Genomic DNA, 532,304 nt, shown 5'->3' on the forward strand with positions numbered 1-532,304 from the left:
AAAGTAGGCAGCATTGAAGCTGTGCTCTTGAAGATAAATGCATTCTACCATAATGGTGTTAACTCCTGTTTTTTAGTAGTGCAGGAGGGCCCCAGCACCCTGAGGACTGGGCTGCCTCAGCTGTGTGCAACTGCTTAGCTGTGTCAGGAAGGGTGTGAGAAGTTCCACCTGCATCTCCTGGGCTCTCAATGCAAAAGGTGCCCTGCTTTCCAGGCTAACCACACCTGCCACTGGGCTGCCTTGCTTCTGGGAGCCATATGTTGGTACTAAGTAGTTCTCCAGTGAGGGGCACAGTACCTCAGAAGTTAACAAACAAACCAGAATTTGGGTGCTACTTCTGAAGATACTGGGTTATTTTGGAGGGCCACTTCAGCTGGGACAGGAGTGGAGTTGAAGGCTAGAGCATAACATGCTGCCATGGGGAAGGAAGGAAAGTTTAACCAGCATAAAGCAGGAGAACATGTTTGTGTTGCTCTTGTGGACTCACTACATTTCTGAAAGATGGGCACTGGTGGTCACAGCCTGGAAGGGGTTAAGGTGCAGTCCGAGGCAGGTGAGGGAGCTGAGGCTGATGAGCTACAGCTGGATCCTCTTTGTGTCCCCACAGAAAGGCTGGAGATAAGTAGGTGCTATGGGGGTGAAGCAAAAGGAGCATGGTGAGTGGTCTATAAGGTTGTGGTGAGTTTTGTTTTCCTAAGTTGATCTTTATTTTTAGGATTGAGGATGGGGGGGACTCCTGGGTTTTAAAACTGAGGAGAGGAATGTGGCCTGTGGGGCTTTCCTCAGGCCTGCCCCTGTGGATAGGTATTGAAAACATGACCTTTTTTGTTAGGAAAGCTGAATTCAGTGGTGAAAGCAATAGGGAAATAAGTACAAATGCTGTTGGTGTAGCAATCTATTTGCTTTTAAAGCTGTACTGAATTTTAGTAGCTTGCTGGTGTAGCCTACCAGGTTCTTAAATCTGCTGGATGGTGGTGGGAGAGAGGTTTACCTAGTTTCTGCAAATCTGCACCTATGGTAATTGCAATAGGAAGGTAAAGTTGCCAGCTGCTAATGCCTTCTGGTTTTCTTGTAGTTGTCTTTAAGGCAGCCTGCAGAAGCGGACTTCAGGAGTCAGATTAATCAGATTGCATAAATAAATGGCTTATCAGGCTTCTGGCAGGTGTGACAGGGTGCACTGTGAAGTTGTTTCTCCTGAACAAACAAAACCAAATCTAGATTTTGAAACATCCTCCTTAGAAGCTGGCAACAAACTTTTTTTTTCTTTTTTTTTTTTTCTTTTTTCTTTTCTGCACCCTTGAAGAAGGTGAGGGAGGCATAAAAATGTGCAGAAGTGTTTTTCTTTCCTTCTTGATCTCTAATGTTCCAATCAAGAACTTATAGTTTAACATGAAATTAGATTCTGTGTGAACAAACCCCAGTCTTCTGAAAACTGAGGCTTGATATATGTTCTTCACAAGCCTTAGACTTTTACTCCACCACTGAGGGTTATATTCTTCTCGAAAGCTTTTCTACACATGGATTTCTCTACCAAAGTTATTCCTAGTGCAGATATGAAAATACTTCGGGCTTATATCATGTTAAAATTAGGACTTCATATCTTTCCAATGCTAGGCTGTTTTATGTATTTAAATAACATTCATTAAGTAATTTGTGTATGAGAATATTACTTCTTTGTTATAGTATTAATGTCTCATTGGTACCTCCTTTAAAAAACACTTCACTTGTATTACTTCAAGTAAGCTCACCCAACTGTGATTCATGGGACAATAGAATTGATTTGGCACCTGGAACTTCAAGTGTGATGAATATTGGCCATTAAGGAAGGCTTTTAAAAAGCACAATTCATATAACTATATTTCCATCTAAACTCTTACTGTCTAGCTTGTTGGTAAATTATTTGGTCTCAGAGTAACAGCCTCTTGAGTAATGATTCATGTAATTAATGATACTACTGCTTGGTAAATTTGATTAATTGGCAATACTGGCATCTGTTAGTCTATAGTTTAAAGTAAACTATTAATCACAAATTAAATACCTTGCATCTCCTTACAATAGTATGCAGTCCATGAAGTCAGACAACATTCAACATTCTCTCTACCCACACCATCTTCTTTATTTCCCAGTACAAGTGTCTAGACATGAATAATTAAGAATGAGGTAACAGCTGCTATGCAAAGGGTGATTTGGGGGGGAAAAAATCCCCTCTCACTGTGATGATAACATCTAACCTGTTTAGAAATAGTACCTGACAGACTGCCATCCTCTCGGGTCTGATTTCTGTGCAGATTTTGACCAAGGTTTTGATCATATCAGCTGACTTAGATCTGTGAATCAACTCTGGAAAAATGGCACCCGCTGACATTCATCAGCACTTGCTGAACATTTCTGGAGACAGTAGATGTGAGCAGAAGGAGGCAGTGGGTGGTGTATATCAGCAGTGAAGACAGTGGCTCACCTTTGCTGGTGCAGATGTCTACAAGGATGGTGTGCAGGCTGTTGTTTGTGTCTGATGAAAATACATAGCTAATAAGGGTCACTGTGTTGAAAATCAGAGTTTTGTACCTGAGCATTTGCTCTATCAAACAGTGTTGTTTTGCTCTTTGTGTCTGTTGTACATGGAAATAAATCAGAGGTGTATAGCAACAGGATGAGGGGAAGTGGTTTTAAACTGGAAGAGTGTAGATTTAGACTAGATATTAAGAAGAAATTCTTTACTGTAAGAGTATTGAGACATTGGAATAAGTTGCCCAGTGAGGTTGAGGATGCACTTTCCCTGGAGATGTTCAGGGCTACACTGGATGGGACTTTGAGCAACCTGCTCTAGTGGGAGGTGTCCCTGTCTATAACGGGGTTGGAACTGGGTGATCTTAAAGGTCCCTTCCAACCTAAACCATTCTATTATTCTTTCAGAGCAAGCCAGTGTACTTTGCCTTATGTAGTCTTTCCTGTACGTCTTAAGGTAAACTCATTTATTATGACAGCTGTACTGAAATTGTCTCTGTATCTCCAGAGCTAAAGAAAGTTGCCATCATGTGCCAAATCTTGAAGCAGGGAAGGCACAGCTAACTGCATTCATTACCTGTCCAGCTGAATTTGGGAAGATGTACTGCATTTATCACCATTACTAGCTGAAAAAAGATCTGGTCAGTGAAATTTAAAGTACTTCTGTTTTATAGACTTTTATAGTGTAAGCACTGGCTTGAAATCTTAGAATCCTGGAGCCCTTGTCCTGGGCAGGATTGTCATCCACCAGCTCAGACTGTCCAGAGCCCCATGCAGCCTTGCTTTGAACACCTCCAGGGGTTGAGTACTTACAGCTTCTCGGGGCAGCCTGTGCCAGGGCCTCACTGCCCTCTGAGTAAAGAATTTACACCTAATATCTTGCCTAACTCTCCCCTCCTTCAGTTTTAAACCATTCCTTGTTGTCCTATCACTGTCAGACCATGTAAAAAATTAGTATCCCTCCTGTTTATAAGATCCCTTCAAATTCAGATCCTAAAAGGCCACAGTGAGGTCTTCCTGGAGCCTTGTCATCTCAAGGCTGAACAACCCCCGTTACCTCAGCCTTTCTTGTACAAGAGGTGCCCTGAGGAACTCCATCCATTAGCAGCGTTCACTAGTTGTGTCGTCTGGCCCCACAGATCTTACATGTTCTGTTTTTGCTGCTTTTCTTTCAAAATACAGCTTTAGAACTTTACTATTTTCAGTAGTTGTAGATAGTCTTTTTACTCTGTCGCAACCCTGTATTGTGGACCTAAATAAGGAGCTTGTATCCTTCAGGTAGACTTAGTAGTAGGAGTCCTACAATTACCTACAATGTAAATGCATCCCTAAAGCTAATGCCCCATAAATACTGTACTTAATGTAATCTCTGGAATTAAATTCATAGCACTGTTTCACATTTGTTTCTCTGCTCTATGAGCAGTGTGGGAGAAGAGGGGGGAAGAGGGAAAGTAGTGTTCTTAGGCTTTGTTTGGCTGTGTTGCAGCACTTCTAAATCTTCTGTCAACACTGGCATGATGTTGCGTTCATTAAAAATGCACGACCTTTTTAAAGATCCATCTGTTATATAAATATAAATAATGCAGCCCTATATTTTTATGGTATGCTAATCCTGTGTAGCCATGGTCTAATTATCAAATGATTTCATGCTACCCTGGTGGCGGGCAACGTCCAGACCACTGAACACTTGCTATGGATCTCTTACTAAATCCCTCTTGCACAGTTTCATTCATAAATTTACCACGGCTTTTAAAACAAAATAGTTTGATGCTTATACAGCAATATCAAATAAGAGCAGTATGTTTCCAGAACGCAACAACATTTTTCAGATACTCTGCTTCATGCATGACTGAATAATTGATGGTAAACTCAGTTATTGCTTTCTTCTACCTTAAGTGGAAGCCATACTCTGTGGCAGATAATGCATGCTGTTGTGTTCAAAGGTGAGATAGAGGCCTTGTGCACAACTTGGCCATACCAAGCTGTGAAGCTTGAACGTTTGACTGACTATGTTGAGCTTCATTTTGGTGATGGTTGTCCTAAGTCAGATGCAACACTCCTGATCAGCATTGTTTTTTTCTTGCTCTGTTTTAACTGTCTTGGAACTAGTGTAGATGTGCCAGGTCCTAGGATGCCTGTGGTTCTTGCCTCCTCTGGTATTCCTTTAACACTGCCCTCTATCAGGCAAGGGAGACAGTCAAAACTCAAAGAAAATGCCATTTTTGTTAGTTAAGTCATTGCTTTATCTTTGAAAAAACTTAGAACATCACTTGATGGAAATGTTTGGTGAAACTGCATGTTGTTTTTTTCTATAAGGCAATTATTTTTTTCTTTTTTTACTATTGACTTCAGTGCAAAGAGCTGCTCCCAAGTAACCATGAAATCAAGCTCAGTAACAACAGAGCAATTAAGAAACCCTGAGTGTTTCTGCCCTTGTATTGAGTGCTGGTATTGGGAAGCTAGCGTGCAGTACACACAGGCTTTGATGTTGTGACATGGAAAAGCCCCTGGCTCCTGGAGGACATGGGTGCACCGCTGGCAGCAGGGAGCATCACATGCAGGTAGCAGGGCTGCTGGCCAGGCACAGAGGGTATGGCCTGGAGATAAAGCCCATGAGCAGACTGGAAGTCTGAATTGATTTCCCCGTCTTTCTGCAGTTTGTCTTTTGCTCAATGAAATGTTTGTTATTTCAAGTACTTGCATACTCTAGTTCAAGATGCCTGGAACAGGCAAAACATATTTTTATTAACCTTTTCTGTTTGCCCAAATAAATCTGCTTCATGTAAATCAGAGCTAGTAGCACCACAAGAATGTTTTTCGCCCACATGTTACCAGTATCCTTGATCTCTTCTGAGCATTTAACTGAGTAATTTCCATCTTCTCTGACACCGCTAATTCTGATGTAAGTATTTGTAATAAACTGGAAATTTCATTGAGTTGAATGCTTACTCACAGAAATGTGACTTGCTGGTTGCTCACCAGATCTGTTACCACGCCATTTGGAGCTCAAAGTAGTTAATGTCTGCCACATACTGTTCTGTGTAAGAAAAATCCAGAACCCTTTCAGAAGTTTTTATATGACATGTAATTCAAGCAAAATCTCTTCTAATTAATTTGGATGAGAGGTGGCTGGAGACCACCTTGGAAATTTTGCTGGTAGTGCCAGTGCTTAGGCCTGCTTAAATAGCAGGTGATGTCCTCAGGTGGCTCGAGTGCCACTGTCAACAAAGGCTGTAAAAACATAGAGAAGGCAGAACAGATCTTCTTTTTGCTTATATAAATATATATATAAATATTTGTCCATGGTGCCCCTGTGTGCCAGTCTCCTTTGCGAATTGTCTGAAAGGTGCAGCAATACAGATAATAGTAGACTTCCAGAACTAGAATTTCAGCACTCACAGGTATTTCCTCCTTGTACCCATTGAATAGTTCACTGAAACACCTTTCATTTTATGTATATGCCTGTTTATACAAGTAAGTAAAACTAGATATTACTATATAATGTGTGAAATAATACAATTTTTTAAAATTCAAAGCACAAGCACTAATCAGATTTTCAGGTCACTGACATTGTTCCATCTCTGGTGGGTTTCAAAATGATAAGAATATTTTCCAAATGGTCAAATCTCACATTTAAAATTCTGATGTATTTTACACAACATAAGAGATTTTTTAGTACCAGAAAAATTCTATTTTCCTCAGCCCAGTTTCAGGTTCCTAACCTGATTTTCTGGGCTTAATCTTCTTCCTGTTGAAATCAATAAGTACATTGTAATATAATGATTCACGTTCAAGGTTCAACCATAGAAAATTAGGACTACATGCTGATTTTACTGCCATTGTTGAAAGATGATCCCTAAAAATGTGTAAATGCACAATAAACTCTTTAACTCTTTCAGCCCTATTCTTTTTTTTTTTCTTTCCCTTTTCATTGGGCCTAAACACATAAAAATGGATCATTGCATAAGACCTAACAATGGCAGGAAGATTTATGCTGAGATGTTGTTTAGACACAAATATCTTTTGAGATTTCAAGTACTTTGTAGTGGATACTCAAGTGCAGAAGTCCTGTCACTGGGCAGCATGGATCTTGGTGAGGTGCCAGGAAAACTGTAGCCTACTTTGTGCAACCTGTCTGTCCAATCTCCAGCATTGCTTTTCATTAGAACTTTCTGTTCTGGATGCTGACATCCTGCTACTATGTGGCTCCTTCCTGGGGTTAAATGCCTACAAACATCCTGTAGCTTCTGTTCCCTAAATCATGAGCCAGTTAAATGAGGTAAATCTACCCACAGCGTGAACTTCAGGCTCTTCAGCATCCCAGCTGAACTTCTCTTGTTTTCTTTTTACCTCACAATTTTCTAGGAAAGAAGGAAAATCATCTCTTTCTCTTCCCTCCCTGACCTGCAAGTCATTCCAAAGAAACCAAACCCTTCCTTCTAGGTTTGCCAGTCTCATTTGGGCTCAGGGATTTCCCTTCAGCTGCTGAGCTCTCCTCCCTTTCTGGCTCAGGTGGAGAATATGCTGCTGAAATATGGCACTCCTGCCCTGTCCATGGCTTTAGAGCCCCAGAAGGAAATATGGAGATCTGTACAGGAAAGTCTGTGTCTGCAGTGTGGGGGAACCACTTTGTGCAGAAAGGACAGGGAAAACAAATGATGTTTTCATCTGTTCCAGCTGGCAGAATTACATGCTCTTGTTTCCTGAGATGAGAGGATGAGCTGGTTTGATTTTTTTTTTTTTTTTTCTTTGTTTGTTTTAAACCCACAGGCTCGTGGAAAACTGTGGACTGAATATTTCCAGCGCTTGTAGAGCCATGTCTTCTCCCAAGGATGGTAGTCAAAAGCTTAGTCTGAAACTATATGCTACCAACAAAGTATACTTGCTTTGGAAACCCCTCTTGATTCTAGTTTTCTAGTTCAAATATATCCATTATAGTATAAAACACTGTTTTCTTCTACTTTTTTGCCTTTTTTTTTTTTTTTTTTTCTTCCCTCTGGTGGCTTTCCTATGTTAGACCAGTGAAGCTCCATTGAGGAGAAAAGGCTTTAAAAGGTGAAAACCAGAATAGGATAGAGTTTGCTGTCTTATGGGGTGTTTTACTTTATTAGCAAAAGAAATGAGTTTGCAGGTTTGGAAAGGGTGGTAGGTATGTGTGCACAAGGCCAGAAGAACCAGTCTTAGAAACTCCTCAGTAAAAAGAAAACTATTAATAAGAACTGATTTCAAGGCCAAGAGCTACTGATGTCTTGGACTTCTCTGAGTACCATAGTGGAAATGAGCAATGAGAAAACTTGGAGCCTTTTTTCCCACTCATATTAGTGAAGAATACTTTGATACAAATATTCTTGTCTTGATGTCTTTTTCTGTGGGAGTGGGGGACTTTCTCCTTGCTTACCACAGCATATCTCCTAAGTCTGAGTCTTAAAGGTAGCTCAGGGACACTGTAAGGTGGGTCTTGCTTCATGACAGAATTTCTTTAACCATAGTCATTCTGGCTTCTCTGGTAAGAGAAGTAAGATGGTTGCAAGGTGCCAGTGTTGCTACTCTGCTTTCTGGACCAGAGCAATTTAACTTATTTTTAGAATGGTCTTGGTGTGGCTGTGGGCTGCTAATACACTTCAGGAATTCATGTTGCATAGTTTTCCCAGCAGAATCTAACCCTTGACTTCTAGAAGTGTAATACAATATATGTCCTTGATAAAAGCCTCATGGTGATAATGCTACTTGGATTCAGAGTGAAAATTTTGGCGCAGATGGGAATAATTCTTAGAAAGATGCTACAGGAAGTACTTGGAAAAGCTCCAGTCAATTTGCAATATGTACTGATATTTTTTTTATATGCTTTTTAGAATCACACAGAATCACTCAGGTTGGAAAAGACCTTAAAGATCATCGAGTCCAACCACGACCGAACCAAACTATCCTAACTAACAATCCTCTGCTAAATCATGTCCCTGAGCACCATATTCAAGTGGTTTTTAAACACATCCAGGGATGGTGACTCAACCCCCTCCCTGGGGAGCCTATTCCAGGGCTTAACAACCCTTTCTGTAAAGAAGTTTTTCTGGTATCCAACCTAAATTTACCCTGGTGCAACTTGTGGCCGTTTCCCCTTGTTCTGTTACCAGTGAGAAGAGACTAACCCTCCTCTCTCTGTAAGCACCTTTCAGATATTGGAAGAGAGCAATAAGGTGTCCCCTCAGCCTCCTTTTCCCCAGACTAAACAGCCCCAGCTCCCCCTTCGTAAGCCTTGTTGCCCTTCTTTGGACCTGCTCCAGCACCTCCATGTCCTTTCTGTACTGAAGTGTCCAACACAGTACTCGAGATGAGGCCTCACCACTGCCAAGTACAGGGGCAGGATGACTTCCCTAGTCCTGCTCACCACACCATTCCTGATACAGGCCAGGATGCCATTGGCCTTCTTTTTAGAGAAGATCTTGGAAACAATATGATTTATAAATAGCTTGAAGTTTTTGCTACTGCCTATTGTGAAAGGAAAGGTTGCATAAAACAACAAGAAAATACATGGTTATCTGGATCTTAGAAGCATTTGGCTCTGGATCTAACAGCAAGAATACTGTCAGATCATATTGAGGGTGGAGACTTGCAGTTTTGTCAGGACTGGTTTTGATGAAGAGGCTATTCAAAAACAGTATTAAAGTGCTTATTCCATTGGTGAAAAGCCTTTATAAAACAAATAAGAAACATAATTGTTTAAGAAAAAAAAAAAAACTGAACCAACCCAATGACAAAAAAAAAACACCCTATGATTAAATTTTACAGACTGGTGGAATCTAATTTCTAAGTTAGTTGAGGACATTGCTGTATTTTTCACCTGTGGTTGATGGTTGAAGTATATTCTGTATCTGTCTGTCTGTTATACCAACACATGAGCCAGCCTCTGGGACTTCAGTCCTGTGCTGGGTGGCAGCTGGGCTTTACAAAGCAGTGACTCTTTAAGATGTTTGTGAGAAAACACTCATAGATCGCAGTGTGCTTTTTATGTTTTTGTTTTGTTTTTAAATGCTTTAATTTTCATGCTATGTCTGTTAACTCAGGTTTTTGATTGACATGACAAACCTCATAGCTGGCATCCAGTTACAAATGAAGAGCTGGGGAATTGGCAGAATTTTCATTTGGTGGGTCCTGTTTGAAGTTAGATTGAAGACTCATTTGAGCTGCACAAGTGTTTGCATTGTTGATGTTAAGACAGAACTCTATATAAGGGGTCTCATTAAGCTCCATTTCTAATTTATTTTTCATTCTTGTTCTAGCTTCATTACTCGCAAATTGTCATTTTGCGAAACAGATGTCTGTGTGTTGAATATGATAAACTCTTGTCTATTGTGAACCTTTAAATAGAGAGCGGAGCAGCTTTGAGTTGGCGGGGGAGTGAGCCAAGGCCTCTCTTGGTAGAAATGGATAGGGCTTCACTGAGGCTATTTGCAGTAGTGGAGAATTTGCTGCAGTGTCAAAGTGCAGGTATTAGCATTAGAGCAGGAGTTGAGAGACAGCGCGCTAACCCCAACCAGAGAGGATAAACGTTTTTATGTGAAGTGAATGTAAAAAGTTACCTTATATAAATTATTTTTATATTAATGGAAAACATAAAATGAGAAAAGTAAAGCCACGGACTAAAAAAATGGATTTTAAGTAGTCAAGATGTTGTTACTTCTTGCAGGTCCGTATAGCTACATTTTCATTATTCAGACTTGTCAGAAGTTGACAGTCTTTTGGGGCTCATATTGGTGGCTTTTTCTGTGCTTTGTCTGGTTTATCACCTGAGATGCTGTAGTACCAGCTGAGACAGGGCAGGTTGCCTTATGTTAAGACTGTCTATTAAATAGATTTAGATTATCTGTGTCTAGACTATCATTTCAGTGTTGCTGAAATGATGCTTGCATATTTAGAGATGGAAATATTGCTTTGGATTTAATCATACTATTTCTGCTCCTGAGGTCCTTGTATAGTTCCATATGTAAATGCCAAAATCAAGTGTTCTGAGAGTCAAGATAGGCAGAACTGCTGTAGGTGTATTGTTCAGAAAGGGTGGTGGAAAAACTCAGGCACATTGCAGTAATGTGGCTACTCCTGAGAAGTGGCAAAGAAGGGGCCAAAGTCTGCAGACCAAAGAGGTGCATGTTGTCTCCCCCCCTAGAGGAGACTAGCAGAGGTCTTCATTTATGAGGAAAAACTGAAAAAGCTGACAAGGAATTCAGCCCTTGAGCACAGATTGATGGCCAGTCCTAAAAATTACCACTAGGCAGAAGTGATTAGTGATATAAAAACTGTCTCCATTACTCAGTTTATAAGCACTTCTGGTAAGAAAGAGGTTAATAACTCTGTTTATAGTAAGAAAAGACCCTTGCCCTGCAGTACACACACTTCACTGTACCCAGATAATCCCTGGAGCAAGGAGGTTTAAGGTAATTTGTGGTGCAGCTGTCCTTTTCTGGAACATGAGCAAATTCTCCTGCACATGGTCAGCTGCAAGAACAAATGTCTATAACAAATGAAAAAACAAGATGTTCAACCCCAGCTTTCTGCTCTTGCAAGAGGGGCACGTGAGCTGGGCTGTTCGTCTTGCCCGAATCAACTCCACGGCACGAAGGGGTTTAGTACACAGCTTATGGCCAAGTGGAAGCAACGTGTCAGCGGTGAGGGAGGAATGCTGGTGATGGAAACCCGACTGACTGACAGACGGTGGCCATACAGTCATAGGCAATCTATTGTTTCGCCAGAAGGAAGCAGGATTAGAAAATGTATAATCGTTACAATCCCCAGTATAAAGCTTCAAGTGACGGTTGCTTTGCCGTTGCTGGTGTGACTTATACTTGGTCTAATCCCACCAAGCCTGTACTTAAGCAAAATCTTCACGTGTTCCATGTGGCTCGTGCCTTGCTCACTGGATGTCTCACTAAGAAACACCTCTGTGGCACTGCAGAAATGAGCTCTGATTTTTCAGGAGCTACTTCTTCGTGTGGTGTTGCCACAGAGTGCCACTACAGTGCACACAGCGAGTTCACAAACTATGTTCTGGGAAGAAATTCTCACTATTAACAAAATCTTATTAATCAATATGAGCATAATTCATTGCTCTGAAACAGATGTCATTTATCTACAAAAAAAAAAAGGTAACTTACAAAAAATTGGCAAAGAAAAGTAATTGGCCAAGGAAGCCAATGGCATCCTGGCTTATATCAGAAGCAGTGTTGCCAACAGGAGCAAGAGGTGATCGTCCCTCTGTACTCAGCTTTGGTGAGATTGTGCCTCGAGTGCTGTGTTCAGTTCTGGACCCCTCACTACAAGAAAGACATCAAAGCTCTGGAGCATGTCCAGAGAAAGGCAGTGAAGCTGTGAAGGGTTTGGAGCACAAGCGTTATGGCAGGGAGCTGAGAGAGCTGGAATTGTTTAGTCTGGAGAAGAGGAGGCTCAGGAGACGCATGATGGTTAACTACAATAAGCTGAAAGAAGGTTGTAGTGAGGTGGGGATAGGGGCTTCTTCTCAGTAGCAGTGGTAGGATGAAAGGTGATGGTGTCAAGATGCGCCAGGGGAGGTTAAGTTCGGGATAAAATTATAGTTGATAGTGTGTTTTGTTTCTTTGTTGTTGTTTTTTTGTTTGTTTGTTTGTTTTTCTCAATAGTTCTCTCTGCTATCATTTCTTGTTTGACTTGTATTGTGCCTGAGCTATGGCCTGCTTCCTGCCTGAATGCTGGCACCCTGGTTTCAGCCAGAACAGTGTTGGCTGGTTGGTACAGAAGTTCTGCTCGTTTGAAAATGCTGAATAGTGTTCAGTAGTACTGGTAAAATTTTCTGGAAGTCTCTCAAATGTGGTCATAACATCAGATCAGTCCTTCACCGTGTTTCTGCTTGACAACTGAACAGTGTTTCTAGCAGGAACTCATAAAAACGGCAATAGTATGTTCTGTGTATAGGACAAAAATAGTTATTGATAGCAAATAAAAATATACTGCTACTAAGTAAAAATAAATCTGCTGAAGTACAGTGTCAGTGCTCAGGAACTACCCTGCAAGTGAAATAATGATGCTTGAATCTCATTTGCTAGAGAAGATAGAGAAGTTTGATAATTATAGTCAAAAACAGTGACATAGCACATGATGAAGTGATTCCATATCTACTTCTTTTTTATTTTAATAGAGATATCTTTCTTAACTAGAATATCAAAAGCACAAACCATATGTTTAGTTACCGTGAGCTGTATGTAGGAGGGTGTTCTGCTGGATGTGGTCAGTGATGCCCTTTTGTGCGAGCAAGACTGGACTGTCAGAAGTCTTGTATAGAGTACGTGTGGTCAGGCCTTTTTGCATAGGATCTGAAGAGCTGACAAAATAACTCTGCTTAGAGTGAAGTGAAATAATTACACTCCCTGTGAAGGGGAATTTTCAGTAGTATACTGAAGCCATTTTGTTCTAGCAAATCAAACCAAAAATCCCAATGCTCCAAGCTGAATGGAGTTTCAGCATCTTGCCTTCACTCTGTTTGGGTAAGATTCTCCACAAATTACAACTTCAAAATGTCTGAATTCAAATGGGAAATAGACAAGCTGAAGTTTTTTGAATAAACTTTAGCAGTATTTGTGGGGTTTTTGTTTGTAGCTTTTGGAGTGAGAAGCTGACAACATGAGCAGCGCGTGATGAGTACCTCCTAAAGTTATATGTGCGTGTTTGTTGGGTGGGAATGCCTGTCCAGAAACTAAAGGGGCAATACTTCAATCTTTTTACTTAGGACAGAGCTTGCTTTTGCAGTAAAATGCTGTGCCTTGTGTATCCTGGCTCAGTATTGAGGTTTATTCTCCTTGTTTGCTTGCTGTTGCTGATGTCAGCCTGCCCTTCACAACATGGAATAAGGAAGCTTTATTTTAACATTTCATTACCTGGAGGGCTGAATTTGATGACTAATTGAAACCTAGAGCAACTCCTTGTTTGGAGTGGGTTTTGCTAGGTGTATGTCAGTGTAAATCTCACCCTGGGCTTCTGGAGAACACTGAGTTTCTCTCACTTATTTGAAGTGGAGGAAGGGCTACCTGCACTCCCATTTAATTTGGTCACAACAGGGTCTGTTGAGATCCTTGACTCAAAGGTGGGAAGGAGGAATTGGACTTCAAATTCATTATCCCGATATGTGTGAAAGTCCTAAAATGAATGGGGAGAAAAATAAATGGAGGTGGGGTGGGATGTGCAAATAACTGTAATTCATCCTTGGGTTTTGCAAGCAGCTGAGCTCCACTGAGGTGATCTCGTGAAGGGTTAATGCAGCAGCAGCTGGCCACAAGGCTTGGTCCTTATCTCACTATTATCCTCTGCTATTAACTGGTCACAATTACGGGCTGTATCAGTTACTGCCATCTGTTTTTTTCGTGAGGCACTCATCGGATTGCGGCCAGCAAAGGGGATTAGGTGGAGAAAGGCTGAAATGCCAAAACGGTTCCGCAGCGCCGGGCTCCCGCGTGTGCCCGCGGCCGCTGCGCACCGCCCGCCTGACAGCTGCGAGAAGTGAGCGTAAAGATAAACTGTGAAGGCTGGTTCAAAGCCCTGCAAAGGAAACGCATTTCTGCCTGCAGTTGTTGTAATGCAGGGATGTGCAGAGAGAATGCAAGTGTGGAATGCGGGTGTTCGGCACCGGGGGGTGATTTTAGTTTCCAGTGTGGGCTGCTGCTGGTAGGGTTAAACTCCAGCATCAGCCGCGTGCAAATGACAGCAAAAGGTGGGCATTGGGTTTGTTGAATATGGGACAAACAGCCACAGGCAGTGGGTCGAAATGAGCCTTCAACTCTCCGTGTTGCACTAGGGGTTGCTGTCTGGGTGCTGGTCAAAGACTGGGGCAAACTGGGCTGAGATGCATGACCAGGCAGGGTGGTGTGTTCCAGTCCTGATCATCAGCATTTTAAAGAGCACTGAGACTTTTGATAAGTACTGACTGTAGTGGTTGTTTTATTGTTTAAACTTTGAAATGTCAAACCAACTCGTAGTAATGAAAGGAAAAGGTTCCAGTGTGATACCAGGGATTCAGGAATCATTATGGCTCAACAGCTGTACTTTGATTCTAGGTTTTACTAAGACCAGATTAATTAAATTATTCCAAAGTATGGCATACTGCCAAAATAAGGCTCTTTGGATTTTATTATTTTGAGTAAATTAAATTAAGGATAATACAGATTTTATTGTTAGAAAATTAATACTTAACTAATATTTAATATCCTTTCATAATTTTTGATTAATACATGTTAGTCAGTATCCTAAGGATTAACATCAATGGAGGAACAAATCTATTTCTTTATAACACACAAGTTAAAGGAATAACTGGGGATGCCCTGCGCTATTCCTTCCCCTCTACCCTTTCCTGATAGATATGATTAGCAAATTGGAGAAATGATTGTAGACTCATAAAATGGCCAGGATTGAAAAGGACCACAATGATCATCTGGTTTCAACCCCTCTGCTATGTGCAGGGTTGCCAAACACCAGACCATGCTGCCTAGAGCCACATCCAGCCTGGCCTTGAATGTCTCCAGGGATGGGGCATCCATAGCCTCCTTAGGCATGTTATATGATGCTCTAATGCCTTTGGTGTGTTCATCTTTTCAAATCAGTTGAGGCTTTTTGGGTCATGCAGTGGTGCACTGATGCTCCTACCATGGTGCTGGCAAAACTTAGGTGATCGCTTTCCTCTGGAAATGTTGCTTCAGCCTTTGTGCCAGAGAATCATCTTCTAGGTCTTACAGAGAGAGGCCTTTTTCATCTTTGTATGTGAAAGCTAGTATTGCTGAGCTCTGTCTCCTCAAGAGCCAAAGTTAATCTTCCAATGGAAGTCACAACTGAATGCTAACATGTTCCATCTGGTAAAACCAGTTTACTTTTTCGTACCTTCTTTCCTTGTCTTGTAGAAATAGCGTGCTCTTCATTTGCCAAAAAGCACAATGGGGCATACTGGTACCCTATGAGTGCTAGAATACATGTAGCCTTGACAGGATTTCTTCCTACGTAGTTAGATTTCTATGAATGAAAACCTTTGCATAGAAGGTTGTGCTATGTACACATAGTCACATATCAGGCTGCACTGTATTTGAGGACTTGGGTAAAGTATTTGCTAGCCTGGCGATAGCTCTTATTTTCCTTTTTTTCCTCAGAGAAAATTCATACCTCACTTACAACTGCTTCAGATGCACCCAGGCCTCCCTTTCGAGCATCAGGTAACGTGTGGCTTCCAAGTTGTTGGTATAAACCTCTTGTCAAACAGCAATATTCGGATCTTAGGGACAGAAAAAGTCTCCAATTTTTGCTTGAAGCTTTTTATTCTGTCTATTTAATTTGTAAACATTTGCAAAATGATGTGAATTTTGTTCCTCTTTATTAAAAAAAAAAAAAAAAAAAAAAAGATGGGACATCATGAGTACTAGTTCAAAGCATGGATATTTCTTCGCCATCATTGTGCTCCAGCAATGATGCCTTGGAAAGAAAAGAATAAGTATATTGCCATGTTGACCCTCCGGGTTGGAGTTTTGGAAGGCATTTGCTGCCAAAGGGATCTGGTTGTGTTTGTCACACATTCCTGGGGGTTGTGGCTGCCTGCCTTGGCTGTGGCACTGCTGGTTGGTGGACACAGGAGCGACCAGCCTGGGCAGGTGGGACCCCAGCACACTTGGCTCAGGAGGGCTGCCTGCAGAGCGGGGCAGAGGGGAGGTCAGGTCATAGCAGCCGCTGGCTGTCATGGCTGTGAGCTGTGCACCTCCCCTCCAGGCAGGGCAGGATGTCGAGGAGGTGCAGCCCAGTGTGCAGAACAGAAAGCAGCTGGTGGTCCCGGCGTAGGAGGCTGGGCCGTGCTATCGGTGCTCCCCTGCTATGGGGTAGAACTAATGAATGCCCATGCTGCTTCGTGGGTGGCAGCGTCTCACAGCCAGGGCTTGCTGGTAGCTCTGCGGGAGGGAAATGATTTGTGAGTGACCCGGGTTCACGGCTATTGTGGCCTCCCTAACTAGATGTCTCCTCACCTCGCCGTGTAAATGGGGCTGCGGCCCAGCCAGCAGCTCTGCCCAAAGTGAACACAGTATGTGAAGGAACTTAGAGGTGGTGAATGTGTTGTAAGGATGGGTTTTTTTTTGCTTTTTATTTGTCAGTAGCATTATCTCCCTTGGCCTGCAGCAGTGGAGAGGAGAATGTTTTCTGCAGTGAGCTCGATTAACAGAGGCTGTTACAGACTGGAATGCGGTCTGAGATAGCATAGCTTGTATGAGCTGTCACGGGGAGTGTATTGGAGGAAAAAAGGAGCTGCAGTGATGTTCTGTAAGTTATTCTTCTTGGAAGGCACGCAGGGCATTGCTGGCCCCTGCACAGCGCTGCTCATAGAGCAAGGCCTGCCCTTGCCCCAGCACAGCCTTACAGGGGATCTGCCTCCCCATGGGGCTGGGTGATGGCTGCAGCTCTGCGTGGGTCAGCAGGGAGATGCCTCCAGTCACTGCAGCACTCAGTGCCAGCTAGACTTTTCTTGCTGGGAAGGATATCAGCTCTTTCACACATCCTGAGGCATGAAACAAGATCTCTCCTTGCCCCAGCAAGGGTAGGAGGTCACTTCTCCAGCAGATGACATGGCCTTGTGGTGCACTTGGCTAAATAGATGAGGCTGAGCTTGGTTTCTGTTAATTTATTTAATTTCCACAAAAAAAAAAAAAAAAAATTCAACTTCTCTTGAATAGAGGGAGGCACTTCTGAAAAGTAGGATATGTATGGTTATAGGCTGAAACCACTAGATTTATTTTCCATGTATCCTGTAGGCATGGAGAAACTGTAGAAATCTCATACCCATTAGTAAGCCAAATAAACCTCATTTGTTTTCTTATCCTACATTTCAAAACATATCTTCTTGATCCTTTGGATGTTTATATCAATATATAAATACATATTATATGTGCAGTGAGGTTGTGGATGCCTCCTCCCTGGAAGCATTCAAGGCCATGCAGGATGGGGCTTTGAGCAACCTGGCCTAGTGGGAGGTATCCCTGCCTATAGCAGGGAGTTGGAACTAGGTGATCTTAACGGTCCCTTCTAACCCAAAACATCCTATGATTCTGTGATTTCAAACAATCTTTTGAATGATTAAAATAAATCAATTGCATTTGTTTATATATATTGATGCATTGTTTAGGGCATGATATAGTGATCTAAAATCTCTTCTGTAGTGGAAAAATAAAAGTAATATGGGGAGAGAGTGGTAATTTCATGAAAATCTGAGCAAAGGTAAATGATGTTTAAACAATGAAAAGAGCAGTTTGAGTTCAATAGGAAAACCGAAACTAGTTTCACTGAGGTCACGTTTTAATCTGTTCCAATAATTCACTTTCTTTAGCTTGAAGGAGAAAAATAGCCGTGTTCCAGTTTCTGCCTTCCAAAGAACTGATACCAACTACAGCAATGAACTTACCTCATGACACTGATCCCTGGGAATTAAGCAGCTTCAGAAAAATCACTGGTAAAGTTAGTTTCTTTGAACAGAAGGTGCCTTTTGTCTTTCTTTTGTTTGCTTATTCTGTGTGATACTGTTGTTTTTGCTGTGGCAGTGAGGAATGATGAAGGTGAAATGTTATACTGCAGTACTTAGAGGTTTTTATTAGCCCAGGAATTGGGGTCCAAATGCAGAGACTAAGAGGAAGGGAGTGTGGAGTCTTTCCTGTCCCCTGCTTGGATTCAACTGGAGGGATAAGTGTAAACATGGAGGTGAAGCATGCGTCACTCGAACATATTATGCCATTTTATAGCATTGTAAGAACGAAGCCACTATACTGAAAGAAAATAAAATTCTTTTGAAATAGAAATTATTTAAATTTTAAAGTCTGATAAGGAATCTTTTATTTAATGAATGCTGACAACTTTAAGGCTACAGAGTATAACAGTATTCTTACAGAGGGCAGAAGAATATATGTTAGGCCAGTCAAGTCAGGCATCATTTGCTCTCTCAACAGACTTTTAATCCTATACAGAGTATGTAATTTAAAGCTTCACTAAAATATATAGAGACATTTTACAATATTTATGTATAAATATGCTTATAATTGTACTATACCAACAATCAAACCATATCTCAGTCCAACGTCCATTTCAGTCTGATCGTGCATTTACAGAGAGCTAACTCCCTTGGGCTCAGGTGCCTGCAGATGACAACAGAGTCCAGCCATAACTTCAGTGCTGGCTTGTTGTGACTTCTTTTGTACAGCTGTTTGGCACAGATGAAGGTAGGATAAAATACAGACTCAAGAAGCAGCAAAGGCCCTGTTTTTATGGCATCTGTGCTATGTGCTTGGTTAGAGAAAACTCCTGCAGGACAGGAGAAGAAACTCAGTTGAAGGTGTTTGGCAGCTACGTTCTGACTGATGACAATCCAGCTTCACCCAAGGATTGTGCCACATGCCATTAAAGAATGGGTCGCATACAACTGTGCCTGCCATTAATGCTGCCAAGCACTCTGGATGTCTTCTGTGCTTCAAAGTGCAACGATGCCCTGTGGGGACTAAAAGACCTCACTTACTGTATCTTGCCGGATAGAGAAAAGGGAACCTTCAGAAAAGGAGATGTCTCTTAAGGAAAGCATTCTTCCCTCTGCTTTACTGAAAAGCAGGAATTGTTTGAAGCATAGCAAAAACAAAGAACCAAAAGGAAATGTTTGCAATATTTAGCATTCAACGTTTACACTTTGAAAAGATGTTTCCTTGCAGAGCCAAGCAGTTAACTCCCTGCCACTAATACCATTATTTATAGTGTGGCACAGGCAAAGGGACTTAATCCAGCAGACCCCAAATAGGTGGGTAATATTTTTACACTCTGATGTTTCAGTGGAAAGTAACCAAAGAGGGACTCGCATTTGTCACAGTGCAAGCGGTTTAAAAAAATAATCCTCCGACTCTTTTCTCTATTTCATCACTTATATGTGCAACACATTTCTGTGGATAGAGTTATAGTTTTTTCCTTCCAGAGATGTCACATAACTTTCAAAGAGCCTAGTGTTCAGCCTAACAGCTGCTCTTGCTTTTTTTAAACAAGGCTTCTTCATTCATAAGAAATATAAGGAAAGTGTGTCTGTATAGCGTCTGGCAAAGTAGTCCCCTGATCCCTTGCTGGACAGGGAGGAGCTGCCAGAATTAAGGTATGTTTTGATGGAGCTGGGTAGCAGCTTGATTTATGCTTTCAAGAGGAAGAGTTTTCAAGAAGTGACCTTCTTGAAACACCCGTATTCATTGTTCCTCCATTAAACACAGAAGTTTAAAAATCTCTGGCACAGAGGGGCAAAAATCCAAAAACATTACACACAGCACATGGACAGCAAAAGGACTGTTTGCTGTTATGCTAAACATCTGTCTGGAGCTGTGCACTTTGCTTTTCTGCTGGCAGCGTTTTTGTACTTGCCTTTGACCAATACTTGAATGTGGTGGAGAGTGAATACTGGGCTGAAAGGAGAAAGCTGCTTATGTGTCAAGACTTCTAGCACCTAAAAGCAGTACATGGGAAAACTAGCCTAAAAGTGACTAAAAGCTTAGCTTGGTGTGTTACTGTCTTAACTTGCCTTTAACTGTGCCTTCATTGCAGTCAATGACGGAGAGGCACGCTGTTAATTACAGAATTAGGTTTAGAATTAGAATTAGGTTTCCACATAGTTCAGAAATATTTGGAGACTTGTGTGATTATAGACTTCAAATAGGATGTCAGTCTTGGTTCTTTTGGCCCTTCTGGGCCACGTAGCCATGTACATGGAAGAGCTTTGGATAATGACTTTTTTTTTTTTTTTAAAGATAAAAGTGGGACAGTAAAAGTCATTGTGTCTTTTAAGTTTGTTTTAAAAACTTTAGGAGATAGTCTGGTTAATTTACAAGTCAAGAAAACAAAATACTGCTTGAACATTCATCTCTATTTATGTTGCAGCCTTTTTATACTATGATAAAGAAAAAGGCAAATTTGCCTGTTGTATCTTCATTAGCAGTGTTCATGTTCTTCTGTATTAGATATTAGTATGATATGTGCCCATATTAGAATGCTTGTAGACTCACGAGGGCTTCTGCAGTGTTAACATCGGACAAGATTTTTGGAGGAGGCCATAAAAAGTGCTACATGGGTAATTATAGGCAAAATAATTTTTAATATTTGCAAATATGTAATTTATATTTAATATTGCAAATTTGTAATATTTGCAAATACCCTCTCCTGTTGGTTATTGCCAGTATTTCTGCCTGCCTTCTTATCTCCAAGACAAAGTTTAAATGGAGCTGTTTTAGATTTGAATAAGAACAGCATTACATGTATGTAACAGCATTTTCACATCATCCAGTACACATTTTTTCAACAACAAGGAGGTACTGCAGTGCTTCTGTTCTTTGCCACTATTTCTGTGAGCGAGTCTCCTGCCTCTGTCTTGTGTGTTAGGCATCATGTCAGCATTTCAAAAGAGGGGGGGGAAAAAAATGATATTCCTCATTTTTGGTGTGGCTGTGTAATCTTTAGGTCTGTTCTTCCATGAATTGACAGTGAGCTAAGGTTGTCAAGGGGAATACAAGTTTATCCCTGTCAAATGGAAGGAAATAGCTTTATCCACAATTCTGAAATGCACTGTATTAGCCAAATACCTATTAAATCACAGCAGTTACTGCTTCTCCATGATATTCCAGCATTTGCCTGATCTCCTTACATTTTTTTCTGATTATAATTTTCTTTAAGACTGGAAGCAGTATCATGCAAAGATAGAATTCAGAGAAAAGATTTTGCATCCTATTCTAACAGATAGGGCTGTTTTTATGGGCAAGTGCTCAGCTGGTGTGTCTTGCTTACAGTTCCATGTTTTCAGTGGATTTCTGACAGCTTATCCCAGCAAAGGGCCTGCCCTTTCCTCCACAACTATCAGATTACATTGACCAAGCGTTCTGTTTGCAGCAGAAAAGTACAGCAAATCGTGATTAGTAACATCAACTGAATGCAGTTCAGAAAAAAGCTTCAGTTATACTTTTACATGACTTATTTTCAGCGAATGAGAAATGTTTTTAATCAGATATCTTAGGATATCTGTTAAGGAAAATAATAGGGTAGGACAGAGGACCGTGATGATCACTTACAGTATTGAACAAGGGCTGAATGTGCCACTAACCCATGACACGGGAAGGTAAAATTGCATGTTAAGTCAGGAAGAAAGATGCATGAAGTTGGAAAAAGAGACCGGGCACAAAAAGACATGGTTTTGTGCCAGCCATGTGCTTGAAGTGGTCTCGCACTCAGAGAATGCCATAGCCCGGGGCTCATGACATGAGTGGAACAGTCAAAGTGCTGCACAGTCAGGAGCTGCACATCTGGGCTCGCACTGGGGAACTGGGATCCTGATGTTCCTTGAGGTGCAGGGGCTCTAGGCTGCTTCTCTGTTGCTGTCTGTCCTCTATTAAGCAGTCAGATGAGATGCTCTATTTTTCTGGCTCTGTGGCAATGCCAGTGATGGGGGGGAAAAAAGGTCTGCTGCTGTGGGGCACTTGGATGCTGGGTGTGTCACGATGAAGCAAAGTGTAGTTGTTGTGTGGGTTTTTTTTTTCCCTCTTAGTCATGTCCCCAGCCTGATACTAACACTTCAGTTTGGTTTTCCAGTTCCATGCTGGTTTAACTAAAGTTAGAGTAATGCATCAGAACTGGGATGATCTGCATTGCCTGTGATCAAGTTGTCAGTAGCTTTTTAGGTGGGGGAAGATTACTGGTGGGGGAACTCTACAGGCGTTAAGCATTTCTTGGTAGAATTTTCTCACTGCTTATGTGGAATGCTGAAGGAAATATCAACAATAATTAAAGGTACTATTTTTCATTTATTTCTGGCTTAGTTGAATTTAATGTACCAGAAGAAATCCTGTTATCCTACCTAGAGCTTTGACTCAAGCTGAATCAGTTGCACTCTTTGGCCCTAAATTTTGTACTGGGGAGTTTATGGGCTGTATTTTTACAGATATTTACTATGACAGAATATTTTCTTCCCTGGCTTCTCTGCTAGACAATGTAAACCAGCCAGGAGTACTGCCCATATGTTGTGACTGTGTAGTGCTTTTGTACACATAATAGTGGATCTTGAAACAGAGGCAAGAGAACTAGTCCTGCTTTTGAATCCTCAAGCAATAAAGATGTTCAGGTAGCTGTTGCTGTGGTTAGATATATTTTTATTTATTTATTTATTGAAATAGTAAGCTATGAGATACAAAATCAAACTTTACTGGCTTACAACTTGAGAGCAATTCCAGAGTTGAGTTTATAAGCCTCTGGGAAGGATTTTGCAACAGCTTTTTTTTTTTTTTTTTTTTTTTGAGGGGGGTTTAGGTATCCCAGCTATGACAGGACTGAATTTCATGCTCCTCCAGTATCAGACACCATTACTTAAAATAGTTCCACCCTGCTGTGGGCTGAGCTGGTTTCCCTTACTCTGTGGCGGATGGCAGCTCCCTGGGAGAAGGGCAATGCAGGGGCATGCCTGAACTGCTCAGGAAAAATTCACTCAAACAGTGATCTGTAGATGAAAGTGAGGGATTACTAATCGGAAAGATCAGTTGTTAAACTGTTAATAGTACTGATGGAGTATCTTCATAAGAGACAGCCATGTGCCTTTGGGTATTTCTAGCCAGAGCAGCCCTTGATGAGAATTCGGCTGGTTTCTGTGGGCTTTTTCCTCTGGCAGCCCATATGGGCTGGTACTAGTGGGATGTCCTTTGGAGCAGGTCGTCAGAGATAACGATCACCAATGCACCTTAGTGAAGCTCAAGTAATTTCAGTGGTTGAAGACTTTGCTTTAATGCTGCTTTGTGTTGCTGTAAGAGTGTAGTAAATAGTACCTGGTGAGCACGGGTGGTTGTACCTCCTGTTCTTGCAACCATTTGTTTTCCCTGGAAAGGTTTTCCTCTGAAAAGTCTGGATTGTATGGAGCATTAGATGTGAAATGGCTGCAGTTAAAGAGCAAGCTGGAGGAGCAGGGCATTGTCTTCCATGTGCAGGGATGCAAGGATAGCATCCTTCAGTATTTGCTAATCTGGCTGAAAGGACTGAGTTAGAAACAAGACGAGAATGTGGATCTGTGCACAGCCTGCTGGTTTTGTCAGGCATATGCTATTTGCCAGGCATATACTTTGCTGATGGAGGAGTCTTGAAAATCAGAGAAGTGCTACTCTGACATTCAGGGCCTCTTCAGGTTTGAGCTGTGGAGAGTAGAATTGAGAAAAGAATTCATGAGAAGAAACGTTCCTAGCTGGCTGATGCCCACAACACTGCTTTTAAACATTGTGTACGTAACTGATGAGGAAGATGGTAGTTTTCTGACCTACAGGGAGCTAAAATATCTCAAATGTTTCCCATACAGTTTCTTTTCAAAGAACATATTTGCTGAGACTAGAACAGCCACAAAATGCACTGCTTTGAAGCCACTGACAACAGCAGAGCAATTCCAATCTGTAAACTGCTGCCTACATCCTTAGCAGACGATAGTTCTGGAGCTTTTAAGAGAGTTTGCATTGTCTGCAGTACTGACAGTAGCCAGTTATGTGCAAGAGGTCGCAGCAATGATGAAGTCAGACCCATGGAAGAGCAGCACCTTGGTTTATAGATAAGGTAACGGCATTAGCAATGTTCAGAGTTTCATTGCTTAAATTATCAGGAGGATTTTTTTTTTTTTTTTGATCTGCAAAGAAGTATAAACTTAAGGAAAATACTGCAAGAAAGTGCAGCTGCTTGTTGGAAAGGCAAGCAGTTGCTTGGTTGAGCAGCAGTACAGAATATCTGTCTGTGTGCAACACTGTAGTGCTTGTTGAGCAGAAATTGTTTAAAGTTCAGGGGCTTCTAAGGAGCATATCCATGTATATAAATTGATGGACACCACTACTCAACCTTTTGCAATAAACGAAGTGCACAAACACATGTTAAATGTACATGAGGCAGTTATGCATTGAGGGAAAATCCAAGTCAAGAATTTTTGTCTTGAAAAGATCAGTCCAAGATCACTTCTTGGACACTGGAGCCTTTCAGAAAGTTTTGAAATCTTAAAGCATAACCCAAAAATGCCTCTCTTAAGAAGGGTCAGTCCTGCGTGAGCTCACTTTTTGTGAAAGTCAGGTGAAAGCAGAAGTTTTGCATTTGGCAAATGTTATCCAGGCCCTGAGCAGTGCATAGCAAGGAGTTTGGAAGGATCCATCTGCCTCTGGTGACTGTGAGAAGTCCGTTAGCCCAGCCCAGCATGTGAACCATCACTGCTGACCCAGAGTAAGGGATTCAGGCCTTGTTTAGAACAGCCTGGGGAGCAGAACCTTCTGAGGAAGGGAGGGCAAAGCTTCATTGTGAAGGTGACTGCACAGCCAGAGAGAGCAGTGATTTCAGCATGCTGCTGCCTGGCTTAGCCAAGTGGGTGCATCTAGAAAATCTTCAAGTTATGTTTGCTGCTGTGGTTGGTGACATTATCAGATTTCCTAGCGCGAATGCTTTTGAGAGGAGCAAGCATTCAGTTTTTCTTCTTAGGATCACTTAATGAGTCATTATTTACTTTTGTCTCACAGCAACAAGAGACTGGATTTCTGGGAAAAAAATCTAATTGTGCCAGGCTTGGTGCTGAGCAGAAGCAGCATGCTTCTTGTAATAAAGTGTCAGCTCATCACTTGCAAAGTTTCCAGATATAACTTCTGTTGTGATTTCTTATTCTCCACTATGATGCCTAGGGACAACAGCCTCCTTTCAGATAAGGTTTGCTCTGTTAGGGGCTTAGAAAGCTTTTTCTGCTTGAAAAAGGGAAATCCATTAACAACACGGGGAAAGTAGCACAAAATATTAGGATGCAGAGTTGAGTACAATCAATTTTTGGTTATGACAGCAGGAATTTTCAGCTGATCAGATGCACAGGAGGATGAGGTGCATTCCCCAGTTGTGATTTTGGGTTGGTGTTTTGCTCTGACTCTTGAAGCCAAGAAGTTACGGGAGTCTGAGCTTTCAGTGTCTTGCTGATGTCTGGGGAACAGGGGGAGAAAAAAATTCACTTGTTTGCCTTAAACTCCATTAGTCTGTTTTTCCTCATACAAACTGTGGTTGGATTTTTGTTTTTGTTTTCATTCTCTTTGATTTTTGTTTTGTTTTGTTTTGTTTGTTTGTTTTATTGTTTGGCTTAAAACAAACATGCCAAGCAAGTTTACAGGGTGCTGTCAGATTTGAAAAAAGGTGAGTGGATTATCCTGTGTCCAGCTAAGCTCTGGAGCAATGAGGATAAGTGCTCATGTTCATGGTCAAACATGCATCAGATAAGAGTCTATCTTCCTACTGCTGGACAAGAGTAATTGTTAATCTTTGTTTACCTAGAGAACTTGTTTATAAAATATCCCAGCCAGCGTGCAGGCTGTGCAAGAATGGAAAAGGCAGTTATAATATTGATTTAGGAAGTTGTTTAGGAAGAAGTAGGGAACAGTTTTTGACACCGTGACAGCATGTGACGTCTGCCTCCTGTCTCCTTCTTGGCTGCAAACTGAGTAGGAGCTGCCTATGTACAAACCAGCTCTTCTGCATGACTACAGGGCCAGAGCCTGACCTGCCATAAATAGATGCTGACTTGTACAAAGCTACTCTGATTTGTGCCAGCTGGGGATTTGGCCCAAGATGGCAGGCTGAAATGTTGGTAGGAAGTCTCTCTGGTTTTATTTTCAAAGACTCTTCAGTCCAGCAGCTCTGAATCCCTGTTAGGCTACCTCTTTGTTTTCCCCCCCATCATTCTTGCTGCTCTTGTACATTTTGTTTCTCAGCTTTGAAATTGCATCAAATTAAATCACATATTTAAAAAAGTTTGTTTGTTTGTTTTGTGTGTGTGTGTTTTTGGTTCCTAACTTTTTCTCCTTTTGAATGTCAACTCCAGTGGCAATACAAGAAGTTTTGGCTCAGCACTTGAGGAATGAACTGACAGTAACCTGTTTCTAAGATGTCTTTCTCTTAGCCAAAATATGTAATAGATACCTTGTAGCATAAGGCTGCAAGAAACTCCTTGCAGCTTTCTTTAGAATAGATCTAGGCAAGTAGTCAGCAATGTTACATGTGGGTCTCCCCAGTTCTTGAGCTGCTTGGACACAAACCATGGGTTGCTTGCAGTGCTCCATTAGCAATTACTAGTGGAGCTCAAATCATGACATGAAAAATATGAAACGAGTCTGTCTTCACAGAGCAAGACTGCTAAATTTTGCAAACTGATAAGGGAGTTCTTGACATGTTTACAGGGATGCTTCTCAGCTAAAGACTTGACTTGAGCTTACAAGTGCCACCGTGAAATCTTGACTGTTTGCCCAAATCCCATTATCATTCAGGAAGTTCGTGATGAGTAGATTTAAGCTCTAATCATGCAGAGCATAGGAAAGTATGTGAGAATACCCACCTTTTATGGCATAGCATTTGTTGGCAGTATCAGCTTGGTTGTAGCAGATGAGATTAAAGGATTAGGAACTAAGCCAGACACCAAACTGCTCCTGCTAAAGTTGTAATTTGCCAGTATATTGATTACACTGGATTTTTCTTAAGCCTTCAGCACAGCATCCTGTATCCTTATTTCTCTGTTAGCTTGTAACTGTATATCTTTAATAAAATGGAGCCCATATTTCATAAGAAATGTGAGGTCTCCTATTGCTGATGTGTAACCCATGCATTTGATCTATTTTTGTAGCTGTGTGCGTGAATTTCTTTTTTTTTTCTTTCTCCCTTGTAATATTTGCTGTGAGAGCAAAAACTAGACTTTGTAATTGTTAATATGAGCAGGGAGACTTGAGCTAAGTCTCTTCTTTCTGATATTGGAGGGAGAACAAACCTCTTAGCCTCCTTTGCTGAGGCCTCCTTTGCTGAGGATCCTGAAGATACTTCCTATCTGTGATCCAAATTCATTCCTAGAAGACTTTCCAGAAGAGAGCCCTGAGGTTTGTAGTCTCACTCCCTGACTGATTTGCTTGTTTGTTATTACTGGTTGTTTTTTTTTTAATTAACAATGTAAATGTAAGCAATTGAATGTTAAGCTCCAGACTTTCTATTCTGTGTAAAGTTATGTTTAATCGGAAGCATTTCTGCAGGGCTCTCTGTCTGGGAGTGTTTGTTTGTTTTTTTTTTAATAGCACCTAGGGAGCAAGCTGATAGGAAATGCATCTGACCTATTGAAGTGGCACGAAGGCTGAAGTATGATCCTGGTGAAGGGGAAATTCAGAGAAATTGCTCCATCAAGTGTTGAAAGGTAAAACTGGCACTGCAGGATATGAGTCTTCCTTGAGCCAGTTGCAAAGCGCTCTACTCATGTCTCATACAGGTGAAACCCACAAAATCCCTACTGAGTTTCCTTGGGACAGATTTCACTCTGAGCTGCATAGCATTTTATGGGTGGCCTTCTTTTTAATCTCTTGTTCATTCTACTTTAAATATCCACTGGAGCATTCCACTCAAAGCTGACTTTTTTTTTTTTTTTCCCCAACAGTTGTAATAAAAGCAAATCTCTTATATGCATGCAAACGTGTTCAAATGCATAAATTAGAGATAAAAATTTATATGCTTTGCAATTATGCAATAACACTTGCAAGATTTGTAGGAAAAGAAAAGTAAGCAGTCATTTCACCTTAGATTTTAAGAGTATTTTGTTAAGTGTTGAAAGATATATAAAAGATGATGTACCTATACAAAATTCCCTGAAATAATGCATAACCTTAGATTATTGCATTATTCCTTCCGTCATGGAAATTAGTACCGATGTTCCACTTACTCATTTAGGATGTTTGTACTGCTCACCTCCAAGGAAAAGTTCAGCATCCTTGCGTAGCCCTTGGTTTCTATCAGAGTGAATCAGCTCTCAAGGAGCTAATTCAATCAAGTGGAACAGTTTATTTTAATGAAATTTTGACTTCTGGGGTTTTGTGCCAAGCAGCTAGACTAAAAAGGTGCGTATTTATATATTTGCTTTCTTTTTTTTTAGAAAACAAAGCAAGTAGGAACTGGTCAGGAATAACCTCTAATGGTGACCTGTTTTTTTTCTTAAAAAGCAGTGTGATGAATTAAAAATGTGAAAAGAGCTCTTAAATATTGTTTCTTTAAAACATCATTATTATTTAGCTTTAAAAGCTCTTGCTATTAGAGACTTTAGCTGTGTGATAGATAATATATAAATGGTTTCTTCTAGTATTTTCAGCTAAAGTCACAGAGTGCCTGCTTCTGCCTGCTTCCATTAGCTGCCTAGGACTTGTAGGCAATACACTGCACTGCTGTATCACCTGTGTTCCCAGATGGTGAATGAAGTTTGTGGAATGTACAAATTTTGCATTTTCTGGTCAACCTCAGTAGCAAGTGCAGAATACTTGTGTTGTTGGCCTGCCAGCGCTGTGCATTCCTTCTCACTTTACCAGCACATAAGGTGTTGCCTGAATTTCAAGTTGGTGTGAGAATGATCAGTACAGAGATCATTGGAAACCAAAAACCCTACTTCTTCCAGCAGTGTGGAGGGTGAGTTCCCTGCTCAGGACCTCTTGCCTTCAATGGGATGCAGAAGCATGCAGCTGAAAGGCTTCAGGTGCCTCCCTCATTTCAGTGAGAATATTTTGTCATTTTTTTTTTTTAATTTTTTTTTTGTAAATAGTGCGTTTTTCAACACAGTTGAAAACCAAGCTGGAAAGGAGAGTGGTAATTGCTGGGAGACCTATCAACCAGGAGTAAAGGAAAGGAGGCCAGAGTGATTTTTGTGTTTTTTTTTTTTTTTTTTTTTTTTTTTTTTTTTTTTTTTTTTTTGTCTAAAATCCTCCAAACCCCCTCCACTACTGTGCAGAGTAACAGGTGTAACTGCAGGCTTTCCCTGCTGCTACCCTCAGCCCAAATTAATTTAGATTTCTAAGCCTATGGAATGAATACGACGTGATGGAGCCAAAACTTACAAAAAAATATCCGTGCTAATACAGACTGTAAAATAAATGTAAGCTAAAGCAAAACAGCCTTTATTCACATGAAAAAATAAACCTGTTAGCTCTGATAATCGATTAAAATATTATACAATCAGGCAATCACAGATGTAGAAGCTTATCCTCCTTAAAGTAATTATAAATCACATCCTTTCCTAAATCTCTCTATTCCCCCTTATTGCTTATATTATAATCCCTGCCTGGGTATCATTTTCATTGCTAAACATAGTGTTTGCCAGTCCGTTTATTAAGGTTTGTCTTGATAGTGCCAAAACAAATGCTCTTGTTCAAAGATAAAAGGAAGCCTAATATTAAAATAATAATTTCACTTCTTTGCTTACGCAGCCTAATTATTGCAGAAATTGGCACATGAAATCTCTGAGGTGATATGGCATTAATACATCAACAGGAGCGTGCTTTGAAGTTGACCTGTCTCAGTTGTGTTGGATGTACGGGGTCTTCTGGGATGTCATGTTGGGGAAGAAAACCTTTTTCTTTTTTCTTCTCTTTTTTGGGGGAGAGGTTTTATAGTGGGGTGGGTGGGAAAACAGCGGAACTCTTGAGGCTGCCTTACCTTTGCCTTATACTGAATGCTGTTTTCTCCAATAATTATACAGGCTTTGCTTAAATCTGCAACTGTATTTTCCTGGGTGTTTTTGAGCCATGTGAACTTCTTCCTGAGAAGTAAAGTGAGTAAAACAAAAAGTATCAATTGAGCGTTCGAGTGTCCTCCAATAGAACTGCATTTCACTCAGCGTTAAATGGAAAATCTTACGTACCTTTAAACATCAAAACAGCAAGAAACCATTGGTGGTTCATTATTTTCATCGAGTTGTAAGTTACTTCTGGTTTTATGTGAACTTACCCCAGTTGGCAGTCTGGATCCTGCTTCCATAAAGACTGACAGTATGGCAGCTTAGAGACAGGTAAATGTTTTGAGTAAAGTGAGGAGCTGTGGTTGAGCTTTATGTTTGTGCTAATGTAACTCTCCTGATTTCAGTCACTCCTTTGAATTGGTCGAGAATAGTCATGTCTCTTGGGGTTTATCAGTGAGGAACTACCTATTTAGCTGAGGAAAGCAAGTCTTTAATTTAGAAATACTATTTATCTATGGCTAAAGATGAAGCATAAGAGCTGTCATCAGATTTGAATGCTTGGTTTTGTGTAATGGAATAGGATGGAGTCACTAAGACTACTGAAAGAATTTCACCTAAGAATATGTCTGAAGTTAGTCTGTATTTTAATTTTATGCAAGCTGTAGGACATTCTGTAATATTTTCAAGCTTTGATGCAAGTAAACTCAATCCCAATGTGATCAATCTTGCCTTGGGTGCATTTGGTTAACTCTAGAGAGAGAAACATGAGCTACCAGTTCCTTTCTTTAATGTAGTAATGATGAGCTTATTGACTTAATTTTCTGTAGGAGTTAGAAATAAACTAAATTTTTTACCTTCCCCTGCTCAGAGAAGACAATGTGACAGAAAACTTTCTTATGTTTTAAAATGTATTGTGATTTGAATAATTCTCCATCTATATTAAGTTTTTAGTAAAGAGGGAAGAAGACTGTTGATGATTTGGATTCTGAAATGATTTTCAAAGAGGCTGGTGATGGGCCCTGCATGGCCAACTTCAAAAACAAGCTCTGATCCTTTCCTGGCACGTGTGCTCTGGACAGAATGAGATTCTGACATTTTTAATGTCATGTGGAAACCTGGATATGCTCCCATGAAATACAATGAACTTAAATCTTTTATTTCACTCTGCTTTGGGACAGCTGGGACTGAAGATGAACTGTAATTCTGAACACCATTAGCCCTTTTTCTTTCCATTGCTATGAAGCACAACCTACCTGCCCTGCAATGAGTGGGCATGCAGAGGTGCCAGGCCAGCAGAGGCACCTTGGCTTTCATCTGTGTAAAAGGTTGCATTAACCTCAAGAGGCTAGAAAGGTGGGCCCGGGTGAACCTGATGAGGTTCAACACGGCAAAGTGCAGAGTTTTGCACTTGGACCAGAGGAATCCCAGGCATCCATACAGACTGGAAGGAGGGTCCTTGAGAGCAGCCCTGCGGAGAAGGACCTGGGGGTCTTGATAGATGAAAAGCTTAACATGAGCCAGCTGTGTGCCCTTGTGGCTCGGAAGGCAAATGGTATCCTGGGCTCCATCAAAAGAGGGGTGGCCAGCAGGGACAGGGAGGTGATTGTCCCCCTCTGCTCTGCTCTTGTGAGGCCCCATCTGGAGTACTGTGTCCAGGTCTGGAGCCCCCAGTACAAGAAAGACAGGGAGCTGTTGGAGAGGGTCCAGAGGAGGGCCACAGAGATATCAGGGGACTGGAGCACCTCCCTATGAAGACAGGCTGAGGGAGCTGGGCTTGTTCAGGCTGGAGAAAAGAAGGCTGTGGGGTGACCTCATTGCAGCCTTTCAATACCTAAAGGGAGCGTACAAACAGGAGGGGAGTCAACTCTTTGAAAGGGTTGATAACTGCAGGACAAGGGGAAATGGTTTTAAGTTGAGAGAGGGGAGATTTAGGTTGGATATCAGAGGTAAGTTCTTTACAGAGAGAGTGGTGAGGTACTGGAACAGGCTGCCCAGAGAGGTTGTGGATGCCTCGTCCCTGGAGGTGTTCAAGTCTGGATTGGACGGGGCCCTGGGCAGCCTGGTTTAGTATTAAATGGGGAGGTTGGTGGCCCTGGAGGAGGCGGGGGGGTTGGAGGTTCATGATCCTTGAGATCCCTTCCAACCCTGTGATTCTGTGATTAATATCTTCTGGCTCTGCAAATGTTCAATGAACACTTACACCTTAAGATTATTGGGAAAAGTTTGTGAGAGAGCTTTCAAGTTTCTATATGTTTAAAAAAAAAAAAAAAAAAAAGAGAGAGAGAGGGGAAACAAAACCAGGTTGCTGTATATAAAGTGAGGCTTTGGATCAAACAGGGATCGTTTCGTGAGTCCCTCAAAAATCTGTGGGTTTATTAAGGTATGTTGTTGCTGTCAAGACCTAACAGGATTTTAACTTTTTATAATTGTTCTCTGTTGACCAAAGCTGAATTTCAGTGTCGAGCAGCAGTGTTGTGGTTTAGTTTATTTTGCCTTTTAAAAGTGGTGTAATGTGAGCTGAGGCACAGCAGTAGCAGAAGTGTCTCCGGGGCAGTGAGGAGATGTACCTGTGGGAGGCTGCTGGCGGAGACTGGGATGCTCCCGATTGTCAAGACACAGCCAGGGGATGAGGGCCAGAGCATGGCCAAGGGAACAGGGACAGTCAGTAGGGTGGAGACTTCTTATGGACACATGCTCTGATGGAGCAGTTTCCTGAGCTTTCATCATGTAATGTCAGTAGTGATGGCTGTTGCCTTGCTTTGGGTACCATGCACACTGCAAGAGCTGGGTAACAAGCACACCAACCTTGCTGGGTCTTGAGGCCTGCAGGCAGAACTGATGGCTAGAGGAGGGCAGTAGGCATGCGTGTACTGGTGAGCCCTCAGCCCCTGGGGAAAGCACTTCCCTAAAGCCCTTGGAAGGGAAGAGCTCCTCCATGCTGGACTCAGCTTGCCCAAGGGCAGAGCTCCACAAAGCCTTTTGCAGCCATTAGTGCTGTCCCATGCTGCAAGCTGACTGCAAGGAGCATATCAACATCTCTGCAACGTGCTCAGATTTCAAAGGCGGTCCACCAAACCAGCTGCATGTAAAAAAAATTGAGTATTTTTTTTTATGGTGTGGTGTTTTTTTTTTGTTTTTTTTTTTTTTTTTTTGGAAGATACCATGCCAAGCCTTTTGAAATGAAAGCTGGGGCAGGCCTAGTGGAGATTACTGTAGGAAAAATGCTGCTGGCTTGATAAGCCGCAGATGTCTGTGAGATTTGCTGAGGCTGCTGACAGCTCATGACGATTCACAGCTTGCAAAGTCCTCCATCCATGGCTTGTGTGCTCGGTACATGGCTGCTGGTGGGGCAGGGGTTGGAGGAAATGTACAAGAAAAATGATGAGATTTTTAGACTTGATCTGGACTTGTTTTTCTAATAGGCGTTTCTTGCAGTTATTTAGGCAAAAAGAGAGATGTTTTTGACAAAACAGTGTTGCTACAGGCAACTGTGGTTATAGCACTGTAACGAAAAGATGTAAGCTGATGAAATTCTCTGAAAGTATGAGATGGTGGAAATACAGCTTATTACAGTGATGTATTTATTATTATTTTAGAGAAGACCTTCATTGGGTCTTACCAATTAGTAAGTCTTAACAAATCAGCAGCAACTAGTATGACTTCTTTTCCTTTTTTAATAGCATCCTCTCATCACAATGTCACAGTCACTGTGCTGAGTGTGACAGCAGGTCTCCCTGCAGCCCATTAGGAGACAGGATTCATGAAAAGATCTCAAATTTCTATGAAGAAAAGCTAAACTATACATCAGTCTCAAAATAAGGCAGTTAAATAGTTTCGCTCTTGTACTGGTTCACTTGTATGTGACCTTATTTTTCAGACGATGCTACTTGTCAGACTATTTCTGAGTCAAACTGTTGTTTTTGCAATAGCAGTGTCTTCACTGACTCCTAAGATGTAGATGTGAAATTATCCCTTGCACACCATCAGTGACCTTTCCTGCAGAAATCCCGTGGGTATCTCATCCTCTGCTGGGATTAATGTTCTTCCAAGCCTGCACTCTTGAATGCCCTGATATCATATGTTCAGGTTTATTTTAGACAAACAATGAATTTAATTAAATTTGATGTTAGTTTTAATTAAAGTGATGCTTGTTTTCCATCACTTTAAAATACCTTTGCAGATGCTGGTGTTCACGTTGCACCTTCTTTGTCCCAGTACTTAGAGCATCTGGGTAATGGGTTGGAATTTCGTACAACCGCAGCGCTCAACAAGTCTCAAAAAACTGCTTTTCCAAAATATTTTAAAGCATTCTTTGCATCATTCACCAGAATGGCAGATTCCCTATTAAATTGTTAAACATCAGGCCAGAAGGGATATTTGCATGATCTTGAAAGGAACTTAGCAATTTAAAAGCAGATTTGACTCTAACATGAATCTCTACAGGTATAGGGTAAGACAAAGATCAGGTTAAGGCTCTAGAAAAGAATATCTTAATGAGTTTTGAGTAATTCATGTGTTCATGTAATTTTTTACAAACAACTGTGCTGTAGCTGAGCTTTGAATTCCAAATGGTTCCGAGTGCCTTCAGTCTCATGCTTCTATTGGTTTTGGTATTGGTTTTATTTAATTCCATTATCTGTTGGGAGGAATGGGTCTATAATGTGAAAATGTTTCAACAAAATGGGTATCTGAGTAAAATGACAGTGCTACATAAAACTCCAGCAGGACGTTTTGTTAAAAGTAATTTATGCCTAGATAATTAGTCATGTTTTACCACCGAAATGTACACCACTTGGAGGAAGAGGCACTGGAGCCTTTCGCACCTGCACGGGATATGAAATCCCAAGCAATTAAAGCAATTAATATTTCCTTCTGAAAAGAAGGCATCCATTGTGCATTAGCTAAAAGCATATTGCAGGAGAGAAAACAAATGTGATAAAGCAGAACATGCGATCAGTGGAAAATGTACTGCTGGAGATTTTCTGATACATCTTCTCATTCCAGAAATACAGAGTGATTTTGTGAGTGAGTGACATTTACAAGGCTGAATTTATCATAATGTTCCTAGTGCAAGGCTTTGCTGTTAAAGAATGGTTACAAGGAGTAGTGGGTTTTCCTAATAAGAATTAAATGATGTTTAGTCTTTTGGTTGAAAACTGAATACAAGTAGTATATGGGGTTAAAAGTCATCTTAAAAAAAAAAAAATAGAATCATAGAATGGCCTGGATTAAAAAGGACCACAATGATCATCTAGTTTCAACCCCCCTGCTGTGTGCAGGGTCACCAACTACTAGACCAGGCTGCCCTCTATTTCCACTTTTAGTCTAGGTTCCAGTCAAGGCATTTGGAAGACAAAAATTAATGACGTTTTTTGACTGAAAATGCTACGTTTGTCTTCCACCGGTTTGTGTTCTTGTGGTCATCTTAGCAAAGAAGAGGAAAACTGAAATCCCCTTTGTGTTTCCTGTGCAAAGCGGGCGCAGTCTGTGGGCGCTCGGAGCCGTCCCTCTCCTGATTCCCTATTTTTGGAAGCCTGTAGAAGGTCAGTGGGGAAACATAACCCCCAGTTCCTAAGGCAAAAGCAGCCTGGATTATCATTCACAAGAAACTAAAGACGGAGTGCTATTAGAGAGCAAATAGCTATTCCTAATAGTATTTCCTAGATGAACGCAAGCAGCTTAAATTTCGGTGGTTCAAAATTAGTTGCTGAATTAGAAAAATGTTCTGGTCAATTTTTTTTTCCTTAATTACTGCTGCTGTCTAACTTCTGAAATCTAACTGTTGTTGCTGAGAAAAGACTTCAGGAACCTATCCACAAGAAGCCTTTTAATATCAAGAGCACAGTAATTTATCAATAGCTAAGAAAAATAAATACTATAGCATATATTTTTAACTGTTATGTACTATAACGTGCAGTTGCTGCACTTGCATTAAAAAGCCTAGGATTGGCTGTAACCAGTACTTTGTGCATTTTATTAGAAAAATAGGCATTGAAAACTGCATAAAATGCTTTGTTTCCCTGATGGCTGTCTTGTGTTGGAGCTCCATGGATGTAATCTCTGCTCTGAGCAGGATGTGCAGGACGGAAAGGTGCTTACTGTCTGCAAGCCTTTGTCTTTAATTAAAAAAATAAAAACAAACCAAAAGTAAAAAATGAGAAGGAATAATGGTAGAAGAAAAAAGGGTGAGGGACTGGGATGAGTGTGACATGTGGTGGGTGAGAAGCTTTCTACAACTGTATTTTTAATGCCTCCTGTTCCAGGAGAGCATTGCAGAGCTGTGTGCTGGAGGTGGAAGGCAAAACATTCTTCTCTATCTTGTTCAGTGAGACACTTGAACTCACTCAGGGAGGGCTTGACTTGGATTTGTGGCTCTGGAACACTCAGTCCCTGCGCTACTCGAGCTCAGCTGCCCAGCCAGTGTGGCTCTGCCAGTGTGGCAGTGCTGGGAAGCAGTTGTACTGGGGCCATGGCTCTGCTCGGGGGTTCTGGCTTCCATCTTGTGCCTATTGGTGACTGTGAGCCTCTTCAGGGAAGGACAAGTCTTCTCCAAAAAAGCTGGAAAAAAAGAAAAATAAATTAAATCTTTTAGATGTTAATGAAGTAATGTATTCTTTAAATTCACCTTTTAAAGTTGTCATCCTTCAGAAGGGGAGAAGGCACCAAATTCATTGTTTGGTGAACAGCAGGATTTTGGCTCCTCTTGACTCAGTCATGCAGCAGAGGAGCAGCTGGTAACGCGACCAGTTAAAATAATATAAAGAGGAGGAAATGCTATATAACCGAAGCAAAGGGATATTATTAGCTCCTGTACTCTGCTAGTGAAGATCCAGGGAATGAGAGAAACTTGTTAGGAGGCCAAGGAAGCTTCCCTACAGCTCCCATTCCCCTCTCCTGCAGGCTGGCTCCCAGGAATGTGCAGCTGTCTGCAGCAGGCAGCGTGTACCTGGCTGTGCTGTGCTGGGGGCTGAGAGGTGCTGGGCAGTCCTGTGGTGGAGTTTGGCACTTGTGTGTTTTTGTTGAGAGGGATTTTTGCATTGTGCTTTGCTGTGCTGTGCCAGAGACAAAAATGCATTGGAGCAGCTTTGAGGATGGAAAGCAGACATTTTCTATGTGTTGTGTTGATCAAATTGGGCAGGAGACAAGTGCTTGAAGGTGTGGGGCAAGGTACTGACCTGCTGGATGGGCAGTGAAGCAGTTGCTGTGCTCAGAGGATGCCACATTAGTAACGTGGCAAATGGGGATTCCTGTCCTGTCACAGATACATAGGGCAGACATTCCCCTAAACTACCTGAGCTTCATCTTAGAGTGCTGAGGCTTTTGCTCATACTTCTCTCAGAGAAACAGTTCTGGACTTTGCTTGCTCTGACAAAACAACCTTCTTCTGTTTGTCTACTTGCTCCCTAATGCAAGCCATGAGTTCAGCAGGCCAGCTGTGAGATACTGCAGTGTGCTCAAAGTCCTACAAGGAGTGAAAAGGAAAACTAACATCAGTGATTTTTAACTTAAAAATGCAAACCCACAAGACTCTGCACCAACTTCATTAAAACAACAAGCTCTTCTTTTTGTTTGTTCTACATTTTCCTATATGAATTTAAACCCTGGAGAATGTGTATGTGAGACCATCTGAGGCCAGATTGGCTCAGGATCATTCTTGTGACTGCTCTGTGTGCATTTCAGATTAAATTCCTCTTTCATAAATACTGGGAGAGCTGAAGCTTGCACCATATGCTGCATGAGATATCACTGATGCTTGCAAAGTAGCATGAACGCCTCCTTGTTTCTGCTTGAGGATGTTTTTAGTGATATTCTGCTGGATTGCATTCACTGTTGTCCTAAGAGTATCACACTGATGCTGATAGCTATTGCAGGATCATCTCAGGCACACCATAACAACTCCGTTTTTGCAGCTTTAAAATGAGGTATCAAATTGTAAAGTCAATCGTTGCAACTAATCTCATGCTTATAATACTTCATTTTATGTTATGAAAAGGTCATTCTTTTGCATTTTTTTTCTTTAATTCAACCAGTTCCTTCCATATAGTAGTTCCCAGATTCTTTGTGTTGACAGTATTCTTCAGCTTATTTTGTTGGACTAGTTTGGCCTTGTCTCACGATCCTGAACAAAAATATTTAGACCATTTGTCCCGTACCTATTTTTGGCAATTTCTGCTAGCGAGTCTTCTCCATCTTGATACCAAACTTCTAAAAAATACTCATTTCCATTTTGTCTTGCCTCAATTCTCATTCAATTTACAGTTTCTCTGCTAAACTTTAGTGTTCTTCAGAGAAATGTTTTTCCTAAGTCACCATTTCAGGTAGTGCACTAATATCTAACCATAAGAGATCTATTACATCAGCTTTCTTTGGTAAGTTTTTTTAGAAAAAGTCACTTAATTGGACACACACAATAGGTGTCCATATACACAACAGTATGTGAAGGTCCGTCTAGGATATAAATTCACGTCCCTTTTCTTCAGGTTCTTTACTCCTCCAAGATTACTTCAAAAGAATGAATGACTAGAATATAACTGTTTGAAGTTATTTCTCTCAGCCCTGTTCATAAATATCAGCGCTATGTTCTTGCTCTCTGTTCAGCTGGAATCACCGGTGACCTGATGGGTCTTTTCATAAGCACTTAATGTAGCTTTTGCTGTTCTTTTGTTTCTGCTTCTGCCAGCCCAGATATATTAAATCTGAGTTTTGCTTCCATCTTAGTTGCGACCATCTCATATCCTCGTTGCTACCTATATAAGCCTGTTTCATCTTGAAAACTGACATCAGATTCTCATTTAAACCTGTACCTAGATCCTCATTCTCTATCCTACCTGTACCATATGTTGTCTTTTTATTGCTTCCTTCTTGCTTCTCCTTTTATTTGGATGCAATGGACTGGTCGCTGACTGTTCTGAGATACTTCTCAAATTTTGCAGAATCACATTTGCTCAAGATGTATGCAAAATGAAATAATTTTTCTTAATATTTTTCCTGCGCCTTACGAACATTTTTCTTAATCTGTTTTGTGCTTCCTAAAATCATGTGTGCATAGGCACTGCTTCAGTGAGACATGTTTTATTTAAATGTAGTAATAAAACAATGTAATAAGAGAGCAACAGCTTCCAATCTCCAGATTGAAAATTAGTTTGTCCTTAGCCAGTGAGATGGTTTTGGCAGCAATCACTCTAAACAGGGATTTTCCAATCTTGGCTGCTAACATGAGATTCCTTGTTTAGGATCACATTGCTTGTAGATTACAGAATTGGCCACAGAATAGACACACTGCTCAAATGACAGATTTGTCCAACCTGTGCCGTGTTACAGGAAACAGGGCCATGTTTTGTAAACCAGAGCTAATATTTTCCATCTGTAACCAAGTACAAGACTGATGAAGGACATAAAGAATATTATGCAATGGAGAATGACTGAAAGGAGAAATCTCAGGCCTTAAGATATTGCGTTTCACTTGTTTATTTCTCTCATTAATTTTCAGGATACTTCAAATAATAATACAGTTCTTACCTAGCAAGTATATCTTAAACAATCCAAAGCAGCTAAAATCAGATTCTTCTGAGAAGCTTTCACAGCTATTCTGGGCTTTAAGACAAAACATTTCCAATTAGTAGCTGACTTTGTAACATCCCCCTGAAAAGACATTGTGTGTGTTATTAGGTAAAACATTTAGGTTGTGCTTTTTGCCTCCCTCCTCCTTAAAGGACTGAATGCTTTGCTGAATTTCTAGCGTACTCAAACAGATATGCTATGAGAAATCCAGGACTCCCATTTCTATCCTAGCTGTCCCTCCTGAAGATGACAAATTTAAAAATGAGCTGCCTGGTATTAGCCACAAAGAGCTTTCTATTTCTAATTAGAAGAACAATCGAGTCTGTAATGCACATCTACTTCTACGAATGCCTTAGTATTCAAGGATAGTCAACTTTTGTCAGCTGTTAATTGGATATTTGCTTACAATGGTACTAAGAAAGCTCTGCCTATTCAGGTGTATGAATGGTGGGGAGGGAGGGAACTCTTCTAAACAATTCAGGAGATAGTAGCAGAAATAAAAAATAATCTATTCCTGAAGTAAGTATTTCTAGTAGGTCAGATCATGCATCACAGGCTCCAGAAATGGATTAAGGATAGATGGGTGTTGGGTTGTGTGCCACCTCTTGGTTGTTGAATTGTTTTTTCAATGGTGACCGTTTCCTCATAGGTTTTCCTGTTGACTTTTTTTTCCCCTCCATAGAGGACAACTCCTTCTCAGGGAGCATTGCATTCCCAAAATTCACTTTGAGGGAAGGGAGGCTCTGGTTTGCAGGTTCTCCAGGAGGAATTCTTACTGACTTCATCACATGAGCACCAAGTGTATACAGACAGGATTGCAAACCTGCAAGACTAGAACCGTATTTTGGAAGACAGTGCCTGGAAGTGCCAATGTGAAAGTATGGGTTGAGCAAAGGAGACTGTAAACTTTATTTAAAAAAAAAAAAAAAGAAAAAAAAATGTAGAAGATGACTGCAAGGTGTGAAGGGGAAATGCTTGCCAGGCTGGGTCTTTCAGGGAGCTGGGACAAAGAACCTAGCAAGCACTGCTGGCTTTGTGCTGAACAGATGGCCACAAAAATGTCATGCTCATAGAAGGGGATTTCCAAAAGGGCAGAATTTGGCTCCATTTCTCCTAGCTTGTGGTGTCTACAACAGTCGTGGGGCTGTGTTTTAACTGCAGAGTGAAAAAGCTCTGTCTGTAAAGGAAATAGTCCTCTGCTAGGTTGTATTTGATAGTGAATGAATTGTAATGACTGAGTGGTATGTAACTTTTTTTCCTTTCCTACTGTAAACCATTTCATGTACTTCTGCCCTAATTTCCATCTACCTCCAGAGTAGCACTTGACCAGTATAGGACTGTGATGATGCTATAAATATACTTAAGTGCTTCTAGAAAGCAAGTTTTCTGTACAAAACTATGGGAAATAATTCAAGAGAAATGAAGTAGCATAGGTGACTTTCTTTTACCGGACAATAAACCCAGATATAAAATCTAGGGTTTCTAATAATATATTTCTGATATATATATATATACAGAGAATGATAATTTCTTGATGCTTACAGAACGCGTTTTCAAGCAAAATTTAGTATCAAACAGAATGGTTTTCTTATACTGAGCAACAAACCTTTTTAGGTGCAAAAAGCTTGCAGTGATGCTATAGTCTACAGTAAGCTGTAACTGCATAAGGGAAAAAAATGTTGGTACCCCTTTGTGTTGTAACACTGCCACGGATTGCTGCTTCAAAGAAGTTGTCATCCTATCTCAAGCAGTCAGATGTGGAAAAAATGAAAGGTCAGTCTTTAAAAGAACACCCCTAAACTCCTTGCTGGTTGACGTGACAGGGGTATGTGTTTTAGGGGTAGGTATGCTCCAAAAAGTAATTGTTGACAAATGTGCAATATAGGGCTTCTGCCTGAAATCAGCTCCTGCCTGAAATCAGCTCCTGCCCATGGCATTTTCCTCTCTAATCCAATGTGCTCCTCTCGCACCTCATGCTTTCAGCAGTAAGACTTGTAAAGTTTGTTTTGATATTTTAGCACTTTCTGAAGGATGGAAGATCAGTAAGAGTGCAAATATGCAAATTTAGTGTGGTAAACTACTTGTGTCTGCTGTTAGATAAGGGCACGGTTGATTTCATAGCACCATCCCAATCTCTGCACATAAGATGAAGTAGTGATGGGAGTGGGCAGGACTCAGGGTTCATTTCTTCTAGTATTCTCCAAAAAATCTAGGATGGATAACAACTGTGGTGGCAGTGTCCTCCAGTTACAGGAAGTATGTATGCTCAGGACAGAAGTTTGGAATTGTTTTTTTCTTGGTTGTAAGTTTCTGGGATTTTTTTGTTTGCTTGTTTCAAAAGAAATTCCCTTCATTTAATAACTGTTTCTAAATATCATTCATTATTCTCATATGTATGTTTGTCTCTGGCTTCTTCCACCTTCCTGTTTTATATATTTAACCTGGTCATTGTTGTTCTCTATCACCTTTATCACTACAGCTTTTCCCAGTAATAGAAAAAATATACTGTATTGGGTAGTCCTTTCTGCTTGAGACCGTATTATTTTGGCAAAATGCAGTCTTTGACGCTAAAACTTATCCCTCTTGCCAAAATCTGATTCAAATGCTGGTGGTCTGATCATAGTTCACACTGAAAAATTAAAGGTGAGCAGGACTGCCTTCAGACCTCACGCTTCCCTTTGGGAAAAAAAAAAAAAAAAAAAAAAAAAGCTCATAAATAATGCAGGTTCTCCCTCCCCACTCTTTAGCAACCCTTGCACATAGCCCTAGACCTATTCGCATTTGTCACAGCATGTCCCAAGAGCTCAGCCAAGGCAGGAATTCAGCTTTACTAATCCCAAGCAGCTTCCTGCAAGATCAAGTATCAGGGAAAGAAATATGTTCTTTTATAGCAAAACTAAATTTCTAACCCCTTGCCTCATGCCAGAACCAATGCTGCCACTCGCTCCTGTCTCAGTGGTGAGTCAAAGGTGGCAGATGTCCCTGCTGCCTTCAGCCTTCCTCCCCCATTTGATCTGGAGTCTGCGAGTTGTGAGTGGTAATTCATGCCTATTGGTTTCCCAGCCCTAACCTGTGCTGTATTCACCAGAGTCCCTCAGAAGAATCCAGATGCAGAGAGGGAATTGTCTTTATGCTTTCTGGAAGTGTTGACTTTACCAAATGCTGTTCCATCTCTCCTAGAAACAATCTGAGGCTGGAACGTTTGAGTTTGCTTTAAATCAGAGATTAAAGTAAGAGTTCACCTTTCACCTTTTGGCCAAGAAGTAGATGTATTCTGTATTTGGTGACACTAATTCTACATGCTGATATTGTTGTAAAGTAATGCCTTCTTCAGCTTATAAAGCTCTAACAGTTGATATTTGGTTTTTGGTTTTTTGTTTTCTTGTGTTCGTTTTTTTGTTTTTTTTTAAGGGTAAGCCTATGCTTCAGGCCCTGCTTAGGTCTGATTTGAGAAATAGAGAAGACTTTTGATATCTGTTCATCTTAGTCTCTGGGAGCTGGGACAGCAGGGCTGAGTACTGTTTCCCACTTTGTTGGTCACTGTTTGGAAGCAAAGTTAGGTTTGGAATTGGAGATCTTAATCTGACCTAAATAACAGGGACACATAATAAAGCCAATCCTTCCAAAATGAGAGGTGCTGCTGGAATTGCTAAGTGCCTCCTTGATGCTCCTGACCAGGCTGGGGAAAACTGGCTTTCTGTTTTCTGGTGTGGGCTCAGTTAGGGTGGTGGTCTGTCTGGTTCAGCCAGGTGTGGGTTTGCTGCCTTGAAGCAGTTCTGAGGCAGTTTAAGGACAGATGTTAGTTGCTGTGTGCATGGACTTTACCTCTCATCTTATTTGAAGGTGAGTAGCAAAGATAGACAATAAAGTTGCTTCAGAAAATCCGTGGCAGTGAGCCTCTATAACTAGCTGATCTCCTGACATTTGCAGCAACAAGCTAAAGGCCAGCTGCAGCAAAGAGATGTATTCCTGTCCAGTGTTTGCTAGAAATATCTGTGATGATTGTGACGAGGTCTAGCACTGAGACAGGTGCTAAGACTGAGGAAAGGAGATCATTTTAAGCTTGTTTATGGGGGTCCTGTTGATTGTAGTTTTGTTTGCAAATGACTGTTGATACAGGGGATTGCAGGAACCCACTCCTCCTTGGAGCACAGTTAAGTTTAAGTCTTCCTAAACTGATTAATGGTTACTGATTATGTTTTCATAGTGGTAAGACAATGGTTAGCACTTGACATGGAGGCTCCAGCTCAGGAAAACCATGGCTGTTGATTCAAATCTTGGATCCTTCATCTAATTTGGATGAAGGAGAATACTTCGCTGTTTTCATTGCTGATCAGAGGTACAGCTATGTTACTGAATGGAGTCAGGAAACAGGTTCAAAGAGTTCATAATGCATGGTGCCTGAGTTGGAAAGTTGGAGCTGAGATGTCACAACAGAATTAAAAGCTGTCATGGCTGTGACTTTGAGTCAGATCTGTGGGCTGGATTTACTGCCAGCCCTTTGCAGCTCCTCGCACCAAGACTCCAACTTATCCTGATAATTGGTTTTCCTGTCTTGATTCAAGACTGAATTAGTGAAGGACAAGTGCAATGATAACTAACGCCAGAGGTCGGTAGCAGGACACAATCCTGCTCTTTGTGCTGCCTTTAGGCTTGGGCTGAAGGTTGGGTGTGGGTGTGTGGCTGTCCAGTGACTCATTCAGGGGCAGTGGTTACAGGAGGGAAAATACGGGGCCAGAATGAATTAAACACCTTATTCAGTAGTTCCCATTGTTTCCCATTTTGGGAAATTCGCTCTTCCGTCTGCCTCCAACTAGCTCGGAAGCCTCATGTGTGTATGATACGTGGATCTCTAAGAACAGCTCTGACCCTTTACATTTCTTTTCAATGGTAAAATGTTATTTATAGTAAGGAGTTTGACTGAGGCTATGGAGTTATTGGCTGTATGTCTTATAAAGCAAGCCAAATGGGGAACCAAAATAATTCTGATTCAAGTTTCTCTAAGCCCAAGCTCTGCTGCTATTAGTGGGATCCATTAAAAAAACAAAACAACAACAACAACAACAAACCCAGCTCATTAAAGACTTTCAGATCTGTTCAGTTCTTTCTTTGTCTCGCAGAATTTTGATCTTTCATCCAATTAAAGCACTGAAAAACAAGAATTTAGCGTAGCTGGAAATTTGAGGGGAACCAGTTATAAAGTTATGCTCTCCTTCTGTGAGGAAGGTTTATTGTATCTTTCGCTGGTTTTCTCCCTAGATGTGAGGTAAGGTCACATGGATACCTGAATCTACACAGTGGAAAAGTGGAGGCACTGGGGAAACGTGTCTTTTAACCCAGGAAACTGCAGATGTAAGATGCTTCAAAGGACAGAAGGGCAAAGAATACTGCAACAGGAGACTAAAATTTGGTGTTTCACTATTTCAGGTGCTCAAGTGGGCTGGGTTGTTTGTCTTTGAAGTCTCATCTTTGTCCCTACTTTGATCACCCGCTTTCTGCTGAGTATTTCCCTTTACTTTTACAGATGTAATGGAGCAAATGTATGACAAAAAGTCCCAGATTTCTTCTTGTCAGTTACAATAATGCAGGTTGGCATTTGAATTAAATGCCACGGCAGCAGTTCATAGAAGAGCAAAGGTGATGCTGGGTTTGATTCCTCTTTGTCTGGGCAGCAAGCTGGCACTGGGCCTGGGCCAGCCGGGGTTTACCAACTAAGAGCTGCCCATTTCCCTACTCCCCAGGCACTGTGCTCCATTCGCACTTTCCTCCCCACGGGGCACATCCCTGAAGGCTGATATTTCATATCACCACGTTGCCACAACCCTCCATGACGGGAGAAAATTTCAGTCGTTCGCCTCATTTACTTGCAAACCTTTATAAATACCGCAACTAATAGCCCGGGTGAGTGGAAGATTAATTTCCATACCACCTGGCGGCAAGCTGTGGATTAGGCTGTTGTCCCTCTTGTGGGTTTAATGTTCGAGGAGCGGAGCACTCAAGTGCCCAGACAATTGGCCTCTTGTTTAAACAATGAGCTTATAGGTCTTGTTAGCCAGCGCTCTTAAATTTTCATTTTATTCCGGTATGCAGGCTTGTGTGATGTGGAGAATTGCTTCAGTGCAGAAAGATTGTAAACCTGTTCAATTAAAGGAAGTGCTCAGATCCAGCTGTTGGCGTCCCATGAATGCCAGTGGTCCTAGCAAAGTAAATAAGGCAGACACACTCCGCCTTTGGAACAGATACGAAGATTTGAGTCTTAATTCTCCTGAAAGAAGAGTCTTTGTTTGGAAAAGACCATTAGCAAAAGTAAGAGGAATGTAAAACTTGATGCATAAAATACCCAGTTAGACAAAGTCTTCTGCAGATAACAGAGAGGGCTCTATAGTACGGGCCTAGTTTAAGGAAAAAAAAAAAAAAAAAAAAAAAGGCCACTGTAAATATCACGTACAGTACAAGATCCTGTTACAGTTACAGAACTTTCTTCTAAATTCTGAATGCCTTCCTCTCTTATGGGGAGACATATGTTGCAGATTAATTTATCCTATACTTTCACTTCCAAGAAAGAGACTAACAAGCATAGCTGTGGCGTGCACACACTTGCAGTGTGTGCAAGAACATTCTCTGCACTGTTTATGTGTACTTCTGGAGAGATCTTTGTGCCTTTTTCTCTTGGGGTTTTCAGTTTCCTTGCTTTTGGTAACAGTGGAGCACTTATTCATGGGTGACAGAAGGGTTTTTGGAGGCACTGAATGGTTAGCTGGTTATGGCAAATGTCTTTCTAGGGGTTGGAGTGTATGTGTTGTTTTTTTCATAAATGAAAACAAAGTAAATGAAAATAAAATGTAAACAGGCTTAACATAAATGTAAACAAAGTTAATGTAAACAAAAACAAAGCTAACCTAAGCAAAGTCAACATAAATCTAATGTAAACAGTTAATGTTAACAAAGTTAACGTAAACCAAAACAAAGCTAATGAACAGAATGCAAACAAAAATGTTAACATAAACAAAAATGAACTTAATGTAAACAAAAGCAAAGTTAATATAAACAAAAATTCAAGTCACTGTAAACATAAACAAGTTAATGTAAACTAAAAGAAAGCTAATGTAAACAAAGTTAACATAAACAAATACAAACAATATAAACAAAAACAAAGTTAACATAAACAAAGGTAACATAAACATAAGCAAAGCTATTGTAAAGAAAAACAAGATTAATGTATACAAAATAGGAGCTAACGTAAACAAAGATAATGTAGACCAAAAAAAAGTTAATGTAAAAAACCTTAATGTAAACAATACCAAAGCAATTGTAAACAAAAACAAAGCTAACGTAAACAAAAACAGAGCTTATGTAAACAAAGTTAAAGCAAACATAAACAATTTAATGTAAACAAAAATGAACTTAACGTAAATAAAGTTAATGTAAACAAAGTTAATGTAAATGTAAACAGAGTTGACATAAACAAGAACAAAACTAAAGTAAATAAAGCTAAAGGAAACCTAAATGTAAACAATGTAAATGAAAACAAAGTTAATTAAACAAAAATGTGACTGTAAAAAAAAAAGCTAACATAATCAAAAACAAAGTTTACATGAACAAAGGTAATGTAAACAAATAAATCTAATGTAAACAAATAAATCTAACGTAAACAAAAATGAAGTTAAGGTAATCACAAAGTAAAAATAAACATAGCAAATGTAAGCAAAAAACAAAGTTAATGTAAATAAAGTTTAAAAACAACGTAAATGTAAACAAAGCTAATGTAAACAAAAACAAAGTAATGTAAACCAAATAGAAACTAACGTAAACAATGTTTACAAAAACAAAGTTAATGTAAACAAAAGCAAACCTAATATAAAGGTAATTTAAATAAAGAAGAAATAAATTTAAACAAAAAAAGAAGCAATAAATTTAAACAAAAACAAAAAATAAATTTAAACAAAAATGGAAGCTAAGGTAATGACAAAGTTAACCTAAACAAAGTAAATGTAAATAAAGTTAATATAAATGTAAACAAAGCTAACATAAACAAAGCTAATGTAAATGTAAACAAAGCTCATGTAAATGAAGTTAATGTAGACAAAAAAACCTTAATGTAAATGATAACAAAGCTAACAAACAAAGGTAACGTAAACATGAGCAAGGTTAATTTAAACAAAAGCAAAGTTAATGTCAACAAAATAGAAGCTTATGTAAACAACAACAAAGCTAAAGGAAACAAAGACAACGTTTATGTAAACAAAGTTAATGTAAACAGAAACAATGAAATGTAAATAAAGTTAACATAAACAAATACTTAGTGTAAACAAAGTTAATGTAAACTAAAATAGAGCTTATGTAAACAAAGTTAACAAATGTAAACAAATTTAACATAAAGGAAAATGAAGTTAAGGTAATCACAAAGTTAATGTAAACATAACTGTAAACAAAACCAGTTTTAATGTAAACAAAAAGAAAGTAAATTTAAACACAGAGTAGACAAAACCAAAGGTAATGTAAGAAAGTTAATAAAAACAAACTAATGGTAAACAAAGATAACGTAAAGAAAAGGAAAGTAAACATAAACACACTTAATGTAAACAAACAATGTTAATGTATACAAACACAAAGCAGATTTCAACTTATTGTAGACATAAACAAAGGAAATGTAATCACTTTTAATGTAAAGAAATGCAATGTAAATGTAAACATAAAGTAAATGATAACAAAGTTTAATCAAAATCAAGTGAAACGTAAACAAAGTAAACGTAAAAAAAATCTAATTTAATGTAAACAAAAATTAAGATACTGTAGACAAAAACAAAGTAAACGTAAACAAAGTAAACGTAAACAAATGTAAACAATAAAGAAAATAAACTGTGCTATGACAGAAATATTTTGTTTATTGTTTATGTTTATTTTATATTGCCTCTGTGTGTGTTTTATTGTTTCTTGTTTATTCATTTATTTTTATGTTTATTATTTTATTATTTTATTTATTATTATTATCTTTATTTTGTTCATTATTTTTGTTGATTGTTTTTGTTTTGTCTTTATTTTTCATTGTTTGTTTACTTTATTATTTACCATACAAACAACATAAACATAATAAACACACTGGAAACATAATGTAAACAATGTAAACATCAAATTAATAAGCAAATTAAATATAAACAAGTAAACAATAAATAGACAATAAATAACATAAAATAATAAAAAATATACAATCAACAATAAACAAAATAAGAATAAACAATAAGCAAAATAAACAATAATGAAAGTAAATAATAAAGAAACATGGCCAAGCACAGGGTGCTGCACTTGTGTCAGGGCAATCCCAGGTATTTATACAAACTGGAGGAAGGTCTCCTTGAGCGGAGAAGAGCCCTGCGGAGAAGAACTTGGGGGTCCTGGTGGATGAGAAGCTGGACATGAGCCAGCAGTGTGCGCTTGCAGCCCGGAAGGCCAACTGTGCTCTGGGCTGCATTAAAGAAAGGGTGGCCGGCAGGGAAAGGGAGGTGATTGTCCCCCTCGGCTCTTGTGAGGCCCCATCTGCAGTGTTGCATCCAGGCCTGGGACCCCCAGTACAGGAAGGATGTGGAGCTCTTGGAGCGAGTCCAGAGGAGGGCACTGAGATGATCAGAGGACTGGAGCACCTCTTCTGTGAGGAAAGGTTGAGGGAACTGGGATTCTTTAGCTTGGAGAAGAGAAGGCTCTGGGGAGACCTCATGGTGGCCTTCCAGTACTTGAAGAGAGCATATGAATAGGAGGGAGAATGGCTGTTTACAAGGGTGAATAGTGATAGGGCAAGGGGGAATGGTCTTTAACTGAGACAGGGCAGGTTTAGCTTAGATATTAGGAGAAAGTTTTTTACACATAGGGTGGTGACACACTGGAGCAGGTTGCCCAAGGAGGCTGTGGATGCCCCATCCCTGGAGGCATTCAAGGCCAGGCTGGATGTGGCTCTGGGCAGCCTGGGCTGCTGGTTGGCGACCCTGCACATAGCAGGGGGTTGGAACTGGACAGTCATTGTGGTCCTTTTCAACCCAGGCCATTCTATGATTCTGTGATTCTAAACAACAAAAATAATAAAAACAACTAGGATAAATGATTAAAAAAAAAAAAAAAGAATAAGATATTATAAAAATAAAATTAAAAAAAATATATAAAAATAAAAAACAATGTACAATAAGAAATAAAAAGGAAACAATAATAAATAACAATAAAAACAGATAAAAATAACAAAAAATAGTAATATTAAAATTAATAAAATACAAAATGAAAAATAACCAATAAAAACAATTTAAAAAAATACTTATATTTACTATAATGTATAATTGTATTTTTTAGTACTTCAGAAGATATAATGTATTTTTACACATACATACACACACACACGTGTATATATATAATCTCCATATTTTTAAAGCATTTCCATATACACAGTGCCATGCATGGATTGAGTGATCCAATGCTTGCCTGCCTTGCCTGGTTTGGAAATGCCCACAGTGTGTGCAATAAGCACAGAAGATGCTTTGACCCAACAGTCCGTGCTTTGCAGCTTACCTGATTTTTGCTGAAGAAATCCCTTCTGCGAGTGCTCAGTAGCACTCATCATCTTTATCTAGCGTATGGTGAAGCACTGAAAGACCTCTGAAAGGCTGTACTGGAGGCAAGAAGGTTGTTGCCTCCAGGTTCATCTTGCTGTGTAAGTGAGGTGTGAGTAATGGTAACAGCCGTGGCTTAGGCTTAGGCTTTGGCTTTGTTGTGTATTTTAAGTAAGTGTGCATTATTATTGGTCACACATTGAAAGAGGTGCTCTGTAAATTAAACTGTAGTTACTTCTAGACTCAGCATGATGTAATGCATTTGTTCACTTTCAGGTAAGTAACTTTCCCCTTGGGGGGGGGGAAATCACCTCCCTCTCCCTGCTGCCGCTTCTCTTCTAATGTCACCATGGCATAAGGCCACACTGTGGTGTGAGGTGACGGGACTGAAAGCACTGAGTGTGGGACAAAGAAAGCCATTATTAATAAAAGAACTTGCAAATGAGTAAACAAGCTTGGTAGCTACTTGCAGCAGATGTAAACACGCAGGAGGCCCCGGCTGTGAGCACCTGCAATAAAGTTCTTCCTTCTGCACCAGCAGCGGAATCTGTGACTCTCCTGCTACAAATGACACCCAAACAGGGACCCCGGATCGGCCAGCCTCAGGAAATCATCAGCTATCAAGCTGACCAGTGGCAAGGAATTAGGGCCGCTGAAAGAAAGCTGGACCCAAGAACTGCTGGATGAGGCAGCACAGCCAGAATCACTTCTGCAGGATGGAGGTGAGCAACGGGAACAATAGGAAGAAGTATAACAAAGGTGCAGGAGGCGGTTTGCAAAATAATGGAAATTATTTTGCAGAAGCACCACTCTGAAGTGGTGCTCATCGTCAGCATGTGGGAGCTGGAGCTGTGGGAAGTTGCTGCTGAGACGTGTGCTTGTGTTTGGACCCTCACTCATTCCAGCTGTTAGCATTGATGCAGTGTATTTTTCTGAACCTTTTAGCTGTTGTAGCAGTTGCTCAATGCTCCAGGAAATTCTAAGATAAAAGATTATGGTATGTAGATTGAGAAGGCCCAACAACATTGGAAGTATGTTTGAAAACTGTGCTATGTCTGAATTCCTCTGATACTCAAATGCTTTAGACCAGGAGCACACCTGAAAGTGGTGAAAATACATTGCCTTGCAGGTGTGAAATACACTTCAGTAAGCAGGTTCCTGATGTTAAAGCTGTTATTTTCTACAGTAGGTAGTATGGTCTCCCTTACAAGAGAGGGAATCTTTCACTTATAAACAGATTTCTTTTTTCTTTCTGTTAAAAGAAAACATTATGGGATACTTGTGGGAATCCAAACAAAGATTCTCTTCTTTACAAAAAGGATCAGAGATTGACTAGAAGCAGATATTCAAGGTGAACATTGGCAATATAGGAAGCTTTCTCGTATTTGGTTGTATAATCCAACTTGACAGGCTGAATATCTTCTGGTGTTTAAGAAATTAATGTGTATATTTACAACTGTATATCTTACCTGCACTTGCCTGGCTTTCATAATTCTGGTTCTGAAGATGTAATTTCAGTGATTTAATAATAGATTTCCCCATCTTTGGGGAAAAAAAGGGGGGGGGGGAGGGAAGAGGGGGAGGAAGAGGTTATGCCTGTGTTTCCACAGGTGCTGGATCATGATGAGTTGCAGCCAGACTCATAAAGCCCTGCTTGACTGAACCATCAGCATCTGCTGCTGCTGCTTCAGATCCATAACAACCTTCTGGGTATCCTCCCAGCTGAAGCCTATGGAGGCAACTGGACTGAGATATGCAGCCAGTTTCTCGGCATCAAGCAATGCAACAACTACCTCAGAAAATTTTTGATTTGTGGGGCAGAAACTACATTTGAAAACTCATGGGTTTAGTTTGATGGGTGGGATTATTGTGTTTTTTGGTTTTTGCATGTTTGTTGGTATATATTCTTTATATTAAAAGGTGATCATCCACATGCTTGTTGTTCAAACAAATAAAGAAGGGGGAGATGTGGGACAAAGAAAGGCATTATGAACTAAAGATCTTGCAAATGAGTAAACAAGCTTGGTAGCTACTTGCACCAGATGTAAACACGCACAAGGCTCCTGGTTCATATATGTGAACAAGGGGTTTTTGTGTGGGTATAAAAGGTTGTGAGCATCTGCAATAACGGTCTTCATTCTGCACCAGCAACAGTTTGTGACTCTCCTGACAAAACTGAGTGCTTCCCAAAGATGTGGCTTTGTGTTTTCATCAACTGTTGCTGTATTGTAGGAACCAGAGAATCAGTAGCCAAATAGCCAAGCAACTGAGGAGCCAAAGGCCCAATGAGGTTCTTGGCTCTTAACTGAAATGTTTTCAGACTTCTCCTCCTGCTAGCTATCAGATTAACATTGCTATTATAAAAACATTTACAGAGCATGAGTAAATTCTGCTTGTTATTCTTAAAAAGTATTATTTCTCTGACGTAAGTAAGTGACCAGCAAGCAGCAGTGGCCTCCACACACTGGGAGAACAGTGACTGCTGTGCAGCTGGCTTCTGGGTCACTTGCTGCATCTAACATCCTGGTTGTTCCGGTGATGGAAGGCTCCAGCCACTACCCTTCTTCTGGCTTTGGCAGACGTGCTGCCATCATGCTGTTCTCTGGACAAGGCAACCCCAACCCAGCATTCTCTACAGCTGAGCTCCTGCTCACCGAACTCTTCACAGGTCTATGCGTGCTCCTGCAGTTTGTGCCAGTTTCAGCACAACACTGGCATGTACAAAAGTAACATAGATTTCAGGATTATGGCTGACAGTGTGGGTCACACTGTGCAAAAAAAGTGCTCACGTGCTTGGCTAAGGCATTTGCAGGGTAGGGCCTTACCCAACCCACTGAGGACTCTCAGCTCCATGTTGCTGTGTGGCACAATGGTAGGGGGTGGGGACACACGACAAAAGCCCAGTCTTCCGAAAAGCCACCAGGGATCCTGGCAGTGTCCTGTTGCAAAGCAGTCAGACTGGCTGGCACCCCAACAGGGGCTTCTTCATCCCCAAACAGCTGCAGCAAGGATATGGCGACGCACTGCACCAGTCAGGAGTGAGCTGGATGAAATCTGTCAGAGCACGCCCAGAGTGCATGGATGCCAGCGCCAAAGAGCCAGCTGCTCAGGGACAGTAAACACCATTCCGGCTGCTGGAGGACAAGCAGCACAGCCAGGGAGCCACAGGAGCCAGCAGCTCTGTGCCTCAGCCTCTTCCACACATGCTCAGGGGAGAGGGCTGCCGAGGGCTCAGTGGCAGTAGGACAGAGATCACAAGATCCGAGGAAGATAGAACAAGGAGGAATGAAGGAAAGAAGTGAATGCATCACACAGCCCTGCAGTGACCACACAGAAACCCCACAAACAGGACATACACAGCACATCTGTACCACCTCAGGGCTGTGCCACATGTGAGATACACAACATCCATAGCACAAATAACACCTGCTTTACAAACTCAATACAAATACACTGCATAGCACGTTCACGCTCCCTTGCCTCTCCCCCCTTCATTGGTGAGTACCAAACCCACTGCAGACTGCTACCTCTCACTCCCAACTCCCAGCAACCATTGTGCCTTACAGCTATAGAAGGGTGCACTGAACACCACCATCAAACCCCAAACCACTTACAATATGACATCACAAGGTGAGTGCTGCCATGGATGAAGTACAACCATGATGAGGTTGCAATATGCTGATTCTGTTAGGCTACATATCTTCCAAGGAGATGTTGCCTACAGCTTATACCAGACAGTGCAACCAAGAATTTTACTTCTACATACATTGCACACCGCTTGAACAAGTGGCACAGCTTTTTATATTCAACCACTTAGAACCATATTACATTTTTAGAGTGACTAAAGCAAAACTGAACTTCACCCACAGAAGCAGTCAGCCCCCTTTTAACAACGAAGAGATCGCATCAAAACCTGCAACTTTGCTCTGACATTGTACCCAGCGTGTATTTGACACCTTAATAATTATCACAGCATCTTCCAGCACATCACACCACAGTGCCATGAAATCCCAACACCTGCTAAGCTGCCACCACCATCACTTGAGATTGTAAGCTCTTTCTACTAGCACTCCGTGGTGTGTGCATCTCAGGAGTGCGTGCTTGAGCCCTGCTCTCCAGGTCCCCAGCTCATGCACAAAGCCCCCACGGAAGGCTGAAGGTAAAACCATGATCATAGAATCATAGAATTGCTCAGGTTGGAAAAGATCTTAAAGACCTTAAAGATCATATCTCGGTTCAATGCTATTTGTTTTATTGTCTAAAGAGTTTTTCCTTTGCACAGCTACATTTCATCCGACAGGGTCTTTTTGAGAACAGTAAGTAGTCCCCTCACCCCCTCTCCCCAGTCTCACATTTTCAAGGCTCAGTTATTCAAAATATAACTACCAAAAGCCAGAGAAAGACCAGAGAAAGGCCAGAGAAAGCAACAATTTCCTCTATCTTTGCATGACTGAAGTCACGCAGCAAATCCACTTAGTCAGTAGTGGCATTTTTGCGACATTTTGTCAGTGTCGACATTTTTGCGACATTCCTGCCACAATTTAGACAATATTTCTGGAGCAAGATAGAAAATACCATTTGCTGGAGGCCACACTCTTGGAAAGGTTTCCTGTTCATCACCATCTACCAAAGGAAAAAAAAAAATTGTACATGTGTCTTGGGCATGGCCATGGTGGGCTGAAACAGAAGCCAGCCTGCAAGCATCCTTTCAGGAGAAGGACAGACGTCAGTGAAGCCTACGGCATACACAGCAGGTTTATTATTTAGAATAGAGATTAGACTAGAATAGTTCCATTTGAAGAGACATTCAGAAGGTCTTCCAGTCCAACTGCCTGACCACTTCAAGGCTAACCAAAAAATTAAAGCACAGTCAGGGCATTTGACCACTGTCATGGTAAAAAAATTATTCTTCATGTCTGGTCTGAGCCTCCTTAGTGCAGCTTTGTGCTGTTCCTGTGCATCCAGCCCTCAGTTCCCAGGAGCACAGCCTGGCATCTCCTCTGCTTCCTCTCATCACGAAGTTGAAGGGAGCAGTGAGGTCACCTCTCAGTCTCCTCCGAAACAGCCAGCCCACATTTGCTCAGCCTCTCCCCCCAGGACACACACTGGGATGCTTTCAAGGACCTTAATATACTTTCTCTATTGTTAAGACCAGAACTGCACACAATAGTCAAGGTAAGGCCACACAAACGCTAAAAACAGCAGGAGACTCAATCACCTTTTGACCAGACAGTACTGTGTTCAGTGCACCCCAAAAAGCAGCTTTCTCTCTTGGCTGCCAGGGCACATTTCCAGCTCATGTTGAGACTGCTGCCATCAGCACACACCTCTAGTCCCTTCCTGCTGAGCTGCTCTTCAGCCACTTGTCTCCCATCTGTCCCGTCTCTGGCATTGCTCCACCCCAGGCGCAGCACCCAGTACCTACCTTTGTTGAACTCTATGCCACTGCTGATTGTCCACTGCTCTAATCAAGATCCCTCTGCAAGGCCTCTCATGCCTCCAGAGAGGCAACAGCGCGTTTGTTATAGCATAGGTATATTCTCATTTCCATCTGGCAAAGCAACCATTGGTCCTCAGCCTCCAACTCAGAGAACAAAATGAAAGTGATCTGTTTCCCCCAGTATCATGTCAGACAGTGACACACCACCCCGTTACACCACACACACATAGCCAGCTTTCAGAGCTTTACATGCACCTTTCTTTCTCGGCATCTACAGAAGCTCTGCTGGTCAGTCTAACAAAGCAGTGACCACTGAGCAAGCTAAGTGCAAGGCCACATTTAGTCCAGGACTTTGCACCGAAGCACTGCAGCTAGTAAAGGTACTCGAACCTGGGAACAGCACTGCAAGGCTTCGGCCTTCACTAAAAGAAAGGCCAGAAGGTTTGCTTTGCCCTCCTCCCCGGCGCATGGATACATAATATGTTCTGGAGACAGTGAGCATCTGAAACAAGAGACAGTCATTTGACTTTACGGGCTGCATCAAATGGCAGATTTAAAACAGTTGGAAGTGTGCAGAGCAAGGATAGGAATGAGGAAACATCGCTTGCTCCCTTGGTAACAAAATCTACAACACGGCAGGAGAATGGAGCATGATAATTAGGGAATTACAGCTGTTAGTCACAGAGAATATGCTGCAGTTGCAGGTCAGAGCCCTGAGGTCGTGGCACAGGAAGCAAAACTGTAATTTAGAGTTTGTGAGGAACTCCCTGCAAGCATTAGGCTCCTTGCTACTTATATCAGCTCTACACCTGTTTTCCAGGATGGCAGTCAAGCTGACAGGAACGTTAATTACACACAAGCATCAGGGAAACTGAACTTCTCTAGAAAGAGGGCTCCAAACAAGAACCACTTCCCTAAGAGTCATTAAAATAACTAAATAAATAAAAATTTAGAAAGCCCATACCCAGAAGTTGAGGTTTCACCACTTCTGCTTATCGCCCTCATTTTCTGCTGGCTCTTTCTAAGGCAGGACAACTTTAAGCATGAACTTTTAAAGAGGGAGATGACAAAACTCCATCCCCAGAATCTCATCCTGGGAAACAGCAGCTCCCATATCCAGGCTCCCATATCCAGCAGCACCCATCCAGGCTCGCTAGAGATGAGCCCAGGGGCAGCAAGCTGCCAAGTGTTCACGTCTGCTGCCCAGCTCTTGCTCTTCCACTCACTGCACTTACACTTAAGGACATGAACTCACTTGACATAACTCCCATGTTACACCCAGCTGCAGTCTCCAGGTGCCTCAGCTTCTTGCACTTGCTTCAAAGACACAGTCATTCTGCAGACACCACAGTCTTGGAGAGGAAAGTAGTGCAAAGATTTTTTTTTGACCCTGCTTAGCAGGCAGCTCTGTGCTTTGATCTTGACTGCCTTTATAAAACAATCAGGGAACAGACTGGCACTCTCCTGTTAGGTCTCTTGCAAATTAGAATGACCCCAAAGCAGAGGCACGTCTCCTTACAGATTGGGACAAGCTGACAGACACCCCCCACACAGAACAGGAACTGGAGTACATAATTGAGGCCCCTCAAAGCACAAAGTCAGTATTCACCAATCCCTAATTTCTCATCCCTAAGGATGAGAGAACAGAACCTTACTGGCAGTGCCTTCCATGCTGCGGGCACACCAGGGCAAGAGCTGCAACTGGAATAGCAAAGTACTGCTACTGCCCAGAAACACTGCGGCTCCGGACATGATGGGAAGAGCAGAAGTGTGAGCTGACCACCATGGTCTCTGTATCAGAGGACTGCATTCAAACCAGGCAGGACTTCCTTTATCCCCCTGGCCTCCCCAAGAAGAGGAGCAGAGGTTCTGAAGCCCGTATCATGGGTAACAGCCCTAATGAGAGCTCCGAGCATGTCCTGAGCAGCAGCCCGGTGTTACATGTGAGGGATTATAAACCCCACAAACATTACTTTATGGGAGTTTTAGAGAACAGCCAATGTCTTTAGAGCTTAAAAGGAAAAGGTCACTTGAAGAGGAGGTGCTGTTACCCAGCTGCTGTTAAGAGAGTTATCTAACAGCGGAGATGGGTGACCTGAAGAGAACATTGCAGTTCATAGCAAAATTCCACCGCAATTTTTTTTAGGTGTGTCCAATTATTTCCAGTATGAGTCAGCCAAGGAGTTGAAAGCAGGTTTGTAGGAACTGAATTTAATAGTATTAGGACAGGTAAAGATTTGTTTCCCATGAAATAGCTATAGAAGACTGCAGCCACTATGGAGCTCTCACACCTGCACAGCCCTTCAGATTTCTCACTTGGTTTCCTACTAAGATCCAGGACACCCGTGATGGCACTTGATGGTTCAGTTTGGGAATACAGAGGAAGTCCTGTTGCACAAAACCGCTACAACTCACTTCAAAGCATGCCTCTGGTCGCTGAGTGATGAGATTCAACCCAGCTAACATGTTGCTGACAGAGTCACGGAACTGGTGTTGCAACCCACCTTCCTCCAAAGCCCTACTGTAGGTTCAGTGGCCACTCATGCCACCAACAAGACAGCCCCAGCTCCTTTGCGAGGCCAGAAGGCAAATCTGCACTTGGCTGCTTGCACCCGGGTGGAACCAGCAAGCACTGCAGGCAGCTGTGTGTGATGGAGATGGGAAGAGACGTGGCTCCAACCCCCTGGGCTGTCCCAGAGCATCCTGTCACCCAGCATAAGGATCACAGAGCAAAGAGCTGTCTTACCTGAGCTGGGCATGAAAATGGGCTGTCAAGAGCCAACGTTAATTTAATGAGCTCTTGCTTGAGCAGAAGTCAGTAGTACAGAGGTAGGCCAGGTGGTTCCTGTATTAGCACCCAGTTTCGACAGGAAAGAGCAAGCAAGACCAGAGAAATGAACCAGCTGTGTTGCACCATTATCAAACTGGAGTTCTGTTAGGGAATGTTTGTACTGCTTTGTTCAAGGCAGAGTTTCAACCACTATAAGGGGCACTAAGACCACTTTATTTCACGGCAGAAGGGCTATTCTTCAAAGGAACATCTCTTGCTAGTTACAAAACTATCAAAATACTGATACTCCACTGCAAAATACTTCCAATAAGGGAGTGAAAGTTTACGATATTTCATACGGTAGTCCATGATACTTTATCAGAAAGAGGTGAAAGCTAGAGCCAAAGTTGGTAACGCTATCTTGACTAGACAAAAACACTCAAAAAGTCTAAGAAATCCTACTATTGCTCCCCACTGCAGGCAGAGGGAGGCCTCCCTGCCCACAGCACCAGGCGCTGTAGCAGCTGCCTGAGAGTCTCAGCCATCCTCAGGGGGGCAGCTCCCACAACTGCTCTTGGAAGCAGCCACAACAAACCCCACTGCAGAAAGCAGTCACACCCTCTGAATGAGGGTGGAATGGAAGCCCTCCCCCATCGCAGCACAGTGTGTTCTCCCCACCATGCAGCTTTATGGCAGAGCTGGAGCTCAGCCTTGTAGTCCTGAGCTAGGAACACTGGTATTAGAGGAACAACTGTTTGATTACTAGAACATCTGTTTTTACCTATAGTCTGATTTACACACATTTTAAACCTTCCCTCTCTTGCATCCAGACCAGGCACTGCTTAATCAGCAAAATCCAATTACAGAAAGTCTTAAACTAGCTAGGAAAAGCAGGTAATGATCTTAAATCCCACATACAACGAGTTGATGTGGGTTGTGAGAGACCCACAAAGCAGCGGGGGACTTCCGAGATGTCACAACAGCCTAATTCAGGGGAAAATTTTATTGCTTTTAGTCACGTGCGGTATGAAATCTGCATAGCAGATGGGGTCACACATGGACAGAAGTCAAAGGAGTAGCAGATTACAACCTCCAATGGGTCTGTGACTAGTGCTATGTGGAGTAAGTGGGTTACACTGATCACACAACAGGCTTGAATAGGGAATCCCAGACAGGATTGATGAGGAGGTGATGAGTGCTGAAGAGGCTTCTCTATAAAATAAACTGCCAGAGAATGAGAAGAAATACGTCCTGTTCACTGATGAGTCCTGTTGCATTGTGGGAAAGCACTGGTGGTGGAAGGCTGCCTTATGGAGTCTTACACAGTGAATTGCAGAAGCTACTAAAGGAAAGGGTGAATCGAGCCAAATGCAGAAGTGAAGGCCATCCAGGTGGCGTCAGACACTGCAGAACAAAAGAGGCAGCCAGCGCTCTACCTCTGACTCGTGGCTGGTGGCAAATGTCCTACAGGGGTGGTTACAGCAATGCAAGCACAACAACTGGCAGTGCAGAGGCAAACCCAGGCATCTGGGTTGCTGCACTATGGAGATATATTGCTGCCCAAGAAGAGAACATGGTTGTAAAGGTACGTCGTGTAGATGCTCATATACCCAAGTTGTACCACTAAAGAAAATCAAAACAACCAGCAGGTGGATCAGGCCACTATGATTGAAGCTGCTCAGGTATATCTGGACAGGAAACACAAGGGTGAACTATTTCTACACCGGTGGGCCCATGACACTTCAGGCCATCGAAGAAGAGATGCAACATATAAATGAGTTTGAGACTGAGGGGTGGATTTGACTACGGACACTACTGCACGGGTTGTTCATGACTGTGAAAGGCAGCTAGCAGGGAACCAAACAGGATAGCTGACCTAAACTGGCCAAAGGGATATTCCATGCCATAAGGCATCATGTGAAAAAAAGGCTATGTACAGGAGTCTAATGGATAGGGCCAGGCCTTTTTCAGCAGTGATCTGCAACAGGATAAGGGGCAATGGGCACAAACTGGAACACAGGAAGTTCCATCTGAATATGAGAAAGAACTTTACTTTGAAGTTGACAGAGCATTGGAACAAGCTGGTGTATGGGAACTGTTGAGTCATGGCCTGAACCACTGACTGATCACCTGTGGCAAGGACTGGGTCAGCCTTGGGAACACAGGCAATTCACCTGTGTGACCAGAAGGGGTGAAGCCTGGCTGCACCTCTCCTAAACCCGATTTAAGGGCTGACCACCACTGGGAAAGGATCTCTTTCTGGAGATCCCTCCTTTGTAGAGTCTTCCACTGCAAGCCTGAATCTTCAAATATGGATGAGTATTTCTTCTCTGTTTGTTTCTTTCCATTTCTCCATGATATTCTTTCCAACTGTAACTGCTGGCCAGAGAGGTTGTGTACTCTCTTCCTCCAGTGATGCTCAAAACCTGCTTTGTTTCCTGTGCAACCTATTTAGAGAACCTGGAGGGAAACTACTTCAGTAGTGGGCTGGACTAAGGTCCCTTCCAACCCCTACAGTTCTGTGACTCTGAAAACTGAGGGGGGTTAGTCTGGAGGCAGCTGCTGCTTGGGGACTGATTGGGCATCAGTCAGCAAGAAACTGCTTTGCGCTTCACTTGTTTTATGTATATAAAATTGTTATTGTTACTGTTATTTCTATCTTCCTTTTCTGTTCTAGTAAAGGTTTTATCTTAACCTATGAGTTCTACCACCTTCCCTTCCCCACTCCCTCCCAATTCTCTCCCTCATCTGGTGAAAGATGAGAGTGGGGAGGAGTGAGCAAAGGGCAGTGTGGTGTTCAGCTGCTGCCAGGTTAAACCACAACACTACTACTTAATTATCGTCACATCTTTGCCCATGAGGGAGAAACAAGGGGACAGAGGGGCAACTCACTTAGTGGCTTTGCTCACTGCCTGCTTCCATGCTGTGGTGACATCCTAAACAGTACCAAAGCTTTAGCAGACTTTTGGAAGTTGCAAGAGACCTCACAACACCCCCGTGCAGCTAAGAAAAGGATACTGGCTCATGCCACCCACCACTGAAACAGACACCTCTATGCTGGAACGAAGCAGCTGTATGACACCATGCAGCAATACTTCACAGCATTTTAGGGTAGACAGCAATTAACCTTTGGCTGAATCTCCTTCACCCCAAGCCACAAAAAAGTGTTTGTTCTGTTTTCTTCTCTGCCCCACCTCCACAGTCTCACAGCTCTGGTGTTCTCATTAGCTGGCTGCCCAGGTTGTGTTCCGGATCCTAGGACTGGGAATAACAGTCCTTAAATGAATGGGCTGTTTATTCAGATACTAGTTTTGGTTCTCTGTGACTGACCCAGAGTAGAGGCAGCTGATTCTGATGAAATTAAAGGGAGGCTGTACAGCACTGTACATGTTTTCTAAGAGTTGAAACACTGAGGCAGAGATCCAAGTATTCAAGTTGAAGGAGTTAGGGCAACACCTTCTCCTCACAGGCCTGAAATGAGCCACTATTTCTGCTCAAGGAATGCATCTGTTCATGACAATGGAAACTGAACAATTGAAACTCCCAAGAAAGTTTCATCCTCAGGCCCTCACCCAGAGCATAGCTTACCAGGATTCAGGTCTGTAAGGCACATTTTGAAAGCCCAGAAATTCCAGAGCCAGATGTCCCTTAGGTTTTGAAGCCTGAAAAAGCATCTTGTGCAGCACAGGCAAAGGTCGAGTGCCTTAAAGAAAGTGAGGAGGCAGGGAAGTAATGAGTCCATGTGGATCTAGCCCACCAGGTGGGCTTCCTTCCAGTTCAGCTTAAGCATGTATTTCCACCTTCACCTGGCCTGTAGCCGGGGGATTAGTTCATCTCATGCTAAGACTGCCACCTAAGACAGGCCTAGCAGGTCCTGCCATGAAAGACCAGCACCTCCATCACTGTGGTTCACTCTGGTCAACTGAGCTCACAGACAATTCCTATACTGCACCACAGCAGCCATCTACATGCCCAGTCCTTCCCAGAGCTCTACGTTCTTGCACAGACAGGCACTGTGTTGTCTAAAAGCAGTGCATAAAGCTCCATGGTTTTCACCAATTAATGACTTGCATGCCATGAAATCCAACTGGTTCCCTGTCAGCATCAAGGAGTGGCAGTAAGTGGCCTTAAAGGGTCATCCCATATAAAGAAAAGATGACGTAAGGACTGCTTCAAGTGATGTATTAATGAGAACACACTTGGACACCTCACTTTGGTGCAGGCTGCTCTTTGTGTTGGGTCTCACAGGAGCAATGTGGGCAGGAAGAGCTCAGGCAGGGCAGTGTGCTGCTGGGGGGCTTGTGGGAGGAGGCACCAGAATGCATTCCAGGAGGCTGAGCACCCAGGATCGTGTTCACAGTTTAGGAAACAGTTTCACAACAGCCCCCACAAACTGACCTTGGCAGAACACAGTTTGCACATAACAGCCATGTTTCTGCTGTGAGTAATACCGTACCCTCAGTTAACACTGTGTTGTTGGTGGAACAAACATCTCATTATCAAGTGCATAAGGCATGGGAGGGCAGAGAGGATGAATCCAACCATGTTAGTATTATGATATTGATGAAAATGTATGAAGTTCAGAGTGACACGATCGTTCTGCCCATGGAATTCCACTGTTTCATGCATCTTCTCTTTCTGACATAACTTCCAATTGTACACCTCCTCACCTTTCCCAGTAAGCCAGAAGCAAAACTCATATTTCTCAGGCTGAAATAATGCACACAGGGCAGTTTGGTGGGAAGCATCTTCATCGGAGCAATCTGCACAAACCCCATGATTGCCTACAGTTCAGATAATGCGGAAAAAGGAGGTAGCTGTACACTCAGTATAAAGCAACGCATACTGTCTCTATCTCATTTCCTACTTTCCCAAACCTATTGCATACACTCAGAGATAATCCCACTCCACAGCAGAGGCTGGAGATCTACTGTGAGCAGAGCAGGCATCTACTGCCTGCTAGTGCCCGCAGGGAAAGGAAGAGCACACCCGAGCAGCCAACATGGGAAACACTGCTCACACCCATCCTAACAGGCAGCTCAGGCAGAAATTAGAGAGCCATGTTTAATGATCTGTAGCTAAATAAATTGCATTTATTTCACCTCCTAACTCAACCAGTTACAGACTACAGTACATGGGGAAGAAATGTTAAGAGTCATCTCCGTGTCCTGGAAATGCACCAGGATTGCAAACCTCCACCTGCAAGGCTTGCTTCCACCCCTTGGGAAGGCAGCAGCTTTAGCAAGGAACCTGGGCTGACCACATTAAAATCAGGCTGGGTGCCTCACCTCCAGCACAGTCACGCTGTAGCCAGCTCAGATGCTTCAGACACAGGGTTTCAGGAAGAAAGATCTAAGATTTGGCCATGTAAGCCAAATAGGGGCAGAGAAGTACCTCCAGGCTGATAAGGAGCTGAAGTTCAGTTGAAGAGGTGCCTGCTTTGCTAATAAATGCCCATTTCGAGGATAGGTATTATGTTTGTTTGTTTTATAACTGCTTTTTAAAAGCCTATATCTAGAGCCAGTGACAAGACTGCTTTGCCACAGCAAGATATTAACATTCGAGTCACTGCACATCTTGGGCCATAGAACATGTTGAGCTGTTCTCTGCACACAGAAGGAAAAATAATGCACTAAGCAGGATGGTATCACGGCTTCACACATTCTCACAGAATCAGCACATCACATGCATTAAAGAGGGATGAATACATTCTCCATACCTTTGGCTGCATTAATGCCACGCTTATATTAGTACTAATGGTATTCATAGGCAACCCTTGTCTCCCATCTTTTCCATAATACTCTGAGCTGTATTACAATTATTCTGTAGGCAGATGCTTCCATATGAGTATCACAAACTTGTCCCTTTGAAAACCCGCTGAGAGGGGCAGTTCCAGAGGCAGGTATGCAGCATTTCTGCTATTTGAAAAGGGAGGAAACAAAGCAAGAAGAAATGCATTCAGTCCAGTGTTATTTGACAAGGTTTGAAACAAGAGAACAGGTATAAAGACTCAGAACTTTCATACAAGGCACTCTGACGGTCGCCTGGAAGACCTCCCAAACGCCCCTTCCTTCTTGCCTCCCCAAGAGGGGCAGCTGCAGGCGCAAGGCAGGAGTGCGGAAAGAAACTCTTAGCCCTCCAGACAGGACCGTCTCTGGAGCTGATGTTATGGCCAAATAGAGCAGCCCATATAGCAGCCTCTTCCCGTCTGTCATCGTTGCTGCTTGATTGTGCCGGGCTTAGCTCGGCGCGCAGCACGCTCCGCTCGCAGCACATGGCAGCAGGCAGGCTGGCACGCCGCCCACACCCAGCGCCGCGCAGGCAGGATGGCGCCGCCCGTACTTAAACCAATAGTTACTGTTTTACATCATCGAGGGCCCGCAGATTATGTTCTAAATCCATGAAGTAACAGCGGATCAGCGTGCAGTTCGCTAATGCCGCACTAGGAAATAATGCACGAGGGGGAAGGGATCAGCGCACAGCATATGGGGCTGTAGTTGGCATTAGCTGTAGAACAATGTATAGCGTGCAACAGGCTGCACGTCCTGGGCTCCACGGGGCAGGCAACAAGTCCACATGGAGGAAGGCTGCACAAGTATGATGCTGTTGTGCTCTTCCTGTTCTGCCCTCTCCAAAGTCCTTGAAGAAAATTTTCTTTAGAAACAACCACTTGGATGCTGCCTACTGGTAGGGACATTCCAGCAGAGAGGATGCAAGTTCAAAACCCGGGAAACAAGCCTGCTTCTTGTGCATGATGAAACTCAATGGCAGATGGTGAAGGCTCCAGGGACATCTATTATGGCCTTGAAGGGAGCATATAAAAAGGAGGGGGAATGGCTGTTTATGAGGGTGGATAGTGATAGGACTAGGGGGAATGGTCTTCAACTGAGACAGGGGAGGCATAGGTTAGATATTAGAGGAATTTATTCACAGAGTGTGGTGACACACTGGAGCAGGTTGCCCAAGGAGGCTGTGGATGCCCCATCCCTGGAGGCATTCAAGGCCAGGCTGGATGTGGCTCTGGGCAGCCTGGGCTGCTGGTTGCTGACCCTGCACATAGAAGGGGGTTGAAACTAGATGGTCATTGTGGTCTTTTTCAACCCAGGCCATTCTATGATTCTGTGATGAATGATATCCTCAGATTGATGTCTACCACTGTGTACCATTGTGTAGCATTGACCCTGCTGGTAGCCTCATATTCATACCTACTGAGTGCCTATAGGTTTGTTTTCTGACACTGCTTATGGCTCAAGCCAATACCATGGCACTGAAGTGATAAAGACAGTAAAAAATTCTAGTAATTCTAATAAATGTGGTGTTTGTTAATAGGAGACAGTTGCCACAAGATATCTTGCATCATCTTCCCAGCTACATTTGCTCGTTCAGTGATCAGCCCACTCCGAAATTAACTTCACAGGAATGGAGAGAAGTCCCACTTGGTGGTCCCAGTGTGAGGAGGTGGGCAGTGAGGAGCATTTCCCAAACAGGAGATTGATAACAGAAGTCTGTCTGGGATAGCAACCTGCTGAGACCTGAATCAAGGTCAAATTTAATCCTAAGTACTCCAATTAAATAACTCATTGCGGATATGTGCAACAGTTCCTCAGCAGTTACTTCAATGTGTGACCAGCAGCAGAGAGATGTTGCCACGAACACCAAGATCAAGTGGGAGAGCAAACTGCTCCCCTGGCAGGAGACACCGACAACAAAACATCTTTTCACTGCAGTACTAAAACTCACTGAACTCACCTCAACCCAAGTGCAGTCCTCCCTGGCTCTGCAAGAGCTTCCCCGCAACTTTGGGACTTCTCCCCTTTAGCAATGACTGACTGCTTGAGTCATCCATTCATGTCTTTGTTGCTTGTTTACAGCGCAGTAACAAAATGTACTTTTGAAGACACCTTTATCACAGTTAGCACCAACACCCCAAGCACTGCCTCTTGTTGGCCTCTTTGCACTTTGCTAATGGCATTCTTGTATTACTTCTCTCTAAATGTTTCCAACCATAGATGGACACAAAGTGCATCTAAACCAGTTGTGCACAGGAGATACACTCCTGCCCTCCTATCACATTTTCCTCTAAAATTTGGTAGGGAGATGCGTGCTGCTTTACAGTATGATCCATTTCAACTGTGTTCCAGTGAGGCAGGTAACCCTACACTACTCAGTTTTGTAAGAATCCAGACAATCTGAATTAATAGCATGAGCACAGCACTTGCCATAAATATGGAACAGTTGCTTTATTGCACTTGTCAAATGCATTCCTCTCTTTGGTCACAGCTATGGTCAAACCAAGAATTAAAAAAAAAAAAAATTAACAAGTAATTCACAATAAAAAGGAATTCAGAAAGTCACAAAAACAGGGAGCTATGGAAAGCATCAAATCCCTATGCTTTCCAACCAGTTTTCACTCTTACTTCAGCATATTTCTGACCAGCTCCATCTCCTGCCCAACACCACTCCACACTTTGGTTTGGAGGACACTACTTAAAGGGAGCTTATAAAGAGGAGGGAGACAAGACAAGGGGGAGTGTATTTAAACAAAAGAGGGGAGGATTAGATGAGAAGTCAGAAACTCTTCACTCAGAGAATGGTAAGGACCCAGCAGAGAAGCTGTGGATGCCACATGGAGATGCTCAAGGCCAGGCTGGATAGGGCCCTGGGCAGCCTGAGCTGGTAGGGAGCAGCCTTGCCCACTGCAAGGTGGGGGCTGGGTTGGCTGTAAGGTCCCTTCCAGCCCAAGCCATTCTGTGATGATCATTTTCATAATACTTAAACTGAGCTAAAAGCAATCTCATGTTTGCTGTAGTAGAGGCAAACAGCTTGACTGTAAAACAAACACCTGACCATTTTGATGTGGCATAGCAGTGGCAGAAAACACAACTCTATCTGCTTTTCCTGCAGTGACCTCTGGACCCCAGCAGCACCAACTGTGCTCAATTCAGGACACCCCACAGTGTGCCTCAGCCCCAGGCAGGCACTGGGGGAAGCGGCTCAGTCGGGGGACCCTGTGTCCCCAACCCAGCAGGTGCTCAGTGCTGTCATGTTTTCAGTACATATCAGAGCTGACTGTTATCAGTTATCTGTAAATGTAATGCTGACCCACAAGAGCCCCCATTGGGTTGGTTTTAGCATCACAATTGCTCCCTGCACAGGCTCACTTCCTCCCAGCAGTGTAACAGGAAGGCTTTGAAAACAAGGTGCTAGGATCAGAGCTAACGATACCACAGCACGTCTACTTGAACAGAAGAGAAAGTATCCTATAAAAGCTAGTTTGAAGTCAACATAAAAACAGATGTTTCTGTCAAGTCTTCATACAAGAATAATCTTCAGCTAGTCCCTGGTAGAGCACAAAGCTCACAGCACAGCCAAACCTCATGGGCTCATTACAGTGAGACTAACACTTAGCACCCAGCACTCATCAGTCACAGCTCTGTCAGTAGCCCCCAGCCTGGGGGTCCACCAGGGGTCCTGAGCACCACCAGTTACTTGAGAGCATCAGGGCACCCCTGCTACAAGCACTGGGCCCTGATCCAAGAAAGCACTTAAGCACATGCTTAACTTTAAGCACATGATTGCTCCCAGCCACATAAAAGGCCCACTTAGTGAAAATTAAGCATCTGCAGAAATACTTTATCAGCTTCTCCATCGAGCATCTTACAGGATTACACCCTATCAAGTGACTCTCGGAAGGGTTACTCCTCCTGAACCAGAGCAGCACGCAGGTGGGATCACTGGGGGCTGGGTCAGCTCCTAACACCTGGGAGTACAGGCAGAAGGGCTGGGGACAAGTAAGAGCAGCCCAGAACTCATCTCAAGGTATCTACCATGTCCACATTTGACTATTCCACACAAAAAGGAATGTGACCTAGCACAAGCTGTTTCCCTCCCACAGGTGCCTGGCAGGGACAGACATCAAGGGCTCTTCCTTTTCCCTACTTAACAGCTCTTGTATTTGTGTGGCCCCTCGTGGCAGCAAGCTGCTTGTTCCCCACGTGGCCCTGCTTTAAAGCAGGACATGTTTGTGTAAGGCGCTGATGGCAAGTGCAGGCCCGGCACAGTAGGACACCGGGAGCTGTCAGGGAGGAATGCCCAGCCCTGATTGACGAGCACAATGTAGTTACTCAGGTGGAGCCCAGGACCCGGCAGCCAGCACTGCTGCAGGGGTCAGATGTGCTCTGAGTTCACAGATCAGCCTGATGTGCAGCTCAGCCCCACTGGGCTGAGGCAGGGGAACTTGCCCTCTATTTTTAAAGTGAAAAGCAGTCTGAAGGAGAAAGCCACCCTCCTCCTTAAACATGAGGGACCAAGATCCTATACCATCCTTACAGACTTTGTTCTACAGCTTGATGACAGCACATGTGCAGATGCAGAGTCGGGATGGTGCTCAGCCACAAGCTTGACTTGTTACACCATTCTTTAAGCCCCGTTCACACACTGCTTCTGGATACTCTGTCCAACTACTTACAAAGATTCCTCCACTTCCTCCCTGTACGGGAACTGTTGAGTCATGGCCTGAACCACTGATTGATCACCTGAGGCAAGGACTGGCTCAGCCCTTGGAGCACAGGTGAAGGCAATTCACCTGTGTGACTGGAAGGGGTGGAGCCTGGCTGCACCTCTCCTAGACCCCATTTAAGGGCTGACCACCACTAGGGAAGGATCTCTTTCTGGAGATTCCCCCCCTTTGGAGTTTTCTACTGCAAGCCTAGGACACAGGATATTCCTTTGGAAAACCATCCCCAGACAGATCCCAGGATTTCTGGGATCACCTTACTATGAACTGGCAATTATAATTGAAAGATGGGGTCCCCTGCAGGTTACAGGAAATATTCCTTCCCCATCCCACATGGCAGATTATTTTTATGGATTAAGCAAAGATATATTAGTCACAAAAGAACATCAACTAGCTGTTTGTAATGTGCCACTATTAACTGCTTTAAATCAGGATGAAATGAGAACCAATACTTTAGAAAATGAAAATCAGTTATTACGAGACTGCATAGAGAAATTAGAACAACTCAGTATACTGACAGGAAAAAAAATCAATCCTAAATTTCCCGATAAAGCAGATCTGTAACATTTCAATAGATGATACCCAGGTTCCTGAATCAATGGACTTGGTCGATCCAGAAGATAAGACTTCTAAATAGAATCTCGAAGCTCTACTTGCAATGGATCCCTTTGAGATCTGGCCTGTAATAACTCAAAAAACAACAAAAAAAATACAAGATAGACCAGTAAGGGTGCCCCCTGATCAGTGGCACCCTGCCCAAATCCATTTACATGTGACAGCCTGTCCTCATACAGCAATGGAATTAATGGATCTGGTGCAGCAATTCTGACAAAAGCCCAGAGAAGATGTGCCAGCTTGGCTTCTGAGATTATGGGATTCAGGGGCAGAAAGTGTTATGGCCAATGGGCCAGGGGTCTCTAAATTGGCATCCGTTACTATACGCCCTGCCCTTACACAGAGGCTGTATGCTGCCATCCAATATACCAACAAGACTCACTTGATAATAGATTGGTTAATGGTAGCATGCCATATGGCTTGGCCTAATAAATCAGATATATCATTACACACAAGTTTATGGTCCTCCGTGGAGGACCTTCAAGGCTATGTTTGTGAACTGGGTATAAGAGGTGATATATAGAGACACATCTGAAAGCCCAGACATGGTAAGATTCTCAGCAGGCATGAAAGACCTGATCCAGCAACAGGCCCTTTCCCACCTGCATGGAACTCTAGTTTCCATACTAAACCGCCTAGGAACCTCAGAGGCCATGGTCCAACAGGCTGCCCAGCTGGTAGCCAATCTACAGGAGACAGAGCACCTTTGGACTAGGTGCAATATTTGAATTTTGGAAGAGGCAGAAGTTCTTCCAGCAACTAAAACCAGGAGACTCACCCCATGAACTCCTCAATTGGGACCCATACGGGTATCTTGAAAACTTAGTCTGGGCTGGGGTTCAATTTGCAAAAACTGATTGCCAGCTCAATCGTATCCTCCTTCAGCTATGGAAGCATTTGAACGGCAATGAAAAATTTCAAAATCACCCCCAAAAAACTAGGCTAAGAATTATTGACAAACTACCAATAAAGATTTTCTAGCTGAAGAAAGAAGCCTCCTCAGGTGACTTGGGCCACAGTGCCTGGGCCATGGGAGGTGAGAGACTTAGCCATAGGACAATTTGTGGTGTGACAGGTGATATTAGTTCTCCTAGGTCCTCCAGATGGGACCAGAGGTCCTATGCAGAGTTGATAACTTTTTAGTCCCAGAAGAATATTCAGAGGGTTATGGTGTTGATTGATACAGGTGCAGAAACATTGATAATTTATGGGCTCAGACTAAATTTAATGGAGATGGAGTGATGATTGGTGGTTCTGGGGGACAGACCATTCCTATCACCCAAACATGGTTGAAATTAGGGATTCGGGCCATCTCCCCCTCTGGGAGTTTAAAGTGTCTATTGCCCCAGTCTCAGAGTACATCTTGGGCATAGACATTTTATAGGGTCTAGCTGTCCAGACAACTGTGGGAGAGTTCAGACTTTGACAAAGGTGCATTAGTGTCTGGTCAGCACAGGCAGTATTGAGAGACCACGTGAAGCATGAGCCTATTTGCCTGCTGAAATAGTGCCCAATTACTAATTTCCACCATGATAATCTTTCTTATTATAAACCTGTTAAATACCATTTTATCCACACCACTCTTTTAACGTTTGTTAACTGTATGCACCCACATTATTTATAACAAGTCCATGAAAAAGCAATGCTCCTTAGAGCCGTATTCAAGGTGAAATCTGCAGTCAAAGCCCACTTGCTCTCCTGCAGCCCTCAAAAAAAAAAAACAACTGGGGCAGCAGCCAGCCCCATTCCCAGCCTTGGACCTGACCCTCCTATGCAGGCACTCTCCATTGAGAGCTGAAGGTGTGGAGAAGGATTTTCCACATTTCCTTCATAGTGTGAACAGTTTTGCAGCTTGTTCACAGCTGAAGCTTGCACCTTCAATTAGGAGGAACTCGACACCACAGTTCATCTAGGAGCCCAGGCCAAATTAACATGCCTGCTACAAAACCACAGGAGAGTGCACTTTATGAGGACGGGCAGAAAACTTGTTTTCCTTTCTCATACTAAAGATCATGAAATAAATTTAAATGAAGCCATTTAAGAAAGATTTTTCTTTGGGAAAAGTGTACAGGATTCCAAAACCAGCTCATTTAGGCAAGGCTTATGCTACTGTTGTCCCACACTGAGTCAGTTATCTGTCTCTACACAGCAGGCACACAAGTGAATGCTTACTAAGTCTTTACTATTTCTGTTGTAATAACAGACCCACAAATACCATCCTCTCTGAGGGGGAAAAAAAAAAAACAAACCAACACAAAACAGGAGCCCCTACACCAGGGGCAATACACCGATAGTTCAGCTCAACATGCAATCCCCCACCCAGCAACAACTTGAAGCAGCAGTCCCCAAGACCAGACTTTGTACCCACCAGAATAACCCCACAACCACCATTTATTATTTTAGGAGAACATACCTTTTAGATGCTGATTTTAAGCCAGCTCCCTTCCACCAGGACCAGCCTTGCTCTGTCCTGCTGGGGAAGCTGCCGTGCCCCTACCCCTGCAGCCATCAAGCCCAAGTGACTGCAGCTGTGTAGCTGGGTGGGGCAGCGCTGGGCCCAGTGCTCAGACCTGCACACACCACAGAACCCAGAGGTCTGTGCTGGGCTCTAAGCAAGCAACCAGCCACATGCTTGCCTTCCACCTTTTCCTTCTGTGACAGCCTCAGACGCACAAAGCTGACTGAGATACCAAAGGCCATGTCTGGGGATGGCATCAGGTGGCTGCTCAGGAGCTGGATGGGAAGGGAGGGCTCAGGTGAATCTCATTAGTGACACAGCTAGGAAAGAAGCAAAGGAGCCACCTGCAGCTGGTTTTGCTACTCGAGTTCTTTAACTTCTGCTACTTTTTTTTTTTTCTTTTTTTCTGGTGCTAGTATTACTTATCATACAATAAACCTAAGAGGTAAGGATACAAAATACAAGCTTGATGATTGTCCTAGAATATTCTCCTGGGAACAAGAGAATAACTTCTAAAAAACTTGAGGACCAGTGAAACATACCAGGTGGTAGGGGCTGCTTGGCACTGAAGTGTGCTACCCCAGCTGTGCTGAGAGAGCTGGGGCTTCTGTGGGTTCATTCTGCTTTTGTTTGGTCCCCAGAGATACTAATCGCAAATGGAAAGCCTGGTCTGCAACTGAGATCTTGCAAATGTTATTTACCAGCAGAGTACAAGAGTAATCAAATGCTAAGAGGTCAATGAATGAAAGCTTGTTTCTTGAAGAAATACAGAATTCCAATGTTTTTTTCTCTCAGCTGCTCTTCAAAAAAGTCATGTTCGGAGTTAGGCGATTTTTTACTATACATTTTTATAATTATCCAAAAAGTTTGGGCTATTGGAAAGTACAATGAGTTGTTTTAATTAACAACCATTAAAATTATCCACTTCCTCTCTGGGCTCCTGCTCCAAAGCCTAGCATGCCCTGAGGAGTACTTTTGTCAAGCATCCAGCTGGAAATTCCCTTGCTCCAACTGGGGTGGGTTTGTTCCCTCTCCCTCTGTTCAAGCTCAGCCCCCACCTCCGTGTACTCCCCCACCCCCCAGCAAGTGGCTGTAGGCAGTGGTAGACAAGATGTCTGCTCTGCCTTCTCTTTTCCAGGCTGAACAGGCCCAGCTCTGGGTGTTGCATGTGCCCCAGCTTCTCTCCTCTGTGGTGGTCTGTTCCAGCACAATATCTGTCTTGCACCAGGAAGACCACGACGCTTTAGATGCCATCTCTCAGGTGCTGTGTGGAGGGGAATAATTGCTCTTCTTCAGCTGCTGCTTCTGCTGGTTTGGTGCGGGATGATGCAGTGAGGATTAGGCAACTGACTATAGACTACTTGTGTAGTGAACTCTGTAAAACTGCCCAAAGAAGTTGTCCATACAAATCACTGTTTGGGTATCAAGCTAGATAATTGGTAAGCACATGCAGATTACATGGATTTTTCCATTTAATTCTAATAATTTATTGGTATGCAAAACTAAAAATTGGATTGTGTTCCCAAACTTGAGGTTCTTGCACTCAAATGTTCATCTCTCTTTTAGAAAATATCTGTAGGCACTGATGTGTTTTGTTTTTTATCTTAGTACCAAAGAGAATACAATAGACTGTGTGGCACATCAGACTACAGTTGTCATCACAATGTGCTTGGACCATCAGGACTTTCACAGCTGGACAATCTCAGTGCATTATTCGTGTTTTTCCTTTACATATTCCTCTATGAGAACTAAAGTTGCGATCTTCTCCATAATGCTGATCCTCAGATGGTAGATAAAGACATAAAAATCCAAGTGGAAACTGTAACATAAAACCTAGGTTGGATGGATTTCACAGGAGCTTAATAAAATTATCTGAACCAGAATTAGGAGACTGTTTCTTTTCTGAGTACAAAATAATTGAAGCTGAGGTGTCATTTAGTCCAAACTCCTGCTCAGATCAGGGCCAGCATCAAAGTCAAAACCAAGAGGGGCTGCCTCTCAATGTCCACACTTCAGAGAGTCACAGTCTTTTTGAAATACCTTTTTCAATTCCAGTGCTGTCAACTCCTTCACGACCCTCCATTGCCATATGAAATACCTGCTTCTTTTGAGGTATAAACTGGAAATAATGCAGATGACATGTGTTAGTTTACCATTTAAGTGGCGTAATTATCTTAAGAAAAATCACTGGTGCGCAAATGATTCCTTCAAAATGTCATTACCTGAGATAGCACTGCAAGGGCTTTAGTAGGAACATACATACGCAGCATTTTAAATCTACAACGACAAATCTGTTCTACAGAAACCAAAGAGGAGCAAAAAAAACCCACCCTGCTGGTGCCTATTAGATAGATACACAGATGTTTCCCTAGTCCTAGCATACTTTGGCATTTACAGATGTGGAGCAGCCCAATGAACTGGTCCCTCTGTAGGATTCACAGCTTCTTTGAGCATTCCCCTTACGTTGACTGGAGTGTGCTTGCATGGTACGAAGCAGGGCTGTGTAAGCCTAGCTGACCATCCTGCTTTGGTTCCAGGCTGTGCGAAGGAAATAAAAGCTTCCTTTTTTTTCATCTACTGAAATGCTTTTAGCTCCTTTCAGATTTGTCATAATAACAATACACTTAAGGAATAATCTAACATTGGCTTAAACCTGTGTTTGGTACAGACTGCTAAAAATGCCTTTCTCAATTTGATATGTTACACTGATGTATTGCACCTTTACATATCTCTTTCATTCCCTTATGGTGGATGTAATTGAAAGGTATTACACAAAGTAATAGCTAGCCCCAAGTGAGTGAGCTAAACCTACAAATCTGGATGTATAATGAATATGGTGTAGTCAAAGATCATTAATTGTTCCACATTCAACAGCATTCTGCCGTTACAAAGTTCCTTCTCCTTCCTCCCAAGGGCTTTTCTCCTTCACTCCATACCATTTCTGACTTCTTTCCGCTGGTGTCCAAAACTCTAAGGTGCTCTTAAATAACATAGGCTTCTCCCCTAAGTCTGATGGCAAAATTCTCATGTTTGTCTGAACTTCCAGTTTTATTTCCTTCCAAAGGTCTTTAGTCTTGAACATCTGAGTAACACAAGTCATCTGTGCCTTCTGAACATGGCTCTGTAGCACCATCTCCTCTCCTCCTGTGCCAGAGGAGTGATGACTAGGCAGGGAGCAGATCCTCAGATGTTCACAGTCTTTCAGAGCAGAGGCTGAGGCACACCCGCAGAAAAGCATCACACCAAATGGCAGCTGGCACTGTCTGTCTCCCAGCAGCAGGGCATTAATAACCACTGACAAAATGCTATACAGTTCCAGCATGATGTCAGTGGTGTTAACCTCTGTGAATCCTGTATCAGCACTACTGAATGACTATTTTTCATTGTTTTTCTTTAAAAAGTACCTTTGAAATATTCCATTTGAACAAAACAGTGGCTACTTAGAATAATTCTCTGTTTTTCTCTATTTCTGTTTTTGAAAGCGAACCATCAGCAATCCATACTGACTGTGTTGAACGACAGCTGAATTCATCCCATGCATGATTTTTTATTGAGCTTTAAAAAAAAAAAAAAAGGAAAATCAACTTCAATGAACCCAAGCCAACTTCTACATATCCCACACAGTTGTTAGCACCTTTTGGGAGGTACTGGTAATTTTCCACCTATTAGATAGCTGAAAGAATTTGAGGGGTTTTCTGGAACTTGCAGTATATGAACAAATTACTCTGAGCTGGTGCATTACAGTAAATCTGCTACTGCTTTTAAGAATATGAAATACAAAGTTTTTTTTCTTAGTTCCAACTAGAGAACACAAGGAATTATTTTTAAATGACATATCCAGAAAGCCCCTTTTACAATCTTACAGTATTTTTGTTTTACTTTATTCCCAGCTTGAAAAAGTAAAATGCCAACACTATAAACAGATGAGATAAAGTCTAGAGGGAGAGATAGTATGGTTTATTACAGTAGCAAAGAATACCAGAAGAAAATAGTTTTCCACATATGCAATCAGATATGTATTCTTAGTCCACTAGTAAGAACATCCCTGTTGAATTTCACTGTGATGATACAGGGTCAATATGCATTCAGATTATTTGAAAGGTAAGGATTTTTAAAGAGAGGATTTTTTAGATTTTTTTTTTTTGTACTTGCAGATTAATTAATCATATTTTCATTTGTCATATACTTCATTATTCACCGGCAAACTTCAAGGTAGCTACAGGATTACAGATTGAGTTCGGGTCAAGTGCAGTCACATCCTTCTACCTCCTACAATGCCTTAAGATGTCAGCTTTACCATAGGGAAATCTTTGGTCCTAAAAAACTGGATGAGTCCGTAAGGAAAATGTCTGGCACTGCAAACTACTCCTGCCCATCTCTGTGCTTACACTTGTGCCAATAGCTGTTGCATTCAGTATGTGTAGGGAGTGGAAGCACAAGATCAGATGGAATGCAAATGCTCTGCACTCCCAACCACAACATGTGATGCAGTTGTTTCTCCTGTTTGTGTTTAACCTGCTTTTCTTAAAACAATAAAAGCTCAGCCTATCCAAAAAAAAACAAAACGGTTTATGTGGCATAAACTTTCCAATGAAAATTGGAAGAGGATGTAAGAGGATTTGCCACCTTTAGCACCTGTGTGTAGAGCAACTGGTCCCAGTGGAATCAAAGCAAGAATAAACCCAAAGAATATTGTTATCACATGTGAAATTGTCTGTGCCAGCTCAGTACTTACTTCCATTGCAAGAAGCATTTGCAGGGTGAGCTAAGAGCACAGCACAGGCTCTGCAGTCACATGGGACCAGATGACAAGAGGGAAAGGATGCAACACTTGCAACTCCTCAGACCTGTTATTGACCTCCTGAGTAACGATATACTTTGGGTTAAATCAGCTCTTAGGGACACTCGTTACCAGGCAGTAAACAAGCCAGCAACACCTCAGTACGAGAGGCAAATCACAAACTTCTGCAACCGTGTGGAAATGGCAGAAGACTGATTTGTTTAATCCCATGCCCTTTCTAACAGAAGAAAGAAAGAGACAGTGACGGGCATGAATGCACCAGCACCTTCTTCCTTTTTTGGGAGAGAAAAGGAGGAGCAGAGCCTACATGTCCACCCCTCCCCAAATCACAGCAGGCAGTCGAAGCAGGGGGAGAAGGGGTTTTCTGCAAAGCCTGTGCCTTTGAGGCAGCAGAAGGGCAGAGTTCAGTTTTACGACTGCTGGCCCCAACACAATTTACCATTTACAAACTAATCCTCCTCCCTCCGAGAGCACAAGGCCTGCTAAAGCTCTCATGTCCACTTCTCTGATTCTTCATTGTCCACACTGACAGAGAGAAGCCCAAGACCTAATCGGTGTGTAATTCAATCGCTGTCCAGGCTGTGTCACAGCACAATGCTCTGCTTGTAGAGCCACGGGTTAACTCAGCCAGCTTACTGTTACGCACCACAGCAGGTGTGAAGAATGTCCCTCGGCCTGTGTGTTGCCACTCTGTCAGGGTCCATTTCTGGTACTACTTTCACTCACCACTTAATGCTTGTTTTTCTTACTGGCAGCAAACTAATTGTCGGCTGTATGGTAAAAGGGCACTTACAGTATTTTTGATCTTGAATTGCAAATTCCTCAACAGCATAACATAGGCCTCACATGACGTCAAACACTCTGTCCTCCAGATGCCCAAAACATGGAGAGCTGCTAAAAATCTCTTTTCTTCCTTCGTCTTAATCTAGCAATTCATAAGTTATGACATCTAAAATGCTTCACTCTGTTGTTCCTCACACCAGCTCAGATCTGCAAAGCTAATTCCATTTAAATCAGCATCAGGAAGGTGCTCAAAAAAATCCTATCCACAATGGAAGTGGTTAAAAATCTCTGGGAAGTGAGATTATATGTACTGCCATATTTAAATGCAGATATCAGGCTGCTCTGAGAATGGCATTTGGTGTGGGTTTTTTTGGTTGGGAGATTTTTTTCATATTTACCACACTAAAAGGAGTAGAAAGTTGCACTTCCACTTTGCTGAGTTCATACTACAGTGCAAGAAAGCTGGGGAACACTTACCACTCCATCCCCAGTGAAGGAGTACTGGGGGTGTGTAGCACCCAGCCACGCTACTGGGCAGATAAGGAGACAGTGGGGAGCTACTGCTGATAAGCCTGCAGCGGTTAAAACATGAATGATCAACAGGAGAATGGCTGCCTTCTCCATAGATGGACCTCATGCACTTTTAAGAGGTCACACACAGTGTTTCTTTCCAGTGACAGGCCCAAAGGCTGTGAGCACAGAATAAGCAGATACCACCTATTTCTAATGCATCTATTTTTCTAAGAGCCTTAAGTATTTCTTTCATGTAGAGAGAGCAAGCTTCTGATGTTATTTCTCTAAGCTTCTAATTTCAATGTGGAAGCAATACATACAGGAAGAATACCTGATGGAAGAACTACACTGGGAAAGAAACTGTACAGGTCTGTAGCAGGACGAGCAGTTTAGTTCAAAAGAGCAAACTGAAGTCAGCTGGATAACCTAACTAATCCAAGTGGTAAGTAAAATAAAATGGCAATAATTTCCCTGCAACCACATATATGATCTTAAATCATTGCATCTGGCTATCTGGAGTTTTTCTGTATAATTCCATACGAGCATTACAGTTACTAAGCTTACCCGATCCTGTGAAGGGATGAAATACTTTGTCACTCTTTCAAATCCTGGGATGGCAGATAGGGGCTGAAGAAAGGCTGTTGAACTTCTTACCACTAGCTGCAGAAAAAGTCGTAATATTCATTATTCAAAATGTGGATTGGGCCATCTGTACTTACAATGTTCAACAAGTCTTGCCCGGTGCTGAAGCCAAGCTGCTCATTTCACCCATACTTGTCTAGTGCCATCACTGAGGGCTGACTTCCAAACATGGGCGGACAACAGTTTACATGGCAGGGGCCATGAGACATTCTTGCATCCTGAATCAGGATTTAGCAATGCCATATGCCAAGCCTTAGAAGCATGCACAGTATTTGCAACTGAGCACCTGCGGAAATCCCATTTCCTGACAAAGAGAGGCCTCTAATATTCATGTTTTTCTCCTGGGCTTGTGCCACACTGTAATGAAAAATGAAATATGGGGGTTCACTGAGAGCTTGTTTGAGCAATTAGTAAAGGCACGCAGAATGAGAAGCCTGTCTGATAGGATCTGACCAAAACCATATACAATGTAGAAAGAAGAAACCTGCATCCTTGACCTGCTCCCTTCACTCTAGCCCTCCCCGGGTTACCACTGCTCTACCTTTGGCATTGTCTTTCTATTCTCCTTCCTCAAACTCTGGCTGCTGCCTTCCAACCTTCCCTATCTCTGAATGCCCACACATCTCCTCACCCTCCTCTGACCTGGCACAGTCCCCTGCACTCCTGTGGCTGCATCTTAACCCATTTCCCTCTGCTTTTGTCATCTTTCCTTGCTGCTGGTTTTGGCTGTCACACCTCACAGGTATCATCTTGCATGCTGCTCTGCGCCTATCTCACCTCTGCCAGGCAGCTCTTTAAAGCTTTGAACCGATGGCTGTAAACACTGAACAACTGTTAGATGCCAGCAGCCCTCTGAATGTCTCACACAGAGCCACATAACTGACAAGACAGATTCAGCATCTTACAGATCCAGCATTAGTCAGGGTCCTGCTGGTCTCCCATTTTGGGAACCAGCATCCATCACTGGGTCATGCAGGCTTGCTGCATGCAGAATGCCAGCCACTGTTTCCCATTTCCACCATGATATGTTGGAACAATGTCTCCACGCTAAATGCTGGGTATAAGAAACCCAACTCTGTGGCATAGTGCCTTTCCCTTCCCTCCTGCTGACCAGCTCTTCCCCTGGTAGTTCAGACGACTTATCCCGCCTATTGGCCAGGGCAGTGTGCATTCAAACAGCTGCTCAGGCTGGATGAAGCACCTGCTCTGGGCAACAGCAGCTGGAGTTCATTTTGGGTCCAAAGGGCCGAGGCCAAGCGGGCTGACCGCATGTGCACTAATCCAGTATCATCACCAGCTCCTCCAACAACAGGTGCCTCTTTGAAGAGAGAGGGAAAAGCTATTTGGGGAGGAATCAGATCTTTATAAAGAACATTATGGGCCAGGTCCTCAGCTAGTACATGCTCAGTTCAATCATGTAGTCTCTTGAAGTTGTATGAGTAATGCTCATATACACCAGTGAAAGATTTGGCCCTCTCTTAGTACTGCTTCTCTTCTCTGTTTAGTTTTCCTCGGAACTTTTCACCTATCTTTGCTCTGCACCAATCTTCTTTTAAAAGGGAAAGGAAATCTTCCTGTCTCCTGCTTCAAAGCAAACAGCTACAAGTCACAAGCTACACATGGCAAACCTCACTACCCTCCCTCTGTCCATGTACCATGGCCTTACTGCTGCCTCACAAGATGTGTCCCTCACTCCTGTTTGCATCCCAGATTGTAGACCACAAGCATCCTTCCACAGAAACATGGACGATCCCATTCTGGGACACATCAGACAAAATCCCTCAGAGCCCCTTAAGAGAAGTCTGTTGGCCCAGGCATCACAAGAATGGCCACATACTTGCTCTGGCCAGTGGTCCATCTGCCCAGTGCATTATTTCAATCAATGGCCATGACAAAATGATCTGGGAAGCATGCAGGAAACCCTGCCAGAAGCAGCTATTGGCTTAGCTGGCTCCAAGGAAAATTTTCTTCTTGTTTTGCCGGAAGCTGATTTATGACGCAATGTGTACAAATCTCTTTTTGTACTCTCAGCATCTTATGATTGGTTTGGATTAATGAAAGCCTCCAAGATTTCTCCTTCCTGAGTGCTGCCACACCAAGCTCTATGCAACAGTTTCACACGTTTGCTCTCACTCCTGGCAGTGACCCTAGTGCCTGTGTCAGGAGAACCAGGGAGATCTCTCCAGCCTGAGCACAGAGCAAGACTCACACAGGTGGCCTTGCAGGACACTGCCAGGAGCACTCTGTCCATAAAACATGTGCAAAAGTAGGCTTTCCAAAGTGCTTCAATGCACTGTTAGGGGAAAACATGACATTGCTACAAGCTGCTCGTATTCACCAGTCACAACTTCCCTAACTTTGTATTCTAACATTTATTTCCCTGAACTGCACCTCTTTTCATTCGTGACCTTCTGAGGTTTGATTGGTTTGAGTCACTTTCCACTTGGGACCGTGTCCCAGCTGGGTTATATTACAGAAAGAAGCAAAGCAGAGTCAGTTCAAGGAGCAGAGCTGGTGGCCAGAATGGCACAGGCAGAAAAAACAGTCTCAAATCCAAACAGTCATTGACCTCACCACAAATACACACAAGTGTCAGTGCTACTGTGTTGGCTTTCGCATTTAAATAAGACTCAGAGAATTTCCCTTGACAAACACTGCAGTTCAGGATCACTGACACCATTTGCTTACCACATTCACAGCACGGCACAGGAACACCCTGTGCTAGAAGCATAGGCTCAGCTGCTGTGGACTCCCAGATTCCCTTTGAGGCTTTAACCACAACTCCAAAGTTGGAAAATATCAAAGCATATCTAAATATACAAAAGAAGGCAATGTGGCACAGTTACGCATCTGTTTTGTCCACACATATGCCTGAGGGAGCTGCATAGCGATCGCACCCTTAATGCTGAGCACTGCTCTGTCACTGCCATGCACAGCACAAGCAGTAAGACCCTACCAGCATCCGAGAGACCCAGAAAGAGAGACCCTTGGAATCCTCTCCGTGGCGTGCTGTCACTGGGCACATTTCACGCAGACCAGCTGCACGGGATTTACACAGCCCATTTTGGAGTATCAAAGCTAAGTTTTTTTGTCTTTGCCTCAGGCAGGCGCTTGGTATGTGGGATTTCAAGCAGAGAACAAACGTTCTGTGAGAGCATTAAATGCTCAGCACAGTAATTTCTGAATTACACAAATGATAGCAATGGTTTAAAAATCAAGAAGGAAAGCCCTTGAGTGCATCACTGTGGGCAATGCCACAGAGTCCTACAGACCACAGTAACTTTCCAAGAGTACCAGTTAATGTTGCTGGCTGCTTTAAGTGAGATGAGCCAGATCCACCCTATATTATATCTCGTAATTACGAGGAAATCAGGCTAACGCCCAAATCAACAGGTCCTCTGCACAAAGATAATGAAATCAAAATCAATCTGCCTGAGCTGGCACAGAAGGGTTTGCCACAAACAGACAACAATCTAACACCTATCACTGTAAGAACCTTATAATATATTGAAAATTGCTAAAATTAGGCAGAACGTGATAGGGAAATAGATATCCTAACAATCTACACCTTCACTTCACTGGAGATTAGCATAGTCTTTAAGGTCAGCGATGTTTGAAGGAAGTTATCCACTTCAGTTTTGTCTAACTCGCCTCCACTAAATCATAAAATCATAGAATCACAGAATGGTTTGGGTTAGAAGGGACCCTAAAGATCATCTAGCCCCAACCCCCCTGCTGGGGCAGGGCTGCCCCCACCAGCTCAGGCTGCCCAGGGCCCCATTCAGCCTGGCCTTGTACACCTCCAGGGATGGGGTATCCACAGCCTTTCTGGGCAGCCAGTGCCAGGGCCTCACCACTTTGAGCAAAAAACGTATTCCTAATGTCTAACCTAAATCTCATCTCTTTAGTTTTAAGCCATTCCACTTTGTCCTGTCACTATCAGACCATGTAAAAAGTTGGTTCCCCTTCTGCTTGTGTGCTTCCTTCATGTACTGGAAGGCAGCAGTGAGCGCCCCCGGAGCATTCTCTTCTCCAAGCTGAACAAGCCCTGAGCTCAAATTTTCATAGCAGTGGTGCTCCAGCCCTTCGATCACCTTTGTGATCCTCCTCTGAACCCACTCCAACAGCTCCACATCCTTCTTGTGCTGAGGCCTCCAGGCCTGAATGTGGTACTCCACATGGGGCCTCACAAGGGCAAAATAGAGGGACAATCCTCTCCCTCTCGCTGCTGCCACCCCTCCATTGATGCAGCGCAGGATACGGTTGGCCTTCCAGACTGCATGAGTACAGTGCTGGCTCACGTCCAGCTTTCTGTCCATCAAGACCCCCAAGTCTCTCTGCACAGTGCTGCTCTGATACAAACCCATATGAATCCCAAATTTAAAACATTTACCTGATGAATGTACGCTTTAAAGCTAAAAAAAAAAAAAAAAAAAAAGCTCAGCTTCATAGAAACTTTCAGAAGGCTCTTCCTCAAATAAAAACTGTGAATATGGCTCGCTCTCAACTTTTTGGTGAATGCAAAACCTAAAACACTTGGAACAACTTCCCCTTCACCACACATCTTGCACACCTCTCACCTCTCACCACAACCGTGGCCTCAATGCCTTCCCTCTTTAGCCAAACAGAAGAGGGCATCAGTCAAACCATTCAACTCCTTGGAGTACCAGCGTTTTGGAAGCAGGTGCTCTTGGTACCAGCACGAACTCTATGAACATTGATTGTCAGTGACAAAGAGCAGCAAGACAATAAAGGGCTCCTGGACTTTCATCAGAAGATGTTGTTTATTACTGGCAAATATTACTGCAGTCTCAAACGCTGTGAACAAGTACAGAGTGCATCTGCTCACGCTCATCTCAAAGATGTCTGATGCTCTTTCAAGGGCTGCTGAGCACAGAGTGCTCCTCCTAGAGTTCACACTGCCTGGAAGGCATTACCTACAGTCACTGACTTCAGTGGCACAAACTGTACCAGAAAAGGGCAGTGCCTCTTCCAAAACGTCAAGTCTTATTTTCTCATTTGTTTGAAAACAAGCACAGATTCTTATTCATATCTGTGGAAAGGAAAGCAGAACAAGAAGGGGAAGGGACATAAACCGTGAGAGACTCCAGGCAGTTGGGGATTGCACAAACCCCTTATGTAATGCATTGCCTGCGGCACACCACATGTTTTTAGAAATTCCTCAGAATCCCTTTATACTTGCTCCAGCTCTAAGACCCAGTAGCTCCATCCTCCAAAAAGTGACTGGAATTACAATGTACCATGGACAGATCGCACTGACAAGCCTCAAGTTTGCTGTCCAATGCTTTTTAAAATATAACTTGAAATAACAATTGCAGTATCTCACAGGAGGAGTGACTGGGGATGAAACTTGGTGTAGGTAAATTGCCAAAATGTAACTCTACTTTGGAAAGAGTGACATGTGCTTAAGAGAAAATGGAGCTATACAGCTGGTAGCCACAAGTTAGTAGTGTCTGCAGTGCAGTTTTACCAGAGAAGCCAGCATTAAGGAGCCTATCAGCATGCACAGTCACAGAGGCTCCAACACGGCCTGTGCTTAGCCTGCCAGAGTCAAGCTAGGGCTGCCTCATCTCCACTCCAGGCCACCTGAAGTGCACTCTTCTGCAGGAAGGGAAAAGACAGCATTAATTACAGAGAGCCTCACTTAGGCACTGCAAAGAGGAAGCAGCATGAATTAGGAAGCCCTTCTGGACCTGCTCAAATACACAACGTTAAACATAAGGACACATTTTAATCAGCAAAGATTTCTCTAAATAACACAGGGGTTTCAATTATCCAGTGTTTGAAAGTTCTTTAAGAACTTCATTGCAGAAGAAGAAAGAGGGATCAGCCAAATTCTCCATACCCGTGTGATGCAGGCTTAAGTAAAAAGAAAACCACAGAATGAAACTAATCAAGATAAAGCTTACATCACAGCTGCAAACAATGTCACAATTTTATTCAGTTACTGACGCAAAGTGGGAAAACTAGATGATGGTCAACAAGACATTCCATGACAACTGAAAAACATGCTCACACACCTCAGCTGACTTCTAGCACTGCAGTATGGTTTGCATACGCAAAAGTATCAGTGAACAAAAGAAAACAGAGCCCTAACTCTCTAGAAAAGAAAAGCAATGGAAAACAAAGCTTTGGAGTATTTGAGGCAAGCTCCAAAAAAATGCACTTAAAAAATGACTTCAATATGAATTCAAGTACTTGCATACAGGATTTCAGTGTGATACCTTGCCTTAGTAAATGGAATACATAAATAGTAGATACTGCACAGTCACACAGAAATGTTCAGTACATAGGAGCCCCCAAAATAGGTTCCTGTCTGCTCTATTTGACATCAAGGACAAGATACTTCAGAGGAACTACATTCTAGTTTGTACTTTTGAGAAGCTCTTACCTTGTATCGCTAAAACATACTGATTTCACACCATCACAGCAAAGTGGACCTTCCTGAACACTTTACGTTTACTCAGAGACACAAAAATAGAAAATATATCCCAGAATGACCAACTCACAGCTCAGTCACAGGGCTACAGTCATCCCAGGGCCACCCTACGTTTTGTTGATGACTGTAAGACCATTTTTAAGAAAGCCCAGATTTCAGGCTGCTTTTTTAACTCTATGAGTCATACAGAACAAAAAAACAAAGAAATAACTCAGAAGTCTTGCTGGCTTTTCCTCCATGGAAAACGGGAAATAAAACAGAGTGGGATCAGACAAAACAGTGAAATGAAGCACCTGTTGAGCATAGCAAAGCATATGGATAAATGGGTAAAGTGACTTCATGTCCAATAGAAGAGATTATGAATTCACGGGTGCTCATATGAATCATTCTCCATTTCCTGCCAGAGAGCTTAGGTTTCACTTAATTATGAAATAAAATCATGAATGAAGAAGGCTAATTTACAAGCATACATATCATACATTTATTTACAGCTTTTTCCTCATGTAGCCTTCAATCTTCATTATTGCTACTGATGGGCACAGAATGATCACATATGAAAAATATTTGGTGGTATTTGATAGATCACTTACAAAGCACACAGCTAGAGAGCAGCTAACAGATGGTGGATGGACAGAAGGAACAGCCACAATTTTTGCTACCTGTGGTTACAGAACAGACAATGCGATCTCCAGATAACAAAACACAACTTTAAATGACAGAGAATCAAAGCAGAAAGCAGCCAGTTTCACTTAAATATCTGCAAAGCACTTTCAGCAGAAAAAATATTTTCAGGTGACTACTGAAGCCTTTTGAATAACTGTCCTCTCTGCTACACTCAGCCAACAAATTCACAGGAGGGGTGTGTTGTACGAGAGCTTCTTTTTCTGGAACATGAACTGCACTCCTGCATACCATGCTGTGGTTGCTTGGGCTCCCACTCTGGCATACCACTTTGAGCACTTTAAATGTGCTGCGTCAATATCATCCCAAATCATAAACTAAGGCATGTGCCTAGCATAACACATTTAAATAATCCTAGATTTTGGGAATAAGGAGGGCCAGTCTTGTCACCAATCCTGTTTACAGAGTCCTTATGTGCAATGGCTTGCACAGAACGATCTGCTCTTGCTCTCCCTCACCATCCAGCCCCACCATACCGTCGGTGTCTGTTCATTCAGGAATCTTGTATGGCATCTTCATACTTCAGGACATGTGAGAATAAAGCTCTGAAGCTGATTCACTTGTACGAAAGTAATATATGGGCACTTATCCCAAGTGACTAATAACTTTTCTAAAGCACAGAGTTTGGAAGAGATACCAGAAGCTTTCCCCTCAGGTTAGTGCAGTTGACCAGCAGTTCCTCTACCTTAAAAGCCCCCACCTGATAGCAGACAGTTGCCATTATTCCAGACCATGCTGCACTGCTGTAACTAAGAAATTGAAGAAAGCATTTGTTTCCTAGGATACAGCATTACTTAAAAACCAAGATTTGAGATCACATGTTTCTGGAACAGATGGTACTGTCCACAGTCCAGATACTATCAGTGACACCGTCTCACCCTGTGTAGCAAGAACCCCTACGTTCCTTTGCATGGATTTTCTCCATAATAAATACAATTGCAGTAGAAATGGCATGTGTTTCCTTTAGTTCTATGAGGCAGAATGAAAAACAAACTGAATGATGTTCTCATGAAAAAAAAAAGGAGTTAAGGAATATCTGGAATTAAGGAATTCTGGAGTGAGTCAGAGCAGGCCCATGCTTCATATATGGCCTTAAAAAATGTCTTTGTGTCACTGCCATGCAATAACTTAAGATAAGAACTTCCAAAAGACAGCATGTGATCAAGTCTACTATGCTCAGAAATTGAACATAAAAGCCCACCGAACAAAATAAATCATTTGAGTTGGAAGGGACCTTAAAGGCCATCTAGTCCAACTCCCCTGCAATGAACAGGGACACCTACAGCTACATCAGATGCTCAGAGCCCCATCCAACCTGACCTTCAATGTCTCCAGGGCCAGGGCATCCAACAGCTCTTGGGGCAACTTATTCCAGTGTCTCAATACCCTAACTGTGAAAAAAAACCTTTTTCCTTACATCCAGTTTAAATCTCCTCTCTTTTAGCTTGAAACCATTTCCCTTTGTCCTGTCACAACAGATGCTGCTAAAGAGTCTGTTCCTCTTCCTTCTTATAGATCTCCTTTAGACATTGAAAGGCTGCTCTCAAGTCTCCCGAGAGCCTTATCTTCTCCAGGCTGAACAGCCCCAGCTCTCTCAGCCTGTCCTCACAGGGGACCTTACAGAGGTGTTCCACCCCTTGGATCATTTTTGCAGCCCTCCTCTGGACACTCTAAGAGGTTCACATCTCTCCTGTACTGAGGACTCCACATCTGGATGCAGTATTCCAGGTGAGGTCTCACCAGTGCAGAGTAGAGGGGCAGGATCACCTCCTTTGCCTTTCTGACCACGCTCCTTTTGATGCAGCCCAGGATACAGTTGGCTTTCTGTGCTGCAAGGCCACACTGTTGGCTCATGTCCTGCTTGCTGTCCACCAGCACCACCATGTCCAAAGCCAAGACCTCGCCTTTGGCTTTGTTGAACCTCATGAGGTTCACACCTGGGCCCACTGCTTGAGCCTGTCTAGGTCCTGTCTGAACAGCATCCATCCCTTAGACATGTCCACTGAACCACAAAGTTTAGTGTTATCTGCTAACTTGCTGAGAGAGCACTCAACCCCAATGTTGATGTCATTGCTGAAGAACAGCAATGGTCACAGCACTGACCTGAGGGATTGGCACTTGTCACTGATCTCCACCTGGACACTGAACCATTGACCACCACTCTCTGGGTACAATCTCACAACCAGTTCCTTGTCCATTAAACAGTCCAGCCATCAAATCCATAGCTTTCCAATGTGGAGAGAAGGATGTTACAGGGGGCCATGTCAAAGGCCTTACTGAAGCCCAGACAGATGACATCAGCAGCTCTTTCCTTGTCTGCATCCATCATTAAAGGCCACTAGGTTGCTCAGGCAGGACCTGCCCTTGGTGAAGCCATGCCAGTTACCCCATATCACCTCCTGTCTTCCATGTGCGTTAGTATTCCTTTCAGGTATTCTAATATATACTAATATACTAATCTACATAATCTTCCCTGGCACACAGGTGATGCTGACAGGTTGGTAGTTCCTTGGGTCATCCTTTCTACCTTTCTGATAGGCAGTGTGAAACAGTTTTAAACTAAAAGAGGGGAGGAATTAGGTGAGAAGTTAGGCAGAAACTCTTTACTCAGAGGGCGATGAGGCCCTGGCAGAGCTGCCCAGAGAAGCTGCAGGTGCCCCATCCCTGGAAGGGCTCAAGGCCAGGCTGGATGCGGCCCTGGGCAGCTGATGTATGTGATGGGGGGCATCCCTGCACACAGCAGGGGCTGGGGCTGAGTGGACATTAAGATCCCCACCAACCCATACCATTCTGTGATTCTAAGCACTAAAATATGATTAGTTACATTGAACAATGAGGGCAGAATGCTGCAGAAAATGGAGGCACCAAAGTAGATATAAGCAGGTTTCTGCAGAGCAGCTCTCACACCCCCGTACCACCATCTCTCTGGTGATGGGCAGTCGGACCCAATCGCAATTACAGAGTGCAACAGGCTAACAAGGTTGCCCTTAGTCCTCAGAACAGGTCTGTGGGGAAGCAGAACGAGCCGCTAAAAAAGACCGCACAGAGCGGCACGTAGGATTGAGCTGACTCAGCAGAAGGTCACTGAACAGCAAGTAATCCCATCTGAAGGGCGTTGAGCCACATTTCCACTCCAGCGGCTTCTATGCGTTGAAAGCAAGCGCTCAAAGAATAGCACGCGGAGCTGCACCGCCGTGACACGGCGGCTAAAGGACTCAGGAGCCTAGCCTTGGCGGCCACCGTGCAAACCGAGCAGCGCCGCTAACACACCTGACGTGACCCCGCCGCCGGCAGCAGGCGGAGCGGCTGAGGCCCGCCAAGCTCGGGGCGCGCCGCCCACGGGCACACAGGAAATGGCGGCGCCGCGGCTCCCTCCTCCCCCGGTCGGGCGGGAGGCGGGCGGAGGCGAGGTGCGGCCCAGGTGCCCGCCGCTATATCAGGCGGGGCGGGGGGGCGGCGCGGCTGCCCCATGGCGGCGCCCGCCATGGCCGAGCCGCGCTCCAAGCGGCCCCGAGTCACGCTGCCCGCCTGCCCGGCGCACCGCCCGCTGCCCGGCAGCCGCGTGAGGCAGAGCTTCCCGGCCGCCGTGGAGGAGGGCCTGTGCGGGGTGACCGGCGCCCTGCTGGAGCTCGCCTATAGCCTGCAGGCGCTGGTAAGGCGGCGGGAGGGCCGGGTGGTGGGTGATGCTGGTGGCTGGTAGGGTAACGGGGTTGGTGCTGCTCAGTTAGGAACAGACGGTGGAGAAATTAAACTTGAAAACATTAGAAAGTGTTAACATCCTAAAAGTAGATAATAATGTACATAAAATATTTACCTTAGCGGTTAAGCAGGTGTGGTAACTTTCCTTCCGTGGCTGCAAAATATGGAATCTCATTGCTTCTGTGAATAGCAAGGTGAAAGTGAGCGCAGGAAAAGGCTTGTGCACATATCATAATGAATGTTGTTAATACGAATTCCAGCGTGGCCCTGCTCTCAACTGCTTCATTGCCATGCACAGGTTGGGGTGTCCCAGCTGGTTATCACAGTAACAAAACACTGTCTTGCATGCGTAACTTTTCTGCAAGTTTTTTTTAAAGAAATGAACAACACAGATGAAGCATTTACTTTGTATTTACACAGAGCAACAGAACAAGGCGAGCAGGACAGTAAGAAGCAGAAAAACCTATGAAATCATAGAAGCACAGAATGGCTTAAATTGGAGCCCACCCAGCCCCAACCCCCTTGACATGGGCAGGGTTGCCCCCTGCTAGCTCAGGCTGCCCAGGGCCCCATCCAGCTGGTCTTGTGTGCCTCCAGGCTTAGGGCACACATTTGTCCTGTACCCCTCCTAGGCTATAAGCATACAGCAGAGCTCCAGTCCAGAGCCCATCCAAGAGGCAAAAGCTGTGCTGTACTGCATATGCATACTTAAGGAACTAGCAGATCACAACACTGTAACTCCCTCAGTTCCACTGAAGTCCCTCTCCTATGAAGAAAGGCTGAGGGAGTTGGGCTTCTTCAGCTTGGAGAAGAGAAGCCTCTGGGGAGACCTTGTTGCAGCCTAACAGTACTTGAAGCAGCATACAAGCAGAGAGAGAGGACTGGCTTTTTACACGGTTTGATAGTGGTAGAACAAGGAGCTGCGGCTTTAAACTAAAAGAGGGGAGAATTAGGCTAGATGCTACGAAGAAACTTAGGAGGTGGTGAGGGCTTGGCACAGGTAGCCGCAGATGCCCCATACTTGGAGGCATTCGAGACCAGGTTGGATGGGGCCCTGGGCAACCTGAGCTAGTGAAGGCAGACCTACTTGTGGCAGGGGGTGTTGGAACTAGATGAAGATGCAAAATTGTGCTTGTTCTCTTTTTCATTTGCCTCATCTTAATAGCTTTGAAAGCTTATTTTTCACCTATGTTCCCTGTTCTGGGACTATACCTTAAAAGTTATTTGTATTCCAAGGATTTCTGCCAACAAGAAAGAACATCAGTACTGGAGACAAATAACAGTACTATATCAGTACTACAGTTACCTCTCTAGAATTAAAAGCCAGAGGGATTTGTAATAGAAGTAAAAAGACTTTTTAGTAAAGACACCAAACTTACTGTGTTGTAGAGACTTGGATGAAGGTCTTCGAAGTGATTGTGGGTAGATAAAGTCCCATTGGAAAAGTCTCCTGGATTCTAGCAAATCTTAATCATCTGTGTGGTGTGGGTTTTTTGTGTGTTTGTTTTTTCTTTAGGGTGAATATTTTGATCAGTCACATGTGGCTCTACCAAATGTTTCGAAGTTCTTCCTGCATCAAGCTCTGGAAGAGAGAAAAGCCGCAGAGGCTCTGATGAAGTATCAGCAAGAAAGAGGAGGCCATTACTGTTCTAAAACCATCCAGGTGTGTAGCACGGAATGAGCTTTCAAGCATTTGCAATAACAGTAGTTACTCTAATTTCTTGCATATTGTTGGTACTTCAGATCTCTGCATTCATCCCCTTAGATTTCCAGGTATAATTTTCTAGGAGTTATAAAAAATCCTAAAAGAAATGCTCCAGACTAGGAGTTTTAAATCCTAATGTGACTTCTTGATAGGAAGATGCAGGAAAACAGTGAATATGGAAAGATGAGCTTCTTCTAAATAAATGTAATTCTGTCTTTGTTTCTAGAAACCAAATTGTGACTATGCTGTCGGTTTGATGAAAGCTCTGGAACTAGCTATGATGCAGTGGAAAACTCTGACACGATACTTTGAAGAGCTTTATGCCCTAAGCATTGAAAATGCAGACCCTCATAGCGCAAGCACTATCAAGAAACAATTTATTGGGCCCAAAATCCAGAAGATCAAGATGATGGGAGACCTCCTGACCAATGCTCGCAGGCTTGATTGTTCCCAAGATGGCAGAAATAGTCTTGGGGATTACTTTATGGACCGGTTGCAGAAAGAGTTCAGAACAGGCACAGAGCCAGAGTCTAGTCAGCAGTGCAGCCCCTGTCCTCCTCTCCAGCAGTGTGCAGGAGCTTCAGACGGTCTGAAGCGTCCGCAGAAAGAATTTTCCCAGCACAGGAACAGCATAGGGCCAATATATGCAACCATACACTGCACTGCCACACTGCCACAGTGTAATAACGATGGGACGGGAGCAAAAATGAAACGGGAGGGAGGTACTTTAATGCTGTAGCTCTTATCACTGTGGTCCAGCTCTGAAGGCAGACCTTTACAGAGAAGAGTGGCCTGGAGACTAGAACTCGGGGGACACGATGCTTTATCACTTCCCCCTCTTTACATCCTGCCCCTCGTCCTCATTTGAGCCACAGCTCAAAATCCAGCCCATTCCATTGTCTTGTTTAAATGACAGCAAGGTTGCTAGTTACCAAAATTGATAGCATTCATTGCATTTTTATCTATGCAATTCTTCCTAGAAACCGAAAGCTTCTAGACCTCTTCTGTCTTAAACAATAGGGTTAGCTAATGCAAATTATGTTAGCAGTATATACAACTTCTATTAAAAACAAAAAAAACTTTAGTAAAAAGACATGTCTATATGGGAGGAAACTCAAAGATTTAGTTTTATATTATCAGATTTTATATTAGAAATTTTATATTAGCATATTTACACAATGTAATGAACTTTTTAAAAGACTTGCTTTAAGACAAGGTTTTATTTGCTGATTTCTATCGTAGTAGCAGTTAAAATAAGTAGTCCAATTCATTTACTTACAACCTAGCTGTTTCTACAGTTGTGTACTTCTCCAAGATGAAGGATGCAAACACTCCTCCACGGCAGTAATAAGACCAATGCTTATAGGCACATGGCTTAACTCTTACATTGTCCTGTGTGGAGTCAGGAGTTGGACTTGATGATCCTCATGGGTCTTTACCAACCCTGGATATTCTGTGATTCTAAATTCCTTCCATTCACCTCCTACAGGAGTGCCTCTCTTTCTCTATACTGGCTACCAAGGTCACCTAGGAAGAGCAGCTGGCTAGATCAGCTGTTTGCAGCTAGGTTGTGAATTGGTGTTTTTTTTTTTTTTTATATACTATATTTTTATGCATTTGGGGTTTGCTTCCTTGAAAGATTCTTACTTTTACGTGATGTTGCAAACAACGTTCCTATAATGTTTGACAATAAATTCAGTTCCATATTAAAAAACAGTACTTTGCATTTGCATTGTATTCCTCATATTATAAGCATGACAGTACTTTCCAAGAGATTTTGCATATGTATATGAAATGACACCATTACTTAACTGTGATTGAGAAGGTTGCACAGATGAATTTGAAGATGAAAGCAATAGACCACAGAATGAAAATAAATGCTAGAAGACTGTATTCCAGTAAATGCTTTGACTCCCTTCCACAGCTGCAGTTAAGTACCCATTTCTGTAAAGCTGTGTAGACCACTTAGTTTGTTAGTGTTGCAACACAGGACAGATGATTACAGCACTGATGCTTTCCTTATCTTTCTAGTACAATGATTCAGCTTTTTTTTTTCTTTTAGTTGGGGAAATTACTTTAAAACATCTCCTGTATTCTCCAGTAAAAATACTGCATTGTGCCACAAGAATGGTTTGAAATACTTTTAGCAACATGCTGGATTCATCTGTTTGGGGTGGCTGCTCTCAAATACAGCAGTAGTTCAACAGATATTTCCATCTGGGCTAGATTCCAACACCCACCCTCACGCTGAGCATACCTTATTCAACAATTAGTTCCACTGACTGCAACTCAACATGAATAAGAGCAATGGAATCTCTCCTTCTCAGTATTAATACATAGCTCACTAAGTATGAACGGACCAAAACTGCTAGTTGAGTTATAAACTAGTGCTACATGGCTAGTACAGGCAACATTTGATACACAGCAGTCTCCTTTAAGAGTTGTTAACCTCCAGTACAGGCACTGGTTTCAAGTACTGAAGATCTTAAATGAATTCCAACAGAACGAGGAGCCCAAAACTTAAACTTTTCAATGTGAGACTTACTTGCTGCTGCTGCTGCTTCTCTGAAATGTTCCTGTATGCGCTTCTCAGAGACTCTTCTCACCTTTATCTTTGTAGCCAAACATACCAGTACTCTTTCAGATTTTAGGCCTTTCTCTGTCTCTCTCTCTCTCTTCTGAAATACCTCCCGGATTCTGCCTGAAGAGACAATTCTTTTCTAGGTAATCTCACAGTCAGCTGTTTTCCCAGTCTATCTTCTGAAAAAGAAAAAATCAGATACCGTAGATAACCAGAGCTTTTCTTATCCATGTGACAAGGCTGTGAGGCACGTGTGCCTGTGATCTCTTTGTCAGCAGTACCTGTCTGCTGTGTACAGGATGATCCTCTCCATGCTTCGCAGTGCAGGAAGTACAACCTGCCACTCTCTTCTCAGCTTCATTTCAACCATGCCCTGTGAAAATGAGACGAAGGATCAGTGTGAAACAGGTATAAAGTCAACAGCATTTAGAGCAGCTGTACAGATACTCTTCCTCTGCTGAACGCTTGGTCATACATACACTCTGTATCTGTTCTTGCAAAGCAAAGCCCAAATAATCCAGGATAGCCACAGAAGCATCCCTGCAGTAAATATAGCATTCAAACTGGAAGCTCTGAAGAGTCCTACTCTTTACTTAAAATTATGAATTACAGCAACAGAGGCTTCCAAACAGGAATCAAAAATGGTGTATTTCCAAATGCTGCCATAAGAAATTCCTGTTGTAGGGAAAGGGAGCTTGCTGCTGTCTGCAATCAGAGTGGAGAATTCACTTTGAGTCTCTTGGTGGAGATCATGGCATATCCTTCCTCTTCTCCACTCCGGCCTCACAACATTGCAAAGAGCATATTGGAATACTGTTCTTTGCTTGTTTCTGGCCCACAACATCTTTTTGGAAAAACTATCCTTGGGCAAAATACTAGAAAGATAATTGGATTTTTGGTGCCAGCAGCAGGGAATGCATCCTTGCAGAATCGTAGGGGCCAGAAGGCCAGGGGAGATGATCTAGTCTAACCCCCTGTTAAAGCAGGTTGAAGCTGCTCAAGGGCAAGACAATTTTGAGCAGAATTCACCAGCTGGTCATGGCTTTCTCCTCACTTTTCCACTTAGGTGAGCTCATGCACTTACGAGCATTCATAGGCAATTACTGGCAGTCTCTCAGTATTGCCTGTCCAAGTCTCACCATCTGTTACCACTCTGCCCAAATTAACCACTACGCGTGCCAGTCCTCAAATGCCTTTTCGTGGGGTCACATACAACCTAGATGCACACTCACAGTGGCAGATTATGCTGTAGCTTTAGGTAAATATTAGCAAAATTAGCATTTCTACAAATTAAACCAATGACTTGAGGAAAGTTTTCGTGTTTTGAGTGGGTCAGCAAGGCCAGCACCAATGCTTGACAACCAATGCACAGCTGTTAAACCATACAACTATTTATCATTTATACTTGTTTTGTCTTATTGTATACAAAACATTATTTTGAATACAAATGATTTTTCCTTTAGCAGTTCTGTAAAGGTTAAAACAAACATTCTGTTCTCTCCTTCTGTATCAAAGAGCCTCTACAATAACAGTGGAGTGTTTTCTTGAGCTTGCTGCTCTGCCTCAGAACAGCTGGGAGATACACTTCTGCATGTGTAGAGCTGATTAATAGCTACTCTCCTTGGGGTGGATCGTTTTTCAGCACTGGATACAGTGAAAGAACAAACTTGTACAGAGTCCAAAACATCTACTTAAAAAAAAAATATTGATCTTTGGGGTAATGACAGAATGTGACTAACAATTCTTATCTCTGTACTTCAAAACACGTAAGTAAGTAGAAAATGAGAGCTGCAGATTGGGAACTTTTGCAAAAACTGAATGATAGAACAACAGAAGAACCCAGCATAGTAACAGCACATCTGAGCTGCAACAGGCATGGGGACCACGGGCCTGACTGCCAACTGATGCTCTGTCACCTTCTGAGATGCTCTCAGCTTTGCTGCAGGGGGACCTTTGCCTTTGATTTTGAAGGAGTCGGAATGTCACCAGCACTTAGAACTGCAGAATAGAGATTAATTTTAGCCCGCGGTAGATTAAAAGTATCCATAACTCCCTGAATCATAAAGTTAATGAAAACACAGAGCTGAACTGCTGCAGTACTTCTGTATTGGAAAAAGACCCAAACTTCCCAGCTTAAGTGATATTCCAAACCCAGACTCCGGCAGCCTTAAGGGACATTACCAAAGCCATCCTGCTCTTCCACATCCCCATCTCTGCCACGGCTATCTGCCCGAAGCAACACACCCGTACTGCACAAGCAATAGGGCCGCAGCGCAGTTACACGTGCAGCTCAACACTACTCACGACACAACGTCAATCTCTTCAAAGGCTTTGGAATTAAGGTAAGCTGAGGCTCGAGCTCAAAGAGAAAACTGAAACGCAGATGTATACATGCGAGCCGAGGCGCAAAGAGTCACTTACTGTAACTCAGGTGTGTCACTGCAGAGACACGGCCGCAGGCTCAGCTGAGGAGCCACGCGCTTCCCGCAGTCGCCGTGCCCGCAGCGCGCTCGACAAGCTTCGCCCTCCCGCTCAGCCCCGCGCCTCAGGCCGAGCTCCGATAGCCGCGCCCGAGCCCCGCCCGACACCTCGCGGCTCCGGGGCCCGTCCTGCGGGCGCCGCGCTGGGGTTCTGACAGAACAGCTCCCGGCCGGCGTCACGCGCCCGGCCGCCGACGGAAGGCACGCGGCAGCAGCCCCGGCGCTCGCTGCGGGGCGAAGGGCGCTGCGCTTCGCGAGCCGCCGGACGGGCCCGGAGCCTTTTCCCGCAGCTCCGACGGGGCGGTTCGCTCCCGTTCCCTCCGCTTCGCCGAGCTCCGCCGACGGCCGCGGGCCGCTACTCCCCCCTGCAGGCGGCCGCGCCGCGCCGCAGCCCCGACCCCGTCGCCGCCCCCGCCCCGCCGCCCCGGCTCCGTCGCGGACGCCCCCGCGGTTACCGCGCGGCCGCGGCCGTCCCGCCGGGCGAGGCGCGGGGCTCCGGCACCCGCGGGGCGCTCGGCCCGAGCCGCGCCACCGCGCGCGGCTCCCCCTCCCCACCCCGCAGGGGGCCGAGGCTCCGGGGGCTCCGTCAGCCGCGGCCCCCTCCCCGCCCCGCCGCGCCCCGCCCCGGCCCGCCGGGGGCTCCGGCATAAATACGGCCCCGAGCGGCGCTCCCGGGGCGGCGCGGTTGGAGAGGGGTCGGCGGTGGTGGTGGTGGTGGCGGCGGCGGCGGCGGCGGCGGCAGCGATCCGCGCCTGTGGCCTGGCTCAGGGTGCGACGGCCCCACTCCGTGCCCGCCTCGCACAGCCGCCTCGGGACCCCCTCGTGCCCCCCGACCACTGTCCCGCCCCGCTTCCGATCGCCCCCATGGACTTACTGGGCCCCATGGAGATGACGGAGGGTTCCCTCTGCTCCTTCGCGGCCGCCGACGACTTCTATGATGACCCGTGCTTCAACACGTCGGACATGCACTTCTTCGAGGACCTGGACCCCCGGCTGGTGCACGTGGGTGGGCTGCTGAAGCCCGAGGAGCATCCACACCACCACGGGCACCACCATGGGCACCCGCATGAGGAGGAGCACGTGCGGGCACCCAGCGGGCACCACCAGGCCGGCCGCTGCCTGCTGTGGGCGTGCAAGGCCTGCAAGAGGAAGACCACCAATGCCGACCGCCGCAAAGCCGCCACCATGAGGGAGCGGCGGCGACTCAGCAAGGTCAACGAGGCCTTCGAGACCCTCAAGCGCTGCACCTCCACCAACCCCAACCAGCGCCTGCCCAAGGTGGAGATCCTGCGCAACGCCATCCGCTACATCGAGAGCCTGCAGGCCCTGCTGCGCGAGCAGGAGGATGCGTACTACCCGGTGCTGGAGCACTACAGCGGGGAGTCAGATGCCTCCAGCCCTCGCTCCAACTGCTCCGATGGCATGGTGAGTGCCCTGGGCAGGAGATGAGGTCCTTCCTCCTTGTAGTCCAACAGCAGAGGGAGGCAGGGTCACCACACGCCAGGTCTCTGGGAAGAGAAGGGAAATCTGTTAGATTTCTGGGAGGAAGATTAGGCAGTCCCTGTGTGCCAGAGAGCTCTGTGGGAGGTTGCCTGGGAGCACATGGCCCCTGGGCACCTCTGATTTCATGCTCTGCTGTCTGTTCCTCGAAGGACAGCGGTGAGGCAGGTCCCCTTGGGTGTGGGAATTGCAGGGGAAAACGCGCAGGGCAACCGATCAAGTCTAGGGTTTGTTTCCTGTCATTCATCAGGATAACAAGAGGATGGCCCAAGTAACAGGAGTTGTTTTCCTTGACCCTTAAAAAGAAGGCCAGCTTTCCTCTCACTTGATCCCTCTGCAGACATTTACTGGTAGCAGAAAAAAGATGGGGAGAGGACAAGGGTGGCTGCAGGACTGCTGCCCAGAATGGGACCATAAGGGCACTTCTGGGATTTTTTTCTGTTTTCCAGTGGGGATAATAATCACTGAGCTGAGTACTTGGGACTGTGAAATAGTTGACAGATGGGAAAGAGTTACAAATGTCCCCTCTTCAAAAGAGAGACTTTTCATTCTAGATTCACATATTGACCACAAATATATTGGTCAGGGTTTAGCATTTTTTTCTTTACAAAATCAGAGTAGGAAGAGAAACTGAAAGAAATCTGAAGGTAGAGTAGTGGCTTTCTCAGAGGAACTCATGCTTGGGAAAGTCTTCCAAAGTTAGATCAAAATAATTCCTTCTTCTCTTGAGTTGCCTTTTCTAAACTGACCAAAGGCGTACATGAGACTGCTGGAAAACCTGATCTCTGGTAAAACCACAGCGTGAGTCATAACGATGGTGACACATAAATATTCTAGCGTAAATCCATTCCTTTTTTAAGCAAGTTAATTCTGTCTGCTTCATTCTACAACACAAACTTGACAGCATTTCGGCTGAGAGCGATGGCACAGATTAGCCACTGAAATACAAAATCAGATGGTTCCTAGGCCCTGTGGAAAAGGCAGTCCCCCAGCCTCACTCAGATTATTCTCCTTTTCAGATGGAGTACAGCGGGCCGCCTTGCAGCTCTCGCAGAAGAAACAGCTACGACAGCAGCTACTACACGGAATCACCAAATGGTGAGTATCTGCTGTTGAGAATATGGCTGTCTGAAGCATGGAGGATGGGGGAAGCCATTGCCGTGGCCTCCCCATGGCTTTCTCCGTCCCAGTCAATTAGCCAGGCTGGAGAAAGAGCCTGCCTGTCCAGCCAGTGAGTTGCTGATGCTGGCAGAAGCACTGGATTTCATGTAAATGTATTTGCAAGTATAGGGCATATGTTAGAGCTACATTTCCTGTTTTGCAAATAGAGCATCTAGGTATACATCCCTCTCTGCAACTGATTTTTAGTCTTAACCCCATTTTGCGTGAAGCCCGTTCTAACCAGGTATCATTAATCCAAACTGGAGAGATGCCTGACGTAATTCCAATCTTCCATTCCCTTTCTGAAGACTGAAATGAAGCCTTGGATCCACCCTCCCTGAATAGCAGCGTGTTTCACTTGGGTCTCTCCTCTGTTTCACAGATTACAATTCCTTTCCTGACAGCTGGCATCCTTCACTCATACTCATTTCCTCTGATTTTTTGCATGCTCTCAGACTCATACATCAGCTGCTTGCTGGGGTTTTATGAAAGAACTACATCTTACAATTTAAGTACACAGTGGATAAATGTATCACATTCGTCTTTGTTTTTAGACCCAAAGCATGGGAAGAGTTCCGTTGTTTCCAGCCTCGACTGCCTCTCAAGCATTGTGGAGAGGATTTCCACAGACAACTCCACATGTCCAATACTGCCTCCAGCTGAAGCTGTTGCTGAAGGGAGTCCCTGTTCCCCCCAGGAAGGAGCAAGCCTGAATGACAGTGGAGCCCAGATTCCTTCCCCCACCAACTGTACCCCGCTTCCCCAGGACAGCAGCAGCAGCAACAATCCAATTTACCAAGTGCTATAAAGGCAGGTCCAGCCGGACTGCGCCGAGAACAAATAGCTCCGTTCAGCCAAGCTCCAAGACCTGCCTTCTAAAACAGAAAGGATTTCAAGACTTGTTTCAGTTTTAAAATATCATGCAAAATTCCTTCTATAAGTTTTCAAACCTGTACTACTACAGAATACACTTAGTTATTTATTGGTTGCTAAACTAAAGTTATTTAATATGTCTAGAGATAAAAGCGTATACGGGGAAATGGCCAATGTTTAATTTGGGCTTTGGAGAATAGGAACCTGGCTCTTGAATACAGAGGAAAAAAGAAATCTACAACAGCAGTGGCGTGACAGATCCTTCTTCTTATTACCCCTGTTCTGGCCAAAATAAGGTTGTGGACCATTTTTTATAAAACTTTTTGTATAATTGTAAATAAGAGTTGCTTTGCAGAAAAAGAAAAAAAAAAAGAAAGAAAAAGAAAAAAGAAAAAAGGAAAAAAGAAAACAAAAAAGAAGAAAAAGGGAAAGAAAAAAAAACCGAAAGCTAAAATTAAAAACAAAACAAACATAGGAAAAATTAAGAATATATATATTTAATGTTGCTTGGTTTGTTGTGCCAAACTTTAACTTTATATATTTATACGATGTGATTGCCAAGAATGTTTTCAACAGTATTCTAAATAAAGACCCTTATTTATAAAATCTGTGGCATTATCTTGACTTTCATTAGAGCTTCTAGAGTTACTGGTGCATTTAGGAACGATGTTAAGATCGCTGCCTTGGCAGGAAGAAGATACAGGCTCTGATTCAGCAAAGAAATCAAGTACCTGCTTCAGCTGCACTACTTTCAGTTAATTTGTGCAAAGACATTGCTGAAAAGGGGTTGACTTTCTTCCTGTGGTAACCTAGTGATTTCTAAACCAAGTCTTAACACATCAGTGCTCCTCACGAAGAAGGTCTGTGAGGTAAATAAGCATATTTACCTCACAATTACATGATGAGAGCTTACAAAGCTGTAATAGAAGTGGGAGTCCTAATAAATTAAACTCTCCAGATTCCATTGCAGCTGCCATGAATTAAAGCCTTACAACAATATTTTGCAAGATCAGGTACTACATTCCCAAATATTCAAATTTTCCATGTAATATCTAATTTTAAGTGACTTTACCATATCCATACACACTCAGGCATTAGAAAACACTTAGAAGTCGCTTTCTGTCACAAAGTTCAAGGTACAGATCACAGTTTTCCTCAAGTTCAGGTTGGAATTTAAGCCCAAGATTGGCAGTTTTAATTTGGATTTGAACTTTAAGCATCTCTGGCAGCACTGCTCCAGGGATTTGCTTCTTGTTTAGAGCCTCTCTAAAAATAACCGGTGGGGTATGTTTCATTCAGTGTATATATGTAACCTTGCAAGCTTGCCACAAAACTGAAAAACATGAAGCTCTGAGCAGATTGTCGTTGATAAGCAAGTATCAGGGTGTATCTGTACATTTGGACAAGAACAGCCAGTTGCTGGAGCCCACACACAACAACCTGCTCCTTGTCATATCCCTGTGACTTATGACTCTTGTTTAAACTTCACAGAGAAAAGAACAGCCAAACAAATAACAGATACCATCATCGGCTCTGAGCGTTTGATGACAAGATCAGTCACTGTATTCTCCCTTAGGTGATTATTACTGAAGGAATTTGTGCAGCTTGTACCTCTTCAACAGGAAGAAGAAAGGAACAACTCATGAGCTCCCTTGTGCATGCGGCGGTGACCACAGTGGATGACGAATGAGGGCACAGAGGACACAGGGCTGCTGTGTGGGCACGCCGGGCTTGGCTGGTCAGAGAGGCTGGGGCAGGGCTGCCCCCTCGGCACCTTAACCAACATCCAGCTTTGTAAGAGTCTCCTGTTGGCTTCGCTGTGGGCAGAAAACACAGTCCAGCTTGTAAATGTTCAGCTTTTTCCTTTTTATTCCCCTTATTTACATTCGTTTTTTCCCCTTAAAATAAGAATTAAATGAATTTCAGTGTTCTAATTCATACAAGCATGAATCAGGAGCAACTGCTAAGATCAGAAAAAAGTCCCACTTTAGTCTGATTGGAGGCAGTGTCATTAACTCACTAAAAACTAAAGAAACACAGTCAGATCCCCACAGATCAAAGCTTCCCATATAGATGATAATTCCATTGCCTCCAGCGAACAGTCAGGCCCATATGCAAAAGATGCTATTGAGAAGTACTACAGACCTTGGCATCCCTGTGCTCTGAGGCTGGTGAAAGTGTTATGAATTCAAACATACGGGCACAGTAATGGCAATCAAGAAATATTCTCCAGAATCAGGAACTAAGAAGATCCAACTAAGAAGACTCTTAGCACAAAGCTCACCCCTGCCTCACTCTGGGACCCCATGGGGTACAATAGGAAGCACCCTGGGTCCAGCTGGCATGGCACAGTGGACACAGAGTGCTTGTGCTCAACAATGTACATGCAGTTCTATGTGAAGTCATGTATATTGCATTTCACTGATTTATTTTAGCAACCCAAGTTTCCACATACTGATGTTAATGTTACAACAGAGAGCAAGCATTTAGCACATCCCAAAATAGGTGGATGGATAAAGAAGAAAAAAATATTCCTAGATTTACTGTGCAGGGCCCATTTTTTTCCCACTGATGTCAGTGAGAGAAATCCACTGGAGTAAGGCCAAGGGGCATCAGTGCTGATAAACATACCTTTAGATTACAGCTGTATTTATTTTTCAACTTAAGTAAAGAAAATGCGTGCATTTTTTCCCGTCTGTTTCTAAAGTGATATATTTGAAATAAATGCCCAAAGTTACTCTATGCATCAAGGGGACGGCACATTGCTAATACAGCCCTGCCAACGTGGAAGCATTTGGATTCAGAGCTTTGTTTCGGCAGTGACAAGGGATACAAGCAGAGCAGAGAACGGGCACAAGGCTGACCCAACATTTGCAAATGTTGCTTCCTTAATCGGGATCCATTATCATCCCAGTTGGGATCATGTAGGGATCATCCTGCAAGACAGACTGCAGTCTAGTTTGACCTACAGGAACACACAAGCGTGCGCTACACGCACCAATACTCTGAAGTCATCAACTTATAGTATAATTCTGAATCAATGTACTGCAGGATGGGAAAGACCAAAAAGAACTGAATCTGGACAACTGTACTGACATGCAGAGCTTGTGGAGAACTGAGGACTCTGCAAACCTGAGTCCTCATTTATCCAAGCTGATTTGACAAGACAGGACAGGGCCAGACGGAACGTGGGTGGAAAACTTTTCAGTGAAGGTTTTAGAGCTGTCTGGCATTTCCTATGGAAGGCCACCTCCAAGGGAAAGTCAGCAAACTAATAATTAAAGGAAAGCAGCTGTTCTGAACGTGAAAAAATATTAAAATATTTTATCCCCTGTATCCAACACTGTTAAACAAATACAAAGTGAGCAATTGCCTTCTATCAGTGCTGCTCTTTTAGAATGACTTGTTATTTCAAAGACATGATAGGCATTGCTGAATGTGGAAGGGAAAAGAGTTTTCATTTTACAGATTGCATTTTGCAGAGATATTTCAAAGGGTCAAATATTGCAAAGAGGAGAGCTGGCGTATTCTGCTCATAGAATTGGTATTAACATCTCCAGAAGAACATCATCCAAAGGTGAACCTTCGAATCATGCACATTCCTGTAAATCTCTTCCACAGCCAAGACCTTCCCTCAATGGCCTGTGCAGAGCCTGTCGTACACCTGTGAATGTTGTTGAGTAGAAACTTGTGGTTTGACAGTTAATAGCTGAGATTCAGGGCTAACAGGACAAATGAGCCATAGTGTCACACAAAAGTGCCTCCTTTACCTTTTCCCACCAAGGTCTCACCAGGAGTTAGCAATGTCTGACATAAAGCTATCTGAGCCAGCAGAAGGAATCTAGAGACATCCCTATGGGCAAGACCCAGAAATATATCTTTCACATACGTAGACACTTCTGAATAACATCTGAACAATATAAGTTAATGAATGCTGATCTACCCTATAACCACAGAGTTACAAAAAACCTCAGGGTCTTCCCAATAATACAGTTGGCAGGACACTAAGCTCACATTTGTTTCTAAAACATCACTAACTTATCTTCCACGTGGGTCTTAACAACATCAGATAAGACTCAACAAGTAATCCTATATTCATCAACAGGAAGGAAGATGCTGCATGTGAAGTGAAGCTTTCCATTATTTATATGAAAATGCATTAAAAACTGACAACCAATAACCCACTTCATCAGAGAGAGGGAGGGAGGCTGTAAAGGCAGTGGGTTTGGTGCTCTGTTTTTGCTTTTGTTTTTGTTTTTTGTATTTATTTATTTTTTGCTTGGAATCAGATTGAATTATTCAGAGTTGTGGGGCTCAGCACAGTCACCTAATGTTGCAAGCACATGGTTGTGAGATGGGTCTCCCAGTCTCTATGAACCAGATCTGAGGTGCTGAATAACAACCTGGAACTGCAAAAGCCCTCTGAAACACGGGTTCTCCCCAACCCACTTAAACTGACCTTGAGCCGTTTGGTTTTCTTTGTCCAACAGCAGCATCTGCTGGACAGCTTTCAAATTGCAGCTATTTCCGAAATCCTTTTTGGTGAGTTCAACACTCTGTTTTCTTATCTTTTCAGGTAATCGGTAGGTGGGGAAACAGCAAAAACAGTCACAGCCTTCATTCAGCACCTGGAGCCCCATACACCAGGAAAAACATGTTGGAAAAGTCAAGCGTTTCATTACCAAAGAGGCTTCCAAGGAGAGAGAGTGAAAAATTGAAGGAATAGCTAGGTTTTTGTCTATTAATGCACAAATTTGGGAAAAGCAGCCTATTTTCATTTGGTTTATTTATGTGAAAAAGAAGACAAAAGGAAAGAGAAAAGGTTTGAACTTGCTGTGCAGTTGAGATGTTAGAAGTGCTGGGGGAGACTGTTTACATAACAGAAAGCACATGCACAAGAGCAGGAGATGGCAGAAGGATTGCAGATTCTCTGGTGGAGGAGTCCTTCAGCAGGGTGTGAATCTTCCTGGCATGCAGTCACCTCCACCTAAAATGCAGGTGTAGAACAGGACGCGCTGAGAAATGGTCTCACACGTTTGGAAAGAATATTTCAAGCCATGCAGGGAAGTGTAGAGGCAACGCACCTAGGGATCATCTACCTTACATTTTGGGCATGCAACATTCCTTCACATTGATGCTTTACTAAAACAATCGTAATACTGCTTGCCATAACTGAAAGATAAATCTGAATGACTTGTGCTTTACATGTGGCTCATCAGGATTCATATTCTGGGAGGACAGAATGGTCCCCTTGGTTGACTTACAGCTGCTGAGTGCTGTACTGCGTCTGACTGACTGCCAGCCAGGCTGCTTTCGTTCAGAAAATCCATCACATATGGGAACAAATGCCCTCTGAAACCTGTTCATTCAACTCCTAACTATTTCCTCAATGTGGTTCTATTTGAAGTCAGCAGTTTTGACTGTCACTGAGTGGCAGAGCATTACGATGCTGCCATTAATGAGAAAGAATTTATTTTCAGTTGATCATTCACAGAAGAGAGCTAGTAGGCCTATACTGGTAAAGCAATACCCTGTTGTTACAACTGCCTTCACCTTGCCTTATGCCACGTGTGGGTTTCCCGAGGCTGGAGCCTAGACAATCCAAGTGATACTGAGAAGTACATTTTTTTTCTACTTGCTACAACGTGAGCAGAAATTACATTACTTCCATCAATAAGCACTGTGTTTATCGGTTGTTGTTTGGTGTGGTTTTTTTTTTTCCAGACCACTGGAGGGCAGCATTTGTATAAAAAAGGAGAGACCATTTCTCCAATGCATTCATCTTTTTTTTTCCTAAATTTTTTATATATACTTCTTCAATTCAGGTACAGAATATCGTCTCATGCCAAGACAACTGAAATTAATGAGCTGAATGTCTGTCTAGTGTAACTCCATCAGTCTTTCTTGGCAGTTGACATAACTTTTGTACCCTTACCTGTAGGAATTCACAGCTTGCAAGATTCACTTGCATGTGAAAAATCACAGGCTTTTATGTCTATATGGTAACATATCCCCATGAGTTGTATAAAGGTTGTTGGGACAAAGACTATAGCATAGGCAAACATTATCACAGCAGCTTGTAGATGAAGTTCTCTTCCTCAAACAGAACATTCAATGCTCCCATTACAAGCGTAATGCCATAGAAATACAAATGTACACAGGGCAGAACATGTGTCACACCAGTCATTTCCTTCATTTTGGAAAGGAAGCATGGGATGTACTTAGCACAGATGTTCTACACTCTGAAGGCGGCCTTCTAGAAAACTAAACACTTGAAATAGCTTGCAGATCAGAGCCAGCTGTACAAAACGTAGGCCCAAATATAGCTTTAAAAAGCTGCACAATTGCCAATTACATTAAACAATGTGAAAAAAGCAACAAAGTAATGTGCCTAATTAACAAAGCTAGAGATGGAGTCAGCCATTTGGTTTAGAAGTACTCCCAAGAGAGAGGTTAAATCCAACAGCCAGGGCAACTCTGGAAGAAATAAATTAACATGCATAATATTTCAAGCTCTGTGGGAGTGAGCAGTGTGTTTGGTGAGGAGAAGCAAAGGTAAAAATATCACAGGGTGCTATTTTGTTTGTTTGTTTGCCAAGGACACTTCAGCTTCTGCAATTTATTTATTCTTCATGGTGTGCTAGAAAATATGCAAGACAACATAAAATTATCAGCATTACGTCACTGAATTTCCTAAATTTATCTTTTTGCCACCTGTTAAATCTTATCTCAAGGTCAAGAGAAACCACTGTTTTGAGTGAATGAATTATGGCACAAGCATATTCACAAAAAATACATTAGCAGTGTTCTTTTAATTTTAGTACTATGTACAACCACAGCTTAAAGAAGCCTCTTACCGTAGGACTTCTCTGAGAAATAAGCTCTGGTGGCTTGCTTCCGTCCAGGCAAAACTCACTTATAAGCATTACAGGCCTTCTGTGGGTGGCTTTGACTTCATCCTGGGCACAAAAGAGGAAGACGCTGTTCTACTGAAAGCACTGTTTGGTTCAAGTTCTGAGAAGGGTCATCAGGGCTCAATTTTCCAACATCTCTCTTGGTATCCTCTTCTGTAAGAAAGACATCAGGATTAAAAAATTGCAAGCTCCTATTAGTTAAATGCAACCCACCTGAGCTCTCCACGCAGAAGTGTAAGCAAGACTTTACAGACCCAACAGCTCAGACCTGTTTTGTCTAGGAGCATGAAGGAATTTGACAAATTTGTTCTGGAGCACTGTGGTTAGAGACGTACTTGACTTTTTCATACTGGAATTACAAAGATACCAGAGAATGTCCTGGAGACGGCTTTCATTCTACAACAGCTTTTTCTGGTCTCATATCTAAGGATTGACCGACAGCTGTCTGGTTCAAAATCTTAATACTTGTCACGGTAAGCTCAGGCCTCTAACTCCCGAGTTGCAGCAAGTACTGTGGCTTGAATCTTTTCCAGTGTTCATCTGTTGGCAGCTGTTTCCATCTGTTCTTTCTGAGGCAGTTCTGCCCCATCTCCAGGGAAGAGCAGGACTGGCACGCACTGCATTGCTTGTTGTGAGCCGCCTGCTCGTGTTTTACCTGAATCTGTCATTTTGCCTCATCTGCTCTCTGGCATCTTTTTGCAGCCAGAATTCAGAGTTCTGCTGCACATCAGTGATGAAAAAGAAACCTGTGTCTCAGAAATGAATATAATGCTCCCTCTTTTAAATGCAAGTTATTGGATAGACAGATTGATCTGTTCGTTTAACCCTCACACCTCCTAGGTATGTAGTGTTCCTGCATGTATGTTTTGTAGCTAAAGCAAAATAACTTTGACATATCTTTGCTTTGTTGTGACTTAAGGCATGTGCCTTTCAAGCAATTCTTGACCACCACTACTACAATTTGTTGGTTGGTTGGTTGGTTGGTTGGTTGGTTGGATTTTGCCTCCTTTTTTTTTCTTCTGGTACAGCATACAATATGAAAATAAAAACACAACAAACCCAACAACAACAACAACAAAAAACCAACTTCTGCTTCCCTATTTTCTGTTTTAGACACCAGTAGTTACGTTTCCAGACACACAGCTGATCTTTTGGAAATCTTGGTTGGCTGAGCAGATGTCTAGGTACGTAGGACTCATCTGTTAAGTTTTCCTATGACTACTTATGTGCTTGTTAACTTGCTGTCTATGGACTGTTTATTAGCTGGAGTGAATTAAAAGACTGTACTTTTCTTTTTTTTTTTTAAGCCAAGGTAATTAGCTTTATATTTTCAACATTGAAAGTTTTAATTCATATTTGATATACCATCCATAGCCTGATTTCCAACTGGATTAAATGCTCTTCAAACCTCTTGGACTTTCACTGTGTGGCAAAAAATGAAAGCCTTTATATCTAAACATTTTTCCTTTCAAACTACTTCAAAATACCTCTCAAAAAATTAGACACATTCTACAGTTCTCACTCAGACTTAGTGAGGATGGGGGGGAAATAATCAGTAGGATAAGAGATGTAACATAATGTGGAAATGAAGCTGAAAAAGAAGCCATTAGCAATCCAAATGCACTCATCCAAGTTTTGTCCCAAAGAGTATTATACACATTTTTGTACATATAGACAAATACACCTGCTAACAACTGTATAAACATACACTCAGGAGAATGGACAGTAATTTCATTGAATTCCCACACCACCTTTTCTGGGATGCACTGTTCTTTTCAGGATGTATTCCTCTGCTTGCTTTATGCGATGGTCAAACTGAGCTACAGAAGCACAGCACCACTGAGTACTTCTGCATGGAGATCTCTTAATCTGCTGAAGGGATCTTAAGGGGATTAACATAATAAAGCAAATAAAAGACTAAAACATTTTGAAATTATTTTTAGGAAGCAATATTTTTCTCTATGTTTTAAATAGGCTGGATGTCTGTAAGCTGGAGAACAATTTTAAAATAACCTGTAGAAATATGTTCCATTTTTAATTACAGGCTGAAAAATTTCGCAGAAGACTGGCCCTTATGGATTTGCAAACTGGATACCCCTTTTCTCTCATCCCTTCATAGAAAAGCCAATAAGTACGCTCCTGCAGGCTCTGTTGCAGGACAGACATCCATCCTAAAAGCACAGAAAGGTCCAGTTCTCCATGAAAATGGAGCCTAAAATAGGAGGACCCACTTCTGAATTCTTGTTGGCCAACTCTGAGCACCGTGTGCCACCATGATATTTCTTTGCTTCCCTCTTATTCCCCAACCCTTTACTTCAAGGATACCTACAGGCGGGGAGTACATCTGCAAAGCCTGGCAGAATCCACCCATGAATCAGTCCATGAGTAAACAATGACTAAACAAGCGGTGTCTTAGGAACAAGCATAGCACTGTGCTTAGTAAGCCAACCATTTAAATACAGACCTGCTGAAAAACTTGCAGGAATATCAGCCACTATCTGCTGGGCCAGTATGGCCCTTCTGCACTGCGATTCCTAGAGAAGGCTTTTTCCCACATCCAGAAAACTATGGGTAGAGCATCTTCCTGTTCCCTGGAGCACAAAGCTACGGCACACCCTGGCACTATTAGCTCTGATCTAGCTCTCACTAGAACAATAGACTGCTGGTAGTGCTGAGCCACAGGTTCAAAAACAAACAAAAATCAGGGAATCTGCATGTCCAACAGCTGGAGATTTGTATCAGAATGTGGATTCTGCTTTCCATTTACTCACACTTGTATTGTATAAATCCTGTTTACTTACAAAAGATACACAGTCCATTTTACCCTTAGTGCCAATTATTGAACTACAACCATATGCAGCATGTAAGAATTACTTCAACAGGATTAAACATCATACTTCATGGCACTGTTCACATAAATAATTACAAAGCCAGAGAAAAGCAGAGACATCTCAGAATTATTGATTCATGTCAAAAATTGAGGAGCTGGGTTAATCAACAGATTTAACCAATGCTTTAAACGTTGGAGTCAGCACTGCTCAGATTTATTTCAACTACGCTTACCTTTCAACACCCAGCTTTATGAACCATTTATACCAATAAAGATTTACAGGCTATTTTCCTTCTTGTTTGTCTGAGAACATTTCAGTTGCTGCTGCAGACTCAGTGTAAGCTTGAGAAATAATAACAGTTGTGAAAAGTGAATCATTCAACAAAAGTAAACCTCTCATTTCAATTTAAAAACAGAGAAAGAAATGTTCTAATTATTTTGATGTATTAGAGAAATAGTCAGCTGTTGGGCAATCATGTGTTTTGTGCATAATGCAGCATGTTCTATCCTCTTCCATTAGAAAGAGACCCTAATTTTTGCATGTATGTGGTCAAATGAAAAGGATGTACTTGAGGCACTGAGAACCGCACACTTTGCTCAAGAAAAGACCAGTGCCTCCTGTTCTGTATTCTGTAAATAGTCTGTGTGATGGGTTTGTGCCTGTTGCTAAGTTCATGCACCTGTAAGCTGGCTGAGATTTTAAAAACGTCACCCAGCATTAGCAGACTTTCATTTTCAAAAGAAAAAAAAAGAAGTTGATTAGGTCAATCTCAGAAAGTCAAGGACCTCAGAAGACTCCCCAGAACAGATGAACTACAAATAAAGCAAAGCCAAATCACTAGCCACTTTTGGAAGTGGTGTAGTGATAGCACGTGGTAGGAGCTACACAGTTCAGCTATACGTGCATGCATTTACTCTTTTGAACATGCAGATTTAGAGCCTTCAGGATTCCTGCGCTCAGCTCCTAGTAACACATATTTAGCAGCTTCTATAAGCATATTTTTGTTATGCGCTGACACGAATCTTCCAATATTGTAAGTCGACTTTTCCTCATCACCAGCTGCTTGTTTTGCTGGATCAGCAACAGAAAGACGGAGAGAAATCTATACCCTTCATAGAACAAAGCATCACATTAGCAAAGCTATATGCCTTATTTCAGTTACCAAAAGCAGATTTTTGCTGTGATTTCGCTCCATAATTTCTTGAGGATGATTTCTGTTAGGGAATGTTCATTTAAGATAAATCCTGACACTTTTACTATGGTCTTGGGTAAAGTATATCTTGAAAATCATTTGAGGATAACACATGCTCCAAGAGAAGCACAGTGCCTGGCCCAGTCCAGCTATGTGCTGCTTTCAGGCAGGTGCTGGCTCTAAGGCAGATAATAGCCATTTGCAGTGTTCATTGCTCTTCTCTCTCCCTATGAGAAAGACAGTCTGGACACCATCACAGGTCTTCAGGAAGCAGCAGAACATTCCTGCCACCTTGCCTTGTGTGCACAATCTCAAACCTATTTACTCAGTTCCACCTCCCAAGAACTTTCAGTAAAATCAGATCATTGCAGGTGGGAGTTCCACTGAGTTAACAGAATGAGTAAAGACCTGTGATGATCTCTAACATAACATGATATTACTTTCTTTCTTTTTTTTCCCCCAGAACAACTTTCATTTGTCTCGCAGTTTGATATGCATCTGTTCAATACTGATATTTCTACACTGGCACTCTTTGTTAAGGATCCTAAAGGGATTCTTAAAACAACCTTCACTCGCAATCAAATGCAGCCCAGTACAAATGGATGGAGAACAAAATGCAGTCAGCAGGTGCAGCCCAACAAATATTTCTCAGCTCATAGCAAAGCCAAGCAATATTTGAAGAACATGGATAAAAATGAAGTACATATTTAAGCAAAATTTAGATAACTATATGAAAATAACCTCCAAAGCACTGGAACAAGCTGCCCAGAGAGATTGTTGTGGAGATTCTGTCTCTGGAGATACTCAAAATTCCTCTGGATGCTTCCCTATACAACCTATTGTAGGGAACCATTAGCAGAGGGGTTTGGACTAAATGATCTCCTGAGATTCCTTCCAACCCCTATAATTCTGTGCTTCTGTGAAGAAAGGGGAAAGAAAATTCCCAAACCTAGCCAGGTAAGTGCGCAGGAGCTAGCATTCAATCTGTCTAGCTTCTATTTCTGTGAGTATCTCACTAAAAGCGGGATGACTTCTTTTGTATCAGGCTTTGTGACTGTGATGTGAGCCCTTCAGGCATGCGGCACCTCTATGTCTCCCTCAGTCAACATCAAGCAACAACAAATTATTTTCTCCCTCATTCTCATTTTTTCGATGGAAGGCTTTCATCCAACTATTGACAGTCCAAAGGGGTAAATCTCACCTTGCAGAAAAGTAATATCATCTTTGCAAGTGCAGCTTTGTTTGTTTTTAAATCAGTTTCAAGGACAGAGTGAGTACATTGCATGTTGAAGTGCATCACAGCTTTCCATTTGATTCCAAATGATTTACAAAGATCAATATTAACAGACAGCGATTCACAGCATGATGTAATCTAGAACTGATAAAGAACTGCATTGGAATACTGTTGAATTGTCATGAATTTAGTACAAGACAGCACAGACTGAGTTATAGCAATCGACAATTGCAAAATCGGTGCTCCAACTCTGGCTGCTTTTTGTTTTGAGATTATAACTCTCAGAAATAAATCTCTCCCTCTCAGCTTCCCTTGGCCTTAAAACATTTTAAATGTGCTCTCCAGATGTATTCATAGTTGTACGTAAAGTCATAGGTTTTATAAACGTCTCTTTTCCCTCTTTATATTGTCGCTTTTCTTAGAGTTGGTCAACAAGTTTTTATAACAAGCTGTGTCTTTGAGTACAAACTGGTTGATGAACTCAGAATGGCAGGCTTAAATTTAAGGAGTGAGTGTTTTATTACTTATCACCACTGTTGGTATGTCCTTGTTAAGTACCTCAGGTACTTTCAGGTATGCAAAATGAGACACTGTTATACTAGGAAAGTACCAAAGCATAAAGCAAAGCTTCCCTGTGTGTTTCTTGTGCCTACACAGCACTCTAAAATTTTGATCTATCAATCCATCTTCCATAATGAAAAGAAAACAAAGCTATAATTTTGCTCAAAGGTGAGTACTTACTAAATATAGAAATATTAGGGAATAAATGCTCAGTCATCCCCCCCATCCATTGAAAAGAAAACTCCTTAAACTCCTTTGGAGATATGATTAGAAATCACTGAAATTCTCAGCTGAATTATTAGGTAGGGACTTCGTTCTGGAAGACAACCTACCTTTCATTGTATCCTGTTACCCTGGGGATGCTGAAGCATAGGTCAGCAAAGGTGATGCCAGGACTCCAGAGACAGAGGCGAAAGAAAGACTTCCTCTGCCTGTGTCATCACAACACAGGAGGCAGCAGGGTGACCTAACACAAAGGATAAAATTAGTAAGAGGACAGATGATCTTTTGCATAGGAGTTTGAAAAATAAAACAGATCTATGGCTCAAAGCAGTATTTCCACTGTCACCACTAAAAGCGTTGATTCAGATGAACAGCTAAGGTTGTAAGCACTCCCAGTGACTTTAATGAGGCTGCTCAAAAGCACGTATATTCTCTCCTGAACAGTAGCTGTACAGCTCCAGCTTCTCACATTGAAAAGTCTTCCTGAACTCTACAGCTGTTTTTCTCCTACTCACACCAGGCTTTGGTTAGCCACAGCTCAAGGCAGATGACCATCAAAATCTGTCGCCAGTACCAGCTAGGGAAATAAAACACAATTCTGAGGCCAACATCATTTGGGAATTTATGATAACATTACCTCCTCCTGCTGCTGTTTTACCAGAATCCTTTTCCAGACTGTGATCTCCTTGCTCAATCTACCAAATCCGTGCCTCCCACACAAGTCTCCCAGCGCTCTTAAAACTGTTTTCATTCCTTTTTAGCAAGTAAATCTTAGTAAGCTTAACTGCTAATTTAACTTAAATCTGACGAGAACTAGCAGAGAAAAATAAGGTGATTCCTGGACATGCACATCTACCTTCCTATAAAGTCCTCCCTGCACAACTTCTTTTTCCTGAGTAGAGAAAACACCCAACAGGGATGCACAGTGAGGACTTTTTTCAGGTGGTTGACATGGAACCCAAACTTTTTCATTCATTCTTTAACTGAAGTCAGTGGAGCTATATGGGCACTGCTGTTTCCACAAGCGAGTGCATCATCTGTAACACAAGCCTGAAAGCACAGAAGAGGAGCCACTGCTATTGAAACTGAAAAAGCTGAATGCCTGACTGTGACAAATATGTACATATGTTCATCTCGTGTACACATTGGCTTACAGAACCTCATTACAGCCCTGAAAAACACTGCAGAGTTAAGGGAGATCCTTCAGCATCCCAGCAGGTGGAGGCTGGTAGAATGAGACAGAGCAAGGAATGGTTGTAGCACCATTATGGTTCAGTGGGGTGAGAGGGGCAGGAGTGCCATGATGCAGCTTGGTATTGAACGAGCCTCTGTGGAAAATGTTTTGTCCCTAAATTTGACAATCTTTGAAAATGATTTGGTTTCTTCTATCTGTTGTAGTCCAAACCTCTAGATCCATGAAAAAATATTTTGTTAAACAAAACCAGAATTTTATATTGCTACCAGGCAGGCTCCTGGCAGCAAAGTTTTTTTGTCAATATGCTGTAACTGTCTCCTATGTTCCTTGTTTAATAAAGATTTTATTTTCTGATACTTCACCTCCCAAACTGCAATATAAGCCTTGGAAATGATGCTATCTTTCATTTTCCCCATGAAAATAATGTATAAACACAAACTTATTTTTCCAATGTATATTTTTAAGACGGTTTCCTTCTCCAATCCTTTTGCTTCCCCTCACCCACAGATCTCTAATTTGGAGCCTTCTCACTCTCTTTTTGAAATACCCAGCTCATCTGCAGCTGCCAACTCTCCTTCATCAATTGCAGCCTTTGTATCTTCAAAGAAACCTTGCAGGCCACTTAAGCGTGGCCTCCCCACCTGAGCCCATGAAAACCGCCTTTGAGCAAACTTCCAATTTCTTAACGCACGCTTTCAGGTTCTTCTGAGGTCCTGCAGCATGTTCCTGCCAATGCCCAGGCCAGAGAGGAAGATGGAATGCCAGAAGCCGCAAGGGGCTCCTTTCATCCTCACCGCCGCCTGACAGCTCAACACTGATGTTCCTACAGAGGAAATGCTGATATGGGTCATGGAAGGCAAGACAAACGGGCTGGGAGAGGACATCAAATCTCTTCTGGATTAACCCCCATGGCCCTCAGAACCTGCCCTGCACTGCTTCCCCTTGGCTCCTGGATCCATCACCATCAGAAACAATAGGCGAGTGGGACTACAAAACAATTACCATCATTTTACCAACAAACTATAATCTTCATTTCCTTTCCCTTTCCAAATTTCAGGCTCGAGCTCACCGCTCTCCTCTCATTCTATGCTTTCCTTCTGCCAACTCTCAAGGACTTTGGATGGCCTTTCTGTGCTGGGCTTCTCAGACCCCTCCCTGTACCTCAGTCTTCCATGTTCAACCCCGGCGCTCAGCTGCTGCCTTGCTGCTCTTCCTGGAGGCTCTGCAGCTGAGGGTGGCTGCAGTACAGCACTGCTCACGTTCCTTAATTTCACCACGCTTAAGATTTCCGTGCTCTCTTTTCCCACAGTTCAGGCAGACAAAAAACATCCAGCTCCTCTGGCTTTCCTTCTGTCCCGCCAGCCTTATAACCAACCTGTTGCCATTCATGCAGGGGAAGCAGGCATTCAGGCCTCGCCGGTGCATCCTGCCACAGCTCCTGCAACCCTAACCCTCCGCACCCCAGCTGCTGCCATGCCCGTCTCCCTTCCCTGCACACTACACGGGACACGTACACCAGGGCAGACGGGGCGTTTTGCCGCTCTGTCCGAAGGAGAGCAGCGGAGATTCACCCCAGCGCCGCCGGAGCCACCACTCGTGCGGGCTCTGAGACGGGGGCAGGGGGGCACCGCTCCCGCTGGCGGGCAGCTCCGGACTCTCGCCGCGGGGGGGGGGCGGGCGCGGCGCCCTCGGGGCGCGGCCGGCATTAGGACCCGGCGCGCGGCGGCGGGCGGGAACGGCGCGCCTGCGCGAGCGGGCGGGCGGGCTGCACCGAGCCGCCGGAGAGCGGCGGCGGCAGCGGGAGGAGCGGCGGCAGCGTCGCGGGTCCCCGCCGCCCGCACCGGCCCCGAGCCCGGCCAGGCAGCGCGCTCGGCGAGGCGAGGAGCGCAGGAGGAGGAAGCGGCGGCGCGGCGCTGTCCGTTCAGCACCAGCGGGGCCCCTCCGCCCCCGCCAGGAGGGGCGGGCGCAGCCCCGCCGCCCCCGGCTGCCGCCGGCTCCGACCCCGCAGCCCCACGGCCGAGCGCCGGAGGGCACCGCCGCCGCTGCCGCGATTTTTCTTTTTTCCTTAGTATTTCTTTTTTTTCCCCTCCCTCCCTCCTGGGTGTCTTGGCCACATCCAACCGGCAGGGACCTCCCCCTCCGCCCCGTCCCCGCTCCCCAGCCTCCGCAGCTCCCGGAGCATGTCCCCGCCGCCCCTTCCCGCCCCACCGCCGCGGCCGCAGCCTCCGCGGCCCCCGCGCCCCTGACCGAGCCGACGGCGGCGCGGCCCCGGCAGCCCCCGGCCGCGGGCGCCGAGCGGGAGCGGGGCCCTGACCCAGAGCGGGGCTCGGCTTCGCAGCGCCTGCCGCCGAGCAGCCGTCCCCTCGCGGGCTCGCCGCCCTCCGTGCTCGCTTGGATGAGGCTGCGACATGCCTGATAAGAGACGAGATGGGCCAGGGCGACGAGAGCGACCGCATCGTGATCAACGTGGGAGGGACTAGGCACCAGACTTACCGCAGCACCCTGCGCACCCTGCCCGGCACGCGGCTGGCCTGGATCGCCGAGCCCGATGCCCACAGCCACTTCGACTATGACCCCCGCACGGATGAGTTTTTCTTTGACCGGCACCCGGGCGTCTTTGCCCACATCCTGAATTACTACCGTACTGGCAAGCTGCACTGCCCCGCCGACGTGTGCGGGCCCCTGTACGAGGAGGAGCTGGCCTTCTGGGGCATCGATGAGACCGACGTGGAGCCCTGCTGCTGGATGACCTACCGGCAGCACCGCGACGCCGAAGAGGCTCTGGACAGCTTTGGTGGGGCGCCCCTGGATAGCAGCGCCGAGGACGGAGACATAGATGGCACCGGAGACTCTGGCGATGGCGAAGAGGAGCTGGAGATGACAAAACGCCTCGCGCTCAGTGACTCCCCGGATGGCAGGTCTGGGGGCTTCTGGAGACGGTGGCAGCCCCGCATCTGGGCACTCTTTGAGGACCCCTACTCCTCCAGATATGCAAGGGTAAGCTATGCAACCAGCACCCTCACAAAACGCTTCCCCCCTCGCTCCCACTTCTGCCCAGTGGCACCGAGCTTAGTGCCACAGGCAGAGTAGAGCAGGTATCCCAACAACTGTGCACAGGGCCTGGGGATGCAGGCCACGGTCTCAGGAAAGTCCCATGTGTGGGGCCCAAGTGGACACCGTGGCATGAGCTCATGTACTCACGTGTGAGCTTCTGAGACCCTTGTTCTCCAACGGGCTCCTAGTAACACACAGCCTGGGGCAGGTCCCATTCATAGGCCAGACACTCCTGTGGGAGAAAGGAGATCTCCGTTACACCAGGTATTTCCCTCCATACACAGGTTTCCACTGTCAGCTATGCCCCAGCAGACAGGCATCTACTCCAGTCCTCTTAAGAGCTAACTGCTCTCTCTATACGAGATGGAAGAGAGATCATAGAAACAGGGAGCTTGGAGAGCTGCTTAGCTTGGACTGGAGAGGCTGTCTGTTCCCTTCTCTTTTCTCATACGTATCATGTTAAATATTTATGATCCTGCTTCTCCGAGAATGGATAATTCAGTTGCTCACTTATCTCCCCACTCTGTCGTTTCCCTTGAGGGAAATGCAAAGTATTAATCAGAGGAGAGGGTTCATTCATGGTGAAGGGACACTGTCTGAGAGGCTTCTCACCTGGCTACCAAAGGCCAACCTCTCCCTCCTGGTGCTGGCAGTTTTGGAAAGGGAATGCACACTGGTGTGATTCACCACATAGATGGCAATAAAGATGGCCCTGAATAGGCATCCAACTCCTCTAAGGAGTGCCTTGGTGCTTTTACATATGGGGATGGTGACATTGACTAGGGCCTGATTCTGCATGTGTAGTCAAAGGTAAAGAAAAGATTAAGTTCAGAGAACGAGAGCAGGATTAACCCCCAAGGCATCTGTCCTGGTAAGCAGGAGGGATAGGTGGAGGACAGTGCCTTCAGAAAGGACAGGTGTCACTTCTCTCCTAAACGTACCTTTATGGAGGTATAAAATTGCTGCTGGCCCTCCATGGTGATGGTTCGTGCTTCAGTGAGGGTGGATAAACATTGTTCCTGAGGAAGATCAAAGGAGTCAGCAGATTAAGGAGCAAACAGGATGGATGGAGGAAAGAAGTGGAAACACAGGGCACAGAGACAGGAAAGCTGGCTGGGCATGAATGGGGGGGCACAACTGCTGCTGGAGGCTGCTGGGCTGAGCAGAGATCTCCGTCAGGGAGCCGCCAGGTCTGCAGCCTGAATGAATGGGGAAAGCTGGAGCAGAGCCTGCACTTACATCTTGGTGCATTTCTAAACGTTCTTGTTTGCATACCCTTTGGAGGTTTCCTCCTTGAACAAAGAAGTGAATATTTTAAATGAATTCTTTTAAACAGCATGGAGGGTAAAGGAATAATGAAATATTTACCACAACATGAAAGGATGATGTTGTTGAATTGCAGCTTTCAAATCCCCGATTTCTGCCAAGGGAACATGGAAACAGAGAGGGAAGGCTGGAGGGCATCCTTCAAATGGCTTCATTAACTTCCTTTAATCAAGCCCAACATTAGCAGGCATTAATTTGAAGAGCAGATCTCTGGTGACCAGGAATCTGTTAGTAAATAGATCTCGGGTCAAAGCAGCATTCTTGTCCAAGATGTTGTGGTATGATCCAAAGGCTAAATGGGTAAAGCTGCTCCAATGAAAAGGCTACGGAGACTAAAACACCCTTTTTCTTGGAAGCATTCCAGTATTTTAGTTTGGAGGGCAAAATATATAACTGATAATGAGTCTTTCTTTGTGATCTACAGGCTGGAATCCTAGGAGGATATAAATACCATTTCCTAATTCACTGTGGGGATGGGGTATTTCCATTTAGAAACAGTCATTTTATAGGCAGATTTCTTTTTCAGTGGTTGCCATATCATTTATTCACAGTTATATATGCATACCCAGTAGAATTCAAGCCCTGATTTACCTTTAACTCGTTCCTTCCCTAAAGGATTAACTATAGAAAATACAAATTCTGAACTTAATGTATATACTGAATATTTCATAGGTTAAATATCATTCCTTAACTTGTATCTATGGAGACACAGGCTCTACGCATTAATATTTTGTATGAAGGAAGATGGCTTTCATCATCAACACATGCACACACTGTCCATTAAGAAGACATTAAAAGACACTTAACATTTTCTAATAAAAGCCATACGTTATGGTTATGGATGTAAAAAGAGATGGGAGTCTGATATATACTCCTGTAACCTAATGACAGACACTGCAAAAAGATCTCAAGCTCACAATAGCTAATTTACAGTAAAATAATTGATAGCATCATTAACAAGTGAATGGTATATTAAAGCAATCCCGAGTATAGTCAGGCAACAAATGGTGCTGCCTCTCTTATAATTGTGTACACTGCTTTTATTTGCTAACTGTATCCTAGCCTTGCAAAAATTTAGATTCACACCGCCATTCTGTCAAAAGTTTACATCACAAAATTTGTCATCCTAATTCATCTTAGACCTGTACTAATGATGATTACTATAAACATATATATTGGACACCAAACGGTACGTCTAAGTGACATCTTAATATAAGCACTGACTTACATAATCCTTACACTATTACACTTGGGCAAGTGCTAGTACTAGGATTGTGGTACATGAATGTTAAGTGAAACCCTGCAGAAAACAAGATTTCTCTGGACTATATGTGGCACATGAATGCAATGAACATTCAGGAACTGTCTGTGGAAGGCTCAGCATTTACTCAAACCTAGCCATTCCTGGAGGCCTGTGATGAACACTGTTTACAAATACAAGAACCTATGACTATCTTGCCTCATCAGCATCCATCTCATACTAAATATCTGATCTCATTGTAGATCTTGATGTAGGTGGCCAGGGGAGAAGGGAAGAGCACTTGTGTGCTGCAGGCAAAATCAGCTAACTGCACATTCTGTCTGTTCACAAACTTTAGCAAAGCTATGATGATCCCAGTTACTAGCAGTTTGTACTGGCTGGGTTTAATTATATTCATGTTTTCTAAATACTAATTTCTTAAATAATGTAGTTCTGTCTAAAAAGATCAAACGTAATAAAACTGCTGCGTGGGCTTTGAAATCTTACGAGAAGGTGGCTTGTTTCACATCACACCTTGCCTTAGACACCCATCTTAATAAAGTAAAGCGTAATGTGCCTCTCCATAACAGAAGGGCTCCATGTTTTAGGTAACAGAGGCCAAGGCAGGTACCTGGAGGTCAAAACAGAACAGCAGATAAGGTGGTGGAAAAGATCAGCTTTACAAAGATACCAAGTGCACATGCAGACAGGTGAGCATCCAGGTAGATTTTCAAAAGCATCTCCTCAGGCAGCCGAGTACTGCCTCACATTCCAGGCACCCAAACTGGTGAGCCATTTCTTCAAAGCTAAGTAGAAATCTTTTCACATCTTCAGGCAACTTTGTAAATTTATTTTCTGCAAGTAGATGCAAAGGGAAAACCCTGCTCGGAGCTGCACAGAAAGCTGCATAGACACTGGAGCAGAGTATCTGAGAGTTATGTTGTAATAGTTCCTGCCTCCTGCACTCATTAGACGTCACAGGCCGCTCTGCACACACACAGTGCATGGAAAATATTTTCCTAGCACCCTGTCTCCTTCATTTTTACATCTGGGCACGCTGCTCGTACACAAGCAAAGCTCCCACTGACTACAGAGGGAATCTGGCCAGCATGTATCTAACATCTCTGCCCCCTTCCTCCTCCTTCCCAGCAGGATAAGATGGTGCTGGTGTTCAGCACAGCTGCTAGGTTAGTCAGTGGTTGGGAATTTGGAGCTCTCAGCTGAGATTCCATGTCAGTGCTCACATTCAGATTGGACAGTTAAGCTTCATTAATGGATCCTAAAGAAAGCTTTGTAGTCCTTCCAAATAAACACTTTAACTGTTCTTAAATAAAAGCTGGTTGGGGTCCTATGGAAAGTCCTCAAAAGCTTGACTTGCCATTCTGGCATATGCTATATGGCTCTGATCTGGAAGAAGAGAGGCTTATGGCAAACATAACTCACTCTTCCTTCCTTTCTCCCTTTGCAAACCTGCTTTCCTCAGCGGGGGATTTTTGAGAGACAAATTTCTGACACAAGGAAGGAGGCAGTAAAAGGATAACAGGGAAGAGATGAGAAAAAGGTGGTCCCCAGGGACTTCTTCCAGCTTTCTTTCGAACGCTCTAGAGTGCTTCCACCTTGTTGAGATCATTTCTCTGTACAGAATACATCCTGTAGGTATGAGAAGGCCTGTGGGTCCCGGCTCCTGATAACTGTACTGTCTTGGTGCTGAGAGGCTATGGGGATATTCCTGCTCATCCCTTAACCTGGCCAAGCTCAGGAGAGCATCACTGCACAAGGAGAGCTTCTCCTGCTGCTGTCACACAGGACAGCCTAGGGATATTCCAGGGACAGGTGCCTCGGGTGGTCCCACTACATGTGAGCAGGTAGGGAGGATCCACCCCCACACCTCCCCTCCCCACAGGCACCCCTCTCCTGGGGGGGGTTTCTTCCAAGGGGCCCCAGTGGAGCTGCTGTCCCTTCCTGGGCCCTTCTGCAAAGCTCCCCTGCAGAGGCATGTCTAATCCTGCACTGAAGCGATTCTCACTGCACACTGACAATTAACCAGACAGCCTAATTTTAACTGCACGCTGCATTACAGCTCTGCAAAAATGAGAATCCTGCATAAAATGAAGTTTCCCCTGCGCTTGTAGTATAATGGAATTAGAGATAGACATCTATTAACCACCATTCTGTCATTCATTATTAACACAGCTCCTAAAATCCCATCTTGTTCCTATTTTCTCCCATCGAGGGGAAAGCTACTACAAATCCTTACATAACCCATGAGGAAGCCGGGTATTGGCTCCTCTGCATGCTGTCCAAAGCAGCCTCTGCCATCCCAGCTGGAAAGCATTGGCCACCTCCCAGGCTCTGTCCCTGCTGAGTTAGCCAAGGTGGGAACAAGCACACTCACAAATAACTCCTGTGAATTGTTCCTCTGGCTTCAAAAGTAATAAATTGTAAAGCCACCGCCAAGAAAAAAAAAACCTGATCGTGGCAGCTGTGCAGAATCATGACTTCATTGGTTCAAGTTGTTCAGAAACACACAGGAAGATGTGATGTCTGCCCACAAAGTCTTACAGTCTTTGAAGTCACAACCTCACAGGGAGATAAGAGGGATGATGTTATCCACCTGACAAATTTCTGGCTGCGTAGTGCATGCTTAGCAGTTCTAATTCATGGAAGAGTTGTTTTCTAATCCATTTGCCTATTTCCAATTTTATTTCTATTATTTTGAAACCTTAAAAAAGAACGGCATCTGTTGCCATTTTCATAATATTTTTTTAAGTCTTAATTATAATGTTTCTAGGTTACAAAATTTACTCAATTTAGCCAGGGCTAAGATTGCATGGGTCATACAATCATATGCATACACGAATATATGCCTTCCTATCACCACCACCTCCCACAGTGCTGAGTGGGACTTCCATATGAGGAAGGACTTCAGAACTAAACAATCCCAAAATACTTCTAGAAATGTAACCTTGGTGCCACTGAAATCAATGCACATTCAGCGACCGGTTTCAGGACGGTATTTGGTCTCTTCTGTCTTTAATCCATCCCTGTGTGTCTTCAGTTATTTTCCTTGCTCTTCTCCTGACATTTGCTATTTTGGTTTTGGTTAGGAATGAAAGGCGACAAAATACTGTATTCTGTGTTGGTGCATCACGAGTCAAAGGATAAAAAGATCTCTGGATCATTTATAATATTTCTATTTTAGAACTGCTCACAAAAATGTGATGCATTAGACTATACCTAGGAAAATTATTTTCCTAATTTGTTTTTCCTTATTTTGTATGGTCTAGCATTGAATGATACTCATCTTTTTGGCTTTTTTAAAATACATGACTGATCTGTGTATATTTATGGTACTACTTCAGTACAGTCTATACATACTGCCTTTCTTTTAACATAAGGAGAGATGGTAGCAAATCAGCAGAGAGGGAGCAGCCTTACTGTTGTTGAAATTCAGTGCCAGCATTACCAGCAGCTTCAAGGATAGAACTGCATTTTCCTGCAGTGTGGTTCAAGACAACAGATTAATTGCAGTGTACTGCCTTTTTAATAAATGCATTGCATATTTCCATTCCAGAGCACTGAGGTGTGATAGATGTTAGCAATTTATTAGGAATGTACATATTTAAATATGCATTTTCATAATCATTTAAAGTCCTGAGAATCTTTAGCACATTGCATCTAAACACTGAGCTCTGATATCGACAAAGCTCTTCATAATCTTAATGGCATTTTCACTGCAAAGGGCTATAGAATACATCCCCATTCAAGCCACATGACTTCAATTAATACTCAATAAAATCATATCCAAGTGCTTTATTTCATAATAAGAAGGGCAAGAGGGGTATTCAGATTGAAAAACTGAGTCCTAATTGATAATCAAGTAAGTAATCCTTTCTCATGCAAATACAGATGGCAAAGCTGAGTTTCCATTTTGCATAGGCTTGATTTAGTGAAATTTCAGTGCATTCTTGTGGAATCACACTAACAGAACAGCCATTTTGAGATCTTTGCAACTGTATTGCAATTAGCTTAGATGCTATACGCTGAATTTGATCTGAGGAAAGAACAGTATTAGAAGGCTGACTGGGTTTTCTCTGCTGAATGCTGCGTTATATAAATATGTGATTCACTCCAAATGGTACCCAGGAGGTACAGTGCTAGGATCGCATGAAATCAGCAATATCTCTCAAGCTATGGAGAACCACCCCCTCTCCCCAGAAGATCAACAAAGCGCTGTCATTTCTCAGATAATTTGTACATTTCTCTCCTGTGCTCAGGAAGGACCCAGATTTGGCTGTCTGTAGTCTTCGTCTCATAGCAATCCCTTACTCCAGGAATGTCCCCGTTTCCTTCAGGCTGAGCACGAGGCACTACCCAGCACGGGTAAAGGTGAAAGGGCCAGGTCCTAATTGATTTTTATTTCCTTCAGATATGAATTATAAGATATAATGGGGGCTCTAATAAATCATGCTATAAAAATGAAGAATAAATCTCAGTCCAAGGCTTTTTACAGCGATTGCTTATGATGTAAGACCCTTTAATGACAGTAAGTTAAAATTGCATTGTAATGGCTCTTTGTAAATGCAATAAATCTCTGCTTTCAGTGCACTGCGGACAGCCAGCAACGTGTGTGCTGCACATGATCTACCAGCACAAGCTGCTGGCACACACTTATGTAATTATGTTGATACTTCAGGAGCAGCTGCAAACCTCAGCACTGCTAGATTTACATTGAGAAAATGTTCAGTCAAGACCATCGTGGTGTCTTGACAACGCGAAACAGTTTAAAATATCCAACTGCCTTCTTATTTGAAAACCTGGGAAAGAATGCCGCTTTTAAAAAGCAGGGAGATGGATTGTTTGCTTTTAAATAACAAAAGGCAAAGCCTAGTCCTCCTGAGTCTTAGGATTTCCCAGAGACAAATATGAGCTAAGTCAGGCATTTTGGTCTGCACAACCAAACTGAATACATCTTCTTTACTCAGTTTCCTGTATCATCTACTCAGCATTCACACACAGACACGCACATGCCAAAACGTGCACAGAAATACACCAACAGAATAACAGCTCGTTCTTCTGCAGCAGGATCCTTAATCCTGTCCATCTTTGCCCTCTGAAGCATTACCTTTATTTCCCCAGTTAAATACAGAAAGATCTAGTCAGTTCAGGTTGCTTATTATTTCACATGCATCAGAAATTCAGCTGCAGATTTCACTTTGAAAAACTCATTCCATTAACCCTATTCTGTTTTTCACCTTGGATTCTTGCACTGTCTTCATTATGCCAGAGCAGTTGACAGGTATGGATGGTGGAGGCCAGTGCTGTGATTTGTCTGGTCACAAATTAAATGAAAAAATTCAGTCAGAACGTTCTGAATTTATAACAGACTTCAGGAAAACGTATAAGGAGAAATCTCTAAAAATGCCGAGCACCTACAACCTCCAGTGGAATGGAGGTCATGTCTACGGCAGAGAAGGACACGGATAAGGAGCTAAGAGACCTTCAGCCAAATCCAACCCCACTGCATGGGGACATGAACACAGCTACCACTGATGTTAATGGGATCCAGCCAGAGACCCTTGTCTCTGCCAAAACTTTTCAGGACAAGGCCAATTGTGAAATTGCCTCAACACTAAACGCAAAAGGACTCATCTTCGCAGCAGTCTTTGATCTCTACTCCAAAAACAAAACAACATATCGGCCACATTGTGCTGTTCCGCTTTCTTTTCTTAGCACGGATCTCCCCGTTGCTCGTAGTGTGGAGTTTTGCAAGAAACCTAGTGACAATACATCTTAGCACTTCTTGGCAATGTGTCCTGCATGCTGCAGAACTATTTTAACTCAAGTTCCTTCGGTAGAGCACTTGTCAGGACAAACCTAACAACCTAACTATACTACAACTCAACCATTACCAGATTGAGTCAATTGCTCTTGTTTTTGTTGTTGTTGTTGTCTGAGAGGAAAGGGAGGTAGCAGCTAACTTTTATCCAAATTTTGCTTAAGCAATGCTGAAATCACGCATTCAGCTGATAAGAGTTTAGTGTTCATCCGGCCAAGGAGTCCCAAAGGTGCTAGTGATTTTATTAAAAGACCTAAGGTAAATTTTAATCATGTATAGATCTCCTGAAATGTTAGTTATGTCTATGCAGCAGGAAATCAATACTGCAAAAGTGCATTTGCTGTTGCAGAAAAAAAAACCATCTTTTGGAGAACCTGCTTCACAAAGAAAAGCTCATTTTACTTTGTGTCAGCGTGACACAGATGGAAAGCAAATGTTTGAATTTCGGGAGCATTTCTATGGTGTCTTCAACTCCAAAGCACATATTTACCTTCACACATACATAATCGTCAGCTATCATAATGAAGATGATCACGGAACTGGAGCACCTCCCTATGAAGACAGGCTGAGGGAGCTGGGCTTGTTCAGCCTGGAGAAAAGACGGCTGTGGGGTGACCTCATTGCAGCCTTTCAGTACCTAAAGGGAGCCTACAAACAGGAGGGGAATCAACTCTTTGAAAGGGCTGATAACAGCAGGACAAGGGGAAATGGTTTTAAGTTGAGGGAGAGAAGATTTAGGTTGGATGTCAGGGGGAAGTTCTTTACAGAGAGAGTGGTGAGGTACTGGAACAGGCTGCCCAGAGAGGTTGTGGATGCCCCGTCCTTGGAGGTGTTCAAGTCTGGATTGGATGGGGCCCTGGGCAGCCTGGTCTGGTATTAAATGGGGAGGTTGGTGGCCCTGCATGTGGCAGGGGGGTTGGAGATTCATGATCCTTGAGGTCCCTTCCAACCCTGGCCATTCTGTGATTCTGTAATATTTCCTACCCAGCACACTGACTGTCTTCAAAAGATATCTGGGCTAGGACAACAGGGTAAACCTTTGTTCTGATAGGACATCTTCTGCATTCATGCTGAACTGCCCACACACTGCACTTTCAAGATCTCGTTTAAAACAGAAATTACACAGAGCTACATGGTGTGAGTTTATTAGAAAGCAAATTAAAAAAAAAAAACAACAACAGAGATTTGGACAGATGATTGAGATGATTGCAAGTAATTGAATTAATGCAGATTATCAAGAGAGCATTTGTTAGCAGTTCTAACTAAAGTCATTATGTATGTGCCCTGTGTACTTGTGCCTGTTAGTTCTGAAGAAACCACTGTGGGGTTTTGGCTAGCATTTACAGCACACCGGCTGTACGAGGGAAGGCTTCACTCATGTAGCTCAGTGGAGGAACATTTGCAGAGAGGCACAAACACACAAACAGCACTTGGTATTAGCTCATTAATCCACATCATTTGGATATGTCTCAGCCCTCCTCATTTTTACAATAGGAGAACTTTTCCTGGGTTACTTGCATTCTTTGGCTTCCCCTTACAATGCGTGCGTTGCAGTAACTAGCACAATAGGTTTCTAATTTCCATTGAGACCTCGAGATGCTATTGTATATGTGGAAGTGCTTTATACTATGCTTCGATAGTTTCCCAAACGAACCTGGACTAGTGGAGGAGAACACCTAAAGCTAGGATCCCTCTCAGGGTACAGTGTGCATATGAGATGTACCAACCAGTGCAGGGACAGTAGAGGTGAGCACCCTCATTCCTCCTGCATCGTGGGGACTTAGCACTTAGTTCCTGCATCCTTACTTCCAAAGCCAGACTGGTGAAAGGATGTAGCCATGTGAGTTCTAATTTACAATTCTCAAAGCACAAGCCCTGCAGACTTAATTTTTTCAGATGCACATTAAAACTTACCAGTTGTCTATAATACTGCTTCTGCATGTGCTCAGAATGACTTTAGTATTGCTAATAGCTACCTTCTATCCAAGTCTCATTAATGCTGACAATTTTTTGTCACTAACAAGCACAGTCCTTTAAATGTACTTGAGCATGCCAGCTACACACAGAATAGAAGCTGCTTTCAGAAATGTGCTGAAAACACCAGCGGATACTAGTTTGTGTGCAAGTTTCCCTTACACATAATCCAGAGGCTATGGAGGGTTTGGTGTCTTTTTTTTTTTTTTTTTTTTGCTAGGAATATGAAATTTAAAGTTCAGTAAATTTCTATAACTGCAGGATTTCATATTTTCATCTGTCTCTGCTCAAGAGACTTCCTGACTTAGAAAGCTGCATCATCCAGACAGTGAAATCGATAGCTTGTACAGCTTGAGGAATTCACAAAATAATATACTGGATATGTGGCAGAGCAGCATCTCCCAGTAAGACAGAACTAAGAAGCTGTCTCGTGATAATTCTGTGCTGACTTCAGCAAGGTTAACAGCAGATAACAGATACAGGCAGTAACGTTGCTAGAGACCGCTCAGCTTAAGTTTTGTAGTTCTTTATATTCAATTTCTCACTAGTTCAGAGTTAGTACCTGTTACGAAGTGACGAAATGCCATCAGGTGGCTCCAGAGTGAGCTTTAGGGTTCTCTGCACAGCCTCTATGGAGAAGGAAGGTACAAAATGTACAAAAAGTATCATCTCAATGGACATAGAAAGGACTGTTGTTACCCCTGAGCCAAGGCAGTTCTGCCACGCTGGAATGCGAGCTCCCAAGTGAGCGTAAGGACACACTGCATAATTTGTTCTGAACAGACCTATATTTCCCAAGGCTATCAGTCACCTTGCAGTCATGCCATGTAAATACAAGTATTCTCAAAATCTCTGAAGGCATTTTCATCAATATTTTAACATAAACATTTTTTGCATTTAAACTGATATTGATCTTTCACATTTTATTACTTTTGAATGTTTCAAAGTGCATTGAAGAAAAGCAATCTCAATTAAACTACTGCCAGGATAAGTTTAACTTGGAAAAGCACTGGAACCAATCTTTGCAAGGTTAGTGCCTTTTACAGCACATACGGTTTAGGTCTGGCATAAACAAATAACATGGAAATAAGTGATCAATAAGCATTCCTGCTATTACATTCACTGCCTTCAAGATATACACAAAACCTGTTCACAATCTTAGTGGAAACTATGAAAGGTAGATTGTTAAGTCTCTTCCTACTGTAATTTACCTTGTATAGGAGTCTTGGAAAGTGCTCTCATGAAGCAGAGGGAGTTCTTCAGTTTTGCTATACTTTATCAAATCTTCTGCTATAATAGAAACAATTGTGATAGAATTCAAAAGTGACAGATTTTCCAGTGACTGGAAAAACAAATCAGTGCTTCAGTGGCTTTGTTGTGCAATCAATAGAGCAAAACATTGGCACAATAAAACATCTTAAAAAATGATTTAATTAAAACAAGATATAGCAAAAGAATAAATGTAATCGTAAGAATTGTTCTACGTAACCACAGCACCAAAAAGAAGTATAAATAAGAAATGATGTTTTAATCCACAGCGTTTGGATTTAGGATTTAATTCAGTGAAACACCTTATTTTTATACCCCGATGAAGAAAATCAAAATAAGAAGAAAAGATTTTGAAATGTGAACATCGTTGAACACTTTAAAACCACCATGTTTATCCCATTTAATGTATGGCCATAAAGCCACATTGCAAAGTATTCTGTAAAGGAATCTGCCTGTCCCATTTCCCAGACCTAAGCAAAGACCTGCAGGGTAAAACTCCAAAGAACATTACAGTTTAGCTTCACTTATGTGCAATGGACTAAAAATGAATACTTAATATTTATATGAATCATTGTCAGTGTCAAATAAGATGAAGTTTTTAAAAATAGAACCAAATCAGGGAAAGAGATTTAAGACTCAGTGGGTAAATGCCACTTTATGTACAGTATTATTTATAGGCATTTTTCTAATCTGTTCTGTCATCTTGTCTCTTAGATTATTAGAAAGGGAGAAACTGGGAACTACGGCAAACGTAGATGCAAAAGGAACCTTGCTGAGAACAGTGGCACAAATATGAGCAAAAGCTGGAAAGTGTGGAGCTGTGCTTCTTGGTCTTTTATTGTCTGTGTGTACTACAAGAAAACCATTTCAGCCTATTTTGTATATATAATGCCCTGCATGAAGTAGTCTTCTGCACTTCTTTCATTCAAGTAGTATTTCTCAGTAGCTGTATGGTGGGAGCAGCACACACAGTTGTTCTTTGATTTTATGGCATTTCTTGCAAACATAAAGTTAACTAGCTCTTGACTTCAGTGGCAAAGTCCAGTTCAAACCATCGAAGATTTTAATCTTCTCTCTTTTTAGCAAGACAGTCCTAAACTTATTTTAGCAGGAAGATGTATGTGTTTACAGGTGTGAGAACTGTGCTCAATGTAAGCAGAGACATGAGGAACAGCAGCTCTTTTTTTAGCCACCACGATATCCTGTTTGTGTTCTTCATCCCAGGAGCCTAGGAGGTTTCTGCCAGCCTAGCAGGTGATTTCCACTTGCAGTGGCTGTGGGCATGTCACCAGTTCTCATAGCTGCAAAACTTCTAGTAGAAATTCCTTTTTCTGTGGCATCCCCAGCTCTTCATTTTGAAACTTGAGCAAAAGAACAAAAAACAAGATTTCTGCTTCGTGGCTGTGCACGATTTTGTCCAGATACAGCAGAAGTTTGGTGTAAAGGTTTCTCTAAAAGAGCTGCAATGTACGCGGATGGCACAAGGCTGAGAAAGATCTTCAGGAAAAAACTCAGATGATTTACAAGCAGAAACTACCTTCCCAAGCTGTACCAAGTTTAGTGGGAGACCAGAAGCTGTAAAAGCAATAAAGATTTGGATACGGATGGAAAATGAATCCTCTCATTTACCACCTTCGCTGCCTGTGAGGCGAGCTGTAATCAAGAACAAATTCCAGATGACACAAAGCCATCAAGCTGCAAAATCCCTGTTAGTGCTCACTACAAGTCCTTGCCACACTCCTCCTATTAAAATGCCCACAAGCCACAGAAACACTCTCAAGCCAAGCCACTAGCTCTAATGACAAACTCTACTAGTTAAAAGTAGTCACCACTGACTTGCAGCTTAGGGTATAATCCTCTTTTTTATAACTAACAAACAAAGAAAAAAGGATCTCTCTGTCTAATTTCCTTTGTGTTGTTATTTCTGAATTACATTCCACATGTTTTGCTTGCAGTCCTTTAGCCTGTTTGAGGTGTGCTTTTCTTATTTGTTTGTAAATCAGTTGAGAAAAAAACAGGCTTCGATGTAGATCAGGAAGATAAGGGCTCACTTGTGAACTTTCATCACACGATTCTCTGCCTGGGTTTGTGTTTTGTAGCTCTTTCAGGACACGAAACTGCTCTCCCTTTAGAGGGATCAACATCTTGTCCTTCTGGCTGTGCCCCTTTCACCCGGAGTCTGCAGCACCAATTATGTTTTTAGGCAATGTTTGTCACGGGGTAACTGACCAGCTGCACAGAGAGCACAGGCTTATGCAGGAGAAAGAGCACTCATCAGAGACATTCAGAGGACATTGTGTTGAAGCAGAAGTACAGAAAATAGCAGGTCCAGTGTAAGCAATAAGGAGGAAAATGTAGGAAACGGGACAAAGCTACAGCAAGACAGGAAGAGGCTTTAGAATTAGAAGAACAAATGTCTGTAAGGATGGGGACGACTTGCTCTTCAATGTCCACTGCAGAAGAACAGCGCTGGGACACTGGAAGGGGAAAGCAGGATGACAGATCACCTGCCTAGTGGCAGAGGAACAAGACAGTCAACAGCATGAAATCTCATACTGTGTTAACTAACAACAAATCCCCCCTTCTTTTTCAGCAAGGTGAGAATGACCTAATCAGAGTAATTCAAATGACAGCAATATGCCATTACATTCTGCATGTGCCACAAGCAAGAAAGCAGCCCTATAAAGAGGCCAGGAAGAAGGGAATTTGCAGTAATAGATTTTGTGGTCAAAAGAGCACATTTTGCTGTTGCAAACTTGCCAATGAATAAAAAAAGGGTTAGGCTCCACAGAGAAAAACCTCATGTATTATCACCAGTGCTTGTATGGGAGAAGTCTTTGCTATAAGGACATTTGAGGATTTTGGACAGTGTGTTCTGATACACTCATTTTTTACTGTGGCATGTGAAGGTCAAACATGTTGACAGCTGGCACAAGAGCTTGGCAGAAAGAAAAGAAAAAAAGAAAGTCAATTTCATCTCTTTAAGAGCTCTACCAGCAGAAGCGTCACCTTTCCAACCTGGCCAAAACAGCTTTTCCTCTTAGGAGTCCTGCACAAGTATTATGGCCACCACCACGCACACATGCACACATACTCACTCCTTTGCAGCTGTGATCCAACATCAAATGGGATTATGGGATTTCAGTAGGAAAACAAAACAAAACAAAAAACCCTGGCATAATAAGTATATAGGGTACTCGTGGATGTGAGAAGGAGCCATAAGATCTTGCCCTGTCAGACCAAAGGATGCAAATGTCAGTGTCAAACCCCATAAGTATTATTCCAGGGATGATTCTCATGGCACATTAAATCTAGGGACAGTTAGCAGCCCTTGGCCCTTAACCCACATTACTCAAAAAGAAGGCATGGAATAAACAGGCAGTCTTTAACTGAGGATATATGCTGTCTAATGAAAAGATGTGGCTTCTTATAAGTCTGTTCACCGGGGACTCCAATATGAATATGCTTAGTGACAAGTACAGCAATGGAAACAACAGGGAAGAGGCATGGTAGCATAGAGAAGCAGTACCATCTCACATAGGAGACATAGGAATGCCCCAAGTCTTGATCTGACTTCAGAAGTGACCTCTGACTACTCCCAGCTTCTTGAAAGTGATTTTTCAGCTATAATCATGATAATAGAACATTATTTATCTACCTTTTCTGGGTATCCTAATGTATGCACTGTAATTTGGAGGTAAAGTTTTATGAATTTTCAGATCATGTTTGCTTTAAGCAGGTGATGTAAGGACATCTTTCTTTTTGACAGCAGAAAGATCTTCTCAAAATAAAGTTCTTATCAAAATAAATCAGGCAGACTAGAAGGTAATCTTATCTTTGCTCTGTTCTGATTACTCAGCATTCCTCAATGAGATTGATGAAAAATGAGAAAGCAAAGCTTTAATGATTCAAGAAAGTAGAATTTAGGACAATTTAAGGCCATATCTACAAAACTTATGCCAACAGTTAAAAATTCAGAAGATTCTTTTTGCTCTGTCAGATGAAAAATTAATGCAGGATGCTCTTAGCAGATTACTGACGCTATTGACTACTAAATAATATTTAGGTAATGATAGAGTTTAAAAATAGAATACATATACCCCCAAGTTAATATTTTAAAACAAAGCATACAGAATTCAAGCTCTTGGTGAGTTATTCACACCTTACATTTTAACTGGCCTCAGCTTGTAGGAACTTCATAAAGCCAGAAAACAAAGTGAATTAACCTCTTACTTTCATAACCTTTGCAATCTGAGCAGAGATCTCAAACTGAAGGAGGAAGTGGCAATGGGATGAGCCCTTGACTTTCATCTTGCCCACTGCTGGAAAACACATCCTTCTCAGAACAGGCAAACTTAGTAAGAGCTGAGGGCTGCGTCTAAGCAAAGTGGGTCTCTCCCAAGAAGCCCAACACCCTACAGAATGAGATGTCAGAGCGGATGATGTGTACACTGAAGCCTGACATACGCTGATGCTTCCTCAGCAATCGCAAGAAGGCAAAAAGCACAGTGGGATCAGATACATTCTTCTCAGCTGGGGCGGCCTTATCGCTGGGAAAATCTTTAGTATTATGTGCCCTCTGACACAAAGGCAGCAGACAGATACTGAGGATAAACTAATAGCTTCCTGAGGAAACATTCAGCTGGAGGTGGCGGAGGTACTGCTACAGATCAAGATGAGAGGCAAAGCAGTCAGGAGGGACACAGAGGAATGACACTTGGACCTTTTCTGTCACTTGCAGTGTGCTGGAACAAGCAGTAACCTAGTTATTCCCCAGAAGACTCCAGGAGTGAAGCAGACAACACAAGAGTTGTACATCTCCTTTGGAGATACGCAGACCACAGAGGTGTTAGAGGTGCATGGGACCTCCTCCCAGTGATAGCCCAGTAAGTCTTGTTGTAGGCAAGCAGCAAATGCCTAGGGGTCTGATACTGCTCAGGGGACATTGTGTTCTTCAAAAGAAATGCATTGATTTAAAAGAGTTCATTCTAACTCACAATTTGATTTTTCATTATGAGATACAATGATGGTCTGTAAGTGCCTTTATCCTGGTTGTCTGATTCAAGGGATCTAAAATGGCAAATCTGACCTCCCTGTTTTTTATTTCCTAGATCTGTCTCTGAAGGTATCGGGAAATAACTTGTTTTCTAAATGGAAGAATGAGGGAAAGCAGCTGGAAGTTTAACAAAATAATAAACTTTCTTCTCCAGTGTTCAGTGATTAAAATTAATGGGAAGTTAATCAAAACTCAAGGTGAAACAAAAAAAAAAAACAAAAAAAAAACAACAACAAAAAAAGGTTAGAAAGAAATTGTATTAGAAATATGTTCCCCAGTCAATTGCTTGCTTTTCAGGCTTCAGCAATGTTATAATTTCAATACTTATGCAACCACCACAGAATTTTCTAGCTCTGAATTTTACTTTGAAGGCACCCATGAGCAGAAACTTCTCAACAAGCAGTTCCTTCATGTCTGAGCCTAAAAAAATCATTTTTCCTAAGAAAAAATTTAAAGGAATAAAATTCCTTTCAAGTCTCCTTCATATTTTCAGCCTCCTCAGATGCCACTGCTGCATTAGAGAAAAAAAATACCAGGCACCTTCCTTCCTGCTTACTGCAGATCAAGTCAAGGGCACTTTGATTCACACAGGAGACACTGCCTCATAGCACACAGCTCTTGCAGAAGGAAATCCACTGGGTGAATCAGTTTGTAGCAGACCTTGTAGTATGCCAGGTTAACAACATATGCATCCCTGTCCTAGCACAGACTGAAAAAAAATGGTATTTGCTGGAGCAACACAGCCACAAACATTTTAAACATATACACAAATGTCTGTATGTAACATTTATGACTTGGCAAATTAACTTGCACCTCAGGCACACATTTTGATGGTTAATTTTGAGCCCTAATGCAGCAGAGCAGTCTTCTATCTGGCTGGTGTCTATCCTTTTCAAAAGGCAAAGGAGTGCATAAATTATGTTTTAAAAGAGGCAGGCATTTTCTGCCCACGGTGTAGAGTCACCGTAGGTGGATTATTACCCAGGAATACCAACGAGGTAGGAAGTCTGAGATTTAACCCATTCTTTGTACCGTGTCTTTGCCTGCTTTTTTTTTTTTTTCCTGCTGACAGCCTGAAATTATCCATATGACAAGATTTTTCAGGTAGCACAGCAGCACCATAGCTACATTTCAGAGAGTCAGCAGGAGTTAATGCCCTAAAGCAAAGATTTTGTTCTGAAATAATACCAGGTAAGCCCTGCAGGAGCATCCAGTTGCCTCTGCTGATGTTGGCAACTATGAGGTTGTTAAAGTTTAGTCGTTAACGTTTTCTCCTCCAGACCCTGCACTGAAATTACTACTTATTAGCAGGACAAGAAGGACTCTGACCAGCAGGATTTTGAAGACAGCAGGTCAAAAGCAAGAATACTAAATCCATGAGAATCTCTCAGTGCTTAGTTTGAAAGAACACTGCTCTAAAATCTAGTGATTCTTCTCACTGAGAATGTGAGACAAGACTGAGTATCTTCCAGGCAAACTGGCATCTTCCATGCTACCTTGGGCTTACCTGAATACTCTTTTTTCTCTAGAAAATAAACAAGCATCTCATTAGATTCAGCTAGTGCCACAAAGGTGCAGGCTGGGACATAGGCCTGCCCAGTCCTCTCCCATCACAGCGAGGATGCAGAGAGCTGCTGGCCGGCTTGATCTCCATGAGAAAGACCAACGCAGACTCATCTTATGAAAGGAGAGAGGAAAGGTATTTTTCTCTCGCAATGAAAGTAATAGCTACACCATGTTAGTCCACAGATTTAGTCATGCTTGAGGACACCACTGGGGGAGAACCATCCTCCCCCGAGGGGAGCTCAGGAACATTTCACCTGTGGGTGGCAGCAGCACAGCAGCTGCCCTTGCCACCTTCCTTGCCCTCTTTGGTTTTAAGCTCTCACCAACAGGCTGAAATTCTCATTTTTCACTCTGAACCTCAGGGGACACTTGGCAGAGTTTCAATCACAGTCAGAGATTTCCTACTTAATAAAAAAGGATGCTAAATAGCACCAGACCACCTTTCCTTCCTTCAGCAGCCTGCACACGGGACTGCTTGAGGGACCCGTTTTAAATCCCCTGTGAAATTTTTCCTTCGTATCCCAGTTTCTGCTTGCAGTGTTTATAGAACACAAAGTTATTTCAATTAACCTGCTGAAATCAGCCATCATGTATGGAACATTAGAGTCAGGCTCCTTGCTAAAGTGAAATTTGGGCAATGGCTTTCTGACCACAGTAAGCTCCTCAGATCACCTCTTCTCCTGAAGTTGTATTTTGTTCAATAATTCACCCTATCACCCTGTATGTGCTGGTATAGCTGAGCCGAAATTCTCATCTGTCATCTTGTCAGGGCTGAAGTTTCTACTTTGCAACTATTTCCACTCAAGGTAGAGAGAATACATAGCACAGCTTCTATCATTTTATTGCCCTGAATGTTATTTAATCTTTGTTTACTGGAACAGCCAGAGGCACTGGTAAAGAACAAGGTCAAGCTATGCTTGCTCACTGAACCGAGAAGACTGAGATTTTTTTCAATGGTAATTAATATAAGCAAAAGAACCTTAATTTATATTCATCTGTATACATGCAAGCACGCATACCTGTATATATTTATGCGTGTGTGTGTATATTTAAACTGAGAAACACTTTTTTTTAAAACCTACAAATATGGCATTATTCTGCACTAACAACACATTAGATGGAGACTAGAAAAGATGTATTTCTACAGAAAATAGATCTTCTAGAATTAACCTCTTGGAGCTTAAGTCACTCCATGTTTTAATTTAGGAAAATTATTGGGAATTTTACAGAGTTCTCATTCTCCTCTTAATGCCAGAAAAGATGAACTGATAACAGCCAAGTTTTTTTTAAATAGGTATGGGTAGTTGATTATTAACTAATCCTCACACATTTCTCTAGTATTCATAAAGTAGTTGTGTAATACAGACCCATGTGAAGTAAAGCTATTGACTTCCTGTATCAGAGTCCTCTAATTATTCTAGATTTCTTTTTGCTTGTTCCTAAGTTTGTGCCCCTCTGCATGAATAGGACAACACCAATGGAAATAGATGTTTAAATGCCACTGCTCATTACCTGAAGCTGTTTTTTAATTGCCTATATGCTGTACCTTTTTCTCAGCAGAACAGCTTCCCATCATAATAAGACAAAAGTGTAAGACAATACATTAATACCTGTGTATCCAATTTTAAATCCCATACTACAGCCTATCAAAACCAGCTTCCCTGGGTGATGGATGTTTTCCTCAAAGATGGCCACCATCTTAGGCTTCATCAGAATTCTGCTTTCAGCTTTCTTAGCCAAGCAGTTATTTACAGGTACTTTAATTATTGTTTTTAAAGTCATCTTTTAGCAAGGACCATCCTAAAAGGAAAATAGATTCAGAAGCTTCTGGTTAGAGAAACTGAACACAGAGAGGCTCAGAGCACATCTGAGTGCTTGCTAAGGCATCTGATGAAGTCAAGCACATGGTGTAAAGTGCTTCTGTATTATCTTCAAAGCATTAGATACCATATTGCTTATATACTGTATGCAGTTGTAGCTTTCTCAGGAGGTTGATTTTACACACCTTCAGCGTGCACCCACTGTTAAAGAGACCAAATGCAGAAGCACAGCTGCAGGTTTTATCCGACTGAAGCAGGATGTGTTAGCAGCTGCAATACTGGGACCTCATGGATCCAGTGCAGCAGCCTGGATGTTATCCGTCTCATTTCAGTATCTAATCTCTCTAGACACTTATAATATGCCACTCACTGGTGTGCTCCATCTTAGCTGATAGTGAAATCATTTAATAGAAGTGGGTAGTGAGGTAGGTGACAGGCTGATTGATGGCAGCGTCTTCATTTAAAGCTATACAACAATGCCAGACAGAGGTCTAGAGCAGCTCAGGATTACAGCTCTGCCTAAAGTTGTTGGTATCCATGCAAGTTTATCATGCTGAGCGTGGCCTATAAAGTCTAGCAAAGCACTTTCCTAAAAAACAAGTTGAGATACTTCAAATCCATTTCTCAAAACAAAGAGCATCAGCATTTCACAGGATAGCAAACGGTGAGACGATGGTGAGAATAGTCATTTCTACCTCCTGACAGTGAGAATCTGCTTTTCTGCTTCCTTAGAGAAACAAGAAAAAGTACCAGTCTCTTGAAGCTACCTCTGATTTCACTGATCTCTAATATCTCAGTGGCAAAACCAAACACGTACACACCTCGAGACTACTCACCCTCAGTGTCACAGCTCTGTCCTGCATAGCATGCACATTGGAATCTCACAGATCCTTCGGGACAAATTTTATTTCCTACAAATAGATGAAGGAAGCCAGCAAGCACCAGAAATACAAATGCTAATACAGTGGGGATCCTGTAGAGAGCCGTTCCTCCACAATAACACTTATTATCACAGCTCTGGAAAGCCTTTGTCTCTCTGTCTCTTCGTGGTGCTCCTGCTTAGAGATCCTGTGAGGATGGCAGAGCCCACAGGGATTGCCACAGAAAGTTCATTCTGACTTGATGTGGCTCCAGCCAAAGCGTAAAGACAGGTTCTCACATCAAGGAAAAGGGGGCTGTATTTGAGTTAGGGAGCAGGAAAGTTTGTTCTTTTCCTTTTTTAAAAGGTTTGAGTACATCAGGTTAATCATTCATGGTCACCTCTTCCCTGTTCCTTAAAGCCAGCTGGTTTTAGGGAAAGCAAAGGCAGAGGAGTCCCTGCCCACCCTTGTACTTTAATGGAGACTTAACCTGACTTCAGCCTCTGCTGCAACAAATTCCCTTGGATCCAATGGCTTTTCAATCCATAGCCAACCTCTTGTTCTGCCTTAAGGAAACAGATAAAATGAATCCGGTCCTTTCCACCTCCACCAGTGCTCTCACAGAAACTCTGAGCCCAGATAGTTCAACAGTGACCAGCTCAAGAGTGTTGGAATGCGTATTTATTTAGACCTTGCGGAAAAAAATCAAAGCATATTTCACTTAATTTATAAAAGAATATCTGGAGGTGGTGACTAATTCTGTCCCAATTATTCCATGCTCCATTCAAGCTTTACCTCTGGGGCTCTTTCCAATCCAACAGCAGCACAAAGACAAGATTTCAGTAAAACTAGTATTGTCCAAGGTGTTCAAACGGGCATAACTGAAAATATTTCCTTACCAGAGGCTCATGTGCAATGAGACTGTGACATACCAGGTGTTTTACCTCCTTCAAATGGCAGCGATAAGATGGAGAGAATTTGTCTGCCTGTGATTGACTTTCTTAATGAAGGAGCTTTATCTCGCCCAGTGCCATGTGTTGTTGCAGTTTCTGTGGTAACGACTGACTGCAGAGAGCAAGAAGTGGTGGCACAGAAATCACTGTGAACTGCTAGCACATAAGCAAAGGCTACCTTTGAGTATGTTTTACATACATACATTTTTTATTCATTTTATGTTCATTTTCTGGAATACAATTGTAGATGTCTATGATATTTATTAGTTGTATTTTGGAAGTCGCTGACTAAATGTCCTATATGACGTACTTTATATGCCATCCTTTGCCAGTACGTAAATGCAGCTTCTAATTTAGTATAAAACCCATTTGATTTTTGTCCATATAGTCAAAATTCAATCTTTAATCCAGCCTAGAAAATCAGAGGAAAATCTCTCAATGAAAATCACAAGCTACTAAATATAAAAGCAGAAAGTATAAATATATATATGTATATTAACATATATGAGCTAACCAAAACAAATAGAAGCTGACGTGAAATGGAATTAGAGCAGGTAAAGTTTTTTTCTATTCTGTTTGCCTGGAAGATACTGATAAACATTAATCTCAGGAGCGAGCTCAGGTCAGAGCACCAAAACTGTGTAAGCACTTCAAGTGACTGAAATGAAGTGCTGAGGAAGACTAGGGTGAATATCTTTCACTTAAAAAGACAATTCATATTCTGAGTTAAGATTCCAGCAGCCATACGCAAGACCTTTAAAATAACTCAGGAAATGCCTTCAGAAATCAAGACTGCAATGGTTGGTGCCATTTCTTTCACTACCCACATTTACTCACACCCTACTTCTCTAGAAACACATTCTCAAAATGGAAGCAAATTCTCAAGCACCAAGCCGAGATTCCAGTTTACTAAATTCTTGCAGAGTACCCAAGTTTCATTGAATAGAAACTAAGGCATCTAGATCAGTTTGTTTAGTCATGAAAATACCAGAAGAATGGAAGACAAACAAGTTGCAGGAATGGAAACTCCTGAACTAGTTTCCTACCAGCTTCTCACAGTCCACATATGTTTTATGAAATGTGTTTGTGTTGGCTAGGAGACAGCTGCTTAAAAATGGGGCAGCTATTCCATTCTTACAGTCCAGATCTCAAGAGGGCTTTTACACAGAGATTTCAGGCTACCATAACCACAGTATTAACTAAGTTATTTTCTTATCTGATGGGTAATAGCAATATTAAACATCCCATAAAAATATTCTGACATATACTAACTGCTTGGAAGCCCAAATCCTTTGTAGTCAATGGCTGATTGATGCTCGCAGAAGCAAGATCGAGCTATTTATGGGTATCACTGTGTGGAAGGGTTACATGGCCAGAATCAAAGTGTTAGCACAAGATATTGTGCTTGAAGCATCCAGTTGTTCTGCTGTGAGATCATACCACAGCAGAGTCAACTTCACTCAACTCCCAGCTGCAGTCCCTGTAAGCCAGGGTGCCATAATGGAGGTTTCCAGTTCGTTCTGCAGCACTCAGCTTGAGCAGTGCTACAGCTGCACTTCCAGCTGGTACAGCATGTTCTTTAATATTACATTACCTCAGTTTCTGAGCAGAGGTGGACCTTGTGTTGCTTTTCACAAGGGAGTCCTCCTAGGCAGTGTTGCTCTTTGGCTTCTAGCATTTCCTTTCACAATGGGCATGAGCTATACCTGTCACCTCTTGCCTGTTTTGTCACTGCTCTCCATGATGACAGCCTGTCACCAGCAGGACTGCCACTGAGCTGCTAGCATACTGTAGTCTGTGCAGCTTTCCATCAAGGGAGGTGGCCACAACAATCCTCGTCATCCAGCTCAACAGCTGCTCCACTGGGGACAGCCTCAAGTCACCCAGAGCCATTCTCATACTACCTGATCAGTGCAAAAGAGAAGAAAAAAGCAAAGTCCTAAAGGCCAAGCTAACAAAGGCACCTGATGGATACTGAATGAGGGCTTTAAAGCATTCTAAAAGTACTGGATAACTCAAGTTTCCTAAATTTAAATAATAAAGAATGATTTCAAGAGGGGCAGGTATCTAAGCTAATTAACAAATCCCATTACGGATTTCTCCTTTTGAAGAATGATCCTCTGATTAAGTTTTTTAATTGTAGAACAACTTCAATAGTTGACATTTTCTAAACAAAGAAGACAAAAGATGAATAACCATTCTTGTAAAAATTGCTAACTCTCATTTTACTGTAGGTAATTTTTTTTTTTTTTGAATGAAAATGAATGTAATTTGCAAGCTAACTACAGGTTTTCTATTTATTTGGCCATCATTTCACCGTATATAGAGAAACATCGTTCCCAGCTTTTATCCAGGGTAAATACATCTCATTGCTTCAGTACATAAACCATCATCTACCCTTTGGTTTATGAGATAACAGCTTTTAAATTACGATCAGCTAATATTTATCCTAGAATTAAAACATTGATAAAATCTATGCCATTCCTTGGACCTAACAAATCAGACTGTTACCCCCCTGCAAGCAGAAAGAAGATGCAAGTTATGTGCAAAACAATCAAGCATTTCAAGTTAGTAGTGAATATTTCAGTATGTCATGGGTTGAAACCAGGTATTAATTACATTGACCTTGTAGATCCGTAAACATTTCATTATCTACTGCAATGGGAACAGAAGCTCACCTGTATTTTGCTCTCCATACTCAACCAAACAATTCATCTGGTATTGACAGATGTCTAGGACAGCAAGACTTTTATGCTGCACTGATACTAAATAGAGCAGTTGGCAGTGATCTCTCTGGCCAAGTGAATTTGGGCCATCAGAGATAGCTCCTAAACTGAATGACAAGTTGGTGCCAATATCTTTTATGGTTTTGTTCAGAATCACTTACAAGCCTACTTTTTAAGGCAGATGATCTTCATGATTTCCTGTGATTTATGAAGAAGACAATCTATCATCAGCCTAAAATCCCGCAAGTCTTTCAAGATAGCATCCTCCTCCCACAACTTTGTATCATCGGAGCGCTACAAGGAAGAAAGGTCCTCAGACCAGTGCCAGCCAGGAGCAGGCTGCTGCCACCACTATCACAGTCCATTTCTCATGTGCTTGGAAGTCACCATGAAAAAACACGAGACCGCTTCAGGCTTCTGCTCATCCAGGTCTACCGTGGAGGATGCTAGGGCACGCGGGGGTACCCCACGCTTCTTTAGGCAGAACAGTAAGGTCAATAATAAATGAGCACCTCAGGTGTTCTAAATGCATGCAGTCCATCTTTTCTGCCCATGTGGAAGGACACTGGTTGGAGTGCAGTCTTATCTTCTGCTTCTGGCTTAGGCAACACTTTTTGGGAAACAAAGATGATCAGAAGAACAATATATTAGTGATCAAGGTTTCATGTTTCTGTTTAGCCAGTAGGGTTATGGCTAGAAGCAAGCCTTGGATGCCAAGAGATCTATATAAAGAACATAGCCTTCATGATTAAGTCCTAAGATGTAGGGTGCAAAACAAAAACAAACAAACAAGAGAAGAAAATAAGATCTAGATTTATGACCCAAACCAGGAAGCAAGAGGACCTGGGGAGATTTCCACAGCAAAGGAAAAGCAATGAGTGAGAACACGAAGTACTACAGAATTGTTAGTTATTTAAGGCAGAACTGGTAAAAACGAATTGGAAAGTTTCCAGAGGATGCCTTTTTGCTCTATTATTTATAATGGCAACTGCTTTGTATAATCTACCTTACACAATTGTTTTTGCCTTCACCCTGATTTATCTTGCTTTCCTTGACAGATTCTGCCAGAGTTGTTTAAATAATAATTTGATGCTCTGCATGCAGATTTTCCCTCATCTGCTCTCCGCCCAAACGTGCACTCAACTCAGCAGTCTTACTGCAAATTGCACAGGGATCAGCTATGCAGTTTCTCTACATGAAAGAGGCCACTGATTTCAGGCAGAAGAGGCTTGGCTTTCTCCTAAAACATCCAGACATCCTGGAAATTAGAGTAGGGGGGGAGATGTTACCACTGTGACACTTAAAGAGATTTGTCTCGTTAGAGATATATCATGCTCCCCATTCACACACTCCTCTTCATGTGCATGCAGAGCTTTCAGCAACACTAGAGAAAGAGCCAGAGAGTGAAACACAACTGAGACACAAAACTGGATGGTTAACAAAGTAGATTTTTACCTTCTGAATACTTTGTCCAGTTAAAAAAAAAATAATAACTCAGTCAATTTATTTGACATGGACTCTTTAACTAGTGTTTTCTAAAGTGCTTTGCAGAATTTGAAAAAGAATATTTAAAAAAACAAGGAGATTAAGAAGGAGCACAAAGAATAGAAACTCAACAAAACAATTAGTTTAATTTCTAAAAAGTAAATACACAGTAGAGGATTAAAGTGGCAGGAGCTGCAGGAACTAACAGCAATAGATGATGTGGAGCTGCAAAGACTTTACACCACTTTCGGACAACCAGAAGATGTGCAGGCAGACAGAATTTGCTGGATGGGTTGAAGTAAGACATGAGACAACTAACAACAGGGCAGATGTTAAAAAAAAAAAAATCACAACTGAATTTGTTTGTCAAAGTAATTTTTTTTATACTTGACAGTAGTAAGAAATCACAACCATGTTCTTTTGAGCAGGGTGAGCACAGAATGACATGCTCAAACATTAGGTTCAGTTTTTTTCATTTGTGTTCAAGTCAAATGTCAGCTCCCTCAGTTAACTAAACATAATGGCAGCATTCCAGACCATGTGTCTGATTTTGTGTGGATTTCACATGCTGAGTTCAGATTTTCTAGGATCGAAGGAAATAAAACAGTCACCAGATCTTGATGAGGTGCTAACTAGAGCAGGAGAAAAGTGGTGCTTTCATATACACAGCCTGTTAGCTAACGTCACTTAAACTTACGGTTAAGATTTACCAGCCAGGCTGTTAACTTCTAGTGGTGCTTTACAACAGAAATCTTACTTCCCTGTGTCACCTCTGTGAAGCAATGACTTGCAGATATCCATCCAGCTTTTTCAAACAAAAGCTAAGAGCTTTAAGAATACTTGAGACCACAGCACACTTCAAAGGTCATAATTTATCACTATTCATCAAACAGGAAGCAATTAATTTTAATGGAAAATCAAGTCAATACATCATGGTGGTGGTGGTTGTTTTTCAGGTTTATGAACTGCTGGAAGAAAATGAAGTAGCCCATAGAGCAGCAGGAAACATTTTATTTACTTGCCAGGAGAATCCCTCGAGGTGGGGATCAGGGAAGCAAAATCCCTTCCACTTTAAGAGGCAAAACAAGTCCAAGACCACCTCACAAGACTGAACGTGTGCAAGTGTATAGGGCATGATGATATGAACCCCAGGGTACTGAAGGAACAGCCTGATGTGGTTGCCAAGACACTCTCCATTATATTTGAAAAGTTGTGGCTGTCAGAGGCAGTCTCCAAGGACTGGAAAGAGGGAAATATCATTCCCATTTTTAACAAAGGGAGAAAGGAAGTCCTGGGGAACTACAGGCCAGTGAGCCAGTTGCCCAACTGCAGAACAAACAACAGATAATGCCCAACACTGGGGGAGCACCTAGATGAACAGGAATGAGACAGTGAGACTTGCTTGTGATGGCTGTCATACCCTCATGGCTGGGACTTGCTCACTCAACAGCTCCTGACTGGTGCCCACTGAAAACTTTGTAAGAAAACAAACAAACAAAAAAACATTATGACTCTGAGATAGTTAGAAGAAAAAAAAAAAAACCATTTAACTATAAATGAAGAACAAAATAATTATTTTTCCACTCCAATCCAATTTCCTCCGAACAATAATATTGTTGGGACAAGGTAGAAAAACATGATGCAGTATGCTACAGCAACAAGGATAAACAGGATGCTGAACTCAGATTAACTCTCAGAAGGATCATCTAACAAAAACACAACAGAAATGAAACATTTCTTAGACCTTCTGTGTAGTTGTTACTGCTCCAAAACTGCAGAGCATCTAAATGAGGCTGTGACACTAAGCTCAGCGTTAACCATTTTGCCATGGAGACTGTGGAACAAATTTCAGACCTTACTTTGCGAAGGAGTGAAATCTTTATGTTAGTAATGATTTTTTGATACTAACAGGAAAGAAATTGGAAGGAGACTTTTCTTAATTTGAGTCTAACAGGTGGCAGTGTTTTGGGAAAAAGAAAGCGGAAAGCAATTTCACTGCCACCAGGATATCGTCATTATTTTACAGTTGCCACTCTGCAGGACTACACAAATGCTCTGAATATTTAAGGCAGCTGGAAAGCCAAGTAGGCAGACAAGTATGGAGGAATGAGTAGTGATGTGTCAGCTGGACCAGCTGGGTATGAACCACAACTGAGAAAGCAACAATGCATTTCACAGTGATTTGAGAAAACACTACAGTCTCAGCTCTTCCATAGTGACCGGAGTTAGAAGATAATGGATCTGAGTACATTCTCACATTGCTATTACCACTGCTACTGCATTAATTTTAGATTGGCTTACTGATTTATGGAAGTCCCAAGAGATCAAAACCAAACCACTAATCTCCCCGCTCCTTCCCTTCTTTTATCTTACTGCCAGAGAATCCATAACAGAGCTGCTCAGATTTAGTCTGAGCATAATTCTAGGTTCAATCCAAAAGCTCTACTGTAACGTGAAATTTGCTCTTATTTACTGTACTTAAAGTTTTAAAGAGATTATGCTAAGCTTAGTATAAATCACTATGGAAGAAAGTCTGCATGCAAGAGTGGGGATTTACAGGCTACTTAATGACTTATCTCAACTCTCTATTTCATTTTAATGAAATAACTAGAGTTCTCTGACCCTGTGAAATATCTCCAGTACCAAAGAATCTTTATTAAAGATACATAACTGTGATGCTAGAAAAAAAATAAAATTAATAACAATCCCACAACCTTGTATCACTTGTTCTGTAGTTCTAAAACTAACATAACTTCAATGTAGTCCAAAATATTGAAAGTCTGCCAGTGTCCACAGGAAGGTTAGTGCTAATTGGAAGTGATCTTTGAAAATAAATCAGTTTGGGAATGTTAAAAGGGAAATATAAAGTGGTGACTTACCACTAAGTCATGGGAAATATCTTTGCTAAGCAGTTGTACTAATTAGTGGGTAGGGGCTGGGAAATGACCCCAATCAAGCAAAGAACTCAAATAACTTGAAACCATGTGAACGGGACATCAAAGTTACTTGCTCTTAAGAATTAATTCATGGTGGTTTTTTTTTGCCTAGCTGGACAAGGGCCCAGAAATAGGAAACATAATGTAATTGAAGCAGTTTTCAGAATGAAAGGGAGAATTATGTGCTGGTGATCTAAGTAAGAATTGACCCCCAGCTCTTTGGAGCAGCCTTCAAGTTCTGCAGTTCTCAGCCTGCCCAGCTTTAGGTTCATAGGAAAAAGCATTATGACGGGTACTTGCAAATGGCCCAGGTGCCACCCTCCCCAGATCCAAGTGCCTCCAGCCATCAGCCTGTCCCTCACCGAGAGCCACACAAAGCCCAGACATCCTGTAGCCCAGTTCTGCTCCATCTCCTCAGCCTTGTACCTGACCCACCCCATTTCCTGCAACTCTTCCCTACTGCAAATAATTCTGTAGATTCTGAAAGATGTGTCTGTTCTTTTCAGGCTCTGTGACATTAGTTAAATGAAAAAAGCCTGGGAGTGGGATCCTTCTCTCATTAAAGAAACTAGTGATGGGTATTTAAGATCATTTTCTGACTCAGGAAGATGGTCAACAGCTTTGAAAAATGAGTCCATTTTTAGCCAGACAATCACATGCAGCTTTAAAGTCCAAGAAGCCAAATTAAAGGAAATGTTCCCTGAAGTGGCATCCCATTCTGCACTCCTGATTTCAAAGGCAATGTATTCCTTTGTCATTTTGCAATGAAGAGAAAGAGTTTCACACCATCTTCATTTTATTTTTCTCTGTTCAGAAGGTCTACAGTAAAGAATAGCTTTCACTGAAGTCAGAGCTATCTGAGTGTGGTATTGAAAACTGGACCAGAATTTCGTTTCACACTTCTTGCTTTAAGGCTAGTTTCTAATTGTGTGTAAGGACTGCAGGATAGTATGGCTTCATGACAATGTGATAATCCGAGGCTATCAACAGGCCAGGAACTCTGCTTGTGTCCTGATCAATAGCTTTCACAGACAACGAAGATTTCATCCTCATCTTTAGTACAGAAGTGGTGGCCAGCACCACTTATCTGCTTATTCTCAGGTGCAGAAGTAGTGGTGTTACTGGTTGGGCATATAAGATGATTCCTATATATTATCACCTTTATATTATCACACTCTAAAACTCACTGAAATACAATAACATTGTTGCACATTTATTGCTTTTAACCAATTGTAAAAACTAAAATATAAGCTTAGTTTCCCTCCATTGGTTCTGGGAGAATGCCAACCCTTAGTCCACAGAGCGTTATTTGCAAAGTGTTCCTGCTTTGCCAAACCATTAGATGTAAACCTTTTTAAACAGCGCACCGGATATCATAAACCCTAGATAGGCTTTGAATGACTTTCCATCTCCATTCTTTCCCTTCAGTGTCATACAAGTGCTATTTAAACACGATGCATGATTTAATACACCATCATTACTTCATATCTTCAGTCAATTACTTCCCAAGCACAACCAAAGCAATCCTTTCTGCTTAACATTAAGGACTAACTGACAGGGCTGTTAAGGAGAAGGAAGGCCTGCCTTAAGGACATACAGAGATCCTCTAGATAACCAACCATGGAGGAGGGATGATGTGAGGAGTGGGTCAAGTCAACTCAACCACTGTAAATCCATGATTGTGTCTTAACTCTAACGTTAACTGTGCCTTGATTGGCCTTAGCAGTCATCCTTTCCTTAATACTTATTTTTTACTTTATCACTTTAATATTGGGAAGAAAAAAAAGAAAAAAAAAAAAGAGAACCTCAAATCCAGCATCTGGTAGGAAGCTTGAAACCTGCCATTCAAAAGAAACAGCAATGACAACCACTTAATCCAAAGAGGATTAGAAAAAAAATACCCAACTGGTAATATTTTCTTGGCTTTCAGAAAGAATGCTATTCTACTTTAAATCCATTCACATGGCAGACCAGAATTGCCTAGATGCAGTTCTCTTCTGCATAAACTTTACATTTTTAGTCTCTTTTAATTACTTTGATTTAGATGAAATGAAGCCACTTAAGACCTGGCAGGAAATAACCCAATTATTATTTCCCTTCTCATCAAGTCTGAAGATTAATTATGCATTCTAATAAAGGCTTAAGGAGTTGTTTCTAACAGCTGCTGACCATTTTCATCTTAAACCAAAATTCCTTTAAACACATCCTTAACATAATTGCTTAAATACTCCTTTCAGAGTAAATGGCTCTGAAGTTAGGCAGCTGAGATGGCCAGAACTTGAGAGCTCAGAACCTGTCAAACACATTAAAAAAAAAAAAAAAGTATCAAAACATATCATTTTTCTCAGCACCACTGAGAAAGTCAATTAATCAAATAACCCCATGTAAAGGATGATAAAGAAATACCACTGTCTTGTCAATTAAAAAAAAAAAGAAAACCCTAAGTGTTAAAGTCTATCCTCTCTGTAGTGCAGAAACCAGGCTACATAATAGGCAGATCATACAATTATAGAAGGGTCAGGGTTGGAAGAGATCCTCAAAGAACTGGACTGAGAGACAACATAGTATCTCCTGCCATGGGCATGGAGACCTTCCACTAGATCAGGCTGCGCAAAGCCCCAGCCAACCTGGCCTTGATCCAATGAAGTCTCCTCATGAAATTCCCCTGACTGTTAAAGGAATTCTGTGCAAGAATGAGAAAAACAAATGCAACAAAAGTATTTCTAACTAGAGTTTAAAATAGAAATATAGTTATTCCAAGTTTAGTGCAAAACGCAGGTTCAGTAAACTGACATAATCTGTGTTGCTACACAGTGCAAAATAAATTAGCTAGTGAAAATTAGGGTAGCAATGGACCAATCACCACCAAGTGACACAAGATTTGCAAAAGCTTAGGTAAATTAAAATTACACAGCAGTAGAGCTAAACAAATACAAATCTTTCATATGTCTTGATGGCAGGTACATGTCAGCCTTGAGAGTATACAGGTAGTCTTCCTTGTGACTTCAGTACAATGAACAAAACATACATATGATGTTCTGCTTGGCCAGGAATTCAGGGACTGTGTTACTTAATTTTTGCACTTGGAATATCTTATGTGCTTTTACAAAGGAATAACTTCTAACAGGGAAAGAGGGGGATAAGGGAAGACACATCCCATCACCTTTGGCAAACAGAGTTTCCCCATGAGCTGCTGGTAGGTAGATAGCAGCTGTAATCCTGACTGTGCCTTCAGCTCTCACATACATCACTTGGGAGTGAACAGAATCACAAATACTGGATATTTTCATTTGTCTTTGATTGCCTTGCTAAAGAAAGGGAGATAACTAACCCCTGCAACTTGCCCATGATTAGAGCAGGTAGGGCATTTAAGCACTTTAAACAATAAAAGTTTCCATGAATTCAAGCATGAACAAAGACCACTAAAACAAGGCTAAAACTAGACTTCACATCAGGATTTCACCAATGCAGTTTGTGGTAACCACAGAATGCAGAAATGTGGCAGCTACTTAGTGCAATGATTGCCACCACTGAGAGACAAGTGTACCCTGCCCCACACACCAATAATGAGTGTGATTTTGAAAACCAAGTGTGGTATTAAGAAAAAAAGAAAGAAAAAAAAAAAAGGGGGGGGGGGGGGGGAAGCAGAAGCAAGATTACCAGTCCTGTAATTTCACTGAATGGTTGGTCTAATACAACTGCATATCAGACATCTGACACAAAGCTTGCTGAAATGAGGGGCAGTCTTTAAGCAAGCATTATGAGAGCTCTGCTGGACACATGCTTGTGTGTTAGCGACAGTTAATCAAGTAGTTATCTTCTGGAAGAACTCTGCACCTCTTTACTTTGCTGAAAATAGCTGAAATAGATCTGCTGGAGGAAAACGTGACAAACATGATGCAGTGAACATTTGAAACAACAACAAAAAAAGAAAAATCAAAACCCAACTCCAACCCAAACTAAGACTACAGTCCTCAGATTTTATTTATCAGTCTTCATGGTGAGAAATAATTGGTTATCATTCTGGGAGAAAGGTCTCAGTATGAACCCAGGATTACCTAATAACTGCTCATTACAGCTCCAGTACAGCTAGCACTGCCTTGATAAAAGCAAAAACAAAGTGACTTGGAATTTGATTTCAACTCTGCCAATGTAATCAAACAAAGCCATTACTGAAGAAATATTTTGTAGTTTCTCAATCCAGCCTTATGCTTCCGGAGTTTGCTATGAATTTCTTTTTAATTAGAAATGAAATAGCTTTCTCTCTTCGCTCTCCTACATTGCACTAGCTCACTAAGTTCAACACTGAATGGGCTAATGCAATGTTCTTCATTTATGCCCTAGAATTTCTATTTGGTATTGAGCCATTGCTGTCAGGTCATTACGTTTTCACTCTGAGCTCCAAATGCTGCTCACAGGATGCAACCTGAATGGAAAACAGCAGGAGCCTGAGATGCAATAACAGAAGTTCACATAGGCACTGAAAGGGAAAAAAATTAGTACCCAGTTACTCTTTAAGAATCCTAAAACTGAGAGGAACAATAGGACCAACAGTACATTGTCCACTGCTTTTAGGAACAGAGGAAGATCTATAAATCTTCCAATAGAAAACTTGCTGGTCAGAAAGCTCAGCTCCAGTTTTGAACTGCTGAAATTCAGTATTGTTCAGATAGCAAGTTTTAGCTTAGGACCCGTATGGGTGTCTCCACACCCATACATAAGTGCTTGGAGAAAGTTTTCATGTGAATAAAATTATTCTCTTAAGTGGCTGGATGCAATTGAAGCTACTTTCCTGGGTACAGAAAATAAAATCTGCGCAGGAAAGATCATCTGAATTCACTGCAGTGGCTGAGTCTGGGCTGAGTTCCAGTCTCATTAAAATCAGAGAATCATGGACGAGTCCAGTATGTTGGCACAGACACATGAGCAATAGAGAAGTTCCTCCCTGCTTTCCTGATCTTGACATTCACAGATGAGGACAAGGACGAGTGCCGGGATCACCCCATGCATTAACGTAGTGGACTGTACAAACGAGTTGGAACTGAAGTTTTTGATTGATGGCCAAAAAAAGGTGGCAAGTGTCACTTCTACAGGAAAAGCTAGTGAAAAGGTAGCTTTGAATCTATAGTTTGCTATTCATAGAATCACTGAATGGCTTGAGCTGGAAGGGACCTCAGAGCCCACTCAGTTCTACCCCTGTCATGGGCAGGGCTACCCCCCACCAGCTCAGTTGCCCAGGGCCCCATCCAGCCTGGCCTCGAGCTTTCCCAGGGATAGGGCACCACAGCTTCTCGGGAAGCTATGCCAGAACCTCACCACTCTCATCCTCACTCACCTTGTCTGGAGATGCATTCTGTTCCATCCATATATCCAACTCCAGCCTTTTGGAAATTTGAAGGAATTCTTTTGACTTAGATAACCAGGGAACAGCGGGGAAGTGGGGACAGAGTATGACTGTGGAAAACGTCAGACTGTAAGGCACAGTTTCTTTCCCAGTTCTGCTCAGGTAGAAGCCACTACGTACACTGTGGCTGTTTGCAAAGCCTAGCATTGCCCCTTAGGCAGTAGCGTAGAGAACATCTTTCTCCATTTGTGGAGAGTAATAAATGAGCTTCAAATTAATGTGATCATTTTCACACACACACACACACACACACACACACACACACACACACACACACACACACACTCCAAAACCTACCAGCACAGATGGACTGAGGAAAGATAACAGCATTAGAAAGTTGGGTGCGTTCTGTGCTATTCTAATATAATTGCTCCTCTCTGAGAGAACATCCCCACTGAATTAAGGGTAGTCACTTTATTTCTGACAGATCAATGCCGCTGCAACTAGTCTGGTTGTGAAGTTGCTATGGAATATCATAACTTCAAAGAAGCTAATACAATTACTATTGCTATCCTAATTTGCTTTCTTATGACGCAGATTTCTAATGGAGAAGAACTTCTGATGACTGATCCTTAACTGATATGAAGGCAAAAGGAGTTTGCTTTGTCCTTCAAGCAGCTCCTTCTTTCATCTAACATTCAGAGCCATTCTCCAACTGGAAACAATCCTTAAAGGAAAAAAAAAAAACAAACCTCAAAACATTGTGGTGTCAAAGAGTTTGATACAAGCGAAAAGATTGCTTTGAAAGACAATCATTGAAGATGTACCCTGCACAGAGCACTTGTCGTTAATAACATCATAAACTTGAAGCTGAAATTGGGAGCAGTTTTAAAATGCAAAAAAGAATCCGTAGATCAAACACTACAAAGGAGGAGAACATAATGTAGCTTTCACACAGATGCAGATGGAGCTGATGGGGAGAGGTTAACTTGAGTTAGAAACATTTTCTGAGGGGAAGAAAGTTCAGGGCATGTAACTCAATTTTATTGTTAATTTATTTGACTGGGCCCTACTTAAGTGATTCTTTTCTTTTAGATATTTTTATTGTGGCTTTCTTGTCCTTTTAAAAATGCTGGTGCTGGGGCGAGAGAGGAAAGGGAGAAGGGGCGTACTCACTGTGCAAACACAATCTGGGATAAAACTCAATTTATGTTAAATTATTCTGCTGAAATTCTTAAATTGTTTTCAAATGTTTAAATTAGTGACTAGAGCCTGTGAAACTAATAAGAGATATTAAACCAATGTTATTATTAAAAGGAGATTACAACTTGTTAGAAACTCAGTGGCAGAGTTGAGATTTAAAGGAATAACCTCTCTTTGGAACAGGGAAATTGGTAAAAACCACTGGTTTGTCAACAGCATTTGCTTCTAGCCTGCCTTTGAGATAGGAGAGATATCTGAGAGGTGTTCTCATTCTGCTCTCCAGATCAGTTGTAATTTTTACCTTTTAGATCTGGGAAGGAACATCCCTGATTCATTTTCTCCAGTAATGAGATATCCCTCATAGGAATTACAGGATTGTTTCCTGTGGTTACAGTCAAGAAGCAGCTTTACCCACGAAAGGGTATAGTCCCATCTATAGTCCCATCTCAATACGTCAGTTGCAGAAGCTCACCATATAGATAAATAAGGGTGAGGGCAAAAGCATCAAGGCAAAGGTGAGAATGGTAAGATTAGATTATACGCTTATCAAAAGGTCAGAAAATAGATGCATTCTCTATTCCTATGAAATGATTAATTTCTGTATTTACAGTGACTTTTTTGCAGCTCAGCTCCTGTATTGTTAGGACCACACGAATGCTGAAAACTGCTAGACTAGGGGGATGTTGATGGAGATTGTAACCCAATAAAATTGGGTTATGTTAAAATACTAAGGAAATAATTCTGCAGGTATTTTTGATAAAACTTGTTTGCTCATTACCCACTTTGCTCAAGTTTCCAATGCCATCTTTTCTTCAGAACAGCTGTACAGATTCTCAACCTCTAGCTATTTGTAGGCTGGTTGCTGGCTATGCCATATCACATGGCAGCAAACCCACCCATCACGCACCAACAGCTGCAGTCTGCGTGCTGCTATGACTGGTCCTTCTGCCACAGCCACCACCCATACTATACCAAGGGCATGGTTACAAAATGCTGAGAACATGATTACACAGTGCTGGAGGAAAAGCCTGAGGAAGAAAATACCTCCGACAGAAAAGCGTTCCTGCTTTCAGTGCTGCTCTTTGCTTCTCCCTCTGCATTCCAGGGGTGCAATGGGGAATACTGCTAAATAGTGAATGCAGAGCAACACAAGTCTAACCATGAGCTAAATAGCATTTGCAGGTCATTTCTACCACTGATCTGAGAGTAAAAACCAAGTCTTAATAAGCCATATTCGCTACTACAATGCTAAAGATCTAAATGAAGGTACTTACCATGGTGAAAATTTAGGGCATGTCCTCCTCTCCCAGAATACAAAGGAGTCTGGTAAAGCTGGCACACAGCAATTTCAATTTGCCCCAAATTAAGAGAGAATTAATACGGATTATACCAAGTCATGGAACAGTTAAAAGGAGATTGTTCTGTATCATGGGAAAAACAATGTGAGCTCTCTAAGTAGACTGTTAAAGTCAAGAGTCAAAGGAAGCAGCAGAATTCCCACCAAGCACTGAACTTCTACCATATAAAGTCTGATTCATTTTGTAACAGATCACAAGTGCTATAACTTCAATTGCTGTTGCTCTAAGAGAAGATTAAAATGCTTCAACTGAATTGAAGTTTTCTGAGATAATACAAAAGGGAATAAAAATCAGATGTTCCAGAACATGCAAATTTAATTAACTGAAATCTATCTCGATGGAAAATTCCCAAATGCTACCACCTAGTCCAGTAAGACAGACAGTACCCCACCACCGCCACTATACAGCTATGCTTTGTGCAAAGGGGTGAAAGAAGCAAGGATGCCTGTCCAGCTCTGACTGCCACTTCCCAGGTCTGCCCCCAGGGCTCAAACATAGGCAGCCAGACCTCTCTTCCCCTCACTCACACCATACTTCAATCCAGGACTGTGAAGCTGGAAATGAGAAGAAATCATCAGCTAACCCTCAACTCTAAGACTGCTCATCAATTATTCTTGGTAAGGAGAATATTATTTTGTTCCTCCATTATTAGGAATAGTGTGAGGCAATAGACAAACACATTCTCTTTTCAAAAATAAAAACAAAATTATAAAATGTATTTCTTTGTCAAGTGATTTCAAGAGACATGTGTCTCTATAAAACAGTTATGGAAACGCTGCTGACTTGCATTCAGTGAAAACTCATCTGAAAATGATTAATTCTGTTTTAAGTCTTCCAGACTCACAGACAGCAAGGAGAGAAATTCAGTTTTTTGGAAAAACTTCCTATTTGGAAGATTAAGAGGTAGAATCTGTGATACGTGACAATGAAATTTTAATTGTCAGAAGTTTGGCACAGCAATAGATTTTGCTGCACTCCTTTGCCAGTAGACTCTGTTCCAGAGTGCCAACTTCACACCCAGCCTCGAGCTCTGTCTCATTTGTTCTGTTTGAAGCCTGCATCTCTCCAAGGTGCTCCTTTTTGGAACTGATGAGGAAGGAAACAGTCATTTGCTACTGATAAAGGCCCCAGGGTAGCTTACTCACTGCAGTGATATTGGCTGTCCTGCAGTCATAGGGGAGAGGAATTTCTGCATGTGATTCTCAGGGCCGGTCACTCTCGGGAAAAAAAAAACTTCTGCAGCACAAAGTGAGATCTACAGACCGCTCTCTCTGCGCTCACAGGGTTATCACTGCACATACCCTTGTTCTCCAAATTCCCTCTGCACTGAGAAGCATTGGGTCAACTAGTGCAGTAACAGGTGCGTGAGCTCTGTGCCAGCACATCACTCCTTTTTGCCTGGTAAATTCCCAGATGGCCCTCAGCATCCAGCTATCAGCTGTATGCTTTCAAAAGCTCACAACACAGTGTCTGCGCTCATGCCAGATTCCCATAGGGTGATCACAACCATACAAAGCTCACTGCACCTCCTCCAGCAGTTTTGTTTAGATGTGGAGCACACTTTCAGTCCATACTTTCTGTTGATAAACGTACTCTGTGTTCATTCCCTTTCATTCCAGAGGTGAGCAAACTCATTTTCGTATTTTATGTACATATGTTGTGTATGGCTTTCATATTTGAGAGAGTAGGATTCTCATTTGAGTTAAACCAGAGTAGCTTTAGAAATACACTGATTTATGGCAAAAGAATTCTTGCAGATAGAAGCTTTATGATAAAAGGCAGTACAGAAAAGACGGACATTCTTAATAGTCTCTGTTTTAGCCTTCCTACATAAAAGCAAAAATTCAGTGATGTGAAAGCAGCTCAGGAGAAAACAGTGTCTTGATAGTAAAGAGATTAAGTATGCTGCATGTTAACTATATATTCTCTGCATGGCCTTTCAGAGACTACTGTGCTATTCACGATCACTTTGTCTGTTTAGGATAAAGCTCTCCCTGGGGTCCTCATCCAAGAGTAAATAGTTCCTTCAAGAATTAAAATAGATTGCTGGAAGTATATCACACTTTATGGCAATTGCAGTTTTTCTCTCAAGTATGAATCATAGAGATAAAGCAAAGGTCTGCAGTAGGAGTAGGGCTGGAAAGGGGCAGACCTCGGAGGAGATAAACTGCTGAAAACACTGTCTTTTAAGAAGTTCTTCCTCCAGACCTTCCTGGTATTTCTCGGCTCAGCCCAAGTTGATACTTGGAGTTAGGTTTGGGATAGAGAAAATGCCAATAGCTGCTTTTGGAGCAGGGCTGGAAAAGGGCTGCAAACTCTGCTACTGAACTTCGGTTTTAGTTGAGGTAACTTGAAAGAAAGGGTAAGAAATGCATATTCCCTCTTAGGGATCTCAGAAAGGATAAACCTCAGAAAGAACCTTGGTAAGCTTGAGACCTTATAAGGTTAAGACCTTTATCTGAAAGGAAGGTACAGCTTTCTGAAGCTAAGCAGAGATTAGGAAATTCAAGCACTCTTTCCAGTTTGCTAGGAGTGAAGAAAAATAGCTTACTATATTAGTAAGGAGAGGCAAGTAACCAGAGGGACTTAGAGAATCACACCCACTCACCTGCAAGGAAGGACAATTTTACATATAAAGAAAGAACTAAATGTAATTGTTGTTGATCTCCATAAGAGCTGGAAATAGAATAAGTCAAGTGGATCTGATTGTGGCTTTACAATCTATATAAAGAAAACCTTTTTTTTTTTTTTTTTTTTTTTTTTTTTTTTTTTTTTTTTTTTTTAAATAACATGCTTATATTTAGGATCCTAAATCTGTATTTGGAAACCTAAGGAATGACCTGATTTTCTGAAGTGTTCAGCACCCACTGAATGAGTGGAAGCATCTGAAAGAGGCTTCTGTGAGAACTGCTGGATTTGAGAGCTTTGGATGGGGAGAGGGAATCAAAGTTTCTCTGTATTTCTTAATTTAATTTCTTGGCTTAAAAATTTAAGCCAAGATTTGCATTTTCAGAATTCATCACTCTGCACTAACGTCTACTTTTACCCTAAAGATTATGCAGCTAGAACTGAGTGTAAATCTTTTAAAGAAAGCTTTCAGGCCTATTGCTACCATTTAAACTGGGATGTTTAACACAGTAAACACTTCGCTGTAGTGCTAGTTAGAAATCTAGATAAAATAACCCTTACAGCAAAAGCAAAGCCATATGTAAAAGCCACAACAAAGCCAAAGCAAAGTTGTGCAAAAGCCACCAGCAAGCCATATTTGGGAACATTTCTATTAAGTAAAAGATAAATCTCTAATATATCAGTTGAGGATGAAAGGAGTGTTCAATTAAGTAAACTCTGCAAGACTCTCTTTGCCTGGAAATGGCCTTTCCTCACCAGATTCTTACTTATTTTTTCAGACAATTTTCTTTACACACTGAAAAGGGTGCTGGTATCTCTCCCATTCAAAACTTTCTTTTATCCTCTTAAGACCACAACAGTATTTAAAAATAGACTACACCAATCTAGGGCCTAGCCAATCCATATCAAAGCAAGGGGCACATAATGAATTACTGATCCCCTATTTCCACTAACAGCATGGTTACATGAAAACGCAAGAGTTCTCTCATAATATTTGCAAATGCTAACATTTTTCAAGTGCCTTTCTTTAGAAGTTCAGCAGAATGGGAGAAGAAAAAGGCATATATGCACTGCTTTCTTCTTTTTAATTTCACAGTGATTATGTCAAAGTTTTAAACAGTTTAAATTAAGAATTGAATCCCACCAAATGCGTCACAGAAGCATTGGGGCCTACAAATCTCATAAAAACCTGCCTGATAACAATCTGTACATTGAAGCCACTAATGCAGGCACTCTAAATTAGGCAATTTTCTACAGAGAGAAGTTTTACAGTTTTACATACTCCTTGTATTATAAACACCATTATCAGTAGTTGTGAAGCAACTGAAGCCTTACGTTATTCTCAATGCGGTAATGCAACTACCCAGGACAAGAATAATGTCAAGACTGTTATTTTAGGCATAGAAAGGTCTACAGGCCACAAGCAACGTTGGCAACCTGTTCTGGTAGGCTGCACAAACACCAGCCAAAGGCAGTCTTTACATTTGTAAGCTGACAGACAAAAGACAAAGCGGAGCAGACAAACAGAGAGAGATGATCCATCAGGTCAGACCAGTGAGGAATTAAATAGATCCCTCAAGTCAGCCCTCTTGCTACACCAGCAGCTTTAACAGGCCTGCTTTACCCCCAGACAGCACTGCCATTTCTACAGCATGCTTTAACACTAACTGTAACTAAAGCAAAGAACAACTCATTTTTCTACATCAAAGCGTTCTTTTGAAGCCTTATCACCTGTTTCCAAATTCCCTATTGACTGTGGACTGCCACTATACCCAGGCAAATAATTTGCCACACTCTTCAATAATTCAGTGGCGTACAGATCGCAAATTCAGGCTCTCTGCTGTCTGAAAGCTTTTATATCACTCTGGGGCAGAATTTCAAGACAAGATTTCCAAAGCATTGCAGAATATAATCACTCCATGCTATTTTCAGTGGAAGACTTACGAAGCAACGCCTAGGAACCCTCAAAGAGCTCGGGCCAAGCTTTCCATCTAATTCCTGCCCAAGTGTTGAGTCTGAAGGACTGCTCAGTGAAACTTGAATCAATACCAAGCTTACTGTTCATAAAATGACTTTCAATAATCGTTTCTTACATTTCTTTTTACTTTACATTTTACACAACCCTTAAAGCATCACTAGATGAAATACACGATCATGATATCTACAGACCAGTTCATTTATGAAGTCAATTGATAAGTGACAAGGGATAGCTAGAATAAAAATTTCTGCATTTCCAGCAGATAATACAGGCGCTCAGGGGCTGACACAGCTCCAGAGATGCAGGAGCACTGGAAGAGGGGCTTGTAAAGGAAAGGGAGAGAACAGGAAGGAAGCGTTAACTCTTCAGTTTAAAGCTGGCTACAAGAAGCCTCCACAAAGCTCAGCACTACCTTCAGCATAGGAAGTAGCATCACAGCTTTTCCTAATTCCATCCCATCAAGTCATTGTACAGCCCAAACCACTCCTGTCTCCAAGATTTATAGTCCATGCTACAGAATGGAAGTGGTCTTATGGATGTCAGGAAGTCACATACCCAAAGCCCAGAGGAAACGCATCAGAAATAGACTGCTGTTTATAGAGCTTGTGCAGAACTGAATTATCCACTGAAAAGCAGCGAAGTTTTCCTTAAATTGTTGGCTCAACTGCTAGAAAAGAACCCATTAGAAAGGAAATAGATTTCACTATTAGAAGTTGCAAAAGTTAAATGACAAAGCTGCTTAGCTACAGGAACAAATGGGACAATACTTGAAGCTGAAAGAGTAGACTTCACACAGCCTATTCCATCCCTTGCAAAAAATATTTAGTGAAGAGTATGGAAATAACTTTTGTAATCAGAACTCCAGTGAAATAATAACGTTCAAAGCTTTAAGTGTCAGTTACCCATAATAATCCCTTACATTTTAAGTCAACTGTTTCCAAATGGACTTCTGAACTCAAGCTCAAAAATCTCAGCACAGACAGAGGACCAGCACAATCTATGAATAACAGCTTGCCCGCAGCTGGTAACCAGCTGTACAGTCTAACGTTCTCTGCACTGGAGAGGGGCAGCTGATGATGTTTAAAATGATTCAGTAAGCCACAGCATTTCAGACTGAATCTTCAAATCAAAGGGAAGTTTTCAGAATTAAGGTCTGCCTGTCTGAAGCAATGGCCTTCTTTCCCTACATGGATGGCACAGAATTTCAGTGCAAGGAGAACAAGAAACACACAGCGATTTCCTCCTGAAGTTACTTCAGTAACATCAAAGAGAATTCATGGAATAGGCAGCCAAGTTCTATTTCTTGCTGGAGTGTGTCTGCCCAGCCAGTTCTGTAGGGCACAAGTACGATTGGCAAAGTCTAGAGAGAATCAGCTGACAACAAGACATTAGTCAGGGGAATGCACAGATGTTACAGACACCTACACTGCATTCCAAAATTAACTTTTCTATTAGCAAGCATTTGAGAGTCTCAGGTCTGCCTCAGAAAACACAAAGAACAGGCTGCTTGTGAACACGGATTGGGAAATCAGTACCTATTAGTTCAGGTAATATAATCTTAGAAGATAGATGTATAATATTAACCTGAACCAATAGGCAGAGAAAAAGTGCTATTTAACCATATCCTCAGCACCACTCATTACTTCTCCCTAGCCTGCTACCAGTGATTAATCATTTATTGTACATTGTGATGTGTTCTGGATGGTTCAGATGCATGATTATGGCAATGGAGCCATTTCTGATGAAGTTCTCAGGGCAGTTTTTCTGCCAGATTTAGTATTCTCTTGTCCTGAAGTTCAGACTCCCATATACCGATTTTCTATATGAATTGTACTGCCTTCCAGGATGTTTGGTCAGGCTCTGATCTGATGTAAGTGAACCTGGCAGCACTGCAGGGAAGAGAGTGATTTCCATTTCCACCAGCTGAGTGTCTGGCGCATACTTTCTTCTAATTACTATTCATCTTTAGGTCCACTGAATTTGTGGGAGGGATTTTGCTGCCCATGGAAGTCCTAATTGTTTAGAAATCTGGACAGTTTCCCTTGTAGCCTGCAACTTATTATATCAACTGTACTCAGTAAACTGAGGATATGCAAAATAACATAGATCTTAACAAGAATTTGGGAGACCTTTCACCCTCTCACATGACTTGATTTAGCACCTAAGCAAGAAGCAATACTATAAATGAAAGTTCTTGACAATGTCTTTAAATGGAGAAATATTTAAGGTGCCTGTGCCCGAGCGGCAGAGTTGCCATGTATTTTTTTTGTTCCAATTGATTCCAAGAAGAGTCACAGATTGTCAGCACTTCTACCAAACACGATTATACAGGCAGCTCTCTTTAACAGCACTTGGAAAAAGTTGACGGTAACTAGGAGCCTTCAGCCTTCTACAGGAGCAGATCCTTGTCATTCAGCAGCGCAGCGAGAGCTACAAGAGAGATATTTTGTCTATCTTGTATATCTTCTTTTTCATTTAAAGAAATTTGTGGGTAAATTATGGCAACTTGGGAAGGAAAAGTAGTCCTGAAAACATTTAAAATGTTTTCTAGAAGCACTAGTAACGGACAAGCCAAAGTTGACTTTATCAGAAAGCTAGAGACTTCAAATCCCACAGATATTCTAACAAGTACAACTCAAATCTGGCGGAAAATGCCCTCAAGACTAAGTCACTTGGGTACATTTACCATTTTAAAATCAGATACACACAATACTCTAGACTTTGAAAATCACAGGGGGAAACATTCATGAATGAAGCAAAGTTACAGGGAAACTCAGGAATGCTATCTGTTCTCTTCAGCCTCCTGTTAACATCATCATGTAGCATGCAAACTACAAAAATATAAATTTTTATTTTTTAGTTCATTTAGGCCATTTATTTTTTTTCCCAAAGAAACATCTGCCCCAAGTTTCATTTAAGTCATCATTTCCTTGTCTTTTTTTGTTTTCCCTCTTTCCTTGTTTTCTCCTTTTTAGCTCCTCCTACCAAACAGAACAGACTTTCATGGCTAAGGGACAAAGTCAGATCTTCTGTAACATGAGTGATTTGCTTAGGTGCGAGACCAGCACCAACACTGACTTCAACAAGTGCTCACTCAACACAGGCAGAAATGGCACCACCTTCTCCAGACATTGTACTTGGTTGTAGACCCAACTGTGAAGTGTTTCACTTCTCCTCTCCTCTCTGCCCTTCCCAACATTTCATCTACTGTAAAAGTTTGAGTGAGATTTTATCTGCAGGTAGTTTGGAATTGAAAGAGTGCTACAGAGGCAACACGTAGGGTACAACCTATAAATATGTTTTTAATCACTTTTCGATATGGATGTTCCTGGCCTTTCAGAATAATAGTTTCAGTCTGAATGAACACATCAAATACCACTGCAAAATAGCACTGTTTTTTCAAACTCTGAATAGATTTAATTTACTTGCAAAGAATTAAAGACACATGCAACACAAATCATAGCTCTATGAAAAATCTCCGACACAACCACGCATAAACTCACCTAAAAAGAGAAGCCTTTAACTAAAAAAATGCACATTCGTTGTTTTTACAATAATACACCTGGGAGAAAAGATTAGAAGGTGATATCTTCCATCAAGGATTACCTTCATTAAACTCAAGTTCTTGGCTCATACAGGAAAATTGCAGTGATTTGTGTGAAATTTTCTTCTGCGAATGACAACTGAATTCTACTGTATACTTTCCTGGGAGAAATAGCAGCTGTAACCATATAGTTAGGTTCAGTTTAAAGCTTTTTATTCTGGACACCTCTCAACAGAAGCCCACGTTTTAAATAAAAAAAAAATAAAATAAAAATGCAGAGCTTTGAAGAACATAGTCCTAGACATGGCAAAGCTCCAGACCTGGTACAAGATGCTAATTAATGGCTCCTTAGCTGATCATTACCCATGCGCACTAAGTTTTACAATTAATATTTCATTTTGGACTAAAAAACTTACAGTTAATCATATTGAATGCCTAATAATAAGAATTTAATTTGCTCTCTCTGACCAAACTTGCACTCCAGGAATCAACGTACATGACACGTGGTAAAGCTTGAAAAAAGGCAGTAAAGAATAAATGTGGAGATTAGAGTGCAGAAAAATGTTAAACTTGCTTTTTTTCCTTTTTAAAGAAAATCTCAGTTGTAATCTTAGCAGCTATCTTGATTTTCTACCACTTTCAGGTCATCCCTTTCTCACACTCCCAAACATCATCTCTGCTCTTTGTTTTGACCTAAACTCTGCAAGGATAGGGATTGCATCTAGATACTGTGCTGGGATGGTTCTTAGCAAAACAAGGCTCCAGACCTGAACAGAAAAGATTTTCCATTTGCAGACCAGTCAAACACAGAACTCAGAGCTTTCCAGCTGGGAAAAATTTGTTCCCACCAGGGACAAACCATGCAGCCCACAGCTTATCACTAGAGCTTATGTGATGGAGAGACCAGTGAGCATAGAGTTAGCTGGCAGATGAGGAAGATGATGGGGTCCATTTAGTCAAGAGTCTGGTGTCACTGGCAGTGCAGCTATAGCCCTTTATTACAGGAACAGACTGCTCCACAACAAAAAGTAACATTTCTTATTTTCTCCAATAAAACAACCAAAGGCTCACTATGAACTATTCAAAATGACAGCAGAATTTTTCCTTTGAATTATCTGTAGCCTAATATTGCTTCAGTGAGGAGCAAGGAGGATGTTGTCAAACTAAGTTCTCCAGAAGAGAGTTCCTTCAAAGCACTCCATAACAAACAATTATGTTTTGCATCTGTTTGTTTCCCCACTCCCCCTCACATTTAAGAGAGAACTTTTAAGCAGAAGGCATATGCAATTTGATAAATCTACATTTTGGATACTTGCAATTAATCTATGAGGATGTATTTTTTTCCATCAGAGAAAAATTATTTTAATAGCCATAATCAACACAATCAAATATAATCAGTCTGTCAAGTTAATCACAATTTAGAATCACTTACAATAATTTTGTACCTTGCTAGCTCACATCTATATGAAGATGATTACATCTAGAAAAGATATGCAACTCCAAAGTCTTCCACCTCTATTGAAATAACAGTGCTTTAACATATTTTGATTTTTGTTCCTTCTGTATCCTCATTCCATCCTCCCCCACTCTGTTTTTAACTTGCTGAGGCTTTTATTCTTGGCCTTTTCCTCCTCTTTCTGCACTCTCCTCTGTTTTATGCATAGCTGTACCTATATGCAAATGATTAGGATAATCAGTGGAAATTTTCCAAGAACATTAAGGAACATATCAGCTTTGCTTCCTAAACTTACTTTTTCCTATTTGTCCCCTAGATCTGTGCACAAACATGGCCGTTTCCAACCATGCACAAGACATCTCTGTTGTGTTGGCCAACTTCTTCTTTTAAATTTTATTCCAAATATCCCTCCAGAGCTCTTATTCTGAATCTGCTACAACACGGGTATCACCTTCTCTCTCCCATCCTACGATTTTTAAATTTTTCATTGCAGTCTTCCACTCTTGAGTCTCACTTCCTTTCCATGACAAGGGGGTTGGAACTCAATGATCCTTGAAGTCCCTTCCAACCCAAGCCATTATGTGATTCTATGATTCCTTTTCCTTCTTCAACATAAAAAAAAATTTAAGAGTCCCATTCTACTGCTTCAGTCCCTTTATTTCTGCTCTATACATTTAGCTGCCTTTGCTTAGCACTGACAACCATCAATATTAAATTGAAGCTTACCTTTGATTCTCCTCTTGAGTATGCTACACTCTGCACAGACTTCTCTGACTGTGGCTCAGATCTCTGCCTGTACTCAGTTTCTCCTAAGCTCCTCATCTTTGCTCTTGACCTCTCAAGTCCTTTTTCTCTATCCCTGCTTTTCACCTCATGTTTTTAACTAGAACAGTTTGAATTTCCTTGGTAAAGAATTCCCCCTTTTTTTTCTTCCAAAGAAATCTCTGGATGCCCTCCCTCACTTTTCAACAAAAAGCCTGTATGCCTTCAATTTAACAGTCTCTTTGGAAAAAGATAATTTGCAGTGCAATCCAAGTAGAGACAACCACAGCAGGTAGAATTCTCTCTGTACAAATACAAGTCCATTTGCAGTAGTTCATGTTAATGTAAGATACAAAATACACCGTGCTTACTATTAATACAATTTTAACTTTGATCTACATTTTGACTGTTTTGTCAGAGGCACAGTAGTCTTCGTGGACAGATGATCTTCCAATTAAAAAAAAAAAAGGAACAATAAACTTAATGCACTGGAATCCCTCTACATCAGGACAGCCTCTTGGTTGCTACTGTTGCAAAAACTTGTGTTTACACTTCTTTCATTAATGAAATTTATGATTTTGATTATCTAGTCAACAGCTTCCTAGTGCAGGAATTAAACCGAATTAATTAGGAGAAAGTATTGTACTTTACAGGTGAAAAAGAGCAAGACAATACAATATACAAGACACATCTTTCCATCCTTGAAACCGTTATCTTAACTTCAAGAATCACATGAGGAACTTAGCTTTCAGGACAGCAACTTATGTGAGCACTCAGTCGATTTTGTGACAGAAAGTGAAAGAGAAGCCTTTTGCCCTGGTTTAAATTATTGTGATAGATTAAGAAAGTGAAGTTAGGTTGATTTTAACACTGGGGAAGCTATTCTTTCATTACTGCAGTCTGCAGATAGTAACAAAAATTGCAGCTGTTGTTCATCCAGATGCCTCATTATCTAAATAAAACAATTCTGTTCAAAACCATACAATATAGACCCACAGTAGGTCAAAGTATACGAAGTCACAGACATAATAGAAAAGGGAAAGGACAGGAAGGAGGCAAAAGTACTCATCAAAAGTTTGTGAGATCTATTTCTCACAAACATACAAGTAGTTTTCTAAAATTAAGTGGAAAAAAAATCACATGTAACCATAGGCCCATGTTATATTCATGTGTTTTGTGGAGGTTGCATTTTTGTGATTATTTGGTGGGTTTTTGTTGCCTTTTTTTTTTTTTTTTTTTTTGCCTTCAAACAAAGAATATCTAGAACCATCCAAGAGAGATGAGCAGTCCTATGGAGATGCCTGATATTCTTTATTATAATAGTCTTCTTTCCTATCAATATGCAAACAAACAACCTTAAGATGCTTGTGAACACTAACACTTATTGATTGTTATTGATTCTCCTTTATGATGAAATGGAAAGAAGCCACATTCCAGTGAGCATTATAGAAACTGTCTGCATACAAGTGATGACAGCACAATCACAAATCTTGGCCATATTTCCCTTCTCGCTAGAATGAAGCCTTGAGCTCTTTCTGAAATTCTTTTGCAAAAGCAGACCTAAACTATTCTCTTCAGCTGATCTTAATTTACGGGAGCATTTGTCCTAAAAGCTCAAAGTGCTGAAAACTAGAAAGGTCTGGACTGTATTTTTGAGGGCTGATATAATATATCATGAAAGTGTAACAAAGAGCTTTAGATGTAAACAACTTCTCAGTATGCAATTTATCAACATGTAATAGAGATTTCCCCTTGCCATTCTCCCTCTTTGCAGTTGACCTTACCTAGGGCACAAACCTACCTGCCCTGAGAGACATGGCTGAGGCATTTTATTGCCATGGCAATCCCAATAGCTTCTGCTTTCAATGCTAACAGTGTCATCTCCAGGTTCCTGAGATGACAGGTACAGTTCTGAGTATAGGACGGTAGAAGACACAGACTATATCTAGTTTACAGTCTTGCTAGGACTGTCAAAAGCTACAAAAAAAATGGAAGTACTATGAATCATATTTTACCTATAATTACTAAAAAAGACTAAGTGAGACACCACTGAAGCAAGTTTGTTGCAGAGGTGTGAAAAAACTTAGACATCATTAGAATCTTGGCCAAGCACTTTGACTGATTCTGGGTACTTACTACATTAGAGGCTTGCAGGGAAGTGGATCTGGGAGTGAGGAGGAGCGTAGCATAGAAGAGGACACTGTACATTGTCTCATGAGCCCTAAGCTAAGGTAATTTATGACAGCCTTATGGGGCATTATGGTACCTAAGCATAGGTCATAGCAGTAAAAAAAAAAAAAAAAAAAAAAAAAAAAACACACCACTGTGGAATTCTATGTAACAGGTCTATCTCATGTTTAAGAGTGAACAGAGAGCTTTTTAGAAGGTTTTGACATCTTAAAAATATCTTTTTGATCCAAAGAATAATACAGAAGGTAAATGATCACAATTCCAGATTTATCTGACAGTGGTTGCATTTGGAATATTGCTAAGTTTCTCAGGTATGTAGAAGCAGATGTGCAGGCATTGATATAAGTAAATCTCTATATATTTCAAAGAAATGTAATTCAAGGATCTTGTCATTAAATCACAAGACCATGAGCCAGAAAATTTATTTTCACTTGAACCACACATTTAGCATGAGAGAATGAGAGACAAAATACATCAGTAAATTTTTGTCTTTTCACAGTTAAGTATTCAGTCTTATGCTTTGGCAACTCTAAACAAAATGACCATGTATTGGACTTATTTCTTTCTTTATACTTCCAGTATTTAAAATAATAATAATAATAATAACAACTTTTGGAAATGGTACCTTCCTCATGCCTCAGTATCTTTCCTGAGTAGATGAGTAACTCAAGTGAAGAAGGAAAGGGGATGACTTCAAGTTTGTTTCCTTGTTAAAAGAACCCACTGTCAGTGTTCTAGGAAGGTTCATTACCAAGGTCACTGCAGTCATTCTGGAGACCAACCAAGTCAAATTCCTGTGAAGCAAAACGGCTTTTGAAACGCAACCTCCCTGTGCACATACTAACAATGATACCACATAAGGACTTCAAAATCTATTCCAAAATGGAACAGACTGGAATTAAACCAGTCTGTTAAGATGAAAGCTATCAATGCTAGCTTGAGTTGTTGGTGTTAGTGTAGAATGTAACACACCTTCTAAAACATGAAGGTTACATATTTACTATCAAATTCAGCCTAGCACGTGTCTCCTAATTAGAAAGGCATTTAGGTATTGTCAGCACCAGCTTTACATTACATGTTCTGAAATGTTTAGCAGAGTGTTAACTAGGTGTTGAAAGCCAGGTGAAATCACAGCACTGCTGAACCTTAAATTAAGCAGCAGGGGCAGCTTTTGCTGCAGTGCTTGCTCAGAGTAGAGAGAAGGCGGGCAAGGCTGACCGGGAGCACTGACGGAAAGCAAGACTAGGATTAGCAGACGCAGGAGACTGGCACAAAAGACCTGAAGGAGCCCAGGAAAGTAGAAGAAAGGGAAGAGGATAACAAATAAAGGGTATTTGTACCTCTGTGCAGGAAAGAGCCCAAGTTCTAGAGTAAGAAGAGTGAGAAAGGGGAAAAAAAAAAAAAAAAAAAAATTTCTCCATGAAAACACATTGGTGTCACTTGAAGATACCCCACGCACTGAGTCAATGTTAAAACTGCCATATATGACAGCTAAAAATTAGAAAAAGAATGTAAGGATTACTTGGTCAAAAAAGGAAACACCACAACAATGAATGCTGACTTTCCTACCTTTGGTTTCATAGCAAAAGAACCATTCTAATTTTCAATGGAAAACATAAATAGAAGTAATATATACTTTTCAGCAAAATCTTCAACGTGTTTCAATGAAAATAATTTTTAAAAATGCTTAAAAACAAATAAGGAGTTTTCCAAAGTTAAAAAAAGTGCTTAAATTTTCAAAATGCGATCTGCATTAAAAAAAAAAAAAAATCTCCTACTGGTCAAATATTGTAAAAATGTATCTGTGGAGGTTGATAACACACTACCAGGGAGAATAGCTTCATAATGTGAACAATGAATTTAAACATGAACTAAAAAGGCAATTAGATCTAAAATGATTTGCACTGGTCCCTAGTTGGCATACTGAAGTGAGGTGCATTGCTTCTGCCTTATCAGCAGTTGAAATGTTTTGGCCACAAGCTGGAAAAAAATCTTTATTTGTTGTGTGTGCTCAGTATGACAATCCAAAGTGAGGCGAACCTCAAATTTTTGCAAGTGCTACACATATTCCTTCTGTCAATTGGGTGTCTCATCTTGTTGTACATAAAATCCAGTGCATTGGTCTTGGTCTTTTATGCATACTACAGCACAGTGATTTTATAGATAGTTTTCTACTATATGAGCATTTTGCTAGAAATGGAAATGCCTGCCATGCAGCATTGCTGGTTGATTTTCAATGACATGTATGGTTGGCAACAATGTGAAGCGAAGTGGTGCTGATCTTACATGTTCCTTTATTGTTTAAATATACCAGACTCATTTTTACATGTAAAAATAGTACCTCTGCTTGCTTGGGAGCTGAAAATGCAAACGAATAGCTGAACAGTCAAGTCCTCATTCTGCCTGAGCAAGCCTCAGTTTTGGGAATGTTCGTATTCCCCTGCAACAGCTTTAGGCAACTGAATATGAAAATCCGCTCCTAAAATGGAACAGATTTGCTAATTATGTGAAAAGAGTTACTATAAATAAGAGAGAAGAAGAGTTTAAGTCCAAAATGTGTTCTGTAGATAAGTAATTGCTCAGTTCTGCCCTTATCAACCTGAGGAAGTTTTTAATGCTGAGATGGAATATCAGAACTGGTTGGATAGAACAGAAATAAACACAAAACTAACCAGAAAACATACTTTGCATTCTTCATCCACTCTCTAGTAGCAGCTGTTTTGAGATATTGCTATAAGGATGATCCCACTGCAATTCTGGCTTTTGAAAGCCTTCCAAATCCTGTAAAATGTATTAATTTGCAACACTGATATGAATAGCATAGACAAATGAAAGCAATTACTTTCTCCTCTTCGTTCTGATTTGTTATCTCTGTTTAATACAGATAGTCCATGCTAAACATCTATCAGTGATACTTTCATGATCTGGTTTAGAGGTTTGTGTTCATTTTTTTGTTTGTTTGTTTTTCTTTAATATCTTAAATATTTAGTTATTTTTAGGCTTTAAATAATAAGTGAGGAAAATGGAACAGTCTTACTACGTAATAAAATACATGACTGATTCCCTTCAATTCTCCCTCAAGTACCTCAGATTTGGAGGCCTTTGCTAAGTTAGCTTTTGGAATTAAAAAAAAAAAAAAAAAAAAAAGACAAGAGCAGGAAGGAATGGGAGGGAAGATCGTTTTCCCAACTACACAATCTGCTATCATCAGCAGATCTTTACAAAAGTCTGAGGAGAAGAAGAAATTACTGCAAATCATAATGGAAAAACATTTTTAGAAAGTTGCAGAAATGCAGCAGAAAGCCTCACTGCAGAATTCCTGGACCAAGCCAGAGGTTGCCCAGTCTGTTTTTAGTTCCACTGATTAAACATGATCAAGAAGAAGGAGGCCCTTCTGTCTGTCCTGAAGACAAATCACAAACAGTAGCAGCTGCCTGGATTTAGGGGACAAAGGGAAATGGCACCACCACCTCCTCCTGCTGCTGGCACTCAGGATACTCTCAGAGCTGTTTCAAAAACGTGGTCAACCCCAGACCACCCCACTGCAGATTGCTAATGCTTAGTGAAAGGTTGCAGGAAATATCTGAAATCTGCAGAAGTCCTGTTAGTATAGCTGTATCTCCTAAGGATGTCAGTGAGCTCAGTGTGGAAAGGAAGGGGCAGAGACAAAGTCCCACCTCATAGGGACAAGGTCACAGAGGCTACACATCAGAGCTCCGTGGTTTGGCTTCCCATCCCAAAGCAATGAGATCTCTCCTCTCTGTGAAGCACCTGGAAAATCCCAAGAAAGGCTAGTGGCCATATTTTGAAATAATAGAAGACAGAACCATTTTCTAATAAACAAAAGTGAAGGGAATTGAGAAAAGGACTGCCATAAGGAAGAACTAGAGGAAGGCAAGGGAATGGCAAGTTTGGAGGGTCTCTCTAATCCCAGAGTAGCAGGCTCCTGCTTTTATAGAATCATTAAAGGCCCCTTAAAGGCCATCTAGTCCAAGTCCTTTGTAATGAACAGGGACACCTACAGCTACATCAGCTGCTCAGAGCCCTGTCCAGCCTTGTCTTGAGTGCTTCCAAGGATGAGGCTTCCACCATCTCTGTTTTGCTGCTTCTTTTCTTCTACCTTCTGAAGCAGTCACATTAGCTAGGATACAATTTGGATACTAATTGATTTTCACCCTTGCAATGCACAATTTGTTAAGATAAAGGATGTAAGGGGAGAGAATTCTCCTTGACGAGGCTAAACACTTGAGAGATCACTGCCATCACAGCTACATGTACCAGTACTTTGTAAAAACAAATAGATTGGTGACCTGAAGCCAAGCTTGCTCAGCACAGAGTCCCCAGCCTTGCTGCCAGTTTTTAAAACAAAAGACAGGATCCAAAAGCCCAAATGGCTTTGGATCACACCCTAAGCCTGCAGCATAGCTTATGTCCCTGGCATTGTTGAAGCAGCATGTGAAGGCAAGGCTTCCAATTGCCCTGGATCAAAACTCTACCAAATGGCAGAAAGGGAAGGGGCAGTCCAGGACAGGAAAACCTGACAGATGCAAGCCAGTTGGGAGTGCTGCTCTCAACAGGCACAGCAAGGGGGACAGGAAAGAAGGGGCCATGAGCCAGGGGCGGACAGGATGGCATGAAAAATATAAATAGTTCTGTCACATATTGTGTACAAGGATTAAAGATTAGAATTTGCTCCTGACAGTGGTTTTATGGAGGTTTTGTTTTTTTCTTTTTCTTTTTTTTGTTATGGCCTCTTTTTTTTATTATTATTTTTTTAAAATGCATACATCACATTACCCCAAACTGACAACTCAAGTCAACCGTTATGGCAGAGCAGCAACCCTGCAGATCCCCTTCTGTGCATTCTGCTTGCCTGGGCACCCTGATGCCTCCTTCCTGACAGCTCTGGAGACCTTAAGACACTCTCCCTCTAATGCACGGACATAGCTCCCAGGAATGCTGATCGTCACCACTACCCAGGCTAATCGAGCTTCTTTTTCCCAGTCCCCAGCAGGTGTCCTTTCACGGGAAACCCATGTTGGTAGGTCACGCTGTCTTTCACTGCGTACCACAGAGGATGACTGATGTTTGTCTGCTATTGCTACTCCTGGCCCACTTTTCTCACAGACCCTTAAGAAAATGACATCCGAGAAGTAGCTGTTTGTAGTCTGCCACAGAAAGCAAGAGCAGATATAGAGGAATAAAAGGAATGATTGGCTTCTCAAATTAGACTCCAGTAATTATTTCTAAAGACCTGAATGCAGCCATTTGTATCTTATAAAGGGATACAGAGTCAGCTTTTTGCAGGGAATCCTTGGAAATTGCAGGTCTCATTCCATTCGCTCGAGAAGAGTGCTGGGTTCCCCCTGTACTTTGGTTCACTTAGGAAAATCCTAGCTCCTGCAGATAACACCCTCAAATCTGTATTCTATTTCTGGCACTGTCACCACCTGTAAATTTGGACAAAGTCAGAATTTTCTGAATGACTCATCCCTAACAACTGGGAGCAGCAAAACCTGAGCTCCTATTGCAGTAGAAAAGCTAAGACTACCCCCTAGTGTTCTGGGTACAACCTTAAAATTTGGCCAGATTCAAACTGGAGACAAGCTCTTTTTATACAGGCTTTCATCTTCCTCTGGCAAAGGACAGTTGCACTGCAACAAGTATCCAAACATGCCTCCAAACCTTTACATTACTATGGTTTAATCATCAACATCCACTTTTATGATTTAAATTAACTCCAATGGATTTATACCACTTCTTTGCATTGACAACAGATTAAGGGCACTCCCTGTCACCTAGAGCTGTTCAGATGACATTCAAAACTCATTAGGGTACAGTAAGTCAATAGCTTTTGATGCACTACAGATCTCCTATGAGAGTTGTATGCCTTAATTAATCTGTCAAGTGCTTCAAAATCCATGGAGAGGAGGCAGAGTATAATGCAAGAGTTATAAATTAAAATGTCTCCCTCCTTTCTGCACAAAAAGGCACGTTATCTCAGATTAAATCCTACTTTAACGACAACAAGGTTACAACAATTGTGTAACTTCTGTTAACTGAAAGCAGTCCAGACGCCTCACCTTCTTGCCTGGCAGGTCAGCAGACCTGCAGGTTCTGCCATTAACCTCCTGCTGTGCAAGCATGCCACCTCTTGGAACTCCTCTGGGCTTTTATTTCTCTTTCAGCTCATTTCAGCTGGAAATGGTTTGTCAGGGTTTGTGGCCATGTGCATCTAATAACAGTAATTACTTAATCAATAACAAAGGAAATCTGCCCCTGATATTAGCAATAGTCTTACTGTACTTTGTCTTAATTTCTTTTCTGGAAAGACTGGAGGGTAAGTTTAATTTAAATCCAGGGAGGCACACATGGAGTGCAGCAACTTGCAGTACATGTGCAGCTGATACCATGCTTGAGCAGTCCAATCAACAGGGCACTTGTAGTAGCACATTTATCAAGACTATGTGCTAGCAGATGATGTAAATTTAAAGATTAAACATAAAATCTTTAAAAGGCAGCTAGTAGCAGGTGCTTATGGTGCAAAAAAAGTCATGAAAGCTCATCACCTAAACTTCATGCCATATTGAAAAATATCTTCCTGTAGCAAGGCAAGCACATTAATAATGCAGCAGCACTAGCTGAGGAAAATGGCTGGTTTATAAAAGCAATTCCAACTCTAAGGGTCCAGGAAATGGAATCTCAACAGGATAAGCAACACTTACAGGCTCCTGCTAAGATGACTCCTCCTGCAAGCCAGAAAATAACTTACAAACTGTTTGCAGTTTGTACTTCCGCAGTACTTTGTGCATGTTTCAAGAGTCCAGTTTGAAGGAAGAAACATCGCAATTATAGAAACACTGTAAATTATGCAGGCAAGTGCCCACAAGATGCCCACTGCAGGTCTTTCAGAGCTTCTAGATTTACAAGAGGTGACATTAACACAAAGCTCAGGGTGGTTTTTGCTGCAGACAATGTAAGGCATGCTGACACTTTCTGTGATTTCTGCAAAAACTTATCTTCAAGATGTTAATTTTTTGGGATAGCCAGTTTTGTAGCTTTTCTGGGATAGTACATAGTCCAAAGACGTTTTGTGATTATTAAGTTATCTAGTTGTCTATGCTTAAGGCTCTAAATCAGTTCATCGATACCCACTTAAATCCATGCAAATTGCTTTGAGCATAGGAAGCACTGAGATGCTGAGCAGCTTTACTGTGTGATACCTTATTATGCTCTTGGAGCATCTCACCAGTCTGCAAAGAGGCAGAAAGGATGAAAGCTCTGGTGGTTATTTTGGTTTGTTTGTTTTCTTAATGGACTGCATAAAAACTGTTTACACTTCACGCTGTGCACAAAAACTCCCAGAAAAATAAAGTCTCCATCCCTAAACATGCTCAGGTAAAACCAACCGCTCCATCATACTATTGTGCCACCTAAATACTGTTGTGCCACCTAAGCCTGCTATGGGTGCACCACACCATAATTAACTGCAGAAAAATGATTAGGAAGAGAAAATCAGTGCAAACATGGAAGACTTTTCACTACACCTACCAGGTGGCAATCTGTTTACTGTGGATTTCTTAGCATGCTAGATCACTTTATTTTTGCTACTCTATCATTTGCTGAGTTCACTTCCCATTTTATTTGGCTTGCTCACTGCCTTATTACATGTGAAGAGGCTTTTTTTTTTTAGAGGCTTTTTTTTTTTTTTTTTTGTATTGTCAAAATACAAAACTGTAGCAGCAGAAAGCAGCTTCTCAAAGAACAACATGAGCATGGCATGCAGGCCATCGGGTGTACACACCACAGTGCCTGAATGCGTTTGTCATGGTTCAGAATTACACAGCCCTGAGCAAAACACACTCCAGCCACTGTGCTTATTTTCCTGTCAAGAAGCTGAACTGAAAATAAACACAAAACAAAACTCACATAAAAAGATAATGCAGTTTTCCTAGCTCTACGAGAAACAGAAGAGCAAATGGGATATGTCCCATCACTTATCTACACTCCAGTTCACCTGTGTATACCCACTGCTCTACAGCACATTCACAGATAGCCCACCTTCTTCTGCTGCCCCATCCACCACAAGCTCAAAAGTGATGATATGTGCTGCACAGATATCATCACTGAAATTGTGCACTGAGCCCCTCTCTGCACTCCCATGCTGAACTCTGCTTCACTGGAAATTCTGCTGCAGCTTCAAGGAAAATTAAGGAGAGCATTTTTGTCAAATGGAGTCACACATCTATTTAGCTAACACAGAACTTTTCGCATCATTGTGCAACATCAGTGTGCCATGCCAACAACTCCCTTAAGGTGGATGGTGTCAGGCAGAAGGCATTCAGTATGAGAAGGTGGGGATCAGGTGGGAGGAGGCTGAACCTCTTTGTTGAGAACCAGAGTCTGAGGATGTTGAGAGGCTGCTGCTTCCACTGTCAAGTATTCATTTTTGTGCATACAACTTGCAGCTGTTCTGGTCCTGTTCCAATCGCCCCTCCTCCCCACCATCTCCAATTCCAATTTAGCAAGGATTAACAAAGCTACAGCATGCCGGAAAAACACAGGACTGCTCCATATAACAGCTACGAAGGGTGACTTTCATCAGACTGGGTGGGAGATCACTGCAGGCTGTTTTCCTGATGCTTCATAAGTAAAAAAGTATACATGAGTTCAGAGAGAGCTATTAAGCCTGGATATTTCTGCTAGTTTCTTGAAATGATCAGCACACAGGCAAAGTATTAGCAATGACGTTTTTGCCTTTTGCCACCTGCTGTCAAATGCTCTCATTTTGGCTAGGAAGAAAATAATACCAACTGTAACCTAATAAAGGAATAATAATAATATTAGTAAAAATAATAAAGGAAAAAGCCTTGGACTTCACATGCATAACCATACTTACTGCACTGACACTATAACCCTGCCGTTGCAGGGTTTGTGTTCTCAAGAACTTATAGTTGAGCTTAAAATGAAGGGTGACAGAGGAAGATACAGGTATCTTTACTGCACAGACCTACGAACACACGCAACCCAATATTTGAAGCCGAAGCCAATAACGTCAACTTGATCTATGAATTTTGATGTGAGATTTGCTTAGCACTTACTGTATATGTATTTTTGCTTTAACTCAGCCTCTTTCTCTCCTGACAAAAAAATAAAATCAAATAAAATAAATAAGTGCCAATCTCTCACCTCCCTCCTACGGGGAACTGGCTGCTTTCCTCCATCACTGGCGCTAGCCAGCCATGAGCGTGCCCAGGAATCTCACTGCCTGCATCACTGATGGTATTTCTTGGCAGTCCCTCCTAAGTATGGGACATCATGTTCTGCCCTCAGGAGACCCGCACCACTTGAGTCAGGAACCTAGTGTAGTTTAAAGGATAGGTATTCCCCTACATGAGGGACCAGTATTTTGGGCTACATTAATTTGGGTGCACATCCTCTGGCAAAATATGGGGACAAAGCAGCAGAGAAGGGGAGAAAGCTTTATTTATGTTCTCATCCAGGTGTTTTACAGGTGCTCTTCAGAAGGGAACGAACTGATCAAACTGCTAGGTTTGGGTAGTGGTTTAGAAGGATATTTCTGTTATCTCATTATCCAACTCAAACTGATAACAAACAAGATCCACTAGTTCTGTCCTCACAGGAAATCAGACTTTCATTTCAGGAGGTCTCTAGTGTTCTCTGTTGTATTCGCAGAAGCAAGAGCACTGGCTCCATTATGGAGCACAGGTTTATCCCAGATGAAATGCCCAACCTTTTCACTCATCACCTACATGTACCCAATATATCAGACAAAGATGTTTCTCCATCAAACCCAGCAATTCAGATTTTTAGTATCACTTCAACACCTGCTACGAAACATAGTTAATCCATTATAAGTAGAAAGAGTGAACTTTTCCATCCACCACAAGCTCAAAATCAAATTCATGACAAGAAACTGAGAAAGGAAAAAGCTCTAGACTGAGTTTTTATGAGTCTGGCTTGAAAATGAAAGGTTCACAACTAATCTAGTGACTGCAAACAGCTTTGGACAGATCATGCAATTTACTGCTCCACAGACACCAGAAGCTGAATTTTCCACTCACTGAAACAAGCCACAGAATATCTACCAATTTCAGCCACAGCACGATTCTGGCATAGCTGGATGTTCTCTCTGAAAGAAGGAAAATATGACCAAAATAATAGTCTTGCAATTGGAGCACTGAATCCAAAGACTCATATGTAGCTCCTTACTCTTTAACAAGGTTCTTAAGACATTCAGGAAAGTTGCTTCAGAGTAAAGCCATCTCCTCTGGGGTGTAAATGAGCAGACAAACTCTATAACCTGTGTTCTTCCTTTGACCACTTTAGAAAGAATGGCTTCTTTTCCCAGGTTAAAAAAAAAAAAATGCATGCACTATTTTGTAAATATAACTTTCTGTGACAAAGAAGTCTATTATGAATATCTTGATGCTCAAGTTAAAAGGACAGCCTGCCAAGAAAATTGTGATCATCCATCCAGTCTGCAAAGTCCTACTTTTTCCACTAGACCTATTCTATATACCACATGCAAGCAGAGTTTATATGAATTTTCCCCAAATAAAAACAGTGAGCAGACTTGAAAAGTACATCATATGCATGTACAGTTTGTCCTTGCTCTCCCAGCAGTCTCACTACTCTGTAATAGCTACTCAGGAATTGATTTCCCAAGGGGTTCATTATCTTCAATTGTGATATTCCTGTTATCTCACTAACCTCCTTTGTTACCACAATTTGGTCTGATGTGGACATTGGGGAGATAAAAAAAAACACACTGTATATAATTTTAAGCCTATGGTTGAGAGGCACAGCCTGAATGCAGCCTCAAACATAATAAAGTACTTTCCCAAAAACTGCTGCATTTAGTCATACCAAGTATTAAAAAAAAAAAAAAAACCATCAGTTAATGAAAGTGATGTCTCAACCAACTTCATTATTCAACTATGTTATGTTCTTTTAAATAAGTTACAAGTCTGAAAATGACATTGTGAAATGAAGCCCATATCATTTACCAGTTTCACTAGTTCTTTAATTAATAAATCAGGTGAAAAATAAGCCATCAAGCAGTATCCTTTTTTTGGAGACACAACATCCTTAAAGTTGTGGAAAAATGTTCTTGTTTAAAAACAGAATAAGATGGACTACAAATCTTGGTTTTCTAAACAGTCTTAGATTCAAGTCATGTTGAACAAGGTAAAGCCATTGCTAACGTTTGCATCGTCTTTTGCTGTTGTATTGTTAATGCAGTAAATGAATAGAAGCATCATAAGTCATAGTGCTCTGCTATATCAGAAGTTGGCTGGCTCCTGCTCCACATTTAACACAACTTTCAAAGAAACAGATTTAATGAATGTTTAGTCAAGCCTTAATGCTCACTGCCACCATAGCTTAAAAGCAATACCAGCTCTCCAGGGTCACTTTTGCCATATCTGTGTTCCACGCTAAGTCCAGAGTTGTATTTATTTAGCTCCTGCGATAACGTACGTTTCACTGGAGGAAAAAAAAAAAAAACAAGAGTTTCATCCTTGCTGCAGAATTCTCCCCATCTACAAGTGGGGAATTAATGCTAGCCTACCTCTTTCGTAAGTCATTTCAAGATATGGGAAAAACTACTTAACACAGAACTACTACTGTTTTCTATTGTTTGGTATGGAAGGAGAAGCAGGACACTGACTGTTTCTTCTCGTTTCCAACTACCTCTTTCTCTCCTCCTTAAACTAGTTCAAAAACCTGCAAATGCAGGTAATGGAACTGAGGCGAGCTCTGCAGCTTGACTCCACTGTGAAAATAAGTTCCACTGAACTGAGGTCTGGGAGCAGCTCTGTTTGCTGGATCAGAACCTATCTAACTGTGAAACAAGAGAGAAAGTAAGAAGAATCACTAATACAAAAATCAATACACACAGCTATCAGAATTTCAGACTCAATGCATCATATTGGGCTTTTACTCAGGAATCCTGCTGCCTCACTACATCTTCTTCCAGGTCCAGAAACCAACAGCAAGAACCAAACTGTCAGTGCCAGCAGGAAAATGGCCCAACAGCCAGTGGAGTGGCGTTTGCTGCATATGCTGCTCTGAAAAACTGGTTTTCAGAGATGATCAGCTAAATACCAAAACCTAACACTAGTCTGAAAATCTTTCACAAGTAGCAGTAGAAGCTTTCACTAATTCACTAGTTTCCAACCGTTATGCATTTTTCTATAATTTTAGTGTAGTTTAGTTGCATTGATGTACTTATCACAAAAAAAAAAACCATACACCTCATACGCACTTAAAAGCTACAAAGCTCATCATAATAAATGAAAAAGGCCACTACCTTCTGACACATGGTAGGCAACCTCATACATCTGAGATCCTATACAGCATTACCATCAAAAACTGCCAGAAGCATACCTTGCACAGAAGGTTTTTAGCTGCCTGAAAATTAATGTGCCACTTGCAAACAGTAAAGGCATAAAGGTGTCTGATCTAATTCTGTGGTGAAGGGAACAGCTGTAGCAACTGAGGGCAAGGGGCATGAAGGGAGAGCCAGCTGTGTCCTTCTCTGGGGCACTGCAGAGGAGGAAGGCTAAGGAACAGCTCAGGGCATCCCAGCGAGTGCTGCAGGTGCCATCAGGCACAAACCTAACTGCAGACAATCTCTGTAATTTCAGTGGCATGTTCTAGGTTATTACATAAAACGTGACTTGTGAAGCGATTAGAGTGAAGATTTTAATATATTTTCTATATTGACAATCTCTTTCCAAGCCAGTTATATCCATAGTAATATTTCATTTTTTTGTCCTTTCCCCAGTGCAGCAGAACAGGTGGTCATTTCTAGCCTGACCTTGCTAATTTGGGGAGAAGAAACATTACAAGTTTTTCTTCCTCAATTCAGCTACCTGCTCCTCTTTTCAGTATTCCTCTTGTTGCTCCCAGTATGTATTAGTTGCCAAGCAGCAGAGAGCTAATTAATGCAATGTCATGTTTCCTTGTTTTCTTCACTTGCTGCTTCCCTGCTTTATGCACACTGCTCCTCACTTCAGCTTTACAGGATGAAATTCCAGAAAAAGAGAAAGACTGGCAGCAAGAAACAAGACACTGAAAGCACAGCCTTGCACTCGACCTATACAAATACCTCACTCCTTTAAAGAACTTGCTCTTGTGAGTGAAATCACCCCTTACACTTTAGCCACAGAAGAGGTATTAAAACCTCTTGCCAAGCAGCTGGCAGGCTTTTGCTGTGCTGCTGTGCCTAGCCAAACCAGGCAGCTGAAAGCTACAGCAGGCAACCTCTCGAGAGACACAGTCACTGCAGTACTGGTGAAGCTCCTGTTGAGGGCAATTTAGAGAACTCAGTATTTGTGCTGCAGCACACGTTGGAAAAAAGGCTGCCAGATAATCTAACAACAGCTTCTGTCAATCAATTTGCTAGAATAAAAGAGAAGTCTTATTTTAAAGCTACCCACTATGAACCATTTAGACACACCACCTTCTCCCCATTTTGTCTTTCTTTGCTTCCTCACAATAGTAATCTTCTTCAGAGTGGGAGAGAACAAAGAGATTTTGTCTTCCAAGACACAGACTAGTTTTGTATCAGGAGTTTATTTTTTCTTCCTTTTAATACAGCAATATGTCCCTGGTGTTGTAAGAACTCGAGTCTTCTCAGAAGGCTCCAGTATATTCCTCTTTTTGAAATAGCAGAAGAACTTAGGAAGAAATATCCCTCTCCTTTCAAACACTCAAGCACAGAGGAGAAAGGGATCCCACAACACAGAAGCTGACTGCACATTTTAAAATAATATCAAAGGAAGAGAAAGGGTTTAGAAGGTCAAAATAAGGCAGCCATGACAATGCCAAGCACAGACTGGCTGCACTGCAGACCGAGTTCACCCAAGTATAGTAAAACAAGGCCACATGTTTTACAGCTCTCACTGCCACCATACCACACCACTGCCCAGAGGCTGCACTTTTCCGTGTTGTTTTCTATCCCAACACTTCTGCCACATGCTATCAAGTTATGGTGAAACAGAGGCTTGATCTAAATTTCTTCTTATAAGACTGTTGCCTGAAGAGTCAAACTAAGTGCCAGTTATACCTTAGAAAAACGAGTTAATGAAATTAATTGTGTCAGGAGCAGAAGGAATCCCCAGTATGCCTTCCAGCAGGAGAGCAATAGTTAACCCCTCTTTTTCATAACTGCAGACATACCACCTTCCACTACAAGAGGAAGTGGAAAATAAGGCAGGCGTTACAAAAAAAGGAATACCTCTCTGCATCCCCGTCTTTGACCCAATTATCTTCTGTTTTAGCCCTGTTCTTAACTGAGCAGCTCACTTACACAGTTCCCTGCCCTATGGGATCAATGAAAGCAAGCAATTCCCAAATCTCTTATGCAACAGTGCCAGCTGGCATTTTCAAAGCCCAGAGTGGAAAGTCCAGCCACGTGGCTTCCATTAATTTTGATGGGAGATGGAAAGAGAAGCCCCCTAGTCGTTGTTGAAAAATATTCAACCTCAGAGAGCCAGCCAGGAATTCAAGTCCACTGATAAGGGCATGACACTAACAAATGCACTGCACGATACTTCTTGCATCCATGCACCACTGAATCGGTTGAGATACTCTTTATGTTCAGGCAGCTCAGCTATCTCGATACAGATCCCTGTCTGGCAAGCAATGGGGAGGGCTGGGGAAGTGCAGCAGATCTGTCAGTTGCAGCAGACAAGAACATCTTGTACTTGAGCTGCTTGTTGAGTAGGTTTGAGAGGCAGACAAACCGACAGACTAATTAGATTTTTTTAAACCACAGTATTCAAAAGTAAAATCCTCATAACATGCTATCAACTTACACTTGCCTGTTTGTGATATCAGATCATCCCCTTCAACCACATTTAAGCTTCAACAGAAATATCAGGGAAAGGGTTAATATTCAAATGAAAAATATTCCAATTTAAACTGAGCTTTGAAGAGATTTCTGCATTCCCCTTCTTTATTTCTTAGGTAATCATGGCTAAAACCAAAAGACATCTCTGCAGGCTGGAACTGAGACTAAGGAGACTGATCCAGTTCAATACATCCAGATTTGTTGAGCACTTACTGAAAAGGTAACAAAGCAGTACACAGTGACCTGAAGGGCACTTGACAGAAGAGGGAAAAGAAGAGCAGAACAAAGTGGCACGTAAATAGGAATTGAGGGTTGAAAAAAAGGTGGTAAGGCTACAAAACATTCCACTCTGGAATTCTGCCTCAATGAAGAGATGTTCATCTCACATAATCCCCTAGATAACCCTGGAAAGGCTTCCCAGCTGCAGCAGGAAGTAAAAAATACACCTTTGATCACTTCTAGATTTCAAGATTTGTAAGAACGGTGACTCATCTGATATGCCAGAGACCCAGGTTAAAGCAGCACCTATTAACAGATTTGTTCATCTTTGGTACTAATGGGAGTTTTGTATGCATGTGAAGAAAAGAATGAACAGGATTTTCTGAGTAAGCAGCAATGACTCACACTAATAGCCATTACACAAGGACACTGAGAGCACTGTAACATCATACTCGCAGGAAAGCTTTTGTTGCACAGAGAAAATAAGCCAAGCATCTTTAATGGCTATATTAAATCCTATGACATCTGGCTAAATATTTACGGGTTTTTAAAGACCTCTTAGTCTAGTCAGTCCCCTACACCTGAAGGAACCGTGGGTGACTGAGCTGAGAAGCATCTGAAGGTTAAGAAAAAGGCAAAGAACAAACCATGGTAGCTTCCGTGTTTAATCTCTCTCCACTTGCTTTTGAGAACTCTCTATGCAAGTTGTTCATATCAGTTCTGTGCTGGCCCGTCACATGATCTTGCAGCATTGCTGACACCACTGCTCAAAAGAATCGCTTGGGTTGGAAGAGACCTTAAAGATCATCTATTTCCAACCCATCTATTTCCAACCCCCCAACTGTGGGGGTTGACCTTATTTGATTTCAGACTGTAAGCTTTTGCATAATTTCTGAAACAACACAGCTGTAAACACTGCCCACATTTTTGAAGAGAGATAGTTTGCTCCCTTCCCAGTGACCTGCTCACCCCATGTCTCTGAACGAGTCATCTGTGCGGGACAAATACCTGCAAGTTGGCAGGTGAGGAACAGCAGTTCGTGCAGTCTTGGGCACAACGTCAAAGCCACACTTCATCCAGATCTGAGCTGCCTCTGCACACGTGTGGCTTTGATGACCACAGGTGCACATCCCAACAGGGCCACCTTCTGCTGAGCATCAGCATAACATTCCACTGAGACAAAAAAAAAAGCATTGACAGCTCATTCTACTATAAGGACACTTCTTCCTTTGTGTGCCTGGACAGAGAGGAGAGACAGGGCAGAGGGAAGCACGGTGCATAGCCCTGCTGCACCCATCCTAAGCAGCACTGCAGGGTCAGAAGGCAGCTCCTGGCCCTCGCTGCAGATCTACTCTGGGACACAGGTGTGTGAGCCAGTCCCATCTCCTGCACTGAGTTATGCAGACCATAAGCATCCATTAACTACCAGATGCTATCGCCAGCTATTAGTGAGAACAATCTAACAAGGGAAATTCCTGAATAAACATGACCTATTTTAACCATAAGCAAACCATGACCAAGCAATCATGCAAGTTATGGCCGAAATAAAAGTTAATGAGCTAAACAGTGACTACTAGTATTAGGAAATACACATCTAGGAGTATGCTTATTTGCATGAATTGTAGTTGCTCTTATTTGATAAGAATACAAATGTGCTGATTTGGTTTTAAAAATAAAATCAATTGTAAATTTATTTAGAGAAATTTACCTGCCTGCCTGTTATACATCACTGAGCCTGTATTGATTGTTTGAGATGGAACTCATTCCAAATTGTATTGATTTAATTCATTAGCAAATTTTTAGCAGAACCTACTTGGTAGTTCTAGGCCATTAGTATGGAAGGCTTCATTTAGAGACTGTAGGACTGGAGGGGAAGCATTGGCAAGGGGCTAGGGCTTCTCCAGTACAGAAGATTTAGAGCCAACAATACTGTGAATTACCTGTTTTGGACAGACGAGTCATTTTCCAAACAATGAATGAGGAAAAGCCAAGAGTGGAAAAAGCCTAGACATATTGATAGGGAAAAAGAAATCCAGTTGGTGAAGATAAGAGCAAAGTGAATAATTCATAAATAGCACAGTGCATCAGTCATTTCAAAAGACATTTAGGTTTGTAAAATTAAGTGCCTAAAGTAGCTCAACAGTTTACAAAGCACCTTAAAGCCAACAGCCCTGGAGCTGACCTGTAGACCTGCTCAGCCCAGCACCCCACAGCTCACTTCTGTGGCTTCAGCAGGAAACATCTCAGTACTGCATCAGCTCCTGCTAGAGACAACAGGTGTACCAAGTGTAGATGTCCTCAGCCACAGGGCCACGTGAAGAGCCAGCAAATGTTTCTGCTGCAAATCATTACCTGACTCAGCCTGTGTACCACAAGGAAACAAACCACCATGTACCCAAACAACAGGTGCCCTTTGCATCTCAAAAAATTCAAGCACAATCATTCTTTTTTTTTTAAATTCTGGATTTCAAGGCATATGCTTTAAAAGGCATACCTCTATTTTGCCCCAACCAGAGACCTTATTACTGGTAGCTGCGCAGTCAAAATTAAAACAACGTACTTGAGAAACATCTGCTGTAACCTCTGAGCCCCCCAGTCACCTTCCCTATAAAGCAGAAATAGAATCTACTTATTTTGTCTTACAAAATGGTTGCAGACTGAATTTTAAATTAACATTTCAACAGCACTTTCAAGGTATAAAGGGTTGCACAATGTTCTGCAGTGTCTTTGTAGCACAGGTAAATGCATGATACTCCAACAAAGCTATTCCAAATAAAGAATGTTTCCCTTATGGCAGAGGATAGCATTCATAACCTAAGTTGGTTCTTCAGCCGTGGTTCACATCATACCTGCTCATGGGCTTGAATAAACCAAAGACAAGCAAATAGACCACAGCTGATACAGCCAGAATGCAGCAAACAGTAGAAGATGAGAGAATCAATCCTATTATCCCCCAAGATGTTCGGCATACTGCAGGACACAAGCTAAACAGTTGCATAACACAGCTGGCATACATCTCAAAACACTGCAAATTCCTTTCATCTCATGTAGAAAGCTCTGGGTTCAGGCTACGACTTACCTTGTGTTCCTTTTCTAATATTTTCAGTGGCTTAATTTAACTTTCAATGCACAAAACATTATTTTGAGTAGAAGCATTTTCTTGTTGCTTATGCAATGTACCTCACAGTAAGTGTTGAAAGAGATCCCTCTCTCAGAAGCCTTTTACAGTCCCAACCAAAAAACTCTGACTTTAGGAGTTAATGGAGAGCAGTCCTTAACTCAGCACAAGACAAGACAGTAGCTCTTACAGTAGTTACCTGCAAAGGGCTGTTGGAAAACCTTCTGAACTACTGCAAGCAGATCAACCATACCATAGGATTAATCCACAGTGCTGTGATACCCCTAGAAATCTTTTCTCTGCAAGAATTTCACAGCTGCTAACACAATTACTAATGCTTGGAGAAGAGGCATTGCACATACCCATAGCTAGGATAATATCACAGGTTTTATACATTTCTCATCAGTGCTCCTTGAAAAGCAGGTGCCCGTGTCAGCTTGAGTTCTGGCTGGTCTCTTCTTGAAGTTCTCTATGGCCACAGTATGTCTTTAATGACTGAATGTCTTAGACAGGCACATTACTCACTGTAGTATTTCAAAGGCTGTAGTAGCTTTGTGGCAAAATCAAAATCCTACTAGAGCTTCAGTGCCAAGCTCAAAATAATTCTTTTTACGTAGGCAAATTGAAATTCTCAAAGGCATCTTTGAAATGTGATGTGTTGCCTAAGCTAAGAAAAATCATTAGAACATCCTGAAAAATAGGAAACCTAACTAGTGCCATCAAGGTGTACAGCAAAAGGATATTTTCCTTGTTTTTCACCTACAAAAGCAATAACATCTTAAGGCAGGGGTCTAAATATTATTCAGAGAGTTTGAGAAGACACCCTAGGATACTTAAAACAGAGTAAGGTGCTCACTGTTGGGAAAAAAATATATGCCTTTCTCTAAATATCATATATGCCACTGTTCGCAAAATGGTAGAACCTTACTACAAAGAAAATGAGCCATTTCCTATGAGAAGTGAGAAAAATGAAATCTACCTGGGAATCAAAGTGCTTGACCACTTGAACAGGTGACAGAATGACAAAGCTGCAAACTGGCATAAAATGGCCACCTTACTGGCTCCAGCTGTTTACTTCCAGCACATTTAAGAGCTAAGCCACAGAAACATCAGCATGAAAACTCTCCATTTCAAAGAGACAGAAGAATTGATGCTGACAAAAGAGGGTGATGAAATATCAGATATCATCACCGTAACACCTTCATTCCCTGGACTGATAAATACGAAAACACAGCAGAAGAGGGTTCTGCAGGTAGGAAGCTATCACAAGTCTAACTTGTTCCTGGAAACAAGTGAAGCAGAACACCATAAAATGAAACTATTAACTGCCTCAGCAGGAAAAGCTGAGACAAAAGTTTGTACTGCAGAGGACTCATGGTCAGTTTTTGGAGCAGGAATCAGATGGTGTCACACAACTACACTGCACACATCGACTTGCACTCGGGTAGCAGATGCCACCTCCTATCCATAGTGCCCATGTCTCTCTACTAAACAAATACGTGGAAGTCCATGCTGCATCAAGGGCGCTGGGAGTAAGGAGGGCAATCACCTTGTTTGGCCCCAGGTCTGTCCTCTTGGTGAAGCCTCATTCCAGAGAGCAGTGTTTCCAGCAAGTTGCCTTTGCCTGAGAGGTGCAACCCTGGCATACGTGGAAGGGAAGAGAGGGGCTGTGTCTGACAGAAAGAGAGGTAGCATAGAACATAGAAGTCAAGGGAACAAGTCCTTCCTCTCTTTGCTTAGAAGAGGAAAAGTCCGGGAAACAGTGCTGTGAAAAGTCATAGTACAAATTTGAGGCTGTAGAGATTTCATGATAGCAGGTACATTTCCATAAGGTCTCTGGTCCCCTCAAATGGCCTCTGTCTTTCTCTGGGTAGCATGTCCTTCCCATTAAGAGGGTTCTCCTAAAACCAAAGACTCTTCTAGTAATTACTGCTACTGCAGGGCTGTGCACAAAGGAGAGAACAGACCCTCTGCGTGCTACAGCCAGGCATCGCTGCAGTTCTTGAGACAGGCATTAGATACTTAACATACGAGGGCTTTCCAAAAGTAATGCCTCTTATTTTATTGTATCAGCCTATAATCTAAGAGGCAGATGTTGGTGGTATCGCAGTAGAGGTTGAACCTTCCCACCTATATTCCGTTACGTTTTCTTGTGTGACAGATGGCAGCAGAGGGGCAGTCTGACCAAATGGTGTCTGCCATGGAAGTGCAGATGAAGCAAAGATGTGGAATTGAATTCCTCCACATGGAAAAAATGGCACCCATTAACATTCACATAGTGTTATTGTGCTCTTTGTATGTGTTGTTACTTCCATGGAAATAAATAGCTGGCATTACTTTCAGAGTGACCTATGTATGAACACATATTCAGCATATTTCTCTGTGTTTTAGCAAATAAGAGTTTCTATATATATAATAGCATAATGTTTACAGCACATACTACATATTATTGTAACTATAATATAAATAAGTTGTAGGAAATTACAACAGAGTCTAGGATGCACTGCTAAGCATAATCCAGAAAATAAAAGTTGGTGACAAAAGGTTTTCACCAAAAAACATGAATTTATCTAACACAAAACAATCAGTGAAATGTCTGGGTTTGGACACCTAGTTGCCATCCATTTTGCTAAGAAGCCTAGCTTTTCAAGGACTACGTTACCTGCCACATCTTTCCATATAAACTACAGTGAAAACAGGAAATCCTGAGCTTAACATTTTGTGGCACCCAGAGGGAACTCAGGGCTTTCAGTTTTCAGCGATGAGTTATTTTGAGTGCTTCAGTTCTGATGTGCTCAGCTCAATGCTCAGATGGTAAAAACTCATCCGCTCCTTGAATTTAAAACTCTGGAACATCTCTTGTGGAGCAGTCAGAAATTGATGTTGCAAAAATCCATGGTCAAACATGAAAAAGCTTGGTCCTCCATCAAGGAATTTTATAACTACTTTTGCTACAGTATTGCTTTGGGGGAGAAAATGCAGTAGGGACCCCACCTGTGCAGGTTCTGCTCATCTCTGTATGCTGATATTTTCTGAATCTTCCCCTTAGTCTTACATAGGAACCATTCAGCATCCTACTGACTGACCCTATCAGTCTGCTTGTGGAAGACAAGCAGGTAGATTTCACACCTTGTTCAAGGGTGGTTATGTAGCCAGCCTAGCCACATTTTAAAGATCTGAGAGCAGCTTATTCTAATTTGTCTCGAAGCAAAAGCATTGTTGTCTGAATGCAAGCACAATCTGCCACATACTCCAAATATCTTGGCTCAAAATCTACAGGAAGTAAAGACTGCCTTGTTTATTATGTTAGAGTGTTCTGTATTGAGAGCAAGGACTCACTGCATATTTCAAGTGTCTCCTTGTGGAGTTTTGCACTTGGCAATTTCACACGTTGGAGTGTTTCTTCTTGTAAAAAATAAGTAAATTGGGTGTGGTCTTTCTATGGAGCTGAAGACCAACTGGCATTCTGTTCCATACTTGCAAAAATTTCATTCCTTGAGTGTATATTCCTTGTGTATCTGATGTTGGTGAATCAGCCCTCACTTGGGGTGGGCCTGAGAGGCTACAGAACTATTTCATCTGTGCTTTGAAAGCCCCTTCTGGCATCCCAGTAATGACATGTAGGTTTGAGAGAGGCTGTACATCTTAGAATCGTGAGTGTATGAATTTAGCCACTCTTAGGCAAGTCACAGTGCAGAAGCTGTAGCAAAAATGTAAGTAGAAGGGATTCCTGAGTTAACAAGTGAAGAGTTTTTGTGCATGCTTGTATGAGAGTAAAACTTGTCAACCAATCATCCTTCTATTTTTACACTTCTCAATTCCAAACGTGAGTCTTAGGCAGAGATACATACCTAGCTTAATTTGGTTGCACAGGATCATAAGCACGAGCACATGCAATTTCTATTCAATCTGGAAGAAGAAAGACAAAAACAACTCCTAAGCCATAGGAAACATTAGAACTAAGCATATTTTGCAAAATCTTTGTTTTCCCAGTTGGATTCTGCCAAGCTCTAGTCAGGAATTCCCCTCTCTTGTTAAGGAGTTGCATAAGAAATGGCTTTTCCTACAACGAAGGACTGGCAGCGAGTTAGAGAGGGAGGAAGTGTGATATTCTCAAGAGATAAAATAGCATCTAGTACAAAGGTAGTGAGGCAAGATCCTGAAAATCATAACTCCTGACACTGCCACCAGTCATCACTACAAAACTCTTCAGCTGAGAACAGAAAGTGTGCCTAGCACATAGTGTACAAAGTTGCCTACTGCCTAACAGAAAAGACTGAAAAACCTAGTAATAATGAGCAGTTGCAGAAAAAGTTGCCTAGTTTCATTCGTCATGCTCCAGTGTATGAGAGATTAAATGACTTCTCGGTTTCTTTAATTCTAGAACATTTGACTGAACTGACAGCATAAATGTCTGTAGCATCATCTGAAAATGAGATTAATAATTTTATGCAGCAAAGTATGAGAATATGAGAACATAAGTCTAGGACTCGTGAAAAATTTGAATGTTTTGTGGCTGTTAGCTTAGAAAAAAAGGAAAACATCTGCAAATTTCCAAATCCATAGCTGTCTGTGACAGATAAGACAAAAGCAAACACGCTTAAAATGTAGCAGAGATGATTTATGTTAGGCATTAGGAAGGAATAATTACAGATAAAATACAGTGAAGTACAGGGATAAATTTCTTGCAGAATGTTTGGAATATTCACCACTGGAGGTCCTTAAAAACAGCCTATTTAGCTATCTTTAGAGAATGAACAAAGACTGCTTTGGGACAAGAGCATGGTCAGATAACATTCAGAGGTCCCTTTAAAATATAAGTTTCTGCAGTCCCTTGAAGAAATGGAACATTTCCTTTCAACACTTGAGCTCTTTCTGCTGTGTCCCATATACCTAGGTGCAGAATTCTTGGGGCACTTTTGGATCAGGAATCTATACGTGTTAAGATGACAGTTTCGCACTGAGCTGTTGCTGAGCAATATGAAACATTTCTCACTCCCGCCATACCATCTCTATACAGTTCTCACTAGCCAGACTAGGCAGCTAGCAAGAAAGCTTACAAAATAAATTCACATCCCTGCATTGCCGTGCATGGTGCTCCTACTAAATCACAAGATTTAATCTATCCTAGATAAGACTGGAAAACTTGCCTGTGACCTACAAAGAACCATCCCAAACTTTGCCTGGTGACCAGCTGGCCAGCCATGTGGTCACAGAGAAATACTGTATGTACTACACTTCCAGTTCCAGTCTTGCTTATCCCTGTAACTACCTTGTCAAAGCACATGGCTGCCTGCTAGGACTAACATTTGAGAGATCTGCTTCTCATTTACTTGTTGCAATGTCAACACCGAATAACTTAAGCATATTTTCCACAGATGACTGCACATTTTTTTTAATACGCTGTTTCATGTCTGCATGCCAGTAAGCGTTCCAAGATTTTTCTGCAAGCTGTCATATATTTTTGGGGGACATTACATAATCATTTCATCCATGAGCTGCTAGTTGGACTAGCAACTTATCTGACTCCAGAGCAAGCTCTGCTTATCTGTAAGCTTACTTCTTTCATTAGCCTCAGCTAAAATGCGTGACTTTGAACAATCTCATGACTGAACCAGTGTGTTCACAGAAGTGAGCTGTATTGATTGTCTTTATTATACCACTGACAGAAGAAAGACAGACAGATGGACTGCTAAGGTGGACCTGTCCCTTCAGAGACAAAGGCTTGGCAGTTACATCTGATTGTGCCCTTGTATATTTATTTCACACCTTCAAAGCACAAATGGATTTTCCCCCTTTCAAACACTTTCAATTCCATAATTGTCACTCAGAAGACCTGTGCATGTCTTATACTAGGATTAGTATTAAGGAAATGTTGCCCAAGTGGCTTTTTGACAGAGTCCTTGCTTTTGCTAACTTTCACAGCATTATCAGGTTGCTAATATCACGTGCCCACATTTAGTCATTTCATCAGTCATACAGATCCAATATTTCTTTCAAAAATTCAGGAAAATTACTTAGATATTCAGAATGAATCATTTGCTTGAATCAGGATCCATATCTCTAAGTGAGGCTGGAGAATCAGTCTTGACAGATTATGGAGTTGTTATAAAGCTAACTATTTTCAAGTAGCTTTCATTTAACTCAAGCTTTGGCTGAGCTGTGACGAAAAGATTTCTCTATTGTTATACATTTTGTTAAGATCTGGGCTAAGTTTTGATTGAAGAGTGGTTAAAATATAGTTTTAAAAATAAGATAAAAAGGCAAAGCTCAGCTCAGTGATTCATGTCACAGACAGGCAAAAGTTGGCAACTTCAGGCAGGTTTAGCAGGAGTTTCAGATACAAACCTTAAACAGATGAATACTGATGCTTTATAGAAAACAAGCTCATGAGTTATCAGATCTGGGATTCTTTTCAGTTAAGAGAAAAAAAAAAGAAAAATGAATCATGCAGGATCTCAGTAGTGTCATAATTTACATTTATGTAAGCACTGCAGCACTAATGGCTCCACCATTCCTCCTTTGGAGATGAAGATTTATGATCAGAATGTTTTCTTCTCCCATTTTAGTCTTGCAAAGTCCTTGGTTCTCTTATAGGAGAACTTCATGCTCAGAGGCCCTGTTCATACTAAGAAGACAACTTCTTAGCTCCTGTGCTTTGTATGTTCAACAGGACCAGGATAATTATGATCTAGTAGATTAAGTATTTTTGTCACTAAAACTGTATTTCACCAGAATAGAGCAGCAGAAAGTCAAGGTGCCACTTCTGTAGAAAACATTCTGATGCCTGTAGTTAAAGCAAAATGCTATCTTCCTCTGTCTTTCATTCAGAGGTAGGAAAGGGTAGAATTTTATGAATTTCCCTGCAACGTGAGAGGGATTAAGAATCACTTTTTAGAAAATACTTCTGCTTGCAGTTGCAAAGTCTGGCAAACCTCCTGTGAGTGTCATCTGTTCCTTTTCTCCTCTCTAGCTTTAGCCAGGATTGTTGTATGTTTCTGAGCAGTATCAAAGGAGAAGAGTCCCTATCTGCAGTGCGCAGTTTCTACCAACTCACACTGAACATGTGATCTAGAATGAATTATGAATGGCGTGTTGTGTAGATAACTGTTTCCTAGAAAACAAACTCTGAGGTAACTGAAACTTGACTTGCAGAAGCAGGGCTCCTGCTGCCACCACCAACTTCTCTTGCCTGTGGTCCAAGAGCAGTGTCTCTATTACAAAGGACTCAGACAAGACTTCCCTTCACAGGTCTTCACACACACACTGAGTGGGCATCAAGCTGCAGTCAGACAGCAGACAGTCCCAAGCTCCGGGATGTTTGCTGTTTCACTTTTAAAAAGTAGATAAACAATGGTACAAAAGATTCAGGAATATATGCTTGAAGGCAAGAAATGAGTCGGATGCTGGAAAAGAGACTCAATCATTTATTTTCTATCCCAGTGTTTTAAACATCAGCCTTCACTGCCTATTCTGCATTGAAACCTGGTAATTCCAGGCACTGTATTAATGAATTCCAGTCGGCTACTGGGCTTATTTCTTAAAGTGGAACATAAAAATGTTTCTTATTTTCAAGATAAGAACTGTCTCAGAAATGCAAGATGAAATACTGTTTTAAAAGGTGATTCTCAGAAGCAGGTAGTCACACTTAAGTATTTATTTCTACCCGGTCCAATCCCCAGACCATTTCCTGAATCAACCTAGACTCCTAATCCTTGTGTATTACAAGGTTTATCCATGTATTTTATCCATCTGTTTCCTTTCCATGCTGAATGGAAATATACTGGCTAATCATTCATGAGAGGCTAGATCTGATTCTGTTATCTTGCACCTTTTACAGCAATGCAAAGCTGTTGTGAAACACTACTATATGTGAATTAACTTCCTATTCACATGGTGCTGACAAAAATGGCTATGTTAGATACATGGCAGTGGAGAAGCAGGCCACGTAGAAATACACACACATACATTAAGATACTTACGTATGCTTTTTTATCATAGAACAGCTTGAGTTGGAAGGGACCTCACAGATCATCTAGTTACAAGCCCCTGCCATGGGCAGGGTTACTACCCACGAAATCAGGCACCAGCTCAGGCTGCCCAGGACTTCATCCAACCTAGCCTAAAACACCTCCAGAGATGGCATCCACAGCTTCTCTGAGCAGCCTGTGCCAGCACCTCATCATCCTCTCAGGGAAAAATTTCCTCCTGACGTCTAATCTAACTCTCCCCTTTCAGTTTAAAACTGCAATATAAATTAGATGGTGAAATTCTCTACCTTATGGGCATGATGCATTTCAGCATTTTTCAAAATAGCTTTGTTGAAAAATAGAACCACTATTAGCAGAAATTATGCAGAAGTGTAATTTTTTTTCTCTTCATAATGAAGGCATTTTAACATAATTTACATTTTAATTAAAACATCCCTTTAAAAGTCTTTCTGCCTTCTCATATGCTTTATGCCATTCTGGACAATCTGAGAATTTTCTTTGTTGGTATTAGAGACGGAAAAAAACAATGGAAGCACCATCTCCAGGCTAAGTAGGAATCATTCACATGTGTCAAAGCAGATAAAAGAGTTTTGATAACTTCAAACACATTACCTAGGTATTTTCTTTAATTATAGAAAATTTTAGCTGCCATTATGTAACTCAATAGCACATGACATCACTCTTTTACCCCAGCAGATTCTGGTCCTAGAGATTCTGAGAGATGTTGTAAAATGTAAGCAGAAGGAAGATTAAGAAACACTAAATATCACAAGAACAATCCACTGAATCAATCTGGGTTTGGGCTGTTATTACTGGTACAAAGATATAGCCTTATCTTCCAAGACAGAAAACAGATAAAAGTCCAAAATCTTCACTAGATTTTACCAGCTTTGCTCATCTCTGGATTTGATTAGCTATCATGTTAGGAATGTTAGGAATCACAGAACAATAGGGTTTAGAAGGGACCTTGGAGATCAACTAGTCCACCCGTCTGCTAAAGCAGGTTCCCTGCACAGTAAAGTGTCCAAGCAGGTTTTAAATATCTTCCAGAGCTGTGAAATGTAGATAGCACAAGGTGGAGGCCGGTAACGAGCGGCGTCCCCAGGGGTCTGTCTTGGGACCAATGCTCTTTAACATCTTTATCAATGACATCGATGACAGAATCGAGTGCACCCTCAGCAAGTTTGCTGATGACACCAAGCTGAGTGGTGTGGTTGACAGGTGGAAGGAAGGGATGCCATTCAGAGGGACCTCGACAGGCTGGAAAGGTGGGCCTGGGTGAACCTGATGAGGTTCAACACGGCAAAGTGCAGAGTTTTGCACTTGGGCCAGAGGAATCCCAGGCATCCATACAGACTGGAAGGAGGGTCCTTGAGAGCAGCCCTGCAGAGAAGGACCTGGGGGTCTTGATAGATGAAAAGCTTAACATGAGCCAGCTGTGTGCCCTTGTGGCTCGGAAGGCAAATGGTATCCTGGGCTCCATCAAAAGAGGGGTGGCCAGCAGGGACAGGGAAGTGATTGTCCCCCTCTGCTCTGCTCTTGTGAGGCCCCATCTGGAGTACTGTATCCAGGTCTGGAGCCCCCAGTACAAGAAAGACAGGGAGTTGTTGGAGAGGGTCCAGAGGAGGGCCACAGAGATGATCAGGGGACTGGAGCATCTCCCCTATGAAGACAGGCTGAGGGAGCTGGGCTTGTTCAGCCTGGAGAAAGGAAGGCTGTGGGGTGCCCTCATTGCAGCCTTTCAATACCTAAAGGGAGCCTACAAACAGGAGGGGAATCAACTCTTTGAAAGGGTTGATAACTGCAGGACAAGGGGAAATGGTTTTAAGTTGAGGGAGGGAAGATTTAGGTTGGATGTCAGGGGTTACAGGCTGCCCAGAGAGGTTGTGGATGTCCCATCCCTGGAGGTGTTCAAGGCCAGGTTGGATGGGGCCCTGGGCAGCCTGGTCTGGTATTAAATGAGGAGGTTGGTGGCCCTGCATGTGGCAGGGGAGTTGGAGATTCATGATCCTTGAGGTCCCTTCCAACCCTGGCCATTCTGTGATTCTGAGATTCTGTGATTCTGTGGTTCTGATAATTGTTACATTTAAAATCAAGGGCCTTTCAATACTGAAGCATGGAATGGCTAAGGAGTATTTTTTCTTCTCAAACACAAAATAGGCTTTATGATTAGATAGTAATTTGACAGTGAAAAAAAAATGAAATTGGGATCCATGTTGTCAATAGCATTGCTTGGAGTCAGTTTTATGAAATCTTGAAAACAGACCTACAGCTCCAAAGAAGCAAAGCATTTAAGAACACACCTGTATGTGTGAAGGAACTCTGCATGTTCTTAAATACAGTCAGAACCATTCATGCTCATTCAACAGATACTTCCCTGCTCTGCTGAACTGGAGACTAAAAGTTCTCAATTCCCCTCAGAAACCAAAGAGAATGCACACAGCTAACAGCAAGAGGATGGTTGTGATGTTCTCTACTGGTAACACTCTAGCATGTACCACTGCAGAGAATTTAAATATCCTGTCAGAATTGGTCATTTCTTCCCTTCACTGCAGGAAAACAGCACTTTTTAACACAGTTGATGTGAAAGAGCAGCCTGACAGTTATCCTAAGCAGGAAAAACTCACTCGGGAGATGTATTCATATATGAGAAGAGAAGAATCACATTTTGAATCAGCAGAAAAGGGCCTTTTCACAGATCCCTTAAAATGCAAAATGGTTCAATTCCCCTCTCTGCTTCTTATCGGCGAGCGCAACCTGGTTTAATGAAGTGTCAGCATTTCCTTCTGCATCCTGAATTCTCAAATTCAGTAAAAATCTGCTCCAGGCTGAAATGGAGCACCATGCTCTAAGGCTGCTGGGAACATATTCCTGAATTCTTGTTGAAAAATGTTTTTTAGTTCTTGTTTTACTGATACTCAGAAAGTTGGGCAACTAACCCTTGCTTAATTATGCTCTGAACATTAACAATATAATGCACAAGCTGACTGACCACTTAAAGGCTCTTTGGCTTATTTTTCAGAAAGACTGTTAAGAATTGGTGAAGTCAGTAACAATAAAATGAGAACTGGGCAACCTGATTCAGCTGTGCATATCCCTGTTCATTGCAGGGGAGTTAGACTAGATGACCTTTAAAGGTCCTTTCAAACTCTAAGGATCCTATGATTCTATGATTCTATAACATATAGGAGCTGTTTATCTAGGATCACAAAGCACATACCACAACTTATCATTTTTTAACCTATTTTACAGATGAAGACACTTTGCCTGGAGAAATTTCTCTGTTTAATAGGACAATCCAATAAAAAGATACCAGCAGTCCTACTTCTTATCTTCCCTAATCTCTAGTTTGCTTATCTTCCTAGATTACAATATTAAGCTCTGAGTTTAGCACATGTTAACATGTTCATTGGACCATCACATAAGAATGCTCTGATAGACTGATGCAAGGGAAGGTACTTGGTTTTGTATCTGTGACAGCGGGTAAGTTTCTCATCTGTTTGGCAGTAAGACTGGATTGAAAATGGAGAAAAGCCTGTTTGCTTCTGTATCCTTCCAAGCTTATTTGCTCTTATTGGTTAAATACTGGCACAGGCTGCTCCAGCTATGGAGATACTCAGGATTAGACAAGGCCCCAGGCATGCCTGGGTCCAACTTTGAAGTTGTCCCAAATGACCTCCAGAGGACCTTTCCAACCTAAATAATTCTGTGATCTCTATTAAACAGCTTACCTTAAACTTGGCAAATACTTGCTTTTGACTTTGTTTGCTAATAGGGAAGGTCAAGTGCAGTTTTGTACTATGTCTACCTAAAAGAGCAGACAGGAGGAACTTCTTGATTGCAGGAGAGCATTGGTAGCATGAAGCAGAAGTTATTTTTAACTATTCTATTCCTTTGGCACTGATTTGTTTCAGATTATTGCTCTGCATTTACTGGCAGCAGACAATTAAAATAAACTAGCTCTTTTTAACCCCTACTCTGGCTACACTGCTGGAAAAGGGACAGTACAATTAATGGAACACTATGAGAATATCTAAATAATATTTTAATTTATATAGTTCTTCATGTTTATACAGTGATCTACTTGATTTATTAAAGGAGGATTGAGCAGAGAAAGTGTGGTCATTAGAGTTGCTAATTTCATCCTGACTGTTCCCCTCAGTTATTATGGAATATAACCAAGGGATCTCCTTTAAGCTGAAGAGAGCAGGAGCTGAGGCAGAAAAAGCAAATAATTCTTAGAAAAACATTCAGTGACTTTGAGGGCTGCTTCCATCTTCAGCATAACTTGATTAACCAAACTGCAGTCATGTTTACTGCAGTAAAGCTTGGTTTTGGTAAGTGCCTGTTCCTTGACCTGTCCTTAGGATGTAGTGATATAACCTAACAATGCCAAAATGGACTCTGATCCTTACTGTGGAGGCCACCTGAGACTGCCATTTGCATTTACCAGCATCTTACTGAGGAATCTGAAGTGCCACAGCTCTCACCTGGCTGGGAGCAAGAGGCAGCCACCATACCTCCAACACAGTGCTGTGAAAGGACTCCTGCATGATCACTATCTTGGGAGGTGTTCACTATCTTTAAGACCAGAAAGACTCAGTTTAGGCAGGTACAATTTAAGTACGTTCTTAAACTGAAATACCAAAGAAAGCTCTGAGATTCAAACGCTTGCTTAAATTCATACTCACACTGAAGTGCTATCTGTATAGGAATGGGACATCAGCATGTACTTGTGTACTGCTCTCCCTCCAAGTTTGAATGTCAGGCTATCTTTGCTGGTGAGACTTGGCATCTTCAGTCCAGAGGAAGGCGGCTTGGTATAATCTTCAGTTCTAGCACAGCTCGTCTCTCTTTTTTGTCAGAATCAAAGCTTTTCTGCCTAACTTACTGCTTAACATTTCTCTCATATCTTTCTTTTCACAGTATGTGGCATTTGCCTCCCTCTTCTTCATTCTGGTCTCCATCACCACCTTCTGCCTCGAGACCCACGAGAGATTTAACCCCATTGTGAACAAGACAGAAACTGAATTCATCGGGAATGACACCCAGGTGCGGCACTACAGGGAAGCAGAGACTGAAGCCTTCCTCACCTACATCGAAGGTGTCTGTGTGGTCTGGTTTACATTTGAGTTCTTGATGAGAGTCACGTTCTGCCCAAACAAGGTGGAATTTATCAAAAACTCTTTGAACATCATTGACTTTGTGGCCATACTGCCTTTCTATCTAGAGGTTGGACTCAGTGGCCTGTCTTCCAAAGCTGCTAAGGATGTCCTGGGCTTCCTCCGTGTAGTCCGTTTCGTGCGAATCCTGCGAATTTTCAAGCTGACCCGCCACTTCGTTGGGTTGCGGGTCTTGGGACACACCCTCCGTGCCAGCACAAACGAATTCTTGCTGCTCATCATATTTCTGGCATTGGGCGTCTTAATCTTTGCCACGATGATCTATTATGCCGAGAGAATAGGTGCTAAACCAAATGACCCTAGTGCCAGTGAACACACACACTTTAAAAACATCCCCATCGGCTTCTGGTGGGCTGTTGTCACCATGACGACCCTGGGCTACGGAGACATGTATCCTCAGACTTGGTCAGGCATGCTGGTGGGGGCCCTCTGCGCTCTCGCTGGTGTGCTGACCATTGCCATGCCTGTCCCTGTCATTGTGAACAATTTCGGAATGTATTACTCCTTAGCTATGGCTAAGCAGAAGCTACCAAAGAAAAAAAAGAAGCATATCCCGAGGCCACCCCAGCTGGGATCCCCCAATTATTGTAAATCTGTCGTAAACTCTCCACATCACAGTACTCAGAGCGACACTTGCCCACTGGCCCAAGAAGAAATTTTAGAAATTAACAGAGCAGGTAGGAAACCTCTTAGAGGAATGTCCATCTGACCGTTAATCTCCATCCCGCGTAGTGATTTAAGATTCAGCCAGACTGCTTTCTTAGAGCAATGGGTAGCACATTTATCCATTCTAGTCCCACCATCACACAGTGAATAATATGTGTGAAATCTAGGTTGCAGGGACAAATGGTACAGTGGAGGCTGATCAGCAAAACTAAGCATGAGAGCACGCTCTAGGAGCCCAAACTTTGGTCCTGGTTAAGGGCATACAAGTCTCAAGATATTCTGAAGAGCTGTTACATCTAGTGGAAGAATTTTGAGAGTTCTACAGCTATTTTGCTGGACTATGTAATGCATCTCAGAGGCTCCTGAGAGCTGAATGCTTCATAGAGCAGAGTAGGAGCCAAGTACTCAGCAATTACAGAGTTCTCTGACAAAACAGGGCTGGAATTCAAAACAGCCAGATGCTTTCTCATTTGTTCCCAATTGGGACCTTTCAGCTGTTTTAAATGGCAGATATTGTACATCTCATTACAGAAACTAGGTGCCTAGTAAGTTGAAGGGACAACTATACCATCATGCATATTCATGAGACGATCCGTCTCTTTCTGATGATTAACTGCAAAGTAGAACAACAGCTCAAATTCTTGACACTAATACAAAATGACTCATTCTGAGACAAGACTAGATGTAAGGATGTTTATTCCATGGCATGTTAACCAGTTATTCTATAATATTCCACTAGAAATTAGCATTTAGAAGTATGAAGAGTTTTGAACTACATTTTCTAAACCACACTCCTTTTTGGGTTGGTGAGTTAGAGCTCTCAACCTAGCGGCAGAGGCTGACTGCAAAAGGTCTGACTGGTCATTACTGGCTGGTTTGACCTGAACAGTGATTGTCTCATATTATGGTATTTTTACTTTTAATTATACTGATTTATGTCAGCAATAGGTGAAACCAGAGCAAAATTAATCATACTAATTCTACCAGGGGGGAGGGAAATGAAAAAAATACTAGTCACCATGGAATATATTATAATATCCCATGGCTAGTGGTTAATTATGGGAATATCTCAGTTTTATGAGAATCCTCCTATAGCACATAATGTTACGGGGCTCCAATTTGATTGTTTCAACCCCATAATCTACCTCTACCCACGGAATATCACTATTTATTCTATGGAGTAATTTCAAAGTAGATAATAATGTCAAAAACAAAGCCAACTGCATTTTTGGCAGATGTCCCAACCAAGTTGCATAGTAGACATTTTATAGCCTATTCAGAACATTCCCCTGTGTTGCATTAGATAAAACAGATCTCCAATCAAGTGATGTTAACTGACATCTAGACAAGGAATGTTTGGAAAGAGCTAGAGTATACCTATGATGGTCTTGTGTTATCATTTTTTTTACTTTGAAGAAAATTCTAATTTGTTACTCATCCTGAGTGAGGTATTTTCTTGTCATCTCATAGCCATGCATGTTGATGTCATTGTGAGAAGCACAAAGAAAGCAAGACTTTCCTTTGTGTATAACTTCACCTATGCCAATGCTAATTTTGGAGGGGAAGACCTGGTGGGAACTTTTCTCTCTTCTTTTGTCTTTTTCCTTTTGTGCAACTGTGTAAAATCCATTCAGAAGGTAAAGAGCTTTCTTTTTTTTTTTTTCTTTTTTCTGTTAAAGAACTATTCCATTGCAACAGGCCAATCACAATTCACGTGACTGATAGACTGTCTCTTTCCTATTGTATCTTTGGTGCATAAGCGTATGATTTTATCATCCATTCCCTTCAGGTTGCAAATGCTTATCACAAGTCATATCCAAACAGCTAAGTGATGCCTATCTGGCATCATATATCAAGAAGGATAGAGTGCACAGACAATATGGTGCATTTTCTACCACAAGCAATATGCCAACCACCCACGTGTAAAGTGTATAAGACATCTCACTTCTGAGTACTTTAGCAAACAGCTACAGTGTGACCTTCTTCTCAGAAATCCTTTTCTTTATAAAGTTTCTTCCATTACATATCCTGGTCGTCTCTGGGAGCTAGAGGACTAAGAATTCTACAAGTTCAATGCAAATCCACACTGGTATCCTGAGAATACATGTAATTTTGGTTCAATGTGGAACTGTTTTGCCACCACCAGTGCTCTAAAATCAGCTGTTACCACAATATCCATGAAATATTGATAGTAACAGCAACTTATCTATTTCTGCAATAATTAATTAGAAGAGGCTATTTTTATACATGTACAAGCATATAAATCTTGAGAAGTAACAAAGCACACTTGTATTTCAGCTAACAAAATGGACTTGGTAACACTGTTGCTGAAGACCTGTTTCTGATAATTATTATGCACCACTAGCAGCAAAAAATATTGCCTGCATCTCTCAGCTTTCTCACAAGGATAGATCTATATGTGTGCAAGAGATAATTGCAAAATAATAAGATCAGAACAAACTGTTAAAACAAGATCTGCACTGCCTTGGATGTTGAGGTTCACTTTATGTATATGAAGCTTTCATAGGCTCTAACTTGTTCCTGAAACTATAACCGCACATCATATAAAAACAGAGACCTGCAAGTAGTGATGCTCCCCTTACTGTAGAATATTTGCATTAGTTAACCCCACCTAGCTGTAGACAACCAGTTAACATCATGCTAGGTACTCAGAATGGGTCCGTCGGACCTAATGTTTCTGAAATAATGCTGAGTTGCTCAAGATATTTTTTGTAATTTTTAACAGCAAATGTTCGGTGTGGCGGTATCTACGTGATATACAGCCATACTATGTATATCTAATTTCATTATTCAGACTCATAAAAGGCTCATTTAGTTGCTCAAGAGTAAGAGACATCACATGAAGTTACTAATTCCATATATTATTTTTGGTGGAATGATTAAATTCTTCACAAAACAGTGATGAGTATGAAATAGTTCCATGTACGATTACCTCTTCACAGCCAAATGCCCCTACCCGTACTCAGTCAGTAGTTCACAGCTGTTCTCAGTCCATACACACAGGGCCAAGGGGTCTCTATGAAGAGCTCTGCACAGCATACCCCAGTGCCTCCTCGCAGGCTAAGGAGCACTTTCCTGGCACAGACATGCAAACAGCAGAACTTTGCCCAGCGGCTGCACAGCTGCTGACAATAATGCTATGGTGATTTGCATGCAAAGCGAAGATGTTTTGAATTGAAATTCGGGTAGGTTTGAATTGAATTTTTAAATAGACCCCAACACTCTCAGCAGCCCAGTCCTGTGTAATCTACATCTGGCAGGAGGTATCTTTAAATAACTGCTCTTGGTTTTAATTTCGTAAAGAGCTCTATCATGCCCTTCCCTATCTGCAACAACTCTGCCTTCTCTCCACTTTATCCCTTCCTGTCAGTGGGCAGGTGGAAGACCTGCAGAAGGGGAGAAAAGGCATTTCAGATAAGAGGCCCTCACCAGTAGCATTAAGAAAGCAAAGATTACCCCGATAAAAAGACGTTCTCCAAGATAGCTTCTGGTGTCCTTAAATTCTCAAGATAATGTTTATATAGTGCCAGGAGGAACCGGGCCTATGACAGCACAAAGGAGCAGATCTCATCTGACCCATCTCCTTTAGTGTCCAAAGAAGGGCTACAGAGATTGTCTGCAGGGCAAGATGTATGAGGAGCAGCTGAAGTCCCCTGGTTGGCACAGCCCAGAGCAGAGGAGCTGAGGGGAGGCCTCATGGCAGCCTATAGCTCCTCACAGGGAGCTGAGGGGCAGATCTGAGCTCTGCTCTGTGTGACAGCGACAGGACCTAAGGGAACAGCATGGAGCTGTGTCAGGGGAGGGGCAGATGGAGGTTAGGGAAAGGTTCTGCACCAAAGGGCTGTGGGCATGGAACAGGCTGTCCAAGGCAGTGGACACGACCCCGAGCAGCTGTTGTTCAAGGAGCGCTTGGACAATACTCTCAGACACAAGGTTTGAATTTTCTATGATCCTGCATGGAGCCAAATTCGGAATCAGTGGACTTTGTGGATTTCAAAATTGGGATATTTTATGATTCCAGTATTTTCATTTTACACGGGGCATAATTTAACTGAGCAAGATCATTTGAAAGGTCTGTGACAAAGTCGTTAGTAGAACGTAACTACTAAGCAGCAGTCACAACCATAGTGCCCTGTACTGCAGTGTTCTTTATCTTCATAACAGAAGCAAAATAAGAAGAGGGGGAGGGGAAGGCAAAATTAACTTCAAATAGAAACAAAGCAGAAGAAGACAGACTCAAACAGTCAAACTCACATGATTTCTGCTTCAAACAACACACCATCCTTCAGATATAAGTAATTTATCTCAGTAAGCACACTGACTTTAAGGTACAAGTTTGTATGTAAAACATACAAAACAAATATTGAAAGTTTTGCTACGAAAATGTTACTTAGCTCTTAAGGCTCTCTCTCCTGTGAGCTGTGCACTTACCTGAAGGTTGTCTGCACAGTTACATCTCAAAGGTGATGTAGATGAAGAAATGAAAGTCGTTTTCCAACACTATAAAAGAAATTAAAATATGAATGGAATTATAACTTCATTTGATGTCTACAGCACTCTCTAGTGCCACAGAGTAATGGTCTTAAAAATGTTTCCGTAATACACAAGCAGAGATGGAGGTTACTTGGGTATTGCTAAGAAGCCAATCCCAGCCTTTTATTGTTTCTGTATATATATTTAAAACATCTGCACACAAAATGCTTATGTTAAATTTAATATGGCCAAAATAAGAACTTGTCATCTCTCTGATCAACTCTGCACACAGCTTCACATAAACCGTACTCCAAAAATATTGTAACTTTATACAAATGTGTTGTGCAGACACATTTGGTAACTTTTTCACAGTGTACTGACAGCAAAATTTCCTGCTTTTTTGCATAGCTTGAAAAATTTGGAAGAAATATTATTAGAATTCAGGAATCTAAGAGGAAGTTAAAAATATCTATCCTTACTAATGTAGTCTTTAGCTTTGGAAAAACTTCTGTGGTTGTTTTACTTCCCTGCCCCTCAAACTTTTTCCAGAACCCACTCCATAACTATCCTGCTGTCTGAATAATTAAGGCCATCTTACCCCAGACAGAGGGGAACAACATTGTTATAGTGACTTCATTGTACCCCATGGGCAGATGAATGGGAGCAAGCTGTAACATTATAACTTATCATTTCAATGCAATTTACTGAGATAGAGCTGATTTCTTTTAAAAGAAATAATGTGGAGTATTTCAATTTTATCAGTCATGCCTTCTGGAAGTACTGCTCTTTTCTCAGGGTTTCCTTTTTCTTCTCTTCTGTCACTGTAACCTAAATGACCTGTATTTTTTGTGCAACGCATTGGTTCTAACGTCAGAAGTGTGCTGAGCATTGTAATTCCAGTGCCAGTGCTCAGTGGGAGCTGGGGAGTCTTGGCAGATCTTGTCACAGGCCTATTATGATGCTTAACATATAGCTGTAGACTGTGAACTTCAGTGTGTTGGGTTTTTTTTGATAGCAAACCACTGTTGAAGCATAGGTATGCAGTCACTGTGGTGGTCCTTCCATCCACAGGAAGAAAAAAAAAGGCTGCTAGATTTAGTGTCATAAAATCTTTGACCATCTCTGTAGGAAGGACAGTAGATAGCAGTGTAACTGCAAAGAGTTTAGGTCTGTTTCAGCTCAGACAGCTTTGATGTTTGTATAGACTGCACACCAAATATGCAAAAAGGCAGTGAATATAAGATAGCAGGAAGATGCTTTTCTTTCCTCCTTGTATTTAATCTGTTTGGCCTTCAGAATATCAGAATTCATCATTCCAAATAGCAAATGAGGCAGTGATTACATCTTAACATTACTGAAGATGGAGGCTAGTCCTCAAGATCTAACACAGAAATGTTAACAACTCAGAATAAAAGTAATAATGCTTCGTTCTTCTCTTTTAGATTAAAATGCATTTGCCTGAGGTCCCCCCATATGTTGAGGAAGAATTAGGAGTCTCAGAGAGTAATTTACTCATTTATGACCTGAACTACTCTCCAGAGGTGGCTTTCTCAATAATTGATCTCAGGTGACTGCAGCTCTGACTTAACTTCAGTTAAGTGCCTATAGATAGGTGAAAACAATTTGGACCTTTTTCTTGCTCACCAAGTAACATTTCTGCAATCTCACTGCTGTGGACCACACACAAAACAGAAATTATAACCAATACAATGTAATATTTTCTTGCACAATTATTCATTTATCATTTCCTGTAGAGATAAAATCAGTGGCTGTCACTTGTACCACATGCTTGTTTACATCAGGATTTGAGTAAAAATATCAATCTCTGTACCATATCTATTGAAAGCAAAAAGGAAGAGCAATGAACTCAAGTACAAAACTTCAGGTTTCCATTTTTTTTGGTCCATGTGCATGCCAAGTCCACAGTGGCTGAAGAGTTTTGCCATCCAGTGAGTTAAATGAAAGTGTGCAGTAGCCACAGCCAAATCCCTAATGAGGAAGATTTGGACAAAGCCCCAGAGCAGTACAAGTAATTAATGAGAAGGTAAAAAGAGCCCCTTGCAGCTCTGAACTGGCTTCTGTCCCTCTGCCAGCAAAGGAGTCTGGGGATTTCCTTTAGCACTGTTGTCCTTTTGCTGTTGTTTCCCACAGCAGATACTTAGACACATTTCCCTGGCACTATGTGAGAAACCAAAATAAATAAATTAAAAAAAAGGAGAATCTTATTAAACAGTCCCCTGTGGCCTGGCCACAGTCAGACATAATTATGGGGACAGGCAGGACTACACTGAGCTGAAAAACAATCATTGAACTAAATAATAAATCTTTGGACTTTTCATGCCTTAATAATTTAATGAGCACATGAGACACTTTTAGTGATGGGAAAACAGAAACAAAAACTCCAGTCAAATAAGCCTAGCCAGTGCCAATTCTCCAGTGTGAGGCAGCTGTAAATGTGGTTAACCATCTTTCTTGAGTGCCCTTTCAAACACACGTGCCTGCCACCATAGCTTCCATGCCATCCACTGCCAAATGAAATCCTGGAATATGAAAGAGGTACTGTTGGCATCTCTCCCTCCTGCTGGATTAAGTATGAATGATATTTGTAGGATAGATACAACAAAAGGCATCTCTGCTACAATAGCACTAGTCAGATGGGGTATCCATTATTACAAAAGAACAGGGGAAAAAAGGGCCTAGGGTATGATATGATAGTGCTGTGCCCAGCCCACTATCTTATATCCCTCTTACTCTGTTCCTAATGGACATTTTCTCCATTGGCTATTTGCTTGTCTGTTTATAAGAAAAAAGCTGAAATAACAAACAATCCACCATTCCCACTGTCATTGTTCACTGTATTCATCCATGTTCCATGTCTCAGACACCCTCCATACTGTACAGATCATCATACTGTATTCTTCAGTCAGGGCGGTATTATAAGAGTGTAGCATGCCCCACTCAACTGCAACCTGTACCTGACCTGTCGACGACTACAGAATTTGCTGTTGATGGGGTTCTCAGAAGGCCAGGATGAGTGCAAGTGAATCCACAGAAGGATCAGGATACAACTAGGAGGGATCTTCCAGAGCTCTTTGCAATGCAGCATTTCCAGGAGAAACAGTTCTCAGTACTGCATTAAGCACATATCCAATACTAAATCTGTAATGGCCAAATACACTGGATCTACTTAATTAGAGCTCCTGTATTTCCTCTAGCATACCAGTAGGTAGGCAGCCAACATACTGTCACCTCACTTCAAGATGTAGTGCCTCTCAAATTTGATACTCTCTGGGAGTGATGTTACTATGTTGGTCAGTTAGTTCTGGGAGAGGTGGTCACCACTGTCACTGGAGTGCCTTTCCTGGGGGACACGGCTTCCTGGAGGAACCCAGGTCAACAAGGTGGTGAGTAAATGCTGAAGAGGTAGGTTGGGTCGGAAGGCCTCTGCGTATACATGTAGCGTACTAAATTCTGCTCTCGTTTGTGCCACTGTAAAGTCCATCAGTGTGAAATCTACTCAGAAGAGCTTCCTAGTAACTTTCAAAAACTGCAGTAATTTAAAAATCAGGAAACCTTAATAAAGATACCTAGAATTAACAAACATTTTTGCATTTTAATGGCCTTAGAATATTGGGATAACTAAATTGAGTTGTTATATAGGAATCTATTAATTCTTTTACATGTTCTTCAGCTTTTCTCTCTCTCTTTTTTCTCCTTCCCTCTTTCACTCTGTTTGTTAACATTTGTTATTACTGTACGTTGCTTGCAACTTGTGTATGTTACAGACTGTCACTTTTTATTCTGTGAAGCTTTCCTCCAATTTCCATCAACCTGAGCTCCATGTTGGGCAGCCGAGGAGATTACAATACAGTTATTAAATGCAAAAGAACAAGGAATGTCACAGACTATAGGTAACTTCATTGAGGTTGTGACACAAAACCTGATGCAAGGTATTAATGCAAAGAGTAAGTACTTGGTATGACAACAGAACTACTTAGTTAAATTACCTTCTTTTTTTTTTCTTTTTTTTTTTTCAGATAGTCTGCATGGAAAAAATAATTTTTATTATTCTCCAGCAGAAAAATTCCCAAGCCTATCAATTTAGGATTTTTTTCACTGTCATTTTGAAAACTAATGATGCCCACATTGATGCATCATTATTCATTTTCAGAGGCTTATACCCATATATTCACTGTTCTCTATGCTATACTTCCTTCCATACTGTCCAAGCCATCATTTCATCATCCTTTGTCTGTGGTTTAATATATCTTCTTCATAATTCTTTTTTATAATTTAATAAAGTTATATCCCTTTCACTCTAAGGACCTGCTTTAACAACAACAAAAATGAGCCTCTACCCATGGGATCCATGTTTCTTAATCCTTCATGAGACTCTGGAGCCCATAAAAATTGATTTCTGCAGCCAAAAATGGTCTGACACACAAGTAATTGTTATTTTGCTGAATCAGGTCCTGACCAAGGTATTTTGTTACAATCTCCCCCAATTACACAAACAATACTTTGAAAGAACAGTAAAAAAAATAGGTGATAGACGTCTCTGGCAATCTTCTAGAGGGAGAGCATCAAATCTATTGCTTATAATTGTCTTCTTGGATGCTAATAAATTCCATGTTAAATCAAAAATCACTATAGAGACATACTAATCCAAGAAAAGCTTATTTTTCTCAGTCTGCAGCTTCTTTATTTCCTAATTGGCTATTATGTTCTGAGCCTCCCTTAACCTGTGAAAAAGTTTAGATGGAGTCCAGTATTAGAGAAAAGTAAAATGACTTATACTGATGCAACTGTTGAAAGCCCAATGAATATTAATGGCCTGTTATTACTATCCAGCCAGCCAAAAGAGAAACAACTTAATATCGCAGGAGTGAAATCCGAATTAAGGAGACTTGAGAGAACAGGGAATTGAGCTGTGGTTACTGTCTTTCTGCACAACATTGCAGAGAGAAATAAAGTCAATGGGGAGTAGCTCTTAATCGCACCACAGATTAAATGTTTTTGGAAACTTGCATTCACACCCTGAGCTTCATCATAATCATATATGCTCAGCACTAGAAATATCAGGCAAAAGTTGCACTACAGAAGCAGGATGCAAAAAAGGAACACAAAATCTTCGCATTTTGTCTATAGCAAAGATAGCTGGGAAATTCTCTGTTCTCCATCAGCAGCTATGGCAGCCTCACAACTACTCTTTGTGCACTTCCAGTGAAAAGCCTTGTAGCTGAGAAAATCTAGAGCACAACAGTTCTCCAACCTCACCTTTGCCATGCCATCCCTTTTCCTATATTATTCTGTTAGCCTGAGACAGGAAAGGCCATTGTTCCAAGTATGCCATTTTCAGTACAGTATGACATTGTTAATATTTGCCACATTAAAAGTCCGTTGATACCACCAGAAAAGTGTAAAAAGACTGAAAAACAAGAGAGTAATTAACTCACTAAATGGACAATATAACATTACTTTCTTCAGGGATCCAGTTGGATTAAAGGTCTCTGCTGAGAGGGACCTCACAGATTCTTCTTCATGAGAGACTTCAGGTAGCTACTGAATGTTAGGAGCCATGCAAAGCGACGTGCGTTGAAATTGGGCAGATGCTCAAGCCTGCGAATGAGTACCAAAACACTCTCAATTGGTCAGGAATGAGCTTATCCATAGGCTGAAAACCAGGTTTGGGATCAGGGCTATAAGAGTACAGCTGAGATCTCAATAAGTGTAGATTCATTTTTAGATCTACATAAGATGGTGGGATGGAATGTAACTTCAGTTACATAATGTTTCTCTAGTAAAAAGATCTTCATCTTTTGAGCAGTTTTCACAGTTCTAGCACTGGTTTTTCACTTAACTGCTCCTACCTCCTTCCTGTGCATCAACCCCCTTCCCTGCAGGCCCTTCAAGTCTCCTGAGTCGTTGTGAGGTGGCAAATGGCTGCTCAGGGAAGTTGTAAATACTCAGCCTGGGTTCCAGTCACTTTTAATCCTTAAACAAGGGTGGCTAGGAAGAAGACAGTCTGTTTCCTTCTGGAAGAGATTGCTAGTGACCTAGTGGGGCCAAAGAAAAAAAATCTATCTAATTGCTGAGTTTCTGATCTGAGGCTGTGAAGGCCCCATCTTCTTTAGCACAATGCCAGTAAACCTGGAGCGATTCACAAAACCAGTTAAGTAAAGCCAGTAAGGTGACTGTGATAATTTACTAGTTCTAATTGGTGTATTTGTAATTGTTTGTAACCTATGCTATGAGCAAAGAGACAAGTTGTGCACTAGTGCGTGGATGCTCTCTCCAGTGCTTCTCCCACATTAAGCAAAAGAAGTTATCCTAAGTCTTTTTCAGAACACCCCCCAGTTTAAAATTCTTTGTCTGCTTGAAAATACCTGAGGCATTTCAATCATAGTTTTCTGCAAATGGAGGCCAAGAAAACAGGAAGGAGGAGATTAAAAAAAATAATCAAGTGGAAACCATACAAACGTAGCTGTGAAACAAACTACACACCTGGGAGATCTGCTGAATACTTCCTTCAGCCTCTAAGCCAAATCTCTGCAGGAGAATGTTTTAAGCTGGTGCAATTAACTAGGTATTCGCAGATAGGATGATTATGGAGATAAGGTTCCATGCTGGGAGTCAGAAGATTTTGTTGTAAATAACTTCTTACATAGCAATGGGTTTGTCGTTTCACTGCAGGGAAGTTTTACCCATCTGTAAAACAGAGATGATAACACTAGCTTTTCTTCATGAAATAGTATATGATACAAAGAGGAAAAATGTTATACAAGCCTACAAAAATGTTATACAAGCCCAGATTCAATTCTGCTAAAGGGGATGGATAGACTTGTAAATCTGGTAGGCCACAATCAAGTGTGTGAAGTTTTAAGTGCCTAAAAGTTGCTGTCATTGGTATAACTCTGCTGATAGTCACGAGACAGTAATTATTTCAGGATCTTTGCCCTGTCTAGAGTCCTGTCAAAGTCCAGGTCAATCTTGGAAAGAACAAATCAGAACTTAAGAAATCAACCTAAATAATATAATTTCATTCCATCTTTAGACTTAATACCTGAAACTATTCAGCATGTGGGTCTGCTAATGAAAGCAATGAAACTTTTGACACTCACTGTTGACAGATGACATCAGAGAGGTTTTCTCTATTTGCATAAGTTACTAGACATCATGTGATTCCTGAGTCTAGCCTTTACCGATTTAGGTGCTGCGGAGAGTGGTTTGGAACAAAGCTACTCTACCTAACATCTGCTTACATGCACAGCTTTCTGTGCTGGTAATTCAACTCTTTCCTAAGTATTCTGAAAAACTGTTCTTGAAGATGACCAGGGCTGTCCAGAATGTGGTCCCTAGGGCACAGCCCATGCATGGAATAACGCCAGGGATGTTTGAGGTACAGTTTAATGATTTGTGCACATCGCCAGCTACTTTGTTCTCTTTCTATTCAACAGAACTAAAACAAAAAGGTTGCAGACTTTCAGCAGCAAACAGAGAAAAATTCATCAGCGTTAAAGGGCCCTGAGGAGGCTACAAGAACAGCTTACAGCTCAGGTTGCTAGGAATGTATGACATATCTTAAGAAATAAATTCCAAAGTCAACTTTCTTGTCAGTGAGCACAATAGAGCCAGAAAGCTGCTTCCATAAGGACCGATGGCTGCTATTAGCAAGCAGCATGACCCATAGCCAGGCTTCTCAGAGGAGTTTTGAGCTCCAGAAACAGACCAGTGCCCGTTCCATCACTAACCACTTAGTTTACAAACCCAGGCTCAAATGTGGCAGTGGGGATTTCAGAGATGCCAGTGCCTCGCTCCTTGTAGGATTACAGCTATCTGCCTGTAGCAGTTGAAGCTTATGAAGAAGCCCAGTGCTTCGCTCATCCCCCAAAGGCCAGCAGTTCTCCCAAAACACAGTTATGTGATATTAAAAGCAACAGTTCAGTACCTGCAGTGTCACGGTTACCATGGCAGCCGTGCCAGGCTTTTGTGCTGATAGTAGTACTTAATAGCAGTATTACAAACAGAAAGGAATTGCAATTCACTGCAAACATCTACAAACAACAGAATGCCCCCATAGCTTTTTTCAGGTTTTTAAAATATATTGAGATATATTGAGAGACAGAAAATGTTGCTACCTCTCTATGGGGAAATAATTGGCTAAGTCTACACGGAGAAGAAAGGAGGCAGAGGTGAGATATGCAGAACAGACTAGTTCTTTCTCTGTAATGACAAACTAGTGACATCCAAATAAAAGCAAATGCATAGAATGCAATTACTGACACAGGGATAGATGTATATAGCACATGCTGTATACATCTGTGTGTGTGTGTGTGTGTGTGTGCACTCAACTGTTGTTTGAAAAGGCTTTTGCCTATTATTCATCTGTCTTGTCCATCTGACACCAGAGGAATTGTATCTCTGAACCCCACCTAATGCCATTTCTCTTTTGGTCTTGTATTATTACTTGGCTTCAAAGTCACTGAAAAATAAATAACAGTATCATGTAGCATTCAGAATGAGACAGTATGTAAATCTAGAAGAGGCACCGGAATTAAGTTTACTTATTGACTTTATCTTTCTCTAAAGACTTGCAGGACCACCCATTGCCTTATAGTCTCTAGTTAATAAGCATGTGCAACCAAGGTTTAGGATGCTGCCTTCTATTACTGGGTCTCAGCATTTGGAAAACACACTTGGACTGTTTTTTCCTCCCTTCCACCAAAATACTCTTATTGAGCTGTGCCATATTTCGAGTATATTCTCAATATACCAAATTGCACTTTAAACTCTAAAGTAAATCCTACACTAAATAGCACTTTGAATTGTTTTACAAATGTCAGACAAGTCACACAGAGAAAACGTACTCTTCTCAGTCTATCTTCATGGGAATGTGTGGAGCAAAATGGGCAAATCTGACAACCTATTTTTATTATTTACAGCCAAGCATAAATTTGACTCCATCCATTTTCTAAATTCATGGCCTGCTGTAGTGTTTTCTATATGTAGTGTCCCGTGCTGGCATTGCAAATACTGTGCATGTTTCAGATGAGAACATCAGAAAATTGATTTTTTTTTTCAAATCCACGTTCTGCTGTCTTATTCCCATACATAATATACTCTGTGTGTCTAAAACGTGTACAGCCATTCTGCACGACTGATATCAGAAATAATATTTCAGACACCTGGGGTAAATTCAGGGAGGGAAAAAGCAAGGATTTTTCCCTCTGGGAATATTGCACAAAGGCATAAATCAGCATAAACAGAATATACTCAAATGCTCAAACACAACTCACAGTCCACTGCCTCTCCTAAGCTCTGAGCGACAGTAGGCTTCATGACGAGCAGGTCATTCATGCACCATCTGTCGTCATGCAAAAACATGATCCGATCTCTAACCGTGGTCTTCTGCTCGCAGGACTAGGAACCACTGCAGGCCCGTTTCCGAAACTGCCCCTCTATGCGGAAGTACAGGCGGCGGCTGTCACACCTAACGTGATCACGTTTTGTTTCTCCTCCCACTTAACAGACTTTATTTTATTTTGGTGCAGTGCACACGAACGCAGTGTCTAGGACAGACGTGCTACCTTTTATAGTGTCGCTATAGAACTCATTAGCTGTGAACCCTTAATTTGCAGCTGGAACTAATAAACAGTGCATAGTGTTTCAATAGCCTTCTGCTTATATGTTTGAAGATTCGAAACTGAATGGTGAGGTGGCCAAGGCGGCGCTGGCAAACGAAGACTGTCCCCACATAGACCAGGCTATTACGCCTGATGAGGGCCTGCCCTTTACCCGCTCTGGCACTCGGGAGAGATATGGACCCTGCTTCCTCTTATCAACCGGGGAATATCCCTGCCCGCCTGATGGAGGAATAAGAAAGGGTATGTAGCTGGGGTCCTGTAACTACGTAGTTAGCAACCGTTTTAAACGAATAAGAAAAAGTCAGCTATAGCTCTAGCACGCAATAGTGCGCTTGCTGTAGAGATGCACGTTTGGGCTGGAAACCACCACCTGATGTCTGCATTTGGAGTTTCTAACCTATTTCTTTCAGAAAGAAAAACCTGAAGAGCTGTAACTACCCCTTGCAGCTATGCTAGACAGTTGAGACTTCCACCCTAATCGGTGCAGTAAGCTTCAGTGCAGTGAGCTTCAGTGGAGAACGCTCTACAGTGTCCTCAAATTAGCCCGTTCTCTAAGGAGAGGCCAGTTAGCATTTGACAGCAACAAAAGTTTGCCACTTTAAAAGCTCACGGATTTCACAGACTCTGAGGAGCAAATGCCTGGGAGGTAGCAGACAAAAAAAGTTAAAACACAGAAGCAAAAGATCCTCAAGAAACATCAAATGATTATTCGGCTACCTTAACAGAGCACTAAAGGAAATTATTTGGATCTTCATCGCTGTTTTGCTCAATAGAGGAAGAGAAGCACACAGAACATCTGTTAGCACAGGTGTCTTCAATTGCAAAATCATTCACCTAAAATCACTTTCTTTTCATAAATAAATCATTACTAGTTAGCTTCTCTGACTTCTGACAGCTACAGATCTCTCAGGAGTCATTTCATTTTAGTTTCATTATGTCCAGAATCATTCATATAGTGACAAGAAGTCAAACTGAATGAAAAAAATACCTTCCCTTCTTAAAACAGGCTACGTTTTGTTTAAGTTACTTAAGCTGAAGAAACTGTACAAACCAAAATTAGAATGACATGCATATGCATAAAAGTCAGTAAGAAATGGGGAAATCGGAAAGGTCTGTCTCTTCGAATCAGTGTTTATCACTGGTGTACTGTATATAGTATATGATACAGTCAATATTTTAAAACTTCAAAGATTGTACGACGTAACCATACGCTGAGTATGGAGTATAGAATTCCCATGTGCCATTGTATGATGGGCAATAGTTATAGTAAATGCCAGTTATAGATAGTGTACGTATTTATAAGTTTAAAGCTTATCATCAACAAAGATATAGTTGGACCACAACACTTTCATATGAAAGTATAACCTCTTAAATTTACCTTTGTAGCAAAGTGTTTTACTTGATTCTGTATTGGATAAGCATTGGCCGCGTTCATTCAGCCTGGGCGAGTTTGGGTGGTTCCAGTGGATCAGGGGAACACTCCAAATGGCACATCCTTTGGGATGAGGAATGTATGGTTTTCACAATGCACTGCAACTGCCTCTCGTTACTGAATGAAACAGAGGCTGGTTGGCTAAAGAGTAATATACGTCAGCATATTGTTGGCCTGTTTGAAACACGTTGAGAGCATCTTAATTGTTGTTCCAACAGAATTTCACCCATAGTTTGTGCAACTCTCTGTACACTTGCTGAGCTGTTTACGTGCATGACAAAGGCGGGGGGTGGGGGAGGGAAAAAAAAAGCATGCAATTTTGTTTTCTTTATTTTTTTTTTAAATGCTGAGAACAAAGGAGTAGTATCTCTATAGCAACAAAATAAATTACATGGATTTTGCTGCCCTTTTTTTTTTTTTTCCCCCCTCTCTCTCTTGTCCTCCTTCCCCGAAGCTACCAGAAGTCTAAATTCTGCCTGTGGTCAAAATGCATGAGGTGACAGGGAATGGTATGCGTGAGTGTATGATTGAGACATCAAAAATCCCCCTCCTACTGACTTTGTTTTAGGGTACAACCACATCGCTGCCTGTAGGATCAATTACACAGCCTGACTGTCCTTGAAAAATGATTTTTCATTGTTTTTTTAAAACTTGTTCTTTACTTCAGTGGCCAAGTGAGTCAAGTTGCAAGCGATACTACTCTAGCATGTCTGTGCATGCAGTTGCTATTGAACTGGCTACAATGTTGACCTCATTCTTAGTCCATTCTGTCATTGATCCAATGCTGTACTTTGCATTTTTCTTTTAAATGAAGGTTACGAAATGTCACGGAGCCTTAACAGCATAGCTGGCATAAGTGGAAAAGCGATAGGATTATCCTCAGTGTCTGCGCCCTACAGCTCTCCTAGTCCAGTGAGACGTTCTTGGTCTCCCATCCCATCTATTTTGTAGCATGGATCAGTAGCAGAGAATGGTCTAAAAAGCTTTATTTTCAATTAGCCTATGCTATGTTGCATATAATCCAGGTGACTAAGTCTGAAGATGCAATGTCTCACAGTAGCACCTGCTGGGAATGGTGTTACTACTGATGCTAGGTGACAACACTCCTAAATTGCACTCAGATGACAATAGGCAGGCCATTCACGTGGTACTGGTGGGTCATAATGTGCTGCATGGTATCAGTACATAGGATGAAGGGTAGATGCACCAGATAGCTTCCTTCCTGGTGCATCGTGCTAGTCTATGCTTATTGTGGCTAATGGCGGATCTACTGGCTCGGTATGGAATGGGTTAGGCATATAGTCGATGCTGAAACATGCCAACGATGGAAGATTTTGCTTTTCTCAGGATATTTTTGAGCCATAGGAACCCTGCAGGAGTTTGAGCAAACAAGCACAGTAGGATGAAACTTTGCATGGGCGCCTATCTTAAGCTGAAAGCAATACTCAGACACACTGTAGAGAGGTCTCAGTCTGGCTGACTGCATGGAAAAAAAAACCCTGTTGAAGAAGAATATGGCTGCCTCTGCATGTAGCTATTTCACCTTTTCCTCCTTCCTTTAAAACTAAGATGCCGAGCTTGATGTGAAAAGCACAGGGAAGAAGCTCAAGTACTGATTGTATTCTTTACATGCAGATCTTTGCAAAGAAAGTCCAGTCATTGCTAAATATATGCCAACAGAGGCAGTCAGAGTGACCTGACAAGGCAAGATGGAGATGAACATTGATGGCTAATAAACATCTGTGTGGAACTGTGCAGGCATAGAAGACTTTCTCATTTGGACAAAGTTAACTCGCTCCATGCAGTTTTATGGATGATTCTTCGTGGTTTTGGAGTTGTACTAGAGATGCAGGCTTTTTCTACGGCCAAAACGTAACAAAACTGTAGAAGATCTCTTTTTTTTTTTTTCCTTAATCTTTTTTTTTTTTTTTTTTTTTTTTTTTTTTTTTGTTCCATAGCATGAACTGCATGAAGACAAAAATAAAAAAAAAAAGTAAATAAAAAAAGCAAGAAACACTGCAAATGTATGATTAACTTTAAGGAGAAAAAAAAAAAAAAAAAAAAAAAAAAAAGCAAAGTTATATATTTTCTTTCAAAGCTCTTTACTTTTACATACATTGTTGTAGCCAAAATGTAAAACATAAAACTGTACATTTCTTTGCTATGGATCGCTTCTTTTTGTATACGAGATACTGAGTAATGGTTTTAAAAAGTGCAATCAGGCAGTCATGGGTCATATTGACCATGCCTTCACAGATCATCACACCGACATGGAAATCAAGAACTTTTAATCCAACTAGACGTGTATAAAAATAAGAAACTATTTTCTGTCTGTTTTTGTTGGCATGCTTGTGACACATGGGATCTTCCTTTGGACCTGACAGTAACAGCTGGTCTAGATTTAATTTTCCAGCTCTGGTTATGTTGTATTTTATTGATGTATAGATCCAACGTAAAGACCCTTCATAAACTGTTCATATTAAGTAATCAGTATGAATTTTTAAAAGAGAAAAAGGTGTTATTTTAACAATGGGACTTATAGTACAAAAATCAGGAAAATACTCAAGTATAAACTGTCTCAAAGTTTAAGAAACAAGACAAGAGCATTGTATGCAATTTAGTACTGAGTAAAAATGCATGCACAATGTTATGCAAAACAATTCTAGCATGAAATAAATTTTGTATCATGGTTTCAGTGCCTGCTGTATAGTGTTAAAGGGAATCCTTTTCAGAAGTGATCAGGGGTTTCCAGAGACTTGCTTCTAAAACCTTGAATAAATACAGTGTTCTCAACAGAACTGTAGGAGAAAAGCTTCGTATTGCTTTGGTTAAAACGCTAACTTGGGTTAGTAGATAATAAATGAAGCCTGCAAACACTTGATACAACCAATGTCTGAAGAACTCACATCATTAGTAATTTCATGAGGAAAGATTAAAAAGCTCTATAATTATCTAGATATCTTCCTTTTCCCTCCCCAAGAATAATAAAAGTTTGTCTTTTTAGCTGATGAAGTGAATTCAGTTTCTTACTTTTTTGGACTTCATCCTTCCCTTGTTCTTCATTGAGCCACAGCAGTCCACCTGATACAAAACCCTGAAAGAAATCCAGGTGCCCAAGTAGTGCTTTATTTTCCACACAAAACATGCAGCAGTAAGAACCAAGAAACACAATAGGATTGGGTTTCACTTTAGGTCCTGGAAATGACAGCTATGGACTATGTGTCAACAACATTTTGGAGAAGTACTTTCTTGAAGGAAGGATACATCTTTATCCTCACATGAAGCTCTTTAAAAGAGTTAGAAACCTTTCAGACAGAAGCTATAACACCTGGGGCTGCAGAAGAGAATGAAAATGGAACAGTGTCCCTAAAGCTTGGAGAAAGTAGAGATTAAAACAAAATAGAAACATAAGAAACTCTCATGGCTCTGGTAAGTGCTGAACTATAAGCAACAACAACAACAAAAACCAACTGCAGTTGGACTTTGTCTTCATAAAACTGCTACAAAAGAAGAATGAAGGAGACCTCCAGCTGTGTTTTAGGAACAGGAGAAAGGCTGATGATGTGAACTTGAACATAATTAGATAAAGGACTACAAAGAAGCTTTCTAACAGTACATACTCAATTTCTACTTCAGTCAACTATCCTCTCCCCTCCTTCTCTCCTAAGAAGTATTTTTCTCCTATTGCCGTTGTTTTTCACAGCTGATGAACGGACAATTTTCTTACCTTCAGAGACAAGATCCAGGTTAATCCAGGATCCAAAAGTTGTATAATGAACAACTCTCCCTCTTATAGCACATTAAGAAGCCAAAAATAGACTTCCCACATTTTTTATTTAATGCTAGAACTCAAAGGTCTAGTGTGAAGGCTGCTCAAATTCTCCATTACCATAATAAGGAACATGAACAATCCAGCCTTGTAAATCCCACATAGGTCTTCCCCTTCTGCAGTGTTTTGCATATATATGAGCTTTAGCTATAATGAACAGGTTGGGAACACGTGGCCTAAGGCAATCGTAATTCTGCGCTACTTTTTGCACTACCACATCTACCAGACCCATTTTCCTTTCAGTATTCCTTTTTCTAATTCAAGGTATCTGTGCCTTCAGGCACTCTCGGTAAACCCTTCAGAAACTCCATGGCACTTCCTACCTGGTGCTCCTCAAGAGATGCACTGCAGCGTAAGACCCTCCTACTTCCCCTTGCACTACAGAAGCAGCACCATCAACTGGAAAGTTTCAGTAGGATCTGCTGCACCAAATCCTGACACTGAGTCCAGTGAGAAACTTAACACAGTATACAAGCTGCTTTACATTCAAAGAAGCTTTCTGGGCTATTAAACCACAAACTCTTTAAACATGCTCACTCCCATCACAGGGGGTATATATTTTAATAAAAGGATTAAGACGTGTGGCTGGATTCTGGCCTCACACTTGCAATAATGCCACCAACTGCTTCTGATGTCACCCACAGTAAAAGCAGTAGCACAGTCAGCAGCTGAGCTGCACTCTGCCCCTCTCCTGCTGGAAGTGAACATCCAGGTTTCTTCTCCTGGAACCTCATCTCCCAGCATTTGACAGCCAGCCAGCTGAGCCTGCCTCAAAACTGATGCTTCCTCTGACTGGCACTCACCGTGGGTTACTGTCTATCACAGACAGCTCACCCCAGCCAAATCTCCTACACGTGCAGCCCTGTGCCCTTCTTTTCCTGTGCAACCCAGATGTGCAAAGCACTCTCCACAGCTACTGCTTCAGATAGCATGGACCTGAAGAGTGGTTTCTGCTCCTCCACTCCAACAAGAACCCAACTACTACCACTGTGGTAACAGTCATGCGCAGCAGTCATTAATCTGGATAAAATGATTCTTCACATAAATTGCCTTCTTTCTCCCTAAAGTTTCAGGTCCAAGAAGAAAATACATCACTGAAACAAATGTCTGCTAGGACAAATGGGAAGACTGAAATACAACAGAGAGCAAGCAGGGCTAAGGCAAGGACGCTCACAAGGAAACTGAGAACTGAGCCACTTATGAAAGATATCCTGAGGCAATCCCAAGCACAGTTATTAGCCTGCCACTTTGCATATCCTCTTCATGGTTTCAAAGTGCAGCGCTCTGCTTCCCATATATACACTGAAAACAACTTTGCCTCTCCGCTCCCAGAAACTAACTTCATTTCGTGAAGATGTACTTCAATTATGTAGGTTGTTTTTAAGTCGCTCATCTATTTGAGTTTGGGCATAAGACACCTGCCTGTTCAGAAGCCCCAAAGCTTCTGCACTCATCTAGGACTGTAGTTGCATCCTTTCTCTTTCATGGGAATATGAATGCTTGTGATCAAGAGCAATATTTAAATTCAAATTCAGCCTCAAACTACAAAGTACATCCCGGGACTGCAGATCTTGACTTGCTTTGCTTATCACATAAAACATAGGAAGATGAGTTTCCTGGCCCTGGCTGAGCAGGCCAGGCTTCCAGACCTCAGCACACCCAAAACTGTATGCGAGTAGTTAGGGCCCAAACATCTCCATACAAAGAGCATGTGCTCCAAGGCTTTCACTGGCTTCTCCTCTGCTCGCCGTGGGGTTTGTCAGTCAGCCACAGGCAGAGCGTCGCTGTCATTTTGGCACAGTTACTGCTGAGGGCACACATGGCTGCAGGCATGCAGCTCAGGCTGTGGCAATGTGACACCAACAGCTATGGAAAGAGGAAGGGGAAAGGATGGCGGGAAGATAATGGTGCAGGGAGAATAGGAGGACACTGGACTGGTCTAAAGAGTGGGGTCAGCAAACAGCAGGGTTGGGAGTATGTGAAGAACCAGCCGTGGGGGTAGTGGGGAAGATGAAGAAAGCAAGGAGAGAGGGAAGTAGGAGCATGAGGCTGACAGATAAACTTCAAGGACCGCTGGCCTGAAGCAGAGCTCCGGCCTGGGCATCATAAGACTGGAATTTTATTCTTGGTTCTGCTGTAGACATGCTGAGTTACCTTGGCTGGGACTCGTCAATTTTTTGTGCCTCATCTCCTGTTTCTACCACGTTGCCTCTTTTTAAAGTGTTCTGAGGACAAAAGATGAAAAGCAGAATTTAAGTAGAAATAGTTTTTCATAATTATGTACTCAAAATTAAGGCATCAGAGGAGAGCAGCAACTACATTATGTAAGAGACACCATGTTTCCTGGCCTGCAGAAGAACACCGTGCTCTTATAGGAATTCCTTTTCTTTAGTACTTTAAAGCAAAGTATTATTATGGAAAATGATTAAGCACCCACACAGTTAAAATGACAGAGCATCTTCATTACTGATTGGCAACTCCTCTGCTGCCCTAATTTAAGTACCACACGTCTTCATGCATTCAAATCAGTACAAACAAAACAAAAGATAAACTCATTTGGCATTTGAAGCAAAAGAAAAAAAATCATTTCAGAACATGAAAAATCTCCCAATTCTTGATTCTACTTTCAAATAATAATAATAATAAAAGAGTAAAAACAGTCTTTTAGCAAAGTGTTCATATACACTTAAATTACGATGATCAGGGAACTGTCACCATACAGATTGTGCTGTGTATGAGTAACAAGTTCGTCTATAGACAAAGCAGTCTGGAAATAGAGGAGAAAGATGAAAACACAGGAATTGGACTTAGACTTGTCCAACCTGCAAAGGCTTGCCTGAAAATGAACCAAAATCCAACAAGTCACAAACCAAAAATGCCTGAAGAAGTTTCAAAAAATAAACGTTCATCTCCAAGGCCAGCTTTTATTCAGAAATTATTTTGTTGCTCTTGATGCTAACAAAACTGAATAACATCTTCCCCATAACGCTGCAAATACATGTTTTCCCCCTCTCCCACAACACAGCACAAGGTTCATCCAGGTCACCATTCCAATACTCAAAGACCATCTTCACTGCTGAGTACTCTGTCGCATATTTTCTTCCAATGTTCCACAGAGGCAGAAATGAGTAAAAATTGCCTCTGCATTAAAAATGGGCGAATGCAGAAATAACTGAAAGATGACTCTGTGAACAAAGTTAGCAAACAGCTGAAAATTTCCTTCATTCAATAGCTGACTAGCAGGGTTACAAAATAACAACAGCAGCTTTACATACCCAGTTTCTTCCATAGAGTTCTAAGGTGCAAATGGAAAACACCTCCCTTTTTTGTTATATTTTTGGGCCACTTCCATGCTAACTAACCATTTCATTTTAGGACTATTAAATTGTTCTTTCTAACATAGAGCAAGATGTCAGCATTTATCAGGAATTAAGAAAAACACAAAAGCTATTATGAAAAGAACAAAGCATGTACTTCCATGGTTATTTTTGGAAATAAATTAAGAGTTTGATATGTCTAAAGTTCCAATATCCAGTTATTTTTTGAATCAGCTACAGTCTTCTATCAGTTTGGCATAAAGCCCATTCTCTACTGTACATATTTTTAAATCACACCAGATGATTCTCTGCCATTTCTAGCCTTTGGGAAACAAGTCATACATTTTCTTCTTAAGTATTTTTCTTCCCTTTCCAGCTGCTCTAAACTATAAGCTGATAGTAAATAATACAAGCATGACTAAAAACTGGTGAAGAAATTTAGAGCCTTTTAAAGAAAGTATCTAGCTAAGAGAAAATGCATGAGGCTTGCCATATGCCATAAAAATTACCAAAATTGCTAGGAGAACGGAGAGGGCTTTTTAGTGAAATCCTAACCACAATTTAATGAGAAAGATCGGCCATCATCTTGACAATGAAACTGACTTGAAGTCTAGCAAAAATCAGGTAAAAGTTTAACCCAGAATTTGTGGTATTTAGTGGAAAAGTAGAAAGGCTTAGATTATGTGCTGGGCAGGTCACCCAGGTCTGATTAAAGATTTCCAAGACTGGAAGGTGAGAACACGTGATGCTGTTTCAACTGAAGAGAACTGGAAATTTCAAGATGCCTTATGTACAAGAACAAAAACTCACTGCAAGTATATAATTCATGTTCTTAACAAATAAACAGCTTGTGTTTGTACCTCAGCTTACTTGCATCATACCAGTATGAATACTGTACAGGACCTTCATTTTTAATTCCTGCCCTCCCTTCACCTGCTTTAGCTGACTATGCTAGGCTTTTTCTACTGTCTCTCATTTAAATGTTTGTCCACAGTCTCTTTTCTCCTGTACATCCAAAACTTACCTCTCTTCTCCGTTTTCCATCCCCAAGTCTTATGTCTCAAAAATGTCAGATAAAACAAAATCAAAGCACATTCCAAGCAGAAAACCATAAATTCAATCAAGGAACTACACAAAGTCAAATAACTTAGTGACTGCTAAGTGACCTAAACAAATCCTCCAAGAAAAAGAAACTTCTGAACCAAGCATCTTCCTACTCGCAGCATTCTTTAAAATGGCACAGAAGTGTCTTGCATAGGTTTGCATGGAGGTTGGTTGTATAGCAACTGCAGATGCCCTATGGCTTCAAACAAGAGAAGTATGTAGAGCAGCTTCCTTCTCCTCCTCTGCCCAGAAGCCTAAGATCTGTCTCTGGTCTGAGGGCAAAGAGTTCAGAACTTCACTTCATCTGTCTCCTCCACACCTCATTGGCATGAGAAGGGAAGAGAGAATGGCTAAACAGACACTTGCTTACCTTCTTCCAGTGTTACACAAATATTACAAATTTATTACTACAAATATTATTTGCATCTGAGCATATCTTGCTTAAGAAAAAGGCTTTCTTTGTTTAGCACTAAAGACCTGCATAAACACATCCTCTTTGCACTGCAGATATATTAGCATAGCATGCTGGCTCTGCATTTTGCTTTGCAAAGACTGAGCTTCTCTGGGACAACAATCAGCAATATCCACTGAGCAGCAGCAACAAAGAGCACTTCTTTGCTTGACTGAGAGCCTTCCACTCTGTGCTCCCTTCCCTAGGGCAGAAAGACTTTGCTGATACTGTACGTTTTATTCTGCAAACAAAGCATGCTGTCATACAAAACATAGTATTCTTTTCTGAATGAAACTTTTTCTCTTTCCACATTCAACCACATACAGTCTACAATGAGTTGTCATTCATTCTTCGTACTACGGCAGCATCTTGAGATCCTGACTAACTGCGAAGGGTGTATGTAGTACAGAAAGTTCTCAGAAAAGACATTACTTCCCAGCATTTTCAATATATAGGCAAGACAAAGAAAGAGAGAAAATGCAGTTCCCCTCCATTGAAAAGATTAATAACACAGGCAACATGAAACTCAAGAACAGGACCAGGAACAAACCGAAAGACACTTTCCTCTTTAAAATGTCAAAACACTCTTCACATTTTCAAAGGCAAGCACGAAAGAATGACCAATTCAAATAACCAAGTCCCATTTATTTGTTACATCATTAGTTAGATTCCTCTGAAAGGGACTGCACCAACAGCTTATTCAACCAAAACATGTCTAATACAGCAAAACCTAGGGCCTGTGGGTTACATACTAGCTGTCATTAACCAATGAACAAAATTATTCTGAGCGTACTTCCCACTGAAACAAGATAATGTTTATTCAGTGCACAGATCTGAGGAAAACAAAAGAAGGAACTCCAGATGAAACCGCCTAAAAAGCATGAGCAACTGTTCAGTGGATGTATCAGAGAGGTTGTTTTAGATAGAAAATAGTACTGAGGAGTCAATAAATAGCAGCCTGGTCAGAGAAGTAAAAAGTGTCTTTAGTAGCAGTCCAGAACAGGATATTACTGTGAAGAACCACAGCCAACAGAGATGAGAAAATGATGGAAGATTCAATTTTGCATATAGTGGAAGATTCAATTTTGCACTTTTTGCAGTTGGTCCCATTCTGTTATTCTAACAGTTTCCTTCAGTATCTGCAATGCAGTTATAATCAGCTTCTTACTATAAATTTCTTCTCCACTGAACAGAAAGAGAAAACATCTGAAAATGAGGCCATGAACTTGAACTGTAACCACTGAAAGAGCAAGGAGAAAAAACCTCACATCCCATATACCTCCCTCCCCCTTTTGAGTTAGCTGACAGGTCATTACAGTTTTGTCATCCTATTTTCTAACAGCTCTTCTCTTAGTATTTTGCAATTCTGTAAAGCCTCCTCCCTGGAAAACCCTCATTTAAAAATTAAACCACTGTTTAGTAACAGTAGTTCTCATTAAAAGGTGTGTTTACCACACAGAAGTACTCCCTATATTTAAACTTGACATACATCAAATATCACAGCAAATTTAACTATCGTGGGTGGTAAACATCTAGTTTAATGGCATCCACTGTATTTGTATGAAAGACTTTTATAAGTAGCTTCCAAAATTCTGCTCACCATAGGCAGTTAATAGTATCTGAACACAACTTATACTTTTCTCCCACCATAATCAGTGTAAGGCATATGTTTCTCTACCCAGCACTCACCGGGGGCTAGTATTGTGGGCACACTCTGATCAGAACCTCAGATGGACTGCCAAGCTGACAGTAAGAAAGAGCTGACACTACCAGAAGCATTCTGGTCTGCCTTTTAAGCTAGAGAACGTGTAAAAAGTTTCTGTTTATATTTGGAAGCCTTCCTATTCAGCTGCAGCTACAAACACGAGCTATGTTGGATCAAACTGTCCTCAGCAGCTACAACTGACTTACGCTCTTTGACAAGACCTCTTCTGTTGTTTCCAAGGGCTCTCAGAAGATTCTCTTTCCTATCAGTAGCTTCAAAAACTTTAGCTTTAATTTTCAAGTTAATAATAATTTGTGTGGATCTGGAGCCATATATAATATATATTGAATGGATGTCTGGCACAGAAGATATTCCTCAGAAACACTGTTCTTCTCAGTTTAATCAACATGTAGCTTACTTCAGAAGGGTCTCATTTTCTCCTTTTGCCAGTCTTCTGAATCGTATCTACTTTTTTAAAATTCTGATCTTCTGTTTAAAATGTGCATATGCCTCTATTTATGTTCACTGGCATTTCTCTTTTCAACTGGATTTCTCAAGATGCTGGGAGCTCAAAACTTCAATAAAAGCTGGCAGATGCAACACATGCTCATCGTGACACACAGATACAACAATAAAGGACCAGAGCTGGCCCCATCTTTCCATCTTCTCACATTGTTTCCTCAGACGGAATTTTTACACTAATGATAAGTCATTAGACAGGCAGTTTCTTCCTCAAAGACTTCTTAAAAAGACAAGAAAAAGTCATTCTTTCTTCAGTGATACTGCATCAAGGCAAAATGTCATTCTACCTGTGGGTAGGAAAGTCAATTCCTGTACAAAGAACCCATGACATAATTGATTTTTATTTTTCCCATACTATTCTAAGCACGCTCATTTCTTATAGTTTGGGACTGGAAAGGACTTCCGCACTTTCCAGCTGCCATGTTAATCTCAGGCAATCTTCTTGAAGAACTTCTGAGCTACGCAATCCAATGACGTCCATCCACATCCATGTTGCTAAGATTTCTGGTGTCCTGAGTCTAATGTGGAGTTTTGACAAAGAGCCAAGGAGTGTCCTGCCCCACATCCAATTAAGATTTGTTCTGCATAACCAAGAGCTTTCACTGGCTTTGGTACACGAATGTTTGCCTCTGTGCCATCACCACACATCCCATGTTCGTTCCATCCCCAAGAGAAGCAACAGCCACCTAGAAAAGAGGATACAAAACACTGAATAAAGACAAAAACTACAACAGTTTTTTATTAGTTTAAGGAGAAAGATAAGCCATGTTGTCTTCTAACTAGATTCTAATAAATTCTGCTTAGGTGAGAAAAAATGTTCTCATTCTCCTGAAAACTTCAATATAACAATAGTTCGTTGCTGCTTTCAAGTAAGTAGGAATGAAATCTCACCTTTTCCTTTACATGGACAACATGCCTTACTCTCGAGCAGCATACCTCTTCTGTTTGCTTTGATACCGCTTTGATACTGCTGTTATTATCCTTATTTTCTTTCATTATCTTTTTTTATCTCCTCTTTTATATCTCAAATCACGATCCATGCATTAACAGTATCCTATAGTACTCTTTCTTAAAGCACAACATGTAAATTCTGTCCCATAAATAGTTAGCATAAGAAGAAAAAAAAACAAATAAAACCCTGTCTTATTTTATTAACAAGGGATATTTCTTCTCAACTTCCTTTTCCTTACTTGGCCATCACAGAATTGTCTGTGAATTTCTGTAAAGAAAAAGGAATCCATGCTGTAAGAGAGTGATGTTTCTGATGCCAGTGTTATTTCTGATATGCAGCAGGTATAACAGTGTGAAGCACCACTCTGGAGTACAAATAATTAGAAAAAAAGCCAGAATTCACAAAATTCAAATTCAGAATCTCACAATTCTGAAATCTTTTCAAAATTGGCAAACCAATTGCTCCAAAGGCATATTCTCCTCCAAATTGCATTCTCATCCTACGTCTCTACATATTACTCTATCAGAAGTTCTCTTCTGTAACTAATTGTAAATGTTACTAAAATTAGATAAAGAAGAGCTTTTATTTTCTTGATGCTCTTTGAGGAAATAGACTTCTGCAAAACACTGCTAGAATGCCACAGTAAGCTAGATACAGCTCACCTCATCCAGCAGTGGGAGTTCTCATCCTAGAAGGCTCCAAATTCTCTCAATAGCATGCATGTGCAATATCAACAGCTGAACACACAGCACAAATGCACACGCTGGAGAAATGTACTAAGAAGCATGCAACAGATCACATGTAAAGACCACTGAATAGAACATCTAAGAAGTTAACGCTTTTATTTTTATTTTTTATTAAGGCACCAGGTAAAAATATTTATGTAGATATTAACAAGCAGCAAAAAGACATCGTTAACAAAGAGACTAAAACTCATCAAATAAAAATTATTCAGGGAAACTGTCAAGAACAAAACCATCTGCGTGTAAGGAAAGGCATTCTTTTGCACAGTTGCTAAAACATGGATCCTGCAGAATAAGCCTAATGAGAGTGGGAAAACTTCCAAATTTAATGAAAAGGGAATGTAACATGCTCTTACATTAACAAGATGACTATAGTAAGCCTTTTGTGATGAGGCCACTAGCAATTAGTACAATGACTAAGTGCTGATTTGATGGTATGGGGAATCACTGCATCTGAATGGTTGTGGGTTTTTTTTCATCCTATTCCGTCAGGACAAAAGAAAGGAGATCAAAGATTTTGTTCACCTACAATTACAAACTGCTCAACGAGGTATTCATGGCATAATAAATATATTAAGAAACAGATACTAGTCTCTTGAATTGATAAACAGACCTAAACATCTTTTTTAAAGAATTACAAGCTAGGAAGAACACCGACAAGAATATCTGCCAGATTTAGAAACACTAAATTCTTTTACACTACTCTCCAAGCATTCTCCCAGCATGCAAAAAGAGCAACAAATGCATCTCTGCGTCCAGCTCCAGCAAGCTTCTTGTTAACTGAGACGGGCTGAGTGGGAAAGCTGGCAATAGGGCATACATGCAGAGTAACTAGAATATATGAACAGCACAATGCAAAAGGCCACACACACGAGCCACATGTCCCAGAAAGCTAAAAGGCAGAGAATCTTTGTGGCACACATGGGAAAAAAAAAAAAAAAAGTGTGCGATACCACATCTGCCTGGGGAAAATGTTCTGAAAGGTTTGGGCACAATGAGGCCAGCTGCTAGATTTCTGTCAGAGAATGTGCAGAGAACACACTGAGGCCATTTTTTGCCCACTCATTAACGAACCATGCAGGAGGGCCAGCAACATGGCCATGGGGCACTGGCTGGGAGGGAATGTGCAGATTTAGGATTCACTGGCACAGAAGCTGAATCCAGTGAAGACCAAAAATAATGAAGCACTTATTAAAAAAACTATGTAGAAGGAAGAGATGCAGAGCTAAATGCCTTCATTAAAGGGGACTAATGGTTATCCTCTGGCCAAAGGAAGCCAGTTTCATTTTAATTCCTTTTTCTTCTCATACACACACATTTTGTTTTATTTTATTTTATTTTGATGGGGGGAACTATGAGAGGGCTGGGGATGGCAGATGTTTTCTGTTCAGAACAGAAGAATTCATTTGGAAGGGACCTGATTTCACCAAGTCCAACTGCCTGACCAGCCTCAGGGCTAACCTAAATGCAGTTCAAGCATTTTCAATTCTTTCTGTTCAATTTATTACTGATTAAAACCTACAAGTTTGTCAGCCTAGGTCATGACGGCAAGAAGAAGTTGCAGCCTTCTCCCTGCTCACAATGACTACCAGGCTTTTCTCAGTGTAACTTCAGTGACAGCTGCAATCCACAGCTTGATTCAGCTGGAGGAATGTACTCTTAGTTAAAAACAAGCTGCAGTATCTTGGATGGGATTCTGGGGCAGTGGAAGTTTAATTTGCTCTTTATCACCGAGTACTCTGTTCTTCACATGAGAAGACTGAATGCTAGGAAATAAGCAGCAATTCAACCATCTACAAGACAAGTGATTCAGCTATAGGTACCCTCAAGACTTCTTCAATAGTCAATGAAGGCAATTCATCTTACCTAAACACCGGTGTCAAAAGCAAATTTATCTCACTCTGGTGACTACAGGAGACCAACCAATTGTCTTAACTCAGGCAGATCATTTTTGAACAGCTGAAGATAGGTTATGACAAATCACATCTTGCAATGAGTCTGAAGGTAAAGTAAAATCCCTTGGAAACAAAAAATCTACAAACACTGCTGCTGCCTAGTTTCAGGTTGTGACCTGTCTCTTCTAAACCACTGAGCCCTGGGGACCAACCACTGAAATCTTTAAAAGCCTCTCTTTTCTTTCTCTGTGCACCCGCTCCCACTCTTCCAGCCACACATACACAGAAGGAAGCTGGCTTTAAAGACAGCTCAAGTATCTTGAACTAAGGTATTCAGCAGACAAATCTGCATGTTAAGGATACATCAAAGTATTTCAGCATCGCTCTATTATATAAACTCTGTGCTCTTAGCAGTACTCCAACATTTCAAAAAATATTCTCGAATATTCTTTCAATTAGTGCTACTCTACAGATGGTCATAGATAAAGTTACGGTTGGCAAGAGACTGGCAATTTGCTAGGAGCAAGTCAGAGAACTTCAAACAGAACCAGGGCAGAACCAAGAGCAAAATGCAGTGTATCAGCCATCCCTTCTGACTACTAGAAAACACTTTAAACCTCACAAGGAACAATGTAATATTCAAAAGTTTTAGGCTGTATCTCCCCTAAGAAGTGGTAAAATACAAAGAAATAAAAAGTCTTCCTATGTTTTCATGATACCTAATATCCAGGATTATCATGCAAAATACAAGTATAGAAATATCTCTCTACCACTTTTGCATTTTCATTAGCAAAAGTTATTCTGTCATTAGAGGAAAACATTTGCGATTTTAAAACATAAGAAACAGAGTTACTATCAACTCTTTTCAGCAAAAAGGCATGGGAACATAGAAGTAACTACAAGAAAGTCTAAACATTCTGCAAAGTCTTGTAACAGGCTAAGTTTAGTAAGTGGAATATAAGACAACGTGACTCCAGGGCATTTTATGTCACCTCCCAAAGTAGGAAGCAGCCCCGTGCTATGCAGCACCTGCTTCCTTGCAGAGCTGCACTCACACCCACCTCTCAAAAAGTGAGTTGGCATGGCCTCCAGGCAGCCTCACCAACTGCTGTTGAAGTTTTTCGGGAGCATGATGCTCAGAAACATGCACCTGACTTCACTGAAAGTTAGAGCAAACCCACAGCTCTCACTTGAAGTGCAGATAAGAAACAACACGTCTTGATATCAAGCATGAACTCAAGTTACTAGAGACATGCTGACTTCCAAGTTGGCCTCCAGACAGTTAATATCCCCAGTGTCTCCCCCAGGCACCAGACCAAGACCACTCATTCTCTCCCCAGCACAGTGGTACCCAAGTGACAAGTCAGCTGCCCTCAGGTCAAGCACCTGTGGCTGAGCCTGGCACCTGAGAAGGACAGCTTCCCACTGCCATCCAACAGGAGCTCACAGCACGCATCTGCAGCAAGCACCACATGGATAGAAGGATACACACTTAATGGAAATTTCACTTGAAATGGTAAAGCCCAGTTTATAGTTTCTCCTTCAGTACCAGTATCTATTCCTCTGTAGAGAAATAGGGAAAGACACACTAAAAATAGCCCTTACAAAAAAAACTGTATTCTCATACAAACGTGATGCATTTGCCTCAACACTGTTTTTATGCAGACAAATAACTAGGCCCATTTACTAGTGATAGAGCCATCTTGCTAATATACAACAGGAATGGAGATTTTTTTGTTTTTACAGAGCAAAAGAAAGCAGTAGCTCAGTGGCTCATTGCATAAATTAACACGCATCTACTGAAAAGAATCCTTCCGCATTATACCAGACAAGCCCTGGCTTAGGTCCATCACAGTTCTAGTTCACAAGGGATTTTATCTTCTCCTTCTCAGTTATGCATTGCCATTTTGAAGACAAAAACTTGAAGAAATGCACAAAATTATACTCTAGGATTTAAAAACAATGTACTTGTAACTTTAGATTCCTTGGGTTTCCACATTATCAGTTTCTGTGGAAGAACTGAAGTTCTGCAAGAGGGAGGTGTTTGCTTTGCTGTGAGTAGGTAGCAAGAAGGTGAATCTATTGCGAGCATTAATTGTTCACATTTCTGTTTTCACAGGCAAACGCCAGTGGTACTTCTTATGACTAAGGCTCACGGGTGCTGCACAGGGTTTTCCTTTTGGTATTACTCAAACATTTCAATTCCTTCCAGCAGGAATGCATCTCCACCTCAACACCGAACAAAATGTGGGCTCACGACTTTGTGCAAGGCTGAACGTATCTGGTCCACTGACAATACATGAGGATTATATCATACATGAAACTGCTGCAGTGCAGAGAGGAATAAGCATTAAAGATGCTTGCTTTTTACACCTGTAGAAGATGAATCTTTACATTTTGCTCTCACAGCACAGGACAAAAACACCTTTCAAAGTACTCAGTGAGGAGATTTGTCATAAAGCTCTGAATGCAGCACTACTGTCTGCTCCATCGGAACATCAGGTGTGGCAGCAAGGTTCCTACCCACAGCTTCCATCCCTGCCTCTCAAACTGACAGGCACGAACATGTGTCAGTGCTCTAACTGTATGACCAGCACTAGGCAATCGTGGCCTCAGCACTGAGACAGGGGCTGCAGTCCCATGTCTATTTCTGTGTGATGTCAAGAAAAACAAATGGAAAATGCCTGTTACTAAATGCTTAGTAAGAGGATGCCCATGGAAAGTAAAATAGCAGAAGCAATATGTCAAAACACACCAAGAAGTGACTAGTCATTTAAGTGCCCCAGACCACATGGTGCCACAGCCATTTGTGCCAACATGGGCATAACGCATTCCTGTGTCAAATTTATATATGCTTTAAACAGAAATAAATGATTAATCGAAGAAAAGGAAGGGACAGCTGCAACTCGTTCTGACGTAGAACACTACAACCAAGACCTAAAACTGAAGGAACTGAAGGCCATCTTCAGCACAGCCTAGGAGAAGTAACAGATAATGAGAAGTGCAGAGATGAACACATGCAAGACTGAGACAAGCCCTTCAACCTGTGCTACAGCTACATGCAACTTACTGTGTACACAATGTAAACCAGAGAGGCAGAAGTTACAGACAGCAAGGTGAGCAGCAGCGTGAAAGTGAAACGGTGCTTCCTTATTTATTGGTTGAAATTAGAAGGAAGAGATCGCGTTGGGGTCTCTTAAGAATGCTCTCCTCAAGCAAGAAGAGCTAGGTAGAAGAGCATTTTGGAAATGATTTGGCACTTTGTGGTTTTTAAGGAGATCATGCATGTTAGGCTGTCAGCCCTTGGCAACTTATAAAAAATAAGTATGATAAAACAGAAGGTAAAAAGACATTTATCTCCAGTTTCTTCTTGTCTGACTGCTACTCTCTTCCCCTGAAGGGCTGTTTGCACCAATAAAAGAGAGTGTTTTGTTCTGGGATTTGTTTCTGAACATGTCCTTTTCTGGAGAATGCAATTCTCTGTAACTCAGAACCAAGAGGTGACATACATAAACCTTCTGGCCATCTTCTGTAAAATAGCTTTGTGCTTAAATGGGCTTTAGTTTGGATGTATTCCCTTTCATTTTCCTTTATAACTGCAGGGCCACATTTTGGTCTAGCTGCAAGACACATTATATGAATGCGTGTTACTGTTGAGTGAAGACTAAAAAACTGCTTGCAGATATTAAACAAGTGAGGGTTTTTTTTTTTTTTCTTTTTTTTTTCCCCCCATGCTTAACAGGTAATTTGAGGTGAAGTCCAGAAGTCATGAGCAGAAGTGTTAAAACACAAGAGAAAAGTTGAAGAAAGAAGTGGGCATTGAGTTTCTCAGTTCCCTCCATACTGATAGTACTGGCAAATTTGCTCATGGCTATGGAAACCTCACCTTATACAAGCAGTTAAAAGCCAGCAGTTAAATTATTAGGATGCCTTACTTTGACAGAGTTTCAAGCTGCAATGTTAGCATAGCACAACGGCTCAGATAATAGTTCCCTGCAAGAGCAGCACTGCAGTTTCAACAGCGATAGCACTGCAGTGCATGTGTACCTGTGAGAGCTTTAAAATACCTAGCTTGGTGCAAGCTACAGCATAGCTGGAAAAAAAGGAAATTCAGGACGAGCTGATTTACCTTCCATTCTGGGCAAGATTTGTGGATTACTTTTTTGTGCTGCACTGTTGTTCTTGATTTAGGCTACTTGTATCTGGTTCAGACGTGCCTATACCACACTGTACTGTAGTGCAAGTGCACATCTAATAAATCTCCTACAGACCATGTGCCTTGCCTGTCTCCGTTTTTGCGTCTACTGTTATAGGGATTCTTAAACTAGCCATCACGCTGGGGGTCTGAAGGGGTTAATTCAGGATCTACTTAGAAGCAAAACAGCAGCTGGGTCATTTAGGCACCTGAAATGAGCAAAAAGTAAATGACTTATGACAGTGTTAACATTAGGATGTTCACTCTGCTGCCACTTAAAACCATCATTTCCCTCACACAACACAGTCTTGGGAACTAATCACATCCCTTTCAAAGAAGGAAATAGAGAGTGACTTTGACAGAGCTATGAAAAGAGATGAAACCAAGCAAGCAAAAAAAAAAGAAAAAGAAAAAAATCCCATGACTTCATAGATCTTAAGTGTGTGCACCAAAAATAAGCTGCATTTGTTTAGTCAGAGATAAAGCACAATGGTTTGTTTTTTCTGACCCTAGATTGGCTCAGCTGGGCTGTGCTTGTGTTAACTTAAATTGCAGGTAAAACAGAAATTGAAGAAAAACACCTTACAAAACAAATAAAAAACCCAATTATAAAATCCTACAAAGCAATCCCACCACAAACTGCACCCTCGATCCCATCCACATGGTTTGGCTGCTCTGAAATCAGAGAGTTTTCAGCAAAAAACTTTCTCTAAAGCAGAACCCAAGTGTTCTAGCTCTTTCAATTCCTTAAGAGATAATAAATGTTTGGAGGCTTCAGCCGTACCATTCAGACAAGCAAATTATGCCAGATATTATTTATCAGAGAAGACACACAAACTCTCTTTCCTTTTCCAGGTAACCAATAGCTCGGAAGACCAGAAACCTAAGAATATAGCCACTACTTTTCTGCTGTATTTTTTAAGCAGTATTTGAAATCCAAGTAAGCATTCTGGAAAACCTATGTAAATGATCAATAGCAGATGTAGAAGTAGTGGGAGAATAGGCTATCTCAAGTATGGTGGGAAAAAAATGAGCATCACACCATAAGAATTAAAAATGCTCAGCAAGAGAATCAAAGCAGACAGCTTTAAAAAAGAAAGTTCCCAGAAGGCAGGATTGGATCTGTTTCTCCAAATATCACTTCAAATCCATATATGACTGCTGAGTGAAGTCCAGAGGAATTGCTCGCTGATATTAAGCAAGGGAAATGTTCTGCCATCAATATCCATTAAAAGCAAAGCCTAGACCAGTTGCATAAACACCAATTTTGACATGTTTGTTTTTCTGGTGAACAACAGAGACTCTGGGCAAGATGTGAAGCACAGCTTACCAACTTTCACCTTTTTATATTCCTATGTATTATACTGTGTTTCAGCTACTTTATTCCACTAAACTATTTAATTCCAAATCCATTATTCTTATTTAAAAGAAAAGCAAAAGAGCTTCAATACTGAGTTGGCAAAAAAAATGTCTCAGAAAAACACAGGACTAAACTTTCACCACTTAGCTGAGCAGAATCACCACACCAGAGCAGCTTTTCCATATTTCTCCTTGCGGTGTTCCCTTCAGCCTCCTCTGTAAATCCCAAGTCCATACCTATGCTTCCTCTTCACACCACTTCTTTCCAGCCTTCTCTTGAAGATAAGCAATACTGGGAAAGAAATGTCAGAGAATTTGTGATGAAATGTGCAAATGGCACCGTTTGAATTACTGTGGTTAGGAAAGACAAATATCTCTGTTACAGAAGGCTCAAAGTGCATTCTGGGGGCACCTCAATGCTTCCACAGAATCAAAGAAACACCAAGATTGGAAAAGACCTACAAGATCATCCAGTCCAACCATCCACCTATTACCAATAGTACACACTAAACCATGTCCCTCAACACAAAATCCAAATGTTCCTTGAACACCTCCAGGGTCAGTGACTCCATCACCTCCCCGGACAGCCCATTCCAGTGCCTGACCACTCTTTCAGAGAAGTAGTGTTTCCTAACGGCCAGCCTAACTCTCCCCTGGCACAGCTTGAAGCCATTCCCTCTAGTTATTTCACTAGTTATATGAGAGAAGAGGCCGACCCCCAGCTCACTACAGCCTTCCTTCAGGTAGTTACAGAGAGCAATAGGGTCTCCCCTGAGCCTCCTCTTCTTCTCTTTCCTCTTTGCTTCCACGAGTGTTACAGACACCTGGATTCTGAACTGGGAACTGCTCCTTAAGTAGAGACAGCAAGCAGAGTTGGTCTTTGGAAGAAGGCAAGTGCTGAAAAGCATCCTGAGATGAAACTCTCCTGCCCATAATACTGCAGAGATGTTTTCTGAAACTTCTGCTGTAGCACCATTTTCTGGACCCTGGCAGAAGAGCCACATCGAAAACAGCATTTATACATCAGATGCAGGGATCTGAGGATGGAAAATAAAATATCTTTGGCATAGTGACAATAAAGACAGCTGATGGGCAGAAGGATCCACAGGCTCCATGCCAGCTCCAGAAGGTCAGAGGATCAGAACAGAGAATGCAAGCTGAGCCCCTAAGACACTCTTTGGCATTGTCCCATCCAATCCACTGCATAACCTCAGGGTGAAGAGGAAACCAGCTGGAATCAGGACAGGAATATCTGGCACCATTTTGGAAGGACCTTCTCTGCCAGAAATCTGGGATAACAAAGTATTCTTCAGAAGAACAAACTATGACATGAATATTTGACCAAATAAACAATTCAAAGCTTTTTTCTCCTGTCTTGAGAGGAAATGGAAACACTGGAAATAGAGCATCTCCATAATTGGCCTTGCTGCTCTTTCTCATGTCCACAAAGAAAGCCAACTTCTTCCCTCTCCCACTGCACCTTCTCAAGGTAGGCTCAGCTATATAGACAATAAGCTGAACTGGAAATCACACTCTTGGTGAAACAGCAAGCTTCAGTTGGCAGCAAAGAAGACCAGACATGATATACATGCATTTTGCATATAATATAGAAATAAATGAATGCTATACAAAGTAGTTGCCACTAACTTGCCATGTGACTATGTAAGAAGCTTTTTTCACTCTTTAAGATGTTGGAAAACAGAACAACCAGCCAGGAAAGCACAAATGTCAGACAACGTTGAGGTGTCTCATGAAGGTTGTTTTTTTTTGACACCACTTCAAAAGTCTTGTGATAACTTAAGATCCGCTGAATAGCAGTAAAGAAAATTTACCATTTTTACAGAATAACCTTATTCTACAAGGCCACTTATTGACAGACCTGTCCAATCATGAGTAAACCAAGATGCCACTTCTCTTGACTGCCGGTTTCTTAAAGATACTCAGGACAGATTTTCAAGTGTCAAATCAATTTTGCAGAAATCTTTAACAAATGTGACCCATTCCCAAACCACTTAAACACTTAGATATGCTATCTTACCCTAAATAAGAGCCTCTCCCTTCTTTTTTGTGTCAGCATTTTAAAACTCTCTCGAAAGAATTACAGCTGGCAGGCCCTACACAATGCCTACACTGAAATATAGACTTTGCATATGCGAATAAAGGATATATGTATCTAAATCAGGTTTGTTCCTGGTATCTGCATGTACAGAATAAATGTGGAGGTAAGGCATTACATTTCACTAACTGCTTAGGAAACAGGACTGACTTTAAGTTGCAGCATTTTGCTGTTTAGAACTGTCTTTATATCGTTGTGCAGAAATATGGTTCCATTAATTTCAGCAGCTCTGATTTTCAACACCTTCTCTGTGAGGCAACCTGTCCTGCTGAAAGGCTGTTGATTGAGCTAAATGTTTACTTTTCAACATGAAAGGCAGAGCTTTTCACAAATTTTGCAGGAGACCCTTCTAATTAATTAGTTCTCACAACATATTCTTCTCTTTTTTCCCTAGTGCTGAGGGCTGGGGAGAGCAGGGCTTGTGTTTGTTTTAGAAAGTCCTAGTGCTTCCACTGGCAAAAATCTTTCTTGCTGTCTCCAAGAGATGCTTCTCAGACACTTTAGCTACCAAGAATCTTTTTGGCTCTCCAGAGAACAACTAAAAGATGATGACTTCACATGCATAATTCAACTTTTGAGGATTTCATTTGATTAGCTGATACTGACCTCAACCCTTCAGCCACAGGCAAGCCCGGTGCATCCACGTCAGCCTGCGGGGGTCAGACCCAGGTCCCAGGGGTGTGTGATTGATTTCTCTAGTAATGCAATTAGCCACCCAGCTCTGCTGCAGGCTGGGTTCAACACTGCTTCCCCAGTTTGTCAAATGCAAAGGTCTAAACAGGATTTCAGCAGCAAAGGCAAGCCTTGATGGGAACAGCAAGGGGACCAATTGCTTCCCCTTGAAATGAGAAAAGAAGCTATGAGAAAAAGGGCTGCCTGCAGCTCAGAGCAAAAACCTGACTCATGACTAATTCCTTCATTTTCAGCTATCAGTTTCTCTCCCTAAAGCCCTGCACCTCTTAGCCCCGTGACTCTAAACCTTCTCATAATATATGGAGAATTCTGCCTCAGAAAGCCAAAACATAATCCTCCCATGAGCTCTGAAGGGATCAGTCAGATTTTCCCAGTGAATGGTAGAAACCATCACAAGAGGAAGCAGATACCAGGGGAATAAGCCGCTGAGCATGGCAAAACTGCTTGATCCCGGGCAATTCACTAACTGCTGCTTCTACATTTTCCCACCTGGTCTGGACTATTTTAGCTACTCATATTGCTGCCTCTTTAGGCCACAGAGCATCTTTCACCACCTCCTCTACAACATGGTGTGATCTCACTGTGAGCCCATGGATGTTAGTAATGAAAATAATAATGAAGCAACTGTAAAAGAATTCTATTATTTATTCATCCATGGGATTAGATATTCATTGTTCTTCATGACTGGAACTTAAAAAAGTGAATAAAAGCCCTGCAGAGAAGGTGTTACTGGGTCCTGGAATCTTGGCTCATCTGTATATTTAGAACATACTTGAAAAAATGAACATCAAATTTAACATAAGATGAGACATCATGCACTTAACTGTCCTTTCTCACATGGTGACTGATATGAAATAAACCCAATCTACTTCATTCAGTCACAGAAAGAACCTGAAGGGAATCATGAAGGTAAAGATGCCCTTCATAGGCCTGCTTTATGGAGCAATTCTGTAGGAGAATGTTCCTTAGTGCTTTTGTTTCCTTGTCTACAGTCCAGGGACATTTGTCTAACCAGGGTACATTATAAAGCCAATGGTTTATAGCATTAGCTCATACCAAGCCCTACATTTAATGGCCTTATAGGAAAGAAAAAAGAAAATAATGCATAGGAAAAGCAGAATTGAGTTGAGTAAGTTCAGTACAGACAAGCCACGTTAAAGGACATTTTAGGCTTCCTGAATGTATGTGACCCGTCAAAGAAAAAAAATCTGCTCCTAAGAGTCAATATTCATTTCCACACCTGCACTGGTCAGACCCTGAGGATTAAGCACTGAATTCCAGCACCAGGCTAGCAGCAGCACTGGGTGAGCGTGACATTTGTATCTGTATGGAGGGTTAAAACTTAGCAGGCTTTAAAAAGCACTTAGTTCTTCTTCTGCTTTTAGTTCAGCTTGGTACTTATTCCTTGTCTTCTACATTCTGTGAGCAGCATCATTTCCCCCCCACGATGTCCAGTTCCCTCCCTGTCCTCTTCCCATCCACATTTCTGCAGATCTGTGCACAAAGACAACGTTAGCTGCAAGGATGTCAGAGCAACCCAGAATCTGCGCGGTACCTGCACACCAGCACCATCTCTTTCATTTTCTCTCTGCCAATAAAGGATCTAAGGAATTGCAGGTGGTTTTGCTTTCTGAGCAGCAGGCAAAGAGCTGCACCACGTCACTATAGCAACAGCTGCTGTGAATGCTCTCCATTTTTATCAGCAGTGCTCGACGTGTCTCACGGAGCCTCATGAAAAAATTTATACGAACGGAGAAACACAAAATGAAACTTCGCGAAGGCCAAAGGAAAATATTGTGGAGATCTGCATCTTCGTGCATTGCTTAACTACTTCCCCCGTGGTAATTTGCTTCTTTCCCTCTATAATGATAACACTAAAATAGCATTTTAAAATTCACAGTTTCAGAAGTAACTGAAGCCTCCACAATGCCAAAAGAGAAGACATGGCTGTGATTGGCTCCGGAGACACTTTAGCACATTGCTGTATTTGACAAAGCTTCAGCACTGGGAAACTGACACTACACAAATGGAGAGAGAAAAATCAGGCGCATGCACGTTTTTTTCATGGAATAATTTGCATAGGGACATACTGAATTATTCATGTCCCTCAGACAAGACAAAAGAAGCATCCTTCTAAGAGAGATTTCTCATTACTAAAATGATGCACTTTTTTACAAGGAGTTTTCTGCACTCCCAGGAGCTGAGACCTGTGTGTACACAGCACCGGGATGCTCTGCCCGAGTCTTAGAAATCTATGATTTGATGGACAAGTTCAACATCCCCAAACCAAGAAAACAGTTGAGTTCACAGCAAAATATGAATATGCCACAGTTTGAGGTGGCTTCAAGCATCCTGGAAAGCTACCACATGGATGATGCTGAGCTGGAAAACGTCACCTCCAAGTGTGTTTCCAAGGTTAAGATCCACTGTGCTGGAAAACTGGTTCTTGCCAATGGCCACCATTCCTAGTTTTCAGCTTTACTCCAGTCCCATATAATACAAATCAAAAACACTTCCATGGATTTTAGCAGTAACCACCGGCCTGAGAACTACTGCTGCTAGAATCTCACCTTATTGATGAGGAGCATTAATACGGTCACACCAATTGTTTCCCCCCATGCTGGTTATTCCCTCGTTTTCAACTCCGCTGCCACAATTTCCTTCTCAAAAAAAGCACAATTGTCCCAACCACTTTTTTATTCTAACAATCATCTAAAATAGCTATATTTTACAGCAAGGTTTAGGGAAAGCAGCCGCACTGTTAACACAGCTCTTCTGAATGTAATACCCTTGCAGTACACAACGCGATCAATCTCTGCTGCCTTGAAAGGATGAAAATGATGTGCTGCCATGGAAACAGGAAGGCAAATGTTTAGGCTGCTCATCCCTGAAGAGCTGCCCCACCACCATCTTTAAAGCCTGCTAATAAAATTTTAATCAATGATTAGAATGAAGTGAATTTCACCTCCTGCTTGACACCACAATCTCAGTTCAGACAGTGTCGAGCTCTTTTAATGTTCCCTGTATCCAGCTATGCCATGTAACATTAAGAATGAATTTATGCACAAACAAAAATGTCAACATGTGCTTACCTAGTTCAGCTACTCAAAACAATCATTCCACCCAGCAATAGACACCGGCTTCCTGAATTAAAGTTTCGTGCATGTAGGAATGTTTGTTCTGATTTATTTATTGATGCACTGTACCTCCACTTAAAGCAAAACAAAAATACACAACAAACAGCCAAATCAAGCAAAACCATCACTAGCAACTGATGGCCAGTGACCAGGAATATGCCCATGGGCAGTGTGACAGTCAGCCCAGCACTGAAGTGATCCCTCACCAGCTCCCCTAAACATCCGCTGTTTCCTAGAAATGAGTTTCCATCTTAACATGATTTACCTGCAGACAGATATTTCAAGACACTGCGGCTGAGAAGTAAAAACACATTTCCAGGCAGCCAACAGAAAACAGGCCAAGCTGTTTGCTGGCAAAATTCCATTCATTTCACCATTACAATAGCAGAGAATTTGGCTGCAAACATGCAGCCATCAATTAACTGTACAGCTAACTATGTCAGTAAATCTATTTGTTATTACACCAGGAAAATGATAAGCAAAACTTTGTTACCCTCTTTTCTAGTCTATTAGCTCATTCATTATATGTAACAAAGTGCAACGATAAGAATATCAGAGCACACTAATAAACCATAATGATTTGTATTCTCAGCCACAGAACAGTAAGGTAAAAGCAGAGAAGACAAAGAATCCATACTGTAAACAAAAGATACATAATTTTTTAACGCAGTCACACACCATGAACGACTCTCTAAATTTTCAATTAATTCCCACTAAAGTGTATTGTATTTATTTCAGCTACAATATTGCTGGCAGAAGGACTTCATGGTACATTCTGGCACAAAGAAAAGCAGCCCCCAAGCCAACTAACTGCAGCAGAATATGATAAAGTCTGATGTCATAGGTGATACAAGTGACAAGAGGAACAACATACCCTTTGCAAGAGGACACAAACCACTGCTTTCAGATTCAGAGACTTAGAATAAGGATGATTTCCTACACTCCTCCCAGAAAATGCTACTGCTTGCAGGAACATGGGTGGCCCCTACCTGCTGGCACATTTGGCCTTCAAATTTTCTAGAAAAACCTCAACTTGAACCTTCTGCTCAGCTGCACAAGATGTTTAAGGTGCTTGTTATTTTTAAATTAAATATCAGATACACTGATTTCCTCCGAGAAGAGGAACAACACTGCAATTTCCTTTTCCTGGCTTTGTAATTAATATGAAGACTTAATAGTTGCAGGCCCAGCCCTCCTGAAAACCAGGATCCCACTGTGTAGGCACCGCATAGCAGCACGCAACAGAAGATTGCTGAACACCAACGCGGCCAAGGAGCATTAACATAATGGAAAAATCCTGAACCTTCCAGGCCAGTACATTTCCAAGGAAATAAGCAATTGTACTTTGCCCACCTTGTGAATGCCTAGCACATTCAGATGTCTGCTTTCCAATACTACTTTGTTTTAGAACATATAATACCAGATGAATGCTAATTTAGGACAATTTACCTTTAGAAATCTTCTTTAACTTGGGCTTATAAGAACATATTCCATCAGAGCTCTGCAGAATAAACACCCTATTCTTGATGGAACATATTTATCTATAAACTTACTCGAACTAAAGTTGTTTTCATTTTTCACGCTGTGGAGCTCTATTTTTGTATTTGAATAAATCTGATACATCGCCTGCGCAGCCTGCATTTTTCAAGAGAAGACAAAAATGACAAAAAAAAAAAAAAAAGATAAAATCTAGATTTCTGTTTAAAGACTACAATGTTTTCCAGTTGCTTTCATTTCCAATGCATTTGTTTCTTCCCCAAGGTATCTATCGCTGTGATATTTAAAGGATTCATTTGCTCACAGCTAAGCAGATGATATTTACTCACATTACAAAACTCCTGTCATACAACACCAGCACTGTTTTATCACCTCCTCGTAGGAGGCCTCTCATACTGGGGTCAGCAGTTGGGACTATCGTGAGCTGTCTGGACAGGCTCACCACACACAGTACATGGGTATTGTTCTTTCTCCAACTATGAAAAAAAAGTCTGAAATGTCATTATTCAATTATTCACTTATATCAGCAGGGCAAAATACAACCCACTCTCTGTGCATGTTGCTGAGTATACTAATTTAGCCCTTTTGCAATAAAAAGCAGACATACAGATCCCCTTGGCTCAGAGGGTTCGTAGGACAGTGTTTCACTCCCCATGGTTCTTAAGGGGCTGGCTGCTCTCTAGGCATCTGCACTGGCTACCAATCTGGTTTCATATGTCCTTCCATTCAGGCAGCAGCTCTTTCCTGAGCATTTACAGTCACAACATCAAAATAAATGCCTCAGATGCAACAGTGCTAGCTGTGGCTTCCAACAGAAAATTTTGGAAACAAACAGCTTACAGAAAGCAGAGAAGGACACCGTGACATTTGGAGCACAGTGCCCCCAGCCTTACTTCCTCAGAAAGATTTCCTTCCAATCATGATACTTCAGCTCCTTCACACGTATACAGTTCCATGTTTGCTGGTCCCAACCAAGTTTCCCATGATTCCAAGCCTGTAGGATCTTACTTTTCCTCATCTAAGCAGCTAGCAATCTTTGCTCTTTACTGAGAAACCCAATGTGACTCTGCAAAAACAAAATGCTGTGCATTAGCCAGACAGTTCTCAAGTTGTATCCTTTCCAAACACGAAAGTTTTCAGAATTATTATTTTTTAAGAGCACATATGAAGATAACTTCTGCAAATGGAGTAAAAAGTGTACTGTGTGAACAAGGCAGGCTGGTTTTGGACCCTGAAGGGTTGCTCTGATTCAGATAGTACGCTTAATATTTAAATTTTCACAAGGTAGAGGTGCTGACATAAGAACAAGCGTCAGAAGGTTGATCTATTCTGAGATCCATCTCTCAAGAAAGCAGACAGCACACTCTGAATTCAGGTTCTGTTTCTGTCTATTAGAATTTGACACGTTTCAGTCACTCGAGTCTGACAAGATTGCCAAAGAGGAATCCAGCAGTACACTGCAGCTTTCAAGTGATCACGAGGAGACACTATACCATCATTTTTCTTTGTCCTTGGTGGAAGTCATAAGAAATAGCAAATGCCTTTATCTACAGATATTAGGGAATCTTTGCCCTCATTTTCTTTCAAAGTATCATTTTTAAACCAGATTCACACTTACTTAAACGCTTGAATTTTGCAACAGCACCATAACCCATAACACACTATGCAGGAAACTTATTCTGTAGCGTTATTTTAGTCTTCTCTGAAGTTTGGCAGAGCTGTTGAATAGGAAGATTTGAGAAGACTCCTGTACCTCAGGTTATCAGAACTGGGAGGTACCAAAATATTCAGGTTTGGTTTGGGGGTGTTTTTTCCCCTCCCCTACTTTTTTTCCTAAGGAATGAAATCCTTACACTGACCCTGATCTTAAACATTGCATCTCAAACAGTGCGACAACTGGGGAAAACAAGATCTACAGTGTCAGCCACTTACATGTGTTCTCACGTAGTCACCATCTGCTCAGCAGTCCCAGAAGTCAGCAGCTCGGATCACAAAAAGCACTGTCATATTAAACACCCTGCTGACACAGACTACGGAGTGAGGGACCAGCCCGCAAGCTGCTGAGCCATCAGGTTACGGCCTCACAGCGTATCAGCAAAGAACCATGAAAAGATCATCCTTCAAGGGCTTTTCCTTCCCTTCTTTTCTCCAGCTGTGGGCTTCCCACTCATGATGAGACTGCTGCTGCTCACACTGCAATTGTTTAGCAAATATATAAGATTTTACAAACCTGCAAGACCACAAATGTCTCCTACTGCACACGTTGGCAAGAATGAGTTTATGTGGAAAAAAAGAAAAGAAAAATGGAGATATAAAACTCCTTGTTAAAATCTGTCCTTTTTTCAGGACAGTGACTAAGTGTTGCCTGAGCTGACCAGGAACTGAAATCATTGTGAATGCTGGATGGGTCACCTTCAGGACTCTCAGGGAAAGACGATCCAGAGCTTTGCTGTGCTGTAGAATTTAGTTTGCTTTTTTCAGCTTACTGGGCCTATTTGGCACTGGCACAGCTGCCCAGAGAACCATCCCTGGAGGCATTCAAGGCCAGGTTAGATGGGGCCCTGGGCCGCTTGATCTACTAGGTGGCAACTCTGCTCATGGCAGGAGCTTGGAACTAGATGATCTGTAAGGTCCCTTCCAACATAAGCCATTCTGTGATACTTACAAGTGTGTGGAAGAGCTCTAATCTTGGCATCCTGCCTGTCCTCAAGGTTTTAAACAACACAGTACTCCCTTCATGACAACACTGCTCAAATCTGGATCCTGAGAAAAAAGCTTTTCTAATGATCATTGTACCAGCACATGATCACTATGTATGCAGTGACGGTGCAGGACTTGGAAGCGATACCTGCTACACACAGTAACAAACATTTCCCATTTTAAATGGGAAAAGGAACAAACTCAATGGGGATAACCTACTAGCTCCATATACATATATACATTTCATATATACATCTTTAAATGAAAGCATGAATTTATCAAATAGTTATTGCTCAGTACAGTATCCTATTTACCTTACAAGATATTAGAAAATCTCCACATCTACGTATTTCTGACATTTTAGGCTTCTACCTGGAAATCTTATCTCAGTTGGTTTCCCAGGAAGAAGAGGGCCTGACAACCTTCAGCCTCACAGTTTGGCTCATCTTACCAGCAGAGATGATGATGAGCATTTACATTTCAACGCTTCTCTCAGCAGATAAGCACATTCCTGTTTTTGCAAAAATACAACAATTGTATTTATGCTAAGTATATATACACCTATTTCCCTAATGTCAGATCCAGAGCACCTGTACATAAAATGAGAATGAAAATCTTCTTAGACATGCAATTCCTTTTCTAGCAACTACTATTTGCCAGCTGAACTGAGCAGCCTCCTCCTCCTCCTTCCCCTCCTCTGTTTCCAGCCATGCAAAAAGACCAGAGCAGCTGACTCTGCTCCTTGGAGGGATCACCAAGCATAACTGCTTCAGTAATGAGAACCTTGTTTTCCCCCCCCAAAATAAGTAACTCAGCAATATGCAGAAGTGTCGGCATGGAGACATAAGCAGATAATCCTGGAAAAGTCTCCAAATTTTTCGCCAAGTTTTACATTCTGATCACTGAACTCTCAGCTCCTAAGCAGACCATGCTAACAGACAGCTCATACAGCCTCATCTTACAGAACCACAGGCAGGTTCAGGTGGACAGGGTCCTCCGCATCCCTCTGGCTCAGCCCCTGCTCCAGCACGGACACCCAGAGCAAGGTGCCCAGTCCCACATCCAGGCAGCTTTTAAACATCACCAAGGAGGAGATCCCACAGCCAGTAGGCAGCCTGTGCCAGTGTTCTGGCACCTGCACAGCACAGCAACGCTGCCTGGTATTCAGAGGGAACCTCCTGTGCTCCACTTTGTCAGCTTCTCCTGACAGCAAAGCTTTCCTGTGACCTAGAGGCTCCCTCTATTAACCTAGAGGCTACTAGAACACAACCAGTTATTTCCCTCATGGAGCGGTGTCCCTGCAGGGCTGCTAAGCACCTTGGAATCCATCACATCCCAAGCACCAGTCCACACCACAGGCATTGCTGCCACTCTCCCAACTTCCCTTTTTACAGCAAATCTGAGCCTTCATTTTGGGACTGCTTTTGTGGCTATGCTAAGAAAGTTCAAGCAAATACAGGCCCTGAAGGACAAGAGGCAGCCAGAGCAGCCTCACAGTTAAGATTTCTCTGGCTGGAGACAGGCACACACAATGAGCAAAGAGAAGTTGAACAACGCAGAATCAGCTGAGAGCAGCAGCAGGAGATGAGCAGGCTTTCTGCTCACTGCAGGGGATCAGAGATAATTCAGAAAACAGAGACAAATTCAATTTAATACAGTAAATTAAGAAGAAACCAAGAGAAAAATTGGGGTCAATCCAGCATGCACATGGCATTCTCATTGATGAACAAGCAGACAAAGTTTTTATATTTCACAGGTCTCCAGAACTGAGCAGCACCCACAAGCTTAGCAGATGGCCTTGAAAAAGCGGCCTGTTCTCTTCAGAGCCCCAGTGGGAGCTGAACCCTTTCACAATCACGGGATCAGTCTCTAGCTAGCAAGCAACCACCAGCAAAAGAAGTGAATTTGCTTTCACAGCATTTCCTCTGGTTTGTTCCAAGTTTCCCTTGCTCATTTCTGCATCCTCAATGCAAATACCATTCATTTTTTTTTCCCCCTAACTGGTCTTGCAGTTACTGGCAGCAGGGGAGGCAAGGAGTACAAACAAAGCACTCAGTAATTCAAGCCCAGAAATGCACCTGAAGCTCTGGCTCCAAGGCTCTGACAACAGCACTGAAAAAACACGCTGCTCCCTTTCACATCCAAGGGTACTTCAGTCCATACGCTCCCTGCCACTGCTCTGCCCCTTCTCCTCTCTGCCCCTCAGACACGCCTCCTCACTGGGAAGGGCACATGAGCAACTGCACTACCTCTGCCTGGCAGGGACAAGCCCGAGCTTGAGAGGTGACATGGGACAGAGCCACGTCTGACATGATATGCATAGCTCTTGACATGCCTGTCGCCGTGCCCGCTGCACTGCGGTGGCAGCTCACTGGCAGACACTTTCTGTCAATGCAAAGAAAAACCTTTTGTCTCTGCTGTACACACTGCATCAGAATCCTGGCCTCTTGCACTTCAAAAAATTATGAACAGAGAGATGATGCATCGGTCACAAAATATTTTCCCATGCCTACCGCAAATCTGGCATCTCTCTGTGGCTGTAAATATTGCAAAAAAAAAAAATCTGGGAGAGAAAAGATAAGGCTTTGCTAAGTTTCATTTCCATTTGGAAGCAAAGGGAGCCCTCATTGAGAAAAAAGGCAGAGGAGATAAAGTAAGATCAGAGATGGTGAAAAAACATTCCTAAAGGGCACGGGAGGAAGAAATCAATCACAAATGCAGACAAGATCAAACAGCAGCACACCAGCCACAGCCGTATTATCCTGGGGAAAAAAGCTGCAGGATGGCGAGGCAGCACAGCACCATGCTGCGAGGAGCGCTGCTCTCTGCACCCACTACATAGCAGAGAGTTGCTCATTCTCCATAGCAACAAGATACTTAAAAGCCAATCTGGAAACCGAAAACCAGCTTAAAAACAAAACAAAACATGGATCAATTTATTATCTCTATTTTAAGCGTCAGCTGTGAAGTATACAAGGTGGCGTTTGCTCAGCTTGGGGAAGCATCTTCATGGAAGGCTCTCCTCTTCCATCGCACCCCCATCCTAGAACTGACCCCCGGCGTGAAGCACACTGCACACACATGCACGTTCCCTGCCCTCCCATTAGCACCAGTGCCCCATACACAGGCCAAGTACATGCAGCCAGAGCTGACCAGTTGCTGCAGGAAGGCACTGACACCTCCCAGCCCTTCCCAAAGGGTTCAGGAAGGAAGTTACGGCCTTTCACTGCAAAAAAAAATAAATTACAATCTTTCTGTTCAGTAGCTACCAGCTCAAGTCTCTGCTTAATAAGAGCTCAGGATGTGCTCATATCCTGACCTTATACCTGCTTGGAAACACCTCTGTTCAGATACCTGACTGACTCCAATAAATCTGTTACGTTGACTTCATCAGCAGAGCTTTGGAAGTACTACAGAGCTTGTCTCCTCCTCAAAGGCAACGAGGGAGCCCTGCACAGCACATTACAGAGTACACCAGGGTTACTCAGAAGCTCATCAAGTGGAAGAGAAAGGATCACACTGAAAAAGCTGCAGCACGGTGAGGGTTTCAGTCCCAACCCCTGTTCAGCTCTGCTTCTGAGACTGGTTTCCTCATGGAAAGAGACAAAAAAGAATGCTAGCAAATCACAGCTCCTTCACCACAAATATCACAGCTACATTTTGCAAGTTAATCACTCTACTCATCTAAAACTCTCTGCACGTCTGCACACCAGCTCCAAACAAGAATTCTAATACAACAACAAACCTTCCTTTGCAACCTCCTCGATTTAAACTGCACAGCAAAGAAAAGAGCTGGAGCAGAAGAGTTTACTCAGAGTGGTTACTGCCCAGTCCGGGTACCCCTCAGCCTACTGGAAGACGTTCTACTCTTCTGCAAGGAACAAGCACGCAGCAGTGTTAGAGTTATTTAGAACAAACGCAGCTGAACACAATAGTGCACAGCACTTTCTGTCCCCAGCTGGAAGTGCTTCACAAACAGGAAACACGGCAAGGCTGCTCTCGCTCATTCAGTGTCTCCCAGGGCACGACAGAGCCATGCAGAAGGAATGGGCTCACACAGCACCCGAGCAGGCAGGCTTCAGTCCAGTGGAAAATGAACAAAATGTGCAGAGGACTCGGAAGCACAAAGCTGAACCTCCTAACTGGCACTGGACACTGAAAAACAAGGTATGCTGTGCTAGTTCCATTTGCTTTATGGCTTCCCTGCCACTGCTATAAGGAAAGAAAGAAGAACCTGCTTCAAGATTAGGCACAGATGTATTTCCACTGTCTGCCATGAAAGCCATCTTCTGAAGCATTCACATTAATATTAAAGATAGTTGTAGCATAGATTCATCCTCAATTTAATGAGTCATAAAGTTAAAAAAAAAAAAAAAAGCATCGCACTCAGCAATTTTGCCTTGGCTCAGTTCTGCTTTATCTGCTTTATCTGTATGTCTGTTAAATCAAGAATTTCAGAAACATTTGATCCACATAGGCAAAACATCCATCTGTCTGCTTCTTCTATGGCCAACGTATGTGAATGAGCCTTTGGACTTAAATGACAGAAATTTTTAATCAACCAATCCTTAGCCACAGTATTTATTAGCAGAAAAAAAGATGTCAGTCTTTTCATTTCCTTATGCAATCATTTGTTCAAGTATTAATTTTTAAGCCACAGACCAAATCTACCCTTATTTCTGAAGAAAATGATTTCAAGTACTTCATGGAAAGAATAATTTTCATCTGCATAGATTATGAGGTAGAAGGAAAAGTACCCTCATAAAAACACATTTACTAGTCAAACTCCCTTTCCTATATGATTAGTTACAAAGGAGGAAATACTTCTTTTAATACCTTGGTTCAAAGGTTGTCAGGAGCAAACCTCTTTCTGGATGGCATACAAACTAGCTCTATTTCCATAGGATACCTCACTGACCCCAAATTTGAGGTATGCTAAGAGCTTTTTAAGCAATGAAGAAGCCACACAGCTCACGCATATGTCATTTTTCTGACAATCAGCATGGAAAATAATGGCATTTAAGTCTTCAGCTCAGAGCTGACAGCAGCCTCAGGAAAGTTACCTCCCATCCAGTCAAGTTTTACCCTGACTATGGAAATATCTCTTCAATCAAAGAGACAGATGCCACCCCAACCTCTCACACACTACAAGGTCTGAATATTCAAGGTAACCCTCCAAATCTGCCTCAAAGTTCTGTAGGACTGCAATACAGAGCAGAGGGCTGCCCTAAGTGCTGCATTATGTTGTCAGTGGCAGGCAGCTCTTGCACATGGCCAAACCCATGCCACGCTATGTCCCACCACTTACAGTACGGCAATGACAAAGACATCAGCAGCCTGGTGAGAAGATGCTGTCCCAAAGAGCTCCTAAGCAAAAACACTGTGTCTACAAACAAGCCAAAACCACAGTTCCTTATGAAATGAAGTTCTGGTCAGATCCTGGAGCATGTTCCTAAGAAGAGGACTGAAGGAGACTCAGGACACTTGCCCCTGCCTTGTGAGGTTGCAGCTTTGGCCAGTGCACATCAGAGAGCCTCTCCACACTGCTGGGACATGTGTGCAGCTATCCAGCGCAGCACAAAGTCACAAGGCACAGCCTGTGAATCACAAGGGCTTACTTGCTCCATCTTAGGAAGTTTAATTATCCTGATGATGTTATCTTAATTAAATGGAGTTCATATTTAAGTCTGAAATGCGAATATATCTTCAAAACTCTTGATAGCAAACCTGAGGAGACAGTGCAAGGAAAACTACCAGAGAAAGCAGGGCTGGCTGAATATGATAAATGCAACTGTATTTCTGAATGCAAGCAATTACAGCCCAGGTGGTTCTCTGTTCAGGGCCCTCTAGGTCAATCAGATTTCCAAAGGGGAAATGGGAGGGTCTAGAACAACACTACTTCGCTTAAAAGTAGATAAGCAAAACATAAAAGCTAAAACTGACAGCAAGAAGAAAAAAAGTAACCCGTCGAGTTGGAGGTTAGCAGATAATCTCTGAATAGTCCTGCTGTGCACATAATGATTTACACTTTCCTGGCTCACAGGAAACACTGCTGGTCTTGTAAAAACGTACAGCAATCTAGGAAGGTGCCACACGTGCAGGCCAGAAGCCAGTTTGAGAGAGTAAATAGGAAATTGTAACCTTCCCAAAAAATGAAGAAAAATAGCTTAGCCTTTAAGGAATTATTTCTTGTTTATTCAAGAGTGAGGGAAATTTCAGTTTTTCACTATGCTGTCCATGCTAAAGCCAAGAATTTCAGCTCCAGCCATTACTAAATAAAGATGATTGCTAAATAGAGATATCATCTCCACACCTGAGCAGTGACAGGCACTTGGCACCCCAGTCCTTCACTTGACCCAATCCTAACAACAGCTGGTATCCTCCAGGATTCTGGATCACAAGCCAAAACTGTGGTGACATCTGGTAAAAAGAAACACAGAAGAAAATGGCAGGAAGAACTGACAGTGCCTGGTGGTACTAAGCCCCATTATTCCTTTCTCATTCCTTTCTCATTCTGACAAAGCCTTGCAAGCTCTGGTGACACCAGGACATATTCCCCCCTTGCACTGATGGGAAGCATCAGAAACAGGGCTGTGCCCTGTGCTCTCCTGCTCACCCCATCACAAAGCGCTTCTCCTTCTGAGCCAGGAAGACCCCCCCATGTTCTCATCTGCTTGTCAGTAATACACACTGGGAGCATCACAAGGAAGCATGCTGCATCACTCCAAATTGAACAGCAGCTTTCCCATCAGAGAAGCAGATAAACTCATCACCTCTGCAAGCAACTAAATTCACTGCCCGTGCTAACTTTGGCAATTTCTCTAAAACTTGCATCTCTAGAACTTAATAATTACTTCTGTTGGCCTTGGTTCTCTGATGAGCTTGAGATAGCAAGTTTTACTTCCAACCTGTGTCTGAAACAATTACTAAAAAAGAGATCTCTTAAAAAAAGAGTCAGTGAAAACAATCACGCTACTGCATTTCTCCGTCTTTGAAAACAGAAATACAGAAACTAACAGAAAAGCAGGCTAGAATACAGTCATGCTAGAAAACAAACAGGTTCATCTCCATGAGGGAGAATGATGGTTCAGCAGTGTACACGCAGGCACGGGTATGACTTGCATTGATCCACATGTGCACACAAAGATGCCTGAAGTGAGTTCAGAACATAGAGCTGTGGTCAAGTGAGTATCTTCAAAGTTACCTAGTGACTCCTGATGCTCAGTTTAGTGCTCACTTAAGAAACTGCAGCTTCAGGACAGGCCTTTCCTGCCCTCTGGAATCAGGGACCTCCATTGCCCATTATTACTATCTCAGGTAACCAAGAACTCAGGACTTCCAAAAACCATTAGCAGTCACTGCTGGGAACACTGAAGGAATAAAGCGAGCCAAATGAAGCTTGTAAACAGGGAGTTCCTCATACTGTTAGCATGAGTCATTATTATTATTTTGTTTTCTTGTTATTCTCATCCAGTCAAAGTCATTACCTTCAATTAAGAAGGCATATTTTTTTCCTGGATATACAGCAACATTCAGTCCATAGTAGGTAACTTGAGGTTTGTAAATGTAGGATGTATCTCTAGGAGCTTGCATTGGTTGGTTCCTGAACCACCAACTTGTTGGACAAAACAAAAGCTGCCTGAGAAGGAGCAGCTCAAGAGAGAAGAGGCATCACAATGGTGATGATTAATATGCTGTGGCTGTTGAGATCCCAAGAGGCTACGTGTAAGTGAAGGAAATGCAGCTCAGCTTTAGATTCAAGACTGGTAGGAAAATTAAGTGATAGTTAAAATATTTACATTCACATAGAGAAAATCAATTCTAAGACAGCACAATTACTGAGCAGACACTCCTGCAAATATTAACTTGGGATATTTCATTATTATTGTCCTGTGTCATATCTCAGATGCTGAGCTTTTGCCAATTCAAGGAACTATTGCTTATTTCAGCTGACTCAAAAACAATTCTGATCTTCTTCTTTACCCTCAAAACATTTGCAGGACAGAGTGGAAGACCACTCATCATCCATTTTTAAATGCTGTTGGCAGTAACACTCCCATTTGATCAAGCTGAGTGCATTAGTTGAGGGATAGGCTTCTGTTCACAAGTCTGACTGTTCTGACCCAAGTGATATCAATTGCTGCTGTCATCTGCAGATGTTGGAAGTGCTTTGCTGCTGAGCAAACCTTTGTGCTGACTGTTAGCTGCTAACTTAACCACAGAGGTCTGAACAGCCTTTAAGCATTGAAGTCTTCACAGAAACTGCATGTGAATCTATAACCAAGTCATCTGAAAGCATGTTCCAATTCCAATTTAAAAAAAAATCCAAAGTATGTGGAAGACAAAGCTTTGTTACACACTGAAATACAAAATGAGCGCAGAAAGAGCTGGCTCAGGCTGGGAATACACCATTGTTTGACTTCACTCATTATTTGTGGACAAATTTCATACAGGCCTCAGACCTGCCTGTACTAATGCAGAGACTTTCACAAATGGTCACTCTGCAGGAACTGTTTATATTTTTGTTCTCATCACTGGACCCTTCCAATGCTTAAAAATTTAAGGTAATTTTAGGCAATAGTCTCAACTCTTCCTAGTTCCTCATCTCTCTGATCTTCCTGTTCCTGTGCATGAGCTCCTCAGACAACGCAAGCTCTGTCTAGAGCTTAGGGAACACAGCGTAAGCACCGATTCTGATCTTGTCTTGCAGGCAGTCACCATCCTGGCCATACCACAAAGCAGTCCTGGCTGTAACCCAGCCCTCCTGGAGCAGTTAGCATGTGAGCTTTGCATTCCTACCTGCCTGTGGATGGGACAGACCCTATCATCAGCAGTTTTCCCAGAGAGAAATCCAGTAAATCTCAAAGCTTGCAAGACCACGCAATGGGTAACCTCCCTGTGCTTCTTCCTATGTGAAAACATACAGCATTGCAACAAAGGAACGGGAGGAATAGAAATATGAGTTCTCCTTTTTAAAATGTCTCGTTTGCAACATGGAGGGAAGGTTGCTTTTTTGTTTGTTGGTTCCATTTAAATAAAGGGTACTTTTATTGGAGTGTAAGAAGAGAGAAACACAGAAGAAACCTCAATTTAAAAAAAGGTAACATGATAAATCTGGCTTACCTCCACCAGACACAAAGCAAACTGTCATTAAATTACCCCTCTCTGCACAGGAATTGAAGTTGAGCCCAGTCTCTCTCTTTTTCTCACACAGGATTAGGTGATAAGTTAGCCAGAAACAATCCAAAAGAGCTCCAAAACTATTCCATATATGGCAGATACTTTTCAAAGTCCCGTTCTGCCACTGATTTTGGCAGTTGTGAAGAGAATCTGTCCCATTTTTCAATATCATCTCTCTTCTCACAGTACACTGACTTTGAGGGGGTGCAGCTCTCCTGATGTCATCACACATCCTGGAAGCAAGATGTTATGCCAAGGCCTGAATCTCTACCGTTTCTGCAATTCCCCAACTACGATGATTTAAAGAAAAAACCCTCAGAAGCAGTCTAAAATTATAGAAACCATGACACAGTTCCAAACTGAATAAATATTAGAAGGAAAAAAAAAAAAAAGCAACTGACATCAAAACCTACCCAACAGTAGAGAAATGTACGTAGTGACACACTGCAGATTCAGCGTAGAAAAGAAAATAACAAAACTTCTGCTATCTTTAGTGCTGACTCATCAGATTCTGGCTGCGGGATCTGATATCCCTAAGGATGTTTGGGCTTTGGAGATGTCCCTAAAGAATACACACGCCTCACTGTGCAAATACACTGCCTAGAACTGAGATAAAAAAAAATCTGTGTTCTTGAGTTCTGAAGAAGGTGGCTTATATCCTGCAGGGAGTGGAGACAGTTATTAGGACGAGAGTGGGAAATAACAGGCATGAAATGGGGCTTTTCCTTGCTGAGGGTAAGTGAGGTCATATCAAGTCTGAGCTGCAGAAAATGATGAATGCGTCTAACTTTCTCATATTCTGTTTTCCCAGGACTGAAAGCCATTTTCTCCTACTAGCCTAAACCAGCCATAAAAGCACTTATTGGCAAATGAGCAGCCAGAGGTCTGGGTAAAAGAGGAAGCAACTGGAGTGCAGCAAGGACATCTGCCTCTTGGTGCAGCACTGCAGCGCTACCCCAGGCCAGAGGCATCAGGAGGCAACAGGGACTGTTTTCCTGTTGCAAGGAAAAAATCTCTTCAGACAGAGAAGTGCAAGAGAATTCTGCAGGTACTGAAGAGTATTTAGCTAAAATGAAGCCACAGCCACAGAAATACCAGGAAAAAATAGAAGGAAAAAAAAAAAAAACACAAAAACAAGAGCTGGTCCCTCTTTAAAGGATATGCACACATACACCTGATCGAAATTACATGTATAACACACTCCGCTGTGCATGTTAAATATGTCCCCCAGAAGCAGCTTTCCATTCTCAGCCTTCATCACCCAGAACAGACCAAATTCCTTGACTGTCAAGGCCAACTCATTTTCAAGGCTCATCCATTCAGCTAAGTTTTCTTGTTAAGCCTATTTGCCAAGAGGGCAACTGCTTTTGACTCAGACTCACTCTGATGAGTCCTACGCCAGAGAGATGCATTCCCACCTCCGTCAAAATTAGTTTGCCTCTTAAATTATGGAGTGAAGGTCACTTTCCTAACTCTGGAGTGGGATTAAACTCTGGATAAAAATAGGATGGCACCGTCCCTTTATTTATCAGCTACATTCAGATCAGTTTCATCCTTTATGTCTTTGCTACATTTCGCTCTCAAAGTATATGATTACCAAGATAAAGCTTATTTAATCATCCTGAAATCCTGTTTATAAATAATACAAATGATCAAAATGAAGACTTTTGAAACAAAGTAATACAGAAATGTTAAATTTACTGCTATATGATTTATTCCTGCATCTGCTTAATAAACTATCCACAGATCCACACGTACGTGGTATAATTGTATTTCACCAGACAGCTCTCTGCATTCTGTATCCACAGAGCAATAGACCATGGAGCACAGACCATTATTCCAGTTTTGGAATCCAGTAAATAAGATGTAAATAAGAGTTTGACATTGCAGATATGTTTCTGTGAGGTGAAAGCACAGAAAAAGCAAATCACACACAAGGGATTAGGAGCTACCACAGGCTGACACGAAGTGGAAGCAGTGCCTGCCTCTCGTTGCTGCAAACAGGACCAATGCTTCCTATCCAGACCCCTGCCTATCACGTCCATATGCTTCTTTTCTCACAAAGATCCCTTTTTTCTTTTTCTTTTTTGGTATCACACAGGCAAAGCTTGTTCTCACAGAAAACAAAGTAATATTAGAAGTGTCAGAGCCCACAGGCAAGAACTGATTTATCAAAACATCACAGTAGCCTCCACTGCCACAAAGCTGACTTGGGGATTCACCCACCCCGTCTGCTACACAAGTGCAAAACAGGGGTCAGCATAAGCTAAAACTGAGGGGGAGAGAAGGGATGACATCGTCCTCATCTTGCAGTCTTTTACAGCTCTTTGTTCTACTTGCAGACAAATGACCTGAAGATGTGGGCTAGAAAAAAAAAAAAAGGAAACCTGAGAATTTCTCAATGCTCTCTTTTTTTCTCACTTTCAGGAACATCCCTCAGAAAACAGTAGATTCCTAACACTAATTTCTACACTGGTGTTCTCACAGACATAGTGGCCTTCCAGGGACTGCTGCCCTCTGGCCAGAAGGACCAGCCAGGTCACAACACTTCTGCCCTGCAGCCTCCAGGAGATGACCATAAGTGTTTCTACTCCACACAGCTCTGATAGAGATCCTCCAAGAGAGGCATTTGCAAACCATACTGTTTGCAAGCTGTCCAGGAAATGAGTCTTTCCTATAAAAAACAGTGTTCCAACAACAAGCCAAGACATTCAGGATCTCTCCTACGCTGCTTGATTTCTTGCAAATGCTATATTTATATTCTTACTCACATTGATCTGGATATCATGACCTCTCACTCTACAAATGCAGACACAGAAGTACTTGAATGTCAAGTGTTTTACGTATTTCCAGAGTGTTTCAAAAATAAGTGTCTGCCTCATCCTTCACCATCCAGGTAAAAAAGAGTCTTCCAGTCCCACACCACTATTTAGAAAAAAATGTAACAAGGAACATGGCAAGTATTTCAATATTTTTTTTTAGTCCAAGTAATGACCACAAGTAGATAAAACTTAGGTTTTATCTTAAGTACAGAATTTTTCTGTAGTTTGTAAAAACCACGCCATGAAAAATACCAACGTAAAAAGGAAGTGCTGAGCCTCCTCAACGTTTTCATGTATTTAACTTTGGATGATATGAACCTCCCTAGGAAAACCTCATCCAGTAATGAAATCTGTAATAAAAAATTACTACCCAGAAGTAAAAGCAGTTATACACAATTAATGAATTCATTCAGCCAGTCACTAAATCAAAACAGCAAACCAGACTCTCTTAATCATGCAGAGGAACAGTTTTCAGTGTTTCTTATATTGTACTTTGCTCAAGGCCTGTATTACCAATTGGTTATTTCTGCAATTCTTAACCACTTACTGAATAAAGTTATTTAAAATTTAAATGTCATTCAGTGATACTTCTTAAGAACATATTGTTCTTTCCAGGTTTCTAATTCTGAAGGAAATTAATATCGGATTTATTTTCTGGGTCAAAAAAAGACTGTGAATATTCAGTAAGTCAGCAAGTTATTACTGCACCATTAACTTCGGATTTCCAGAAAGGATCTCAACTCTTCCCTTTGAGGGTAGAAACTTGGTACAAACAGATCAGGCATTCAGAACGTCATCACTGCCTGAAGCTCACACGTTCCCTTTCCACCTGGGACAGGAGGGGCCCTTGGGTTATGGATGCCATCTTCAAAATTTGTCAAAGACATTTTGAAAGTTTTCACCTACTATTCAATATTAGACTCAGCAATGGACATTAAAAGGAACAGTAAATCTAACAAAGCTCTGAGCAAGAGAATATTAAGAAAGAGCTGCTTGACTGAAGGCCAAAGAACAATCAGATGTCTTTTTCCTTCCCGCTTTCCTTTCCGTAAATGCCCCATAGCTCATCTCTTCTCTATTCCAGTAGTTCCCTCATCTAGTTTTCACAGAAAAAAAAAAAAAAAGGAATATCTCTTCACTTTCTCTGTCAAACTTTGCAGAGGAGCTCTGTGCACTCTTCCCAGAAACACAATATCAATTTTAGATGGAAAAGGCAAAATCCATGACATAAAACTTCAGAAGTGTCATTGAAGGACAAAGTTGTCCAACACTCGCCTCATTGCCATCACACTTCTTCATGCTGAAATCTTGGGGGTTTTTTGTTTCTTTTTTTTTTAATTAAAAAAAAGCTTTTTCCCCTTTGGATGCAACTTCTACGCACCTGTGACTTAAACCAGCACCAATTGAGCACAAAGTGCTGTGCTGATTCTCTAGGCCTTTTCTAACAGCAGGGTCTAGCTACTGCCATTTTCTAGTGCCAGCTTGGTAATGGAAAGTCACAAACTCCTCTTCCAGGTTTCCACTTTCTCAAGGACAGCAGTTAGGAGAGACCCTACAAGGTGACTCTTAATCAAAAACCTGCCTCCAATTACAATTATTGCAGTTATGATTCCTGAGTGAACCTATTAATCAAAGTTCTCTGCACAGCAAGATCTTTAATCTGACATAAATCCTTTCAAGTCACCTCCAAACCTGGGAATAAAACCAATTTTCTTCCTCCCAAATAATTTCAACAATAGCCAAAACCCTCCCTGCCTGCAACAAAACACGTGTGCTCTCATTCATAATTGATATACCATTTCTGGGCCAAACTTGCGAAGCTTAGCTTCCACCTCTGCTGACACTGCTGCTATCAAGTTGCAAGTCCACACTTAGCCACATTTATCACTGTCATGTCAGCATCAACAAATTCAAATGTGAACCAAGATCTTGCCACATACAGCCCTGTACAAATATAGGAGAAAATAAAAGGCATGTTGTCTGCCCCAAGAAGCCCGTGAACTACATCTAGAAAGGAAACACATCTGTACCCAAGCTTAAAATCATGTGGAGCAGGTACACTCTGGAGTGTGCAAATCCAAACATCAAGGGAGAAAACACAGGCCTCAATGCAAACACAGCACCTTAGTGCTTCTTTAAAAATCTTGCCTGTGGTATTATTGACATGGATCTTGCACTGAAGACATACATACAGAATTTGAAATAACTTTTTTCGAGTGTCTTAAAATAGATCATGAATCAACAGAACCAGCAAAGAGAACCAGAAGTTATGTATACACGAGTAGCTTCACATATGCTGGACAAAGCCCTGAAAATTCATAACTGAGATAAAACGTAGAACAGATCCCTGAACAGTGACAGCTAGTGTTGAGCAAGCCAATGCACTTGCTGCTGCAGTAGGGTTTGCCCTGTGTGTTTTCTGACCCTAGCAGTGGTCACACCACCGCAACCAGCCTGCTCTGCAGGCACTAAGTTATGCAATATGCAACTGTTTTCTGAATAGCTTACTATCAGCAAATCCACCCACACTTGCCTCAGAGCTCACCACAGAATTTCCCAGCTTAGGCACAGCAAAAAGCATCAGTTACAAGGATCACCTCAGGACACTGTGGTTTGGTATGGAGGACACAGTTGGCTACTCTTGTAGCCACACATTGCTGCTTGTCTGCCTTCTCAAACAAGTTGCCTCCTTTAGGCAATACACCTCAGAGTGACAGGCAACAACAGAAACACCCTGAGAAGCATTTGAGCCTGAAGGAAGAACAGGGATGCATTTTGTAGTTTCCTGCTAGCATATTAATTTTGCAGGTCTTCCCACACTCCCAGCAACATGCAGAAGCCATTGCTTACCCCACACCGTGGGCCCACAGCCACCCTCTGCCAACAGAAACCTTAGTTTGGAAAGATCAGACTACAATTTTACTGCTGATGTATATGGGATAATATTGATGAAAAGCATCAAATCACTACCCTTAACCCCCCAGAGAAGACCACGTACCATAGGCGAAAAGGGAGGAACCATGATGGAGGCCTCACATCACCTAAACACCAGCACCTGGAACAAGATCTGCTTCTCACACACCTCAGCTCAGCGTTGATCCAACTGATTTCTTTCTTTGAAACTACCACAGTAGCGATCAACCTCGTTGCAAAGCTGCTTCAGACACCAGCTCTGGTACTTCTTTTGACATACACGCCAGCTCAGCACCTGGTGCTGTCAGCAGGGCAGCAGGGAGGCTGCCCCAGCCGATTCCAGCTCATGAGGCACAGACCAAGTCTCACCAGGCCCCTAGTAAATAGTCTCCCTGTCTTCACCTCAGACCATGAGCTTTGCCAACTTATTTTCTCCCCAGCACTGCTGAGGAGCGGTTAGCCAGACCTCAAAGGCTACCCACTTCATATTGGGCACATCAAGACCATGCTGTGGCCAGATGATCCAAAATTTAAACTCTACTTACACTTACCTGGAAAGAAAGAGACTGGAATTAGACTCAATCTGAAGATATACTGAGTGCTATCATGAAACGGCTGACTTCCCCACCAGACCTCCTACTGCTGTATTGTCAGACAGTGCCCATCAGACTCCATATCCCCCAAATACACAGATGTGAGGTGCCACGAAACTCACAAGTTGGATGGGCAGAAAGACAAAAGAACTGAGCTAATATGCAATGCTACTGTTGAGTTTTCTTTCGCAAAACAAGGTTAACAAGAAAAAAGAATTGCTGTCCCTTTCAGATCAAAGGAAGATGCAGGACAGCAAAAGATCTCCCTTAGAAGCACATTACATGACACTAATTACAGAATGTGACTAAAAGCCTCCTCAAATTTTTTTACTGTTCCTGAGACATTCTCCACTGTTTTGATCCCACCGGAATTTGTACTTTTGAAATGAATCTCAAATAACCACTGAAAAGCCATGCCACTTGATACTGAGGCATGCAGTGTTTATTTGCAATACAAAAACAGATCTCGACTGTAGGAAAATACAGCAAGTAGATACACGTATTATTAAGCTGCTTAATCACTTTTTTAAACCAGAAGATAATACAGAACTTGCAATCTTAAAAAAAAAAAAAAAAGGCACCAAAGTCAGACTGGGCTTAAAATTTTTCTGCCAGTGATCAACATCTAATATAGTTTCCTTATCAAAGTGATATTATCCATGAAATTTTAAGAACTATCAGAACATTGTTAAACAGTACTTCTTCACAGCCCCCACCAGACAGATCTGAATATTAAACACATTTTGCAAGGATGGGAGATGAAGTTAAGGGAAAGTTTAAGGGTATGCCTCCCCAAATCATACAGCCCCACACCAGTGCTTCAGGTCACAGTGTAATGCAGGAATAGATACATGGGAACCAGCATAGGCCTGTACATTCACACAGCATTAAGCAGCCTCCGGAGGGGTATCTGCTCAGTTCTGAAGCAGGAGAGTTGGGCAGCCCAGCGCACCTCACTAGGCCTCACTGATTCCTGGAGACAACTTCAGCAACAGCCAGAGCATCCTGGAACTGTACTTTATTATGTGAAGTGACACCTTGATAGTGAATGAGCTGCAGGAAGCACTGGAGATCTCATTTTTATTTTTATTTTTTTTCCCAGGAAAAAATCAATCTTTAGGATCAAGCCTAACTCTGGTATTTCTACTATTTATATGGAATCAACATGCTCTGCTCCATGACTAGAGCTTCCAGGGACTCTTCCATGCTGCTAATTACTAATAAAATAGTTTATGTCAGTGCATATAAACTACCAAAAAGTGCTTTCATCTACACTGAAATGCAATTTCAGAAAAAAATGAGTATGGAAATGCAATTCATTACACTGCAGACTCATATTGCTCTGTTACACAAGAAGTACTGGGCAATCAGATTTTTTGCACACTTCTTTGAAATTACCTAAAGACCCAAAGGTATGGAATAAAGCAGTTCCTCATCTCTGACACTGCAGGAGGACTCTGGAATTCATGCTAAGTGGTAATGGAAACAAATTAAAAAAACGCATAAGAAGAGCTAGTAGAGAAAAGCAAAAACTGCTTGTCACATGGCCAACACCACAACACAATGTTTCCAACAGTACTAAGACCAACTATAAGGAACAGATTGAGAATACCCAGCTCTCTAGGCTGTTTTGCATTCCACGAATCCCTAAGCAAAGTAATTCTAATATTTTACCACTAAAATAAAATGAGGAGCTTTTCCTGAGATTCCTTCACAACAGAAGAATTCTAACACTGATCATGTGACAGCACCAAATCTCATTTTCCCCTCATCACAGAGCTGCTAGCTGGAGCAAAAAAGCCCCAAAAGTGAAGGGGAAAACTATTCATTTATCAGTTTGCACTGCCACATCCCCTGACCTATTTTATTACTAAAAATAGTCCCTCTTAGGTCACTGCTGCAAATTGAATTCTGCTGCTTCATTGCCCACTGCAATCTCATGGAACTGCATGCTGCCTACACACAAAACACTAAGAAGGTTGACTTATTCACTGCCAAAGATGCAGCCAGTCTTCTCATTTTGACAGAAAGAAACAAATCATTTTCCATGTTAAGTGAAGTATGTTTCTCTGCAATGCAGTTTAAGCCCAACTCCAATTATTTATACTGCAATTTCAATACAAGTATAAACGCTTGGTGCAGCTTCCTTTTTGTTCATGTTTGCAATATGTTATCCAGTAGCCTATTTTGCAAAATATGTTTTCAAAGGTATTCACGTGTGTTTTTTTTTTTAATCAGCAATGGAATAGCAGCCCTAATGATATCTATAGACCAAAAAAAAAAAAACCAAAAAAAAACCAACAGAAAAACACAGGAACAACAGCCAAGTCTCTCTCATTAAGTCCTTTCATTATGACAAGTCCAGGAAGCATGAGACACGAGGCAGTAAGTCAGAATGTGCCAGGTTGAACACATCTTCTTTCAAAAGACCGAGACACTGCATTTGTAATTGTCAATCCAAAGCACCGAATCATTATCACAACACAAAGAAAGCTGGTAAATTCTGACCCAACAAACACAATGCTATTTAAAAGAGGGAGAAGGAAGAAAGCATGAATTTAACAGAGCAAGAACTTACTACAGGATCCTGAAGCGGAAGACTGAGGTAGGTATTACTAACCATTTTATGCATAATGCTAAATAAATACATACACTACATTATGTCCTTGGCACGTTATTTGACAGACAGAGTGTGACTAACAATAGCAATGTGACTTACATCCCCTGGGCTATTAGCATATCTTCATTACTCCAATAGCTTCTCGATTATAAACAAACACAGCCCCCCTACCACCCAAAAAAAAACACAAAAGATCAAAGGCAACAGATGCACTTCATACCAGTTTTCTGCTTAAACTACAGCAAATTCTGGTGGGAACTGCAGATGCACGCAGAGCAGAACCACTGAAACAATGTGCGGCCTCATTAAACTAAGTTCCTTGTTATGTGGTTACTAAGCCAAGTTTCTCACTTCCATCTCTACTAATGCTAACATCTGTCATCTGGGCTTTTATGACAGAGAAATTCCCTCGTTTTCAGGGGACAAAACTCTTGGTTTTGCATGAGGTTCCGCTGGTGCCATTTACTGAGATGCCAAGGGCACTGTGGGTCACAACTTGTGCCTGAAACTCATATCCTCCCCATCTGATAATGAAATAGCTGAAATGCACGTGGCCTATTGCTACAAGGAGAAGTACACAACCTCTTATCAAAGATATCTCAGTTCTGCTCAGAGATGCAAGAAGGCACCAGTCCTGTCAGCCAAGGTACAACTTCTCACTCACTTCACAGAATACTCAATGCAATGCCACCTGTCCAATAACCACATGCTCCACATTTCTTATCGTGGGATAAAAATTATACTCACTTCTGGCTACTAGGTTAAGATGCAGTTACTCTGTTGATATATGTTCGTTCAAAAAGCATTACTCACTTCAGCAGCATCAGGCCACAGGACACAGGCCTGTCTAGCATGAGAACAGTTGTTCTTAAACTTTTTCTATCAACAGAATGCAAGAGAGAGGGATGTTAAGTTACTTACAGAATCAAGACAGGGAGTCCTCATTACTTTTAATGAGAATAAGCATGTTTCGCAGCTTTAGCTAGCGGAAATAATGACTCCTCTCAACATGATGTTCCATCAGACCTTTAGCTCCTCTGAGATGCCACAGCATTACTTGCCTTTGTATTTGTTATGAAAACAAAAAAGAGTTAAGTTGGAGCACTTTTAGTGCAGTCAACCCGCTTAAAAGATACATTACTTCATTCTCTGTTTGAATTCTCCCTGTAATATCTGTTTTATAGCAACTTCCTCTATTAGAAATTCCATTTATAGGAACAAGATATTCTCAGAGATACTATCAAAATACTCTGAGGTCATGTGAGATTATGTAACATGCCAGATAACTAACAAGATTATCAGATAAATGAGGATCAGCACAACAATTAACAATCGCACTTGAGCAACAATGCTCAGTGCAGATGGAAATCAACCATTTGCAGTTGTTCCACAACTGCAGCACATAGCCAAGAGACTATTTGCCTAAGTATTTAATTACCTAATTAATCATATGATCAGCATCTTGGAAGTATCCAAGCCTTCTTGATCATGGTTAATGTCATATACCACAAGTCAAAATGTAATATAAATCCTGTACTTGGATTATTAAGATGAAATCTGTTCAGCTTTCCAAGTTCCTGAATATATTAAAACGTATTTAATAGTGCCATGGAAGCACATAGCCATCAATTTTACAAAGTTCTGTGGGGGAAGAATAGGAAATGTAAACTATTTCGTGCTAAAGATCAAAAACAACATGAAACTAAGACTTTTCAAAATATAATTCAATCCAAACTCTGCAGTTCAACAGAACTAAAAACTTCAACCAGCTCATCATTCAGGCTGGGTTCTGCATGTCACTCTCTTTTGACTGCGGGGAGTTCCAAAATCAAGTCTTTTGTGTTTCAGCATCCAAGAAAATGTAGGACTGTTACCAACCATCTGTTAAGCCCACACCACTCAGAGGTACTAATTAAATTAACTGCCAAATCTTAACTTCTATCACAGTGAATTATAAATTAGAGAAATATGGGCACAAAGACAAAAGAAAAACTTCTTGGAACCTGAACAAGCACTCAAGGTAAGTGAAGTAACATGTGAATGCCTAACTCACTAAGGCATTTTAACACCTACATCTCATTGTGCTTTCCATCCTTGGTCACTTTTGCAAGTGGTAGACTCCTAAGTTCACCAGCTCCAAAGCCCACGTAAAACCAAGCACAGCTCACTGCATCACTGTAGGGTTCTGCAATTTGATCTTCCATTTTGAGCTGGGAAGTCAGTTCTAAAAAAAAATCAGTTGGGGTTGAGCTGAACATGAAGATGCTCCTCGTGGCCAAGAAGTAATGCTACCTTTTCAAGGAAAGAAATATCCTCCAGCTAGATGAGCCTCTGGAACTAGCACTGCTCAGAATACACCAAAAGTGCAGGAGGCAGGCAGCTCACAATCACACTTGGTGATAAAGTAATTAGCTACCATCTCATACTCCCTTTTGAACACCTGCATGCAAATACTAAACCAGCAGAATACCTCTATCCAATATTACTGTTTTGCCTCACACTTGCTCACCCTGTCCCCAGGAAGCATTACTGCAGTGAAGAGACCCTTTGGAAACCCCCACATTTCCTAACACCTATAAAAATACTTGCAAAGTAGCTGCGTGATAGAGATGCCAAATCATCAGTTGCATCTCATCAGCCTGTACATATTTCCGTAGTCTTCAGCAGCTGCAAAATTAAGAATAGCTGTCATAAGCAAAGCACCACTGAAAATGAGAATGTTGGTTCACTTATTCGGGGCTGATAATGGTGTCACTGTTGGCATGTTTGGGCTCTGAAAGGAACACTAATGAGGAAATGGACAAAATTATAAAGGCAGAATAAGGAACATTCTAAAATAGGAACATGAAAATTACTCTCCTTTTAATTTTACACAGAAAATCTGACTAGTCATGACAAAATATGCTTATATGGCTCTCTAGGATGAATTACTTGTTAACTACTAGCAGAGTCATCATTTAAAGTAGCACTGTCAACTCTTCAACATTGCTTCTCACCCTAACCAAATGTTACTATTTTATCAGGTACCAAAACTGTATGTCGTCCTTGCTTCCTCATGACTTCAGAAAGATGCATTTAATATGAAATGAAATAGTATTATTGCAGAATTTTCTATTCTGCTTTTGCTAAAAGCCTGGCAAACCCCAATGTCTACACAAGATACTTTCAGTTCAGAGAAAAGGAGCCTTCTACAAGAATGACAAATTGTGTTTTATCTGAAAGCTGAATTATTTACATTTCATATATGTTTATCCTGTTACATTGCCAAAATATCATTCTTACTTTGTGAACCAGACATAGAAGACCGCTCTAGAATCCACTTACTTCATTCATAAAACATCAGTAGTTGCTATGTAGCTACATGTTCCAAGGGAACTATTTCCCAAGGAGAAACTTGGGAAGTTTCTAACATGCTGATTAGGTGTGTTAGACACATCTATCAGATTTTCTCTATTACTAATTAGCCATGTGGTCAGACCTTGGTTAACCCAAGGTCGCGTCTGCCTCCTAGGGAAAGCCAGGTCTCATAAATCCTTGGCACAGTAGAAAGATTGAAATTTCCAAATAATTTCTGAGCTTCTACTGCTTTCCTTCACTGTACGAAAGGGAACACAGATACCTCAGGAAGAGTCAGGTTCACTGAAAGGCTACCTAACATCCAGAGACAGAAAAATAGCCAACTTTCTCCATCTGATTATGAAAGGTAACTCTGGAAGCCTTTACATAAACATGTTCCTAAAAGATACAGAATTAAATGCTGCTAAACCAGCAGAAAAGCATCAGACAGTTAAAGTACACCTACACACTCACAGGTACATTTAACTGTCCTTACAAGTCATTACATTTGAGCAAAAGGTTGAAATAGTTCTTACGTGGCTGAGGAGTGGCCATGGACAACGTGCCCCATCATCACTGGACCCCTACCAGGGCTGCTAGGACAGTGGAGGGGAAGCTCCCTGCTGCTCTGCAGCCTGCATTTCAGCCCCAGGGCTGTGCTGAGCTAACCCAGCACAAGGACTGCTCAGCGCAAGCTGAAACCACGAACATAAGCTGTAAGTATGAAATCATATTAACATAAACACAGCTCATAGCTGGGATTACATGGACCTGCACGCTCTTCGACATTTGGACCACAGCAAAGCACAGACTGCTGAAAACTTGCCACTTCTGAGAGGACATCCTGACCAATATAATAGATTTTATCTTTTCTGTATCTTCACTATTATTTAAACATTGTATTTTGAATAGTAGAAGCATATCTAAAACAGGTCAGAAATAAGCAGGAACATTCACTGAGATCTACTTGCTACGTATTCAGAGTAGAAGGGGAATTTTGATTTAAGAAGAGAAGTCTCTTAAGGTATAAGCATTCTGGTATAGTTTGTGTCCCTTGTATCTTAGATATCTCCCTTCTCCTCTGGTGCAGCTGTCCTGAAGTAACAGGTTCACTGATGAGGATGGAGAATTTGCACATGCCAGAGACTAAAGTCTTTTACTTAGCTACAGATCTAAAAACAGCCCTAAAATTCTCAAATAAGAAGCATATGAGAAGATTGTCAATTGTGGACATATGTTTCCAAGGGATTAGGATGAAACTCAGCATATTCACTGCCACTCAACACAATTGTCAGTTTTGAGCTCCAGCCTTGGAGACTTAAAGGAATGCACAAAGTCTCTGTAGTGATTACAGCTTTTTTGTTCTTAGGCTTTAATTGCTCACACTGAATTTGCGAGCCAGCATCAAGGCAGAAGCAGAAGATATCTTGCAAAGGGAAGCAATTCTACAAGTTTGAAAGGGACAGCTTCACAAAGCACAAGTTCACAACATATGGAAATAGGCAGCCTCTGAAGCAGGATACTTCAACGTGAGGCACAACATACACTCTAAAATGGAGCATCCATTTTAATTATGATACCTCTAGCTAGTTACCCTTGTTAGTCAGAGAAAAAAAGAGCTCATTTGTTTTCTGTCCTTTAATTTGCTTGCTGGGAAATCCCTCTACTTATCTGGCATGTATGCTGTTTTCCTTGCAAGGAACATGCTAGCATCAGGCGTCAGCCAAGGGAACCAAAGGCCACTGTGACTTCAGTCAACGATTCTGCCTGCCTGCTTCCCTTTTTCAATTCAACATCCCTCACTGGAAAGACTGCGTCTTACCACATGTTAGCTTAACCTTTTGCTAGGTATTCAGAGCACAGCTATAGCGAGCTGTGATTACACAAATTTGTTTTGATTTCAGTGAACGGCCTCATCCAAAACCTGCTCTTAAAAGCCTTTTCTCATTTTTCATTGGCACTTTGCTTTGACAGAATGGAGTTTCCGTTCTTTAGAGTGAGAAGGTGGCAGATGGGAGAAGGAGGAGGACCCAAAGCAGACAGAGAAATATTACACAAGACTCATGCTGAACTTGTCAACAGAACAAGGTTACTTTACTACAGTGCTTTAAAAAAAAAAAAAAAAACTGGCTGCCACTTTACTCAGCAAAGCAAACCTACACAGGATATACAGTAGCATTTCAGCTTTCTTGTTTTAGGGTATCCAGAATTTAGTTATGAAGAATCTTGCATGGCAGTCAGTTTGACCAGCAGTGTCATGTGGAGACAGAGGAAGACTAAGTGTCATCACAGAGATAGCAAACCATCATACCACTCCTGTTACAAATTGCAAATTGGATATAAGCAGAATGAATTTGGATTTATGCCTCCAGTAGGTGGTGAAACGAGTATTAGGGCCAAAAAAAGCTTAAAAATAAGGTGAGTGGTAGAACACAGAAAGGGCATCAAACTCTGATTTCTTTAACTTTTTTTCCTCTTTCAGGTCAATAGAGAAGTTTCAAGCGAACTTTAAGACTACGACTGTTAAGATGAACCCCCCCCAAAATAATGTAAACTGAGAACTATGCTTTTATCTCTAGGGACACTTGCAACTGCCCTCTTCCTGCTTGCTGCTTTTTTGTAGAACTGTACTGCTGGGACTGAAGGACAGCTCCAAGTTAAATGAGCATGTCTAAGGGCTGCATCCAGTACAAATCCTTTCACTACCAACCAAAATATCCTGTAACAGAGGAGACTGAAGTCACATTCAGTGATCCCAAATGAGACCGTGACAGAGCTGTCCAGCAACTCATGGAAGGACACAGTGACTAGTGAGACTTTTCTCCTCCTCTCTACAAAAGAGAGGAATAAAATTGCTAATTTTCTTCCCCAAATACAAACTTCTACTTCTAGGAAAAGGCCAAAATTACCCATGCAGTGAATCTGGATCATTGAGTGCTCTAAATTTGCTGTACCTGTTCAACATAGAGCAGAAACATATGAATTCATATGCAACTGATTTCTAAAATAATCTCATCTGGGGGGCTCAGTTACACAACTCTCCTCAAAGTAAAGGTCACAGCTTTGATCTACTGTATTTCATCAGCAGGAACAGCACCAAACTATGAATTAGTCTTATCAAAGCTAGGGAACAATTTTGAGGGTTCAAGTAAGCCCCTTTTACATCAGTATCACCAAAAATACACACGTTGGCAAAAGCAACAGCTACCAACTTTCTGGTTAATACAACCAAATTCAGCAGCTACATTACAAAACTGTCCTTGCCCCTTGTGCATATGTATGTCTTTTACCATCAGCACATCTCACAGTGATTTTCCCATGTGTTCATTTAGAACTACAATGGGTTGGAAGGCCTTAAGAGATGCGCCTTTCATCTCATTTGATTTAAAAAGACAACCTTGAAACGTTCAGAACTGAAAAAACAGTACAAGAGAAACAGCTTAAGGAAAAAGACATAAAGGAAGTTGTAAGCCAAAGCAAATGTACCTTTTAAACCAAGTGAGCTCCTTACACAGAACTGAAATATTATATGGATTTGTGTTGCTTGTCATCCTGCCCATTTTCTGAGATGTCTCAACTCAGCAAGACAGCAGCTGGTGTCACTGAAAATCAAAAGCACAGAAAAGGCGACCTCTAAAAGAATATCTTCTACATCTATAGTAAAGTATCTGCTTACTTGTTCTATCTCTTGGCAACTCAGATTTGCACTAAGATCATGACAGTCTAAACATCTTGAACACTATTAGCAAAATGCCTAAAGGACGAGAAGGGAAGGTGATTAACAATGTACCTTAACAGAAAAAAAAATAAAAATGTCACGTTTTATTAAGCTAGTGTTCAGAATATGATTCACAAGATAACAAGAACAAGCTCATCAGGTTCAAAATTTGAGTGACAGAAGTTCTTCCTCACTGAGAAAATAGAAACTGAAGTCTTCTAGCCATGCATGTCCTTCACTTATCAGAAAAAGATTGTCTTGCATTACAGAAAATCTCATTGGTAGCAGTACACCGGGGAATAGAGAACAGCCTAATGCACTTTTACAAGGTGAGTAAGAGGAGATTTGAGAATAGCTCATGGATTTTTAAGTCACTAGTACTGGAATCATATAATACCAAAAAGGAGAATCTGCTGTATTTTGCGAAGTTCCTCAGCAGAGCTTGGGTCTGAAAAGCCCAAAGCAAAGGTCATAAAGAACATCAGATGTCACTCTCGCGGCTGGTAGAAGGATTAGAAATTTCACTGTGGCAGATCATTGTGTGAGCCTGCTGAAGATATTTTAGAAAAAAAAGGTTTAGAAATAGCAAATGTATCCTCAACTCAGAGCAAGTGAGTATTATCAATCTGTAAGAGCAGAGTTGTAAACGCAATTTTGTGTCTTTGTATCAGTTGTTGTGGGAGTTTCATCTCTTCCACCTATTGCCTTAGGCTAGTGTTACACACCATCATAATAATTTTATAGCAATCTAGGAATTTTTTCCAACACAAGGCTACACAGTAGGGATATAGTGAGATGCTAAATCTGCACTAAAAGGAAGGACAAGCAAGCAAAGCTGAAACATGAATTCTTGGCATCATGTGAATGCCTTCCTAGAAAACATTCCATTTAGCAAATAAGTGCTGTAATATATGTAAGCAATGTTCAAGCCAAAAATCAATATATCACGTATCATCTTTTCAAGGTAATTAATCCATGAGATTTGTAGAGGAAAGGAGTACTTAGGTCAGAATACTTATTACGCCGTGGAAAATGTCACTATCTGTACTGGAAATCTATCAAAGAGGACTTGTCGTACTATTTGAAAAATCATTAGGGTTTGAGGATGGTTTTTTCTGTTGTTTTTGTTTTTTAAGAACACTGACAGCTACCATCTTTAGCAAGGTTAGATGTATCACATAAATGTTATATACAATACAGGCAGTTGCTCCTTAAAGATTGATAGGCACCAAGAACTTCCAAAGTAGCAGCAGTCTCTCACTTCATTCAGCTTCTTGCTTGCTACACTTATGTTTGAGCTGTGCCATAAACAACTACCACACTTGACCTGATTCCCTTTTAATTTGCTTGATTCACATAAACATATCAATCTTTCTTGTGGTTCCACAAAAGATGTTACATGTGTTGTGCTAAATGTCTCTTAATGTCCCATTAATTGTAGCTTTCTGTCTTCACCTTCTCACTGCTTAAATAAAGCCAATAACCCCAAAATAAAATATTTCTCAAAAATAAGTAGTCATGGTTTAGCCTGGATGCTCCTGAGAGACTCTGCAAGAAGGAGAGGAAAAAGGACAACAGAGAAAAGAGTCTCAAAAGCATTTTGAATTTCAATTACTTTGTTAGCTCCCTTCCATAAGGAAGCATTTGAATGAAACAAGTTCAAAAAGAAAAGTCAAGTTGGCCTAATTGTAAAAGTTACACTTTACTTTTCAGCCCTGATCTGACTTTTCTGTCCTAATCATTTAGGAGATCCTCTCTAGAGCCAATCAGATTTAATCAAAATGTTGTATTTTCACCTTGAAAGTTTGCTCCAGGCTTGCAGACTTGAATGGTGGCTTTTTTTTTTTTTTTTTTTTTTAGAAGAGCTGCATTATTAGTGAAACAATCATGTTTATCAACTAATACTACTGGATTTTCTCTGCTACAATTTCCAGTACCTTTAAGTTCAAAGTCCTATCTCCCAAAGCAGGAAAAGAGAAATAACCTACTCTTGTTGTGGAAAGCTGGAGAAACAATTCCCTGTTCACCTTGTTATACAAGAGCATGCTTTGAGACATGCATTTAATCCTGTGCAATTACAGCCAGCTTTGTAAGCTGTGTCAGGGACACGTGTCCTGTCCCAGGAGCAGCTCTGTTTCATCACCAGCCTTGCTATGTATTCACACAGCAACATCTCTCAGACCTAGGTCACATATATTGATGGGTGCACTGACAGAAAATACTCTTAGTGCTCCATAAAGGATCTGGCTAGTGAATACATGCAAACATGCAGGCAGCAGCCCAATCACTAAGGTTGCTGCACAGCCTGGAATTATCAGTATAGCTCACTTGTGTGTCACTCAGTACTGAAGCCTTCAACCGTTCTGCTGGCCTCGTGCTTTTACTTCAGTGTTCAGTGAGCATTCCCCCTGCATGCTCTAGATAACTCCCTGAAGCTAGACATTAGTTCTTTCCCTTATTCCATTTTATAAATAACAAACTCTTAAATCTTTCTTCAGTGAGAAGGGTGACTCCCTGTTACTGCCATTTGCTTCCTTAAAAATTAAGATAAATATGCCTTGGATATGCTGGATATATTTTTATTCTATTTTAAAGTAATTGCTCCACTTAAAAGCCTCTGAGTGAACAAATATAATGAAATCTAATTTGCTTTCTAAATACTTATATCAATCCTCTGAACCCTCTGATTGAGGAAGGGTTGCATGCATCTGCATGTGGCTCCTTCTCTTCTGATTCTCCACCATTTGCAAAGATCAGGAGGAACAACCATTCCTGTTCACCAATACCTATAAGAAAGGGCTTCCCTCATTCTGCTTCGATGAAATTCTTGCCTAGCATTTGCTGGTTGTTTCCAAGCTTCTCGTGATAATTATCTTGTCTAACTGCTACTCATAGTTCCAGCTGGCTGATTTTAGCTGTCACTAGATGTTAGCATTGCACGCTTACCTCTTACGGGGCTTGATGAAGCACAATTATCCCCATGGATGTGGCACAGTGTCTTGCAAGAAACATAATGACAGCCATTGCACAAGAGCTTAACTCTATACAAACTATGAGCTAGCACCAGGGTGATATGTGAGGTTCACTAAAGGCCTTTTACAACTGGGAGCTTTGTATATAGAAAAATATAATGGTTTTTTCTTTTCTGAACCAGTACCTGGTAACTAAAGGAAATCATTCGGTAAGCAATATGACAAGCATTGCATTATTACCTGTTTATATGCCAAGTGATATAAATCAAGATAGAAACATACAAACAAAGATTAATCATATTTTAAAACTGTCTCTCCGAGGGAAATTGATTCCAAGTATTATTAGTTATACTGCAGTATTAAAAAAGAAAGAAAAAAATATATATATCAGATCCTGTTATGGTAGGTAATACTAAAATACAATCAGAGGCAGCTTTTCTTCCAAAGATTTCACAACCGAAATTGACAAGACACAGAGAGAAGAGAGGAAGGTGAACAAAGCTTTCTGCTGAGTCAGACTGCCCCAAATCATGGAGCACTGGAATGACAAAGCCTGAAGCAGATGGCAGCTCTTAAACTTAGGCTTTAATTCAGACAACGGAAGATGCAGTGCAGGCAGATCTTGTTCTAAGCTCTAGAATTTTCTTGCAGTCTGAGTCTATTTTATCTGGTGAATCTAGTTAGTTTTTGCAGCAAAGCATCCTCCCCTGCCTATGGTCAGTGGCTGTGTCCACTGACTTCAGACAATTTAGTAGATGCAAAACTTTTTTTAGTCACATCCAAGTGCATTTCCAGATGCTCAAGTCAGTATATCTCCACACTTCTCTCCTCATCACCTATGCCCACAAATTTATGAAATAGCTAGCAGCTTGGTTTATCTTAACCTTGGAAAAGAAGCTCAGGGAGATTAGGGAATCAGACTCATGAGTGTAACTTGCTAAAAGTATCAAGAAATCAAACATTTCAAATTCCTTTTGAGCTTCTTTCCTACCAGAAAACAATTCATTTACCTGGATTATGAAATACGCTGTGAAAAAGTATCACCGAGTGAAAGATATTTGAACAGCTCTCTTCAGGAATCTAAATACAACAGCAGAATTGTGGTGTCAGACCTATGCTTAGGTAGGCAGAAAGCACTTGCACATAAGCAGGTACTCAGGTAATTACAGAAGCATGGCAGCTTTTGACAACGAATGGTACCAAGGCAGTCTGTATCTCAATGAGCTATTTTAACAGATAAAGTCACATTAACAGACAAATGACACGCAAAATTCATCCTCTCTGCCAGGGAGCAAATTTAGAAGGCTGACATATAACCCCCATGAAAACGACAACAGCGATGGTTACTCAAAGTCCTGCCAGGTGCCCTTTAATAAGCAGAGAATGCGATTAGTGCAGCAGTGCAAAGAGACAGCATGCTGCAACATGACTCCATGCTGCTCTGCCAGGAATCCTTACAATAGAGACCCTGGCTGCACTGGGATTTTTCATGCATAATAAATAAAGCAATAGAGGATCAGACTGAGGCTCCTTGCTGAACACCAGTGCCCTCCACTGAGTATGCTGGAGTTTCCTCCAAATGTTATGCCAATATGAAAAGTAAGAGAGAATTTATGATTTTCTCTTTGTGACAGCATGCTGAGCACCCCTGGGACTGAATGACTACATCTGCTGCTTCAGAGGGCTGCTGTGAACATCTAAATAATGCTGCCACCACAGCAAAGATCTGCCCAGCAGCCTCTCCCAATTGGTTCTCGCTCTGTCATAGAAGCACACCTTTCACAGTCTGTTACAGTGCTTCCTCCACTGATTCTCTTTACAATAATTTAGCCGGACTCACAAAACTTAACTAAATAATGTGACCTTATTAATAACGAGGCAGGGGCTTCAGCAAAAGAACCCTTCAGCTTCCTCACTCCAAAGCATGGGAGCAAAGCATGCGGGATGCCGCCACTTCCGTGACCACTTCAGGACGCCTATCACCAGTTCATTTTGATCACGTCTGTTTTCCAGTCCATAACTGTTATGTTCTTCCAGCACAACAACATAAGAAACAAACATTAACAGACTTCGCAGTAACTCTAGTCTCTCTAGAGATACTATACACTTTACTCCAGGGGATTTGAAGCACTATCTGCCACTTGAGAGGAGATATGTATTTTTTCGCAAGTTTCCTTGATGAAGAGTGTTATTCTATTAAACTTAGTATTGCTGTGCACTCCAAAATGATGACTTGCAGCTTCAGAGGAACGTGAACACCCATGTCAGGGTATTTACAGCAGTGTTTGCACGTGAGTCACAGATGGGACAGAATCCTGAAATAGAACACATGCTCTGAAATACAGCAAGCACAGCTACAGTAGACAAATCGGAACCTTCTCTGAAAGGAGCTCTTATTTACCAGAAAGTTGAGAAGTAGTTTTAAAAGTATTTTGAAGCCTCCAAGAAAGAAAACAATATAACCCTCAGCGAAAAACAGAGTTCACCACGCTGAGCGTGAAAATGCCAGGAAAAGTCATGCTAGCCATTTCAGGTGGCCACGTTTCCCAACACTTTTCAAGATGCCTTACTAGAAAAAAACTCATCTGAAGAATTTATGTCAGTTTCACAGAAAAATACTTTAAATCCCCAAGTTACCCATTATGTTAGCAGAAAAATTACCAATCAGATGTAGTACCAGGCACTGCACTACTGAACTCATGCGCAAACCAGCTAGTAAACTTTTAAAGTTGTGTTTTGTGTTTTTAAAACAAGTTCTCCCTACACATCCTCCAGCAGTTTTCTTTTAAAAGACTCTTAATATATTATAAAGGTGAGAAAATGATTGAAAAGATGACCAAAAAGGGATATATTATATTTCACCAGATTTTTGGAAGCCAGACTAAAGAAACACCACTCTTGTAATTACTTCAAGGAAGACTAAATAAAATTTATTGGTTTAATTTTTATTAAAATAGCACATCTGCATCTGGGGTGTTTCATGGAGGAATCCTGTCCTGTGCCCCGTGGTTATAGTCAATACATTCCTGTATTTATAGCAGTTGTACATTTGTATGGCTGTTTGTATGGCTTTATTATTTAAGTAGCAGCATTGTATGAGCCACATGTGGCACGTTAAGTGTTCTCTTAAAGGATATTTTTTCTCTTCAATTTTAAAAAATCTTTTCTTGTTTTTTTTTAAAAAGGAAGATCTATTCATAGTGGGGGCAAGTAGGAGGAACCTGATAAGAGTCTTCCCCATAAATAGAATTTTTAACCACATGCTTTTCAGGATAAGAATCAAACCTTCTTACTTATACTTTTCCATTCTTGAAAACACCATAGATTCTCAAACCTGAAAATACTCAGCTTTGTCACTGTGATTTGGTTTCACTCCACGTTTCAATCACTGTCTTAATATCATGACATTCAGTGCTGCAGAGTGCAGCTACGAAACTCAGGCTGAATAGCTGAATTTTCTTGTCCTGAGTGCATGTATAGTTCTCAGCATCAGATGTTTTTCATATGTGAGACGTTACCCAAAATTTGTTAAGCAGATATGTTTTCTACCAAAAATAGGCTGGATCCTATGATGATTAATCCTTGACTGAAGTGAGAAGCACAAGACTCTGTCACATTAAGTAGGGATTTTCCTTTTCACGTAAAAAGTCACAATACTTTCAGGTATTCAAATCAGTATCCCAAGACAACTCCAAACAAGTGTTTTCATTGAAAGTTAGTACATGAAAAGGTATAAATTTCTTCAGTCATAAGCATTACTTATAATTCTGTCACGGAGTTATCTAGATCATCTATTCAATACATTTATAAATAATAGACACATACCTCATCCCTTCTACAACATTAACCTTGTGATCAAATTAAACCAAATTTCTTTCAATTTACCCATGAAAAAGGAATTGGTGCCATTACAATGAAGATAACAACCAAATTTTGCTCTTTTGGTAAGAGGAAGCAAGAGAAGAAAGTCAAATAACTGAACAAACTGGATGCAAACTATATAAAGTAACATGAGAAAAATCACCTGCTAGTTAAGCCCTACGAATCAGTTCATGTGTCCAGCAAGATGACTGGAGCACAGCCTCAGTATTTGTAAAATGAATGACAAATCTAGCTGCTCTATCTTTAAAATGTTTCTGTTTAAAAGATGAGACAACAAAGTAGGTACAAACATTTGTATATGCAACCAGAAATCTCAGCTTGAATATTCTAACATTAAAGGTGTGCATTTTGGTTTACCTTTCACATTGAACCTGAAAGTTATTTCAGTCTAAAAGTCAATCACTCAAACATTACCAATTAAGAGAGAAACTTATTATACAGTTGTCGTAAATAAACGCTGCTTGAATGATAAGTTGCTACGAAACCGTACAATCAAACAGAATTACTTAATGAAAGCTATGTGTGAGAGTAAAATAGCTAACTGCTTTTAACGAAGAGTGACAAGCAATGGAGAAATCCTACCATAAAATGTTCTAAAAAGTCAAGCTTTTAAAAGCGTGTACAAAAGTTCAATTTAAAAATAAAATGTATAATATTACTTTAAGTTCAAAAAAAGAAATATATATTTCCATTATTCTTAGAACAAAAATGACTAGGTTCTAGGACTGATAATTTTCCCATTGAATTCTATGGAAGTAGGGCAAAGCTTTAAAAGGTATATGATGTGATTGTGTGTTTAGAAATCCTACTTTAACATACCTTACTTCTACAATTTCTCTCCTCTATCCATTTTTTTTCCAGAGATTTTAGCCTAAAAGGTAGGAAGCTTAAAAGAACATAAGGAGAGAGAAGGTTGTCCAAACTCAGAGCTTGGCTTTCATGCACTGGAGGAATCTGCAAGCAGTACACTTCACTTCATCAGTTCAGCAAGAAACACAATGCGATTCTTCAGATTACTCTTCATTTGACATTCAGAAGCACCAACTTGACAATTAAGAGATGCAAGTGACACTGAACCAGTAGGGAGACAAAGGAAAAAACTTTTCTTTAAGCCTGTCATATAAATTAACTGGAACTTTAACAAGTTTGATGTAGGGTTTAATTTTAGAGTCATTATTAGAAAATTACATATTATGTATACAGGAAAACTCTTCAGAGTCCACTTAATGAAGCTGATAATAACCAAACCAAAACAAATCAGGATATGAAATGCAGGTTTCCTACCAAATAGCCAGTTTTTGCAGACCTGTCATATTGCACTCAAGAAAATCAAGGGTATTCTTCCTTTAACACCTTAATACATCAGCGATGGCAATCAGCAATGTCTACATGGATGCTGACTGAAATTGAGAAAAAGCTGGTTTCATTTTCAGCTCTGATAAGCACAGTATTCCTCTGCCTCTCTCATCCTGGATGGTTATGCTGACCTTTATTACATATCTGAAAATCCACAGTTAAGAGCTTTTTTTTTTTTTTTTTTTAAACATGTAAGTATAAACAATAGCAATCATGTACCAAGCTTCAGTTATCAACTCATCACATGAAAGCAAGAATCTGACTGTTATTGGAATTAGTATACAAAATTCAGTTCTTTCAGTAACATTAGATTCCTAGTAGTTCTACCACTGTCACAACAGCAGCATTATACTGTGGTCTACTAAAGAACCTACCTAGCATTGATCAAAACACCGAAGACTTTCCAAGCTTAAAAGAACAAAAGACTCAGGATTTTTTTCACTGCAAATTTCCCTGTTAAACAAAGATACTTTTGACAAGCTTAGATGTTACCCCAAATCTGGGGTTTGAATTGTTACATTGGATTGGCTCCATTCTAAAAACCAGCTGAGAATGTATTTTGCTGTTACATCCACCAATCCTCCTCTCACTCCCTCCCTCTCTCTCTCTCCCTTCCCTCTCTTTCTTTCTCTCATTACAGTGGCTGGTCAACAAGGCCATTATTTTCATCAGCACCAGTCAGGCTACAGATTTCTCCTCTTCTTTTCTCCCCACCTATACACTGCTTTTCTTCTCCCAGCTAGTTTGCACAATGCCCTTACTCACTCGATATGTTTGATGCATACATTCCTCTTTCATCTTGTGCTACTTATAAATGAAAAAAAGGTGACAGAATTGATACAAAATCAAGCTACTTACCAACTACTGCCAGATTATGCTCGGAGCCACATGCGATCTGAAAAAGAAGTGTGAATGAATGAAAGAGATTCTGCTTACCAGTATGAAGACAACCACAATTATGACAGGAAATTAAAAATTAACCTGAAACAAAGTACTACCGTTTGTAGGATGTAAAATCAAGGTTGAAGTGCACTCAGTTTTAAAGGAAATTTCATTACATGTCCCACTTGGGGGCTCAGGGACAGGTAGCATGCTTGTTTTTCTAGTAAAAAGACTTTATTTGAAAGACCTAGTCACATTTCAATCTTTGAGAGCTAAGCTGGACACAATCCTGCAAAAACATCATGTCCTTGACAACATCCATTGGAATCAACAAGGCTATTGGAGGGATGGCAGGGATACAGATTAAGCCTTAACAAGATGATAGGCATGCAGAGGCAGTTGGGAATCAAATGGGCGATGAAGAGCTCCATTTCTGTCATCCACACTGTTTTTCATATGATTCCTGTACAACTGCACAGGCTCATTGTGGTAAACAATGAAGACAACCAAAGAAATGCTGTGAAGACATCAGATGTTTAAGCTGCTTTAGCACACATCCTGCAGTATCGTTTGCTGAGCTTCCTCTCAGATCCATCACAAATGATGGTAACACAAACACCTAAGGCAGCCACTGCCCTGCTGCAGGGCTTGTCTCTCCCATCAGGCTCTTTCGCAGTGCCAGTGCTGACACACGTCTGACATAATACTGACATCACCTTACACAAGGTTACTCTACAAAGCACCCTCAAGCTTTTTTTTTTTTTTAAATCTGTATCCACTTCATTGCCTTGCGTCTAGCTGCCAATCACATATTACCAAGCTAGAAGAAAAAAAGTATATTCTATTTCTTGAAAGTAGATTTGCAGTGATAAAATACAAAATAGAAGTATATATTAAGTTACAGAGTTCTTGTCATCTAAATTATATATCATTTTACACATGCATAACTTCATAGGTTGTACTACCAGTGAAACTACGATGACCACCATAGTGTCTGCATTACATAAACCCATACAAGTACCCATAGAAGTTCACCAAACTTGTACTCAGCTCCTTGTTCTTGAGTGCCAGCTGGAAAAAAGCCAAAGCTGGCACACAGATTGTCTCAAGTGATCACGTAACAAATGAATGCTGCAGCCACTACTATGCACCTGCACCACAGCTGCGATGCACAGCTTAGTGCCAGCTTCATGCAGCGTACAAGGAAGGTAAACTAGTTTCATTAGGCTGGAGGTGCTGAGCCAAGAAAATCAAATCACTTGGGAAGATGGAGCTGCAAGTGTAACACAGGTGTCTGATAGCCCCATCTTCAGAAAAATCAAGAAAAGGCTGCAGAAAAAGCAAAGCCTTTGCAATCTTAAGCAGGGTAGCATAAAGCCATCCACCCTGCAGTACTGAGGCAGGCAGAGCCCTGTGCCCTGACTGGAAAACACACCACTCCTCACCATGTTCCGCAGCACTGCCCTCCCTGCTGCTCTCTGCTCGAGGCTGATGCCATGGAAACAGAGATGATGGCTTCCCAGCAAAGAGCAAATCCTGCGCCTTCATCCAGAGCTGAAATGTGAGGATTCTGAAGCTGCTGCTAGTTAAGTAAACCATCAATGGTTGCAAATAATTCCATCTCAGCTAAACTCCTCTGGAAATAAGCTGAACACAAGCACCAATCCAGAAAATTTGGGGACAAAAGAGGTGCTCGGGCTGGCTCTAGCTTACTGCCGGGGTCCCCTTCAGAAACACTGCATTTCAACCTGGAACCAAGCAGAACTGCAGGCTGCTGAAGGCAGTGCCCTGCTTCACCTTTGTACCCAGAGCTGGGGCTGTGAGCACCACATACAGCAGCACCATGACCCAGAAAGGAGCTCGCTGTGATTCACACAGAGCATCTCCACTTTGTGGCAGAACATCACCGCCAGACAACGCAAACCAATGCTACAGGAACCCCAGACAGACAACACAGCCAAAGGACACTGCAATCAGCTCTGGATAGCAGCACTCTCACCAGCAGCCACACTGCTCACTATGGCCGGTGTGCCTCTGGCTCCAGCCTCAGAGACCATTCCATGGAGGTGAACCAAGGCTGCTGCAGCTGCTTATTGAGCAGTACTGCCTTGCAGATTTTTTTATTTTTATTTTTTTATCATAATAATAGGCTTTAAAATGTGACACCTTTTCTTCATGACCACCCACAACAATCAGCCAAGAACAGTCTGCTGGTACAGATGCAGAGCAGCCAGAGAACAGCACTGCCGAGTTGATGTTTTATGCTTGTATCAGATGTAATAAGCTCTGCAGTCAGCACAGGTCACTAGGAGAAGCCTGGTATTTATTGCAGCAACAGTGATTTTCTGGCTACTTCTTTTCTGTCCCCACCCCCAGTGTGCTGCAGAGAAATTAAATTCCAGCAGACATCTGCGTGCTCCCAGCGGACAGATAAATACGTTCAAGGATACTTACAAACACACCATTGCTTTCTAATTGGACAATACTTTTACATTCTGTTTTAATTGAAAAAATCACTAATCTTACAGCCAAATTGGAGAGACTGCTAGTGAGTGAGGCATTCCAGAAGCCTAAGGAACATGGACAACCTCTCAGCCCAGTAACAACCCATACTAAGATTTCTCTTCCACGGAGAGAACAATTTGAGAAAAGTTGGTGAGGGTATTGTGATCTCTGTATAAACGATCTCAAAACAATTCACAAACATCTGTGAGACAGGCAAAGAATGCTTAGAGACCATCTCACCCAGAACCCTCCCTCATAATTCATGTCCCTTCAACTATACATAAATTGTGTGTTTCTTCCCCTGTGTCGTATGTTAGCAAGCCATTCTCTACCTAGTAATGGTTGTAGTTGAGATGCATCCATCCATACAGATTGACAAACATCGTGAGGAGCAACCAAGAGCCCAGCATTTTACTGTCTCAGACCTTTAGCTGCCTGAGCAGTGAGCAGAGACCTTGTAACAGTGACCTCTAACCCTTGGCAAAACACCAGCATCTTTCTGTAGCCTTTTCTAAGTACTACAGCAAAACAAATCAGAGTATTAAAGTCAAGGTTCAGACTATTCTCCTGTCTGTACTCCCAGAGCTCAGACAGAGGATCCACTGTGCCACCCCCATCAGGAAAGGATCAAGCAAGAAGTGCAGGCAAAGCTGCCTCGTGCTGCAGCCAAGGGGAAGGAGCAGGACAGCAGGAGAGGGGCTGAAAGGAAAGGGAAGGGAGCTGAGCTCCCAGAAGGGACTGAAGAGTGAAAATGCCACAGGAATCAGCAATCAGGATATTAATCTCAAACAACAAAAGCATCTCAACACTACTTCTGGTTCAGTGCCATAACAGTGCACGTTAATTCCCTACAGGATAATTATTTTCCAGAATATTCAAAGTTAGGGAGGCCTCCATCAATTCTCCAAGGGAAGACATTAAAGTCAGTTTCTAAGGCAGAATAAAGATATGATATTTAAGAAGCTGCATTCAGATTTTAGCCACTATCATTTCCAACTTCAAACTGCACAAAACTCAAGAGAGAAGGAAGCAGGGGAACAAAGCCATTAGGAGCATGTGCACTTAAGTACTTTTACCCAGGGGTTCTGTATAGGCCTTCAGCACGGTACCCCATGCCTTTTGATAAATTTCACTGCAAAGAAATTGTCAGGTCCAGAAGGTGGCTCATTTTATTCCTCTTGGGATAAGAAGTCCTAAGGGAAGGAGATGAGGTGACTGAGAGCCTGCAGCCCAATACTTACGTAACACAGAGGGATCCTTCCCTCAGCACTGTTCTTCTATGCCCTTGATTAATGGATTGTAACAATGATTTGTACACTGCCTAGTTATATTGATATACAGAATTCTACTGATGTAAAAAAAATAAAAGAAAATAAAATAAAAGAAAGCTAATTAGCCAAACTGTCCTGCTTGCAATGATCCTTCACTAGGAACTCTGTGTTCCTCTTCTGGATCATTTGACTCCTGATTGATAAGAGCAGCTCACTAACCTCTTCACAATCCTTGGCGAGAACAAGGCTAAGTGCAGTATAATACAGCACATTAGCAGCAAACCAGTATGACCTCACCTAGAACAGCACACCAAACTTCTGTTGGCTGTATCAATTGAAAATGTCCTATAGCTCAATGACTTACAGCTCACTTGACATTTTCCATCCCTCTAATCATCTATTTTGTATGAATATTTTTGTTGTTGTTTGGTTACAATGACACTAAAACATATTTTATGCATAAATATTATAAAATCCCAAGAAAATTCACAATTTAAACAGTACACAGAGGCCCAAAAGAAAACTTCCTTCTCCCAGACAAATCTGACCTACAGCTCTCCTGCCACAGAAGGATCAAGACATTAGCAGGATGCCTTCAAAATAAAGATTCAAAACTCTTTAGAGTGCTAGACCTATCGTTTATGTGTTCCCTGGCTGAAACTAATTCCAAACCTGCCTTCACTTGTGCTCAAGATACAAAATGAAAAGTGCAGCATTTCTATTGCTTCTCCAACCACTGTTTCAGAGTCTCACCTCAATTTGGTCAATATCCTGTCCTTCCAAACATCTCATAGCTTCCAAAAAGCCAGCTGACCAACCCAAGATCTTGCCTTTACATCCTCCATGCCTTAAATCACACAGATTTAAGTCCCTGCACACGCACTCTCGCTGACATGAACCAGACATGCCAAACTGTGCTATGCACTCACTCACTGAGCACAGTAAATCCAGGAGCAGGTTCGTGGGGGTAACAGGATCCAAGTGCACTTCTCTGATTCACTTGGTGCAGCTTAGATACCAGGCGCTTGTAGGACATGGAAACAGTTACAATTTCAAGGTAAAAGGAAAAAAAAAAGTTTCCTAGTTTTAGTTAGGAAGTCCCACAAAAGCTATCATTACAGAGATCAAGCACAGAAATCAAGAAATTAAAAGGAAGAAAGAAAAACTTCAATTGTTAAAACATTTCCACAGAATCTTCACATCACACCATCCCCCATGTGTACCCGTAGGGTCTACTTGTGAGGCAAGCATACTCATATTGAGAAAGTGAGTTATATACTGCTTACTTAAATTGAGGAGGGATGGATTGAGATGTCAAGGCAAAGCAAAATCCATGTCCACCAAAAAACCCTCATCATCAGATGACAGTAGGATAATAAAAAAGCTGCTGAGATCCCAGTAGGAATGCCCAGTGGGATTAGATTTGAGCACAATGGCAGAAATGCAGCCAAGAGAAGTGTGATAAAAATCTTTACAAGTCAGTAAGGTCAGCTGGCTCTTCTCCAATGTCTGAAGACTTTTTAATTAGCTCTTATATCTTTCTTCTAACAGCTCCCTTCCATCCTTGATGCTTTACTCAGGGATTGCTGAGGTTCTAGCACAGGCTGCCCAGAGAAGCTGTGGATGCCCTATACGTGGAGGAGATCAAGGCCAGGTCTGATGAGGTCCTGGGCACCCTGAGCTGCTGGGTGGCAGCCCTGCCCATGGCAGGGAGTTGGAACTACATGATCTTTAAGGTCCCTTCCAGTCTAACTTATATATGATTCTATGACTGGGGCGCAGAAAGCATTAGCACTTTCAACCCTGGAAAACCAGGCTGCCTCACCCCTGCACCTCTCAGCCCCTCTAAGCTTCCTTAAGTCCACCAAAATTTTCCCTTTATAGCAATGAAGACCTGAGCCACAAGTGAATTTTTGCTCATCCTTCCACAGCTTATAAAAGGTATCAAGTCATGGTCAGTTAATTCCTCTTTGTTTCCTGCAACACGACCCCATTCAATCTTCATTATTTTGTGAAAATTAAAAATATCACTGCAGACTGATAAAAAAAAATTGCCAAGCACATCAGGCCTGACTGTTATCATGTACATATTCCCACACCTCTGTGCAGCGCAAAACCTCACAAGGCCAAAATCTTCACTCATACAGATGCACATCCAAATAGAGCTAGTGGAACAGGATCTTCAGCAGATGTACAGTTTTACCCAAGGGAACTTTACCACCATTTTTCTTAGAATGATTTTTAGATTGTTTCATTCACACAATTGCTTCCTTGCTCCTTAAAGTCTCAGTGTCCCTTCTCTCATAGCTTAAAATGAAGCTCAAAGAACAATTCCTTATAATGTGTTTGATGCTTGCTCTGGAGACTAGTAGTTTACTCATTACTGACTTCACAAACAACACCTTACAGATGAAACAAAAGAAGCCAAGAATGGAGAACAAGCAGTTAAGCACAAGTAGTTAACAACTGACCACCTGATGTTTTCAGGTCAAGAATCATAGCATGCAACATGTACCAAAAACAACACGGTGTCTGTCTTTTCCTCATATGCTATTACTGGCAAACAGAAGAAAAAAAAAAAAATCATTACAGCATGTAAATATCATGGTTATCTATTTGAATGTGTGCACTTCTAGTACTGTGACTTTACTGAAATGAAGGTTCTACTACTAAACAACAGCTGCAGGCAAACACTGTCCAAATCCATATCATTACACTACTTTTTATATGCTTATACAAGGCACAACGGCAAGTACTATTTGATGACAAAATACCAAATTTTACTTAAACAACTACTTCCAATGTGCTTTTGTCAATGCATATGTGCAGTTTGAAGTTTTTGGAAATGATTAAGGCTCCACATTTCACAGTCCACCATTTTTAATTTATTTGGAGTATTTCCTGGAATACATCAGTGAAGCTGCTCAGAATCACCAAGAAATCAAATGCACAAATTGTGGGAACTCTGCTTTTCCCCAGCCACAGCAATACTCATTACCATTCTTCTACATTAAAAAAATGCAGAGACTTTGGCACTCACAGCCTGCAAACAGCAAGGAGTCCTGCATTTTTGTAGAACTGAAAGGAAAAAAATAACACTTTTCCCAAAGTTCATACCTTCAAACAAATCACTTTGAATATTTTATTTGGGTGTTGGAACAAATAGACACAGTCCCTTAAAAGATCCCCTTACTGGAGACCAGCATTGCTATGGCTGGGGCCACACGTCTTAAGCCAGCAGCTGTCCCCTGGTCAGCCCTGCCAACCACACTGCTTGGAAAGAAGTGGCTCCACTAATGTGAGGTAAGGCTACATGGCTCTGTCACCTTCCTTTTTCTACTGTGTGTTTCTCCTCAAACCTCCTTACAGTATTTGCTTCTTCTGTATTATTTTCAGCTACGATATTCTTCCTTAAAAACTGCATCCTGAACACCAGGCAGCATTAAAGTATTAGCAGGAGAATGTTATCAACAAGAAGGAATGCTACTCTCATTTTAAAGCTTTTTTGCTTCTTCCAGCAATAAGTCCAACTTTATTACAGCATTGTCAACATCTTGGTTCTTCACCACACAACATTAGGATGTGGGAGGCCTAATTTTCAGATAAATTGTTAAATGATTAAGGAAGCTCTCAAGCAGAACCAGACAGTTCTCTCATCTTGCTGCCAGTTCTACTGACTTCAGTAAGCACTGCTGTTTGCACAAACTGCCCATGCACAAACATATTCTCACCAAGGAGAATAAAAAACTATTTAATCTCCAAAGCATCGAACATTCTTTGAAAGAAGTGAGCAGGTTACTGGAAATACAGAACCACCAAACGGTGTAACACCATTTGAAGTTTGCATCACTAGACTCAATGCTTTTGGGAAATACATTATCTAGTACATTATCCATCAGCAGTTCATCAGCAGGAACGCAAAACTTCGCCTCACTTCTAGCATCACTCTCACACACATGACTGCAAATGTAATGATCAACTTTGTAGTTAAAAAAAAAAAAATCAGCACAATAAGATTTCCTCTTAAAATAGAACAAATAAAGGCAAAAAGTTTTTCATATACCAACTAACTGAACGTGGAGTGAATTTTCTTGGTTCATTTATTTTCCAGCAGAGCTACAGGCATGCAGCTTCCACAAGGCTTTACTTTGTACAAACACATCAAGCCATGAATTTTGCTGACTGTCCACTCCTTTACCTCTCCACACAAATGGTGCTGACGCCTTCAGGGTGTCATGTAACCCTGTCTACTTCTGACTATTGATTGTCTGTTTCTGCAGCTCTTAGTAATAGTACTGTTCCCTGAAGCAAACTTATTGGAAATAAATATAAACTTGCTAAGACCGCGATTCAAAGATGAATAGAAAACCTCTTGTAGATAAATAAGTATACTCTTTAGAAAGACTCAAGGAGACTAGAGAGAAAATGAGGGGGGAAACAAAAAAAGTGAAGCAATTCTACAGAGCTGATAAAAAGGCATTTATTAAGAAGCTGAATTATCATTAAGCTTTCAAAGTTTCAACTTGAACATTTTTGCTATGACTACTGCCAAAGCATGCTATCAGAAAGTCTTATGGCAGCACGAGAAAAATAGGTGTACTAAAGTAAATAGGAAAAAAAAAAAAAAAAAAAAAAACTCACAAAGCCTTCCTGCTGCTCTACCAGAGTTAAGGTCAGAAAACACCCTGGGCTGAAAGCACACTGCAGCTGGGCAGCATCAGTCAGGCTGGGGAGCCCACCAACGGAACTCCCAGTTATTCCCTTTCAGGAGAGCTACTCATTTGCCTCAGACGGGTTGGTCTTTAAGACCACACATTCCCTCCACAGTTTATTTTGACTTGGCAGCTGCCAAACTGTAAAACGTTTCCATTTATGCTGTCTCTCTCCCACACGTTATCCACTGCTTTTTCCCCTCTTTCATTCTACTCTACCTTTGATGCACAATCCCTTCACTCAGGTACTAGAGCTTTGGTTTCAAATAACCTTTACTTCTCTTGTTTCACTAAAAGAGTGAAAGTAGAAGCCTGCTCAGCTTCAAAGTTTGCTAGATGACCCAAGTGCTCTGGGAACAGAGAAGCGTCTCATCTCACAAGCTGAAGGATGCACTGGCTGGTGGTTAGTTGGAAGCTTTCAGGGGAATCATCTAGTATCACTGAGAACCACTCACCAGAGAGTGGTGAGATGGAAGACAACAATCCAAAAAGCAAAAAATTAAATTCATTTAGAGAGAAAGATGGTGGGGCTGTCTTTCCACTTAGACCAACCTCATTTCATGGTTTCATTTAGATACTATCAGTAAAAAAGATGAATGCTCTCAAAAAGAAAAACCAAATGTCTTGGTCTAACAACAGCATTTGAAACATGTATAAAGATACCCAATATTGCTGAAGGTCAAGTTATTTAATCCTTGAAACAGAGGAAACTAATATTTCAAAATCATGCCTTAAACAAAATCCTAACTAGGAGTAGCACAGATTACTGGCTGAAATAGATCCAAGAAGATTCTTCTTCATTTCAGGAAGATCTAATTTTGTTACACTACAATTGTATCTAGCACCCTAATTGTGACATGCCCATTCTATTTTCATGCTACAAGGACTGAAGAGATTCTGCTAAGGTGACTCCACAGAACTACAATAGACTCAATTGGTGCTATTCCTAAGTCTAAGGATAGGCAGCAGTAGATACAGCATACTTTTATCCAGTTTTGGATCATCAAAGAGAAGTAGTAGTTGCAATTTGGTAATAAAGAATGAATTGCTTACTCCTTTCTGAGGATCAGGGCTCACTGAATACTCCAAAGGAGTATACACCAAGACAAGAGATTTTGGAATGCAAGAAATGAGGGAATGAATGCATCATTGCATTGATAGCTATGTTATTTTACTTTTTTTTTAAAAAAAGTATATCTTTTTTTTCATAGCAAGAATAAGTAAATACATCAGCTGATCTGCTTCTCCCACAAGTCAGTAAAGGTCTCACTGAAATGATCATTAACTGAAAAATCAACCATAATGTCATGAAGACAGCGAACGAAGTAAAGACAATTAGTTTTCTAGTGTCAAAAGAATATCTGGCTCATCTAGAAGAGGCATGTTTTGCTATACTGGATATTTTGCTTTAGGTATTTCCTGCTATTTAATAAACAAATAAATAAAGTTTTAAGCACCCCTAGAACAACTTCCCGTGAGTTTGAGTGCTCACTGTACACACAAACCCTCCTTTCTCCATCTTTGTCTTATCACTCACCCATGTTCACCTTGTAAGAACAGTCCATCGTTCCTATTCCTCCTTTAATTATTTGGCAGTAGAAATCAAGATAATCCTCATCTTCCTAAGGCTAGGTGATATTCTTTTCATATTTCAGCCCAAGGCTTTTTCCAGTGTTTTCAACTTTTTTCTTTTACAAGTTACAAGCTATTTTTTTCATGCTGTTCTTGCATTGTGCAAATCAATTCCATATAGGACATAACATAACAACAGCAAAGGCACAAGAACTTGTTTTTCTGTTCAGATTATCAAGAATAGAATCAGCTCTTTTGGGCCACAACATAATGCTATGAACTTGAACTCCACTGATATCCACCCAAGCCCCCACACTTTTCAAAGCTACTCTTGCCCAGCAAGAAGAAAATCCTTGCTCTTATTACTATGGTTTGCATTCTTGCCCCCAGATATAGGGCCTTACATGCTGCAAAAGCTGACCTTGCTAGTGTCTGCCCTCCTGAAGTAGGCAAAAAGTCCAGATTTTTCTTTTTATACTACTGAGTCCACTAGAAACACACACATTTACAGAGGAGTTCAATTTACAGTGATATTTCTGGGATCTCTCACAGTCACTCTGTCATGACTTTCTCATTTTTCAATGTTGCTATTATTTTGTATCTCTATGAAATCAAAATTTCATATTATCAAAATGTTTAGCCAAACACCAAACAGAAATTTAAGTATGTTACATCAGTATTTGACACTGATACATTTATCAAACTTGCATCTCATAAAAAAAACATGTATTACATTAGTTTAACAAAATATATTTTCCACTGCCATATACTTGCTGTAGACAACTGTACCATCCTTTAAACCCTTATTGATGTCAGCCATGCCATTGCTTTGGCCAAGAAAAATAACAGGCTGACAGTCCTACAGTAGTTGTTCAAACTTTTCAAATATTAGCAGGGCACTGTCTTTCAGTCACTCTTTTGAAACTTCCCTGATGTTCTAGAAAAAAAAATTACCATCTTCAACAACTTAGAGAGCACTTGGGCCAACTCCTAAAAACAAAATCTGACATGGAAATGTTTTATTATTAATGATTTTAAAATTCTACGTCTGGAGGCTCGGGAAATGCTGGTATGGGGAAGGGCATCTCATCACAGTATTATATGTCTGCCTGTTTCCCAAATGCAAAATACAAATCACTTGTAAAACTGGTCTCACCAGGGTTTGAGTTTTTGCCCATGGACACATTTAAGATGTTGTGATTTAAAGTTGCTGTGATTTACCCCAGCAGGTGGCTGAGCACCACACAGCTGTTTGCTCACTCCCTTCATTCCCAGTGGTATGGGGGAAAGAATCAGAGAAAAAAAGTAGAACTCATGGGTTGAAATAAAACTATTTACTAAGATAGAGAAAAGGAAAAGGATAATAGTTATGACTATGTAAGTGTATATATATGAGTGTATATAGTGAGAGATGCGCAAGCAATTGCACACTACCCCCAGCCAGTGCCCACCTAGCCCCTCAAACAGCAGAAGAAAGTGAGTTAATTCCACTCCCTTCAACATTCCTTCCACTGGACGTTGTATGGCATGGAATATCCCTTTGGACAGTTTAAGTTAGCTGTCCTGATTCTGTTCCCACTCAGCTCTTTGTATCCTTTGCTGAGAACGGCCTCAGCTCTGTACAACAGTGCATAACAGCAACTATAAACATCAGTGTGTAATCAACATTGTTTTCTCCTAGAACCAAAACATAGCACTGTACCAGACACTGTGAAGAAACCAATTCCATCCCAGATGAAACTAAGACAACACTGTTCAGTCTTTTGTAGCTGTATCTGAGAGCAACCTCATCCAGAACAGAACAGCTCTTTTCCTGTCCCTGTCAGATGGGGCTGGTCATCCTGTGGTATTGCGGCTCACAAGGGAGGCTGCTGCTGATGCCTCCCTTCCAGGGAGTGGAGAGGCCTTCCTCCTCATAAGGATACAAGACCTCTTATTTTTATCTTTTTAATGACTGAGGAACAGATAGTGCAGGGTTTTTTTTATTATTATTATTTAAAAATGCCCCTTCTGCGCCTACAAACCTACTCAATTCTTCCTAAATAAACTGTAACCAAATCGACATTCCAAGCATGCAACTTTTTCCATAAGTTTTTGTACTGAAATATTCTGTTGTACTATGGCCTAAAGGACAGTACTTTATTCTTTGACACATACCTCAGACTACAAGCGAGAGGGCTAACATGAGCAAGGTAGGGAGGACAGTGATGCTATCAGTGACTTCCTGCATCAGCTCATCTATCTTCCCACTGCTCAGCTCAGGTGTACAATCACCATGTTTCCACACATGCACCCCACCAAGCTTCCATGCAAAATTATGTCTCTACTTCAGTTTTCACAGGATTGCTTTCTAACAGCACACAGGAATCAGAGAGAAAAGATAACTTTCCATATTTTGTTTTACAGCTAGTAGTATGTACTCAAACAAAAAAAATACTTCAACTTTTGAAGACAAAAACTTCATCTGATTCCACAGTCTATGCCACTAGAATACAAAATTACAATAACTGAAGAATGGAGTTTTCATATTTTATACAAGCAGCAGCATTTTTGCATCAGATGAGAAGTACTATAGGATATATTCCGGTCAGCAGCCCACCAGGATATATTCCAGTCAGCAGCAATTACAAAACACACCCACTTATCACCCATTTGTAATTTGAAATGGCACCTCGCTTCAGACGGAAGTCAAGAAGCAGCACTTCTCTCTGTATCAGAATCTTTCAGAAATCCAGTGAACTCATTCAACCTGAAGTGGCATATGTGACAGAGCTCACAGGAATAACAACAATGAAACCTTTTTGTATACATTTTGAGACCTAATAAAACCGAAACGTAAATGTATGACAACTAAAATCTATCTTGTCTGTCCTGAGTTCTCAGGCCATCAACTTCAAGAAAGCTTTACTCTCACGATGAAAGTCACAGTTCAGGAAAGATTAAAAACTACATCTGAGAATGAATTGAAGCATGTGTACTCATGCCTAAGCACACTGCTTACGTTTTCAAACATGAGTGTCAGCTTGCCAACTGCCAAAGCCGTTGCTGTTTTGACTATAGAGCTCTCTGGCCAACATACCTTTGGACATACAGCAGAAGGTTGAAGGCAACTTCTCTTCAACCTCTACTGATCCTCACAGGCTTTAACACTTACTCTTTTGCCCAGCCTCTCCAATACAAGCTACTTGCCTGTAACAGAGGTGGCACATGCATGGCTGCCCTGCTACTACAATTTCAGGCACCTATGGGAATTGAAGTGTGTTGCTTCCAGTGATTCCAGACACACTCAAGCACTGTGGATAAGAGGAACAATACTTGATTTTTAAGCTGCTTCAATATACTGAATTAGTATCTTCTGTAGCAGATTTCACCACAAAAATAGCTGAAGTGTTCTAAAGTACACTTTACTATCTAGCCAAAAATGACTAAAGGTAGTTCCCTTCCTTTTCACAGAATCACAGAATGGCCAGGGTTGGAAGGAACCTCAAGGATCATGAATCTCCAACCCCCCCGCCTCCTCCAGGGCCACCAACCTCCCCATTTAATACTAAACCAGGCTGCCCAGGGCCCCATCCAACCTGGCCTTGAACACCTCAGAGACGGGGCATCCACAACCTCTCTGGGCAGCCTGTTCCAGTACCTCACCACTCTCTCTGTAAAGAATTTCCCCCTGACATCCAACCTAAATCTCACCTCCCTCTACTTAAAACCATTTCCCCTTGTACTGCAATTATCAGACATAACCCTTTCAAAGAGTTGATTCCCCTCCTGTTTGTAGGCTCCCTTTAGGTATTGAAAGGCTGCAATGAGGGCACCCCACAGCCTTCTTTTCTCCAGCCTGAACAAGCCCAGCTCCCTCAGCCTGTCTTCATAGGGGAGATGCTCCAATCCCCTGATCATCTCTGTGGCCCTCCTCTGGACCCTCTCCAACAGCTCCCTGTCTTTCTTGTACTGGGGGCTCCAGACCTGGACACAGTACTCCAGATGGGGCCTCACAAGAGCAGAGCAGAGGGGGACAATCACCTCCCTGTGCCTGCTGGCCACCCCTCTTTTGATGGAGCCCAGGATACCATTTGCCTTCCAAGCCACAAGGGCACACAGCTGGCTCATGTTAAGCTTTTCATCTATCAAGACCCCCAGGTCCTTCTCCGCAGGGCTGCTCTCAAGGACCCTCCTTCCAGTCTGTATGGATGCCTGGGATTCCTCTGGCCCAAGTGCAAAACTCTGCACTTTGCCATGTTGAACCTCATCAGGTTCACCCGGGCCCACCTTTCCAGCCTGTCGAGGTCCCTCTGAATGGCATCCCTTCCTTCTATCATGTCAACCACACCATTCAGCTTGGTGTCGTCACCAAACTTGCTGAAGGTGCACTCGATTCCGTCATCGATGTCATTGATAAAGATGTTAAAGAGGACTGGTCCCAAGGTGCAGAACTGAAATCCTAAAGTAGTGACTAGATAAGGAGGAGCTTGGTTAGTCATTATGCGTTTAGAGCTACATAACCTGAGAAATATTCAGATAAAATAGACAATTCTACTTTGAATGTTCCATTATTCATAAGCAGACTTTTTCACTGTGAGTAAATTCCTTTTAGATTTTAACACATTGTTTTCTTTTCAAACCAGAGAGTTCTATATGTCACACCATTACCAACTTTGCATAAAGCATGTATCTATTTTTGTTGTAGTAAAGCTTTCCACACCCCACCTACCATCTACTCAAAAGAGCCTGCAACTCATTCCAGTTTCTGAAAAGAGAATTTCACAGTACTACTGTATGAGGGAAATAACTCACTCTCTAGATCAGAGAATCAAAACTTTCTTACTCAGCTGCTGAGCATCACTCAATGTAGGTGCAGGAAAGCTCTCGCTGCTCACTCCTTGTGAATTCTTCATATGATTTGTGTGAGATGAAGTAAAGCATCTGCAAATGTCATACAAACAAAATATTACACGCTTCTTTTTTCTAGACTACTTTTAAATTTTCCATTCACTTTCTCCTTTCAACTCTGCCATCTCATATTTTGTTTTGTTTTTTATTTTCCTCTGTGCACATATCAGAATTCTTACAAAAAGGACATCTTACATTCTTTGCTACATTCTGCAGCCCACAAGAAAAACTAAGCTAAGCTACTGGAGCAAAAAGACCAAATAAAAACATATTGTGTGTCTGTGTGTGTTTGAGATCACCTTAAGTGAAACTAAGGTAGTAAAATATTCTGGATGTTTGATGCTTGATATTATACTGCATTCTGCAAAGAGGAGGAGATGTTCACGCAATACATTTCTTTTCCATTCCCATCTAGGAAAAATCATCAGGTTTTTTTAAAACTCCATATATATTGTTTCTATATTCTTTTCCTTTTCCAATTCCTCATTAAAGACCAACAAATCTTGTACGCAGAAGAAACCAGACTACAACTGCTAACTCACCCATACAGAGAAAAATATTTAGCATATACCCTTAAGTTTACTATTATTAGGAATATACAGAAGCCCATAATTAGAAGCTAAGTTTCTGTTCTGGAGGTTTCTGAAAACGCTGCTAATTTTAACACAAGCATAGATAAGAACAGGCACAGAACTACACTGGACCTTTAAAAAGAATAAATTCAGTCTACGACTGATTTAACGAGTGCACAAATTATACTTAAAATTATTTTTAAAGGAACAATTTTCTACATGCTTTTCTACACAGGCTCCTCTCTGACTCAATGGGAGCTAAGAAACATCAAAGGCTAAATTGTTCATGAGACTGCCTGAAGGAAAAGGTTCTTTCAGGTCAGCAAGAAGGGTAATAACATTCACCTCAGCCTCAGCAATTAAGGAAATGGTTTCCCTCTCTGCAGGCATCAGTCTCTCGAAAACCGAAGGAACAATGTATTCAACACAAGCATGAATGAAATGTTGACCGCATTAAAAAAAAAACTAAAAATACACTCAGATAACAAAAGAGTTTTTTGGAGGGGAAAAAATGAGTAGCTAGGCAATACATTAAATTATTTCCCTGGCTTCTGTTCAGATGCTGTCCAAGCACAGTTCATTGTTTGGCATGTCGCTTGCATTCCCCTCACTTCACCTTCACTCTCTCACTCAGCTAACCTACAGATAAAAATGCAGAGCCTTATTCTAGCATTCAGCAATATTAATCCAGTAGCCGGAAGCAAAATGGGGGCTTTCCTGATTCATAAAGAACTTGTGTAGTCCCTGTCAACCAGGGGAAGGCAAAAGCTCCCATCAGACCAAACAAGCTGGCGCTTGGAGGTTCACTCACAAAGAAGACGTATGGTGAGCTGTGGCAAGAGGGCTCCCTGACCTTCCTGCACCTGCTTGTTCCCACAGAAAGGGAAAGGGGGACAGGGAATGCTCACCAACACTCACTTCAGCAGCCTGAGACTGTTTACATAAATTGTAGAAAATTATTTTACACTTCACTTTCACATCAATGAATTGTTTTGCTGCTGCTCAGGTCTCTTTAAAACGCACAGCACTGGTGCCCCTCAGCCATCTGCCACTAACACACGGCCAGAACAGAACACTGGCACACATTTCACACATAGGTAAGGAAAGAAGAAGGGGAGGGAAAAATACAGGTAAAACAGCAGACAGAGATTCTGCTTGATGAAAAACCCTAGCACCCTATCAAGTCACAGAACCAGCACCATAGAGCAGGTGGCCACACACAGCCACTTCACTGCCCTTCTCAGCATGGTTTGAACAACACACCAGTGAGCACACTGACAACCAGTTTGCTAGGGGAGACCTTGTAAGCCTCAGTTGCCCTCAAAGCCACCAAAAGGGGGAAGGGAACTGTGCAGGCAATCCTTCCCCTCACTGCAGCACGACCTGGCTGCTGGGCCCAGTGCAGCCAGGCAGTTTCCCTGACAACACCATCACTTTCTACCAAGGATTGTCACTTAGCACAGAGAGCAGAGTTGGTCAGACAGCACATCGCATCTACCTTGGACATGCCTGCAAGAAGTGTCCTTCAACCACAGCGAAGGATTAAGCAAAGCACTGTACAAGTCTGCCGGGGCAGCAGGCACTCCAAACTCCCAGCATATCATCTGGCAGCAGCAGCCTGCTGGCACCTCAACCAGCAATGCTGCCATCATTTCTCACAAAGTGATGGGGTTGTTTTCTTCACAATTGCTAGTGTTAAATAAAGAGCTACAGTATACCTGCGCCAGATTTTATCATAGAATCATTAAGGTTGGAGAAGGCCACTAAGATCACCAAGTCAAACCTCCGGCCCATCCACACCATGCCCACTGAGCCATATCCTCAGTGCCACATCTCCACGGTTCTTGAATACCCAAGGACAGTAACTCCTCCGTCTCCCTGGGCTGCCTGATCCAATGCATCACCACTCTTTCTAAGAAGAATTTTTGCCTTATACTCATCTTGAACCTCCCCGGCACAACTTGAGGCCACTTCCTCTTGTCCTTCTTCGGCAAGAAGAGACTTAAGTTTTCCATACACATTGTCACCTCGACAAATATCACAAATGAAAAATTAAAAATAAAAGCAGAAAATATCTAAGCTGCTTATTTTTACACACACTTGTTAGTTGACGAACATATAAAAAAGGCAGTGAAAATACTTGGTGCAGCATGAGTCTTCAAAAATTTTGGTCATAAGATCATTTGAAGAACTGGCAAGCTTAACCCTCATCAGTGTTCACCTTGCCTCGTTTGGTCTCCCCAGCTTTTTCAGATGAAGAAACATGTACTTTTTTCCTTGAGATGCAAGAAAAAATTTGTTACACAAATAATCTGTGATCAATTGCTACTCCCAAAAAGAGTAAAAATTCAAAATAAAGATTTGTACAAAATATTAGTGACCATCCATAAGACGCTTCCCCACCTCTTCTTCAGCGAGGAGCAAGTCTCAAATTGGTCTTTTCAGATTTTTCAAAAGTAACCTCCTGCCCAAGAAAAAGCCAAGTCAGAACCATTGAACAATTGCTAACAGAATAAAGAAATTTGGCCAAGAATCACAACTAGCCAAAATAAATGAGGCTGTTTCTAAATTTGTCTTGCCATATATAAAATGTTTTCCAAGAACATACTGTTATGACAAACAATAGATAATTTCAGCATCAGTTGAATATATATATAGCTCCAACCAAATGGTTGTCACACCATAACAGATAGCTTCATTAGAAAAGAACATTTCAAGCTTCACTAGAAGACAGGCACTCCAGAAATTATCTGCTACTCAGGTTTGCAGAGACCAATTATAAATCTAATTCTGGACTGTTTGGGGAAAATAAAAAAATCATTAATTTTGATGAGCTGTAGAAAATCTTCAGATTTCATGATCTCATTTTAATAAAGAATAATGCAAAACAGGTATTAACTTTACCTCTGGAAGAACACACAAGCATAAGACAAAAGGAGCAACTGTAACTGTTTAAAGAGATCCAATCTCAATCTGCCATCTTACACAGTCATGACTGGATATCTTTCTAAGGGAAATAGTATCATTCACATATTTCTCTTGCAGAATAATTTGAATTGAGGTCTCCAGCCTTAATGAAGAAAATATAACAATTACCAAACTTGTCCCTGTGCTCATAGAAACCTTACAGATACATCAGCACAAGAGTAAAGAAGTAAATCTCAGAAGCAGTCCTAGGAAAGGACACAAAGAATATCAGCTACTCTGAGCCATGGCTCTTTGCCTAGTTGGAGGGGGTTTTCTAGGGAATTCATGAAAGAATCACTAATTTTTTTTAACAGATGTATATTTGTGCTTTTTCTGTTGTCTCTCAAAGAGGGTTCTGAAATGGATTTCCAGGCCCTCAGATCTCCATAACGAGACAAGCTATTCAAATCTCTTCAGAGGTAAACCATATGGGCGTCCAAATCCTATAAAGATAATTCCTCATTTCAAAACAGCCTTTTTGGGATGCTCTATCTGGATAAATTCAGTGCAAATCAAAAGATCTGATCTTACTACAGAAGAGAAGGATGATCCAACAGAAAATGGCTGGGACTGCAACTCAGAAAAATCTAGTTCTAGTCCCACATGAACAAGAGCCCAGTGCTGGCTCTGGATAACCAGCAGAACTGGTGCCTCAGCTACATACCTATAAAATGTCAACAGTACTGCTTTTAGTCATTTCCATCTGACACTTGGGCAGTGTCATAGCAATCATTGGAGAAGAACCCATACAGGTCAAGAGCAGGCTTAAGGATCCTTCATTCCCATTTAAGAGAATTAGGCTAACACAATGCCAATTGTTTTCAGCAAGGCCTGACCTTACCCTGCCATTCTAGTCTACGGCAAGGGCAGCAACCTCCTCGGTCTCCCTTCCCAAAGTGTATTTCCAGGATCACCATCACGCTCACCCATACCCCAAGCTATTGCCAACAGGAGGTGTTTCACCCAGAGAAAAACATAACCTGTTGAATGAATCTAAAACGAGCTACTTGAAACATCAAAAATCAAAATGTAGTTATTAACAACTCTCACTCACTCAGTTCATGGACTGTTTTTATGCTTTCACTTCCCTGTTCAACTGTACATGCTCAAAAATGAGCTGAGAATGAAATCAAATACAAATCTTTGAAACAGCAAAAGGCCCCAGAACAAACTGATCTTATGGAAGTAAAAGACAGCTATGTACTGTCCTTGGTTTGTTGCTGCCATTTTTAAAATTGCAGGCACTGAGTCTTTGAATTTAGGCTTATTATGGAGATAAGCTATCTCTTACAATGGAAGACATCTTTAACAAATAAAATTCTACACAGACAAAGCAAAAAAACTATGTGTAGGAAGAAACTAACTCTTGACAGGGCTGCGAGAAAGGAAAGAAGACAGTCTCTTGTGATGTACATTTACAGTGGTCCTTCCACTGCGAGTTTGAGAATTCTAAATGAAATCTGTGAAGGAGAAGGAAAGATCTCTATTTACCAATACCTCTGCAGAAGGAATTCAATCTGTTGTGATCTCCAGCGGGAAGCAAACAAAGAGCTTTACCCTATTTCAAATACTGCAGACTATTAAAAGTAAATGCAAAATCATAAAACAAGGAATTTGCATACTAAGTTATCTACTGCATTTACATCTGAGTATATTAACAATTCACTTCTTCCAAGAGATGAAAACAAGTTGATAGATTTCCTTTCTCCTCACTTAACTTCTGACTAAGACTTAAGACTGTCTGGAAGTTCTACATCTAGCCTAAATAAGAGTGTTCTCTCATCACCTTAACTCACATTCTAAAAGTAAAATACAAGGAGGAAAAATTTTAGTTTATAGCAGAAGTCTGCCACTCCTACTCATATATTTATAGCACTAGAGTTGAGCACAAGAGTAGTAGAATGTAAAATAACAATAAGGATATTAAGGACTCTGAAGTCAAGGAATCAGAATTGACAGCATAATAGGCAAAAAGAAAAAATGTACTCCAACAATGCAGAGAAAATCACAATGCAAATATCCCACTACCTGTGAAAGCCATCTGAAGCATTGGGAACACTAGAACCGTCAGCAGTAGCTAGGGTTAACTTATTTCAAAATATTCTTGGCCAATGCAGTGCTACAGTGAGTGTTTTTATTACAAGCTTTTGCACAGAACAAAAGTTTACATCTCTGAATTCTTATTGATGCAAAATTTCCTGAGGCCATTCTTGTTTTTAATATGGATTTTTCAAGTCAGTGGTTAGTGGGTTTTAAAGCACTAATACTATATTTTTAATTTGAAAGAGAGTCATTAAGCTGAATGTGTGGGGTTTTTTTTTTAAAGAGTCTAAAAATAAGATGCACTTTTTTGAAACTGTTGTTTTTTTTTAACTATAATACCAAAAACAAGGAAAGGATTTGCAGAATCTAATTAAACTTATTAAATCAGAAAGTTTATTTATTTCCAGAAGGAAGTTCTTGAAGAACTGCTTGTGACACTCTAATACATAGAAGTCTATTCAGAGCACTTCTCTTAGCAATCAGAAGGGCCTATCCACACATTCATTCTTACATTTCTTCATAATCTTGCTATCTATATCATCTCAGTGCCATGGAGCACATTTCATAGAAACTAGGCTGTCCATACAGGCTGTCAGCTTTAGAATTGGGAAATTGGATTTAGAAGCCCCAAATACAGTTACTGAGGGATGCCATACAATTTTAAACTTCATCTCATCTAGTACAATTCTTTTGGGCTGCCAAAAGCGAAGTCAGAGAGGAGGACAGCATCTCTCCTTACAGGTGATGCTCACCAGCTGTCAGAACTGAACACGTTATTTCAACTCCAAGGAAAGCCTGGAGAACTTAAAATGAAGAAAAGAGAGAAAGAAAAAAAAAATAGAAACCACACCTGTCCTCAGGAGACCTCAAAAAAACTTACAAAAATCCATCTACAGGTCTGCCTGCAGTATTGCCAAGGGATCTATTCTTTCCAGACAAGCAGCCAAAGACTTTTTTTTTTTTTTAATGAGGTCTGATTAAAATTTAACACTGTTAAATAACATATCTAGGAGCTCAAGCAGCCTACTTTTATAAATGATGTTAAGTGGAAATTGCAAGACAAGCAGCATCTTTAAAGACTGGCTTTTTTTGGAATCTAAAACAGTGCAAAGGAATATGATCTATGCCACAGTTCTAAAAATTTGAGCCACTACCTGCTCATTCCTATCTCGACTGTCACAACACATTGCATAAATGTGGCAGTGTCCAGGAGCCTTTCATTACAGCATTGCTATTCTAAACTGAAAAGTTCTGTCTGAAAGCATTTAATCAATGTTCAAGACAGAACAAGCAGCCAAAGTTCACGAAGGGAACCATATTTGGTCTCACCTTCTTCAGTTACCACATTAAGCTCTATAATCCGTGATTAAAGGCAAAACAGGGACTAAAAGTCCTGAGTGCTTAGCAACAACTTTTCATGTACTTGAGCACAAATAGCATGTAAAGTACTATGCAATTCTGTCTACAGTCTATGGTGGATGCTGCAAGTTACCTTCTGGAGGAGAAGTCATTTCACTTTGGAAGCCAGGGAATGCTGTCATTGCTACCATCAGCACTGTTCTTGCTTACTTCTGTGTTTATGTTTGCTTTTCAAGGTCTGTGAGCTGGAGTAGCTTACAGCACTGTAACAAATGGAAAACTGGACAGATTAGAAAAAGCTGTTTAACGCAATAGGTGAGAACAGAGCAGAATGTCCACCACAAGAGCATTTCAGTTCCCTGAACAGCAGTTCTGTACTCTGCTGAACCCACAGAATCACGTAGGTTGGAAAAGAACTTCAAGATCATCAAATCAATATCATCCACCACATCCCATCACTGTACCTTGTCCCTCAGCATCACAGTTGCATGTTCCTTAAATACCCCAGCCAAGTAAGATCACAGCAAAACTATTCTCAGGCTTAAACATAAAACTAACACTGCTAGAGTTCATGACTTCTGAAATTTTCAGTTCTCTAAACTGTCTACATCACCACCAAGAGAAAGAGTTGCTGGCAGAAAAGGCAAAGGAGTTCTAGACATATCACAATAGTATGATCACTCACCTTTTCTTCATACTGTGCCAATGTCAACGTATTACTTTTCTACACAACAATTCAAGCAAAAATGAACCCAAGTAGATTCAAGACCACATTCTCTGCCTTGCTAAGCAACTATCAGTTGCCACATACATGATCCAGCCCAAGGTAGCAATGGGAACCTGTCCTTCTTTTTAGGACATTTTGCTTTTGACACCACACAGTAAGGAAGGGGTCTGGGCAATGAACCAACAGCATTCAGATGCTGTATTTATTTCACAAACGCAATTCAGACATCCATCACTGCCTTCTGGTATACCAGGAGGCCTGTGTGGATGGGCAGTACAACCTTTCCTCAGCATGATGGCATCCAGCACTTCTAACACCACTTTGCGAATCTACACCCAGAACTGGTGTGGGCATCCCATCTCCTTCTTTCATCACCTGAGATCCAAAGTTTAAGATGGGGCAGCAGTTCAACTATCTCCTTCTCCTCCCCCCCCAACCCCCATTTTGTCATTTTTTTAACCTAATTGGTGGCAATCCTTCCACTTAACAAACGTTTAGACTTCCAATTTCCACCAGTTTAGCCTCTCTTCAGTGGAAGCTGAGGACATAAGAACCTTGTGGGATTTGGCACCTAAGTCTGAAGGCCTCTGAAATGAATAGTCTTCCTTCTTCTGTATTAAGAAATAGATTCATATTTCAAAACATTCCTAAAAGACATTCTTTTTTTTGGGATGGTCCTTTCCCAACTAAAAAACAGACAACTGCTTTTCTGGCTTTTCTTCCAATTCTCAAGCAAAACACAAGAAGAAAACAAAATGAAAGATATTTCTTTTGACATAAGCCAAATACAGTTAAAATAATTTGCCTAACAAAAATAGAATTTTTTTTAAAAGTGTATTTTCCCCTGCATTAGCTCTCTCTTACAGTCAGGACACAAAGGAACATATCATACACCAGAATTCTTCCCAAACTGACTGTTTTGAGCACCATGGAGAAAGGCAGGCAGCAGAAGAAACAGAACTCTGAAATGATCTTTTATGGTTCATTTCACCATTTCCTCTTAAACTCAAGCAAAAATCCTTACAGTCACTCTTTTGGGGATTTCACTGCTTTTCTTCAGTGTTTATCATTCAATCTACGTAGTTCCCATTTTTCAGGTAATTTTGGCAGGTCCCACTGCTCACTTAAGAGATGCTTCATTTTTGTGTGTACTGTAATTTTATTCTGAATGTCACCTCCAGCAAGATGAGAATTGCAAGTGAAGCAAAACATGCTCAGAAAGCCTGCTCAAACTTTCAAACCAAGGTCTATGGAGCAACATATTTATGTTTTCTCCCCTGCATCTGAATACTGTATGAAAGGCCCTCGGAATCCTCAACACCATGTAACTGCCTCACGCAAAACAGCAAGCATCCTGACCTATAGGACAGGATGGCTTTGACTTTCTAAGATAAAAGAATACGTTTGTGGATATTTTTATGTGTAGAATGAAAGAGTGAAAAGGACACTGCGAAACCACGCTGCAAAACAAGTACATGCACTGGGAGCAGGGCTTGTAGGGAGAGAAGAGAAAGAAAGGCTCCCAGCTATGCCAGCTCTCCTGCTCCTGATGCTCTGTAGGACAGTGCCATGCTGTGGCCACTCGGCTCCGCTGCTGCTGCGCTCTGCAGTCCCTGCAGGTACAGTAGGCCTGCTTCTTGACCCACTTTCCTCACCAATCTCTATTTAGCTCTACGCTAGTGATGCTCCTGGCATGACAATCAGATACTGCAGCCTGCAGTGCAGTTCGTTACAACACATTCACAAGCGCCTAGTAAATTCAGTGGAAAAGTACTGTATCAATAAAGCCTAATTAAACTGAAGGCATTTTCATAAACTTATGTCAAATGCAACAACAACTACAAAGTGCTCCCCTGAGATTTAAAAGGTACCTTTCTCTTTTAAATCTGCTAGGCATGAAGTAAATGCAAAAGATCTTTTCTCCCCAGGGTCTGTGAAGGGAGAAAGCTATTAGAGCTAGTACCTTTGCTCTGGGTTAGCTCATTGATCTTATAACTTGTGCCACTTAACACCTGCCACAATTCCTCCCACAGTCATTTATTTCTCCACAGAAGGGCTCCACACCTCAAAGTCCAGTTGACCTGTAAATTAAACCTCAGCACGGCTATTAGAGTTATCTTCTTACATGAGCTAGAACAAAATTCCTCCCTCAGATACAATCACCTGCAATTAACTTCAGGTTTTACTTGAACATTCATGGATCAAGGTAAAATTTGTTTCAGGACATCCACTTTACATCAAGGAGGACGGTTCTAATTCAGAAGATCTGATTTCTTTTTATCACTGAGACCAAGTAACTGAAGGCTGACCACATTCTACTTATGTGCAGAAAAGAAGAAGTAATCTTCCTTCCTCCAGAGTGAAATAATCTAACCAGTGGCTATAACCCAGACCTCAGCTAAAAAATTCAGCCCGTACATTTTATGGCAGTTCATTACAATAATACATGTCTATGCTTCCTTCTTGTGCACCTGCGTTAGCTGGAGATTCCTGTAGTGAATGGAGCCAATGCAAGCAGGCCATGCACATGCCTTGCTAGCATTTTTCATGTTAAAGGCACTGAAATACAAGATGCGTAAGGGTCTCAGCAACCTTCTCTTTGACACAACGTCTTTCAAGTCAGTGGAATATTTCTGTACTTGCAAAACTCCCCTCCTCATCAGAAACGCATATTGAGAATTACTCAAAACAGTTATACCAAAGGATTTTGAATTAGTCATCTTAAGATTAGAAACACTGAATTCAAAAAGTTTTACGAAGAACATAAATGTAGGATTAGCTTTGACAGTAAAAGAAAAACATCAGCTGAAATTAAGTATGGCAACATCAAATGGTGTATCTGAGACAGACATTCTGGAGCAATGAATGGATTGCAGGTGTAGATCATTTATTGAGGGTATTATGTAAGGGAGAGAGCCTGGGGAACAAGCATTCACAAAGCAACCCCAGGGTACACGATGGACAACCAGAAATTCAATACCTTGCTGGAGTTTATTCCTATACAATACAGCCAGTTTTGCAGAGAAATAAAAAATATTGCTAAAAAACTCTTGTAGCTTGGCACATGCCACACAAACCAACACTGTTTTTTATTTGCACTACCATAATCATACTAATTTATTGAATCAACTACAGATTCCCAAAAACGGACCCCAAAGTGCTTATGTAAAGATCTCTGCAGCAACTAGCCTGATTATCCATTAAATGGGGTGATGCCAGCCAACAGCAGGAGAAAACAAAATTAAACATCTATCAGAATGTGCAGTTCGTCCAAATTTCATACCACAGGCACCTATAAATATATGAGTCATTATAATAATGTACAAGGTAATTATATTTCGTCACTCATTACCTTGACCCATGGACGACCTCTCATCTTCAAATGGAAGACAGAATCCAGACTTGCATTTTTATGACTAGGAGCTCTGCAAGGAGCATAGCTTACATAAAGAAACATCCTTAGTAGAGCAGGCACAGAAGAAACTCAATGTTGTCAATCTACTGCAGCTTTTACCTTTTACCTGCCTGTGGCCTGTGACATCACCAGTGACAAACAGACCACATCTTTTGCTGGAATGCTCAGCCTGGGGCCAGATGGTGCACATCTTCTCCTGGAGTGCTTTATGTGTGATAGTGCACAGGCAGGCAGGAATAATGCAGGGCATAACAAGGTAGATGCGAATCTATCCAGCTCAAACCTGCAAACAGGTTATTTGGGGGTACAGAGTCTCTTCACTGCTACTCATGCAAAAGTCCCAACAGCAAAACGAAGAGATTATTTTGATGCCTTGTTACTTAATAAAGAGATGGCAGAATCATGCTTGAGGAAGTCCCAGGGCAAAAATTCTGGCAAAGCAGAATGAACAGTTTTTCCCAGATAAAATTCTATGCCTCATTCAAATAGTTTTTACTGAACCACAGGCCACAAAACTAAACCTAGACCTCAACAAGCCACTTCTCTAACCTCATGCCTACTTAATTCCTGTAGAGAATACAGAGAATACATGGTGAAGCCCGGGAGGACAGGAAGAACAAAGGAATTGCTATATTGGATCAGTCCACTTCAGTGATAGTTGTTTCACAGCCGCACAGCAGAAACCCTCAGCAGACAGTCACAGAATAAACTTATAAAGTCTATTCTTAAGGTCCATAACTTTATACCTTTGAGCGTGAAAGTTTACATCTTTTCAAGAGACAATACAGAAGTTTATTTCCTTTTTCCCTGCAAATTTGGATATTCTCAATATGAGCATCCAAACATTTATTGACCTCTGGTATATTTCCTTCTCTAAAGCGTTTGTTATTGTTGAGTCTTTTTTGTTGTTGTTGTTTAATCAAACAACTCTCTAGGAATCAAAGACTGTAATCTGAATTGTTCCTGCCTGAACATCTGATAAACAATTTCAACTGTAAAAATTGAATTGATTCTGGTTCACACAGAAAGCTACGTAACTAATAAATACCTGGCAAATCAAGAAAGAACTTCAGGGGATGTAACCTGAGAAGCAGTCATTAAATTCCCTCTTAGTCCTGCAGCATGGAGTCAGAGTAAGAAGAAAACCACAGAAAGAAGCATTAGTTTCGATGGTTAATTTCAATATTACTGTGTTTAGTATGCTGACTCTTGGTTCATTTGCAAATCGGCACATGCCCATGGGAGTGGGATCTCAAATCATTCAGCACTATGGCAGATTTCCAGTTCTTGGCAGGAGGGCTGCTTTCCTCCATGAATCAGCAATTGTCCATCAAACTACAATCTGCGAAGAGGAAAAACCCACCTCATCAGCATAAACAATGTGCACGTACACGTGTACATATCCAAGAGAGCATGCTTTGGTCTATATATACAATCCACACATGAGGATTACCATTTGCATAGACAACCATATCCATGCTCTTAAAGCAAACAAAAGAGTGATTTCTCCCAACTCCTGTCATCAGAAAATACATTGATTATGCGCCACATCATTTGCACTGTAAGATTTTGAATGTTATGGTAAACAAAAACATAAACTCATCTTATTTACTGCTTTACCCCCAGAAACAGCTCCAGGTCCCACTCCCACTGTGGCCAACTGGAGCACAGCTGATGGCTTGCCTGCTGCAGAAGAGCAAGCTACATTTGCATTTAGAAATGATGCTTACCAGTGAGTGTGTCTAAACACCCATCAGCAAGGAAAACAAGCAGCAAGAAAGTTACATTTGAAACATCTTTGTGAAACATGCTCCAGAATTTTAACAGCTTTCTAAAATATAAGGTAAATACTTCTAAACACGATAGCAAATGAGGTGAATGCTGCCCTAGTAAAATGAACTTATTCTCAGAAATATGCTGACAAGGAAATGAGGCACTTTGGAAATACATTACAGAAAAGCGTGTACCAATAATTCCTCATTTTATTCCTTCCGTGTCTGTCTCTCTCTGATACACAAGAGATTGCAGTATTCTTACTGTACAGCACCACTGCACTGATATTAAATAACAGCAGTTTTGCTGGCTCAGAAATGCCACTCTTTAAAGAAGGCTGAGGGACAACTACTATGATCTGAAACCCACTGCTCAAATTCCGGAATGATTCACAACTTGAACTGCTAGCAAAATTACAGCCTAATCAAGGGGCTGAAGTACTTGAGCAGAATGCCTGGCTCCTCATTGTTTCCTTTGTTTGAATTATATGTCCAGGGCACTGCAAAATTTACCAAAACTGTATCTCTTTCCCAGAAAGTAATCATAAAACCTGCACTTTGTGGATATAGATTCACGATTTGAAGCCACACATAAATTCTCTCAGTAAACAGCTTTTGTTTCTCGCAGCATTAATTTGCACATGGGCTGAAGCTCATTGAATACAGAACAGCCAAGTTATCAAACTGCAGCAATACAGTTGAAGGGGAAGCACTTCTAAAATGCAAAAACGTATGTTAATATTATTAGTTACGTAAGGGTGATCCATGTTTACACAGCTCGAAACTGGATTCAAAGCCTATTTTAATAGCCAACTGTTTCAACTTGCACGTAAACAAACATACTGCATTTCTTCATTAGCTGGAATTTGCTGCAGTCTGTCAGCCATCTGTACTGTCTTGCATTCTGCTCTCTGCTCAGAGCACCGCTATCAAATGTTGGTGATATAGCATTGCTCTCTTTGGAGACATCATGACTACACTATAAATAGTTTAGAGACATAAAATGCTATTTCTTACAGTTCTCTTAATATCAGTGTTCTCAGATTGTATTAGGTTGTATTCGCTTTCTCATCCAATTTTGGTTCTCCATGGCTTTTTGAGGTAAGAGATTTAATTTTGGTGCTCTCAGAGGCGCAGAGCAAAAACTGCAGCCCAAGCACAACTTTATTCAACTTGTGCACCCTCCAACTCTGGGCTGCAGAGGCCGATGCCTCCAGCAAAGCCCTGCAAATATCTGCAGTGCAGTCACAGGGGTGACTGCATAGCACAGCACCCGGGCTGGTGCCAGATCGGCCGCTTGGGGTGCCAGTGGCAGCCATGGGGAAGACATCACCCAGAAAGCTGAGTGGTATGCACTATTTGCAGATTTCCAAGGGCAGGTGATGGCATCGTTAGAAGAACACAGCACAAAAACCCCACATATCTTAGAAGAAGCTTGCTGAGTCATTTCCTTTTTTTAAGGAAGTGAGGAGAACTGGTGGTGAGGGAAGGACAATAGCCCTTACATTCCTGTTTTCTTTCTCCTAGGATTGGCCAAGCACTGGGATGCTACTTGTGTAAGAAACAGCATTTGACCAGTGACACAATACAAAGCACACAAAGTGCTTGATATCTACACTAGTTGTCAAAACAAAACGCTACCACTTCAAGAAGGTCTGTTTAGTTCATCTGGTCTTTAGTTCTCTCAGTGGATGAGTTGATAACTTTTCTGGAAGGCCAATGTTTGCCTCTAAGCTTACTCTACAATTTAAATCATGCTTTTCATTTCTGCAGTGCTGCAAACCAGCCCTCTCATTTGAGAAGGAATTTCCAGCCCTCCAGAAATGGACTCATGCCATATTCGTGCAACACATCTCGGCTACCCCCACCAAGTGTGTCAGATTTGGGGGAGAGAGGGGAGAGGAAATCACTTAGCAAGAAGTCAAAGTGCTTATTCTTACAATGTGATTTCTATTTCATTTCTCAGCTTCTGGCTGAGGACAGCATGTTAGAAAGCTGTCTAATTTTATTACCCTGTGAGCCACGTACACAGCTGAGCAAGACTCACTGACAGTCAAACCAGGAGAGCAAAAATTTGCCATCTAGTATTCCCTGATGGAAACAGACTCTTAGCATGCAATTCAGCAGAAAAGTTATGTGGGTTTCTAAAGAAGTCCCCTCTGGAGAAGTTGTTTTTTTTATAGACATAGCTTCTAGTAAAGCTGTCACTGGAAAAGCTGCCCTTTTCCTAACTCGTCGTCCTTTTCTGGAACAGCAGCATCAAAAATGCCCATGTCCTTGTGTCCTGATCATTTTTAGCAGAATTTTGCTATTAAATGCTATTAAACAAGTCAAGCTGCAGGCTTGAAAGCAGGCTGCTAAGCAAACTCACTGCCACAGAGTGCTTCTGCAAAGCTGCAAAGTGCTACTGCTGCAGTGAGGAAAATTAACTCAGACATGCAAGCATTTAGGGGACAGGAAACAAAACAGCTCCTCCAATTATTTCTTTCTTCTATATCCACACTTACTAGGCACTAGATTCAAGGAGGTCTGGGGGGATAACAGGAGACAGGTCTGCTCAGTACCGTCACGGAAAAAACAAAAAATTGCAATACCATTTTCTAAATATTCCAACTCTGTTTTGGCACATCATATCTCAAAAGCAGTCTGGCATGGAAATTTCAAGCATGTATAACTCGAGAGCCCTTGACAACATCTAATGCACAGGCTGCTCATCATACACTGAGGTACTTATTTTTGGGCTTCACCTTGGAGCACGAAAGAATCACTGTTTTGTCAGCACCAGAAAAGTTTATAAATTCTGCCAGATACATCAACATTATGCATTTCATCAAAGGCACTTTACATACATTGCAGAGATATCCACAACTCTGCAAAGTTCAGCACTTCAAGATCTGTGCCTGCTTCAAACAATGTGAAATCAGGTTGTGATGTTAGCCACCAAAACCTCCCCTCTCTATAAGAATAATTTGTGTTTCGCAGCTTTCATATCACTAATGTGATTGCTAATGTAGTATTGCTTCTCCTTTGCCCACCTCACAGTTCCTAAACACACTTTAATTTGGTATGGAACCTTCTCAATTATGTTAGTAAGTGCATTAGCCTCTGGAGCTCTGAAGGCAGCACAATTTTGGGAAGCTTGCAAACCTGCAAGAGACATCCTTCATAGCACTGGACTATGAAAAGGTGGCAATTTTGGACCCTCTCATTATTATTAATTTATTTAAATTTTTGAAAAAGCCTTCCATATACACTAAAAACATCTAATATCTCCTCCTGAATTTTTGCCACTGTTAGGATACCTACAGAAAGAGGTCCACTACAAACCATGCTAAATGCTACTGCTATTGTTTACTTTCTGTGTCCTGCATGCAAGCATCTCTCATATTACATAGGCCATAAAGACCTTGAGAAATAGTTTTGCTTTTCTTTAATTCCATCCATGTACCAGCTAGCCCAAGATTCTACATAGATACTCCAAGTCACTGTGAAAATACAAAAAAAAGACATCTTACTTTGAATTGTTACCGAGAACTCCAAGAAAATTATATTCTACTGCTCAACACCAATGATCTGTGTCAATTACCACACTTGGGCTCCTTGGGCTTTATTTTGTAGCCTTCCAGAGCATGAATTCTATTATAGTCAGACTTTCCAACCTCCGTTTGCAGTAGGTACCCAAACCCTTCACAAAAATGCTTTACCCACCATAAAAAATTGTCAAGTGCAATTCCCTTCCTTATCGTCTTCTCTAGGTGGAAATTTCTGGGAAATAAATATCAACAATATGCTATGCAATCAGCCTTGGAAAGCCGAGGCGGCTTTTAGCAGGAGACTGGTGCTTTGGGTGATTTGTGAATACAGGGCTCTTCAAATACCAGTGATTTCATGCCAAAACCAAAGCCATGGCAGTGATGCTGCTCTTACACAAAGCAGAAAAGATTCCTTATAGTTGTCTTGCATATTGCAAAAAGAAAGTCAGAATCATGGCCTGTTTTTCCACGGAATTCACTGTGAAGCATTCAATTCAAACCTGAAGTAGAAAGTTCAGGCATAACTATAAAAAAAATAGGAAAAACAAAAGCCATGCAAGCAGAGCTATTTGAGGATACTAAGCCAACTTAATATGTTAACTGAGATGAAAAAAACTAGCTTTGTGTTTAGAGGTTTGTATGTATATACCAGGCTAAGAATAAAAATTAAAGGAACTTCTTCAGACAAGTGAGGATCCTTAAAAAGAACTGCAGACAGCACGCATGATTCCAGATGAATAATATTGTAACTGAGAAGAAACATTCAAGATTGATTCTCATGCATCTGGGCATGTCTTTTCCAAGGAGCATTTTAATGATGACAGCCGCTTCGGTGTCACCTCTGAACAATACGGTCTCCTTTCAGCTTCCTGTTTACCCTTGTAGAAGAACACAACCTTGCAGACATCAGGCTTTTTAATTTTCTGAAGAGCAGAGGCTGTGCTTTTAGTCGACTAATTTCAATAGTGTATCCATCACTCAGACTGGGAACCTATTAATACTCAAAACAGGGGCTATGAGAAGGGCATAGACACACACACAAAAATCTTACACAATGAGATCAAATCTGTCAGCGTAAGCTAGAGGTGCTTAATTTGATACAACCAAAGAGCAATTTATGCTAAAGAAGAGCATGCAACTAGAGAAACAGAACAGACAGAACAAACTCTGAAAAGCAAATGATCATTTCAAGCATCCCGATCGAGAGCTCTGACTTTCCGTGTACAGACAGATAGTTTAACACAGCTCCCTGACACGTTTTCTGCTTTGCAAACTTTGGAGAATCAAAAGAGTAAGAACAAAGAGGACAGCTAATGTTAGTGCTGCTGGGTTAAAGCAAAATAACAACGAAGACCCACTGAACCATGAAGCATTTTTTTTTCCAAGCTGCTATTTCAGTTACAGCCTCCATCTCCACGAGCCAGTATAACAAATGCCAGCTTCTACCCTATCACTGAGTAATATGAATACCTTATTTTATCCAAAGGGGCACATTGAGAGCTCTGAGCTGCTTACATAATTTTTCTATGCGTTTTCCTGCACCCAAAATGTGTATTATAGCTGACAGGAGGAAAAAAACAGCCTGATTTCTTTAACTTCCCCTTCTCTCCTTGGTTGCCTTCCCAGTAAGAAGCATCGCTTCTGCAACCTGAACTTATCTGAGCAATGCTCTTTGTATTTAAATAATATGAAAAACCATTTCTCTGACAGCTTGCTATCTTACAGCACAGGACAGAAGCTTCATATTTCTGAATTTTGAGCACGTGTACAAACAACTTTTGAGGACAGATAACAGGATAATTCAGGTTTGACGGGACCTCAGGAGGTTTCTAATCCAATTTGCTCACAGGCAAGTCAGTTATTAGGTCTGACCATACTGTCTGGGCTTGGTCCAGGTTGGTCTTGTAAATCTCTAAGAATGAAAACAGTACAACGTCCCTGGGCACCACTGCATGATCATCCTTGTGGTGAAAAAGGTTTTCCTTGCATTGAGTACAGGCTTTCATTCCAGATTGCATCGTCTGTTTTTCTGCCTCTCACCTGACCCCGTTTCTTGAAGAACATTCTCATAGGCACTGGCAGGCAACTACTGCATGTCCCAGGAATCTTCTCCTCTTCTCCATGCTGAATAAGTCTAGTGAGATCTTACTTGTGAGATTTTCACTAATCAGTTCCCGGTTGAAGAAAATGTTTTGTTTTTTTTTTTTAAAAAAAAAAGTCTAAATATTTACTCAGAACAACTCGTATTTCCAAGACCACCAATACTATCCAATAGCAGAGTAAGCTTCCTACAGTTTAAAGATGAGTGGGTTGGTTTTGGTTACTATCTAAGAAAAAGTCAATTCAAAATAGAGAGCAGGCCTGGAAGCTTCCCACCTGAATGGCAAACCACTTCAGTAAATTTTAGCAAACAGAGTTAAAGTCGAACACAGAGAAGCTACAGCAACATTAAAATATACTGATTCAGGTTCACAACATTGCTGATAAAGTTCACTTTTCTCTAAGGATCTACATACTATTACTCCGCAAATCTTCACAAGAATAAATTACACTTTCCAAGTGTTAAGGACACATTAACATGACACAGGTCATAGAAAATTCAAATTTCAAATACTTACTGAATCCGATAGATCAGAGACCAAATCAGTATTAGAATGAAAAAGAGGCCTACATTAACTAAAATAAAACTCTCTGAAATGATTAAATAATTTTTCAGTCACTATGATAACACACATTCCAGTGACTTAGATATCACAGAAAGTCATTTAGACATAATTTCATTTCTAGCCATTAATTGGAATGCATAACTCCCTGGACCAATTCCAGGAGATTTTTCAAATCCAATACAGAAAATTTCATGTCAGCCTGAACAGCAACTAATAATCTACACTATACCTCATGAACTGCAACCTGCAACAAGACAGGCACAGCAGTATGGCAGCACATTTTAAACTGTCTTCATTCTTGTGCTCTTCAGTTGCATTAAGAATCAGAAAGTACTTGGCAACAAACTTTCACTTCTCTTTCATCAAACAAGTTTAGACAATTCACTCACTTGTATCTAAAAGACCAAAACAATATACTTATTCTTGCTTATAAGTTTAATACTTTTAAAACACTTGCACTGTGCCAAAACCTGTTATGCTTAATCACCTTCAGTTTTCCCTTACTTCTGAAATCAACTGGACTAATCAAGCACACTCTGCATAGCTGAATGTAAAATCAAATGTTTGTCAAATGGCAACAGAAACGTTACCCAAGAGCATTTATAAAATGCTTCTGAACACTTGAAGCTACAATATATGTATCCAGCCTCTCACAGATGATCACTATCTTCACTGCCTAATGCATCTCACATATTAAAATATGACAGCCATCAGACACTGTATGGCTTTACAGTGGGGCCGACAGCTCTGCTGGATGCTGTGGAGCCCTCCACTGACCTAAGTGTGCCCCTCCAGCAACACTGAACTTGATCCAGAAACTCCTGCAGCATTTCAGGTCTCTAAGTCAAGATCACAACAGAGTTGTGTTGTCTGCAAATAAATACCAAAGGATTCTATACAGAAGATTAACTACACACTGGAATGCTTGCTGTGTTTTTTTTTTTCCCTTTCCCTTTTATTCTACTCTGGCCATCAGAGACCCAAGCAGTGTCGTTTGCTCTTATCTAGCCATCTGTGTTTTGCTCTCTCACTTTTGTTGGCTGTTTCCTTAAGGCACACTTTGAACAAGGCTGCTGTTCAAAAACACCCACACAGGTATTTTGCACTCCCTACCTATGGGGATGTGACTCAGGGCAGAAGGCAGCGACAGAATGCTTTCAGGTTTTAGCATGGCAACACAACAAGAGAAGCAGTTTGGGTTCTCTGCAGCTTCTAGATGCAGTTGGGTTAACTGCAGACTTGGCTAATAAAAAAGTTTTGCTTAGTCACCTAAAACCACTGGTGCATTCCTCCTGCTCTTCCAGGCTCAGGCAGTTTGCCCTGCTATCACTGGCAATGTGCTCAAGGTGCTGGTCTTCAAATCTTCACTTATCTCCATCCAGCAATGCAAGGTTTGAAGTCACTTACAAAGACAGGAGAGAAGCATTCAGGGATTTTTCTACTCGTAGCAGAGGTGTAGAATACAATTATTGACCACCTTAAGCCTTCTATTCATTTCAGTGATCTGCCTGTGGGGAGCAGGGGAAACATGCTGCTACATTGCCAGAAGAAGGAAAAGATTATTTAAAGATCAGGCAGGTCTGCTCTGAAACAGCTGAAAAGTCTGACGCTGATCCAGGGCAAACAAAGCCCCACTGCAACTCACCTTGAGGTACTGCCCTTGGCTGAAAAATGGATGAGTGAGGAAAAAGGAAAAAGCATATACTTGGGTTTCTGCAGAATGAGTTTCTTCTCTCATCAAACACAGTGCAAAGGAAGGAGGATGCACAGAGTATGGAAAATGTGGCCCTGAGAATTTCAAAGCGCCAAGATCCCTGTTTATCTGCAGTTTTAGCTCTACTTTTCCCAAAACTTTTTCCAAAATAATGCACTGAAGTATCAAAAGGTTTATGACCAACATATTTTTACAAACACAAAACAGCTGTGTCTGCAGCCCATCTCTCCCAGGTGCTGGGCCCAGCACTATGACAAATGGGAGCTGTGTGCCAGACTTGTTCAGGTGCTGCACCAGATGGCTCTCAGTAGGTCTGAACAGGAACAACAACTCTCCTGGGCAAGAGAGCAAGAGAAAGGCACAGGGGAAAGCACTCGGAAACAAAATATCTCACAGGAAGCATCAGCTAAGTCCCGTGTAATGACCGTGGTCCTGCACCAGAGATCTTTGCTACATCGATTACGAGTGAGAGCAAATTACCTGAATTGTTGGGAGGGCGACTCAGACAAATGGAACACAACCACGGGTTTTCTTACACCGCTTCTCTAAAATCAAAGTATTCCTCTTCAACTATACTTAAACTAAATTGCATTTAACAACACACTCGTGTTTTTACTACTTCTGACATCTGCCTTACTGGGAATTTAATTAAAAATAACTGAATGACATTCAAATAGTCTGATTGAAGATCCAATCTGGGATTCATAGATTCATTTTTTAGCTCAAACGTAATAGGAAGTTAACAATACCATTCCAATTGTTTTAATGTTTCTGAATCATTTTCTCCCTGAACATCAGCCAACATACAGCACTGAATACAGAAGAAAATAAGCAAGAAAGACAGATGGATCCAAGCTTGAGTTGTTTCTCTCAGCGAGTGTATAAACATACAAGTGCATCACAACAAATCACATCTATCTAATGTGAATAAAAGGTTTTCAGAACTTGGTCCTGTTTTCTCAAACTATCACAGTTGAGTGCTCAGCCCAGAAATAACAAAAGAAGAGAAAGCAAGCTGTTCCTCTCTCAGCCAAAGGATTCAAAGAGAAAGCTGATGCAGTCTCACTCTCTGAGAGATTAAAAGACATGGAACTCACACCACATCCCATTTCATGTTTCTATTTAGCATGAGAAGTTTTACACCTAATCACATAAGTACAATTCTGCACGTCCCTACATTTTTATTGACATGGGTTTTGTGTAGCAGAGATCCCAGAAACAAATACTACATAGAATAAGCTGTATGAAATTGGAAAAGCTCTTAGAGATGCACAACAAAACTTAAGAAGTGACGGTCATCACAGATCTCCATTTTCTTGTTTAAGGTTACTTCTATGTCCACATGATACAATAAGCCTAAGATTTTGTGTCCTTTCAAAACAGAATTAAGAATAAAAAACACAACAGATGTCATGAAACTACAAAAAAGGAGATTGTGAATTTTTGTTTTATGAAGACTTAAGAACATCCCCTCCCACCACAACCCATATGATTTGCATTCCCAATGAAAACATCAAATTCACTTAGAAGCAGAAATCAATCTTCATGCTCTTAAGAAACTGGCACGCAGTTTCAAAATAATCTTTTCAAATACGACAAAGTTTGAATTTTCCAAAGACAAGTTGACAACTACTAGCTCAAAATCAGATCATAGCTAAGACTTAAGCTCCTACCTCCCCATATTACTGTTGGAAATAAGAATTATTTTAATGAATGTTCTCTTAGTCCAACAACCTACTCAGGAACATGAAACAAAGGGTAGGATCAAAAGAGTTCTTAAGAGTTCTTAAGACGTGAAGAACCAGTTCTTCATAGCAATCAACACAGACCACTCCAGGTGAAAAGATGACCTTTTGCCAATTCCTTTAAATACAAGATTTGAGAAACAGATTTGCCTCATAAATCCACAGCAGAATCCCTTACATATGATACGTTGTACTAAGGCAGGCTGTTTCTTATCACCGGCTACCAATGGTTCAGTGCATGAAACCCAGCAGTGGGAAGTTACTGTAATGCCTCCCAGACAAGTTCAGAAACCCTTTTACTCCATAAATTTAAGGTGCAGAAGTCTAATACTGACCAGGTCAGGACCCCAAACATCTTCACTAGTTATAAATGTACACTAAACTGCAAATTGGACCAGATTTTTAAGAAGTGGATTTTGTAGAAATTTAACATATTTGACAACAGTGGAAGATGTCACATTGAGAAGAAAGCACTCGTCTCCAGCAAACACATTCATTTCACTTACATTTCTCATAGTTATCTTTCAGTAAGCCGTGAGAAGACGTTGGTCAAATGTCTGAACTGTTGAACTTACCACACCAACACTATTTCTTCCCCCTGAGGAAAGGATAACAGCAGGGCCTAGTAGAGCCACAGACATCAGTAAATCTAGCTCAGCAGGATCATACACAGTCAGGTGAAGGACTTCTGCTCCTGCAGCAGCTGTCAGCCTCAGCAGTCCAATCCAGTGAGCAGAACAGAAAGGCACTGCAGTGACATGCCTGACATGCCCCAGAGCAAGAGCCACCTACCAACCAACATTGGTTGCATGGCAAGGAAGAAATACATTTAATCAAAAACTGAAAAATCCATGATAATTAAAAGCCTTGTAATGCTTTCCATTCACTTTCTGTTCGTATTTGCTCTGAAAATAGCAAAAAGTTCTCTTCACTGCTCCTAGAAGTCATGAAGGGTGTGTTTGGATCAGGGTTGTGTTTTTCTTTTTTTTTTTTTTTTAATAACATTAACCCAATTATCATCTAAGTTTCATAAATTTGCTCTAAGAAAGGGTACTCCATTTTTCCATTTTAAGTCCATTACCACAATGAGTAATGCATCTTTAAAAAAACAAAGATGCTTTCATCAGTTCTTTGTAGTGGTTAAGTCGTAAAAACTGGGCTATAGCTAAGAAAAAAGGCAGGGGGAGAAAAAAAAAAGATCAATTCACTGTTCATTATTTCTGGAATTTACTTTTGTGGGTTTAAATCAGAAAGCCCTTTCCTGAAACTACTGAATAAAAAGGGTTTTCTTCCACACGGAGAAGAAAATAAAAGTGCCACAAGAAATTAAAATAGGAGAGTGAACAGGAAAGACACGAAGGGCATAAGATTCAAGAATTAAAAATATATTCTATGCTTTCACCTGTACAAAAAGCAAAGTTATAAGCATTCGTTGTGGCATACACAAAAGCAATAAAGGAATCGCATCGTTACGTACACTTGCAATACATCTTGTTATAGCAACCAATCAAATAGTTCTGACTTAAAGTGGCTTAAACCTGTTAGACAAAGTTTGTTAGATGGCTTTCAGCCCTTCCTCCTCAATCTCCATCGAGGTCAAGCAGAGCCGGCTTGTTTTCTTTTTTCTTCCTACAGAAATAAACCAAGGTTTCAGGTTTTCAAGGTTTTGAGTGACTTCTCACTTCCAAAGCGTGAAAGGAACTGACAGCAGAAGCTGCAGGTAAACCTTGGACAGCTTAAATAAGACGGAGAAAAAGGATTTCCACTGAAGAAACTGTAAGTAGGAACTGGCAAGCTAATGCTTGTTCATCTAACACTTAAGAACATAAAGACTGTGGCAAATATTCTGGTATACAAACGCATTTTAAGAACTCCTCACAGGCTCCCTATACAGTTGTTGCCAAGAAGAGATCATGTCTATTAGCTATACACCTGGAGACAGAAGGACAGATGGGATTTGGAGCTGAAGTGATAAAAGACTGGAGGTGGCATTATCAGATACATACCACTAAGGAACTATCACATTTTTCTCCTGTATAATAAAACAGAAGTTTCTCGTTAGAGTTTTTACTTGCTTCTCCTGTGATAGACTATCCTCCAAGGCATCAGCAACAGGAGCACAGGTCTTAGCAATCTTTGCTGCTATCTGATTACATGCCATAGCCTCTGAATTTAGTGACACCTCTGCAATCAGCTGCCAGGAGACCAAAAACAAACCCTTCACCTTGTTTTAAAGCAGGAGACACTTTACCACTTCTGTCCTCACGAGATTAGAGGCATCATTTTTGCTTTCACTTCTCCCTCCTCTCACAAACAAGCTTTACTGGTTGATTGCTGGGGCAGAGACATGGGCTATGTTAGACTCTAAAAGCAAGCACTGAGTTCAGACATAGCTCCTGCATTGGATGACTTCAGTTTCAATTAGAAGTGAGGCAAAGGAGATGAAGCACCAGGTGAGAGGACAGACAGACACCTGCCGTTTAGCAGGCTGCCTAGTGAATTTGGTGTTTGAAACCTACTGTGTGCCAAGGTACTGACATGGCATAGCAACAGCTGTAAGCATTACAGCAGAAACAAGAGCTTCTCCCCCTTCTGAACCCTCCTTCAAGCAATAGCATTACAGCAGCTTACAGCCTAAGCACAAAGGCCAGCAAGACCAGCAGGGCTCACAGCTTCAATGCCGCAACGATAAGCAAAAGCTGCAAACATCAGACAAATGAAAAGCAAAGCCATCACCAGGATGACCCAAGTTCAAATCAAATCTCAAATCCTGAAATTAAAAGCAAGGAGAAACAGCCTGCAGGCTGGCCAGAACAGCATTGGCTCAGTGAGGTTATGGCCCCACAGTGACAAGTGACTTTGGCAAAGCCCTGAGGAACAAGCAGAGGAACAACAGTGTCGCAGCCACCAGGACCCACCTCACCTCAGCCATTTGTTGCACACTACCCAGAAGCCCAGCACTACACATACAATCCAGCAAGGAGAAACTTTCATAATGTAACACTTGGTTTTTGGTTTTTATTGGTGTTGGCTTTTATTTTGTGGGATTTCTTTTTAAGAAAACAAGGCAGAATAAAAGAAAATAAAAGTGAAATCACTTCTATTAATGCAAAAGAGTAAAAAAGGGAGCACTCCATCCAGCTTCTAAAAGTAGTACTCTCTGAATAGCCTGGTTTTTGTTGCTGTATTTATGAAAAGATTCCTCCGTTACAGAACCAACCAGCAATTCATCAATGCAACAGATAAAAGAAATATTACTATTTACACCCAGGTTTTTGACCTGAAGTTCTAGGGTCAGGTGGGCAAACTAGAACTCATCTAACCCTCAATAATCATTTTAACATTATTTTTCCATCCTTAAAAGAAGATACTGATGAGATTTCTTTGCAGAGAATGCTGCAAATTGATAGCTTTGTTCCAGTTCACTACAGTTTCTTATTGATTTTCTCTCATTTGAGCCTGCATTGATTTGTTAATCCCTTCTCTGCAACAGTTTTAATGACAAATTGAGAATGAAAAACTGCATGCTTTAGGGCCTTTTCCACCAACCTCTTGCTTCAAACCATAATTTCACATAGATTTGGAAAACATCCATACCCTGGGTCAGACCTGACTTAGCTCATACTAAGACAATCTTTACACTGCAGCCTTTCCGCTTAGGCTTCTCATAGATGGACAAGGCAGCTACTGAAAGAACCCTAGCAAGGCAGAAGAGGATTTCTGCATTTAGGACAGCCCCCTTCCAGGGCTGTTGCTTACACAGGCTTTGTCTTAACACTGACTAGGTTTTTTTTAAGCAATTTTGCACCACCAAACCACAGCAGGGTCAGCAGAAGCAAGGCAGATACAGGCTGCCACATGTCAATGGCTTATTTTTGTTCCCTGACACAACTGGCCCCCCTTCAGCCATCACTGCCAACAGTTAGGCTTGGTGACTGTGAAACTGAGGAGGAAATTAAGTCCAAGAACTCAGGTATCCAAAAATGACAGCGATACAAGTTTTCGTAGTCTCCTAACTGAAATTGGAGATCTCAGTCCTCAGCTGTAATCTAGCACAGCTTTCTTTAATTACAGAAAGGGCATAATGAGAGCACGGCTGCATATGAACCGTGCTGCATATCCAAAATGACTGTAGACTTCCCTTCCATCCAATTTAGTGAAAAATGTTCAGCACTGCAAGATCATTTCTTCTCATTTGTTTACCGTTGCAGCAAATGCTTGCTGCAACGTGAATGACATGCTGAACATACCCCAAACAGTAAAATGATAGCTATTAAAACCAAAAATATCAAATTGGCCTGGAAAAGCATTTTGACAAGGAGGAAACATTAAGCCAGGTCTTTGTAGCATTTGCTAAATACAGAGGCTCATCATATTTCAGGCCATTCGTATTTAATTGTCCTTTCATCTGAAGAGCAGTGGCTGTGAATGCACATCAGGCAGCAGATGAGTCAGATGTTCTGAAGAGGTCCAATCAAGGACGCCCCACAACATAAGAGCACTGCATGCATAATGTCTCACACAACTGACTTCTGCTACAGCCCCAAGTTCCTTTTCAGTGTCTCATCCTATTCCATGGCGGTTCTGCACAAAAGCAGTGAGAGAAAAAAACAATAAAAAGGCCTGCAGACTCTTATTTCAGGAAGTTTAAAGGCAGGAGACTACAGGAACCTGATGTTCATGCACACTTAAAGCTGATTAGCAGATAATCATCTTAAGTGCAGGCTTTTGTTCTTCCATTGTTTCGAACGAAAAACAAACAAAAAACATCCACTTGTATTTCTCAAGGTCAGTGTTTCCAAACGAATTTGTGAGATGAAGCCAAACTCACAGTGAAAACTTACAGTGTGTGTCTTCCACAACACTTCAAAATTCAGTTTTGGAAAGGTAGACAGACTGCAGATACTGAGATTATACTCATTTCAGCACAAAGAAGAGAGACTCCCCAGTCCTTGGTGAGGGTATGAAGACAAGTCACAGCACAGGAGGTTATCTCAAGGACAGCACAGTAGACTTAAGCTAGTGTGCCTTTTATACTCTCCTCTAATTTCTACATCAGTTTCTCCACTTTGGTTTTAGCAGTATTAACACAAGTTCAAAGGGAATCAATGGACCAAAACATGGTTCAAAATTTTTGTTCAATCATTAAAAATCATTAGTTGTAAGCGTCAGCTATTAAATTGATCCTCTTTAATGAAGTGCATGTTGGAGTTGATAATTCACAGTAAGCATGGAAAAGAACTCATCCTCTCTGTGTTCATTTTAACTCAGCTCAAATCAAACCTCATCTTTGTATGATGACAAATGGAAAAAGGATACTTTGTGTGTAAAAAAAAAAAACAAAAACCCACCACCAGCTGACACACTACACAGTACATACATTGCAACTTAACACAATTTTAGGTATAAATTCTAACTCTGGCATTATTTAGTAACCTTGAAGTGAAGTGATTTAGGCTCTTATCTGTTTTTTCCTTTTCCCATCAATGCAGATCCTCTCAGCGTACAAATGATGCTAGCTCTTGATCACACTCTTCTTAAATCATCTTCATGCTGTTAGCTCTGCAAAGAATGATGCCTGCTCCAGAGCACTGCCATTGCTAATCACTCAAATCAAGTCTCTCACAGGTCTATAAGGAGGAACAGCGCTGAGGGCAGCAGAATGAAGATGAGATGTTGTTTTTACTCTTTCTTTTCAAAGAACGTTTCTGATTGCATCTCCTTCCTTCACCTTCATGGATCACTCATCCTGCCAAGCTTAAGTTCCCCTGGCAAAAACTACAGTTGCCGTGGCTTTGTATTGTACAAGAGACAAGAGAACTACTTTAGGCATTGCCCAAAGTACAAATGAAAAGCAGCACAAAACAGGTTTAACGGTGGTGTTCCTATAGCTATCTAATAGCAAAAGCAAGGATGCCATTCTCAAAACAAGTTAGACTGCTGTTTGAGACTCAGTGGAGTCAACACCAGCCAAACAAATTATTTGTCAATGCAGCATCCTATGCTCTAAGGTTCCACTTCTCATCTGAGTGCACACATCCACAGAACGTTGATGACAGGAAAGGGCTGAGGCTGACTCTGCTAACTGAAGTCCTGCTGCAAGACACAAGCTGAAGGCAGAGCAGCAGTGCATGCACTGCAGCTGAAGACCTCAACCTCTACTTACTCCTTGCATTCTGACTGCCACAGGGAGCTGCACATTGCCTCCCAGCAGGCCAATCGCCGCATGCTGCTTCTCAGATACTAACAGGCCAAGAATATGGTTTGCAGGCAGTACAGGTTGCATGATTTGTCAGACTACAGCAAACAACTTTGAGTTCCTCTGCAATATTCACTTTCCCACCATCTTTGTGTTTGTGGATTTTCTCAGTCATACAAAAATGACTCCAATACGGATGTTACGAAGTAGAGAAATTGCTTAGTCAACCTGAGACAGAAGCTGCAATATAATTTATCAGCTAGAGAACAGCCATTGGCTAAATTGTTTCAGAGGGCTTCAGCAAGAAGTAGTGCCACACCTGGGCAAGGTTCCACCCCAGCTGTGAGACTCCATCAAAGCTGCAGCTATCTCCAGTATGCATTTATATGTGAAAGAACTTGGCATCTGGTTCAAACAAGAAAAAATGAGCTTCTTAATGCAAAAGCCTTTTATGAAATTTGAAGTAACTGAATCATTAACTTCTGAGCTTACAGGAAGAGCATCAAGGGCTTGTGCTGCAGCATTTGAAAGGTTTCTATTAGGAAATTGTTCTGATTATCTTAATGCACCCAAGAAAAACCTGGAAAAATGGTAATTTCTTCATTACCTGAGATGCTCCATTTAGGCAAGACAAGGAAATAGGAATGTTACAGAACAGCTTCACGGATTGTTCAGATGCTGTGCACATCTCCTCCCCATCAGGAACCACTGCATGTCTTCCAAGCTGTCCGTAGTCTGCTCTGCCCCAGGTGAATACCTTCCCAGTTTCTAAAAACAAAGCACATTTCAAGATTACTTATTCACTAGGTTCCTGGAACATCTGGATACCAATTCAAAGCTAGAACACCACTTTCTAATGATCTTATCTAAAGCTTCAAAAACCTAGAGAAAACTTATTTGCTTCTGGGAGCATAAGAAAAATTATATCAAAACTAAAGATGAATTGAGTTGCAATTCCACACAGTTTCTCCAACTTCATTAACTTTCCAGCAGAATGCCAGCTGTGCGATGGCCTGGGCTGTAAATGAAACCACTCCAGTGAAGCTGCTTAACTTGTATATACTGCATGCAATACACATAATTTGTTTATATAAAGGATGTTGTTTTTTAGCTTAACAGAAGCACACACACAAAACAGCTGTTTTTGAAGCACAAAAGATTGTTTTCTGTTCTCAGCATTTGCCGCAGAAATATCCATCCTATGTCCTGTATTTAACATATGGTTTGTTTTCCTGATAGAAGTCAGGATACCTTCTGTCACAACTCCTGCTAGCAAAGTGATAGCCCTCGGGGCAGCAGCTGATTAGTGAGGAACACCACCACAGTCATCATTAAGCACTGCAAATACACAAGTTTGTTCTCACAGGAATCACATTTTTACCAACACAGTTTTAAATGAAATCTGCAGCATTTGGATCATCCTTCTCCCCACATTACAAAGGGTTCACTGCTGCAGGACTGACACCCCAAAGTCCATCCTACAAAATGAACAATATTCATGAAGTAATGCTTCTTACCTTCCATTCCTATTTTGAAAGAACACGCAAGGTGCAAGCTTTTTTTTTCTTAATGACATAATTACATTTGCAAGGAAGTCAGTGAAAGCTCTCCTTCCACAGCTTCCAATTTAAAAAGTTCTATATACACAATATAAACAATATGCTCTTATGTGGGTTTTTACTAGAAGCAGCAATCCCATTATAGCCCAGAAGGAAGTCTGCAGCGACCCTGAATTCCACGTGTACCTTAGTCAAGCCTCAAACTTCTCCTGAGAACTGGATTCCTCAAGTCATAAGCTGAATGATTTTAATTTTCCTCAAATCATAGAATCACAGGGTAACTTGGGTTGGAAAGGTCCTAAAAGATCATCTAGTTCCAACCCCCTGCTGTGAAATCTGTGAGAAGTCAAGCAAAGCAGCTCTAACACTCACTTCTGCCCTTGCCTTTCAGTGAAGACGTATCCCACAGAGCTGAGGGTTTCCTTAATATGCCTCAGGAAACCTGAACACCTCTTTATTTTTTGGGTGCTGTTATACTGTCTCAGAAGGAACATAGGCACTGCTGGTTTGGGGGATTTAAGCTGGTAATGCATTTCAAACTGGAAATCTCTGACTTAGTAGAAATGTACATGAAGTATATCCATCTTCCTTGGAAATCTGCTGGTAGTGGTATCTTTCACTCAGATCTTTCAGTTTTTCAGATTCATTCTCTCAGTTCACTGATAACGCTTTCCCTGAAATAATTAAGGGATAAAATTAGTTGTCCTTTTCTTTCAAGGGCACAAAGATTTTTTGCCTTTGGAGCTCTCTAGCACTTAGGGAGAAGCTGAAACCAATCACACACTCCTTTCAACCCAAGAGAGGTCTTTCAATACACAGGCTTTGTTTTGTTAGGTTAAAGCACTAGAAGGTTTCATTAATAGAACACCAGTATGCTTTAAAACTTGGAGGAAATAGTTTGTAGCTTTAAAAATGTATATGCTTATTTTGTGGGTACTGTATTTATTTTACAGTTTGGATGGATCTCTGCTAAAAACGTCTGCAGCTGCAAAAATGTTTCAGGAAAGCTCCTGTCTCAATATGTTCTGCAGCAAACGTAAATGTAGATTGAGTCTCGGGCTTTTACATCACACCAGATTACTGCTCCTATGAAGAAGTCTGTGAGCAGACTAGAAACCTGCAGGCAGGCTGCTCTACTTTGTATCAACTCCAGGAAGTCAAGCTGAATTTTACAGAGGATAAATCCAGAAAGAATTTTTGTAGCATCTAGTTAGATCATTAACATGCCACAGGCTCTCAAGCCAGACATTGCTGCATTGACCTCAAGGACTGTAATTCAACTTAAAGCGTTTCAACCCTAAGAAGCCAAACAAGTCAAGTGCAGGAGAGATAGAGGTCAGCAACCTATAAGGCCTCCAGAAAGGTGAGCAGGGTATGTGATGACACATCCAGATCCTCCCAGGCCAATGGTAGCACTACCTTGGACACAGGAAAGAGTCTGACTTTTTTCCCAAATGCAAATCGTGTGTTCCATCTGGACCCAAACACTCAGAGAAGCCCCAACCACTCAGGTAACAGCAAGGATCCTGGGCATGCTCACATCAGAGCAGTGCTCTGCCTTCTCTAAATTCATGCCTACTGCTGGCATTCATGGATTCAGATGAAGGCAACATAAAATTCCAAGATACATCTGACCAGTTACTCACTGAGAAAATTATTTTCCTGCTCTGTAGGTGACCAGTCGATACCATCTGTCTAACTACAGCTGCCATCAGCTGTTTATTATGTTTTTATCAGCAATGAAGACTGGAAAAAGCTCCTTTACCTACCATCTCTACATGCTGTAAGTTTGGCCTTTTTTTTCCTTCTACTATTCTTTACATATTGGTGCCCTTCAGGTTTACTGCAATTCTATTATTTGATCAATTTTTGAGGCACTACATTAAACTTTCAAATAAGTTGAAATATAAATAACAAGCCTGGAAACAGTATGATGCTCATGATTTTTCTTCTCCACAACCTTACAATGGCTTTGAAGTGTGCTCATTTTTATTATTGCAAATTATTCCAGCAAATTTGGTGGAAATAAAGAACATGAGTATATCAGAAGGACTGAAAACAGACAGTAATAGGGCTTAGCTACAGCAGAACACCTCCAATGCCCAGATTCTGTTTTAACTGGACAAGCAGCATAGAAACACCAAACAGCCTTTAGCAGTCTCACTGTTCACAAGCAGAAATAACCAATTTCACTTTTTTCCATTTTGCAACTAAGAGAAACAAGTTTCAGGTGGTTATTGGTTACACGGAGAATATCAACCTTAAATTTTAAACCAGATAATTTTTTTTGTTTAAGAAGAGATTAAAAGTTGGCCCAAAAAGCCAACTCCTTTAGATATCATGAACTCCAAAATATCTTTTCTGTAAGAGAACCTAATAGAAGCTGATTTAGAAGTGCCTCCTCTATAAAATGCCAATTACATTTTTAGCTAACAGACCAACAAAAAAATTTCAGTCACAAGTGGAAATTTCAGGCTGAGGCAAATACCAATGCATGGAAAATTCCAGCCAAGAAGGTTAAAGTCTTCTCAAAATCCTAAGCGAAAGAAAGCATTGAGTTATGACAGAAAGTGTTAAGCAACTGTAATGAGAGGTATTGCTACTGTGCTGCTTATAATATAGATGGTATTTTAAAATGTTCTAAGAATATTTGAGAAAGACATTAGTCATACAGAGTAAGGAGGCTGCAGGATGAATTACTTAAGAATGAAGGGTGATATAACAAGGAATGTTGGTCTAATATTAGAATAGAACAGATTTTAATTAGAAGTCAAGAAAACATACACAGTGATGAGTCAACTGGACAGAGTACATCAACCATGGAAGTAGCTGAGGCATCAGAAAAAGGTGTTTTGTACCAGACTCATACAGTAAAAGAATAAAAGGCAGGAGGAATTTCTTCAGCTTGTGTGAAAGAAAGACGCATACTACATTGGCAGCTCTTTTAAGATACTAATGATGCTTCCTAAGACCTTGATCTTGCCATGTTCTGAACACATGGGCCCCGATTCCTAAAGGTTCTTTAAATCCTCAACAGTGAAGATCAGCATCACCCCAGAAGACATTATCACAACTCCTTCTTTTCCCACAATCAAACCATAGAATCATTAAGGTTGGAGAAGACCTCTTAGGATCATCCAGTCCAACCGTCCACTTACACCAATATTGCCTACTAGATCATGCTCCTAAGTATGACAACATCTACCCTTTAACACCTTCAAGGATGGCGACTACAACAATTCCCTGGGCAGCCTGTTTCAAAGCTGACCACTCTTTTTGAGAATAAATTCTTCCTAACATCCAATCTGAATCTTCCCTGGTGCAACTTGAGGCCTTTCCTCTAGCCCTATCACTGTTAACTGGGAAAAGAGGCCTAACACCACTTTGCCACAGCCTCCCTTCACCAGCTTCATTGCCCATCTCTGGAAATGCTCCAGGGCCTTGAAGCTTTTCTTTTAGCAAGGAGCCCAAAACAGAATGGTTGCAGCCTCACCAGGGCTGAGTACAGAGGGATGACCACCTCCCTGCTCCTGCTGGCAACTATTTGATACAAGCCACAATGCCATTGGCCTTCTTGGCCACCTGGGCACTCTGCTGGCTCATGTTCAGCCAAGAGTCGACCAACACCCCCAAGTCCTTTTCCTCCATGTAGCTTTCCAGCCATTCTGCCCCAAGCCTGCAGCATTGTATGGGGTAGTTGTGATTAAAGTGCAGGACCTGGCACTTGGTCTTGAATTTCATCCTACTGGCCTCACCATGAAAGTATGATAGTATTCACTGGAAATCCAGCGCCAGAAAGGCTCCTCTGTATTTTCCTCAATTCAGCCTTCTATCCTTATGCTACCACATAGCGTACACAGTTAAGAACAGCCTCAAGATTACAAATTTACAATCCTCAGAATTTTGCAAATCCAGCAACCTTGCATAAAGCACCTCTAGTTGCTTCCTGCCTGACACTGTGGCTCTTACTGTGCTCTACGGTGCTGCCGAGACTGCAGAGTTATGTTATCTGGCACTTTCTCAGTCAACCTACTCAGCCACAAAAATACTTGGTGAAAAAATATCTATTTGGAAAAAGCAGCCTTTTGATTTTAGAAACAGCTTGGTTTCACTGTTAAACAACAGGCGGACAGGGATATTAAAATTTACTCCTTTTCACATAGATTCAGATTAATCTTTCTATCAATTTTTCTCTTTTAAGATGATACCATGATTGCAGTAGTATTACCTCCTTGAAGCCTCTCTTCAGTACGCAGACAAGCTTTGAACTATGCTTTCATAAATACAAGATGAAAGAGTTCATCTAGGCTATCTTAAGTCACGGTTACATTAACAATTACTTTGCAAATGAAGCCTGGATATCCATGCTGAATGCTTAATCTCATTCAGATCTGAAATAGGATCTTCTATAGTAAATTCCTAATGTCTGCTTTCATGTGAAAATTCACAGTAGCATCTATTTAAAACTGGCATTTATAGGGAGCGCAGAGAGCAAGTCAACCCCTGTCCCACAGCTACACACCTCTGCCATCCTTCAGGACAACCATTTATCCTCCAACCATTCTAACAACCATTCTGGTTTCAGCAGTTGGAAACCTGGCAACACTACTGCATCTACAATGCTGTACTGTGCAAGGTTCTGGTACAGTGCAGGATTAGCAGAACTGACAAAGGTTTCCATGGCCGCTTTATGCTCTTACACAGGAGTCCAGTACAACAGAGCTGCCCAAACCCCTTAACAAACCTTTCTACATGACCTCCATAGAGGCTTCTGCATTTTTACATAATAACCTATTTCACTGCTGTTGTTTTTTTTTTTTTTTTCTATTTTGATTTAAAGCAGCTATTAAAAACATCGTGAAAGCACAAATCTATACGTGATGCTGAGGTCATGCCTCTTCTGTCAGAAAAATTCAACAGAATAGGAAGAACACTCCAAGAGTTGTCAGCAATAGAAACCTCCAGATAGGACAATTGCCATTTTCAGCCTTGTGCAGTCACAGGCTGTAATATGCTTCTAGTTCAGAAGAGTACACGGCCTTCAACATGCAGCAGCTCAAGAGGGCTTCCAGGCTTGCAAGCAAACTATAAGTAGGATTAAAACTGCAACGAGAGGCCAACAAACAAGTGCAATGGAAGAGAACCATAAAAGTATCACCAGTGTTCCTGCAGCAGCTATGGATACGTCAAACTTTTATGTGCTTTAAGTGGGTCAAAAACTGCTGCCATTCTCACCTGCATCAGATACCCCAAGTCTGGTGACCAACTGAACCACGTGTGTGACAGCAAAACAAACAAAAAAGGCACCTAATGGGTTTCACACCACTAGAACCAGTGGCTCATCTAGCAAACAAATGGCTTCTCTTTGTGACCCACGTCTATTGCCCAAAATACTAATAAAAATTAAGAGGAAATAGAAAAATAAATCAGCCAAGAAGACAATTACGAATTTATGAAAGAAAATTCCCCCAACCAGGAGGAACTATAATACATGACACGTATCTAAACAGCATAAGAAAATAGCATACAGCTGCCCTCAGAACCTCCTGGAAATATCAAAATTCTAAGCATCCAGTGACTCCTAATAAGGAAGTATAATGGCAAACACTCTGCTAGGCAGGCAGTGCCATTAGGGTGCTTTCTCTTAGAGAAGACAATGGGATTGTGGCAGCTTTTAGCCCAGACAGAGAGGTTCAGAGCACAGACTGAGAACTTCAGAAACCATTTGCTCCAAGATAATACAAGAAACCGTGGGCCCAACTAGTTGCACTAGTCCACCGAGCCCATCACTCCTCACTGTGCTTGAACACTCAGTCTTGAGGGGAAAGGTAAACCAAGCCAAGGAAACAATCCAGCTGAAAAATAGGCTAAAACATGGGAGCTTGGCAACAGTAAGTAGTGAGAAGGCACTGCCCGTCTAAGTCAGCTTGATACTCTATATGATAGGCTAGAGGTAACTCACAGTTTCACATGGCATACTAGATTTATCAATAGATCCACCATCATCAGGACTATCAGCGCCATTAAAAATGTGAACTGCTTTGATTTTCATTCATTAAAAAGATAGGGAAGCTTTCCCTTTTTAGCTTCCGTAATTACACCCAGTTATGTATCAAGATGGGCAGCATTTAGTTAACGTGATTATCCACATACTTAATCGCATGCCTCACTGCTTTGAAAAATTGCAAAAAAATATCTTTCAAGTATGGAATATTTCAAGACACTCCAGACACCCGCTAAGTCTTGCCCCTGGGTTTGGGTTTTTTTAGGGATAAAGGCTGTTTTGCTTTTAGAGAAACTGGAAACATGAAATATTGCATGAAGCTCTGACTAAGCTGGAAGAAAAATTACAACAGGAAATTTAGTAGATCTTAAAATTGTGTACATATAGTTGATATTAAGCAGATATATGATCCTGGTTCAAAAAAGAAAAAGGGGAGGCCATCTATTACCACACCTGGTCCATGAAATGATGAACCAAAGCTAAGAAAGCAGGGTAAGGGGCAGGGGAGGTGTTGGAGCACTTTTCCCACTTTGCATTCATCTGCAAGATGAGAAAATTCCCTTCTCATTTCTCTCCACTCATGATTAGAGTCATGACTGCCTCACCAGCTGTGCCTCTGGCTCATTTTAAATTCAAACTACGATGCATATCTCACTTTTAGACTTTTAATAGCAATGCCTTAAAATGCAGATTGCTGGCTAAATTTAGTTACATGATTAAAAACAAATCTAACTCATCTCTACCCAGCAAACAGATCTGCTGCATTCAAGGTTCAATAAAGGACTTAACTCTTTATCTAAACACAAAGCCAAAACAAAAAGAAGAAAAAAAAAAAAAGAAAATCAAAGCACAATTTAGCAATGTCTCTAAAAAAGCAAGATGCATAAAACATTAACCAGCTATGGAAAACTATCTGCAAATGCATCATAGTATACCATAGGGTTTTTGTTCTGTACTTCTGCAAATAAATTCAGCACTGTGCTACTACAGCAGTATGAGTCATACACTTTTACTGACGTTCTATATTTGTATCTCCATGCACTTCTGCACTGTTTTGTGCTTTCTTGCATACAGGCCTCCCTAACCTGGAATCTCCTTGCTGCTGCAGTCCAGCATCTCTTCCCCTAACATGTTACAGGAAAGTGAATAGGTATTTCTTTCTAAAGATGTTCAATTATTTCTGGGCACCGCTTTGAAAAACACAATGCAAATGCTTTCATTCATTCACAGTGATTTTTCTTGAGTCTTGTTTCCTGCTTATTTCTCTGTAAGCGGACCGCTCAGACATTCACCACTTTATACGTACGGTCCATGTCCTATTTCACTAGACATAACATGGTACTGTGCCACAGAAAATGTTATTCAGACGTTACAAAATGCAGTACAGCCATCTTTTCCACATCGTTTTATAAGATGCGTTACCTAAAGCCCCAATATTGCAAACATTTACAAATCTGCCTTATTTGGAGAACCCACATAGTCCTACTCCTCTCAATATCCCATTGCCATCTGAGTCTATCTCGGAAAGAACAGACATCTGTCTAAAAGAGATCAACAAAGCGAAGGCAATTAAGTTCCAAGTGCTAATATTTACCTTGTCAAAAAACTCAAGGGCATGCTGTGGAGACACAGACACAGAAACATCACAAAAAAACCCTGGAATGGAAGTCTGCAGAAACAGCAGGCTTTCTTCACATTGCTCACAACATACACTCCCAAGAACAAATATTCACAAATTTTGCACAGAGATTTGAGTACATAACAACCCTCAGTGATGCATGATTCTGTAGTGTTAGAAAAGTCACAATGTTTGCAAAGAAATAGGTCGCATTATGAAAACAGTGTTAGATGACCAATCCTGCACCCTCCTAAAAGGTTTTAAACTTAACTGCTCCCAGAAGCAGCTGAGTTTGATATGCAACGGAATTCAACCCTAATTGTGTTGAATTGATGTTCTTAAGAAATTAAGTACAAAACAAAACCAAAAAAAACCAGAACAGTATCACAAAGCCAACAATAGCACCTTCAGAGCCTCCCAGGAGATCACCCTGCTAGTTCAGAGTCAGAACCATTAGAACAGCAACCAACTAAGACAGAGTGGGCTGCTCAGCTCATGTAGTGATCAGCTGTAACTACAGCATTGTCACTGACCGGAGGAACAAAACAGTCTAAAAATGGATGGGAAGAAGAATTTGTGTCCTTTGAAGTCAAGAGACAAATAATGAGCAATGAGGTGATGTATTCTTTCCAGAATACTATCCCCATTTTTTCCCCAGCCACAAAAGAGTTTAAGAGTACAGGAAAAAGAAAAAAAAAAAAAAAAATCTACCCTAAGTTACGTGTGGTCTAGATGCTTAACGTCAAGGAGACTGCAAGGAGAGAGGGGGAAAAGGCATAAACATCTGCATAATGGTGCAAGTATTTATAAATACCACTTATGCCCCTAAAAATCTCCATCACCTACCAGAACTTGCAATCCAGCTAGCAATATCCTTTAACTCACACATTCTTGTTGCAACTCAGACCTCTAACTCTACACAATTCATACATTAAGAGACTGTCCAGGAGATGTATCCAACATCCCCGAGCCATAGGACGCGGAGCAAAAGAGGAAGAAGTTTAGATCTGGAAGTTTAGCATTAGAGATGTTTCTACCCATAAATACAATGAATGAAATGCAGGCATTAGGAACGTATAGGAATCTGCCACATGCTGCAAAGGGGGAACAATACTAGTGAGGTTTAATTTGGATACCTACATAATCTGTGATTGTTTGCAGTGCCAGCATATTTGTGTTTAAGGATTACCATGTACATAAAGATGTAAGAACTCATAAGCTGTGCTGCCCATTACCAAGAGAGCTGCATGTTTGAAAGCAAGAGGGGAGAAATAACATAACATCTCCTCAGAAACACAAAGGGAACAACAATGAAAATCAAAGCAACAAAAAGCTCTTGGCTCTTCGTGGCCTTCTTTCCTTTGACATTAAAAAGGATGTTGATTGAAAGAAGCAGTACCGCCACATTCACGCTTCACAGAACGCAACGAGATTGGACAGCTTTTAATGATACCGTGAGTTCTCTCCTGCCCTAAAGCAGCTGGCCAGGTGGGGAAGAGTTGTTGCTTTGAAATAAAAAGTTCAAATAAATAAATAAAAATATAAATAAAAATCAGACACTCTGAAAGCCATTTTACATATCAAATTTGTGCCTACACAGGATTAGCTCGCTGCAGGGACTTGAATCCCAAGGGCATGGGGTGACCTGATTTGGATGAACACTGCTCCAGCCCTGGTGGATTACCAAGTTTTTAAATAACTATCCTAGTTCTTAAATTGGACACATCAGCAGTTTGTTACAGATTTCAACTATCAGCTTCTGCCTGTGTATACACCCACAGTGGTTTGGGCTCGTTTGGTTGAGTTTTTAATCTTCAACTAAGTGAGCAAGCAAGAAGAGAGAAGCACAACAGCATTTAACATCCTCCTTTGCACTGCGTGACTTGTCAAGATGATTCTTCAAAACAGATGAATGACTGGTAATCCACACTGCCACCTTTATGTCCTCCCCATAAGCTTGCCCTTTTCTTCTGGCAGCTTTTTTGTCCATTTTCTTTCAAACCAACTGCTTCAGCTTCAAATCAGTTGCATCACCAGCAGGCACAAGCCTGAAAGAAAACATTTATGCACAGGCAAATTCCTACATAACAACCAACAGCTGTTAAAAAGGTCAAATTATGAAGGCAGAAACATAAGATGAGAACAAAATGATTTTCAGTTTGCTTAATATTTTGGGATGCAAGAAGTAAGTAGGAAAACATACTCCTAAATGTGTTTCTGTATATATTTTTTCTGAACTTTTGAAATGTAATGTTTTGTTGGATTTTTTTTTTAAATAAAGAAAAGTAAGGTTTCCTATGTTCATTAGAAGAACTATGGAAAGCTGATAAATAGCACTGACCCTGAATCAACTGCCTTTAGCAGGTTTTGTACCATTTTTTTAATAATAAAGTGACATCGTGTACATAATATCCCCCTCCCATGGCTTCTAATCTGCATGAATCAGATGCTACCACCGTCTTAGTATCATCCAAGTCTTTCTCCAGGCCCCAGAACAAAGGAAACTTTTCACTGTTACCATTTATTCTCAGCACATACTGTGCTCCCTATAGCATTAGACAGACAAACAAGTCCCCAAAAAAGCAGCTGGCAATAAAATGTTTTTTCCTTCCTCCAGATAGTTCCTTTATTTTCTCAGAAGATGAAGAAATTATTAGCAGCTGATTTTATAAGGCACTTGGACTGCAAATTTGAAATCATACATGTGAATCCTGTATTTCACAACTTGGATTTACGTGCTCAATTTTGAGAACAAAAACTTCAAGTCATCATGAAGCAAAGTCTTCCACCTCTTTGTCACCACTGATCACAGTGCATAGTTTCTTGTAGCAGAAAGCATCCTTTCATCAATAAATGAAAACAACCAATTTATTAAACAACAGTGTAGCCTACATCAGGCTGCTTGTGGTCAAGACCAAGAGATGGTCACAGGGGATACAAATAAAGCTGCAGTTACATCAAGATTATCTTACAATAGAAAAATAGAACAAAATGAAAGTTTCAAAAGCCTGCCATATAATTAGGAACTAATCTACTTGGAGAAACTGAAGCCTGAGTGATACTGGTTTATTAAAGCAGTGATGATAAAAGTTTTGCATGGAGGAAATCAAAATGTTTTCCCACACAGCAGGTCAAATGAGCCCTGTCTTACAGAAAATCAGTATACTGCCATTGGTACTACTTCCTATCCCTCTCTTTTGAAAGCATTTTTGTTTGGGGCTTTTCTGTATCATTGTTCTGTACTGATGCAATTGTTTCCCCACGGAGTTGTCCATGACACGCAATTTTAACAAGCTTCAGTTCCAAATACCTCCTCAGCTGCTAAGATTCAACTAAGGTCATGCGTGAGAACAACTTCCTACAGCATTTCAAGTCCCTGCCTAGCTATTGCAAGGAGAAATGTTCAGTGGCAGAAATGCTGAAATAAACATGCATGGAAATTTCCATACAAGAGCTTACAACAAGAGAGGAAGTCTGGGCTTGAAACAGAGAAAAAAAAAAATGTAGACTTGACCCAAACAGGCTCTTCAATCTATCAGAGCATCCCAAAATCCTCAATCTCAGCTGTTTGGGATCTGCACAGAATACACATGCTTAATCTTTGCACCGATGTTCAAATAGGAACCATAAAAAACAGATGAAATCACATCTGAGTTTCTACTGCCATGACACAAACTGGACGTCTCTTTTTCCTATTATACAAAAGAACTCTTCAAAAACACAAGTGTACAACTGTCATGGTCTGCAAAGTCCCCTTCAAATTTTTCCTTGGGGTAGGAGCAATCTGTTTATTCTTCATGCCATTACTCTGAGCCTCGCTCACCAACCAGAGCTTGCTGCACAGCAGTTGGGGGCTGGCCTTGGATCATGCCTCTGAGCAGGCACGTTCAGTGTCCAGCCTGTTCTTGAACCAGGGATGACCTCAGGTTGTTGGTTTGGCTCTCCTCAGCTTCTGGCTGCAAGCTTCTCAGAGTAGCACGTTAATCTTGCAGTATCCTTTTTCTGCTTACATGCATATAATTATAAAAAACGAGTGTCTGAAATATACTGCCAAATGAAAACAGCTCTGGATATCAACATAACTCCAAGTCAGCAAAACCAGTACACATCCCTACTGTATAGCACGAGTTAATCATAAGGCTTGGATTTCAGCAGTATTTATAAGAAAAGCAATGTGACTTTTTTTCATGGGTTGTATTAAAAAAGATATCCATCTTTTAATTCAAGGAAATCAAGGCACAGAGCGGCATGGAAATTAGTAGAAAGAAAACTGACTTTGCTTAAGAAACATAAGAAATACAAGAAATATTGATGGCTACCAGTTGCTGATCACACTTATATATGGACAAGACTTGAGTGCTAGAACATAAACATCAGTCATGGTATTTTCAGGGCACTCAAATCCAGCTGAATGCATACAAATGCACAAAAAATAAAACCCCCAAGTACTAGAAAACATCTATTTGTTCATACTTACATCAGTACAACTTCATGCTGTAGCAGCACAGAGTCATTCCCAGCATTCATACAAGCACGGTTACTCACCCCAAAAAAAGCCTGACTTAATTTTTTCATGTTGGGCTTATGTTAGATTGTTTCATGGCTCCTCACAGCTAGAGTAATTCAAACAAGAAAAGTCACCAGTCTGGCTACCAAGTGGAAGGAGCAGCTATACCTGCCTGTCAGATCTGTATCTGCTAAGTAGCAAAGAAGGGGAAAGAAAACATCCTACACGACCACAAATGCAGTACTCAAAATTCATAGCTGCTAATATATCTCCTGGACTCTATCAGATCTTACCTCAAATCCACTATTTGAAAAGTACTCTAAGGTAACCATGAAAAGAAGAAGCCAGATGGTTAGGGTTGTTTTGTTGTTGTTATTGTTGTTGGGATTTTTGTTTTTTTTCCCATCCTTGCTTTGTTTTTGTTCTGTTTCTTGGGAAAAAAGTCCCAGAAGACATTGCTTTTCAGGAACACTCAATTCTCACTAAGCTTTTAAAAAGCGCATTACCTATGCTCAAATAATAAGATTCATTAGTGACTATTAACCCTGCATAGTTAATTACATCGTACAAAAAATGTCATTTAAAAGGTTAGAAAAACAAGTATTTAATAAGTCTTAAGAAGCTACTAAGGTTAAGTGAAATCTCTAGATCAATGCACACGTGCGTACAGATTGTGTACACGTAGGCAGCTCCTTCCAACAGTGGAGCTTATCTACAAAAACGTTACAAATGCACAGTTTTAAATGAAGTCACACTGAAACACAACAGCCATCTCTCTTGCACACACGGCTCAGAGACCAACAAGGCAGAATAAATATACATCACGTCTGGAAAACATATGTCATGCAGATTAGTTTTGCTATTATGTAATGACTGGTTTCAGCTTTCACATTATTGTTTCATGCATGGTGGGTGCAAAGCACTCCTACTTCACTAAGTAGTCAAACTTTGAACTCAGATCATGTTGTAGGCCCTTTGCATAAATGCATAATTTCTCAAGTGCACATCCTTACCATTTGTCTGCTTCACATCAATGCTTTACTCTACCAAGGGCTTTGAGTTGCTGAAATTTCAGACAATTCTGTCATTGCTCTGCTATATGCAACTATGTCATGTGATAACGTTAAATGCTCAAAATAAAACCGTCATTCTTTTGCCCAGAAAGATCAGCAGCCAGGGCAAATAAGGCACTGTGTACTTCCAGTTAAATGTGATGAAGGCTGACAACATTGATTTGCCTACATTACATAATTCACCTACCAAATTTTTCCATACAACAATTGAGGTTTCTCTAGTCTATGGTCTTTCTTTTCACCTCTGTGCAAAGCTTCAACTTCAGTTTATAGCAACTTAAGTGTGAATGAGTTAAAATGCAAGTGAAACAATAAGCATCAGTCGAGCTTAAGCTGAACTAAACACCTATGCACCAAGGTGAAGCCAGATTTTAAAAGCTGCAGCTTCCTCTCCCATACATTTCGAGAAGTACTTTGCACAAGATCAGACAGGATACAGCCAGAACTGGAGCACCTACAAAAGTAACGGGTCCACCTAAGTGGTCTTAACACCAAGACACAGTGCAGCCAAACTAAGCTACCCCAGCTCATTCCTCATTTTGCTTCCTGGACTGTAGACACAAATATCCCTATGAAGGTCACTTTGATAGCATTCCAGATTTTCCCCAATCACAGAACAGGCTTAAGTTGCAATGAGAAGCAGCAAAACTCAGAATCCAATGATAATCAACGTGATCTCCATTCTACAGACCACAATACCAATCTGACAGGAGTGTCCTATGTCTCTCAGCTGAAAGGGGACGTAGGGAGGAATCCTCCAAATCAGCCTTCCTCACTCCTGAGTGACAGAGCCTAATGAAGAGGTGTCATGGTGGAAACCACAACACACGAAGTCTGGAAGCTGAATTCAAACAGCTGAATTGTGCTGGCACAGGCTGCCCAGAGAGGTTGTGGATGCCCCATCCCTGGAGGTGTTCAAAGCCAGGTTGGATGGGGCCCTGGGCAGCCTGGTCTGGTATTAAATGGGGAGTTGGTGGCCCTGCTTGTGGCAGGGGGGTTGGAGATTCATGACCTTGAGGTCCCTTCCAACCCGGGCCATCCTGTGATTCTGTAAAAGCTTTGAGGCTGGCAGGCAGAGACTCAGGTTATTGCTTGTTCCACCTCCAGAACAATTAGCAGTGATCTTGTAAGTTACTTACTCCACATTTGGATCTTTCTCTAAAAATACAGTGGATAAGGAACTTGGGAGCGGTTTGATGGAAATCAATAAAGCTGCAAATTTTCTTTTGCCTTCATTTCTTTTCAGCTTCATATAGGTGAATTGGCAGACATCAGTATAATGTGATTGAAGCAATGTCTATGATACATGGGAAGTGGTTTAACACACACACACACACACACACACACAAAAATAGGACAGTATAACAAAATAGCAAATGGCTCAGGCAGTGGCAATAACTTCAGCTACAAACACACAGCAGAACCAGAAAGAGACATTTACAGCCAAATTCTTCCTTCTTCTGAGTAGAACTTAATATCACCTTCATATCCTGATTAGACAACAGCTGTAAGATGGGAGGTGTTTCCAATACAGTTATCATCACTCCAATTTCAACAGTTTAATTTGCATTAAGGGAAAATGTATAAGAGAAAGAAATCCCAAGAAATTGCTTGGAACAAATAATCTGCTCTTCTGGGCCTTCCAAAACCACAACTCTTCTTGACATTGACTCAGGATATAGAAAACACAAGGAATACCACATTTACAGATCCTTGTAGGCAATTAGCTCATTAAGGTATTATTTCTTGAGACAAAAGGAAGCCACCGCTACTGAGAGTTCAGGTAAAATCTTTCAGCAGACATCACAACCAGGAAGAGATTGTGTCTTGTTTTCAAATTGAAATGATAAGGAATATCCAAAGCCACTGTCACACAAATCATTGCCATTGTGGGTGAACAAATGAGTCTGTCTTCAAAGAGCGAGGGATCAGGGGGTTCTCTGCTTCATACAGTGTCTGTGCAGTCAGCAAGATCCCATCAGAACCTTCTTACTCATAACCTTCCACATGCTTGTTAATGTAACTGACCTTGTTTATTATGTTTGCAAAATATATGGCTAGCCATAAACTGCAGCAATCTAACCACAGAAAGCAAAGAAAATAAACAAAAAGGGGGAAAAAAGAATTACCTCACACACTAATGAGCTAAATAAAATCTATACCACGTCCACATTTTACAGGTTCATTTTTCTGAAAGCTTTTTGAGATCAAAGTTCCTCCAAACCAGGGCAGACATTCACATTACTAAGTCCACAACAATCGTCATTTCCAACAGCAGATATGGCAAGGAAAAAAGAGGAGAGAAACTGAATATAACGGAGCCCTTCTTCCCACACAAAATCTCTGTTAAAAAAGCCCTGAAGTGTTCTGCTGAAGAGGAACTGAAGCTCTCTAAGCTCATCCAGTCACACAATATTTAGCAAAATGCACCTGGACAGGAGTAAGCAAGCATGAGGAAGTCATGGCCAAGATAGCCTGGCTAGAAAAGCTCCATGTTCTATCTTCCCCTTCTACGGTGGGAAAGGAATTCTATAGGCTGCCATGCACATAAATGAGCAAACATGATCATAGTTATTTCCTCCAGTTTTACAATTCTTGTTTAAAAAAAAAAAAACAAACACACACCGATCATAGTTATTTCCTCCAGTTTTACAATTCTTGTTTAAAAAAAAAAAAACAAACACACACCCTTTGACATTTTTTGTGAAGTACATTTAACAAAAATCCATTTAAATCCTACTCTCCATAAGCCACCTAAATCTCCATTTAGTATATCCAATATACTCACAAGATAGTTTACAAGGGAAAGAAGAGTGGACAGCAGGGAGAGGGAGATGATTGTCTGGCTCTACTTCACCCCCTGTGAAATCCCTTCTGGAGTGCTACATCCAGATCCAGGGCCCACAGCATGAGAAAGCTGCTTGGTCCAGAGGAGGGACACAAAAATGATCACAGTGCTGGAGCACCTCTCCTTTAGCTTAGGGAGGTGGGCTGGTTCAGCTTAGAGAAGAAAAGGGGATTTGGGGAGATCTCATTTCAGCCTTCCAGTACTTAAAATGAAATTACAAAACAAGAGGGAGATCAACTTTTTACACAGTCTGCTAGTGATAGAACAAGGAATAATGGTTTTAAACTAGAAGAGGGGAGATTTAGATTAGCTATTAGGAAGAAATTCTGTACTCAGAGGCAGTGAGGCACTGGCACAGGCTGCCCAGCAAAGCTACAGATGTTCCATCCCTGGAGGTGCTCAAGGCCAGGCTGGATGGGGCCCTGGGCAGCCTGAGCTGGTGACTGGCAACCCCCTCATGCAGGGAGTTGGAACCCACTGATCCTTAAGGTCCCCTACAATCCAAGCCATGCTATGATTGTATGGTATGCATAACTACTTAATGTACCAATTGAAAATTACTAAGAACAAGGAGGAGCAAAAGAGGGACAATTACCAAAGAGATAACACAAATCACTCAAAAGATTGTTACTAAGTATCTATGAAGAAAACAGTATATATGAAAAACTGAACACTTGATAGGATATGATTTCAGAGACTTGAACCAGGCCTGCTCCTTGATTCATAAAAAGAATTTCTTCAAATGTTTTACCAAAGTCATGTAGAAGTCAGGGGGCAGCATAAATAGGTGCAGCAATACACAAATACACACAGACTCACCTTAGCTATAAGTTTAAAAATAAAGCCAAGGAACAATGCCAGTTCATGGAGTCAAAGAAAATGCCAATCCTTTCTACCTATTTATAGGTAACTTGAACTCAAATCCATACAGTTTTGAAAATAAAATCCAGAATGTTTTAATGTTCAGTGTGCTAGAAACTTGTTAACTTGGTAGCAACAGCTTGATATTATAAAGGAAGAAAATGTGATTGGCTATATAAGCAAGATACAACTTAAAGATCCTGTTTTTTTAGTTCTTGTTAAAGAACAGGAAAAAAAATACATGCAAGATGCACACTTGTGTTGTCAGACAGAACCAAACAAGAGGGACAGACACAGAGAGTGGGATGTAATAGAAGGCTCCTGTTGTGCTGCTGAGACATAGCTGTTGGAAACAAGACCTGCTGCGCCTCAGGAGTCCAAACACTGGAGATCCAAGGATTACTGTGATCTATTTGTTGCCAGCAGAGCTTCCCTGAGACTCCCCAGCAAACTGGCAGTTACAAGAACAAAGCTCTACAGTGGCCCTCACAACATGCAACCCCCTGCCACCCTTCCCCAAAGACAAGTTGTATCATTTGGCTTTTGAGCCTTACCTGCAGAAATCTTCCACATATAAAAAGTCTACAAAATTAATTTCCTTCCTTGAAAGAATTTCCATAAAAACTCCAGAAATAGATAACAATGTGATAAACTCCTTCAATGTCTGATGAACGTGGCTCTTCAGGTCACCAGCTCAGGTCTTCTGGGGTTTTTGTTTTTGAAAGACTGGCTGAACCTGTACACTCAAACCCTCCCAGAATTCACAGCACTGGGGCTGCAGAGATACAGACTGGCCCATAGCTGAGCAAGTAGCAAGAAAAGTGATTTCAGGAATGGAAAAATATTAGTTCCCATAAGTCATTGATGCTTTCTGTTTTCATTCAGTTTTCCCAATCACTTCTAACAGATTGATGCCAATAAATATCCTCAACTCATGAAAAGCAGGTTGTTCCTGGAAGCAAGGCAAAAGATGATCAAAAAAAAAGCAATCTTTTGGGAGCAGAACTGAGGATTACCAAAAGAGATGGCTGAAGACCACGTGGTGGGACATCTGGACATTCACCTTCACAGTTTTCAAAACGGCAGGATTTTGATTCAATTCATTAGCTTTACTGCATCTTTCTCAAAGCTTTTGCATTAATGGGATGATTTCCAACTGAAATGAAACTGTCTGTTAAAACGTAAATTACTTTTAAAAAAACTCTATAGATGTGGCCAAACAACTATAAAACAAATGGTAAATTGCCACAGATATTCAGAGTATAATAATTTATGCCCACATTTTGCAGAGTTTACTTACATGTGTCTACTAAAAAGATAAAATTAATTCAATACAGAAGGTGAACTCCACACAAGTATAATAAACATCTTGTCAATTCAGTGTTGGTCAGTACACCTCTTTACACATGTAAATCTTACGTGCCCACACAATGCTGAATAAATGTTCATTTTTATGTATTTGCATTCCCAGACATTTCAATTCTCAGAGCACCCACAGAAGGTGCAGCCCTGACACCAATCTGACCCCAGCCCCCCCCAAGATCTGGCTCTCAGCTGGCTGCCAGCCCAGAACAGACTTCCTGAGTTACAGGTTGCATGCTTCCCATTAACCTTTGCTTCAGCAGCTTATGTAAGCTTGTCCTAAAAATAATAATTATCTAAGTTGAAACAGCAGTGAAAAATTGGCAATGGAGCAAGGAGGCAGCTTTGTTAACAATGCAAGAAATAAGGCAATTCCCATATGCACCTTGAACCTCCAATCCTGTTACTGCATACTGTAAGTTATCCACAGAACCCATATTTACTGCAAAGCTTTAATCTCTGAATTTTGGTTCCCAAGCTTCTGTGTTTCTTTTACTCCTCTCTTCATGCTGTAGCCTATATAATCAAATATAGGACCTTCAGGGTATGTCCTCAAGTTTGAAAACTTGCCAGCCAAAAACATGCATCCAAAGATATAGATAGATAGATAGATGTTTGGTTTTTTTCACATTTAATGTAACCAGAAATTTCATTATCAGTCAGAACATGAGATCTACCCATAAGGAAGTCACTTTGAAGATTGACACAAAATCCTTTCTGCTTTCTCTCAGGTAGCAAATAATCACAAACTCTCCCATCTTTGAGGCAAATGGAAAGGAAAAAAAAAAAAAAACATTAAGGTTGGAAAAGACTACTTAGATTATCTAGACCAACAGTCAACCCATCACCACCATGCTCACTAACCATGTCCCTAAACAAAGCATCATAGGGAGACTCAAAGATTGCAGAGCGTTCCTTATCCCTTTTCTCCTTATATGCTTTATCCTACAAAAAGAAGGAATTTAACCTCTCACATTATTCCAGAGATCAAAAGATAGCTAACATTAACATTCAAGTCCTCCTTGGGTCACAAACATACTTCTCAAAACTGAAAATCCACCAATTCTCACCTTTGTAGACCAGTCCTCAGCTAACACTTACGCATGAATATATATGAAAGGCAAATTAGTATATGAAAGTGCAAGTCTGCATAAAAATTAATACACAACAACCTTACATGGCTCAGAAAAATCAACAGCTTGCCCCACCAGATTACACCCCATGACATCCTACTGGCCAAATTTACATAGCAGGAAACAGCACTAATTCTGCTCTTCCATCTAAACAAGCCAAATTCAGAACATACATTTGATGACTTGCCTGTAAATATACACTCTGGCATTCCATTTCTTCAGTCCTGAAAGTAAATACCTAACCTTGCTGTGTGTGGTGTTGCTTTAGCAAGCAGCACTGCTGTATTATCACTAACCACTAAGACAAAGACCCATACCACCCCTTAGGTATAGCCACTATTTAAAAGATCTTAAAAAGCAGAAGGAAAATAAGAAAGGGGTTTTGTTGTTATTGTTTTTCATAGGGATAATAGCAATGTGAGCATTTTGACTTAGCTTTAAACAAACACAGGCTCCAGAACACCAGAACTCAATAAACTCAGATGACTGCAACAAGATCTCTAAACTATTCACTGTTCAAAATGTCATTTCCCAACTGCAGTTCTTTTTGGCAGAACACTCTATAGCAGCTAAAAGGACAAAAGAGTCCTTATAAAACAGATGCCTTATTGGTATAGCAGATAAGGTGCAAAAAAAAAAAAGAAAAAAAATCAGGATTTGCACTCAGGGAGTTGCTGAAAATTTCAAGGCAAAGATGTATGCTTTCCAGTAGCAGGAAGGCTGCAGAGCCTCGATTCAAAAGAAATCTGGAAAGGCCCTCTAGTGGGCTGACACCGCACTGCTTGGTACCGGAGAGCAGCGCCCATACACCTCACCTGGCTGCAGCTCCGTCCACTGCACCACTTACAGCAAGGCTGGAGAGCTTCTCTTACTGACTGAAGAAAGCCCAGGTGCAAACAGAGCACCAAGCCCTCCTTCTAGCCTCTGATTAGAAAGATTCCATCATTCTGTTCTCAGCCTTTGGATGCATTCTCTTTTGCTTCAGAAAAACAGAAGATGAGCTTGTTTTACCACGTAGGTCACTGGCCCATGAGACCACCCCAGTGCCTTCATGCAGACTGATGTCAGGTCAAGGGAGGTTTGCAGGAGCACAAACTCAGATGCACATTTAGAATAAGGATTCCAGACATTATTCAGGCTATGTTAAGGAGTCTGAAGTATGCTGTTCTCCCAAGACGTTTTAGCCACTGGCAGTTTTAGATAGGAAGCAGATAGATCCTTCTAACCGCCTTCTGAAGGCAACTCCTTCTGGGAGAGAGTTTGGAATGCTTTATGTGAACTCAAGTAGACCACCATTCCATGTGCTGTCACATGAAAAATAACCTAGAGAACATATTCTGAACACTTAGATAATAAAACAAGGCAGCTTAAGAAGGCCTATTAACAAGATCTCAGAGTTAAAAAGGAAATCACTTGTTTTGAAACGAGTTGATGATTCACCTTTCAGTCTTTAAAAGTCTTTTCTAGCTGTTTTTAGATTTGCCTCCAACTCACATCAGTTCTGTATTTTTCCAAATTCCCTACTTTGGAACCTTCAGTATTACAAGCTACAATTTAACTCTCTCACAAATGATTTTTGTGATAGCCTCACTTTCAGCTGCTACATTCAAAGTGTCTATCAATTGGAGAAGGACCACAAATTAAAGTAGACATTGTTAAGCAGATATGCAAAGAGCTGATCGTTCTTCAAAACGGTATCAAATACATGGCACTGGTGTTCCTTGGGCCATAAAGCAGTGCGTTGGGAAAGAAACAAACCATTTTACAGAGCAGTCACCTGTAAAGAGAAATACTTGCACTTGGAGTCCAAAGTCAAAAAAAATGCATCTGGTCTGTCCTTCACCTAAGCAGCAGTAACAGTGCTGCCATAATGGAAATGCACGCCTTCAAAGTCACTTGATACAAGCATTCATGCAGCAAATAATGAATAAACTAAAGACAGTAGCAAGCACATATCTTATCATCAGAGACCTGATCAAAAACAAGCAGAGTCTCTTAATCTTTTTGGACCAACCATCACTGACCAGGACCATTTCACAGAGCATTACAACAGCAACTTATTTTGAAGTGGTTCTATAAAGGTCTAGTTGTGTACATCCTTGGGAATCAGTAAAGACCAGGAGCTACCTGGAAGGACTCTGAGTTATTTTAAAGTAATTTTGTGTACGACAGAAAAAGTCCAAAAGAGACCTGTATGATTAAAAAGAACTGGATCAGAATAAGATCAGTTAAGGGTGATGATGAACAACACAGCACGCTATGAAAATGCTCCTTAAATTCCTTGAGTCACGCAATTCCTATCTCAGGAATTAACTTCTTGAAACTGACCTACTTCATGATAGACATAACAGAAGAGAGAGTTTACCAGACTCTAAGGAGATCGGAAGGAAGGAAGGAAGGACTGGAAACACAACATTCAACACAGTTGCTGAATGAGATAGAACATAACATATTAAAAGAGATGCATGCATTTGAGTGATTTCAGGAGCAGTTGAAATTATTTATAAGGACATAGCAGGGAAGAAATAGATAAGAAGTTGTTTAAAAAAAGCTTTTTGTGTGTTTTCCTTTAAGTCACAATGGAAAATTTTGGCAATCGTTTGAAAGAAAAAGCAAAGCAAGTCTTTTAAAACAGAGTGGTCAACATAACAGGGAGAACTTAGTATTAAAGAAGAAAACGTTTAGGAAACATTCCTTCTTGTCTGATAAGTAAGTTGGTAACTTGTTTAGACTTGCTTTAAAAGTATTAATCCACAGCACCCGCTACAACTCCCACTGCTCCTCCAAATGGTTGTTTTTACCATCACACCGAACCATTTCAGTGCTCTATGGTTGTGCAGGAGAGCGCTGCTCACCCGGCACATAAAGATCCAAGAGTCATTTTGAGATGGCAACATTTGTGAATTTACAAATGAACATTTAAACATCAAAAGTAATATTTTACGTAGTGTTTTCAATAGCATTTCATCTTTATTTCATCCCTTAATTTCTACTTCTGTGTATATTTTATAATTTGCATAGTACACTACAGTAATAAAAGCAATGCATACTCTAAAATAGTAAGTACACTTAAAGTGGGGGTGCATGAGCAAAAAGTTTTGTTATTTTGTGTTGGGTTTTTTTTCTTACTGATAGGGATTTGTGATCAAAGTCATTTGGAGAGCACTGGTTTATGCAACTTCAGCAGCAGCAAACTGGAGCAGCATTTCCTCTTTTGCTAGGATGCAGTAAAAATAACAGAGGGAGAATGACAGGGAGAAGCATTCAATTGGGCTGCATTTTCAGTTACTTAGAGAACTGCAAGTTTATCTGTAAGCAATTAGTGATTTTTCAGCAAGTTAAGTGCTTAGCTTACGCTACATCTGGCAGTTGAGCAACCTTTGGAAGTCCCATAAGGTTCTGATTTGTGTCTGGATGCTGCCAAAGGCCATTCAAAACCTTATTCCAAATAATTTAAGACTCAGGTCCGTTGACTTTCAAAGAGATTTAAAATTGTAAATACAGCAATAACTTACCGCTCTACACCACTTGGCCAGTTCTGATGCAGACACCAAGCCAGCCTATTTAAATCCGTTTCAAACATTTACCAAAAAAAAAAAAAGTACCTCTGCTAGTCAGTCAGCAGAATTCCACCCTCCCCATCTTAAAACCACCTACTAGAATATTCCCTTCAGTTCAGTAATGACCGTGGATAAATAAGTGAAACACTGGAGTTTCTAAAACCTCAGGAAAGTTTTATTTCATGGATATATGTTATTATAAGGAAGAATGAAGCCAGGCAAACCACGCTGACAAGACCTTCTGTTTAAAAAATAGGCTGTCCTGACTAATGTCATTTCTTCCACCACTTCTATTCCAGTGAGAGTGACATTGATTATCAAGAATCATGCATTTTGAGAGAAATTCCTACTCCGCCTGAAATGCTTCTAAGCAGCACATTGCATTGACTCCAGCTAAGAAATTTTCAGTATGCATCCTCTGAAAAAAATCAGCATTCAAAGCTTTCAAATAGCTGAGAGGGCAGGCAGAGCAATGCCTTCGACATGGCATTTCTCTCACGTACTTTGATGTCAAACAACGAATGCCAGGAAACAGAATGATTAACCAATTTGTTTTTCCAGTCATGCATCGCATCTCTTCAAGTCCAACCACCAAGAGTTCACAGTACGCTGTAATTAAAACAGGCACTTCTCTCACAGAGCAAGGACATCACTGTGTGACCATTTCATTATTTACAGCACCAATTTAATACCACACTTCAGCACACTGTGACGTTTGAGCACACAGTGACCAAGGAGACTAAGCACTCCTTGAACCAGTATCCATAACTACAGAATCAAGTAATAACAACAGATCTGTGGCCCCTCTGCAGGTTTTTAATGAACTGGTTGTATCCTGACAGCCCAGATCCTCTTAAATCTCCGACACAACTCTAAGAAAAATGCTTCCATCTGCTCTTCATTTCCTTACCTGGCAGTTTGCACAAGCTAAAACAAATGTATGTAACCCCTGCAAATCTAACTCTGGCTATTCTTTTGGTTTAATAAAATAATAATCCCTTTGACCATCTTAACTCTCATACCTCAGTACAGATAGAAATAAACTGCACATACTATTCACATATGTTGACAGCAAAACTGTTTCAGATGCTTTACCTTTCTCTTCTACCTTTGTATTGCACAACAGAGCAGCAATGCAAATGCATTTTAATGACCTTCATCAGATCAATCATCATTTTACACATGGATGTCATTAGTACACAGCCTTCCTTATCTACTTCTAGGAAAGAATCTGACCCTGTAAGTCTTCTGCATGCGGCAATCTTTCACATTTTCTATTCCCAGGAAGGTACAGCCAAACAGCTTCAACAGAATCATTTCATCTTATAATAACACTCTGCAAACTAATGAGGTCTCTTTTTACTTATCTTTTCTAAACACTTTCCAAGTTTGACCATAGAAGCAAGGCACTCTAAACCAGCTCAGCTTGTTTCTCTTCTGAACGCATTATTTTATTCATTTTTAAGCACCCTGCTACAAAAGAGCAAGAGCAGCACTAGAAGGTACGCTCAGTCTTGAAGTATAAAAAGATTAGCACAACTGTGCTCTGGTAGATCTTTAGATCCTCAGCTAAGACTCAGGTATGAACCATTCCCTGGTTACTTATGACCCTCTCCATGCCTTTCAGGCAGACACTTGTTCAGGATTATCTTCTCCCTCTCCCTCATTCCTGCATTCAGTTAATATTAGTAAGATCACAGTTTGCATGCAGTGTAGGCTATTTACAGATCTGCTGCCACATCTGGCTGCTTTGTGCACATCCTACCTGTCTGTGCCACCAAATGAGTCCAACCACTCCAAACTGCTCCAATCTTTTCATGTGAGAAAAACTGAGTGTCGATCTTCTTGGGCTCAACAAGAAATACCTCTTTGCTCACCAGCTGCCCGTGTTTGTTGCTACCCCAGACATAGAGGTGTCCTTCACCTGCAGTTGATAAAGAAGTAAAGTAAGTTGAAAGTGACACCACACAGAACAACACCAGATACATTACTTGTCTCAGCTCAGTGATTTTGAGGAAAGGAGGGTCTCTTTACCACAAGCACACACACTGTAATCAGAATATGAGAAATATCTGCCAGGGTTTTAACAACAAAATGTGTTTTCTGAGAGCTACACTGACTTCCTGAGACAACCAGAGTTTTGAGATTGAGGTTCACTCAGGCCTCATTTCTATTCTGAGTTTCTGAAAGATGACTGAAACACCTTTACAGCAAAAGCAAAGTTTTATAAGAGAACTAAGTATAGTAGTAAATATCTTAGAGAAAAAGCTTAAAGTATTTTGAGGTCGTTCACTGATCACTCCCTCTCTGCCCACTCTGTCCTTGCAGGCCAGCTTTTACCTCCAGCCCAAAGCTTAGACTCAGCCCGGTAGATAACATGAAGAGCAGCAAATAACACAACTCCTCTCAAGCACTTGGGAAGCTTGAACAGTCTCCCAGTCTCTTTACAAGAGCTGCAGGCTCCCAGCTCCACTTGTAACTCTGCTGCTGAATTCAGCTTGAGCATATTCAGTAAATCCTCAAAAGCAGGGATGGTCTAATGCTCTCTATCCCACCCTGCTCAGTCACTTCCTAAAGGAATGTGACACACAGCTAAGAACAGGTAGGTAAAGCAGGTACTACTCATCACAAAGCAAAATCAAAACATTATCATGTCTGAAAGCACTACTACAACTTCTGTAAGTAACTGTCTTCCCCCACTCCCTTTGCAGAAGAAGCGTTTATGCAAGTACACACTCCAGGATTCCACCCACAGGGATAATTATATTTACAGAAACATGCATTTGCTTCATGTGGTTCCCCAATACGAGTTGGAGATGCTCACAGCCTAACAGCCAATTGACAGTAACGAGGTAAGTGTTCAGATGAGTCCTTCTGCAGATACTACCTTATCATTAATCCAATCTTTAAGATGATTCAGTTCAGGTTCTAGACCTCCGTGTTAAAAAAACATAACCTGTAATAAGCAGAACACGAGCTGTGCCAGGCCTCCTGAAGTCAGTTCATTCTGCACAAGCAAGAGAAGTCATGCACACACAAAGTACATGTTCACACGCCAAGAAAGTCTGGAGATTGAAATCTCCAACACAAAGTTTCATTCAGATCCCCTGCCCCCTTTATTTACTGATAAAAAGAAAAAATAATGTTTGCAACAATACACTTCAACCCTTGTATCAAAAGCCTCCCCATGACTGGTGTTTAGTGTCCTACCAGCAGGTGGCTCGTGGGACAGAGCCCAAGAAAACTGCATTGCTCAGCAGGAAATTCCTAGAAAAAAATCCGCAGTGATGCTCACTTAATAAATACTACACTCTATAGTAACTTAAATAAATAAACATCCTTAGAAGCTAATGCAGAAGGAAGGGCAGCAATACCAGCATATTATTGAAAGCTTCAACACCTACTTTGTTAGATGTGGTCGCCCTGTTGCCAAATAGATTGCTCTCAAAAGAAAAAAAAAAAAAGAAAAAAAGCATGAAACAATTTGCTCACTCTAAACACACAGAAAGTGCTAATTAGCTAAAGCAGATTCTATTTGTCCTGTCAGTTCTTCACTAATCACATACAGACTTTGCATCTCAGAGCTCAGTGTAATTCACATCTAATGTTTCCCCATACAACTCCATCTCTCTGCATAAGCAAGCACTGCAGCACTCCATTTGATGATGGCAGAGGTACCAGATGGCTGCATATTTGCTAAGAACTCCTTCTGAAGTTCAGTAAAGATTTGTTTTCATACAGTTCAGTATACTTCCCACATTTCAGAACCGTAAGTTTATAGATGAAAAGCTATTCTTTTTTCCCATCTCTTGGTCTGCCAAGAAATATAAATAAATAAATAAATAAATAAATAAATAAATAAATAAATAAACAAATAAATTTCTCTTACACTTGCACTACCAGATACTTAGCACCCAGAGCAGGAGCACTGGGTAAAGAATAAATGGCCTAAGTTATGCAAGTGTCTAAGTGATAAAGCAATTTCCCACTGCTTTTAATATGCTTGGAGCTCTTACCCCACCTAACACAGATGTTACTGCAGAGCCAACAAGACCTCTTGCTCGTGCACAGCACAGCCAACTTTCTGAGTTGCAGAAGGAGGACAGCCACAGCAGCGTTCCACAGCACAGCCCCCTAACACTCTTTCCCATTGGCAAAGGGCTGCACTTGGCCAGGGCTCACCCATTCAGTCACCTGAGGCAGCACTGCTGCTGCAGAGATCTATGCAACCAAGTGCTTTCACAAATCCCTGCAGTTTCTAACCACTAAGAGAGAAGAGCCTTGCTTATTTCTAAGGGCTGTGTCATACCCGACTCCACGAATAAAACACAAAGAACTCAGAGAATTTAACAAGCCAATCCAGGTCTTATTAAGACGGAAGTTCCCAGAATCCAAAACCACTGTAGGATGGCTAACCAGCACTACACCACAACACACTGATCAGCCAAGCCAAAGCTGACAGACACTTCCAAAGCACAGAACCCCCTTACATGCTGAGACAAAGACTTCTATGCCTGCACCAAGGGCCTACCTGTAAGAGACACACAATGGTAGGAGCCTGCAGCAACTCTCTTTGCCTTCACATCTTCCAGGCCTAGGGAAAAATTAGCCTTATAAAATTGTACAAAGGATATCATTTTGTGCATAGCCATGAAGTTATATCCATGTATGATTGTATAATAATGAATATTACAATGAAAACCCCTGTTTCTGGGTCACAGATGCTAAAGACTCAGTACCTTCTTTCCCTGTGGATTATGAATTTGTACACTCCTGTTTCAGACGCTCCATATTTATAATACCAAGCAGCTTTGTAAAAAGAAACATTACACATCACTGCAAAATATATTTCAGCTCTATCACCTTGACAAAGAAGTTAAACTCCAGGATTACCTTTTATTTCACAGGGTTCCTTCGCAGTCCAGAACAGAGGGAGGGTTTTCTCCTGGTGCACACGCTTTGCCCGAGACGCCATGCCAGTTCCCCACTGAAACACCAAACCACTCTCTTCCCAAGGTGAACGCACAGAGATTAAAACACAATAATCACCAATAAAATCACTTAACTCAATTGAATAATTAATTAGTTTTAAAAGCACTTTCATTTTCTCTGATTCGAATTATGCTTTGCGTGTTCTTTATGCCAAAACCAAACTTTCCCTTCTAGACAACAACTCATTGCACAAGTATAAATAGAAGCTAAAATTCACCCTTATTTTTTTTGCACCCCAACTAGGCCATTAAAACACTAGGCATTAATAGTCTTAATTTGTTCCAGAAATGAGAAAACAATAATATATTTACCTGTAGCAGCAAGGGCATGTCTCAGTCCTGCAGCAATATCCACTACTTTCTCTTTGAGGGACTGCTCAAGTAAAGAAAAAAAAAGAAAAGAAAAGATGTTTTTCATATTTTTGCCTCTAAAAGCAGAATAGCAGAATATGCTGAACACATTTGTGGGGCACAGTGAAAACAGCTCTCGATTCCAGCCTGCACATCACAGTGCATACCAACGTATTATAGTTTGTTTTTAGATGTTCCTACTAATTTTTGTCAGCTATGCTTCACTTCCATCCAAGCACTTAAAAGGTCACAAAGCAAAAGAAAATATTTCAGATGATTGAATGGTCTACACTGTCACTGCCTGCATTTTCAAAGCACCACACTGGAGTGACGTCCTGTACCCTTATAGTTTCCTGGGAGCACCAGGTGACAAAACCCCTATTCACTAGAGGACCACTAGCTGTCCTTCCTTCCCTACATTAACCAGACTGTCACAAAATCCAAAAAACACAACAGAGCAGTGGCTGGTATAGACCACGAGGCTACAATTCCTGTCTGAGAGTCCTTTCTGCTCTCACGTTATCACCTGCGTTACACATAGAGTTTATCAGGATGTAAAAGTATTTCATTAGCATTCTTCAAATAAGAAGCTACAGTGTAAATTAAGGATTAATTAGAATTCCCGTGAGAAATTTATTTACACTGTTAGGCTTACAGCCAACACTAAAGAAGCTTTTTTTGGTATGGAAGTCTCAGTTCTTACTACTTAAAGCATTTTAACACAAATAGTTTGAGGCTACATTCGAAGCCCTCTACCCACAGTAGTGCCTCACCTCCAGGTATCACCACAGACCTCCACACAACCTAAAGGAGCAGCACCAGCTCTGTTGCCTTTAGCACTTACAGTTGAAGGTAGTGGACAAGAGAGAACCTGTTAGCTAACTCTCCATCCTATTTCCTTGGAAACTGCTATTGACTGTTAAATACCTGAAGTTAAACAAGAAATGAGTCCATGCACTTTTCTGGTCCTTCACGTGCAAAAAGTAAAAATAATCTTCTTCTCAAAAGCAGTAAAACTAAAGTGTTTTAGTTTTACCACTTCTCATTCTCCTGCTACTACATACTTTCCCACTCTCCAGTTATTTTAAGAATGACCAAGCTTGGTTTTATCTAAAGGATTTTAGGTCTGGAAATAACATCACAGTACTCAGTATCAGGACCAAAGCATCAAAAGAATTGACAGAACTAATTTTGTTGAACTTGGACACAGGTTTTTTTTCCAAGGGGGATTATTGATGGCCTATTTTGTTCTACATGTTCCACCCTTCAAATTGTGAGTCGCAAACGCTGAATGAGGTATAGCAAAGGTAGGAACAGCCTGCAAGCGTATAACCTACCAGTCTCTTACAGACTTGAGGTAAAGCTGCAGCTGAAGTAAACTTCTGTGGTTTCAGTAACTTTAGCATCACTTTACAACACCTGAACAGACCCATTCTGCAGATGTTATCAAGATGTGTTACATGAAACATCCTCAGCTCTAAGGACAAAGACAACTTTCTGTTGTAAGTGTGCAGCTCCCCCACACAACAAAAGAAAGCAACTGCAGCATTTCATTTCTGGGTCAAAGACTGTCACTGGTTGTCTACTCTGTAAAGGAGTCCATTAGATGGACTCCTTTAAAACAGTTGAAGAGCCAAGCGTAAAAGCTCACTGAGGTCACCAGACCCTTGTCATTGCTGTAAGCAACATAATGCACAGAGCTATAGAGCTTTTAAATCTTTACCTCAATCTTTTGTGGAATCAAGCATGGACCTGAAATTTGAGGAACTCCTAGTTGCCCAAAAGCATTAGACCCACAGGACAGAACAAGGCCAGCTCCTGCAAAAGAAGGTGTTAGAGAGCAATCGGCGTATCTTTGAGCAGAAGTATTGTAACATTACAATAGGCAAAAACACAGTGAAATAACTGAAAAAAAAAAAAAGATCTAACATCTCCCCTTCTCAGGTCTCTGAGGCCACAGACTTCTGATTTTACGCGTAATGTTCAGTTAAGATCTGAAGCTCACACACAATAGCTTTCATGCAGTTTAAAACCTGTGAGTGTGCAAGCAACAGCAATGTGAGCTGTCAGCGTGTTCTCCACACCCCCATATTCCCCCAACTCCTGCAAAGATGGGCTTACCTCCTAGTATGATTGTAAAATCCCAGCCACAGGCCACTTCTTGCACACAGAAGCCAGACAGGGCAGCACACAGTGTAAAACAGAGCACATTTTCCGTGTGATTCAATCCCAACTGCCCCTCTTTATTATGGCCACATACAAAGAGTTCTCCAGCACCTGGAATAGTTAAAAAAAAAAAAAACACAAAATCACACTCAATTCACAAAGAAACACATATGCAATGAGATCTTGCAAGAAAGACGGTAATTATGGGTCATGTAACACACTGAATTGCACAGAGACAGATACTTCTGATGCACCAGAAACATCTTTGAGTAAGCACAGCTGTCAAGAGCCAAGGAGGACAGCTCACATAGCAAAACAAGAACCTATTTTCAGAAGAATTTCATACCATTCACACCTGTTCATATCCCTTTGTTCCCATAATTAACCATGGCATAAAGCAGAACCTTTTGAAGATCAGATGCTATTTTCTGTTCCTTACCTTAAAACTTCTTCAGATTGAATAGCATCCTATTTGACTCCTTCCCTCCTCATCCTCAACAGAGGACAAGTAACGGTTTTGTATTAAAAGCTGTTCTGTCAAATGGGTTTAGAAATTAGCCTCACAAAGTCATTTAACAGACACAGAAGATGAATAAACAAAGGAATTTCTCCAAAGTATTAAGTTGATAGGCCCAGGGGGAACCTGTTTTACAACTAAGAATTGATACTTGCTCAGGCACAGAAGCCACCTATAGGTGGCAGCACCGCACCAGAAAGGAAAAACATTTTCTCCGGGCTGTTCAAGTCACGCACTCCTTGCAAGAGCAGTATTTTTACCAGTGATAACTGCAGAATGTCCCCCTCCTCCAGTGATGCTCCTGATGTCTTGACATTTGCAGGAAACATCTTTCAGTGACTGAGGTACCAGCACATCCTCTTTATGACCAAGGCCAAGTTGTCCGTAGCTGTTTGCACCCTTCAAACGCACACAAATAACACGTGGGAAAAAAAAAAGTTAACAAGAGATGCACATAGCTCTCCTCCTGAAAGCCACCGAGTTTATCGGGAACATGGCACGGGTTAACCTGACACTATCTGCTCCCAAAATCCCCCAGAGGACAATCTTTACTCTTACAGCCATCACACAGGTGCCCAGAACTACAGAGCAGGGCCGTCCCAGATCTGCTGCCACTAAGGCCACCCTCGCAGCCTGTAGCACATCACTGTTCTATACAGGAAAACGCTTGCTAAGACTAACTGCAGGCTAACACCTGGCAAGGCTGAATGCCTCCTTAAAAACGAGGGCCACCTGTTCGGTGCTAATGGTGCCAGCATAAGACACCAAAATAAGGTGAGAACGACATGCTGCATTGTCCCGGAACACGAAGCAACAAAGCAGAAGCACTTATCCATCGTAAAGTGATTCTTCTACCTTACAGTGGACAAAACAAGAACGTGCCCGCATGCTTTTACACACGCAGTACGGCGGCGATGCACCAGGGAGCTTCTCAGCCACTTTACGGTCTCCGAGATGACCGCAGACCAAGAGCCCGAGCAGCACCTCACACTGCCGCAGGTGGAGGCCCCAGGTGGGAGCAAGCCCGCCTCGCCTGCTGCCCCGAGCTCCTCGAAAGACTTGCTCCGTTCCCAGGCAGGAGCACGGGGCTGCTCTCGGCGCTGGCTTGCATGGCAGACAGCTAACTCTCCTCAGAAGGTCCGACACGTGCGGATTCCGCACGCGCTCAGGACGAGGCACGGAACGGCAGCAGCTGCCCGCAGCACAGCAAGCTGCTCTCCTCAGGCGTCGCTCCGCTCCCGCCTCAGAAGCAGCAAACCAGCGGGCGGCGAGCTACCCGGGCACCGGCTGCCAGAGCCCGTCTGTTTACCCGCCCTACTGCTCTAGAAGGCTCGAAAGCCCGTCCTCACGCTGCTCGTGCCAAAGGCCGGGCAGACCCGCAGGACGCAGCCCGGCCGGAGGAGCCGCACGGCGCCCGCCCTCGCCCTCCTCCCGTCGCCATCTCGCGGCCGCAAGGTGGGTCGACGGCCCCGCGCAGCCCTCGCGCCCACCTACCCACGCGCGGAGCACCGCCTCCATGGGGCTCGCGCCCTTCCCGCCGCGGCCGGGGAGGAAGAGGCGGGACGGGACGGGGCGGGGCGGGGCCGCGGCTCAGCGCGAACGCCCGCCTGGAGGCGGTCGGAGCGGCAGCGGCTGCAGTTGGGCTGCCGCACCTGGAGGGGCTCGGTGCTGTTGTGGCTGCGTGCTGCTCACGCGGAGCCCGAAGCAGTCTGCCTGCATCCAGACAGCCCGGCTGGGCACCGCGACCGGTCACACAGACCCCTGCGGAAAGACGAGGAAACCTTTAGAAGGGAGAAGACAAATCGCTTCTCACAGAAACACGCACAGTTTGCAAGGGAATGAAGCCACGGGTGCAGAAAACCCGCATCGCAGTATAAAACACGCAGCCTCAGTTAGAGCAGTTTGTGTTTATTGCTGAAGTGGTGAAGGAAAATTCTACCTGCTTCTACCAATTACCAGCAGGACGGTACAGGTTTACTTAGTTGACATTTAAAGCCTCCACAACGGTTTAAAATATGTAAATTAATACTCTACCTAGCCAGAAGGGTTGGATGTGTGAAGCTGAAGGTACATCTTGTTAACAGTGTGAAAATGCACCTTCCCTACAATCCTGTCAGCAGATTGCTTCCATGTTTTGTTACACTGATGCAAATAAAGACACCATTTCTGTTTGTTTTTTCCCCAGCCTAATGCAGCAGATGTGAGGTCTGCCGGTCACAGTGTAGCTCAAAGATTTCAAGTAACACAAACCCGTATTCCAACACCATAACAATCCTACCATTTTTAAAAAGCAGCTGAATGTTCATTGTTATAAGAAGCAGACAATATATTCTCCCTTACTACTCCAAGCAGAAGGTTTCTTCTTCAGAAAGAGGAAGTTCCTAACATCTATTTAAGTGTAACGTAAGCTGTAGACCACATTTTCATGCATCCAAAATGTTCTTAGAAAAAAATAATAGCAATGGTAGATTAATAAAGTAATAGGAGAATTATCTAGACTGGATTTAAATAGTAAATGTATTTGGAAAGATGGCTTACAAAGCAGATGCAGGCTATGGGAAGGCATATGAAACAAGGGGAGTGCCAAGAACAGAGGTTCTTGAAAGTCCTTTCCAATTCCCAAAGGACTTGGACCAGCATATTTAAGATTCCAGTTCATTTTTCCAGAGACCTCCAGTGTTGCAAGCTGGATTTTCTGGTAAGAACCACATACGGAGAACCAGGGTCTAGTGTGCTATTAAATATACCCTGCACTTCACAAATCATCAATTCAAATTTATTACACTCCCTACATACATAAATTAACTTCATAGGGCTGGTAGCAACGGCAGACAGCATAGCTACATACAGCTCTACAGGATGCTTGGAAATATGCAGTCCTGAAATCAGGCAAGTTTACTGCTGTGCTATACAGACAATTCAGCAGGACATCGCTTCCCAACATTCGTAGAGTTCTTTAGAATAAAATCTCATAGCCGAAAGTATATATATTTGTGTTTATAGCCACAAGATCACAGTCACAGAATGGCTTGGGTTGGAAGGTACCTTAAAGACCACCCAGTTCTTATCCCCTGCTGTGCACAGAGTCACCACCTACCAGATTAGAATCCCCAGGGTCCCATCATCTAACCTGGCCTGGAATGCCTCCAGGGATGGAGATTTCCATCAAATATTTCTACCCTTCATTTATTTGCTTGATGGGGAATACAGGTGTTCAGGCCTAGCAAGGAAGAAGCTAAATCTATCTTCATGCAGTTTGCAAGGTCAATAAAGGGGCTGAGCAATCAATGGGATGTTTACGAGACTACAAACTTTGGCTCTTATTTTAAATTCTGGTGTTACTTTAGCACTGGGCTTCTCTTAGTCCTGTGAAACTACTTTGGATATAGGACTATAATTTTGAAATGGTCTTAGGCTTTGTGCTAAGTCAGAACCTGATGGCTTGCTATAATCCTGGCTAAGTTTATTCAGTGAGGAAAAAGGCATGATATTTCCTTAGTGTCTTCCCTTAGGTGTAATACCATGGACAGCAACAAAAGTCCAAACTCTTAGAGGTGACAGAAAATCTCTTGAAATAATCAGTTAGGCTTTCACATAACATTTACTAGAAACACGCCAGTCAGTACAGCAATTCTTTGGGAGCAAGAATGATCCCTATGAAAGGGAGATATGACCCCTCCATTCTGTCATAATGAACTTCCAGATATTTGTGTCCTGGTACCTGACCTGTAATCATTCAAGTTCTAAACCAGAATATTTAAACTTAGTAGCACAGACTAAGAAGCACTGATTACTATAGCTTCTTTGTTATGAGGTCTACACTACTGTAAAATTAGCAGCATAGGCTACTAGCATCAAAAAGATGTTTCCCTGTGCCAAGTTATTCTACAATTGACTCATAAGCCACTCTCTGAAGCTGATCCTAGCCCTGATCCACAGACCACAGTTTTGCTCCAGCCTAATGATTTCTCTCTTCCTCTGCTAGCTTCTCCAAGGCAACTCCAGAACTTTATCCGCAGGGAATGGAGGTGAAGGAAATACATTCTGTAAGGGACTTTAAACAGAAAAATAAGTTAAAGTGAGTTAAAGTGATTATCTTTATGGGCTATTCACTCTTCCATTAGTAAAGGAAAGTTCTGCATACAAGACGTTACGTGCCTAGAAAGAGACAAGTGGGAAAAAGAAAAGAGTTGCTGAGCACACAACACGGATGATGGGAAGGTTAAACTTCCAGCTGCTTGCCCATCTTGTTGAGGGCATCACTGACAATGTCCAGCTCATGACGTAGCTCATTCACCACACTGGCAATGCTCTTGGTGTCTTTCAGAATCTGCACACTTTGAGTATATGGATTGTACTTCACGCCAAATGGACGTTTGATGGTTTTTGCAAACTCTCTATTAAAGCAAAAAAAAAAAAAAAAAAAGAGGAAGTTTAACCAGAAGACAGATGTATCCTCCATGTGCAGTCAGTATCAATAATGACTTTTCTACGCCACTTACTTTCTTAGTGATCATCATAATTACTACAAAGTTCATCATCTCTCCCATCCAGTACATGGGAGACCAACTAAATATTAAACTCAACCTTTCATGGGGCTGGAAAGCTATTATAAAATTGTGATAAGAATGAAAGGATCTGGTGCTGCCTCTGAGAAACACAGGAAGTCAAGAAAAAGCGTACCTCATCTTTTCCTTTGCTTCTTCAAAGCTTTCAGAAACAAAGTAAACCTCCTGGAAAGTTGTAATGAGGCATTCTTGCTTGCAGGTGACCTTTGGATCAAAAGGCTTGACTTTGGCACTGCCAGAGAGCGAGTGCTAAGTAACATCATGTGTTATCAGGTGCCAGAGGAATATCGCCACCAAAAGAATCCACAAGGAAGACGACACAAATTAAAAAGTGAATAAAAAAAAAAAAGATGAGGTGAAACCATATTTAGTGGTAGCTGTATGTCTGCAGCTGAACAATGGCTTAAGCATAACAAACAGTATCTCTGAAGGATTGTGTTCTGCCAATATGGGTCAAAGCTGCTTTTAAACAAAAATATTTTCAGAATCCAGTTAAAACAGTAGAGTCTTTTTCTGAAAATAGGTTTGGAACTGAACATACATCAATCATCTAATGCTTCCTGAGAAGGACACAGGAGCTGCACAGCGCATACCCAAAAGCACACTGCCCTGTGACTAACCCCAGTGAACTTACCTAGAAATCATCCCCACAGTAGGTATTTTCAGAATAAATATTTTTAAGAATTATACCTGATAAATAAACATGGCAGAACAGCGACAAAAATACTCAAGTATGAACCAAGTAAAGAGGAAAGTAAGCAGTGGATATTCTTACCTTCAGCTCACTAATAGAAGAGAGCAAGCCAGCCCCATAAACTCTTAGCTGTCCCTCTTGCTTGCACAGGCCAAACTCTACAGTGAAAAAGTAGCACTGAAACAGAGAAGGGAGTAAAATAATTCATCCTTCAGCAAAGGAAACTAGATGGGGGCCCTTCTACTTTCAGGAAGTATCAAACACATGCAAGTCATTACTTGGTTATCATTCTCAGATATCTAAAGTGAAGGGAGCCTAAACAGAAGTGAGAAGAACCAGAGGATTATGTGTTTCTAATAAGAAAGTCTGATAACATAGCTGGGACAGAAGCTGCTTATCTCAGTAGAAATGTGGCAATTTGATCTGTTTTGAGAAGCACTGTAATGACATGAGAGATTTAGCTTAAAAGAAACACTAGATAGACAGGACCTTAACAATTGAAAGCATCAATCCAATACAGGTTGTTCCTTGTTCCTTAGTGGTCTAAAAAATTAAAGATGTTCGGTTTCCTGATTTTCAGGATTCCTGCAGCTATGTGGCAAGAAATGGTATTTTCTTAGATGGTTTACTTCTGGTCTCTCTAAAGGTAGCAGAAGCTTTACCACTAGCTATGACTGGCAGTTCTTTTGTAACTGGAATAAATTATTTTTCATGTAAAGTTTTCACCTTTCAATATTTCTGTCAAAGCATCAAGAAACTGTTATCCTAGAAGTAAGATGAGTTTGCATTATTTATTTGAATTTCTTGGCTGAAATGTACCGAGTGCTAGTTTCACATTCAGTGAAAACACAACATTTCAATTCATTTAACACATTAAAGTAACAGTTCAATGTTTTTATATGTAATCTATGTTCTCAGAAGTAGAAAGATATTTTCTGGAGGAAACAGAGTACAGAATTTCAAGCTGGAAGAAGTGATCTACCCCTAGAAGTTGCATACTTACTTGACCTAAGTGAAGTAAGAAAAATATCTGTCATATCTTTCTTAAAATGTATTTTTTTCCTTGCATGGAAACCTTGTTATATGCTCTAAAGCTAAGAGTCAGGTCTAGCAGCTGGTGCAGCTAATGTTGAAATTAATCTCCAAATTAATTAGAGTTAGAGGGATCAGCTGAATGAAGCGCCAAGCTTTAAGTGGGATCACTGGGCACTGAAACACTCACTGTGGCCAGTTTTTGGACAGCCTCATCTGATGCCCCAAGTGATGCAAGACCAATTTCCTGGGAGAACTGAGCAAAACTGGGTTCAGCCAAAAGAGGGACATGGCCTAGGAGCTCATGGCAGGTATCACTGGAAAAGAGGGAAAAAAAAAAAAAAAAAGAAATCTCATCTTTCTTTGTGATGGAGAGAAAAAGTAGCACCACTAAACAGTGTCTTGTGTGAAACTTCATTATCTAAACAATATCCAAAATACAAAGAAGTATCAAATCAGGTTTAGCTAAAAGCACATCATACCATTTCTACAAAAGTACAGTTGCTCCAGTTTTCAGATGAAGGTGTCTAATATTAAGAACACAGTTCCATGTTTATATGCCAACTGAACTTTAAACTCTGCCATGACGACAACTGCAAGAGTCCTCCAATAACACGCTCTACTTCTGAAAATCCTGTGCTTATGAAGGTGGCACTTAAGTATGCTTAAACATCACTACATTCAGTGTGAAGACTGAAGTCTTCAGCACCTTTGAAAATAAGTTTTCTTGCTGGTATTCTTGAACAGATTTTAAGTAGCTTGGTATCGGGCAGTAATTCTCAGAAACACGTTTCATTCTACTCACGGCTCTGGTGTGTAGAGAGGGTCCGAGCTGTGTCTAACATACTGAGTGCAGTGAAAAACTCTGAATGCTAATCCTGCCAAGAAATCTCTGGGTGACAGATACCCAGCAACAGGGCGAATAGTGAAACCTGTGCGCTCTAAAAAGGAGTGGAGAAAATATACGTTAGTTTAAAGAAGAAGTCTGCAATGTTCCCATCTCTACTACAAATGGGGTAAGATCCACATCACTACTTTGGCTTAAGAGCACATGAAAAAAAATAGGCACGACTAGAAAATTTAGGCCTAATCTTGAGAATGGCCAACATTCAGTAGAAGTGTCCCTATCTCTGTGTAGGTGGATTTCTTAAGATTTCATGTCTACAACCAACAGAATACAGTTAGGTATCGCTTTAACCAGTCCTAAGTCTCTTTAGAATTAGCATGGCCCCCCAAACCATCACTGCATATATTCAGGACATAATACATTAAAAATAAAGAGGCCAAAAAGCCTCTTAAATGACCAGAATGAATACAAGCAAACATTTTGCTTTTAGGTTTCCCAGCCAAAACCAAGAATCTTTTTTTTGTGCCCACACAGTAACAGTGCGATTTGCAATGGACTTTAGTTCTTCTTCGTATGAGAGAAAACTAATACCCTACCTTTCAGGAAGCGGGACACATCTTCCAGCTGGGGGATATTGTCTTCCCTGTACCCACAGTATTTGGTGAGCAAGGGTAAGTTTTTAAGGTACTCTCTGCAGGCATGAGTTGGGTAAAGCTTGTTAAGCTCTCGGTATACAGTCCCCCAAGTCTTGATCTCCTCCTCTGTGAATTCAATCTTGGGAATTGGGTCACCACTACAAGGAGATGAGGACAAAGGGACATTCCTTGGTAAATGGCTTATAAGGATGACTCATTTACTTACTATTATCGTTATTCATATGGCTGGGACACCTGGTCAAGCTTAAGATTCATTACACTGTCAAGTGCACGGGTAAGATCTGGTCTATGCCCTGGAGAACTTTTAGGCCTGCTCATTCTTCCACCTAAATCAACAGATAGCAATCCTTGCACTGATCTCATGGGGTCTGAAAGCTTCAATTGTATAAATAGTATTCAAACAGTAACTGCAAAATCTTTTGTTTTGGGAGCTGGGAACACATCTTCTTCCTTGTAATATCTCTCTGTCTGTATATAACAACTTTCCATTATCTTTTTTTATTTATTTTAGGAAAAGATAATCCCCTGAATTAGGAGCACAATAAGTGGAAGCAACTAAACATGCATATTTGGTAAAAATTATGCTTCTATGCAGAGGAGACAAGTATCTGTCTGAACATATCGACTGTAGTCCATCTCTCCTAATCAACCCTTAGGATCTTGATTAAAGTAGATTAGAGCAAGGCTGTGATTTAAAGGTTGCTGAAAGCAACTGGAGTGTCATACGTTATCTCCACTGCCAGGTAGGTAACCAGCACGGCTGCTGCTCTCCCAAAAAAAGCTCTGTTAACAACACATCTGCAGTAACTGCCTGCATGCTGTGGTGGCCAGCTGCGTGAACACAGAGAGCCATGAAGCTCTAGATATCTGCCATTTCTAGGTCATTCCCAGCTGAGGAATTTGGTGTCAATATTCACACAGGAAACAGTAATGCAAAAAACATGTTCAGAAAAAAAAATTTAACACTGGGCTATGAAACTCCTCCAGCTTTAAGAGCTCCCTCCCCCAAGCAGAATCTCTAAAGACAGAAGCTCTTTGAATTCCATTTCACAGAATTCTTATCTACGCATCGCATGCTCTATTTTAAACCAGGAAATAAAACTCAAGTATTAACATTGGCCCAGAGAGTTTATACTCAGTGGTCAATGGGCTGTCTAGCAACTTTTCCTCCCCTTCCTCTCCTTTGCAAAGGAGAACAGCCCTGGCAGAGTATGCATGTCCCGGACAGACAGCTGTGTAGATGTGCTGCCCACCCCCTTCCTTTCCTGCACCCATTTCCAGAAAAGGGGGGAGAGAACCCAGTGCCTTAACACACCCCACTGCAGGAAGCCCATGCTGACATTGCTGCCCATTTGGGGATTAGTGCTGCCACAGATACCACAATGTCTATGCAGCCATGAGCTGATCCTCAGACTGACCAGAGACCCAGGAAGCCGTAAGGTGGCCTAGATCTACCTTTTAATCTTGCATTACCTAGATCAACCTTTAAATCTTGCATTAAATCTCCCTTCATTTTATCCTTCTAGCTCTGATTCCTGAGACAAGTATATCTCAGTGAGATCTGAGCCCAGGGAACATGAACCAGTCCACTCTGCTGCTATTTCAAAGCACCTAGATGGCTTTTTCTGGAAGAAATTGAACTTACTGCTTGTAGTTCATAGCCAAATCTGCAAAATACTTTCGCCTCTTACGATAGACATTGTCTTTGAAACCCTGAGGAGAGCGAGGAGGAAAGAAAAAGCAAAGTTAAATGGGTTTTCAAGCTGCAGTATGTAAGTTAATTTAAAGCAAGATACTTGAAAGTTCTTCAGTGGTAAATATAAAAGTATACTATATAAGATGGAGAGGAACATCATAGCTGTAGATTGAAATGTTTATTAACTAAAATAAGCAAATATGCCAATTCAAAGCAAACATCAGTGGTTTTATGCATGCAGTATATATTCAGAAGACAAAGGCTCCTTTTAGTCACGTTAGTATATACACAAACTCAGTCACTTTCTTACTTATTTTAAATTACGAAAGAAATTGTCCATTTGTACTGTGCAAGTTCTAATTAGTTTGTTCCACCTCTAGTAAGGAAGAAATTGAGAGGAAAAACCAAGCTTGTCTCACAACAGCATTTTGTTTTTATACTTATGTGACCACTCAGGGCCCAGCCCCTCTACATGAGCAAGCCTCACAGAAAGGCATAGGAGTCACATTCAGTATCAGCCTTGCCTGAACTAGGAAAAGACATGAAACCCCCAAGAGAAGGTTCTTAGACTCCCAGAGATACTGTGGAGGGAACGAGAGAGAGAAGGAAACACCTCATGTTTTAAAAGCAAGATCCACAATGTACCTTTCACTGAGCATTGGGCACGGAATGGGTAAGATACTTACTGGATGATCAGCATCCAAATCGGACCCGTACATCAGCACTCGGTTTGCACATTTATCCAAATCTGAGATCTTCTTTGGATACCAGGGAATGTTCTCCATCTCTATGGAACGCATGGAATCCACAAAGTTATTAATAATGCCAAGCGTGCTGAGGGAGGAAACACTACTTTCAAGTCTGGCTATGGCAGTTACAGGCAAAATCTATAAATTAAAAGGGTTACAAACAGGACAAGGGAGCCTGCTGCCTATCTGGCACCAGCTTCCAGTTCATACTTCCTCCTCTGTCACTGCCAGTTTGCCCACAGACTGCACAGCATACTCCAAATCAGAAGATTTGGGGAGGAAACAGTTAATATGGGCTCTCAGTGGCCCTGACTGCTATAAGTATTAATGTTAGAGCAGCAGCTAATGGCTGCCACAGAGCAAAGGCCTCCTTGTGCACAGCCTTCCAGGGCACAAAGCACGTAGAGGAGCAGAGGACTGATTTTCATGCAGTCCTTGGACAGAGTGGAGGTTAGAGTCCTCCCATCCTGCTTCACTGGCAAGAAATACTGCTCTGTGCTTATGTGCTCCAGAAACATCAGACTTTACAGAGGGAAGAGGAAAAGAAGGAGGCAGCTTCAGCCATGTAGCCTCAGAGAGACGCATAATTAATTTCACTACTGAGGTTTTTTGAGGTTGATTTTTTTGGGGGCGGTTTTTGGTGTTGTTTTGTCTTTTAGTTAAAAAGCTTTTAACAAGTTCTTGGCACGGCTGCTAATACACTATAACAACCAAAGGATTTTTTTCTCTCCTAATGCTCCTCAGCTTTCTTAATAAGGATGGGAAAAGTGTTCAGATTGAGATTCTCCTTACCCAGAGTTAGAATAAGAAACTTTTACCCAGTAGACACCAGATCTTCCCTTTCCAGGCCTACTAGCCTGTGCCAAGCATGGTGGCTGAGAAAAATATGAATGTTTTGTGCTGCCCTGAGTTCTGAGCATTTCTTCATCTAAGAGCAAATATGAATAGGATTTGAAGCATCTCCAAAGAAAAAGCCACCTTCTCTTTCACACTGATATAAGCAACTACATATTATGAAAAATGTTTTAAAAAAGTCTTTAAGTCAAGAGCTGCATGAGGAAATGGCAGAACCCACACCGTCCAGTACCTGAATCTAACTGGTGTACATCAGCATGCCACCTCTGATGTCGCAGAGCACCAGCCCAGCCCTCATTCAGACTTTACCTGAATGTGGCAACATCACAGTGGCCTGCATCAGTCTCTGCTGGTGCAGGGACCCCCGCTTTCAACAGTTATACTCTGCTGAGAAAAGCCAGGAGTGCAGATGGCCAAACAGCCAGCTCTTCTAGAGGACACCAGGCAACACAGCCCTGCTCGTGTCAACCAAACCATGCAGTGATGGCACAGAAATATAAACCTGACAGCTACCCATAGCTGTCCAGAGCTCCCCATAGCACTACGCATGTGCACGTACGGACAAAGTAAAAAGGTTTCCAATTAGCACACTGAGAAGAGCAGTAATGCCTTCTCTTTGCCAGCGCTGCCCCCTGTACTTACCATCTTCCTGCACATTGAAATGCTCTGCTGGGTTCATAGAGACGATGCTGACGTGGGATTTGAGGAGCTGGAAGATCTCATTCAGCTGTTCTCTATTACTGTCACAGTCAACAAAAATTTCAAACTCCGAATTTCGTCTCTTGGATTTCCGTGACTCGATGTGCACCAGGTTCACATGCTTCTCCTGTTTTGTAAGAGGTAATATTTTCAAGCAGAATGACTAAAATCTAAATTTCATTCTTCAAAAACAAAAGTATTCTGCTGACACAGCATATTCACCATCTACGTGAAGTTATTTTAGTTAATTGGCTCTCCTGGTAGTAGCCTGCTTTTTGGTAGTGATGAAACTGATTTTTAAAAAGCCACCTATTCAAAAGAAAATGAAAGACTTTGAGTTCTTTTGGTTTCATTTCATCGAAGAGAAAAACACTAAGGAGGTTTAATTTCACAGACTTTTTTCTTTTATCCCTCCCATAGGAAGCTGATCAGTGACTTGGTCTAGGGAAATCCACAACAGTGCCAATCACATTGCCATGTAATTATCTCACAAGCAAAGGATTTAAAAGCAGTCATTTTCCAGACATGAACTTCACTTTTCTTTTATTTGAAAAATGATTTAATCATACATCTTACACCAGGATCATTCAGGAGTTCCCAGGCTCAGACAGGCAGGGCCAAACGACAGCACAGTGACAGTGCCACGTTCCCTGCAGGACAGCAGGGAAAGTCAAAGGAGCACAGTGGGACTGCTGCATTACCTCTGCCACCTTCAGTCCAGCCAGGCAGAGTGACAGCAGCACTGCAGGCAGCTCATCAGCACCCCAGGTGTGTACCATCAGCAGTGCTTCATGCCCACTTCTTATATGCAGCAGAAACAATGAGTGCCAATCCTCTTTCATGAAGGAACAAGAGGAATCTGTTCCAATTTTCAGTAAGCGCAGAAGAGTTTTTGAAAACATTAAACCAGCATCCAACTTCTGAAGCATAAGTGTACCTTTGTGGATAATTTTGGATGCAAAGTGGGAGGCACGTTAGGAATCACATCCTTAATAAATGGATGTAATTCATTCCACTGTGTGCCAAACCTACCTTTAAAATAATAAACAAAAAGTAGATCCGCTATAGAAATATAATTATTACATACCTGAAAGAGTTTTAGAGCTTTTACAAGTCCTCCGACTTCATTCTTCAAGGAAAAAATGATGGCGGTTCTTCCCCTTTCAGGCACATGGTCTTCGTTCTCTTTGTTATCTTCAATCATCATGTAGTTGGACTTACTTAGCTAAATGTAAACAAACAAGGATCTGAATCACAAGGAACAGGCGCTGAGCAGGGCTACTCCAGGCAGAAAAGAAAAAAAACAAAACCCCACAATCATACACGGGTTATTAGCTGTTTTCCCAAGTGCAGACATTTTTCTTTGTTTAAACCTAACCCCTCTTGGATGATGCTGCTATAGAAGCAGTGAAGTTTCCATTATAAATACACAGTGGATTTTGAAGGCATAAACCATGGGGCTGATTATTCGACATGATTTATTAAAAGCAGGGTGGTTTGATTCCGCAGTCAGGATCACTGCCTTCAGCTCATGAGATCTGGTATAGCTGCAGGTAATGTTACAAGGTGCACAGCTGGGACAAACCACACGTACTGAAAATTTGTGTTCTTATTTTATGTTTTAGTCAGGTGATATCATTTATTAAGCAACATTTCTAAGAGGCAAACAAATAAAACACAACACCACACAGCGTACCCTTACACTAAATTCTACCAGTGACCTCTAACATAAGTTTGAACAAATTGCAGAAGAGAAATTCAGATGCCTGCTATGCCAGATGCACATCGTTTGCACCTTTAACCAGCATTAATCTTTGGTTTTCAGTACAAAAACGGACCGCTAACAGGTCTGCATCAATGCAGCAACCATGTCAGTGCAGGACCAGAGTGAATGCGAACGCAAAAGCAATTCCTCCAGTTTCACTTTATTCCCTATCAGTAACTAAGCTCTAATCATGCCTGACACCCTTCCTTCTGTGCTATCACTCGCCAGCCCTTAGGAGGGTATGGTCGTGAAGAATCATTATTGTGCTGTATTAATTGACCTGGCATCAACATGACTTGCCTTAATGAAAGCACACAAACAAAAGGGGCCTTTCAAGTTAGTTCAAAGCTATTAGTTGTCTTCTGGATAAAAACTGCTCCTCCTGAAGCCCATAGCAATCTCTTCCCTTTTTCCCCCCAGGAAAAAAAAACATTACTCCCCATAGGATGGGTACTTAGCGTTACATGCTGCAGCTCAGTTCTTTGCATCGGCGGATATCCCACATTTAAAATTACCCAAAAACATTCATCTAAAGGAAATTACATTGCAGAGCTGTAAGATGAAGACCAAAACACCTTTTAAATGGGTATTAGCCACCGATTGCCATTACCCGTACTCCTTACACAGCTGGCTGCTTTCTCGCTGCCCTCCTCACACCCTTCCTAGCAGGGAAGGATGAAGACGTGTGACCCTACAGGTGGCTGCAACTCAGCATCACCTCACAGGCACGTTTTTCAGCCTCACCGAAGATCTTCGCAGGAGTTTTGTTCTGACAAGAGACCCAAACCTTTACCAAGCTGTTTTTTGTTGTCTGTTTTTTTTTCCTCCACGTGCCGCATCGCCGACCCGTGCCGATGCGTCTGCCCCTGTCCCTGCCCCGTCCCCTCCAGAAGCACGGGCCGCCCCCAGCCCCGCTCGGACCTCCGTCCCAGGGCAGCACGGCCCGCCCGCCCCGCGCCGCTCACCTGCCCGCCGGCCTCCCGCGGGCACGGCGCCCCCTCCAGAGAACCGCCGCGGCGGGGCACGGCCTGCATGGCGCCCTGCGACGGGATAGGCAGGGCCGGCCGGGCGGCCGCTTTATGGAGGGGAGAGCCGGCCCTAATCCCCCCGCGCGGGGCGGAGGAGGAGGCGGGGGCGGGAGGGGCCGCCCGGCGAGGGCTGCGGGAGCCCGCCGTGGCTTTTCCCTCCTTTCTCTCCGACTCCCTCATCGCACCCTGCGTGCGCCCGTGCCCGCTGTTTGCTCTCAGGTCAGACGTGTAATGAGGGGATTTGCACTACACAGCGGAAGGCAAAGCTCTCCCCGGGAGCGAAACCCCTCAGAGGCCTTAGGGCTGTAGCCCTCCAACACTGCAGGACTGAATGAGCACGGCCCTAAGTTGCAATGAAGCTGGAAAAGCCAACCTGTTCCAGCTGGGAATGGGATATATTTCGTGACCGGGCGCCTTGATTTTCCCTTCCATACAGCAGACAGTACTGCATTTTCTTTATGTCTTAGCTCTACACCAGACGTTGCCCTTCTTGCTTGCTGAACAGCTCTCCCCCTCATACAAGCTGACTCAAGAAGCAAACAGTTTGTATCGCCTTTACGCAGAAACTTAAACATATGAGATATGATATTCATCATGAATCTGCAAACAAGGCTCAGGAAGGTGCTTGTGATAGATGACTGCTCCACTGGCTCTTCCTGACCCATCACACACAGCAACAAGGACTGGCATCACTCTGCTATGGCTTCCTGGCATTACACCCTGGGTAGCCCTCCAGATGCAGGTGACATCTTTTGTTGGCTGGGTACTCCCTGACAGCAGCCAGCTCCATTGCCCCTGCTTTCTTTTTTATCAAAATGCTGAGCTCATCCCTCATAAAAATTTCCAAAGAAGACACAAAATACAATTCTCATTTCCTCAGAACTGTCAGAAGACAGTTGAGTTCAGACCACTGTAACTGTGCTTTTTTTCTCCAACAGCTGCTGCAAGGCAAGCAGCACAGCAACAGCCAAGGAAATTTAACCTAACATGAAACCAGCTCATTACATAAAAAGATAACCTGGGCACCCAGAATCTAGTGGAACTGATTAAACTCAGCTCACTGGTTGAGCAAGAAGCCCTCACTGACCACAGCTGATGCTCTATGATCTGAAAAGGCAGAAGCATGCAGCATGAACTGACTCAATTACAGCCTCCCCTCACTGGGTGCTCACTGGAGCCTGCTCTGCTCTCCACAGTAGGCTTCCACGTCCTGAGAAAGCACAGATCGCTTGGGAGGAGAACTGTGTTTCACCCAAAAGCCATCAGCGTAACCTACTATGTCAGAACAGTAGCCTCAGCCCCCACGACAGAGAAGAGCAACATGGCACAGCAAAGCCACCAGCAGGTAAGTGTAGAGTGCAGCGCAAAGAACATTACCACGTTTGCAGGTGCTGCCCATCTCACCGTAGGAGGTAAAGAGTGACCCAGAAAACATCTGAACTGGCATAGAGCTGCTGAACAGGAGCACTGACACAGAGAGAGGCCACAGGCTCTCAGCAGGATGTTAGAAGCCTTGCGGGACCCTGCAGTAGGAAGGAGTTGGGGAGGACAAAGAGAACTTGGGGCACAGGGAAACAACCCTCTCCCTGTGTCACAGGAGAAGGCAATACTGTGATTTTTATTTTTGTTTTTTTAAGCCCACCAGAGATTTCTCACATATAGCCTCTCATACAGACAAAGCCCTCTAGACAGATAATTGGCACCTGAGGATCAAGCGCAGGTCTGACCCTGATCAGAAGTGGGTCAAGCTGATCATCGTTTTGCAAGGCAACGTTTTGCCAAGCAGGGCTGCCGTGAGACCTGTCACACTGGCTCTGAGCAACCGTGAATGCTCCAAGAGCTGGCTTTCAATTACATTATCCGCTCGTAATTCCTCCTGTTAAATGAATCCTCCTTTCCTCAGCAGCCTCTGGCTCCAAGTGAGAGGGGGTGGCAGAGGGAGAAGTCCCATGCCTTCTTGGCCCTTCATGGGAGTAGTTCCAGGAACGTAGTTGTAGATAAATGCACAGGAAACTTTTAGGCTGACAAGAGTTAAAAGAGGCTGTCGCCTCCAGACCTTCCCCCTAGAGACTTTTCTTTTTTTGCTGTTCTGTGAAACACACCAACATAAACCTTCAGTGCTACATCTCCTTTTCTCCCACGGGGAAGAGCTCTCCATAGGGTATAGGTAAAATAAGTAGGGGCTCAGCTCAGCTGTTACATCTTTCCAAACACAGGACAAGCCTTCCATCCACCAATCCTGGGAGAAAGCTGGTCTATAGAGATTAAAACAAAGAAAGAAAACAAAAACCCTAATGCAGTGCAGGGGTTCCTGAATGCTCCAGTGCTAGGGGAAAGAGAGAGACAGAATGGGAGTGTGATTTTGTTCAATAAAACCACTCATCATAACTGATGTGGCAAGAGCCAAGGAAAAGCAGGAGGGAAATGAGCTGCAGATATTAATCTTCTGCTGAAAGATGGGATTAACAGCTGAAGGAGAGAATCAGTGAGTCCTAAGGCTCAATCCCATCAAGGTCACCAGTGTGAATTACCCCTTCTCCCTGACTGGCAGGAGAAAGTGCTCTAATCTCCAACATGGTAATTTCACAGCATCAGTGCTGGGATAGAAACATCTTCAGCCATCCTCTGGGCTTCACTAGCCCAGCCATCTCCCTTTCCAACCAGAGCATTTGCCTGAGGCAATGTGGCCACTTTATACCTTTTTCTGAGAAAGGTATAAAGTTTTTAATCCCTGAACAAAATAAGTTTAATATGATTTAATACTAAGTCTGCCCTTATCATAATTATCTTCTCCAGGAAAAAAAAAAAAACAAAACCACATTCTAATCACAACCCTCTGTCTTTCCGTTAATTAACAAGTCATATCTAAGAATCACAGAGCGTTTAGGCAAGCACTATGGAAGTCACAGGGAAGAGTGAAGATGAACATCATGCATTCCTCCGAAACTATTTTCAGAATAGGACTTTCAAAAAGTCCTAAATTTGCCAGAACTAATAATGAAGAGAGGGAGTTCAGTCATTTCCTGAAGATGTCCACCAGTCATGGAATGATAAAGTGGTTTGGGTTGGAAGGGACCTTTAAGCCCCAGCCTGTTCCAACCCCCTTGCTGTGGGCAGGGTTGCCCCCACCAGCTCAGGCTGCTCAGGGCCCCGTTCAGCCTGGCCTTGGTCATCCAAGGGGCATCCAACCTTCAGGGATGGGGCATCCACAGCCTCTCTGGCAGCCGTGCTTCAGTGCCATCTGAGAAAATAATTTACTCCTGATATCTAACCTCAATCTTCCCTCTCTTAATTTAAAGCCACTCCCCCTTGTCCTATCTCTTATCAGATCATGTGAAAAGTTGTTCTCTCTTCTCCTAATTATAAGCTGCTTTCAAGTGCTGGAAGGAGTCATTTACAGATCTTCACATTCTGCTCTGTTTTATAGATGCTGTCATGTCCTGGTGCCTGAAAATCTAACTCATTTTCTTCTACTTGATTTTCATCTTTACAAAGCATTGATCATAACAACACCTAACCAGCAGCACTCATTTCCATTCACTTTCTGATCTGATCCTCAGTATCCAAACTTTTGACTTAAAAGAGAAAACATCATTATGTTTCAGGTCTTTTTTTTTTTCATTGCTGGGAGTTGAACAGATGAAAATGAAAAAACTTTTCAATTTAGTCTGAAAATGCACATATCTAAAAGCCTCAGCTTTCAACAGGGGAATTCTCCCATTTGCCCCCTCTTACATGAACCATACAAACCCTCCCCAGGGCAGTTTCACCCAACCTTTTGCCAGCACCATGCTCTGTACTTGGAGTGGTTGCCAAGAAGCACCAAGAATACCAATCAGCTAACCCTCTCCTTACTGAATCCTTGCTGAATAATAAAATATTTGATTCATAGGCTGTTAAAAAAGAGAAATTATATCCAGATATAATTAAAATACACAATTAATGAAAACATTTACAAAATAACCTTTTCCAATGAAGAGTGTAAGAGCCAACCAGGAGAATTACCTGCCCAGATTGATGCAGCCAGCTGTAGCATCATCAGCTAGTTAGGATGCTCTTGGGGCAGGGGAGAAACCAAGTTCTGCCATGTTTTCACCAGTGAATATTATCACTAATCTTCTTTTTCAAGCAAAACTGTTGTCTGATTAGGAACCAAAATCCTGAAAAAGCTCTCCGTGCTGCTTTTGTTGTTGTTTGGTTTTTAAAATCTGCTCATTGTTGGCCAAGCACCAGGTGTTAACCAACCTCAGGTTAAACATGCAGGGAGTGACAGAGAGCACAAGTCAGCAAAAATTCCCCTTTTTACTATAGCAAACAGCTTCAGTCTAACCATAGCCATGAGCAAGGGCTGGGGAAAGCCAAGAGGGAAACTTGGCACATTGACCTACGTACTGCAATTCTGCATGTAGCTTAGAGAGGATGAGCAAACACTGCATCAGCGTGACCTGAGCATGATAAATACCATTCTGCCTGTAGGCAGCACCAATTCTTCCCTGCTGGTACGCATGGTGAATGGTCAGCTGGTAAGGCTCACACGTCCACACCCCTTCTACAGCACCATTTAGGAGTGCTCACAGCAGGTGGGTGGGCAGTGCTCAGTGCCTGAGCAAGGGGAGCAGGGCAGACTCAGGGCACAGTAACTGAGTGCCACCAACAGATCTCCAGAGAGTCCCGTGGTGGTGACAAGCAGGTCTGAGGCCAAGCTGGACCAGTGAGGGTGTCAAGGCCAGCACAGCTTGTCTGCAATGTGACTCAGGCTCTACTATTTCATCGTTTCTACTGAAAGGCCTCCAGAATTATCCAATTCTTTCACACCACAGGCAAACACCAAGTGAAATAGTCAAATGCACAAATAAGGATGAAGATAAGAGAAGCAACTGAGTGTTAACTTCAGCCAGTTGGCCTAATTAGTATAACAGCAGAATATTTTGCATTCAAAGTGAGGTGGAAAAAGCTAACAAAGGAGGAAGCTTTGTACCTCCTAATGATATGAGTAAGCACAGCTCAGAAAGCGATTCAGCAGGCTTTGATCCACTCAGAAAAGAGAAAAGGAGCTCTTCAGACACTTCTGACAACACAGCGTGCACCATGAGCGTGCACCAGCATTCAGCCTCTACTGTATTCATATTCATCTGGGAAGTTTGTCTCACATTAGATTTGTCACAACATAAAGATGCATTCAACATATTTCGTACATCTTAAACACAGCATGGCCAAGGAAAATCAGGAGTCTACCCTAAGGTCCAACCAAACAGAAGATGTTAGTTCTGACTGCTGAAATAATTTTGCACTTTGCCTCCTTGCTGAAAATGATCAGACTATCAGAAACTGAGGATGAGTCCAGATTTCTACTTGCAAGCCAATTGTTTATGGTCCTCCATTTATGTTTTGAAGTGAAATGAGCTTGGAGGATTGTTCTCAGCACAGAGGCGTTAGCTCCCTCCCCAGCCTCTGAAATCCTCATATCACACAGCAGAACAAAGGATGGAGGTGCACTTTTGTCTAAACTCTAACACTGACCACTGGTCAGCACAAACAAAGTGAATTAATTCATAGTCACCTTCTGCTGTAAGGATGAAAAACAGCAAGCAATGTAAAATCATCAATTTCCTGTAGGGACTGTAAACACAGAGACAATTGCAGAATGTTCAGCCTTGGAGCTGTAAGGCAGATCATCATTTCCAAGATTAGCAAAAGCCGTTTGTCGCACTCTGTTCTCACAACAGCTGTTTTTTCCATCAGAGTTTCTTTTATCTTATTAGATTTAAGCTCCCATTACAGTTAAGACGATTTTGCAGTGGGTAAAAATTAATTAGTTTGCATCAAAGAAAGGTTTTTTGAAAACACAACACTAATGAGCTTCATCTGCCTGATTAGAAAGCTTTGCTTTTAGTAACACTTGGGCACAATTCTGTTCCAGAGAAATATGGCATTAAAAGAATATTCAGAGCTAAAAGCATTAGCTAAAGAGTAAGCAGGATAATGGATAAAAGATTAGGGTGGTAAATTGTGATCAGACACGTAACAGTGAACACTGACAAGAGGATGCCAGTGTAAATCAGGATAAGTTTGTGGAGATAGAACAAGCAGGGCTTGGTGCAATTTGCAGTAGTACCTTTAGTGACCCGATGAACACTGAACCTCTCACCTATTCACATTACCTCTAGGTATCAAATGGAAGAGAGCTAGAGAGGCTCAAAGAAAGTACTAACTTTGAGAAGAAAAAGACGGGGGGAAAGTTCATTAATACTTTTTACTATCTGGCAAATTCCACGGTCAGAGCATTTGCTTGTTTATAAATCTGTTTTTCAGTCAAGAACAAACTGTGTTTTATAATCTTTGTTGTAAACTTGGTAACTGAATTAGTCCACAAAGGACTAATTAGAACAGACAACAGAATTAGAGCACAAAGGCCATCAGATTTGGTATTTCTTGTCTTTTTTCACCTCACCCATTTCTTCTTACTTTATTCACACACTAAAGTATAGTGTAGAACAAATTTCCTTTTAGGCAGGTCCAAATCTACCTGAAAACTCACATGATGAAGGCAGTTGTCAGAGATTTGCTGGTAAATTGGACCATAAATAACACCTGCATTGATACAGGCTACATCATTTGGATCTGAAAACGACAAGCAGGTGATGGAAGTGCTTTCGTCTGTTTTGATAAGGCTTCAGCTCCAACATCACTGCTGTTATTCAAAATCATCTTGACCTGCAACAGGCACCACTGACACCTTGATGGCTTTATCCTTTTGCCAACATAATGTAGAGATTTACATTCAAAAAACCCAGTTTCAGACACCCCCATGGGCTCTTCCTCTGATCCCATGAACATACTACACCTGTGCACAGTCCTGCCAGCCTCCTGCAACAGGTCAAAAAAAAAAGACAGCAGCTGTTATTCATAAGCCTTTTGTTATCTCTCAGTAGAGGCAAAAGGGTCCAGAGCATGTTTGTAAGGAAAACGCTTTGTTTAATGTAATTAAGTTTACTTCTTTTGAGTCTGAGTAAACGTGGGGATCGGCAGAACGACTGCAAATCACGACTGCGGTGCCTTTTCCTGTAAGGGCAACCAACCACTTCATGCCATGCTGCACTCAGCAGGTTCTTCCAAAAAAGTTCTCTCAAACTTCAGACTATGGACCAAAAAACCCACCAAGTGCACCACACTGAACACACTGCAGCGTTAAGTGCTCTTCCAAAGCAGAAGCTGACAGCTGTGGAGTAGCCCTGGGCTTATTTTCAGTCTGTTACTGCTACTCTTGTAACTATGAGAGAGCAACTGGTGTAACACTGAGCTCTAGCAAAAGGAGAAATCTCCCCTTTGTTTGGGCTTGGGATTTTCTCCTACGAGCAGCTAACATCACTCAGAGCCAATCTGTTTTGGGGGCTTTGAAGACCTTGCTTGGATCTACACCATTTTATAGTTCACAGGCAATTAAACCATGTTTCTTTTTCTTTTTACCCTTCTTACATATTCCACCAAGAGAACCCACAAAGCTCAAGTCCTCTCTTGCTCTTCCCAGTTTTCACCATTCATTTTTCTGTTTCCCTTTACTCCCAATGTTCCTATCCACTCTTTTGCCTCCTTCCATTCAGTCATTCTAATGGCCTCATCCCAAATGACAAAATAGAGATATTTTGCAGTTTGGTCTTTTCCCACTTAACCTGAAGTGTTTTTCCTTCCTTTCTGCTCTCTCAGCTCACGGAACTTTACAGATCAGGTCAGGACAAACACAGCACTTGCACCCAGCCTTCCCACCTGATTGATGAGGAAACTCTTTCATGTTGAATAAAAGAGTTTGCGCAATACAGAGAACTCGTAATGGAAAATAAAAGCCACTGACATCATGGCTAATTACAATTTGCTGCACTAAAATACAACACCGTGGCTATACTGTATACTGGGATCTACGTGTGTGTGCATGTGTATTTTCCTGTACGTTTCAATATCCTCCTATTGACAGAAGATAGAAGGACTGGGCTGCAGCTGGAGACAGGAAATGACTTTTATGATTTCATTAGAGTAACTGACAGAAGCGCTTCCTTTCTATGAAAGGTTAACAGACAGCTCATTAAACTTACAGCTGCTTTAAACAGGGTTGCCACCAAAACCAGTGCCCACGACAACATAAGTAATGTTGATATAAGCTTGGTGCAAAATTAAAATGGAGCTTGCATAACCTGAAGCACAGAATAAATAACAGCTATCATTGCAACGCAGGAGAACGTCAAAGTGCCTTCGCTTTCCTAAGGTTTCTCGGGAAAATGGATGAAGGGGCAGGAAGTAGGTGAGTGCCAACTACATGGGACATCAGTTATGACAGGAGCAAACCTGTAGTCCCTCATCAAACGTACACCATATGCACAGAGAAACTATCATAAATGTAAGAGATTCAGGCTTTCATTTTAATCCCCGTAGAATGTAATAGTCACATCGTTTTTAATTTGTGCCATATAAAATTGCTGAAGTCAAATTCAAAATTGTAGATCTGTACTCGGAGTGAGTGGTGATAGAGGCTGAGTAGGTTTTAGTTCTCCTCAATTAAATACAGGTCCCTACTCTTTGATACCCAGCTAGTTATTCAAACCCATTCTGCTCTGCTCAAAGCTGAGTGCAACATGAGCACCATCCCTGCAGGGCTCTGCTTTAGGAACTCACCTTAGGCATGTGCAAGGCCGGTGCCATGCGGGGGAAAAAACAGCAGAAACCACCTCCCCTCCATCGTGGAGGGCTCTGCACCTCTGTGCTGCAGCCAGTCAGCAAAACTGGGGGAAAACAAGCAACATTAGCTTGCCCACCTGCTGTGTGATCTTCACCTTTTAATCTGTCTCACTGCCAAGTAGAAAAAACTGCAAAAGAGATTCAACTTCAAAAATACAAAATGTAATCAACATGAGACCTTTTCAAAGGTCTATCTAATCACACATTAGATATTCCACCTGGACAAATCTGGAATCCTAACAATACCACTAATAATACTTTTCTCTTTCAACATCACAATTAGTTAGTATTTCTCCCCTCTGCCATAATTCTTACAGTTTTTTTTCCTGTTTTACATCCTCCCTCCTTCCTCATCACTTTTTCTAGTGTTACTGCTTCACTTCACCACATCCTAGCACAGTCACTTTTTCAAGCAATCTTGTTTGCATTGGTGTCTGTACAGAATTCAGTTCTCAGAGTTTGCTGCTGTCCAGAATTGTGGCAAGCAGCTAATTTCTGAGATCTGAACTGGAATAAAGAAAGCAGAAAGAAGCCCAGCAGCTTTTTTTTTCTGCAATTGTTCATTTTCTTCACAAGCATTCAGAAGCACATCTTTTCTCTTATCCATCTCAGATGTTAGCTCCCTGTTAACAAATAAAAAAAAAAAAAAAAGAAAAAAAGATAAGAGATGAATCACTGAACTGGGGAGGCAAGAAGGAATAGGAACAGTACTTCCCATTGCAAGACCTTCACTGATAGCTGTTGGGAATAACCTGGCTTATTTTACCAACCTTGCAATGTCAGGTTCAGTTAGTACATGCCTTGTCAGCTCCAAGTGATGGGCACACTAACTGCATGGCTGATGCACAGCACTGTGACTGGGGAGTGAATACACAGCTGCTCAATGCCTTTTTTTTTTTTTTCTTTTTTTTTTTCTGCCTGCACATGAAGGATTTTGGAGAAATTGTGTAACATTACAGCAGGCTGCTCCTCGTCCCAAGAGTGGTAGGTTTGTCCTTTATCAATGAGTTTAGCTAAGCACATGAATTTCATCATCATCTAGAACAAAAAATTAAGTAAACAGGAGACATTAAAAAGGAAAAATTGACACTATTTAATTTTCTTTGGAAAACAAAGGATGTGCTATGGAATTGCCATGACTAAGAGACAAAACAACAAAAATAAATAGAGTGAAAGTATCATGGAGATGCTGCTGCCTTCATAATTCTACCTCCATAAAGAGCAAGGAACTAGTGGGAAAGAGTATGAATATTCAAGACATAAAAATAAAACAAGACACAAAAAAAAAAAGATACAAGAACACAGCCAAGGTACCATACTTTTTCACATCAATATCAAACTACAAATGTGGTTGACTTACAAATATTTGGAACAGTTTGTGTGTGTTTGGCTTAGTTATAAGAATACATGAACTAAACATGTAATGAAAGAAAATTAAGAAAGCAGACTGACGTGGATATGGAGAAGCATGAAACTTTTCAGCATATTATGTTTCATGTTTTAGTTTATCAGAAATGAAAGGTCTGAGACAAAAATATTGTCTCAGCAGCAACAATCTCTTCACACCATCAAGGGAGCAGATTAAGCATTTCTTATCAGTTTTCTTCCCCACACCCCAGATTTCTTTGGATTTATGTTGCTTTGCCCCACCAGGAACACGTTGCTGCGTGGGATAAAGATGCCAGATGGACATAAAACAGGAGTCAAAAATAACACCATACTCCTATCTCTGAGTGAAATTATTACACCAATATTGCAAGCCCAATTTAAAATAAGCCCTTGTGGGCCAATTCCTACCTCAATTTTCTAGGTGTTCTCATGCCACAATTCACGTGCAGCTCAGCCTAAGCAGGACCAAGTTCCTGTTACTTTAGTTTCAATGCTTCATACATCCACTTACTGTCTGGAGCTCTGCAGAAGGCACTGAGGATGAATCAGAATTTTGGTTTGCAAGAAAGCTGCTCTCCTGATTTTACAGATAAAGCCATTCTGAAGCAGCAAGCTCAGCGATTCCTGACTTGACAGTGTCAAAGGACGGGTAGGACAGAGGGAAGAAAATGAACAGACATGTTATGTTCATGAAACACAAGCACAGAGAGATCCCTGCTGGCAAGACGGTGTAATACATGGGCACCGTTGCAGATATATCACACACCTGACGCCACAAAGTTTCTTCCACATCTGTCTGAATGACAAAAACATTGCACATTTCCCTCACAAACAATTTGGCATCAACTTCTTTCTGTTAAAGACAGCTCTGACTCACCCACACAGAACAGTTTGCACAAGAACAGCTGTTTGGTGGGGCAAACAACTGAAGTTTCCTTCCATTAAGTTTAGAAAGAATAAAAATGCCAACGTATTTGAATTTGCATTCTGCAGAAGCAAGGCTGATGAACCTACTTCTACAGTTCCTTCCACCACCTAAGAGCAGAGGATAGGACCCAGCTGGTTTGCCATTCATGGAAGCCACCCATTTGTTCTATTACCTGACAGGTCATTAGGTATCATCCAACTTAGGCAATCCCATCAGGAAAATGCTGCAAACAAGTTGGTGGTGGGCTATTGTGAAGATACATAAAGATACGTACAACGTATTTGGGGATGAACTAATTCAGACAAGCCAGCAAGTGGGTGAGAGGCATTGACTTCCAGGCCATGAGAATGGCCAAAGACAGCAAGAGATGGTTAAAGTGAGCATCCTATAAAGAACAACATATTTTACAGGACAATGATGGTATGAGGAGGTTCCACTTTGTCCTTGCAAAGGACACATTCAAGAGAGTAACGGACATTTCCAGCAGCCCAGGAAAGGAATTCAATTGACATCTGGAATGAAGAAGAGCATACGGATTTCTTTTTTTAAAAAAGAAACTTTATTACAAATCTGAAGGTTTAAGAAAATATCCAAAAACTGTCAAAGTAGTATGAAAAATGTTGTCATCCTATTCACAGTTACCAGTTTTCTCCAATAAACACAGCATACAAAAATTCATAGAAACCACTGCACTTCTTTTTGGTAACATAAATCAGACTCTTTAACTCCAAACCCCACACCAACAATTCAGAAGTTGCTTGCAGCCTAAAGAAAAGATTAAAATGTGCTTTTTTTTTTTTTTTAAACTTGTAGTTTGGATGACAAGTCTATGTACATATACAGATACTGTATTTGCCACATGTACGTGAAACTTGGGGCAAACAAAACATGGCCCAGCACAATACTTAAAAGCCTATAAAAACCTGAAGTGTTGGGTAACGTGTACAATGGTACTGTTATTCTCTATGCTCTGGTATCTACTTCTCTTTACATCCCAAATCTGATGAAGGCTGACTGTCTTCCTCTCCAATTTACAGAAACACCTGAAGCTGATGCGCTGCTCACGCAACACAGAATGTTAGCTGCTCTGCATGCAGGAATGTGAAAAGGTAACGCAGTTAAAAAAGAAAGTAATTAAAAGCATGATCCTTAGAAGGCTCTGTACGCTGAATTCACTGACTGCAAGTGATCTAACACCTTAACTCCTCTGAAAAGCCAGGCTCGCAAGGCATTTCTGAAGTCCTTCACAGAGGACTCATAAAACACACAAACAAGGAAAGAACTGTGATAGGTGTTGTCTTCCTAAAATGAAGTACAGATCGCTTTCAGAAAGCAAAAAGTTGGCAAGTGTGGCAAGGATTAAACCAAACCTACATCATTAACTCCAGGTAACTGGCTGCTGTGGCTGGAAGCTGCAGCACACACCTTTGGAAAGCACATTCTCAATCCTTTGAAATGCATGGGGCCTGCATGTCATGACTCAGTGCTGCAGTGCAAAAGAGGCTTCAGTATAAGACACAAAGACTTTGAAGGTTCAGGATGAAACATTTGTTACAATACCTGTTCAAGATACTATTGTAAGAAGAAAAAACAACTCTGCACTGTGTAATTTAACTGTTTTCATCAGGTGCATGAAAATGCTTGGCCAAAGGACATCTGAGATTTCCCATTAGTTCATTTTTCTGCTGCCAGCAGCAACTTGGAAAATGCCAGCATCACGTTAGGAACAACTCAGTGCGTTTAATTAATTTTGCTGATTCAACGTAAGTTGAAAAGCACAGGACCAAGAGTTATTCAAACAACACTATTTTGCACAGGAGCAACAAGAAGTGAACAGTCTTTCATCACCAGAGCAAACAGGATGGAAGATGCAGAACCAAATAACTTCCTTCACCATGCAGACCAGATAATACCTTACTCAATCAGGGCTATATTTCTTCAAAGCCACCTGCTGGTAAGGAAGTTGCCCCATTCTTCCACATGTACTGAAAAACTGATTTCTGAAACACTGTAACAAACAGTCAAAAAAAACTTTGTTCCAAAAAAGGAAAAGTATTTCATGTACACTTTTAAGTGGGGACCTTCAGGCTTGGGAAACGTTTTTCTAGATTTTCAGCAAGTGTTCCATCAGCCTCACGCAGCACTTCGAGGAAACTCTCCACCTGGAAATACAATTGCAAGCACAAATGTACACAGAACAACAAGAAGAAGCCCACTTGCATGGACCACAACTCTCGTATTAGGTTTAAGAGTCTTTCTACTCCTGGATCTTCCTACCAACAGCAGCCAGCAGTAGCTACTGTAAAGAATAATGAAAAAATGTTCCATTGTAAATGCCTTCCCTCCTCAGCTCCACAGCTTCAGTTGGTCTAAGATTTGAAACATTACTGCCTTCTCTGTGCAGTTATTTTATTGTTTAAAAGTAGATAAAGAAAAGTTTCCTACACAAAAAAAAACCATTATGATTATTCCGTAAGAATATCCAGGGCAGATTCCCAGCTGGCAGACCTTTGCAGTCCTTCTTCCATTCCAGCACAGTTTGACCCTTGTATCAGCTGAAGAAAGCCATAAGATAGAGGATGAGACTGCCTGAAGTGGTGCATTACCTGTGCCTGAGCAATTCTGCCCAACTCTATTCTACACCTGATTCTCAAAGGCCTTCCAAGAGCAGTATTTTTTAAGCTATTTTATATGCTTTCCCACATACTCACTGATGTGAAATACAGGGGCAAGAGGTTCTGGAATGCACAGGAACACGTCTGTTCATTTAGATGTCCCTGGTTTAGTCCTTCTAATGTATTTTCCTAGAAAATTAAATGAGAAATGTAACTAGTATATCGTGAGCAGCTGTCAATGAAAAACTCACAGCTGTGTACACAGTGGCTTAAGGATGTACTTCATTCACAGAACAAGTGAAACAACCACAAGTAAGTAGAACTTAAAGAGTTCTGAGAGTACCAAACATTAATACAATAAAGTATGAAAACTCACACCTTACACAACTCCCTTCTTCTGAATGAAGGCTCCTATAATAAAGAAGTCTTGGCCCTAAAGGCACACCCCTCAGAAAATATGTGTCCCTGCTACCTGACACACATTACAGACTTTCTGATCAGCTCTCTAATGAACTTCCAGAATGCAATTTCACATGCTCAGAAAAATGTCCCATTAACAACAGAATCACAGAATCATAGAAAGGCCTGGGTTAAAAAGACCACAATGACCATCCAGTTCCAACCCCCTGCTACGTGCAGGGTTGCCAACCACCAGACCAGGCTGCCCAGAGCCACATCCAGCCTGGCCTTGAATGCATCCACAACCTCCTTGGGCAACCTGTTCCAGTGCATCACCACCCTGTGTGAAAAACTTCCTCCTAATATCTAACCTAAACCTAAACCTCCCCCTCTCAGTTTAAAACCATTCCCCCTTGTCCTATCACTATCCACCCTCGTAAACAGCTGCTCCCCCTCCTGTTTATATGCTCCCTTCAAGTACTGGAAGGCCACAATGAGGTCTCCCAGGAGCCTTCTCTATCTATCCAGCAGAACTTAAATGATTCTTACCTTTGTCAGTTCTTGAAACATGTTGGAAAGTAATTCACAACAAATATCCTTCAAAATTTTCAAATGAAAATCTTCCTCCTTTAGTTCGGCCTTTCCAGTTTCTTCTTGTTCAGATTCCTTTGAGTTATCAACAGATCTCTTCCCACAGCCCTCCATGTATTGTAAGATACGAATCAAGCTCCCAATCAGAGGCATATCTAATATAAAAGAACAAAAAAGGGAAAGTTTAACTAACACTAATTTTTTCCTAAATTTTTCAAGGAATTTCAATTTCGAGGCAGATGGGAAAATTTTACAGAAAGGCAACAGAAATGTATATTCTGACATTGTTATGGCTTTTAATCAAAGATTGTTTCAAAAAAACAAGTGGAACAACTTAAAATCCAAATCATTCTTTACTGCAAGCTAACCTGGATCTATAACATTCTACAGTAATGGTAGGGAATAGAAGAAAGTGTTTCTCCATGGTAACCTAAAGCAAGCCTAATTATTTCTAGAGCCCTGTGAGCAATAATGTACCAAACCCACTTCTGAGTTCCGAAGAGAACAGATTCTCTGTGTAGGTCTGTCTGCAGAAGTGGCAGGGATGGAGAGGACTGGAGCCCTCTGTGCCATTCCCTCATCTCTTTTATCTCTCTGCTGTACCAAACTACAAGCAAACCTAACGGTAGCCAGATCTCACTTAGCACCTTTAAAAGGGAAAAAAAGAAGCTTGTATATTAAATTTGCATCACGATAATCCCATTTGATAAAGAAAACTGGCAAAACCTCTTTCTGCTACAGGTGATGCTGACTCACATTCCCAAAGAAGCCTTTTAATTCTAAAGACTTCTCAATGGATTGAAAAGTAACAAGTGATTAAATGGATTCAAGTACAGAATTTCCCCCTCTTGAGAAAAATGACTACCAAGACCTCGTATTTCAGCAAAGACAAATTCTGCAATTCTCACGCATTTGGCCAGTGGAGAAGGCTGAAAGAATCTACAGATTCTAATACCACAACTGTTCAGAGGTATCCAGGACCTGAATTTTGAGCTACCTGTGATTTTTAGCTTTGCCACTGAGGAGCCTTACTGTATTCAAACATGCATCTGAGTTATGCGTTCTGAACTGACCTCTACTGAACAGTAATAAATTAACCATCTTTCACTCCACCGTGTCAACTGTAACAGCACTAAAACAGTAAAAGGGACAACAACAAAAAAGCATGACTTGCTTTTCCTCATCTTGATGTATTCTTGTTCTGTCTGTGAAGCAAATATGGCAGACAGCACGGACAAAACAGAGGCCAATACCGTCTTCTGCTCCTGCACAATGATTGGCGGATCGTCCGGCTGGCAGAGCTCGTGGCAAATGAGGTCATAAAGTAAAGTCCAGGTCTCTTTTCCTCCATCAGGAGCCTGCACTTGAAAAAGAAACAAAGAGAACCCATCAGATTTAATCTGGGCACGCTAACTGTTTTGCTTCTCACTCATCTGATGAGCTGGAAGTTACTTGCATTCTTAGTCCCAACATATGCAGCAATTCAAGTGTCTTACCAATAGCCTGTATGCCCTCATCCACTGTAGTGAGGAGCTGCAAGATATGCATATAAACATCAAGTCCTTCTGGACTATCTGAGCTACGTAGAACAAAAGAAGAAACAAAGCCAGATTAGATTACCAAGCTAACACACAGGGTTACAAAACCAAACAGAACCCTCACATACCGGACTTGTTTGGCTGCTTCAAGTATACAAGGCACAATTTTAAAATCTGGAAGCTCTTCAGGGGAGTCATCTGTAGATGGTCCCACAGACTGACAGGTGCCACTTTTAATCCAGTTTAACATCACCTCTTCATCCAGATCAAAGAGTTTGTCCACCACTTCACCCACTTTTACCAGCAATTCAACTGCACGAAAAAGAAGAAACCAAAATCAAGAAAATAAAGAGCAGAAATTAGTTCACAAAATGCTAACATACAAAAGTATCCAAATAAATTAAGTGCTGAAATACATCTGTTTCATTCATTATTTCCTAAGGGTTGTTACGCTCGTGTTCTTTTTGTGGCATAAATGAGGTGAAAAGCTTGATAAATAGGGAGCTGCTGGAAAGCCCACTGATACATTATACCCCATCATGTCATTTATAAAGTAGGATTTTTTTTTGGTAAAGGGATTTCAGGTTCCTGAAAAGTCAAAAGCTCTGCTTCTGAAATAAAACACGACAAAATTTGTCCCTAAAAATGCATTTTTTGGCTAAGCTTACACATGCTAACCTCCATTTTATTTGGGTAGATCTGCGATTTCAGTGGGCATGAGCATAACTTCTGAGTCATCAAAAACAAACAAACAAAAAACCAACATGAAGTTGGCATTTTTCAAATTCTAAAAGCTAAATTAGCTGGAGTCCTGTACACGCACAAGAAGGCTGCGGGGTGACCTCACTGCAGCCTTTCAGTACCTAAAGGGAGCCTACAAACAGGAGGGGAATCAACTCTTTGAAAGGGTTGATAACTGCAGGACAAGGGGAAATGGTTTTAAGTTGAGGGAGGGGAGATTTCGGTTGGATGTCAGGGGGAAGTTCTCTACTATGAGAGTGGTGAGGTGCTGGAACAGGCTGCCCAGAGAGGATGTGGATGCCCCGTCCATCCCTGAAGGTGTTCAAGGCCAGGTTGGATGGGGCCCTGGGCAGCCTGGTCTGGTATTAAATGGGGAGGTTGGTGGCCCTGCATGTGGCAGGGGGGTTGCAGATTCATGATCCTTGAGGTCCCTTCCAACCCTGGCCATTCTGTGATTCTGTTTATATGTGTGTATTTATAAATCCTGCAAAGGAGGGACAGGTTTATTTTGGTGTCTTTTGAATTCAGGAGGCTTCCTTCAGAAATGAAGAAATCTCATCCTCCCAAATGAAAATATTTGGCTTTGTAATTGCATACTGCAGTTCTTATTGTCTTCTCTGCAAAACATTCATTCTCAGTGGCAACTTACCATTTGTAGAGCTTGACATGATAAAGCAAACACAGTCATACACTGAAGGGCTGTCTCGGATCCTCTCAACCCAAATGTTGGCCACCTCAGGTTGGGAGAGGCAAGTCAGCAACAACCTAGGCAGAAATTGCCCATGTAACAGATCAGAAGCCAGATCACTGATCTTAGCTGTACAAGTGTGAATCTAACGTAACAAGCAAGAAGTGACAGAAGACAGGAACCGAGCCACAGAAAATCAATTCAGAATAAAGTGGAAATGACAAAAGGATAGGATGGGAAGACATTAAAACAACGAGCCCACTTGCAAATCTTTTTCCCAGGACCTCAGAACAGAGCAGGATTAGACTAAGAATACGTTAATTTCTGAGATGTCCTACCTGCTTGTTTCCAGGAGAGTTGGAGAGTCTGAATCACACAAACGTTGCAGTAACACTTGGCTTTAAGCAGAAAATCCAAGATAAAAATGTTAAGAAAAAAAACTTTTAATATCTTTTAAAAAATATACATTCCAAACTTGTTTTCCTAACTGCAGCAGTGTACTACGATTAAAACCAGCTCTTCCTGACTATGCAGGCATCACTGGTGTTTCAAGATTGCCAGGCTCAGAGATTGAAAATGCAAGAGTTTGACAAGTGGCTATAAAACATTACATCAATAACATCAAGTGGGCATTCATTTTATCGTCACTGAACACTTTCCAACCACTTAGGGTTTGTCAAAGATGTGTGAACAAAGGCAGTGCAAGGAAATTTATTTCCTTTCATAGTATACATTGAGAGAGTCCATAAAAGCAGTACTTATGCATGTATAAAGTACACACACACCTACCCGAGATTCTCATCTTTACTAATGGCCATGCATATGTCTTGGAAACAGGCCATATTTCCCAGTATTCCCACACAGATCTCCTGAAAAGTCAATGCACAGTACAATGAAATACCTACAACATAGTTCACAATTTTATTTCCACAGCCATAAGAAAGGTTCAAAGCTGCTTTCCAGTTTGATTTTCAAATACTTCTGACTTAGCAATCTCTAGATAGGTACAGATTTCCTAAGGGATGTTGTTAGACTAGACTGCACAACAAGTACTGTTCAGATACTTAGCACAGTTCAGGCATTCCATAAACGCAAATATACCTTGAAATAAAAGTTCACTTGCATGGTTCATATACACTGTTTGGAAGTTAGACTGACATTGCTATTATTAAAGCAACGAAGAGTCCTAGGGACAAAAACATATTATCACTTCCTCCTCCACAGATACCTCCTCTAAAAAAAGGGGGGTGGGGGATGGTCTCTTAATACAAGCTTCCAGCAAAGACCATTTTCCAATTGCAAAGATCTCTGTCATCTTGAATTTCTAAATGCTAATTGCTGTGTAATGCAAGCTGCAGGGCAATGAATGACATTACAACACGGGTGGAAAAAGAAAAATGCATTAAGTACTGGCTATTAGCTGTTCTTATAATTAGTTTGGTACCATTAGTAATGACATGTATCAGCTTCATCATCACCAAAATAGTTGCTAACTGAACCATATTGAAGACACTGTGCTAAAAAGCATCCTAAAATTAAATTGTGTTTTCTCCTTGTTCTTCAAAAATGCAGTGGGAGGTGGGAGCATTTAGGAATGCTGGCACAGAGCTGTCTGCTGTTACTATTAGAACAAGCCAGTTTTTGACAGCCCATACTTACAGTCAGACGAGGACATTTGGATTTGGCAAAAACTCCCATGAATATATCGGGGGCATTGAACTCCTGAAGAAACAAAGCAACATCCTGTGGAGAAAATGAACGACAGAGCAAATGAACCTACCAATGTTACAATTTCAGAACACAAATCGAACCTTTTCTCACAGACCAAGGACTGCATCATTGACTCGCTACAAAAAATGAGGTATTTACCTCATCGTGTGAATAAGCCCTGCTGCTGCCAGCTGAGCCAATGCACGACCCAAGGGATGCCTGGAGAGCAGCTCAGGCAGATCACAGCAGCGCGGGGCGCAGAAGCCAGGACTGACAGAAGGCTTTTCCATACTGGTGCTGGGCTCAGAAGCACACAAAGCATTTGTTCCATCTGAAGAGAGCAGTGAGTCTCCTCACAAAATCACAGAATGGCCAGGGTTGGAAGGGACCTCAAGGATCATGAATCTCCAACCTCCTGCCACATGCAGGGCCACCAACCTCCCCATTTAATACCGGACCAGGCTGCCCAGGGCCCCATCCAACCTGGCCTTGAACACATCCAGGGATGGACGGGGCATCCACAACCTCTCTGGGCAGCCTGTTCCAGCACCTCACCACTCTCTCTGTAAAGAACTTCCCCCTGACATCCAACCGAAATCTTCCTTCCCTCAACTTAAAACCATTTCCCCTTGTCCTGCAGTTATCAATCCTTTCAAAGAGTTGATTCCCCTCCTGTTTGTACAGTACCCTGGAAGAACATTTTACAAAATACTAAAACGCTAGGTATTAATCTGAGTGACTCTGAATTATTCAATGCAGAAAACATACAAGAAGTTGCAGTAAATTTTAGACAAATAGTCTCAACCGTGCCAGACCCTGGAAGGAGGGTCTACATAATCTGGTTCTTGGGAAGGGGAATCAGCACAGGTCTCCCCTCCGTTCCTTTCCATATCCTGTTACAGTTCATCCATTCTACAATTGAAATATCTTTGATTTGGCATACATTAAAGCCCCGAAAAGCATTTGTGTCTCCACAGCTTAAGGCAATGAGGCAAAGGATACAGGTCAGATGGGCAGAAATCTCAACACACAAGAAGAGAAATGACACTGCTTCCTGGATTATAAGCACTATTTATTTTCCTGCCCTACTGTATTTTCAGTAAACTTTTTACTGTTATGCTATTCCTGCCTCTGATTTTATATCTTTCATCCTCAAAATATTTTTTTCCTACTTGCATCATTTACAATAATAAACCACCATATTCTCTTTTTATCTCATACCATACTTGTCATTCACAACAATGAAATACGCAGGAACATTCGAAAGTTCACAGCATGCATCATTCTGACACAGCTTCTGAATTCCTACCAGCAAAGGTGTTGTTTCCTCGGTGCCAGGCACCTCACCTGCTCTGCTGGGAGACTCCGAGGCCGCTGCCAGCCGGAGCAGAGGGGCAGAACCACTTGAGACACCTTCACGCGGCACCTCCACTCAACTCTTTCCCACAGACTTCAGATGGATAAAACTAAGGGCAGTGGTAACATGACAGAAGTGTGAGCGCACCGCCCAACTCCTACCTCATCCATGGACATGTCCCACACCTTGCAGATGTCGTTCTCCATCTCCTCATCCAGCTCCGTCTGGATTCCCTCGGGGTTCCCGCTGGGCTCGGATTTCTCGGGGCTGATGAGCTGGAAGGGGGGCGGGGGGTTAAAGGCCACGAGTAGGACGAAGAACCGCCAGAAGCCCAGTGAGCGACGTGTCCCGCCCTCATAGCGGGCTGAAGGCTCCCGGTCAGGGCAGTGGGCCCGGTTACGGCCCTCAGGCGCTGCCCACTCCGGAGCCGCGGGCCTCAGCCCTCACCCCACCCCGCCCCACGCTCCGCACCTCGATGAGGCGCGTGAGGATGCTGAAGAGCCAATGCTTGCTGTACACCGTGCTGCCCACCGCGTCGCCCTCCTCCTCCGCCTCGCTGGAGGGCGGCGATGGGTTGCGATCCATGGCGCCGGGCCCCACCGCCTCACCGGCACCAACGAGACGGCGGCCAGAGCGGCACCTGCGCTCACGGCGTGCCCACAGCGCCCCCTGCCGGCCGGGGCTCCGAGTCCACCTCGCCACCCCCTTCTCCCGGAGAAGACGCTCGAACGCAAATAAAGCAGATGACAGCGAGTCCTGGAAACGCAGTAGTTTCTTTATTGGACTGCACAAGGGAGGGGGAACAGGGGAACGGAGCAAGTTCAATATTTGCTGGGAAGGCCTGCGGGCCGGTAGCGGTTGGGATCGCCGCCGCTTCTGCCCCACTGGTTGGCCTCTTGGTCGAGCCGGGTGTCCTCCGCGCCTCTGCCGCTCACACCGCTCTGCCAGCCCTCCCGGGCATCGCTGCAAGGACAGCACGCCTGAACCACCGGCACCCCGCCGGCACCCCGCTGCGAGCCGCCGTCCTGCCCCGTGCCGGCGCCCTCCCGCCCGTAACGCCATTCCCTCCATTCCCCTTCTGGATGCAGAGCTTCGTATGTACCGAGAAGGATTTCGCTCCGACTGGAACGCCTGGGTCCCTACTAACTCCCTGTTAACGAGATGGCTGCCGTTACCTGATCACTTTGGCTGCCCAAGCACCACCGGGGCCTCTCCGGGCAGCATCGTAATTGCCACGAGCGTGGAAATACTTGTCAGCACCAATGTAGTTTGCCTCACGCATGTCCCGGTATGCTCTCCACATATCCCGTGCACCTGGAGAGAGAAGAGCGAGGTGACATCAATTTTGATGTCCCATTCCAGCAGCAGCTGAGCACTATTTCAGCCAAAAGTCCATGGCTGCTGCTGGACCAGAAAGCCCCACTTGTCCCCAGGGCTCCCCGTGTGTTCTGAAGACTCCACAGAGAAAGCTCTCTAGTCAACCTCTGCTAAAGGAGGGAAGGTTAGCAAAGCAGAAGAAAAGGGGCTCCTTGAGGAGAACTTTGGAGCCATGGAGGCTTTGCTTGTCTCTGATGCTTCAATGGCTGGAAGAGTTCTGTCTCAAAGCAAGCTGGCAGTGACACTTGAGATCCATAGAGTGCATTAGAGAAGGTACCAGCTTCATTCTGAGACTTTAGCAGTAGAGGGCTTGTGCACCCAGTTTGTCCACAAAAAGCACTCCATGAGCACGTGCCTATTCCTGTAATCCCTGTGCCTTGTTTGGCTGCAGGGGTGCCCCCGAGCTTGAGCCCAGGCATGCCATATTCTTTGTGCTGTGCTTGGAGAGATCCAAGGAACACAGAGGCACTTGTCCAAATGGGCCTTTCAGTGGGAGATGCCAACTGAAAGGGCCTATGGAGGCTGATCAAGGTCCTCTCCCAAAAGCAGAGACCAACAGAGTCCCTAATGTGGAGCTGCAGACCTCCTTGACTGGAGGACTGCACGTAGCTTATGCTTAGGGATTGGGTCCTGAGAGAAAGACCAGTGGTGATGGAACGACTTACCTCCAGCTGCATCCCTGACAAACTTGAAACCACTGGAGAATGGGTTGTCAGCACTTGCATATAGAACAATGGAGAGCAACACGAAGCAGATACAGAGCCTCATGGTTCCCTTCCCAAGCCTGACACAGAGCTGTAAGAAAATAAGAGAGATTAGCAGTTCTAGAGCACCTCTTAGAGATTTCTGACCTAACATTCATCACATCCACAGCTGAGCCCAGGCAGCTGCGGGAGCATTCATGCAGCCATCCCAGAGCCTGCCCAAGAGCTCAGCATGGGACTCCTTGACAAAGGCAGACACACAGGAGAAATTTACATTTTAGCAGCAAAATTCCCTGCTGCTCCTTCCATGAGAACAGAGAAGTCCCACATGCTAAAACATCAGTTCTGTTCCCAAATACAAAAAACAGTGCATGCATCACATAAAGTCAGAGTATCACTCACCACTGCAGAAAGGCAAAGCCAGGAGGCCAGGTGGAAGTGAAGCCTGTCTTGTGTGCTTTCAGAAAGGGTATTTATAAGGGAGTTAAAGCCCAGAAAAGAGGAAATTGAAAAGGATACCTAGGGCTGGGAATTTCCCAGTACTAGCCCACTTTCAACACAGAATTGCAATAAGCCTGCCCTTGTCCTGTCTAAAAGTTCATGAATCTGTTACACAATTTTTTTGTAAAGTATACAGTATTTTGTTTTCCACAGGAAATTTGCTTCTCATAGCAAGCAGATTGAGAAACTTCCACAAAGACTGAAGTGTTTGAAATGTTATGGCTGACTTCAGTTTTTTGACTCTTGTGCTAGAATGAGCTCAGAGGAGAAGCTGATCATCTGCCTTCATCTTGAAGTACAAGATTGGGTCTGTGCCTTTGCACAAGCATAAAAGCTTGGTTTGTATGGCCAGGTTTTGGTATTAGGGGGCTGAAGGGATGGCTTCTGTGAGCAGCTGCCCCATGTCAGATCAAAGCCAGCTCCCACTGCTTCAAAAGGAACTTGCTGCTGGGCAAAGCTGAACCATGAGTAACACTGAGCACGCCTCTGGGAGAGCAGATTGAAGGAAGGGAAAAAAAGCTGCACAAAATCAACTGACAGAGGAGAGTGAGAAATGTGAGAGGAGCAGCCCTGCAGCCACCAGAGTCAGGGCAGGAGGAGGACAAAAGGTGCAGGACAGATCAAAATTTCCCTGCAGCCCTGGAGCGGCCTGCAGTGGAGCAGGCTGTCCTCCTGCAGCCCATGGAGAGACCCTGCAGGAGCAGCAGTGTGTGAAAAGGAGCCCACGGTGGGACAGGAGAGCTGGGGTAACTGCTGCCTTGGGGGACCCATGCCCCATGGTACTGAGCCATTTTGGAGCAATGCTTGAAGAGCTGCAGCCTGTGGGAGGCCCACGCAGGATCAGTTTGGGAAGGATGGCATCCTGTGGGAGGGACCCCATGTTGGAGGAGCGGCAAAGAGCAACCATGGAGGAGCAGGAAAGTGCTATGGATCATTCACAGCCCCTGTTTCCCTGTGCAGATCGGGGGAGGTAGGTAGGAAAGGATCGGAGGGAGGAAGGTGATTTTCATTTGCTTTTTAGTTCTCACTGCTCTAGTTTGCTAGCAATAGGCAATAAATTACATTAGTCTCCCCTACACTGAGTCTGTTTTCCCTGTGACAGTGGCTGCTGAGTGAGCTCCCTGTCCTTACTTCAATCCAGGAGCTTTTTTCACAGTTTCTTCTGTCTTCTGTCTCCCACGACATCCTTATAACAAAGCTGAGGAAGTATGGGATAGACAGTGGACAGTGAGGTGGGTTGAGAACTGGCTGACTGGCAGAGCGCAGAGGGTCATCGTTGGTGGTGCAGAGTCTGGCTGGAGACCTGTAACCAGTGGTGTCCCCCAGGGGTCTGTGCTGGGTCCGGTCTTGTTCAACATCTTCATCAATGACCTTGATGAGGGGATAGAGGCCACCCTCAGCAAGTTTGCTGATGATACGAAGTTGGGAGGATTGGCTGACACGCCTGAAGGCTGTGCTGCCATTCAGCGAGATCTGGACAGGCTGGAGAGCTGGGCAGTAAGAAACCGGATGAGGTTCAACAAAAGCAAGTGTAGGGTCTTACACCTAGGGAGGAATAATTGCATGCACCAATACAGGCTGGGGGATGAGCTGCTGGAGAGGAGCTCTGCAGAGAGGGACCTGGGCGTCCTGGTGGACGACAGGTTGGCCATGAGCCAGCAGTGTGCCCTCGTGGCCAAAAAGGCCAATGGCATTCTGGGGTGCATTAAGAAGAGCGTGCCCAGCAGGTCGAGGGAGGTGATCCTTCCCCTCTACTCTGCCCTGGTAAGGCCTCATCTGGAGTACTGTGTCCAGTTCTGGGCTCCCCAGTACAAAAAAGACAGGGATCTCTTGAAAGAGTCCAGCGGAGGGCCACAAAGATGGTGAAGGGCCTGGAGCATCTCCCCTATGAAGAAAGGCTAAGTGAACTGGGTCTGTTTAGCCTTGAGAAAAGACGACTGAGAGGGGACCTGATCCAGGTTTATAAATATCTGAGGTGTGGCGGCCATAGTGGTGAGGCCAGTCTCTTTTCAGTGGTACGTGGAGACAGGACGAGGGGAAACGGACATAAGCTGCAGCATAAGAAGTTTCGCACGAATGTGCGTAAGAACTTCTTCACGGTGAGGGTGACGGAGCACTGGAACAGGCTGCCCAGGGAGGTTGTGGAGTCTCCTTCTCTGGAGATATTCAAGTCTCGCCTGGACGCCTACCTGTGCGACCTGGTGTAGGGAACCTGCTTTGGCAGGGGGGTTGGTCTCAATGATCTCTAGAGGTTCCTTCCAACCCCTACAATTCTGTGGTTCTGTGATTCTTTCTGAGGATGCAGAACAAGGGAGCAGCACAGACCTTAGCTAGCCAATGCATGAAACCACAACATTGTGGTCATTGGCATTACCAGAAATGCTGCAGGAACTGCTAGGTGTTGGAGTGACAAGACGGATCCCAAAGATGACAGAACATAACTCCACTGCGTACACCTATATCCTTACTGGCAGCACTTTAAAATAGTGCATTCTCATGCCACCACAGAGAAAGCTCATTCTTCCTTTGCTTGCTCCCACAGACTCCTGTTAAGGAACACTAAGCCATCCTGCTTCTATGGTGGCTCAGTAGAGTCCCAGCAGGCTAAAGGAAGGAGAGTAACACAGTAGCAAATGTTTTAATGAAGGGGAAATTCAAAACCATATAGCCAAACCTCTGCTCAATTTTAAGATTAGCATATTAACCATCAAGCCCTGTTGGCATGGTTGACACCTTGAGTACCCAATATCCTCCTCTTGTGTTTGCGCCAGGTCAAAAAGTGCTTGATGCCTGCCTCCCTTGTTCAACAACCAACACAATTCCTCTGCAGAAGGCTCTGGACAGAACATGCAGAATGCCTCCCTTTACACAGTCTCATATGTGATTTAACAACTACAGAGTTTCTTTAAATGTGCAGAACAGGATGCGTAGCTGTCCCATTCACAATTCTGTCATTTAGTAAGTGGCTGGAGCTGAAGTGCTGGAGCATGAGGTAAAAGAGGTGCATTAACAAACGGGGCTAATAGAATGCCAGCAACTATCTTCTTCTCCTTGGACATCTCTGACTCCAAAGAAAAACTTAAAGGAGTGAGAGACACTTTCCAGAGACAGGCCTGGAGCAGAAGGACATATCCTCTGAATAGAACACTTGAGCTGAAGAGAATCTATATCCCAATGCAGCAGAAAACTTTGCAAAAGCCATGAGGCAGACTTGCCTGTGCCATCCACGAACCTCATACCTAAAATACACCGTAGCTACTGTAGGGACTGCAGTGCTGTTTTATTACAATTCTGTTTAAATCCTACAGATGACTTAAATCCTCTTCAGCACCTATCAGCCCAAGTTCCTTCTCTGCTGTCTCCAGTCTCCAGTCTGTCTCCTCTTCAGTTTTAATTTAAATCAAGTCCCTACTGGCAAATGATTCCTTTAAACTTGGATAGAACTCAGCAAAACATAAGTCACTGTGTCCAAGGACCTGGAAGGCGCCTACGGAACTGACCTAAGGAACTTTCTGGAGCACAAAGGCATTTCTGGGTTTTCAGATCTGATCTGATATTTCACATTCTCATCAAACTACTGTTTTTTCAAAGTGGCACAAACATGAGGATAACTGCAAGAAGATACAAACTGGTCTGGAACTTTAGACTATAAACTGCTTATTCTTGACTCTGCCCAGAAAGCACTGCTTTCCCAACTCCTCTGGGCCTGCTTTCCCAGTCACAGCCCTTGGCCCATAGAAGCAAGCTCCAGCCAACAACTGCTACCTTTCCACAAAGATGTGAGCAAGCTGCCAGTGAGAGGAAAGAAGGGTGGAATATTCCTGTCTGTATGCTAGATACATTTAACTTACGTAAGGGTGTCTTCTGACTTTGGATGTTCTGATACAATTAAGACAGAAGCATAATTTGGAAGCTCTATCCCTCAAACTGGCCTTTAATTTTCAATATCTGTAAATCCAGTCATTTCGCAACCTAGCTATTTTGCAATCTGTCAATAAGCCTCTGAATGGGAAATGTAAGGTGAATTCCCAGCCCAGGCACAGCAGTAAATGCTGTTTTTCTATATTCTGGGAAGTAAGATGACTTTATCTTAGCTTATTCAAACAAAAATACACTTTTTTTTTTTCTTTTTTGAAATGCTGCTCTGCGCAATATTTGCTAGCATTGGTGTCAGGCTTGCAGAACGATTGCAAGCTTCCTAGTTTTGTAAGATATAGATTGCACACATAAATATGTTTACCTTTAATAAAATTCATTTACCAGTAGGTTTTCGATGATTCTAACAGTGAAGTTGCATTTTGAGGCAGGTTAAGGACTTCTACTTAAAGTTGCTCTATGCAAAGTCCCCCTTATTCATTTCTGTTTCTTCAGGGTCCCTGCTACCAACAGCCAGCAAAACAAGAGAGGAACCACAGTCCCCCTCCCCTCATATGCTTCAGTGCAGACAGGCTCAAACTGTGGGGGATGTATGCTTGACTGATTGATGAGAGTTGGTAGATGGGACCCCTCAGGGAGCTTTGTGCTGTGATGGCATTGTGCTGTAAAACTGAATTCTAGACATGAAACTATTTCACATCACACTTCCTTCATGCTTAACTATGAAGAAAAATATGAAGAATGAACTCCTTCTTTATTGACAAGTTAACTGAAGTCATCAGGATTTCAGGCACCAGATTTAAACAAATGCTTCCCATTATATTAGCTGCATGATACTCCAACATAAGGTTTAAGAAAAAAACAAAAAAATTTTGAATGTAAAGTTATGATTTATTAAAAAAAAAAAAAAAAAAGAAAAGGAAAAAAAAGCTACACTCCAGCCCTCACCAGTATTTACTCAAGTGTACAAAAACCTCACAGAAGCAAGAAAGAGATTATGTATACAATGTACACAGAATAAAGCAAAGCCGTTAAGTCCAGAAATATTACTTAACAATGAATTCATTGTTATGAATTCAGCAAAATTCCACGTTAAGGGCAGCAACAGCACTCAGGTGAAGATATGACGCACTGCAAGAAACAGTTAAGCCACTGAGGTAGCAGCACATTCACTTGGCAGGTAGGAGAACAGGCACAGACATTATCTATTTAACCTCCCTACGCTGCAAGTGCCTGGGTTCTATTCCAGCAGTCTTACTATAGTGTAACATGAGGGTGTGGTGTGTTTCTGACAGAAGGATTTGGGCTGTTTCCAACATCAAAACATAGAACTGAAAACTTTATAACTTTTCTTTTTCAGCAATGCCTTTTCTCTTCAAGAACGTTATTAAGAGATGAAAGCCTGCTACTAATTCTCTATCTGTAGCTTCATATCCTTTTTAGTGAAATAACAAACTCCTCACAGTAGTCTTTCCTGCAACTGAGATGAAAAAGTCAGACTGTCTGAAAGCTGTGTTACTACAGTCCTATCTTGATGACAATAAAAGCATTATTTCCCAACAGTATAAGCACTGCAAATATACATAAGATTATTCCTAGATCTTCATAAATATTTTGAAATCATTTATTGACGTTATGTTGATGTTGAAGGATGAAGGATGTTGAAGGATTAGAACTTAGTTCTAATGCATGCATTAATTTATTGTTTAACTGTCCTTTGCAAACATCAACTGCTGACTAGGCACTGCAACCTTCTGCTAAAAGAGTGAGAATGTGATAGAGAGAAGGGCCAAAACCAGTGACCTACACCAAGATCTGTTCAAACATGTATTTAGTGCAGAAACCATGTTCATACAAACCATAGTTCCGTAGATGTGAAATTAAACCCATGATTTTATAAGCCTTCATATTCATATTCTAGCTGATATTCAGAAAGACTTCCTGCTTGCTGGCATCAATTGAACAATACTCTAAATGTTCAGGGCTGTTTCTTTTCTTTTTTTTAAGGGTTAATGTAAGGTGAGGTCTTGCTTTCTAAAGGTCAAAATGCACTGGGGAAAAATGTTGTCCTGAGTTTTATTGAAATAGCACAGCTGAAACCTACAGACATATTTTGCAAACAGTTGTGGGCAATTTAGAAATATCTTACAGTTCAACAGTGAATTAATTTAAGTGCTATCAATCAGTACTATTATCCATTCTGAAAAATATCAACACAATTTACAGGAAAATAAAAAATGACATGCTTAGATATTTCTTAGGAACAGCTTCTCATGTTTGCAAACAAACAACAAAATAGTTTTATACATCAGAACCTGATTTTGGGGGATTCATAATCTTAACACTAAAGTTGTACAGACTCAGAAAATAAATTTTCATCTCAGAAATACACCAGCTCAATTTTGAAATAGACACTGGATTGTTTTAAGTTCTAGAGTGCAAAATTAATCTCCAAAGGAATAAGGAAGAACTGTGAATGGCTTCCAGTCAGAAACCTGCCAGATGGACACTGGCTCAATACAATCAAATCTTTTGAGAGAAGCTCACTTCTTTAAGAGCCTGTGAGTTTCAGAGGCACTTTAACATACAATCTCTACAGTTCCCAAAGCTTTCCCAGCCATCTCTATGCTTGCTGAGACCACAAGAATCGGTCACACTTGTCCAACATGGACAGAATCAGGGCTCTGCAATAAAAGCAAAGGAAAAGTTAAACAGTATAAAAAAAGCTAACAACAGAAAGAACAAGACTTCTGCTTTTTAAAACAAAGTTTATCAGAAATGCGATTACATTTCAGAGGTGATAGCAACATGCATGCCTTCTTTGAAGGCAAGCAGCAGGGCTCAGCAAGACAGACATCTTCAGAGAATCTTCCTCATGTATATCTAGTTTCTTACTTCCCCTCTTCTCCCCCCTTTTAAGGTGCCTATAGTGCACAACACACAGTTCTTAAGAGTAAAAACTTTCAGCTGAGTTTAAAAGTCAAGAATTCAATACAAGAGTGAAGTTTTTTTTTTTAATCTTTTTGTTAACTACAAAGTTTAAAGCACGAAGATCTAAAATAAATGGTGTGCATACACAGATCTTCCACTGATGCATCATCTTACCTTTGCCTTTTCTCAGCAATTTTCAGTATCTCACAGACACCAGTAAATCTTTCAGATGATTCTAGCATCAAGCCACACTCTTGTAGTAGAGGCAAGGCACGATTTGGGCCAATGGCCTTGGCTAATAAGAGAGCCACGTTTTCCACAGTGATGCAATTTGGCCAGCTAGGGCTACCATTGCTGCTGACAGCTTCCCCATTCTGTGGGCCATCGTTGTGGAAAGCACTGCTGTGATTTTGTGCAAGATGCAGAAGAAACTTCCATTCTTCTGTGGTCTCTGGAATCGAACCTAGATGCAAAATGAGTTTGTTACATTACTTGCAAAGCACAGTTTGTTACAAGCCTACTGTTTTAAACATGACTGTACTTTAAAAGAACGTAAGCTATTCTGTTCTCCCTTTGGAGACGTATGAAAATCAGCATTATAAGTAAAGAAATCTCGTACAGAAGGGTACTGCCTTGTTGACTGACTGTGTAAAAATTCAGTGCTGAATTACATGCTAAGTTTTGCAATGCTTCACTATTTAAGTTTTTTTTTGAGTCAAAAAGCAAATAATTGTTTTGTCCATCTTTAACAGCATAACAGCCATTTATGTTTTTCAAATATGCTGCAGTACACTCAGCTAGTGGAACTGTTTCCAAAACACTTATTAAAAAAAAACAAAAAACAGTTGTGACAAACTTAATCAGTAAAGACTAAGGGCAGATGCAATATCGCAGAAAAACATTCATACTGCTTAAGGTTCACTAACCATCTTCTTCATTCAACAGGCTCAAATCATCCAAATGAGCAATATTAGTAAAGGCTTCTATTCTTCTATCCAGCTCCAGGCAGAGAAAAAGATATCCGGGCCAAAATCTTAAATAGGAGAATAAAGATTTCCAGGAATCAAATATTCAGTCTGAACTGCAGTCAACAATAGTAAAGCATTCACCTAAAACATCAGCCAAGATGGAAGCAACTGAATTTCCTGAATGCTAGCAGCAATACTACCCACTGCAGCATACACAGGCAATACCAACTATCCAAAATGGGTACCTGGTGCATCAATTTGGACTCTTAAAACTCATCCTCAAAAGAGGAAACATTGTTCAATCAAATGTGTTTGTGGAAGGAGCAGTCAGGTGGTTTTCATTTGTATCTTTTCAGGGTCAGAGTATAACTATGGAGTTTCTTGTCTCACCCATGTGATTTACAAACATCAGCCATCTTCTCTTTTGTAACAAAATCAGCTGGGAGTTTAATCAGAAGCAGAATGAGTTGGCTGTATCCCCACGTAAACAAATGCGACCGTGGCCTGGAAGATAAGAAAATCTGTTTATATGCATTAATGTTTTCTTCAAAAACTTCTGTTTTCTTTGTAAGAAAATCAGATGTATCACATCATGTATCACATGAGAGAAGGGAAACAAATGAGACACAGTGTCTCACTGTGTTTCAGTAAGAGCAGTCATTCTGCAAAGCATTATGGACAACGTTATTTAATCCTTTAGTTGCTTCTGCTCAACTCTGCAATATGCAAAATGCCCCAAGGATTTACTGACATCCTAACTTTCATATAAAACTTAAGCCAAAAGCCCAGAGACCAGTTTTCTGCTGCACTCAGAACCCTGGGCAAATCCTAATTTACCTGGGATTTCCTTCTGCATCTACAGTGTTTGCTCTTTGTGGTGCATCGTGAGAAACCGCCAAGCACAACCAATCCAGTCGTACTGATTCTGGCTGCAGAAGAGATCTAAGGAGAGATGACCTAGAAAACAGAGCACGTAGGAAAAATACTATTTTTAAGTACACTGGCCATACAGAGACATGAAAAATTGCATGTGGACAAAAAGACCATGACATGAAATTAAATATGGAAAAATCTACAATGTTTTCTGGTTCTAGGAACTGAGGGGAACCACAGGAAAACAAGCTGATGGGTTACAGGTTGCATTTCCCTTCTCCCCCACACACACTTTTTTCCTCCCTTTTTATACGCTGTCTAGCCTCAGCAGACTGAACTGCAGGCACAGAAACAAAACCATTCTATTCAAAGTGTTATTCATAAAAATTCTGTCAAAATTAGCACCTAAGCTAACAAAACCCAGTTTGAGAAAGCAACTAAATCTGGCAGAATGAATAGACATCTAATGCTTGAGAACATCAGAGATACAGAAATAGTTGAAAACAAACAAAAAACCATTCTGCATTCCCTTTACCTTGTATCCTCTGGCACTGACTTCAAAAGGCTATCTAAATATGCTAAAAAGTGAGCTGGATTATTCCTGCAAAGCTGCTTGATATCAGAAGGCACAATAGAAGGGTAGAACTTGGTCAAGGGTCGAAGAGCTGTTTCTCCAAATTTTTCATAAAGTCTACAGAGAGAGAGAGAGGAGAAAAAAGAACAATTTTCAGTGCCAAACAGTAACATTATTGATTTGCAAAGATCTTTCAAATTCAAGATAGCACTGAAAGGTGATCTTTGTAAAAAGATTCCCAGAATGCTCTACAAAATGTTAAGTGAAAAGCTCTCATTTAAGGGATAAGGGAAAGGAAGACTTAACTACAAACCTTTGAGCATGTGCCAGCAACAGAGGGCTATCATCCCAAGGCCCGAAGTCATGCAGCTGTTTCAGTATTTTCAACATATCTTCATTTTCTATTGCCAAAGTCACTGGACTGTGACACGTTAGCTCTGAAATAAATGAGATGCATGTGTTACAGGCAATGTCTTCTGCCTTAACACACACGCTCCAGTTTGGTCACTGATGTCACAGAAAGCAGAGCTCAACACAAATATGACTCTGATGGAACATGGGTATTAGTCCACAGACAAGTCCCACTGAGGATAAAGTAGGAACGCATCCATCACTTTCACCTTTGGGGCTCTCACAGAAATACAAATATTGAACTAGTTTCCAGGAACCCAGAAGAAGATACCAATCATCAAATGTTATGTTCCTTGACTATTCTCTGCTAGTTCCAAATCAATGCTGAAACTACCTCACTCTTACAAGAAAACACACAAAGAAGCAGCTGAATACAGACAACAGACATTGTTCTGTTTTCCAACATTATCAGGAAGTGTTCATTTAATGAGACTAAAGAATTTTTGCAGAAAAAAGAAGTTTGAAGTGATCACAAGCCATTCACTTGCATAGAACCATTCAGTTTTGTTTCACATTAATGACGTTACTCTACAAGTCAAATCATCAATTGCCAGTGCAAACACTGAAGCCTCATCTCCTTCCTTTTGCCTATTACCGTTTATATTTGATTCCAATTACATTCTTCTGCTTGCTGAAGAATATATACTTGGTTTTAAATAGAGCTGTTCTGAAAGTATATCAGTGTTTAACCAACAAACTCTCCATCTAAATTAAAGGTTCAAAAGTAGTTTCAGCGGAATTGCAAAGAAGGCAGGAACAGTCGCTCCTAGGAGCCAACAGTTTTTAGAATTTGAGGGAAAAAACACGCAACAACCCCAAAACAGAACAAAAACTTCCATCCACCAATCAACCTTCCCCTCCCCTGTATCACACCACAACACAGAAGGAGAATTTGCAGAAACAAATGGATGTATCTTTGAGTGGTTTTCCCCCCTTTTTCCTCCCAAACAAAACCCTGCTCTGAGTTTACTAGTAATAAAGCCTTCATTAGTTACCTTTCAATCCTGTAATGTATGTTTCCCATACATTAGGGCTGCTTGTATACATGGTTATAATACACCGCTTCACTCTTTTTAAATCCAGAAGAAAGAAGTAGTTTTGTATAAATCTACAAGCAAAGGTCCACGAAGCTGCTGGGGGCAGACTTTGATCAGAGCTTTCCTCTGCATCACCATTTCCACACGAAAATACACACAGTTCAAAGCACAGCGTTGTCAACTCAACCAGATCTTTGTGAACATCTGGTTCTAGGTCACATGGAGGAGACACTTGAAAGCAGACATCCAGAAGTCCTTTCAAATCAGCACTATTTTCATGCATGGTTTGGCTTTCACAGCTTTCATCTTTGTTTTCAGTGCAATCTTCCTCTATGCAACCCAGTTCTTTGCCTACCAGGTCTCCACCATTTGGATTTCCTTGCAGGTTTTCCTCCAGGACTTCCCTCTGTTCTTCAGCACGTATAGTCTTGCTCTTCTCAACAGAGGAAGCAGAATGCTCTTTGCTGCCAAATTTTTCTTCCAGAAAGACAAGCCACTCCTGTAAAACCCTTTTCATACACTGTGGTTCTAACAAAACCAGGGGATCCTGGAGTTTGGCTCTGTAGAAGAGAAAGCTGCTAAGTTGCTTGACAGCTGTAAGAGGTCACAAGTGAAATATTATCTGTTTTGTGTAACTCTTAAGTATACTCCAAAACTTGACTTACAGCCAGTTGCTGTTCTTGTGGTTCCAATTGAATCAGATAGAATTTGGGCTAATCACACCATGTATGTTTGATGTTAGCATGTCATTACTACTTCCCCAAGCTTCCTTTTGGAATTGATTTTTGTTTGTTAGTGATGGGGTTTGAGTGTTGTTTTTTGTTGTTCTTCATTTTTTTCCTATGCTTTTTACCATTTTTATTTTTGATTTGCTTGCAGTTAGGATAAAGTTATTTCACTGTTATCCCTTTGTCCTAAGCAAGCTTATAGCATTCTGCTTGGTTTTAAATAGGGGAAACAAATCATTTGCTAAAATAAAAGCATTACAGGTAACATTAGAATACATTTACAACATTATTCTTTCATACCTAATTAAAAAGTCATTTTTCTACTAAAACCCAATGTATCTAGACATTAAATTTTTCTTAGCTTACATAGCTTTTGCTGTTGCATCCTTAAGATCTTTTAGATGATCCTCCTCTGGAAGCTGGTGGTTCTGCAATTCTGATCTAGAAAAACACATTAATTAAAGTCTTAAATGATGTATATATATAATTAACAAGAGGATTTTCCTTAATGTCATCTCTTGACAAATCTAATCTCATGATTAAGAAAATAAAACATTTATTTCTAAAGAAGCTCAATAAGAGTTATCAACATGCTGGACATGAAGAATAACCACAAATAACACGTCTGTGGCCTTTATTATAACTTCTGCTCTAACTTAAGTTGATTTCTTATGATGCTAAATAAAAACACAATTGCGTCACCATATGAAAGTTTGGTGAAATTAGCATATCACCTGAATATGAAACAATGTAGCCCTGTTTTAATTGGACAAACATTAAGTAAGGTAGACATTTTATAGACAGAATTAAAAAAAAAAAAAAAAAAAAGTTTTTCCGGGGCAAAAAAGCATTTAGTCTCTGCTCAGGAAAGAGAGGATATAAAACTGCAGGACTCGTATCCATACCTATGATGGGCATCACAGAACCACTACCTAAGAGTTGCTGAATACACTGCATTCTTGCTCATCACAGCTCTGTGGAGACTGCACCTCCAACATCCAGACTCATTCATAGACTGAATCAGCTTCAAGGTAAGGAATCAGGAGAATCAGTGAAACCCACTGGAGTAATGACAGCAGTTGGAAACATAGCAAGCTCCCCATTCTGCTCAAAAGGTAGGTTTTCTTTAGATTTGCTATCCTCAGAACATCCAGCAAATACAACTGCTAAGAAAATGAGGTTTTGCACTTACTCCTTCTCTTCCTGTGGAGATGCTACCGGATTAACAGACACCTCCTGCTGCTGCTCGTCATCCTTTGCCTCTTGTTTCCCTCTACTATCAGGACTCACATGAAGTGTGCCAATCTTTTCAGTAGTTTTGCGTACGAAGCTGGAAACACTAGAAGTCAGAAGGTCAAACATTTGAAACTGAAAGTTCACACCTGAAAGAATCAAGCAATTTCTTTCTAGACAAACCATAATTTCAGAAATCTTTATAGCCTGAAGAACTCTTGAAAAAGGATCAAAAAATCACTGAGAAACTGCTCAGAATTCATACTTCATTTGCAGTTCCATATTTAAGACTTGGGAGGTTTTGCTGCTTGAGGAAGAGTCATACTAACATTTAGCACTTAGATTTTTGAGGTGCATTTGTATATCAACAAATTGGCTACATTTCACTGTAAGGCTGATAAGTCATCATTAGGAGCTTATGGTCCTCTGGTGGTGAGAAATGGTTTTACAGCACTCAGAGTTAATTTTTCAGATTATAAAGCTCATTAAAAATATCCTTTTCACGCCATCGGTTCCTATCCACTCAGATATGTTAAGAGAAATCTCAACAAGAAAACAGAAATCCAATTATTTGTACCACTGCCACAAAGAAAACCTGGTCACCAAGAGCTGAGAAGAGAACTCAGCCTTTTGCTTTCTGTCTGGCTTAGGACATTAAAAACAAACAAACAAAAAAAACCAACAAGCCAACCCTTTTACTTGCGCACCAGAGAATGTGGCATCTTTTATTATACCAAGGAATAGCTGAAGTTAGACATTCCTGCATAAGAGAGAAAGGCTTCAAACAGAAGACTGGATTTTAAATGTACGTGAAGAATTACAGGGAAACTGTAAAATATGATAGTGCTTAAATCATGAACAGAATATAGCCGGTACTTGAAAATTCAGTTCTAAATATTATCAGTAATTGCTCGTGCTTGATCTCTTAAGAACTGCTCATGGTTTTGAGAGAATTCAAAGCAGTGCACATACATCCGAAAGTTATTCTGAGATCTTCTTACTACTGATATCAGATACAGTCTTTTGTTGAAGAATATAAATCACGTATCTAGTAATCAAGGGAGAGGTATGCAATTTGTCAGCCCATCATTATGGACCAGAAGCATTTTGAGTAAGAAACATACACATCTGAAAATAATTATTTAAGTTCTGTATTTAACACCATCTGCTTTCCATTTTATTACGAGTTTTAGAAGCAAATTGATTCCTACACAAAACAGACACAGTATAAGCTGTGGTAGTATAAGCTGCCATTATTCCATGAACGCTTGGGAAATTAACTAGATTTACTGAAAGGTGCCTATGTGAGGAGAGGAAGGCTACAGTATATTTTGCAAGTGTGTTCTGACAATATCTAGCATCAATTACAAATTTTAACTTCCGCCCACAACAGCCTAGAAGAAGCCTTTTCTGATTCTTCAGAAATACAAGTACCAGCAAAGCTGAATTTCAAAGCAGCATTTAGTAAATTTGTTTCAAGTGCAATCCACAAGCACAGTTTACAAGACAATGTTAAACACTCTTAAACATTTAAAAGTCTAAAGGTCAAAATCTTAGCTCCACTGAAGTTTACAGCAGTTCTTCACAAATTAAAGCTTTCTTCTTGACACCAATTAAGTAGCTTAGCAAATTGGACTGCATCTCAAGCCTTTCATATCAGATGCTACAATTTACAGAACAGAATATGAACTATACCAGACAATGTTACAAATTCAAAGGACAGAAAAGGGAAAGATGTAATGGATGAGTGAACTTCCTGCAAGTTTTACCTTTCTTTGACAGCTTGGAGAGAGACGAGAGGAGATGGGGAACGAAATGATAAAGGAATACTGAATGGGAGAAATGTTTCACTCCGGTCAGCCTCAATCGTCACAGATGCATGAGATGCATTGTCTAACAAATGGAATTGAAACAAGGAAACATGAAACAGAGGCCTGGCAAAAAATGAAACAGTGAAACAAACACAAGTCTCTACTTCCTTACTAGATAAATTACATAAGATACTGTCACACTTTTTAGTGTTTCATGTTGAGGATTCCAAGGAGACAAAAATGCTATGTGATCTCAACAAATGTTTTATTACTGACTTTGAACCTTTCAGGTCTGCTTTGTTAATGGTCTTTTGGCTCTACAGCAAGGCAAGCGATTATGTCAACTGCTTGAAAACTACTGCCACAAAAAATAGGCTTACAGTTCATTTAGAGGACAAAAAACTTGATTTAATACACCAGTAGTTATTTAAGCAGTTAGGAAAATTGTGACATGTATCTACTCATATTGTCCTATTTCCTAAAAGCTAAATAAGGAATGAACATCAACGCCATGAACCACGGCTATGGTATAAATCACTCTTCTATTTGAAGGGATTTCAATACATAACTAAAGACTCTGACTTTTGATCAGAATCACAGGAAATACAGAACCACTGATCATTTCCCTTTCACTCTTATACACCTACTGGTATCTACAATGTGCTTTGATTAGTCATTTCCTGTTATAAACAAGCTGCACATTTAAGTGATTAAAATGAAGAAAAAAGAACACTTTTGCAACAGTCAGAACTACCTGCACTCTTGAGAAAAAAAGATGCTATACTGTTACAGAAATTCCATTAGAATTCACAACCTTTCTAAGTAGTGCCTAAAGATCGTAACTGATTGTGCCTAAAAGGCCACTTTGTTCATCATGCAAGTCAATAATCTAAAAGCTTATGATATTTTACGTAAATGTGACCAGGGAAACCAGCATCACTGCAGCAAGAGAACAGAGTTATTCATTAAGTCCGCTTCCCTTAAATACCAAATGAGGGACATATACTTCAAGAAGCATCTAGAACCTTTATATCCTGAAATAATCAGTAAATTTGCTATCACTTGTTGAACACACAGAATAATTTTTACTCCTAATGTTCAAAAACTACAACTCTTCATTTTAGAGTTTTAACATTAGAAACGATGGGTTTCCTGCATATTTTCTCACTTCTCATTTTCATGGTGATGAAAGTTAAGAAGGCCAACGTAAACCTAAAAGCTACAAACATCAGGTAATCCAGTCAGTAGGACTACATTACTGACAAACAGAGATGTAAAAAGCCCTATTTCCTCTGTAGCCACCATGGTTTTTTCCCCAGCAAAGCACTTAAATTGTCTCCCTTCTCGAACAACAACTCTGCAAACAGCTAAGGGCAGACTTTTTACTGGAATGCCTCCCTTGAAGAGAGCATACATTGTCTCACTTGACCTTTCATTCAGGGACAGATACTTGGTAAGAAATGAAAAGAAGCTCCTGAATGGTCTAAATGTTAGTTATTAACTATTATATCATTCCCATAATAACATACAGGTATCTAACAGGCAATCCCTCTTACAAATTAAATCCTGCAAGAAAGCTAAGAACATTCCTCTCCTAAGCCTACAGCTAACTCTGAAGAAAGAAACCCAGAGACAAGATTAACAAACTATTTCCTGGAGCTGAAATTACTGGAAAGATAGGGACAGAAAACAGATCTCATCCGAAACTCAATCAACACCTTTATTGCCAGCTATGATAATCTCAGCATTTATGCTGAATTGCACACAGAGGTGGAAAAAAAAGTGTGAAATTCTAGTCTGGGAAATGCTCTGTGCCTTTTGCTTTCTTTCTCCCTTTTGTTTGCTTTTAAAGTTCTCCATTCTGTGGAGCCAACATTCCAATGTTTCAAGAAAAAGCTTGACTAGAAGGAGGGATGACTGTTCCCACTGATCAAATCAGAAGACTAATGGATGACTTGATAGTGGAAAATAAAAGCATAGAGAAAAACAATCAAATTCTTGTAGAATACATAAGTACTGCGTCTGAAGAACACATTTGCATTAAAAAACATTACCAAGTTCCACCTGCTCATCCTCCTGGTGTGCATGAAATTCTTTAAGTCTCTCATCTTCTGAGAACGTTTGACTGTGGAGAGAACACGAATCATCATCTGACTGACTGCCCCTTCGGCTAATAACACGGTATATTCCAGAGTCCAAGACACTGAAGCTCTCCTGCCAGACAAGAGAAGAGTTGGACATATTTTGAGTTGTACTTCCTCGTTAAACATCCTGCAACAAATTAAAAAAAAACAAACAAACAATCTCTACATACACAACCTCACAGTACTTCATAATTCACTATCTGGGAAACATAGGCAATATCATATTTCTGACATATCCAGGATGGATAAGTAAACACATGCTGCTAAGTGTGTAAGTCCAGAGACTTTATCAAGACGTAAGTGTTGCAATTGCTCTTAGGAAAGTAGGCTGTAGAACAACCAGCATATTTAGTACAAGATTATGAGACAAAGCTATCTTGGCTTTTGTGTCACATATGCAAGAGTCCGTATTCTTTTCACTATTTAACCATGCCCAGGTAGCACAACTAAAGAGCCTCCAACACTGCCTGCTTCCAGGACATACATACATCCTTTGGCTTACATCCAGTGAAATTACATAGACTTTCTCATTTGCTAATGGAAAAACCCCTTTACATTACTGTTTTTCAAGCTTCACTTCTTAAACACTTCGAGTGAAAACAACTCATACAACTCACGTTGTATTAATTATGGAATACGTCCCCTTTCTTGAAAAGCTTCTGAGAAACCAAGTCAATACCAAGCAGCTAAATGTATGAGACAGTGTTAAAAAAAAAAAAAAAAAAAAAAAAAAAACAAGCATATTTCTCTGTAGACCTTTCTGCTTCAGCATCATGGAGTCAGACAGGTGTTTTGTTTTGTTTAAAAAAAAAAAAAAAAAAAAAAAAAAACAACAACCCACACAGAGCTAGGATAGTTCTCAGTATTCACATACACTGCTTTCACCAGAGGAGACTACAGTTACAACTGAGATGACCTTCACTGAAACACTGTAAGACACAAAATTCAGCTGTAGAGAAAACCTTCTTTGTATCAATCTTTGTTCACATCTCAGTCACTAGTCATAAAATAATACAGAAAGAAGTTAGGAATACAAGAGCTTAAAGAAGTTAAGTAGTATTCCATATCTCTCCACACCAGTTAAGTTTAGAAAGTAGCATTATCATGCACAGTAGGTGTGATAAAACTGAAAGCCTCATCTTCAAAGTGAGCAACGAGATGGCTATAAGCCATGAAGATAAGGCTTCTGGGTAACATTTTGAGCACTATCAGTGCACTTACATGAGATGAAATGCTGCTCCTCCTACTGCTGCATGCAGAGTCTAGAGGTTCCAACTTCAAGATGAGTTCTTCCAGATGAGAGATGAGATCCTGCTGGGCTGAAGCATCCAGCTGAGACTTCAGGTGCTCCAACTTTTCGAGAGGCAAATTTTTTCTTGCCTAAAAATACACAGTAAAGCAGAAGCATTATTATTTCTAATGTCTACTTAAAAAAAATCAAAAAGGCACTATATAAACAGGCTCATTTTCATACTAAACACATAACGTCCAGCAGACTTTTAAAAAACTTCAAAAATACGAATTTCAGAACTTAACAGAAGAGAGGGACAGGAAACAGAGTGGAGTTACACTGCATACTTCGAGAGGTATTTACTCACCCTGCAGGAAATAACTGAATTTTGGAAGAGACAACAGACCCTCGCAGCAAGAGTCCAGAACCCTCTTCTCATCAGGCGCTCTATGCAGCGGTCCACCAGCAGAAGGGAAAAGCGTGCAACTTTTCCATTTGTATGCAGACAAAACAACTCATTCTTGTGAACTGCTATGTCCTGAATATCTGAAAAAACAGATGCACAAAAAGCATCTAAGAGTCTGAAACCGCCAGCCAGGATTCCTTTTTATTCGTGAAGGAAGCTGAAAACTTATTTCCCACCTGAGCGTAACACACCGCAGCACAAGTGGTGTGAGGAGCTAACACTAAAGAGTGCTACACTAGCATTTCACAGCTATAAAGCACAAATACCAAAACTTTCCTGAGCTGCATTTCTAGAAGGGAGCTGGAAAGGCTGGACTCTACTTAGGTTTTTTTTTTTTTTTTTTTTTTAAACCTCTGAAGAAGGATAAAAAACTAAATCAAGGCAGAACAAGCACACAAGAGAAATGCACCATCATCAGCTTTGAAAAAAAGAAAAACATTTGCTAGGAGAAGGAACATTCTGACCTTTCTGCAGATTACCCTCCTCCACAGGAGGCCTAAAAATAAACAGAAATGAGGAAGAACTACTGCAGATGTGGCTATTACCTTGTAGCATTTGATTACTGTGCTATAAGATAAGCCTACACCAGGTTCTGGTCCTCCTAAGTATGGAGGGAAGGGTTGGCTGGAAGGGGTAGGGAAAAGGTTACTATTCAAGGATATAGCTGACAGATGACAAGAAAATGAGTTTTCTAATAAACATTCTGCAATCCAGGTGCAGAAACAGAACTCGAAAAGGTTCTGTGTTAGACAAGGACTTCAGAAGTGACAAATGTAAGAGACAATATTAAGACTTAACTAAGATTCTTAAAGTTTACCTTTTACTTCACTCCACAGCAAGACTTGAACACTTTGGGGAATAAAAATATAAATGCCTCTTTCTGTCCAGGTCAACACATAATGCTCACTGCAAGCAAAGCAGATGTTACTCAGCCAGAAGTTAACTGTGGTAGTAAACTACTTTATCAACAGGAAGCTGTGCTGAAAAATACTCACGTCAAATATAGCAGCTTGGAGAAAGACAAAGATTGTGCAGAGCAGATGGAACTAGTATAATGAGGATCTGTCCTATAAAGAAAAATTGTGTGTTACAAGGCCTAACTACAACAGCACCACATTCATAACGTAGCCTCAGCTCTTTAAACCCAAAGCTGGCTTAAACTGTTGCAGTGACACAGACACCTACAGAACCAAGGCTTTGGAATTTTTAATTTAGTAATCAACTTCCATTATTACAGGAGGACGTAGTAATACAGCAGCTAGGATTAACATTTGAATTCATTGGGAGTTCTCAGGGAGCCCAGAAGCTGCTTTATCACCAACAACACATGCACATTACCTGAGAGTAACAACGGGGAGAGGAGGAGATGAGAGCAGCTGCTTGAACTGATGCGTGCTCTGCACTTCCCCATCAAAGTTCACCTCCCACATCCTCGAGCCAGGCCGGGCACAGTATATTAATGGCTGCTGATTCCCACTGTTTTTTCCAGCAGGGAAGAAACACGCTCCAAATTCTCCATCTCTCTCTTTGTTACCAATTTTCCAAAACTTCTCTCTTTTGGAGAAAATACATTTGGTTAAGGCTGCATTAATAAAGGCTCTTATTAATCTCATCTTACTTTTCAAAAATAAAAGAGTGAAAAATTAATTACTGTTATGGTTTTTTTTTTTGTTTTGTTTTGTTTTGTTTTTTTTAATTCTGCAATGAATGCAATGAAGTCTGCATGAAATTTATAAAAGACCAGGTGCACAAATACTTATTAATTTATAGCAATGCTCAGATCATGAGCCTCTTTTTCTTCTGCAAATGCTGAAGACAACTTCTGTGGTCAATCCATTTGAATTTAATCATAGCAACCAGGGGAGGTTCCTGTTAATGGCAGAAAGCAAATGCAGCTCTGAGAAAGGCAAGAGGGAGGATCTGTGGAACCAGCCAGACAACTTCAGCTAGATCCCTGGGAAGGCAATGTTGCAAATGATCCCAGAAATCACTTCCAAGCATGGGAAAGATAAGAAGCAGATTACAAATAGTAAGCACAGACTTATGAAAGGAAAATTCACGCTAACAGCCTTTTGCAAAAGAATGACTGCCTTGTTACATTAGGGGAAAGCCGGTGCGTATCCTGACCTCAGGAAGGCTTCTGACACTGATTCCCACAGCATCTTCACAGAGAAGCCAAGGAAGCATAAGCTAGATAAACAGCACCAGCTGGCTGCAGAGCAGCTTTCTAGGGAAGGATGTGTGGTCATGATGGATAAACTAAGCACAAGCCAGCAATGCTCAGCACTGCTCAAACATATCTGGGGTGTTGGGGTCAGGTCTGAGCTCCCCAGTACAAGAGAGCCATGGACATACTGGAGCAAGTCCAGTGAAGGGCTACAAAGATGATGATGGCATTACAGCACCCACCACATGAGAAGAGGTTGAGAGCTGGGCCTGCTCAGCCTGGAACAGGAAAGCTGATGGAGACATGCACATCTTATCTGATCTTATCTATGTGTATAAGTACCCCATGGGGGGGGGTAAATCAGAGCCAGGCTGTTCTCAGTGGTGCCCAGACAGCACACAAGAGGAAACAGGCACAGACTAAAATACAGTAAATGCCATTTCAACATAAGAAAAAGCTCTGATGAGAAAGGCGAACCGTGAGCAAAGGCTGCCCTGAAAACTTGTAGAGCCTCCACTCCTGAAGATGTTCAAAACCTCATGAGACACAGTCTCATGCAATCTGTTCTACTAAACTGTGCTTGAAGCAGGGAAGTGAAAGTAAATAATCTCCAGAACTTCCTCCCAGCTGTAGCAATTCTGCATGACTCTGGAGATTTTAATATTTTACAAAGAAAACATAACTTGCCTCTCAGTATCACATAAATAAGTGCGTGTAAGTGAAGATATGAGCAATCTTCCATCCAAATAATCCAGCTGAACAACCCGAGAATCTACAGTGGTTATAATCTGAACAGGAAACATCACAAAAGTAGCAGCAGCCTGTGATTAAAAACAAAAAGAAAAAAAAAAAGAAAAAACAACAGATTGAGCATCAGTTTAGTGTAAAGAGGTTAAAATTGCAAAATTCAGAAAAGGCTCATGAACAGAAAGCACAAGACAAAGTGAGTCAGTGCAGTTCCTCTCTTCTCTCCCTTTAGGGTACAAGGTTCTATTGCTCAGAGATACCTAAGTTCAAATTATCCTCTTCCCAAGATCATTACTGAAGTCTTAAGAAAAAAAGACCATCTTATCCCATTGCATCCTGATATTTCTTGATAAAAAGAGCATGGCTTTTGTAACACTAAGAGGGTGCTTTATTCCTATGTAAGCTTTCTGCACTTGTTAATTGTCTCAATTCTGCTCACGGGTACTTTAACAGTCTTAAGAGACATCTAAGGGATTACTGAATGCAAAAAAAACAAAAACAAACAACTTGCATCAGATTTTGGTGGTTTATATCAGCACACACACTTTTTTTTGTTTTTTTTAAATTACCCTGCATCAAACTATCCAAATGCTCTATGTTATAGAAGTCTCCCAGTTTCCATGGGTGGCAGAACAAAGTCATAGACAGTGTTCTCATTCATAAGAAATTACTGGGAATTGCTCTCCCATTTTCTAGTGAACTGCCTCCATATCTGACAGCTACATGCTGTCATCTGTTTGGAATGCATAGATTTCTTAATCTGAACAAACTGCATTACACTTGAGACTCAGCAGTCTTAATAGGCACAACAATACATTGCTCTATCCTACCTGAAGGGAATTCTACAAGACCATGGCTCTACCTTGATCATAGCAAACTCATTTCAGACACACGGTGGATTTGCTCAAATCACTGAAGTCTGGACAAACTTAGGTCAGAACCTCTTCACACAAAGCCTGCTGGAAGCCACTGTTTCTTTCCATTGCTAAATCACACAGTTTTTAATGCTCTAGATTCAAAATCATTTTCTGTTGAGTTACTAAATTGGCTAAAGCGAGGGCAGCAGATTTACAAGTCATCACTTCTACTGTTATCTTATGAGACTGTTTTTCATACCAGCAGACAAAACTACTACAAGTTTTCCTCAGTTCTATATCACTTAAACAAAGAAACTGACCCACCTCCTCAGGAACCTCTCAATCTCCAAGAAAGTAAGCAATATTTTACCTTCCCTTGTTTGGATGTGTTAATTTTGATGGCTGATACTTTCCCTACATGATCTCCTATGAAAACACGGAGGGCAGCTGTATCCCAACACAGAGCTGTAACTTTTCTGCCCTTATGTTCAGAGGAAACGTAAATCCGTTCTGGCTTCCCACGACGTTCCTGATTCAGCTCCCACACTACCACAAGACCCTGGCTGTAAAATTTAAAAGAAAACACAAGTTGAGAATAAATCTTGTAGAGGCATTCAGCATTTTATCAGTGATAAAAATGTCTTATACCAAATAAATGAGAAACCTATACAAGAAGTCCCCCTTAGAGCTGGCTGCATTAAAGACTGCATGCTCTCAAGAAGTGAAATGTGCTTTCTTGTGCTACCCAGCAGCAGCAGCTCTGGTTGGTTCCTCTTACACTGACTGGTATTACCAACAAGGATGCTAAGCTTGAGGAAAAGTGTGTATTCACGTTTTAAACAACGTAAATGGTATCAGCTACAAATTTCACTGTGACAAGTCAATGAAGATCTGAGTCCATTCAACCTTGGAAGAAAGAAGAATGTTTATCATCATAGCTTTACGTGTATTAGCTCTCAAATAGGTATTCTGTTACAGAAGTACGATTTCTTCTTAAAATAATTACTCTTGACATTTATTCTCTTGAGGTATCTACCAGATAGTTTCCTACCTTGCCCCCTCTCCCTTCAAGTTCTCAATAGACAATAATCTGAAATTTAGAAGTAACTTCACAACACTGAGCCAGGTTTGTAAGTATATCGCTCACCTGGTGGCAACAGCAACATAGTCTTCATCGTGTAGACAACATGCAACTCGGGAAATGGCACCCTCCTGAAAGCAAATATAGCAGTGAGCGCAAATAAGAGATGTTCTTGTACTACCTCCACAAGGCCACAACTTTTATCTCAGTGAAATAATGCAGAATAATGCAATTAAAGCCAACAGCTGCTACTGCTCTGGTGTGGTGCAGGTGCTTTCGTTTGTTTGGATTTTGTCTGCACACAGCGAGCTTTCTCTAAAACCAACCATATATCATCCTCCAATGTGGAAACTTAAAAGCAGTCCCCCATATTTGTACCTACAGGCATTGCTTTGCCAGAATTAAGCAAGATGTTCTTAATCTTAAAAGATGGCTGCATCCATGTTACAGAGGGGGCAACAGTAGCTTCCAGAAAACAGAATCCAGATGTAGAAACAATCCCCCTTTCTTGACTTTCTTTTCAGGAAGAAAGAAAAAAAAAAAAAGTACACTAGCTTGCTTTTTCTTTACTTAGCCAGACAGTTAACATTTTGGTACCCAGACATCAAAGTTATCTATGTGTCAGCTGCTCTGATATCACACTGAAGGGTTTCTGTCTGACTCTTATATATTCAGATGACTTTGAGGCTGCTGTTAACTGGAAAGAGACCTAGTCAGCCCCGCAAACCACCTCTTTCAAACCCCACGCAAACCATTACACCGCACACTATGCCAACACCTCAGCACCACAGCCTTTTTCACAATGCAACCTATAAAATCTCACCTCATTTAGACAGCTCAGCAAGCTGAAAGCACACCTCCCCCAGGCCTGTTTCCCCAGGTTGATTTGGTGCAGAATGTTACAGCATCTCAGTATCACAGAATGGCCAGGGTTGGAAGGGACCTCAAGGATCATGAATCTCCAACCCCCTGCCACATGCAGGGCCACCAACCTCCACATTCAGTACCAGACCAGGCTGCCCAGGGCCCCATACCTTATGGGTAAGGAAGAGTCTCTGCTTCCAACCATCCTTCTGGATAAGGTTCAGCCCTCCTCCTGAGGTGCCGAGAGCCAACCACTTCCTTGACACAGTGATGCACGTGCACTGCAAGAGAAAAGGCCACAATACAGAACCTGAGCAACAGCTACAAGAGACACCTTTTGTTCCTGTTATACTTCTATTTTTAGAGTCCACCACTTGCCAACTTTGCATGCTGCTCGTGGAACGCTGTCTGCACAGCCAACAAGGAATTAAAACGGGGTTCTTAGAGATTGAACGGAACTGCAAAAGACAGGACCGAGCCGAATACATGTTTTTTGCCCTACGAGGACATGACAAACGCTCGGAGCAGGATTCTGCTTCACTTCCTGATCTCCTGCAGCACCCCGTACAAGGGAACACTCACACACCGAAAGGAATAACGCTTGGAGCTTAATTAAAACAACACCCCACGTAAGGAAACCACGCGAATTAATTAAAACTAAAAGCAAACCGCTCATCACACACCTTCAGCCGAGCGGAGTCCAGCCGCAGCGCAGACAGCAGGGGGTCTAAGCACTCCAGCTCCGCCAGCACGTGGCTATAGGACTCCGGCACGGCTGCGGGCAGTGCCGTGGGTGCGGCCGGCACCGAGGCCATGGTGCGCAGGGTTACGGCCGGGCAAGGTTAGCGCCGGGTGCCCCGCAACCACGCGCCGCCGCACGCCAGCAGCCACCGCTCCACGGCACGTGACCCGCGGAGGGGGCGGGGCGAGCCGCTCGGGGCCTCCGCCCGCTGCGTCACGCCGGGCGCGCGGCAGGAAGCTGCGTCACGCGCGCCCGCCTGGCCCGACCACGTGACGCTGACGCGCGGCGCCCCCTCCCGCCGCGGGCCGATGCCGAGGGGAGGCCCCTCCCCCGCAGCGCGGCGGCGCCGACCTGGGAGCGGAGCGGCGGGACCGCCGGACCCCACGGCGGGGGACGAGCGACGCCCGCGAACGGCGGGGCCGGGTGACGGCGGCAAGGGGGGGAGAGGCGGGCGCGGCGGGATGGGGCGGGGGGGCGGCGGCGAGGCCGAGCCCCCGGGTACTCCCCCCTCCGCCTTACTGTCATGGCGGCGGGGGAGGGGCCGTCACGTGAGCGCGAAGAGGGGCCGGCGGCGGGGCGGGGGAGAGCGGCCACGTGATTGCGGAGGACGCGCCTCGGCGGCCTGCGTCCTCGTCACGTGACGCGGCCTCCCCCGCCCTGCCGGTGCTTCGCGGCCCGTTCCGGTCACGTGCCCGCCCCAGCCCGCCCCATGGCCCCAGCGGCGGCGGCGGCGGCGGCCCGACCCCCTTAGCGCCCGCACCGCCCCGGGCCCGGCCCGGCCTCCCGCGGCCCGCAGCGCCCGCCCGCCCGGAGCAGCTCCCGCCCCAAGGTAAGCGGCGCGGCGTGGCGCGCGAGAGGCGGCGGAGGGCACTGCGGGTGCCGGTGAGGGTAGCGAGGCCGATCCGCCGCACCGCCCCGGGCCCCGAGCAGCCCTTACTGGGGATAGCGCCCGGAGGTCTGGGGCGCTGAGTCCGGCCCGGCAGGTTGCGCCGTGGCCTCTGGCCCGTCCGTCCCGGGGTTCCCTCGGCCGCTTTCTCCGCTCGGGCCGGGCCCGGGGCCGCGGCAGCCCCCGCACAAAGGCGGCCCGGCCCGGAGCCCCCTGGCACGGCGCTCCCGGCGCTGCGGGCCGGGCCATGCGGCAGAGCCGCTGTGTTGATGCCCCGCAGGGAGCCCGGCCTGCGTGACCGCGACTCCGGTCCCCCGACGCCCCGGGCCTCGCGTCTGCGGCGCGGCGTGGGCCCTCGGCGCCGCCGGGTACCGGCCCTGAGGGAGCTGATCGCGGTAGCGGGGCCGACCCTAGGCCTGCCCCGGCTGGTTACTGCCCCGAGCACATCCCCAGCAGGGCCAGTGACAGCCCTGAGGGTTGTTTTTATTCCTGCTCAGAACTTGAGCGCGACGGCGGTACTGGAGAGCTCTCAGAAGAGAGCTGTGAGATGCAGCAGTGGTTAGGGAGAGGCTGTGTGTTAGAGGAAAGCTTGGTGTTGGAATGTGACGGCGTTTCCAGGTGGTCCTTCCTCCAGAGCTGGGGAGGAGTGGCTGTAGGTGGTCAGCAGCCAGCACCCCGTACTTTGCTCCCGCACAGACCCTGCCTGTTGCAGGCTGCAGCCAATAGTGCCAGCCCAGACAGGCACGATGACAAATCGGAGCCGGGGGTTAGGCCTGCTGCCTGATCCCTGTGATTTTCCCAGCCATTAACCATCACTTCAAAAACTCCGTCACTAGAGAACTTGGAATAACCTGTGTCTGGTTATCCTATTCAGGAAGACGCTTTAAGCCAAATAAATGTCTCTTCTGAAATTTGCAGTTGAATGACTTCAATGCTGCTGTTTTCAGCAACAGACTAAAATTACTATTAGAGCTGCAAAACAGCAGAATTTTTCCCTGTGAACATTGCAGTCCTTGCTTCTTGGAGCAGCACTGCCATGAATTGCAGCACCAATTGCTGGAAGCTCCGGAACAGTGATCACGCACAGATATGATGGTGATGAGGCAGGCAGGAGTAGCTCATTGAGGGCTTTCACCTCCACAATGTACCTAAGGTCTGAATAAAGAAAAGAAGACAGCATGCTGTGTGAGGACGTGGCCTTCCTCTCAGCAGCAGCTATGAGTGTCCTCGTACTGCTCTCACAGCTGGCTGAGATTCTATTTTAGAATTGTACTGGTACTTCTTGTAACAAGAGAAGCCATCTTGTTTGCATTAGTGAAAGATGGTAACTTCACGAAATCCTGATTCTTCTTCTTCTTTTTTTTTTTTTTTACTGATACATTGTTCAAAAGACGGCTGGTGGCTTTCTGCATTTTGTGTGATGCTGGCTGTGCTTGTGAGTTTTATGATCCTGCTGCCACTATTAGTTGCTGCATGAGAAAGAGAGCATGACAATGACAAGTATGAGTGTATGCCCTCCATGCCCTCCCAGCAGGCAGAAGGAGCCACTTGTGGGATCCGTGCTCACAGCCTGCATGCTGCAGGCATGGTGGTGCTGGCAGCACTGCGGCTATCAGCAAGAAATTGCTGCTGGTTGCTCCGTGCCGCAGCAAAAAGGCTGCTTGTAGGTGGGTGAAATAGCACAGTACAAAAGCAAGGCACTCAGCACAGGGAGCCCCAAACGCTTCTCTTTCTGTTCCGTGCAGTTTAAATTCCTTTGCATTCTGTGGCTTTGTCTCTTCTGCGTTTGATAATAACGTCCTTGAAGGACTGTCAAGTAAAGGGAGAAAGAAGTGAAAATCCTCAGTCTTGCATATATGGAGGTTTCTGGTCTGTTGGAACATGTGGGCAGCTGTCTTTTTCTGGTAAGGATGAGGTACTGATGGCAGACCAGAGACCACAACAGAAAATTCTGCATAAAACGGGAGCATGAATAACGCTGAAGGATAATAATGCTGTTGGGGAGACTGTAATGGATTGTGCTGAGAAGCTGTTGTGAAATGATGCCATGTGGTTTTCCTTGAGAAAGCAGCATTAGCAGGGCTGCTCAGCGTGGCACGGCCTGTTGTGGTTGCTGCTGCAGTGGTGTGGATGGGAACCCCCACAGTCAGATCTGCATTGTTGAAGTGTTGGGTGAGGCTTCAGCTGATAGATGCCACAGAGGGGTGAAACTGAAGTGCAGGATCCATTCACCACAAAAGCTTTCCATACGCTATTTTACGTAACACGTTCTGACGATGGGCTTGCAATACTGAGGAGAATGCTGTGCTGCTATACGACCTGTCAGAGCAAAATCTCAAAAACAAAAACCCCGCATACCCCCAACTCTCTGATTTTACATGTTCAGAGGCATCATTCTGTGCTAGGTAATATTGGTGTGATAAGCTGCACGTGCTGCTTTGATGCAGGTACCAGCAAATAGGACAGATACTCTTAAAACCCATGAAACATACATACTGGCTTTTGAAAATACTGTTCTGTGTTTCAGTGGGAAAGTTCCTGGTGTACAAAATATGTTAATTGGACAGACTAAACATTTTCAACAAAGATGTAATTTTTTGATGGGCGTGCAACAATGTGTTGATAGAATCTGCTGGGCATACCTATGGTGCACTCATTCTCTTGAGAAATTTGAAGCTGTAGGGTGAAGCTGTAAAGAGGGAGGGATAATGACTGCTGGAAATGTTACAGCAAGTATTAAAAGGCTTCTGGATGTGATACAGGTGAAAAATTCCATTCTTTTGAAGCAGATATAGCATTTTATCCCTTGGTGTCTGGGGGAGAGGGGTAGGGAACTGCCCAGCTGACATTAAATGTACAGAGTCTTGTTGAAGCCCTCAGCAAAAAGCACTGCAGTAAGAGCAGGGCTGTCACCCAGCTGCGCTATCTTTAGTGCAGAGAACTGAAAATCCATGATTTTTCACATACCTTGTATCCCTCCCTCTTCTGAAATGATTTAGCATCTGCTGCTCATGCTGAAGGAATCGCTGCCAAATGCCGGAGGAGATCTGCAGTTTGTGTTTCTGCATAGCTTTGTTTTGTTTTGTTTTTCCGATCTGCAAAGAATAGTAAAGAAACATTAAAATTTGGTTATCAGTTTAAGGTTTGGGGGTCTTTTATTGGAGCACAAGCAGTGTCAGCAATGTAATTACATGAATTATTTAAATAGCTGGCAGTATTTTGTTAAAATAAATTTGCTAATTGTATTGTCAGTGGGGACATCTGTCTGGAATGGTTCAAAAATGATGTGGGCATTAACAAGTACATACAAGCCATAGTGCCTTGACAAGAGAAGTAAAAGAATTACAGCAAATAATGATAATAATTAGTCCTACTGTATGTTTTGGTAGCTCCTTGTAGCCACAATGGCAACGTCATCAGAAGAAGTGTTACTGATTGTAAAGAAGGTCCGCCAGAAGAAGCAGGATGGAGCTCTCTACCTTATGGCTGAGAGGATAGCGTGGGCACCCGAAGGCAAAGACCGCTTCACAGTCAGCCACATGTATGCAGACATAAAATGTAAGTGAAGACTTTGCCCATTTCAGTAGGTACTGCACTAAATAATATTTCAAGAAATGTTGACGTACAACCCAAAGCATATTGCCATAAAGCACTGATATGTTGTTTGGGAAGGTTGCAAGGAGCTTTGGCTGGGTTGTTCTATACAGCAGCAGTGATCAGGACCGTAGTGAATGATTATTGGTTTATTAAGGATGTGACAGCAGAACTTCTGTACTCTGCAAATCATTTATGCCATATGCTTGTGGAGGGAAGGATGGGAGGAGGGTTGAGGAAGAGTATAGGATATTCAAACCTAACAAAAAACTATTAAGCTAGTCTATTAAGTAAGTCTTTTAAGCTCTGTATCTAAGGCTGTTCCAATCTGCTTATAAAATGAACGTGGCTCATATTTTCAGCCAGCAGACCATAACTTCAGAAGCGCTAGCTTCTGTAGTTTGGCCTGACAGTAATTTACTAAAGAAGCATTTGCTGCTGCACAGTTCTTGCAAGTTACAACTGAACAGTAAATGTCTATATGCTGTTTTTCTGGCTCCAATTAGTATGAATGTTCCATGTGTTGCAATACCAAAAAAGGAATGAAGCATGTTGTGTGCATCGCTTGGTTCAGCCTTAGTGAGTACTGCTGTCAGAAGTCATATACAGGTACTGCAGCATGAACAAAAGCGGATGCAGTGAATCAAATCTAAGTTGCTGTTTTCTGAAATACACGTGTGATAAGTTAAATGGTCTGTTCACTCATTATATGCAGTTTTGTGAAGGCTTTATCCAGCTATTTAGCTTATGTGTAAGCAGCTTATATATTAGATGTTGAAGCGTGAAGGCAAAGAAGTCCTTATAACTTAAATGAAAGGTGCTTTTTTATGTCTTTTTACAATCCAAAAAAGAAAAATGGGATGGAGGGAGGGGGGCATTTGTTTAGTGGTGACACTCGGTTTTATTCTCCTAGTTGCACTACAGAAAGGGCACAAGATTGGAAGTGTTTGCAGTGCTTTGTTGAAGTCAGTATCCATACATGCAGTTGTTTATGATCCATAAGCACAGTTGTTCCAGCCACTTCTCCCTCTAGTTACAGAAAAGGAAGCAGAAGTCGGGTTTTTTTTATGAGTCAGTAGGTGTAGCAGCACCTTGGAGGCATTGGGATCACCTTTTAGGAATACCTGTGGCTAACTGTGCTTAGCAAACCACTTGAAACCAGCGTGCTTTTGCTGTCAGCATCCTGTTACCCCATCCTGCTTTCTTAGTACTACTCTTCTGTGGAAACTGATCCAGCTGGAAAAACAAAAGGGGATGCTTCTCAGTGGATCACTTCCTTGGTTTTGGTTACTGTACAAACATTAACACCAGTACAAGAGAGGTGGCAGGAAGAGGTGGAGAGGGGACATGAGGCTGTCACCTCTCAGCAGCAGCCTGGACTTGTACCAGCTTGAAGCCTCCAGGTGACTGGCTTGCCAACAGAGAACGTAGAGAATGCAGAGATGAATCCAGGCTCGTAAGGTGTGGTGGAAGGACACTGAGCATTGGGCTGCTGGTGGCAGTGTCCTGTATTTTGGGCTGACTGTGCAGCATTCAGACTAATTTAAGGGGAAGATGATGTTCTACTTGCATGGCTGGAGTTCACACACAGTAATGATATTTAATTGGAGGATGTGGATATTTGCTTATAACCAAATACTCTAGGGAAAAAACTTTCCAATAAAAGCTTGCTGTCTTTTTGCTAATTAAAACTCTCTGTGCAATCTAGGCCAGAAAATCAGTCCAGAAGGTAAAGCTAAAATTCAGCTTCAGCTAGTATTGCATGCAGGGGACACAACCAACTTTCACTTCTCCAACGAAAGCACAGCAGTGAAGGAGCGAGATGCGGTAAAGGACCTTCTTCAACAACTCTTGCCCAAATTCAAGAGGAAAGCTAATAAAGAACTTGAGGAGAAGAACAGGTAAAGGGAATCTGAAAGCTGCTTTTCTTATTTTATAGTTGTTATTTAACTATTGCCTGTTTCTGCCAACAGTTGTAAAGTTGTGTTGCAGCATCGTTAGTGATGTTGCGTTTGTGGAAACCTTTCCACTTTCAGTTTCAATCCTCAGGGTTTATATAACTGTAACATGTTGAGGCTGTCCCTGCATTCTTAGTGGCACGTTCTCAAGGTGTGAAAGCAACCATTCAGCCTTTCATACCTGAATGAGATGAAAGCACCTAAATGGCAGTCTGTCTCTTTAGCATTCCTGAGTACATACTTGCCAGTTTAATAAGCTGCAAGCACTTAAGCACTTTTTTTTCTCCAGAAGTTTTCACCTTCTTTCCCCCCACCAGCCCTCACTCTCCCTGCATCTTCCTCCCTGCCTGCCCAGACAAATCTTCTGTATCTTGTGGACTCCACTAAATTGTTGGGTTTTTTTTGTTTTTTGTTTTTTTTTTTTTCCATGCATCTCACTTGATATGCAGTAGTTTATTATTTGGCATACAGGATGTTTATTCTAAAATAAATTTGAAGAAAAGAGTTTCAGGAACTAAGTCATTTTCCCAAAAGGGCTTTTAAGATATGTTTCTTTTCCTTTGAAATGCTCATTTTAAACTGGTCCTTGTGGACATAGGACATACTTCTCTCTGCCACTCCAGATGAGTTTCACTGGCATCTCATGTGAATCCTCTACCTGCTAGCTTTCATTTTCAAAGACAGGTTAGTTCAAAGCTATATTCTGGATTTTTTTTTTCTAGAAAATAGGAATATTGCTTCACCAGGCAGATTAAATCTTCACAAAGGCAAGAGCCCTTGTGTAGTAGCTCTGACAGATACGAGTTGTTTTGTTTTCAGTACTGCAGGGACAGCTAGCATCTACAGCAGTGCAAACTGCTTTGGCACTATTACCATATAGTTTCTTTATTGCTCCTTCCTTTTCTCTGACAGCAATAATAGTGAGTACTTGTACAGCCTTAGCTCTGAGTCCTTGCACTCCTAAATTGAGCTTTATAGTATTTTATCTTTTGGCATTAAAAGCTTTTCTAGTTCTAGAAAAGTGGAAGCAGAAGAGGCAGAGTCTCTGTCTGCAGTCTGTTCATTTGACAGTTGAATTCCAAGTCCAGTAACAGGACTTCACTGCTTAGTTTGGAACAGATGAGGCCCAAAGTCTCAACCTATTCTGGAAGGGTACTGCATCCCAAGTCCCTGTGGCACTTTCTCCATTTACTGATAGAGAGGGGTGAGGCGTGTATGAAAACTCCAACATCTAATGAGCTATTTCAAATGTAACAGACTATTTGCTGCTCTAACTGGTAGACGTTGTCACTAATCTGTATTTGTAAGAAGAAAAATTGAATAGGAAGAGTAACATGGTGTGAAAACACACCAGGAATGTCTTGTCCTAGAAAGCTACCATTTCTATCTCATGCTACTTCACCCTCAAAGCAGCTGCAGACTTCAGTCCAAATTGTCATTTCTCCCCATTCTTCCCATGTCTACACAGTATCTTCTGTGTATTCATAAGACTCCTTGTTGTTTATTTTTTGTTCACAATCAATATCTAGAGGAACATGCTTAAGCTTGTTGAGATTTTTGGCTAACTGTCCAACGTATAGATGGATCCCAGTAAATAACCTGCTGGCCTTCACATTGGGTATACAGCACACGAATCAGCTGAAGTTTCTGGTCCATACATTGTTTGCAGTTTGGACAGTAAGGGTGGTACCGGTGATTTGGATTGTAGCTTTTGTAAACATGATCCCCTGATGGATGGAGGCAGCAACACTGAAGGTTTCTGCAGCACATGTGCTGCACGTGAAAGTTAAGTGATGTTACCAACAGAAATGGCCAAAAAACCTCACAGTAATATGCATCTTAAGGTATCTTATCTCATACATACTTTGTAATCTGTACTCTTGTGCTAGAATAGAGAACTGTAGGTACCAAATATTAAGATTTTAATCAAGAATTGGGTAGTGCCCCAATCCCCTTTTTCTACCATATGACCTTTGTTATGAAAGTTCAGGAAAATTAATTTTGCTTTTGCAGTTCAGAAGACTGCACTCTAGGGCATGCAAAGACACGTGCTTCACAGTATTTAAAGACAAGAGATTAATCCCACATTAATGCTTTCCTAGGTGTTACTTTTTCTAGCATTTAATGCTACCCCTGAAAGATTTTGAACCCTTTTTTTTTTTTTTTGAGACAAATATCATTATTGAGGTTGGTTGGTTACACACTCTTGTTAAGAAACACAGCGTTTTTGAAAGAAAAGTTAGTTTCTGTTCCTGTTGTGAACTCTTTTTAGCTATGGAAATCCTAGCAATTTATCCTGCAGCATTTCAATTCTATTCAATACATTCTTTTACCAGAATGCTGCAAGAAGATCCTGTTTTGTTTCAGCTCTATAAAGACCTTGTTGTGAGCCAAGTAATCAGTGCTGAAGAATTCTGGGCCAACCGTTTAAGCCTGAATGCAGGGGATAATTCTGCAGCACCTAGTAAGCAGGATGTGGGCATCTCTGCAGCATTTCTGGTATGTTGAACCTCTCATTGAAAGCATTTTAGAGCAAACAAAATGGGGAAGTGAGAGTTCTGCTCCTGTACTTTATTCCTATATACTTGAATGTTCTTCTTTCCTGGTACCTCAGTTTAACATTTCTCTGTTGGACTATTGCAAGCATCAAGGAGGAAAGAATGTAAAGGTATTGTCCGTATCTGCAACCTCAAAACTGTATTGATTTAGCTTGCTCAAATTTAACTTAAAGATGCAACACACAGCTGCTGTTTAAACTGCTGTTCCATCTTTTGAGTAATAACAAAAAAAGGCAAACTTAGTCACTAGTTTAGTGTATTAATGCAATAAATTAAAAAGCATCTCTTGCAGTGTCCACCTGCATAAGTGAAGCTGCAAAGAGTCCCACACAAATGGTCTTATTTTTTCCCCATGTTTGTGTTTTTATTTAATCTGGTACATGCTTTCAGCTGCTCAGAAACCCAACTTGTACATCTGAAAGCTTGTTCCATCTCTTCCCCCAACTCACAGTTACATTACCCCATGTAGAATCTCAGTACAGCTTAAGACACTATAATCCAGATACAGTCTTCACATTCCTCCCACAGGCCGATGTTTTTACACTTGCAACAAAACTCATACAGATGATGGTTTGTTAAGAGAAATCCCATTGCTGTCTCTGTAATGACTGGTGCACACAGCAGAGGTTTGAGTGGGAAGGAGGAGATGGGAATTATTTTCTGACATACCTGCTATACACTCACTTTTCCCCCCTAAAAAACAAGAATTTAAGCGTACTGAAAAAAAGAAAAAAGCCAGAATATGTAGGCACCTGCTTTCTCCTGTTGCAGAGAACGTGACTGTGCTTACTTGCTCCAGAAAGTCCTAAAGAGATAACTCTGTTGCAGGTTCTACCTAAGGCAGTTTGTAAGTTCAGTGTTATTTATCATTTGTACTGAGATGCTTTTAATATATAAGAAAAGGAGTAACAGCCATAAGCTATTACTGATTCTTCACTAGATGAATTGTTGAGTAAAGGTTAAGCATACACACTACATATGCCTATTTTTACTTGGATATATTAAACTAACTACCTCTCTTGATTGTTTTTGCTTTCATCTTTAAAATTTAGTCTCCTTGAACCATATAAGTATAATAAAGTAATTAATGCACGCTCTTTTGTGTTCTGTAAATATCTATTTATTATCAAATATGCTATGGATCATTGTAGGAAGAAGATTATTTATCTACAGCAGAATTTGACTACAGGATGCCAGTATTTTCTTTTCTTTCTCCATTTACAGAAGATAATCAGACTTAAGCTCTTTCTCCTCCCCATGTGCTTTTTCTTAGGCTGACGTACGACCTCAAACAGATGGCTGCAATGGTCTGAGGTACAATTTGACTTCAGATATCATTGAATCCATATTTCGAACATATCCTGCAGGTAAGAGTAGTGCATTGCTTTACAGATACATTCACTTGAGATTTGTTTATTACCACTTTACTGCAGGAAGTCAAAGCCTTGAAGTATAAAGGACTGTGACTTCAGTATCTTGGATGATTTTTCCCTACCGAGCTTTCTTAATTTGAGGAGGGATGGGAAGAAGCACGTGCTAAAATATGCTTCAACTAATGAAATTGAGTTTTCATTTCAAAAGCATTTTAATTTGTCCGCCTACTTTTCCTTTTAATTGTAAGTAGAGATTTGGCTCCCACAATACTCTGTACTGAAATTTCAATTCTTTGGAGGGGAAGAATGATTTCCACCCTTTCCTTGCACTACACTGGACACCGACACTGGTTCATTTGAGCAATAGGTTAAAAATGCTAGATCTATCTTGAGAATAACTAGAATTCTGTCAAATAAGACTTCTTGTTGAGTGTAATTTAAATTGGAGTATTCAAATTTGTGATATGTATTTCTTTTCAGAGCATTAGGTAGCATTGCAGAGCATAGAAGAGTACCCATTAGCTGGTGTTTAACCTCTGCATTCCCTTACACTTAACTGGCATGAATGACAATAGCACCAGACAGAAAGCTAGGAAGCAAGTAAGAAAATACTAAAATAAAATGCTGTATTAAGATTTGCAGAACACCTTGTAATCATTACTTGTTTGTTCACAGTAAAAATGAAATATGCAGAAAATGTTCCACATAACATGACAGAAAGGGAATTCTGGACACGATTTTTTCAGTCTCATTATTTCCACCGGGACAGACTGAATACAGGCTCAAAAGACCTCTTTGCTGAATGTGCCAAACTGGATGAGAAAGGTAAGCTTTGTGACTCGGTTGCTGCAGTAGGCTGTTAGCAGCCTTACAGAGCAAGAGGAACAGTCAGTACACCTTGCAAAGGTGAAGTCTGTGTTTTCTTATGTCCATTTATTGGACATCTTGTTAAAGCAGAGATTGTCATGGAAATTGTAGCTTTGCTATTCTTAGCCTGACTACAGATGCATTCCTCAAAATAAATGGGGATGTGCTAGTACAAGAAATACCCTTTATCATAACTCATGCAATTATAAATCAGTGATAAATTCCAGTAATTTACCACTGTGACAGTTCAATTATGCTCAGCCATCAGTTACTACGGAGTAAATTGGTTTACATAAACCTTCATTTTGTGGCTGTGCACAACTTACAGCTGGTACAGCTTTCATAATAAGTGGAGTGTTTAGCAACAGAAAAACATGGATCCTGTCCAATATTTTCCAGAGGAGCTGCCATCCCTATTCTGTCCACCTTTTTAAGAGAAACTTAAGTCAGATCATATTTAGTCTGTAAAGTTTTTTAATCATACAGACATATGAAGAGGTAAGATCACTTAATGCCATTCCTTAGTATGTGTTAGAATTGTGACAGGATATGGATTCTCCTAGGAATTCACAACCCTTCACGAGGAAAGGCTATCTTAAGTTACCACTCTACCCAAAGCAATACAGTAATATGGTGCCAGAATTCAAAGGAAAAAAAAAGACAGCCTTCCCAGTTTCTACTAACAACTGATACCAAAGCATCCTCCATTTTAATACAGAACAGTGTATAGTGATGAGCAGAAGTTGATGAGTGCTGCTATAATTAGGAGGCTGATGTCTTACAATAATTTTCCAAGTTTATTGCTTATTTTAAAGGGAACTTTATAAAGGGTTGAAAGATTTAATCGGTGATATTTGAGCATATTGATTTTTAAAAGCTAAATAATAATCTAATAATCCCACACGTTTGTGGGTTGTTTCTTTTTTTTCCTGCTACTCCTATATAGGGTTAAAAGCAATGGTATCTCAAGGAGTGAAAAACCCTATGATAGATTTAACAGCTTTGGAAGACAGAACGTTAGATGAAGTAAGTAGTTGGTAAAAACAAATTTAAGGGGAAATTGGGTCCTTCCTGTTTAAATTACTACAAGTGCAATTTCTAAAACACATCGCTTAGAAGGCTGCTGCACTTGTTCAGTACTCAGTGTTTACACAGCTTTATGTGTGTGAGGAATTGAAGCCTGTGCCCAACTGCCTGTGTTAATGTGCTGGGTATACTGCAGCACCTCTCACTTTTCAAAATGAGTTCTTTCACTTTGTATGGCTTTTTTTTTTTTTTCTCCTATCTCTAGCAGATTCTCTCTGGCTTTTTCCTAACTTTCAGAACCTGTAGCCATATGCAGAAAAATAACAAAATGGGGAAAAAAAAGTTTTAGCCTTTTTCCTTACTTCGAGTGTTGCTGTTGCATTCTGCTTAATTTTATGCATGCTATATAGATTTTTATCTAGATTTAATTATTGTATTTTGCAAAAAATATCCTAACATGAAGTTACCTGCCCTTAAGTATAAACTAAAACAATTTTTATAATGTACCACAATATGAAATATTTAAGGATACAGTTTTCTGCAGCTGACTTAATTAAACCTTTGAGTTATAATTAATAATAGTGCTTTGTTTCAAAAGCTTTTTTTTTTTCTTGAGTTGTACAGAGCTATCAATCCAGAACTGGAATAGGAGTCAAGAATATGTATGTTTGAAGTGCTGTGCAAACTACTGTATTTTGCATTTGATGCTGGTTAATTGCAAGCATGAACCTGAGTATAGATTAAAGTGAATTGCTTTCAGCCACTTGGTAACTGGGGAATGCTGCCAGCATTAAGGCTTGAGGTTTCTTGAATTCCCAGTGCTATCACATCTTCCTGACACTTAGCCTGTGGGCTGCTGGTGTTCCACAAGGTGTTAAAAAGAGTCCATAAATCAGTTGCTAGTTCTCACTTGCTCTCAGTGTCTGTTTAGTACAGGTGGTTTCCTTTTTAAGCTAGTTTTAATTTACAACAGATTATAGTCCTATAAAATATATGTTTGAGATTTATTTTTTCTTCTTAAGATACCTCTGAACTGCCATGTGTTAGCAGAATAAAATAATCTCTGGAGGTTTTTTCCCCAAAGCACCTGGGAGTCACGGTCAGGGGAAGGTAAGAAAATGCTGCTTCAGATGATGATACAGTAGCAATAAAACTCAGGGGAAAAGGCACGGCTTCCTGACTCAATGGAAAACACAGAATGGTCCTCTTGGTTCAGGAGGAGGAGGTAACCAGTGTTGTTCTCTTTATAGGGCTATGGTGTTGCTCCTATGGCCTCTACATCAAATGCCTCAAAAACTGCTAGAGAAAGTAGCAATGCTGCCATTATAAAACGCTTTAATCATCATAGTGCCATGGTCCTTGCAGCTGGCCTCAGAAAACAGTAAGTTTCAATGTTGCCTAAAAGCTAAGTATTTTTAACAAATTAAAGAATTTTCAGAAGGAAAATACATCTGCTGTTACTCATCCAGCCCTTTCCTGTAATTTTTATGAATGAACTATTCTGTTCTGGAAATAAAAGTACTATTAGGTTCTATTTTACTTTTTATGAAGTTCTTCAGATCTGTCTGAGATGACAGGTGCTATTTTTAGCTGAGTCGTTCTCCTACTGTACAAACATAAAAGAAAAAAAATGGAAAGGATGTTTCTGCCTCACTTCTCCATCCCTGTTGAAAGCTGCATCAAGGAGATCTGATTCAGGGGCTCCTCCTGCCACACCTTCCAGGTGTGGATCTTTTGTGGCTTCCTATAGTGGGTTGCATGGGAGAAGGCAAATGAGGAAATAAAAACATCAATGTAACTTGTGTGGATCAAATTAAAGGTTTACCTGGGGTAGCATCCTGTCCCTGACTGACTGCTGTAGGTTAACCCAGCAGGTGGCTGAGCACCACACAGTTGTTTGCTCACTTTCCCCCTTCCCAGTGGCACAGGAGACAGAACCAGGGAAAAAAAATAGAACTTGTGGATTGAGATAAAACTATTTACAGAGATAGAGTTGAGGGAAATGGTTATGAATATACATATATATGAATGTATACATTGGTATAGTGGTACACAAGCAATTGCTCACCACCCCTAAACCGATGCCCACCTAGCCCCCTGAGCAGCAGAACAGAGGCAGATAAACTCCCATCCTCTTCAACTCCCTTCCACATGATGTCATAAGGTATGGAATATCCCTTGGGCCAGTGTAAGTCAGCTGTCCTAATTGTTTCCTCCCAGCTCCTTAAGCTCATTGCTGAGAATGGCCTTGGCTCTACGACACTGCTTAGCAGCAACTGTAAACATACATCACTGTTACCAACATTGTTTTTGTCCTAGAACCAAAAACAGTGTCATACCAGACATTCTGAACGCTTCTATCTCAACTGAAATTAAGACAACAACCAAAAAAAAGTGTCTTGTCTGGTTACATGTATTTATAGTAAAAGACACAAGTGAAACTAAAAAAAAAAAAAAAGGGGGGGGAGATGAATTGGGTTTGATGTGAGGTCTGTTGTACAGCTGGTTTACAGACAACCACCTAAATAGATTACTACTGTATCCAGGTCCTACAAACCTTACACGTGAGAAATCTTAAATACTTTCTTCTGTATAGGTGAGCTCCCTGACAACATTCTCATCTTTTCCACATTGAACAGTGGATCTCAGATAATCTCTTTCAGATAATAAGTCTCTAATCCTCAGTTTTGAGAGGAAAAAAAGTAATTGTAATTCTGAAACAGCAGATTCTCAGAGCTCCCATAGCCCTGCTAGTGTGTGATAGGCATAAGTACATATGCAAATTGATTTTCATGATTTTGCCATGTCCCACTTCCACTGTTGGCAAGCCACTGTTTCTGCAGGAAGGGAGAAACTCCCTGCTGCTGAGTTTCCTCCTGGACAAAGCATTATTTGAGGTGTTGGTTCCATTTATCTACATAAACTTCTTCCAGTGAAGACACAAGGGGGGGAAGCTGGTGTACAGTATAAACATTTTTGAAACATAAATTTACTTTGTCTCTAGCTTGTGTCTTAAGTTTCCTGTGAGGTGAATTCTTCTTAATGCTGTTTCTCTATTTTAAGAGAAGCACAAAATGACCATTACAGTGAGACCAGCAGTACGGATGGAAACTCCAGGGATTCAGATTTCTTTCAACCACCAATGAAAAAGGTATAAAGTTAGATGCCATTCTAGTTGAAAGAAATTGGATGTTGTCTCTTAAAACATTGCTGAAGGTTTATTATGTGTTTTAAGCAGCACCTAAAACAATACTTGTTACTCTGTATACTTCTAAGCTAAATAACTAAGGGCCAAAGAGAAGCTTTGAGAACATCTGTTAGTAGACAGATACTATACCTTGAAGTACTGTGCTGTTGATTTGTTTAGTAGGACCCCCTGAAAGCAAAAGTTTCCAGCATGATTCTGATTAGACATAAGTTCTTTTTTTTCCATACTGTGCAGTTGTATTTTTGTTGTTTCCTAGATGTTCTAGAGAACATCCATTTGAAAGGAGTATGGGTGCTTGAGAGTCAATATTAACCTATCAAGTGTACATTTGTATAGAGAATGACTCAACTGACACATAGGAACCTTCATCTTAAGGTTAGAAGCTGGAGGAAGGTTAAACAAAGAGTGGTGATGCCTAGTGCCCTGAAATAGAGCACCAGCCTGTTTTAGAGCGACCACAGCAGCTCACAAAGTGGAGAGAAAGTACTGTGATTGCTGTAAAGATTGAATACTCCGTGCTAGAATTGACAGTTGAAATAGGTTGACTCAAAGCCTTTATATATTGCTAAGAAAAGAGCATAGAACACATGTTAAATGTTGAAGAAGGCAACAGCTTTGACTTTCAAGAAAGTTAGTTTTAGTGAGAAGGCTAAACATACCAGCCCTGGAACAAGCATGATGATGAGAGGAATGAGAAAAGAGCATAACAGTAGGAGGCTCTAAAGGTAGGTTTCTCATTCTTTGGAGTCCGTTGATGCTGTCCTGTTACCTCTCACCACTAATGCTCTAGCTCTGCTGTCACCAAACAGCTTGGATAATTATTACTGCATCAGTCCTATACTCCTGGACTCCAGCAATTAAGTTATTACTATTTCTGTTTACATAGAGGTAAATGACTTAAGTGGAGAAAACAAAGAATGGTCTGTGTATAGGAAAACATTTCGTGGGAGTAGCAGGGACTGCAGCTTTTGGTGACAATCTACAGAAACAGCAGAAATGCCAAGACTAACATGTACAAAACTGTACATGTTAAACAACAGTGGTCACACCTCCCTCAGGAAGGTAGACACAAACTGTTCCAGTTAATTGTTTCATTAAGGTGTGTCTAAACCTTTCACTCAAAAAAAATCTGAAGTGAGAAGGAAAACAACACTAAACTCATCAAATTGTGTTATTAGTAATGTCTATAATTTTTTGGCTTATTTTAGGTGAAACTACAGGAATCCATTGAATATGAAGATTTAGCAATGAATAATAGCACTAAAACTATTGCACTAAATTTAAAGAAATCTGACAGGTAAGTTAACAATAAATGCTGGCTATTTCAGTATATTTGATATAGCAAGTCTCTCATCACAGCCCAAAGAGAGTCAGGAGATGTAGTTCCCACTGTGCTATACTCAGCCAAGCACTTGCCATTTAAATTTGTATTTTGATTTCATTTTGTTTTTCAGCGAGTTTCTGTAAACCTACTGGGAAGGCTTTGACATGTAATTTCTATATGTCTTAAGAGACTGATTGTCATAGTTCAGCACTTTGCTGCAGTTCAGAGTAGAAAAATGAATGTGATGTGTGCATATACAGTTCCAAGCAAAACAAGCAGCATTGGGGTAGTTTGAGCTGGTCACTGGTCTGTTACTGTTCTAGTAATTGTCCTTTTGTCTTCTAGACCACTAAGCTTGAGAACCATAGAGAAGGACAAGTGCCACAGGAAAGACAACCAATTAAAACATACATGTTACTTCCTTTGTCTGAGGTTCAAATCGGTGTGAAGTCCTCTGCTATAATGCTGTTCCCAAAACTGAGCACAGCGGATGGCAGTTTTTCATGAGCTTGCTTGCAGATTCAGTGATAGAAACTGCAGCCTCTTTTGCTGCCATGCCCTTCCCTCTTCCCATCTAGCACTGCATTTTACTTTTTATGTCAGTAAATAGGATTTAGGTAGCAATATCAGCAGTTGCAAAGCATCCCAAATTCGAAATATTTCTACTGTCCACTGAATTTGGCATCCATTTTACAAACACTCCTATCAATATACTTTTCTCTTTATCTCACCTCACAGGTATTATCATGGTCCAACTCCAATTCAATCACAGCAATATGCAACCAGTCAGGATATAATTAATTCTTTTCATAGTATTAGGCAAGAAATGGAAGCATATGTACCCAATCTAACTCAGGTATGTAAGAATTCTCCAGAAATTCCTTTCTTGATGTTAGCATCTTCTTTCCGTACAGTTTTGTTTCTTGGCTCAGTAGCCAAGTTTAAATTGTTCAGGGTAAACTTAGTTATCTCCAGTAGTTTAATGTCAAGCTTACTTTACAACTTCAGGTGGGGCAACTTTTCAAATATTGCGTTTAAGATCTAAACATGAAAAAAGGAAAGAATTGAAAAAAGCATTTCTGATATTCAGTTATATTCTACTGTTACCATGTTCTTTTGAAGTAATGGTGAAAGCATAAAGTAAAAAAAAAAAAAAAATTACAGGACAGCTGACTTGAAGTACTGGCAAATATTACTGATCCCACCCTCTGAACTTTAGGAGGTAATGGTCTTAAGTCGTTGTATGCAGGTATGTAACTAAATGGGTTGTCTCAGAATGCATTTAAGTGTAGGACCTGCTTTTCATCGGGCTGCACTCCTTCCTGGCAACTTGAGGGCAGCAGAGCCACCAGCTGTTCCTCACCAGCCAGTAACTGAACTTCCCTTCTTCGTAAACCCACATTTGGCCCTAAGAGAAGTGGCCGCAATTGTGGCTGAGTTGCATGTCTGTATTGTAATGATCAACTTTATCTCATTTTGCACAGCCTGTTCACTTACTAGGTAAAGATTTGTTCATATAATTAACTGGGGAGCTCTCTCTGAAAAATGAGTGAATGCTTGCATTTAATTCTGCAGTACAGTAAGCTCTTCATCAGAACTTCCATTGTATGTTCCCAGTTGCATCTCCACAGTTAGTGCTAAGCTATGATTTATTTTTAAGGTGTTGCTGCAAAAATTTGTTCCCTCTTTGCTTTCAGGTTCTTTCAAGTGGTGATGCTACTAGCACTATTGCAGTCCTGTCACCTGGAGGAGCACTTATGCAGGGTGGAACACAGCAAGCCATAAACCGTAAGGATTTGAGATATATAATACTTCAATCACTTCTTATTACATTACACAGCAGTTTGCTGTTTTATCTCCCTCTTAGATTATGTTACAGTGATACATGAAATCTTAGAAACCCCTAACTGGAATAACACTGGTTAAAGAAACAAAAGCAAAGCAAAAACTCAGCCCAGCTAAGAGGTGGCACTGGCTAAAACTGTGCTGTGGCAAGTAGGTGACAGAACTTCACCGAGCGAGTGAGAAAGGATGCACCCAATACTGACTCCTCATACAGTTGATGGGTTTTGTATGTAGAGCATTTTTATTTTGTTTTTCTCTATATTTTAATAATGACATACTTTGAGAGAACTCTAAGGAAGTGTACTGTAGATAGGTGTTTTGAACTAGTGGAACTTTTTTTTGCAGCCTGAATTAGAATCCACAGCTTGCTGAAAGAAGGACCTAGCTGTGGACTGTAAGGGCAAACAAACAACCCACCCTCCTCTCATCTCCACCACTACTCCATCCCCCACTGTCACATTTATGCCACCTTGAGTTCCTTTCCCTTCATCTCATAGTAGATGAATTTCTGCTCTCGCAAGGCAGGGTTTCCCTGTTTTGTACCTGATCTGAAGTATAGCAGATACTACTCAGGCAGCTGAAAAAGTATGCATTCCTAATGGTAATAAGTGGAGTCATCAAGCAGTAACAAAGCTTTCTTACCCTCCCCAGTTGACATTCCCTTTCAACCCAGACCACCTTTTCTTTTAACAGCCTTATCCTAGAGTTCCCTTTGGACTGTTCAGGTGACTGCTCCTGTCATTCTCAATGACTGTGGGGTTTTTTTTAGGGTTGTGGTGCCTTCCCTGTTTTTGAACTATGTTACCATTTTTTACTTTAAGACACTGAAAGATAGTTTCTTGTTCCTTTATGTGTTGTATCTGACAAGTGTCATTATTGTTTTCCTAATTGCCAGTGAGAGAGGGAGAAGAATTACACTAGCTTGCATTATCTGCTGCACAGCCCATTTAGTATTAGACTTTGAATAGAACTGTCAATACTGCCCCATTTACTTTCCAATTCTGGATTAAAGCATGATGTCCATCCTTTGCCTGGCACACATCTGCCTCAGTAATATACAAGCTTTCACACACATTAGCCATAAATAAGCAGCTGAACTGATCTAATACTGCTGGCACGCCTCCTTCAGGTGAGAAGCACCTCAGGAGTTCCCTCCCAGCCAGCCTTTCTGTGATTCTAATAAGAAATGTGTATTACATCACTCCTTCTTTAGCCTTTCCTTCTCATTTTATGTATCACAGTTTTGAGTGATGAGAAAAACCCTTTTTTCCCCTGTTGCAGAGATGGTGCCAAATGACATTCAGTCTGAATTAAAACATTTGTATGTGGCAGTAGGGGAACTGCTAAGACACTTCTGGTCCTGCTTTCCTGTTAATACGCCATTCCTAGAAGAAAAGGTAAGGCCTGCTCTTGTGACTCTGGTTATGATATGGCCAGATCATGGTTTAAGATGACTATCATTAACTTGAAACATAGAGCTAATACACACTTGTTAAGTGAGCACTTACTCATCCTTAGAGCTAAAGGTCACAAAACAATATAAAACGTTACATTTTTCAGCAGTTCTGCTGGTGTTATTGGCTACAATCATGTGTTGCCCTGTGTACCTCTTAACCCCCAGTAGGAGTGTTGGCTGTTCACTAGTTTCTGACATAATTGTCAGCTGTATGCCAGCCACAGATTTAACACTGCCAATTTAAAATACAAACTACAGCCCTCCCTTCTTCTACCCTAAGACATAACTGCCACAATAATGGTTACAGGAAATCTTCCTTATCCTTCTATCCATTGTAAAGTTACTCAGCTTCAAAATCTGTACTGTTTCTAAGAACAGAGTGCCTTCCTCTTAGATTTTTCTGCTGCAAAATGTGGCCAGAAAACTCACAGTATAGTCCTTGCTTGAAGCAAAAAGATTATTTTTGTTAACATCTTATCTGTTTTACTTGCTGACAAATAACGACATTGCCACACTGCATTTTCAGGCACATTGCACTTGCCTCAAAAACAAACATGCACTTAATTTTTAAGTTAGAGACAGATGACTTAGGAATTCTTCTTCCTTGAACCATACATATTTCAAGCATGTCCCAGAATTACTTACGAAGTGTTTTGTGCAAATGATTACAAGATTGGTTCCTGTCTTTCAGGTTGTGAAAATGAGGAGCAACTTGGAAAGATTTCAGCTTACAAAGCTCTGCCCATTCCAAGAAAAGATTCGGAGACAGTATTTAAGCACAAATGTAAGGGAAAAATACTCTAATTACAATGGTGCATGTTAACAACGTGAATCATAATTATCAAAGGACAGTGGCTTTGTTTGCTTCTTATTCTGGGTCATCTTAAATGTATTTGTTTTACTAGGAGACTGGCAGAGGAAATTAGTTACATAATTAACTATTCTCTGACTTTCCTTTTCTACACTGCTGAATAATAGATTACCCAGCAGAAGGCAGAAGTCATGTTTCATTTTCTACTTCTGTCATGACTTAGGACTTCAGCTACTTGAAACAGTCTCCCACCATACCAGATTTGAAGTGGTCATAGGCTAAATAGTGGAAAACAGCACAACCAAGTGTTATTTCCCTGAACCTTCACAGCTTGTGAATTACCCTTCAACAGAGACTTCACAGTACAGCTTCAAAGTCCTTTCTCTGTTAATCTGGCATACCCCCTTCATCTTAGTGAAATTACTTCTAGCGAACGAAGGGAATAATCCAACTGAGCGTGTTTGATCAAAGGGAGGGTGATCTATTCTCCAGTAGCTGTGACATTTACTTCCTTTTCCCTCTTAATCTTTCAGTTGATAAGTCATATAGAAGAGATGCTGCAGACAGCCTACAATAAGTTCCACACGTGGCAGTCCCGGCGTATGCTGAAGAAGACGTGAGAGTGCATGCTGTACAGGTTTGAGAACAAAAATCTGCAATAGGGATAGGAGTACAACCTAGCACACGTGCAGATCTTATAGTTGTTGCAGGAAGACCTGCAACCTATGGACTTCTGGAAACGATGCTAACTGAACTTGCACATTTTTTGAAAAAAGAACTGAGATTAAACTTGAAAACTAGGGAGAAGAACAAGAACGAACCAAAACTGAAGAGCTGAGGCGCAAAACTATTTAAAAGACACTGTTTACTGCAGTTACTCAGGAACTGCTTTTGATTTGCATTAAGAGCTGCTTTCAGAAATAAAAAATTTAAAGAGGGCGTATTAGTAAAATCTGTTTTTGTCTATTTTTTTTTAATAAATGTATGGCACAGGGTAGAAATCAAAATGTTTTCACTGGATTCTGACATTTTGTTGAATTGTTTGTACCTTCCATTTAACAGTGCTATTTTAAAACAGAGCTGAAACTGGTTTTACTTCATCCAGGAGAGCGTAGCTGTCCACAGATGAGCTACTGCCATGTTTCCCCCCTCAATTGGAAGCAAGAGACATTGCACTGAAAGCTGTTCACGATCTGGGGCCTCTAGAGGCACATGGCAGTGGCAGACTCTCACCTGAGATCTTGGATTTTTATGCAAAACTTTTTCAGCCATCCGTTTTGCATGTTTTCCTCCGAGTGCAAGTGTGTGCTACTGCAGTTTTTGTTTTTTTAAGGTGGCATTTGTTCTGAGGAAAGAATACTTTTTTTCAATGAAATTAAATAAAGTTTCTTACAAAAGTCACTTATTTTCAATCATTAGACTTCTTGTTTTTAATTTCTCCTCCTAAATCTGCTTTCCTTCACTCTCCCCATTTAACTGTTACACTATTTTTGGCGAATCGATAATCATTGCAAAGAAAAAATGTTATGTACAAAATGTGCATAAATATTGGGAATCTGTGCCATACTTTGTTCCAAATAGAACCAGTTCACCGTTTCAGACCAACTTGTCTTGTATTAAACGTGACTCAAATGCAAAGTAAACCTGTTTTCTATAATATATGCAGTTTCATGACATCCTTGTATTTTGCTGTCATCCTGACTGTACTAAGGCTCAGTACAAGCTACTGAATTTTTTTTTTTTTAACTTCTAACTAAATGTGACTGTTAGAGTATAAGATGCATTTACAAAGACAAATCAGAATGATAATACTTATTTAAAGCAAGCACAGCAGAGTAAGACAGAAGAAATCTCCACTAGCTTGCATAATGACTTAATACTGGGTTCTGCCATCACTGGTATGATGTTAAAACATTACAGTACGATGCCAAGTGGAGGATTGTTGCAGATGTATTTGTATAGCCAAGTCTGTGCTTGTTCTGTGCTGCTGCTCCATTTATGCAAGAGGGGCTTTTCTTTAACCGGTGCATGGAAGGCAGCAGCTTCCTTGTTTCCGGTGTTCTTGGATTTTTGTATTATGCTACTATTTTGATAAAAGCTGAGTTTCAGTTAAATGTCACTGTCTGCACCAAATTCTGTCTGGAAGTGTATGCATATTGTTAAGCCCAGTTTCCTGGTCTGCTTCTGCAGATAGATGCATGATACCTGCTCTGTGACATAATGTGGTTTGCTACAAGAAGCAATGGCTCTGCAAGAGGGACACACTGTTTTTTTGGCACGGTAAAAGTGTTACTGGGAATAAATGGATGCATGAGGGGGAAGAGGTGCACACCTTGTCAAGGTTACCTCTTGTAGATAATTTGCGTAAAATCTAGGCTTAGAGTAGGGCTTTATTAAGCCTAATACTCTTAAAAGTGCAGGCAGTACACAGAAAGAAAGGGTAGTTTTGTGTTGTCATCCCCCCCCCCATTCCAAAGCATTTGATCTAGAAATATTGTGGCCAAATTTCAGCTATATTGTGAAAGCTATCATTGCTTTCATCCAATTTGTGTCCTAACTTTGCCTGAAGCTACAAGCAGATGCCAGTATTCAGCTGCACTGAGGCTTTGCAGTCATTATTTCATTTTAAAATCAGACCAGACTTCTGTATTCAGAAATAATTCACCCTTGAATTGAATCAGTGTTTAGCATTCCTGGAACACTGAACAAAACGCTGAGCACAGTGCAGAAAGCTTCAGTGCATCACAAGATGACGTTACAGTTCAGAAGACTGTTGTTTGCAGTCATGATGGGGGATAGTATTGCTGTAGCTTTAAGTTATTGGCATTGTTTGGGGCTGCTGAATCACGGCCTGAACCTCTGATTAATTACCTGAGGCAAGCAATGAGTCAGCCACAGGAGCACAGGAGAAGGCAAATCACCTGTGCTGCAGGAAGGGGTGGAGCCTGGCTGCACCTCTCCTAGACCCATTTAAGAGCTGACTGCCAGTGAGGAAGGATCTCTCTGGAGATCTGTTCCACTGGAGTCTATTTCATGAGTCCAGGATAGGGTGAGTGTCTTTCTTTTCCTACTCCAATATACTAATTACATCAGCCAAGCATCCAGTCAAGCTGGATATACTGTACCATCCGTTCATTGATTGTACAGGCGTGATATCAGGCTATCAAACTGTATCTTAATTACTAGAACTGCGGGGGTGGGAGGAGAGGAGGAAGATAGTGAATTCAACAGTTTTGCCTAGAGACTGCACAGGCAAGGCTGCTATGCACTCATACTGCTTTTTCAGGTATTGTGGCAATAAGGCACAGGCCCCTCCTGAACTAAAGGAGGTAAACTGAATATCCTTTCTTCTGCATAGCGCTCCCCTTCTCTGTAGCGTGGTCCAAATCCTAGATTCATTCCTTAAGTTTTGAAACAGAATCATCATGCATTATATTACTATTGGAATCTTTATACTGACTTGTATTTTTAATGAGAATTCATAAAACTTGTATCATTGGCATTGATCTAAGATTTGTAGAATAAACCCTACTGAATTCTAAAGTCAAGTCTTCTCTAGTGCTTAGGCTGTGTATTTTTTGATGTTCTGTTAAACCCCAGTCTACTCAGGCCTAAATTGAAATAGAACAGTGCATAGCACTAGCTCAGCCACCCCTCGTGCTGGTAGAGCACATCAGGAGCAAAACGATTATAATACATTTCCTCTTAAATTGTTTCATTTTCAGAGGTTGAGAACTTGTGCCTCATGAGGAGTCTACACCATTATTCTCTACAGCTGTGCCCATTGCTATCACAAAAAGCAGACAAGTCTCCATGGATTAATATTCTGCTTGTTCCATATATCGATGCAGCAGCTGTTGTTCCAGGAATGCTCACAGGCTGCTTTGTCAGCCATTTGCATCCAAGCTTTCCTAATAACAGAGGATAACTTAAAGCAGATATTAACACAAGTCTGGCTTAGCTTATCTGCAGCCTGTGAATTCAAGCAACGAAAATACTTGGACACGCCACAAAAACACTGCACTTTTTTCTCTCAATAAGAGCTCTGCAACAGTCAAGGGAAGGAAGTGAAATTGTTTCCCTGGAGCCATTCCTACAAGTAGCTGCCTGCATGCTCAGAGCAGCTCTCTAGATGGTGACCTTCAACTTCCCAGTGTGACAAAGCACCGTGCGACTTACTTCCTGCCACCCCCTTGTAATAAGGTGCTTTTACAACTGCATTTTCCCATATTTATGCTGTAACTATGTCCTTACAACTTCTATCCTGAGGTATTGTTATTAGCTAGAAAGCACACCTTGTCCTTTACCAGAACTCTCAAACAGCACTTATCCAGAAAATCACTTCTGCAAGCAGCAGAGGTGACAGCAAGAAAGTCTGAGTTTCCCATCACCTCTCCTGTGTCTCTCAAGGTAAAACCTTACTCAAATATCCCACTACCTGCAGGCAGCATGTGAAAGGGCTTTGGAGCCCAGTCTGAAGCACAGTTTCAGAGGTGAGAGTTCTTAACCTGCTTCCAGGCTCTAACCATACAGTAAAAGGTGGTGACTGATAGAAACAGAACACAGCAACTTCAGTTTTTGACAGCTGTTAGACATCAGAGGTGTTTGTCCATAAACCCTAACAAATAATGGCAGATACGCTCCTGTAGTAGAGGTTAAAAAGCTGGGGAACCTTTAGGTTATCTACTCCTATTTCCTCCATCTTTTTCAAGACACTGCATTTCCCTCAGCTACCTCCAAACACATCACTTCCAGAAAATAGACCCAAGTCCTCTTAAGAAATACTGTGAACAAGGCAAATCACCACTCTCCTTGCTAACAACCAAAATAGAAAATGCCATGTCAGGGCTCCCTTGGGCTCTCGTCTGCTGCAGAAGGGCCAGACAGATGCCAGCAGCAGGGCAGACTGTGCACAGTGCTCACCAGAGGACACGGAGTAGCACCCAGAGCCCTCCCTGCCATGGACCAGGGCTGTAGAGCCAGTGCAGCAGGCACCCTGCAGGCAGTCAGAGCTCAAACAGGTACAGAGGCTCTTACCTTTGCACCCCTGCAAATGACACAAGGCAGGTTTAGGATGATGCCTGAACTGCACAGTGCCATGGTAAGGCAATGATGTGAAAGATAGTTAGAAGAACACAGCTCAGGCTGAAGCTCTTTGCTGGCATCCTCCCAGCCCACACGTCCTTGGCTGCCACCTTTCTCACACAATGACCATCCCCATTCCCTCCAAAAACCACACAGGGTGAACTGCACCCACAGCTATGAATTTCAACGCATAAACAGCAAGGGAAAGTGTCCTGCCTTTAGCAATGCTCACATTGTCTTTTCTGCCCTACGACTACCAGTCCACACCAGTTTGACAGGTCTCTGACCACAGATTTCAGAGATGAAAGGGAAGGATGGGAGCATTTCCAAGCTCTAGCTTCTGCTAAAACAACAAGATCCAAATACACTCCATCACTCCAGGAACTGGCCAGAGATCAGCAGGTTTCAGGTGCAGGACCACAAGGAGTGGTGCCTCAGGGGATTTGCATCCCCACTGCAGCATGAAGCACAGGACATGTTTCCTTCCTCCTGCCCCAGGCTACAGCCTCCTCAACTCCAGCTGACTGGAGGAGCCAGATAAGGGAGACCTGATAACAGTTTCATTGGACACCTGGCACATCCTGTGATCAGAATTGACAACTCTGACACAGCAGTCCCACAGTACACACTTTCCATTGGAGACTCCTCCCATTTCTACCTTTGCCCAACTTCTGCTGATAATAAATTATGGAAATAAGCACCAAGTTGTAAAGTCACGTGCTCTGTAACTGACAACCCCTGGGCCCGGGCACAGCCAAGCCATAGTCCACTGCCTGCCACATGTGCAGGCACCATGCTCTCCTCCCCTTGCAGTCACGAGCCGATCACCCAGTGAGCCAGCAGCAGACCAGGCAGGATGGTGCCATCAGGCTGGCTGTGTGCACAAGGTATGCATACAGCGGGGGCAAAGATTTGCTGTTTAGTTCTACCAATGCAGTGTTGCAGCTGGTGAGCACCAAGCACTCTGCTTTGCAAGAACAGGCCATACAGAGCATGACACTGAGAGAAATGCTTTACAGCACTGTGGCATGGGCATCTGGATATGAGACAAAGCAGGCACCCCTCCAACATTTCACACAGGTAGGTGTCCACATGTGTCTTCAATATCTCCATAGAAGGAGACTCCACAACCTCTCTGGGCAACCTGTTCCAGTGCTCTGTCACCCCTATGCTAAGGAAGTTCTGCATGTTAGCACAGAACTTCCTGTGTTCAAGTTTCAGGCCAACTTATCTCAACAAAAGCAAACACACCACAGTCCAAAGACTAACACAGGAATTACTACTACATTTTGTAATAACCATTCTTAAGTGATTAGCACTGCTTTACACCAACACATTGGAGTGATGGAACAAGAACCAACTGTGAGAGCTGGGATCCAAGCCTTAAACAAATGCCTGTTCAGCTGTAACTATGGGGATATCTATTCAGCAATGTGAGACTCATTTTTTCACAAGGAATCCCTATAGACACAATCCTCCCCTCCTGTATTTCACGCTCTTTGTCTCAATGTGCAAAGTCTGGAGGAGATGCAGAAGAGGCAGCCAGCTTCTCTGCTGCCTTCCTGAAAGGAAGGGTGACCCATGGAACAGCACAGCCTTCATTACAGATCAGTGGCCAGCTGTGTTTGGAGACCTGCCAGAAGCACCCCTCTCACTGAGCAGAGAAAGTAGCTTTGTAAGTCTACCACAGGATGCCATTTGAGTGCAAAACCAAGCCCCCTGGCCTGCAGCTGTTTGCTGTACACAAACAAACAATGACACAGGTTTATGAAGTACTGGCCTACATTCAGAAATAGCACACTCCCAGGGAAGCAAGCAGGCACGCAAGTAGGAGGGGTGAGTGATGCTCATTGACATGCAGCCCCTGCCTGCATCTCCACAGACGCTGCATGGATACAGCATGAGCACTGCAGCACCAGCACTTGTGTGTGCAGCCCCTGCTTCTGAGGATCTGCAGCATGCGTGGACAGAGATGCTGCAGCACATACCAGTCCCTCAAGCAGCCTGTCAGCAGCTTGGATGTGGCTTCTGTGAGGGAGGTTTCGAGGTATGATGGTCACCCAGGCACAAGGGCTGCAGATTGCCCTGCTGCTCCAAGAAACCTTTGCCCACTCAAGCATCAGATGCGACTGTCTCAGCAGCAGTACACCTGATTGTAACCAAGTAGCCTTTCACTAGATAAAGTATTGATTGTGAAGCTGCTGCTCGTTACAATAGAGTGGCTGGTTTTCCAACAGCTTGTTCCTCTCCAAGGCTAAAATGGAGATCATCATGCTTCGTGCCTCTAAGCAAGACTGTCCAATGCTTTTCCCACATGAAACATCATAGAAACAAGGAATAGAGCTCACAGCAATGAGCAGAAGCAGCATGCAATTTTGCTTCCATCCCAGTCAGATTCCCATTGAATCCTAATGGAGACAGCATGACACAGAAACTGTGTTCAAACACTGATGTTTCCTGCTCTCTCCCTGCCCCAATTCAGAGCACATCCCTCACCAGCACACCATAGCACTCCAACACAGACAGCAGCTGCTCAGCCTGGGGACACAGCATGCCAGGAACACCACCCTGCTGCCCTGGTGTTTGTGCTGCCACCCAAATTGAAGTTCATTATTGCTCTCACACAAACATGCCTCCCTTTTCACTACGGGATATTGATCTATTTGAAATCAGACTCTGATGCTAGAATCAAAAACCTTTCAGGCACACAGAGCTTCACTACACAGCACAGCTGTGAGTTCTGGCACTTAGTGAACCTACAGAATCATTTTACTTCCACCAGGAATGAACTCTTGACACAAATCTCCCAGGTGTTAGACACACGAAGCAGATGTCAGTTCCTTAGTATCAGCCAGTTGTTCAATATCTGCCCCTATTTATTGCTCAGGGCTCACTAATGCAGGCAGGGCTGGGCAGTCACAGCCCTGTGGAATTCTCAGCACCAGGAAGTACTGCTAGAGTCCGCCTATGGCTGATTGTTCTAAAAGATTAGCCTAAAACAAAGGTCAGGGCCCCCAACCACAAGGCCTCACAACTCATCCCCACTTCTTCTTTCTCATCCCAGCATAACAGGGCAGTTCCTGTCTCTGTGTGTTCCTGCAGCAGCAGGGGAGTAGCTGAAGTAACTCACTTTCTACCCCCCCCACACAAATAACCCGGATAAATATTTCACATTGCTCTCAGTTTCATTACTGCAACGGCAATTCTGCTCTATTTAAAAAGACTGTGCATAAGGGAGGCCTCCAGGCAGCGACAGAGCTCCTATGGCCCTGCAATCAGACAGCTGCACTGTTGTGAGAGCTGCAGACACTGGGCCCCACGCATCTCTCCCACTGCCTGGCACAGTCTGTAACACGGAATTTAGACACCTGACTCCCACAGGATTCAGCACAACTACAGTACATTCAGGTTCTTTAGAAGCCCCGAGGGCAGTCCTCCTTCTGATTGCACCTGGCAGGAGTCAAAGTCCAACTGGGCAGCACAGGGCCCAAATCTCAGAGTGCACGCTCAGTCTGTCCAGCTAAGTTGGAATCCACATCTACCAAACAGCAGCGTGAGGGGAAAGAAAAAACAAAAAGATATCGCAAAATATTTTAGACATGCCATTTCTCAAGCTTGCCATCAGCTATTCAGTATACTTATGCAATCAAAAGGGAGGTAGCAGTAAAGAGCTCTTTAGTCATCACCCTGCTTTTTTTTTTTTTAATAGTCTATTATCAAATTCAACCCACAATTGGAAGACTTCTCCCAAACACAGACTGTTCTTTAATTTTATTTTTATTTTGCATTAGATTTTTGCAAGATGAGATCTAACTAATTGAAAACTTCAGTGGATCTAGGTCACTGCCAGAGGTTTGTTTTACAGCAAAATGCCTCAGAGCGAATTGCTAAGGGTTTGTTTTTATTATTATTTTAAATCTTCACTTACTTCCAAAATCATGCCTAAGGATACCCAATAGCAGATAAAGGGGATGAGATGAGGAGGAGGAATACCAACAAAGGCAAATGCCTTGTCAAACAGAGCTCTTTCTCAGCCTCATGGAAGATGGCTCCTCTGCAGGATTTATGTCTGTCACCTCTCACAGGCTAATTGTGAGAGATGGGTGAGAAGTCGCAAGAAGAGCAAGTGCTTAGCTTCTACTTGCAATGCGAGGATCTATATGTGCATGGGGGAATTGCCAAAGCCACAATGCTTAAAATCTTGTTTCAGGAGAATAGACAGCCATTTCAGCTCTTCCTACAGAAGGAGCTGCAGTGAAAGTGCCACTGCTGCACCAAGGATAATCTTTTAGAGCATCTCTTAGAACCACCTTAAGGCTTATTATTGGCATTATATGCTTTCCAGAGTAACTGCCAAGGCAGATCTTTAACTTTGCAGTATTTCTGTGCATGCTTGGAACCACTCCATCACACAGTAAGATCAACCATCGGACTCTGTACATTTGGATATGTTGTTTTTCCCCTGATTTATCTGCATGTAATAATAGCAGGAACAAGTGTCTGCACAAAGTTCAAACCAGTTTCCTTATTGAATGTCTTGCACAACTGTTTAATCCAGGAGGCCTTTAACAATATATTTGGTCCAGTTATAGGGCTGACATAAAAGCATTTTCAAGTACCTCAGTAATAGCTGGAAAATCAATTTTTTGGACATTTCTTTATCAATGGAGATAGCAGCTATGATGCTATGAAACCAGGAGATGCTATATCTTCATGTGATTTCTATCTTTTTGAAAAGAACTTTGCCTCCATTTGAGACCAAGAAATTTTCAGAGCTCCTTTATCAAAACAAATCACTTACATGCTAAGTACCAGAAAGGCATCCAGCTGTTTCATGAATCAGCCAATATTAGGCATGTAACAACTTTCACACACGTTCAGGATTGTGAAACAAACAGCTTACCGTTCTGCCTGAGGTTTCTACAGTAAGTCAATCAGGAGACAAAGAGCTTAAGAAAACACTGTGCAACAGATTAAAAAGACTTATGTTTAAAGGAAATGTTGATATCCAGGCAAGAAACACCCAACCTCCAAGAACCTTCTCTCTGCAGGATACCTCCAACTAAACACAAGAATAGACATCAATAACATGAGTTACATGGTAAAATATTAGCATTTTATTCCTCAAGACCCAACTTAACATCCTATGTTCAGCAGAAAAGCATAGGAAAAAAAAATATTAAAATTATCCAACTGATAGTAGTCAGTTAGCTCCAGTCCCATGGACACCTGGCAGAACACAGTGCCAAATTCATTCATGCTGTCAATTAATGTTTCTAAACATTTCTTTTTCAGCACCCTGACTTCAACAGGTGTTTTGTACCAATGCTTTCCACATTATTAGACCTTCAAAGGATAAGATATCCATTGTCTTAAATGGTTAAATACGCAATTGCTTGCGGGCAGTAGAGCCACTGCCGCATCAAAATTATTATCACGATTATTAATTTCCAAGCCTCTAAGTTCTTTCTCATCTACAACCAAACAATAGCAGCTAAAGTATAAAATGTAACATTGACTTTTAATTTGTTTGCTTTTTTAATGACTTAACAACCTATACAGCTCGCATGCCTCTCCCACAGGTCCAGTCATTACCTCATGACTGGGTTGCTGTGCATGCCATGAGCCATGCCTCTGTAACACACAATTCCCTGGGACATGCAGCCATATCCACCAGCTACTGCACAACTCAAACAACAGAGCCACTATGCCAGCGCCTCCTGGCCTACTTTCTCCACCAAGGTTTCTGTTTTTCAGCTTCCTTTCAGTGCTGCCTTGTCTGAAAAAACCCTGTGGCTTTGCCTAAAGCTCCATCTTCTGGAGTCTTGGAACTTAGTTGAAAGAGAAAGCAGTACTAATTAAAAAGACCTGTGAAAAAGCAGTGAGTGTTGTGCAGTAGGAGCAGGGCTCTGCAATCTCCACATGGCTTGTAGGCACCTGCAAGGCCTGACTCCATGGCAGCATATTGCTTGATATATCTTGCTTTTTTTTTCCCACAGCCCTTCTCAGCCAAAAAACCATTCCTGATGGTTCATTTCCTTCACCCTTCATTCACGTGGGCATGCAATTCACTTTGTTGCATGCTCAGAAACATGTAAAATCACATCCCAGAACCAGAAATCACCAGTGCAAGTCTGCGTTTGCCACTGCTTCTGCTTTTGAACTAGTGTTTTAGCATTCACCTGGCCTCAAGCTACAAAAACACTTCTTATCCACACTGATAGCAAAAAGAGCTGCTAAAAAAAAAAAATCTCTTCTCACAAATACCTGCATCTCAGTGGAACAGTGCACCATGAGATCCAGGCGAGGAAACTGGCACACAAGACTGAATTAGGCATGCTTGCATGACGTGGCACTTCCTGGCAAAACTGAGACATTCACTTTGGTCCTGAGCCAGGAGCAGAGCATTAGAGAAGCAGGGTTATGCAAAACCTCCCTGGAGATTGTTGGTCTAGAAGGGTTTGATTTTGAGCTTTTGGATAAATTCAATCCCAGAACAGAATGCAGATGCAGACCTGCAGATCTACATCCTGCCTCCCAAAAATCACAAGTCACTGCACTTGGTTCTCCCACCAAAACTCATTAAATAGAGTTGCTTGTCCAGATCCAGACATCAGAAATAAGAAATTAAGTCACATTTCAGGAAAGGTCTCAGCTACGAGTTTGATTCTGTACACTAGTCACAAAAGTGCTTTGGTTCTCAATCCCCCCCCAGTCTCAACGGGCACTGCCCATTATAGATGGAGATGAGGGCATTTCCAAGGCATGCATCCATTCCGAGGACCCTGCAAACCTCAAGGCTGATCTCCAGGATCATGACACAAAGAGGGCCCAGGCTTGCCAGCACAAGAGCACAGCAGGTGAATGATTCTGGCTGTGTGCATGCAGGCTCCCTGTTTCCCATAGCCATCCATCACTGCAGCAGATCCATCTGTGCTAATTTTCTGTGGCTTGCAACCACGTGTTCAAGAGGATGAGTGCAGAAAGCATCACTGCACAGAGGCATTCAGCACACATGGCTTTTTTCTGTGCTGAAACAACCTCCAGCCTCCCCCCACCCCAGGATTAACCACTGTGTTTCAGGCAAATGTCAGGCAGAGCATGCTCCACCAGGGACATCAGCCTCCTACAGGCTCCCAGCTGACACAGGCTGCCGAATGAGTGCTTGGGGAGGGAGCTGCTGATTGCAGAGACCACTAATGCATCCAGGCTGAGCACAAATGGCAAAGTCACTGCCCTTCGGCACACAGTCTGGGAGGCAAGATGGGAACATGTCAGTGCGACAGGTCAGAGACATCCCGCAGCCATCCTGCTGTGATCTTGGGAACCCTGCCAGAGGGAAGCTTTCGTTTCTGGAGCATCCTCAACCCACTCTTGCTTTCGGAGTGCCCTTCTCCTCCTTTCTATCCTTTCTCTCAACTGATGCTGCATTCTGCTTGCTCCTGGAAAGAAATAGGGCGAACATAACCTGATTAACCAAGGGGACTTGGACAGAAGGGGGCGGGAGGTAGGAGATTAACGCGCAGAGAAATACAGAGCCCTTCCCGCCTGCTTTAGCTCTTGCCTATTCAATAATTAAAGTGCTTTGTGGTGACTTTGGAATTTGCTATGAAAGCTTCTTGTAAACTCTGTTTCAGCATGCACACATCAAAAGAAAGAGAACATTTGGTCCGACAAGCTGAATTTTCTTTCCTACTCCAGGGTCAGTCAGGAGCTTAATAATCACTTGGACGCGAGCCTATGGCTCCATTTTAAAACATAAGGGTCCCCCTTGCTGTTGTTCATCTATCGACAGCTCAAATCCAGCTTTTATTTGGCCAGACATATTTGAAGTGTGGGTTGGAGGTTAACACTTTCTCCCTTTCACATGCAGAAAAACCCTCAAGGCAAACAGCAGTTCCTACAGGTTTATTTGAATAAAGAACATGTTAAACAGGCCCTGACTTCCTTCATTCCCTTTTTTCTTTCTAGCCATTCTTGCTTGCTTACCGTATAGATGTTTCAGGAAAGTGTTCCCATATGCAGAAAAGATGCCTTTCCCGACCTTCATGGAGCTATTTTTGGCTACTCTTACTGCCTAAGAACTCTTACTGAGGTCACGCACCGAATTAACTGGCTGTCCATAACCTTTCCCTAAAAGATATTAAATGCTACTGAGAGATTTTTTGGTTTGTTTTTGCTTTAAAAAAAAAAAAAAAAAGCAAAAACATCCCCTAACATAATATCCTATTGATTCCAGATCTCCAGGTGTTCTGCTTGCAAGAGAGCATATTTTAACAGGGGATGCAAGACAGATTATTAGTCAAAGAATGCACGTTCTACATTACTGCTAGGCATATACAGACAGAAAGAAGAGAGTAAGGACATATCCTTCACCTAGAAGATCCTAAAAATGCATTGAGTACCTTCAGCTTTCACTTCTCAGGACCAAACCTGCGGATAGAAATACTGTTTAGTACTACAAGCTGCAAAATGAGAGATTTTTCTTCCCCGTAATGCTGGGGGCACAAACAGTTGATAAGATTTAAAATGAAAGAACTCTGGGCTGGCAGCAGCCAAACGCACAGAACGCTGTTCCATGAGATGCAGCAGACACAGCTCCTTCTGTCTAACATGTAAATGCATCACGTCACACCCTGGCCACCAGAGACCAGGCTCTGCTCCATCTCTCACCTCACAAATTCTAATGCTGAAATTTCCCTGCCCAACTGACATTGCACTGCCCACAAATACTTCAACCTGGAGGCCGAGAGTGAAGAAATGGGTGAAGCCCACTGCCCCAGAGGCCAGTCTAAAAATCTTGTCACGTGGCAAGGACAAGATGTATGCCAAGGGAACTGCACATCCCTGTTGCTACTGCAAAAATGGTTCATTCTCACGCAATAAGCAAAAGACAACACATGCCAGTATCTTTTCCCTTCTAAAATCAGAGCATTAAATATCAAAGGTCTTCCACAAATACACCATGAATCACGCATAGACTATAGGATGCATGGAACAGAAGTGACACACAATTAGAAAAAAAGGATATGAAAAAAGTAGTAGGTAGGGTGTGTTCAGGAGGTACAGTATTCAGAAACTGAACTCTTCTGCAAACACGCACCTCACAGAAATCACAATCCTATCTTCTAGTCTCTCACATTTTCTTTTTCATCAAACTGCTGCATTTTAAAAGGGCACCTGCACTGAGGTACTGCTGCTTAGGGCCGGAGCCACACAGGGTCTGCAAATACAGCTGAATCTGGAGAGAAGTATGAGAAAAACATAAGGTTGGAGAGAATCAGTGAAGAGTGGCATACCATGCATTTGCCACACCCAGGACACAGGCTGACTATTCCTTTTACCATTAGGCCCAAACTAGAGAAACACCAGATTCTGCAGGCATCAAGATTGCTTCTGCAGCAGCTCAGTGTCAGGCACCCACTCTCTTTTGTAACACCCTCCTCTTTAAGAAAGACTTACAGATTGCAAAACAACAGGACTATGCCCTGCAAATATTTGCTAAATATTTGTGAAGTTTCATCTAAACACATGAATCAAGGCACCACAAACCAGCAACTCCATGCTCAGCACAGTGATGTAGAAATGATTTGTTAGCAGTCCGTAGGCAAGCAGCAAGACTTCATTGCCTGTTTAAAATTGAAGTGTACATAAAAAAAACAAAACAAAAACAAGTTGATAGAACTATGGGTCAATATTCACATAACATTCCTGCAAATATCCAGTGTGCTAACACTAGAGGCATGTTCAGTAACCATTTTGCCCTTCTGTGGCTCCACTTTCACTTCTCAGCTTTGTTTTATCTCTTCAGTTAGCAAGCTTTTTGCTAAGGAGAGCCACTGCATGTCTGCACAATGCTGTACCACTGCCAGAGATGTTGGTACCTGCCTGAAGTACATTAAGAAAATCTCTGTCATCATGTAAAGAAACAGTGTCAAAAGACCAGTCAGTGCTCTGACCACACAGGCTGCACTTCTCGCTATTCAGTCTCATCTTCCTTTAAAAACACTGCCATATTTTAGAAACCTTCAGTACTGAGTCATCATGCAGCATATCATGCTTCAATTAAGAATTAGGGAGATTTGAAATTAAAAAAAAAAAAAAAAAAGAAGAAAATCAAGACTGGAAAAGTTTATGATCATCTTGAAAATAATCACAAATCGGCTCTCCATTACTGCCACACCACACTTTGAACCTCTACCTAAGGCACAGCAGAACCTCAGAGCACAGACCTATCTTTGCTGTAAAAAGAATGAGGTATACAGCAAAAGCTCCTGTGAGGAAAACACAGACCACATAATACCTACGGCAGTCAGCTAACATAAAACTACAACATACTTAGATGATGGGGTAAGCTTCTAACAGATAACAACAGCTAGGAGAACTTGGTCATTAAGAAAAAGTTGTGAGTCTTTCTTTTTCTTAGTTATCTTCTGCTTATAAAATAAAATTAAACAACAAAACATAAAAGCCTGAGAACCAGAACTCCTTAAAAGACAACCTAGCAGATTTTCTGGAGTGTTGTTCTATTTCCATTCCAGCAGCACATTCTGCTGGGAGTACATATGATATAGATGGTATTTAAGAACCCTGCCCCATAACCTCTCAGGACAGTACCTGCCTTCCACCATCTGCCCACAGGGCTGCGTTCACCCACAGAGAGACCAACAACAACCACCACAAAAACAAAGACATAAAAGAGTACCTTGTGCAGGGGCAGTGAAGCCATTTCTCCCATCTGAGAACAGCAGAAGAGTTCAACTCTGTAACACAAGCCGCAGCCACCCCCCAGGACTGCTATCATCTTAGGGCTGAGCCAGCCCAGCTGCAGCTCTTTTAAAGAGCCTCAGGTGTGGGGGACCGAAATGAAGGCAGCTGGTTGCCTGCCTCCATTCTATTGATAAGTTTGCTGAACTGTAAGTTAAGCTTCACCTTTCTTCTCCCACAGCCTTTCCCAGGGAATGAATAATCATTTATTGTGTAGTCATCTGTAGGAACACACATTTTCCACATCTACTGGAAAATGTACAAAACCAGGAGGTGATTATGTCCTGGTCTTCAGCTTTTCTACTTCAAGTACAGAACTGGATTTTATTTACCAGGATCCACAAAGAGCTACAGGAACTAAGCCATGCATTACAAGCTCCAGAAACCACTATGAGCTGTAAAAGTTGTATTTTATAGCAGACATCAGTCTGAAGCAAAAGCTTTGAGGAGAAGCATCCTCCGTACTGAAGCGTGTCCCTCATGAAAACATGGAACAAACTATTTTTGTTGACTAGGACTTCCTTGACCATCCAACTTTATGCTGCTGAAGAATCCTGACTATGATGCTACTGTCTCCTAAACAGATTAAAGAGAGAAAGGAATGAGTTTACATTTTGCTTGTGCAGTTTCTGGAGGGCTGGCAGTGCAGCAAGTCTCTCCACCATGCCTGTATGTGTGTAATGTTCAGACGGATTCTCAGTTTTCTACAGTGGTCATATGGCCCAGTATCTTCAACTACCAGATGCCAAGTTTCCAACAGTATAACGTGGCATTTTGTTTCATAGAAATTAGAGTTCTGCCATAGTCATATTTGCATGGGAGAGAATATATAACCTGCTGTAATTCTGAATATGTCCAGGGTCAATCAGATATACAAAATCTGGAATGCTAGAAAGTATCTATGAGAAAGAGAATATTGTGATGAGACTTATTCTGCTGTAACTTATCTTGCTTTTATTCTTTGGCAAACACTAAGCCCACAGAACACTCAAGCTTGTTTATGTGTTCCTTGAGGGGTCCATGTCATCTTCTTTGCTGTCATCTCTCTTATGGAAGGAGTAACAAATGACATATGTTCTTCGTTGGAGGGGAGACCAACACTGTCCCATTAAGTGCACTGTGTCCCAAATCGCAAGAACCAGTGAAAAAAAAAGCTGCATTTGCAAGACTCCACAGCTCTTTGATCTGAGCTAACCATCATGCTGGCATGGGATGTACTGAGAAGGGATCCTGGGAAAATCAAAACTGACAGCTGCAGAATGAATATGAATATTAAAATAAGGGCAAGGAGGCGTCTGCTCCAGATGAAATATAGGGACATGCCTCTGACCTTTTGCTTCTGAACCTGCCTGCCCTCTGGAATTGGCAAGCTGCAGTGGCAGCGGTCTGCAGCCCTCCTCTCATATCCCTTACTGGCTCCTTACTGTAATTTATAGAAAGTCTCCACTTACTGCAACCTGCCAGGCACTCAAAAACAGCACGAGAAACAGAAGGAGTTTTGCTGCTGCCAGTTTAGAAGGCAGCAGTGAGGATGCATTAATGGTTATGCTCTTTTGACTATCAGTAGAAGGCAGGTGCTGAACCAGCTGAGACTTCTTGGCGACTTTGTTAGGCAAAGACTGAGTAGTGATTCCTACCCACCAGGCTGCCCTTACTCTACTCTCTGACCATGTGATTTATCTAAGCGTCCCATTTCCTGCAGTTCCTAAGAAAATGCGTAAATATTCAATTATGTAAAAGGGTGGGTTTGGCTGAAGAATTCCGCACAGTGACTCATGCCTCCATGAGTAAATTCCGTCCTTTAGAGAGCAAGACAGTCATGTATTCTGTTTTGTCCAGTGACAGTTTGGGAAGCTGCTACAAGAAGAAACATTTTCTTTAGCTTTATATACAATGCGTAATCCATTGCTCTTGTGCTTGCAAACATAACCAGCCTTTTTGGGTGAAAAGAAAAACTGATGTAACTTGGAAGTTCTGAGTATTGAAACGTCAGCTGCAAAGCAGATTGCAATTTAAAAAACAAAAAAAGGTCCAACAAAAGGACACTGGGGAAGTAAGTCCTTCAGAAAATGACAATTATTTACACAGGTCTCCATATTATTTTGCCCTAGTGCACACTTACAAATAGTAGGCTGCAGAAATATAGATGTAAAAAGCATCCGGAAATGAGAATTGCATCAGCTGGCACATCCTCCCACCCCACCCACTTGCCACAATGACAGTGCAAAGAAAGAGAAGCAGCAAAAGCAGGAGATCTCTGCAATAGCAGTGCCCTTACTGTAACATGGATGCATGGAAACATGGGAAGAGGAGTCCAGTGGTGTTCAGACCGTGGCTAATCAGTTATGTGTAGTGATACCTGTTAGTGCGAGCCAAAGTGAAACTCATCCTTTAGCTTTTAGTTTTCTTAGGACAGTTCAAATGATTTGATGTGGCTGTGCTGTCAAAGTTGGAAGAACACAAATTAAGAACACTGTGGAGTCTGAACCTATTTTCTGTATATTACCCTTAGAAGTATCTAAAAATTAGAAGAGTTCTGGCTCTGGGAGCTTTTCTGTGTTGACATTTTAGCCAATCTTTTGAGTATGCCAGTCTTCTCATCGAGGTACTTAGTGCTGGGATCCAGCCTTCTCTGACTGAGATAAAGAACATCCATCATTTTCATTTTACTTTAAAATGTTGTTTCATAATTAACAAAGTCCTACAGACCACCATTCAGCAGATAAAGACTCTCTCCGTTTTATAAAGGAGAAACTAAGCCATAAAACTGGACAAATCTGTTCAGGTCTCAGCATAAATTAAAGGGAGAGACAAGAGTGGAACATGACATAGCTATGTCCAGTGCCAGGTTCATTCCTTCACGTGCTGACATATTATGAAAGCAAAGCCCTCAGAGTCAGAGCAAAAGTAGGACCGAGCATGCTGGGAATAACACTGCTGAGTTTTAGGAGCAAGTTAGACCTCAGGCAGAACAGCAAGATTTCACTGACCTCTCCAAGGCTGGTCAGCACCAACAGTGGGTTAATGCCAACCTCCTAGCTGGGCTTTGGCTCATACTGCACATATGTTCATGTTGCAGTTTGGCATCATCATCCACACCAGCAATACCATCAGACTGGATTTAGTCTTTCAGGAGCAAGGACCTGAGAAAATGTGAGAAGAGCAGAAGTTAAACAATGTAAACTGAGTAGAACCTGCTGCGTAGCAGCACCAATGCTCCATCAAATGCTACCTGAGTTCAGTGGAAATGCTCTGCCCATTAGCCCGAGAGAAAAAATGAAAAGTTTCCTTAATCAGCAACTTGTATTGCTTTATTTTTCATGTTTGGTCTGTGAAAGCTAATATGGAAAAGAGGGTAAGCAGGCTCAGGAAGGGACAACCTTCCCTGGAGAGACTTTGTCACATTTCAAACATTTCCACCACTCTAGCTTCAGCACTTCCCACTACTGCAATGGAAGGTAGTAGTGAAAAAATAACAGCAAGAATAAAATTCCTTATGTATACAAGTGAGGAAAATTGGTCCCATCCCTGCAGTCAAAGTCAGTCACTTAAAAGCAATAACAACAAACCTTGCCTCCATCTTCCACATGCAAGAACAATGCCTTTCATTTGCTCACCTCATTCTGTTGTTTTTTTTTTTAATGAGTCTGTCAATCATGCCAGACGACCGCTCACCTCCTGAGCTTCTACTGCTGCTCCTAAGATCAAAAAGGACACATAAAAAGAAAAATTTGGCATTTGCAACCTTCACATTTTTGTAAGCCAGGTTAGTTAACAATAGCATATTAAAACCTGTAACTCATTTTTAACAAAACAAGGCTTCTGATCTGCTGACCATCATTGAAGACATGTTGGGACCATGATGGTATTGAAACATCCTAGTCAGCTTGCTCTGGCCTACTGTATTAAAGGCAGGCCCTCTGGTATTTGAATAGGCACTACACAGCTAAGAGGAACCTGATGCTATAAGTTACCTTATGTTATAAATAATGGAGATTTGATCTCAGTTCTGTTCTCAGTAACAAGCAGCACAAACATGAGCAAGTGAAGATTTTACTAGAGCCTATACCCCAAAAACCACATCCAACTTTATTTGCCTGAGCCACAGAATTAGAACAATCCTACCATACCAACATTTTTATCTTAAAAACTTTGGTTTCACCGTGACAGTAGTAAAGTAGCATTTGCTCTATGCTAGTTACATATTTAATGTGCCCTATCCAGCCAGCCTTGTCTTTTCTTACATTCAGAATCTTTGGAAGCCAGATTTTTTTATGGAGAGAAAACATTTATTGGTGTTTTTCTGTCAATTGTTCATTTTCTATCCTTCCAGACAGACACTAACACTCACAGTGTTGTGTAATGCTGATGTCTAGAACTGGATGAGATGTTCACACCCATGCACACACAGCGTCAATATGAATTCCTGGGATGCAGAACTAAACTTCCTAATCTGCTCTTGAGACTGCTGACGGAACAAGGTGCCCAGCGAACCCCACGTAATACAGAACGGCACAGCTACATTCTACGGCTGCCTTTTGTTCTGCATTCATGCGGCATTAGGGCTGCTCAGCACCCACCGGCACCTTCCCCTCTGTCCCACAGCTCCTGCAGCCCACCCTGCACACCTCACAGCAATCACCCGTCCCTCCAGCACCAGCAATGCACAGAGCACTTCTGGTTTTTGCAACCAATACGTTCGTTGGTGAAAGGACCCATCTTTATCGAGAGAACCAAAACTGTGTTTCTGGTTTGATTGATGTCTCATCTCAATCTCTCCTTATTCTATTTTTCAAGCCTTTTCAGATGTTTCCTCAGCTGCGTTTCTTGTTTATTTGATTTCACTAATGGACTCTCAAAGAAATGAGGCACCATCCCCATCAGATCGCCATGGCAGAACATGGCTGGGATGTCAGTGAGGTGTCACAGCAGCGGCAAGTTCCTTCACTTGCAAAGTGCTAGCCTTACACACGATAAGATAGACCCACGGGCACATAAATGGCACAGGCTGCTGAGAGCGGTTGTGTGGGACAAGCCCATACCATAAGCCGGCACAGGGCACCTGTGCGGATCCCCTCAGACGGACGCCCACGCGGAGCGGAGCGCAGCGCAGCGCTCACGGCACCGCTCACCGCTCTCACAGCCCCTCAGCAGGCGCGCCGTTCCGCCGCCAGCCGCACGACCGCCCGCTCCGCTCACCCTCCCCCGCCGCCCTCCGCCCCGACGTGTCGGCGGGCACGTCCCCATCGCCGCGTCCCGCCCGCCGCACGTCAGCCGCCCGGCCCTTACTTAAGGCGGCGGCCGCCTCACCCGCCCCGCCACGACCGCCGCCGCGCTGCGAGTGAAAGACACCGGGTAGGTGCCGGCTGGGGCGTTCGCTGAGGGGGAGAGGTGAGGGAGGGGAGCCGCTCCGGGGAAGGTGCGGTGGCCGCTGGCTCCCGCGCGAGGACTCGAGCCGCGCCGGCACCGCCGAGCACAGCTGCGATTCCTCTCCTCGCTGCCCGAGTGCCTGCGTGCCCTGCTGGGAAAGGAGAGCTTGGCACGTGCAGGTTACGGCCCGTCTAACCACGTCGATGGCTTAAAAAAAAATTAAATAAAATTGAGGCTGGAAGAGCTGGTAGCTGTACTCGGGAATATTATGTTCCAGGGACGTGAGGAGAAAGGTGCCTTAGCACAGGATGAAGGTTCTGCTTGGAAACAAACCCATAAAGTAGTCTTTGAGGAGCACAGCATTTCTGCGAAGGCCTTGTGAAGGTGTTGTGTAACTTCAGCTCTGAAAAGGCTTGAGACATAGAGTACCGGTTTTTCAGGGCAGTGGGACTGGAGGTTGGTAGGCTGTGCTGTCTGTAGAAGCACTAAAATGGCTTCCTTTACCTACACGTAACATGGATGATAGCTTAGAGCATTCTGCTAATGCTGCTGGAGAGCCATCCAGCTATATAATCAATACTTCTCAGGCTGTGTTTGTGGGAACAATCTGAAACAGTGGATTGGCAACAGCAATTCAGCTTTTAACCGTTTGGTCTTATTGCCAGACACCTTAGGCATGTAATTAGACACATTTTCTTATTATCTTTTACCATCTTATTTTACCATCTGCTTGTTGTGTGTATTCCAGTGTCTGGAAGCTCCAAAGCCTGCAGAAATAATGTTCTGCTTTTTTTTTTTTTTTTTCCAGCTGTGCACCATGTCTCTCAAGGATCATCTCATCCACAATGTCCACAAAGAGGAGCATCCTCATGCCCACAATAAGATCAGCGTGGTTGGTGTGGGTGCAGTTGGAATGGCTTGTGCCATCAGCATCCTGATGAAGGTAAGTGTCAAGATGGGGATGAAGCAATGCAATTCAGACTACCTGAAACCTCAAGGAGTGGGATAAGAAGTAATCTTCCTTACTAGACTAATTGAGCTAGCATGTACAATGACCTTTTGGTTGTAATTCCTTTACTTGAACCTGAAAAGAGCAGCAAATTCCAGCAATTTCCCGTCAATGGCTTGTAGTTCTTCTAAACCATGTTTTCTCCAGTATCAGACACAATATGCTCTGACTTAGGAGCTGTATTTACCATTGGCTAACTTCCAGATGCTCTCCTAAGCAGAAGCCATCTAACATTCTAGGCATAAGGAAAGAGTAAGAACTGAGGAGTCATTTTGTCTGAAGCTGAGAAGAGTAAGTAATGGAATAGTTCTTTGCAGAGTGAATTGGAAAAAGTGGTCCAAGGCAGTCCGAGTTGTCTTCCACATTGCATTATTACATTAAAAATACTGTGGCAACACCAGGCTTGTTTTACTTAATTGCAAAGTAGGTTGCTTTTGAACAACTATTAAGTTATTCTTCATCACTGTCCTGCTAAATTGTCCAACTCTTTGACATAGAATGTAGATATGAAAGGTATACAACTAACTCAAGTGGATATCCCAGGAGCTAATTTAAATACCCAATCTGAGAGGAAATTAAGTGATGTTGGTGAATTCAATTGCTTAAATGGATTGCTACTCATAAAAGAATTGTAACCTCACAGTTTTCTCTGAGTAAATAACTCAATTTGTAATAAACGGAACTCTTTGATGCTGGTCTCACACAGGACTTGGCAGATGAACTTACCCTTGTTGATGTTGTGGAAGACAAGCTGAAAGGAGAAATGCTTGATCTCCAGCATGGCAGCCTCTTTCTCAGAACACCAAAGATTACATCTGGCAAAGGCAAGTAGTTGGTTCCAATGGAGTCACCTATTTCTAGTCAATAGCGACATCAAACCGGCCATCCACGTCTAGCACTTGTCCTGTCATCCTAATCATGAGGGATGATAACTTCATTTCTATTCCTATAGAAACAGTATTCAGATGACACAATTTCATGCATCTTTTTAAGGTTGGTCCAACTAGTACTTACAGTACAGAAAAATAAATTTAAGTACTCATGGACCTCTAAGAATTTCCTTTCACAGGCAGTTAGCTTCTGAATCCTTTGTTGGTTATCTGTCAGCTATAAATGGTGGATGGCTCGAAGCTTAACGGTAGCTTGACCAGGGCAAGTAATAGCCATCGCACACCCTAGTAATTATGTGGCTCCAGCATCCACAGGTAGATGATGAGAACAGTGCAGCCTTCTCCTCCTGTGCAACTGATGAAATATTGTTGGTCCAGTTCTGCTTAGTAAGACTTGAATGTGCTTTTAAGGTTGCCACTTGCAGTGATAAACTTTTTATAGAAGCAAAAAAACAACCCTCAAGCTTGAGAGTTTTAGATATCAATGCTAAAAGCAACTGGACTCCTGAACTATTGATAGAAAGTGGTCACTTTTGACACGCTGCCTTTTGTTTTCAGATTACAGCGTGACTGCACACTCCAAGCTGGTCATTGTCACTGCTGGTGCCCGTCAGCAAGAAGGAGAGAGCCGTCTTAACTTGGTCCAACGCAACGTCAATATCTTCAAATTCATCATTCCCAACGTTGTGAAATACAGTCCTCATTGCAAGCTGCTGATTGTCTCAAACCCAGGTTTGTTTCGTGTTGCTTATCAAGAGGTTTGGTATAGAATAGTATTTTCTTCAGTATAGTGGTGTCAGTATATCTATCTATCTATATGATATTTATTATTTAATATATTAATTAATATTATATTATTTATATATTATATAATAATATATAATATTTATTATATATATATATATATATAGCCTATATATAGGCAAGCATAGGTTTTAGCAAAGTAGCTATGCCAACTGAGCGTGTCACAAGAAGTGTCATCTTCCTTCTCCACACACAGCAAATTGATTCTTCAAGAAAAAAATTAGGCTCCCTCCAACTTTGGGCTGCCAGTTCAGCACAGGAGAAAGTAGGGAGCACTGGTAACTATGCATAGCATCAGCAGCCTCTTAATTTTGCATTTAAAACAATCCTCATGTTAGCCCACTGCTGGGCTTGGTGATGAGCATTACTTTACTCTCTATGCCACCTGGCATGCACATAAAATCCCTACAGAAAAGCAGAAGATACTACCCCAGATATCAGACTGCTCGTGATTGGCACTTATCCTCCCTGTTCTACTTACAGTGGATATTTTGACCTATGTGGCCTGGAAGATCAGTGGCTTTCCTAAACACCGTGTTATTGGTAGTGGCTGCAACCTGGACTCAGCCCGTTTCCGTCACCTCATGGGAGAAAGACTGGGCATCCATCCTCTGAGCTGCCACGGGTGGATTGTTGGAGAGCATGGAGACTCCAGTGGTAAGGGCAAAATGTGGCTGTTACACAGCTTCTTCTCATATATATTATTTTTTTTTTTAAGAAACATAATCTTCAAGGGCTGCACTGGAATGCTGCTCAGAAACTTATGCACTGCAGGAACTTAAGAATGCAAGTCCTACTTTTAAGTCTTCTACAGCAACAGAGTAACCCTAGATGATCTATATTTGACCTGAGTTACTCTGCTTAGAAAAGGTCATTACTGTAACCTAAGGAGACTAAAAATGTCTAGGCAAGTTGTTCTCATAACTCTCTAAAAAGCATACTGAAGTCTGCAAGAGACTCCCAGAGATCGCCACTATATCTAGCGGGAATCACTCAGTTGTCTTCACTGGCATCATTTGATTACTTCAACAGCCATATCTAAGAATGGAAGTGTGGAGTCAAGTCTAGATGAGAACAAGAGAAAGAACAATACTCTTCTCACTTAGTCTGCACTTCTCTAGCAACAGCAGAGCAGCACTGTCTGCTTCCTGACACCCAATCGAGTGCATTTGGAATCCATTTTTATTTTGAGGAACTGTTGCAAAGTATGGAATTATTGCCATTTCTAGTTCATATATTGCTTAGATGTTTTGCTTTCATAAAAGTACATTCAAATCCTGCAACATGTATCATGAAAGGTGTTGTGAGTCGTGGGGTTCTTACCCTACAACTTCAATTGGTCTCATATTTCATACTATTTTTGGAATCAAGTCCAAATCTGTGATGTGTCACAAACTAATCCAGGTAGCTCCTACCTTAACTGTTAATTTGAGAATTAAACTCTTGTCTTTTGGTTGGGAAGATTCTTTACTTTGTGAGGTAATCTAATCTCTCTGCAACTCAGTGCCTGTCTGGAGCGGAGTGAATGTTGCCGGTGTCTCCTTGAAGGCTCTTCATCCAGACATGGGAACTGATGCAGACAAGGAGCACTGGAAGGAGATTCACAAGCAGGTGGTGGACAGGTAATACCACTTTTAGTTCTCCATCGTATGATCTCGTGTTGAAGAAAAACATCTCTGAACTGCATTACTGATTTCTGATTTAGTAAGTGGCCCAAAATGAAGATCAAAAATGTAGAAATAATACAACTGCAGTGTTTTAAGGAGTAACGTAGATTTGGCAGAGTTAACTTTTCATGGTTAGCGAGCTTTAAGTAAAGAAAATGTTTTAACTTCCAAGTTTCTAGTGTTAGTGAGGGGCACGGTGTGAAGTACAAACAGTGCATTTCAATCCTGTCAGCTATCAGTCAAATTTCCGCTGTCTCCAAATTGTTTAAGGGATCAAAAGCCTTTCCTACAGCTGTCAATTACTTTCATTGATGCTACTTGTTTTTTAACTTTCACTCTGCAGTGCCTATGAGGTCATCAAACTGAAGGGGTACACATCATGGGCTATTGGCCTTTCCGTGGCAGATCTAGCTGAAACTATTATGAAGAACTTAAGAAGAGTGCACCCAATCTCTACAGCTGTTAAGGTGAGCAGCTCCTTCTTGCTGACTTTTCTTTGTTTTAACTGAGAACTAAAAACTTAAGAATCCCAAGGAACAGTGACAACATTCTAACTTCTATTAAGCTTACTTGAATTTTCCACATCAGAATACTTTATAAAATAGATGTGTACAAATCCTAGCCTGATTACCCTTACCTACTTTTCAGGGTTTGCATGGAATAAAAGATGATGTCTTCCTAAGTGTTCCTTGTGTACTGGGCAGCAGTGGCATCACTGATGTAGTGAAGATGATCCTCAAACCCGATGAAGAGGAGAAAATAAAGAAGAGCGCAGATACACTCTGGGGAATTCAGAAAGAACTACAGTTCTAAAGTTGTCCAAGCAGTTCACTATTTGCAGTTTAACGGTTTAGTGGTTTGTCTTAATGTTGCACTTTCCAAGTAGGTCAAATACTTTGGTGTATGTATTCCAACTAGAACACAAACTAAAATCTGAACAAATGAGTTTCCTAAAGATGGCAATTAGGAAACTATTCTAGGGTTTTCCCTGTTCTCAGACACTTATTCTTAGCCATAGCTCCAGCCACCTAGTATTGTACAGTGAAGTGATGTGACATCAATCCAGCATTCAAAGCAGCACTGCCTTTTCCTCACGTTGTTTAAACATTAGCCCAGAACAATAACTAACCAGCTAACTAACACAACGTGAAACCAAAGACTATTTTCTTGCAGTCACAGGATTGTCGAACTAATTGACAAACCTTCTCTGCCAGGTGAATAGCTTAAATATTTCACTGTTGGTAGGTCCAAATATTTTCCTAACACTTCTTTGGAACTTGTGTATACCTTTTTTTTAGAGGAACTTATTTTTGTGTACTGTATCAGACTAGTTGTAAATTTGTCTCCAAAGCACATTTAAAGAAAAGGTTAAAGTTTATATATGCAACAAGACAGTGACCTGTAGTACCAGCTCCAACACCAAATAAACCATGAAATGTATTTCAGCCTCCTGAGTCTTCTTTGGTAGAGCATTCTGGTCCATCGTGTTCTTGGCCTTGGGGGCAGTACATCAACAAATGCAGAGGTCTTTGTTTTTCCTAGCATTCTTTTTTAGGAAAAAAAAAAAAACATTAAGGCTTCTAAGGTACTGTATGATACACTCCACAGTGGCCATAACCTGATGGTACACCAAGGCAAGACAAAAGTAAGCTTAGCAATGGTTCTCAGGAAAACAATCATTGGTGTCAGCAGCTACATCGAACAGCAGTGTCTTGAGTTTTTGAGGTTTCCAGCTTTCATCTGTCATAAGGAAGTTCAGTTACAAACTCTAACTGTGAATTATTCTCACAATCAGGACACTGGCACATCTTCCAGCTATCATAAGTAAAATGAAAGAATGGTTAAGCTGATGCCACGTGAGCTAGGGTTGTTTGTAAAGAAAATGCATTCAACACAATTCTATAGAGGAAGAAAATATGCAACAAGTTTTATTCAGCTTAAGTCCACCAGCACAAAGATTACAGGAAATAGAAAGTGCATTAATAAAAGCTAGTATTTACCAAAAAGAAAATATATTATTGATTCAAAATATTTTACAGTTGAATGATGCAATAACTTATTCTGGGCACCTACTGATTAAGAGAAAGATCAAGAAAATGGCTGCTTCACAAGTAAATCCAACTTCCCAGTTAAAGTCTGAGAGTTTAGTAGAGATCACTGAGTCCAGCAGTCTTCCTTGCTTTCTGCATTAATGCTCTCAGCTGGAACTGCTTGCGAGACAGAAGACGTACATGCTGCAAAGAAATAATAAGAAGAGATGGCTGATAAAAATGTTAACTGTATAGCAATCCAAGTTTTGAAAGCCAACTGAGATGTCTGTTTTGGAGAATATTAAATGTGTTGGTTCATTAAACGGCTTTTTCTTGGCTCAGAATGACTTGCCACCATATACAATCACTATAGTGTATTCTCATAATTTTAATAATCAGATCCTCACATTCCTATCACAGAAGTCATACGTATTCTAAGGTGAACGAAAGACAAATACAATTCCCATAGTATCATTTCTTTTAATAGAAGCTAAACAGAATTAGCAAGATACATAAGAACAAAGTATGTCTCTACTTAGGACACTGTCCACTGAATGTTTAAAGCAAAGCTGAGGTGGTAATGTGGTGGAATCTCACCTGTTAGAAAAGGACCTGACTGCAACTCTTGTTACCACTCTTGGCCAGGGGACCAAGTTAGAGTGGTACACTTCCACACACTAATCTTTTCAGATCCAATGGCTACAGTAGTTACTAGGACATTTTATGAAGTTCTAGTCTCCATGTTCAGCGGTCTTAAGTTCAAAATAGAAATAGATATGAAAGAAAACTCTAAGCATTAAGAAAAACAAAGAAAAGGAGTAAGTTCTCTAATAAAGGCACAAAATGTGAGGGCTTCTCAAGAACAGCTCTTCTTTTTCTTCTTTGAGCCTAACACTCCATTGCCTGCTGCAAGAATGGCATCAAGAGACTGCAAGTGGAAAGCTGACAGTTCTCTAGTCACCTTTAAAATTGGTTTCTCCACAATCAGTAGCCCAGACCAAAGGAAAGTGTATACTGACACTAACAGTGAATAACCTCTATATATCTATAATGCTTTTAAATTAGCCCATCCTAATCCTGATGTTCTTCTTTTCAGACTTGTGTTTCAACCTATATGTACTTACTGTACTTCTTCAGTGAGGACATCATTAATACAAAAAAAAAATCTAAAGTACTTACACACATTTAAAGTGCACATATTAAAAATATCTCAAGAAGCCTACCTTTAAAAAGACATCTAGATCTATCACTCCACGCCTCAGTGCTTCCCCAAGATAAAAGATGGTGTCTTCAATTGCATTTTCCTCTGCATATAAGTTCAGGATCTGCTTGTAAAGTGGTGCCGTAGGAATGATAACTTCATCTATGTCGTTATTTTCTGATTGACTTTCCATTTTCTCTAAGGCAGAACTGAGCTCCTCATCCTTCTTTTTGAGAAGTTCAATGTTCTTGTCAACTTCAGCCTAAAAACATTTAAGATGTTTATTTCTTAATTCTCAAGAGCTGAATATCTGCTTCTGTCAAGATGACTTTAAAAGTATGAAGAGTTTTAGAAACACTACTTGATTTTTTACTTCTATATTCACCTTCATCACGACTTTTGTAAAAGAACGAGGTAGCAACTTACAGATTTGAGATTCTACCATCGAAAAAGTAAATGCTCTCTTAGATTATAATGCCAATCTATTACCATTTACAATTTTAGAGAAGACATGCTACCAGTCTGAGTATTTTGAAGATACTACGTAAGGAAGAACGATGGTTTAAACTAACTGGAGTAATAAAAGCAAAGTTCCTAGTCAATTCTGCTGATGGCAGATCACACAAACCAAATCGTATTGACTAGAAACAAACAAAACATCCTGGTTTTACTACCAACAGTAACTACAGTTCAACTGCATCTGTATGAGAAGCACTTGTTTTCAAATTTGCTTCTTTGTGTCTTCCACAACCACAGCTAACAAACTGGAAAAGATTCTTTTCCACATACTACTCCAAGCCTAAAGAAGTCCTAACTAATTTAGTCATGTCTTCTATGGAAGGCAGCTCGTACATTCTTGCCTTTTTGTCACATGTCAACAGTTCTATTATGTCCTTCTTTTCCCCAGTTACACACTGCATTTACTGTGGTCACATCACGAATTTACACGACACAATGTTATTTCCTGTTCTCTGTTCCTCATTCATAATTGCCAATAGTCACTTTAAAAAAAAAACAACACAGAATTTGAACATTAAGCTGATTGTTTCAGAAACTGGTCATCAGTCCCAAAATCTTACCCCAAGCAGTAATGCAAGGAGCAGACACAGGAAGTAGAAGTTAGGCCTTCGTGAAAAAAACTCTGCAGCCATTTCTGAGCACGAGGAGTAGGAAAGACTCTTGTTTGGAAAAAACCTGTAGTTACGAAGGAAGCTGTGACTAAAATCAGCTGTGTCTGCACTATGACACTGAAATGTTCTCCAGCACTACTGTCACACACTACTAGCTAGAAACTGACAAAGTGAATAAGTACTCCTATACCACTTATTATCTGGAGGAAAAAAGCACTGATGCTGTTCCTCTGCTACTAACAATAACATTTCTAAGACACAAGACAATGCATCTTAGGATCACTGGGATTTCCATCTTCCGTCTGTCTAAACACAAGCACCTCAATTTGGAAAGAAAATAGACACCTTAAAAGCAATACACTCTCATGCTGATACAGATCGGCGTTTCAACTCAGCTTACCACTTCTTGATCCAGACGAGTTACCATCTCTTCCAGTTTCTGGTGTCCTTTCTTCAGGTCTTCTTCTGTGCGCTTCAAGGCATTGAGTTCAGCTTGAGCACGATCCATTTCTTCTTTCATCCGCCATCTCAGTTTATCACTGACTGCTGAAATAAGGGAGGCTCTAATGGTGTCTTCACTGATAGTTCCATCTCTGCTGGGTCCTGTGCAAGAAAATTCACCAGCACACAATTAACTCTCAATTCTGCACCAGCTTCAATACAAAGCCAGTTTGGAAAGAGTGGTGTACACAAAACTTCAGCAAGACCGCACACCCAGAGAATCCTTATAACATCCAAGGAATTTTTTGGATCTCCACTGCTGAACAGAACAAGACTGCATAAATCCATCTCTTTTCCCTATGCCTTTTAATTTATTCTGTATGCTTTCTAGCACACAAAACTTACATAAAGCCATGTATTTGGGAAAATAAATCTATGCAATTGACAAGAGTTACTATGAGAAAATGTGCATTATGCTTACTAACCATCAATTTCTTCTAAAATTAAGAAAGCATCAGATGCTGACAATTACTAACATTACTACTTCTTACACACAAATTGTACCAGCACGTGTGTAACTTTTAAAAGCTAAAACAAGCTACTACTGAGAAAAAAGAGACTGAATAAATAAACTACGGCAAAGATAGGCTTGTGAAAATGCAAATGGCACAAGAGTTGACCTGTTCTACAGCTCTGGCTTAAGCAGTTCAACCCACTGCCAGTCAACATGGCCATTTTTAGCATTTGGTCAAGTACCAGAATCAGCAACAGAAGCTGTCAAACAGTACCACACATACAAACTCGAGAATTTAGCACCACTACTTCTTCTGGAAAAGAGTAAAGAACAGCATTTTGTGCACTGACAAGTAAAACTTAAATCAAGCCAGCCTTAAACCATGAGGGACAAAGAGTTCATTCACAGTTTAGCACTGTAACTGTACGGCAGCCAACTGTAAACATACATCTTCCTAATCCAAACAAAAAGGTCTGATTTCACTTTAAGAACAGCATTAGCATGATTTCAGCTACTGTTTAATTTATCCAATGAATTATTCTCTATTATGCCAGAACCAGCAATCAATTCTATTTTTTTTTTGTCCCCCTGGTCTCTTTCACTCTTGGATATTTTATGCAAAGTTCACTTCAACATTAAAGCAGGACAGAAAAAAAGTCACAACACAACTAATGATTAAAGTTCACGTGTAAGTGTCGACAGACAAGAAAAAGGTCTTTGCACATGGATCATCAGTTAGATTTTATATATCTTCCTAAAGAGCATGAACCCTTAGCATTTTCTGCCACTTCCATAATTAGTGCAGCTTGGGGAAGACTTTATGGCAGAGAGCCAGTAAATCCAGAGAGCACTGAAACCCTTAACCTTTACCAGGCAGAGTCTGGTTTCAGAACTGACCTTAGAGAAGCAGACTCGTATCTGAATTAGATCATTAGTGGCACACAACTGAACTGAATGAGGAAAAAAAGAAACTATTTGAAAAAATAATTTAAAAAAATGAAGCAAGTCTGAGTATTTTTGTCCAACTCAAAATAAGCTCAATGAAGGAAACACTCCAGCACCATATATACAGCTTTTCAAGTTGTAGCTCCCTGTAAGCTCCCAATAAACTAGCATGGTAAACCATAGTCCAACAACAGTGGAAAAAAAAAAATCTGGATAGGAAAGAAACATTTCAGTTTCAAGGAAAATAAGTTTACTGTAAATACACTGGATGACTATAGAGACATCTCCACATTTCATCTGGTGTGGGATAAACCACAGTCATGCACGTGCTGCATCTTAGCTGCATCTAGTCAATCTGTCTCGTGTTAAATCGCTACTACAAAATCTGGCATTACAACATGGTACCAGGTGACCTAACACAGGACTTCTGAAGTATTCTGTAATACCTGGCATATACTCCAGCCCTCTTCATCTTCCCTGAGAATGAGAAGGAAGAAAATAAACGAAACATGACATGTATTTTAAATTAACTCTTTACTACACAAAAGCAAAACAGGATCTGTTTTCAGAAGAGACATTGTGGAAAGCCAACGTTCCCTAAAAAGGTTCCCAACACTTTTCTGCATGTCTGACAATAAGAGCCAGCATGGACAATCAATCCTCAAGGACCCAACGACGCCACAACAGTGAGCAATACTTGGCTTTCGTGTAGATGTATTTTCACAATTCATGTCAGAGTGGAAACGACAGCTGAAACAACTTCCAGAGAACACTTCTGTAATACACAAGTCTGAAAGAACGTGTACATGAAGGATGGGTCAGGCACAAAAAATAAGAATGATCATTTCTTGTAGTTTCCAAATTCTGTAACACAACAATTCCTCAAGTATTGTTAAGAATAAAACTAAAGCATTCACCTTCCTTTGCCAATCTGTGAGCTTGCTTTGCGCCCAATGAACTAAAGCTTCAAGAGGGAAGAGCATATTTAAATAACTGGGAGTTCACACATGAAATTACAAACCTGTGGATACTCTTTTAAATTACAGAGCAAGAGATTATAAACACCTGAGATTCTGAAAAAAGACACAACTATCTTCGTCCTTACCATGCAACTGTTTCAAAAGGACTGTCCAATTGCAAAGTTATGCACCACCTTCCAAGTAAAGGATACCCAGTGGTTCTCTATCCATTACACATATCCGTACTAGAAATGAGACAGAGCAGAATCACAGAATGGCCAGGGTTGGAAGGGACCTCAAGGATCATGAATCTGCAACCCCCCTGCCACATGCAGGGCCACCAACCTCCCCATTTAATACCAGACCAGGCTGCCCAGGGCCCCATCCAACCTGGCCTTGAACACCTCCAGGGACGGGGCATCCACAACCTCTCTGGGCAGCCTGTTCTAGCACCTCACCACTCTCTCTGTAAAGAACTTCCCCCGACATCCAACCTAAATCTCCCCTCCCTCAACTTAAAACCATTTCCCCTTGTCCTGCAGTTATCAACCCTTTCAAAGAGTTGATTCCCCTCCTGTTTGTAGGCTCCCTTTAGGTACTGAAAGGCTGCAATGAGGTCACCCCACAGTCGTCTTTTCTCCAGGCTGAACAAGCCCAGCTCCCTCAGCCTGTCTTCATAGGAAGGTGCTCCAGTCCCCTGATCATCTCTGTGGCCCTCCTCTGGACCCTCTCCAACAGCTCCCTGTCTTTCTTGTACCGCGGGCTCCAGACCTGGACACAGTACTCCAGATGGGGCCTCACAAGAGCAAAGCAGAGGGGGACAATCACCTCCCTGTCCCTGCTGGCCACCCCAGAAACAATGCTAGTGCATTTTGCTAGCACAGGATGACTGAGCAGCAGATTGGGAAAATATGAATCAATATTCTTGATTTCACTGCTGACAGGAGGTAAGAAGGAAGTAAAACAAGGAGCAACAGCAAAGAGGCAGAAAACAATAGACTTAGGTAAAAGGCCTACCAAATATGCATTGAAAACCTCAGCTTCAGGACTTTCAAAATAAATAAGTTATAAATAACAAGTAAATAAAGCAAGTCCCATAGACAATTAAGTGAAGACAAAAGCATTTTAAAAAGCAGGACAACAAACAAAAAGCAGTACAGACAATCAAAAGTCACCTATAGTTTAAGGGTGAGGGGAAAAAAACCCTTCGGTTGCTTATATACACTGTTTTTCAACATATTCATAGAGCAGACAGGAATTTTATAGGTTCCTGAGTGAGAAAAATACAAAGCAAAGAACGTAAGAAGTGTCTTCTTCTAAGTAACATCTTCTTCCCCATTTAAAAAAAAAAAAAAAAAAAATATTTTGGAAGGCTGGATTTAAGAACAATAAATTCTTTTTCTCACTGTTGCTCTTTATGTATCAATTACAGTGGGAAACTTTGCTTTGATGAAATAGTTACTCACCAACAGTAGTCACAGGGGGCTGAGAAGGATAGTATGGAACATTTGTGGTAGGTGGGAATGGAACACCAGCTGGATAAGGGTAGTTCGGGAAGCTGCTTTGACAAAGAAATACAGGCTGAAGTTACTTAATTACTAGTAAAACTTGATCCATGTCACCATATTAAATATTTATTCATATCACGTTTAAACTACAGGCTGAATTACACTCTTTTCCTGCCCACATTAACATCTTTCACAACTTGTGGTTCTAATATAAGATAAGATGATATCATTTTAACTGAAGCCCTACCTAATTATTTGCTGGTCAAGCACGTAGATCATTCCAAATTCTCAACAGGCTGCCCTTCAATATCTAAACTGCCCTCCTAAAACCCAAACCAAATTGTTTTAACTACGGTCTGACAAAAACATTCAATCCTAACAATTTTTAACATTATACAAAAATTTCACAGGAGACTTTGATTGAACTGCTTCAAGTAAAAGAGTTCTGCTGCATGCAGAACACACTATGAGCACTTTAAATAGGTGTACTTAGAAGAAAATGTTTGCCACAAGAACGTGGCACGATCTCTCTTTTTCACTCCTTAAAGCATGCTCCCAGTGCTTACAGTTTCTTTGCTTTTCAATACCAAGGTGTTATGTACTACAGCAACTCCTCATACTATCCTAACAGAATCAGGACATCAGGATGTCCATACTAAAAAAAATTAAAAAAAAAAAAAAAAAGGTACAAACTAGAAAACAGGCATCATTTATTTGTTAAGAAAGAATGTTATTTGCTAAGAAAGAACACTAACAGTGAATGGCAGAGCTGATGCACAAACTGCTCCTTTTCTAATTTCCAAAGAACACTGCAGAAAGCAACAGTTTGTTTCAAACAATAATTGAAGTCACTACTATATTTCTGAGGAGTTAATTCTGTTGTGACTCATTTTCAGTTTTTAATCTCTGTGAAACAAGACCTAGCACTGGCAAGAACAAAACACATCAAGGTTCATATTAATCCAGTTGTTGCTTTGTTCAATCATTTGAGCTGTTCATGACCCAACCAATACTATCAATGCTGTTAAGAAAAAAACCCAAAAACAACTTTTAAGAATATGTATCTTTCTACAGCACATAAGCAGAATTACCTTATAAAACTAATTATGTAAGTGAATCAAGAGAATATTCAGGAACTAAGTAATCACTTTTCAAAACATAACTGTCACCCAGGTGTATCATAACTGAAGTAAGCAACACTAAGAAAATGAAATCTTCCCAAACTTTCTCTTGGCCATTAACGAAGAGTTCAGTCCTCTCTTCTACACAAACAGCTATCACGATAATTACATGATAAATACCAAGATCCAAATCCATGGTAAAAAAAAAAAAAATAAATGGAACAGAAATAAGACTAGATTCTGTTCAGTGAAGCCATCCATTATGCCATGGATGATGATAAGTGCTAGAGTGGCTCTTACCTTGGGTTTGTAGTGCTTCCTGGTGGATAGGGAGATATTCCTGGCATGCCAGGCACGTAGGAAGCTAAATAAAATAATGATTTTATGTATTTCTGCTTTTCAGAATTTCACCATATACAAAGATCACACTAGTGAGAAGCAGTATGCTGTGATGCTATGCTTTTCAAAATACTGAACAATATTTATTAAGATTTTAATTTAAAAGAGCAGTAACTGTCCTGAGTAAAGTATGCCTGCTTAAGGAAAAGCATCTGCAGGAAGGGAACTCAAAAAGGAGGCATGTAAAAGATGTCAGACATGACTCTTTTTTTATGTAATAGAGAAAAATAAGATAACCTTCCCAATGAGCCACTGCTCTCTACTCTGCTCATTAAATAACAAGCATGTAATTTAAGTAGCTTCGGAATAGACAAGGATAACAGTCGATTAGTTGTTTAACAACCCAATGTTATTTAGGATTTCTTTCATTTAGAAATCATGCTCCTAAAAACTTTTATCAACAAACAACGCAGTGATGTTTCAACTGATGATCCTCCCCTTCCTTAAAGCATGACACAGGTCACAGTCCCCACCAAAACTATACTTGTAGTGACACCTGCTGTTCTTGTAAAACTAAACAGCTTGTTCATTGAATCACCTGGTGCTCTTACAACAGGTAGGCTAACACCAGACAAGCCATAAAGCCCCACGCACTTACCTTTAGCCAATTATCTCTACTGGTCCCATTTAGTTACCCCTCTTTGGTCCCACTTGGTTATTTGTTTATGGCTCTCCCTCATCAATACAAGCATGAATTTTGCCCCCACCTCCACATAAATTCTTCCAGTAGTTCAAGTACAGCACAAGTGAACTACTTGTGAATATCCACCAATGTAGAAAGCCATTTTAGAATGATATTTATCAACGAATGAGGCAGAAAGCCTTTGGTACACACTCTGGAGTGTGAGTATTTGTATAAATCAGCAGCCCAGAGCACTTACTGGTTGGTGGGCCGGTTGCCTGGTACGGTGGGTAGCTGGCTGAAACAGTGGGCCGAGAAAAGACTGGAGGTTCCTCAGCAAACACCACAATCATAACTTGAATCAGTTCCAGCAGGTCTGACTGGGGCTGCAAGGATACGCACGTCACAAGTTGGTGCCACCTGCTAACAGCTGGTTTAACTGACTATAACAACAAAATGGGACCATTCCACATGCACACATATACATGTATTTACTACTATTTATGCTACACAAATGCTGAACTACCGCTCATGTTTATTAGATTTATCCCTCCTAATCACCTTTGATAGAACTAAGCCTATTCTACAGTTATGGCCCTGTCAGCACATTTTATCTCTTTTGAAAGTCCCCATTTTAGTCAAAATGTCTGAGGCCTGCACTGCTGGATTTAGTTATTAATAAAGAAAACAGATGCATACACTCAAAGCCCCAGCAAAGTCTAACTGAAGCAGCCATAGAGCACTTCACTTTAATCTGAGATTAATTTCAGCCCAGAGATGCGTCAAAGAATTTATAGTTTACCATCAGTAAACATTCTTTCCCACAGTAAACATTCTTATCTTCAGATCAGCTCCCTGCTAGGCAAGGAAGGCTATGCTGCACTGTTCAATCAGATGGGGTGTCACTAAAGGCACAATTAACCAGACAACAAACCCCACAACATTCGGAATGTTAAGATAGTAAAAATAGCAAGCAGTTATTTGAAAGGAAAAAAAAATCTGGATTAATATCTCAGAAAAAGAGTTATGTTTCTTGTTATAGATGGTACAACTATCTGGAAAAAAAAATTTTAAAGAGTAATTTAACAAGCTGCATTTCCCCATACTTACGTATTTCCACTCGTGCAGGTAAGGAAGGTATATCTTTCCATTAGCATCAACATGCTTCCCAGTTTTTATTGTCATTGAGCTAGTGGGTTTAACAAAACAGATTGGGGGATTGAAAGGGTAGGTGTCCAGCAGCCACAAGCAGATGGGGATATTGTATATGTTACCTAAAAAGATGATTTGAAAGATTTTAGGAGTCCTGTCCTTTTATATTCAGATGTTTAAAGCATACTAAAAGTACTGAAAAGAGTACTGAAATATAAACAGAAATTAGAGAGCTGCACAAGCACAGAGCAGCAGTGATACACACTACAATTTGGTTCCATAGCAAAACCAGAAAAAAACAGAAAAAAAAAATTAAATATTACACTGTGGATAAGTAAAAGCTTTCACAAAAATAGTGATCACTGAAGTAGTGTAACTGAAGCATTACAAATATAAACAGCTTTTCACGTGATTCTGTAGAATAAATAACAACATAACAGTGACTTTATTAATAATAAACGCATACCTCTGTAAGGCACAGGAATGGTTCCACTGAGGCTCATCAACTCTCTAGATGAACCATCATTAAAAACTGAAAAGGAGCAGACAGCATTTTGAAAACAAACCTATTTGCTATGTTAATCTCTGTTCAGCTGATAGCCCATCTACTTGTTAATGTACATTTTCAGAAGCCATGTGTGAACACATGTACACATACACACAGATACATACTATGTATATATCAACACAGCTTGAGAAGTTTTGCTCTTGCACAACTCACTGGCAAATGGTTGCCTATAGTCAGATAACTTCTTATGAATAACATATTTCTGAGAAATGGTTTACTAATTATCATCAAGCTACTTTTACTGCAAATAAAACTGCTTCCTTCTTTACAGCTGAAGTAACACATGAATTTTCTCATTTCACTGTACCAACCAGCTGCAATTGGCTCTGTGCTCAAATCTTCCAAGGCAGCTTTGGAAGAGACAGGTAACAGAAATGAGCTCCTTGCTACAGCTCAACGCTATTCTTAATTCTTAATCTTAATTCAAACTTGCATACTTTAAAGCACTGTCACAATTGTTCATTTTTAATGAAGTATTTACATTAATTTACAGTACTTTTAAAACAGACAGAAGTAGATATATCTTTGCATCACAGCAAATGTGAACTTGTAAGATATCAGCAATCTCCAGGGCACTCAGTGATAGGACATATCTGAGTGACCACATAAAAGCAAAAGAGGTAGAAAAACGTATCACCTCCTGGCACCTTTCTGCACTACTGAGTCTATTTCAGAAAATTAATGTCTGTTTCAGGGAAGTACTGACATCAAAGATGAAAAAGAGTAACTTTAAATTCTAAATTCTAGCTTTAACTCCCTACTCTCCACAAAAAGTATCAGATATACCTTATACGACGACAATTTGATAAGAAAAACTTGCTCAAAGCCTTACCATATGAATCCATAACAGGTTTGAGGTCCTTGTACTGAGAAATGACGCTGTTTGTCTCCTGTATAGTTAGGTCTCTGTACTTATACTGAAAAACAAAAGAGAAAGGAAGTCATTAGAGCCTAAAGATCTAGTGTAAATTGCTTTTTGTTTCACAGAATAGCCTCTGTTTATGGAAGTTATAGATGGGCATTCTTCTGCACTCTTACTTTTGAGTGAGATTTTATTTTTTTTACATAATCAAACCAAACACTCTGTTAACATCTTTAACAAAGTGTTAGGACGCTTTTATTCTTAAATAAGAGTCCATAGATCAAGTGTTTTGGGGAAAGCTATCACATTTCATTCATATTCTGCCATAATCAACATTGCATTTTAAGCAAAGGCAAGTTGGGACACAGCATTTATCAGAAGTTAATTACCAGCATCATGCAAGGCACACATTAGAAGAGGCCATACTACAAACACTGGTTTCATCCCCTTGCTTTCATGAACACAGACCTGAAGTCTCAGAACTATGACCCACAGACAAGAGAAGATGCCTCTGGCTGGTAGAGAGCTGTTTCACCATATGGTGTGGATCTTCACCCTTGTGGCCTTTCTTCTTGCTAATTAGCACTAAAACCTAACAATGAAGCCCCTTGCCCACACTCTCAATGCATTTCCAAAGAAGGCACCATAAGGTGGCTCAAGGAAGGGATGCTGTCTAGTCCACCAGCCATGGTAGGAAGACAAAGGGCCCTGTACAGTGCGATGTCTGATGCCCAGCACTGCATGCACTGCAAACAAAACAAATGAATTCCAACACTCTCCAAGAGCAGAGGAATATTAGATCATTACAAGACAATCTTCTTCTGGGTTCGTTTAGTCAGTAACCGAGGATTGATAAGAAATGTTAAAACCTCTTTGTAAAGGACAACACCCTGGTGACTTCTATAAAGACAACTACAATTGATTCATTTAAACACAAACTTTTTTTCCTCCTGAAGCCTCAGACAGTAAACACACCTTCCCCATTTTACCTATCAGGTAACAGAGCAGAGAGATGAAGCTGTCCAAGATCAACCAGCAGGTGAATGATGATGTTTGTGTTCACTCAGAGTAAGGCCTTTTGCCATCTCACACACAGAGGGATTCCTATAGGAAGTACCACCAAGCTTCCCTCAGTAGAACAGAGCATGTAACTACTCTTGGAAAATGAAGGCAAGTGGTGAAATAGTAACTTCGTTTTTCCATCAGGTGCAAAAAGTTCCCTGCACTTTCCATTGAGCCGCAGGAAGCCAGATGCCATTTGTGGTTTAAGAAGGGCACGGGGTGGAGTGGGAAAAGAAGGCACTGCACTGCCTTACCTCCTTGCCTTCCCTCCCCACGGCATGTCACACCTCAGCCACTCCTCTAGGGAAGCCGGGTGAGTACAAAGGCGCACATCTGCTTACACCACGTTAGCGTTCAGCATTCGCTGTCCAGCCGATGACAGAAGGACCCCGTGCAGGAAAGGACCTCCATGTGCGAGCAGCCCTTAGCCTGCCACAGCTCGTTTTCAGGCGGTACAAACAATACGACTAACGGTAAGAAAGCAAACGCCCCCAAATCGAAGCCACGGTTCCTCGCAACTAGCCGGCCACAGGGATTTTCGTTTCAATCTGCCGGACAAGGCCCGGCTTCCAGCCGCCTAACAGCGTACCGCTACCGCACGGCTGGCACCTCCTCAATGACCAGCAGCCATTTACCTCATCGCGAGTTTTGTTTCCTCAAACGTCACCCATTAGAAAACAATATCCCCCTCCGCCGCCCCGCCGCAGTCCGTGCCCGCACTCCGCCTCCCGACCGCGTCCGGCGGAGAGGGAAGGGCTTCTCGGAGCGCCAGGCCGCCGCCTACCTTGGCGAGCATTTTCTTCAGCTGGCTCTCGGAGAACGCCATGGCGGCGGCTGCCGCCCGCCCCCCCCAACGCAGGCAGCGCCGCGCGCCCGCTTCCGCCCGGCACTGACGGCACTTCCGGGCGGGAACGGCGCCGCCTGGGGACGCGGTGCGGTACGGCCACGGCCACGGCCACGGCCCCGCCCGCATAGCGCAGCGCCTCCCGCTGGAGGCGGGACGAAGTGCTGGCTGCTGCTGCCAGCTCCTTGGGTTACTTCTGAAGGAAAGTTTCTTCGCAACAGCGAGGGCTTGGTGTGTTACGACATCTCGTCAGTGATTAAAAAAGGGCGCGCGGCATTTGGTGATTAAAACCATTACCAAGAATCTCCAACACGAACACCTGGACTGTTCACGCTGGGATAACAATCAGAAGAAAATAAAAACAGAAACCAACAGAAGTCCAGCCCCAGCACTGGGCACTTGTTTAATGTAGTGTTTAAGTCAAATAGCTGCAGCCAGCACCCATCCTGCCCCATCAGAAAGGAAACTAGCATTCACTGAAAACCCACCTGAATTACACGATTACTATTTTTATATATATATAATTACACTATTTTTATCAATATAAAGTCCTGGTTTATGCAGTGCTGGCTCTTTGCAGACAAAAGTGGAAGGCAGGAAGAAACAATCTTTGGCTCTGACATGTATTCTACTTCTTCTCTGGAGGTTCCATTGCTATTTCAGAAGCCGTAGTTCAGCACATGCCCAGGGAGTGACAGGCTGATGCTGCACATAGCAGCAGAGAGACCCATGCTGCTTTAGTTCTGCAGCCCGATGCTCAGCTATACCCGGGCTGAATGCAGTCTGCTCTCTAACCAGTGCAACCATCCCAGAGTTTAGAACACAAAAAGCTCTTCACCTTAAAAAAATACGTGCTTTTTCACCTAAGAATTTGCATCTTTTTCCATCGTTTCTTTGGCCTTGCTGCAGAAGGTTACAGATCCTGTTGCTTCCTCAAGGAGCTGCCCTCTCCTCTCAGTCAGGCAGCAAGTAGCTTTGGATCAGAGCCTGAACTCCAGCCACCTCCACACTGCGCAATGGGCAGATCTCATTCCCTACCTGGTGCCCATCCCCACTTCTCCTTTCAGGAATGGCACCCAATCCAATGCTGTACAGGCACATACCAACATACCAACACCTGCAGATACTTCGGAGCTCTGAACACCCTTAGAAAATAAGAGCTAACAAGTCACCCAATGACAGAGACTCAGATATCAGTAAATATACAACAGAAATTCATATGCAATACTTCATGCTTTCACATTTTCTTTCCCCATAGTAATATGCAAGAATTGAGTTCATTGACATCAGACTGCCTGCGATAGGTTGCTGCCCTGCAACCATATTCTGGGCAAACCCATACCAGCCCTCAGAAACCAGGAGGAGCTCTTGTTGGCTCTGCACACCAGAGCTTCCAAGGAGCTGGATAAGTTCTTGTCCTAGGCTGTGTCCTAATGAGGTGCACAGAGCTATGAAAAATCCAAGAATCAGGCCATCATTAGCAGCAAAATCAAAACAGAATACAAAGAAAAAAAAAAAACAGGCAAATGTCACCTGACCTTAGATAAAGTATTCTTGCACTTCACTCTCCTCATTTTGGCTACCAAAAGTACACTTTTCAAGTTAGACATTTCTACCGGCAGTGCAAATATTAAATTATTTGAACCAACAGTAAGTAAGGAAAACACTTTTGAAAGTAAGTTAAAAAAGTTTGTTTTGCATAGAAAAACGTATGCACCAAGCAACCCTTCCTGCCTAGCAAAGCTTTAACTTGTGTGAGCAGATCTGTAGCTTCCTTTGTGCTTACAGTTTCAGCTGCTGCTGAAGGTCATGAATTGATCCTGCACTGCTTTGCAGTTTCTCTTGCACCAGCGGATCTTCTTCTAGTGTGACTGTTTCAATCACTCCACTGGTTCCAAGAATACAAGGAAGGCTTAAGAATACTTCACTGTTTATACTGCAAAATCCCTGAAACAACACACAAAGAACACTGTCACACAAACACATATTTCTGCTCTGTTCTCACTTGAACTGCACAAAGTAATTTTTTAAATTTCAACTAAGCAAGGACACTTCTTCACATAGCATGATTTTGTAAATTATTTTAGATTCTGTGCAACAGGTTACAGCAACAGTAAGGTATTACTATACAGAAAAAAAACCTTGGCTGCTTCAAGATGTGACTTAGCACTTCCACTGCAAGTACAGATTTTGTTTCTTTATAGGAGCTGTATGTGAAATTTCACATTCTATAGTTACTCTACAGTTTAAGAGACTTAGCACTCCTTTACTTTTGTGTTTAGTTTGTACACAATTACAAACTTGACTTGAAAAAATGATAAAATTAGCTGTATATCTGTTGTAATTGATACAGTAAGAAGAGTTTTGCACTCTATTTCTCTGCACTGAGAACTGTGAGGGGCATAGAAGCAGCCAATAATGGTTTCTACAACTTTTTTCTCTCCTCTGAAATGCCTTAAAACTTTAATGAAGCCTCTTTGGATGAACTTAAAACTGTGGGCTAAACCTTATATGACGTTACATGTACCTTAATCATCTAAAGAATGCAAAAGCAGATAAACCTTTTAAAGCTGGTCAAATAAAGTACTGGCAGAAAATGCATTTTATACTTTCCTAAGTGATACTGAACTCTTTTGGCCCCTGGAAAAATATACACTGAACAATGAACACTTGGAAACTGTGACGCATTTCTCTTCATTTGCCAAACTGAGCTGTTCCTGGGGAGCTGGCCAGCAAACATGAACACATTTTCCCCCAAATGCTCCTATTTGTTTTGAAAACAATCTACTTCCAATATTGGTTTCAGGTTAACGCAACAACTGATCCGTACTTCATCTGGACCGGAATTAAAAACTCTTGTTGGAAGACAGTAATAATCACAATGCTACTTCAGAACAGCTGCTTTATGCAGCATGTCTGTGCTGATAAAAATTAACTGTCACATCCAGTGTAAATCACATAATTGTAGTGGCAACCAGAAGATACTGATAACACATTTACCTTTGCCAGAGTGGATACAGAATGAACCTTCCTTTTATCTTTCAGGATACTATCAGTTAAATCAGCAACTGAAAGCCCAACAGACCAGGACCTCTGACCTTTTCCCTTGAGAACTTCCACAGCTCTAAATAAACCAGGAAAAGGGGAAACATATAATGTTAAGGTTTTAATTAATTCTGGTTTGAGTCATATGTTGAAATCTTATAGACAGGTAAGTCTACATAAGAACATGATTCTTCATTCTGGAAAATTACACAAGAAAATAATGAACTGCTTAAAGAATGTCTTCATATATATTTTACCCAGAGTAACAATTCTTTCTTCTGGCTAATTAAATCATGTAAATTGATCCAAATTTCTCCCTAGCTTTGAAGTTAACTGTTTTCACTCAGGCTCTGAGAAGTGTGCTAGAAAGCCTGCCTCTTTTTTCCTTTTTAATGCATGTAATCTGAAAGTGAACTGGCAACTCTGAAACTCTGGTGTATCTTCCACATCATCTCATCCTTAGGGATCACTGCAGGCAAAACATCATTTAAAGCAGAAGACTCAAAAAACTGCAAACCAAGTGTTAAAGCATGAAGAAAAACATGAAAGTTATGATGGAGTTACCTGTTAGCCACCTTCTCCCTGGAGTTACCAGCAGCAATTGGTTCTGTTTCATTTGTAACTGACTTAGAGCTGGTCCATGATGGTACTAAACAGAAACAAACACAGCATTAAGTGTACACCTAAGCTACAAATAAAATAAGGATGAAAAAGGTTGGGGAGAGATAAGAAAAGGATATTAATTAATTAATTAAAAGGAAGCTTCCAAACCTCCCTTTCCTCATAACAAGCCAAATGTAGGATCTCTAGATTGCAGAAATAAAATGATAGTAGCACTTTTCCCAAGACACTTGCTTAAAAATGAATTACTATGCAAAAAATGTCACATCAGCAGTAGCCTAACATATCTTATGCCACACTTCCTTCCTCTTTCAATACCTCTAATCTGCATTGCTGCACCAAATACAAAGCACTTGAGCTTATATATGTATATATTTTTTTTAAACAGTGACAAATGCAAAACACTTCTGCAACAACTCCAAGCCTACAGGCTTGGGCATAGACCAGAATCTTATTCTTTAGAACCACTATTAGTAAAAATCACTACGCTGCTCATTACTACCATCAGTACATTTTTCAATCACTCTTTCATTAATACCATTAGTTAAGTACTGTCAGGACATTAAATACTCACAATGAGTATCACTTTACCTTTGTCTTCCCCTTGTTCACCAACAATCCAAGCATCTTTTCCCAGCGTCTCTGCTTGCAAAAGCTTTGTGAGTATGTACTGAAATCTCTCAGTATCCAGATTGCCACCTACTCCAATAACTCTGCTTTTGGGAAATGCACTCAGCTTCCATGACACGTATGTCATTATTTCAACTATATATGAAAGGGAAAATATGTTGACAATAGAGGATCAATCAAAATTCAGCCTATTTGCAAATTGTTAGTCAGAGTTACATAACTCTAAAGCAACTCATTTACTTTAGAAAAGGTAAAAGCATATGAGAATATTTCAGTTTATTTAAACCAAAACAGCAAGTCAGATGGGGAGAAGATGAAGGAAACTCATAGCCCACATGAAGTTTTCAGAGAAGTCAAGTGAAACTTCAGAATGAGTCACTATGCTTCCCTTCACCACAAATCTCACATACTTGTAAATTTAATGCACCCAGTGGTTCCCTTCCCCGATCCCCATTTGGCAAGAACTCTTTTCCCCATTTTCACAGGTCTAAAAGATAAGAAGGCTAAGAAGCACTTGAAAAACAGAAAAGGGGGATGCCTTCAGCCTGTTTACAGGACAGATAGGTTCATGTGTACTTCTCTTGTAAGAGCATTTTTGCTTTTCTCTTTTCATAGTATTACTGAGCACACGGATTTTGACTTTTCCCTAAAATATAGCTGCAGTATAGTCTGTGAGTTTCATCACAGAACACACAACACATACACACGTGCATCTATCCTTACTGCACAGGAGAAATGTAATAAACACTCACAGCTGACAAGACAACAGTCAATGGATGCTAATCTTGTAGATACAGTGACATTTAAGCTACATACAGAAATATGCAGAAATACATACCTTTCCAACAAATCAAAGTACACTATTTTCTTTTATCTTGGTAACAGTTAAAAAAACACTGTGTCCTGCTCAGTGCTGTAAAGGAAAACATCTTTCAGAGTAGCAAGAATTTCTGACTAAGAGTGCATATTTGGCAGTAATGAGTTTTTTTAAACAGCCCAAAGAGAAGCCATCACAGGGACAGAACATCAGCTGACGTGCCAACACACCTGGCTGAGAAGCAACAAGCAGCACGGAGTTCTGACTGTAGTGTGATATTGCTGGGATAATTCCTCTGAACAAATCCACATTGCTCTGTATGACATCCAGGTACGTCTGAGCATTACCCAGAGAGTTAACTGTAAGCACCACAACTTTTGAATCAGTTGAAGTTGAAAAATCTGAAAATATAAAGAAAATGTGTTTTAAGAATGTGTGTAATTGTATCAAGTTTTAGATGCAAAACCAAAACAGTACTCTAAATGCTGAACTGCAACATCCAGTTTAAGTTCAGAATTCTTTCCTTCCTATCTTGCCTCCAGCTCCCTGTCTGCAACGTGGAGCACTTCTACAGCACCTGTAAACAGCTCTCCCACAGAGCTAGTTTTCCCACTTTCTAGTTGGCAGATAGAAGAGAATGAAGTTTGCCCAAGATGACAGAGCACAGATAAGAAAACAGTTCTGACACAAGTTTCCCATCTTAATTTTCTCAGCAAGGGAGAAAAAAATACATTTACAGAAAAGCTCCTTCATTTTTATTCCAACTTAAAAAAGAAAGGCAGAGACTTCATTTCAACAACATAGAAGCTTGCTGTATCACAGCTACATATAAATATTTAATACGTAATGACAAAAACATAAACACAAATTTGTGGCATGGTTACACAAGGAAAGCCTAGGAAAAGAATGCACAAGCATCAGAATTTGCAAGGTAAGATCGAAGGATGTAGAACAGGCAATGCCAGGTGGAAACAGAACAATCAAGTAAAACACCTGGTGGAATGGGAAACTAAGATAAACTACGTTAGAGGCACATGAAAGCCTCACTTCTTGTCTGCATGAAAAAACACCATGGACAAACAAGAAGTGAGGATGAAAAAGGTCACTCTACTCACTTCCATCTTTATTGTAGAAGAGCTTTTTCACCATCTAAGCCTCTACAACTAAGCTTATCAAGGACTGTACTCATCACCACTAAGTATGGGGACATGATTATTGATTCTGCTGAACTGTACACTAACAGCTAATTGACAACCAGGTCACAGAATCATCTAGACTGGAACAGCCCTTCAAGACTACCAGGTCCAGCCATCAACCTGACCCACTGAGTCCCATCACTAAACCATGTCCCTTAGTGACACATCTGCATGTCTTTTAAACACTTCCAGGGATGGGTTAAGAATTAATTTCTTGAATTCATAATGATAGTGATTAAGAATTAACCACTGGTCATAAACTGATGTTTAACAAACATCAGTTGAGGAAGGTAGTACTTTGAAACTCACCTTTATTTAATCAGTCTTTCCAACACTGCTGTCATGGCTAGGTCTAATTCCCTACATACATACCTCTCCTCACCCTGCCCTCTCTGCAGCAGTGACACTGATGCACTAGACTGTTTTTCTACATTTCTGCATGCGTCCAAATTCATAAAAAGCCTCTTAACCTGGGAGGAGGCTCAGACACTTCTAACTCTATCAACAACAAAGCCTGAAACAGAAGCATTTCAAGCTTTACTGAGTCCTCCCTTACCAATTTTTCCCCAGGAAGATAAGAAAAAGCAAGAAGCTATGAAAAGATAACATCCTTTTAGAAACATGCCTTGTATACTAGAGCTTCTATAGCCCTATTCTCACTGAGACTAGCACAGGCACACACAGTACAGCATCAGCTCCCACTCTAGCAATGACAGCCAGCACCTTTGCTGATCTCTACGTTTGGCAAAGCAAAGATCTCCAAATCCATGGTTCCTCCTTTTGCTGCACCTTCAGAAAGATCCAGAAGAACCACCTTGTCAGCAACACCCTGTATGAGTAAAAACAACACAGATCAACAATAAAACCTAACTTGTTCTTGCCAGTGGTGGGGAACTATAAAAATATATTTCTCCCGTTCAAAGCAGCGTTTGTTGCACTGTGTGTACAATAAGAAATACGGGCAGACTTCACCAAAATTACAATCAAATCACAAAACTATTGGTTTAATGAGCTGAATTGGAAAATAAGGCACTATGAAACAAACAAATCCACAAAACCATCTCTGGGAGGTTACAAATGTTGTCTCCGAGCGTACAGTCACAGCCAATACAGACTGGCTATAGAAAACCCTTTTCCAGGGCAGCAGGAGATCCCAGTTCTAACAAGCCACAGCTTAGGCAATGAACTCTTAATTACAGATTTTCAAAGTAAGTGCATTCCTAGTTTATCTGTCTGTATTTACAAAAGCAGAATGAGAAAGCATAGCAGAAACTAACACTTCTGTGTATCCATAAATTAACTGGACGGAAGAGGCAAATGATATAGGCAGTGGCAACAAGTGTTAAAAGTGCTGAGCTGCTTCTGTATCAGACACTAAGAACTAGATTGGAAGCCCCTGTATTAATTAACCAGGTGTACAGTGACTTACATTAATTACATACCTTTGCTACAACCGCCAGCACACATGCAATGCCGAGATCGCCAGCTCCAACCACAGTAACTTTGTTAAAGCACCCTCCGTTTCTGACTCCACCCATTTTACTCTTCGATTTTATGTCAGTCTCTCCTACAGTTAAAAGGGAAACACAAACTTAAGTGCTGATCCATACTACATCAATACAGCTACTGATGCTTCACAAAGGGTCGTGTCTGGATCAGAGTTAATCCAAATAACACAAACCTCTTCAAAACAGCAGTCAAGTCTGATAACGCAACAATTCTCATACTGAGCATAATTCATAGAGATTTGTAACAGAAATATGAAGATTAATTGGACATATCTATTGAATGCACACAGATTCAGTTACTAACATTAGGTAGGCATTTATGTCAGGCGGAAGTTCTTTAGAGAGAGTGGTGAGGTGCTGGAACAGGCTGCCCAGAGAGGTTGTGGATGCCCCGTCCCTGGAGGTGTTCAAGGCCAGACTGGATGGGGCCCTGGGCAGCCTGGTCTGGTATTAAATGGGGAGGTTGGTGGCCCTGCATGTGGCAGGGGGCTTGGAGATTCAAGAACCTTGAGGTCCCTTCCAACCCTGGCCATTCTGTGATTCTGTGATCCTTATGATATCAAGTAATAATAAATAAAACATACATTGCCTTAGAACTAGAAATATATGAAGACATCTGCACCTTCAGTAATCCTTGCGATGTAGGAGAGAAGTTCTGATTGCCTGTCTGCATCGGAAGACGACAGTGAATACAAAGGCAGCTCCTCCTCAAATTTTGCAATCATTTCCTTGATTAATCCAATGATAGTTGATTTAGGCTGAAATATAGGAAGAAGACAAAACAGCTGAGGAGCTCTTTCATATGGTTTGGTACTTGGAGCAAACACACTGTGAAGTCAGTAGAAGTTAAAGCAATAGAAGCAATTCCAATCCATGGGAATTTCTATAATAATCAGGAAAAACACCTCTCATCATTTTTAGAAAACCAGCTTTCAGTAAATCATCACCATGGGCCTGACAGTTGCATTTAAGTATGTTATCTAGATGGAGGGCACAAAATCATTTAGAAACAGCACTGGGTTTTCAATCTCCATCCTATTGATTCATAATGTTATAGTCAGAATAGACATCCCCAAAAGATAGGAATTTCTGCAGAACTTAACCGGAGATACTCCGTTTGTCAGGTATTGCTATTCATTATTCACTGCAATATGGGGGAAAAGAGCCAAAAGGCCCACGTGGCACTTAAAATGTCTTGTAACAGAGACAATACCCCTATTTTTTTCCCATCTGAAAAGAGTTTTCCTTACGATCACCTATAATCTTCCTTGTAAACACTTTGGATGGGCTGAAAGCTGTAATTTTAAGAGGTGTAACATCACTTCTCTTAGCACAAGCATTCCATATTTAACAAGCAATGCAAAATACAAAAAGCCTCCAACCAGACCCACTGCTTGGCACTGCTCTCCATGTAGCATTGTGCATTATTCCCAGATACCTCCCTCCTCTTACATGGCTCCAGTCCTGCAGATAGGGCAAATAAATCCTGCCGTGAGCATCCACATGCTTCCCCACTGCAATGCCCATGTTGGCAGTTGGCTTCAGGAAGCAAATGGGAGGAGCAAAGGGATGAGAGTCCAAAATCCACAGACGAATGGGTATATTATAGGAATTACCTGTTCAACATAAACCAAAAGCCATTACAAGCTTCCGCACTGAGAAGAAACACTATGAAACAGGTCTGTATGCATTTCATAATAACAAAGAGAAAAAAAACCAGACAAATCAATCTCCTGATTTGCACTTAAAGCATTTATGTCACTTAGGCTGGCTGACAGAAGCAGACTTGTCTGGATCATCTTAGAGCGTCACTGATGAGTTGTAATTAACACAGGAATTTTTCCTCTTGTTGCTTTTCCACTGGCATTCTATCAGCCAACATGACCAGTTCTATAGGCAAATAAACTTCTTGCTGCAATCTTTTATATATTTTTGTTCATTTTTATTTTTTAAGAACTCACGATAACCGATACAAAGAGGCATCTATTAAGAACTTTACCTCAGCTTCAAAGGCTTTAAGTTCAGGAATAAATACTTACTAGTTCTTTTTAAGCACTCTCTATACACGTGTAGGGCTTTCAGAATTCAAGCAATCTCCATTGGAACCAAAACGTTTGACTACACTATATGACTTTTTTAAAAAGAAGTATTTACTTGACTTGAATCATAGAACGGTTTGTGTTGGAAGAGACCTTAAAAGCAGCCTCGTCCAACTCCCCTGCAATGACCAGGGACACCTACACCACATCAGGTGCTCAGAGCCCCATCCTGCCTGACCTTGACCTGTCTCATAGCACCTTATTTCAGTGCCTATACGTATATAAAGACAATACTTATGGAATAGAAATGGCTTCTGCCAATCCAGGCAAAATCCTAAGCCACATCTAATGAAGAAGCAGATCAAAGAGCAGCACAGGTTATACCAAATCCCCAAAGGCATGATGTGCAGACTTGTATTCACATTCTCGAGTATTTGATCCTAGCGTGTGTAAATTAGCCCTGAGCACACCCAAAATGAGAAAGGATGCCTCATCTCATACATGCAAGCTTAGAACAGCCTCATCTAATAATTCAGAGGCATAGTTGGCATGTTGGAATCTGCCGTTCCACTTCATTTACAGCACGTTTAGGAGCAAGCTTAATTCCCACTAGCTACTGGAAATGAGGTGCAACACACTCCCTTCTCCCCTTTTCTCCAGCCTGATTCCCAGAGAAGAAAGGCCATTGCTGCCACTTCAGCCATGCCTTTTTCTCAGGCTCTCCACAGCGTGTTGCTGGGATGCACAGCAGGTAAGGAAACCACACACAGCAATTCCTACCATATTTCACCGGGACAGTGCCACTGAAATTCAGGAGGTCTTTCTGGGATCCATCCTTGAAGGCTGAAATTAAAAAAAAAAAACAATCCTAATGCAGAATGACAATGATACGCTCCTAATCACAGAATCATAGAATGGCCTGGGTTGAAAAGGACCACAACGACCATCCAGTTCCAACCCCCTGCTATGTGCAGGGTTACCAACCACCAGACCAGGCTGCCCAGAGCCACATCCAGCCTGGCCTTGAATGCCTCCAGGGATGGGGCATCCACAACCTCCTTGGGCAGCCTGTTCCAGTGCCTCAACACCCTGTGTGAAAAACTTCCTCCTTACATCTAACCTAAACCTCCCCTGTCTCAGTTTAAGACCATTCCCCCTTATCCTAGTGTGTTGCTAGAAACCAGAAGCATCTCTCTTGGCACAGACAGTTCAGAATCCCACCCTGCCCCGCAGTGACATGTGTTTCCTCACAGAGCCGGGCAGACAACAACCCACTTTCCCCTCAGAGTACGGCATCCCTTCTTACTGTAAGTGTTCATGGAGAAGGAGAAGTTCGGGTGCGCCCTGCTGACAGCCGTCACTTCCTCTACGGTCAGGTCTCTGAACTTGTACTGGCAGCAGGAGACAAAAACCCAGACAGAAACGTTTCGTCTCGGCGGTCCCGCCCTCCCCTTTCCCTTTTCCCAACCGAGGACCGCCGTAGCACCGTGCCGAACCCCTCCCGGCCCCGCGCGCCCGGTCCCGCACCTTGCCCAGCTGCTTCCGCAGCGCCTCCGCCGAGAACGCCATGGCCGCGGCCTCCCAGGCGGCCCCGCGCCTCCAGCCCGCCCCGCCCCGCCCCAAGAGCTGCCCCGCGTCCTCCAGGAGCTGTGTACGTGGTGCGGCCTGTGGAGCTCCTGGGTTTTGCTAGAAAGCCGAAAGTTCGCAATACACTGTTGGTCGCGACTCACCTCAAGGCTGGAGCACTGCTGAGGAGCTCGACTACATCTGCTGGCTGTTTTCTTTGAGACTTGATAGAAAACGTGGCCAGTTAGCAGAGATAATAAGCTGTGGTTTCTCACATGCTCAGAGAGGGTAAAATAAAATGAGGAGCTCCTGCAACGCAAAGCACACAGCTTGCAAGTTTTACTCTGTGCTATACAAGAGGAAAATAGCATCTCCTCTGTCTTACAATGACATAGTTCAGGTCTGACCCTTGGCTTAGCCTTGGGCATTCTGTATCTCTGTGCTAGCTCAGAGCACAGAGTTCTTGAGAACGTGAAACTACCACAGCCCAATAAATTATTCCAAATAATTCCCTACGGCAGAAAAAAAAAAAAAGTAGTAACACAAGCGGTTTGAATTAGGAGTAATGAAAGAGGAATTGCAAGTTATACATATTGCATGCTTTGTGCAAAATGCATGCTTCTGGAATGGACCTGAGTGACTCTTGCAGATAGGTCCCAAAATAAATGAAGACCAAGTGGTGGGAGCAAGTTTCCTCACCAAACCCATCACATTGGCTTTGGCTCTGGCAATATCACAGGTAAAACATTTAGCTCGCTGTCCACCTTTGTCATTGCCTATGAGATGGTAGATACCTTTCCTCAACTTAGGAACACAGAGAAACTGAGATGTTGCATTCAAGATATAAAATAATGAAATTGCATGTGGGGAAAAGGATATAAATAAAAACACTCACACGAAGAACTGGACAGAGAAAATCTCCAAAACAAAAAAATCACCAGTTCAAGAAAGCCATTTAGCAGCTAACCTAACAGGTTAGGACCAAACTGGGGATACATTTCATTACCTCAGGAACCTCCTGCGTTTAATTTCATTCCACTCAGTATGTTAAGCATGGTAGTTGAAGGTTTTTTGGATCCCCAGACTCATGAAAAAAATAGATGAGTGATTCCAATGCACTTAAACTGGTAAGTAAAAGGCCATCTTTTGGATGACTAAATTGCAGTTCTGCCTTGTGGGATTAAGATGTTATTTCAAATTCAAGCCACAACTAAAAGCTGTCCTCCAATAAGGAAAAGAATTTAAAAAAATCCGAGTAAAATAGTTCTATTGCTTCCAGAGAGGTACAACTTGATTGGCTGGATTATGCTAAATCAATGCAGAATGATGTACCTATTTTGCCTATTTTGCTTTAAAATAACACTTACTAGAACACTGAAGATGTATTAAAAATCTCAAGGGTGTTCCATTCAGGGTAAGATTTCATGCCTGCAAAACAAGATGCTGGTTGGCCACTGATCAAATGCTAAGGGGCAATATAATGTTATTATTACATGGCTTTTTAAAAGCACAACAGTATGCAGGCCTTCCTTTTTTCAAGCAAAAGGAGGCAGATGGGCTTAATTTGAGGAAAGGTATTCATTTATCCATGTGGAATAGTTTGCAATGCTAGCTAACCAGAGCTAGCACTTGCACTGACCTCCAGCTGTCAAAGAAGTAAATGGTTCCATAGCAGACAGTGTAGAAAAGGTGCAGGTTCTTCACATGGGAAGAAGAGAATCTGAGAAAGATGCTGCTCATGAAACTGCAAGATTAAACGCCATATATTCCAGGTGGAAGAGATGAAAGGCATCTTGTATACTTGTTTATATCATTCTTAAATTCACGTTCCTCCAAATATATATTATGTTAGAAGCCTAAACTGTAGGAGATGCCAATCAATTTCAGCTCTTTTCTGAATGCTTAAGTGACTCCATTAATTTTTCATAGATTCTTGTGTGCTGCATGGGAACAAGAGAACAGTTTTTCTTGGAGAACGTTCAGCCTAATGCTGTTTTATATAACAGCTCAGAAGAAAACAGCAGGAAAAAAATGTCTTCTATAAAGTAGACCAATGACATGTAGCAGTAAAATGTTTAATGCCTGTAATTTATTGTCTGCAAAACTTATATGCATTTGGTGTGCAAAAGTATACACTTTCTTGACAGCACCAGAAAAACAGTTAAGCTATGTAAGTTTTTAAACCTGATTTGTCACATTGTGTAAAAAGACATTGTGCACAACAGATATCCCCAAAGGAAATCATTGGCTAAAACTAGAAGCACCCTTATTTACAACTAACACTTTAATATTGCATTACACCCACTCACCAAAATAAATAGAAGTACATTCATCACAACTTAAACACAGTCTCTCCATATATTTATTTTCTGACATGTTTTGGTCTCCAGAAATATGCTGTATCTAGAAATAGGCATCAGCTACTAGATTATGTTACAAAATGCAAAAAAAATAGAAAATTAGTTTTCCTGGACAATATTTTGGGCTTTACACAAAAATAAATCCAGATTTCCATAGAGATCTCATAAACTTCTTGAAAGATTTTTATTTTAAAGCACAGCACAGAGTTGCACACTAAGGCTTCCTGTGATATGCAAAACCCTGGCCTCCAAAAAGACTGCTGTAAAGAGAAATACAGCTCAAGCGTAAGTACAAGACATTTTCAAAAAGTAGTCATCAATAGAAAGTGCCCTTCGTTTGATTTAGCGTTATCAGTACAGAAGTAGCTACTGTAATTGTGCAATCAAAGCCAGACCTGGAAGGGCTTTACGCAAAGGACGTCACCATTTCACACTACCAGGTGTAAGTACACAGAATCTGAGATAGCAGAAACTGGCCAACCTTTTCATACTCTACATTCATTAGTTTTTGACACAATTTAGTATAAAAGGCACATTGTCAAGCAGTGAATTAAAAAAAGAAAGAATCTAAAATCCAAACCAGAATTTCATTAAACGCAATTAAATCATTAGCTTAACATCAGATCCTCATAAACCAATAGAAGAATTCTTCCAGTTTTTTCTTAACCTCAAATTCGGACGCACTTTGGATGAGTACCAAAGTACTCTCATTAAGATTAATAATGTTAATCTGGAAAACAGTAAACATGATTTTGAATACGAGGCCCTCCCAAGTCGATTTACAAATACATGCAAACCCAACAAAACCCAAACATCTGTACAAAGTTTGAAAGTCACTGGTGTCCCATGCCAATTATGAGAAAGTACTTGATTGTAAAACTACAAATGTGTCCTTGAACAATTTTTCATATGAAACAAAAATCAAGCAATCATTGTGTGAAGTTAAACAAGTGTCTTAGGGAGGCTGGAAGAAGAGACCTCATTCCAGTCAGCACCTCAAAGACCAATGACAAAGTGCTTTAGATTAAGAAATTTAACTGACCGTGTGCAAAGTGATGAAATCATCAGGGTTTATTTAAGCTTCAGTTATCTGAAATGCAGATTTAATTCCAAACTGAATTCCAATTTCAGATTATTACGTGAGCATCTTTTGCTTCATAAGAGACTGTTTTTAGCCAGGCAGAAAATTGCTTGCAAGTGATAATTGTCCAGGCTGACAGACCTAGGAGTCCTTCTCCAGCTAAACAAACCAAAAAATCCACACCAAGCAAACAAACAAACCCACAGTCAATCATGGTCCCAGAGATCATGGCCATGTTCGGGTAATTCGAGGAACTACAACAGCAAATGTGAGGTGGTCCCATTAAGCAGAGTGAATACAACGCACTTGCAGACAAGCACTGAGATTACACTATCTTGCATGGTCTGAAGGGTATACACTGAGAAACATCTTTTTGTTAGTTAATATACAAAGTTAAAAATACAGAGGAGCAGTGACAGTTACCATCCGTGCTCCCACGCAACTAATACTGAATTAGTTTATAGAATCCATCCCAATAGCTTACTCATGTCAGTGTTTCGCTAAGGCAGTGAAATGCTACACCATCAACAGAAAATGCCTCAAAATAGCAAATGTTTTTTCCTTCATTAAGAGTTAGATGTGCAGATTTCAGCAGCTTCCAAGTTGCTGTCTGAACTGTGTTCTAGAAGCAGCACTGTTAAAAAAAATTGCTCTCTGAAGGAATCTCTAAAGGTTCCTTCACTATTTTTCTACTAAGTAATTTTTGCTTTTTCTTCATTTTTCTTTCCACCAACATATATCCAAAGCCCTTTTTGTACTTTTCTAAGTACTTCAAGTATTAAAACATAACAGCTTCAACAGCTATAGCTGAGGGGTTATCAGTGGGGTCTTACAGCTCGTGGCAAAGCTGAGCAGTGATACCGGTGAGCTTTGAAGGATAACTTGGTGAATCAAAGCAGATGCAACACCAGGTTAGAGCTTCAGACTCTTCATACAACCCCTACTGATTTTGATGAACCCAATGCTGGTAAGTAAACAAATTCAGTTACTGAAGGAAACAGTCTTCAAATGCATAGTTAGAAATAATGTGCAAACATGGGCATTGGGTAACAGAACTAACTCTCCTGACATGCATTTTAGCTTTCTGATTTGATGAATTTAATCAAAAGTATTCACTGTGTAATACAAAGTGATCGATATCCAAGAGCTAGCTGCAAGTACTTTGGAAAAGTGTTTTCCAAATAGTACACCTGATTAGATAAGTGACTGCTCCACATTTTAAGTCATTTAACACACCTGATGCTTAACAGAAGAAAAAAACACGTGCACAGCACACAACCTGTAAAAGAGCAGAAGCTTTTAGATAAATGCAAAGACTGACAGGGCAGGAAAAGAATTCCTAAGCGTATGCTTCAGCCCAAAAGCACAAGTTACACACAAACACTAGAAATTCCTATTTTCAGGATGAGTATTTATCCTACTGAATGTGATTGGCATTGAAATTCCAGACACAGCAAAAGCCAGCCTAACCTTTTGGTGATATCTCTAACTGTACATTTTGCAAGTGACATGCACTTCTCCATTAGGAAACAAGACAATTCCAGTTCAGTTATTGTTTATGGGTCCTCAAATCAGAAAAAATATAGCACTTTATTGCTTTGAACATTTGTGGCAACGGCTGAATTCACACCCAAGCTGCTTCTGTATAGAAGATGATGTTTCAGAAACTTTGAGGCTTAACTTAGGAGACAGAGCAGGGTATAAAGCAATTTCTCTCTATATCTCAAAAAATATCAGGGAACAAGAACACTACTCCCCCAGTGCTATTCCTTTCTTTCAAGTGAATGCAAAATTGGTTTACTTGTATATAGGCCCGCACAGTTCCAAGTCAGTGCATAGCTAGTCAATATTTCTGCTGGCATCTTGAACTGATTTAATCAATGGAAACATTTCTTAATTTTTCTTCTACTTAATAATATGCATTAGTGCATTAATTTCTCCATAAAAAAATCAACCCTTGGCAAGTATTAAAAATAAATATCTTATATAAGTCAAACTAAAGCCTTTATTTTTCAGTTCTTTTATCCCTTTACATATTCTTTTGCCCTCTAGCAAGCAAATGGAAACCGAAGAACAGGAGATGTATGGAGGCAGAGGGTAGCAGAAAAATGAAAGAAGTCAACGCTGTAAGTCAGTTAACGGGTCCTCAGCTTCTTAGACTGTCTCTTCCGTTTTAGTTCTTCCTCTTCCCGTCTCAATTCTTCAAGGTCTTCCTGAACACCGAGTCTCAAGCTGCCAAACAAGTTGAAATCCTTTACAAACTGCTACTCAAACATGAAATTTGACTTCTCCCCCAAGAAAAGAAATCCTAAAATTACTGCAGTTGATTTGAGCAAAGAAGTTTTAGATCAGTTCAACAGTCAAAGGTTTTCTTCAATTACAGTAAGCATACAGCTTAAAGGAAAAAAGAACGTTTCTAAGGAAATCAAGATTCTCTCATCATTAGAGCGGAATCAAACCCTTTGAAGGAGAAATGATTTAAAGTTTTCTTTAAAGAAAATTATCATTATTTAAAAAAGGTTTTACTAAGATCATTCTTTTTTTGAAAAGAAGATGCTTGAACATGCATCAGTTCTTGCCAACGTAACTTAAATACAAGTCACAGCAGACAGACTCAGTTCAGCTTTTCCTACACTTACACCTTTCTTTTGGCAAGGGTGAGAATGGATCCATCAAACAGAAGAAAGAAGCTTTGTGGCAGCTTCCTGACTACAGGCATTATTCAGGTAGCTACACAAACAATGCTGCCTCACCATCAGAATCCACTTAGTTACCCTGCCTCAGATGAACAGGCACAGAGAAGAGATGCTGCTGAGCACTGCATGTTCTAGCTGTGTCCTTGTGTAGCCTCTTCAGCTTCTGGGCAGTATGCTGAAAGGATACTGAAAACAGCACCTACCATCACTGACCTCCTCTTCACTTAAGAAAGGCTGGATGGCCTTGCTGGTTTGATACTAGGAATAGGTGTGACAAAGCTCCTATTTTGCCATCAGCTACTGCCTGCCTTGTCTGCAGGCCTGCTAAGTGCATTTGTACTTCCACAGTTCATTATGAAGCAGCTTAAGGCAGTTTGCACCTCATTACTACAAGGTCGATAACATGACCACCTATCATTCAGCTGTTCTAGGGTAACTGCTCCAGTATAGGCTCAGCTTATGCCTATAACAAGCAGAGAGAATTGTGAATTCAGGAGACTGCAGTCATCCAAGTTCAGACAGTAAAAAATAAACACTTCAGAGATCTACGTGATCGAAGTCTGGCTAGAAGCATCATTTTCCATTTCAATTTAGAACGTAGTAATTTTAACAGGCTCTTTTGGTTAGAGAAAGCTCCTCATGTCAAGGGTCACAATGCTTTTAACCAAATTCTCAGTGGAAAAACTAGCTGAAGATAGATTAATTGTTTTACTGAAGTTTCCTATCTGCCCTTCTCTTATACTAGCATGAGTAGTTAGAAGCTTAGCCAGGTGTTCAACTTTGCAAAATCTCACTGTAGGTCTTCAACACAGAATTCAGTGAACAGCAATATCACTGTAAAATTCAATTTACTTCTCTGATTAAGAGACTGCAGCTGTGCATGAGCAGCAGCTGTCCCTAAGAGCAGAGAGAAATAAGAACACTGACTAACTTCCAGAAGGTTCCCAATACTCAAGGCACTCTCTGGATAGCAATGTAAAAAAAATAAATCTCAGAAGTAAAAATTTGACTTTACATTTTCAGTTTTTCTATTGCCTATTAATAAATAGGTAAAAACTTTTTGTAACTCCTACAAGGCTTTTCAGAATGTATTGCAGACATCTTCCCATCAGGCACGGAAAAAGCATAAAGCAAACCACTTCACGAATGCCAGGCTTTATAACAGCCATGTAAAGAATGTGCAGCTCTGCAGGCTAAAAGTAGTGGTCAAAACCAATATAAACATCTAGCCTTTGTTTCTGAAATCTCTGGTTATAAATGTGTGTCAGAGTATTCTTTTTATATACATACACACGAAACACAAATATGCAGAGATTAAGTTTCCTCCCAGCCCTCAGGAGGTAACAGAGTATCGATGTTTGGGACAAAGCAAAGGGCCTAGCATTTCAATTGTAATTCAAATACTTATACAAAGTTTTGGGCATCAGTTGGTATAATTCTCACTGGTAAAGACTGTGATGCACTGGAATGAACATACAGGACTTATTTACTGTACTCACTATCCCACTGGCACACTAGTTGGCTGAGCTTCTTCTACCTAAGCTTTCTTATCAAAGATGGGAAGACTTAGCTACTCTGCTATAAGTAGCAGCAGATATCCCCATGACTTGGGCAATAAATAAACCTCCCACTTCCTATTTTAACTTAAGTCCATGCATACCTCCTGGCTTCTTCTTTCTGTTGCTCCCTCCAGCTGCTCTCCATATAGCGTAAGGCATAATCGCTTTCATCTTTATATCTGGAAATTAAATAGTAGCATTTAGCACACTAAAAAAACCACGATCATATACAGCTGAGCTAGGAATTCACATCCTGGTAGAAAGAGAACTTAGCTTGCTGTACACTGTTAGATTGTAATGTTTTGAAAGAATCACTACCAGTGTTTAAAATGTTTGCTTTTTTATATCTTGCTATCAGACAAAAGGAAAATAATTAAATAAGCCAGAGTATTAGTTTTGCAATGGTTCCTAGGTACGCAGAGATGCCAACTTCAATTCTCAAAACAGAACTGCTAACACCATTGCATTTAGCCATTCATATTCAGGCTGCTACACCTGATGAATTCTGGGATGCTACTGCTATAAGAAAACATTTTAACACATGTTGATAGAAAAGAGTTGCTATGGGTTAGATAAGTGACAAGTTACAGAAGCCATACTGTTTTCCATTATGTCCCATTTGCATCAAACTTTCTCTTGCTTTCCAGAAGAGCATGGCAACACAAAAATACATTTTTTAAGCCAGTAGTTTGCTTATTTCTAATAAATCAGCCCAATGACCTTAATCTCTGTTGTTCCATTGCTCACTTTACAGTATATCAAAATTTACATTTTTTCCTACCTTTTCCGGTCATAGCCAAATATTTCCCGAATGTGTTTTGATATTTCTTCTTGGGGTTCCCCCTCATCTTCAATAAAATCATCCATTTCAGAGTCATACTCATCATCGTCGTCATCATCGTCTATTTGTCTTTTGTAACCAACAGGTGGTCTCCCAATACCTAAATGAAAGGGATGTGAAAAAAACATCAATGAATAACACACATTTATCAGTATTTTTCGTTGCTATACTTTGGGCACAGTGACTTTACAGCTCTGGGCTTCGAGGTAGAAGACTGCTGCCTCAAGCTAAGTAGAAATTCTTAAAGTCAGTAAAAGGAAACACTTCCTCCGCTAACATCAACTGCACCCCAAGGAAAAGTACCAGACATAAGTCCACGTTCTTGTTCAAAGTTTTCTAGGTACTTATTTGCTAGAGTTCATGTGTGCTTTCTCCTGTTCAGGAATCATTTTTAGAACTACTCACTCGCTGATAAGGTGAATCAGCAAAAACATTCAAGTATCAATCACAGGTTTGCTGTGAATTAAGCCCCAGGCCCTTACCTCAAGGAATGTGAGCTGGGGTCAAAAAAAGTGAAGAATTGCAAAGGGAAAAAAACCACAACTTTCCATTGCTTAATGCATTCTTTAAAAGATAAATAAGGTATTTTGTCCGTGTTTTCTTGGATAATCACTGACCTCAACTCAGATGTATCAGAAATATGGGACAAACAACTAATTAAAAAAAGAACTTTGTACCTTGTGAACGAAACACAGGTCTGTGCCCTTGAAGAGATCTCATTCCATTCATCTGTCCGTTGCTGGGCCTCGTCACTAGGTTTTTGGAAGAAATAGTTTCTGATACGACAGTACACCTGGGCTTTACAGCTGCAAAGCCAGGTCGCCCAGGTCCTGCACTCGGGCTGACTCCTGGCCTTCCCGGTCCTGTTCCTGAGCTGCTGCCCGGCCGCCCAGGTCCCGTACTCGGGCTGACTCCTGGCCTCCCTGGTCCTGTTCCCATGCCGCTGCCCAGTCGCCCAGGTGCTGTATTTGTGCTGTTGCCCGGCCTTCCTGGGCCGGTGCCTGAGCTGCCACCTGGACGTCCAAGTCCAGTGCTGGAGCTGCCACCTGGCCTTCCGGGTCCCACGCCTGAGCCACTGCCCGGTCGCCCAGGTCCCATGCTTGAGCTGCTGCTTGGCCTTCCAGGTCCTGTGGCCGAGCTGCTGCCCTGCCGCCCGGGCCCTGGGCTTGAGACGCTCCCTGGCCTTCCGGGTCCCATGCCAGAATTGCTGCTTGAGCGCCCAGGTCCTGCACTTGATCCTCCACCTGGATGTCCAGGTCCTCCCTTTCCTAAACTGCTGCTGGATCGTTTTGTGCTGGAGTTCATTTCGTGCTGCAGGGCTGCAGCATTTCCTGGTTTTGTATGGACAGGCTTTTTCAGGCTGGATTCTTTAGCAGACGGTAACCTTTGAGCCCCATTGGCCATTGGCTTTGAGGATGGCACAGGAAAGCTTGAGCCAGACTTTCCCATACCGTTGACAGGTAATTTACTATGACTGCCAGCAGTAGGGGTTTTCAAGGAACTACTTTGTGAGGTTTTTACTTTTTCCATTTGACTCAATTTGGAAGAAGATAACGACCGTGAGTGCTTTTCAGTCAATGCTGGTGCTTTGGATTTCTTATCAGTACCACTCAGAGAAGAGAGGCTGCTTTTTGGAGAGGCATGTTTATCTGCTGCACTTTTGCTAAGTTTTGCATCTGCACATTCCTTCAGAGAAGTTGCTTTTTTTGAAGAACTGGATATCCCTGTATTCTTAACCTCCTTCTCTGTTTTCTTTTTCTGCATTTCTACTCTCTTATTTTTGCGTTCCAAATATTCCCTCTCTCTCAATTCTTCTGCCGTCCTGGGTCTCTCTTCTATCTTTTTCACTACTTTTATTTCTACCGGTTCATATTGTTTTTTTTCAGCAAGCCTTAAAAGATCTGCAAAGTTGAGAGGTGCTGGTGCACTTTTGGGTGGTGCCTTTGGTTTGACTGCAGCTTTGGATGGTTTCTCATCATATTCTTCTTGCTCATACTCCGATTCAGTTTGAGTAAACTCAAGTTGCTCTGCTTCATTTTCTGTTGCATACTCAGCCTCAGGGGCCTGAGAAACATTCTCACAAGTCCTCCTCCTCTTTTTAGGCTTCTCTTCAACGGGAATACCATTATAGCCATAAAAGTTATCCTTTGTTCGTGAAGCCATAGCTCTTGCCTTCCTGTCATGTTTCAGTTCAATTCGCTTAGCCAAGAGTCGTTCTTTCTTTCTTTTTTCTTCCAGTTCTGTAAAAGAAAAATCAGGAGAAAGTTAAACAAAAACACTACTCTTTATTTCAGGATCTTCTAAACCGATAAACCATCTGAGACAATAGGATATCTGGCTAACAGCTATTCAGAATAGACCAGAACACCATCAGAGGTCTGCCAACAGAGCAACCTGATCCATCTGAGTCAGCTGTTTCTACAAAAGTGAACTATTAAGCCAAATACAGCTCCTACCAAACCTGCTAAGCTGACTCAACAGAAGCAACTCTCCAGAATGCTATACAAACTAACAAGAACTCCGTGGTAAAAAGACACAGGACATGGGATCTCTGAGGAGAAAGAGTTCTGCGACTGAGTAAAAGAATTTTGAGACTGTACAAAATTTACTATCAGATGTTTAAGTAAAAGCGGGGAAAGGGAGGGATGGATGGAGGAGTTTTAGGGTGAGGGAATATGCCCTGGAAAGTAGACTGAGGTGGGGAAGCAGGCAGTTAGCGATGAGCAAGCTGCAGGTCACTGCTTCTGCGTGACAGTGCCCCGTGCACCATCTCCACAGTCTGCCCTATATTCTTCCTAAATTGTTTTTACCTATTTCCTGCATGAGTATGCTCTCCATCTTATTTGTCTTCTGTATGATCTGCTGACGTAATTCAGGCTGAACTCCATAATGAAAAGATGAGAGATCTGAGCGCCAGATACTGGAGAGACAGGGAATAGGGGCCAAATACCATAAGGGCTCAGGGGAAAGGGGCATCTCTGAGCATCAATTCCTAGAAATCGGATGGGGCAACTCATGCTGAGCTTTAAATGGGTTCCTGTAAAGGTACCATCCCCAGCCTACGTTGTTCCATTTGTCAGTAGCCATGACTGTACACAGTGTGAGTAAAAGCATGAATATTTCCTATTCACACTCAGTCTTGCCTTTGGCTGCACCTGGCAGCAGGGATAAGGAGCTGGCTCATGGCTGGCCCAGGAGAGGAATGCTCTGGACTACCCAGTCCATCACACTGTGTTGTAACATAGTGGGTGAAAAAATGTGTTTTAAAGCCTTTGCAATTTAAAACCCAAGCATTACTGAAAGAGAAGATTAAGACATTACCACCACAAACTGTTATCATGTTTAGACAAACACAACTTTTCAAAATTAACAGAAATTCAGGATGGTTTCTTGCAATCTCTTTCCACCTTACTTACTTCCTGATGTCCTGATGTAAATGCTAGTGAGCTGATTAACATTTAAATCCTTAGGAAAGCATGTAAACATCCCTCGCAGTGACTTTTCCACCAGTTTTCCCTCAGCATCAGCAGTTATATGCACGAATTCCAGAAACAGATATAAAAGTCTATTTGCCAGAGCTCTTAATGGGATCAAAGTCTCAAAGAGTCAATGAAGGTCTTCCACAGAATGTAGTTTTAGGCTGCTTTAACAATTACCTTTTTTTCTTTTTTCTTCTTCTTTCCTTCGGAGAAATGCTTGTACTGCTGCAGACTCAACACCCTTGACCTTTGGAACCTTTTTGGGAGGGCCAACAGCCAAACTGTATCTTTTCTGCAAAGAACAAACGAGTATGTCAGAGAAATTAATAAGTATCTCTTTTCTTGAAACTGAGGGATTAAGTAGCAGTCATATTTAAGCATAAATAAGCATAAAGTTCATTTTAAGCACAGATGGTACAGAATAATAATGCAATAGCTGCGTCAGCAACGGAATAAAATTATTTCAGTTCAGCCTTATGAAGTCTCATACAGCCTTATGAAAGTTATCTAAAAAATTATCTAGTAAAGATATCTACATCCAAATATTTTAGAGGCAATAAGCTGACAAGCTGGTAGCATGATTTCTTATCGATTTCAACAGTTCTAACCTGATCCATTCAAATAGCAGCACATTAAGAGACACTCACATTACTTGATGTTACTGATATACAAAGCTATATATTATCTTACCTACACATACACTAAAAGCCAAGGTTCAGAGACGATTCTAAAATACAGCCAACACTGTCTCCAGGCAGGGTGACTACATACCAGCTCTTCATAGGCACCTCTATTACTTGACAGACACAAAATTACAGGATACAACATCCATCTACATCACAGCTGTAAAACCTGACAGGTTTGCTCAGCATATTAAAGAGCTTTTACAATCAAGGCCAGTTACTGAAATCTATCTAAGCACTACCAGCACTTCGCTGCTACCTGAGAGCTGGTTTTGGTTACCCTTATGGCCCTCAGAAGCCTCATTTTCTGCGAATGCAGTTCTGATATACACAAGGAAATTGAAACAGACAGGCAAAGCAATCCTCAGGCTTGAGTGGATTATCCAATTTCTAAGCAGTTTTTAAAAAGAAAGTCAAAACAGAGGACTTTCTAAAATGGTTTTAGGCAGAAGGAGCACTTCTAAATGAAAACTGCCAGCCAGCGGGACACGCGTAGATTCATCTCCCCCATTAGGAAGCCTTATAAAGAATTAAAATGATGGGGAAGCAGTTTTCGAGCTTTGTTTTGCTGCACTACAACCGACAGTCCTATCCAGAAGTGGGTTTGTAAAGCAGCCTGGCAGGCACACTGTTTTCTCACTTCCATTAAGGTGAGAAATGGTGCAAAATTCAAGATTTCTGTTCTTCCTAACAATAGCATTTTTTGCTATTGATGCACAGCTGAAAGCAGAGCTAAGTGTTTCATAAATGAAGATGGAAGCGAATGAGGTTCTGCACTGTGTACCACAGCAGGTGTTGATAGAAATGAGCACTTTGGTTAGAAGAAGATAAAATAAACTGCTTTATTCTTTTTAAAAGCACTGGAACATACACATACTCCGCAACTACTGAGAAAATAGTTCACTTTCAACACAAACCAACACGCATCAGACTCCAGGTAAAAGTGGCAACTAAGTCAGGGCATGTTACTGCCTTATCATCCAGGCAGCAGCAGCTGCACTGCTCGGGCTCAGCTATCTCGAGGGTGGTTAAATAACAGGGAAACAAACATTCTGCCTATAGAGAGCAGGTCACGCTACTCCAGAGCGCTGTGCTACCCAAGCTGTAAGCAGCACTCACCTCGGCAGGCAGCACATCCAGCAGCTCACGGACACTGCTGAGGCAGCACGGGCACTGCTTGAGCCAAAGGAAAAAGGAAAGGCTGTGGAGGTGCCTTTCCTCAGCCACGCACCCTCAAGTGCTTCCTGTTAGCCAAGGGTATTTCCAGAGGAACCAACCTGTGTGAATTGGGCCACCTCCTCAGCAACAGCCTGGCACGACATGAGTGGTTGGCTCCGCACAACCTGATCTTGAAACACAGCACCTGCGTAAGCAATAGTTTTGCTGTGGACTCGCACACACCCAAGCTGAAGACAATTCCCACTTGTACTATCAAGTACAGGCAACCTTCACAGGCTGTCACATAATTTATATGTTTTGACCTCTGTATGTTATCCCACTTCTCTTGTCTTTCCTTATCACACACCAAGACGAGCAGCCTTCTGATGTGGGAAGCTCCTGCTCCCCCCATTTAGATATCCTTCAAGGTGCAACATGGCATTAGTTAACACAGCTAGCAGCTCGAGCACATCAAAGCCCACACACATCCCTGTGGGTGCTGCCCTGCAGCCAGTTCTGCTCAGCAGGGGCCGTCACCTTCACCTGCAGATCAGACAGGAGCTCTGCTCTATGGCAGTGCTCCATACTTCACAACCATTCCTCATACTCCTCTGGAAGGGCTTCTCTTGCCTACGGGCAAGTATCCAAGGGTTTGGAAGTTTCACAGGAAGGCTTTGCAAAGTGTATTGGTCCTATGAAGAAATCCTGGATTTTACTACAGTTTTACTTCCTTAAAAATGCAGCCACTTTAAGCAGTTGAGCAGCTTATTCTAGGAAGTGAAATGCAAACCAAATTTCCAACAACTGCAGGCACTCATCTGTTGTGCTGGAGGTTATTTTGTGATGCATAAGTTAAAGCGAGACTTCATCAAGTGCTGACGTGGACGATGATGACAAGCTGTTTCACTTCTAGGTCACCTCCGTGGTCACATCTGTTTCAGGTTCCAAATTCTGTCTACTCCAGATATGCCCACTGCTAAGGGGAGCAGGGATCGAGGTGAGATTGTTCCTAAAAACTACCAGTGACAACAGAAACCAGATAAAACAGAAGGATTAAAAGGGCTCTTAACTACGCCCTTTTTTTTTTTTTTTTTTTCCATTTTAAAGTAACTGCAATTTTGTTTGTCAAGAATATCTTCCATACAAAGAGCTCAAAGTGCTTCCCGACATCCATTACGTCCCAAAACACTCTTGCAGCATTAATAGAGAGTACCAACATTGCTGAGAAGAGGCATACAGGCAAGATTTAAATCTTAAGGAGGTCAGCAGTAAATGCTGTAACTGTTACCACATCTGATCAAAGCAAGCCTGCATGGAAAATCAGTGAACCACTGAAGAGAAACACGTGTCAGGAGATACATAGAAAACTTACCCCTTGCAATGTTACAAGGGAAAACTACGCACAAAGATTATGCACAACACACGGTTAGTTACTACTCTAGTTCACAAACGCACTGCTGTATTTAGAAACAAAACCTGATGCAAATAACTGGGCAATGGAAGGTGTATTTAGCAGTTCCACTGGGAGATGAACAAGCAGATCTATTTTTACAGGGACATGATGCAATCCTGTCCCTGTTTCATGATACAGAGCTATATTATTTCTGAGGCTGAATTTTTCTGCAGTTTCGATACACGCACAACCTGTGCACATTACTCTACTTTCCATTACAGCAAATGTGGGATATCTGAGTGCACCATAAAGATTCTTTTAAACTTCTGCAAGGGAAATTCTGAGGGAGTGCTAATTAAAGCAGGAATCAGCATTTCTGGAAACCTGTCAATGTTACACACCGGTACATTTCATAATTAGACGTGCAGTGTTTTTAATCAGAAATATTTAAGACTAATTTTGTAGTCTTTTTATAGGGACAGATGTTGTGCACCAGTTTCAGTCAAGTGGAGTGACTTGGATATCTACTGATGGGCCTTTTCGGCAGGCAACTTCAGATGCTGCCAAGCACAGCTCCATTTCTGCTCAGAGACTGTCTTTAGAGTCAAAGGCTGCACTGCCAGCGTGCAAGGAAGGCAGGAAACTAACACTGCTTCAACTGGGGATTGAATTGCACTCACTGCTAAGTTATCAGGTAAACACTAACCCTGCCTTCACTAAAAACAGCACCAAAGCTCTCGTGCACTGCACAACAGGTAGGGCTGCCTCCCAAAAGTACCATATCTGGATTGGGGATGTGGCAGATAGAAACTGGGATGTCGAGTTGATGAAATATGCATGTGACAGAAAACAGTGGTGCAGCACACAGGAAAACTAATGAGGTCAAAGGAAACTTTACCACCGCAACCTCAAGTCAACAGTGAGATACTCTGGTTTACAAGACACAAAACATCTTCAAAAACATACCAATGACACCAAGTTGGGAGGAAATGTCGATCTGCCAGGGGACTGGAAGGCCCTACAGAGGATCTGGACAGCTGGATTGCTGGGCTGAGGCAACAAAACTGTGAAGGGTCTGGAGCAAAAGTCTCACAGGGAGCAGCAGAGAGAACTGAGATTGTTTAGTGCAGAGGAGGCACAGGGGAGACCTTATCACTCTCTACAGTGACCTGAAAGGAGGCTGTGGCAAGGTGGGGGTTGACCTCTCCTCCTATGTAACTAGCAATAGGACAGAAGGGAATGGCCTCAGGCTGCGCCAGGAGAGATTCGGCTTGGATATTATGAAAATTTCTCCTCCAAAATTGTAGTCAGTTGAATCACCATTCAGGAGGTGTCCAAGAAACGTTTAGATGCTGTACTGAGGGACATAGTTTAGTGGGAAATACTGGTGACAGGTGGATAATTGGACTGGATGATCTTGGCAGCCTTTTCCAACCTTGGTGATACCATGATTCTACATTTATGTAGTTGCTACTTTTCTACATACGTTACAAATTACTCAGAGTCAGTCTGAGACCAACTAGATCAGATGAAATACTGAACAATATGTTCCCTAAGATATTTTAAGAACCCAATGGGACCCGATGAGTTACACACCTCTCCTCTACAGCTGCTCACAGTGCTGCTGCACATCCATCACACTTAGCCAGGGCCACGGACCGCAGGGCAGCGCTCGGTGCCTCTGCCTGCCAGTGCCAGGCGGGGTGCTCCCGCTCAGCGCTGCGCACCTCTTCCGCCTTCACCGACGGGCCGCTGCGAGCTGCCCATGGCAGCTCGTACAGTGAACACGAGAAGCAGCGGCTACCAAACAGAAAACATTCTTCATGCAAATGAGCGCGCAGGCGGCGCGGGCCGCCCGTCAGCACACGCCCCATCGGGCTCACCCGGAGCGAGACGTGGCAGCCCCGCGGCTCCAGAGCGAACAAAAGCGCTCCACCGACTTTTAAACGCCAGCATCGCCGGCGACTGCGGCTCCGCACTCGGGATCGCGGCGTCCCGAGGCCCGGCGGTACCGGCCGGCCGGCCGGCACGCAGCGGCTCCCCGCGCCCCGCTCAGGACTGAGGCGAGGCCCGGCGGAGCCACGGGAAGGAGCCGCGGCGCTTCCTCCGGCCACGGCCCGGCTGAGCAGCGGAACGCCTCCCCGGCGTTCCGAATGCCTCCTCGCCCCTCGCGACCCCGCGGCTCACCGGCACGGCGTTCAGCCCCTGCTGCTCCGAGGCCATCACGAGGATGTTGTGGAAATCCATGGCCGGCTCCGCCGCGGGGCTGAGGCGCCCGCCCCGCTCCCCCCAGCCCGGCCGAGGCCCCGCCGCGCCGCTCGGCTCCGCTCAGCTTCCGGCCGCCGCCGCCTCCTCCTTATATCGCCTCGCCTCGCGCCGGCGTCACAGCCGTGCATCACTTCCGCTGGGCGGGACCCGCTGTGAGGGGCGGGCCCCGAGGAGCCCCGAGGAGCCCCGAGGAGCCCCGAGGAGCCCCGAGGAGCCCCGAGGAGCCCCGAGGAGCCCCGAGGAGCCCCGAGGAGCCCCGAGGAGCCCCGAGGCTCAGTGCCGGCGAGCTGATGGCTCCCGCACCGCTTCCTCAGCTACGGGCGCCCGCAGGGGATGCGGTCCTTGGTGTGGTGTGTGCATGGGGTGGCTCTGTGCGGCGCTCACAGAGCCGCAGCTCACCCACGCTGCCTTCTTTTCATCACGGTCCTGATTTAACCCCTTATCCCATAAAAGCTTCATCTTTTCCTCCTCTCCTTGTGTTTTTGACCCGAGAAAGGCTCTGCAATGCCTCTTCTGACTCAGCCGTGGGTGACATCTCCTGGTGTCCGCCCTCTTTGCTGTTCTCTTCAAATCTTCCTTTCAAGCATTCTTTCGCTTTAAGACCTTCTAATCAGTCCTCCCTCACAGGCAGTGGTTCACCAGTTTTTCACTCATTTTCCTCGCTCTGTTTTCCCGTGATGCTCTCAAGAAGGATGCGATACCACAGCTTTGTGCTCTTATCTGCCATCTCATCGCTGCTGCCGAGCTCCTTCCGTCAGAGTCCCCTGCCCCGGCTGGAATTTCTTGTCTCCCCGGCTCCCCTCCTGAGCAGCCTCTCGTCGTGACTCAGATTCCTGTATAGCAACATTGGTTTAGGCAGTGATGACTGTTACTCTCGGGCCCTTTTATTTGCTTCCTGGCTCCGTGCAGCCTGCCTTCTGCTGACTGTAACCATGAGGATGTGTTTCAAACAGATCTCTGAGCGGGGCAGGGGATGGCATCGCGGTTGTTGGCTGCGTGCTGCTGGTTGGAAACCTTTCACACAGTTATTACCTTTTCCTGTAGATGACAATGACATCCTGCAGCAGAGATTGACGTCTGTGTGGTTACCATTGGGAGCAGCGCTGTCGCTGTTCATGCCCGCAGCTGGCATTTCGTAGGGCGGTAACCAATGCTGCGCTGTGTGAGGAGCCCCAGGGGCACCCAGGGAGTAAAGGGCACCAAACCTCAAGCCTAGCACGTCACGTCAGCACGGCGCCTCAATGTGCTCCGCTTTCTTTTTGTGGCAGATGTGCAACAAATGGGAATCTCGGTGCTGTGTCTGCCTATAGCTCTGTCCTTGCAATACCTTAAATCATTGCCCAAACCACGTTTGTTCTCTGTAAGCTCTTCGTATGCTCGCGATGTGGTGATCTGATGCAGACTAGGTTTGCCAGGGTTTCCAAGAACAGTGAGTCTGTCAGGGGCAGGAGAAGGATCAATTCTGGTGCTTTTAAGCCAAACTGATGTTGCTGCTAAAGGAAAGATGAAGATAGATAATGCTTCTTATTTTTGTGACTATCTGATCTGACTCCATGCAAGCTTACTCTCAAGCTTGGTTTGAACGAATGGTGAAAGTCAGCATGTTTAAATCTACATATTCCAGAAAACCACAATAACACCTCTCAAATCTCCCAAGCCCTGCAATTTCTGCCTCAGAAATAGTTCACCCATCTGCTCTTTCTATGTACAATGCTTTTTCAAACAAGAACTTCGCTAAGTTTTATTTTTATTAAACATCTTCATGTTAGAAAATTACTTAGGATTAGAAGTCGTTGGAAAATACTTAGGAAGTATCAGACAGTATTCCACTGGAAAATGTCTTTGTCACAAGTTTTTTCAGCAGCTGCACTCTACGACAATTTTGCACACCGGCCACACACACTTCAGGCATACGGTTAATCCTATTAACTTCAAGTGTTTAGAGGATTACAGACTTAATTGCAGTCTATCTGCAGAGGTCAAACATCAAAGACTATTCCGAGCCTGAGTTTTAGCATTTTCAGGATGAGTAATATATGTGTAAGTTATCCTTTCCTCTTTTCATCCATCATCCTTTCTGCACTAAGTTATGTGGGTATACTAGTAAAGCCTTCATTAGATAAACTGGATCATCCTAATGTCCAGCAGATGGGTCCCTAGATCATAAACCATTTAGATGTCAGCAGAGCTGGCAGTATGTGCTCAAAAGAAGCTCAGGACTTGGAAAATACAGGTTTGAGTGAATAGAGTTTAAACTGCATTGTGCCAGCCTACATTATAGCTACTTTGGATTTAAATTATTGACTTCTAAGATGTTTTCCTAATGATATATTAAACAGAAATGGAAAGCAAGAGTCTCAGGATGATAATTAGCTGGTATCCACAGTGTGTAATTTAGACTTCTAACTTAGGTGTCTTTGGCTCCAAATAGGAATATAAGCAAAATCGGGTTGGGAAGTGTCTCCTTCCTTCCCAAAAAGCAGGATCAATCACATTGAGGTCATTTCTGACATAAACATGTTCCAATCTGCACTTGAAAACTAATAAAACAGGGCTGTAATACCCCGTAGCAATCTCTCCCTCTGTTTCCATAACTGCACCATGAGAAAGCTGTTTCTAGCCTGTAACCCAGATCTCTGATGCCCACCGAGCCTTTTCAGCAGATATTTGTTGCTTTCTCCCTTAGAAATACAACGTGCATATTTAGAGATGCCCTGCCACATCTCCCCCTTCCTTAGGACAAACCACTCCTATCCCACCAATGTTTCCCCACAAGACCTCTAATTCTCTGTTCTAGCCAAAGCGGAGTACAGTACACCAATGAGACGTTTACCAGCCCCAAACATAACAGGAGAATGGCTTCATCTGCCTGTCAAATGCTCTTCCTTTTTATATATCCCCTGGTGCTGTTTGTTGTTTTTGTTACGGTGTGACATGGCTGACTCCTGTCTGCTTTGTGACCCACGCTAACCACCAAATGTGTTTACATTGTGATGCCATCAGACCAGTAATTCCACAACATGCATCTGGGATGCTGGTAATTCTGCCAAGAGCAAAGAGTGAAAGCAGTCTTTTGAATTACCTTTTTCCCCTTGACCATACTTTGCCAAGTTCTACAGCAGTATCCTACAGCACTTGCTGCTCCTCCCAGCAGTGGGTTTGCTAAGCAATTTTTCTTTTACACTATCCAAATTATCCAATGAAAATATCAAATTGGTGCTATGGAAATACTCCTGTAGAATTCTGCTTGATATGTCTGGCCAAGTTAACAATGTATTCACCCAACCATGCATTCTTCCATTCAAGACTTCCTACAATTTGCTTGTGAGACCACCAGTCCCATGTGACAGTGTTAGAAGTCCTAAAAACAAGATATCTGCACCTGCTTTTCTGCTATAAACAAAGTGCTACCTAGTCAGAATGGGAAATGAACTTGTTTGACACAATTTGTTCTAGACAATGTAATCTCACTCATATATTTGCAATCTTTTAGGTTCTTAAAGGTGTTAGTGAAAGAGGTTTAACTAGAGCAGGTCATTGTTTAATGGCTCAGCTGGACATAGAAGGGCACCTTCAGCTACCTTACAAGGAATGCAAGGTAATTCAGAGAACATTAGTTCCTCTGTATGTGATCTAAAATTATTGTTGATCTAAAATGTTACTTTTAAATTCCTGTATTTGGGGGACAGAAACATACAAGATGCCAAGAAACAAACTTCACTGGTCTTTGAGACAGATTTCCAAACAACTGCCTTGATTTGTTTCAGGGCAATTGCAAGTGCACAGAAATCTGTGCCTCACCCAGCAGTCAGCCATGCAGCGCTGTGCGAGCATTAAAGTCAGTGGGTGGACTCCATCACAAGGGTGAAGAACTGGGTCCTGTGGACTATCTAGTAAACAAGGACACCACTGATGAAAGTACATCTTAGAGGGAAAAGAAAGAATGAAATCGATCTGCCAGAACTAGAGGATGATGATTCTGACTAAAACAGCTGAAGGGATAGCTGCATTTGCAAAGTGTTCTCTTAGCTGTCGAAGAAATAAGAATAAGAAAAGAGAAAGCTATTACGTTTAATTTAGTTGTTTAGTTTATTTAATAGTTTAGTTACCAAAAGTATCTTGTTGCTTAAATATGTCAAAAAGTCCACAAAAAGAAGCATATAGGAAGTAAAAAAAAAATGAAATGCCTGTAATATGTGTTACGTGCATATATATAGAGTACCCACCAGCCCATGTCACTGCTCACTAGAGTTTGTTCTTTCTACTCGGGAGCAAAGAAACACGTCAGGTATAAGAATTAAGAACAACGATGGGTATTAGAAAGGTGAAGTTAAAAATTAGCCCATATAGCCTCCATGAGGACCTTTCCTCCTTGGTTGAGTTGGGTTTGAGAAGGCAGATGGCGCTGGTGCCTTTATTATAGCAGCAGCTGGAGCCGCAGTAGGCGGCGGTGCTGCACAATTGCACTTTCGAACAGGCATCTGTGACCCTTTCCTGGTGCCAGCCGTTGTTGTTCGTGCTGGCAGCTTGACAGGAACTTTTGTATACAACGTCTTGCCTTAAAAGGCTCTGCATCACTTGACTGGGGGTTTCGAACCCTTCAGAGTCTCCAAGGAGGGGATCTTTCCACAGAGAGCTGCTGAGAGATGACTACATAACAAAAAGAGCATACTGAGGGTTTATCTATTCTACTGCAAGTATTCAGCACTCTTTGCAATCATACATGCCCATGAATCTGAGAAATATGTGTTTGCCACATGCAGTTGCAGATGGTTGTGGCATCTGAAGCGGATCAAATAGATTGTACATTTTCTCATATTGCTTTGGAGCCAAAGCATCTTCTTTGTGACTGAAATATTTGGATTTATTTCCCAAACAGTGCTGAGAGCCTGACTGGAAGGTCTACACCAGGACCATGGCATTTCTGAAAGCCAGGATCCTGGCTGATTTTACAGATCTGTACTATTTTATATGTGAAAATAAAAATACAATAAGCTGTCAAATGAAAGCAACCTAAAAAATAAACTGCTTCTTGAAATTCTTCCACTCTCTCACTGTTACACCTCTTAATCTTAGCCTCTTTTCTCTTAAGGAAACTCATGTCCAGATTATGAAGTCCTCCCATACTCCAATATTAACAAATCCAATCTCTTTTGTATATAATTACAGAACAAGGTGCAGAATCAAGGACACAACATAGCTTCACCTCTCCATCAAATCAGAACTGAACTACGTTCAGTATTTCTGTTGCTAATGTTTAGCCAGTGTATCCAAGTATGATGCAAAACAGCCTAGGTAGAGTTTCACTCACTTTCTCATACAGACTGATCCAACCTTTCCTTTAATGTGCATGAAGCTGGAGATGTGCACGGCCACATACATGCATGACTTGCACTGGTACAAGCCAGGAGCTGCTGACCAAGCACAGGCAGTGCCTTCACCAGCTGGATGCAGTCCTTCACACCTAGATAATGATAATAGGGTCCACCAAGAGTCCCATCAAGGCAAATTAACCAGGTTCAGGGTCCAAACTATGCAGATCAACTAATGGGCTCCAGGGTCCATCCAAGAGCAGCAGGAGATGGGACAAGAGGAAAGGCTGAGACAGGGCTGCAAAACAGGTCTAAGGTCCACCTTTGGCCACTGCTATAGGGCTGAAGACAAAGATACAGCGTAGGTTCAAGGTCCACTAGGAGAGAGAGTTGGAGCCAAGCTGCCTTCACCAGGGGGCTCACCAGAAGGCAGCCTGAGGTTTTCCAGAGCCAGGTCCTTGAGAAGCTGCACAGTGTATGCTTCAGTCCTGGTGATCTGATTTTGGCACATCTGCTCATGCCTCTCCTTTATCCCTTCTTGTTTCTCTTGATGATTTTGCACTCGTACATTGCCATTCATACTTTGTCCATATCAACCTTAATGTTTATCTGCCAAATTCCTATGGCTGTACAATTGTGTTAGAGAAGTCTTTATCTGGTGGCCAGGCTGTAAGCAATTAGCTGCCAACTAACACTTCAGACATCATCAGGTAACGAATCAAAACATAATGCAGGCTGAAAACAGCAAGAAGTGTTAACCTGTGTGAAACAGAATGTAGCTAACAGCTTGCTGCCTCTGCCATGAGCTCTGTCTTCTGACTGCAGCCCCCACACTGAGCTCTTTACAGTCCCCTAATCACACATGCAGTTTTTTAGCACAGCTCTCTGTGGTGACAGGAAGTATTTACCATGCAGCTACTATCGTCAAAAATCAGGAGTATTGTATTTAAAACTAGTATAATAAATTATTGACTACCTTCCTCTGGTGAGCCTGGCATCTTGCAGTATGTTGAGCCTCGGTGCAGGGTTGGTGGGCTTGGAAATAAAGAATGTGAGGTCATCAATGTGGGCAATGTAGTTTCAGTTAAGCAAACAAAAGGGTATTTTCATTCCAGAACACTTCAGCAAATCACTTGGCTGCATATATTTAAGGTTTTATGCAGCTGTTTATTAGCTGAACATATTTCAACCTCAGTTCTTCACGTTCATCTCAGATTTCCTGGAAGGGCTCTGTAATTTGTAGAGCTCATTGTATTCATTTAGTGCAACTTTGAGAAATAAATAAAGTGCGGTGCTGCAATGAACGACGCTGTCGCTGCTGACTTTCTCCAATGAAAATATCCTCTCAACAATTTTGTATCCAGATAGCCCACCATTTTATCCCTGGCACGCACACACACACACACACACACAAATCGGAGAGAAAAACAATCCATTTTGTCTGAGCGTACCTTGGTAAATCTAATTCCATCCCAATAAATGAGCAGTGCAAAGAGGATTGGAGCTTACCATGAAATACTGAAATAAAGGTCAGATTTGTAGCAAACATAAATCAACATTCTTGCATGGCTTAAGTGGATTTATGCCTATTTATTCTAGGCAAGAATCTGGCTCATTACCACTGGATGAGCTACAAATAGACCATCAAGCAGGAGTTTGAGTTTTAATACTGATTTCCTTGACTTTGTTAGCTTAAATCAGTTTCTAAATATTTGGAAGACTTTATTCATCTAAACTGAGAAGGAAGTTGGTCTCTGCAAGTTGGATATATTCCCTCCCTTGAAAATAAGCTTTTGAAACGGGATCTGTGCAGAGTTATTAAACAGCTTAAGCAGAATGAGTTGTTGGCTTTTCTAATCCATACATTTCAAGTTTCGAAATGCAGCCTTTAGGGCAACATAAATAACACAAAATCAGCCGATTCGATCATTCAAGGTTGTGGTGCTTCGGTAGCACTCAGCAGCAGATGATATGGTGTTATAGACTCATTCTCTTCTGAAGCACTCTCCTCCCGATAGTGCCATGTGAATATTTAGAATCATAGAATTGTAGAATGGCCCGGGTTAGAAAGGACCACAATGATCATCTAGTTTCAGTCCCCCTGCTACGGTCAAGGTTGCCAACCACTAGACCAGGCTGCCCAGAGCCACATCCAGCCTGGCCTTGAATGCATCCAGGGATGAATTTCAAAAGTATGCATCACATGGCAATCAAGCAAAGTGAAGCACAAGTGAGCCAATACTGGGATCTGTGCAGAATGGCGGGAGGATTCAAATAATAATCTCATCGAATTGGAGCAGGTGTCCCACATTTGTGGATGGTTTCAGCTAGCCAAGCTGGCAGCGCAGAGAGAAGAAACCTGGCCAGCAGCACTGGCTATTTCATCGTCCCTTATTTGTGCTGGCACCGGTGTTTGTACAATTGCGCAATGAATCCGGCTGGGGACCATTCAGCTGACAGCAAACCCAACAACAACAGCAGTATGTTAGTTCCCCTAAGGCCATAGCTTTCAGCAGAGCAGCCAGACTGTTCATTGAACTCTGCCCTCTCAGTGGGCTGGAGAAGAAGGTTAAGGTCACTGCTCTGCAGAAGGACAACTACCTGCCATTTTCCCTGTTAAATGGGCTCAAGTGCAGCTGGGACAATGAATTCCAGGCCTGAAATCCTGACTGTCTGGCCCTCAGCAGGGCTGGAGGAAAGCAGGGCATGGATGCACAGGAGAAAAACTGGGCCACAGGAACGTCCCTGGTGGGCAAAGCCAGGGGAGATCATGGACTAACTACTCACTGCAGGAGCTCTGCCATGAGACCAGCTGGGTTCTGGCAAAGTCAAATTTGCTTTGTGAAACCCCCAAAATGCTCACAGTTACTTTCTATTTCTTTTTTAATCCTTCTTTTTTTTTTTTTTTCCTGTTTTTTTTTCCTTCTTTTTTCCTTGGTTACCAATTGATGAATCATGAATGCTTCTCTGCTGTGCCATTATCTCAATTTCCTTTGCTGTTACTAAGGTTGTCTCACTTAAAGAAGGCTTTTCCTCTCAGCTTGATTTCTGTAGCCAGATCCTTTAGCCTCAAGCAAAGTCAAACTCTCAGATATCATTTACTGCCACAAAAAGTGAAAAATCCTGGAGTTTCCTGCACATGGCTAAGAACAGTGAAGAAAGCCATTATTTGAACAGAAACCTTGTTTCTTTTTTTAACTAGTAAAACTGTTCAAAGCATTTGAAAAACGCCACACACATGTATGAGCAAAACAAGATTGTGCCAGAATTGTGCCATTATATCCCAGAAACTTAAAGGCAGAGCTGTGCTGAGCAGGCAGGAACAGCCTCTTTGTCCACCTGATCCGCCATTTAGATGAATCACAAAGCAGAGGCCGCTGCCACTAACAGATGTCACATATCTCTTAGTATTTCCCATGACCACAGAAGTTTTAGCCTGCATGACTTACTTAGCTGAGGCTGCCATGAGTTATTCTGTTTTCCCTGTTTAAATTCCCTGGCAGTTTTCAGTTCAGTTAGCTAAATAAACCATCATTTCCTGCCTCAAATGTCAACCATTGTGGCACAGGGATCCCTAAGGGTCTCTACCGCCTTCAGATCAGCTGCTTCAAAATCTGAGCACATTCTGCTCCTTCCTCAAAGCATTCTCTGTGCTTTTTTACAGGAGGACTTTCCTCGTAGAGGAAATCCAGGCTTTGGTAAGTATAATGGGCAAGACATTTTCTCCAGCATCAGAGGGATTGGAGGAAGCATTGCACCTGTGGCACTGAACCTTGGATTCAATGAGACTCAGATCATGCCACTCAAGGAGACATCCTTTGGATGAGGTTTCAGACAGTGGAGGGGCATGGCAAAGTGCTGTTTTATTGGTAGTTAGAGGCCTCCACCACATCGCAACATTTATTTTGGCCTGTATTTCTAGGCTACTGCCCTATGCAGATTTCTGCACTTTTGCTTTTTGGTCAACAATCCTGAAATCTCCTGAAGATAACTTTGGACTTTCCACTACAGGTGAGGTCAGGGCTCCTTTATCAGGCAAACTGCTGACCCGACAACAAGCTGCAGATTGCTGCCCATTTTGTGACTGCAGCTACAACTTTAACTCTTTCCTGTGAACTGGTATGTTGGAGGTGAGGAACCGATACCCGCCTTTCTGGTAAATGATATCTGAGATAATGGTCTCATATACGTTGTCAGTGCTAATCAGCATTCACTAAATAAATGCCACATCCTCCTGAAGCATTGCTGTGTTTGAGCAGCAGAAGGATGGATACCATCCCCCTTTGGATCCGGTGCCCGTGTCTGATGTCAGCTTCTCACTCCTCAGCAGCCTCCCACTCTACTATCTCAGCAGCACTTGGCTTGGCAGGTCAGCCACCCTCCCAATCTCAATTCAAACCCACAAGCATTTCTGTTGGGAGCAAAGGGCACTGATTTATTTGTGTGTTTGGAAATGTGATATAGAAGCGGGCAGCATTAGTCAGACTGATAGTGCCTCCCATCCAATGCAACAGTAATACTGGACTCCATCTTAAGCAGGGGGCCATCTGTCTATTGAATGTTTTTGTAATGACCAAGTACACAAAAGTCCCAGGCATAGATTCTCCTGTGTGTAGGGATCTGAACAGTGCTCAGGGCTCTGGCCACACAGCTAGACAGCCCCTACTTCCAGTGGCACAGAGATCTCTGCCCAGAGGTTTCTTCTCAGCCTCTTCCCCTTACAAACTGAGCTCCCTTTTCCACTTTTGTGGTAGGGTAAGGAGGTCTTGTGTCCATAGAGATCACCGAGCTTGGGTGCCACAAGAATGACATCTGCCTGCTGCTTACCTCCAGGTCCTTTCTGTGTGAATGGTTTTTGTGACGAGCACAGTGCAGACAAACTGTGATGGCTTGTTTATACGGACACACGTTCAAAATTAAAGGTCATATTCCAAGGTTGTTAGTGAGGCAAAGCCCTTAGCCAAGTGTGTATTTCACAACCTAGGCCATACTGGGTAATTGATTTGCCTGTGGGAAACCTCTCTGATTTGCACAGAGATATGTGAATGATAATTGGCTTAAAACCTATCATTACTGAGACTTTTGTCAGGTGCAAAAAACAAACAAACCAAAAGCACGTCCTTCCTCATAACTATACAATATAAACTCTTCCCCCATATTTTCCCAAAGCCTACATAACTGAGCAAGCCATTGGATCTTCTACTTTATGCTTTTCAAAGCTGAAGAAGCAGTGACCACCTGGGGTGCAGAGAAGAGAAAGGTAGCAGGTGGGGTGTGGGGATCCTGCCCTGTGCCAGCAGCTGGCTGTGCTCTGCTCATGCAGTGTCAGGGAAGGGACATGAAGTGTCAGCTCATTCCTTGCTGACTTCTAGAAGAATTAGGTTTTCTCTTCCTCACTCTAGTTGTCTTCAATCTTACGCCAACTCCTGGCAATTGTCATGCAACACGTAAGTTGCTGTGATTGTAAAAAAAAACAATCCCAGTAACAGCAGCATGTTTCTTTCTAAGTTTGAGTGTACACAGGGAATCTGCTGCTTCTTGAATCTTCTACGTCAAACATGCCCCCTCTCCCACTTACAGCCTAGCTTTGTGGCACAGAAATCAGGTTCTGGAGCTAAAATTGGGTTATGGAATTGCTATTGACATCTCATTCATCCATTTACCCAAAATTCAGGGGAGAAAATCTCTTTCAACTAAGCTGGGCTACTTTCAAGCCCTTGCTGATAATGCCCCGGGCAAATTCACAACTCTGACATTTAATGAGCATGGCTGATTGCCTCCAAGAGTTTGACTAGCTGCCAAATTGATATGCCTGTGTATCCCATCAGTGACTGTTATATCTCATTTGTTTTTTCCTTCTGATCTCTGTTCAATTGATTTTTGGCCAGCTTGTTTGGCAATTTTGCTGAAGCACTGCAAAACGGACCGGAGATAGGAGCAACGCTAAGCAACCAGATGTAGGACTGGAACATTAAGAAAGCGTATTTGTTTTCCACTGTTTAAACACAATTTACCAGCTGGGAAGCTGTCTTGCAGGTTGTATTGCAGTTCCATTAAATTAATCCAGAGCACAAACATATCACACAGTGTGGTCTCAGGAACATGCCTCATGCAAATACCCCCGCATGCAGGAAGTGATACGGTAGGAATGGCTTCAGCAGCAGTAGCTGAGACACAGGCAGGAGTGAAGGGCTGCCTAGGAGAAATGGGATATTGTGTTTAATATGCCACAACCAGGTAGGGCTACATCTTCCCTATGCCTTGAATTTTTTTCATCTCTCTTTATCTTGGCTCTGGCCCTGGTGCTGCCAGTGCTCCAGTGATCCCCCAGGATCTCAGAGCAGCTGCTGAGAGAAGGATGGATGGACATCCCTATGGTGGGAGAAGATTGCAAGGAAAGAGAGGGAGGAGGGGACTTCAGTTGCTCACCTGGAGCATGATCGCTGAGTTCGTGCCATAAGCACAAAAGTAAAGACTCTAAATACAAAATTAAAACGGGCAGCTAAAAAAACAAAGCCCTGCCATGACAGATCGTGAGTGTGTTGCTCACCTCTTGCTGCTCACTGCTGCTGATCTTACCAGTGAAGTTACTTGGATGAATAACTTTAGGTAGATGCCATTTTGAAAACCTGAGGACAGACCATTAATGGCAGAGATCTCTGCTGAATCCCCACTTTACTGGCTTGCCTCCTTTCAGATCATAAATGTTTGACTTTCCTTGCTCAAATCTAAACTCTTTGTGTTCTTCATTTGATATCCTGTTCATTTCCTGGTCTGAGAAAGAGAACACCAAGCAGAATAGCAAACTGCGTCACTAGGCAGCGTGATGTTGCCCAGACCTTTTCTTGCCAGGCTTGAAACTGCTCCCAATTGCAATAACAAAAACTAGTTTGTGAGGCAGCGGGTCCCACTGATGGGGTAAGATCAGTACATTTCACGTGGCCTGGAACCATAGACTTTTAAGGCAAATACTATGCTTAATGAAGTTAATGGAAAAAGAATCATAGCCCGCTTTGCCCCCCCAATTCTGCTACTATGTGTGCAAGATTAAACACATCTTTCTTCACTGTTTTAGTTCTTCCCTGACTTACCCAGGCCTTATCACCACCTCCTGTAGCTGTCTTCTCCCTCTTGGCCAAGCAGCAGCTCCTTTGACCTGGCCAGGCCACCTCTTTCACTCAGAGGAGAATGGCAGGGAATGGGCACAGCCTTGGCTCTGCCTCTGCCAGCTCTACTCTGAGCTCCCCTGGCCCAATAAGGTGGGTCAGACCCTGTGTGGCAGAGCCCTGTGTTCCAGAATCCTGGTAAAGTACCTTCACCCATCAGCAAGTTAATAATTCTTCTGCAGAGCTGCTTTGTACCCATCCGTCTGAAAACCTTAAGGATAAAAAAAGGCTGCAGTCCACTGTGGGAAAGGGGAAGATTTTGACTTTGCTTTGTCAGATTTATTTCTAGGCTCATGACTTCACAAGAAAAAAATCCATAGAAATTGCATCATTCTGATTCCCATCACACCCTTTTCTTCTTTTTCTGTCTTGATCTTATAGGCTGCTATTTTAAAAACTGTTTGCAGTTGAAAATAATGCTGTGCAGCACTGAGAGGGCTGGAATTCTGCCTTTCCCGAGGGAAAGCACTTGCCCTCCCATCCCTGTGGGATGGGACAGCATTCAGCCACGTGTCTCTGAGCAGCTCTTCTGCCTCCTGCTCATTGCTCCCTTTGCTCGGTCTCCTTCCTCATGCTCTCTGGACAAGGTAATTCACAACCAGAGCAGGGTAATGTGCCTCTAAAGACACTGGTGTATCCGTGTGCAGGGTCTTTAAAGAGCTGGGGTATATGGGAGCGTGGTGGTTAAAGGCTGATGTGTGCATTAAGTTGTTGTGGTCTATTTTTAGCAGTTGTGGTCACTGTGTATTACAACACGAAGTCACCTCTCAATTTATAGTCACAAAAAAGCAAATACAAAAAATATATTAATCAGACCTGTAGACTGGCCAAGAAGGAATTTTGTCTCAGTATTTATAAGACAAACAAACATTAGCAACCATACGAATGTCTTTGTTTTAGAGAGAACCTCCTCTGCTGCCGACCCCTTGGCTGTGCAGTAGAAGTCCCAGTGTTCGTGCTGTGAGTATCTGTCACCGAGACCTGGTGTTCTTTAGAACGGTGCCACAAAGCTATGATGCCCATTAGTAAGTAGGAGGCCAGGTTTTGCACTTAGTGTTTGAGGCCTGACCCTTTTTTTGACTTAAATAATCGTTACTGTAGTGTACCTGTGCTGAGATGAGCTCCCTGAGCATAGCTGCTCCTGATTTGCATCAGTGAGAATCAGAAGAGCACCAGGCTGCTCATGCTCTCTTGTCTTGTCTGGTTTGAAAAAAAAGCCCAAATCTGCATATTCCTCTGGCTAGTGGAGTGCTGGGGTTTCTCATCTCACACAGTCGGCTTTGTTGGCTTTGCACTGTGCTCTGAATGTAGAGGAGCCTTTTTTTCACGTTTGCTATCTGATTTCATGTTTTCTCGTGCCCAGTCAGTCTGACTGCCTTTGCTTTTCTCAAAATGGCTCCAATAACCCTTTTTGCCATCTCAGAGGAAAGGCACAATTGCATTATTGTACTGTGTGAATGCATTTTCTCATACGTGTAGCTGAAAGGGATATTATTTAAATATCTTAAGCATTCTCCTAATTGGAGTAATGACATGCCAGGAATGGGAGAGTGAGTAGAATTTACATTCAGACTCCTGAATTTTAGTGAATGAGTAATCAAAGCTCCATCACTTCCTGCACGGTTAAATATTTTTTTTAAGTGAATGGTAAAAACACCATTTGACCGCATTAAAACAAACAAATAAACCAAAAGCCCACAATGGTTATTTGTGGTGATCTTCAGATCACGTGAAACTTCTACTGAGCCCTTTGTGAAGGAGAAGCTGACTTGAGGTGCTGAGGGCCAGCCAGTGCCTGCTTCTGAACCAGCCATCCTGCTTCAGCTCACCTTGTGCTACCCTGGGCTGGGCATCAGTGCCAGCACTCGACATCCCATACTTGGTGGCAGATCAGGGGGATGATTTGCAATAAAAAATAACCTGGTAAGAAATGTTTCCTTGTTTCTGTGTGTGCATGCTCAAGAGTGGGCTCGATTTCACTGTGTGGAAAAGCTGTACCAAGTTCAGCACTGGAGTGAAGGCAGGCAGCAGCAAGGGCTGAAATGGAGCATCCCTGGGAGCCAGGAGGGAAAATAACACTCACTGATATTGCTGCCCACTATGTTGTCTTCTGAAGCCACTGCCTTAGACCAAAGCAGCTCAGTTAGTGCCTGGAGTCTGGTTCTTAGTGAGGCTAAGTAGTGTTCCTACTATTTACATCTTTTTGCTTACAGCTTTATTCTCAGCAACAGGTTAGTCATTCCCTTGGTAAGTTTATTGCTATAAATTCAATTATATGCAGTTATTCAAAAGTCAGTGTGTCATGCTTTAATTTAATCACTTTTTTAAATAAAAAACCCTAATCTTTTATCATCATAGTCGCTATAATTACATCAACACTTTTCATCATTTAACTAAAAAAGCCTTTAAGAAGTTCTAAGCAATTAAGTTTTGTTACCATGACTCTCCTTTGCATCCTCCACTACTATGCTTTCCTTTTCATTATTTGTTTCCTGCAAAGTGTTTCTATAATTAATTTCATTGGGTTTGACCTGAAGCCTATGGAGGTGAATGCTGGGACTTTCATCGTTCTGAACAGGCTGCAGATCAGACAGTCCATGACTGCTTGAGGAGGCAAGGATGAAGGACTTGAAGTGAAAAAAATGAAAACCCACCTGGTTTGCTGTGTGTTTTTAGTGTTTTTTGTTTGTTTGTTTGTTTGTTTTGAAAGCTTCATCAAACTAATGGTATTGCTGCAGAGGTGCAAACTTGTGTAGGCACAGCCCTGGAAAGCAGAAGTTTACACTATATTTCCTGTAAGGGTACTATGTCAACCACAGAGCACACTGCTCTGTGTTCCACTCAGACACCCTCCAAGACATTACGAAAGACAAATGGGAGGTTTGTGGCAGAACTGGGACTAAAAGCTAGATAATGTGAGTGCAACCTTTGTGTCTGACCCCAACCCCACTCGCAGCTCTGCCTCTCGTTCCACTGAAGCACACATTTATCTGTACGACTACAGTATTCTGCAATCATTTCTTTGTCTGACAGTGTTACAGGAGGGATGACATTGATCTTAAAAGAAGGGCTGACTCTTCGGTGTCTTTATCAGCCCTGGTGCTGTTTGCTCCAGCAGCAGTGGTTATGGACTCTGCCACTGACAGCAAGGAATAAATCCCTCCAGTGTTTCCCTGATAAGATGACTCTTTGTAACAGATCACGCAAACATATCTCACAGGGCTCAAAGTTTCCTAATCTTCCTGCATTCCTCTTTTCAGCATTATTGGATGCTCTGCAATGTCCAGCCTGGGAAGAGAGGCTTGAACGGAAGGGACTTTTGCTGCCCACTTTATATGGTGCTGTTAGAAAGCAGCCATTGTGATTTGTGACTGCGTGTAGCAAAAACATACAAAGAGCTGCACTTGTTCCCAGCAGCACAAATACACATGGGTTACCATGAGATGAAAAGCACTTAGCAGTGCACCCTGAAGTCAGCAGTTCTGGACAGAGACACGGGCTGATCTCAGCATGTTTCCTTCATAGCAAAACCACATTGTTGTCTTCGGACTGTTTCCAACTCAGGAAAACAAATGAGCATTAACAATCCAGAAGTTTTTAAAACTTTAAAGCTCAAAAAATGTGCAAAAAACCTATCGTTAGCAATGACGATAAGTTTTAAAGCTCTTCTTGAAGCTTCTCAAACACTTGAAATTCCTCCTCCCAATCTAAACTCAGATTCATGCTGTTATTTATGCTGTATCTATTGTTCCTTACAATTTGGCCACTTGCTGGCCCTTTCTCAGGCACTGCACAAACTGGTGACAAACACAGTATCCTTTGTGCCAAACAGGAAAAAGGTAATGTTTTCAGATAGGATGATAATGATAACAGTGGGGAGAAGCACTTTGGACTTTTCCTAGAGGCTTTGCCGATCCTCCTTACCTTCAGTTTGTGCTTTCTTTATGCCCTAGGAAAAAAATATGAGGAGAAAGGCAGCTGAGCTATGTGCCCAGCAGGAATACAGAAGGTGATATGACAAGTTCTTCGGCTGTCCAGCAAGAGTAAATTTGTAGTGCAGTCTAACATGCTGTCTGAAGCATTTCCTTAGTCCAGCTCCTAAACACTATCTAATTCTCATCTCCCAGAATAGGAATGTTAAGTGGCTTGACTTCTACAGCTGGTTAGTAATAGAGGCAGGAGTCTGTAGGCACCATTCAGATCTTTCTCTGTAAAATCAGTTTTTTCTTTAACTAAGCCTTCAGTGGTCTAAAGAAAGTATCTAATTTAAACCGTCTCATCCTGTATAAGGTAAGGCACGTAAGTAGAAGAGCAGCTGGGATCACACAGATAAGCTGTGGTCCAACATGCAAAGTACAACGCTTGCAGTATTTCCTGGAGTGAAATGTCTTGTTAAAGCAATCTTCAGGTAAGGCACTCTGGGACAACCATCCCAAAAACAACAAAGTTGGGAGTGCAAGTTCCCAGGCCAGGGCACGGTGTGACAGCAGTGCTGAACACTAGCAAAGTGCCTGAGGCCTGACAGCACACCCAGAAAAAGAGAAAACCCTAAGGGAAAGAAAGCAAAACAGCCCAAAAATAAATGTGAGCCCTCCAAGAGCTCCCTTATGTGGGCTGGTATCTACCAGCTTGTGCTTTGGTTTCAAGGGCTCTTGTGGGCACCTGGGGCTGAGAAAGCCCTTCTCACCACCGTCTCTGACCTCTCCTGTAGTCCCACAAGACCAGAAATGCTGTGTTGGCCTTGGACAAGAAGGAGCCTCTGGCATCAGCAGTGCAAATTGCCTTGTGCTCCTGGCTCTGATCCCATCTCTAGGCATGAGCAGGTGCCTCACTGCACCAGTACCTTTCCAGGCTCACGTCTCTCCTCCCTGGATTTCCTGTAGGCTGTTTGCAGAGCTGAGGGCTCCATGATGAAATGCAGACATGGTAAGTGGAAGGGACGGTGAAAAGGCTTGAGAGATCCCTCAATGTGATGGCCATGTGATAACAGAGTAGCATTAAGATGTTTGGAAAAAGCAAGCCCAGCTGCTCATTTACACCATTACATGAGTTTTTACTGGGTCAGCACCGTATAGGGCTGTAACATTTCTGTTCCTACATTTCTTTCTCCTAAACACGGATTTATTGTTTCAGGACATGAAGAGGAACAGGAGTTTAGGTGCCTAAATTCCAAAGTGATGGAAACACCATGCCTTGTCTTTCCAGCTTTTTTTTTAATTATCTGTTATTCTGTGTCTTCCCTGGAGCAGTTTTCATTTCCTTCTGCACATGAAAATTAATCACTCTGAATCACATCCTGGAAACTGGCATCTACTAATTAGGTGTCTGTAAGGGCTGCAAGTGGGGTATGCCTTGCACAGGGCTTCCTGAACTCCTCCCAGAAAGATGGTTATGTAGGGCTTCCTCTGGTGGCAAAGTTTGTTGGTAAGTCTCCTCCTTCCTTTTCTCCACCTCAGCTGCTCCTTGATCCCTTCTGGACTTCTTCAGCCCACAGTTTTTTTCCTTATCACTTCAGAAAGTCCCACAGAAAATATTTATGGGCACAGTGATGAAATCAGGAGAGGAAAAGGGCTGGTGGGAGCCCTTTTCTTCACAGAGCCTCTGCAAAAGGCTTTTAGCTTTCTACTGATATCTCCCAGGGTATAAATACAGGCTGCACGTACGTCATGATTCCCAGGTGATAAGCATTAGTGTCAAGATTCAGGTGTGATTCTCTAATGCTGGACGGTGATACAAAAATGCTCACCATTAAAATGAGGGCTGTCCATCAGGGCAAGCCTACATCTGGGACCCACATCTGCAACCACATGCAGGTCTCTGGTGTGATTTTTGTTGTGTGAGACCCCAAATACCAGTTTTTGTTATTTTTGCTTGTGGCTGGCTCACTGGAACCAAGTATGACTTATTAGGAAGGTTATGAACACTGTTAAGTCTGAATAGTAAGCTCCAAGGTAAAGATCTTTTCATTCCCACACACAGAAAGCAAAGATCCTCCTGGTTACTTGCATCTCAGCTGGGTTTGAATCAGACTCTGAAAGGACCAGCAGACGAGTATGCAGAGCACATACACATGGGAAAGCCACCCCATATTATAATCGGATTCCTTTAATAATCAAACACTGGTGTTTGGCTGCATATAAAAGCTTTTACAATACTGTAAAGAACAAAGAAATCTAAAGAAGCTTCTCTTGAAGCTTTTTAATGCTCCTTCTGCAAGCTTAACACGTACCGCTCTGACCCTGGCCAGCTGTCTAACAGTGCTCTGGATGAAGAACACTGTTGTTTTGAGACTGGTTTTGGTTCCTTTTAAGCTATTCTGGGGGCTTTCCTGCTGACTTAATGGCTTGTAGGTCTTCTCTCTGTATCTGTGGAAAAACTGACTGCTGATTCAGCTGTAGCTCATGCATGAAGGGGAACCCAAATTTTGGTTTTAACGAGACCAGGTCTGCTTCCAGCAGTCTTCAGCTTCTCCCAAGGAACAGAAGAATCAGGAAAGAGAACAGGGCACAAGTTTCAGTTTCCCTTTTTTTAACCAGTGCCTTTTCAAAAAACAAACAAACAAACAAAAAACAACAACAACAAAAAAAAAACCCAAAATAAGAATCCTCCCCCTCCCCCCCCCAAAAAAAAACAGTTTCCATAGTGACAGAAAACTGTGGCACCATTGTGAAGACCCAAAAAGCCTGGGCTGGGTGAAAAGCCAGAAACCAGCAGTGCTGCCAGCTCTGAGCAACCTGTCCCTGGCCATGCCTGCACTTGCAGCAGGGCTCTGCTGCAAATAGATGCCTTTGCTGCCTAACCCACCACTTCTAACTCCTGTTGTGCTGCCCCTGAGCAGTACAGTTTGGCTTAATCACCAGTACAGTTATGGATTTCCAAAAAGGAGATTTGCTCTCTGGCTCGTCCTTTGATTGGCCTCAGCTGTATTCAAGCTTGCTTTGCTACAAAGTGAAAAGGTTGGTTCAAAGACTGATTTCCTTTCAGCGCTACTGGCTGTTGCTGTAACACATAATTGTGCTAGAGCAGCTCAGAAAATTCACCAGGCTTGGTTCCCTTTATGGTGACTGACAGTTAAGTGAGTGACAGATCCTGCCACTTAGTGCTCGTTTGTTACCTTCTGGATTATGTTGCACTAGGTAGTATGCAAAGAGGTACAATTGCAGCACTCAGGTCAAGTCTCAGCTAAAATTACAGTACATGCACAGTGCTCTGTTACTTGTAGCATTTAGGTAATGTGCATTATGCATGTGTAAGTGGTAGAGAGGAGTGTGGCTTTGCTATTTATACAAATCACAGAATCACAGAACGGCTAAGATTAGAAGAAACTCCTCACCCAGTTTCCTTGCTCAAGCAAGACCACGTAGTGCTGATTCCCCAGGACAGCTTTTGGCTGTCTCCAAGGAAGGAGCCTCCTCAACCCCCGCTGGGTAAGCTATGCCACTGCTTGGACAACCAAACAAGAAAGAAGTTAACTGCTGCCAGTGCTCCTTCTACTGCACCCCAAGATATCGGCAGCCTTCTTTGCAGCAAGGACACGCTGCTGGCTCAAGTCCCACTTCGTGTCCACTGGGACACCAGGACCCCCCATTCGGTAGGCCTGGCACTTGCCCAAACCGAAATGATTTCCTCCAGTGCAGTATTCTAATTCAAATGAAGAAGGCCATATATGCTTCTATAGATAGGAAGCAGAAGAGAGGTGTATTTAGATCTATACTTATAGCAGTACTTTTAATTGAAGGGTAGGTGTACTGTGCCCAAACCGAGGGCTCATCAGACCTGAGGCTGACAGCAGTGAACTGCTGCCCATACCAACACATGCCAAGAGCCCAGACGTCACCACTTTGTAAATTCCCAGTCTCCAGCAACCAGTAGCTCAGGGATGGAACTCTGTAAAGATTGCCAGGACAAGCTAAATGAAAAAGGAACCAAGTGTGCCTAGAAAATGAATCACTAGGATTCATCGAACTAGCTGGATGAAAAGAGAGGTAAAAGTGCACCACCCTGATGGACTTATGATGGTGACTGAAGGCACAGTTGGACAGAAGTATTTCCTCTAGGAGACAAAATTTTCCCTTCCTTCCTCAAGACCTTCAAGTGACCCTACTGAATTGTTAAAATTCCATTAGAAAGCAGTTGGTGGGAACATGTGCAATAAATAGCTGCTAAAATCAAAGGCAGCCTCGCTGATACAAAATCAATGCATTGCTTGCTGGTGGTGCAGGCAGTGTTTTTCTCTGGGAAATGTAACAGTGATTGGGTTTAAATATAGCGGCACAAAGCTTTACCTGAACTCATTAGTGACACAGGCTGATTTCAGGGGAAGTCAAAAAATGCCCATTGCCCACAGACAAGATTTTGTGGTGATCACTGACCTTGGGTGCTGCAGCTTATGGCAGTCCACTGGAAAACGCTATAGAACAGAGCAAAATTACTGCAAGTGCTCCTGGAAGAGCAGAGATTTCGGGTCGCTCACACCATCCAGCCAAAATCAGCACTCCCTGTTGAAGCCTTGAGTGAGCCACACCCCAAGGGTACTGCTGTAACAGCCACCATTCTCCCTCTCCTCTCCCAGACATCCTGCATGCACTGTGGGTGTAAACCCTCCAAGACCAGAGATGCAACCAGCAGGCAGTCCCACATCTGCTGCCAGCAGCACTCACTTTGGGTTAGGCTGGGACCCTCTCAGAGGGTTTCTCCCTCATCACAAGCATCATTTTCCTGCCAGATGCTCAGCTAGATTGCTTCAGTGAAAACAGGCATTAAGGCAGTTGCTCTACCTACATCCTGTTTTGTAATCTCATCATTTAATTACAATATTTTTTTTTTCCTACAAATCACTTAATGTCATTTCCCAAGGTGAGCCCGCACCTCTCTTGGTGCTTATTGCAACACAGCAGCTATTAGCACTGCTGCTTGCAGAGAGGTGTATCGCTAAATCAGAGCTCTTTTGGAGTGGGTTTCTAAATGGGGAAACCTCCCTGAGTGAGAGACAGAAATGGTACCTCAATCAGAACGAGGAGGTGAGGTGGGTGTTCAGGGCCTGTTGGCTTAATTAAGAGCTTCTTCTCAGTCTCAGAAGAATTGCTACCTGTCTGAAATAGCTGTAAAGAACACTGCAGGGATGATACAAATTGTACAAAATGTAAACTTTGTTATTTACTTCCCTGCTGTGGAATAGAGAGTTTTAAAAAATGGTTAATATATTTCCTTGCCTATTAATCTTCTTGATCAGATTTAAACGTGTTTGTTTGGATGAGTACTAGAACAGAAACCAATCACAAAGAGGTTAAGTCCCATCAGGGACCTGCGCTCTGGATCCCACTTAGCTCTCATCACTACCAGCATTGCCTTCTCCATACACACGTACTCACACACAAAGCATTTATTAAGCACCAGCAGCAAATTGATTTTGTGTCTGGGAAGAAAACTTTCAAATACAAGCCTATAAATAGATGATGTGCTGCTTTTCTGGCTCAGTAAATAGCCTGAAAAAGCGCTCTGATAAGGCACAAATTTGCAGTGCCCCCCTTTATTTCACCATTCAGCATGAAGTTGGAATGTTCATTTTTGTGATGGGAGCTGCCCATGAAGGAAGTGAAGGCAACTTTCTGAATTTCTCTAGCTTTGAGGAAATAAATCTGTATGGAAAGGAAACAGCTCCTGATAACCTCCCTCAAGAGAGAAACATCAGATGACTTGACATGAAAGTGTTGGGAACCAGCGCAAGCCACAAAGGGACCAGAACAAAGCAGGATGTGCCAAAGCAGAAAGCCACGTGAGATATATCCCATAGGGGCTGACACTCTAAGGTGTTCCTAACTTAGAAGGAATTACTAATCTTTGATGTAGCACCGATTTTGATAGAGAAAAACTGGATATCATCATCAAATAATCCTGTGAATGATTTGAAATTCATCGGTATTATACAAACCAAAAGAAGCATTTCACCTTATACAAAAGTTACAGTCTTTGTCATAGGGTTCAACCTCTTTACTACATACAAATGCCGGATTTGTTGTTAGGATTTCCAAATTTCTATTGAAAGATTTGTCAGAAATTAACTGTCAGAAAATCACAAATAGTCAACCCCCTCTCAGCAGTACTAAGGGGGGTGAGTTTCCCAGTCTGAGAGGAAAAGTCAGGATGTGCCCAAATTTCTCATTCGCTTTTAGGTAGACTTCTGTGAGCTAATAACAGCATGTGAAATACCACGTCCAAACATTAACATGCTTTGAATGTTTGCATCAGTCACACAGAGAAATACCTGATTTGTGAGACCAGCTTCAGCTTCAGCTGGTAACCAATGAGGACAGATACGCCACAAAAAAAAATGAATGATCACAAAGCTGCATGCATCCCAATCATCATCTCACATTTTTGGAGCAGGAGAGATGACGCTCAAACACAAACATGTCCTTACCCCTTGCACTGCCTAGCTGTCACTTCAAAAAAGGCCAAGATAAGCAGATGATGAGTTTGGCTAGGCATCAAGGAACTGATCTTCCTTCCTTCCTTCCTTCCTTCCTTCCTTCCTTCCTTCCTTCCTTCCCTTCCTTCCTTCCTTCCTTCCTTCCTTCCTTCCTCCTCCTTCCTTCCCTCCTTCCTCCCTCCCTCCTCTCCCTCCCTCCCTCTCTCTTCTTTCTTTCTCTTCTTTCTTTCTTTCTTTCTTTCTTTCTTTCTTTCTTTCTTTCTTTCTTTCTTTCTTCTTTCTTTCTTTCTTTCTTTCTTTCTTTCTTTCTTTCTTTCTTTCTTTTAGACATTTAAATACCAAGACATTATCAAGCTCCCAGAAGGATTTTCAAAAGCAATTAGGAACCCTGGTTCTGACATAGCATTGGTCCTTCTGACCCTGTGGTATCAGATCCTGTGACGTATGAACACCTCTGGCTCCTTGTGCTCTTCCCAAGAGAGACCTCTTTGACTGCAGCAGGGTTGGCCTTTGCCATGGAAAGCTGTGAAATCTCTTTCAGTTCTCTAACTCACTTACTTCCTCGGAATGGGGAAAAGCTTATCCTCCTCTTCCTGCCTAATGAAAATGTCACTGCCCTGTGGACTATCTTAATTGGAACTGTAAGAGAAGGCCTGGCTGTGGCCACACGGCTCTTTGCTGTACAGAGAACCTTTTGCTTTGATCTGATTGAGGTTTACTTGCCTCAGATCTCCCCACGCTGCCTCTCTGATCTGATGGTGCATATCTGCAGTTTCTTTTTTGAGTAGAAGTCCCTCTCAGACCGGCGAATGACGCAGAGGCTGCAGAGTCCATCCCGGTCCCACTGGGCGCTGACGGACCAAATGCTGCCCTCTCTATTTATACGTCTGTGCTTGCAATCGTGATGCCCATGTGGGATCTCGGGGCTGCTGCTTGCAAACATTCTGTACTCAGAAACGAGATACCCATTTATTGCACTAAGAACTGCAAAAGAATTGCACGGATTCTTCTCTGCTTTAGCGGAGAAAATGTTCCCTTGATGTGATAAATACCAAACGTGATTCTTGCTTTGGCTGCAAATAGCAGA

At 41.7% G+C, this 532,304-nt stretch overlaps 12 protein-coding genes and 6 long non-coding RNA genes across 35 annotated transcripts; 8 read left to right on the forward strand and 10 right to left on the reverse strand.

The window, feature by feature from the left end:
• The first annotated feature begins 14,079 nt into the window (after positions 1-14,079).
• On the forward strand, positions 14,080-18,246 carry LOC146544237 (uncharacterized). The gene is made up of 3 exons (XR_014883849.1): positions 14,080-14,233; positions 15,657-15,719; positions 17,870-18,246. It is a non-coding gene; the product is annotated as an uncharacterized LOC146544237 (long non-coding RNA).
• A 53,452-nt stretch (positions 18,247-71,698) lies between these two features.
• On the reverse strand, positions 71,699-96,872 carry LOC104911024 (uncharacterized). Of its 7 annotated transcripts, none has more exons than XR_014883403.1 (8): positions 96,796-96,810; positions 95,777-95,858; positions 94,142-94,233; positions 93,825-94,039; positions 90,954-91,156; positions 89,690-89,754; positions 78,657-78,752; positions 71,699-74,114 (listed from the first exon to the last, which is right to left on the reverse strand). It is a non-coding gene; the product is annotated as an uncharacterized LOC104911024 (long non-coding RNA). The 7 variants fall into 7 exon arrangements; XR_014883405.1 differs by lacking the exons at positions 95,777-95,858; positions 96,796-96,810 and adding exons at positions 75,400-75,550; positions 96,282-96,645; XR_014883401.1 differs by lacking the exon at positions 95,777-95,858 and having other exon boundaries at positions 96,796-96,872.
• Positions 89,212-92,995, forward strand: LOC146544238 (ferritin light chain-like). Its single transcript, XM_085224247.1, is given in 4 exon segments — positions 89,212-89,527; positions 91,091-91,237; positions 91,506-91,990; positions 91,992-92,995. Coding segments are annotated over 4 exon segments (834 nt in total). The 5' UTR covers positions 89,212-89,344; the 3' UTR covers positions 92,011-92,995.
• A 232-nt stretch (positions 96,873-97,104) lies between the features above and the next one.
• On the forward strand, positions 97,105-100,234 carry MYOD1 (myogenic differentiation 1). Its single transcript, NM_001303171.1, is given in 3 exon segments — positions 97,105-97,765; positions 98,860-98,938; positions 99,556-100,234. Coding segments are annotated over 3 exon segments (894 nt in total). The 5' UTR covers positions 97,105-97,204; the 3' UTR covers positions 99,810-100,234.
• On the reverse strand, positions 100,229-367,930 carry TPH1 (tryptophan hydroxylase 1). Of its 5 annotated transcripts, XM_085224252.1 has the most exons (32): positions 367,803-367,930; positions 366,659-366,842; positions 365,099-365,199; positions 364,362-364,429; positions 362,657-362,853; positions 362,019-362,154; positions 361,404-361,530; positions 360,263-360,358; positions 355,180-355,318; positions 354,358-354,513; positions 353,960-354,054; positions 352,198-352,258; positions 351,788-351,901; positions 351,426-351,488; positions 348,660-348,818; positions 322,977-323,137; positions 278,684-278,720; positions 224,831-225,832; positions 220,202-220,272; positions 209,647-209,850; positions 203,101-203,169; positions 188,660-188,717; positions 128,668-128,746; positions 128,019-128,085; positions 118,446-118,628; positions 118,019-118,096; positions 117,225-117,309; positions 116,517-116,894; positions 112,939-113,072; positions 106,732-106,941; positions 104,334-104,502; positions 100,229-101,691 (listed from the first exon to the last, which is right to left on the reverse strand). In XM_085224252.1, exons 1-18 carry the CDS (start codon positions 367,920-367,922, stop codon positions 225,642-225,644), a joined length of 2,205 nt encoding a protein of 734 aa, XP_085080378.1. In that variant the 5' UTR covers positions 367,923-367,930; the 3' UTR covers positions 100,229-101,691; positions 104,334-104,502; positions 106,732-106,941; positions 112,939-113,072; positions 116,517-116,894; positions 117,225-117,309; positions 118,019-118,096; positions 118,446-118,628; positions 128,019-128,085; positions 128,668-128,746; positions 188,660-188,717; positions 203,101-203,169; positions 209,647-209,850; positions 220,202-220,272; positions 224,831-225,641. The 5 variants fall into 5 exon arrangements, with proteins under 5 accessions (XP_085080378.1, XP_085080375.1, XP_085080376.1 ...); XM_085224249.1 differs by lacking the exons at positions 360,263-360,358; positions 361,404-361,530; positions 362,019-362,154; ... (3 more) ...; positions 366,659-366,842; positions 367,803-367,930 and adding an exon at positions 356,414-356,567; XM_085224250.1 differs by lacking the exons at positions 104,334-104,502; positions 360,263-360,358; positions 361,404-361,530; ... (4 more) ...; positions 366,659-366,842; positions 367,803-367,930 and adding an exon at positions 356,414-356,567.
• Positions 115,781-231,634, forward strand: KCNC1 (potassium voltage-gated channel subfamily C member 1). Of its 3 annotated transcripts, none has more exons than XM_085224253.1 (4): positions 115,781-117,020; positions 197,726-198,659; positions 212,838-213,026; positions 230,952-231,634. In XM_085224253.1, exons 1-4 carry the CDS (start codon positions 116,451-116,453, stop codon positions 231,113-231,115), a joined length of 1,857 nt encoding a protein of 618 aa, XP_085080379.1. In that variant the 5' UTR covers positions 115,781-116,450; the 3' UTR covers positions 231,116-231,634. The 3 variants fall into 3 exon arrangements, with proteins under 3 accessions (XP_085080379.1, XP_085080382.1, XP_085080380.1); XM_085224256.1 differs by lacking the exon at positions 230,952-231,634 and adding an exon at positions 215,854-216,124; XM_085224254.1 differs by lacking the exon at positions 230,952-231,634 and adding an exon at positions 215,033-216,124 and having other exon boundaries at positions 116,339-117,020.
• Positions 247,758-256,970, forward strand: LOC116216650 (uncharacterized). Its single transcript, XR_014883407.1, has 3 exons — positions 247,758-248,600; positions 253,144-253,320; positions 254,425-256,970. It is a non-coding gene; the product is annotated as an uncharacterized LOC116216650 (long non-coding RNA).
• A 13,158-nt stretch (positions 367,931-381,088) lies between the features above and the next one.
• On the reverse strand, positions 381,089-390,835 carry SAAL1 (serum amyloid A like 1). Of its 2 annotated transcripts, XM_085224257.1 has the most exons (12): positions 390,663-390,835; positions 390,353-390,466; positions 388,784-388,867; positions 387,914-387,993; positions 387,463-387,522; positions 387,086-387,201; positions 385,824-386,007; positions 385,654-385,736; positions 385,332-385,520; positions 384,116-384,312; positions 383,264-383,356; positions 381,089-382,714 (listed from the first exon to the last, which is right to left on the reverse strand). In XM_085224257.1, exons 1-12 carry the CDS (start codon positions 390,774-390,776, stop codon positions 382,622-382,624), a joined length of 1,407 nt encoding a protein of 468 aa, XP_085080383.1. In that variant the 5' UTR covers positions 390,777-390,835; the 3' UTR covers positions 381,089-382,621. The 2 variants fall into 2 exon arrangements, with proteins under 2 accessions (XP_085080383.1, XP_010709379.2); XM_010711077.4 differs by lacking the exons at positions 390,353-390,466; positions 390,663-390,835 and adding an exon at positions 388,994-389,103.
• A 110-nt stretch (positions 390,836-390,945) lies between these two features.
• LOC104911020 (serum amyloid A protein-like) lies at positions 390,946-392,816 on the reverse strand. The gene is made up of 4 exons (XM_010711074.3): positions 392,675-392,816; positions 392,234-392,363; positions 391,367-391,505; positions 390,946-391,154 (listed from the first exon to the last, which is right to left on the reverse strand). The coding sequence occupies exons 2-4, from the start codon at positions 392,334-392,336 to the stop codon at positions 391,013-391,015; spliced, it is 384 nt and encodes a 127-aa protein (XP_010709376.1). The 5' UTR covers positions 392,337-392,363; positions 392,675-392,816; the 3' UTR covers positions 390,946-391,012.
• Positions 392,817-398,463: 5,647 nt separating this feature from the next.
• On the reverse strand, positions 398,464-417,722 carry HPS5 (HPS5 biogenesis of lysosomal organelles complex 2 subunit 2). Of its 2 annotated transcripts, XM_085224258.1 has the most exons (22): positions 417,456-417,722; positions 416,943-417,053; positions 415,975-416,039; positions 415,198-415,390; positions 413,911-414,044; positions 412,395-412,610; positions 412,052-412,123; positions 411,874-411,962; positions 410,958-411,136; positions 410,581-410,739; positions 409,270-409,429; positions 407,174-407,297; positions 405,364-405,510; positions 404,538-404,612; positions 403,402-404,003; positions 402,309-402,432; positions 401,957-402,112; positions 401,386-401,505; positions 400,939-401,052; positions 400,507-400,613; positions 399,755-400,043; positions 398,464-399,333 (listed from the first exon to the last, which is right to left on the reverse strand). In XM_085224258.1, the coding sequence occupies exons 1-22, from the start codon at positions 417,585-417,587 to the stop codon at positions 399,273-399,275; spliced, it is 3,429 nt and encodes a 1,142-aa protein (XP_085080384.1). In that variant the 5' UTR covers positions 417,588-417,722; the 3' UTR covers positions 398,464-399,272. The 2 variants fall into 2 exon arrangements, 1 of the variants encoding a protein (XP_085080384.1); XR_014883408.1 differs by lacking the exons at positions 398,464-399,333; positions 399,755-400,043 and having other exon boundaries at positions 400,794-401,052.
• Positions 417,723-418,193: 471 nt separating this feature from the next.
• Positions 418,194-439,821, forward strand: GTF2H1 (general transcription factor IIH subunit 1). Its single transcript, XM_085224263.1, has 15 exons — positions 418,194-418,343; positions 421,790-421,958; positions 423,703-423,895; positions 426,289-426,451; positions 427,784-427,877; positions 428,559-428,708; positions 429,697-429,776; positions 431,027-431,157; positions 432,840-432,927; positions 434,193-434,281; positions 435,047-435,164; positions 436,006-436,096; positions 437,435-437,550; positions 438,301-438,393; positions 438,954-439,821. Exons 2-15 carry the CDS (start codon positions 421,805-421,807, stop codon positions 439,038-439,040), a joined length of 1,647 nt encoding a protein of 548 aa, XP_085080389.1. The 5' UTR covers positions 418,194-418,343; positions 421,790-421,804; the 3' UTR covers positions 439,041-439,821.
• On the reverse strand, positions 418,790-459,514 carry LOC146544239 (uncharacterized). The gene is made up of 4 exons (XR_014883409.1): positions 459,315-459,514; positions 457,890-457,970; positions 457,263-457,415; positions 418,790-421,495 (listed from the first exon to the last, which is right to left on the reverse strand). It is a non-coding gene; the product is annotated as an uncharacterized LOC146544239 (long non-coding RNA).
• On the forward strand, positions 459,489-465,452 carry LDHA (lactate dehydrogenase A). The gene is made up of 8 exons (XM_010711069.4): positions 459,489-459,627; positions 460,451-460,585; positions 461,358-461,475; positions 462,100-462,273; positions 462,829-463,002; positions 463,850-463,967; positions 464,356-464,479; positions 464,661-465,452. The coding sequence occupies exons 2-8, from the start codon at positions 460,460-460,462 to the stop codon at positions 464,823-464,825; spliced, it is 999 nt and encodes a 332-aa protein (XP_010709371.4). The 5' UTR covers positions 459,489-459,627; positions 460,451-460,459; the 3' UTR covers positions 464,826-465,452.
• Positions 465,453-465,909: 457 nt separating this feature from the next.
• On the reverse strand, positions 465,910-479,467 carry TSG101 (tumor susceptibility 101). 3 transcript variants are annotated; one of them, XM_085224264.1, is made up of 10 exons: positions 479,311-479,467; positions 477,435-477,519; positions 476,501-476,566; positions 475,993-476,156; positions 475,142-475,268; positions 474,162-474,225; positions 472,699-472,793; positions 468,774-468,976; positions 467,266-467,505; positions 465,910-466,246 (listed from the first exon to the last, which is right to left on the reverse strand). In XM_085224264.1, exons 1-10 carry the CDS (start codon positions 479,350-479,352, stop codon positions 466,157-466,159), a joined length of 1,176 nt encoding a protein of 391 aa, XP_085080390.1. In that variant the 5' UTR covers positions 479,353-479,467; the 3' UTR covers positions 465,910-466,156. The 3 variants fall into 3 exon arrangements, with proteins under 3 accessions (XP_085080390.1, XP_010709369.2, XP_085080391.1); XM_010711067.3 differs by having other exon boundaries at positions 472,699-472,790; positions 479,311-479,466; XM_085224265.1 differs by lacking the exon at positions 479,311-479,467 and adding an exon at positions 479,162-479,216.
• LOC109367684 (uncharacterized) lies at positions 469,896-472,692 on the reverse strand. Its single transcript, XR_002114997.3, has 2 exons — positions 471,379-472,692; positions 469,896-471,063 (listed from the first exon to the last, which is right to left on the reverse strand). It is a non-coding gene; the product is annotated as an uncharacterized LOC109367684 (long non-coding RNA).
• A 277-nt stretch (positions 479,468-479,744) lies between the features above and the next one.
• UEVLD (UEV and lactate/malate dehyrogenase domains) lies at positions 479,745-490,836 on the reverse strand. The gene is made up of 12 exons (XM_010711066.4): positions 490,754-490,836; positions 490,533-490,617; positions 490,007-490,069; positions 488,640-488,803; positions 487,810-487,945; positions 487,122-487,246; positions 486,403-486,508; positions 484,714-484,884; positions 483,628-483,801; positions 482,980-483,064; positions 482,371-482,494; positions 479,745-481,317 (listed from the first exon to the last, which is right to left on the reverse strand). The coding sequence occupies exons 1-12, from the start codon at positions 490,793-490,795 to the stop codon at positions 481,153-481,155; spliced, it is 1,440 nt and encodes a 479-aa protein (XP_010709368.2). The 5' UTR covers positions 490,796-490,836; the 3' UTR covers positions 479,745-481,152.
• A 2,015-nt stretch (positions 490,837-492,851) lies between these two features.
• SPTY2D1 (SPT2 chromatin protein domain containing 1) lies at positions 492,852-508,407 on the reverse strand. 2 transcript variants are annotated; one of them, XM_085224259.1, is made up of 6 exons: positions 508,230-508,407; positions 502,986-503,100; positions 500,007-501,569; positions 499,270-499,429; positions 498,590-498,667; positions 492,852-496,465 (listed from the first exon to the last, which is right to left on the reverse strand). In XM_085224259.1, exons 1-6 carry the CDS (start codon positions 508,287-508,289, stop codon positions 496,369-496,371), a joined length of 2,073 nt encoding a protein of 690 aa, XP_085080385.1. In that variant the 5' UTR covers positions 508,290-508,407; the 3' UTR covers positions 492,852-496,368. The 2 variants fall into 2 exon arrangements, with proteins under 2 accessions (XP_085080385.1, XP_085080386.1); XM_085224260.1 differs by lacking the exon at positions 508,230-508,407 and adding an exon at positions 504,611-504,726.
• Positions 508,408-521,314: 12,907 nt separating this feature from the next.
• LOC146544240 (uncharacterized) lies at positions 521,315-522,706 on the forward strand. The gene is made up of 3 exons (XR_014883410.1): positions 521,315-521,375; positions 521,689-521,748; positions 522,513-522,706. It is a non-coding gene; the product is annotated as an uncharacterized LOC146544240 (long non-coding RNA).
• Positions 522,707-532,304: the final 9,598 nt, after the last annotated feature.

This window comes from Meleagris gallopavo, chromosome 5 (assembly GCF_905368555.1).
Source record: "Meleagris gallopavo chromosome 5, MGAL_WU_HG_1.1, whole genome shotgun sequence".
NCBI classification, from domain to species: domain Eukaryota; kingdom Metazoa; phylum Chordata; class Aves; order Galliformes; family Phasianidae; genus Meleagris; species Meleagris gallopavo.

Coding starts and splice junctions, on each gene's coding strand:
- KCNC1 (XM_085224253.1), top strand. CDS start 116,451: ATGGGCCAGGGCGACGAGAGCGACCGCATCGTGATCAACGTGGGAGGG. Junction 117,021..197,725: donor ACTCCTCCAGATATGCAAGG/GTAAGCTATGCA, acceptor TTCTTTTCACAG/TATGTGGCATTTGCCTCCCT. Junction 198,660..212,837: donor TTTAGAAATTAACAGAGCAG/GTAGGAAACCTC, acceptor ATATGTTTGAAG/ATTCGAAACTGAATGGTGAG.
- TPH1 (XM_085224252.1), bottom strand. CDS start 367,922: ATGATGATTGAAGATAACAAAGAGAACGAAGACCATGTGCCTGAAAGG. Junction 364,430..365,098: donor ATTTGGATGCTGATCATCCA/GTAAGTATCTTA, acceptor CGCTCTCCTCAG/GGTTTCAAAGACAATGTCTA. Junction 362,155..362,656: donor TGTGTCCCGCTTCCTGAAAG/GTAGGGTATTAG, acceptor ACTCCTTTTTAG/AGCGCACAGGTTTCACTATT.
- SAAL1 (XM_085224257.1), bottom strand. CDS start 390,776: ATGGATCGCAACCCATCGCCGCCCTCCAGCGAGGCGGAGGAGGAGGGC. Junction 387,523..387,913: donor AGTAAAGATGAGAATCTCGG/GTAGGTGTGTGT, acceptor TTCTGCTTAAAG/CCAAGTGTTACTGCAACGTT. Junction 382,715..383,263: donor TGCCCCTGTATTTCACATCA/GTGAGTATGTGG, acceptor TTGTATTTCCAG/GTGGAGAGTTTCCTCGAAGT.
- LOC104911020 (XM_010711074.3), bottom strand. CDS start 392,336: ATGAGGCTCTGTATCTGCTTCGTGTTGCTCTCCATTGTTCTATATGCA. Junction 391,506..392,233: donor TGTCAGGGATGCAGCTGGAG/GTAAGTCGTTCC, acceptor TTCTCTCTCCAG/GTGCACGGGATATGTGGAGA. Junction 391,155..391,366: donor TGGGCAGCCAAAGTGATCAG/GTAACGGCAGCC, acceptor CTGTCCTTGCAG/CGATGCCCGGGAGGGCTGGC.
- HPS5 (XM_085224258.1), bottom strand. CDS start 417,587: ATGGCCTCGGTGCCGGCCGCACCCACGGCACTGCCCGCAGCCGTGCCG. Junction 409,430..410,580: donor GGAGCAGCATTTCATCTCAT/GTAAGTGCACTG, acceptor CTTGTCTGGCAG/GAGAGCTTCAGTGTCTTGGA. Junction 407,298..409,269: donor GGATGAGCAGGTGGAACTTG/GTAATGTTTTTT, acceptor TCCATTTGTTAG/ACAATGCATCTCATGCATCT.
- GTF2H1 (XM_085224263.1), top strand. CDS start 421,805: ATGGCAACGTCATCAGAAGAAGTGTTACTGATTGTAAAGAAGGTCCGC. Junction 434,282..435,046: donor AATTTAAAGAAATCTGACAG/GTAAGTTAACAA, acceptor CTCACCTCACAG/GTATTATCATGGTCCAACTC. Junction 436,097..437,434: donor AACACAGCAAGCCATAAACC/GTAAGGATTTGA, acceptor CCCCTGTTGCAG/AGATGGTGCCAAATGACATT.
- LDHA (XM_010711069.4), top strand. CDS start 460,460: ATGTCTCTCAAGGATCATCTCATCCACAATGTCCACAAAGAGGAGCAT. Junction 462,274..462,828: donor GCTGATTGTCTCAAACCCAG/GTTTGTTTCGTG, acceptor TTCTACTTACAG/TGGATATTTTGACCTATGTG. Junction 464,480..464,660: donor CAATCTCTACAGCTGTTAAG/GTGAGCAGCTCC, acceptor CCTACTTTTCAG/GGTTTGCATGGAATAAAAGA.
- TSG101 (XM_085224264.1), bottom strand. CDS start 479,352: ATGGCGTTCTCCGAGAGCCAGCTGAAGAAAATGCTCGCCAAG. Junction 476,157..476,500: donor CATTCCTGTGCCTTACAGAG/GTATGCGTTTAT, acceptor TCATCTTTTTAG/GTAACATATACAATATCCCC. Junction 475,269..475,992: donor ACCTGCACGAGTGGAAATAC/GTAAGTATGGGG, acceptor GTATCCTTGCAG/CCCCAGTCAGACCTGCTGGA.
- UEVLD (XM_010711066.4), bottom strand. CDS start 490,795: ATGGCGTTCTCGGCGGAGGCGCTGCGGAAGCAGCTGGGCAAG. Junction 488,804..490,006: donor CACTGTCCCGGTGAAATATG/GTAGGAATTGCT, acceptor TATGTTGAACAG/GTAATTCCTATAATATACCC. Junction 484,885..486,402: donor AAACGTAGAGATCAGCAAAG/GTGCTGGCTGTC, acceptor TTATATTTTCAG/ATTTTTCAACTTCAACTGAT.
- SPTY2D1 (XM_085224259.1), bottom strand. CDS start 508,289: ATGGATTTCCACAACATCCTCGTGATGGCCTCGGAGCAGCAGGGGCTG. Junction 498,668..499,269: donor TTTGGCTATGACCGGAAAAG/GTAGGAAAAAAT, acceptor TTTAATTTCCAG/ATATAAAGATGAAAGCGATT. Junction 496,466..498,589: donor CAGAAAGAAGAAGCCAGGAG/GTATGCATGGAC, acceptor CTTGTTTGGCAG/CTTGAGACTCGGTGTTCAGG.